Source organism: Opisthocomus hoazin, chromosome 16 (genome assembly GCF_030867145.1).
Source record: "Opisthocomus hoazin isolate bOpiHoa1 chromosome 16, bOpiHoa1.hap1, whole genome shotgun sequence".
NCBI classification, from domain to species: domain Eukaryota; kingdom Metazoa; phylum Chordata; class Aves; order Opisthocomiformes; family Opisthocomidae; genus Opisthocomus; species Opisthocomus hoazin.
Genome location: NC_134429.1, coordinates 17,853,394 through 18,323,895, shown reverse-complemented (window position 1 = coordinate 18,323,895; position 470,502 = coordinate 17,853,394). Strand labels below are relative to the sequence as shown.

At 53.3% G+C, this 470,502-nt stretch overlaps 6 protein-coding genes across 24 annotated transcripts; 3 read left to right on the top strand and 3 right to left on the bottom strand.

Moving 5' to 3' along the window:
* The first annotated feature begins 63,810 nt into the window (after positions 1–63,810).
* On the top strand, positions 63,811–65,489 carry HES4 (hes family bHLH transcription factor 4). Of its 2 annotated transcripts, none has more exons than XM_075437310.1 (4): positions 63,811–64,034; positions 64,116–64,211; positions 64,307–64,394; positions 64,486–65,489. In XM_075437310.1, exons 1-4 carry the CDS (start codon positions 63,864–63,866, stop codon positions 65,073–65,075), a joined length of 945 nt encoding a protein of 314 aa, XP_075293425.1. In that variant the 5' UTR covers positions 63,811–63,863; the 3' UTR covers positions 65,076–65,489. The 2 variants fall into 2 exon arrangements, with proteins under 2 accessions (XP_075293425.1, XP_075293426.1); XM_075437311.1 differs by having other exon boundaries at positions 63,812–63,974.
* Positions 65,490–151,907: 86,418 nt separating this feature from the next.
* On the top strand, positions 151,908–160,304 carry PERM1 (PPARGC1 and ESRR induced regulator, muscle 1). Its single transcript, XM_075437543.1, has 4 exons — positions 151,908–152,071; positions 152,674–154,647; positions 156,650–156,766; positions 158,596–160,304. The coding sequence occupies exons 1-4, from the start codon at positions 151,945–151,947 to the stop codon at positions 158,673–158,675; spliced, it is 2,298 nt and encodes a 765-aa protein (XP_075293658.1). The 5' UTR covers positions 151,908–151,944; the 3' UTR covers positions 158,676–160,304.
* A 6,013-nt stretch (positions 160,305–166,317) lies between these two features.
* On the bottom strand, positions 166,318–193,745 carry PLEKHN1 (pleckstrin homology domain containing N1). Of its 3 annotated transcripts, none has more exons than XM_075437555.1 (16): positions 193,584–193,745; positions 191,910–192,009; positions 186,243–186,389; positions 185,797–185,877; positions 184,232–184,319; positions 180,356–180,480; positions 179,465–179,614; positions 179,165–179,245; positions 174,202–174,271; positions 173,741–173,895; positions 172,744–172,938; positions 171,981–172,241; positions 171,292–171,444; positions 169,207–169,419; positions 168,914–168,962; positions 166,318–168,581 (listed from the first exon to the last, which is right to left on the bottom strand). In XM_075437555.1, exons 1-16 carry the CDS (start codon positions 193,661–193,663, stop codon positions 168,397–168,399), a joined length of 2,133 nt encoding a protein of 710 aa, XP_075293670.1. In that variant the 5' UTR covers positions 193,664–193,745; the 3' UTR covers positions 166,318–168,396. The 3 variants fall into 3 exon arrangements, with proteins under 3 accessions (XP_075293670.1, XP_075293672.1, XP_075293671.1); XM_075437557.1 differs by having other exon boundaries at positions 169,207–169,335; XM_075437556.1 differs by having other exon boundaries at positions 179,165–179,239.
* A 4,326-nt stretch (positions 193,746–198,071) lies between these two features.
* On the bottom strand, positions 198,072–221,816 carry KLHL17 (kelch like family member 17). 3 transcript variants are annotated; one of them, XM_075437369.1, is made up of 12 exons: positions 221,757–221,816; positions 210,388–210,641; positions 209,850–209,971; positions 209,158–209,379; positions 208,011–208,127; positions 206,343–206,556; positions 206,107–206,251; positions 205,014–205,181; positions 204,567–204,655; positions 203,400–203,473; positions 202,364–202,545; positions 198,072–201,750 (listed from the first exon to the last, which is right to left on the bottom strand). In XM_075437369.1, exons 2-12 carry the CDS (start codon positions 210,596–210,598, stop codon positions 201,522–201,524), a joined length of 1,773 nt encoding a protein of 590 aa, XP_075293484.1. In that variant the 5' UTR covers positions 210,599–210,641; positions 221,757–221,816; the 3' UTR covers positions 198,072–201,521. The 3 variants fall into 3 exon arrangements, with proteins under 3 accessions (XP_075293484.1, XP_075293485.1, XP_075293483.1); XM_075437370.1 differs by lacking the exon at positions 221,757–221,816 and adding an exon at positions 213,644–213,754; XM_075437368.1 differs by lacking the exon at positions 221,757–221,816 and having other exon boundaries at positions 210,388–211,838.
* A 110-nt stretch (positions 221,817–221,926) lies between these two features.
* On the top strand, positions 221,927–278,135 carry NOC2L (NOC2 like nucleolar associated transcriptional repressor). 6 transcript variants are annotated; one of them, XR_012765666.1, is made up of 20 exons: positions 221,927–221,994; positions 222,197–222,376; positions 223,160–223,331; positions 223,883–223,993; positions 224,642–224,762; positions 225,997–226,087; positions 227,595–227,673; positions 229,878–229,988; positions 231,793–231,906; positions 232,588–232,776; positions 235,085–235,224; positions 240,904–241,015; positions 247,984–248,097; positions 248,268–248,369; positions 253,175–253,318; positions 259,250–259,363; positions 264,354–264,489; positions 272,707–272,847; positions 275,772–277,943; positions 278,055–278,135. XR_012765666.1 is itself a non-coding variant. In XM_075437123.1 (19 exons), exons 1-19 carry the CDS (start codon positions 221,975–221,977, stop codon positions 275,915–275,917), a joined length of 2,334 nt encoding a protein of 777 aa, XP_075293238.1. In that variant the 5' UTR covers positions 221,927–221,974; the 3' UTR covers positions 275,918–277,992. The 6 variants fall into 6 exon arrangements, 2 of the variants coding, with proteins under 2 accessions (XP_075293238.1, XP_075293237.1); XR_012765665.1 differs by lacking the exon at positions 278,055–278,135 and having other exon boundaries at positions 275,772–276,450; positions 276,650–277,992; XR_012765667.1 differs by lacking the exon at positions 278,055–278,135 and having other exon boundaries at positions 275,772–277,475; positions 277,607–277,992.
* A 1,034-nt stretch (positions 278,136–279,169) lies between these two features.
* Positions 279,170–467,099, bottom strand: SAMD11 (sterile alpha motif domain containing 11). 9 transcript variants are annotated; one of them, XM_075437113.1, is made up of 22 exons: positions 467,031–467,099; positions 465,741–466,002; positions 462,371–462,456; positions 461,956–462,023; positions 456,900–457,005; positions 434,943–435,037; positions 414,947–415,037; positions 408,826–408,868; positions 406,962–407,761; positions 405,662–405,753; positions 369,686–369,864; positions 359,156–359,206; positions 337,566–337,690; positions 320,315–320,407; positions 313,605–313,769; positions 307,190–307,328; positions 297,512–297,627; positions 297,057–297,135; positions 296,090–296,793; positions 287,717–287,841; positions 283,114–283,224; positions 279,170–279,572 (listed from the first exon to the last, which is right to left on the bottom strand). In XM_075437113.1, exons 6-22 carry the CDS (start codon positions 435,018–435,020, stop codon positions 279,324–279,326), a joined length of 3,240 nt encoding a protein of 1,079 aa, XP_075293228.1. In that variant the 5' UTR covers positions 435,021–435,037; positions 456,900–457,005; positions 461,956–462,023; positions 462,371–462,456; positions 465,741–466,002; positions 467,031–467,099; the 3' UTR covers positions 279,170–279,323. The 9 variants fall into 9 exon arrangements, with proteins under 9 accessions (XP_075293228.1, XP_075293230.1, XP_075293231.1 ...); XM_075437115.1 differs by having other exon boundaries at positions 405,713–405,753; XM_075437116.1 differs by lacking the exon at positions 359,156–359,206.
* Positions 467,100–470,502: the final 3,403 nt, after the last annotated feature.

Genomic DNA, 470,502 nt, shown 5'->3' with positions numbered 1-470,502 from the left:
TAAAGGTGTAGGGACCGCTGCCCGGCCCCCCCCCCCACGGCCCCCTCCCCCCTGCGCGGCAGCTGGCGGCCTGCACCCCCCCCCGGGTCTGTACCGGGGTCCCCCCGCCCCGGAGCCCGCACTCGAGGGGATGCGCAGCGCTGCCGGGGTCCCCCCAGCCAAGGACCCCGCACTCGGGGGGATGCGCAGTTCTGCCGGGGTGTCCCCCATCCCGCACTCGGGGGGATGCGCAGCCCTGCCGGGGTCCCCCATCCCGCACCCGAGGGGATGCGCAGCGCTGCCGGGGTCCCCCAACCCTGGACCCCCCACTCGGGGGGATGCGCAGCGCTGCCGTGGTCCCCCCAACCCCAGACCCCGCACCCGGAGGGATGCGCAGCCCTGCCGGGGTGTCCCCCATCCCGCAGCCATGCGAGCACTGGGGGGGGCGGAGAGCCCCGGTGCGGGAGGGGGTCGGGTCTCGGGGCTTCCCCTCATCCCTCCCTGCTGCCCCCAGCCGGGGCTGCTACCTTTTTCCCAATGGGGAAACTGAGGCAGGGGCAGCCGGGCTTGTCCCTGCTCTGCAGAGCTCCCACGGGTGCTCCGTCACGAGAGAAACCGAGTCACCCGCGCCTGGCCCCTCACCGCCTGCTCGGTTACCGGGGGGGGGGGGGGATACACCGTGTGGGGGTCCCCACGCCCGGCCAAGCCACCCACCCGTGGCATGGCCTGTGCCTGCCCCGGAGCGCTGCGACCTCCTGCCCTGGCTGTCTCTGGGGGCTGGACGGCAGCTTTTCGAGACGTCGTGTGCAATTACTGCAAATATAAAATGAAAAGTTAAGCGGCACCAGGGGAGGGATATTATTTCTCCCCTCCATAAATCAGCCATCCCCCGGAGGCATTTTACAAAGCTGTTTTACTTGATGGCCCCAAACAAGCCATCTTTGCGACCCAGGGCCCAGCGCCTGCGTGACCGGTGAAGTTCAACCGCGCCAACGCCGCGATGCCCGGAGAGGCCGCGACGTGCCCGGTGCTGTTCACACCGTTTGCCCCAATCCTTTTTTTTTTTTTCTCTCCCCGGGAACATAAGCAGAAATTAACTACAAGATGGGAATAAATGAATCTTACTGAGTGTTCAAAATGCTGGCCAAGCCTACCTTCTACCCTGAAGAGGACAAAATAGCAGAGACCGCATAAATCTGTCTGGAGATATCACAACTGCTGTGGGTTTTTACAGGGAAGGCATAACTGTACATGTTCTGTCTTAAACTCTGCACTTGGCATTTCCACCGTGACTTTGGCCTCAACACTGAGGCTATTCTGGTAAACCCCGGACCCTCTCCCAGGTCCCCTTCTGCTCAAAGCTTCGATTTCTGGCCCGTAAAACTGAGTTCCCAGCTCCAGCAAGGCTGCCTATCCACAGAAATGCAGTATTTAATCACCTCAGGGAGGACTTCAGAGATGGGATTTTCAGCAGAAAGCGGCCCACAACATACTCAGGTCTACAAGAAACCTGGCTTCACCCAGCAGGGCTTCACTCTTCAAAACCTGCCAGTCTTCTGCAGCGCTCCTGGAGAAACCCCGGGGAGGAACGGGTACCCGCGCTCTCCCCGGCCGCGAAGAAGGTGCCGCGGGGCGAGGGGACCCAGAGCGGGATTCACGATGTCAGGTTTTCTGTTCTAACCGAAAAACTTCACCAAAACATGCGGTTTCTGGATGGGGGGGCAGGGGAGCAGCGTGCAGCTGGCAGTGGGAAGACTCCGTCGTAAGCCAAGAGCGACGTGGAGTCCAGGCTCCGCAGCCGTCACTGTTACGCAGCGGAGGTTTAGCACAAAGGACTCCATTATTACATTGCTGCTATTATAAACTCCAGCAATCAGCTAAAAATGTTTCAGTGCCTGGCAGATTACTTTTGCTATTTTAATTATTAATTTTTTATTGTATTCCTCGAGCGCTGCTCGGCTGCAAATCACGGCAACAACCTCAGCTCAAGGTGGAAGAAACCAGCTGCAACGTGCTGCTCCCGCGCTTGGCGAAGATGAGAGGGGAAGAATTATTTACGCCGTGTTTGTACTATTTTCTGTTTGTTAGTTCTCCCCTGCTAGCCCCACCCTGCCATCTGCTTGCAAAGCTGCGAAGAGAAAAATGGATTTCACAAGCTTTTCTGGTGTATTTACCCCTATACGGTCGGTCCTTGGAGTGGATTTACTCCGCCTTGTAGGCTTTCTAGAGGAGGTGCCACACAAGCCCGCGCAGGGTCTCGGCTCTGCTTCCCAGAGGAGCTTTAATGAAGTTCGTAAGGAGAAGGCAGTTGGATTTTTCAAAGGAGAGCACCAGGACGCGAGCGACGGAGCGCGGTCGCGCCGAGCACCCCGCTCAGGGCCGGCGTGCGCCGGGGAGCGGCACGGAGCCCGTTCCCCCCCAGCGTCCCCTCGCTCCGCTGTCGCCGTGCTGAAGCCTCACGCTGAGAAAGAGGAGAAAGCGGCCAAGAAACCGACGGTGCTGTGGGAAAACGGCAACGACACTGTTTGGCAAATCAGTGCACAAAATAAATAAACTGTGGAACTGACCAAAACGCATAAATCACTGGGGTTTTGTCCAGGCTCTGTACCACACAGCGACTGTAAACTTGGGGCTCGCAAAAAGCTTCCCTGGACGAAGCTTACCAGCCAAGGAGCTCAGTCAGCCCTGGAAAAAATCAAGGGGTCTTGGAAAACTGATGAGGACTTGCACAATGTTTGCTTGCTGACACCTCTGCGTGTGTTTTGATGGCATTGCCAAGATTTGCGTGTGAGACGGCCCTAAAATGTCAAGGGAGAGGAGAGGAGAGGAGAGGAGAGGAGAGGAGAGGAGAGGAGAGGAGAGGAGAGGAGAGGAGAGGAGAGGAGAGGAGAGGAGAGGAGAGGAGAGGAGAGGAGAGGAGAGGAGAGGGCTGTGATGCTTCCAACCAGGCGGTTGTGGCGGTTTCATAACATCTTAGGGCTACGAGGATGAGGAGGGGACTGGAGCATCTCTCCTACAAGGAGAGGCTGAGGGAGCTGGGCTTGTTCAGCCTGGAGAAGAGAAGGCTGTGAGGGACCTTAGAAATGCCTCTAAATATCTGCAGGGTGGGGGTCAGGAGGACAGGGCCAAGCTCTGTTCAGTGGTGCCCAGCGACAGGACAAGGGGCAACGGGCACAAACTGAAGCAGAGGAAGTTCCAGCTGAACATGAGGAAGAACTTCTTCCCTCTGAGGGTGACGGAGCCCTGGCCCAGGCTGCCCAGGGAGGCTGTGGAGTCTCCTTCTCTGGAGATATTGAAGACCCGCCTGGACAAGGTCCTCTACAGCCTGCTGTAGGTGACCCTGCTTGGGCAGGGGGTTGGGCTGGGTGGCCCACAGAGGTCCCTTCCAGCCCCCACCATTCTGTGATTCTGTGATCTTCTGGTGCTGCGAGCCCGTTGCTGGCACTGGGCAGCGCTGACCTTTAGCCAGCCGTTTAACCGCCAGCCCTCAGCAAGCTGCGGCGATGTCCGCGCCGTTTCTGACGTGTCTGAAGTTAACTGCCGGGGTAAGGATCTGCCTCATCAGGGCTTTTCCCTCCAGCAGTAGCAGCTGTCACATTTTCGACAGGACTGTAATTTTTCTCATGTCCTTTGAAGATTTTTCCAATTTTAACAGCTTATGGCACAGGCAAATGAGCTGCTTTTAGGCTGGGCTGAGTAACTCTGTAAAGGTCTCTCATTTATTGCGAGTTATTGCCTCCTCAGAATGACTGTACAGATGCTCCTGCTGCACTCAGCAGTTTCATTCCAGCATCTCTCTGCCGTTTGACCCCGGAGCGCTTCCGTTTCAAGGTATTCGTTATCGCAGCTCTCCGCCAAGGCTATCGCCAGCGTCGTACCTTCCTTCTGCAGCCGCTTCCCTTGGCGGGACCCTGGTGTCTGCGGGAGGGTGCTCGGCGCTTGCTGAGGGCACATCCTACCAGGTGCATCAGCTTTGGTTTCCGCAAGTCGCAGCAGCCACAGTATGAGTAACCACGGGGTAAATCCTTCCGCTTGCTCAGCTCCGCGTACGGCGAGGGGCAGGGAGCGGAGCTCTTCCTTCACACCGGTGTGGCACGCACGTCACAGCAGGAAACCCGCAAGATTTTATGCCAGGCCTTTAAAGCAAATAAAAGACCTGCGCGAATACCCCGGCGAAGCAAAACGGAGCCCCGACGTTAATCGGAAATCACAGAATCACACAGAATGTTCAGGGTTGGAAGGGACCTCTGTGGGTCACCCAGTCCAACCCCCTGCCGAAGCAGGGTCACCTACAGCAGGCTGGAGAGGACCTTGTCCAGGCGGGTCTTGAATATCTCCAGAGAAGGAGACTTCCCCAGGGGTGGGAAAATGTCCCCATTCCCGCTTGGGCTGGCCCCTGATTTGTTCACTGGTTCCCTCTTCGCCCCGCTGCCTGGTTTTCCTGCTCTGAGGCTCCCCATCTCTGATAAGCTCCAAGACATGTTTTAATGTGGGTTTTTTTCCCCCCTTTCTCTTTTAAGTTAATCACTCTCGGTGGTTTCTGACATTGTCAAATGGCTTCTGTGTACTGTCAGAAAATCTCTTGATGTAGCTACAGAGCAGCTGCTAACAAGTTGCCCCTGGGATCCCACATCTACGAGGCTGTCGGGCTATATAATGATTTTCAAATAAGTAAATCTATTAATGGGATCTCGGTGGGAGGGGGGCTGAGGGCCGGGGAGCAGCTCCCTGCCGGGGGACCCGCAGGAGAGGGGCTTCGTGCCGCAGCAGCCCCGGGCAGGCTCGCTTTGGCCACGGTGGGCACTGTGGCATCGCAAGGGCAGTGGCAGAGAGCTGCTGGCCCTGAGCAGTCCTGGGGTACGAGCCACTGGGACCAGTGTCCGGCACTGGCTGCAGCGTTAGAGCGTGGCAGCGACCTGCACGGCTCTTTCCCCTTGGTTACAGGGGGAAAGCGAGGACCGGACGGGGACCTGGGATGTGGTCTAGATAAGATTCATGAGATGAGTTCAAGAAGTCAACCTTTTCCTCCCCAAATCAGGATGACAGCCTTAGACTGAGTTAAAAATTCAGAGCTGGTCTTTGGAGTTTGTCATTTTTCCCCAAGATTTAGGAGCTACTGGGATCCAAGCTTTTCTCGACAGCATGGTGCTAAAAGGTCAACTTTAAAACATGAAAGTATGCTGAGATTTGCAGATATTCACACGACTCCAGGAGACAGAGAAGACAACCCCAAACCCACTGGGTCTCACGAGCACTGTGGTATAGTGGGAGGTTAGGAGGAGTTCAGCCTGGACACATCGAACGCCTGCACCCTTTTTTATGATGACAGCGAGATGATGAGCTGCAGTCGCGCCGGGATACAGTAGATGAGAGCAGCGGTCGGTCTCCAGGGCCCCCAGACCCGCGGGGCTCTGGTGAAGGCAGAGCTGAGGACCGGGACCCTCCGTGGGTCAGACCCCAGCACGGCTCGCAGCCCGGGGCTGTCACAGCTGGTCCCAGGAGGAGAAGTGCTGGCCGTGGCACGGCTGCGCTCTGCCCGGGTGCTGGAACCAGCCCCGGATCTCAAGCCCACGGGTGCTTTTCCCTCGGAGTCAGCAGGGAGGCTTCCAGCTCGCAAAGATGGGCTCGGTTTGGCATCGGGAGAGGGACAGGGTATCGGCACAGAGCACACACACAGGTGTCATCTTGCCGTGTTTGCAGTGGCCGTGAACCTCCGGCGTGGTTTCAGACTTAACCTAGCAACCTCTCGGCTCGGAGGCAAAAGCACCCAGTGAACCACAATGACTCTTTTAATTTAAAAAAAAAAAAAAAGATAAAAGAAAGAAGCAGAAGGAAAATTCAGTGTGAACTTCAGGGCAAATGATCCTCCATTATCAAACCCCATCTTAAAAAGTGCATGGGGCTAATTGAATTACTTTTACCGGATTTCTATGTAGCCATGAAGTCTTCTTAATGTGGATTGATAGCATCAATCTGTTCTCCATTGAGGAAAAAGTGAACGCTGGCCCCTGACGTCTATCTTTCTTTCCAGAAATCCCATCTAAGTGGACATCTCCCTAGGCCACTTCCAAGAGAAAGATGTCTCTATCCATTACCCCTGACACGCAGCAGCAAAAGGAAGTGAGGTCCGTTCGCGTCTAATTACTCCCACTCCTGGATTTACTACCATCACGCCAGGATTAATTGAGAAAGTAAAAATGCTTAGCTGGGCGATCAATCTCCTCTGAGTTACTTACCTTGTCACTCGCTAATAACTGTAAAATAAAAATGCCCCTCTTCGCTGGACCTCAGCAAATGGATTTCTATAACACATTGCTAGGAATCTTTAAAAGGCATTTGAAAGCGGTAAGGAGATAAATTGGATTAGCTGGGGAGAAAATGCAACCAAAGCATTTTTTTTCATGACCGTAAAGCAAAAATTTCAGCTCTCTGACGGTCAGGTGGCGAAGCAGAGACAGTGCCCGGCCCCGGGGTGGGCTCGTGGACGCTGGTGGTCGTGGCACCAGCCCCGTGCCTGGGGCAGCGCCGGCAGGAGCTGCGGGCCAGGCTTCGGTTCGGGGCTCATGGGTACAGCGATGGGAGGCTGAAGAACATTCCGAGTGAAACATAAGGAGCTTTCCCCAGTTTCTTCCCAAAGGTTCTTTCCCTGGTCATTTTTCACACCAGAGATGGGTTCTGACATCGGGGACACCGGGGGTTTTGCCCAGCTGGAACTGAACGTACCCAGTCTCTGCTCTCATCTTGCCGGCTCCTCACCCCGGGGCTCCTCGGTGTGTCCTCAGGAGCTGGGGCAGCTGGTTTGGGTTAAATCTCCCAGCTAGTAAGGCCTGGTTTCCCCCATACAGCCACCCTCTGTCAGGACAACTTGCAGGCTGTTAACATCTTTGGGATCAGAGCTCGCTCCCTGTCAAATTTGGCCCAACCTTTACTGCAAGAAACACGACGCACAACGCTAATAACCCGGCCCCGTTCTTTCACAAAGAGAAACATCCCACTTTCCTTCTGCGACGAACTCTTTAACGTCACGAGAATCCAGGAGCTCCCGCAGCCAGGGCAGTCCCAGTTCCTACCGGTCACATCGCACGGGGCCCAGCTGCAAAGCCGGGGTGCCGAGGGCTGCAGGAGAGCCGGGGTGACATGCAGCCATCCTGCGTGTGCCCTGCCACCGCATCGAGCCAGCGTCCCCGGACGGACAGAGCTGGCAGACGACACAAAGACCCCCAGCTTTCGGGAGCCCTCCTTTAACGGAAAGCATGGGGGGTGCTGGGAAGCAGGACTCGAGCTGAAAGAGAAGAGATTAAGATTCAGGGCATGCAGGGATCGAGTTTTTTTTTGCTTTTCCCCCCCTTTTTCGAGGATTGACGAGCCAAGGTTTTAGCACTCGGTTGGAGGGGCCTTGGCAACCCTTGCAAAGCTGCTGGCAGGGCTGGAGCTGCTGCCCGGCTCCTCTCCGCTGACAAAAGGTCTGCGTGGTGCCCGGCGAGGCTGCCGGGCTGGAACGCCCACGGGCTGGCAGGGAGGGACCAAGCCCTCCCAGCTTGTGGTTTCACACTCCCCTAAACCCATTGCATAGTTAAAGGCAGGATTTATTGGACCAGACTCTCAGGGAGATAGAGGCTTTTGTGTTGAATTTTATCCAAAATAGTTAATGCAGCTGCTGCTGTTGCCATCAGTGTGGGCAAAAAAAAGAAGGGGGGGTGGGAGGGAAGAGGAAAAAGAGACATTGAAATTATAAGCTCTTAAAAGATTTCTTCTTCTGTCTGGAAATCAATTTCTGAGTGCATACACATAGAATGACCAGGAAATATTTCATCCTCTCAGCGCCAGGCTGAGAGAAGCCAGCGCTGGGGCGATGCTGCCTTGCATTGAATCTCCCAAATGCTCTCCCCTGCATTCATTATTCTGCGCACACACACGCAGAGCAGGGACTCGGGCTGAGTTAACCTCTTGCTGCCTGCTCTTCCGCTGCAAAGTGGAGGGACGCTGCTGAGACAGGAGCAGGGCCACCCAGCCCTTGGGCAAGTCACTGCTCTGCTCTGCCTTACTTTTCCCGGGGTGTAAATTGGAGGTGACATCGAGAGCCATGTTCCAGCGAGGGTCAAGGGGAGGCTGAAGCTTTCTGTCAGTTTAGGTGGTCCATTGGGCTGGTGTGGTCACAGAATCACAGAATGGTCGGGGTTGGAAGGGACCTCTGTGGGTCATCTAGTCCAACCCCCTGCCGAAGCAGGGTCACCCAGAGCAGGCTGCACAGGACCTTGTCCAGGTGGGTCTTGAATATCTCCAGAGAAGGAGACTCCACAGCCTCCCTGGGCAGCCTGGGCCAGGGCTCCATCACCCTCAGAGGGAAGAAGTTCTTCCTCATGTTCAGCTGGAACTTCCTCTGCTTCAGTTTGTGCCCATTGCCCCTTGTCCTGTCGCTGGGCACCACTGGAAAGAGCTTGGCCCCATCCTCCTGACACCCACCCTGCAGATATTTGTAAGCATATATTAGGTCCCCTCGCAGCCTTCTGTTCTCCAGGCTGAACAAGCCCAGCTCCCTCAGCCTCTCCTCGTAGGAGAGATGCTCCAGTCCCCTCACCATCCTTGTCAGGACAGGGTGGGCAGGCGGGGCTGCTGCGCACCCCCTCGCATCGCTGCAGGCGATGGGCAGCAGGAGGGTCCTGCTCCAGTCCGTTGGAATCAAGCAAGATCCCGCATGCCACTTGACATCCTTCTCTATCAAACATTTACCTGTGTCTGCGGCTCACGGGCTGAGCGCGCCGGGGCAGGGCCTGTGCAGTGGGAATCCATGCCCACCTCCCGGCTCAGTTCAGGTCACGCATGGAGAGGGGCAGGAGCCCAGGGGCTGAGGCTGCCAGCTGCCTCCAGCCAGGGATGAGCGGGCTGTTGGTAGGAATCCCTCCCCAGTGATGTAGCAGCCCAGACTTTGAGTCCTCAGGCAAAGCCCAGCTGCTCCTGGAGTGCATTGCCAAGCAGTTGCCAGCCAAAGGTACTGCTACACCCAGCAACGGCGGTCAAAGGGGATGGAGGAAGGCAGCCTGCCCTCCCCGTGCCCCTGCCCAGCTGACACCGAACAGGCTCTCCAGAATTCTCCTTTCCCTGAATCTCGTTGCTGGATGCACTGCAAAGAGCTGGATCCAAACAAAAGGTCTGGTGTCACCGAAAGGCGACAAGAGAGGGAGAGCAAAACGAGCTGCGTACGCCCGAGCAAAGGGGGAAGGCAGCACCACGCGATGCGCCGGGTCGGAGCAGGAGTGCTGGATGGATACAGCCCTCCCAGCAGAGATCCTGCCTCTCCCCGGCCCCGCAGCCACCGGCCGCCCCACACACCGTGCTGGATGGGCTTTGGCAGACCCCTGGAATGGGTCTGGAATCATCTGGGATGCAGATTCCAGCCTGACCAAAGCAATTGCTGCTCCCACAATACCGCAGAGTCTGGGAGCTGAACCCCGTTTGACACCGTTCTCTTCACAACCGCTCTGTGAAGCAGCTTCTGCACAGTCGTACGTGCTCTGGTCGGTCCCGAAAGCACCGGCAACACTAAGCGACCGGCCCAAAGAGACAAAGCAAGCCTGAAGCACAGCATCCAGCAGCAAGGTGCCTTCCCCTCCAGCCTCCTGTGCTGGTCCGGGGCAAGGTGAGCACGGCCGGCGTCCCGGAGCACAGAATCACAGACTGGTGGGGGTTGGCAGGGACCTCTGTGGGTCACCCAGCCCAACCCCCTGCCCAAGCAGGGTCACCCAGAGCAGGCTGCACAGCACCGCATTGAGGTGGGTCTTGAATATCTCCAGAGAAGGAGACTCCACAGCCTCCCTGGGCAGCCTGGGCCAGGGCTCCGTCACCCTCAGAGGGAAGAAGTTCTTCCTCCTGTTCAGCTGGAGCTTCCTCTGCTTCAGTTTGTGCCCGTTGACCCTTGTCCTGTCGCTGGGCACCACTGAAAAGAGTCTGGCCCCATCCTCCTGACACCCACCCTGCAGATATTTGTAAGTATATATTAGGTCCCCTCGCAGCCTTCTCTTCTCCAGGCTGAACAAGTCCAGCTCCCTCAGCCTCTCCTCGTAGGAGAGATGCTCCAGTCCCCTCACCGTCCTCGTAGCCCTGCGCTGGACTCTCTCCAGTAGCTCCTCATCTTTCTTGAGCTGTGAACACACAGCTGGGAGCTTCACGCCGCGTCAGCTGCTGCACCCATGGCTGCCTGGTGGCTGCGTGGCCATGGGGCGGCTGCAGCAAGAGGCTCCGGGCAAGGCACTGCCTTCGTGCCAAGGCAGCTCAGCTTGCTGCAGGGAGCAGGAGGCGAGCCAAGGAACTGAAGGCAGCAGGGTTGGGGACTGAGCCTCCATATATTGTGTCATCTCCTTAGGGCCTGTCAGGGGAACCACATTCTGGCTCCCTTTGGCAGCAAGAGGCAGAGCCTTTCAATTAAACAAAGTGCTTCGGTGAATTGCCGCCTCATCCATTAAGCTCATCTGACTCAGGCTCCTGCAGACTGTCTGCTCCCTGCTGCACTTCATTTGGGAAATTGGTTGCTTTAAAAAAGCAGAAAGGAAGAGGAAAGGATGAAGGCCGTGCCAAAGGAAAGAAACAACCCCTCCGTGACAAACCGAACCTTGCAGCCCCAGGCAGGGTGGGCTTTCAGCTCTTCAACGGCAGAAGGGGCGCGTGGCGGACTGGTGCAGTGCTCAGGTCAGCGGGAAATACCTGGCAATGCTTTCAGTCGGGTAAGGCAGGCAGGGAGGCAGACGCACACGACGCCGGAGCGGAAGGCGCTGCGCGTTCGCACGCGGGGGTCCCCGCTCCGTGGTCCTGCGGTGCGGGGTGCTGCAGAGCTGGCGGGTCCCGGCCGATGCGTGGCCGCACACACGAGGAGCGACTCGGCCCCTTGGTCGTTCCTCAGCCACGCTGCTCTCAAATCAGAGGGCTGGTACAGAGAAACCGAGTCCTGTTCTTTTCCTGTAGCCATAAAAGTTTTCTTTGTTAGGCAATAGCTGGGAAACAGCTGCTCCCGAGCCGAGGGCTTGTTTAGACACATAATCCTCGCCGAGGAGCCAGGCCACTCACAAGGACGAACAGCTCTGGGCTAAGATCTTCAAACTGAGCAGCTCCTCATGTCCCCGCTGTATCAATGCGCCCACGCCATCGGCTGCCAAACTGGAAACCAGTGGGACAGTGAGGGCATTCACAGCCGGGGCGGCCGGGCAGCGGTCAGGTCCCAGGCAGGCAGCGGGTGCCGGGGACACCCCTGACCCGGCACTGGCACCGCGGGGAAGCCAGCAGCCCCTGCCCAGCTGGGAGATGGCAAGGGGGGGGATTTGGGCAGGGAGAAGGGCCTGGTAAACAGACCCAGGCTGGGGCTGGATGAGCTGACCACAGCCACTGGAGTTCTGCTCTCACTAAAAGGAGGGGTCCTGGCTCTTCTCACCCCCTTCCAGAGTTGTAAAGAGGATTAGGAATAAGCGGCTGTGTTGCAGAGGCTGACCCCATTTTATTTACCGAATGGTCAGTGAGGTAAAAGTAAAGTAAAAAAATGCCAAAACAGTGCAGAAATGGACCAGAGCCAGAAGTTTTAAGTCCAGAGGTTTGGGGTAGGTGGTAAGGGAAGATAATCAGTCTTGTTGCTCTTGGTTTAGTAGTTCAAACCAAAGCTCAGGCCTGGGACCAGATATTTGCCCAGGGCTTGCTTATAGCCTAGTCGAGCAGGGTTTGTCACGAGGAACTTACTCTGGCTTTACAGTTCAGTTGGTCAAACCCACTTTTGGAAACCATCAGTGCCCTGGCTCTCTCTACAGAAAGCAGGAGCCGTCTCCCTCATGGATGCTGACAGCTACGAGAGAAGCGAGAGCAGGGCTGTCCTCAGTCCGGGAAGGGCTGGTGTAACCCATCCACTTCTCCCTGGCACGGCACCCTTACTAATTGTACTTACACTGATTGTAGAGAGCCCGGCCAGATCAGGCTCGCTGGTGCTAGCCCCTGTGCAGAAACAGGCTCGTGAGTCTCAAGCCTTAGAAACCCTCTCCTGTCGCTCTGCTGTCACGAGACCTGCTTCACCTCAAGCCAGAGCACCACTCCGGGCAGAACCAGCTTGAAGCCAAGCCGGTCTTTCCTCCTGAGCTGCGTTTTTCTCCCAGCTTGGGTGGTCTGGGCGATGTCAGCCACTCCAGTCGCGCTGGTGGGAAAGAACAAGAAGGGCTGTGGGGTCTGGAAGAAACGTCCCTCTCCCCTCACCTTCCATCAGTATGGGGACAAACGCTGCCAAAGCCAAGGGAGATGCTTCGAAACGAAACCAATCCCAGTGCTGGTCCTGGATTTGGGATCAGGAGGAAAGAGTGTTGCTTGCCTGCTGTGGCCAGGCAGGACAGGTTGCTGTAACAAAAAGCAGACGTGACTCCGGCACCCTGGGGTCTGAGGGCAGAGTCCTGGACCCAAGCAGACAAAGCTCTCTCCAGGCAAAGTCCCCCACACTTCTCTCCCACTTGTTTTCATCAGGACCTACCACTTCGTTCCTCTCCTGGCCGGGGAGCTGGTGCCACCGAAGGTGGGTCCCTCTCACAAGAGCTGTCCCTGGGTCAGCCACTGCCGCATTCATTCTTCTCTTTCCTTGCCAAACTGGAAGAAATTAAAGGCTGAATTTGCACAAGTGAGACAGGGAAAGAATGTTCAATTAAAAACACAATGTAAGCAGGGCTGACCCCGGAGAGTTAATACAGCTAAAGTAAAAGGCTGGCTTGGGGCTTTGGCAGCAGAAAAGCTTCTCTGGAATGAAATGCCATAAACCTTTACCAAGTGGGGAACAGTAATCGCGCCAAGATGCAGTACTCGGGTATTACTCACGCTGATTGAGTTATGGATTGGCTATCGCAACGCAGCCTCAGTGGCAGAAGCAACAAGATCAGGTCCTGAGCGATTAACGTGCCAGCACAGGGGGAAACTCCGGAGAGGAGGAGGGAGGAGCCGGGAGGACAGGAGCTTTGCTCTCCACCATAGTGTGAGCACCAGCCCAAGCTCCTTTCACTCCTGAGCAGGACTTCCCACACAGACGACCCTCCACGGGTCACCGCAGAGCAGCATGCAATGGCAAAAGGCATTCGAGAGCGTCTCAGCCTGTTCCCTGAGAGCAGAGCCCACGGCAAGCGCGAGCGGCTCAGATCTTTCTCCAGCACTGTAGGCACGGGTTCCCGGGGACAGGAGAGACCGGGTGCAGCGAGGAGGCTCAGCGATTCTCGTCCCGGTCTTGCTTTGGGCTGACGAGACCCAGACATTAGAGGAACGCTGGGGTTGCAGTGCCTTGCTCCCCTGGCTCTGGCTGCCGGGAGAGAAGGGCACAGCCCCTCACGTAGCACCCAGTCCGGCTCCCTTCCCGCAGACAGGAGAGGTGGCTTTTCCAGCTCTGGTGCCCTGTGCTAGGGTGAGCCTTTCCGGGCTGCCATCCAGCTGCATGGCTGGAGGAGACAGCGCAGAGCATCCCTTTGTGAGCGAGCTGAAGCTCACGGGGCCCCGGGGCCGTTTGCCTTTCCAATTAACCACCCTGTCTCCTCGCCAAGAGCTGACCCTGCAGCCTCCCGGGCAGCCGACCGCCATGGGTGGCCCCGAGGCTTTGAAGTGTTCCCACTCGCTTCTGGGACTTTGCTGAAAGCCTTTCTTCACCCTTTAGCAGGCGTGGTGGTGTTTAGCAGGCATGGCGGTAGCGGTTATCAGGCATGGAGGTGGTGTTTAGCAGGCATGGTGCTGTTGGGTTGACGATCAGACTTGATCTTCGAGGTCTTTTCCAACCTTCATGATTCTATGATTCCCTCTGGCACCCCCAAAGCCGCATTTTTTATGGGCTTGAAGCGGTGAGATGGCCGAGTTGCCCTCCCGCGGGTTTATCCCTGCGGAGCACGGTGGGAAGCCTGACTCGGTGCTGCCCGGGCCGTACGGATACGAGCAGAGGCATCGCTGACTTTGGAGGTGGGATGCAACCCCGAGACCGGCCCGTGCTGCTGCTTCTCCAGCCCCACCAGTCTCTCTTGGGTGTCCACCAAGGCAGGCAGGGGGTCCAACAAAAACGCCAGCGCGGTTTCTTGCCAGTTGCTCTTTTCCTTGCATGGAGCAGTGGAGAAAAGCTGGGAAGGAGCTCGGCAGGGCAGCAAAGCAGCGCCAGCCGCGTACTGGAAGAGCCACCCGAGCCTGGGCCGGGCTGTCCCCTGCTCCTCGGCCCGAGTGGGAGCGTGTCCTCCGTCCCGGGGAAGGCTTTTTGCTGCGGTGGCAAAGGCTGGAGAGAAGTGTCCTCTCGTGGATGAACGCTGAGCTGCAGCGAGAGCAGCCCGGGGATGGGACAGACACCCGCAGCCCCGGGACAGACACCCGCAGCCCCGGGACAGACAGCCTCCCGGAGCCCCGACGGGGACTGACTCCGCAGCCCGGGGACGGGACAGCAGCCCTGCCGTCGGGGCCCGGGGTGGCTGCCCGGTAATGGGGAGGGGGGAGCAGCGGGGCAGCCCCCGTGAGCCGGCTCCGCTCCCCCGGCAGAGCCCCCCCCTCGCCTGTCCCTGTCCCCGTTACCGGAGCGCGGCCGGGGCTGCGCCGAGCGCGGGGTTTTAACGAAAGAATCAACGCGGGGACATCGCCCGGGGGTGAGTGGAAATGGGGGGGGTCCCGGTGCAGCCCCGGGAAGGGACCGGCAGAGGGCACGAGCGGCCCGCGGTGCCGGCGGAGGGGGCCGGGCCGGGGCGGGCAGCGGGGGGGGACACCGGGGAGGGCACCGGGGGGGGGCAGGTCGGATAGGACAGCGGGGGGGACCTGGGAGGGCAACGGGGGGGGAGTCCGCGGCCAGCATCGCCCACCCTCCCGCTGCCGCTCCCCCACCCCCCGCCTCCGCTGCCGCCCACCCCGTCGGGACCGAGCGGAACCGCAGGGGCTCGCCAGCCCCATCCTACTCTTTACTGTGGCCCCCCCGGAACGCCTCGGGGGTCGGCCCACCAGGCATGGCCGGGATTTATGCTTTTTGCCCCCCCTCAACCTGAGCGAAAGCAGCCCTACACCAAACTTTGTCACCTTTTGCCCAGGTGAAGCTCCAGCGTTCGCTCGTCCCTTGCGGCAGCGACCTTATTAAAACATCAGAAAGGACTGACCACCGGCAGCAGACAAACTGGTGGAGTCCATGAGCCATACTGGGCAGGACATGTTGGGGCAGCTCTGGCCGAGCATCCCCTCCCTCCGCTCCCCCAGACCTTCGCAGTGGGCAGGGGCTGGCTTGGTCCCCGTCGGAGCAGAAGGAGAACGTGGCTGAGCTCCGCACTCAGAAATCGTTTGGTCCCGACCTGCAGGACAGCGTCCTGGGGAGAAGGTTCCTGCTGGTGCGGTTACCGCTTGTCACAGGACGTCTTTGGCAAGGATGACCCAGGCTGCAGCAGCCATCGGTGGGGATCGGCCTTCTCCTGCCTCAAAAAGCACCCAGTACCTCCAAGCAGCCCAAGTGCTACCTAATAAATGCTTATAAATATCTGCAGGGTGGCTGTCAGGAGGACGGGGCCAGACTCTTTCCAGTGGTGCCCAGCGACAGGACAAGGGGCAACGGGCACAAACTGAAGCAGAGGAAGCTCCAGCTGAACCCGAGGAAGAACTTCTTCCCTCTGAGGGTGACGGAGCCCTGGCCCAGGCTGCCCAGGGAGGCTGTGGAGTCTCCTGCTCTGGAGATATTCCAGCCCCGCCTGGACGCGGTGCTGTGCAGCCTGCTCTGGGTGACCCTGCTTGGGCAGGGGGTTGGGCTGGGTGACCCACAGAGGTCCCTTCCAACCCCCACCATTCTGTGATTCTGTGAAGTGCTAGAGGGTGGCCAAGGCGGAGGGCGGGTACGTGGCTGTCCTGCACCCCCAGCGTGAGCCAAGGGCAGAGCTCGTTAAAGCACAGCTCACAGGACATCGTCATGGCATGCTCCTGCCCCTCGCCGGGGCGCACGGTGCCGAAAGAAAACCCGCCGGGTTGCCAAACACAAACGTTTGGCACAAAGAAGTGCTTTGCTGTGGGTTCCAGACCTTGGTGACATTCCAGCCTGAAAGCCCCTGTGTTCCTGTTTCTAAGAAAGCGCCGCAATTTCTCACCCTTCTCTCCTTGCCTGGCACAGCCAGCTGCCAACTGGGACGAGGGACCGTGATTCCGCAGAGGGGGGGTGATGCGACGGAAAGAGGCGGGCGCTGCCGAACTGCCATCCTGGGGGAAAAAAAAAAAAAATAAAAATAATCAGGCCTGGGTACCCAAGCCGGATCCCAGACCCCGCACAATGCAGGCCGGCCCCGCTATTGTCCGGGGCAGGCAGAAGGGGTTCGTCGCAAATATTCTTCTGGCTGAGATTCATCAAGTCGGTGGCTCGCTCACGGGCATAGAGTCATCAAAGCGCCCGTCGGCGCTAACCGGCGCTGACAGCCGCGCAGCGGGGAGCGAGGGGCCATAACACTTATTAATCATATCCCCCCCCATTGAACCCGGCCCATCCATCAGTCGCCTTGGCCTCGTACTTTTGAATTCCCCGAGCGGGCGAGCTGCCGATCCCATGGCTCTCCCAGCGGGGGACCCGGCGGAGGGACACGCTGTTGCTGGGGCAACCCTTGCCGCCGTTTCCTGTCTCCCCAGATGTCGCCCATGTGTTTCCATAAGAACCGGGATTGTCCCCAAACCAGACGGAGCCACGGGGCGCTGCCACGGGCGCTGCGGCCGCTGTGGCAGCCCCTCGCACACAGATGTTGCCGCGTGTTCTCTTCTCTCGGCTGTCCCTGCGTCCCCGTGGCCGTTCTCGCTGCCCTGTGCGGTAGCACCGGAGGAATGAGCCGGTGCTTCGAGGAGCACCCCAAAACGCGGTGACTTCTCGCAACAGCTCGTGGCTGCTCCCCGTCTCCCCTGCGGGTCTCCAGCTGAGGGTGTCGCGGAGCGCTGGGGTGGGGATACCGAAAGGTCTCCGGCATCCTTCACAACTCCCACCCGCAGCGGGAGCGTGGATACCCATTCCGTAAAGCCTCGGGCCTTCCTGAGAACCTGGAAGTCTGATCCCTCAAAGCTTCAGCCCATCTGCATCGAACAGCCCAAGGTTCGGCTGAGTAATGCATCAAAGTGGGGAAGCATGAGGTCCGATTCGAGATTTTTTCAACGCAGGCATTCATTTTCACCTTTTTTTTTTTTTTATTTTTTTATTTTTGGTCCCTTGGCTTTGGAACCATTCACTCCACGTGCTCGAGACATATGCAGAGCACATTGCACGGGAAATTGCACATGCTCCCCGCACGGATGGCTCCGGAGCTCCCCAGGGAGCGGAGGGCAGCCCAGGAGCAGTCGGAGAGCGCTGCCCGTGCTGCCGTTCCACTTACCGAGCAGGGCTGCGGCCGCTTGCTCTCCACACCTCCATGCTCAGGGTCAGCGGCTGCGGGGAATTCACGGCTCGTTTGAGCACACGAAGGAGCTGCCCGTTTGCCACTCGGCCATCAGCCTTCCCTTGCGCTTCGTCCTGCCAAGGCTCTGGTTCAGAAGGTGCTCAAAGCCTCCTTCGCTGTGGCCATGTGGGCAGGGCTGGCTGCCGAGACCTGCGGAGAAGGGAAACCCGCGCAGCAGGCTGAGGGCAGGCAGCTCAGATAAATAAAAGATGTCTGAAGCCAGAACCTGTATCCTGGTTGCAAACATTCCCTTTGATACAGACAGAGGATTTGGCCCCCCTGAATGGATCTCACCATCCACCTCCACTGAAACCCCCTAGGTAGAAATCCGTGAGTGATGTCTCTTCTTTCTGCCTAAAGCTAAACCAAAAGGCTGAGTCCAAAGCTCAGGACTCAGGGGACAGTCCTCCTGCACCCAGAAGTTGCACCTTGGCCATATCTCGTGTCTGGAGTGTCCCAGGAAAAGGGCCCCCAGAGTCCTGCTGAAGTTTTGAGGGCTCCTGAGAGCACCCAGCCCTCTGCTCGCTCCTTCGGGAAAGGCTGTCTCCCCACGTGCAGGGCTGGAAAGCTGGTGGTGGGCTTGCCATCAGGCTCCATCTCCAAGCTGCCATTCTGCTCTGGAAGGACAGGACCCCAGGACAGCTTCCCACTGCTGATGGAGCTGAGAAGTCTGGCCCTGCTCCTGTTACACAGACTGCAAACCGCACCTGCAGAAGGCTGGCGATGCTTGGTCTGTGGATGGGTACAAATCAGGCTCACCTGCAGCCCGCAGCGGTGTAAAAGGTGGGGGTAAAGCAAGCTGAGGAGCGGGCTGCAGCACCCAGCACGGCATCTGCCCGGCCACAGCACGGACGTGAGAGTCCTGGGTGGAAACAGAGCTGCTGAACTAGCCTGGCTCTCCTGCCCGGAGCCAACGCTCGCCTCTCCCCCTCTCCCATACCCTTCCCGCAGCCCTGATCCCCTCCCAAAGGGAACCCCCTTCCCCTCGATCTTCGAACAAGGTTGTTCCCAGGTTAACTGGCCTTTTTCTGCCCGCGGGGCGGCCGGCGAAGCGGAGCTGCCCTCGCCCCGTGTGCGGGATTAGGGCTGGGGAGCAGGTGGCTAAATCCAACCCCCCATTACAACGCAGCGTGGAGACCCAGGCAACGCTGCCGCTGACCCACGGGCCACAGGGACATGTTGACAATTTCCAGGTCAGCGGAGGGAAGGAATGGCAATTTTTTTCTGCTCCAGAGGATAACAGGATATGGTTTTCACAGCCCTCTCCCCAGCCCAGAAGGCAGATTTAAGGGACAGTAATGTTATCTTCACTGTCCTTCGCCCTCACCCCCGGGAGAGGGAGACCCCCCCACGTCCCCAAGCGTGAGCACAAGCCCTGCACGCGGGTCCCAGGGTGGGAAAGTCCCCACGCTGCCCACACACCAGCCACCCCTCCTGTCTAGAGCAGGGCAGATGAACGGCAGGGGCAGCGCAAAGAGATGCTCCCCAACACCCCGTCCACCCAGGATCCACCACCCCCCTCCTCCCGGGGCTGACACCTTGGTGGTACCCAGACACCGGCTGGTGCTGGCATCGTTCCCGTGGAGCCACCGGCTATGGCTGCAGCCACCCCTCGACACAGAATCACAGAATGGTCGGGGTTGGCAGGGACCTCTGTGGGTCACCCAGCCCAACCCCCTGCCCAAGCAGGGTCACCCAGAGCAGGCTGCACAGGACCTTGTCCAGGAGGGTCTTGAATATCTCCAGAGAAGGAGACTCCACAGCCTCCCTGGGCAGCCTGGGCCAGGGCTCCGCCACCCTCAGAGGGAAGAAGTTCTTCCTTGGGTTCAGCTGGAGCTTCCTCTGCTTCAGTTTGTGCCCATTGCCCCTTGTCCTGTCGCTGGGCACCACTGGAAAGAGTCTGGCCCCATCCTCCTGACACCCACCCTGCAGATATTTATAAGCATTTCTAAGGTCCCCTCTCAGCCTTCTCTTCTCCAGGCTGAACAAGCCCAGCTCCCTCAGCCTTTCCTCACAGGACAGATGCTCCAGTCCCCTCACCATCCTCATAGCCCTACATACCTGGCTGCTCTGTAGCTTGCCAGGATGCAGCCCGCATCCCCTGTCCCTCTGCTGACAGCGGTCACGGATTTCTCCAGGTCATGTCCCCATGGAGCCCTGACGAAAAGCTCTTTCATTTCCACAGGCTCTTCACGCTTGAGCCGGCGAGCAGCAGCCAGGCCAGTGCTGAGCCTGGTCGTTACGTCACCTTCCTTCTGGTTTCTTCTTTGGAAGGAACTCTCCAGGGCAGGCAGGGCTGAGGAGCAGAAGGAAGTTGCTTAGAGAAGGTGAAAAATGCAGACAAAAATGAACATTCCTCCATTTCCTCCTTTTTCTTTACTTTTACCCTGACTCATGCCAGAATGCCTGCACCTGCTGGGATTCCTGAGGGTCCTGCCCCTCTGGGCAGCCACACGTGAACGTCATCACCCCGTTGGCTGTGGAACAGCTTTGCAATGCTCCTCAGCAACAAAACGGGGGGGCTCAGAGGAGAGCTGGGCCGGTTTGAGGGTGCTGGCAGGTGACCCCAGGCACCACAAGCCCTTTCCCCAGGTTGGCTAAGGATAACACACGGCCCGCGTGCCTCACAGCCCTCGCTCAGTGGGGCAGGGGCTCTCTCTGCTGCAGTCACCCCGTGCTTAGCCCAGGGAGGGGGGGAGAAATCAAGGGGTTATTCCCATCTGTATCAGCCTGAGGCTGCGAGCCAGCAGGCCACGAAGGCAGGGCAAGGGCAGCCTTCCCCTGGCACCGGGACGAGCGCCCGGAGCATCTCTGCAGGGATGGCACAGGGGCAGGAACCCAGGGGGACCACAAAGACGGGCACTTCCCACCTCTGTCTCCTGTACCCTGCTGGTAACAGCGCAGCAAGGGTGTCCTCAAGCTCTTTTTGAAGAGACTGAGCTTAAAGCTGCTGCTGATGCAAGGTCACGGCCCGTCTCTGCCCTGCCTGATGCCTGGCTCGACGGGGCTGTGACACCTCTACGTCCCCAGCCCTCCGGCAGTCCCACTCTCTGGAGGAACGTGGGAAGAGCAAACGGCGGTGGGAAGAAGGCGTCAGGAGGTTGTGGGACACCCTGGGTCCAGCTCCCAGCTCTCGCTGACCTGCTGTGTGACCTCAGCTGCCCTCATCCGTGCCTCTTGTCCCCACCTGGGAAGCAGGGGTGACGGGACTCCGCTCCCCCAAGTCCTGTGGCAGGGAGAGGGGCTGGAGAAGGACGGAGTAGCAGTTCTTCTCCCACGCACCGCATTCCCACACTCCTTTCTCTCTCTCTCTCTTTTTCCACTTAACAAGATTAAGTGAGAATAAATTATGCAGAGCCCACCCCTCTCTCCTCACCCCCACCCCCAAGAGGCTGCCCTGCAGGGTTTCTAATTAGCATCATTAATAGGGGTGGGGGCAGCCCTGCTGCCACGGTGCTTTGACAATCGGAGCTGTCAGCGAGGCCCTCGCTGCTGTTAAAGTGTCCCGGAGCTTTTGTCCCCGGGCAGAAGGGACCCCCGGACTTCAGCCCGCTTTCCCTTTGTGCTGGGGAGGGGGAGCGGGAGGGGAGGCTCTGCCTTCCCTGCGTTGTCCCTGGGACCACCAGGAGAGAGCGATGGCCGGTGCCACCGGAGCCCCCTCTGCGGCCGGGTGACCCCCGGCTGGGGGGCTTTGCCAAGGGCTCCGGGCAGGCGCAGGAGCCCACTCCCATCTCTCTCCATCCCACATCTCTCCGTGGGATTTCAAGCTCTGCTTGGCCTCACTGGAGGATGAATACAAGCAGGTGGCCCTCCCGGGGGTGGCACGCAGCAGCGGCCGTCCCTGCCACGGCCCCTAATGAGCAGCAGAAGGGGGCACGTCGGGAGCGGATGTGTTAACCGTTTCTGGTTCAATGGAGGGAAAAATCCCCACAAAGGAAGGTGTGCAAATATTGTGGGAAATCTATTGGCCCCTTAATATTTGATGAAGGCCCGGGCCATTCAGCCGGGGTGAATTCCGCAGCAAGGTCTCATTCAGCCAGGATCAATGGGAAACTTTTAATTGAGAGGCACTTCATTCAGCGCCCGTGGGTCATTCAGCGCGAGGGGCTTTCAGGGAGAACAGAGGGCCGTGTCTTTCCAAGTTGCACCAGAAGAAAAGCCACTGTTTCCTGCGCTGGGAGCTTGAATGCTGAGGGCCCTAATCCCCCCAAAGGGAAAACTGATTCCATTTTTTAAAATTCATTTCTCAAATAACAAAAAGGGAAGCAGGACAAAAAGGGAGGTGGCAAGGGATGGGGCTGGGCGGGGGAGCAGCGCCCTGCAGGGGTGGCTCCATTGCCGGGAAAAAGGCTGAACACCCCCAGACCCCCTTCCCTGGGGAGCAACCCCTCTCCCCGCTCGCAGGGGCTGCCTGCTGGCTGCCGGTCCAGCGCCCGGGCACCTCCGAGGTCCGTCTGCCCAGGGCCGCAAAGGAGAGGAGCTCATCTCGGCTGAAGGTTCTCCAGCCTCGTCGGTCAGCTCTGACGTTTGTCCTGCACAGAGGGGCTACAGGCGCAGGGGAGGGAGAAAAGCTCCCAATCACTCCAGAACCCGATCACTCAGGAACCCAAGCCTCTGCTGAGCGTTTTATTTGGACCACAACAGCGGCAGCCCCGACCCGGCCGTCCCAGCAGCTCTCTCTCCTTTGAGCACCAGCACGCCTTGCTTCACTTCAGCCTTTTCTCTCCATTTTTGGGAGGTGGGAGATGCCTTGCAGGAGGCATGGGGTTATCGCTGCGAGAGGCAGCAGCCGGTTTTTCGCAGCGTGGCATCTGGGAGCATCCAAAGCGACAGGCAAAGGGCAGGACGGGCATCTCTCCTCCCGGCGACGCGACACGAGGGCACCGTCAGCCTGTCTGCACAGCCAGCCCACCCGTCTGCCCGGGCACGCCGCCTCCGCCAGGCAGCAGCTTCAAGCCTGGATGCACACGAGGAGGCCGCAGGAAACCTTTGCTTCAGCTTCTCAGAGCTTTGGAGCAGGATTTAAAAGGCGGCTTCCTCCGTTCCGCCCGCCGCAAGGACGCGCGGTGCGGAGCTGCGTGTCGGGGTGAGGAGGGAGTTTGGCTGCCCAGCCCTGGGGTCAGGAGGTCCATACCCCACCAGTGCTTTAATTCACAACCGCTGAGGTTCTGCTCTGGCCATGAGCACCAAGAACCTGGGCAAAATGCACCCAGTGATGCTCCTTTGCTTTCCTCAGCTGTCCTTGCACCGGGGCAGGCAACAGCAGCAGTGACGACACGGGGACCGTGACCCCACGGGGCTGCTACCCCGTCTCCCCATCAGTCGCCTGCATTTGAATCTGCCTCACACAGGCTTTCTGGCAGCATGAAGGGATGCGTCTGTCCCATCGCTCCGTCCCCAACACGCCTTCGGATGCCCCAGTCTTGAACGCGTCATCCAGACACGACGCTTGTGGGAAGAGCCAAACCAGGAGATGGGAGCCCGCATGTTTGTCCCCCCCCTCCGACTATTTTTGAGAGTCCCTTCTGGGACGCACAGCACCCTTTGCATGACCTCCCTTCTCATCCCTCCCCCTCCGCTCCCCAGCTATAACAAGGCATCGCAATAAGTTATAGCAGCAGCTGGGTTAAAAATGTGCTTTTCTAAGGCTTAGGTGTCATAAACTCACAATAGGCTGGGCTGAGGGGGGACACCCTGCCCCGCCGCCCCGCTCTTCACTCCCCCGGCCGCAAAGAAAGATGAAGCAGGAATTAAAGAGCGGTTGGAGGGGAGGGACGCTCCTCATTATGTCTCCTACGCTGCGGTTTCCAGGGAGACAGCTCCTGGCGCTGCATCCCTCTCCCATCCTGCTGCGGCCCTTTGCAAGTTACAGTAGCTGCGGCTGCTGTTTTCCCTCTGTTCCCAGCTGTCTGCCAGGCGCTCTCCCAGGGTCTCCGGCCCAAGGTGGGCTTGACACCGTATGGAAAAGAAAAGAGCCCCCCGGCACATATGACCTGCTTGGAAGGGGAAGGAAAGGGAGGTCGAATTCACGCCTGCAAGAAGCCGGGAGGGATCGACACGCGCCGACAGCGTTACGCACAGATAAACTAGGCTCTGCCTTGCTTCTGTAAGCGGTGCAGAGAAGTCCTGCAATATTTCCAGCGCTGGGCGATACGGCCGTGATGGGAAGTCATTAAAACACCCGTAGATTAGGTCATGCGCTGTCATCAGCGCTGCTTCTGGGAAGACTGGCCAGCGGGATGCACCCAGCCGCCGAGCCTGAGCTCCCCTGGCAAACGTGCCGCAGGCGGCAGCGGGAGCGAAGGATTCGGCACACGCCAGCTGCGAGAGCGGGCGTCGGGACTCCCGCAAGCTCTCTTACCTTTCGCAGCCTCTCTATGCCTAGGCAAAGGGAGTCCCTCCACGCCTCCGGATCCACAGGAAAAAAAGACAGGTCAGGCTTCCAGCAGCCCAAGGATCAGGAGCAGGTCAGTTCATACGTGAAATATTTAAAAGGCCGTCCCTCTGCTCTGGAAAAATATTGAAAGGTTCACAAACGGGCAGAGACTGTGGATCTCCCGAGTTCTGAATCAGCCGGCTCGATAACCGCAGCAGCAACCGAGCTGCGCCGCTTCCTTCTGTGCCCGGCGTGCAGGCAGACCCAGGGCCCCGCACGCAAACACAGAAAGCCAGGCAGCGCATTAATTATACATTAATTAAATGCAATTTGCTGGGTTTTATTCTCTGCGTGTCCCCCCCCCCCGAGTGCCAGCGTGCTGGTCTGAACTGCCGGTGCGGCGTGTCACCGTGCAGCAGCCCTCGCCCAGAGCTGGGCACAGCTTCGGCACAGACCGCGCTCGCAGAGCAGCGGGAGGACTCGGGGTGGCCGTGGCCATGCTGGTTTCCAATTTATTGGTATGTGCATGCACAGAAATAAGATTATATACGCTAGAAGAAAGCAGTAGAGCCATGCCTGACTTCTCCCTCATCCTTACTCGTGTGTTTCTGCAGAGAACATTTTTAATAAGAGCTGCCTGAATACAGCAAGCTCGTTAGCGGTTACTGAGGTACCTTGCACACACACGAGTTCACGTGTCTGTCAGCGAAGCAGCGATACCCAAACTTGCAGCTGAGATCCAGCTTCTCCATCACGTGCACAGGCTGCGGAGGAGTCCCGAGCACGGCCAAAGGCCCACCTGGGAACCGTTGCTTGAAGCTTCCCCAGCTGCTGCTTTGGGGGCTGAAATCTGCGTGCCACCCACCCTCCCCTGCCTTGCACCCACGGGGGGGAGCATCTGTAGGGGGATCCCAGGCAGCCCGCACCCTCTCCACCCACCCCGGGGCACCTCCGCTCCCGCTGCCACGGGGAAGAACCACAACTCCCAGCATCCCAACATGAGCACGCCCAGGTGCCCTCCCAGACCGACTCCTTCGCAGATGAGCACCCAACCCGCTCGTGCATGAGCACCCATCTTCTACACGCATGAGAGCCCGGCTTCTTCATGCATGACCGCCCAGCTAATTTATGCATGAGGGCCCAATTAGTACACACAGAGCACCCGATTAGTTTCATGCAAGAACGCCCAATTAATTTACGTTTGATTGCTCAATCACGTCACACGTGAGCACCCAGTAAGTTCACACACGAGCTGCCAGCTCACGCCCGAGCTTCCAGCCACAACACGTATGGGCGCACATCTGCATCACACCTCAGCACCTGATTAATTTATGCATGAGCGCCCGTAGCATCACGCCTGGGCACGTAATTACATCATGCTTGGGTGCCCAGTAGGTTCTTGCATGAGCGCCCGACTGCTGCCTGCTCACGCCGTTGCGTTGGACGTGCGGGGCGGGCGTCAGCTGCCGGGCGGTGACGTGAGGGAGGAAGGCACGAGCTGCACGCTGCCATCGCGGTGGCTTCCGGCTCCGAAAGCAGCGCGGTGCCCCATCGCGTGCAGAAACGTCACCCCGCGGAGCGCCGGCAGGTTGAGGAGCGTCAGCCACGGTGGGAGAGAACTCGGGAGGAGACCGGCGAGGAGGTGCAGGGAGATGCTGGAGGAGATGCACAGGGACAGAGGTGGTGGAGGAGACCTAGTCCTACTCGGGAGACAGAATCACAGAATGGTAGGGGTTGGAAGGGACCTCTGGGGGTCATCTAGTCCAACCCTCCTGCCGACTACAGTAGGCTGTAGAGGACCTTGCCCAGGCAGGTCTTCAATACCTCCAGAGAAGGAGACTCCACAGCCTCCCTGGGCAGCCTGGGCCAGGGCCCCGTCACCCTCAGAGGGAAGAAGTTCTTCCTCATGTTCAGCTGGAGCTTCTTCTGCTTCAGTTTGTGCCCATTGCCCCTTGTCCTGTCACTGGGCACCACTGAAAAGAGTCTGGCCCCATCCTCCTGAGCCCCACCCTGCAGATATTTATAAGCTTTTCTAAGGTCCTCTCTCTGCCTTCTCTTCTCCAGGCTGAACAAGCCCAGCTCCCTCAGCCTCTCCTCGTAGGAGAGATGCTCCAGTCCCCTCACCATCCTCGTAGCCCTGCGCTGGACTCTCTCCAGTAGCTCCTCATCTTTCTTGAACTGGGGAGCCCAGACCTACCACTACTCCGGGGAAAGCTTAATTAAGAAGGGCAGAGGTCTTCCCAAAACAAGCTAAGAACTAAGCCAGCTTTCTCCGTAGTTCACTTTTCTTCCTCCTTTGTGGGTGGGATGGCAGAAGCGTATTCTGGTGACCAAGCGAGGCAGGCAGAGCTCACACGCCGACCTCGAGATCTGCCTTGGCTTCCAGCTGTGACGCTGCAAGGATCCGTCATTGAGCAACCCGAGCATCCATTGAGCAGCTCCGTCCACATTCCGTATCGCTCTGCTTCCTCACATTGCCCTCAGAACATCTTCACCGCAGCTCCCAGGCGGACCTTAACTCCATTCTTTCTTTGGGGACGCTCCAGTGAGAAGGATTTCTCCCGTCCTCGCTGCCTCGGGAGCGTGACGAGCACGCAGCCACCCCACCTCCCCTCGCCAGGGCTCTCTGTGCGAAAGGGGACTGCAGCTTTAACGAAGTCAGGATTTATGCACGTTAACCTGGAGGTGACCTGTCTGCGTGAAGCGGGTCCGGTGCCTCCCACCAGCTTTGCCCAACAGCTCAGCACACATAACCCGAGGGGCACCCCAGCCTGGGGGTCAGCAGAGAGGAGCGAGAGCAGGAGCTGTCAGGCGGCCAAGCGCAGCCCAAAAACCCACGCAGAGTCCCCCCTGCCAGGCACCTCCCCGTGCAGGGAGCTTAAGAGGTTCTCCGGGATGTCCCCAGCACCAAGCCGGTCCTCCAGCCACGAGAGGGGTCTCTAAATGCCCCCTCCTTCCCCAGGCAGCTGCGTGCCAGGGGTCTCCGGGGTAAGAGCAGAGTCTCTCCGGTGGTTTTTACTTATCAACACATGGGATCAAAGCCCTTCGAGTCCCAGGGGGTCTTGGGCCATGTCCAGGGCCCTTAACCCACCTCCCCAGCAGTCACCAGTGGCAGAGACTGGTTAGGACACCCTCTAACTACTAACACTGATGGACAGAGTGCGTGACTCATCAAATCTCTTCCCCAAATTAAAGGGAGGTTCTCTTGAGGTTCTCTTCTGCTGCCAGCACAAGGGAGAGCCCCCCCAGTCGTCCCAGCTACTGGCAGTGAAGGGTTCCCCTCCCAGCAAGCCTTCGTGGAGATGATGCCCCAGCCGCAGGGAACCGGTGCCTGCCCGCATACCGGGCAGGTAGACCAACCTGCCCAGGCCTGAGCAGAGCTCCTGGATTTTAAACCGGGGGAAGCCCTGAGCCTGGGCTTGGCCAAGCCCATCAGACCTTGGTCGGGACCAGTTTGCCCAGTGAGAAATCAACTGTACGCACCGAGGCGCGCGCTTCCCCCGCCGTGGACGCTGGGGTGGAACAGCACGGGGAGCATCAGGGCAGGCAGATTTCAGGGCTGCTTGCCCAGCAGTTACCTCAGTTTCAGCTCCCTGGGAAGAAGGTCGGGTGTCCGGCGCCAGCTCCCGGTGACGCACGGGGGCCTGGGAGGAGAGGTCCGGGCGAGCCAAAAGCCGGATGAAGACGGTCACCAAAGGATTCACTGGAAGGAGAAGAGGGTGGAGGGAGACGATGGAAGGCAATGGGAGGAAAAAAGGTGCAGGGAAAATAGAGAGATGGGAAGAGCACAAGAGAGAAAACCAGGATGTATAAATACTAAAGAAAAGGAACGAGAGAGGGTGGAGGAGGGAAAGCAAGGCGAGCAGAGGAAAGGATAAAGAGCTGTGCCAAGCGTCCCCGTCTCGTCCTTTAAGCCCTAAGCTGATCCAGCGGAGGCAGGTATTTACAGGACGGGCTCAGCTTTCCCAGCTTGTTCCCAGTCTTGGCACAAAGGCCAAGAGCAGGCGAAGAAGGAGGACGGAGAATGGCAGCGGGGCCCATGAAAGCCCCCCGACAAACCCCATTGAGGTGGCCGTCCTGTTCCCATCTGTCAGCGGCCGCTCGGTGAAAGGGTGCGCAGCGGAGGGGGGCAGGCGGTGTGAATCAAGGGCTGACACAAAGAGGAAGAGACTGATTATGCCGTTATTTCTCCACTTTCAAACCCCATTAGGGGACATGGCCGGGCTTTTCTCAGGGTCTGTGGGATGCTTAAGCTGCCCATTTAGCCGCAGGAACGGTCCAATTAAAAGAAAGACAAAGGAGTAGCCCAGCCTGTCTTAATTGAAATGGGTTTCAGTCTAATGAGGATTAGGTTCAAGAACAGACCTAAGGGAGCAGTCCAACACCAGTTACCCTCCTGGACTGCACCAGTGCCATGCCACACCAGCCTCGTACCCAACACACGGCGACGCAGGCCCCGCGACGGGACGGGGAGCAGCCCCTTCCCCAGCCCCAGGGCCAGCAGCTCTCAGAGCTCGCCTGCACCCCGGTATTTGGAGGTGAGGGTCCTGAGTTTACCCGTCCCGGGGCTGGGCTGGCAGAGAGGAGGGCGGCGGGCTCGGACGAGGAGCATCACCCACCTCCCCTCGCGCCCTGCGGAAGGGGCACGCCGCCGAATTTCACTGGGAAGCGTTGGGAACAGGCTGAGGAAGGGTCAACTCCCCCCGCCCGAAGCTCAGCCAAGTCCACTTGATAAAAATATATATCTATTTAATATATATTATATATTTATATATTATATATTTATATATTATATCTTATATAGTTATACATTAGAGATTATTTTATTAGAGTATATAATTTATATATTATAGAATATATATTATATAATTTATATATTATGTTAATACCTTATCATAATATATGATAATATATATTTTATATTTAAATATATTATTAAATACTATCATAATATATTATTAAATATAAAAATAATTAAATATATTTATACAGTTACATATTTATATATTATACATATTATATATATTTATATAAAAATATATATATAAAGCTTTAGCTTTGTCCAGATTCTGTTGGATTTTCACAGGGGTGGCAGAAGCCCTCTCTCTGGTACAGGGTTCTTCCTCCTCCTCCTCCTCCTCCTCCCCCATCCCAGTGTAAAGCTGGAGAGCGCTGGAACAGGACAACAGGGAGAAGCCGGCAATCCTTTCTTTTTTCTTTTATCTTTTTTTTTTTTGTGTGTGTTTTTTAATTTGTGCAAAACCTGGCTCCCCTGCCTGCTGAGCGCCAGCTTCCTGCTTGCTGACAGCCGTTCTCCCAGCAGCCCCCCCACCCCACAACAAAGCAAAAAAAAAAAATCATCATCATCATCACCGCCCCGGCGTTAAAAACCCACGGGACGGCGGCAAGCGGGGCACGCAGCCCCCGCCCCGCTCCCCCCCCCTGCCCGGGAGATGCGGGGTCCGGCAGCGCGGGGTCCAGACCCGCCCCACCCGGGTGCCCCCCCCACGGCCGAGGGGGTCTCGCCCCGGAGGCTGCTTCCCCCCACCCCACCGCAACGCCCGGTCCCGGCCCCGCTGCCGCGCGGGGGCACTCGCAGCCCGGCCGCGCCGGCGGAGGGGACCGGGGGGGCTCGGGGGACCCGCAGGGGGGGCTCCGGGGACTCAGGGAGGGGGCTCGGGGGACCCACGGGGGCGGCGGGACCCTGGGGGGGGGCTCGGGGGACCCACGGGGGCGGCGGGACCCTCAGGGGGGGCTCCGGGAACTCATGGAGGGTGCTCGGGGGACCCTCGGGGGGGGCTCGGGGGACCCACGGGGGCGGCAGAACCCTCGAGCGGGGCTCCGGGGACTCAGGGAGGGGTCTTGGGAGACCCACGGGGGCGGCGAGACCCTCGGGGGGGGCTCCGGGGGCTCACGGGGGCAAGGGGGGGGGGGGCTCCGGGGACCCCGCAGAGCCCAGCCCGGCACACACGCCCCCCCAAACCCCTCCCGGGCCGGACCCCCCCGTGTTGCCGGGGACCCGGTACCGGTACCTCGTATTTCCAGCCCGTGGCCGCCCACCGCTGCCCATTGCCGGGGGCGAAAGAGAGGGGGGGTCGCTTCCCTGAGGTTTATTTCCTCTCCCCCCGCCCCCCTCCCCCCCCGTAAGAGCGGGGGAGGCAGCGCCTTCCCGTGGTCCCGCACCGAATCCCCCCCGCAAGCCGGGACCGTGCTGTACCGGACCCCCCCGGAGAGAGGTCCCGGTCGCTGGGGGGGTTCCCGGGGGTTTCCCAGAGGGGTTTCCCGGGGGGGGGTTCCACCAGGACAGGGACCGGGGGTGGGGGGCACACACACCCACCGCCCTGCCTTCGCCCCTGCCTGCAGAGGCAGCCCCCCGACACCGACCCCCGGCCTGAGCTGGTGCAGATGTTTCCCGGGTGGGATCCTCAGGAGCCGCTTGGATCCTCATTAAACTCCAGATGCCACCAGCAGCGGGCAGGGACTGAGCTGGGAGCCCAGCTGGGAGGGGGCTGCGCGCACGCCGCGCTGCTCCGCTGCCCACCAAGCACCCCAGGGAACCCCCTCTGCTCAGCCTCTGGTTGCGCTGGGACTCCCCGTTCGGGTCAGAAGCAGCTTCTGGCTGGCAGCAGCTGATGCTATCTGCTCATAAACACTAATAAGAAGGGCAGGAGCACTTAATTGCTAATAGGCCACTCCATTCTGCTGCCAGGTCCCATAAGGGTGGACCAGCACAGGTCCCAGCGCAGGCAGCAGGATCACAAACCCCCTCTGCCCATCCTCTGGTTGTGCTGGGACTCCCCGTTCGGGCCAGAAGCAGCTTCTGGCTGGCAGCAGCTGATGCTATCTGCTCATAAACACTAATAAGAAGGGCAGGAGCACTTAATTGCTAATAGGCCACTCCATTCTGCTGCCAGGTCCTGTAAGGGTGGACCAGCACAGGTCCCAGCGCGGGCAGTGGGATCACCAGTGCCGGTACCGAGCGCTGCGCGTCTCGGAGCTGCTCTCTCCGCGGCGGATCTGTTCCTCTCCTCACCCCGCAGCTCCCCTTCCCCACACCTCCGCCCTCAGCTGCGGAGTGAATTTGCAAGGACTCAGCTCTCCAGGGCCCCAGGAATCATCTGGATTCTCGCAGGCTTCAGCTCTGGGCTGCCAGGAGCTGGGAGGCAGGAAGGCAGCTGGGATGAGATTTTTCCATTTTCTCATCTGAATTACGAGCTCCAATAAATAACCCTGGAAATCTCACGTAGCGTGAGCAGCCCCGGCCTCCCAGGTATCCCACGGTTTGAAGCAGCAGAGGTGGAAGCAGGTGGCACGCACAATTTATGGTTTCCTTGGGGAGGGGGGGGTTTCTCCCGGTGACTGACAAGCGGGTCCTTGCTGTTATCGTCGTTCGTCTCTGTCAGCCCTCCCTTATCAGCACATCGCTCCGGCTCTCTCTGCCTCCCCCCCCAGCATTAATCACTCGAGTGATGCTGCCCACGCCTCTGCTGGAACCAGGTCGTGAAACTCTCATCCCACCCACTCACCACAACCCAAATCCAGTCACGTTTCAGCCTCCGGCAAAACCATGTGGGGCTCTGCCAGGCAGCGGGAACATCCCGGCTGCTCCTTAACCCGTGCCGTCCCGGGGGTCCCGCGGGTGGGAGACAGCCAACGCCGGGGTGGCGAGGAACGCCGTCCGCTGGCAACGCCGAGCCCGGACCACGAGCGATGATCGTCTCCGCGTGTGGCCGCAAAAATGGGTCTGAAGCTGCCGCTTGCTCAATAACTGCGAACCCGGAGCTGGGAGCGGGAGGGCAGGCTGCCCGGGACCCCCCGGGGATGGGAAGGGACGGAGATGCTCCGCGGCTGCCGGTGGTTATACGGGACAGGGAGCCGGAGCGCTGCCAGGAAGGGAGATGTGGGGCGAAGCTGGCAGCTGCCCAAGCCCCGTCCTTCTCTCTTCTCCCAGTCCTGGCAGGGGCTTGGGGTCCCTGCTCCGGTGGGCATTGGGGCCGAGGAGGGGTGCGGAAATGCAGGGAAGCCTGCGTCCGCGCGAAGGGTCTGGTTTAGCACCCAGAGGTCTACGTCCAGGGTGCGAGGGACGTGCTCGGAGGACCCCGGGCTGCTCTTCCCCCTGTTCTGGTGCTGCTCATCCCCCCACGCTCGCTGCTGCGCAGCCCCCTTGGCTTTCTAGAGGCCAGGAGCTCCCTGTGGCCCCAGCAGTCCTCACTGTCCCGTACGTGGGGGAAAATCCCCGCCATCAGGTCAGGGGACAAAACAAACCGAGCCGGGAGGCCGGGAGCATTCTCACCTGGGCTCCCCCCAGGAGCTGGAAAATGAGATTAAAAGCAGCGATTTGCTTTCCCATGCTGGGAGGGAAATAGGGAACAAGGGATTAGCCCCGGAGCGAACGTGTCGCACCGCACCCGCTGCCGCACGGCCAGCCCCGAGCGAGGGACGGGGACCGGGCTCAGCACCGGCCGCCCTGCCCAGCCGCCTTCCCCCAGTCCAACACCGGGTCCCAGCACGTCCGCACTGGGCAGTGGCAAAAGGGACTCTGGCTGTCACAGCCCTGGCACGCGCTGCATTCCCCCAGCTCGAGGTGAAGCCTGGAAGGACGGAAAGATCCTGGAAGCGGGAGGAAAACTCTGAATTTCAGACCACAACTCTAGATCTGCTCCGGGGCCGGATGGAACCGCAGACGCAAATGCGTGTTTCCAGAAAAGCCGTGTCCAGAGCACGACCTCGTGGCCCAGGCTCTGCTCGGGCCAGTCGGAGGGAGGCAAGGCTTCTGACGGCGAAAATACTTTCATCACGTCCCTGGTCCCAAATTCCTGTTTTACCTATTTATCCGGCCAGAACTCGGGGCCAGCAGCGTCCCCAAGCACATGGGTCGGCCTGGAGAATGTCTCTTTCCAAAGGGGCTCTCTGGCTTTGCATTAAAATACAGCAAGAAGCCGGGAAAGGGCAATAAAAGAAGATGAATGACGTGCAGGTGCTGGCTGGGATCCCCTGGAATGAGCCGTGCTAAGCCCCAGCTCCGCTCACCATCCTGCGTGCTTTTCCCACTGGCTTCTTCAGCAGGGACTTTTTTCTCTTTTTTTTTCTTTTTTTTTTCTTTTTTTTCCCCCTTTTTTTTCCGTTTTCTTTTTTCTTTCTTTTTCTTTTTTCTTTTTTCATTTTTTCTTTTTTCTTTTTTATTTTTTCTTTTTCCCTTTTTTCTTTCTTTTCTTTTTTCTTTTTTCTTTTTTTCTTTCTTTTTTCTTTCTTTTCTTTTTTCCTTTTTCTTTTTTCTTTTTTTCCTTTTTTCTTTCTTTTTCTTTTTTCTTTTTTCTTTTTTCTTTTTTCTTTTTTCTTTTTTTATTTTTTTTCTTTTTTTTCGTTTTTCCTTTTTTCCTTTTTTTCTTTTTTTTTTTTCTTTTTTTTTTCTCTTTTTGAAGCCTGTGGCTCATGTGCACTGAACGTGCTTGGAATTTCCACCCCCTGGTCCCAAGCTAACGAATCTAGCTGCAAAGATACTGAACGTTCTGGCACAGGGTTTGCTCGCACAGACCTGTCTCTTGTTTCATTGTTAAAGCAAGTGAGATGTGACAGATTTAAAAGCGAGACTCAAAGCAGAGCTTGGTGGGGAAGAATCTGTGGAGGTCTGATAACTGAGTAGGAAGTAAATGCAGCTGCAAAGCTAAGTTTGCTGCTCTACCAAAAATTCTGCCTTTTCCAACTCTGTTTTAGTTCCAAACCACTGTTGGTCACGATCCCTAAATTATAGTCAAACAGAAATTATGAAACTCTAGGAGATGGGAACACAGCAGCACACCACTGATAATGTGCTGCAATACACACAGCGCAGCAATGCTAGATGGAGACACCAAATATTGCAAAGAAATGAGACACTCTGCAGCTTTTCCAGAGCACTCCCAGCTGCAGTATCATCACGCCGAGCTCTCCCCAGCACCCCCATTTCCCTCTCCCAAGCACCCCCGTTTCCCTCTCCCCAGCCCCCCCATTTCCCTCTCCCTGACATTCCCTGCCTGATTCCTCCCAGTGGCAGAGCCTCCAGGATGGAGGGTCCCAGGAGATGACCTCTGTGGAGGATGGCTGTGGAGGATGACTGTCTCTCTGCTGCCGGGGCTGCGGGAGGAAGGCTCCAGCCGAAGCACTGGCCTCCCAGCGCAGATGTGCTCAGCCCAGTCGGCCGCAGGTCCGTTCACTGGCTTGGCTGGGACCGTACCCCCACGGAGCTGTGCACCCATGGCAGCGGGGGGTGACGAGACCGTTCCCCTGGCTTTTACCAGTGGAGGTTCGCTAGCCGAAGGGAGCTCGCTGCGGGGTGACTGGTCCCGGAGCCGGCCGAGGTGGGATTTTCCAGCATCACCAGCCAAAGCCATCCACGCCGGGAGCAGCCATGGGCAGGCTGCGGCTCCCCTCGCAGAGCTATCGGCTGTGACCATCAGCCAGTGCCTCTCCGCAGGGTGACGGTCACAGGGCTTGTCACCCCAGGGCCTCCCTCTCCTTCCTCCCAGCCCGCGCACGCTCGCAGCTCTGCCTGACCCAGCTCCGACGCAGAAGCCCGCAGGCAAGGGCGAGCCGTGGGAAAGCGGCGCCCGGGCTGCCTCGCCATGGCAGGGCATCCTGCCCAGCTCCCATCCGCGCTGCCATCCCGGCAGCCGGCGGGACGGAAGGGCCGGACGGGGATGATGGGCTGCCGAGGAAGCTGCACGCGGGGTGGGAAGCGGCCGTGATCCCTCATCCCTCTGGCAGCAGCCCCGTCACGGCTCGCCTGCCGGGCTGGGAGGGCGGGTGGAGCTGACTCAGCAGCTGGATGGAGCCTGATAACGCGGCGTTATCGGCGAGACCCGATTCGGTTGATTGTTGTCTTGGGTGCCTTCCAGATCTGGATGCTTCAGGGAGCTGCAGTGACTCACTGGGTGCGTCGGGAGGAGTTGCACGCTTCCCGCGGCGCGGTTCGGCGCCCGTTGCCCCCGTTTCGGTAAATGAGTAAATTTGATTTATCGCGACCGGGGTGCGCTGCCTGCCACCGCCACGCATCCGAGGGGAGCGTGCCTGCCCTGACGGGGACGTTTCGAAATCGATGCTGACACGAGCCCATATTTCACGCCGCAGCGCAGGCGCCAGGCGATCAAACAGCCACCTCCCTGTTCCCATCTGCGCAGCGGAGGCAGGGACGCGTGTCCCTGTGTGACATTTATCAACTGGCAGAGCAGCTCCGCGTCACGTTCTCAGCCCTCCGGAGCGTCTCCGAGGGTCTCGACTCTTCCCACACGTCCTCTCCAGACGCGGTGCTGCTCGCTGGTGAAAGGGCTGGGTGTTCGTCCTGCGGCTGGCTGCCCTTCGCCTGCCTCCAGGCAGGGTTTGCGTGTTCAGCAGAGAGAGATTCATGCAGAAATGCTTGATCCGATGAAAGCACAGACCCCTCCCCGGTGGGATTGCCCTCTCAGGTCCTCTCATGTGAAAATGGCACCGTTTCAGGAGAAGCCAAGTGGTTTGAAAGCACTCCAGTTTGGATGGCAGCTGGCTGACTCACAGTCAGGAGCAGGTTTGCTGGGAAATGGGTCCTTCTACACCTGCTTAGGGGGCAATGCCTCCCTCCGGACCGCGTCCTGCCACAGCCAGCCAGCCCCTGATGCCTTCCGCCGGGCTGCCTGCATGCTGGCCCCGTGGCTCCTGCGATGCAGCCGGCTAGAAAGCTTCCCCGGGATACCCTGGGCAGACATAAGCAAGAGAAGCCTTCCAGGAAGGGTGGTATTCACAGCCCCCGTCCCCCCTGCCCTTTTTCCCACAGGGCAAGATCTGAAGAAGGGTTTTCTCCAACGCGCCGAGCACATTCCTGCTGCTTCCTTATCAAATTTCGTCTCATCGATCGGAGAAATGACTGCTAGCCAAACCCCATTTCTCCTTCATGCATTTCTGGTGGGGAGAAGCTTCCTAGCAGCAGGCGCCCAGCCAGTGACTCTGCTCAGCCACGCAGCCTGTTTGCCCACGTACTCTCACACACTCCGCGCAGGGCGGCTGGCACGTCTCCATCGCCCTTGCCGCGTGTGGCCATACCACCTCGATGTGCCAGTCAGCAGGACGAGGGAGATTCTCCTTCCCCTCTACACTGCCCTGGTGAGGCCCCATCTGGAGTACTCTGTCCAGTTCTGGGCTCCCCAATTCAAGAAAGATGAGGAGCTACTGGAGAGAGTCCAGCGGAGGGCTACGAGGATGAGGAGGGGACTGGAGCATCTCTCCTACGAGGAGAGGCTGAGGGAGCTGGGCTTGTTCAGCCTGGAGAAGAGAAGGCTGTGAGGGGACCTTAGAAATGCGGATAAATATCTGCAGGGTGGGTGTCAGGAGGACGGGGCCAAGCTCTTTTCAGTGGCGCCCAGTGACAGGACAAGGGGCAACGGGCACAAACTGAAGCAGAGGAAGTTCCAGGTGAACATGAGGAAGAACTTCTTCCCTCTGAGGGTGACGGAGCCCTGGCCCAGGCTGCCCAGGGAGGCTGTGGAGTCTCCTTCTCTGGAGATATTCAAGACCCGCCTGGACAAGGTCCTGTGGAGCCTGCTCTGGGTGACCCTGCTTGGGCAGGAGGGTTGGACTGGATGACCCACAGAGGTCTCTTCCAACCCCTACTATTCTGTGATTCTGTGATTCTGTGAAGAGATCCCTTATCAGTACGCAGTTATGGTGCTCCTCCTCACCTTTTCTGCCCAGCCCCGTGCAGGATGCTGAGCTACGAGGAGCCATAACGAGATGGCTAAAGGGGGCTTGAGAAAGCATAGGCGGTCGGCAGCTCTCACTGCTCATTGAACCCTATCTGGGAAAATGGGTTCTGCCTCCCAAAGTGGCCTCTGAGCTGCTGCCGTGGAAGCCACGAGCCAAACCCCTTGGAGCTCCCCTGAGCTCAGCCAGGGGATCTGCTCGCTCTCCCCAGGGAGGACACAGCTCCTGAGAGAGCTCTCTGCAGAACCCGTTCCCTTCCCAGCTGGGTCAGCCAGGGTTTGCCGCTGCTAACCTGCACCTTGGCGAGCTCGGTGCTGGAAGCTCGCAGGCAGGAACACGTCCTCCTCTCCAACCAAACCTGTCAAGCCCCACGGGGCTGCCTTGCAGGTCAGCAGCTGAATCACTTCTTTCTAGTTTCACGCCTGCTGGAGCAAATCTACAGCATGAGGACAGAGCCAGCCCGGCTTGTCTCAGCATCCCGAGTTCATTGTCCTCTCAGAAAATGAACCTTTTTGCGGCTGCCACTCCCTTCCACCCCATCAGCCCAGCGCTGGCGACGGGCAGGGTGCGTTGACCGGGCGCGTGGTGTCCCTGGGCTGTGTCTGCAGCCTCGGAGACCGGGGCGTGGGGTGTTGCGAAGGCACGATTGCAGGGTTCAAACGCAGGCCTGGAGACCACAGAGCCTGAAGGACCAAGCTCATCTCCCACATTAGCTCACGCCCTGACGAGCGGGTCATTTACTCCGAGACACCTCGGAGGCCCCGTTGGGAACAGCCCTGGTCAGAGATGGGGTGCTGGGCTGGGGGTCATGGAGCGAGGCAGAAGCGATGGTGTTCCTCCTGGTACCACTGACCAGCACCTTGGATCAACACTCCCAAAGGCTGGGGAGGGCGAGCTCCTTGTTCCCGTGCCTGCGAGCCGGGAAAGGCACCGGAGCAGCAAACCGTGTAGATTGAATAGTAGGGACTGAGCATCATGGGGCCACCGGGCTCTGGTAAACGAATGTCGCAGCCCAAAAGCCACGGCTGCCATTAGGAGAGGAGTCTTTAAAAACCTCAAAGAATCGGCGCCTGATAAAATTTGGGATATGCAAACCAGATTTGAGGGGGAGGGGGTTTGCATCCGGCATCCCAGGGCAGATGTCGTTAGCACAGAGTGCAACGCAGATGTTCGTATAGCAGGGACAGCAGCTGGGGACTGTCTGTCTGCAGAGTGTTTGTCACGAACAGAAGGAAGGAAAAGGAAAAGGAGAAGGGGAAAAGGGAAAGGGAAAAGGAAAAGGAACTGCCACGGACTCAGTCTCAGTCAATCTGCTGCTGCTCCACTGCTGAAACACCTCTCGGGACCCCAGTCTCTGTGACTGGTCCTTGGGCTACTTTCCAGTGACTGCTGAGAGAGCAAAACAGGCTGCGGGTTGGATTTATTTGGCCTGAGCAGAGCAAGGTGAGGTCACTCAGTTTTGAGCACCCTTAAGACAGACATCAGAGGGTGACAGCATCCAGCATCTCGGGACCTTGGCTGATCCGGCTACGGCAGCATGGAAGGCTCCATGCTCTCACTGCCTGAGTCCTGCAGTTAGAGAGCAGAAAGGAGCTCTGTGCAAACTTCACATCCCTGTGAGAGGACAGCAGACTTGGTGGACGAGGTGGCTGCCACCAGGTCAGCAACCCCAGGAGCACAGAGCCAGCTGTGGCTCTGGGCACCAACCAAGGGCTGTCCCTGTGCTTCCGACAGCTCCAGCGTGGCTCAGCGCCTCAGGCATCTCTAAGTTCTCTGCCGTTTCCTTCCTAACGTGCCTTGCATGAAGTGTTTGCTTCAGGGGTTGAGGTCTGCTTCACCATTATGGAAGCTCCAAAGCACAGCAGCCAGACAGATAAGGACCACCGCACTCCGAATCTGTACTAAGCATCTCCAAAGAAGCCTTGAACCACCCCAAGGCAGAAGATATCATTAGTGGCGTGTTGCAGAGAACAGGGAAGTTAATCCGTTTAGTCCTTCATCTGGGAAATGGTTTGCAGCATGGAGCCGAAGGAAGGTAATGGCTCTAGATCACTGTATTTCATGGTGAGGAACGTGTGCTCAGGACGTTCACACCAGTGGCAGTTCTACTGGCGTGTCCTCTGGGATGAACCTCGGGTACCACTTTTTAATCTGCAGTTAGCATTCACTGCCCATTGAATCAAGACCCACCTGGACGCGGTGCTGTGCAGCCTGCTGTAGGTGACCCTGCTTCGGCAGGGGGTTGGACTAGGTGACCCACAGAGGTCCCTTCCAACCCCGACCATTCTGTGATTCTGTGATTCTGTGAAACCACGTTTAACCTCGGAGTCAGAGCATCCCTGAACTCCATCAGTCTCCACGTCTCCTCCCTCCACCCAGCCGCCTGCTCGACAGCTTCGTGCCGGGGCTGCGGGCACCCGAGCCCCGCTAACGGCAGCGGTTACAGCAAGGAGCGCGGCGGCGGCAGCAGCAATCAGCAGGTCGCTTTCGCTCGGCCCCGGAAGGTCTGGGTTTCCAGCAGAGTTTCCAGATGTTCGTGCCAGCAGAGTTTCCAGATGTTCGCTCGCGCACGCCCCGACCTGCTCCGAGGCGTGCTTCGCCAGCCGTTCCGCTGAAACAACGCCGTGGCAGGTAAGCAAGCGGACGTCAGGACCGGGGTTGGAGCCTGTCCACCTACCACTCCGCTGCCTGGACACGCAAACGAAAAGCGGTCAGGAAAAGGCGGTGGAGGCCATCCGAAATTAGGAGCAGGCGTGAATTTAAGTGCTTAGGTTGGTGGTTAGTTGCCACTTTGAGGTTTCTCCGGATAAGCTCCGGTATCCGAGAAGCCCTGGCCCTCCTGCTGTGTTCTCCAGGAAGGCAGGAACGCCGTCCAACAGCTGGGTCAGCCCCCCGTGCGCGGGGAAGGCACAGGCTCCCTCGCACCCCTCAGAGGTGACCGCAGCCCAAACCCCGCGTCCACAGAAAAAGGCCGGTTGCGACGCGTGAACTGCTAATTTGTTCTCAGTGGTGCAGCCGCGGAAGGAATTCCAGCTGAATAAAGTCCTTTCTGCCCTGATTAATTGTCCCCCCCTGGTTATGAACAATGCAGAACAAAATGGGGATAATATTCATGCTAGGGAAATGGGGAAGACAGTCACCCAAATGCAGCCATTAACGAGCCCAAATAGCCAAGGCCGATCCTGAATGCATGAAAGTCGTGGAGGAAGTCCTGGGAGGAAAGAATGTCCTCTATTAGCCAAGCTCCTAGTGTCTCGGGTATGACAATAGCGGAGCGATTCCTCGCTCCTCGCTGCCTGCTGCTGCCCTGGGTTCAGTTAAATGTCAGCTCAGCATCGACAAACTACAAATTACCAGAGGGCGTGTAGCTCTTTCAGTCCCGCTGAACCCTATCAACGGGGAAATAATAATGTGTCCCCCAGGCTGGCTGGGATGGAGGCACATCCCTGGTGGGATGGGACCAGGACCGCTGCCTGCTGCTCCTGGCGAGGGAGGAGGGAGCAGCCCCAGCCCCTCCAGATGTCGGGAGAGGAGGGAGCTTCCCCCTTCCCGGGAAACACGGGCACCGGGAGAGCCATCCCAGAGGAGTCCAGCCGAGCAGCAGCATCTCCTGCCCATCAAGAGGGAGCGATGCAATATGACTGCCCCAAAATGTGGAGGCAAAGGCAGAAAGCTCGGCGTGAACTTTGACCCCCCCCCAGCAGCACTGGAGCCGATACAAGGCTCAATCTCATGAGGAGGACAAAGGCTGTAGATGGAAAGCTTTTGGTTTTCCTCCATCCCGAGGTACCGCTTGGTTTACAGAATCACAGAATCACAGAATGGTAGGGGTTGGAAGGGACCTCTGTGGGTCACCCAGTCCAACCCTCCTGCCGAAGCAGGGTCACCTACAGCAGGCTGTAGAGGACCTTGTCCAGGCAGGTTTTGAATATCTCCAGAGAAGGAGACTCCACAGCCTCCCTGGGCAGCCTGGGCCAGGGCTCCGTCACCCTCAGAGGGAAGAAGTTCTTCCTCATGTTCAGCTGGAGCTTCCTCTGCTTCAGTTTGTGCCCGTTGCCCCTTGTCCTGTCGCTGGGCACCACTGAACAGAGTCTGGCCCCATCCTCCTGACACCCAGCCTGCAGACATTTGGAGGCATTTCTAAGGTCCCCTCTCAGCCTTCTCTTCTCCAGGCTGAACAAGCCCAGCTCCCTCAGCCTCCCCTCATAGGAGAGATGCTCCAGCCCAGTTTAGCTTCTCCAGAGAATTTGTTTCAGACACGGGCAAATATGGGTGGGCGGAAGCCAAAGGAAATAACAGCTGTTTGCTTTCCTGGTGGGGGTGCTGGGAGAACAAACCCGCTCCTGATATCCCCGCACGCAGGTCAAGCAGAAAGACGGCTGGAAAACTTGGCCAAAACTTCCGAGCCTTCCTGCGGACGTGGAGCCCCGGGGCCGGAGCCGGGATCCCCCGCAGTCGGTCCCCCACCGCGGGGCCGGTGCCCGTGGGCGGTTGCGTTCCGGGGAGCCGGAGCCGGGCGGCCTGCAGTGCCTCCGAGCCCCCACTTTTATTTTTGTAATAAAAATGCACAATGTAGAGCAGCCCGAGGTAGCTCTCTGGGGAAAAGAGAGGCTCCAGGCAATAGCTGGTCTCTGAGGAAAGAGAAATACGCTAGCCAGGGCGCTGATACGCTTCTTTTGCCACTGTCCTGGAAAAGGAGCCGCAGTTCTTCCCTGCTGCTGGTTTTAAACCCATTACATTCCCTTTAAAGCGGGAAAATAAAAGGCGCTTCGTTTACTGGGAAGCCTGGTAGCATTTCACAGTGAGCTTTTAACAACGAACCCCGGCTCACGCTGCCCCTACCTAAAACCACCTTCGGGCAGCGACCTCCGTGGCGGGGGAAATATTCCAAGCGGTTGAAAACCGGTGTAAAGATGCCTCTTGGTTTTAAAAAGCCATTTTTCAGGGCGTAACCTTTCATCCCGCGGGTCTGTCTGCTCGCCCCGAGCCAGCCCCAGTCCTTGCCCTCACCCATAGCTCTGAGCTGTTTATTTGTTTCCAACAGGCGCGTTTTTAACTGATTGCTGGTAGTTTTTTCCCCCTTTTTCCATAGAAGCACCCAAAAAGCGCTGAGCTATCTCTCCACTGCTCCGGAGCACGTCCCATCTGACGTGTCCACCTCCGCGTCCCGCGCGCTGGCTTGCGCCGGGGCGTGTGAAGGGTGGATGGCCACGGATTTGTGATGCTGTGGTGTCATCCGTAGGTGCAGGGCTGAGAAACACCATCCCCAAGCAAGCCAGCTGGCTGCTGGGAGGAGGACAGAGGACGGGGTCCCTGCGTCCCCCCGAGGCGTGTAGGGGAAGCGGAGTCTGAAGGCAGCAATGTCGGGAGCACGTCCCAGACTCGCCGCTGCGCCTGTGTGTGGTACCTGGCAGAGATGGGCTCAGGCTGGGTGGTACCCAGGTGCCCTTCCTACCCATTCCTGCTTCCCCAGTCGATATGGCAACGCGTCCCCGGCAGCACACCCTCGCTTGCGTTCATGCTCCCTACCCAGTTTGCTTCCAGTCCCAGCCCTGGCTGGACACGGGTACAAGTTACTGAGACCTCGGACAGGAAAGCAGTCACCTGCACGATGCTTGTGAGGAGGCAGGAGAGCTCTTCCCGTATTTGGAATCATTAAGGTTGGAAAAGACCTCTAAGATCATCAAGTCCAACCATCTACCCAACACCACCGTGCCTGCTAAACCATGTCCCAAAGCGCCACATCTACATGAATTTTGAACCCCTCCAGGGATGGGGACTCCACCACTGCCCTGGGCAGCCTGGTCCACTGCGTGACCACTCTTTCAGTAAAGAAATTTTTCCCACTCTTTCCTCTGCTCTGGCCCTTGGAGCCAGCTCAGCTGCTCTGAGTTCCCATCACTCCCGACGTTGTATTAACGCTCCTTCTGCAGATCGTTACGGCAAGTCTCTAGAGACCCGAACTTTGCTGCTCACCCAAGGAGGTGAAACCAGGTAAACAACAGCTTCTGAACGCTGCGGCGAGCGGGAAGGGGAACGGGGAGCTTTGCGGCGAAGCTGGGGACTCCGGTTGAGGGCATCTGTCCCGCAGAGGGGGCTTTGCGGTGGCATTCCCATGAGAACAAGGTTCTGCGCCGAAATGCCTCAACCTCCCCTCCCTGCCCCTCTCCCCCGCTTAATTGGTTTGCAAATGTTAAATGTTTTGGCTCCGTGTTCAAACCGCTGTCTGGCTCCTGTAGATACGGCCGAACCCTAGGAGTTCCCCCGGCGCTGCCGGCCCCTCCAGCCCCCCCTCTTTGCCATAGCAGCAAGCCCCCGCCGGGCCGGCCATTGTGTCCTCCTCCCCTAGCCCGAGCACCTGGAGACCTTCTTGTAAAAACTTCATTTGCTGGGGAAAGCTTTGATTAAAACAGCCTGGCAGGGGGCTGCCCCACTCCCGAGTCAATATTGGTTTTGGAGCAGATGGGGGTGACGACGGGATGGGGACGGGGAGGGGGGGAAGCGGAGCAGCCGGAGCTGCGGTGCCAGCGCCGGGACCGGGTTCTGCCGAGCGTGGATGGCTCCGTCCCCAGCGCCTGGGGAGTGGCAGGAGGCCCTCGGCAGCGCTGGCGAGATCAAAGCGGAGCGGCCACCGAGAGGTGGGGCAGCCCTGTGTGCTGGAAACCTCGGGGAACAAAAGCATCAAAGCAAATCAAATGAAACTAATTGAAGCGCTTGAACATTAAATAACGAGGGAGAGGCTTTCATGAAACGCCAGCTTCTTCCCGTCAAAATCGAGGGAGATGCTTCCAAGAAAACCAAAGCGACAGCCACCCCTACAACAACAAGAACACAACCCCGGACCCAAACATCTCGCACCAAAGGGCAGGATGATTCCGGCTGGGTGGCTGCCCCGGCCGTCCCGAAGCTCAGAGCCCTCGAGCCGCTCGCGGGTGGATGGTGGGCTGCAGGCAGCCCGGAGAACCACGCACACGGACCGTGTCCCCGCACTGCTTCAGCCCCTGGGATGGGGGGAAGCACCTTCTGCTCGCTCCGGGTGTTTCAGAGGCGGCAGAAGGACGCGTGCGGCTCAGGGTGGCCGGAGCTGCCGGCACGCTGCGAGACCATCAGCGAGGGCAGCTCCGTGGGGGTCCTGGGTGGAAGTGACGGCCGCAGCCGGCCCGGCACAGCGAAGAGGGAGATGCTCCGCGGTGCCACGGCTAAACCTCCGGTCTGCAGGGCACCTCGGCTTCTGGGGAACCCTGTCTTTGCAAAACAAACCTCTGGGAGGTCTGGTAATTGCTGGGACTTCAGGTTCAACCTGGTCTCCAGAGGTTCACACACAGAGAATCACACAGAATGGTCAGGGGTGAAAGGGACCTCTGTGGGTCACCCAGCCCAACCCCCTGCCCAAGCAGGGTCACCCACAGCAGGCTGTAGAGGACCTTGTCCAGGTGGGTCTTGAATATCTCCAGAGAAGGAGACTCCACAGCCTCCCTGGGCAGCCTGGGCCAGGGCTCCGTCACCCTCAGAGGGAAGAAGTTCTTCCTCATGTTTAGCTGGAACAACCCACAGCAGCAGCTGCCACAACCCACGTGCCACTGCCAGAGAGCGAAGGGAGGGCTTGGCACATCCACTCCATGCTGGCTGGGAGCAGAGGGCTCCAAGGAAGCACCTCTGATTGTGGCTCACCTATTTCTGCAGCTCCCTGTCTCCGGCAGCAGCAAGGAACGGCGCTGACAGCAGTTTCTCATCCTTCTGGCCAGGGCTGAGGATTTGCATGTTCGCAATTACTCCCAGCTGGGCAAAAGGTAGAGCTGGTTTTCCCTCCCTGCTCCCCGAGAGCAGAACCTGAGCAATGAAGCTCAGGATCAGTCGTGGGATCTATACCAGCTCCCACTGCAGGGACAAACATCGTCCCGCTCCCCTCCTCGATTTCTCCCAGCTCCTTGGAAAAATATCTCGGCTCCCCTCGCCTCTCTGCTGCCAGCCCTGCCCTGGGAAGTGGCAGAAGATGCGGCAGAGACGGACTGGACCGACACCCATTGAAATGTCCCCGTTCGCCGCTGGCGAAACCGGATTGTGGCCACGATGAAAGCAACCCACATGAAGACAATTAGACTAAATTATGTCCAGTCGCAGAAGACAAGCTCGCAGTGAAATGCGAGGCAGCCCGACTCCAGCCAGGCTCGGTGTCTGGCTTGCCCCATCGCTGCCACTCATACATCACCGATCAAGGGAAGCCCCTGCAGGTTGTTTTAAACCGGGGCCAGCGGGAGGTTGGGCTAATGAGTAAAATCTGAACATTCCTCAAATTTCCCATCCATCCCGAGTGAGAGGAGGGTGGAGGAGGGGGATGGGGACAAAGTGCCGCTCTCTGGGGAGAGGCTGATCCTAACGGAGGGAAAAAACGATTGTGCTGAGAATGGGGAGCTGCTAATCCCAGGCCTGACCCATGCCAAGCCAGCCTGGGTCTGCGCCGCGGGGAGGTGAAGACCTCCTCCAGATGGGGACCCAAACCCCATCAAGCCGAACCCCTTTCCCAAGATGGGGACCCAAACTCCCTTCCCCTTTCCCTCCCTCCCCGGATGGATTCCAGTCTTCCCTCAGCTCTGAAACCAAACTGGGAGGTGGCTGGGAGAGAGCCAGGTTGCTCCCGTGGTGGGACCAGGGTGCTCCGTGACAGCCACTTTACCCACCTCCTCCTCGGAGCATCACAGAATCACAGAATCACAGCATGGTGGGGGTTGGCAGGGCCCTCTGTGGGTCACCCAGCCCAGCCTCCTGCCCAAGCAGGGTCACCCAGAGCAGGCTGCACAGCACCGCGTCCAGGCGGGGCTGGAATATCTCCAGAGAAGGAGACTCCACAGCCTCCCTGGGCAGCCTGGGCCAGGGCTCCATCACCCTCACAGGGAAGAAGTTCTTCCTCATGTTCAGCTGGAACTTCCTCTGCTTCAGTTTGTGCCCATTGCCCCTTGTCCTGTCGCTGGGCACCACTGAACAGAGTCTGGCCCCGTCCTCCTGACACCCACCCTGCAGATATTTATAAGCTTTTCTAAGGTCCCCTCTCAGCCTTCTCTTCTCCAGGCTGAACAAGCCCAGCTCCCTCAGCCTCTCCTCGTAGGAGAGATGCTCCAGCCCCCTCCTCATCCTCGTAGCCCTGCGCCGGGCTCTTTCCAGTAGCTCCTCATCTTTCTTGAAAATCCCGGGGAACAACCCCAGCTCCAGGCCAGGGCTGCACGGAGCAGTAACGGGGCTGTTCAGCCTCTCCTAGGAAAGCAGCCCTGGCCCCTGTTATCGCGTTATTCCCTGGAAGATGACTTACTCAAGGAAAAGGCTGTTCAAATCCCAGCCTCATCCATAGCAAAGCCAATAAATAAACCTCGCCCACCTATTCAGAGTTCTCTAAAAGGGGGATGTGGAGGAGGGGAAAGGTAATTAAAAGACATCAAAGAGGTGGCAGGAAGAAAAAAGGCATTTTAAAGAGGAAAGAAGAGGGAAAACAACCATTCCCGATCGATACAATGACAGCACTGCAGAGAGCTGCCCTAAAGCCCGGCACCGAGCAGCTCAGCCGCGCGTCTCTGCTGAGGGCACACCAGGGGTTACGCAAGCACTCGGGGGCTGCGGGGTTTGTGTTCCAGCCCTGAGAGCTGCAGAAGGAGCCCAGTAAAAGAGCTCCCTGAGGTTTCTGTCTCCGGACGGTCACTGGCAAGCTGAGGCAGCTTTTTAAATATCACAGAATATCACAGAATATCACAGAATAGTAGGGGTTGGAAGGGACCTCTGTGGGTCACCCAGCCCAACCCCCTGCCCAAGCAGGGTCACCCACAGCAGGCTGCACAGCACCGCGTCCAGGCGGGTCTGGAATATCTCCAGAGAAGGAGACTCCACAGCCTCCCTGGGCAGCCTGGGCCAGGGCTCCGTCACCCTCAGAGGGAAGAAGTTCTTCCTCATGTTCAGACGGAACTTCCTGTGCCTCAGTTTGTGCCCGTTGCCCCTTGTCCTGTCACTGGGCACCACTGAAAAGAGCTTGGCCCCATCCTCCTGACACCCACCCTTCAGATATTTGTAGGCATTTATAAGGTCCCCTCGCAGCCTTCTCAGTCTCTCAGCCAAATCTCAGCTCGGCTTTCGCAGCCAGCAGCCAGCACCAGCTCCGTCCCTTTAGCATCCCTGCAAAGCGGCGGTGGGAAGGGCTGGAGCCAGCCTTCTGCAAGACAAGCAAAAGTGACTTTTGGCTTCCTAGGGGTGAGAGGATGGCTGGCTCCTGCTAGAAGAGAGCAGGATAGGGCCATGGGGTGCCAACTGCACCCAGAGCAAGGGGAAGAGCTGCAGAGAGCTGAGCTCGCTGCTCCCGTGGTTGTCAAAGGGACAGGAGAGACATGGGATGGTGTGAGAAGACAAGGTCTAAAGCTGTCGCTGCTGCCAGAGTCTTTCTGAAAGTGGCTGGGTTTCGGCTTCCTGCGGGGCCAATTCCAATAAAGCTGCTTTCTGCTGAAAAATTCCTGCCCTGGGCTCCCAAGCGCTTTGCTCTCACGCCTGTGAAGCGGTGTCTGACCCCAGCCTCTCCTCATAGATGTGCCACTGGAAGAATTTGGGAGGTGTCTCCTGCAGACTTCTTGCAGCTCATCGCCTGATACCGGCAGCCCCTTTAACCAGGGATGCTCCGAGAAGGCTGAGAGGGGACCTTAGAAATGCTTATAAATATCTGCAGGGTGGGGGTCAGGAGGACGGGGCCAGACTCTGTTCAGTGGTGCCCAGCAACAGGACAAGGGGCAATGGGCACAAACTGAAGCAGAGGAAGCTCCAGCTGAACACGAGGAAGAACTTCTTCCCTCTGAGGGTGACGGAGCCCTGGCCCAGGCTGCCCAGGGAGGCTGTGGAGTCTCCTTCTCTGGAGATATTCAAGCACCGCCGGGACGCGGTGCTGTGCAGCCTGCTCTGGGTGACCCTGCTTGGGCAGGGGGTTGGGCTGGGTGACCCACAGAGGTCCCTTCCAACCCCCACCATTCTGTGATTCTGTGACAAAAGTTTCTTTAATCCACAGGCAGTGTCGTGAAGCTTTGGAGGGCAAAGCCCCATATCTGCATGCAAAGCCTACTGTGGCTGGGTTTAGATATCAGGTCAGACCGGAGGGTTATGCTTGTCCTTCAGGCTTTAAATCCATGACATTTTTAGAAAAAAAGCAAGTAGAAAAGAGGAAAAGGCAAGAATTTATCAGCAATAAACTTGCACCCTTTTTCTTCATTAATAAAATCAGCATATTGTCCCTATCCCGGAGACGAGCTGCCTCCTGTTATTTGGTTCCTCGCCCTCCACCACTCTTTCTCCCTCCACTGCTCTTCTGTGTCTCTGTCTCCATCGCTCTCTCCCTGGGATTTTAATTACGTTCATCTATTTCCACTCACTAGGTCTGTCACTTTCCAGCAGGACTGCGGTAATTAGATTGTGGGAAGCACCGTTCGCTTTGCTGAAGCCTGAGCGGATTAAGGATCCTCCGCGCCTTTTCCCACCCCTCTCTGCCAGGTACCTGCACAAAGATGACAGATGGTCAGGGGCCATTTATTTCCCCTAATGAGCTGGTACAAAAGGAGATGGCTCCCAAAACACATGTATATTTTCAGCTAACGAAAAATCCCCCAGACTCCCAGGGCTTTGCCTGAACGGTGGGAAGGGTCTGAACCCGGGCGAGGAAACGCGCCAGCAGATGGGAACGGGGGTTTCAGGGGGTGCAGGAGGAGCCCAGCTCCGGGTTCAGAGGAGCCTGGGCTGCGGGAGCGTGTCCTGCCCTGTGGACTGCTCAGCCCCGGGGTTACTCGAGCTCGGTTTCTCTCCCACGTTTGCTCTCAGGGGCTAAGAAAAGCTGACCCGTGGGAGGGTGCGAAACAAAAGCTCTGAACCTTGCCAGCGTGATGGACACCTCTTGAAAGCAAAGTTGTGTTCCTCTTGCTCCTTCCCCACCTCTCAGGTGATGAGGACAGAGCTCTCCAGCCTGATCTCCATGCCCCTGTTCATGTGCGATGGGCTCCAGTGCAAGGAGCACGAGACACGGGGCATGGCCAACAGTGGTCCAGCAGAAGCTAACACAAACGTGAAGCTTCGGCCGGTGTGGATGAGAGAGGGCTGTTGGTGGGCACCGGAGGATGTCAGAGGATGAAGATAATTCCAAGCATAAGCGTGTGCGGAGATTACAGCCTGAAAAGAGAGCACGGCTGCCCGTAGCCTGAGCTGGTGTAAAGCACCAGAGCTTTGAAGGATCCGCGCAGATTTATGCCAGCTGAAAGCTTAGCCTCAAAAATGGATTCAGTTTAACCCTCCGCGAGCTCGCTGTGAGACCGTGAGGCACCGGAGATCAACCAGGCGCTGCACCCTGCCGGCTCGCTGTGGCTGGTAGCTCGAACTTCATCCAGCCAAGGCCTCAGAGTGATGTAAAACGCAGATATTGGCTGTCAGAGGCAAGCCCCGTCGGTGGCGGGGACGGAGGGGATCCAAAGCCCACACAGAATAGGAGCCCCAGCTCACCCCCGCCGCAGGCGTTGTGCCCCCCCCGGCACTGCCCAGCCGGCTGCCTTCTCCTCCAGCCTCTGGGCTGGCATCTGCGAGTCGTCCTTCTCTTTGCAGGAGCAAACAGAAGCTCGACTGTCCCCTTGCTTTGTCGTGGACACAGCAAGGAGGTGACCGGGATCTCCCCTTCCCGGGCTCCCTGCGGGAACGGGGGCAAAGCTTCCCCAGCTCCCTCCTACGTGGCCACCACTCAGCCCTGCGTTCCAGGCGCACGCCGGACAGACGTCGCTTCTGCTCGCTGCTTCCCAGGGGAGAGAAAAGAAACGAGCCCAGGGTTTAAATTAAATCCCATCAACAGAAAAGCACTCGCAGGGCTGAACGTGTCTCTCCCAAGTGCCTCCAAGTTCCCCGAACCCTCCTTCAGCCCACAAAGTACGCGTGAAGCCAAGACCTCAACTTGCCTCTTCAAGCCTTCCCATTTTCATCCGGGCATGGCTTAGATGGGAAACACAGGCTCCAGCTGCTCAGCATTTCCCAAGGTCCCACGGGTTCTGGAGAACAATCTCCACGTGCAACCCTTTCCTGGGATGAGATCTTTCCCTACGCCCGCAGCAGCACGGGCAGCGTGGCTGCCGCAGAGCCGGCCTCGGGACAGCCACCCCGCAGCCCATCTCCAGGGATCTGCAGAGCAGGAGCAGCGAGCCCGAGACCTCGTTGGCCGCTCCCGCGTATTTTCAAGAGATGGCACCCATAAAATAAGCATATTTTGGAGCTCGAAGCGAACGCCGTGGCTGCCGCGGCGGGGCCCGGGGCTGCCAGCAATGCTGCCTGAGAGATGAAACGCGCTGCTAAAACCAAGGGTCTTGACCTGCGGCGGTAATTAAAGATCCCACAGCAGTTTTTGCAAGAGTAAGGGAACCAGCCCCGCTGTCCTGGCCAAAGTCCAGCCTGGGTAATTATCTTCAGCCCCTCGACCCCAGCGGGCTGGGTCCCGGCAGCTGTGACATGGCACAGTGTGTGCTGGGGCTGCGGCGCCCAGCGGGAGCCCGGCTGGCCACAACTGGGGGGACCTGGGAGCAAGAGAAGAGGTGAGGTGAGGGCATTCAGCACACAACCCTGCTGCTAGCTCATTAAAAGACAACATTTGCAGGTCCCCTTTAAATTGTTTATCCATTATTGAAAATACCATATGTTACATGTCCGTGAAGATCAGCTTTCAGCCACAAGATAAGCTGCCTCCATTTATTGTTCTTCCCTCTCTCCCTCCTCCCTCCCTCCCTCTGGGCTTTTAATTACATCCATCACCTCCCACCCCTCCGGTGGAGCTGGCTTCGCTTCTCACCAGCCCAGCGAGGGAACAAGGCCCATTTTTTCTCTTGGAAGGGAGCAATTGTTTCGCTTCCCGCACACAAGTCCTAGAGCGAGAGACATTTAGCAGCCGCTGTGAAACTTCAGCCAGGATTGGAATTTATTTTAAGACGCCGGCCTTTAAATTTTTCATTAAACCTTTTCCCCCTGTGATGCAGCAGGCTTCTTGCCGGGGACCAGGGGAACGCCGTGTTTACATGCCTGGCACGTCGGGAGCGGACCGAGGATTTCACACCACCCTGGGCAAAGGCTTCCCAGCACGGCGCCCGCCTTCTAAGCAAGCCAAGAGCTCAGCGCTGCAGCCCCTGAGCTGCTTCACCGGCCGTTCCACACGCTTTCCTGGAGCAGGGCTACCTCGGACCTTCCAGGGGTCCCGGCCGCGGGGCCGGGTGTTTTTTCCCTACCTGGGTGCCGAGCCCGCGGTGCGGTGCCGTGAGCTGGCAGCCGGTGCCGGAGCGGTGGCTTGGAGAGCTGCCCGCTGCGGGGATTGCTGGAAGCTGCCTGCTCGAAGACCTCGGGGTTTGCTGCGTGTAGCTCTGCCAGATGCCTCAGCTGAAATTTTCCGGGCTCGGTGCCTGCTTTTGCAGGAAAGGAGATGCCCGCAGCAAACTCGGAGGGGATGAAACTCCCTGGAGGAGATCTTTCTTCTCCCCATGAGCCCCTGTTGCGTTTGCCAGGGCCTCGGCAAACACCAGCCAAGCCCACGCGCCAGGTGAGCTGGGGCTCCCATGGAGACGCGGCTCACAGAATCACAGACTGGTGGGGGTTGGCAGGGACCTCTGTGGGTCACCCAGCCCAACACCCTGCCCAAGCAGGGTCACCCAGAGCAGGCTGCACAGGACCTTGTCCAGGCGGGGCTGGAATATCTCCAGAGAAGGAGACTCCACAACCTCCCTGGGCAGCCTGGGCCAGGGCTCCGTCACCCTCAGAGGGAAGAAGTTCTTCCTCGGGTTCAGCTGGAGCTTCCTCTGCTTCAGTTTGTGCCCATTGCCCCTTGTCCTGTCGCTGGGCACCACTGGAAAGAGTCTGGCCCCATCCTCCTGACACCCACCCTGCAGATATTTAGAGGCATTTCTAAGGTCCCCTCTCAGCCTTCTCTTCTCCAGGCTGAACAAGCCCAGCTCCCTCAGCCTCTCCTCGTAGGAGAGATGCTCCAGTCCCCTCATCATCCTCGTAGCCCTCCTCTGGACTCCCTCCAGTAGCTCCTCATCTTTCTTGAACTGGGGCTCCCGAGCACGGTGCTGGAGGCACCGCCGTGCACAGAGGTGCCGTGACGGGGCTGCCTGCGCGAGCCGGAGACGCGTTTCGAAACCGTCGTGTGCCCGACTCTGCAGCTTTAACCAAGTTCGTTCTTTCTGGCACGCTATAATTTTGTAGCATCAGCTCTTTTAGATCGTTGGCTGGTCTTTATATTTTCCTGAATATGACCTGGAAAACCGCCGTGAGGGAGTGCAAGAACTCCTGACTGTGCAGTTTCAGCAACCCAAAAGGAAAATCCTGACCAACCCCCTCTTAGAAGGTCCGCCGGCCCCAGTTTGGTTGCTGTCAGACTGGTCATTTCCCTGCAGAGCAATGACAAACCCAGCCAAGCCCACCGCAGGGGACCACTCGACCGGCAGAACCAGACGTGGTTGGCACCGAACCCCACCTCCGCGCGACGCAGCCCAGCTTCCCGGCCCCGCGAACGTCTCCGCGGCCGAGCAGCGCGGTTTGAACACAGCCCGGTCCCATTAACAGGGCTTCACCTCCCTCGCAGACGAAGGGTGCTGCAAAGCTCGGCGGGGCTCCCGGTGCCCGTCCCCGTGAATCACCCCTGTCCAGAGAGTTTTATTCCCACACGGAATAAAACCGATCCGCCCGCACCCGAGCACGCCGCCAGGTTTTCGCGCGGCAGCGGGTGTCAGCTGCGAGCTGCCATCGCATTTAACGTATGGCGGCGAGGTGTATCATTAATTTATTAATTATTCATGGAGCGCCAGACGGGCACGTGGAAGATCAGACGGGAAGAGCTGGCTCCCAGCAAGCTCCCGGACGCTCCTTATGTCAAGACGTGCTCTTCAGTCGCAGGCACGTTGTCACCGGCCACCTGCACGTGACGGGACAATCTTTGTTCAAATCCTAATTAGCGCGTAACAAGGTAGGCACAAAACCTGACTCTGCCAAGCCAGGCAGGCCCCCAGTTCCCTTTCTTTCCCTTTTTTGAAACAAAAGCTTTCCTGTCGTTAAAACCTGGGGGTAAGAGCAAGGCTTCGGATGAGTGGTGGGGGACTTGGGCAGGGGCGAGACCCACTGCGTGCCCCGAGCCCGTGTCCACAGCCCACCCCGTGGGGAGCCCCGGGAGCCCCGGGCTGACCGGCCGGCCGTGCCGCGGCCGCCGGGACCCTTGGCAAGAGCCCGGCAAGTGGAGCTCCTCCAGCGTCCCTCTGAGCTGGCCAAATGGCCCTGGCATTCTCCAGAGGGGCTGGTTTTGGATCGAAGAGGGTCGTTCCAAGGCCCTCAGCAGTTTCCTTTTCATCTCCTGCTTCCACAAACCACGAACGTTGGGGGATAAAGGGCAGGTACTGCCAACAGACCAGACGGCAACCGCAGCCCTTCCACCCACGCGTAGCCTGGAGGGCACAGGGTCGGGAGCTGCTTCCCAGTGACGGGGGACAAGGCTGTTCGGCCAGGCACGTCGGCAGGGACATGGTGAGGGACGGGCAGAGAACCCTGCGCGGGCAGTGCTGGACGGACGGAGGGGACCGGCTGGGAAACGGGGGGTTGGTCTACAGGATGCTGCAGCAGGGATGGGGGCTGCGGGTTAGCGAGCACAGCCCCGCACCGCTCCGTCGGCAGTTTCTCGGCGTCTCATGGATTCACTTGTGCTAGGAGCTTGGCTCCTTGTCTCTGGATTTGCCCATTTGCCTTCCTCCCATGCCTCACACGCACACTGTTCCTTAGGTTAGGTTAAGCGTAGGCTTAAGAATGATTCATTCGAGTTCTGCTTCCTTCAAAATACAAATCCTAGACTCATTTTTCTCATCTTATTTTCAAACAAACAGGTTTTAATCCAGGCATAATGTCTTTAGTAAGAAGAATAGGCGGAAACTAGAACAAAAGTCCATGTTTTGCCTGTTCAGAAGAAGTTTGGAGTGTTCAGGTTCAAAGTACGGAGAGAAAAAGCTACGTGAGAAAGGTCTGGGGATGCAACATCATCTCTGCGATGCTTGGGGAGCAAGCGTGTCCTAAGACCATGAGTTAGAGAGGGACCATGGCTGTCACTCTTCTGCAGAGACTGGGAGGTGTGCCAGCTTGGGTGTCCTGCCTCTCCCGCCCCATTAAGACAAGTTTTTTACCATTCAGGGCAATTTTTAATTTAATAGCTGATACCATGAAGAATTACGGTCTTCCTCCTGGAAGACAATGGGGTATTTTTCAGGGAGCTGCTTTGCCCATTGTGTGCATTGTGGATTCTTCTTTGCTTATTTTTAACTGGGGCAAATTTCCTCAAAGACCTGAAGTGACTCGAAGTCACGGTGACAATGGCGGGGGATGAAGTCACAACGTTAATCTTCTCTGTGCAACTCTAAAGAAGTGGAAACTTCCACTGAATGCCATGAAATCCTCTCCACAATGAAGTTGTTCAGACATGCCAATCACAAGCTCGCAACAACTGCAGAAGGGAAAATCTTCTCGGAAGGAAAAGGTCTGGCGTGATGCTAAGAAGAGGATCTCTAGATGCTGAAACGTGTGCCTGCATGGGTTTTTTCACAAGCACAAGTGCCACCGCATACCTGTAGTGAAATGGGAGGCTGGGAGAACGAGGGTTTGGGCTCCTTCTTCCTCCCGGCTTTGCAGGACACCCCATTCCTGCATGCAGGTCTGCGGGAGAAGATGGGTCCCCGCACCCACCAGCCATGCCGGGCTCTGAGCAGCCCCCTTCCCCTTTTGCTTCCAGCTGCAATGGTTGCTGAAGCACCGAGCTCCGGGGCTCAACACACCCGCGACTCGGGCGGCACCGGGAGAGTTCGGCAGGACTGGGCTGGTGCTGCGGCCCCGGCCGGTGCTGCACTGGGGGCTGCACTGGGGCTGGGTGCAGGGCTGCGCTGGGGTTGCGCTGGGGCTGCACTGGGGCTGGCTGTGGGGCTGCACTGGGGCTGGCTGCGGGGCTGCACTGGAGGTGGCTGCGGGGCTGCACTGGAGGTGGCTGCGGGGCTGCACTGGAGGTGGCTGCAGGGCTGCACTGGGGCTGGCTGTGGGGCTGCACTGGGGCTGGCTCTGGCACTGCACTGGGGCTGACTGCGGGGCTGCACTGGGGGTGGCTGTGGGGCTGCACCGGGGCTGGCTCTGGCACTGCACTGGGGCTGGCTGTGGGGCTGCACTGGGGGTGGCTGTGGGGCTGCACTGGGGCTGGCTGCGGGGCTGCACTGGGGGTGGCTGTGGGGCTGCACTGAGGCTGGATGTGGGGCTGCACTGGAGCTGGCTGCGGGGCTGCACCGGGGCTGGCTGCGGGGCTGCACTGGGGCTGGCTGTGGGGCTGCACTGGGGGTGACTGCGGGGCTGCACTGGGGCTGGATGTGGGGCTGCACTGGGGCTGGCTGCAGGGCTGCACTGGGGCTGGCTCTGGCATTGCACTGGGGGTGGCTGCGGGGCTGCACTGGGGCTGGCTGTGGGGCTGCACTGGGGGTGACTGCGGGGCTGCACTGGGGCTGGATGTGGGGCTGCACTGGGGCTGGCTGCAGGGCTGCACTGGGGCTGGCTCTGGCATTGCACTGGGGGTGACTGCGGGGCTGCACTGGGGCTGGCTCTGGCATTGCACTGGGGGTGGCTGCGGGGCTGCACTGGGGCTGGCTGTGGGGCTGCACTGGGGCTGCACTGGGGCTGCACTGGGGCTGGCCGTGGGGCTGCACTGGGGCTGGCTGCGGCTGCCGGAGCCATGCGGCCGTAGGCAGCCCTGCTCCCGCAGCCGAGCTCCCCGAGGCCAAAGGCTGCTTTCTGCCGTGCGGGTGAGCCCCAGCCTTTGCAGCCTCTTTTATTCTCCAGCTAGAAAGTAAAGGAACAATCGCTGAAATTCTTTTTCCCAGCCGCGGCGCATCAGAAACCTTTAAATTATGCACGGCAGAGCATCTCGCCTGCCGAGCTCTGGAGCGGGAGCTTCCAGCCCACCCCATCCTCCCGCAGACAACGGAGGAACCTTCAGCTCCTGGTTTCAGCAGGACGGAACCAAAACCCCCAAGCGAAGGGAGAAGCCCTGGACGCGGCAGCACCACGAGAAGCCTCCCGAGGAGCGTCCCGTCGGATGAGGAACAGCACGGCGTTGGGGTCCTGAACAGGTCTTCTCCTGGCGCCCGCCGAAGGAAAACCGGCGTGAACAAACAAGAACTGTAAAAACCGGTCAAGAAGCTGTTGCCTTGATTTCTGTCTTCTGCTGAGCTCCTTGGGGGTCTGTCTGAGGGGAAGGGTGGGCTGGGTAAGGAACAGACCCCAACGCGTGTCCCAGCACCCAGAGGACTTCAGAGGCAAACGGCTCCTTTCAGCAGCCTTGTAAACAAGATTGACTTGCTCAAAATATTTATTTTAGGAATCGAATTAAACGTTCTGGCTATTCGAGAACCCCGTTCCCTCTTTCCGCGGGTGCTAGCCGGGGCTCCCGACGCATCAGCGCACGGCTTTAAAGGCGCTGCTCCGCTCTTCTGGATTAGTGACCCATTCTAACAGGTCGCCATTGACGGGGAGCGCGGGTCTCTCAAAGGCTCCTTTGGGTACAGCTTACAAAAGAGTTTAGCCGGAGATGAAGAGTTTACAAAAAAGTTTGTAGGAAACCGTGGAGTCCTTTTAAAAGAGAATAAACTGCCGCTGCTGTGTCTGGGTTGAGTTAATCTGATTAGGCCAAGCTCATCAACAGGCTCGCTGAAAAGAATGAGGCGGGGGGAACGCAAGCGGCGGACGGGGCCAAGAAAAAAAAACTCGGGACCTTTTTACTCCAGAAGTCAAACAAAAACTATTGTTGCAGAGCATGCTCGCCTACAGATGGCAAAATGACAAATCTTTTCAAAGGCAAAGCAAATAGAATTGATGGCTTTTTTTTTCCTTCTCTTCCCCCAGGTATGGGAACAGACACTTAATAAGATTAAGGGAAAGCGAAATGAAAGGGGGAGTGAAATCCCGCCGATACTTGTCCTGCTGTTTGGATGGCGTAGGCCGATGGAGTTTACCTGCTCTGCAGAAAACCTTGAGAACCACAGACCCCACCGCGTCATCATTCGTGCTGCCAGGTCCTTCGAAGCGTACGCGTGTCATTGCCCCAGCCCCAGCAAACGCTCGCGCCTTCCGAGGGCCAGGAGCCAGCACCCAGCCCGGGAGCGGAGAGGACCGACAGGTCAATGGGCTTGGCCGAGGAGAGCTGGAGCCCTGGGGATGCTGCTCCATCCCTCCAGCCCCGGCTCCTGCCCCGCGACCTCCCGCTCTGCCAGCCCGCGCTGGGCTGCAGCGAGCCTCCTCTTCCTCCCGCCGGCTGGTCTGGCCAGGCAGCCCTGGCCGGAGCAGAGCGAAGCAACGCAGACCCCGTCCCACCAGCATCCAGCCGCTCCTTTCTCCCCAGGGGAGCAGAGAACCGGCAGAAGGACGGGTTTTCAGGACTCCAAACCCAAGGCAGGTTCTGGTGGAGCTGCTCGGGATCACCCCACTTCTGCTCCCCACCGGGGAACCCTCCCGCCCAGGCGCTTCGCCCCTGCCCATGCTCGGCTTCGCTCGGCGCAGGGCTGGCGACCGCAGGGGCTGGGTGGGAGCAGGCACGCGTCTGCACGGCCCCACCGCCAGCAACGCGCTGAGCTGCTGCCCCGGGGATCGGGCAAGGGGCCAGGGGCTCGGGGCCGGCGCGGGCTTCATCCCCTCCCGGGAGCATCGGGCACAGAAATGGGGTGACGGCATCACCGCACCATCTCACTCTGAGATGTTTATTGCGGGCAAATTAAAAAGCCTAATTTAAAGTCCTGCCGGAACGTTACATCACCGCCATTCCCTTCTCGGGAGGTGTTTTAGGCTCTGTATTTACAGCAGCTCGCGTTGTGCTTGGATTTAACATAGGCGGCTCCTTAGCCAATATAATTAAGAACAGTATCAGCGGAAGGCATGTAAGGAGATTTTCTCCCCAAGGCCACCTAATACAGATGTAATTGACTCTATTTTCTGCTTTCTGCACACGGATTGCCGCAACTCAGCCCCTATTATCCGTCGACAAATGAACAGGATCCAGTGAAAGGGACCTCTTCAACCAGGACCGGTTTGAGAGAATGGAGCACTGGGCTGTGTTAAATCTGGACACAACGCGGCTTCGCTCCCTTCCTTTTCATCTCCGCCGCCTTTTCAAGATGTTTCCCAGCCAAGGGTAAGTCAGCAGATCTGCGCTGGGGCGAAGCGCCGGCGCTTGCTGAAGAAGGGAACATCTGTCTCAATCAGCTGGTCTATTCTCCCGCGGCCGCTCGGCGGAGGCTCTCGGCGCCGAAAGACAAACCCGGGGCGACGCCTGCGGAAAGGTTTTTTTCTGTACGCCGTTGCAATTTCCTTTCGCTAAAATTTCCAAGGGCGGGGAAGGAGGAAGGGAGGTGAGAAAAGAAATTAAACCCCATTCGCTTCGTCGCTAAAGAGCCCCGGAAAAATCTCCATTTCTGATGTCGCCGTCCCTGCATCCCCGCAGCCGGTTGCGCGGCCCCGGAAAGGATGCCCTTCCCAGCAGCAGGCACAATGAAGAATAGTTCGTTAGCGCAGACACTGATTTTCTTAGAAATATCTTTGTATTCAGCTGTGAGAGCCCCAACATTTCCTCGGAGTGGAAGATTGCCTTTGGTTTGCTCCTAATCGCGTTCCCGTGCCCAACGCGGTGCGGCCGGCACGCGTCGGATGCAAGGAACGTGCCCGGAAACCGGGAAGCCTGAAACCAACCATCACGGAAGAACGGAGGGAAACCTTCTGTGCCCCCCGAGACGGAGCCAACGGAAGAGCCTTTGCCTGGCGAGACCCGGCCTCAGCTCCCAAGCCCTCGCCGGGGCCCAGCCGGGCTCTGCGGGTCCGGCAGAGGCATCACTTCGGGTTTCCGAAGGGGCAACGGGCACAAACTGAAGCAGAGGAAGCTCCAGCTGAACACGAGGAAGAACTTCTTCCCTCTGAGGGTGACGGAGCCCTGGCCCAGGCTGCCCAGGGAGGCTGTGGAGTCTCCTTCTCTGGAGATATTCAAGACCCACCAGGGCAAGGTCCTCTACAGCCTGCTGTGGGTGACCCTGCTTGGGCAGGGGGTTGGGCTGGGTGACCCACAGAGGTCCCTGCCAACTCCCACCATTCTGTGATTCTGTGATTCCCCAAACCCCTTCCCCGCCCCGGGGCTTGTTTGTGGGATTTTGCGAGTCGTGCAGCCCTGGTAATTAATTTCAGCTGATTAGAGCGGTAATCTCCGGAGGGACAAAAGCGGCCGTGCTAGGTTTGAAAAGGATGCTCGGGGCAGAAGGCTGTACTGTGATTTGCTACACGTTACAGCCTGCTAAAGAACCTCCTCGCAACCTGCCAGGCCTTCACGTCTTAATTTCTCCTGCAGCATCCCCTCCAACACGCTACCCAAAGTGACGTGCGGCGGGGGGGTGACTGCGTGGGATCGAGCCCAGGGAAATCCCGGAGGGATTACAGCCCAATCCCTGGGCAAACAGGCGCTGGAGCGGCCGAAGGCAGCCGCAGGCGTCTGCCCGACAAAACCCGGAGCAAGCAGCGCCCGGGGAACAAGGCACGGCCAGCGGCGCGGGCGGGCAGGGCGCGGGACGGAGACAAAACCCACATTCAGCCCCCCTGCGACCCCCGGGCCCTTCATGAGCCTTTTTTTCACCCCAGCTGTAAGCTTTTGAGTCGTGCTTCGACATTTCCAGGAGCTCGGCTGTAATAAAATCGGGTTTAGGGATCAAAGGGAGCGGGAGATCCGGCGCGTATCCAGGCTGGGCAAGGACAAGTGGCGACAGCCACGAGCGGTTTGTCCTCTTCTGTTCTCTCTCTTCTATTCAAACACCAATATTAGGATTAACAACCTGTCTCGGGTTGCCAGTCTTCAGGTGGAAAGAGCCTTTAAACTGTTTTTTTTTTAAAAAAAAACACAACACGTACGAACACGATGGCTTTTTCAGGGATCAGGATTAAACGCGTGGGCCGCGCCCAGCGAGGCACCGCAGGGATAAGCCTCGGGAAGGAAAATCCCAGGTCTCCGTCCAGAGACAGCTTAAAGGCTTTCACTTTCCCAGAGCGTATTCAGGACAGGTTGCCGGTGACGCAGACAGCAAACCCCAAATTACACCCAGCCGGAGCAGCACTAACTGCCGGTGAATAACTGAATCACAGAGTGGTGGGGGTTGGCAGGGCCCTCTGTGGGTCACCCAGCCCAACCCCCTGCCCAAGCAGGGTCACCCAGAGCAGGCTGCACAGCACCACATCCAGGCGGGACATTGCAGGAAAGTCGCATTAAACCCAAGTTCCAGCCGCCCTGGAATTCGCCAGTCGTGCTTTTTGTTTCTTCGGCATCTCCTACGGCCCTTGCTAATCGACTGCACTGGCGATAAAACGGGGCATAAACAAGCTGCGCACGGAGAAAAGCCTCCTGGAAGGAGAAAAGCCTGTTTGAGGAAGAGAGTCTCTCCACCCTCTGCTCAGCACCAGCCTCCGCCCCGATGTCCCAACAGCCCCCCGTCTCTCCGACCCCGAGATCCGCAGGGATTCGGCACGCTCTGGGTCCTTGCACAACTCCTGAAAGCAAAGCCAGTTGCTCCTCCCGCCCCGGGCAGCTCCTGCGCTCCGTAGCCCATGGCTGGGGGTCAGGGGGGAGTTTTCCAGCCCCCGCGTGCTCCCCGCCAGCCCCGGAGCCTGTCCCAGGGGTACGGCCGGGGCCGACCCGCGCCGAGGGCGGCAGAGGGGAAGGCGGGTTGGCCATTCCTGTTCTGCTGCCATCACACAGGCTTAATTGCCACGAAAAGGATGCAAAATCCTGCAGAAGACAGCCTGCTGGCAAACACAGAATCATAGATTCACGGAATCACGAAGGCTGGAAAAGATCTCTAAGAACTTCAGGTCCAGCCATCACCCCATCCCCACCATGCCTGCTAAACCATGTCCCCAAGTGCCACGTCTACACGTTTTTTGGACACCCATATGCCTACCTCCTTCAACACCGCTGCCGAACCCCAAAGCAAAAGATGAGGCAGGAGGGGGGCTTACGGCTCCCCCACAGAACCCAGTTAACCAACCAACCCAGCCAGCACGCAGCCATCTTCCAGCGCGGGAGCTGCTGGGCCCATCGGCGCTGCCCGAGAGTCGATGCAAGGACGCGGTTCCAAACCACGCCGAGCTCTCCTCCTGGTTCTGGGGGGGGGTTTGCCATCACCCCCCGGCTCAACGTTATCAACATGGGGGTTTAGGTAGGAACAGGACTGGGTGCGAAGCACCACGGCATCTCCAAAATACCAGTCCCAGGGTAAGGTGGAATTCCGTCTCGATCTGAAGTTACTTAAGGAAACGAGAGCCTTTCCCCAGATTTCACCGAGCTTCGAAACCTGAAGGCATCTGAAATTCGAGGAGAAAGGTTCCGTGTTACGCCAGAACGACAAAAACGCTCCCAACTTGTCGCCCGGCGAGGAGCAGTCGGTAACCCCTGCGCCCAGCCTGGGAACCGCATCAGCCGACGCAGATTCTGTCGAAAAACTGGCTCGTTGAATGGGATTTTTTGCACTGGAATGACATTATTAACGCAGCCAGAGTGAACCGCCAAAGGAGAGACGCGATTTTTTGTTATTCCTGATTTCCTCACGGTATTTTTACGCGAGGGAGGGAGGTGGCACAAAGGGCTCTTGTTCCGCGTTTCGTTGGTCTCGGAAGGAAACGGCTCCCCGGACCTTCCCAAGCGGACTCACCAAGCAAACGCCGATTATCCTTCAAAAACAACGCCCCTCCCGCAACCCCCACAACCACGGTCCAGCCAAGGATTCCCATTCCCGCCAGCGCGACGGAGGAGAGGGACCCCGGAATAACCGGATCCCCCCCGGACCCCCCGATGTCTGCAGGGGAACGACGCTGTTTCGCACGCTGCGTCTTTATTTCGGTGCGTTCCGCAGCCTGGACGTGGCAAATCATAGAATTATAGAAAGTTTTGGGTCAGAAGGGACCCCTAGAGATCACCTAATCACCTGATATCACCTAAATAAATAAAAATCACCTAAAATCGCACCTGAAATGAAGGGCTTGGAGTCATTCCCAGAATGGAAATATTTCCCAGAGTTTTTATTTCTTATTTTTTTTTTTCCCCTTCCTTTCTCCCTGCTGTTTGGCTTTCCGGGTGCCCCCGGGGTCCAGGCGGGTGGCAGCAGGTGGGACGTGGCACCCCCCGGGGTCATCCCGGCTGCCATCGCCGAGCTCCGGGAGCGTCTCCGCGGCCCGACGTGGTGCCGGGAAACGCAGGGATGGCAGCCCCGGCGGGATGATTCACCGGAGCGAACGCGAAGCCAAGCACGAGACGGGCCAACAGGAGGGACGAAACGCAGCGCTGGCTACGTCCTCCTCCGGAAACGTTTCCCCAAAATAAACCGCGTCGCGCCTGGCGTTCAGAGGGAGAAGCACGCGCGCTTTCGTAGCAGAAGTTTTCGAAATTTTAGCAACTGACTCTTTCACCGTTGCTTCAGGATTGCTAAGAAAAGGGGAAAAAAACCCAGCAGCAAGGCGTTTCGAGATCACAGAATCACAGACTGGTGGGGGTTGGCAGGGACCTCTGGGGGTCACCCAGCCCAACCCCCTGCCCAAGCAGGGTCACCCAGAGCAGGCTGCACAGGACCTTGTCCAGGCAGGGCTGGAATATCTCCAGAGAAGGAGACTCCACAGCCTCCCTGGGCAGCCTGGGCCAGGGCTCCATCACCCTCAGAGGGAAGAAGTTCTTCCTCGGGTTCAGCTGGAGCTTCCTCTGCTTCAGTTTGTGCCCGTTGCCCCTTGTCCTGTCGCTGGGCACCACTGAACAGAGTCTGGCCCCGTCCTCCTGACCCCCACCCTGCAGATATTTAGAGGCATTTCTAAGGTCCCCTCTCAGCCTTCTCTTCTCCAGGCTGAACAAGCCCAGCTCCCTCAGCCTCTCCTCGTAGGAGAGACGCTCCAGTCCCCTCCTCATCCTCGCAGCCCTGCGCTGGGCTCTCCCGTAGCTCCTCAGACCGGACTCTGAACTCCAGACACTGGTTTGGGGGGGGCGAACACCCACTTTATGACCATCAAACGATTTCCGCGCACGCACAGAACGCATCGGGGCATTTTTCTCCTAGAAAGCGCTGAAACGGGCTCTGAGGCCGGCCCGGAGCTGGGGGGCTGCGGATCGTGGCGGGATCCGCACCCACGGCAGCGCTGGGGAGGGGGCAGCAGGGCCCGGGGGACCCCCCCGGCCCGGTCACCGCACCGGGACCCACGCAGCGCCCCGGGGAGGGGTTCCGACCCGCAGGGGGGGTTCAGCCCACGGAGAGGGGGTCGCGGATGAGGGGGGGAGCCGGTTAAACCGGGGGGACGGGTGGGGCAAAGCACCGGGGCTCCGCTTCCCCACCTCCACGCGTTGCTCCCCGCTTCCCACGCCGCGGGGGCCTCGCGCCGGCTGACCCCGCCCCCCCCCCCCGCCGCCGCCGCCGCGCGCCCGGCCCGGCGGCTCCCACGCGTGCCCGCGAGCGCCGCGCGCCGGCGCCCGCTCCCCGCCGCCGCTGCGCACGCTGCGGAGGGGGGGGGCGAGGGGGGGGGGGATGTTCCCGCGCGCCCGCCGGGGAGGACGCGCGGCGGCGCGGGGGGCGGGGTTTTCCCATGGCCGCCCCGAGCCGGGCGCGATCGGCGCCGGCAGCCGGCGGCGCCCTGGCACGTGCTCCCGCGCGGGGGGGGCGCGCGTCTCGGGGGCGGAGGCACGAGCGCCGCCGCCCGCCTGATTGACGGCGGGGGCGGCCGCCAGCCAATGGGCGGCTCCCACCCCCCCCCCCCCCAACACCCCTCCCCGCCCATTGGCCGGCCGCGGCCTCGCGTGCCGCGCCAGCCGCCGCCACCGCCTCCGCCCGCCCGCGGCACGGCCCCGGCGGGGCGGGTGTCACGGGCGGGGCCGCCGGGCCGCGCTCGCTCTGCCCGGTGGGAGCGGCGCTGGGCTTCCCCCCCCCAACCCCCGGGGCGGGGCGGGAGCGGCGGTGCGCGGGGCAGCCCCTCCCGCTCCGCCACCCCCCCTCCGCTTTTCACCCCACGTGGCCGCGCGCTGGGGGCGGCCCGCCGCGCCGTGACGGACAGCCGGCGAGACAACGACCAATAGGCGAGCGGGCTGCGAGGCGAGCGGGTCCGCGCCGCTCTCTGATTGGCTGCGGGGAGTGTGGGAACGGCCGCGGCGGCGGTTTCACACGAATGAGGAGCCGCCGCCGGGTATAAAGGGCCGGGGGGGTGCCGCGCGCCGGCACTGCCGGTCCCGCACGCGCCCCGCGCCCGCCGCCGCACGCGCTCCCCCTCACAGCTTCCCCCCCGCCTCTTCCCCCCCCCCCCTTCCCTTTCCCCGCACCATGCCCGCCGACACGGGCGCGGAGAAACCGACCGCCTCGCCCATCGCGGGGGCACCGGCCAGCGCCAGCCACACGCCGGACAAACCGCGGAGCGCCAGCGAGCACCGCAAGGTAAATGGCGGCTGCCGGTCGGGGCGCAGCGGCGGCGGCGCTGGATGGCGGCGAGCTGAGGTCGGTGTGCGGGGATGGGGATGGGGGGGGGGGGAACCGGGACGGGTTGCGGGGAGCTGACCGGCTCCGCTCTCCCCGCAGTCCTCCAAGCCCATCATGGAGAAGCGGCGCCGGGCGCGGATCAACGAGAGCCTGGGGCAGCTGAAGACCCTGATCCTGGACGCGCTGAAGAAGGACGTGAGTTGGGGGGGGGGGTTGCGGGGTGGGGGGGTTGCGGGAGGGTGAGGCGTTTGCGGGGCGCAGCCCCTAACGGCCCCGCTCTCCTCCCGCAGAGCTCCCGGCACTCCAAGCTGGAGAAGGCGGACATCCTGGAGATGACCGTCAAACACCTCCGAAACCTTCAGCGGGCGCAGATGACCGGTAAGCACGCCCTGTCCGGACTGGGGGGAACTGGGGGGACCGGGCTCCGGGCCTGACGCTCACCAACCGCCCCCCTTTTTGCCCCCCCAAGCCGCCCTCAGCGCCGACCCCACCGTCCTCGGCAAGTACCGGGCTGGATTCAACGAGTGCATGAACGAGGTGACGCGGTTCCTGTCCACCTGCGAAGGGGTCAACACCGACGTGAGGACCCGGCTCCTCAGTCACCTCTCGGCGTGCCTGGGACAGATCGTGGCCATGAACTACCCCCCGCCGCCTCCGCCGCCGCCCTCCGGGCAGCCCGCACATCTGGCGCAGCAACCTCTGCACGTCCAGCTGCCTCCCGCCGCAGCCGGCCCCGTGCCCTGCAAGCTGAACCCCGCCGAAGCTCTGTCCCCCAAGGTCTACGGGGGCTTCCAGCTCGTCCCCGCTACCGACGGCCAGTTCGCTTTTCTCATCCCAAATCCGGCTTTTCCTCCCAGTTCCGGACCAGTTATTCCCCTCTATGCCAACACCAACGCCAACGTCCCGGTGTCCGCCGGCAGCGGCTCGGGGAACGCGCCCGCCACCTCGTCAGCATCCCCGGTGCAGGGGTTGACATCGTTTGGGGGTGGCGTCGTTCCGGCGTCCCAGGCGGGAAGTCCCATCGGAGAGCGCAGTGAATCCGTGTGGAGGCCTTGGTGACTGCCCAAAATGATCCCCCCCCTCCTCCCCCTTCCAAAAAAAAAAACCAAACCCTCTTCTGTTGGCTCCGTTGTATGGAGCCCTGTTATGTTTGGGGCTTTTTAAGCAGATTTAAACAGGAAAAAAAGGACCTCACTATGAACCTGCTATTTATTATTTTCAGAGGCTGGGATCTTGACTTGTATTTTTACTTCTTTCAAATGCCTTTATTTGAGATACTTTTTTTTAAAAAAAAAAAAAAAAAAAACAAAAAATAAATGAGAAATAGTTTTGTAACAAATATTCAAAGTATAATGCCAAAGTTGTTTGTATCCTGTTTGTCTGTGCGTGTGTGCGTGCCTGTGTTGCAGACTTCCGAAAAAGAAAAAATAATTGCAGGTGTTTAAATAAATAAACTCTTTGAAATAGATTTAACCTTTTTTTTCCCCACCCCTTCCTTTCGTTTTGCTGGGTGAAAGTGGGCAGGGACAAGCGCATCCTGTGTGCAACCCCCTCAAAAAAGCAGGAGCAAACTTTATGGCCTTAAGCAAGGCTGTTGGAAGGGATTCGTGTGAAAAATAATTGGGGGGATGGGGTCGAGGGGGGGTCTGGCAGTGGCAAATGCCTCCCGAGAGCTTTGCTGGTGTCACATCTGCACGTGGAACAAACGGATTCCTAAAAATCTGCTCCTGGACCCTGAGGAAACGCTCGCTGCCTGCAATAATGCGGCTCTGAAGATTTTTGCTCCTTACCACCTCGCCAAAGGCATTGCGTGCGTGGGGGTGGCGTGCGCAAAAGTTACTATCTGGCCTACAAAAGAGGCAAGAGAGTCGGTCCCTATTGTCAGGAGGGTAATTAGAAGGTATAAAGGGTCTCATCGAGTATGCAGCGGGCTCTTTGGGAAGTTGGGAACCCTATTGAAACGCCTGGGAACTCGGAGCTGAGGGTTAATGTGTGTCTTTTTTTTTTCTCGCCACTCTCATTGACAGGGCCAGATAGACTCTGATACTCAATGCTGTTGTAAATTCAATTGCCTGGCCTCACAATGCCTACCTCATAAAAGAGAATAACTCGGGGTTGTGGCTTTTTTTCTCTTTTTTTTCCAGTAAGCAAGGGAACTGAGGAAAAGACAGTTTTGCCACCCATTCTGACTCACCCCCAGTACTTGAATCCTGGCCAAGTGGAAGCAATTGCAGCCTCGCACACAGAGAATTAACCACTTCCAATTGTCACCAATTAATAAGGCCGTGGTGTGGAGAAAGACCATTAAGAGCCAACGCACAGTATGGAAGGGAAAGCTTTGTGTGCGCTTTGCTCCAAATTTACGAGGTGGGGCTATCGCCCAGTCTCCGAGAGCAAAGCCAAGAGGTGACATGCGTGCACGCCAAAGCCCCGTCCGGAGGCATCACCCGTCCCGCCTGGGCTTCCCCCGTCCTCCAGTCCCATGAGATCCCCGCAGGCGAAGCTGGGCCTCCTGACCCCCCTTCCCCGAGGCCCTGGGTTTTTCCCGGCGGTTGGGCTGGGTCGTGGTGGGACCGGCAGCGTTTCACAATTCAGAGAATAACTTGATCTTTGCAGAACACCCCATGAATTCAACAGGCCTAGGGATTTTTTTAGAATGGAAACGCAATTTCATCTCTCGAGGTCTAGTTCTAGTAGCAATCGGGTTGCAGCTTCTGCCAGAACACGGCATTGTGCATGCAGCGGTTGGGGGGGCTCATAAAGCAGATTATCTGCTGCTGAAGGCTGTCTTGCACCCTCGTGAGCTTTCGGCCAAGGTTAGATACAGGAGCGCAGGCTGCTTGGAGCCTGGTACCGATCCAGCCCAGCAATTCCCCCGCACCGACGCGTGGGCAATCGATCAGCGCTGAAAGTCCTCCACCACACCACCAGCCCTAGGTATCCATTTGAATCAGGAGGTTCCCAGGAGGTTTTGTTATGCAATCACAGACAGAAAATCATGTTACAGCAATTCCCTTCCATCCCCCACAGCCGGTTACTACCCCTCCTCTTCTGTCTGAAGAAGGCTTGGGAGAGCGGATGAAAGCCTGCCTGTCGCCTGCGTGTAACCGTATACCTCCCCGGGGCAGCACCGCGTCTCTGGACTTGTCCCTCGCTGCCCGGTCCCCTCCGCATCGCCCCTAGATTCAGCAAATTTCTTTTATTGACAAGGTACCCGGGGCCAAAAGCGAGACTGCCAAGCGCTACGCTGCTGAGTTCGGGCGCAGGAAAAAAAAAACCCACCCTCTTTCCCGAGTGGGTTTTGAAGGATCGCAGCAGTGCAAACACGACGCGCGGCACGGCGTTCCTCTGGGACGCTCCTCTCCCGGCGCGAGAGACAGGCAGTCACCGCTCCGCCTCTGATGTCAGACACAGAATCAGAGACTGGTGGGGGTTGGCAGGGACCTCTGTGGGTCACCCAGCCCAACCCCCTGCCCAAGCAGGGTCACCCAGAGCAGGCTGCACAGCACCGCGTCCAGGCGGGGCTGGAATATCTCCAGAGAAGGAGACTCCACAGCCTCCCTGGGCAGCCTGGGCCAGGGCTCCGTCACCCTCAGAGGGAAGAAGTTCTTCCTCAGAGAGACCCTGAAATGCAAGCACGTGAGGGTACCACCGCCATCTCGGCCTCCCTGGAGCCACTGCAGACCCCCAGCCGTCAGCACCCTGCTTTTACATCCAGCCCTGCCGCCCGCTCTTTTTCTGGCCTCGAGCAAGACTGCTCTGTGCCTGGCTCCCGTGGTGCGGACGCTGGGCGGGAGGTGCACGGCACCAACCACCTTGCACGCCAGCAGCTCAGAATCCTTCCGCGGGACGTTGTTGCCCTCAACTCCAGACCGCTTCAGAAGATGTACGGCTCGAGTTCACATCTCTGTGTCTGCCCTACCCAGACCCCACGCTTCTGCAACCGCTCTTCTTGCTCAGCCAAGCTACTCCTCTACAGCTGGGGGGGGGTTGCTGCCATGCTCCTTCAAGGCTCTCTACACGGCTGCTTTCCCAGATTGCGCTAAATTTGGCCTTATCCCTTTAAAGGTGCAGTAAAAGAGCAAAGTATGCCGCTGCCGAGAGGTAAAAGTCCAAAGGGATGGACGCAGCGGCCAAGCGATAATGGTTAGGCTGGGTGCAGGCAGCCAGGAGCCCATGGGCGTACTGGGGTGATCTGGGTGTGGTGGGGCACGGCGAGGTGGGACGCAGGCAGCAGCGAAACCCGGCTGGCCCGCGATGCCTCCTGCGTCCGAGCTGAACTGCGACAGCTCGACCTTGTTCCAGGGGAGAAGGTACGGGGACAGCTGTTAACCAGCCACTTCCAGAGCTGGCGGAAGGTTAACCAGAGCTGGGAATTTAGTTCCAGCCGCAAATAAAATGCTTGGTGGTGGTTCAGCTATGTCTCCACAGCCCCGCAGCCCCAGCAGGCATCCCCTGAGAAGTACCGCTCGGTGCAAGGAAAGAGGGTCTGCCGCAAGGCCCCAGGCAAGAAGCAAAACCCCTCTCGGCTTCTGGGCTGGCCCAGCTCACCAGCCGGCAAAGAACTACCCTGGGAAGAGCACCCGAGGCCCCGACTGAAGTTGTTTTCCCTTCCCATCTCCTGGTGCCTTTGCATTCTCCTGCCTACGAGATTGCCAGAAAGGAAATTTTCCGGGCTTATCCTCCTGCCTGGGCTCCGCTCCCTGCAGGACAAGCCCAGGGGTACCAAAGCTGGTGGGGTGTGGAGGTGGGAGCTGCCCATCCCTCCCTTTCCTCATAGGGCATCACCCCCATCCCATCCCATCCCATCCCATCCCATCCCATCCCATCCCATCCCATCCCATCCCATCCCATCCCATCCCATCCCAGCAGCAGCCCTGCTGGAAGGCGGCTGGGGGGGGGCTGTGTGAGGGGCCTGGCGGTGTTACGGAGGAGCAGGGGGCTCCGGGGTCATCTCCCCATATTTCCGCCGGTCAGGGGGAGGGAGACGAGGGTGACCCCGACCCCGGCACACACCGCCTCGTCCTTCTGGGTCGTGCATCCCGGAGACCCTCCGAGGCGAGGCAGCGGTCCCTGTGGCTCAATGGATGCGGCCAGATTTACTCAGGCTGTTAAGTTGATTAATTGAAATGAAGTTCCTCCAGAGAATCGGCGTGTTCTTTGAGGTCAGGGTCACCACACTGAGACGCTTAATCAGATCTTTCCATTTAGCCCCTCTTAGGCAGGCTGGAATGCAGGCTCTTTCAAAGCAAGGCGGTTGGCGCCAAATTTCTGCGCTGCTATCTTGCCTCTTCCATTACGTTTAACCAGCACATCCATCATTATGAAATAAAACCCAACTCTACGAATCCAGCTCAGGTGATGTTTCCGCGACCAAAGCCAGTAGGAAAAAAAAAACCCAACATTAAAAAAACAGCTCCGCTCCAAGCGTGATCTTGCTGCCGTTTCAAAAAGCGACGCAGAATGGTGAGGAAAGGGTAACTGTCACTCTGAGCCGGTCCTTTCGGAGGCAGGGGGCAGATGTTTCTGTGCGGATAACAAATTCCTTTATCTGACTGAAGCGTTTCTCTGGGGAAGGTGGAGGAGGTTATTATAAGGTTACCCTGAACTATTGTTACAGAAAGGGGTTTTCATTGCAATTCAAGAGCCCATCATATTACCCAGAGATAAATCACCGCTCTATGGCTATGCAGCAGCTCTTACGCAAGAGACAAGCCGGATCCCACACGCATTAAGAGCCCTGGAAGCTCGTCCATTGTATAACGGATCGGCCAGAAGGGAGCATACCCAATTAGCACGTACGCTTCTGAGGGCCTCCTCCGTTCCTCCTTCGGTCCCTGTGAGCAGAAGGGCGTTTCTTACAACTGAGTGCACGGGCTGGAAACTATATAATTATTCCTGTTTCTTTATTCTATCAGACTATGCGGGGCCGGTATCTCCGTTTCGCCGTACAGCGAGATGTCGGTAATTTCAGCGGCAGGGTTACAAGCGCGATATCAACCTGCATCGCATCTTTCGGCGGAGCTGCACGAGCGGTGGGGGAACCCCCCTGGATCTTGGTAACGCTGGCTGGGGTGGGGGTGTTCCCCCCGAAACCAACCCTTCCCCGTTTGCTACTCCAAAGTTCAAGACCCCCAGCCACAAGCAAAGCGAAGCCAATATCGCGGACCCCTGTGAGACATGGATCTGTATCAGTCACAACCGGGCTCTGCAAGAGCTAGCAGGGCTTGATCGAAGTCTGATCCTCAAGACCTGCTGAGTTTTGCTCTTTAAAAATCACCCTCTTCAAGGCACCTTAAACTGAACAGCAACATAAAAACCGTTGGGCCTTGATAAGGTACCAGCCCTTAGTGTAAGTTTTTAAAGCCTTGATAGTCTGTTTTCAGCTCTAGCTTTTAGCAAGCCCAACCCCAGTGGGCTCCTCCGTCGGCTGGAGGAACCTCTTCGTGAGGGGGGACCACCCTACCGGGCTGGCCACGAACTGGGGGGGAAATGGCAAAACTCCTGGCTCCTCCGCAAGCGCTTTGGTTGGAGAATTTTACTTTTAAGTAACCTGTCTTGCTTCGGATATCACAGAATCACAGACTGGTAGGGGTGGCAGGGCCCTCTGTGGTCACCCAGCCCAACCCCCTGCCGAAGCAGGGTCACCCAGAGCAGGCTGCACAGCACCGTGTCCAGGCAGGGCTTGAATACCTCCAGAGAAGGAGACTCCACAGCCTCTCTGGGCAGCCTGGGCCAGGGCTCCGTCACCCTCAGAGGGAAGAAGTTCTTCCTCGTGTTCAGCTGGAGCTTCCTCTGCTTCAGTTTGTGCCCGTTGCCCCTTGTCCTGTCACTGGGCACCACTGAACAGAGTCTGGCCCCGTCCTCCTGACACCCACCCTGCAGATATTTATGGCACAGAAAAGTCTCTGGAGTGCGTAGGAATATATTCTACAGTCATTTTCTACCAATCGCTACCCCGTTGTTTGTACTTCTTGCATAGGAAAAACAATCAACCACGCATCCGGGGTTTATTCCTGCCTGCATCAGACAGCAAACAACTCTCCTCTGTCTTTGCACTCTTTCTTTTCTGCTTTGTTGGCGATAGCTCAGGGCTGAGCCACCCTTCCTGTCACAGACCGGGCCGTTCTGCCCGCGCGCAAGCTCACACGCATCCGGATGGAGATGCCGTCCACGCAGAGACGAGCGGTTTTTCCCTCTGCCCGTTCGAACAGCTAAACTTTTCCGAAGCAAATATTTGTAAACAGGGTTGTTTTCAGAGAAGAGAAAGATCCCAAGGCCGAAACATAAAAATAGACCGCAGCAGATGGAAAGCAGGCAGGAGAATCCATGCAGGTTTAACCAAAGCCGAAGTCAGGGTCTCCGAGCAGCCCCTGGTTTTTCGACAGCGTTCGGGTGCTAAAACAGCTGACAAATGCCGAGCGCAGAGGCTCTGCCACCGCTTCCCCATCCCTGATGGAGCGACAGGGCCAGGTGAGGGACCATGGGGCAGCGTGGGTGGGACGGCGCGAAGGCAAAAGCTTTCTCCAGACATCTCAAATCAATTAGCGGCATTTAGAAGCTGTATTTAGCTCTCTTGCTGAAAGCAGGCAGAACTGGGTTTATGGTTTTCTCTGTTTACGTGTCTAGAGATCTTGTTCTTCCCCCAGAGCTGGAGGACACAAAACAAGCACGCAGTGCCCTGCTCACACAGGGGCCGTTGCTAGAGCACAGATTTTCTCTGGGAAGTCAAAGAAGCGTCAGTTTGGAGAGAGCGGGTCAGATTCTGTGGTCGATACAACTGAGTTTAGAGCCTGTCCCCTTGGATAAGAGGACAAAAACGCTACTAAAGTGCCACCTTCTCCTAGTGAAGTTTGGAGAGAGCGGGTCAGATTCTGCGGTCGATATAACTGAGTTTAGAGCCTGTCCCCTTGTATAAGAGGACAAAAACGCTACCAAAGTGCCACCTTCTCCTTGTGAATCATAACATAAAGCCCTGTCCTGCTGAGACGTGCTGCACGTGTCGCTATTTTTCACAAGAGCAACGGCGTAAGCCGTAGTGACCCACCCAGATCTAGTCAGAAGATGGGTGCTTTGCATCCTTGCTATTCCCCTGCCGTCTCCCCTGTGACCTCCTTCCCTCCCGGCTCCTAGCAGGCCGCATGCTGTTACTTGGTACCACACTCGTGCCACATGAGACGTGAGGAAGACTGCTCTGAGGGCTCAGCTGCCTGCATTCTGTAGGGTCCCCGCTTGTTTCTCCCAGTCTCTCTGCACCCAAGTCCCGGGGCAAGAGATGAGGAACTGGGAAGGTGGGACAAATCCAAATGCCAACAGCAAAGGCAGTGACACGTGTTATGGTTGCTGTTACCCGCGCGTGGGGTGTCAGCATCAGCTTAAACCTCCAGTCAAGGAATGGGACCCTGCTCTGCGAGACACCGACACCCAGAGAAAATAGAGAGGACATGAAGAATCACCGTAGCCAGCAAGTAATTTTTTAGCATGCTACTGAAGGTTCAAATAGACGAAGACGCATCTATTGCCTCGTTATTTGGGGAGCAAAGTGCAGTGACCTGGCTGGGGGGAGGCGAAATGCAACTGCCTTGGAGCAACTCAACTCGATCGGAAAGAGCAAGCTGTTCGAAAGCTCGCCTCACCTCCCAGCGTGACCCGTGCTACAGACCTCGCTGTCGTTCCCCCTCCTGCCAAAGCAGACCCATCCTTCAGTACCAGCGCGTTTACCCGTCTTGAAGTGCCCTGGCCCCTGGCTAGAGGAGAACCGAAGCTGGCTGTGCCCCTCGCACACGCGATGCTGGAAGCACAAGGTCAGCCCGCTAACAAGAGACACAGCGACATCCCGGCGAAGCTTTTTTTTCTTTCCCTTTGCCATTCAGTTGCTGCTGTTAAAATAGCTGACAACATGCGTTAATGTAAGGCAAGGTAACGTAACTTTGCTGAAAATGGAGGTCTGCTCTCAGAGGAGCGTGGCTCAGTCCCATGGCTATGGATCTCGCTTGCGTCCTGCAAGCAAGGAGCGTGCTTAATTAAAAATCACAGAATCACAGAATGTCAGGGGTTGGCAGGGACCTCTGTGGGTCACCCAGCCCAACCCCCTGCCCAAGCAGGGTCACCCAGAGCAGGCTGCACAGCACCGCGTCCAGGCGGGTCTGGAATATCTCCAGAGAAGGAGACTCCACAGCCTCCCTGGGCAGCCTGGGCCAGGGCTCCGTCACCCTCAGAGGGAAGAAGTTCTTCCTCGTGTTCAGATGGAACTTCCTCTGCTTCAGTTTGTGCCCGTTGCCCCTTGAAGCTAGACGCATTCCTGCAGATTTGTTCCCCGAAAAACCAAGTGCTGTACACCGTTGACGTCCTGCTGGCTACTTCATGGAAAACATACTAAATGGGAGCTGGGTCACTCCAACAGCAGCGAGGGGATGAATCCAATTTTCTAGATGTGAATTGCAATTTGGAGTTTGCCTAAGGTCAGATACCAGCGACGTTAGTCCTATCCTAGGTGAGACGATACAGATTGGTGTCTGCCTTGGGATGGAGAACTGTGAAACTGGCAGCTCGCTTTTTTGTGTCCGATGGCTCGTGCGGAGGCTACGTGGCAGAAAGGATCCAGTCGTACTGAATTACAGATGGTGGCTTTGAAGGCAGATTCTGCTCAAGAGAAGCTGAGCTCTTGGTACCTTAATTTTTACGCTAAATGCTCTCAGGACTGTGGGATTCTTTCTGAGCTCTAAGGTTTCAGCAGCTTTCACTGCAAAATCTCCGAGGACCAGTTGGAGAGACGTCACGCCTTGCTGTTGGAGAATTGATTGCCCACATCATGGCTCATTTGCCATTAAGAGCAAAGCTCTAACGCACAGAGTCCTACTGCTCTGAAGCAGAGCAGGGCAAGAGTTCAGGCTGTTGGTTGGGCCAGGGTTTGAGGTACCTTTCCCAGCAGTGCAGATCTTCGCAGGAAAGGTATCCCTCGCTGTTAGGTTTCCACACAGTTTCCTCCTTGCAGAAGGCACAGGGGATCCAGCTGCCTGGTCTCTGTTTGCTCCCTGAACCCTTGGGCCATGACTTTGCCTCCTCAAAAGCAGAAGGCACCAGTGTCCACAGTATTCCTTCCATGGTGGGTAGCCAGCGGACAAGGTGCCGAGCCAAACGCACCCAGCCAGCCGGTGCATTGCAGACTGGCCCCTTGTTTTCAGTAGCGACTGAGTCCCGTCAGCATCAGGTCTCTGGTCCCTGGAGCCAGAAGGAGTCCAGCACGAAAGAAGAAGCTGCTGAAGAATGGGTGGATGCTTCACCTTCTGCAAAGGAAGGTTACTTATCCATTTTTGTGTCCCAGGGGAAGGTCTCTCTGCAACGCTATTTTAATTTGCAGAGAACGCGTAAGGTGGCTGAAATCAATACAGCAATCAAGTACCCCCCCCCAGCTCGGAGACTGGCCCCCAGAGGTGGCTGCTTTGCTCCGCGAGAAGACGCGAATGGCTTCTCCAGAAAGGTGACGAGGGATCTCTGCCAGGCTGAAATTCCTGCGGATCAGCGAGCGCCTGCCCTGTCGTGTTCCTGCCGCGCTGGCAGCAATTTCAAAGGCGCAGCTTCTCACAGGCGAAGCGAGCGCTTCTGCGGCGCTGGGCAGCGTAGACCGGGCTCTCTCCTCTACGTTGTCCTGCTGTGGGGGCTGAGAGCCTTCGAGAGCAAGAAAAGCTTATGGGCTGTGGTGGATTTCAGACTTTGGCCCATTTGCTCTTCTTCCCCAGCCCCTGCCTATCTCTTTATCTGTCTGTTCACCTCTTTACTGAGCTAGCTGCCCATCCATCTGTATTTATGTATCCAACAGATGCACCAAGGCACATGGGATTTTATAAAAACTCAGCCTTCTTCAGCGGTCAGTGGTGTTTGACTGAGTGTTTGGAAAAGCGTCAAGTCTCTTTTTCCTCCGCTCCACCTCACTGGAAAGCCACGTATCCAAATTTGGTAGCTTTCAAAACGTAGCAGATCAAAGTGTTTGCGAATGTTATTTTTAAGTGGAGCGTTATAAAGCTAGTTGTGGATTTAATTCTGCATTTGCTGGCTTTAGGCTTCTCCCGAGCCAAACGAAGTTGTTATGATTGAGTTGCAACCATAAACCTCACTAATTACAGTCCAAACAAACCTTTGGGTCTCTTCACCAGGAAATCAAAACATGAGGGTTGTGTGGGATGAAGGAAGCTGTTTTTACGATTTGCCTTTAATATCGCTTTGATACACAGTGTTACAAGCTGACCTCTATGTTCATAAACCGATGTGTGCTTGGCTTCCAAAGGTATCTACATGGACCGGTCCCATTCCTGGGGCTGCAGAAAAGTCCGGATATAGGTATTACTCCTCCGTAGTATCCAAGCAGGGATGCAGGTAGAGGTACGTCCCAGGTACCGTGCAAGAGGCTGACATGCATTAGTGCAAAAATTCCACTGGCTTCAGCAAGAATCAATCCCCAGCCCAGAGCTGCTAGTGCTGCCAAGTAGAAAAGTTTGCAGCGGACCCAAGATCAAACTCCTCCTGAGCCCAATTGACTCCAGGCCGTGAATTTTCTAGTGACCATGCTTCCTTGGAGGATGCAATCTCTACCCTAGAGGACACGTAGGTTTTTCTACCACGCTTTAAATGTAATTTCAATTCCAAATCTGAACAGAGAGATTTTCAAAGGTCCTTGGGAAGAAAAATATTGTGAAAAATATTGTTTTGGAAACAGTCTTTTTGTCTAAGATCTGTCATAATAATACATCTCTGCATTAAAGCATTCATACGAATAATATTTGTAGTCTAAAAAAGAAAAATAAGCCTAAAACAATTCATTTCACAAGTCACTATTTTCAAATCATGGAGCTCTACCTGTGGACACTGACTCGTGACTTTGTTCCCCAGCTCTCGCTCTCTTCTCCGCGGTGAACTGCCCTGCTATCGCCCCGGGTCCCGAAACACGCACCGCTTGGGGATCACGTTGCACGGAAGGCCTGGCTCAAACTTTATCAAGATTAACCGGAGCCTTTCCGTTCCGCTGGTCTCTACGGCCAGTGAAGCAGTGTATGAGATCAATTCAGCGGTAACACAAACTGTCATTCAGAACTCGCCCCAACTTTCTTTTGGCTGACGAGCGTGGGTCACTCTCTACTTATCGCTTCCTTTTTTCCACACAGCTCTTTGCAAAGGAGGATTTGGGCTGGTTCTTATGGAAAATAAGAAAGCGAGAAGACAAATGAGAGAGCTCTTTTCAAGCTCTCACTGTCTGTGTAAAAATTTGCTACGTCACCCTGTCTTGGGGCTTTCTAATGAAAGGCCTTCAGAGGTCAGCTCCTCTGCGGTGATTTTCTCCCCATACTCTGTTTCTTTGTGAACCTGCTGCCTCAAATTCCCTCAGAAGAGTTAGGACAGAGATGGATATAGCCTGTTTTTATTTGCTGACCCTCCTGGATTTATCTGACCAAGGTCCACCGGCCTCCGCCCCCTTCCACTGTCAAGTCCTATATCTCAGCTTAACAGGGATGCAGAAGAACGCGTGTGTCTGAGGCTAGCTGAAAAATGATTTGCTCGAACCATCTCATAATATATGGATGATGGAAGTCTCCCACTGATGACCTGTCAGGCAGCACTCCAGCACTGGGTGCTGGATGGGATGACACATTCACAGATAACAAACTTTGCTGTCAATCACTCGCGGTGTTAGACGTGGACTTGACGTGACAGCTATGGCTAACAACAGTTTTGATTGACGCGTATACGAATTGCAGAATATGGAATGTGAAGAGAAACAGGACTCATCTCCAACTGGACACAGCCCTGGTGCATTTTAAAACCCAGGGCAAAAAGCAAGCGAGTTCTCGGGTACCGTGGGCAGAGCACCTTGCCGTAATGCTATAACGGCGTTCACTTTGATTACCTGTTTTAAGCTCACTGCTTTCTGGTCGGGCTGTTTTGTCACGGTTGTTAATAGGATCCTGACGGAAAGCCCAAGCGCTGTAGGTGGTAGGGCAGAGCAGCACCAGCCCAGTGCCGTCGTGAGACAGTCCTGTGCTGACACTGCAGACTGCTGCAATCCGCAGCGCTCCTCCCGTCAGTCACCCGATAATGAGCTGTCTCCTAATCTCGTCGCTTAGCCTCCGGAGAGGCCGCTTCCTCGAAAACCGAAGCAGCCATCTCTCTCCACGGCCGAGGGCAGGGGACCCTTGGCGGCGTCTGCTGCCGCGCTCGCTTCTGCACGTGGCAGAGAGCTGCCCTCTCTGCACCTCCACCTCTGCCAGCAGCTCTGACTCCGCTGCCTGCGGCCAGCCGCTCAGCCAGGGCTTCCCAACGAGGAGAGCGCGTCATTCTGCAGAGCAATACCTGCCACTGCTTCTTCCTGGCACCCGAGCTGGTACCTGGGCAAAGGCAGCTCAGGAACTCCGTCCGAAGCTTTAGGTTAAAGCAAGGAGCATAAAAGCAGAAGGCCACACGGGCAGCCAGCTAAGCAGCTTCTGCAGTTTTGGCTGGCTCATCCCCGGCCGGCTGCCACTGCTAAAAGCCCCACTCGGAGAGCGCGTTTCTTCAAGCACGCGGGGCTGATGCTTTGCAGGGCTTGCTCTACGCTCTCCTGTCCTCTCTGCTGCCTTTCCTCTCCTCTCTGAACCCTCTCGGTTATTTTAGGCGAGTGACGGAATCCAGACAGGTCTGTCTCCCAGGAGGGGAGCAGCGGGCGGTGGAGCAAGGCGAAGGAGGGGAAGTCAGCTGGTGAATCAACGGCAGGCCGAGGCACGCTCAGGGACGTGGCTGCGGGGAAGTTATTCATCTTGTAATTCACCCTTGGGTTCTCTTGGCCTCATTTTCCCATCGCTAGGTCTATTATTTCAGTCATTGTGAAGGTATCCTGTCGGAGCTGTCAGGCTGGGAGTGGCCCACCTCCCCGCTGACGGAGGGCAGAAGGCATGGGAAAGTGTCAGCCTGCCAAGATTGCACGCTCGGAGCGGAGGCTGCTCGCCTCTGCGCTGGAAACTTGCCGGTGGCAGATTGTTAATGTCATTACAACACTTACACAGGAGCAGCAGGTTTCGCCTATCAACCTGCTGCGGGCAGATGAGCAGGAGAACGGGGAGGGGGACAGGGGGAAGGGGGAGGCAAGGCGGCAGAGCCGCTCGAGGGGCTGCAGACCTCCGGCTAGCAGCCACGTGCCCGTTCTGCCGGGTGGTTTAACAGCCCCCACCCGGACCTCACGCGGAGGCATCAGGGGCAGAAGAGCCTTAGAAAAGCAGCAGGTGCTGGGCGGAAGGAGCACGGGATGGGTTGTCCAGGCTGGCTTCCCCAGCACCCTGCGTCTCTGCGAGCGCTGAAATATAAACCTCAGATGGAAAAGAGAAAAAGGCACTGGGGCACATGGGATGGCTGGGCTCTCCCCAGCTCCTTCGGGACGGGTAAATCCATCCACATCCTGCCAGGGTCACGCTGCAGGGAAACCCGGGAGCGCTCTGCCCAAGGGATGAGCTGGATCCTGGCCGGGGCTGAGTCCCTGAGCCTCTCACTGTGGGAATTCAGGCTGCTACCACCAAAGGCCCGTCCTCTAAACCGACGCCGTACAGTCCCACTGTTGCAGTCTCATGAAATACTGTGTTTCAGGCAGGTCCAGGATTTAACTCGTCAAGAAGAGTTAGGACAGGAAAGAACACACCAAAATGGAGTTTCTTTTTTCTCCCCTAAGCCTGATCTTTGCATTCCACAGGACTCAGCGTGGGACAAATCCCAGCGCTGAGCATCCAAGTAGGGCTGGGTCCTGAGCTGTGGGGCTGAGACACCCACATCATCTGCCCCCAGCACCCTTTTCAACGACGCTCCAGACCAGTTGCCCAGTTTGGGACTGGAGCCAGCAAGCTAAAGAGTGCTCTAATCGAGCCACAGCAAGGAATCAGTCCCGAAACATTAAACTGGCTTTTATTCTTGGCTACCAGCATTTCTGCAGTGGGAGGAGGAGGAGGAGGAGGAGGGATGCAGCGCATCTCTCTGCCTGCAAGCATCGCTTCAGTGTTTGACTTGTTTTCACTGTTATATCCTAATGGCGCAGCCGAGATCGGAGCCTTCCCGTGTCGGACAGCGTGCGAACAGAGGAAGGGGACAGTCCCAGCCATCACAATAAGCAGAGACCGAGCAAGAGAGAAAGCAGAAATGACCGGGTGTCACCCACGAAGGTAATGGAAGAGGCTGGGAGAGAGTCCCAGTCTCCCAAATTCCCCCTCTGAGGCCACACTCCATATCTCCCGTGAAGGAAAAGGAGGACACGGAGCCTCTCGTGCTCCCTTTCCCGTGCCAGGACACAGGGGTGACGGCGGGGGCACTCGGGAGGCCAGGCTGGCAAGGTCCCCCTCCGCCAGAGAGACCGATCGGATGTTGAGGGCAGCCACAGCTCTCAAGCCAGCGCCCGCGGCCACGAGCCTGCAGGTCGTGCGTCGATGCCACGATAACCGGCGAGCAGGGATGGCGCGTGGGACCAGCGCCCGGCACGGGGAGCCCTGCCTCCCCCTCGCTCCCGAGCAGGTCTGGGTGCGATGTGCATTGCTCCAGGGGAGATACGTGCCTGCACCCTGCTCCAAAACCCGGGGAGCCTTCAGGGCAGCACTTTGAACGTTTAAGCAGGTACCTTTTCTTTTCCTTTGAATGCTCAGCCTCCTAAATCAAATGTAACTCGGGTTCAGTGCAAGCTGACGAGGGAAATCCGGAGCTGCTTGGGGCAAAAGCTAATGTGTTAAGCGCTGAGATATAGTCCAGATGTAGAACTCTCCAGGGCCACAACGGGTCTTTGAGCTGCTTGTTTGACACCTCTGGTTTCGACATTAAAAGTCCCACTGGGGAGGAAATCCTCATGGCCTGAGTTATGTGCTATTTACGGATGGGGCTCTGGGCAGCCCTTGAAAGAGCTTGTAATAAAACCTGGAATAATAGTAAATTATTAGCATAGACTAGGAAAGGGGCTTTATTTTTTAAGGCAGCTGGTTTTATGTATTTTTTTTTAATGCTGGATGAAGATAAAAATCCTTGTGCCTCTGAGGAATAAGAGAATGCAGAAGAGGGAGAGAAGTGTCTGAAAGCTCCAGGTCCCATTTAGAAAAGCACTCGGCAGGCAGTAAAGCCATGTTTCTCGAGCTAAATTGTTTGCATGTGATAGCAGAGGCTTTTACCCCCAAGTCAGATCTGGGGCTTACGCTGCGGTTACTGGCTGGATACTTCAGCTTCCCATTCAGAGCCCTGCAAATCTCTCCCTCTCTCCGCATCCTGGGTTTCCCCTTCCATTGCCCACCAACAAAGTGCCCTCCTCTGTGCTACTCTTCCCTGACTCCCCGCGTCTGCCCTTGCCAGGTGACCCCCAGCAGATCGCTTTTCCTTTTCTTTCAGAAGCCCTTCAGGGAAAGGGCTCCTCGTGCCGCTGCGTCTGCGCAGGACCCAGCGCTGCTGGCTACCCTGCGCCGTGTGGAAGGAGCAGCCGTGGTTGGAGCAACCAGGGAAAGAGAGCGCAGGCGTGGGATGCTGCCAGCCCCGCATCTCCTGCACCTTTCCCAGCTCGGGGGTCTCCGTCTCCTCCGACGTGCCTTGCACGTGTACCAGCCACTGCTGCCCGGCTGTGCAACAGAGCCCAGCATCTCTCCTCGCCATCCCAGCCTGCGGCTGGGTGTTAGCACTGGTATCTCACTGCCTGGCAGCTACGGGAAGGGGATTAAGCGGTTGCTCAAGTCTTTCCCAGCTCGCTTTCACCATCCCAGGGGTGAATCACAATGGATTTCATTCTTTTTGACTGTCCTAAAATTAGGAACCGACCCGTAATTTGCACAGAAAGGAGCGATTTTCTTAAGCACGCTGTTGCAATGACAGCGGTCTTCACCCTCCGGTGGGGATCTCACTTGGAGCAGAGGTGTTCCAGCACTTGACAGAGTACAGTGACACAGAAAGCTTTCGAACCACGCACCTGCCACGCTCCCAAAAACGGTGAGCAGAGCACTGTGGATCCGGGCAGTGGATTCCCACTTATCCTTCAGGCTGGTAACACAAACCCTCCCGCCCGGGGCTGCGTTGCTGCGGCACCGGGGTGGGCAAGGCGGTCGGTACGGCAGCCAGCCCTCCCTCCGCCTCGCCCACCGCCCAAGTCCCGCGCGCTACACGCGTGCCGGGAGAAGCCAGAGCCCTCATCAGCTCTTTGCCCACGTTCACATGCCTTATGAACACAGCTGTCATCATTCTCCCTAACCTGAGCGCTTTAAGGACGATAACACAGTGTCTGCACGGCTTTCCTCTCCCCTGATATGACTGGAAGTGGCAGGATTTCTCCTGCCCATCACTGGCTGCCCTTGAGTTGTCTTCTAGACATGTTGCTTTTTTTTTTTTCTTTCCAGGGCTGTATTTTTTTCTTGTCGCTCTGTTTGCTTGTTTATTTTTCTCCCTGCATGGTGTTACCCATTGAGACAGAACATCCAAAGCAGCTACAGGGCTCGTTGGAAGGGTGACAGAACTGAAAGGATGGGTTTTTTCTAACGATGAGAGATGCTGCTTTAGAGCAGCCATTCTCCTTACACCAAAGAGGACACGTCCAGTGAATGCTGTGGACTTCACTGGTGCAAAGACTTCACAGAATCACAAAATGTTCAGGGTTGGAAGGGACCTCTGTGGGTCACCCAGCCCAACCCCCTGCCCAAGCAGGGTCACCCACAGCAGGCTGCACAGCACCGCGTCCAGGCGGTGCTTGAATATCTCCAGAGAAGGAGACTCCACAGCCTCCCTGGGCAGCCTGGGCCAGGGCTCCGTCACCCGCAGAGGGAAGAAGTTCTTCCTCATCTTCAGCTGGAGCTTCCTCTGCTTCAGTTTGTGCCCATTGCCCCTTGTCCTGTCGCTGGGCACCACTGAACAGAGTCTGGCCCCATCCTCCTGACACCCACCCTGCAGATATTTATAAGCATTGCAAGGAGGTGCAGTGACAGCCACCCAGCCGAGCAGAGAGCGGAGCAAGATGCCGAACTGCTGTTCCTCAGCTGCCCCACTCTTTGTCCTGCTGTCACTGCCCAGCCTCATGAGCCTTCACAAGGCCAGACTGGACTGGACTTAATGACTAATGAGGAAAGCACAGGAGACCGAAACATATACGTGAGGCTAAATTTTCTGGTGAGCTCTGCTCACATGTAAGTACCAAAGGAAGCACCAGAAGAACACTACATCCCAAAGTTATGCCACAGCAGCATGGATGCACAGGCATCTCTTGGCTGTCTGGCCCACAGAGGTGAAAAGAGGGAATCTGATCTGCTGAGGGATTTGAATCCCAGGGAGAGAGGAACGATGTAGCTCTCTGCATGAAGGTCCCCTCAGTAGCATTGCAAAGGAACCATGGGGAAGAGCAGCAAGGATGAAGAGAGAAAGGGCTTTTCTGCTTATAAGCTGCACAAAACTGTCTCCAGCGCTCCTCAGCTGTCCCTAGAAAAAGCAACGTACCACGAGGGTCACAGACGTGGCTGGTAGCAACCCGCACAGCTCCACGGACCCACTGCAGATTTGCTGGTTTACAACAGTCAATGCCCATCCCCTTCACCCTGCACGTTACAGCGTCACGCTGAAGGTTGTAGAGGAACAACCCGGGGAGCTTTACAAAGAGGGACCACCAGTAAAACGCAGCCGCCGCTGATGCAGAGCGTGGCTGGTATCCCACAGACACTGTGGCATCATGCAGAAATGTGGGGGTGAGAGGGAGCTTGGAGGTGTCCCAGTGGGGTGCCCGGTCTGCCGTGCTTCTGAGTCACTCCAAACAGCCCCTGCCTGAGCAGCCGCCTTGAACGGATCGCGGAGGCGAGATGCCAGTGCCCAGGTGCTGATCGCTCTGACCTGCTGACTCATTCGTGCTAGCACTCCAGCAGAAGGGACCTGCTCGTCTGGCCCATCCAGTCCCTGCTCAGGCGTGGCTGCGTTATTTGCTCAGTGATTACCGAAATAAAACCATCCTTAAAAGCAACTCCTGCCACCTTGCCATATGTGTGACTCCCCTCTCCGCTCCTGGTTGGAGGTTCCCTGATGTTTGAGCGGGCTTCTCCACTTCCACACCGGTTCCTCCCAGCTCAGGGATGTCTCCAAGGAGCAGTTGTGTGGTGTCCAAGCAAGGAGCAGCCCCGGGGGCTGAGCCCCTGCTCAGGGTGCAGCTCTGCTGCCTGCACGCTCCAGGTTTGTACCCTGTGCTTCGACCCGAGTGGTGCGGCTGACGGGGTGTTGGGAAGGAGAAAACGGAGGAGGAAGGACAGGACTTGTAGAGTACCGCAGGCATTAACTCAAAACTGGCTCCATCTCCCCTGTTTTCTTAGAAACAGGGGCAGGAGACAGCGATGTGATAAGTTAAAGAAACGACATTTTTCTAACCTATATATTCCATATAAACAGAGGCTAAGCCTCAAAACAAAACAGAAAGCTGCTCGAGCACATCCGTGCTTTCCAGCTCAGAGCTCCTACTGCGTTTGTGCTTGGTGCTGCCCAAATGCAACATCCTGACCCAGCGAGCTTGGAGCTGAGCCCCAACTCTCCGAAGCCAGCAGCAGTGAGTTCAGCGGCACGCTTTGGCTTCGGTACGCTTATCTTACTCCTCAGACAGCAGGCTCTCGCAGGCTAAATGCACTCTACACCCTGGGAAAGAGCTGGGGAAGCAGCTTTAAGGGTGATAGAACTCCTAGCGCAGGAGCTGCGACAGCAGTCCTGAAACACACGTCCAGAAGACTGGCACCGGCTCGCATTTACCACCTCCAGCCCAGCCACCCCTGCTTCACGATGGCGGAGAAACCCCAAAGCAGAGAGCTGCCCCCCCAAAATCCCCACTGCTAAGGTCTCCCTGCACCTGGAGGGATGGATGAAGCGTGCTGGACTCGCTCAGCGCACACCCGGCCGGGCACGCGGTGGAGTGTGACGCACGCAGGGACCCGATGACAGAGGTTATGGCACCGTTCACGTGCTGCCAAGCACCCCGGCAGCAGCCAAACACGGACATTACACGGTAGGAGATGACACAGCCCTTCTCTGTGCCTTTGATGCAGTTATATTTCAGGCAGATACTGCCTTTTGCAAGTCAGAGAACTTGCAGGGATGAATTTGCAGGCATTCTGCTGGAAGATTTTCTTTTGAAAAGCAGAGATTTCACCCTTTCTAAGCAGCGATTCCTTCCCACTTTTCTTTCTGCCTGGTACTGTAACATCTTGTGACATTCTAGCGGCTGCACAGAAAGGCAGAGCTCTGCTGCCGACTCATCCTGATGTCAGATACGCAGAGCCCAAGAGATGCAGCTCAGGTGTAGAAAGGAGTTTGTTCTGCCTCCCCAAAACAATGGAAATTCAAAAGCAGGACAGCATGGGATCTTGCTGGGAAAGCCTCTTGGAACACTCAAGCCCCAGAGAAGCAAGCTGACATTTACGCTATGTTTAAAATATATCAAACCAACAAGGATTTTTCTAGGAATGAGGGTAAATGTGGGTCACAACTGCTGTTTGCTCAGAAGAGGGTAGGAAGTCTGTCTGTTTACCAGCACGGATTTGTTTTTTCCTGTAGCGTACACACACAGAGCGGTCTCACAGCCTAATCCTGAAAACAGTTTTATTAGAGAGCACTTGCTATGGGAATTGTCCTGCAGGACAAAAATATTTGGACTATAAAGCTTTTACACGGATACGGAGATAGCAATATGTGTCTGAGAAGGAAAGTGTGAGGAAGAATCATTTCAAGTGCGTGCAGTGCAGATATTCCTAAATTAAGCCAGCTCAGAGAGAGCGCCCAGATTCAGAGACAAACCCCGTTATTGTTAATAGCACGAGGAAAGAAATCATTTGTACTGCTCTTAGAACCAAAGACAAATATTAAAGTATTTTCCGCAGAATCAATAGGTATTTAATCCCTCACATCGGTGGTTCGGACAAAGGCTCCGGCAGCACGTCTGGCGGGCTCTGTGGAGGACTGCAAATGAATTTCACAGACAACAGTTTGCCTTGCTCCATCCACAATTTCCTGTGCCCACCTTGGAGACTAAATTAGACACACTTGAAGCCCTCTCTTTCAAGAGCAGGGATTCTGCTCTGAATGGGAGCAGCCATGCAGTGGGCAGCTGGGAAATGCCTGGGATTTCTGGCTTAGCTTTTGATTCCCAGGGCAGCTCAACTCTTCTGAACGGCAATATGTCAGCACATTGGGTGTGTGTCTTCCCCATTTTCCTGTCTCATCTCCCATCTCACGACAAACAGGAATAGCTGGGACCTCCACTATACACGATGCCAGCGCCTTTTCCTAGAAGAGGAAAAATAACCCTGCACTAGTCCATCCTCTGGGGAAACAAAAGAACCTTTGTGTCTAGCTGGCTGCTTTAAACTTCACACAAACTCACTGTGCAGGACTGTATTCGATTCCCCAAGGTCTGTTCACATCCATTCAAGCTAGAGGGGTGCGCTAGCGACAGGAGTTTGCCAAACGTTTGCTAAATATAACCGGTACTTCGTGCTGAGGCTTCGAGGAGGAGGATGCTCCTGTGGATAAAGCTCAGGACTTCGGCTCAGCAAAAGAGCATTTTTCTGCTACTCGTTGTTGGTGCAAGTGCCAGTTAGCTGCAGCTCTCCAAAGACATTTCAGCACAGCATCCCCTTTACGGGGTTACAGGAAGGAATGCCGTGACAGGACACAGCGGTGAAAATTAGCAGTACAGTGTAAATCAGGAGCAGGTTTGCTGAGGTCAGTGTAATTCCCCGAATGTGAAACTGGTAAGTGATGAGAACCACTTCGTCTGATGCCCAGGCTGCTGTGGATCCTGGCTAAGCTCCCTGGACACTTCTGTCTGGGGTACTCGTCGGTACCGGGACAGCAATGAGACAAAATCTGCTGACCGCCCATGAACCTGCCACGGGCTTCCCCACAGCGCTGCACGGGAACGGAGGGCTGGGTGCATCCCTTTTTCTTCCATCTCCGCTTTGTGATTTAGGCCCGGGACAAGCACAAGCCTTCGCCCCTCTCAGCTACCCATCCTGGGAGCAGCGCAATCGCAGCCGGTGAACTCAGCACCTTTGTGTCTCTGAAGCTCCCTGGCAGCTCTGCCCCCAACCTTCACCTGCAGAACCTCAACCACCACTTTCCTGCCTCCAGCCCAGATGTTTTCTCACTTGCACCACTTTCTACCAGAAGTACCAAGCTATAAAACAGGGCTGGAGAGGGAAGGGGCACTCTGTTTGCTTTAGAGGAATCCCGACGCGCTCTGAATAGCCCTTTCTTCCCTTCTGGTATGTCCATCCTTTGGGGCTGAGGCCGCTTCCTGGCTTGCATCTTAAGCTCTTTGCCAGCACAGTAACCATCACTGTTGGCTGTAAAAGTTTGAATCCAACTTTTATTAGCCCGCTCCTTCGCAATGAACCCAGTCACCCCGGCTGAGATCTGGAAACACTCTCCCGCCATCTGACAAGATGTTCTAGCGAGCAGGGGTCGGCAGATCCACCTCCGTCTCACGTATTTGCACGCGGCTTCTTGCCCAGAGCGGCATCCCAGGTATCACCCGCAGCAAGCTGGCCTGGTCTGTGCTCCACCAGGCTGCTGTGTGTGCTGCCTGAGGCTCCAGAAAGGGGAGAGAAGTCACAACCCTACGCTGCAGCTGGGACTGTGCTGCCAAGCTCATCCCTGCCTTGTCCAGAGAGCTGCCACAGATGCTGGCCAGCACGACGGGGTCAGGCTTACAGTGCGGGTGGGGTAGACCCAGCCTGCATTCCAGCCAGAGCCCCAAGTCCTGCTGGACTCCTCTTTGGAAGAGCCAGCAATGTAAAAGGCACCCTGGGAGGGGTACCCTGATCATCAGGGGAGAGTTGCTCGTCACGGCAGTGCAACAGGAGAGACAGAGTGCCACATCGCCTCTTTTCGTGGCCCTGCAAGACCTGCCTCCCTCAGCTCCACCAGAAGGAAACGCTCGGTAAGAGCACACGAAGGCTCACTGGAGAATCCCCAGCACCATCCCAGCCTCACAGCCCCCACAGAGCAGCACCAACAACAGACCCTCATCCCCCAGCAGGTAATTGGAGTCACTATTTGCCACAAGGAGCAATCCTGGAGCTATTAGGGTTGAACAGCTTGGCTAATTCACTTTTAACAAAGCTTTTGACCCAATGTGGCAGGAAGATTGGGGCTGGTCCGGCATTCTCAGGGCACTTCAGAAAGAAAGGAGCAATGAAACGCAGAGCTATGGTAGGAGATTGCAGCTATCTCAGCGCAGAGCTGCGTTAGGGCTGGACAGTGGCCGAGGAAACAGCCTTCCAGGTGCAGCAACACAGAGCATGAAGATGATTCCAGCCCCTGCACCGACTTCTTCAGTGCTCTGAGGTTATCCCCCGACCCCCAAATATCGCTGTATAGGTGTACATCCTAAGCAGTTTTCACAGCTTCTGTGGTGGTACCTGGGCCAAACCACTTTTGCTGAACATCGAGTGCGTCCCCAGAGCACCCACCAGCGTGTCACCCTGACTGCTGCGGGTACAGCATATCTCAGGGGCAACGGGCTCCACGTCCTAACCCAGAAGAAAGACAGCTCATCAGCAACTGACCACCACGAGTACGGAGCTGGACTTGGATTCGTTTCTGCTCTGCGTGAGGAATATCAGTGGCATAACTAAGAGCAAGTTGGCCAATATTGTCTTGGAGAGCTAGCACTCCTATGTGTGTTTTCAGTGTTAAACTGAGCCCAGCTGACGTGGACCTCACAGAGGGAACAAGCATCTGTGTGGCCGCATTGTCGTCTCTTTGCAGAGTGACTTTCTTCACTACAAGGGGAGATGTGTTCAGCAGCCTGGGGCCCACCAGGGCTATTGTGCTGCTCACAGACTTTAAAATAAATAAGTCTTGATCCCTCAGCTATAACCCTCAGCAGCATCAGTGTCAACCTCTGTCTGTCCAGGCCTGGGTGAACACATCCTCCAGTGCCGAGCTGTCCCAGGCCTGTTTGCAGCGTTTGAACTTTGCTGACATTGTCAAGACACAGCGTCCACAAGGCAGCAGCTTTGTTAAAGGACTTTCTGAAGGGACTGCGACCCAGTGTGGGAGGGCAAGGGCAGCCGTTTGGAGAGCAAACAAGAGCAGAAGAGAGAAAAATGCAGTTTACGACAGGCACAAATGTTAAAGCCTGCGAGAAACACAGAGAACATTAATCTGTTAAGGACCAAATGGATGCCATAAACCAGGAATATTTGTTTTATTCCTGTTGCTTTGATTATAACTCCATGTTACTGAGCATTTACCCAGCCTGCAAAGGACAAACTAAGTCTTAGCCTGCTGCACAGGCTTTGTAAATCAGATTTCGCTAAGAAAAAGGTTTCTTATGACAGTAATTTTCTCACTGTACAGATTTCCATCCCTTTTCCATCAGAAGATCTCCCTTCACCCATCCCTTAAGGAGTATGCCTAGCTGGGTGCAGTTGCATCTGCACTTTTGGGCGGTGATTCTGGAGACTAAAGAAAGACTAAACAAAGACTAAACCGTGCAATTCCCACGTTGCATGCAAGCAATTTCCTCCCTCTACATTTATAGCACACACTATTCTTGATTAGCAGAAGGGATGTTGGAAGTACCCTGGCTAATTAGCTAACAAGGGAGAAGGATTCATTCCTGAACTTTGAAGCGGCCGAGTGTGCTAAATGTCAGGACGTGATGTTGTATTGGCGTCACTTCCTCTCTTTCAGCCTCACCTCACCACCTTCCTTTTCTCTTTAGCCAACAATTAAATCATTCTGCAGGGGGCTGGTGACACGCTGTATTACCCAGATCCTGTTTAAGAATGAAACTTGCCGTGCTGATGGGCTACGATGTCAAAACCGACCCGTTATACTACAGTTTCATCTTGCAGGTGAACGCCTTCTGCAAGATTTTAACCTTCCCTTTTTCTTCTTGTTCTTCTCCTGCTCAGACGCCGCTAGCTAAATAAGAGCTATTTTCTTTCAAATGCAAGGGATGGCAATAAACTTGGCAGGAAAATCACTCCTAGGCAAATGGTAAGCCCGTTACATGCAAAAGAGGGTGCTTTGCTGTCGTGGGCAGAGGTGTTGCTGGTTGCCTGACCTCCATGGATCCAGGCTTCAGAACAGGATCAGACTCCTTTAAAAAGGGATTTAAAATAAAGTCAAGCCAAATCAAAAGGGGCTAATAGCTATCACGAGTACAGGCTTTTCAGTAAGGTCTTCCAAGGAAAATAACTAGTTTTCCTCAGGAGAAGATGGTAGCTTTCAAATTAAGGCATTAAATCTCAAGCTAAACTCAGATCTGGAATATATTAATGAAAAGTGAGACCAAACGAGCGCTTTTTTCTTTCCCCCTCCAAATGAAGGGGTCTGCACCAGTTTAATTTCAATTAGGTTTAAAACTACACGGCTACCCTGATGCAAAGCCATTTACCTGCCTCTTCGACATTCACAGACTCCTGCAAGGATCAGGGTAGAGCACTTTCCTGAGTGAACACGGATGAGCTAAGCTCTATTCCTGAGCTACATCCATTGCTCCAAGTTCTTAACGTGGCTCCGTTCAGCAGCCATTAGCCAGTTTGCTCTGTCTGCTCATACCCTCTGGTACAGAAAGCAAAAGAGTAGGAGAGAATAACACCAAGACCATGTAAAATAAACTAATTTACAAGTGCCTGAAACGTAGCAGGAAAGACCTGCTACAGGATCTAGAAGGCAGGAGGTCTCCTATAGCCCAGCTCCTGCTCCAGCAGGCACTGGAACAGGTCTCCTGGCCTCTGGTATAGAGATGTTGCCCTGCACTGCCAAAAGTTTCACCCCTGACTTTCAGGGATTCCCTCTCAGTTTATGCTCTGACTCTGATAACTTATCTAAGACAAGAGGAACAGGGGACACTAGATTTTTTTGCTTTGTCATATCTGATGGACTGGACACACACAGACTACCAAACTGCCGGGAAATCACTTCATCTCATCACGCAGCTGCAGACAAACTCACAGCCCCGAGATGAAAGGGGGAACAGTTCATCTCCAGCCCTCTTGAACACCAGTTTCATGTCCACAGCAGCATACAGGATGGTTTGGAAAGCAGAAGATGACTAGGGGTAGAAAGCAATGAAGAACTGACTGATCTTTTAATATCACACAGCATCCTGTCTCATGGTCACATCTGGAAAAAATTCTCAAGAAACAAGCAGTAAACGGGTTATATTGTGAGCATTATGGAGAGTCTGGCAAAAAGTTGCAGTTAATGTTCGAAGAGATTTTTCATTTTTTCCCAGATGGTGGAAGGTTTTTTCAGTAGATTCATTATTCTGGAAGAGGTATTGTTCTTCCCAAGTCTTGCCATCTCCCATTTGTTCTCAGTCCCATCTCCCCATGTGTTTTGGACAGCAAGCTGGTCGACTGGCCGCAGCTGGCATGGCTGTTCACCCGCGTCCCTTCCAGTTCTTTGACTAGTGCCTGCATGACTTTTGTGTGGCAGCCTATTTCCGATGACTTATGTGTCCAACTTTTAGATTCATTTACAAATGATTCGTCCCCATGGCTCTCTCTCGGACAAGTGTTCCTGGAAGAAGAACACAACAGGCGACTGGATTACGTGTCCACATGCAAATACCATTGGTTTGGGGATTCACTGCCGGCCGCAGCCAAAGGCTGAGCAGAGCTCACAGGTGGGGCGTTTACAAGAAAACAGGTTTCAGAGCTACACGGTTCAGGTTCTTGTCAGGGAGGTAAAACAACACAAAACGATCCGGTTTGGCACACAAGTCACCTGGAAGAATTCGAATTTGGGTGTGGGGGTGAATATCCCCTCAGGTTCCTCATCCTTGTCAGATGCATTTAATGCTGACTACTGTAACAGATATAATCCATGGCCAGGTGGACCCTCAGCTTGATCCAGCTTAACTGTTCAAATCCTGGAGAACATTCCTCCTGGTGTTCATGCTGCTCCAATGTTCTTCTTCATCCAGTTTCCAACCAAGTGGAAAGCAAACATCTCTGGGACATGGAAAGCCTTTCCTTTCTGCCTTGATTTCTTTTCTCTCTTCCATTCTCCCTTTTGCCAGACTCTAGTGACCAACAGCCAAGAGTTTTTAAGAGAAACCAAATCTCTCACGAGCTCGGCAGGTTGGCTCAGCCAAGGATGGATGGATGGATGGTGGTGGGACAGCGGAGCCGGGCAGCGTGGATGCCTGTTGCGGGGCGGCCCGGGGTCGGGCCTGACCATATGTCACCATTCCTGCACGCGGGGCGGCTGGGTCGCCATGGAGCCCCATCGGCCCTTTGTCCCCGTGTCCCCCCAGATATATTCATGGCCTCGCAATGCCATGCCCGGAGACAGAAACAAATTGATACATACAAGCGCCCACCCCGTCGGGCTCACATGACACATTTGAAGCAGACAATAAAAGGACATTTCAGACTGTTTAAAATCTTGAGAAAGGGCCGGTTTCCATGGCGATGGGATGGGAGGCCTGTTGCGGCCCATTAAACTCCAATCACATGTAAATTTTTCCCCAGGCCTTGCTCCGTATTCATCACCGGCCTCCGAGCAAGGGGGGACCGCCAGAGCTGCAGAATAGCCCCCTACAATAACCAGTTTGTTTATCAATTCAGGTGCCGTTTAATTGGCTCCATTCAGTCCCCTCTTTGTTTAAAGTAATAACCTTTACAAAGCCCCACTGATTTATAATTTCCAGCACTCTATTAGATAGGCTTCTTTAAATCCTTCGTGCCACCTCATCTCTGGGACGGAATAAATCAAGCCGAGATCCTTCGCGTTGGTACCCGCTCATGGAAAGGCCGGTAAAAATCCTGGACGAGGTTCCCGGCAGCCATCCCACAGCACGGCTCTGTGTTTGCAGAAGGTGGTGCGACGGCTCTGACCTCCTTTTAAACTTTTGCTCCTCCGCAGCGTGGAGGAGTTGCTGTGGGTTGTTCAAACACAGTTGCCCTGGGAGGTTTGCAAAGGGCTGAGAGTCAGAGAGAAAACATCTTGAGCCCAAGCTGATGGGAAGCGTGGAGAAAGCCTATCTGAGCAGTAGCGATCTCAGTGGAGGAGGAGGATTTGTTTCTTCAGATAGTTTTTAGGGGAAGCGAGCACCGAGGCGGGTGAATCAAGTGGTGTAGAGGCTCAGAGTCTGCTGGTGTGGCCGTGCACCGGTAGCAGCCGCAGACGAGGGAAACACTCAAGGCTGCCTCAATGGGCATCTTCATGATGGCCCAGGATAGCCAAGAGTTGCCAGATAGCATGGGGAAGCGCCAGACCCTTTATTCTACAAAGCATATCCCAAACCTCCTAAAACATCCTCCAAGAAACCTCCCAGGAGTACCACCCCAGACAAAGCTTCCAGTCAGAAGCAGCTCTGGGAAGAATAATTAATTAGACCCTTGAGACAGACAGTGGAAGATAAAGCTAAGTCCTGTGAGGGCATGGTGACTCAACTAATCGTTACAAGATCTACTCTATCATCCACTGCTAAGTAAAGGAATTCACATGGGCCATCCAGTCACGAAAGCAAGCCACAAATGCTGGCCAGAACTCTCTCCTCATGCAGTCTGCTGCACAGATGGACCAAGGCAGGAAAGGGACGTTATCTCAATACCAGCTACTGTCATCAAGTTTAAATTCCTGTTGGGGGGGACAGCTTGCATCCACCTGGTTTTTGATTCTCAACGGAAACAATTGCATATTAATAAGGCAAAAGATGAGCCCTTGGTGAAAGTCTGGTGCCTGCACACCCTGCACCTCCTGTTCAATAGATCCCCCTGGAACAGGTCTCAGAGCAGGGGCCGATGAGGCCTCCTGAAGGCAGCTTTAGCCAGCCAGTTGTTTGAAAAAGCAGCACAAAATGCACAGGATATGCACTTTTCAGGTCTTCTTCATGCTGGCTAGGGATGAAGGAAGCAGAGAGCCAGCCCTGCCAGGAGCAGGACCTGTTGCGGGAAGCCTGGTTGTGACCGCTGCCAAAACACACGGGAAGCTGAATAAAGGGTAAAATGAATGAAAACGCCACAGTGTTATTGGCAGAGGGTATGATTAGACTTATTTGTCACCTCCGTTGGCTCCTCCTTCCTCAGGGACTCATGCATCCTGCAAATGTTCTGCTTCCGAGCGCTGAACGCGAGGGAGGGAAACGCTAATGAAGTTGTCAAGCTAACATTACGCTCCCCCCGCCTTACAGCGCGAAGCTGCTTCAGTTCCTCGCGTGCAGAACAGGCTGCAGTTTGCAGCGGTACCATCTCACAGTACCGGGCACCCTTCTCACGTCCTGGTCTCTGAAGGCAAGCGATTGCACAAGGAGCTCAGCTTTCAACAAGTCAATTGCTAGCTGATCTGGCCACAGAAAAGCCAAAAACACAGTCTCTACAGGAATGAGGTAAACAAAGATACCATCATCTATGTCTATTTTTGGTAGTGGTTGAGTTTTGTTTGGTTCATTAACCCATCATCACTACTTGGACCTTGATTAAGGAGCTCAAACATCTGACTAATTAAAAAAGTTCCCAATTGCTTTTTGCTTACGTAGTGGATAGCAAGCAGAGCACGCTGCGGGCTTCCACCAGCGTGCTGGAGAGGAGCCTCGCATCCCACCCCGTGGCCCAGGGATCCACTTTGGTGGGGGAGAGGAGGGAAAAGGAAGCAGAAGAGAAGGTCAGGGGTTAAACGGCAGGATTGGAAAGGTTTTTGCAAGTGAAAAGTGGGTTTTGCAAACCTGAGAGCAATCCCAATGGTTTGCAAAGCCTTCAAACCTGCCCCCCAGCCCATGGAAAGCTGCCCCTCGCTGTTGTTTCGTTGCAGGGCGAGCAGGAGCAAATCCATGAATACATTATCATCTAGACAACGAGCTCACATCCCAATCTTTATTTTTCAAATGAGACTTAAAAAAAACCCCAACCTGACACAAACATGAAAGCCCCCTGATTTTTCTCCACTCTTTTCTACGCTCTGTCACGCAGAGAAGCAGCTCAGAATATCCCCGCTCCGCGCACACACACATGCATCTCCTTGCTGATAGCAAGACACGGTCTAATTATGAAGAAACCCTACACAAACCCCTTACAAAGTCTGAGTGGCAGGTTATTATTGTAGCAAAGTGCAACCTCTGCCATTTTGTCAAGAAAGCCCATCAAATTAGAGAGAAATAAGATGTCCATCTGTTTCATGAATGGCAGCTCTGAAAAAAAAAAAAATCAGATTCCCACAAGTTCCTTAAGTCCTAATTATTCCCAGATTATCTTTTGAGATCTGGAGATCTCAGTTGAATAAACCTGTGGCCTTGTTACTGACAGCCTGGTGCATCTCTAAGGAGGGCAGCGCGGAATCCAGGCCCCTGGGTTAAGGTGTCAATCCCTTGGGTGACCCCGGGGGCGAGGGATGCTGCGTTATAGACTGACAGCAGATAAACAGTCTCCGGGCACCCTCGCCTTTGGCAGGGCAGCCGGGTAAACAGAGAGGACAGTCGCCTTAGAAAGTTAAAGAATAACGAGGGAGGAGGAGGGGTGGGGAGAAACGTGGGGCTTCATCCTGGCTTTTGGGGACTTCCAACCAAGCACGAGGTAAATAATATCAGAAAGGAGAAAGGCAAAAGTCATCACGCTGGTTACAGAGGTGGCTTTTCAGCTGTGTCAGCAACCGGTGCTTCCTTTCACCCAAGGAGACAAACCTCATCAAGGCCTTTCATAGATGCCATGAGGGCTGTACGTTTTCAAGACAATCTGCAATCATTTTTGTGAATGCCCCAAGCTCTGTCTTCGTCCCCGTTCCAGCCAGCAAGCTGCGGGGGACAGATTGACCACAGCACTGCGGATCTCCGAGAACAAAACAAGATCAGTTTGCTCTTTTCACCAATCTCTAGATCGCTTTTCTTGCACTGCATCTTCTCTCTCCTTTCCCCAACAAGGTTATTGCCCCCCTTGCTTTTCGGATTTTTTGAAAATACAGTTGACTTTAGTTGCAGACTTTTGCTGTGGGGTGTTTTTTAGTTCTCAGCTCTTTCAAAGAGCTTTTAGGTTCAAAAGGAGGATGAGACTGGGCATACAGAGTAGGAGTTCCACATCTAACACGCAGCTTGTTCTCTTCCCTTCTTCCTCCACAGAGCTTGATCCTTAATCTGCTGGCACCAAAGTAGAGGGCACGTTCTCTTGAAAGTCAAGCAGGCCCAGCAGTACATATAAAGGCAAGCTTGTGTCCCACATGATTAAACTCTATCATCCTCTTCCCATCATGGGGCCACAAAAGGAGATAAGAGACTTCGGCAGCCAACACTCATGTGCCTTAAGCTGATCCATTGGCTGGGGGATCCAGGGTCATGGGAGACAACCATGCCCCCCCCATGGCTGTGTCCACATATCCTCACTGTAATGCGGCAAGAAGAATCCACAGTTCTCCCCCCTCCACTTCCTAGCTGCCCAGACAGCATGGATATACAGAAAAGCTTTCTGAAGCCTTTTTTCCTCCTTTTTCCTATTCCAAAGCTTTGTTTGCAAATCCTTTTGTCTTTCAGCTCCAGGGAACTCCACATCTTGAAGGTAGCACTTGGCAGATGAGGGGGAACTTCAGAGCAGAGATTTCAGGCTGAGCCCGGGAGAGAGGACAGGCGAGCAGGGGGTGGGGTGGGTGGGAGAAACTCAGAGCTTTATTAAATTGTTCTAACAATCAAGGCTTTCCAGAACATTGCTGGGAGCACACACGCTTCAAATCTGCATGCATTTCCACTTCAAACGCTACACAGAATCATCCTTGTTACTAAAACTGGTGTCCCAGCTCCCCAAAACGAAAGCTTCTCCAATCTCTCTCTCTCCAAAAGAAGTTAAAAAAAAAAAAAGGTAAAAAGGAAGACCCAAAGCTTAGTGTTCCCTGCCTGGAAATGTTCCACTCAAGAGAAAAGCACTGAAGCTCTCAAGGTGATGAAATGAGGAGCTTTGACCACAGCAGAGCCGAGTAATGCCCACATTTCAGTCCAGCTGGATCCCCAAAAGCCGATCCCAGCGCTCAGCCTGAAGCCTAGGCACACAGCAGCCAAGGACCCAGACCTTCCTCCTTTCACCAGTGTCCTGGACATTTTCCCAGCGATAGCACCATAGCTTTTTGCTAAAAAATAAGCAAATGAAAAGGCAGTCGGTGGCATTGTGATGAAAACCACACAGACTAGAACTTCTCCAGTGAGAAGCGAGCAAAGATTTTGGACACCACAAAACAGAAACACAGAAAGAGAAACACAAAGACAGCCTCACAGAAACGGGTGTTGATAACGACACCGATTCCTGACACAAAGAAGTTTGGAAGGAAACTTTTCAGCCGGACTGAGGCTTTGGAAGGAGTGCCATTTCACCCCTCTTCGGAAGCTGCCTCAGTGCTCTTCGCTGGCTGCTATGCACAAGGCTTCATGAGCACGTGTTGCGATCCAGAAGGAACGATGGGGTGCAGACCCCGTTGTTGGGCTGTGGGAGGCCTCCCGCTGATTTTGGTGACCAGGGCATCAGGTTTCCAGAGAGGACTGGAGCTCTGGCCACCAGAGCTGGCTGCTGGGGAAGGTGTCCAGCAGCCAAGAATGGAGGGGAAAACAGAGGGAAACAGGGAAAACCATGTTTGGTTTGTGAACTGCTCCGAGAAGCAAACCAGAATGCAACAAGTGCGAATACCTAGGGGAAAAGCAGCTAAAGAGAAGCATGGATTGGTATTCCAGGGAGAGGCTGTCCTCCATAACCACTGGCCTTCCCCAGAACTTCCTCCCCCTTGCTGCACCCCGCAGCAGAGCTGTGGGACTGTCCCAGTCAGGTCCCTTCCATGTGTCCCTGATGGGAAAGAGTCAGGGGGGCTCTGGTGCCAGCCACACCGCTCTTCTTCAAAGGCATTAAGAGCGCAAAGAGGAAAGAAAAGAGAAAACATCTTTTTATGGATGACCCAGATTGTTTTTTAATGTTCCTGGGGAGGGCAAAAATAAACAACAATCTACTATATTGAAGTCGGGACACCTACCAGGTCAAACTATGCCCGCATTAAATTGTGTGATGGGACAATTTCCATACAAATGCTGAAAAGAGGCAGTTGCAAAAGAGAAAAGCCAAAAAAAGGGAAGAAAAAAAGAAGCCCTCCACAAGCCACAGACACAAAACTGAAACTCTTGATTTCATTGTGCGCTTGTGACAAGAGCAAACCCAAAATCAAAGAGTTTCATGGTCATTTTTCTATCAGAAAGTGATGTCGAGTGAATAACTTATTTACATGCCAATGTGTAGCACTGAAATGGCCCAGGATGGGAAAAAAACAGGCCCTCTGTTATCAACAATGATAGCAGCGGATCCTGGGAGCCACCCCGGGAGGAGGACCTTAACGAGGCAAGGGCTGCAGCAGGAGAATGGCAATGAGTTTTTAATTGGTGACACATTATATTTATCAAACTGACAGCAGAGGGGGAGAGCAGCAGCCTCCTCGTTGTGTGTTTTCCTTACACGACTTCCTTTGAACCCATTCACGTGTGAAAAGAATTTAAAGGTTATGGGGGGGAAAGGAGGAGGGGGAAAGGAGGGAAGAAACCCTTGTAATAATCCAGCATCATCCTGAATGATAACACTGAATTATTCAGTAGGGTCCTTAAAAGGGTGGCTAAATCAAGGCTGAAACAAAGCCGGAGCGATGCCATTGTGCCGGCTCCTACCACTCAGGGCCTATTTAAAACCAGGCAAGAGAAGGGAAGCAGGGGAGGGGGAAAAAAGTCCTTTCAGAGTCATTTAGCAAACCAGAATGGACTCTGTTTCATGGCATGGCAGAGTTATTAAGAAGTGTTTAATATTTGTAACCAGATCCTTTTGTTATCCCAGGGATGCCTGGGAGAGCCTGCAGAGCAAACCAGAGCCTGCATAACCTAGGAAAAGGGTCACTTTACAGACTTGGTCAAGGTTAGGAGAGGCAGGGTTTCACTTCTTTCTTGACCTTCTCCACCTCCTCTTTCTGAAGGATCTATATATTCTTTGGCCACATCTGCCTCAGAAGGAATTAGGGCCCGTCATCCCCAGTGTTGGCACGCAGGATGGTGTTCAGATGCACAGCTTTCCCAGTTTTTCTCCAGCTGGTGTGAGGGAGCAAGCTGGTAATGTTGCAGAGGACGCACGATGATGACAGCCCAAATGCTGATTTCCCAAAGCTTTCTTCCCAAATGAGAGAACGCTTCAATTTTTTTCCTCTGACTCAACTGGGCTCAAGCTTATTTGGGTCGCAAAGAAGCAGCATGGTGCTTTCCTCGGAGCTGTTGCGTGGCAGAGGGAAAGCTTGGAGCCCAGCACTGCTCCGCTGATGTACAGCCATAGCTCCTCAGCACGTCCCAGGGTCTGGCAAAGACAGGCAGCGTTTGGAGTGCTCAGTTCAAAGACCCACACCAGAGATGGAGCCCCAGAATCGCTCCGGTACCGGGCGCGGGGCTACGGCTCGGCGGAGCTGTTCTCCACAGGGCACCAGGATGGGCGGTGGGCTGCCAAGCCCAGGGCTCCACTGTCCACCGGCCGCACAGCCTGCCCTTGCCCCAACACATCGCCAGCCCTCCCAGCCTCGCTGGCTGCTGTATTTCAGTCTGGGCCTCTCTAAGTAAACAGATTTTAAAAAATACTGTACCTGCCTCGAGTGCTAACTAACAAGCAGGAGAGTTTTTCTTTCTTTCGTGCCTTTGTAGTGTTCCACGCCAGACAGCAGCACGAGCAGCTTCCCAACTACTAAACCCATCCCTTCTCCTTTTAAGCCATTCCTTTAATCATTTGTTGACCCAGAGTTTTAGTGTCCACATTTGCTTTTTAAAGCCCAGATCAGGTAAAAGAGAAAGAAAAGGACAAGAGCAGCCTAATGACATATTTAAAATTTTCGAAGGGAAAGTGCTGACAAAGGTTTTGTTTGTTCCCGTCTTTTGTGAGAATTATTGGAGATGAGCCTGGAAGCAGGTTGCAAAAAGAGCCAGGGTCACTCCATATTGACGGGAACTGTGTTGGCATTGGTCACAGCTGTGCTGCCTTGACTCCCAGCTGAGCCACCAGCCCCCCAGCCTTTGTCCCGCATTGTGAGCGGGACACGGCGCCAATTTTATACAAAGTTGATTGCCCGGCCGCTTTGTTCCTCCCCCCACCTCACACACGTATACACGCACACATACTCGCACTCTTTTCTCGGATAAAAAAAAAAAAGAAGGGGAGTGACAATGTGATGAATTCCTTCACTGCTGGGCCACATAATAAACTGAAACACTGCTGCCCTAGCTTTAAGAAAAAAAAAATTGTGTCCCACTGCTTTCCTCCTTGGAACCTGATTTTTTCCCACTAACTGCTCCCTGATTTATGGAGCCTCTCTTGTGTAGAGCATATGTGGCTCCGGGCATTTGGCATTCGCTGACATTTCGCTTAAGCAACTGTGAAAGGGCAAATTTTCCTTGAAACCGAGCTGCAGGAGCAGCACATGCAGCTTTTCCCCTCCCTTCTCCCGCTGCATTCCCCTGGATGCAGCAGCGGCGCGGGCAGGGACCTTGAGCATCCTTAAGGTGAGCAGACAGGGAGAGGAGAGGGCCCTGCTCCCCGCGCGGCATCGGCACTACAGGTCCCGTCCCGCAGCAACGTGCAGTCCTGGGCTGCCCTTCCCATCAAGGATATCCCGGGGTTACAGTCCTTGCTGCAGCCCGTCGGCCCTCGGGGACACGTCTCCACACCAAGACCTGACCCTCCAGGAGAAGAGGCTCTTCGAGGCTGCGGGGACCAGCAGTGGTTGGGCAGAGCCAAGTTCTGGGTCTCCCCACTCCCTCCACAAGACCGTGGAGACCCGTTTCCCGGGAGCAGCTAGGGACAGGGCACTCACCAAAACCCAGGCTATTTTCTCTTTTTTCTCATAATATGTGGACAGCCATGGCTTCTGGCCTGTGTTTTCCCACCCTCCCCTCTCGCAGGGTCCCTGCTGCCTTGACCCCTTCAGACTGTGCCGCATTGCACCTTGGAAAAGGAACTAAACAAAAGTGTGATTGACCAAGCCAGTCCGACAGCGATAAACCTCCACGTGCGTGCTTTCAGAGCATCGCCGTAAATAAGCCAAGTGGCAGCTCCTGACCAAAGGCAACCGAGAGCCTACAACCAAAAACAGGGAATCCTGGCCTTTTACGTGCCCTGCATCTGGCTGTCCTCTGCAGCATCCTTTCTGCCTGGCACTTCTTGTGACAGCAGGTGACCGAGGATCATTGCCCAGACAGGGACACTGAGGCACGGAGACTCCTTTCACTGTATCATGCCAAAGCTCTCTGTTCAGAGTTCCCTTTGGGAGCAAGATGGGAATTCCCGAGTTTTTTTTTTTTTTTACATTTACTTGGTGGCCATACACCTAAGCAAAGCCTTCACCCAAACACAGCAAGATGCATCCCTCAGCTACAGCTCTGAACGTTCGAAAGCCGTGAAGGACAAGGACCAGGCAGTGCAAGCCTGCTCACCTCTATAGCTCAGCCACCTCCTCTCCTCCTTTTTGACAACCACACAGGCATCGGGTCTCCAACCCTACATGGAAAGACCACTCCGTGGCACCCAGCAGGTCCCGGCAAAGACTGTCTTGACTTTGCAGCACGTAGAGCTTCAAGCACACACTTGGTTTTTAAAAGAAATCGGTTTGGAATTTGCTATGACATATTCAGCCCGTTTGCTACTCTACCTCCAACACGTTTACATCAGTCATTACTGCTCATTCGTTGACAATCCTGAGCTCTCACAGTAGACAAGCTCACATTTGACTACAGTTCATGCTCTATTTTGTGTGAAGACAGTTTCTGCTGTCACACGACTGTGTGAGAATCTCAGTTTTCACTTTAAAAGCAATCAAAATAGGGCCCTTGTGGCTACAGAGGAAAGCTTGAAAATGTAATCTGAGGAAACACCAGAGGCTAAAAAAAACCTGCAAGGCCATTCGAACCCACGCTTCTTTTTTCTAAGTCTCACGACTTCAAATTTCATTTCCCCAGTCTTCGTGTACACATAGGGCTGACGCGTGATTTTCTGCATGTCTGGGGACACAAGTGTCATTCTTCAAGCGCCTCCAGGGCCAACACACAGAACAGTAGGAGAGCTCCTGTGAAATCACTGCAAAACGCAGGGCGCTCGCCTTTACCGAATTCGCTCCTGTGCTGTTTTCAGACACGTTTTAACTGAATCAAGCACGGGATTTCCCACAAGTGTGTTTGTGGCAGATGCTTTCCAACAAACAATATCCAAAGATATTTTCTGCCACTTTCTCCTCATCTTCTTTGAAGCACAGAATCCAACCACAAGTAGTAAAATGTAATGGTTAATGAAGACAAGAAGAAAAGTGCAAGGGCAGAAGAAAATCAAAAGAAACCTGTGGAAGGAACCCCCAAACCACTGCTAGCAAGAACAAAGCAGAGACACCCTAGAAACAAGTCATCATAAAACCGCTGCGGATCAGCCTATTGCACTTCTCTGCAACCTTCGTATACAGTGCCTCTCAGGTTCACAGAATCTTTTTCCTTCCCTGGGAGCTATTTGTAACTGGAAGATCTTAAAGTTCTTTCTAAATGTGGATATATCATAATTCATCCCCGTTTGGCAATGAGCTAAAATTGTGTCAGCTACAGCACGATTGCTGATATATTAGAAATTTGGAGAAACACTCCGAGCTGGGAACAGACAGGTCTGTGTCATATGCTGCCTCAAAAGTAGCAATATTCACCGCATGAAAAGGCTATTTTTAAAAAATGCCATCAGCCAGTGGTAAAAATCCCTGGGAAATACTTAGCAACCAGAAAGAGAGAGGAAGAAGTCTGAAGGAAGCTAAACACCGCTCACAAACACCAGTGCTCACCTGCCAACAGCCCTGGATCAGTCTGGAAAACGCAAGCGTGTCCCTGTGTGCCGTTGGAGCAGAAGGGACCCACCCTTGGCAAACCTCCAGCTAAGGACTGAGCGGGACACAGGGCATCTGGGCTGGTACTGCCCATCGTACCTGCTGCTTATGACAGGCTGTCCCAAGGACCCAGCTGCACTGCACAGAGAACATTAATGCACCCTGAGAATATTTTAAGATCTGGGCTCAGGAAAAGAAAAAAAGCCATGCTCTTTCTGGTCCTTGTTCTATAGTGACACTGCTCCTTGCTCATCACGCTATCCCCGAGGCTGGTCCAAGCATCCATCATTGATATTAATATATAAGCACGGCATGGCTCAAAATAGGAAACGGCACCCATGTTGGATGGGTTTGTTCCCAGGCTCTATTGACAGATTCATGAGCAAAGCACAGAAGTTTTTCAAGCTGTCTCAAGGAGCCCAAGAGGACCTGGGAAGGGACACCACCTCCTCTTCCTCCCAGCGCTGGAGTCCAGTGGCCCAGCACCATTCAAAGCAAACGCGCTGGAGGGGCTGGCAGTGAGGACGCTCTCTGGGATCCCAGTTCTTTAATAACATGGTTGCCCATAAACTTCACAGCCAGTTTGTACGGGAAGGATTCAGACCCTGCTCCGCGCTCTCCTCGCCCCTCCTGCAGCCCGTGCTGCTTGGATGCGGGAGAACCTTGGCTGTCTGCACCCCACGCCCCAAAAAGCTGCTCTCTGACCAGAAAAAGCAACAGAGAGGAAGGAATCTCATAGAAATGGCACCAGGTAAATATTCCTTTTGTAAGAGGACAACTCGCCACATCCCCTGGTGCTGGCAGCCTGTGCCCCCGGCTCAGCAATTTCCTTCGCCTCCGATGAGCTCTGAGCTCTGTCGCAGGGTCAGCGACTAACGGCAGGTCTGTGCCGAAGTGAAAAGGCCAAACGCAAGGACCAAGAGCGGCCTGGAGACCCGAACCCTCCGGGGACTTTATCTGGGAGACCTCGGAGGATTTTCTACACTTGTCTGATTCTAAATGCCTCCAAAAGCTTGCTCAGAGAGAGCTGACCCTTACAATGCACGTGGAGCCGGGAATGAAGGAGCCTTAGATCCTCCATAATAGGCAGGGTCAAAAGGCCTGTGCCAATTATACAGGCTTTCCCAAAATCTTCCCTTCATCGCCCATCCTCTCCCTCCGTAATTTATTTGGAGCTTAATTGTGTCGGGGCTGGGAGCCACCAGTTTTGAGCAGCGTATTTATTTTTAAACCCCAACAGACGCGAAGCTCTACAGACATTCACGAATCTGCACGGACCAACGCAAGCAGCGTCCCGCCGAGAAATCCTTGCCACAAAACGCGGACGGAGCCACAACACCCACCCTCGGCTGCCACCGCCTCCCCCCCGCCGCGTCAGGGGCTTGGAAACCGATCCCCCATGGCAGATATGAAGGTGGTGCATGTGGACCTTCCCCAACGGAGCCCTGCAGAAGCGATACCGAGATCTCACAAGAGATTTATGTGCACAAGCTGTGCCAAAACTGCCCGTCACTGAGCACCGTGGTCAAATCAAGCACGCCGCTGTTACCTTGGCACTGTCCCCACCCATCTCTTCCCCTCTCCGAGCAAGCTGCTTACTTCACCCCATCGTGGTATTTCGGTCTACGCAAGCGGTGTGGTTCTCAGGTGCTGTATTCTCACAGAAATGCCATAGGACAGAAAAGGAGCTGATGCACCCAGACATTGCACAACGGCCCAAAATCCAAGCAGCAGAGCATGGCGTGGCCATGGGGGGTCTGCACAGCAATAACCTGTCCCTGGGGCACCCAACTGTGACCCTGAGGGACAATGGTGTGGAAGAGAGAGCTCGTGTTGGAGGATGACACCAAAACACGTCCAGGAGCCACACTCCACAACACAAACAACAGCATTAGACTCCGGTCCATGTGAACAGACTAGGGGAAGGGCTGCAGGTCCACAGCTCTGCCTTACCCCAGGCAACCTCCTCACTCCGTGCCACTGTCTCAGCCTGCTCCAGGCTCAGCAGATGCCAGCACTGCTCTCTGCCTCACTTTCTCCACTCAGAATGGGAGAAGAACCATACTGACATGCACAGTGAACACACCAGTAGTGAACCTGTGTGGGGCCACAGCTGGATTAGCTGCTCATGGTCCTCAGCCACCGACCACACTGCAACAACTCCACCACAATCTACCCAAAACCACCTCAGGGTACATTGGAGGAACAACCGCACAGAGACCCACGACCGACATAATCAAACGTGTTTCAGCCCGAACAAAACCCTCAACCCCTCCCTCCCAAGCCCACGGGCTTAAGCTTACCTCTAGCACACCGGGGTGGACTTCTCCAGTCGGATGCCGAATGGATTTTGCAGTCGCTGGTGGTGCCAGCACAGTTTTCTGACCATGGTTCCCATGACTGGTTCCACCACCCAGGAACAGAGCAGAGGAAACAGCTCCAGCTGAAGCCGGTTGGCTTAAATAGTAAAGGCAGAGCCAGAGGGGCCAAATTAACTTCAGCTGTGAGTTCTGTGGGGCTGACTGACCAGCGATGGACCTGGCCTCAGCTGCTGGTATAATGTGAGAAGGAGGAGAATATGCAGTCGAGCAGTACACCAAAGCACGTGGAGATGCAGCTCTGCGGGTGAAATCCCTCATGCCAAAGGACAGCACCAGTTCTAGACACCAGCAACATCTCAAGCACAAATTTCACCCAGGGAGCAGATTATGTGGGCTCCTGACCAGAAACTGCTGGTTTGTTCTGCTCTGAATAAAGCCACCCCGTCACTTAAGAAAACCAAGGCCAGAAAAGCATCTCATTGCTTTGGTTCTGACCAAGCTGATTTGTGCATTGGTATGAAAGAGGGGGTTTAGATTTTTTTTTTTAAATCTAATTTCCTTCTAGATATATTTTACAGAATAGTTTTACAAGGAAGCTGGCATGCAAGACTGAGTGGTAGGAGTAAGCGAGAGCGCTTTAGTAAGCTCTTTCAAAGCTGCTGGCTTCTATCCTCGTCCTGATTATCGGAAGAGTTTTCAGGGAAAGCATGCTGCTGCTAAGTCTTGTTTCAGCAGAGCATTTTACAGCATGAAGTGGTTTTGCTCCAGGTTGCAGCTCCTGGAGTCAAGCGATCTCAGCAGAAAAATCAGCTTTCATTAGAAATAATAAAAAAAATGCATGTCTGGAGCCTTCATTGCTATAACAAAGAGCCTGGTGTCAAAAGAAGATCTGCTTTTTAAACGCCGTGCTTTTAAGATGTCTTTTTGGTGTGTTTCGCTGCTCAGTCTACCGTTCTGCAAGCGACACTCGAAGGAAAGTCCCATGTAAAATGAAAATCTGTATTTTCCTACATAATAGATGCTTAGATATAGCAGACAGGTCACCAGGAAAATTCTCAGGGATGAAAGCTCTGCTAGAGGAGGTGAAATCACACCGGTCCCCAAAGCCCATTCTGTGATCTGATGCTTTATTGCTGCCATCAGTGCTGGATGGTGTGATGGCAACCGTAAAACAAGTGACATGAAAAACTACCTGACAAGAACTGGGCTGAGAACCCGAGCTCCGCTCCGTGGAGTGCATCGACGAGCCATGCAAGAGGAGTGTATCCCTATTTCTTGAAAAGCACGGCCAGGGTCTCCGTTAGCTTAGCAGCATATGGTATTCCTACAAGGTAGACTTGCCATGTTGCTCTTATAATCCAGGGTTTTTTTGAAAGGAGAAAGCCCAGCAGCTCACCGAAGCACGGGCAGGCGGGCCGTCGTTGCAACGGCAATAATGGCAATAAAGCCATCCCTCCTCCAAATAATACACTATTAAATAAACAAAAGTAGAGGAGAAACTGAGGCCAGAAACAAATTTGCTTCCTGCGATCACTTGGTGGGTCAACATCTGAGTGCGGAGCCCAGGCTCTGGGGCTAAAGCACTTCTTAGGACAGAAAATGCGACCGGTGGGAGGCTTTGCTGCTCCAGATGCATCGCAGAGAATCACTGGGGTCTGCAGAGCAGGGTCAGGCTCCTACCAGATTTCACAGAATCACAGCATGTTCGGGATTGAAAGGGACCTCTGTGGGTCACCCAGCCCAACCCCCTGCCCAAGCAGGGTCACCCAGAGCAGGCTGCACAGCACCGCGTCCAGGCAGGGCTGGAATATCTCCAGAGAAGGAGACTCCACAGCCTCCCTGGGCAGCCTGGGCCAGGGCTCCGTCAGCTTCAGAGGGAAGAAGTTCTTCCTCATGTTCAGCTGGAGCTTCCTCTGCTCCAGTTTGTGCCCGTTGCCCCTTGTCCTGTCGATGGGCACCGCTGAACAGAGTCTGGCCCCATCCTCCTGACACTCACCCTGCAGATATTTGTAAGTATTTATTAGGTCCCCTCTCAGCCTTCTCTTCTCCAGGTTGAACAAGCCCAGCTCCCTCAGCCTCTCCTCGTAGGAGAGATGCTCCAGTCCCCTCCTCATCCTCGCAGCCCTCCGCTGGGCTCTCTTCAGTAGCTCCTCATCTTTCTTGAACTGGGGAGCCCAGCACTGGACGCGGCACTGCAGATGGGGTCTTTCATCTCTCCCTAAACCCGCACGCATTTAACGAGCGTGGGATCGCAGCGAAGGGATCCCAGTGAAGGGATCCCAGTGAAGGGATCCCCATCGTGCTCTCGGCTCTGGCAGGAGGAGCACGTCCGTGTCCCTGGACGGGAAGGGCTGGGGGGTCTGGGCGGTGGGTGTGACGCTGCTGCGGGGACACGCTTCTTGCCTCTTGTGTGGGAGCTGCTGTTTCAGGCCTGGGCTGGCACGCAAGGCAGCGTCGTTAGTTGTTACTAACGATCCTTCTGGCTCTCCCCGGTCCCTCAGAGACATTCCAGCTTTAATAAGCCACAGCTGGAGGGAGGTTTCCGGGCCGGCAGCCGAGGGGAGAGGGTGGACGGACGGACGGGCGGCGGGGAGGCTGCCGGTGTCCGGCTCACGCCTACCATTCCCCAGAGCCAGGGCTGCTGGAGAGGAAGGAGCCTCGCAGCCCCCCGAGAGCTGGAATTGCTCCAGACCCTCCCACCGCCTCCTCCTTCCCCATCCCCGGGGGGAGAGAAGCTTCCCCTGGCGCTCCGTGGGCTAGCGGGGAAGTCAGCGGAAGGGGAAGAGGAAACCTCTTCGTTGGTGGAAGGGAGAAATGGCAGCGTTCCCAGCGTCGGAGGAGGGGGTAAAGCCCCTGCCCCGCAGCCCCTTGAGCCCTCCATGCCGAGCGGCGCGGGCGAAGGCGTCGGGCGGTGACCTCGAGCGGGGCCGCCGGTTAGGGAAGCGGCGCGGCGGCAGCGCGTGCGGGCGGCGCGGGGGCTGCCAGCCCGGCCGACCTCGGCCCTTGGCCGCGTCCCAGCCGCTGCGAGCCTTGGCAGGGAGAGCGTGAGAAAGCGGGGGGCGACACCCGGGTGTCATCACAGCTGCGAAAACTGCTGAGCAGAAAAGCCTAATTACAAAAATATGCGCCCGGAGGCTTTTCCGTGATGAAAACAGAGCCGCGTTCTCCGCTCGCCTGCCAGAAGGGCAGCGCGAGTTGTTCTCTGCTGTGCGGTGTGGGATTTTTAACTAGGCTGGGGGGGGAGGCGAGGGGAGACCGAGGTCTCCATAAAGCAGGGTTGTCATCGCCGAGTGTGGCATATCTGGGAGATGAAGGAGGAACATAACACACCCTATTAAAATTAACAAAGCCCTTTTTCTTCCTGCTTTTATTTTGATCCCTTCTTCCCCCCCCCCCCTCCCCGGCCTCTTGGCTGCCGCTATTTACAAAGTGACTTCAGAAACTGATAAAGCGCTTTAACCGCAGCCAAACGCCGTCCTGGCCTCGCATGGCAACGCTCAGAGGAATGCACCACCACCACCGCACAGGCGCGGCATTAAAATGGAATCTGCTCGGTTGACGTGCGCATTAAAAAAAAAAGAAATAAAAGAGAGAGACATGTGCCACCGTGTCCCCAAGGCCTGCTTCTCTCTGCCCTTGACACGTGTCTGAGAGGCGGGCAGTGCCACCAAGTCCACGGAGCTGCACTAATTTAACCTCCGTGTCAACGGAGGACGGAGCCAAAAAATTGGGACTTCCGCGGCGCAAGCGGCGATCGCATCCCCTGTGAAAGCGGACGCGAGGGTCTATCCCCCTTCAACACCCGGTCCGGGCAGACAGGAGGGACACCAGACCTGTCACACCATGGGTCTGAGCTGGGCTTGGCTGGTTGTTCCGGCCGCTGTGGTGATGGCAGTGGTGAGGACACTGCTAATTGCACATCGGCGCACACAGGAGATTGCTGCGTGGGCGAGGAGCCCGATGCGACCTCAGCTTCACACCCAGCAGGCTCTGATGTGGGTCTTTGCACCCACCTTGCCATGGCTTCATGCCCGTGCTAACCCACACCTTCCCCTGGGCAGGTCCCTCGTGTCTCCTCGCCCTCCCGGGGCCGTGGGGAGCAGTGATGCCAGATCGCTGCCATCCCAGTGGCGAAGACCCAGCGTTGGAGACCCAGCAAGCGCAGCAACCCATGCTTTGCTTCTTCCTGAGTGGTTCTCAGCCAAAAGAGTCCACAAGCTTCATTAAGGACCCCATCGCTTCGCAGTAGACAGGCTGGCAGAGCTAGCTGCGCCTACTAAAGCTGTCCCCATCCCCAAGCTGGTCTCCACCGGAGGACACCATCCCCACAGCTTGGTTGAATTCATAGAATCATTAAGGTTGGGAAAGACCTCTAAGATCATCAAGTTCAACCGTCTGAAAGGAGCTCACTCTAACACCTCTGACTCTGTCCCAAAGAGAGCTCACGTTCTCCTTTCTGGCCGTTCTTCTGCAGGAGAGAACTCCCAAGCCCACAGGTTGTTCTCAGAGTGATTGTGCACCCACACCCCAAAAGCTCATTTACACCAGGAGGTGTTTGGGCCTCCAGGAAATCTCTGCTTGATACTTTTGCACTCGAGTAGCCTTAGCTTGAAGCAAACAAAGGTTATGGTCCAGGTGTCAATATAAAACACATATCTTTATTCTTTATCTAATCAAGCTTACATTTTTATCTTTACTGCCACTGGTGTTTAAATGTTTGTACTACTTTTTTAACTAGCTAATGTAAGACGGACCATAAACCTGAGACGGGCTTCCATTGCAGCGGTTTTTAGTTCTTTGTGTGTTCTTCCAGTTCATATCAAACTGATTTCTCGGAGTTAGTAAATGTGCCCCACGACAACCATGGCCATCACCAAGTTGTTGCTGAAGGTGAGATGCCTCAGAAATAGCTGTTTGCCCACCCCAGCCACATTTCACCCCTCTGTCTTCTAGTACTCCTCGGTTAAGTCACATTAAATACCGTGAAACAAGCCTGACAGCAGTGGCATTAGCAGAGCTTTCTGCAGGCCACCAACTGTTCACCAGACTGCAGGTCTAAAGCAGGAAGATGCATTTATTTCCAGAGGTACTGGCAAAACTATAAGAAAAAGAAAAAAGACCTGTATGAAGTGTGGTCCAAGGACTGGGGTGATGTGTTGGTGTCCCTTTGCATGCAGAAGAAGTAACAAAGGCAGAAGAGAAGCCTTTCCAGCCGCAGCCTGCAGTGGAAGAGGCCACCTCCAGGGATGAGAGTGGGGTCTCAGGCTCTCTGTCCCTCTCTGCCTGGGACTGTCCATCACGGAGCCCGTTAGCAGTCTCCAAAATCCCCCTTCTCCACCAGAAATATGCTTTTGCACTGGGAAGCAGACTGCAGCACATCTGCCCACATCCTACATGCAACCCAACAGGCATCAGCCAGCAAGAGCCTTTGGTCCAGGAGGGTGAGAGCAGGGTGAGCCGCTCCGTTGCATGACTGCTCCTCAGAGACAGCCAGTTTCTCCTCAGAATCATACGGGTGGACTTCCCCCACTGCTGTGCTTCTTATCCATGTAGCAAGCACGCAGAAACGAGTTGACCTCCCGTAAAATCACTGGCAAGACAGGGTTCTGGGGGTGGTGTTTGTCTGTGTCAGGGTCAAGGCAAAGGGGACAAATTCCAGCCATAAAAGAAAAAAAAAAAAAAAAAAAAGAGCATCAGCGTTGGCAGTGCAAAAAGAGAAGTCAAGGTACAGGACATGAGTCACCTGCTTGGAGCTTTCCATGGCTCAAACACCGTATTTCAGCGCAGAAAGCAACGCAGACGGGGTGGGGGTGCGGGGGAAGCCTGCGGAACGTCAGTCTGTTTAGCAATGGGCAGCCCTACCAGATCCCATTAAAGGGGAGGTTCTGACCATTGATTGCCACATCCCCATCGCCCTTATCAGTCTCCTGTGAGATACCATCTCTGCTTGCAGTCCAGGTAGCCTGCCAGACAGACAGGGAGGGGCAGAAAGGCAATGGGGATGATAAGCCCCATGCGAAGGAAACGTGCTGTCTCCCACCAGTTCTCTGCTGCGCGGGGGCTGCGTGGAAACAGGACCTTTCTCCTCAAGAAGCCTGGGAATTAAGCCAGTAATTTCAGTAATCTCAGCATCCAGAGCTGCACATCCTGGTCTATGTGCAGGAGCAGAGGGGTTTTTTTCTGCTTTTCAACTTTTTCTGCTTTTTCTCTAGCCTGGCAGAGCTGGAGCAGATTACAGAACAGCGTAAAGGGGACGTGGAAGGGGAATTCAGTTGCTCCTCATGCAATTTTAAGTTCTTGTTTGCTCCAGGAGCACTCAGGGCAGAGCGTGAGCTACACGAGAGCAGTACACGTCCCTCCGAGAGCACATCTGCGTGGTCTTTTCTTGGCTTTGTGCTGATTGAGGCCACAAAGCTTGCAGTTTGGAGCTCGCCTGTGTCTGCCTGGCTCGGAGCTCACTCACAGAGGCCCCACAGGCCATGTGCTGCTGGCTAGCGCAGCAGAGCAAGAGGGAACGACCCTACAGCACAAGCTGCTTCCAGCAACCACAGTTCGAAAAAAGTCCCTCCACGCCTGCCAAAGGAGGACGCGTGATGAGACACGTGGGTCTGGGACCCGAGACGCAGTTTTCACAGTGCTCTCCCCAAGCCCCAGTTTTACTCAGATCTGATCCTTCAGAGCACGAAGAGGTGGCATTCCCATCCTCAAGCAAAGAAGAGAATTTGAATAATCGATTTTAAGATTCGTCTCCTCGTGCAGTATCTGGGCTTTGTTTCAGAGGCTGTGGAGGAACCATTGGACCTTTCCTGCCCATCCAGTGCTACGGCATTAAGAAACCCAAAGCATTTTGCTGCTTCAGCTTATATCCCGTTTCACCAACCGACGGGAGCAGCGTTGGAGATAAAGGGAAAAAAATCTAGGGCAAAGCCACCCTCAAACTCCCCCTCACCTCCGATTTTGTCACGCTGATTAAAGTTGTGCTGAGCCCCGTTGGTGTGATTGATCCCTCTGCATAATGACTAAAGCTGACCTATATTATGGAATCGATACCTCGAACGGGCTCTCTCCCGAGGCTGGCAAAGGCAGCCCAAGCTTTCAGGGCCGCCGTGCTGCTGGTCGGACCATCCCGCACCCCACTTTCGATGAGGTGCATCTGGCAAGCAGGGGACTTCAGGACAAACATGAAAAACACGTTACCCAGAGTGAACCCACGCTTGGCAGTTACAGATAGGCTGCAATCCGGAGGGTGAAGTTTATTTAAAGCCCACACACTAAACTAACCGTAGAGGCTCTAACCTCACCCTGCCATCCAGAAAACATCTGTATTCAGTGTCCCAGAAGCCAGAGACACTGTTTACCCCTGGCTTGGACTTCTTGTCCTCACCTTAGTGCCAAGGTGGCAAGGTTATACTGGTTTGTACATTGACTGGGGAGAAGTAGCCCTCAGCGAAACTTTTTGCCTGAATCACTGATGCTCTGAGCAAAGCATGCTCTGCCCTGATACCTTTTCCTGAGCAGGCCTGGCTCCTGTCTGTGTGTTGGGAATTAATGATGTCATGTTCCTTGTCCTGCTGCCCAGCCACCACCCCAGCCCAGCCCGTCCCGTCCCGCTGCAAACGCAGCACTGAATCGGGTGGCTCGAGTGCTTTGAAAAGGCACTGAAAGAGGAACTGTGACTGCTCTGGCAGGGAGGGGAGCAGAGCGGGGAGAGCGAGGTGGGAGCACCCGTCGCATAATGACCACTTTCTTTGTGCAGAAGGCTGCCTGCTTCGTGCCTGGGAAAGGCAAGCCAGGCACGCAGCCCGCGCTGCCACCCACGCAGCCCGGGACCGGAGCTGCTGGCGTGTGTCAGAGGAGCTCCTCGCCAGCCTCCCCGCTCTCCTCCCTCGCAGCGCACGCCGGGGCTCGGTGTGCTCAGACCCGCCAAGGCCCGCAGAGCCGGGCGCATCCCCCTCCCCAAAATCATTTGTGCTGAAATTTCAGGGTGTCGGGGGGGGACTTCTCCCTTGTGCCCAGCTCATCCTGAAAGCGCGATGCATGTTTCTACGTTTGCAGATCTCCCCTCCCCTTCCTTCCTTCTCTCCCTTGCTATTTTTTCCCTTGCTCTGTATTTCTTTCTCTGTCAGCCTCCCCTCCTGCTTCGTGAGAACAAACATTGCACAGTCGCTAATTCCTATCTGCACGCCCTAGCCAAAACACAGGGAGCTGGTAGGCTGGATAAGACTAATGGTCTGCTCAGTGCCGTCTCCTGCCTCTGACAGTCGGCAGCACAAGGCGCTGCTGAGGATGGAGTGCCCCTAAAATACCCTTTCAGCACAGCAGCCTTCTCCTGGATAACCTACTGCCCTGGAGCAAAAAAAGTCTTCCCACACACAGAGAGCGCTGGATTAGTTCATGCCCCGAGCACGATGCTTCATCCTGCTTACTGTAACTGGATGTTTCCTTGTTATTCAAGCAAACGCCTAATCCTGGCAGTTGCATATGCGTACCTAATCCTTGCCCCATCTAATCACAGCTGCTCACTGCCTGCCTTGTGCTCAACAGTCCCACACGGAGCATCTTACGTGGAAATCAAAGCCAGAGAATCACCTAGGCGTAAGTGAAACGCGCCCGGCAAGGGCCCTGCTCCGCTGCTTCGGGGTTTTCCTAGATGTTGGCTGATGTGTTCCCAAGGCTCCTTCCAGTCTGGGCACCTGGCTGGAGGCACCATACAGACCTGTGCGACCGAGCCCCTGCAGTCTGACGGCTCATGGGGGCATCCAGGTACCTGTGGGATGCAGGATGAGGATGCTAACCATTCGGTCGGCTTTCCTGCAACGCTGGCAGCCACGGTGCTTCTCCAGCTCTGGGATTTTCAACACTTTGTGCAACCCAGGGCATGCTCGGCTGCATACGCTGCAGCCCGGAGAGCAAGAAACAGAGGCCAAATGCTCAAGTCTCACGCTGAGAACATGAGGTGTAATAGGTCTAGGCAGGGGATGCTAATTCTTAAAAGAGCCGGATGCAAATAGCAGTAGCTATCTTCAAAGAGAGTGGAGATTCAGATCTCTGTGTCCCTCAAGGTACTCAAAGAATGGGGAACCGAAACTCGTCAGCCCCGGCCTGACGCAGCAGAAAGATGAGCTCCCGCACGGCCAGCGATGGGCTTCGGCCCCGAGCCAGCGATCGATGGCGGCTGCGCTCCGCAGAGGTCGAAGCAGGAGTCCCCCTTTAATTGCTGCTTCATCTCCCCCTCCCAGCAGACAGGACACTGCCCAGCGCTCCGTTGCAGCAGGTGTGTTGGAATAAAGATGACAGCCAGTTAAACAAACGGCTTTTAGAAAGAAGCCAGCGAGCTGGCCTGCGCGCCAGGAGCGGCTCCGCGGCGATGCCTCTTGGCCCCCCGTTTGAAGCGCCTGCCCCCTGAAGAAGCTCAGCCCAAAGCGCACCGAGCCAGAGAGCCTCGGCAAGCAGAGCGCTTTATGCCTTGCTTCAATGCTGTCCCATGGGAAGAGGGAAGCCTCAGGGTTTGTATTTTTTCTTTTTCTAACCCTTCTTTTATTTGCTGAAGTTAAGCGGTTGGAGTGAATGCATCAGCCGGTATCCCAGAAAACCGACTCCTTTTCCAACGACATTTTGCTTTCTAAATACAGATACGGGAGGGATATTTTTTTTTTGCCCAAGGACAAGCAAAACATCCCTCTCTTCACTTCTATCTGTTGTTACTGCAGAACGTCAAAGCCTTCCACGCAAACGTCTCCGGTGGATTCCCCACTACGCTTCACGGGCCAGCGGTGCCCGGCTCCAGCAGCCCGCACCGCACAGAGCTCCCCGCAGGGCAGAGGAAGAGGCGGCCACAGCGTGCTGGAGATTTTATTGTCGCAAGCTGCTCCTGTCCTAGCCACATCCGAGCGTGAAAGCCAAATTTGTCATTCCTGATATAAACCTCGGTGCTAAAAATAAACAAGGTGGCTTAGAGGAATGAACTCGCACTGTGCCTACTGTGGAAGCCAAAATGCTCTCTTCAGGTGGCACCATCCCCTGTCTCACCAGTAAAACAAACTCCTAGGACTCAGGACTCCCAGGTTTATTTCCCACTCCACCTCTAACTCGCCATGTGGGCCCGGCGTAAATCACTTCTACCCTCTCTGTACGGCCACCTTGTAAGTGCGTACAACAACCTCTGCTTCCCTGGGGTGTTGTGAGGTTTAATTGCTTGCAGGCTGCTCCGAGATCCTCAAAGATTTGCAGAAGCGCAAAGTAATATTAATGCAGAAACTCCGAGCACACATTTCACATAGTTATCTGTCCTCCCTGGCTGGACCGGTTCCCAGCATTTTGCTCAGATGACTTTGCTTCATTTAATCCATTTTAATTACCTTTTGCTGATTGCTTTTGCCCTTTGTTTAAAACATTTGAAATTCCTAATTGCATCTCTGGGTTCTCCCATCAGTCGTGGTCGTGGCTGGGTCTTATCAGCGAGGCTGGGCTTTGTGGGTTTGTTTTCAGATGCTCTCGTGGACCGGTGAGCGGCAAGGCGGGCTGAAACCCAGCTCCGGGTCGTGTTTGTTTGTTTGCTTTACTAGCGCAGGAACTAAGCAGGTTTTCACAGTTTCTCCAGGAAAGGGGCCACCCATTTTGTGGTCTGCACTTCGCTAACAGACAATTTAAGGCTGGAAAGTAAACAGGCCATTTTGTCTGCCTCCTGTTGTAAATTAGTGGTTCCTGTGCTTTTTTTGGGGGCAGCCGCACCAGTTAACCAGACCGAGACCTTGTCTGAACCTTCCAAGTTTCAGCCCAGGGTGGTTTCTGGGATGCTCCAAACCCCGGCTCGGAAGGAAGCAGCCCAACCTCCACTCTGCATCATCACTCAAAAGCAACTTACAGGCTCCCTGTGCGGGTCCCTCCTCATGCCGGCAGAGGAAGGAAGTATTAACCCCCTCGTCCCCGCTAAGACATCTGCCTGGTTCTTTACAGAGGCTTCAAACATGAAACCAAACCTATGGCAGATTCTTAGCGCTTGCAAGTGAAGGCCAGTGTTCGCTAGACTTGAGGTGGAAAGTGAGGAGAGGGCAGCCCGTTCCTTGCTCTGCAAAAACCAGTCTGGGAGTCAGACCAGCGTGCAAGGTTTAAAACAGAGCAAAGCAGAACGCAGCCAGGTACGGGACTCACGAAGCGAGGGGCGAGAGAGAAGACCAACAGCTCTGGAAGCCCTGCAGCCAGCCCCTGCCTGGCAGCACATCACTCCTGGTCCTTGTCGGGGGGTGAGGGCATACCCGCTCCAGCATGGGCATCGCCAGCGGCACAAGCCTCCCTGGTGGGCATGGTCCTCGGGACCCCGGCTCTTGGCATCTGATTACTTCAGCCAAATCTCTTACAAGTGATCCTGGAGAAGACCTTGCAGCCCTCGGGCCCTGGCCATTCAGCCCATCTACCCCAGCACAGGCTCCGTCGCTCACGGGGCACAGGACCCGGGGCTTTCTCACATCACCGGTACCACCCAGGGTCCCTCCTGAGCGGGGCAGGAACCAAGGATGCAGTTCCTCAGGGATGCTGTGAACGCAGCCCGCACCAGGGCACACGCAGCTCATGCTGGGGCACATGGAGCTCATACTGGGGCACACGCAGCTCATACTGGGGCACACGCAGCTCATACTGGGGCACATGGAGCTCATACTGGGGCACACGCAGCTCATGCTGGGGCACAAGCAGCTCATACTGGGACACACACAGCTCATACTGGGGCACACACAGCTCATACTGGGACACACACAGCTCATACTGGGGCACACGCAGCCCATGCCAGCGCACACGCAGCCCACGCCGGGACAGAGCGTGGTGCGTGGCGTGGCCGGCGGCCCCGTGCCGGGCGTGTGCCTGCACGCTGCTGGCAGGGCGGGCCAGGGCGCCGAGCCCAAAGCCACGAGTCCCTCCGGCCGTGGCAGGGCTGGGATGCAGCCACGGCAAAGGCCTGGCCAGGCTCACCCTCTGTCCCCCTCGTCCCCCTCGTGCCGTGCCCCCAGCCCTGCCGTGGCCGGAGGGACGTGTGGCTTCCTCCGCTCGGCTGCGGGTTGTTTGGGTGGCAGCTCCTGCCCGATGGCGTTAGCACTTCTTGTTCAGCGCCGATAGCAGCCACACGCACGTGTTCCCATCGCCACGCGTCTCGGGTGTTCCTGGTGCAGTTCAGGAGTGTAAAGGCCAGTGAGGAAATTCACGGCATAGCAAGACAGTGAGGGTTTTATACCACCGGCCATGGCAGCACCCGACTGGGTTGTAACAGTACCCTGAAATGGTCAGGCTGTAAATCCACCGCGGACTAAAGGGGAGCTGGGAAAGACTGCACGAGCTGTTCCCCCCCCTTCCACAAGTCCCCAAACTGGGGACATTTCAGTGGAACCTAAATCCATCTCGCAGATTTTCTCCGCTTCCTTATCTGTGGTTTATGAGCGTGGCAGCAATGAACTTTGTACTGAGCTCCCCATCGCACCTCAACCTTCGTTCTGTCCCGCCAGTGCCCCGGCTCTACCGCTCCCGGCCAGCCCGGTGCTCCGGGTGCCTCTGCGGAGCAGACGCCCCGGCCCGTGCCTCCCGCATGACTCTCTGCTCATCTGCTTCACCCCTGCCATCTAGCCCCAGCTTTTCCATGCGTCAGCTAATGTACTTCTGCACTTTGGTGTTTATCCTGTTCCCTTTTTAGCTCCTTCACCAGCATGTCCAAGGTGGGGCTGTCAACTGGTACGTGCAACAGCTTGCTTTGTGCCACTGTGACTTGCAGCATCCTTGTTTCGCGTGTGGATGGATCCCGTGCCTTTATTTCCCCAAAGAGAGCTAAACCTTTATCTTTGCAGCTCCTGCTACGCTCTGCTCATCCTGTTCCCTTCAAAGCAGGCATGACCTTGATGCCTCGCTACCTTGTGTGTGCGACGACTTGGTTAAGCCAGACAACATAACCTAAGGAGCACGGAACCATCAAACTAATTGTCACTCGTTTCCTAAAGCAGGATTTTCACTTAGCTCTTTGGTGATGAGCGTATGGCAAATACAGCGTTTCTGCTTCTTATTTAATGATCCGTTGACAGGAAAGATCGAGTAGGCAGAAATCTAAATTCTGGATTCTCTCCAATTTTTTATCCACGGGAGCCCAAGCCTTTCAGCATTGGGAAACCAGCTACAGGAAACGAGTCGGGTGGAATTTTAGGAGCTGTTGAGATGGCTGCAGTGTTTTACATTCCCAGAACTCAGCAGGCAGGCAGCTGGCTGGTCTATTAAGCCTTTCCAAGTTTCTCTTTTGCCCCACGAATGCATTCCTGTTACGCCCATAGAACACGCAAGGCACGGTCCCATCCCGGCGTTATCCCCTTGCACACCGCGACGGGGAAACACCAGCAGCTGGGCTTCGTCTCGCTGAAAGGGAAAACAGGACCTGTGCTCCTGCTGGGCTTGCCTACCACAGGCTTGGATTAAGCCCGAGCGGTTTCAGGGTTCCCTGCTCCCAGCTGGAGCTCCCGCGGCAGCAGGCTGTGCCGAGCCGGAGGGAAAAGCTCGGAGAGAGATGCTATTTTTCCTCAGGAAGACAGAAGAAAGCCTCCCCGAGTCGGAGCGAGCCGCGCTGCGCTTTTCTCAGCTGGATGCTGCTGTTACATCCGTGTTTTCCTTCCTTCTTGGCCCAGCTGCTGAAGCTGCTTTCCAGACCCCCCCCAGCAAACTTGGCTGCTTCGCGGGATCGTCTCCGTGCCCCACGTGCAAGCTAGCTGCGCGCATCCCAGGGCTGTCTCCAGGGAAGCACGGAGCCCAGCACCCCTCCGGAGACCACTTGGGCAGACCAAGGAGCATCACCGCGTCGCAGAGAAACAGCAGGGAGCTGGGCTTTCTTAGCCTGAAGCAGGGAAGGCTGAGAGGGGACCTTCTAAATGCCTATAAATATCTGCAGGGTGGGTGTCAGGAGGATGGGGCCAGACTCTGTTCAGTGGTGCCCAGCAACAGGACAAGGGGCAACGGGCACAAACTGAAGCAGAGGAAGCTCCAGCTGAACCAGAGGAAGAACTTCTTCCCTCTGAGGGTGACGGAGCCCTGGCCCAGGCTGCCCAGGGAGGCTGTGGAGTCTCCTTCTCTGGAGATATTCCAGCCCCGCCTGGACGCGGTGCTGTGCAGCCTGCTCTGGGTGACCCTGCTTGGGCAGGGGGTTGGGCTGGGGGACCCACAGAGGTGCCTTCCACCACTCTGTGATTCTGTGATTCTGTAGCTTCCACCTCCGCACGTGGACCCTCGTGCCCCAGGGAAGTTCTTTTCGGGTCAGGGTCAGGACACATCAGCAGGGCTGTGTGAAGGAAGCCGCTGCGTTAATTAGAGGAGGTCTGCGGGTAAGCGGAGCGTGCCAGGCCCAGCAGACTGTCGCTGGAACCTTACACCAGCGCGCAAGGCAGACGGGGCTCGGCGGAAAAAAGTCTTGGCATCCAGAGGTTACCACCGCAGCCTGGCACGCCGTCAGCAGAAAATCCCTGCTGGCTGGTTCCTACCTGCTGAAGGAAATCTGGGCAGGAGAAAAGCCAAACCTCCTCCCTTTTCCACGCTCGGTCCCATCCCGTCCCCCGCCTCCCCCACCGCCCGGAGTCAAGCAACCCAGCCGAGGCCAGAATTCCTCCCACAAAATACGGCTGGAACGCAGCCACCGACCGCTCAACCTAAACACAAAAGGGGAAGACAAGCCTAAAATAAACACGCGCGCGCACAAGCGCACACCCGCACGCACACACACGGCGCTGCGGCGTTCGGGGTGGGGGGATGGGGGGGAAGCGGCGGTGGGAGGGCGGCTGGGCGGTGAGGAAAAATTTCATGCTGGCCTCTTTAAAGGTGTGTTATTTGTTCAAGGCTGTCCAAACATTTGCGGAGCGCTGGCAGGCCCGGAATGTGTGCGAGAGCTCCGGCAGCGTGTCTTAGGCGTGGGAAAGCTCTGCTCTCCTCAACCTTTACAGGCTTGTTCCCCCTCAGGCAGTGATTCAATAAAACCCGCGCCAGAGATTTATTGAGCTGATAATGACAGCTTCAGTCAGCAGGCAGACACCAGCGAAGCCGGGGGAGAGGGGGAGAGAGACTCCCAAGTCGCGGAGGAGGGAAGAGAGATCCCAGCGCCTTGGCCGGATGGGACTCTGGGTTTCTCGGGGGTGGGATGGGGTCTGCACGCCAGTTAACGAGGGCTAGAGCTGGGCTTTGGGGCTGGTTTGGCCGGGGCACACAGCCCTGCAGGGCTCCCGGTGCCGGGGGAGCGAAGCCGGTGTGCTTCCTCGAGGTTGGGGACGTGGCCGTGGGACGGACTGGGTTCTGCTCCCCACGGGGATGGTGTCCTGGGTGCAGCACCCAGCTGAGCCGGCCGCTGCCAAGGAGGTTGTGCCGCACCGGCTCCTGGCCCACGGGACAGGTTGCTTCACCCCCCTCCCCACCACCGCCATTTGACTCTTCAGCTCTGGATAATTCCCCATGCCAGCAAACGCTGAGCAGGGCAGCAAGAGGCTTGCTGCTTGAGCTGCTCTGGGGTGTTCCTAGCTGCGCCGGGGGCACTGGGAGAAGTTCTCTTCTTCGTGGAAAGGTGGGAGGAAGGTGATGGCCGTAAGGGGTTGCTTAAAGGCATCGCTGCTGGTCTAGGTGGTGCAGCCCAGCCTGTGGGATTAAGAAAAAACCCCATGAGAACTCTGTGCCACCACCAGTACGATTTCACTGGCCGTTCACTGGCCCACTCAGGCCAAGCGTTGGTTTCCCTTGCTGTTTTCTTCAACAAAACCCTGACAGATAAAAGCAAGGAAGAGCCCAGGGCTAAGCGCCCGTGAGAGCGGCCGGCAGTTCCAGCAAGGCGCTGGGCGCTTTCCTGCCGTCCTGCAGCACTTCGTGGTCACTCTGGAGTTAAACCCCATAAACACACCTGTGGTTATCAAGTCCGTTTTACCAGTGGGAAACGCACGAGATAGATAGAAGGGAAATGACTCACGCGGCGCGGCAGCAGCGCGGCCAGGAACCAACCTTTCTGACTCTTTGCCCGTGATAACCCACGGGCTTTGTGTGCCCGCGCGTGCGCTCGGCCCTGCCAGCAGCTACGCGGGACGTGCACGTCAGGAACACGGCGTCGGGAACTCCCCTTCCGCAAGCCCCGAGAGGCTCTGCTCCGGTTTTACCGGGGTGCAAAGCCATTTCATGGCGGACCCCAGGGCCTTTCGTGCAGGGCAGCAGGGCCGTTCTTGCTGCTTTAACTCAAAATGCTTCAAGGAAAATCCTTCCCAAGATAACCTTCAACGTTGCGCTCAGCAGCCAGGGAAGCACGTAGCTCGTAGCCTTGGCAGTCAGGTAGCTGAAGGCAGTAGAGGCATAGAAAAACGTGGCTAGCTAGCATTGCTGGGATAAAAGGGAACTTGCATCGCCTCTCTTCTTTAATTATTACCGTCTGTGTTCTTTCTGGCATTGGAAACGTTTGGGAACTTGGCGGCTTGCTGCCCGTATTAATACAAAGTGCTTTCTCTACAGTGAGAGTACTCGGCGGTGCTGGAGGGGGTGGTTTTAGCATCACGCCCGAAACAGCCAGACTTTCTCAAGCGTTAGGTTCAAATCCCAGCAGGACCTAATGAGAGCTTCGCGTTGCTAGACGCAGAAAGGGAGTTTTGCAAGTGTTTCAGCTGAGGCCGCGGCTCCGCACGGACCTTCCAGTTCCAGCAGCCCTTCGCAATTTGGCTGTCAACAAAGAGGGCAACTGGTTTCTATAATAAACACGCAGGGATAGATTTTCAAAGAGCAGAGGGTGGGTGTAATTTGTAACAGAGAGCAAATTCAAGTGTCTGGATTGCTGCTTCTTCCTGGCTTGCACTTGGCTCTCAAATTTGTGCTTGGGTTTGGTGGATATGGAGGAAGCCGTTCCTCTGACAAGATGAGCCCTGGTGCGGTAGCGCTTCCCCGGTCTTGCTGCTTGGTGTCTGCAGGATGGCAATTACAGGGGATCTCCCGGCTGGGGAAGGAAAGCTGGCTCTTTGCTGTTAGACAGGAACAGTCTCAGCTCTTAGCCTTAACCTGCCTCCTCTGACCCCTGGTATTGATCCTTTGCAGCACCTGTGGTTTCACCTGCAATTAAAGCAGCACATTTTGTCCTGACTTGATCCCGCTTGGCCCGTAAGGGCCCTCCGTTCCCGGTCTGCTCAGAGGGAGCAGCCTCCCCGTAAGCTCCAAGGCACTGCTGTCCTTGCGCTGCCTTGTTCTCTCTCCCTCTCTGGTGGAATGTCCTGTGTCAGCCTCAGCTCTTTGGCCCCATTGCAGTGAGGTGCCTCTAAGCTGGGCAGCACCTAAAGGAAAGGGCAACGGAGCCAGGATTCCAGTCTCCTTCTCTGGAGATATTCCAGCCCCGCCTGGACGCGGTGCTGTGCAGCCTGCTCTGGGTGACCCTGCTTGGGCAGGGGTTGGGCTGGGTGACCCACAGAGATCCCTTCCAACCCCAACCAGTCTGTGATTCTGTAAAGACACTGGGAAGATGCAGAGTTGCTATCTAGCATTATGCTGGATGCTTTCTAAACCCACACATCAGTTTGAGGGGAGGCATAAAGATTGCTTGGAGGAGGGAAACGTTCTGGTTAGAGTGAGCAATGCAGTCTCAGGTCTGCAGAGCAAGCACAGCTCAAGGAGTGACTAGCATAGACCCGGCCCCAGGAGCTGTGAAAGGAGCAGAGCAGTGGTAGCACTGAATTTGCAATCGCCCGCTGGGCAGGGGAGGCAGCAGGAGGTGCAGAGTCCTCTCCTTTGTCCCCGTCTCTTCCTCCCCAGAGCCCAAGCCAGACCTCGCCACGTTATGCAACCCTGTCTGGAGCCCTGCAAACAAACCGGCCGGTTGCTCTGGAACAGGCAGCTCTCCTGCTGACGCCAGCCCAGCCTAGTCATAGATCAGATGACTGCTGCCCAAGAGCGGGGCACCCCGTCCAGCTGCTAAGCGTGTCCTCAGACAGAGCGAACTGCAGCCACGATGGAGCTCTTCTCGTTTCGCAGGCGCGGTTTGACCGAGGAGAGCACCCAGCTGTCTTCCTGGAGCTTTCCAGGGGCCGGCTGAGCACCGCACGTGCAGCGTCTGCTCAGCCACAGAGCCGTCTTTCTTTCCCAGCAGCGGCACGAGTTGTTCTGAGAAACGTGAGCTCTTGGCAAAACAGCCCCAGCTCCCGAATCGCCGCCCGGCAGAGCCGTCTGCGGGACGACAACTTCTTCCCTGGGCAGCAGATAGCAAACAAACACGGTTCTCTCAGCGCTGCCCCGAGAATCATACAGAATCACAGGATGGTAGGGGTTGGAAGGGACCTCTGTGGGTCATCTAGTCCAACCCCCTGCCAAAGCAGGGTCAGAGAAGCCACAAAGATATTGCACACATGTGCACGCAGGCATACACCCCTCGCCTGACCCTTCCAAAGGCTCTGCTGCATCCCCAGCTTTTTCAGCAGCTGTTCCACATCACCTTCCTCATCTTCCAGGCTCTGTGGACTCACTCCCTCCTCTCCCAGATGTTTCCATCCTCCAGATCCCCTCATGGCATGAATAGTCTTAACAGCACTGAGGAGCGAGTGCAGATGTTTTGGTTCTGGAGCAAGCGCTGGTGCACGATGTGCGCAAAGCTGTGCGGCCGAACGCGCAGACCGCGTGCGGGGATTGAACCCGGGGGCTGCAGCTGTGGAAGGCATCAGCATCTCAAGGGAGCAGCCCTTCCGCACTGTGAGCCTGGCTCCCCACCCTGCCCAGCGCTGGGGGTAGGCACACCAGGCATTAGCGCCGGTCACCCCACTCTCCAGAGCCAATGCAGATGAGTGGCAGAGGCCCACTGTAATTCAGAGGACAAAATCAACCCCATGTCATGCACAGCTGACCACGACCCTCCATTCTTTCCTTGGAGGCACCCACCAGCATCTCTCTCCTTCCCGACCAGCTCCTTTCCTCCGTGGGGTGGGGACCCCTTTGCTGAGGGGTGCAGCGGGCTCCATGGGGCACCTCCGCCATGGCTAGTGAGGCCCCATGTGGAGTGCTGTGTCCAGTTCTGGGCTCCCCAGTTCAAGAAAGATGAGGAGCTACTGGAGAGAGTCTAGCACAGGGCTATGAGGATGATGAGGGGACTGGAGCATCTCTCCTACGAGGAGAGGCTGAGGGAGCTGGGCTTGTTCAGCCTGAAGAAGAGAAGCTGCGAGGGGACCTTATAAATGCTTACAAATATCTGCAGGGTGGGGGTCAGGAGGATGGGGCCTGACTCTTTCCAGTGGTGCCCAGCGACAGGACAAGGGGCAACGGGCACAAACTGAAGCAGAGGAAGCTCCAGCTGAAGATGAGGAAGAACTTCTTCCCTCTGAGGGTGACGGAGCCCTGGCCCAGGCTGCCCAGGGAGGCTGTGGAGTCTCCTTCTCTGGAGATATTCAAGCCCTGCCTGGACAAGGTCCTGTGCAGCCTGCTCTGGGTGACCCTGCTTGGGCAGGGGGTTGGGTGACCCACAGAGGTCCCTTCCAACCCCCACCAGTCTCTGATTCTGTGATTCTGACGGCAGGGAGGGGCACGGGGAGCACAGAGCTCGGGGATAAGGTTCATCCCGTTGAGAGACTTCATCTTTATTGGTACATTATCGAGCCTGTTGGCTTCTAACACACTCCCGGGATGAAAGCACAAGGGGACTGATTGTCCGAGTATTTACCAAAGTTTAGGTCCGATAAGCCCTGTTGATTTTACAAGTGCTCCTCGCGGCCCCGGGAATGACTTTATGGCTGGAGCTAGCAGGTGGAACGCTTTGCGCTGGAGAGGACGGAGGGCAGCCTCACCAACCAAGCCCACCGCTATCCACTTGTTTGCTGATTGCTTCTGTGCAATTCAACTCCTCGCCAAGCACCCCGGGCTCCCCCAGCGTGCTGTCTGCTTTCCATCCCCTCTCCGCAGGCTGCTCATGCTTTAACTTACATTTTTCCTGAGAGCTTCAAATTAAGAATGGAAATGTCTCTAGCATAGGGCCCAAGAACCTCTTGTCACTGAGATCTCCTTGTCTTTGTGGAACTTTCTTTAGGGGAAGTGGTAGAACATCTCTTGCTGAAGATTTTTAGAAGTGGACCAAAAACCAGCCAGCACCAGGGTCTCCTCTGGTGTAAACGGGCATCGATGCCTCCTAAGGATCTGAAAGCAGAAAAGCAGAACAGCCTTTTGCATCGGCCGACCGGGCGCTTCTCTGAGCTCTCATCCCCTTCCCTAGCTGCCTCCACACGCATCTCCAGGCAGCACTTCCACTGGTGTGATACCGGGGTGCTTCTGAGGGCTAAATGCTGTCGCTGGCAGGAACCGAGGCCGCAGCACTTGCGCGAGGTTTATATCCCTCGAGGAGCTGCCCGTTGTGTTTTAGAGCTCCCTCCCTGCCAAACAATCCTCGCCACAGAGCGTGCGGCAAAGGAAGACTGCGGCGCTGCTTCAGATTTTCACGTAATTGGGGTTTTACCTGTTGTCGCTTCTCGTGCCCTTTCTGACAATCTTAGTAATTACCTTCAGTCCCTCTCTGTCCCTCCTCACTGTAGCTCTTTGTACGTTGGCTTCATTTTACAGGTGGAAAATAATGAGCATTAGTTTGTTGAGGGCTGGACAAACCAAATCCAACCGAACCAACACGTCTCAAATTAGGGACAATATAAACCAGGGCAGCGAAACAACCGGGCGAACCTCTGCAGCACCTGGGAAACAACCAGCAGTGCAAGAACCCCCCCTTGCTGGAGCCCGGGACCCCCAGAGAGAGCCCTGAAATGCGCAGAGTCGGCCGAAGTCTTCGTTTCCCCCCATTACGCAGGTTCAGCGCTGAAACAAAGAATCTTGCTGTAAATGCTGTTTAGAGTGAGAGGCACCCTCACCGGGCCAGAACTTAGATTTTTCAAAGAGAAATAGGAAGGGGTTTGGCATCCTCAGCAGGTCGGAGTATCTTTGCTCGTAGTATCTCAGATGTTAGAGGGAAGCATTTGAAGTCAGACAAAATAAATAATTCAGTCTCTACATTAACACAGCAGTTTCCTCTCTGCTAGCTCTGCCACTTGGCTGCCGTTCTGGAAGGCAGCCTTCTTTAAGATGGCATTTAAGTATTTTCTGAAGTGCTGTTACATTCATCAGAGCACTTCAGACCACATTTTAAGTCCAGTGCCTGTTTAAGCGCTTTCTTGAACCAGGGCCTTCTTACTTTCCTGCCCCTTCGATCAGAATTTGCACGACGTACGTGTCTGCATGTGTGACCATCAACAGAGTGCGTCTCACCAAGGCAGCGTGTGGAACCTGTGCGTAGAGCGTGTGCGTGTCCATATACCTGCCCGCCTGTTTGCTGGGGTTTGTTTGGAGATGCACCAGTCCAGGCTTGGGGTGGACCTGCTGGAGAGCAGCTCTGTGGAGAGGGACCTGGGAGTGCTGGGGGACGACAGGTTGACCATGAGCCAGCAGCGTGCCCTGGCTGCCAAGAAGGCCAATGGGATCCTGGGGTGCATTAGGAGGAGTGTGGCCAGCAGGGCGAGGGAGGTTCTCCTTGCCCTCTGCCATGCCCTGGTGAGGCCCCGTCTGCAGTGCTGTGTCCAGTGCTGGGCTCCCCAGTTCAAGAAAGATGAGGAGCTACTGGAGAGAGTCCAGCGGAGGGCTGTGAGGATGGTGAGGGGACTGGAGCATCTCTCCTACGAGGAGAGGCTGAGGGAGCTGGGCTTGTTCAGCCTGGAGAAGAGAAGGCTGCAAGAGGACCTAATAAAAGCTTACAAATATCTGCAGGGTGGGGGTCAGGAGGACGGGGCCAGACTCTGTTCAGTGGTGCCCAGCGACAGGACAAGGGGCAAAAATGGCACAAACTGAAGCAGGGGAAGTTCCAGCTGAAGATGAGGAAGAACTTCTTCCCTCTGAGGGTGACGGAGCCCTGGCCCAGGCTGCCCAGGGAGGCTGTGGAGTCTCCTTCTCTGGAGATATTCCAGCCCCGCCTGGACGCGGTGCTGTGCAGCCTGCTCTGGGTGACCCTGCTTCGGCAGGGGGTTGGGCTGGGTGACCCACAGAGGGCCCTGCCAGCCCCGAACATTCTGTGATTCTGTGATTCTGTGATGTTTATCTGACTGTTACAACAAATAAAAGGCATCCAGGTGTAAGTGCCCTCTTTCCGAATAGAGCTGATAACTACAGTCAACACCCCAGGTGCTGGAAGGCCCTGCTTGTTTGATGTTGGGTGGCAGAGCCTGGTTGCCCACACACTGCTATCTCCTCAAAGCCTACCCCACTGCCAAAACCGCAAACGCTGCTGATACTCCAGGTATCGGCCGTCTGCAGCTCTCAGAAGCAGGTCACTGAGTAATTAGTGATATTACTAATGGGTGGGGAACCTGAAGCAGCCGGTGACGTCCAGTCCCTAGGCTAGGACCTGCCGCCATGGCCGCTCTGTCGGAACGGTGGTCTGGCACCACGGCTAATCCTCGTTAGCCGGCTCGTGGAGCACCCCGGCCGTGCTGCTGCTTCAGAGAGGAAACGCGGTGCTGGGCGCTCTCGTTTTTCGCTAGTGTCTGCCGAACAAAGCGCCTTTCTTCCCGGCAGAATGGCCGCCCTAACACAAGGGGAATTGTCCTCCTCGGCACAAAGGGCGCGGGCGGGCGACGCCGAGGGCGGAAACGGCCGGGTTCCTCGCCGGGCTGCACCTGTGTCCGTGCCCCCGGCCCCACCACGCCGGCACCCACCCCACGCTCACCGGCCGGGTGCCGTGGGGCCATGTGTGGGAGCTCCCCCCGCCTTGCCGGGTTGACGAACCGCACCGGCGGCGAGGGGAAGAAGGGGTCTGCTCCCTTAAACGCGTTTTATGCCCTGGCTCTTATCAGCAGCACAAGTTGCCCAACGCCATGGAAAGGGAGAGAAATCCGCTGGCTCAGCGGCCGGTCCGGAGCGGGGTGGGGGACAGTGGCAGCCATGGGTGGGAGAGGGAGGCTGTCACCGCTGATGAGCAGCGGGTGGGTGGGCGGTGGGGTGTTGTTCTCATGACAAAGATGCCCTTGTGCTGCCCAGGCCAGAGCAGAAGATGCTAACGGGAACTGTCCGTCCCACGCCATCAAAGAGCGGCAGAGAAATTGTAACCAGAGCTGTGAGTATCGATGGGAGAGTTCTGTTGTGACCACAGGGTTTTAAATCCTTCTGACCGCTACATAAATCCACTCCAAACAACCTCGGCTGAGACCTCTGATTTCTCCAGGGTTCAGCCTTCAAAGTGCTGCGGAAAACACACGGTTCTACCTGAAGCCATCAATGGCCCACAGAGAGCCAGGAGCATCCTGCAGCCATACCGGTCCCTTCATCTTCCTTTTCCCCCCCAGCTCCTCCTTGTATGTCCTTGCAGACCAAAACAAGGAGCCTTTAGCTGCAGAGGCACCCAAGCAGCCCGACAAGTGATTTTTCCTTGCACTTTGAGTCGCTCAGGTGCAGCTTTTCCATTCAGCCACGTTTATGGCCCCGATCCAAAGTCAGCCGTAAAAGGACAGGATCGCCCTGCCTGCAGACCCGCACCCTATTCCACGCTGCGAGCCAACAGCGATGGGCAGACAGCCTGACATTTCTGCCTTGTGCCCCATGGACCTGGCCCCCAGTTGGCTCCGGGTGAAGCTCAGGCCCTGGACATATCATAGAATCACAGAATCACAGACTGCTCGAGGTTGGAAGGGACCTCTGTGGGTCACCCAGCCCAACCCCCTGCCCAAGCAGAGTCACCCAGAGCAGGCTGTAGAGGACCTTGTCCAGGTGGGTCTTGAATACCTCCAGAGAAGGAGACTCCACAGCCTCCCTGGGCAGCCTGTTCCAGGGCTCCGTCACCCTCAGAGGGAAGAAGTTCTTCCTCACGTTCAGACAGAACTTCCTCTGCTTCAGTTTGTGCCCATTGCCCCTTGTCCTGTCGCTGGGCTCCACTGGAAAGAGTCTGGCCCCGTCCTCCTGACACCTACCCTGCAGATATTTATAAGCATTTATTAGGTCCCCTCTCAGCCTTCTCTTCTCCAGGCTGAAGAAGCCCAGCTCCCTCAGCCTCTCCTTGTAGGAGAGGTGCTCCAGTCCCCTCACCATCCCTGTAGCCCTCATCTCCAGCTGACTGAGGAGACTGCTTGAAAATGCGTGTGGCTCATCAGGGCCGGACCCTGAGTCCCCAGGCAAAAATAAGAGGATGGAGTAATAGGGTGAGCTTGTCTCCAAGACATCCACCCAAGGGCTGGGCGCTCCACCCAGAGCAGCGGGCGTTGCTAATTTATTGTAATCGGCGTGCCACGAGACAGGTCCTGGGAGGGTTCGCCGGGGGAAGGCGAGCAGAGCTGTGTCTGCAGCCGCGGGGCAGGCTGCCAGGCGCTGAGCCTGCCGCAGCTCCCCGGGCTGCCCCACGCTCCCCGCAGCTCCCCGGGCTGCCCCGTGCCCCCCAGGCTGCCCCCCGGTCCCCGCAGCCCCCAGGGCAGAGCCACTGTGAGAGCTCCTGCTATCGAGCGGGGAGGACTCAGCTAGGCCAGCGTATGAGAGGGAAGGCAAAGTATCGTGGCATTTTCTGCAGTTTTTTATAGGAGAAAACGTGAGCATGGAACAATTGTAGAGAGGTCAGGATGGAGCCAGGCCCTTGGACGGTTTCTTGCCAAAGCCCAGATTGCCGCTGTGACCACGCAGGTTGATGTCTCAGAAAAATATCCAGGAATGCAGCGATTAATCACGAGTGCCCTGCATTGTTCCTCATTACGCTTCAGAGTCAACAACCCCAGTGCACTCTGAGCTCCGACCAGATCCCCTCCTCACTCCCCTGCGGCGATCGGCAGGGGACGGGGAAGTGGCCAGAGGAAGACGCCAGACGCAGCAGACGGCCTCTGTGGCCGTGTCCTCGCGCAGCGGCGGCAGTTTCCGTGTCAGGGAGTTCACGTCCGGAGAAGGGGAAGCCAGGGTGCCTGCACATTCCAGCGTCTGGCTCACGCTGCCTGCCCTGCCGCACGCTGCCGCTGCCTTATTTCCTTCTGTGCGTGTGTGTGGCATTGCCTTTGGCACCCGGGACGATGTTTACACTTTGCATACAGAATAACACAACTTGATATGAATCTGGCTTAAAAAAAAAAAATAAAAAGGAATGAAAGACAGAAAGAGCAAACCCCAAATCCCAAACTCTGCAGCTGCAAAAATACCACAAGCTCCCACGGTGGCCAAGATCAACAGCAAGGACAGGCTACCACTCTCTAAGGGGGATACGGATGGGTTTTGCTAACCTACTTCTAATTTGTGATGAAAATAATCACAGAAGGACGGCGGATCGGTGCCTGCCCGTCAGGGCGGCTCGCTCTGGGGCCGGGAGGAGGGAGGGCATCGAGCAGCCGGACTGCTCGCAGTGAGCCGGGCTGCTTCGGAAACCTCGGCGGTGCTTCTGATGGGGTTAGCGGATCCCGGTCTCTGCTCCCCCGGTGTGAGCAGGTGAAAGCTTTGGAAGGCAGGAGCGTTCGGGGGGGAGCTGGTGGCTGTCCTCCAGCCCTGTCCCAGCCCCCCGGGCCCCAGCAGCAGTGACATGGGGAGCTCCCCACAGCCTGCATCGCTCCTGGGTCCAGGCCCTTGAGCCACCCGGCTTCGCATCGTGGTGCGGGGCAGCGAGGCAGAGCTCAGGGACGCTGCTCCCACCCCTTCTGACACAAAGGCCGGTCACAGCTCATTTGTGGTTCTGCTGAGGACTTCTCAGGGCACGGGTGCTGCAAGACAGGGAAGACTTTTTTTTTTTTGGCTGTTAGTTTTGCTTAAGTCCGAAAGCGGTGTCACCTGGATGGAGTGAGGGATCATCAGTACCTTCCCCCTTCCCTGTCTCTGTCAATTGTCTCCGCTCTCGCCCACCTTTCCAGTTCAGCTCTTTTTCAATCTCGATAGCCTTATTGGCATGACACGGTTTGCAAGTATTGCCAAAGTTAATACATCAAATGTCTGTCCCTGGGAGCAAGCATTTCTCAGCACAATTACTCCCCAAAGACTCATCGAATGCACAGGCCGCGGCTGAACACTACGGTTTAATGTCCTCATTAAATAACGATGAATAACCGCCCCACTCCCCATCAATGTCATTCTGGTTTCAGAGTACACAGCCTCTTGGGCTCGGGCTCTCGGGCCACACGGGCAGAGCGCTGGGAGTTTGTCCCAGCATTTATTTGGATTACAGGCGCCCGTCCAAAACCAGGCTCCCGCCGTGCCTGGCACAGCACACACAGAACAAGGCAAATCACAGAATCACATAATCACACAGAATCACAGAATGGTAGGGGTTGGAAGGGACCTCTGTGGATCATCTAGTCCAACCCCTGCTGAAGCAGGGTCACCTACAGTAGGCTGTAGAGGACCTTGTCCAGGCGGGTCTTGAATATCTCCAGAGAAGGAGAATCCACAGCCTCCCTGGGCAGCCTGGGCCAGGGCTCCGTCACCCTCAGAGGGAAGAAGTTCTTCCTCATCTTCAGCTGGAGCTTCCTCTGCTTCAGTTTGTGCCCATTGCCCCTATTCCTGTCGCTGGGCACCACTGAACAGAGTCTGGCCCCATCCTCCTGACACCCACCCTGCAGATATTTAGAGGCATTTCTAAGGTTCCCTCGCAGCCTTCTCTTCTCCAGGCTGAACAAGCCCAGCTCCCTCAGCCTCTCCTCGTAGGAGAGATGCTCCAGTCCCCTCCTCATCCTCGTAGCCCTCTGCTGGACTCTCTCCAGTAGCTCCTCATCTTTCTTGAACTGGGGAGCCCAGGACTGGACACAGTACTCCATATGAGGCGTCACCAGGGCAGTGCAGAGGGGAAGGAGAACCTCCCTCACCTGCTGGCCACACTCCTCCTAATGCACCCCCAGCTTGGACAATGCAGACACAGAAATGATTATTCTTCTCATTTCACTGACATGCGAGGTGCTTGGGGACTTGCCCAGGGGCATGCAGTGAGTCAGCATCAGAGCCGGAGATTAAACCCAGATCTCCAGGGGCCAAACTGCAAAACCAGTTCTCCCTCCGAGAGGTAAATCCCAGTTCTGCAGGCCTTCCCGTGGAATGTGCACCAGCGAGGCGACCGCGGGCACTCGCCAGGCTCCCGGCAGCTCTGGCCCTGGCTGGCACGGTTCCTCCTCCTCTTCCAGAGCGAAGGAACAGCCCCAGAGCCGCCCGCAGTTCTGCAGGGGCTGGCGCGGTGCCCACGTGCTGACCCCGCGCACGCAGCAATCCTCGGGGCAGTCTGGGCTGCTGGAAAAGAAAAGCCGCGCACATGCTGTCAGCATCTTAATTCTGCTTTTCTGCCGCTGAACGGCTCACGGACGGGAGGTGGCTTGGGTCCACACTCAAATTACCACCGCGAGATAAATCCCCTGCTCGGCTGAGCCGAGGTAACTGACATTTGCGTGCTCTTCTTCGGCGGCAAATGCAGGTTAATTCAGTTTGGCTTAGCTGGCAGCGCTAGCAACCTAAGCTGGGTTGTGTTACGCAGCGTTTGCCGCAGGGGCAGAGCTGATGGGCAGGCAGTTGCCAAGGCTCAGCTGGTGCATGGTAACACGGAAAGCTTCAGGACTTGCTCATGTCTTTCAGCCCTTTAGAGAGATTCCCTGCGTCTGGCCTTAACAGATGAATAGACAAGAGGTGACTCACAAGGCTCAGGAAGAAGCCTCTCCTCCCAGGTAACTGCTGGCAGCAGTTTCCGTGTGCCTTTTTTGCAGCCTGATCCTGCCCATTCGTGGTTACTGGGTCCTGCACCAGCTCAACCACGGGTCTGATCGACCTCGGAAAAACACAGCCACGCCAAAGCTGACGGGACAAAGTTTCGAACATGCCAGAATCACAGAATGGTCGGGGTTGGCAGGGGCCTCTGGGGGTCATCTAGTCCAACCCACTGCCCAAGCAGGGTCACCCACAGCAGGCTGCACAGGACCTTGTCCAGGCGGGTCTTGAATATCTCCAGAGAAGGAGACTCCACAGCCTCCCTGGGCAGCCTGGGCCAGGGCTCCGTCACCCTCAGAGGGAAGAAGTTCTTCCTCATCTTCAGCTGGAGCTTCCTCTGCTTCAGTTTGTGCCCATTGCCCCTTGTCCTGTCGCTGGGCACCACTGAACAGAGTCTGGCCCTATCCTCCTGACACCCACCCTGCAGATATTTATAAGCATTTATAAGGTCCCCTCTCAGCCTTCTCTTCTCCAGGCTGAACAAGCCCAGCTCCCTCAGCCTCTCCTCGTAGGAGAGATGCTCCAGTCCCCTCATCATCCTCGTAGCCCTGCGCTGGACTCTCTCCAGTAGCTCCTCATCTTTCCTGAACTGGGAAGCCCAGCGCTGGACACAGTACTCCAGATGGGGCCTCACTAGGGCAGTGTAGAGGGGAAGGAGAACCTCCCTCGCCCTGCTGCCCACACTCCTCCTAATGCACCTCAGAATGCCACGACAATTCCCTGGCCTCTCTTCTTCGCCCCCGGATGGGAGCAGTTGCTGGCTACTAGACATTTTCTCTGCTTATTTGGGAGTAGAAGAGATGGACACGCCAGGCTTGCCTACACACCGAGTTCTACACATGCACGCTGCATCCAGATCAACTTTCTGCTGCCAAGAAAGACAGCTGCGTCCCAGCCGGCATCAGCAACGCGGGGCCCACGGCCTGACATCCTCCCTGCTCTGGCTCTCACTCCCTCCCAGACTTGGGGATGCTCAGTGGGCTGGGAGATACTGCTGAAAAACAAAGCGGCAGCCTCATAAAGCAAAACCTCCTACAGAGGCATTTCGGTGAAGATTTCCCCATCCCTGGGCAGGGAGACAATGGTGGGAAGGAAGTCAGAGTCGTTACCGTCATTGTTTCAAGGTTTAATCAGGCACTTGGGGCTTAGCACCTCAGCACTGAGGGCACAGCTGGGTGGGACAGGGCTTGGCTTTGCCCCCCGCAGCGGAGAACGGCCGGTTTGCTCGCTGCCGAGCTGCTGTTTGGAGCGATTCGCGCTCTCCTGCGAGCAGGCTTGTCGGGTCCGGCGGCGGGAGGCATGCTGGCAGCTGCAGGCTCTGCGCAGCCAAGGAAGGCTCAGGCTTGCTGCGGGGGTAGCTGAAGGGGCAGGGAGCCCGTCAGCCAGGGCCCCTCCACCTCCTGCTCCTTCTGACGTGGGCAAGAGGGTGTATTTCCAGAGAACCTGTTTTCCAGATCCCCTGGCATCCTTCCACCGCTCTCGGTGCATGCGTCATCATTTTATGAGGCTGCATCGTTCCCCGGGAGCCCCCTTCCCCTCCCCTTTCTCTCTCGCACACAGAGATTTTATTTATTTGTTTATAACACTTCGCCTATCCCCAGGATGCCTTTCATCTGCCAGCGCTTAACCGTTTCGGTGACAGGAGGGAGGGCAGCAGCTCAGCGAGGCAGGGCAGAGCCGTCACCCCGCTGTTTCGGACAGGACGGGTGGCCATGCCACTGGTCCCCGAGGTCACCCCGCTTCCTGGCCCTGCTGCCCCTCTCCTCTCCGCCGCAGAAGCGGGCTCTTTGCCCTTGGCTGGACGGGAGGCAGCCGGCACGGCTTCAAGTGCATCTCTGGGGTCTGACAGGACTGCCAGCGGTGCAGAGTGAGAAACAGACCTTTCCCACTGAAACACGTCCCTTGGGGTCTGCTCTGGAGGCCTGATGTCCCCTCCCAGGCCTGGCCCCTCCGTTAGCGGGGGACAATGTCTTGGAAGGAAACAATGAGTCCAGCCCAAGCAGCAGCTTGGCCACCCTCATGCTGGGAGTGTTGCCACCAGACACCAACCACTGCCCTTGGCTCCTCTTTAAAGGGCTCTGAAAGACTTTTTCTTCATGGAATGGTGCAGAGCTGGGTAGCGATGGGGCTAGCTCCTTCCACACTTCGTGCTTGGAGAGGGGGCTTCACTCTCCTGCCCCTTTGCCCAGCCTGCGGGGCTCAGCTGTGCCCGTTTCCTTCCCCTGGCATCAGCCCCTTGCATCCCAGCCCTACTGCAGCGCTTTCCCATCTGCTCCGTCACCACCGTCCCTTCTGTCGCGACGTCTCACCCCCAGATGACATTTCTGGCAGTAGGAGAAACGCGCGGGCCCAGCCAGGGCTGAGCTGTGCAGGCAGACCCCAGACGCAGGGAGCCCTGGGGGAGCAGGCTGGATGGAGATGTTTGAACACGCTCTCCGATCCAAGCGGAACGTCGTGCCTGGGCATCCACAGGGCAGTGGAAAAGCTGTGTCTTGCCGTGTGCGACCTGAGGTGCAGTCAGTCTTGGGGAAGCATAAGCCGAGGTTCTGCCTGTGCTGCAGAGTTGTGATAGGCACTGAATAGGAGCCAAGGAGATGTGTGGGCACATCCCCAGGCCAAACACCCGGCTCTGGAAGGCCAAGGGACGTGCCAGCCTCCCATACCCCTCCAGATGCAGCAACCAGCCCTAGTGCTGCTGGGTATCTCTGCCCAAAGGACCTGGCAGGGAGCACCGTGCTGCTCTCCAAGGGAAGCTCAGCCCGGGGGATGCGGAAAAGCCCAGCTACCACTGCCACGTGCTTTGCAGAGGGGCAAAGGAGCCCAGGTCCAGCTCTTGCCCAAGGGGTGTGAGCGGGTGAGGGCAGGGTCAGACTTCACACTCGGTATTGCCGCTTCCAGGGGACTCCTCAGCACCCAGCGTGGTGGTGGGGGGCTAAATATCCCAGCCTGGCAAGTGTCAACAGCAATTAGCGTTTCACACTCGGCCTGAGCGAGGGATAAATATTCACAAGTAACCAAGCAGTGCTGGGCTGCCTGAGGAAGAGTGCCAGACAGGGAGGGGAGGAAGCAGAACAATACCTCCTAATGCCATTGCTTTGTCCAGGGAAGTTTGCAGCTTGGTGGGAACGATGCTCCGTCCCACACGTTTTCTCGTCTCCCCCTTGCTGCTTTGTGGTTGTTGATTGGGGAGGCCCCAGGCGTCAGCGCTCCCCTGCATGCAAAGCTGCATCGCTGGAGAGGGAAGCCCACGTAGCATGAGCTTAGCTAAACTGGTGCAAAAGGCACTGGGAGTGCTCTTACAGCCACGCTAACCGGGCTGCCGCGAGGCAGAACCGCGATGAGCCCATCTTCAATGGTGCCTTGCACCAGGTACAAGAAAGAGCTTCACTTTTGCATCCTGGGAGCGTGGAGCAGGTACAACCACACCAGCACAGGAGGAGGCATACGGGCAAGGGCAGACACCAGTAAGCCAATTTGCCATCCTCCTTTTGGCTGAACTGATGCAATTTTTGCTTTTAAAGTTCTCCTGGTGCTTCTGACAGTGTCCATGGACCATGGGTGACTTGCTCCCGCTTGGCACTTGACCACCAGTTCAAGAAAGATGAAGAGCTACTGGAGAGAGTCCAGCTGAGGGCTACAAGGATGGTGAGGTGACTGGAGCATCTCTCCTACGAGGAGAGGCTGAGGGAGCTGGGCTTGTTCAGCTTGGAGAAGAGAAGGCTGAGAGGGGACCTTAGAAATGCTTATAAATATCTGCAGGGTGGGTGTCAGGAGGATGGGGCCAGACTCTGTTCAGTGGTGCCCAGCGACAGGACAAGGGGCACAAACCGAAGCAGAGGAAGTTCCGTCTGAACATGAGGAAGAACTTCTTCCCTCTGAGGGTGACGGAGCCCTGGAACAGGCTGCCCAGGGAGGCTGTGGAGTCTCCTCCTGTGGAGATATTCCAGACGCGCCTGGACAAGGTCCTCTGCAACCTACTGTAGGTGACCCTGCTTCGGCAGGAGGGTTGGACTAGATGACCCACAGAGGTCCCTTCCAACCCCTACCATTCTGTGATTCTGTGATTCTGTGATGAAAAGAAGAGAGCCTTTTTATCAGGAACCGGCAGGACCGAGGTCCAGCTCCCAACCGCACCGGGCCGTCTCGCAGTCCTGCTGACCATGGCAGGACGCAAGCGTGGGGCCTGGGAATGCTCTCAAAAGCGTTTTGCAGGCTGTCTGGTGAAGCCCTACGGACCACGTGTGGAGCAATGCAGGCCTGGGCGGTGGGGTTAGCAGGCAGCTCCCCTGCACTAAGGGGCTGCCACCACACCAGGTCTGGAAACAAATATCTCTGCTTTCCAGCCTCCCCAGTGCCACTGCTGCTGGGGTACTGGTCACATTTCCTCCTGCCACTGGTGAGTAAAAGCCCTGCTGTGCCAGACGTTCTCCAAGCACCACCACAGGGGCAAACCCCTGCCATCCAGTCGGACAAACCGGGCAACAGAATGAATATTTATCCTTGTTTCAGCAGTGAGGAGCAGGGGCCCAGGGAAACTGAAGCTGGAATTGCGTCAGTGGCTCAGTGGCCAGACCTCACGGGAGAAGAGGGACTGACTGACTCCATCCCCTGGTCCAGCCTGGGAGTCACTGGGGGAGGCTGGGGAGGCTGTCGTCCTTCTCGGCGAGAGGCAGAGGCAGAGCGGCCCCATCTGCGAGAGCAGCTCATCTCCTGCTCCGGGACTCGGCTGTCTCCCTTGGGACAGCAAAGCATCTCGGCGCTGTCACGACAGAGGCCGTAGGCTTTGTGGCTGCTGGGACCGAGCTGCGCTGTGCCAACACCGGCTCAGGCAAACGCTTCTCCTGCAAACCACCCCTGCCGAAGCTCCTGGAGCCGGTGGCAGGACCGCTCCTCCTTCCCTCCAGCCTGGAGCTGCACGGGGCAGCGCCCGGCTCCACGCAGCATCGCACACAGGCGCTTGGTCGACGTGATTCAAAGGCAGACGCTCTCTTTCCGGAGCCTGGCAGCAGCACAAGCCCTGCCTGCCCTCCTCCCCTGGCTCCCCACCCGCGCCGCCAGCCTCCGTGACTCGGAGCGCTGCGATGCGTGCTCTCTCCTCCTCACGTGTGCTCACACGCGCGCTGCGAGGGGGGAGCTTCAAAAGCGGGACACGTTCCTGGCTCTGAACCGCAGCAGCTCCTCGGGGAGCCGCTAATCCCACCCAGGGCACGTAGCGAGCGTGGCAGCTCCCGGTGACGCGCCTTCTCCGGGGAAGGCGTGCGGAGGGATGGTGACGAGCTGCCTGTCTCCAGAGGCATCGCCGCCGCGGTCTCCGCGGGAGCTGCAGGCTGCACGCAGGCTCCCGGACGGCTGTGCTCCTATCGGCAAAGGAGCTCTTCCTCCGGAGGAATAGCGGAGCCACACGGACCCCATTAGCCCTTTGCTTAACATCCACCAGAAACAGCCACCAGTAACACCCCCAACCCCGGCTCTGTCAGGCCAAAGCCCTGCCGTGCCTGTCTCCAGAGCCCTGCGCGCAAGGAGGGTGTGCAGGGGCCACATAAAAAATGTTGTTTGGGCAGGGGGAATCCACCTGGGGCAACTCGCTGCCGTCAAGTGCTCGGTTTTTACTTTATGGATGTGCTCCATCCATCACGACGGCCAGCACCACGCTGGGTGCCCGGGTCCCCGGCAGGCAGCACTCTCTGATGGCTTTGCTAATATCCAAGGGAGTTGAAAGCAAGCCACCAAGCTTTTTTTCTCCCTGCCATACCCCCGTTCGTGCAAATCCACACGAGCACAAAACCCTCCAAGCTGCTGTGTCTGGGGCTGAGAGCTGCGATGGGTGGGATTGCGCAGCCCGGCTGGCCCGTGCCCCGGTGAGCAGAGCCAGGCACAGGCTGGCATCCTTCAGCGGCATCCCTTGGCAGCAGGCAGCACCGAGCCCTGGAGACGGTGCCGGTGGCGGGTCTGACCCAGGCCACCCCTCGGGCAGGGGCCCTGGTGCAGCTCGCAGGGGTGCTCTGTGCCACGCTGAGCCCTGCAAATGAGCCGAAGCGGTTTGCCGCTGTAGGCTCAGGGTGATTAAATGGAGTGTTAGGCAATTAACTTTTTCACACTTGCAGCCTCTAAACTCCCCCATAACTCAGAGGCGACAGACTCAGTGTTTATTTTCTGCTTAAAGAGGAGTCAGTTGCAGGTTCCAAAGAGAAACAACCGTTCCCCAGATTTATAGTCAGGCTTCAAGGCAGAGAGCAGGACAAAGGAGCCAGTCAGTTTTAAAAGCTGAAGGCCAAGTCCTTGTCTCCAGAAACTGGCATCAAGGAGGCAATTCTATCAGCACAGATTTGGTCCAGGCCTTGTACGAGCTGTTTTCTCCCAAGTCACCGTCTTTGCCCCTGCCTGGATGGAGCAGGAACTGAGCGTAAAGGGCAGTGGTGCCAATTACAACGTGGCAGGGAATGGTTAAAACCAGGCTGGGTCTTGCTGTGTCCTGGAGCCCCCTGAGCAAGGCACATCTGCTCATCTGTCGCACACTGTCTTCTTACATTTTTAAGTATTTGGGGGCAGGGACCACAACTTGCCATGTGTCCGGTGGGAATCCTGCATCCGCGCTCCCAGCTGGGAGAAGCCCTTTGATTTTATCATTAGGCAGCCCAGAGCTGGGAACTGCACGCGTCCCGCTGGAGCGAGCCCTAGGACACCGTCAGATCGCTCCATCTGCCTCCTGCTTACAATGTAAACGTCTCTGCACCCCTTCCCTGCCGCAAGAGAATGTGCCAGCGCAGACAGATCAACACGCATCTGGGCAGCAAGGCTCCCAGCGGAAAGCAGAAAGCTCTGCTTCTGCTCTGCCAAGGGCCGGTGGCTGCCCCGTGATGGCGACTGGGCAAGAAGGGAGGAGGGCTGAGGATGGATTTGCATGCAGGTGTTACTCATCTTTGCGGCTATCTATTTATTTTTGTTAGCTAGGAGATATTATGTATGCTGCAACAGGCATGTTTTTGCATAAAACTGGTGCTTGGTGACAGCCTCTATTTGCATTATGGCGGAGGAGGGCCACTGGGAACCAGAAAACTTGAACCAAAAACGTGGCTCTGGCTCACTAGTCAGGATCCTGACGCTAACAGATGATTGAAGGAATTTGCTTAGAACATCCGTATTTTGGTTGGAACGGAGAGCACCTTCCCAATCCGCCGTAACAGCTTCAGTTGCTACACAGTGGTTGTTTTTTATAGCAACATCTCCAAGGTCTCAGCCTCATTATCCCCATTTTAGAAATGAAGAAGTAAGCCAAGGGAGGTGCTGTGTTTTGAGTAAGGTCTCCTGAGAGGCCAGCAGCACATCGCCGCTTCCCTGAAGGTCCCAGCCCTGCGCCCTTCCCACCAGACGCTGCTGGAATCGTCCTGCGAGCAACCCATCGCTCACAGGGCAGCTGACAGCTTCCCAGCTCCGCAGCAACTCCCTGACCCACAGCTGCTGCCTACGAGTCGACAGGAAAGCCCGTCTTCTATTAAGGTTAAAAATGTTGCCCATAGGGAGAGCAAAGTCTGACATCGCCTGCAGCATACTTCTCGCCTGGAGTTATTGCCTGTGGATTAGCAAAGGTCAGGGTTTAGCGCTCCCAGCCCTTCCCAGTCTCTTCCTTTACTGCAGGTTAGGGCTACACATGAAGATTTTGTTGATTTAGCCTGATCTGTAAGCGCATGGAAAAATCCCACCCAGTCCGGGGGAGCCATGGGAGCAGAATTCCTAGAGCAGATGTAATCCTGCTGGCAAAAGGAAAATACCCCACCCCTTGGCCGCTGCAGCTTGTTAGGGGAATTAATGGGATCCCCACGGGCAAGCAAGCTCCTTATCAGCAAACGCTGTGTTCTCCTCGTCCTGGCACCCTCTCTCTAGCAAAGCTTGATCCCAGCTTACCCTCTGCTCCCCCTCTTGCTGCCTTTAGTCTTTTCATCTCCTTTCTCTCTCCCGCCCATTTTCATTTTGCCCTGACAACTTTTTTGCCTTGCAGAATGTGGGAGGGATGAAAGCTGCAGATAATTAATAACCCCAGCACTTCTCGGCTCTGTCTTCCTGGGAGAACTCCGAGATTCCTGCTCCCTCCACCTCTGCCTCCCCCTGCGAACGCGCTCTCGCTTCCAGCCACGGGCTGTCTGTTCCCACTGCCTGACAAACCGCAGCTGGCAGCTCTTGCTCCAAAAGACTTTGCTTATTTTATGTGTGGGCTCGTGGGTAAGGATTCGGTTTGAGCTGGGGACAGGGGATGCCTTAGCAGCTCTTCTGGAGACGGGTGTTGCTACAGCTGATCCGCAAGGAACCCCCATTTGCAGAAGCAGCTTCTTGATGTGGGTCTGGGAGGGCTTTGTCGGGATCTTGGGTAAAGCCAGGTTGAGGTAGCAGAGATTTCCCATCTCCCGAGCCCCACGGATAGCGGGAACCGCTTCTCCTGCCTCTCTCTCTCTCTCCTGTTCGGCCCCTTCCAGCTGGTTTCCAGGTCATTCAGGCTCAGGGCAAGGGCAACCGCTCTCCTTATTTGCCAGCTCCTGTTCTTTCTTTCGTGCTACCTCCTGTGCTTGCCTGCTGTTGAGTTGGTTGGAAATAAGTACTTTGCGTTGACAGAGAGATTATCTGGAAAGGCAAAAGGCAGGGCCGAAAGAAAGAGGAGGCTTGGGACGGTGCCTCACAGGGGGAATAAATCAGTGCTGCCGCAGCAACTACCTGAGCAAACAGCAGGAAGCAACAGGGAGAGGCCAAGGAGAAGCTCCTGATAACCTCTAATCACCTCCCAAGCGCTGCGTGGTGAATTCAGCGCTGGCTCCGTCCGCGTTCACCAGGGAGCAGCCGGGCGGGTGCTGAGTTGCTCTCTGTTCCTCTCTCTCTCCGAAGCGTGATTTCTCCTAAGCATCAGTTTTGCAGAAGCCTGGTCACCCGACACCAGAAACCTTGCCTGTTTTGCAGAACCCTGGGGAATGCGCTGGGGGCCGGGGTCAGTGCTCCTCCGCAGCGTGGGTACCACTGAGGCCATGGCTTCCCTGCAGCGGTGCAGCTTCTCCTCCGTCATTCCCTCCTGCGTAGCCAGCTCGGTTCGGCCGTAGCGCAGAGGTCTGATGTTCTTCAGGTGAACATCACACGGATAGAAAAGGAGTCTCTGGCGTTGCTGCGGGTAGGAGGATGCTGGGGAAAGTCCCCCCTTTGGTTTGGAAATGTCCTGGCTCGCAGCTGCAAGGAAAGCCGCCCTTCACCCCAGCACAGCCCCGCACCCCGCTCCGGGGTCTGGGGTCCAGCGTGTGTTTTTCACTCTGAGGGTGACAGAGCCCTGGCCCAGGCTGCCCAGGGAGGCTGTGGAGTCTCCTTCTCTGGAGATATTCCAGACCCGCCTGGACGTGGTCCTGTGCAGCCTGCTCTGGGTGACCCTGCTTGGGCAGGGGGTTGGGCTGGGTGACCCACAGAGGGCCCTGCCAACCCCTACCATTCTGTGATTCTGTGATTCCCTGGGGCCACGGTGGTGAGCAGGGCTGCGGAGGTGCAGTGAAGGGGGGGTCTGAGCCTTTGGGGCTGCCGGGCTGCTTCCTTTGCCACATCCCCCCTCTCTCGGAGAGAGCCTGCGACCGGCCGATTGCTCCCAGGCAGGGCACGGAGCCAGTTTGGAGCCACCTGCCCCACGGCCATGGGGGAACTGGGGCACGAACAGTATGGGTCTTGCAGGGAATTGGGGCAAGAACAGCGTGGGTCTTGCAGCCCCTTGTGAGCTGCCCCCTTCCCCATGGGTCTGGAAGCTCGGGTTGACAACTGTCCCAACTCCAGATGTACGCACTGTTTGTTTTGTTTCGGGCGCTTCTCTTGCTCTCTGTCCCCTTTCCTCTTCCCGTTCATAGAACGTGGGGCCCTGTGGCTTTTTTCCACTTGTGGGCTTACTTTAATCTCTGTTACAGCATCTTGTCTCCTTGCCTCCTGCCTGGTGCCTGAGCCGTAAGACAAAGCGGTGTTTACACTCCTGGGCTGCCCAGGCGTTGAGGCCGGAGACCAGCAGCACAGCGGAGGGTGGACAGAAGTGAACATTTCAACATTTTTTTCCATCTGTCCCCAAAACCAATATTGACCCAAGACCCCTGCGTGGTTGCTTTAGTCAAAGTTTTACCAGACAAAGCAGCTCTTGGGAGCGCAGCCCCCTTCCCCTCCCCGGAGCTCAGGTCTGCGGGGAGGGGAGGACAAGGAGGGGACTGTCCCATGGGGATGGCATGTCCCCAGCCCGGGCAGAGCCCACCGGCTGCTTTGACTCCCGGCACGAATGGCCACGCAAGAGCCCAATCCACCCTGCTTGCTGGAGATCCCCCTGCCCGGGGGGCTCGAGGAGTCGAGGGGCTGGAGCCCTCCGTAGCGGGAGGCAGATTTTCAGCTTCAAATTACGCTCAATTAAGGAGCGCTAATGGGGCTGGATTTGGCCCGAGCAATGAGGGAGCGGGGTCAGTGCCGAACAATATCCTGTTGACATCGCTTCTGAGGAGCAATTCACCGTGCAAGAGGAGAAGGGGCCTTGCTGGGACGCTGCTCAGCACAAAAACCTCAAAGAAGGCTCTGGCCTCTCCTCCTGCCTCCCCTGGCTCCATTATCCGGCGGCGGCGTTGAGGAAGAGGAGGAGGGGAGCGGGAGGGGGAAGGAGTGGCCATTTTCCCCCTGGCTCGTCTGCTGGTGACAGCACGTCCTCTCGGGGAGGGGGACCGCGGGGTTTGGATAACCTGCCTCATTAGTGGCTGTATGACATCATTATCTCACATTAGCGATACTCTTCCAGAGGTAATTGGGAAGCCTCTGGAATGGCCCCGTGACCTTTAATTAATGCAATGGGGCCTTTTCCTTCTGCGATTCCTCACTCTGCCTCAAGCAGCTGCTTCTTGTTAAGATGCCAGAACAGGGGAGCCCTGGTCCCATGCCGGGATTTTCTAAGCCTCTCTCCCCCAGGGGAGAAATAAAAAGGTGCTGGAACAGTCAGCTGCTGCCTGACTTGTTTCAGCCTCTGTTTTCACCAGCCCCTTGCCCGCCTCTGGCTCCCGGCCGCTGCCTGGGCAATTAGCCCCGGCTGCCCGGCGCAGAGCTGATTAGCTCGGCCAAGGCTCCCACGGAGGACCTTGCCCCACCAAAGGGTGGGGACGAGGGAGACGGGGCTGCGTGGCACCGACAGCAAAGCCCTGTCCTTGCGCTTGCGAAGGGAAGAGGGAGAGCAGCTCTTTGCCTGCCTCTGGGGAAAGGGCTTGGAGGAGGCTTCCAGACTTCCCAGGAGGGTGCGGCTGTGGACAGGACTTGCTTCAGGTGGGGTATGCAAGGTGGAAATGCCATATTTCTATGATCATCTTGGCTATCCGAGCAAAGGGGAGTCCTACGCACTGCTGCATGAGTGAAGGGATCGACCGCGCTCCTCCCGAGCCTTCCATCTCACTCCAGCCGTAATTCTGGTGCCTGCTCCTGTCTTTGCAGTTGTTATTGTCTCCTCCGCTCCGTCTCGGCTGCTGAATCGATGGCCAGAGATTAGTCACCGGCAGCCCCAGGTAGCACAGAGATTTCCATTAGCGCTGTGCATCTGGGCTGTCATTATTATTAGCGCTGCTATTACAGCGGCGTCTGAAGGCTCCGGTCCAGAGCGGCACTTTGCTGGGCTTGGCACCGTGCGGGAGGGGAAAGGGTGCCAGCGCTGATGTGCTGAACCGGCAGCGGAGCTCTTGCAGCCCTGTCCTACAGCCAGGCCACTGAAACACGAGGAGGCAGAGCGAGTCCCAAGCAAGGTCACGCAAAAAGGCTGGGGTGACCTAAAATACCCCAGACCTCCTCATCTGTTTGCCAGTGCGTGGGTCCTGGAACAGCCTTCTCCGTGCCCTTGCCAGTAAAAAGCCAGACTGGAGCTGAAAAACATAGTCTTCCTCATCACCCCAGGCCAGTATTTGCTACCTGAAGGTGTTTTCGAAGAAGAACAAGAATTTTTGCAGCATGCAAAGGAACTCAATAGCTCGGAAACACCCGGTCCCCAGCCAGAACCCAAGCAACTGGTATGCAAATACAAATGCAAGCTACATACCCACTCCACGCCCAAGGAATAGGGGCAAGAAATATCTTACTTTCAGTAAAAAGGGGAGGAAAGTAAAGCAAGATTCCCAGGAAGATGGGAAGAAATCACTGCTGTGGAATGGCTTTGCTGAATCCTGATTTCAAAGACTGGAACAACAACATTTCCTCACCAGACAACAGCCTGAGAGAGGGAGGTGGGCTGGTTTGGTTCTGCTGGGAGGCAGCCCGATCCGTGGCCAGCAAACGGTGTATGTTATGTGATCCATGCCCACAGCATCTGGGCGCTTTGAGGTGGTGGTCTTTGTGCCGGCAAACACGGAATCCTGGAGATGGGGAGGTGCACCAGGAGACGAGCGCAGGAGCACGGGCGGAGAAGCCCGGCGTAACGGAGCAGCTCTGCGTTCGCCAAGGCAGCGCGCTCCTCCAGCTCAGCCCGCACGCGTGTGGGGAAGCTCCCAGACCTGAGTAAGGGGAGTAAGGACATGTCACGGTGGCCAGCACTGACCTGACTTCGGTTTGAGCAGGCATAAGCAGGGAGCAAGTGAAGGGGAGAGCTGCGGGAAGACCTGTCCTCTCCGTAAGATGCGTTTGGGTACGCTCGCTTGCACGTGTGCAGCAGGGTTAAGTGGTCCCAAAAAGCTCTGTCCCTTATCACTATTCATGCTTTGCCGATCGGGCAGAGGAATCATGCCCAGATGCTTCCGTGCCCTGACCGCAGGACTGCAAAGGCATCCTACAGCGAAGAGCAGGACTTGTGAAGGCCAGTTGAGCCATCCCAGTCTAGTGGACAAGAGCAGCATATGGGCCCCTGGAGCCGGCCACGCTCTGATTTCTGATTTTGCCACCAAAACTGGGACACCAGCGGTCGCTGGAACGTTGCACCCCAGCCCTGTGCTTCTGCATCTCCTGTCACCTCCTGTTCTCTCCGTGTCCCGCAGAGCTTCTCTCCCCTGCGCTGGGCTCCAGACAGGCAGGAGCTCTGGGTGTTACTGGAATGGAAATAAAGCTCCTTCCTTTGTCCCGACTCCGGCTTTACACTTGCTGCTCTGCCCCGGGTGCTGGGAGGCCTCCCAGCATATGCACTGCCTCAGGCACTCGAATGGATAATCAAAAATTGTGGTGGTGGTATTGGCCCAGCTCTAATTCTAATTTCGTCTCAGCAACCTCTGTAATAATCTTCAGCCTGAGCAGATAAGGACCACTGGTTGTTATTCTCCTGGCCATGATTCTCTGCAGGGCTTTTGTATTCAAAATGCGGAAACAAATGAACTCCCTGGAAAGAGCTAACCAGAGGACTGGGGCTTTCAATTCACCGGTGACCCAAGGCAGCGTATTTCAAAAGCAGGTGAACGAAGCAGTCAGCTCCTCGGGAGCCTTCAACTCGCAGAGAGCCTTAGCTTTTCTGACAGTGGCTTTTGGGCTCCTCTGGCTTCGTGGACCAGCCTGCCCAGCGCGGTGCTGCTCGTCAGCACGGCACCAGCTCCGCCGTCCCTCACCACGTCAAGCAGCGCCGGCACATCTACGGGTGCTTTGAAACCACTTCCCCGCATCAGAGGGGAGCGCGGCTCTCCATAACAAACCAGAGCTTTGGGATCCCCATTCTACAGCCCCAGCCTTCAGGGGGTTAAGGTCATCTGCTCTCCGAGGCTGATTTAATTCAAACCAGACGCGGGTGCTGCGGAAGGCAGCCTCCCCGGAGCTGGAGCCTTCACCCCGGGACTCTCCCGCCTTCGGGAGCGAGGGTGAAGCGGAGCAGCCCTGAGCATGGAGCTACCGGTGTCTGCTGCGCTGCAACCTGACCTCTGCTTTGCTCTTTGAAGCTGCTGACAGTGGGTGGGCTGAGATCAGTGGAGCGGCCGATCTGCTGGGAGTTAGGATAACACAGCCGCAGTGCCCTGTTCAGCTGGGAATAGGATCTGTTTGCGAGGGGGTGGGCAGCACAGGGGTGAGGAACTCAGGACCTTGAGGGCTGACAGAGTCCTGCAGATGTGGAACAGCTTGCATTTGGGGCTGGGGTAGGAGTGGAGGCCCTTTCAACCCCAAACATAATTAATCAGCGACTTGGACAGCAAACGGAGCTGCGGCTGCAGGTCCAGCTACCGTTGCCCTTTCCAGGCCCACAGCCGGAATGGAGAGGGGAGAGCTTTGCCGAGTTGACACCGAGAGAAGGTCCCAGGTCCTCCTCTCTTTCTGCGTCTCATCCCAGAGCTCACTCTCGCTCCCAAGGGCCAGGGTCAGTGTGCTGGCCAGCAGTGCCTTCCCCTCCGCTGATCCAGCCCAAAGCAGGCTCTCTCCCTCGTGCCGTGATGTTGAGTGCAGGAGAAGAACGACACCAATGAGGTGGCCCAAGACACCGGCTCACGCTCCTGTGAGTTTTGCCTTATGCCTTTACCACATGGGTCTGAGGACCGCCTCATCCCCAGCTGGGCTTGCCCAAAATACCATTTTTTTGCAAAGCACAGATAGAACAGCTGATTAAACCTTTAGGGGCGAGCTGAAAGCAGCTGGTACAATGGCATCTTGCCTTGCAGAGAGCCTGATGCCAGAAGCGAGAGGTGCAATCTCAGGGGCTCCCATCCTGAGCTCGCGCAGCCCTCACTCCTTCCAGTGCTCGCTCCCCAGCGATGGAGGAAGCGGAGGGGACCCCCCCAGCACCCCCCTTGGAAGGCCAGGAGAGGAGCTGCCCCCCAGCTCAGCCCGCCCGTGGGACTGTGAAGGTGACAGTCCCCATGGGGAGGGGACAGGCAGGTCCTGCTGCGGGTGGCGTGGGTGTCGGGGGTGGCTCAGCAATGCCCCAGGCTGCCCGCACCCCTCTGTTCCCCATAGGAAAGGTCCAAGCCAGCACTGGGAGACAGCTGCCTTGGCACCAGGAGGGAGATGCCAGTGGTCTGGAGGGCTTGGAGTGGCCCTGGCCCTGGGCCATGCTGTGACCCCAAGGTTGGGAGGTGACTGGAATTGCCACCTCGCATTGCAGCAGCACCTCTGAGCCCCCGCTCCGGGCCGAGCACCTCTCGTGTGCAGCGACGTGCAAAGGCAGAACAAGCCTTACCCCAAAGCGCTTCGGATGGGGTGGTGACCGCCGAGAGAGAGCTGCCTGCTGGCGCGGAGAGCTGGACACCCACACGTGGCAGCTGGTGACCTCCCTGCATGGACCACTGAAGGTCTAATGCTGCGGCACAGAGCAGGACAGGCTGGCCGTAGGGACTTCCAACGTGCACAAGGCAGCATTAGCAAAGACCCTGCTCTTCCAGCCTTACGGAAGGCGGCTTCTTCCTCTCCCCCAGAGGCACCACACCAGCTGGATGGATGCTCAGGAGATGTCAGCTTCCCCTACAACCCTCCCTTGCAGCCTGCAATCCTGACTGCCCTAAGACCCTTGCAGTCCTAACGTCCTGGACATCTAAGACCCCTTTTTAGGATTAGCATAGACCTGTTCTTCGGGAGGAGGCTAAAAATCTGGAGAAACTGATAACTTTCTGGCTGTAAGTGACATCTAGTGGAAATGGCAGGAAAAATGAGTTCCACAGGTAAAATACTGATCCTGTTGGATTCAGTGGTGAAACTCTGATTCCTGTGAGCTGGAACTTCAGCCCAGCAGTGTCTTTTCAAGACTTGTAAAAAAAAAATAGAATAGCTCTGTCTGTCTGGGTATGAAGTGCAGAGAGCTTGGCGTGCTTGGTTTGCCTCGCATCTGTGAGCAACGTGAAAAGCGAGATGGCTGTGCCATGCCAGCGGTCGCCTGGCCTTACGGCCGCTGCTCCCGAGCTGGAAACACTACAGCCACATCAGAAGGTGCGCTGGTCTGGTGTTACCGTGCTAAAATGGCACAAACTGAAGCAGAGGAAGTTCCATCTGAACATGAGGAAGAACTTCTTCCCTCTGAGGGTGACGGAGCCCTGGCCCAGGCTGCCCAGAGACGCTGTGGAGTCTCCTTCTCTGGAGATATTCAAGACCCGCCTGGACAAGGTCCTCTACAGCCTGCTCTGGGTGACCCTGCTTGGGCAGGGGGTTGGACTGGGTGACCCACAGAGGTCCCTTCCACCCCCTACCATTCTGTGATTCTGTGATTCTGTGATTCTATACTTCAGATTAAAGCAATTCAGCAGGGTAACTTTGCACTGCTAAGCTTTAGGTCTTTAGGTCTTGCCTGTCATCTGACATGGTGGCTGCTACGGCTGTCGCTGGTCCTGCCGGGCTCTCCGGCTGGGCACAGCGCTGGGGCAGGGGATGCTGCCCGCAGCCCCTCGGCTCTTCTGGCTGCCATTGCCCGGAAAGGGACAAAGCTGGGGAGCTGCAGGACGTGTGCTTCAGGGACGGTGAGTCCCAGGTCATGGATATCTGGTCCATCTGTACCCTCTTTGCCCTGCCTCCTCTTCCTTGGCTTGGAGGGGGCTGCCCTGGCAGGAAGGGTCCAGCCAGCAGCGTAGATGTGGCCTGAAGCTATTCTCGCGCAGACCAAAGCCAAAGTTTGCACGGAAACCTGAAACCCAGCGAGACTTGGATTAGCAACCCGAAACTGGGGCCAGGATACAAGCCTTTTGGAAGAGCTTGGCAGAGTTTCAGGCAAGTGCGGGCTGAGTTTCAAGTCAGCGAAGGCTGACCTTTGAGTGAGCCCGCTGCTGGCTGCTCGGGAAGCATGGGTCTGAATTTTAAGAGAGCCTGGGGAGTGAGTTTCAGGCAAAAAAAATAAAAAACTCCAAACCAAAACAGTTAATGGGTTTAGGCAGAAACAATGCAGACCTCTTATGGTTTGGGGGTGATCATTCCTGGCCACTCACCTGCCCCCAAACCAGCAAAACCAGACTGGTGGTTACAGCTTGGTTGCACTCTGAGTTTCAATGCAGACTTAACCCCTTCTTCAGCGTGGAGTAACCGCTACTTCCAGGCTGCTCTGGGGTAGATCTGAATTCCCCGTTTGCTCTCTCCCTGTCGCAAGGGAGGTCTCGTGGCTGTTAGCGGCGCAAGGTCGAAGCTGTGCCCGAGCAGCTCAGCATTCCCTACTCCCAGACACGAAGGGCTGAGCTATCTCTGTGGCAGTTTGTACCTCGCAGGAATTTATGGAAGGACAGAAATGAATCAGATCGGGGGTGGGGGGGGGGGGAGATCACAAGATGGAAAGGCTGCTGCTGTGAGAGCATGAGAGCAGGAGACCAGAGTCCAGGGATCAGCCAGAGATGGGCAGGGAAGGCCATGCGATATCAGTGACCGAGGCTGAAGGATGATCAAGCTGAAGTGGAAGAAGGCAAGAGAAAATGGCCACAAATAGAGCAGTCTGTCCCAGGCAGTGGGAAGCAGCAAATCCCAATGAAGTCTTGCTGCTAAAGCTGGGGACATATTTCTCTTCCCATTTTGGTGTTTTTTTTTTTTTTCCTATTGCTTTTCCTGAAAACTCGTCACTCTCTTCCTCCCCTAACACACAGCATGTGATGGGTCTAGTTCAGGGCAGGATGCATTTGTAAGCAGACTCACATTTCTCGGCGTTGTCTGCATTGTCTGGGCAGTGAATTCAGCCAAAACCCCCATACTTGTGGGGGGTTTTAGTGCTGATTTTAAAAACTTCATTAAGGTAGACTTTTTCCAAATGGAGTCTCCTGGATAGGAAAATGCTTAGCTTAGAGTACTCTTCCGTATCACTCTGATAGCTCCTTTCCCCTCTGCCAGTCCGCTGCTGTCCCTTTACACCGGGAGTAACAAACGTGGAGCCTGAAGCCACAGGAGGGGTCTTTATGCCAAAGAAGGTGCCCCTCCATGGCACTCCCGATTTTCTCACCTAGCTCCCTTTTCCATGCCCTTCATTCTGGCTCTTTCTCCCATGCTGTGTTCTGTGCTGTTAGGCAGAGAGGGGCCTCATCCGCTGCTTTATTTCAGGCCCTTCTCTAATTACACGTTGACATTAGTTATTTATATAATGTCCTTAATAGCAAAGTGTCGATACTGGAGGTGCTGGGAGGCGTTGGGGCCTGTGCCCGCCCGCCCGCGGCTCGGCAGGTGGCATCCGCCGGTCGCGCTGGTCCGGAGCTGCTGGAGCAGCCCCGCAGCATCCCAGCACCTGGCATCAGCTCCTCCGGAGACGGCTCTGGAGAGCCGGACCCAGGTATCCCGGAGAGGCACGGAGTCACGCACCGCGTGCCAGCAGGCAATCGGAGACGGTCTGTCCGGGCTGCGACTGCTGGATGTCCTTCGCGGGCGGCATCGTGCCCCTTCTGCCGCCCGCGTGGCTCGAGGCAGCGTGCCTTGCCCTTGAAGACCACGCCGTGCTTTCACGGCCCCCCCAGAGGAAGGCAGGGAAGCGCTCAGCAGATGCGCCATTTCCCCAAGGACGGTGTGTGGGCTTTACCCCGGAGAGCTAAATAAATACTTGGGTGTCTCCCACGCCGAGACTTGTTTGTGTCTCCGAGGCCGGGGTGGAGCGTGCGCTGGGGTGTGTGCAGTTCCTGCTGGGTTCGGTGTGCGGCCGCTCCGGCGCTGGGTTTCAATGTGACGCCGATAACACGGGCCGCCAGCCCGCTGCTGGCTTCCAGTTCCGTCTCGCTGCCTCCGTCTCTTTTATCTTCTCTGCTGCGGTTTGCAAGGCAGAGTTTAAAGGTTTCTCTGACTAACCCTGGCTGCCGGACTCAAAGGGAAGGAAGTCGACTGCAGCCAAGAAAAGGAAGCCAGTTGGTTTCCCTTCTGCGTCCGCGAGCACGTGTGAGGGGGAGAGGGAGAAGGGTGTAGCCAGATCAGAAATGAGATAGGATGGGAAGACAGCAGACCTCTTTCCTTCCATATTTTCTCGGCTCGACGAGCTCTCTGCGTGCGTCAGCCCGGAGCACGGAGAAAGGAAGCGTGTCCTGGTCAATATTTACCCGGCGGTGCGGGGCAGCGTGCTTCGTCTCCGGCTGCCGGCGGGCTGCACGCTGCTGGCTCTCTCCCTGGCACTGAAGGCAGCCGTGACGGGGAGCTTCCCTCCCACAGGACAGCCCCATGGGGCAGGAACTGGGTGCTGGCCCCCGGCACCCCAGCCCCGTTGAGGACCCCCGAGGTAGATGCAGAGCACGTGGGTCCCTCTCGGCTCTCGCAGCACCTACGCGGGCGGCCGTCTCCAGCGAGGGGTCTGCAGCAGCCTGGTGACCCAAGGGGTGGCCGGGGCAGTGCTGGGGTAGCAGAGCCTGGAGCTGGGCTTGGGGTCACGCTCACGGGCACTGTGCTGCAGGCGGCTACTTCAGGGCAGCTATTTCTGGCCCCCCGGGACAGGGGAGGGCATGCCGTGGGAGGCAGGCTCCGGGACTCGCAGGAGCTGAGGGCTATTTCTGGCTCTGGTTGCTGACCCGCCAGGCCACCCTCGGCCGGTCGCTTCCCCTGTAACTCCCTCGTGCCGGGCTCACCCTGGCTCTCCGACCCAAGGCTCCCTCTGCCACCCGCACCAGATGCTCCTGGGTGGCATGGGACGGCTGCCACACACGATGCGAAGTTTGTCACAAGACCATAATGCTGGCTGCGAGCTTTCGATACGAATTTGCAGCAGGCAGGCAAGAAGTGCCCTGGGAGTGCCATCAGCAGGCGGACGATGCCCCTGAGGCACAGAATAATTAAGGCTGGAAAAGACCTCTAAGACCACCAAGTCCAACCGTCAACCCAACACCACCATGCCTGCTGCGGTATAAGCAAAGTACCATATCTACAACTTTTTTGAACACCTCCAGGGATGGTAACTCAACCACCGCCCATGTTTTAGTCCCCCTAGAAATGGGTAACCTACAGACTGAGGGAAAGAGGTGGGTGTGCTGAAAAAAGAGCAGTCCTTGCCATCCAGACATCACTCTCCGCCTTGCACTAAGGGCTGTGAGCTCTGTGGCCTGGGCCCCTTCCTTGCTGGCCATCACATGGAGCAAGCCCAGGTGGAGGGCAGAAGCCAGCAGCGGGCATCAGGAGTGGTCCCGGAGACCCCAGAGGCTGTGGGACAGAAAGGCATTGGCTGGCACCCTCGTGTCTTCCCCACCAGCTTCTATATATGGGCCTGCCCTCTCTGAACCCAGCACGCTCGGATCTCAAGTGACACAGCGGTGGGGGGGTGGGGATGGTCTATTTTTAATCCCATGAATGGCTCTGTGCTGGAGCTGAGCTCTCTGCCCCCCGTCAAGGGTACGGCATCATGTTGTGCCGGGAGGATTTTCCTGCGTGGCTCTCTGAATGGCTCCATCACCGGCTTAGACTGTGGTACAGGTAGGATGCAGCTTTGTGATCTCCCCGCTGCTTCTCCCACCGCTCCTTGCTGGGTCTGGGCTCTGTTGCGTCTCCCTCCCCGGAGCCACGGCTACGGAAGGGGCTGCCGCCGCTTGCTGCCCTGTCCTTGTTTGGATGGTGCTCCATGCTGCCTTCCCGCATGACGCCGTGGCAGCAGGAGTGCTCCAGAGCGTAAATCCCCCACTTTTTAAAACGAGTTGTAGGCAAAAGGAGTAAGAAAGGGGTACGTGGGGCGCGGTGCTGCTGTGGAGGGAATCCCAGACCCTCCATGCTGCTGTTCCTGGGGAGCAGAGGCAGAAGGGGCCTGAGGGGGGTCATAGGGGTCCCCCACCGCTGGCTGGGTTAGGGTCCAGCACAGCGATTCCTGCCCTGCCGAGTCTGCCAGGAGCTGCCCTTGCCTCTCACTGACTTCACCTGGAGACCAGTGAGGATGAGTGAATGGGGACGGCAGGGAAGCAGGGCAGGACCCTGGGGGGGGGGAAAGGGTTAGGGGCACACACCTCGGCTATGTCTGCTGACGCCGGTGCCCCCTCCTCATGCCCTGATCTCTCCGGCCCCCTCCCCTTGCTTTGCTGCTGCAGACATGGATAACTTCGAGTACAGCATCCAGCTGAACGACAGGGACTGGGCTGAGTTCTTCCTGGCGTCGGAGGAATGCGACCTAGCGCCCGCCGCGCTGGCCACGGCCGAGGAGCAGTGTCTCAGTGACATTGAACAAGGGGACGGCGTGCCGGGGAGGGACTGCCGCGCCGGCACAAGCGGGCAGACGGCGGCGAGGGTGGACGTGTCCCCGCGCTGGCCCACTGGTGGGCACCTTGTCCTGCCGGAACTTCTCTCGGGCAGCGAGGACGAAGCGGAGCTGGGCTCGGTCGGCAGGTTTCTGTGTGAGAGCGACAAGCCCGGCTGTCCTTCGTCCGCCCCGATGCCCAGCGCGCAGGGGACGCAGCCCCCCTGCCCCCCCGCAGCCGCCATCGCTGGTGGCATGGCCGGGAGCAGCCCGGGGCAGGACACGGCATGCGAAGCAGCACCGCAGCCGGCACCGGCATCGGAGAAAGGAGCGACCAGCGGCAGCCAGGCCATGGACCGTCCCAGCCACCCAGCTGGATCGACCACCCCTGAACAGGGAGGGGACGCAGGAGGGAAACAGCCCCATGGCAGCCCGGTGGGGGCACAGCCGGGGGCCGCGGCGCGGGGCAGTTCGCCGGCACTGCCTGCATCCCCGGGAAGTTCAGCAAGGAAAAACCCAAGCAGTGCTTCGCACTCGGAGCCCGGGCTACGGGGACCCCTGCGTGACCACCCCCCAAATCCAGCCCCGGAGACTGCGCCCAGCACGCCCGGCTGCCCGGCGCGGGACAAGGTGAGCGGGGAGAGAGCGGGCGCCGGGACGAGCTCCCCGGAGGTTGTGAGGCCGAAGGTGCCGGGACAGCTGAGGAAGAGCCGCAAGCAGCGTGGAGCCGGTGCCGTCGAGGCAGCCCAAGGGGACCGGGAGCCGGCGGGGGCTGCAGCACAGGGGACCGTGGTCCCCGTGAAGGCACCTTTGAGCTCGCCGCTGTCCTCACGGAAGAGCAAAGGGAAGGAGAAGGCAGCCAAGCCAGCTCCTGCGAAGCTGGGGAGCGAGGAGGGAGGGGAGAGCAAACGGCCGGTGCCCGGCCCTGGCACGGATGAGGGCGATCCAGCCGGGAGCACCGTCCCGAAGCAGAAGGTGAAGGAGCCGGCGGCACAGCCCATGGGAAAGGCGAAGGCCACCAAGCATTCAAAGCCAGGGCAGGCTGGTGGCTCGGGCGTACGTGACAACGTGCCTGTGATCCCTGCCATGGCTCCTTCAGCAGAGGCATGCCAGGAGATGCCGGGGAAGCCTCTCCATCCCAAGAGCGTGGCGGCTTTTGGAGGGGATGCTGCTGGGGGAGCTCACGGGGAGCCTGCAGCTGAGACCCCCGGGGAGCTGGGACCCCCTTGCTTTGCAGCTGGGGCCACCCTGCCTGCGAGGGCAGACACCCTGGACGTGACTTGGCCCGAGATGTACGACTATTTGTTCTGTGACTCCCAAGGGGAAGAAGAAGGGATGGGGAACTCGGTGGAGGGGGAGAAAACACCCTTGGAAAGGGAAATATCCTTGCCTGAACTGTACGAATATTTTTTCAATGAACCAGAAGGAAGCAGGAAAAAAGCCAAGGGTAAAGAGAGGAAGCGAAAGAAGTTCAGCAGCTTGGACCACGCTCAGCTGCAAAACAAGGATCCCGACTCGGCTCCAGCTGAACACTCCTTGCTTATCTCTGTCCCTGAGGTGTATGAACACTTCTTCCTGGACGGGTCTGGGAACAGGGCTGGCTGGAGAGGGATTTTCTCTCTGGCTCCAGCCTCCGAGGTGAAGAAAGCTGTGGGGGCTTTGAAGTCCCTTCTGCAACGGCCGATGCATCTCGTCAGAGGCCAAGCCCCGGCCCCGCAGGCTCTCGTGCGGAGAGGATCCGGAGAGAAGCTCCCCCTCGTCCCGCTGGCTCCTCTGGGAAGAGGCCAGAAGCATCCCGAAGGCTTGGACATGGCCCTGGCGCTGACAGGTAAAAGCACCGTCACCCCTGCCCGCTGCCCACAGCCCCAGCTCGCTGCTGTGCCTAGAGACGTGCTCTGCCTCGCGCCGTGTCCCCTGCTCCCACCGCCCCTTGGGAAGCCCAGCAGGCTCCGCCGGTCTGAAATCACACGCCTGGCGCGTCGCTTGGCCACAGGATCACAGAATCCCAGCATGGCGGGGGTTGGCAGGGCCCTCTGTGGGTCCCCCAGCCCAACCCCCTGCCCAAGCAGGGTCACCCAGAGCAGGCTGCACAGCACCGCGGCCAGGCGGGGCTTGAATATCTCCAGAGAAGGAGACTCCACAGCCTCCCTGGGCAGCCTGGGCCAGGGCTCCATCGTTAGCAGGGGAAGCGTGGCTAAAGCCACCGCCATGACACCCTGCATCACGCTGGTTCTGCCCCGTGATGCTCACGCTGTCCCTGTTCCAGGGGAGAGGGATGGACTAGATGACCCACAGAGGTGCCTTCCAACCCCTACCATTCTGTGATTCTGTGATTCTGAGAGCCCCTGCAGGTGGCACGGGCTGGGGTTCTGGGTATGTTCTCGGTGTATTCTGCGCATAACTCGCTCTGCTCCCCGCAAACGGCAGTCCCGCGGCAGAGGCGGTCGTGGCAGCGTGCGTGAAACACAGCCTGGCCCAAAGTCCCCGTCCCACCTGATTCAGTGTCCCCCTGGGTATAACTTAGTGTGGATCTGGTCCATTCTTTTGCACTCTGGCCAAGGAAAACTTACTGCAGCAGACAGCTGCATGAAGCACGGCTGGTGTTCTTGCAAAGCCTGGTAGAGATAGGCATTCCCCACCCCAGTGCCGTCCGATGGCCTGCAGAACCACGTAGCTGTATTTCTGATCAGGGAATGGGAGGTAAAGCAGCAAAATCTTTCTGTGCCGAAGAACTCATGCCTCTGAGATAAGGCAGTGGCTGCTGAGCTGCTGTCCTGTTAAGGCTGGGCTTCTAATCGACCCAATATTGGCGGGGGAAAGGGGTGCACAGAGCGGAACATGGCCAAGGCTTCCAACTGAGAGGTGAGGGGAACGTTAAAACACACACTAATTCGAAAAACACCCTTCAGAGACCCTAGACGTTACCTGAACATTGGCTGTGACTGAAGACAGGTAAAAGAAACAGGAATAAAGGGAGAGCAAGTCTGACCCACTAGGACAGCCTGCATATTTGTCTTAAAGCTTTTAGACGATGCTTACAGCCACAGTGCCTCATAGTTAATATTAAAACCAAACAATGAATGAGTCAGCCCAAAGGGTGCTTCAAAATAGAGCTTCCAGTCTGTTTGCACAGAGAAAAAGCCTTTTGCCGCGGTCGTAGCTAATTAATAAGACAGCTTTAATTAAAAGCCTGATCAAATAAACACAGGAGCGAAAATCATCTACTCTTGCAACGCGTCTTCAAGTTGTGCTAGGCTGGAACTCCAGCAGAGAAAGAAAAGCAGAGCAGCGAGGGCCGTCTCCCTCCCCGGACCTCGCCGGCGGCCGGAGCGAGGTGGGATCTGCCGAGAGATGCTGAGAGCTGGTGCTTCTCGGGGGGCTGCGTGCTGCCCTAGAGCTGCGTGCATCTCGGGGCTCTGTCCTGCAGGAAGGGGACCTTGCCCAGAGGGGACCTGCCCGCAGCCCCAGGGCATCGGCAGCCGCTCCAGGAACTGCTCTCTCCCAAATCGACCTGCTTGCCGCTGGGAAGGTGTGGGGCAGGCAGGGGTTCTGCAGGCGGCGTGCCCGCTGGCCCATGGCTAGCATTCACCAATATTTGCCTTGGGCTCTTCAAGTGTAAAACGGAGAGGGGTGAAAAATGTGCCCCTCTCCTTAGGAAACACACCCGAGTCCTAACTAGAGATGTTTGCCTTGACCAACGGTGACAAAAGGTCTTCTGGGAGGGAAAATGTGTGACCAAGCTGTATTTCTCCGGGAGGGCAAGAGTCTGGAGCCTGCTGTGGCAGAGACTGTGGCGTGAAACCCCAAGGCTCGTGCTCTTCTTCTCACAGGGAGGCCCGAGGCTCCGCTGGCGCTGACCCACAAAGACATGTGCCTCGTCTTCTGCGCCTTTGCGTCGTGGGCGGTGAAGACCTCCGACCTGCAGGCTCCGGATGCCTGGAAGACCAGTACGTAGGGTGCCCAGCCCGGCGGGAGAGGGGTGGGAAGGACCTGGTGGAAGACAGGGCGGGGATGCTAAGGATGCTAACACACCTAATGGTGCCTGGGGGAAAATGCAGTCATTCTCCTGCTTTTCCAAAGTGTCCTGCTACTTTCTAGTGCCTTCTTTCTCCTGGAGAAATGGCAGTCCCGATTCTTACTCACTTATGTTGTCCTTTCCCCACACAAAGTGCTTGCGGACTCGAACCGTAGGACAAGTCTGTACTCCTGGCTCTGCTCCCGCTCTATCCAGCCCCTGACAGGGACCAGTACCAGTGTGTCAGGGGAAGAGAGGCTTCGTTAGGATCCTCCCTGGCTAGAAGCTAATCAGGACCGCGAGTATGCAGGTTTATACTCCTTCATCTCAGCTGGAAAAACACGCACATATTTTTATAAAGTGCTGTAAAGGTATAATCTTTTCACTAAATACAGCTTAGCTGGGGTATTATCCCGATGTCCTGCAAGTAAACGGAGCTCTGTCAGGTCCTCTCCTCTCCAGCCACAGCATCCAAATGACTGGGGGGGGAGAGAGCAAGCCTGGGCAGCACAAATTAGCCAAGCTGCGACCCAAGGGTTGCGGGTCCCTGGACGAGCGCAGCGTGGGACACGGAGCACAGCAGCCCTGCCCCGGCCGCAGCAGCCGAGCGCAGGGTCCGGCCGGTGGGCACCGGCGAGCCCCCACCATGGGGTGAAACACCAGGGCCAGGGCTTCTCCAGGGGAGGAATGTTCCCCACTAAGGTCACGCAGGAAGCTGACACCGTGGGCTGAGAATAGCTCGTTAGCTAAAGTTGCTCAGTGCAATCATCACAAGGAGCTTTTGGCCGGCTCCTCCTTGCCTTCTTAGTATGAGGTGGCGGACGTGGCCTCAGAGAGGGTGCGAACAGCAGGATCCGGGCCTCGTGCCCTCGGGGTTGCACAACCCAGCGTGCAGTAAGCACCCCGGCGAGGAGGGCAGGAGAGGCACAGTCTGGCGTGCTGGACTAGCGATTCTCTTTCGGCATTTTAGGTTCCCACAAGTTGAATTTCCCTGTCTGTGCCCCAGGCTCTAACACAGAAATCCAAACCAAGTCTGAATTTAAACTGGGAAGTCCAAAGGCATGGCTTGGGTTCCCAGTTTTGCTTGGGGGTAGAGCTTTTATAAGCCAAGCTGAAAACTTTAGCTGAAAGTACAGAGAAGAGCTTGATTCTGCGCATAATCTCCATTAGCTGCTTTTTGTATCTCTGCATTTTCTGATTCTGGGTTTTGGGTATTTTCTGCTTTTGGCTGGGATCAGAGTACCCACAGATAAACCACAAAATGATATTTTTCTTGGCATCTTCCTGGTCCAAACAGAATTAGAAAACGCAGGGACGGTCCTGAAGCCCTGGCGAGGTTTTCTACTGTGGCCTTCTCACCCGATGTTAGACCCATCAGATCTTCACGTGAGCCTGTATATCTAACCGCCACCCATCTCCACCACACGCATGAAGTCTAGGTCGTGTTTCTCTCAAAACCAGCTGGTTCTTGTGAAATGGTGGCGTGATCTGTGTGCCCACGATGCAGGGGTAGATGTGGTTGGCCAGGCTGTGGGCAGCTCAGGGCCCAACACAATGGGAACAAGCACAGTGTGGTGGGGATGAAGAGCAAAGGCAGGAGGGGGCTGAGAAAGGGAGGGGAGCGACCCCCCTAGGTCCCATGGAGCAGCATGAGCTGAGTAGCTTGTGTTTGGAAAAGTTTGGAAAAAGTTTGGAAAAAGATCTTCGGGTTTGGAAGAAGCACCCGGACTCACTCTGGAAATGTGTTGGGCTCTCTTCCAGTGTTCCTGGCAAGTTTTGGCACACTCTCTGCCATCCGCTACTTCCGAAGGCAGGTCAGAGAAGGACAGCTCCGGACCTAGGCTCCGCGCACACCAGAGGTGCTTCCTGAGGACATCGCGGGTGGCAGAGGCAGAGGCCGGGGACTCTCTTCTTGGGCGGTGTGAGAAGCCTGGATCCCAGCACCAGGACTTCTCTGGACCCATCCCTGAAGGGGACAGGATGTCACAGGGAGCAGGATCCTTCCGGTGACAGACATTTACGATACGGTAGGCAGTTTGTACCCGTACTGGACAGAAGAGGAGCCCGGCGTGGGCTGGCTCTGTTCTTTCTTTGCACACTTCTTGCATACTTGTGCTGTCTCCTAGGAGTAGTCACAGTGTCTGTTCCAGGGCGCTGCTTGTCCGTCCTCCCTGCTGAAGCCACCTGGTGTCAGAGGAAGGTAGAGGGGGGAGGAGAGAGCAAAAGAAACCAGGAAAGTGCTTCATTCCTAGGAAATGGTTGGGGTATCTGTGAAGGAAGAGAGGAGAGAGCTTTGGGGAAGAGCTGTCTCTGTCCAAACATGGTGCTTTGCTAAGCACACGCACAGGCTAGCTGGGCAGCAGCTAACGGGGGACGCTTGGCAAGGCCCAGCTCTCCCACGACCAGTTTGGCTCCCTGCGGGAGGACTCATCCTCTTGGATTTCACTCCAAGAAGTCACAGCTTGGTCTAACGGTTCAGGATGCTGAGATAGGGTTTCTGCTGCAAGTAGCTGCCTCAGCCCTGCCGAGCCAGAGCTGCGGATGCGGTGTCTGTCCCTCGGGTGAGGAGCACCCACTGCAAGGACGCATCCCACTCCATAGGCAGAGGACGGGCGGGTGTCAGGCAGCCAGAGCCACGGAGGGACAGACGGGAAGGGCCATGCAGGAGGCTGCGCAGGATGGAAAGGGGCTGCTGGGGCAGCAGGGAAAGGGGCTGAGCTCAGGGGAGCCTCAAGAAGGAGCCCTGACAAAGACAGGAGCATGTTGGGGAGGAGGAGAAGGCACAGGTTTGGAGCTGACAATCACCAGAAGAGGGGTCTAGGTACATCACCCAGTCCCTCCGCTGCCTCCCATCCTGGAGCTGGCTGGGAGGAGATGTTGAGTGAGGAGGTGCTGTGGCTGGGTGTGTAACCTTGTGGGGCTGGAGAGGGCTGGAGGGGACCCAGAATGGAAGGTGGGGTGAAAAATGAAAACAGTTCAGGATCTTCCCTGTCTCTAGGGCCTTCCTGATCACTCAAGGGCATTATTCATGAGGGCTCTTCTTCACTCCCAGCTCTGGTAACAGCACGAATGTGAAATTTGTTAAGCACTTAGGCACCAGATCCGCAAAGGTACTGGGGGAAATCTGCCCAGAGCACCTTTGCAGATCTGCCCAGGAGCTTTATAGGAACAGTCTGTGTCAATGTTTGTCTTACGAAACGAGAGAGAAGAGGTTTAGCTCTTTCCTTGTAATGCAGAGTGCCATGCAATTTTAATGTGTGTGGGGTTTTACTTCAGACCATGTATTCTTGCTGATAAAAGAGCAGCTGTACAATTGTACGGTGAGATATGTAGCACTAAATAGCAAGAGAGAGAGATGTACAGGCTCTATATAGACTATAGTAGCTGTATATCCAGTAAAAGGAGTTTTGTGGAGGAGGATAACGGATAAAATATGCTGGAAGCTTCTAATAAAGATCTGTCTCCTTTAATACTTTTGTGTACGTTCCTGTGTCTACGTTGTTTGGGTGTGAAACTGTTGAATGAGTACTGAGTTTCAGAGAATGAGAAATCAATCCATGATATGTCTGTTGATACAAAAATGTAGGATTTGATGTGCTGGTTGAGGACAGCTTACGTAGGCAGATGGACTGCTTCTCCTCATCAGCTCGTTCGCCATGTCTACCCCTCTGAGACACATCGGGGCTGTCGCGTGTGGCTGACAGCCTGATCCAGAGAGCACTCAGGGCTCGAGCAGAGTCCTGCTCTTGCCAGCCCTCCAGCCAGCTGAACAGATCAGGGAGCACGGGTCAACGCACGGCGGCAGCTCCCAGGTTCGCTCCATCGATCCCCATCGTCTCTGCCCTCCCCAGTGGCCCTCGATGCAGCCAAGCTCTCCGCTCCGAGCCGCATCCAGGAGCGCCCGGCCCTGCAAGATCAGCCCAGCAGACCTCGCTCTCTGCACTGAGCAGGGGAGGCTGAAGTGCTCGCGTACGCTCGGTTTTGCTGTTTATCGAGCCAGAACCCATTAAGCGCTCCCCGCGTTCTCAGAGGCCGGTGGAAACGCAGCAGCCTTGGCGTGGCGGGTGGGAAATGGGGGAACAGCTGGAGGAATCGGGCGATTTCATATGCGGGGCTTTCCTGGGAGACCGTCAGGCTGAGCTGAGCGAAGCAGAAGGTCAGAGGAGGGCAGCAGACAGGTTTGCTGAAAGGAAGGGGGTCTCGGGGGGCTCTGGCTATTGCTGCCTTGTTCCTCATGCAGAGCGAAGTCCCCAGGGTAAGGGACACGGTGAAATCCTGAACCGTCGCTGCTGGCTTCTTCCTTGGTCTGAATTTTTTCCATTTTGTGTTTTCTAGCCTTGTCATGCAAATGTGAAGGAAATAATGTTTTCCCTTCGCTTTGCAGGTGCAGGAACAGTTCATTTCTCTCCCAGCCAGGTACGGTACTCCCAGGTGAAGCGCTGGCACCTAACAAACCATTGTGCTAAAAGTCACTGAATTTAATACTGGGCAAAATAGTTGGGAGAGCTGTTCTGGTTTGTCTCAATGTCTCAGGGATTGGCCTGAAGATCTCACTGGAACTGAGCAGGTTTCTGGCCAGAAGCCATAATGTTGAAGACACTTCTGATGACATCAGCCTCTCCAGGGAGGTTTGGACGGGGCAGGGCTCTGTGCTGGGATGTGGGGAGTCTGCGTGTACCCGTGTCAGCCGGAGGTTTTCCCCCCGTTTTGGGGACCTCACCTTCCCTGGGGAAGTGGTTTTGTTCTCAGCTGCTCCCCACAAACCAGAGCTGCAGATGCTTGCTGCAACGGGGGTGCTGCCAGTTCGGCGTGCTGCTTGGGTGCCTGGAGAAGAACGAGGGAGCTCGGTCGGTTTGGACTGGGCTGGAGAGCTTCACAGTGAACATACAGCTGCTGAATCGCTGCTGGAAGAAGACTTGGGTGTCCTCTCCTGCCATTGTTGCTCGAAAGCTCTGTGCATGGCTTTTGCGGGGAGCTGACTTGTTCTGCTCCTTGTTTGGCTCCAGTCGGAGACTACCATCAGCTTTCCTGAACCACACCAGGCAGGCATGGCACAGGCATGGCTGCAGGAAAGCTGCTGGGCAGACAACTAGTTTAGGAGTGGCTTGGGTGCAAGGAGTAATACCAGCTACCATCCAGAAAGGAATCCAGCCTAGCTGTGGCGAGAAGCGGGAATGGTAGGTGGTGCCCTGCAGTCCCGGTGCCTGGTCCACAGGCGAGCCACCCGGGCTGTCCCTGACCTGCTCAAGCTGGGAAAGGCACCAAGCCCCTGTTTTCCCACTCTGAGGGACATGGGGTATATCTCACTCTCAATGCCTCTATCCTGGCGTTCAATAACTCGTGCTAAGTGTCTTCCCAGGAGAGTTCAGTGCTCATGCTCTGCTGCAGGTAACAGGAGGTGCCTGTCACCCCTGCCAGCGAGTGCCCTTTGCCAGTCTGTGCTAACCGGTGTCTGATCCTTTAGCGCTTGGGCTTGGAGACATAGATGTGATTTGGCACCTCCCGCTGCTGATCCATCAGGTCAGAGGCGCGTTTCACACTCCTTTTGTTCCTGCTGGAAGGAGTGGATGAGATAAATATTTCAGAAGGTGGATGTTTTCACTCCACCGCAGAAGCGAAAGGAAATATTGAAAGGTCTTGGTGGTGTCAGGAGATCAGCTCTGGGAGTGTCTGCTCTGCTCAGCCGAGCAGCAGTGTCTCCAGCGTCCTTCAAGGAAACCAGCCTGGACTTGCCTGCAATTTTAATGCTTGGTTTATTCTCCGACCTTTTAAGCTCTCTCCTCTCCCTCGGTGGCCAGGTCGCCTGGCCTGTATCTCGCCTCAGAGAGAGAGGCCAGGACCTCACCATCTTTTGCAACAGCAGCAGCCACCACAATAGAAATGACCTTTCCGGTGCATCCTCGCTGCCGTGAGACTGTTTCCATCTCACCAAAGAGAGCGTCCGTGCTGGAGGTGGGAGCCGTGCCGTCCCGCCCCGCTCCCTCGCCTCGCACGTAGCTCCCACATCTGACACCTTGTCTTGCCAAGAGGATGAAAAAGTCAGGCAGGTGCTGCACCCTCAAGAGCTGCCTCCGTGTTTCACCCGGCCTCGATACGCCGTGTGCGTGTGAAGCGTCTGTCCCGCTCCCCCCTCTGCCGCAGCCACCGCTTCTGCCACAGCAGCTCCTTCGCTCTTCTTTTCGCTTCCCCTCTCTGGCAATAAATCCAGAGCAAAGCTTCCCAGGGACGTTTCTGCTAGGCCGTTTCTGAGCCATGACTGCCTTCTCCCCGCGCTCCAGAGAGATTCCCAAGGGCTGGCGGTGCCGTGCCGGTGCCGGGAGTGCCTGGACAGGGAGGCAGCGGGCAGAGCAGAGGGAGCTGTGTCCTCCCGCTCACCTGGCACCCACAGAAACACCGGTTGCTTCACAGAATCACAGAATGGTAGGGGGTGGCAGGGACCTCTGTGGTCACCCAGTCCAACCCCCTGCCGAAGCAGGGTCACCCAGAGCAGGCTGTAGAGGACCTTGTCCAGGCGGGTCTTGAATATCTCCAGAGAAGGAGACTCCACAGCCTCCCTGGGCAGCCTGGGCCAGGGCTCTATCACCCTCAGAGGGAAGAAGTTCTTCCTCATGTTCAGACGGAACTTCCTCTGCTTCAGTTTGTGCCCATTGCCCCTTGTCCTGTTGCTTCATTCACCCCTGAGATCATGACATCTTTGGGTGGATTCCCCCACCCACAGGGCAGCGAGGGAGTTGCTCGTCGCAGGCTGGACCGAATCCTGCACATCCGCAGCTCCGCGGGCGACCGCGGGCTCGGCAGGGGAGGTGCTGGGTTTTCTGGGCAGGAGCAGGTTGGCCCAGCAGGTCCTTCCCCGACCTCCGCCACGGTTTCGGGCAGCCGACAGGAAGAGACACGCTCATACAAAATGCTCCCCGAGGAGCTCCCAAACCTCAAGTGTCTTTGTAAATGCAATAAAAAGATCGGCGAGTCCACGTGCCTTCGGATACGGGGGCTTTTTCTCCAAACTCCTGAAGCCAAAGGAACAGGTCATGGGCTCCACTTTCTTTTTTAAAAACACCTCTCTCTGCAATTTATTTCCCGAGCAAAAGAAGTTTGAGATTGTGGCTTGGAAATCAGAAAGCAGAAAGAAACACAGCAGCCCACCGTGGTGCAATAACTGCTCTGCTTTTCCAGCCGTGGTGGCAGAAGGAGGGGACCTGATTCAGGACTTTTAGCACTTGGAGGGAGTGTGGGGGGGTGGAGAGATCATTTGTCAGAGAGTGAACTGTTGGCAGCTAGTGTCATCTCCTGCCTTTCATCTGCCTGGGTGAATAAAGAGGCAGCTATCCTGCGACCAAGCCGAGCAGCGGGATGTCCACGGGCTTGCTGGCAGCTCTGGAGCACTGGGCCTGCAGGCTGGGGGTGACCGGGCTGAGACCCGATCTCTGCTGCAGCCAGGCTGCGAAGAACGAATACATTTTTTCAGGAATAAGAGGTATTTTATGTGTTTGCAGGTACGACAGGTTCCATTTTCACGCAACCTATCTAGTGCCACTTTAATTAAATCCTCTGTTTTTAAATCCTGAATTTGCTGAGAAATGCGTTGGGAGGAAAAGCAAGAGAGTGGGGGTTTTCACGGTCACAAGGCGGGTGCCCACGAGCAGAGCTCACAAACGCAGCCCTGCTCCCACCCGCCACCGAGCCCCCGGGTCAGCATCGGGAGAGAAAACCATCAGGGCAAAACCAACGGCCAGCAAAACCAGTGACTCAACGAGAAACCAGCCTGTGCTGGGGAGCTTGGGTGTGGGTCTTCACAAATCTGATGCTTAGGGGGGCCAGTTTGGAAACAATTTAGGGCTTGTACACACACAGAAATTGCTCTGCATTAATGACGTTGGCTTAGCAAAGCTGTACAACCTTCTACAGTAGGGACAGATGGAGGGAGAGCAGGAAGAAGCGCTGCTTCTAGGGGAGCTAAACCCAGCTGGGAAAGGGTGTAAGTCAAGGGTGTAAGTAAAACTCCTCTAGCTGCTTGTACGGCAGGGGCTGTGTAACCATTCCAGCAGCCGTTTGTTATCACAATCCTTAATTCCTTCTTCCTAGCAGTGAAGAAGTGGCAAGGAGCAGGCTGCAGTGGTCAGCTGGGCAGCAGCATTCAGGGATGGGATACTCAGGTGCTGTGTACACCCACCACCCCGCTCCCTCTCGGTGCAAGCCCCTGACGGTGCCCGTTTGCTAAGGGCACGCTCGCATTTCATCCCGAAACGCTATGTGCTGTGCCGGGCAGCTGCTGGAAGCAGCCACACTCGGCCCCGGCAGTACTGCAGGAACAAGGCAATAACTCAGGCACCGACGCACGAACACAGAGATGGAGTTCAGGACCCGAAATAAGAGCCGAACAGACCAGGGCAGCTGTGCACAAAGGCGTGCTGGAAGCGTGAGAAATGAGCAGCCTGCGTGTTGAAAGGGCAGCACTTGAAAGAGTGACAAATTTAGCCCAGATGTAGCCGGGGAGGGAAGCTGTCACTCCGGGAGCAGGGCTAAAATTGCTTTAGAAGCGGTGTCACATCTCTACAGAGTTTTGAACCCAGGATCTCACACCTTGGTGGCCCTGTGCACGCGTGTGGCACTGTCACCGACCAGCGCGATCGCACATCGCAGCTTGGGAGAGCTGCTCACGGGGGGGGGGGGGACACGACACAGATACACTGGGCTGCTGCGGCCAACACGTCTACCTCTGTTCCTTGAGCTCCTCTGGCTGCGGCACGAACACCTGCCACCTTCCCCAATGTCAGCACCTTCCAGCAGCCGCTGCTGCGGGCTGCTTGTCCTGCACAGGGCAGTGTGCTTGGGAGGGCAAGCCCTCCGCCTGCCCTGCTGCTCCCAGCCCCGAGAGACCACCGACCTTTAAGCTGAGCGCCATATCCAGCTCCTCGCTGGTCTCCTCTGCAGAGTTCAGGACACCTGGTTGTCTGCCCAGAGCAGATGCAGGGACTGAAGTGGCCTGCGGGCATCTGGATGATGGTGTTTCCTTGCCAAGCAAACCCCCGCTGTGGCCAGCTCCCCTTCGCAACCGGCTCTGTTAGCAAGCGGCTGCCACGAAGTGAGGTCAGACTGACAAAACGGTGAAGGCAGAGCCAAACCCTAGATCACAGAATCACAGAATGGTCGGGGTTGGAAGGGACCTCTGTGGGTCCCCCAGCCCAACCCCCTGCCCAAGCAGGGTCACCCAGAGCAGGCTGCACAGCACCGCGTCCAGGCGGGTCTGGAATATCTCCAGAGAAGGAGACTCCACAGCCTCCCTGGGCAGCCTGGACCTGCCTGTGCAGGGCTCAGCTCCATGCCTGAGCCCAGCACCATGCCCAAGCTGGCGCGTCCCACTCAGTTCACCTGGGTTTCGCCCAGGCTAGCGAGCAGACAGCTCAGCCCACCCGGAGTCACGGCGTGGCACGGGCATTCCCAGCTGCACCAGTGCATGGAGCCACTCGGAGTCACTGCCTGACTTTCACCGAGCCCCTTTCCAAGACCCCCAGAACACAGGGCTGAAGCAAGGCCCGATTCGCTTTGGCATGAAACCTCTGGGCAGGTCTCGCTGCCTGACAAACGCAGGGGAGCCTTTGCTCTAGGATTAGGGGTTTACACGTGCCTGACCTGAACAAGAGGCAGCCACCGCTCGGGAAACCCTCCCGAACCCAGGGACCCTTTGGGGAGGAACAGCTTTGAGAAGGACAGCAGCCACGGATAAAAACTCACCTCCGTTAACCCAGATGATGGCAAAGGAAGAGAGAAGTATTCCAGAAGAATGTGTATTGCAATTGTCCGGTCTCACAGAAATGCACCAGGGAACTTTTACAGCAATAGGGAGGGGCTTTTCCCTCGTAATAAATTGCAGATACCGCTCTTCAAACCCAATTCAAAAGATCATGGTGACCATCTTCAAAGTCAGCGTGTTCACAGAAGCTCATGAGCATGGCTGCCTTCCAGCAGACAACGTCCTTCTGATGTTCCCTAATGCACTTTTGTTCGGAATAAATAGATCCTTTTGGAGTTAAATTACTAGACACAAATTTTCCCAAAATGAGAGTAAACCTGAAACAAAACACTAACAGCTAGCAGACCCAAAGCAACACACACGCGAATGTGCAGACAGATGCCCATCCTACAGTACTGAACACCATCCACAGCTAGAAAATTAAATAGATCTTCAACTCAGCCACATTTACACGTTAAATACATATAATCCACTCAAACCTTGCATGTAAACTTTGTTGGATACCTTTCAAGAAAAAAAAAAGTACAATGTAATGTGTAGATATTCAAGTACCAAGAGCTCCTGGATTGTTTTGTTTGCACCAGTGAAAGACAAAAATAGAGATTTTGTTAAGATGTTTGGTTTGCAGCCTCTTTAGGGAACAAAGGTTAAGAATTTAGAGCCTCAGGTAAAAATATTTGTATTTGCTGGTGACCTTCTATGTGCTAAAGGATCTGGCCTAAGAGGCTGGAAAATGATAGCATTGAGACTCCGTCCCCTGTTGTTTGCGTCCTGGTCTTGCTGCTGCTCTGGAGGGGGGAAGAGAGGTTGCAGCCCACACTGAGGTTGTTCTGATCCCCGGAGTGTTATGGCTGTACTGGAGTTTGGCTTGTGAATTCTCTTCCTTCCCTCCCTACCTAGATATTCACAGACAGCATTTAGTGTGGGTCCAGTAACGTGCGGAGGGATGGGAGGAAAGGATGCAGCCCCGTACGAGGAATCTGGAGCGTCCCTTCCCAGGAAGACCTCGGTGAACACGATGGCACATCTGCTGGAAGCACATTTCTTGATTCCACCTGCCAAGCTGTCAGGCTCACAATATTGCAGGTCTCCACCATGGTTTGGAGCCAGCACTGGCAGGGAAGAATTATTTGCATAAAGTGGAAAGAACATCCCATTCTGCCCAGATCTGGATTTTTTTTCTCCTTCTCTGTCAGATACCTCTGATTTCGCAGGAGGACAATCCTACGAGCACAGCTATCGCTACCAACCTTATACACCACGATGGGGCACATCTCCTACATCTTTGCAGACTTCAGAGCTCCATGGGAAAAGGTTTAGCTTAACAGCTATTCTCAGGGATCAGCAGATCCTCAGAGTGACCAGCCTGAGGACCCTGGCAAAAAGGAAAATGGTCAAACTAACCCAGCCAGCAAAGAGCCCTTTTCTTTGGCTTTGAGGGACTGCTCCATCGGAACACCCAGTCCCTCTTCTCTGAGGGAGCCTGACCAGCGTTTTGTTCTTCCTTTTATTTCCAGGGGGGCAATGCTGTTCCTTCGCCAGGGCTCCCCGAGCCGGCGCAGCCGCGCTCCTTGTCACGGTCACACGCTGCTCCTCTGGGTCCACAAAGGCGGTCGCTTTTGTGCTTTGCCCCCATCCTCAGATTTCGTGGAGAATTTTGTACTCTGGACCTGCCAGGACTTGGGAACCAGCCTGTCACAGAGCGGGGCCCTTCCCTTTGCTTTGTACGCCCCAGGCTCCTCATCCAGGAGGGAAGCCTGGTGAGAAAGGAGCCCAGGGGCTTCTCTGTGCCTGGCTGTGGAGGCTTTCCCTCAGGCCTGGTAAAACTGCTGGTTGGGTGCTGAGGAGGTGTGCGGGGTGCCCGGCTCCTTCGCCTCGGCTTCCCACAGGTTGTCATAGCTCTGGAAGCTCTGGAGCTCGGCGTAGTCATGGTAGGCTGCGGAGCTGCGGTGAGTGCAGCCGGCTTCTGGAAGGTCATAAATGTTGACATTCTCATCTGCAGAAAAACAGACCAAAGCGCTCAGAGAGCTCATGGGCAACCCAGGGGCTGCCTTTTCCTTTGCCAGCAGAGAGCACACATGAGGATCAGCAAAACCGCAGCCCAGATGCAACCAGGTCCGGGCAAAGCGGTGGAAGTATGCCACAGAAGAAACCACAAGCCCCCATGCGTGACGGGTGGCCAGAGCCCGTGGGCAGCGAGCAGAAGCCAAGACGAAGGAAGGGCACGCATGAGTCCCCGCGCTCCCTGCTTCGAACGATGCTTACGGAGACAGCCACCGGCGAGGCGGGGTGGGCTGCAGCACCCAAGCAGCCTCCCAAGAGTCTCACCTGGTGGCTGCAGTGATGGGCCCAGACGTTCCTCTCGCAGAGAAGGAATCTGACAAGAAAGAGATGCACCGATGAGGATGAGTACTGTAGTCCTGGGGTACTGCACACCAGGAATCAGCCCGCTGCTGGTTCCCCCATCCCCCCTCCCCAAGACGCATCCCGTCACAGAGCAAAGGGCTCGGAGCCCTGCAGTGACCGACCACTCTTCCAGCTTGGAGAAACCAAGCTGGGACCCCCGTATTCCCCTGCAGCCTGTACATTGCAGGGCATTAGGACTGCATTTACAAACTCACCTCTTCAAGATAAGAGGCGTTAGCTGGAGGCCGCAGCTGGAGATGGCATGAGGTGCTGGCGGTGCTGTAGCTCGGCACTGCAGACACCTCTCTGCAGTGACCGCTGGGCAGGGGCTGGCAGCTCCTCGTCTGCAGAGAGAGATGCTGGGGGACCGGGACGGCTGGGCACCCGCTCGCCTGCGCTGAACCCGTCTGCCCGTGACACTGCAGGAACTTAACGGAAACAAACTCCAGATTTGGTACCTGCTACGGAGAGTTGGGGAACACCCACCGGCTGCTCCCCACCTGTCAGCCAGCCCTGCTAGGAACAGACTTCGGCAAAACAAGGTTTTCTGCCTGCCTTGCAAATTCTACTACATTCCAACCCTGAAGGCCTTAGCTGGGAAAAGAAGAATGGCTGTGGGATCCTCGCAATGACCCACAGGTAGCGGAAGTTGGCCAGATGGGAAAGCGGTAGGATGAAACCTGCTGGCAGCTCCCAGGACAAGGAAGGACAGAGAGCAGTCAGGAAGAACCCTCGAGGGAAGGGAGGACTTCAGCAGTACGGGGGATGCCAGCCACAGACTCAGAAATCATTTTTTCCCAAAGAGATGCACACAGCTAGAAATGTGGCCTTTAATAGGCACTCAGTTATCACAGCTGGATTTTTTGGGGGTGGATGAAGAGGTCTCTGTGTCTGACTCATCTCTAGTTTCTGTAGACTGGATCACATCTCAGTCTCTTTGGTCGGTGAAGTGGATAGAGAACTGGCTGAATGGCAGAACTCAGAGGGTTGTCATCAGCGGCGCTGAGTCTAGTTGGAGGCTGGTGACAAGTGGTGTCCCTCAGGGGTCAGTACTGGCCCCAGTCTTGTTTAACTTCTTCATCAACGACCTGGATGAAGAGTTAGAATGTACCCTCAGCGAGTTTGCTGATGACACCAAACTGGGAGGTGTGGTAGATACACCAGAAGGCTGTGCTGCCATTCAGCATGACCTGGATAGGCTGGAGAGCTGGGCAGAGAGGAACCTGATGAGGTTCAACAAGAGCAAGTGCAGGGTCCTGCACCTGGGGAGGAACAACCTCATGCACCAGTACAGGCTTGGGGTGGACCTGCTGGAGAGCAGCTCTGCGGAGAGGGACCTGGGTGTCCTGGTGGACGACAGGTTAACCATGAGCCAGCAGTGTGCCCTGGCTGCCAAGAAAGCCAATGGGATCCTGGGGTGCATCAAGAAGAGTGTGGCCAGCAGGACGAGGGAGGTTCTCCTTCCCCTCTACACTGCCCTGGTGAGGCCTCATCTGGAGTACTGTGCCCAGTTCTGGGCTCCCCAGTTCAAGAAGGATGAAGAGCTACTGGAGAGAGTCCAGCGGAGGGCTACAAGGATGGTGAGGGGACTGGAGCATCTCCACTACGAGGAGAGGTTGAGGGAACTGGGCTTGTTCAGCCTGAAGAAGAGAAGGCTGAGAGGGGACCTTATAAATGCCTACAAATATCTGAAGGGTGGGTGTCAGGAGGATGGGGCCAAGCTCTTTTCAGTGGTGCCCAGCAACAGGACAAGGGGCAATGGGCACAAACTGAGGCACAGGAAGTTCCGTCTGAACATGAGGAGGAACTTCTTCCCTCTGAGGGTGATGGAGCACTGGAACAGGCTGCCCAGGGAGGTTGTGGAGTCTCCTTCTCTGGAGATATTCAAGACCCGCCTGGACAAGATCCTGTGCAGCCTACTGTAGGTGACCCTGCTTCGGCAGGGGGGTTGGACTAGATGACCCACAGAGGTCCCTTCCAACCCCTACTATTCTGTGATTCTGTGATTCTGTGATTCTCTGCCTTTGTCTTGCAGTTTCTGGCTCTTCCTTGGATTGTTGTGATGCCGGCATCCAGTGATAAGACAGGGGAAACCTGTTCCCCTCCGACTCTGCCCTGGCTTGAAAAAACAGAGAACTACGCTGTGTGCCCTGCCCTACCCCGAAACGCAGGCTTCGCGTTTCCACATCCCGCTCGCTTGGGCAGACAGCAGGAAAAGAAATGGCCCCAGGCACGATTTCTGGAGCCAAACGCCTGTGTGCTGAGTCAGAGCCGCAAGCAGCAGCAAACGCGCAGGGTACCTCGTCCCTGAAGCTGGAGCCTGCCGCGCTGCGAGCGCTGGGCGAGCCGGGCTTGCAGGGATCGGCGGACACGGGCGAGCGGGGCATGGCCGGCTTCTCCAGGGAGCTGGAAGCTGTCGAGGGCTGACTTCCCACCAAGGTCCATCTGTTCAGCTAAAAGGCAGAATTGAAACAGGAACGTGACATGCTGTTCCCAACTGGGAATTCATCCCCGGGAGGGATCGGAGTGGGGAATCTCCCCGCGATTCGAGTCCCAAACGCTGCTCAGCCCCGAGGGATGGCGGGGCTGGCTCCTGCCCGCGGCCGTCTGTGCTAACAGGGGGACTTCCCTGGGCGTAAGGCAGATGCACACTCATCGTGGGGAGGGAAACATGGCGTCACACACTACACCGGTGATGGGCACATGCTGGAAAACCCTCGGAAGATGAGGCTGTGTCCTGTGAAGCAGTAACACTCCCACTCGCAGAGCACTGGTGCTCGTGCTGCCTCAGGAATTAGCACCCGGCATCTCCGGGCTCCAAGAGACGTCGTTCCGTTTGCTGTGTTTAAACTCACCTCCCATGGGCCGTTTTCAAACAGAAATGGATTTCACGCCGGCTCTAGAGCCAGGGTGGCTATTCCTGCCAGCAGCACCGCAGGGAAAATGCGAACCCGTTCCTCTGCAGCCCCACCGCCCCCCGGCCCCTTACATCGCCCAGGTCCACGCGTGGCAGGGGAGCTGCCGGGTGATGCTGCGAGCCGTGTGCCGAGTAGGGCTCGTTGTACACCGAGGAGAGGAGCTCGCCGTTGGGGTTTTCATCGATGAGGCTGCAGATGGTCCTCTCCGTGTCCTGGCTGGGCAGCTGCTGGCCGCAGGGCCCGCATTTGCCTTTGGACTTCCTACCGCTGCCACCCCTCCGCGGGTCCTGCGCCGGCAGCCCCGTGCTCGGCCGGCTGGCGTGTGCCAAGCACTGAAAGGAGAAGACAGACCCCCGAGCTGGCTCTCCTCCGGCCGGCCCCGGGGCCGCAGACCCAGCCGCAGTGCTCGGGCTGCTGCGGCGGGCATCGCGCTGCGCGGGTGCGTCGGCACGGTCCTGCGGCCGGCCCCGCGCGCGGCTCCCCGTGCACGCAGACACCCCCGCACGTACAAGCGCTGCAGAAAGGCCTGCCTAACCCATCACCTCCACCCACCACGGGCTTTTACTTTGGGATTCCCTGACCTTTGAGCAGACCCGTTTGCCATTTTGCAATCTGTACCAACAATCCTCACGCAGAGGGGAGTTTTGGGACGGGACTCTTCCCTTATCAGCAATGACAAAGCTGAGCCAGGACAAATACAGGCTCCAGGCATGGACTCGCACAGCAAGCACCGACCACCCAAGCTCAGCCCACCCGGGCACCCGGATAGACCGCTCTGCTCACAGGCAGCATCTGTCCCCGCATGCACCCCAGGCTTTTGGGGGGTTCACTTACATGGAGAGGCTGGGAATAGCCAGGGGAGAGGGGGTCTTCGAGCACCCTGCTCTCAGGCATCAGCACGAAGGACTGTCCGTCGGGGAGAGAGCCGCTGTTCTGGGAGAGGTGCGTCAAGGTGGCCACTCTCCCTCCCGACGCCCAGGAGTTTGTACGGCCATCAGAAGTCAGCGACCCGCTCGCGCTGCTGGCAAACTAACGGGGGGAGAAGAACAGCGTGTAGGAACGGCCCTCTGAATCACAGAGTCACAGAATGGTGGGGGTTGGAAGGGACCTCTGTGGGTCACCCAGTCCAACCCCCTGCCGAAGCAGGGTCACCCAGAGCAGGCTGCACAGCACCACGTCCAGGCGAGTCTGGAATATCTCCAGAGAAGGAGACTCCACAGCCTCCCTGGGCAGCCTGGGCCAGGGCTCCGTCACCCTCAGAGTGAACTCTGCACAGCCCCAGCCCCATCTCCTGCCTGAGCATGGCCGGGCCAGCCCAGCCCTCCGTGCCCACATCCCAGGGCCAGATCTGGGTCCGGGCTGGCATGGCCAGCAGCTGCCCGGGGCAGCCATGCCCGGTTCGGCACAGTCTGCTGCCCTCGAGGGCTCAGAAGGCGGCTGAGTACGGCTTGCAGGGGTGACGGGGGCAAATGACGAAGGTCAGTGAGGAGATGGGTGCTCAGGCACCCTGACCCCATCCGGCTGCAGTGCTGGCAGGGTGGGTCTCTCCTTCCTTGCAAGACTCTGTTAACATCCTTGTGCCAATGCCTCACTGCACAGCACCGTCACAGTCTGTGGCCAGGGGTCTGCTTTCGAAGGAATTTAATATGACATATGCCCATAGGGCTTCAAAATAATTTGCGGGGATGAGCAGCTTCATGCCAGCCTCCGAACAGCGGCCTGATGCCAGCCTGCTGTGTCACAGGAGCACTCACGCACGGCCAGAGACAGGACGGACGGGAGTCCTGCGAAACGTCTATGGATTACCACGCAAACCCACGACTTCTGTTACCTGGCCGGGGTGTGGCAGCTTTGATCCCGAGAAACTCTCTGATCCGGAGAGGGAGGAGTCGGCGTTTCGAAACTGGGCTGTTTTGAGACAGTAGAGCCAGTCCCGGTAATCATCGTAGCTGCGGCAGATCACCCGGATCGAGTTGATCAGCCGGCCTGTAAAAACATCCCTCGCTGCTGTTGCTGGCTTTGACCTAGAGCCTGTGCTGCTTCCTTCAGAAACCCACGCGAATCCCCTTGCTCCATCCCTCCCCGCGTTCCCCTGGGGTCTGGAGACCCTGACACCGGCGCAGGGACGACGGCAACGCTCTGCTCTCGGTGCCGACCGTTGGCACCAGGCTGAACGCAGGACGGGGGCCATCACAGCCGGGAAGACGGCCACAGCAGCTTCACCAAACCAGCCTCACCCCAGAGACCTCTGGGGCTGCTGCCAGCCCACCCCTCGGCACGCCGGACACGCACCTTCTATTAAAAAGGAGGTTTTCTCGTTCTCTTCAAACAGCACTTGGATGGCGTTGAGTGGCAGCTCGCCCTGTGGGAGACAGAAGCAGGCTCAGGACCGCAGAGCCGAGCGCGGCTCGCAGTCCGTGCCGTGCCGCAGACGGACAGAGCAGGGAGGACAACGTGGCTGCCCCTGCCCGCTCGCGGGCTGGAGCCTCTGCAGGCTTCACCCGGCCGGTGAAGCTCCGCTTCTACAGGGGCTTTCCCGTCAGGGAAGCCAAGAGGCTTTAGGAGCCTACTGCGAAGCTTTGCCAGCTTAGCTCGGAGCATAAGGAGAGAAGTCCCCAGCGCAGGGCCGGCGGTGAGGACAAGGCAAGGCTGGCAGCAGCCTGGCTCTTACACTCATAGAATCATCAAATCATTAAGGTTGGAAAAGACCTCTAAGATCATCAAGTCCAATGGTCAACCCATCACCACCCTGCCTGCTAAACCATGTCCTAAAGTGCCACATTTACATGTTTCTTGAGCACCTCCAGGGATGGTGACTCCACCACCGCCCTGGGCAGCCTGTTCCAACGCCTGACCACTCTTTCAGTAAAGAAATTTTTCCTAATATCCAACCTGAACCTCCCCTGACGCAACCTGAGGCCATTAATGCAGCGTGGGGAGGAGGTGCAGTTCAGCCCCACTGGCAATCCCCTCAGGGTCCTCTGTGGGGAGGGGGGGGACGAAGGGGACGCTCAGTGCCTAAATCACCAAGGCCAGGTCCGCAGGAGAGAGGCACCCGAGCTGCTGCTGATCTGGGTGAGGACTCGGGTCCTCCATACCCTCACAGGTGTGGGGCACAGGCACGCTGGAGAACTCTGTCTCCAGCAGATTGACTCAGCCTTGTCCTGGTAAACTCACCCTCCCTGCTCACAGCTCTCCCCCTCAGCCTTCTTGCAGGAACGAAGCCTCCGAAGCCAGCGTGACTGCACGAGACATTTCTGTAAGCTTTGCTCTTACAAAGTCCCTCCTGAGATCCGAGCTTGGAAAAACACTTCTTCCCTTCTAGCTCTGCTTTCAACAGTTTCTCATAGTTTAACGGTTGACTTCTCCAGAAAATTTTCCATGACCAGACATGGTCCTGAATGAGGTTTTAGTTGCTGGATTGGGACTTCCAGTCTCGCACACAGGAATCCCCACAATCCATGCCCTGCGAAGCCTTACAAAGCCAGGGCTGAGCCCTGTAAATGCCAGCTGGTGAAAGGCGAGCCCTGGTGTCACACCGCACAGTTGCGAATGCCACTCCCGTGATGGCAGGCACTGCGCGGATGCTCCTCTGAGCAGGGAGCCGAGGCAGAGAAGCTACCGCAGCCTGTCCCCTGCCCCTGGAAACACTGGAGTTAGGACATCCCATGTGCTGTTGCCCCTAAGTGCAGTGGTACCTTCGCATGCACAACCACCACTGCCCTCCCTGCCATCAGCCGGTGTCCCTTGGCCATCCCTGCATCTCCCCGGGCGTTGGGCTGTGTCGGGCCCAGCGCTGCCGTGAGCTCTGGGGGGACGGGCAGGAACAGGCAGCACCCAGAGCTCATCTGTCCCTGCAGCTGCACCCCCTTCTCAGGCCCCTGCACCCCCTCCTGAGATCCCGCACCCCCTCCTCAGCCCCCCGCAGCCCCTTCTCAGCCCCGCGTCAGGGCCCCGCTCTGCTGCCACGCGTCCTTTGAGTGTCATCGCTGACACTTTGACTTCTCTGTGATGGGCAACCTGGCAGAAGGGCTGAGGGTTTGTCAACACCGAATTAGGATCTAGGTTTCCTCTTTCTCTGGGGCTCCCCAAGCTGAATTTTTCTTGCAGAAACGGAACAAGAACAGTCCTGGGAGAGCAGCTAAAGCAGGTTCTGTGCTGGAACAATCTCACAGATCAGCCCACTGCTTTACTTCTCATCTTTGTCTTTCTCTCAGCAGGGGAAAACCAAGTCACACGTGGTTTCTTCGTTCCTTAAACCCCCGTTCACCTCACCTGGGTGTCACCCTAAGCCTGCCTGGGGGCACGGAGCACTAGGCAGGGGCAGCTGGTGGCAATGGCCCTGGGAGCAGCTCCTGGCCAGGGTGGCAAACACAGGGTCCGGGGAGCACTCAGAAAATGAAGTTCCCACCTCACACTGCTCTCCCCTGTTCCCAGCAGCAGAAGAAGCACAGAAAGCAGGAGCGAAGCCCCGTCATTTAGCCAAAGGTCCCCTCAAAAGCTGCAGTCGGTCAGGATTCATTTGCCTAAGTTTACGGGCTGTGAAACAAGGCGTCAGCAGAAACTCCTCATCATCCCCTCACTGCACAGGCTCTGGGGAACGTGGCTGACGGGACGGCTTTGCCACGAGGCCAGCGTGGAGCTCAGCCGGGTGTCAGTGGTTTGTGCCAGCCAGCTGCCTCTCTGCAACAGCCTGTGGGCACGCTCGGGCTTTTCTCCTGCACGGAAAGGGCTTCACGGGCTGAGCAGCGCAGGAAGGCTGACGTTGGGAGGCAAAGCTCACGCCACGCTCCGTGACTCGTTTCGCCCTGCTGCTGTCAGAGATGGACTTTGACGCTTCAAGTGCTGCAAGGCTGCGTGTGGAGGGGCTGCTGCCGCCTGCTCCGTGATGGAGCCCTGGCCCAGGCTGCCCAGGGAGGCTGTGGAGTCTCCTTCTCTGGAGATATTCAAACCCCGCCTGGACGCGGTGCTGTGCAGCCTGCTCTGGGTGACCCTGCTTGGGCAGGGGGCTGGGCTGGGTGACCCACAGAGGGCCCTGCCAACCCCGACCAGTCTGTGATTCTGTGATTCCTGCCGCTCCTCAGCTCGCCGGCACACTCGAGCAAGCCCTCCTGCCACCGAAGACTGCGTGGGCTTCCCCTGAGGCGCCCGGTGCTCCGTCCACCCCAAGGTAACAGCCCCCGGTCCATGGCAAGGGGCTGGAACACCCTGGGGCGAGAGTCCCACCGCAGCAGCATCCCACAGACAACATGCACGCCGGCTGCAGAGACCCTCCAGCAGCTCTCCCCTCGCCGATTTACACCTCGCCCAGGGCCTTTTCCCACCAGCGGTGAGCCAGAGCCTGCTGCTTCGGGTGAGCCCCGTCCTGGCAGGCTCAGCCCCTGCCTTCCCCTCGCCTGTCCCACAAACTTGGCAGCGGCAGCTCCTGCGGTTTGTACGAAACCAAAGAACAAAAGGGCCGGGCTATTCCTTCACACACAAATTGTCAGGCTCAGCGTCTGCTCGCAGGGAAGGGAAGTTAATTTGCAGAAGCCCTGGGAGAAGGCTCCTGTGCCCTGACACGCCTGTGGAAAATCAGGTTCCCCGCTGCAGCGTCACAGGCTGGTGAATCACCTCCTGCGCAGAGCCTTGCCATTACCCGGCGAGGAAGATGCCCGGGACCAACGCTCAGGCACCGTGGGAAGGGAACGTTGCATGGACGAGGCAGATAAATCTGGTTTAAGGTTTCAAAAGAGATGAGTTCATCTGAGAGCCCAGCCCAAGGTCCCCTTGCATGGTGCCCCATTCCCAGAAGCTGCAAACAACACGTTCCCGAAACCAAGCTCTGCCTGAGGCGTGTCACACCAGCTGCTGGAAAACACCCTCCGCTGCCACACTGGGGACGGAGCAGAGCTCCGACTGGCATAGAATCACAGAATCAGAGAATGCTTTGGGTTGGAAGGGACCTTTAGAGGTCACCTAGCCCAACACCCCTGCAGCGAGCAGGGACATCTTCAACCAGACCAGGTTGCTCAGAGCCCCGTCCAACCTGACTTTGAATGCTTCCAGGGATGGGACCTCCACTGTTGCTCTGGGCAACATGTTCCAGTGTTTCAACACCCTTATGGTAAAAAATTTCTTCCTTCTATCTAGTCTAAGTCTACCCTTTCTTAGTTTAAAGCCACTACTCCTTGTCCTATCATAAGTTCCTCCTTCACAGCCCTTCCCATTGCAGGCACAGCCATCTCCTCTGGCCAGGGAGATGCTCTCTCTTCCCTGGAATTAAGAGCAGTCTGCATGGCTCGGGACCTGAGGCGGACATGGTGAAATCACGTGAAGGAGGACCCCAGCGACTTCGCACTGAATTTCACAAGCCCTCCATCTCTGCAGGGTTTCCTGGCTCCTCTCTCAGTGACTAAGAAGCAGCTCAGCTCCGCTCCACCATGTGCCGGTGCCGCTGCACCTGCGGGTTCAGAGACAGTTCAGCGCTCTTTTTTGGCACGTTTGTTCCAGCAGTGATGTCTAAGATGGATGCTGGCAATCAATTTTAAGGGCCATTCAGACCACAGGCAATGCGAACGCAGCTCCCAGCGCCCACAGTGCCACTGCCCATCTGCGCCGAGCCTCCTAGCCTTGCTCCGACAAGCAAAGACACACCGGTGGGCTAGAGGAGCTCATCTCGCATCCCATTCAGCCCTCCATGTCCTTGTTGGCCCTTCCCCTGGCATGCCCAGACGTTGCTCAGGGCCCTTGCTCCGCAAAGAGCAGCAAACGCAGCGCACCAGCAGCGGCCTCTCCCCTCTGCCCGCCAGCCAGCGAACTGCCTCTGCCCTTCCCCACAGGCACCAGACGTGCTGCCTGGATGCTACCTGCTTTCCCGTGGTCCCACAGAGCGGGGTCTGGGAAGCCAAGCCCCCATGGGAGCACTCCCCGGGGCTGTTCCAGCTCCTGTCTCTCCAGGCTCTCCGCCAGCGTAACCGCACAGAACCGTGGCAGCTTCCCTCCTCCCAGAGACTCAAGGTACCTTGGCAGCCAGCTCCTTTCCCTCCGGGCTTTTGTAGGAGGGCAAGGTGTTTCTCATGGGAAGATAGCTTGCAACATCCCTCTGCCTGCTCACCTGCCAGCTGGCAAGGGAGCAGCGTGGAGGGAAAGCCCTTGCCAACACGAGGAGCACAAGGGAACGCAGGTGGAGGGGAGCAAGAAGCCAAAGAAGTGCTGGAAAGAGCCGCTGCGGATGGGCGAGAGAGAGCAGGAAGGTGCTCCCAAATGAACTTACCTTAAAACAGAGGCCGCTGCGTTCTTCTGATACTATCACCAGCGTGGACGGGTAAAGCACCAGCAGCCGGTCATGCTGCTCCTTGGGAAGCAAAGAGGAAGAGGGTTCCCTGTGAGCAGCCAGACCGGGTTCAGATCCAGACAGCCCTTTACTTTGTATTTTTACTTTACTAGGAGGTGGGTAAAAGGACCCTCGGGGACCCGCTGCGTCAGTGGCAGCAGGAGGCTGTGCTAGTCACTGCATCCGCTGCCTCTTCCGAGCCACGCTGACAGGAGGTTGCTCCCCAGAGATGTGTCCTACCTGGAAAGGCAGATGCTGAAGCTTCACTTTGGAAACATAGAGGACATCGCCTAGGGATTCCCGCTGGGTCCCTCTCCACTCCTGGACAGGCATGTTCTGCACGGACCAGCGCAGCTCCTCCTTCCCCATGGAGCTCTGGTTCCAGTCGTTCTAGGGACAGGAGCAGAACTGAGAAGCAGGGTAAACGGGTCCTCCCCTAAGAGTTCAGCTAGCGCATGGCCCACCTCAGGACACCTTCCAAGCATGGCAGAAGCAGGGAAGAGTAAATCTATCTGTGCAGGAGCCAGTTTTCCATCTGGGACTGAATAATCGTACTTGGTGCCTAGCATCATCGGTATGTTGCCTTTCAAAGGGGAAAGCCTCTGTGTTACAAGTGGGGAGATGGAGACAGGGAGGCAAATAAAACACCCCACAGAGACTGGAAGAGAAGACAGGTGTCTTGAAGCTGGCCCTGTTTTCTAGGCCTCAGTCCCAGTCTCCTCCTTCAAATGTTTGGTAAATTCTGGATTATTGTACAAGCAGCCAACCACGTGAGAATTTCTCTGAAGCAGACCCACAGCTCTGACCCTTCAAAGGCCGCGGTGCTGGCACCTCTGGGTTGCCGGTCTCGCTTTCAGCACACATGCCCTGCCAGACCCTCCATTCTTTTTGCCTTCCCTGGCAGGAGGCTGCACAAAAGGCACGGGGCACTCGGGATTCTGGAAGAGGAAGGCGTTAGGTGAGTGCCTGGAAGCGCGGTGGAAACGGCTGAGAGAGGCTGGCAGCAGAGATCATCCCTCCCACCGACCGCAGCAGGAGCAGCGCAGCGTCCACCCGGCCGGTCCCGCTCATTCAGCTCCGAGCCCGCAGCGTGGGAAGCAGCTGCAGCCCTCCCCGTCCCAAGACACCAACCTGAGAGAGGAAGGGCAAGTCCAGGCTTCCTCCATTTAGCTGGATCTGTTTCTCCAGGTGATAAAGCCACTGCTTCAGCTCTGACTCAGTAGGGCAGAACACGATAAGGGGATTCAGCAGAGGACCTAGGTATGCGAGACACAAGATGGGCTGAGCAGATAAGGGCACCGACAGCAGCATCAACAAGTCACCAGCTGGCCAGAGCTGTTACGCTCGGCACAGCGCAGCGTGGGCCGCCTGCGAGTGCGTCGCTCTGCTGACACTGTGCTCCGGTCCCTCCTGCCACCACCTTCAGCACGTTGCTTCACGCCGGGCCAGGACTGCTCCAGCACCTTCCTACCGCCTGCTCATGCAGCCACATCTAGCTCTGACCCCTCCAGCCACTTTTCAGCCCCAAACCAGGCCAAGAACAAAAATCAAAGACAGTACAAAAGCCGAGCTTGAAATCAACAGACAGATTTCAGCTTTAAAAATCCCCAACAGTTCGTGAAAAGCATCTCTGTGGGCAGAGACCATCACAAGGTGCTGCTGCAGGCAGCCTAACCCAACGCAGAAGTTTCAGGCTCTTTCTTAGTTTCACTTTGGCACTCAACATGTAGAGCATCGGTAGCTTTCTGACACTGTTTATTTACTGCTTCACCAGATATAAGCCGTGCCAGACAAGCTGAAGCTGCTCTCAGACATACTCCTGAAGGGAGGAACAGCCCTGGATTTTGTTGATTTTAATGTTTCCAGCTCTCATTCGCTTAGCAGCGTGAGCAAAGAAGTCTCTCACACACCCTCTGCTACTCACTACAGACATAACCTAGTGACGTTAGCAATCATTTCTGGCAGGCTGCAGAATGTATGCCATGATTAATAATTCACCAGTGATCTCATATTAAACTATTCTTGGTGCGTGTTCAGTACGATGTGACTTTGCGGGGCTCAGAAGTATTCAGATAAGCGAGTGTACTGGATAAGCACGATACTTTGCCCTTCTGTGGAGTCTTTCATCCCATAATCCCTGCCTCATTCATGAACAACAGTCAATTAAGACTTTGACACAGCTCTGTCTGTCGGGAAATGCACTAACACAGAGCAGAGGAGGGGAAACAGAGGCAGAGACTCCCCGAGTGACTCTCCACAAGTCACTCCGTTCAGACCCATTACAGTCATCAGGCACCAAGCATTACCGGGCACCCAGGGGTCCACGTGCCCTGGGGGCTCTGGGGCCCCCGTCTCCTCTTCCCTTGGTTTCCCTGTCTTTGCAATGGAGACAGTGATTCCCTGCTTCATAGAGTTGCTAGGAGGATCACAGAATCACAGAATGGTAGGGGTTGGAAGGGACCTCTGTGGGTCATCTAGTCCAAACCCCTGCCCAAACAGGGTCACCCAGAGCAGGCTGCACAGCACCGCGTCCAGGCGGGGCTGGAATATCTCCAGAGAAGGAGACTCCACAGCCTCCCTGGGCAGCCTGGGCCAGGGCTCCGTCACCCGCAGAGGGAAGAAGCTCTTCCTCCTGTTCAGCTGGAGCTTCCTCTGCTTCAGTTTGTGCCCATTGCCCCTTGTCCTGTTGCTGGGCACCACTGAAAAGAGCTTGGCCCCGTCCTCCTGACACCCACCCTGCAGATATTTGTAAGTATATATTAGGTCCCCTCTCAGCCTTCTCTTCTCCAAGCTGAACAAGCCCAGCTCCCTCAGCCTCTCCTCGTAGGAGAGATGTTCCAGTCCCCTCTATATCAAGGTGCTAACATTATCCAGATATTCTGGCAGCTCTGAATACTTCTCTGGGCATCCAGGCCCTTATACAAACGTCGGGAATCCTTCTGGAAGGGCATGACCCATAACACGGCCCTGCTTGCTCTGCCACCTTCTCCAAGGCCAACCTTTCAGACATATCCCGAGGGCTGTTTGCGTTGCCACATCTAAACAGGGCCCCAAAGGAAGAGAAAAATGAGAAGAGAAACTCCTACCCCAGCCTGAAGCCTGAGATGTGCCTGCAGCTCGGGCAAGGAGCTGCCGGGGAGGCTGCGAAGCAGAGCCTGAAAGGCTGCTGCTAATTCAGTTGCCCCAAGGGCATGTTTGTGGCAGGGCCATGACACAGCCATGCTGAGCAACCTGTGCCGGCCCTCGTGCTCTTCCCTTCTGCCCCGTCCTTCCTCTTTCCTTGTGAATGCTCCAGAGGAACACAGGAAGCAAGAAAGCCCCTTCCCGCAGCAGCAGCAGCTTATTCCCACCCAAATCCCTCTGTCTGGAGACACTAAAAAGCTGCGACGTTTGCAGGTGAGGCAGAGGTAACTCGAGGTGCTCAACAACTTCATCGGCATCAGAGGCTGTGCAAGAGATGGGCCACAAAGCCAAGGCGATGGCCCTTCTCCGTGCCACCGCACCGAGGGACGGCTCCACACGCTGCCGGGCTTCGCTCTCACGCTCCACCTCCACACTTGCAGTGATCGTGCCGGCGTCTTCTGATGTGCTGAACTACCCTAGAAAGTGCAGTTCATGGGGAACTACCAACACCACGGGATTTCACAAGAGTATGGGTTTGTGTCTTCTGTGTCTCACAGTCATGAGACAAAAGGCTTCCACCCTGACTCTCCGTGTGGCCACGGACAAGGCTCTTACCCCCTCTGTGCCTTGATTTCTCCTCCTCTAGCAGAAAAATACAACTGCTCCACTGATCTCCCAGCAATCCTAAATATCGCTCCCTCCCTGGTTTCTTTGAGTCTTTGCTTCCTGACACACACAGCATATCCAGTCCCTAAGCAGGACACAAACCCCGCAAAGCTCGAGGCAATTTTCCACCCAGCCACACTCCTGCGTGTTTTCATACAAGCAGAACAAGTCCACCCACCCCAGCGCAGATGCCCCTGACAGGTTACGCCTGGGAGAAGTTTTCCTTCATCTTACAGACTCCCAGAGAGGGTTGGAGAGCCCTGCCTAGGACAGTGCAACAAGACCACAACTACCACAACTCAGCAGGCTTGACAAAAGCGATGGCTCGTTTGCACCAGCTCCTTTTTATAATTGATGTAATTGATTTGTTTGAGTGGCCGTTGTATAACCTTCTAGCAGAGCACACCAGAGCACACAGACAGTGGCCTCGGACACAAACGAGCTTTCCTGGCTCTGCATCATTACTGGGTTATTTACTTCTGTGCACTTCACACTTTAACTTCTACTCTTGGGGGCTGGAAACTTCTGTAATTCAGCAACAACTAAGCCCAGAGCAGCCTCCGGCCATGCTGCAGACAGGTCGTTATCCCAGAAAAATGCTTATAAAGCGAGCTCACTCGGAGAAAAGTCTAAAAAACTTGTGGAGGCAGGAGTGCTGGTGAGGGAGGAGCTGCTGAAGGGACACTGGGTGCTGCTGGCACCAGCCTGGCATTACTGGTAGAGGTGACTTGCGTCTCGGCACTGCTGCCCACCGCGTGTGCTGGAGCAGTGCCACGCGTCAGCACGCACCGTGCTGTGCACGCGCCCGCTCAGAGTCACTCCCCGGCCTCGGTGTTTATACAGTGGTGGCAGATGGGGTTTTATTCCAATCCTGCATTCAAATGTGGGGCACAAAGAGAAAACGACTGGGCAGCAGTGGAACTGTCACCACGTGTCCCGAGGAGTAACCAGCTGGAGCACGGGACCATCCCTCCTCTGCGCTCCCTACCCGGTGCCCTCCCTGCCTGCAGCCCTGGGCATCGCTGCCCGGGGGTTTAGGAGCAGGGAGCCCTTGGAGGGAAGGATGCAAATGCTGGAGGGAAGAGCTTCAGCTCTCTGCGACCTGCTTCCACAACGTGGTCCTTCTCTGGGACTAGGTCAGAGCAGGACAAAGAGCAGAGGCAGTCGTGATTCATACACCCGCTGTTCTCTCTTCAAAGCAAACAAAGAGGCACCAACCTGCGACGCGGAAAGCATGATCCTCCTGCCCCGAGCCCTTCCCGTTCTCCACTGCACACACGCTCAGCTCTTTCAAAGGCAGCAGCCCCTGCGTAAGAAGAACACAGCATTATTTTGGGGGGCAGCCCGCGGGCACGCTCTGCAATTAATGCCCCTGTGGCGTAGGAGACTGGAAGTCCGGACCTGGCCCCAGCAGGCTGCTGTGGCTCACAGCGTGACTGCAAACCGTTGCTCTGAGGAGGAACGTTTGGGACTTGGAGCCGGCGTGCTCCCCTGAGGAGGGAGGTCCAGCAGCTCCCTGGGCTCCACGGGGCCAGCGCGCTGCAGTGACCAGCTGCCATGCTGGCAAGCACACTTTCTTTACCATCCACGTCTTTCAGTTTTAAGAAAAACTTCAAAAGAACATTGCTGATTTAACACAAGAAAGCCAGAAGATGGAAATGACCCTAAAGCAAAACCAAGCTGTCCGGTTTCTACGCTCCGGTTCATCAGAGTCCGACGATAACGCAGCACGGGAACAGATGCCAAGCGTGCGCATCCTGTCTTGGGCTTTCTAAGCAAGGACTGTAAAAGTTGCTAATTGCTGTGATTTCTAAGGGTCAGTACTGGCACATGAATTCCTTTTCAATTCCTCCAGAATTAACAATCCAAGGAACTGTTTATAAAGTAGATGGGGGATTTTGTAATACTGTTTGTATTCTGACGTGTCTTTGCAGTCAAAGGCTGGCTTGCGGGATGATTCGAGATTATATTGGCATCCTGCATTAACCTCAAGTTACCTTTCTAAAAGGAATGAATTTTATGACCATCTACAGAACAGCCGTGCTCAGCTTTAGTTACGCACTGACGCAGAGGGAGAGCGCGTTCGGGGCTTCCTCTTTGCTCGGCTGTGATTTTCTGGCTGCATGTGCGAAACAGCCTGTTGTCTGCAATTCACCAGCACCATCAGGTTAAAAGGTTGACGAAGGGTTTGCCAGGATAGCTCCCCGAGGCTGCCCTCGGGTTTTTCTTCCCACCCTCTCCCACATGCCTCTCTCTCCGCCCTGCAGATGAAGAAGTCTCCCTTGGTTCAGAAGCCAGGGCCAAGCCCACCATTTGCACTGAGCCCAGTGGGATTTTGAGCAATAGGAGCTCTGACCCTTACCGGGGCGCAGCTCTCTGTGCTTGGTCCTCTACACAAAGTCCAGGTAGCCTAAACACCTCCCATCCCTGGTCCTGCCTGCCAGCCCTGCACAAGCCCCTACCCCACCTCTGTGGGGTCCTTTATCTCTCCCCACAGACAAGGTCAAGGACACAGCTGGCACTGAGGTTGTCCGGGTACAGTCCTGAGGAAGAAATGCCTACAGAATTTGGAAAATGGGAAAAAAATTGGAAAAATGTAAGAAATCCCCCAGGAGCTTGGCATCCATGGGAAGGAACTTGTTGGGATCACCTAGGGGAGGCCAGCGGCAGCCCCAGGAGCAGAGTCCTCTGCCCAGTCCCGTTCCATCCGCCCAGTTCTCCCAGCTTGGCCATACTGCCCGACTCTCCAGTGACTGCCCTGGCATGTCCAGGAGATGCCCTACCTGGTAGGTGAGTCCGTTGGAGCCCACAGACTGGAAGTACAGGTAAGACTGGAACAGCTCCAAGAAGCAGTCATTCACCTCCTGCAGAAAAGACACATTTTGGGGTTTATTTCCAGATCCCTTCCTCCTCCCAGCTCCCCGCTGCAGCTCAGACTGGTCTGTGCACAGAACAGCCAGCGGTCGCTTATCCAGGGGCCACCACTGCATTTCTGTCGGCAGATCGGCTGCCAGCCCCACAGCTGAGCCTGGAAGCACGGCCCAGGTCCCACCGGGATGGGAGCCGGTGGGTGCCAGCTGGTACCCATGCACCGTGTGGCAGCAGAAGTCCTTGGGCCCCGCATAGCCCGAGGAACTCTCCGTGAGTCACGTTTCCCAGAATTACACTTTACTTCCCAGTCCTCCGCATCTGGGAAGAGAAATGCACACAGACGGGTGCCGCAGCTTACCTGGCAGTGCTGAAACTTAAACTTGACCTTGGAGTAGTAGATCATTGACCCCAGGTTCCTGACAACCGTTTTCCTTCGACCCTTCTTGAACAGGCTGGGGAATCTCTGGTCCAAGTTTTCTTTCTGGTTTTCCTGGTTCTGAATATTCTGCACCAAGGATTCAGGAGAAACATATCAGAGCTGGTGGGAGGTGGGGACTTGATGTCTGGAAAACGTTCCCAGAACATCTTCTCAGGAGGGTTTCCTCGGAAAGCCGCCCTGGGCAGGCGCCTGGGCCGGGCTGTTTGTTGTTGAGTCTCCATGCCAGCGTGGAGCTGGGGTTCGGTTACTGCTCGGACGCTGTCCTCCCTGGGCAGGGGAGATACCGACCCAAAGCAAGGGTTTCTGGTTTGGGAAAGAGGGGGTGCAGAAATACATCCTACATTTATTAGGGTCTCCCAACACCACGGACGACCTCCTGCCATCCTAATCAAATTCACTGGAACAAGGACCGATGGAGGCTAAGCAAACACAGCTTTTCCTCTAGTTCCACCTGGATTCCTCGGCTCTCCCATCTGCTCAGACCCCTCGGTTGTTTCAGGTGCCCAGACACTTCTGGAGGCAGAGTCCCACAACCATAAAAGAAGTCGTGAAGCTGCTCACTGCCAGTGTAACAAGCTAAGGGAAGCCAGCGAGCACCGGAGGAGAGCATGGGCTGACTCGGGGCTGGGGGGTTCCCTTATGTCCCGCATTCTGGTTATTCGGAAATTCTGCCTTCTGTGCGACGGCACAAACCCACCCCTGCGGCACCCCACTGCTCACAGCCCGCGGCTGCTGTCGCTCTGTCTGGATACTCCATAAATCCCAGGGGTGAAAAGCTCTCCGTGCAGCTTCTCCGGGACAAACGATTTTACTTCTGGGCGTTGGCTGATTCCCTCGGGGTGAAGCGAAGGGCTGCGTCCCAGCGAGGCCACGGACACCCCTGATTCCCCCCAGATCTACACCCCACTTGCATACCTGAGTCTTTAATGTCAGCTTTGTTAGACATGTCACAGACTCTGGGCTATCCATTCCCAAGCAAAAGAGAAAGGTAGCTGGGAGACGCAAGCCTTGCCCGGCTCCCCAGGCTGAGGCCACCTTGGTGGGACCCCATGCCGAGCACCGGCGGGTGCCCTTCCTGGGGACCCTTGCAGTGCAGGCATGGCCGTGCTGGAGGCAGGGTGCAGTGGTGGCATGCAGCTCCCCGGGGCTCGCACGCTTCTGTCCAGGCATGAGCGGGGTGCCGGGGCTCGGCAGGGAGCCAGTGACAGCCCGACACCCCGCATGGCCGGGGCTCCCAGCAGCCAACCTGCCCGGCCCTCCCAGCGCGCCGTGCCAAGGGGACAGCTGCCGCAGCCCGTGACAAACCAAGAGCCCGCAGAGCGAACCAGATCCGTCTCGCTGGGGCCTCCGTGACTCACCCCCCCCCCCCCAGAACGACATTAACCCCTCTCCTGACCACCCCAGGGACATCGGCAGCGCTCGGGCCAACGGGAGGTGGTGAACTGGTGATGGAACCTAGCGCTGGCGGGACCCTTTCATCTGCAAAGCTTGGGGTTCCTTCCAGGGCCTCACGGAATTTAGGTAACTCTTTTTAGGACACAAGTTAACCCCTTCTCCACCCCAAGTCTCCCTCCAGCTTTTCCAGCTGGCTCCACGCAGAACCCATGAGCACATACGCAGATCCTCCCTTGGAGGAGGGAACCTGCTGGCTGCCAATTAATGGTCTCACTGAGAGGCAATTAAGCATAGGAAAAGATTACATTTGCTCTCCAAGCTGCTGTCTGAACAAAGAGCAACTGATCACCTGACAGCTGTGGCAGCAAAAAACCAAAACACCGCTTGGATAAGGGCAGCCACCAGCGCCAGGGAGGGGGGAGAGGATAAAGTAATGAAATTACAGCCACGGCGATCAGCAGCGACGCTGGCTACCAGCTGCCCGGGTGATGCCGCTGCCTGGAACGTGCCAGCCAGATTCCTCCGTAATAAGTAAGGCCCCAAGAAGTGAAAGCAGCCTGGGAGCTGGGAATCCAGCAGTAAGCTTTGGCGAAGAGCTCAGCCTGCCCACCAGCTTCCGCAGGGACCCTCCCGGGGTCAGGAGGGAAAGGGAGAACTTCCACTGCCACTCTTCCCGTGGCAAGAAACACATCAAACGGAACACCTCCCTCTCCCAAGCAAGGATCTACCAACCAGCGTTTGCAGCCAGACTGGGAGGACAGCCGGATTTAGCGGCTGAGCATGGGGGCATCTCCAAGGCCATGGACAACATGGGATGACACCACTGACACCTCCTGCCGCCCGTTCAGCTGCGGGCTCCCACACCAGTCTTTCAAGCCCCAGCAGCCTTATCACTCATGATCAGGCATCGTGGTTGCACAGGAAGAAGTGGGACTGTTCAGCTCTTTTATTTTTTAATTTTTTTTCACCAGGCAGGTCTCGCCTGGTTTTTTCCAGCAACCTTCGCTGGGGTGCCACTGTTAAACCCCAGATGCGTACAGCGTTCGCGTACGTGCAAGAACTGCCCTCACCGCTTTCCACAGGTCCCTGCCCACGTCTCAGGAGAGCAGCAGCAGGGAGCTGGACATCACTAAACCCAACAGCCAGCACCAGTCCCCAGTAAGAGCAAGCACAGCCTCTTTGCTCTGCACCAGGGGCCGCAGTGATGCCCACCTTCTGCTTTTCATGCTAACGCTGTCCAAGACAGTCACAACCACAGTCCCCGTTGTCCCTGGAGCAGAAGAGCTGTGACTTGGGCAGGGTCAGAGCCCGGTTCCCGGGCAGCGCGCAGGCAACGGCACGGCCAAGCAGCCTGGTGGGTGACACAGGTAGGCGAAGCAGCCACAGCTGCCACCTCCAGTTCTGTGGTTGTCTCGGCAAGGCCACTTAAGGCTGGGTGGCACGGAGGTGGCATCAGACACCTTCCTGCCCTGGCCACAGAGGGAGCCTGGGGGACTGGGCACAAGCTCATCTCTTCTGTCCACCTGCGATTTCTATCGCTTCTTTGTCCCCCACTTGGAGAAGGAGGTTGACTAGAGCTGGCTCAGGCTTTCTTACTCACAACAAAACCCCTTTGTAGGGTCAACAGTGCGTCCCGTAAACTTCCTGATCATCTGTCTAGGTACAACATCACGTTCCCAGGACGTGGAGGACTCGCCTAAACCCAAGCTCCGGACCAAATATCTCCTGCTGAATTTCAGATGTCTCTGGGCTCAGACCCACAAGTGCATCCTTCCCCTCTCTGAGAGGTTTACAACCACCAGCACGGCCTGCATCCGGCCATCCCCCAAAAAACGGCACTGGGAAGCCCGTGATGTCCTGTGTGGGTGGGAGACCAGAGCTGTCACAGCCTCCTCCACGAGCATCGCTTACCTCCCCGGCCCACGCTACCCCCGAAACCGTGGGGATGCCTCAGTGAGCAGCCAGAACGAGAGGGAACTGGCATTTATCATTCCTCTGAGATCCTCCCCAGCCAGATGTTTACTCCCCTGGCTGGGCTGTGCTGGTGGCAAGCGCTCTCCTCCCCCGGCCCCATCCCGGGTAGCACCGTTCCCGTTAGCTCAGCTATCCCGCTGGCTTTGAGGCGGTGCGGACCATTGGAAACCTGGTTTCTCTCAGGGTTTGGCGAGGCGGCGGGTCTCTGGCAGTGCAAGCGCCCTGACACGTTCTCTCGCTCTCTCCCTGTCTGGGATGCCTCATCCTACAGGTAGAGCAAGTTAATAATTAATCTGCCTCAGCCCCTGCAGACCCCAGTGACTCCCAGATGAATCACTAATGCCGGCAGAAGGAAGAGCTCAGCCTTGCAAGGCTGGTGCCCTGGGGCTCCGAAAGCTGCTGTTTAATGATAAAAGAAGCAAATGAGAAGCAGCGCTCTTCTGGCACATCCTCCTCCCCCACTTCTATTTAAGCTTCGCAGAAGCTGTGACTGGGAAGTGTGGCAGAAGTGGGAGCAAAAGGCGCTGGCTTTGTGTGCCAGCTGCCCGCGGCAGGGTCCAAAGGGGGCCTGGTTTTATGGGGTGTCACTTGCCCCCGTCCCAAACTGACTGCCGTGGCCAGAGGTTTGGCAACCCCGTCTCGTCTGAGACTGCATCGGAAGAGTCCTGCACTGACGGCTCGTCTCTAACCTGGCCCCGCAGCACTCGGTCACCTCCGCTCTCAGAGGTTGTTTCTCGGGGCAAGATGGGAGTGGGAAGGGACTAAGCCAAGGCTCTCTACAGGCCACACAAGAAGCTTGCAGCTGAGCAAGGAGTTTGAATCCCATCTGCCCCAGGCAAGGGTAACATCTAAACAACTGCTGCACCCTCCTTCCTTCCCTGAAGAGATCCCACGCTCTCGTGCTCCCAAATGAATAATCTCTCGCTGACCTCAGCTCTGTCAGCTTGCAGGATTCATTTTCCAGGATCCGCTAACATGACAGCTCTCCCTGCTTCCCCTGGGGAAGTATCCAGGATCCGTCCAGGACCTGGTCCCATCACTGTCCAACCCTGCTGGATGCCAGCTGAGTCTTGAGGGGAACCATGCCCATGCCACGTACCCATCACTCTCATTCACAAATAACGGGCAGGACTGCGAAACAGTCCCAGTTCCGCTGTGCTTCCCACCTTTACAGGTCAGGACACGTTCCCCAAGAGAGAGGACGGCACTCATCCGTGGCCACCTCACAAGCCAGGAGTAGGATCCCAGTCCTGCTCCTTTCTCAGGCCCACATGAGGAAAAGGAAAGGTTCTTTGGGCTGGAAAGCGCCAATCTGGGAGCAGCTGAAGGGAAGGGGACTGCAGGGTCCCTGCTTGTGAGGAGCAGATGTTTGAATCGCTGCAGGAACCCAAAGCAGATGCAGCACTGCTCAGAACTCGGTCCTGCAATACACCAAGCTCTGGACAAGCACCTCATCACCAGTGAAACACAATGAGGCAGCAGCTTGAAACCCAGGAGATAATGTCCTGCTGCCGACCTTCTCTGACGTTACCTCCGTCTAGCTGTGAGTCTCTGCCTCAGTTTCCCCTTCCCCCACACCCACATAGCCTATTTGTCACGCAGTGGGGGAGATGCACATGCAGCACAGCCCAACAGGCCCCGAAGCTCGGTCCACATCCCTGGCACACACAAAGGGACCAAGTAAACGTACCGGGGTTCATCGTTTCACCTCCGCTTTCACCGAGCAGTGCTGGGAAATGGGCCATATGGCCACAAGGCTGATACATGCCTGGGACAGACCTGCCCTTCCTGATTACCTTCCCGAGGCTCATTGCTAATACGCTGCCTGCTCCGTCTCATTCCAGCGTGGGAATGAATCATCCTACCTTTGAATGCTCGCTCGAATTTTCCCTTCCTTCACAGGCTACCCAGAAACAAAAGAACCAATAGCGAAGGGGTGTGCGAAATTCTCCCACCGCGTCACCTGCTTTGCTCGCAGCACGACCCCCCCACCCCACCTCTCGTTTTGGGTGATGGCAGGTCCCCCCAACGCCTGCATGGGGACCCCGGAGCAGCTAGCTCTGCCGCTGTGAAGGGCACGGGGCTCAGCCCTTCCCGGGCTGCAGATGTGACCTCCAGCTGCTGCTGCCCCTGGTCCGGACCCTGCGCTGGCCCTGGGGTGGGTGGGAATAATCTCTGGGAACAGCGGGGAGGGGAGCTGGATGAGTTTGTACTTGCCTTTCCTGGAATATATTGCAGGATTTTGTCTGTGGTCGTCTCTCTCTCCCGCCCTCCTTCCGTACCAAAAAAGCTGGGCAGTTTGCTCTTGCCATTTTGTCTATAGAGGGGAGAAAAAAACCAAAACCCACATGTAAACACAGATCTAGGTTGATGCATAGTGAATTCTGCCCAGAAATAAGGAAGCCAGAAAGCTCAGTAAGCAATTTGTCACAGGCTTTCTAATCGTCCCAGCCCAGCAAAGGGCTGACAAACAGCCGGGGAGAATCGTAGCGGGGTTCGTCCTGCACTTGTCGGTATTTCTTTGCTTTTTCACTTCTCTTTGCAGAACCAAACGATCAGCTGGGCTCATCTGTGTCTCCAAACCAGCGGAAGGACCAGATGTTCCATTGCAAAATACAAAGACCAAAGCCAGCCCTGCCCACTATTCCAAAGCCCCTGAAGTGGCAATGCATGTTACACACACCAACACATATTCACCAACAGGTTTGATTTCTGGCTCTGTGGTTTTCCTCTCTCCCTCCTTCCATTCCCAGCCAGGCCCCCAGCTTCTCCTTGCACGCACACCATTAACGAGCAGTTACCAACGGTGTTCAAGAAGCCCTGGGACTGCTTTGTAGGACTTCCCAGCACTCGCTCTCTCTTTGCAGCACTTAGTTCAGCAGAAACCGGGCTTATCTCCACGGAGAGCCACGAGCGTGGGAAGCCGTGAGTCAGTGGGGACGGGAGGTGCTCTGGGGCTTGGCTGCCCCACTGCAGGTACCTGACGTCAGCCCTCCAGGGTCCAAATTCCCCAGCTGATCCCCTCTCTTTTACCCCACAGTAGCCCCGCAGACTCCGACAGGTTTTGCTCCCAGTTTGTGGCAGAACGGGAGACCCAGGGAAGGGTTTCAGCACCTTCTCTTGATTAGAAGTCCCCCAGCCTAGCAGAGTTGATGGGGTTTGCCTCGAAGCCCAGGACATAGACGGGGCTGGCGGGTTCGTGAGGAATCACCCAGCGGAGCTCCTTTCCAGCCCGGAGCGCTCGGGATGGGGAGGGCTCTGCTCCGTCTGTGCTCCGGTACCGGCAGCAGCACCGGCACGGCGCCGGTGGGAGCACGGGCGGTGGGAGAGGCGGCGTGCAGGGAAGGCTCTATTTTGGGAGAGCCGTCCATCGCTGCGGTACCCAGCACCACGGAACCCAGCGGGTTTCACTGACGCTTTCCCCCTGCGCCTTCCTTCAGGGTTACAAACACGGCTCAGACCACAGGGGCAAAGCGCTGGGATTTGGGGCTTTCTCTCTAAAGTGAGAGGAGCGGGACCGTCGTTTTCTCGCAACTCTGGGCGTCGTGACTAAAAAAAGAAATCGCAAGCGAAAACAAGGAGCGCCAGGCATTCCGCACCTTGCCCTGCCTGTCCCACCGAAGGGAGCTGTAATTTCCAAATGAAATAATTCACGTTTCTCCCGGGGGCAGCGACGCGGGGACGCTCGCGGGATTCCTCCCCGGCCACTCGCGGCCGCCACAGCCCGGCACCCCGCAAAACCACGCGAAAGCCCGATTCCGCCGAGCGCGGAAATCACCGCCGGGTCTGCCGAGCGGGGCCCGGCGCCGTGCGGTGCCTCCCGCGGGGGGAAGAAGCGGGGGAGCCCGCACGGCCGCAGCAGCCGTCGAAGCGCAGGCGGGCGGTACTCACTCTTTCCTCAGCGAAGGCTTCCTGCGGAACGAGCCCCGCAGCCTCCCGGGCGCCTGGGGCACGCAGGCCATGTTCCCCATGCCGGCGGGGCTGGGCGCGGGTGCGGGGGTCCGTCCCGCCGGCGCTGCCCTCCCGCCCGCCGCGGCTCGCTTAGTGCGGGCTGTGCCAGGCTGCCGGGACGCGGCTCCCCCGCGCCGGCCCCGGCCCCGCTCCCCCGCCCCGCGCGGGGCTGGCAGCGGCGGCGCGGGGAGGGGCGGGGCGGGGGAGCGGGGCGCCGGGCAGCGCGGGGCGGGCAGCGCGGGTAGGCAGGGCAGGGCAGGCAGAGCAGAGCGGGCAGGGCAGGCAGGGAAGCACAGGCAGGGCAGGCAGCACAGGCAGCTCAGGCAGGGCAGGCAGGGAAGCACAGGCAGCTCAGGCAGGGCAGGCAGCTCAGGCAGGGCACCTCAGGCAGCACAGGCAGGGCAGCACAGGCAGCACAGGCAGGGCACCTCAGGCAGGGCAGCACAGGCAGGGCAGGCAGCTCAGGCAGGGCACCTCAGGCAGCACAGGCAGGGCAGCACAGGCAGGGCAGGCAGGGCAGGGCACCTCAGGCAGCACAGACAGCACAGGCAGGGCACCTCAGGCAGCACAGGCAGGGCACCTCAGGCAGCATGGGCACCTCAGGCAGGGCAGCACAGGCAGGGCAGGCAGCTCAGGCAGGGCACCTCAGGCAGCACAGGCAGGGCAGCACAGGCAGGGCAGGCAGCTCAGGCAGGGCACCTCAGGCAGCACAGGCAGGGCAGCTCAGGCAGGGCACCTCAGGCAGCACAGGCAGCACAGGCAGGGCAGGCAGGGCAGGGCACCTCAGGCAGCACAGGCAGGGCAGCTCCGCTGGCCGGGGCCCGCTGGCATCCCCCGCGGTGGGGGAGAGCCTGGCAGGAGGGGGGGGTCCCTGCCTCCTCCCCTGGACTTCACCCAGTCCCACCTCTTCTTAAAAGCGATTCCAGCTTGGGGGTTTCTCAGCTAACCAAACGGTGCCCTGAAGGTGGGCGAATCCCATCTTAAACCTCATTTATAGAGGAATTAACCCCAGAATTAAAAGCCCAGCGGTGCTTAGAGGCAGCGAGTGACCGCGGCACTGCGAACATTTCTTATCAGCGAACAGGACGAAGCTGGAGCCCCTAATAAATGCATCATCGGGAGCGTTGGTCCAAAAGGAAATCGATTACGGTTCAGCTCAGCCACAAGAAAAAAGGATGCAGAAAGATAATATCGGTGATTATTGTTTGATCATTCTCCAAGGTATTCAAAAGGCTGCACTGAGAACAGTTGTATTGGTTAAAAAGAACCAGCCAGGATAAGAGGTGAAGTGAAACAGATAGTATAAAAATATAACAAATAAACAGGAGAAAGCTGCTATATATTGAAATCCAAGAGTTATGGGAAATTGGTAAAGGAAGCAAAGCTCATAAGGAGATCTCTATGACAAGCAAAACTAAAGGGATATTTATAGAACAACACTTTAAAAGGAGGCAAACCAAAGATTCCTGACAATAGTACAAGTCCCTTAACTGCGTGGAAATAAAAATAATAATAGTGAGTAGTTAATGACAATACACAAGGTAGAGGCAGAATAAATTTCTCTGTCCTATGGATTGACAAAACCAGGCAGTACAGTCATAGGAAATGACAAACCCCTGCTCATTCCATGGTACTGTAGGTGGCTGCTAAAAAGCAAACACAAAACTGATGCTTGGGATCGGGAGGTCCAGAGAATTCCTACTCTAGAGTTTTACAAGACCTGAACAACAGAAGTCTTAGATCACTGCTGTTTATTTGCAGTAAGTCTTGCAGGACTACGGACTTTGCAAAGAAATTGCGCAGGTTAATGGGGATGCCAATATTTCAATGGGTAAAGAAGACCATCCCGGTAACGATGGGTGCGTCAGTTGACACCAGCTCCTAGGAAAATGATGTAACAGCTGTTAGGGAGTTTGACTAACCCTAAGAATTAAAGGAGGCGAATGTAATTAGTACAAATCAACTCAGGATTATAGAAGTTAGATCTTGTCAAACTAATATGTTATTACCTTTGAAAAAAAAATCAGATTTAGATAATATAAATAATAGCTCTGATCTAAGAAATTACTATAAAGCACATGATGAGGCACATCTACACAACTTTCTAGCAAGACTCTGAAACACGACAAAGACGGTAAGAGCCACAAATCCATTACAGGCCAGCCAGCCCAGGGAGAGCCCACAGCAGCTGTGAACAGGGACTGTCCTCTGGGAAGAGCGGGTCGCGTCTCCAGGCTGTTCCGAGGGACAGTCCAGCAGCTCCATCTTGCTACGGTAGCAGAGAGGCTACAGGGATGCAGCGAGGCTGGAAGCGCTTGCGTGGGGAACAGACCTGCAACACCCAGCTGGCATGGAGATAACAAGAAAAGATGCAGAGAAAGTGAGGCTGGATGAGTTGAACCTAGGAACAAGGCGTGCATTTTTAACAGGAAAGGTTATTTCTTACCGGAACAACGGCCAGAGGATCGTGATGGCTTCTTCAAGAGGGGATTTTGAAAACCAGGAGAGGATGTTTTCCTAGAAAATCTGTTTGAATCAAACTGGGATTTGCTATGTGAGGCCTTATGGACGTACTGGACTTGTTAGACTCTCTCTATTTGCATCTGCCTTGTCTTGGAGCTGAAGTCACCCTGCAGTAACAAAATCAACATAACCCCAAAGAGGTAATTGTACAGTCAGGCAACACTTGCCCAGAGATGGCTGCTGATAATGGACACGCCATAAAATTTCCAAAAGGCCTCCACATTTTTGACCTTTAACAACAGCCTCTTTATACCCCTGCCCTTTCTCTCTGGTATAATGCATTAGCCCTTCATGGCTGAGCAACGCAACAGGACACCTCTCCAGAGGGCTGCTATCAGAAACGCCACGATTTTGATGGCGGGGTGCTTCTGCGGGCTCTGTTCTCTCTGCACAGCTGTGGAACGACTTCCCAACAGCAAAGCCACGTCCCAGCACCTCCTGGCAGAGATCAAAAATTACAGCAAACAGCAACAACAGGGTTTTATTCAGGACAAGTATGGTTCCTGTTAAGATCCGTGGCTAACACGATCAGCACTGTGACCAGAAATGTGCTGTTCCTCCAACGCGCTTGTTCCAAATAGAACCTTACAGCTCAAAACAGTGATAGAACTGCCTCTCTCGGGCTGTTAGTGCAGGTCCTGCAAACACTCATCATCTCACCGGCTGGGACACGGGTGACACCAACACGGGTGGCAGGGCCGGGTGTGACCGGCGGCTGAGGACAGCTCTCGCTTCGCTGCTGGGCACAGGGGCTCGCAGGGCAAACTGGACCCCCGCTGCTCTGCTTCCAGGAGGGTCTGAGCTGAGGGGAAGTAGTTAGGCTTCAGACTTTACTTTTACAGCATGGTAGTTATTTATAGCAGCCCGAAACAGAAGCGAAAGCCTAGAGAGCAGCGAGAAAGAGGACACGGCCGGGCTACAGCCAAGTCTGGCATGCCTGCTGTACAGCGTTGCGGCTTAACCGCAGGGCTTGCAGTACACACGCATGGGAAAGTTCCCTTTCGGGCCCCTTGGGATGTTGCCCTGCAGCTTCTCATTGCTCTTTTCACCCCCACCACCGTGAAATGGGCTTAGAATTTCCCCCGCCGGCAGCAGTGACTGGCAGCAGCTAGCCAAGGTGGATCTGATCCGCTGCAGAGCCTGCCCGCTGCGGGACGGGGCCGACCAGCTACGCCTGTCCCTCGGCAAGATGCATGTGGCAGCTGGAGGTACAGGAGGATGTTTCTCATCTGGTTTTCATTTCCACTGCAGGGGCGAGCTGTCAACAGCATTAGAGACTGGGAGTCCTAGGGAGACTGAACTGGAATTTAATGGTGGGGAGAGGTGTAAATCACTCTGCCTCTAAAGCCCCTGTGCCTTGGGCTGGGCTTTTCCCAGCGGTCCCCAACACCGTCAGCACCTCGGCCCTGCTCTTTCTCTGCGGCAGGCGCACAGAGCGGGGACAGCCCCGGCACAGCACCCTCCGTGAATACAAAGCACCTTGTCCACAGGACAGCAACATCCCTGGCCGGGCAACCAGCGGGACCTGGGCTAAGAGCCGCTCCTTTTAGCTCACCTGCGGTGCAGCAGTTCCTCCAAAGCTGGCTTCGGCTCCTCTGCCAACGTCCGCAACGGCTGGGCCAGCCCAAAGCGGCCTCTGGATGGGTGCCTGTCCCTGCTCCGTGCAAACACCTTGAAGCCTGGAGTGGCTGCACCCAGGCAGATGAGGTCTCATGGGTGGCTGCCCAGGCAGAGGTGCACCGGAGCCCGCGCAGCAGCCTGCCACACACCCCCTCCGCCCGGGGCTCCTTCCCCACCTCTGCAGCTTCTCATTGCTCTTTCCACCCCCCTGCGATACGGAGAGCAGCTCCACGGGAGCGGGGCCAGAGAATGAACAGGAAGGATGCAAGAGGCAGGATCCGGTATTCAAGAAAACGTCTTTATTGTACATGTTGGCTTCTATTGCTTGTATCCCCTCCCCAATCCCACGTAGTGCAAAAAATTCAGAGAAACGGAGTTCCACATAAATAAGTCAGATAACTTACAGAGAAATCAAAGTGACAACGGTTTGACATGGAGTAGACCGGGTCTGCCTACCAGTAAGGCTAAGCGAACCGCTCCCCCCGCGACGGGGCAAGGGCTTCTGCCTAGCCTGGCTGTCTCGCTGCAGACTGACACCGGGGTCCCTGGGCGAAACACATCAACACACAGACAGCCCGGAGCCACCCGCGCAGGGACGCTCCTCCGCTGGGAAAAGCTCACGTGGGAAATCGCACAAACAACATTTTGGGTGAGACGCCACTAACTAAAACTGGCAGAGAAGCCACACAGAGTTGACAGCTCTCCTCCCCTCAGATAGGGTACTACGCACGGACAGACAGACACAGACGCGCATCCCCTCCGAGGCCTCCTGCTCGGCAAGGGATGCGCAGCACCAGAAGCAATTCCACCCCGGGATCTCCCAGGGCAGATGCTGACATCTCGTGTCCGCACAGTGTGGGTCGGGGTGCTCCGGACCCCCGCAAGATGCTGGGGAATTATTTTGCCCTTTCCTTCCTTCTTTCTCCTTTACAGGAGAGCAGTGAGCACCTGCATAGTTAGTACATCAGAGACACGAAAGGCTCCCTCCTCCCCAGGTTTCTGCAGAACAGGCTCGGTGGTGATATTGCTCAGGACCCAGCGGGCAGGTGACCTGTTTCCCTGGTCCCCAAGAGGCAGGACAGCATCGCACGCCATTTGTAGTGTGAATTGCTAAAGATCACAACTGGGGCCAAGGGCACACGGCACAAAAATTCTCCTCAGCCTGCTACAACTGCTCGCTTCCCCTCCGGTTTCGCCTACCTGCAGCAGCTCCCCTTCGCGCTACAGCAGCCCACTGGACCAGACGCTGAGCCACTGCTGCGACGACTCATTCCTTGTTTGAAATCAGCCCTGTTTCTCCCTCTCTGGCCCTGCACTGCCTTCTCCTCCTCGTACAGCACTGCCGTCCGCAGGCTGGCTGGCCTTTCGCCATTCCTCGCACAGCGACTTCGGCAGGACCTCGGCGTGTCAGGCCAAGGCTCAGCAGCAGCACCTTTCACATCTGACATGGCCGTGGGGCTTTTAGGCTGACCCCCCCTCAAAGGAGACCCTACAGCCAGCAGCACCTTGAACGCGCCAGTCGATTCGAGTCCAGCAGAAGACGAAAATCCTGATGTTGCTTGTAGGAATGAGAAGAAAAGGATGGAGACCTCGCTCACGTGTAGGCACACGCAGGCAACACAGCAGACTTCACTGATTCCATCATTACTTTGAGCAAAGCAGATTCCTGTGACCTAGCTAAGTCACAGCCCTACTGCCACGCTGTCCAAGAGGCACCCAGCATGAGCAGAGCCTGGACATTCGCAGGGTCCTCTGCAACACAGAGCAATGGGAGAGCTGCCGAGCTGTGGCAGAGGCTTGGCAAGTGAGAGGGGAATGAAAAGCAGATTTAGAGTCTGTTCTAAAAGCCAAAAAGGCCTCCTCAGCCTGGGAAGCCCACACTGTCCTTGGGGAGAGGCTGGGGGGAGAAGCAGCCCAGGTTTTCAGAAGCTGCTGGTAATTTCAGGTGTCCAAAGTCAGGCACTGTTTGTGGGCTTGCAAAGCACGCAGGCACCCGCCCAGGAGAAACCAGATCACCGTAAAAACTGTCTGAAGTTGGGGAGCCCTGTCTCGTCTCAAACTCTCCTTTCCCCCCAAAGAAAAGAGACAAGAAGAAATCCCTTCCCTAGCCACTCGAAAATTTAGGCCAACAAATACCACCACGAGTGAAACCTGAACTCTGTAAATGCGAAATGAAAAGGAGCAGGGGAAAAAGGATAAAGGAATGAGCTGAAACCAAACAGTTCGACCATATTCCAAGGCTACATCTGAACACTATTGAGGTACCAGAGGTTGAGTCGTTCCTCTGCGATGTGGAGAACACCTGATAACTCGTCTCAGCTCAAGGCTCACACACACACCCTACAGCACACGCGTTGAAAAAGCCACCCAAGAGGTTCCATGGCACAGGTGGGTCTAGGACAGGCCTGTGACTTACAGTAGTAATTATTCAACCTTTCGTTAATTAAATTGGTTGCTTAATTGCCACGGAGTCGCTAATTGCAAATGGTCCCTTCTATGCTGTTTTCACTGTACATACAGTATCTCACACACACACACACAACCCCCCCACATCTATAGAGAACGTCTTCCAGGACACAGTCATCATCTTGTCAACAAATGAGAAAAATAATTGCATCCCTTCTGCTGCCTTAAAAGCAGGTGGGATGGGGAATACCAGGATAGTGTAAAAAATAAAGGGATATGAAGTCATTAAAAATTAAAATATTAGCATTCAAATAAAAAAAGGCAAAAAAATTAACACCCAAAAAAGTAATACCGGGCAATCCTTCTCATTTAGAAGGCTGGACCGTTCTTGTTTAAGAACCGATACCTTTCCACAAACCCAGAATCTGCTTTGCAGAGAGGGGAACAGCGAACAGGCCGATCCGCTCCCAGTCAAACCGTGAACCAGGACCACGTGCAGAGAGCAGGCGGCCGCCCAGCCACTCGAACCTGGGACAGCAATGGTGGGGACGCAAACAAGGTCACTCGGCTCCCCTGCCTGGCTGGGGACTCCCCAGAGCAACGGTCAGCTGGGATCTCAGCGAGCGAGGTGGGACCAGCCGTGACTGGAAACACTGCGGGGGTTCAGGACGCTGCATCCAGTTTTGTCTCCAAAGCTCACCTCCTCCAGGCCCTGTCCTCAGCCGGGCTTCTTCTGTTTGTGTATTTTAAGGCATCGATTAGACACCATTGAGAACCATACAGCGGCCTCAGAGTCTTTAACAGTGCACAACAGGCTTGGTGAAGAGTTTGGCTACAGTGACATTCAGAGGAGCGGTTGCACATTCAGCCGTGCCCTCGGGAGGAGTGCTGCCCACCTCTGCCACCCCACAGGGCTCCTGGGAGCTCCGAGGCTGGCTGCGCTCGCACGTGTGGCACCGGCTGCATCACGTGAACCCAAGAAGCAGCGATGGTTTAAAGTTTCCCCTCCCGAAAGAAAATATACACCCTTTGGGTGAGCGGTGAGATGGGTCTGAACGGAGCAGAGAGCATCCCCTCTGCTCGCCCTCGGGAAGGAGGGTGCTCGTCCAGGAAGCACATTTCTAACTGCTGCGGTCGCGCTGATCCGATGTGTGCACCAAGAGTGGGGATGGCTCCGGGGCTTCACGGGAGTGCCGGGGCTGGAGGCAGCAGCCGGTACCTTCGCTCTCCTCCTACAGAGACCGGCTGCCCCGCGGGGCGGGCCACGCTGGCCTAGCCCTCTGCCAGGCACCCCTGTCCCCTTGAGGTAAGGTAGGTCTTGATTCTTTGTCAAAGGCTCGTCGAAGACACCGACAGGGTGGGCGAGGACGGGGGCGGGAAGTTGAGGAGTTCCAACACGGCCACCCCGACGCTGCTCCGGCGCGTGAACATGCACGAGGCTGCTACCCACTTGTTGGTACGGGGGTTGTACTTCTCGATGGAGTTCAGGCTGGAGCTCCCGTCGTTGCCACCCACTGCGTACAGCCACCCATCCATGGCCACCAGGTCGTGGGTGCTCCTGGAACGACCATGCAGAGACCACAGGGGTGTGAGGCTCGAACACAGCATACGTGGGGTGCAGGGGAGCTCAGCCCCTCAGATGGACTGGCCAGAGCTCTGCCACCCGCAAAAGGGAGTGCCCAGCCTCACACATGCCCAGTGAAAATGAACAACCGGGGCTCAAACAGTGGCAGAGCGCAGTACAGAGCCTCAGACCCTCCCCTTCGCTCCGATACCCTCCTCCCACCGGAGAAGTGCCACCCAGCAGCCTGAAATCCTTGCACTTCCAAGCCTTACATCCTCCCGCAGCCCAGCAACACCTCCTGCGCGGCCTCAGCCAGCTACACCCCACGGTTCTTTACGGCCACACCGACTGCTGAGAATAAATCCCTCTGCAGAAAGCGCCTGCTGCGGAACGTCCCGGCTCTGCCCTCCCGGCGCACACGCACCCACCCCTCGCCCGGCAGCAGTGCTGGCAGCACAGAGCCGGCCAGCCCCAGCGTTAGCCAGGCTCCAGGGCACAGGTTATATTTCACGGTTATATTTCACGGTTTGCAGTCGTCCCCGTTCCTGACCGCAGCAGCTGAGGCTCCCCGGCAGCTCGGGAGTGTGGCCGGGGCAGAGCTCCTTACCTACGGATGTTCATGGGCGCCACGCTCTCCCACGTGTTGGTTTTGGGGTTGTAGCGTTCGACGGAGTTAAGGCAGCTGGTCCCATCGTTGCCGCCAGCCACGTAGAGCATCCCCTCCAGCACAGCCACTCCTGCGCTGCTCCGGCGGCTCAGCATGTTGGCAATGGGCGTCCAGGTGTTGACCTGCGAGGAGGCAATGTCTGTTCGTGAGCCAGAGGTACAAGCCGTTTTCCACGTACCCCTGCCAAAGCAGTGCTCTGACATTCGTCCCGCTCCAACCACACAGATCCTGACATCACCAGTCACAGGGGTCGAGCTGTATCTATGCCAAATCTGTACAAGTCACGACCTTGGCTTTACAGCTCATGAAAAAAACCCCAGGACCTTCTCTTTGATCTTTTTGCGGTGATCCAGCCTGCTCTAACAGAGCTGTGAGACCCCAGGCCCAACACACGTCCCCAGCCTGCCACCATCCCTGCTAACCACTCTGGATGTGCACGCAGCAAGGACCTCGGCTGGAAGCTGGGAAACAGCTCAAGGCATGGACAAGAACTGCTCTTCCTAGAGAACTTGAACTGGCCTACAGGCAACGGGGACAGACAGTGTTCTGGTGGTTGAAAATCTCAAAGAGATTTCTCAGAGCCTGAATGGATGAGCTTTGGCTCATTTTGAGCCAAAAGACCCAAGATACTCTGCCCCTGCAGTAGAGCCGGAGCGGGGGCCGATACCCGCTCCATCTCATGGTCACGCGTGGTGGCTGGAGTCTCCAAGGAGGCAGGAGGCAGGCAGCTCTGTGCTGCCCAGGCGCGTGTGGGCACACCTTCTGCTCCACTGCCGCCGCAATACATTGCTGGGAAGCGGTCACATCCTAAGCTATGACAGTGGTTTGTTAAGAGACCACCTCTAGCTGATCTCTCCCTGTCTGCTAAGTTCTCCAGCAACCCATGTGGCCCTCAGCTTTCTGCAGGACCCTTGCTGGCACCCATCAGAAGGGGACAAGCAAAAGGGTTACCAGGGATGCTCTCTCTTACATTTACCTGGGGCTCATACTTTTCCACCGTGGCTAAGTGGGATGAGCTGTCATATCCCCCAACGGCATAGAGGTTGCCTTCTGCAAAGACAGTCACACACATGCACGAGTCAGCTGAAGAGCGTGGCCCCGCTCCCACCACAGCCTCCCACAGCTCTTGCACAGGGTGCCCACACCGGCACCAGCCGAGCCGCAGTGCCTCCCGCTCCCCAGGCAGCCGAGCTCCGCTCAGCAGCCCTCCCCCAGCCCCCCCCTCTTTCTGCAGCACGGAGCATCGTGAAATATTCATCAGGCAATTTCTCTGCCGCGCTGCAAGCTTCCCAAAGAGCTCGTTCGCCTGCCGCTTCTTGACCTCCTCGTTATGGGAGCTGCAAGTGCTCCCCGCCAGAGCACCGGGTTATTTTTAGCAGGGGAGGCTGGAGCAGGGGAACGCCAATAAAGGCTGTGGCAGGCAGAGACTGCGACCTGGTGATGGAGAGGAGGGAACCTCTGAGTCAGCACCGGAGCTGAAAGCAGAGAAGAAGGCAGGGGAGAGGCACCATGGGGACACCGCACAGCAGCTCTGGGGATGGTGAGGAGCAGCGTGCTACCCTGGCATCCCCAGCTAGGGTGGAGAGTGGTGCTGGCATTAACCCCATAGCTGCACTGCGTGATGAAGTGGCCAGTTCTCACGCTGCACCCTCCTTCAGGACAGAACTCATCCAATGGAGTCAGGAGACACCACAGCATTGCACCCAATGTTGTGACTCCCCTGGCTGAGACAGTTCTGGCCCTGCACTACTGCTTGGATCATCAGTAAAAGGACCATCCTGCTTTCATAATGCAGGAGTAATAAGGTTGTCTCCTCCTTTCTAGGCACAGGCGACCATCCACAGCCAGCCCACTTGCTCCAAAGTAGCAGGGGCACAAAGGAGTTGAGGAACGAGTTGTGGGTCCCCTCAGCAGTTGTCTCCAGAATGTGATGAAATCCAATTACTAGGGAGACTGAGGAGAAGGGCAGAGGCAGGGAGCATGCCAGGACACAGCAGAGGAATGGCTGGGCTACCCAGATTCACGGCTAGGGAATCCAGGAAGAAGGGGCAGGAACTAGAACAGAAGAACACCAAAAGGAACCACAAGAAATGCAAGAGACAGTCTACACAGAAATCAGTCGGGTCCTCGAGCCGTCACCCACCTAGCGTGGCCACCCGGACGTAGCGTCTCCTGGTGCTCATGGCAGCGATGGACGTCCAGGTGCCCGTCAGAGGGTCGTACCGCTCTGCGCTGCAGCAGGCAGGGACACAGGAACATAAGGTGTGACACTGGCAAAGCCCAGGCCAAAGCTCTTTGACACAGGCTCGCAGGGGCAGCTCCCGAGGAAGCTTGGGAATAGACAGGGAAAATGGAGGGAAGAACTGACAAATGCTGTGTTCTCTTGTGGCAGGGGGCTACAAAATGGGGTTTTCCCCTGAAGAAACTTTGCCTGGGCCAAAGACACTGGAAGACAGAGCTGGATTGCAAGACATCTACTCTGGGGCCAGCCCGTCTGCCGGGAGGTGGCCCTGTGGGCTCCCCAGCACCCAGCTCCAAGGACAGTGCATGCAAGAGCAGTGGAGGAGCCTGTAGCACGGCCATCCCCTACCTGTTCAGGCACGAGGCCCCATCATACCCCCCAGCAGCATAGAGAAGCCCGTGAAGCGCTGCTACACCCAGGCAGCTCCTCCTGGTGCCCATGGACACCTCAGGTTGCCAGGAATTGGTGACAGGATCATAGGACTCCACTGTGGCCAAATCAGAGGTCCCATCGTAGCTGTAGGGAGAAAAAGGGAGAACACGTAAGAGTTGGGAAGCCTGCAGAAGCTTGCAGCTGGGAAGAGTTGCAGGGGAGGCAGTGGGCTGGTCCTACAGCTCTGGAGCCGACCAAGAGCCTAGACGGCACAGCCTGCCTTGGGTCCCTGTCAGCGTCCCTCCTCTCTCCTCCCCGCCCAGCCTCCTCAAGCCAGAGCGCACTAAAGCCCCTCCTGAAAGCACGGAGCCCTGAGCTGAGCTCTTCTGGGAGGTGTGCGAGGAAGGCAGGTCTCGGGGGGCCCAGTACGCTGGGGCGGAGGTGGGCTGGGGAGTTAGCAGGCTTCGGCAGGAGGGTTGGACTAGATGACCCACAGAGGTCCCTTCCAACCCCTACCATTCTGTGATTCAACAGCCTGCAGCACAGGGAAACGGGAGGGAACAGAGCAAGCCCGGGACGTAGCCCCCACCAGCGAGCTAGCAAATTCACTGCTCGGAACTGCAAGGGCAGGGAAGTAGTTTCCAGCTGCTGCTCCTGCCATTAGTAGCCCACAGATACCGGGATGCTTCATCTGGGAGGCTCTGCTGGCCATACAATCATAGAACCATCAAGGCTGGAAAAGACCTCTAAGATCATCAAGTCCAGCCATCCACCCATCCCCACCATGCCTGCTAAACCATGTCCCCAAGTGCCACATCTACACGCTTTTTGAGCCCCTCCAGGGATGGGGACTCCACCACTGCCCCGGGCAGCCTGTCCCAACGCCTGACCACTCTTACAGTAAAGAAATTTTTCCTAATATCCAGCCTGAACCTCCCCTGACGCAACCTGCGGCCGTTTCCTCTCATCCTACCATCTGCCTCTCCCCCAGCAGCTCCGCGCCGCTCTCGCCGCCGGCTCTGCTCCGAGGCTGCCAGCTCCCCGCGCACGGCTCCCGCGCCCTCCTTACCCGCCCACAGCGTACAGCTTGTTCCCAATGGCAGCGACGCCCACTCTGGCCCTGCGCGTCGACATGGAGGCCACCATGTGCCACCGGTCCGTCCGCGTGTCATACGCCTCGCAGTCCCCGTGGATGGCGAACAGGCTCCCCCCACCTGCGCACGGGGACGGCAAAGAGGGCAAAGGGCAGTCCCGCGGCGCCGGGAAGGGGTCTGCGCGCACGTGCACGCGTGGCGGGGACCTTACCCACGGCGAAGAGCACGGTGCTGGCCCCCTCGCAGCGCCGCGGCCGCGTCCGGCTGTTGCTGAGGACCCCTCTCTGCTCCGGCATGAGGTGGTACTTGAGGGCTTCGATCAGCAGGTCCTTGCACTCGGAGTGATGCCGCACCAGCAGCTCCGTGTCCACGTTGCTCATCAGGAAGTCCCGGCTCAGCAGGGGCAGCCGCACGCACTTCATGAGCTGAGGGGAGAGGAGTCTGGTGGACGACAGGTTGACCATGAGCCAGCAGCGTGCCCTGGCTGCCAAGAAAGCTGATGGGATCCTGGGGTGCATGAGGAGGAGTGTGGCCAGCAGGTCAGGGAGGTTCTCCTTCCCCTCTACACTGCCCTAGTGAGGCCTCATCTGGAGTACTGTGTCCAGTTCTGGGCTCCCCACTTCAAGAAAGATGAGGAGCTACTGGAGAGAGTCCAGCGCAGGGCTACGAGGATGATGAGGGGACTGGAGCATCTCTCCTATGAGGAGAGGCTGAGGGAGCTGGGCTTGTTCAGCCTGAAGAAGAGAAGGCTGAGAGGGGACCTAATAAATGCTTACAAATATCTGCAGGGTGGGTGTCAGGAGGACGGGGCCAGACTCTTTCCAGTGGTGCCCAGTGACAAGACAAGGGGCAATGGGCACAAACTGAAGCAGAGGAAGTTCTGTCTGAACATGAGGAAGAACTTCTTCCCTCTGAGGGTGACGGAGCCCTGGCCCAGGCTGCCCAGGGAGGCTGTGGAGTCTCCTTCTCTGGAGATATTCCAGCCCCGCCTGGACGCGGTGCTGTGCAGCCTGCTCTGGGTGACCCTGCTTGGGCAGGGGGTTGGGCTGGGTGACCCACAGAGGTCCCTGCCAACCCCTACCAGTCTGTGATTCTGTGATTCTGAGTCACACCCCCATCAGCACGGCGGGACGGGTTCATCCCAGCGCTGTCCCCACATCTCCCCACAAGCCCCGGGGATTCTGGCAAGGCTGACTCCACCTGGAGATGCCACCCTGCTCGCTTGGCAGGACAGGACAGAGGGCACCGAAGCACGTGCAGCAATTCAGCCTCGACGTCTCTGCAGAGCCGGGAGCCCTCAGCCTGGCCCTGACAGCCAGCCCGGACCCCCACCCTGCCCTCTGCCAGTACCCACGTCCTCTTCCAGTGCTCCTGCCACAAGCAACGATCCCCTGCTGGGGCACGGGGCTGCAGAGCCCAGGCAGCACCACTCCCGCCCAGCACGCCCGCATTGCCCACGGAGCGATGTCTGAGCGCAAACAGCCAGCAAAGATGGAGACAGAACTTCTCTAGGGTCAACCCCCGGGGTAGGTGGAAATCCAGGGGAAACCCTCAGACAGAGTCTTCCTCATCCCAGTCCCAGCTTTTGGGAGGACACCTAGGGATGCTTCCTCCCACCGCTCCCACCCGCTGCCTGCCTGGAAGCCTAAAAGCGAGAAACGACAGGAGGCCGGAGCTGCTGGAGGCACCAACAGCCTCTAGAGCACTGCTGAACTCTCTCAGCAACACCCTCATCCATGCTTGGACTGGAAGTGGTGTGGCAGGGACCTGCTGTCCCTGCCCTGTGGGCACCCTGCAGCATCCTTCAGCCACGTGTCCACCCAGACCAGGCACTTGGAGATGGTGGGTAGAAGCAGGCCACCTTCCCCAGCAGACTCACCCTGGGGACATGCTGCCTTCTGCTGTCCACGTCATGTTTGACCCAGCTGAGCACAGCCCGGTACACCTCCTCCTCTGATGGCACATTCAGGCTGTCACTAGAAATGAGGTCCAGCACCTGCGGAGCGGGGTGGAAAGGGCAAGTGTCGGTTGGTATGGTCTGGGAGGAAAGGAGACATTGATGCACCCAGGTGGCTGGCCCAGCAGAAGAGCACTGCCAGAGGCAGAGCCCCTGCCTCCTGTAGATGCTGGAGGTGGAGGGACACACAGCTACTGTCTCTGGCTGGTGCAGAAGGATCCAAAGGGCAACCGGGTCCCTCAGACCAGGCGGGTACAGCTGTGCCTCTCCTCTCCTCGCAGCACTGGTGTGGAGACGGCTCTGCCCTGGATCATGCTCCTTGGCTCGTGTCCCCCCCATTCTGCGTCTGAAGCTGCTGCAATGCCGGACACTTCCAGTCAACATCAGTGAGACCAGGCAGACGACTCTGCTTTCGTGCACCCCTTCAGTATTTCTTGGGATAGAGCCAAGGGCCCTGGCTGTTCCCAGCACCCTCACTTCACCTGCCAAGGACTATGGAGCTGGAGCGGGTGGAGATACGGACCCTCCCCTCACTGCCACGCACCCCACCGCCCCGAGAACGGACGAAGCAAGGTGTCTGCATCCTGGTGAGGGACCACACAGGGCTGGGTGATGCAGAGCAAGGACTGGGCACGTCTGCTGGCCAGGGCACTGCACGGCAGCCTGCAGGCAGTGATGGGCCACGGGCCATACAGCATCACATGAAGAGCAGCAGGAAACATTAGCTGAGCTCTGAATTCAACAGCCAGGACTTATTCCTTGGCCTGTGCTCCCAGAAAGAGAGCGGTGTTTTCCACCACAAGCACCAGCGACAGCAATTATCCTCCGTGCTACCCTCCCATCCCTATTCCACAGGGGATTAAGCTCGCTCTCTGACAGCACTCTTCCATGTATTGTGTCTCCATGGAGCAGAGAGGACCAAAGCACAGAATCTGGGTACGTTCCCCTGCCAAACCCTGTCCCCTGAGTTCAGGTTCTTTGGGCTTTTGACACACAGACTGTGCCTGCCAGGACCCAGCACGAAAAGCCTTGGCACACGTGAACCTTCACACTCCCATCAGGGCCTCACCTGTTTAAGAGGCAGCAACATGAACTCCTCTGTCTTGGACACCTCCACGAAGTGTTGGAGGACATACTTGTGCGCAGACTTGAGGAGGTCGCTGCACGAGTGCGTGTCAGCAAAACCCCGGATCCCCAGGCAGTTGGACGGGTCGAGCTGGCTGAGTAGGAACTTGCAGCAAGCATCCCGCACACCATTGAGCTGAAGCAGGCTGGCAGCAGGAAGAAGTGTCTGGCAGTGGAAAAGAATGGGGGAAAAGAGAGTTTCCAGGGCAAGGAAACCATTTTCACCCCTGTCCCACTGCAAGTCAACAACAGAACGGGCTCACTGAGCACCTTCCAGCACACAAGCACATAGAAGACAAAGCATTCTTTGCTCCCAACAGGACTAAGCTAAAGCAGAGCTGAGAAGGACACCCGCAACTCCCCACAGGGCCAGGAAATGGCAGGAGACGGGCAGATGCTCAGGACTAGACCTGGCCATCGCACAGTGCTCCGAGGAGCCATTCCCGGCCACAGCAGTCGCAGGAGCCGCACCTCTGGGTGCAGGGGAGCAGACGAACTCCCTGACCGCTGCCAGATGCGGGTGCCACCACCGAACAACAGCTGGAAGCGCTGAGCAGAGGGAGAGAAGACCCCCAGGAGGTAAGCCTTGTATAGAAGGGTTCTGTGGGGAAGAGAGATTTGGGGGGAAGCTCCTACCTGCACATTCCCCTCGCCCACCACAATCTCCGCCGTGTAAGCGTACTGCACCAGCTGCTCCAGGGCCTGGGGGTCAATGTCGTGCAGCGTCACGTGGGTCTGGCGGCTCTCACTCATCTCATCTGGGGCAACACAGACACCAGACATGAACATAGACCCACAGCAGGAACGGTTCCCCGCAGGAAGACTTGACCATGTATGGAACAAGCCGCATCCATTGCCACAGCCCAGGAAAGTCTCTGGCCCACCTCTTAGAAAGGAGAAGCAGCAGTATAGTTTAAGGAATGGGGTCCATGCCTGCAGGATGGGCATTAAGATACCTGGGCAGGGCGTTAGGGGCACAAGGCTTCATGGAAGGGAGCCAAATGAGGAGGAATATTGCCCCACTTGCTCATAGATTTGATACACAGGCACCATATTTCCATAGGGGAGGGCAGTGAGAAGAGGGAGCAGGACAGTAAAGGAAGGGGCTTGCAGGGAGGAGAGGGTTCGAAGAGCGGGGAGACCCGGGCCGTGGGGATGAGAAGACGCTACTTGCTTGTGAACATGGCGTGGAAGTAGGGGCTGCAGGACGCCAGCACCACCTTGTGGGCCTTGATCTCCTTGGTGCCCACGTGGAGCACGATGTCGCAGAGCAGCCCGCGCTGCCGCATGCGGTTCATGCACACGAAGGCGTCGTGGTAGTGCCGCTTGGAGTTGTGCGAGATGCTGTGGCCGTCGCGGTTGAGGAGCTGCACGCCTCCTTCCATGGCTGCGGGGGGTAGATGGGCGAGCTCTCCTCGCTCAGCGGCGCTGACATGGGGGAAAACCAAAGCATTACCCGGACAGGAACAGTTCTAGCCCCAGACAATCCCCATGGTCCCCAAGTATACCTGCCACTGGTCAAAGACCCTGTGCAGGAACAGCTCTCGACTAACCAACCCCTGCCAGGGAAACATCACCCTGCTCATAAAGCAGCGATGAGGAGGAGACGGTCCCTGGAAGAACACAAGTAACGCGATGCTAAGACTCTGCTCTGCTCTGTGACGCTCCCTGCTTCCCAGCTGGGTTCATGCTTGTATTGATATCCCCCTAGCCTGCCTTCAGAAGGGTACTGCCCTACAATCCACGCACTCACACCGGCTTTCCTTGAAGTTGCACCACCTCCAAATCAGCCTAACAAGGTGCCTCTCCATGCAGTATCAGCAGAAGCGTTGATCTTGGAAGCCTCACCAGGGCATGCCAGTCCTGCCTTGATCAAACACAGCTTAAACAGACCACTAGAGACAGCGAACATGACAAGCCTGCTCAGCCTAAACAAAAAATAACCAGGGAATCCCACATCCTAAAAGGCACAGGTGATGTTAAGGACCAAAGCTCTTCAAGTGGTGGCTGTTCCCTTCCAGCTTCCAGCAGACGCTAGGAGCTGTGCAATGCATGCACCAGCCTTCAGAAGGTCAGCTCAGAGAGCTGCTGTGTCTGTCATGTCCACACGATTCAGGAGGATGAGGCAGAGGGCAAAGGCAACTGCAGCACAGAGCTCTGCAGTCCCAGTACAGAATCCTGCGCACGGGGGGTTCGACTCTTCCTGACATTTTATATTTCAGGCCTCTTTTCGGAGTGCGGTCGGGCATTCCCAGCTGGTCAGTTAGGGAACACGAAACACGCACTTTAACCTCCCGATTTCTGCTCCCCTCCAGTGTCCTCCACCCAGCCACATCCAGCCTCCCTGCAGCCTCAAGGCTGCACCAAACAGCCCTGCTCCAGCACCGCAGTCTCCCACCCTGCGCGAGCCCAGCAGGCAGCCCGGGCAAAGCAGAGCTCCTGGATCTCCCTGGAAGCAGCCCTGGATGCGCCCCTGGCTGTCCTGCAAGGGGTAACTTTGAACTTCAGGCAGTTTTGGTTTGATGAGGCTGGCGGGAGGGTCAGACAGCAAAGACCAGAGATGCTGACTGGGACCCGATGCAGAACTTGGTCTGAACATACACAGCAGGGAGCATGGCGTGGGACAGCCCTTCCACACAATCTGGGACAGCCCAGGCAGCGAGCAGGACTATAAACTCGACCCGCTCATAGAAAACAAAAAATTCCCCACTCAAGGAGTAAGGTCATTTATTTCTGCAAAGATGTTTTCTCTTTCCAGCCTGTCTGCACCTAGGCTGCTCACGGTGTTTCAAACAGCGTTTGACTGTCTCCCTGCCGGCAGCACCCGAAGGAAAGGTGGGGGGGTGAAGAGAGAATGACTGAGCAGCAGCAGGAAGAAGGGGGAGGGAGCAGGAGAAAAAGACAGCTTGGAGAAAGAAAACAGCCCGCGCGCTGCACTCGTGCGCCTGCCCCCGCATCCCTGCGGCGAGAGGATCCCCTCAGCCTCTGCGCTCCCCACGACACCCACACGTCGCCAGCCTAAAAATAGAAACCCACCACGCTGTGCCTGCTCAGCCACGAGCGCAGCCATCTATTCGCTTTTAAATAGCAATTGTATCGTGTACTAGAGTCTGAGGGAGGAAAAAGAGATGAATAAACATCTTCCCTAAGCAGGAGAGAAGCCTGCAGTGCCCTCTTCCATTTGCATCATCCCGCGTGATGCGAGATTCCTCATCTCGCTGTCAGCGGGGAAGACTCACGGCCACACAACAAAGGCAACGCCTGTTGATGCTTTCCAGTAACGAGAGTGGGATGCTGTTCTGCGTTTGATGAGGAAGAAGAGCCCACGAGTTAACTGGCCTTCGCCTCCCACACCCCTCGGCTGAGCTTTTCAGAAAGCTGCAATGTCCCCAGGACACCCTCAGCGTGTTCATCCACCCGCGGGCACGCCGCTGGATGAGAGATGTCCACACTATGGTGGTTTATAATTCTGAGCACCTCTACCCGGCCTCAAGAGCTCCTTTGCCGGACCTGGTTTAGCGGCAGAGAGCAGACAGTGCTGGCCTGCCTTCATCCCCCTCCCTAGCTGCAAGCCTGAGGTTTCTCCTGATCCGCTCGAGCTGGTTTATCTTTTTAACGCGCTGCTGAGCGTACTTCTCCCCATCAGTATTGAAGTCATGCCCCAGCCCTAATTGCAAGCACTCGCCTCTCCTGGGCGCTGGTAGCAAGGGACAGGAGCTCCCGGCTCCACAGCAGCGGGAGGACCCAGGGGGGACAAGAAGAGCAGCGGAATGATGGGACTGGTGCTCCTTGTGCTCTCGGAGACCGGTGAGGAAAGGCTTCCCACCCCGGCCAGGCGCGGGGTAGCACCGGGGGGGAGGCACAGAGGCACAACAGACTCCAGGCTGCTGTAGCCGACGCGTTGGCATCGCAGTAATCAAACGCATTTCCAAAGCGGGTCGGAAGCGCTGGGCGCTCTTCCCAGCCCTGCCACTGAGTCATTGCACACTCTGGGCAAGTACAAACGCAGAGAGTGACAAGGGTGACATTATCTTTCCTTGCAACGATTCCCTGGCCAAGAGGTAGAGACCAGCTACTGCACACTCCCCTCTCCACCCACACCACCCCGCTGTCACCGGCGAGGGCTGGCACGCTCCTCAGAGCTCGGAAGAGCTCGACCGAAACACCACCGGTACCCCCTCGCCCACGCCGCTGCGCAGCCCCCCGAGCTACACCACCCCGTGCCGCTCAGCCTCCGACACGACCGAGCAGGACCGGGGGGAGAGACCACCCCAGCCGAGAGCATCCCCGCACCAGGGGACAGCCCACAGCTGGCCTGACCCACGGGCAGCCCGGACCAGCTCTGCTCGGTGGTTTTTCGCTACAGCCTCAGCGATCCCTCCCCTGGAGAGCCGCTCACCCACCGACCACCCCGGGAAAAGGTCACCAACCTGAAGCGCAGGCAGCGCTGGTCTAAGGTCTGCGGCGGGCACAGCCCCTTCGGTCCCGCTTCCCCGTGTCCCCTCCGCTCCGCAATGACTTGTCCCCACCTTTTGCTTTAACGGGTCAGAATATGATCAGTAGGGAGAAAGGAAAAGGGCACTGCTGCCTGCGCCGCTCCCCGTGCCTGAACTCTCAGCCTCACTGGCAGCACTAAATATTCCTTATTTCCATCTAAAACTTCATTCCCAGGAAATCAACACCCACGGGCGCTGCTAAGACGTAATTAATAGGGAACAGTGCCTGGGCCACAAGAGACAGTAACGCCGTGTCCGGAGCTGCAGCGGGGGGAAGCGAACACAAGCCCACTTCTGTGGAGCGTGCAGCAGCACGAGCACACGTGCTACGCATCAGCTATAACGGATGCGGTGGCTGACTTGTAATAACTCTTAGGTTATGACAAAAAAAAAGAAGGCAGCGTTTGTTTGGCTCCTATGCGACAGAGCGTGGCCATGCATAACAGCTCTGTTAATTAATGCAAATGATCCCTGCCCAAAGGGAGGTCTGTTCTCTCCGCACAAAAAACCATATTTTGCCGAGAGTGAAAAGAAGCGTGCCGAGCAACGAACAGGGAACGGAGTATCCTCCAGGGAGAAGTCCGGAGCCTGCCCCTTCCCCAGGAAGGCCCTGGAGAATGGCTTTTTGTTGCCAGCCTGGATGGAGATTTTGTGTCTGCCAGGCTAGCCCGGAGACTGCAGAGACACATCCTGTGCAGCTGGTCAGACGCTGGGGACGAGCCTTGCTGTGGACAAGGTGACATCCCCTACCCTAAGGCCTGACGTGCCCTAAGGCCTGACATACAATCATGCTTGAATCCGCCACTTCCACGCGTGCCCCATCCCTGTGCTGATATCCCAGTACCGCTCTTCTGGTCGATCAGCTGCAAAGCCCTGGTCTGTGCGCAGCACTGCGTCTCCCATGGAAGTGCTGCCGTTGGACCTTCTGGATCAGACATGAAGTCCTCGCTGGCACTCACCGGGCAGAGGGCAGCTTGGTCAATGAGGTGGCACCATGTTGCCAGTTTCCCTTTCAGCGGAGTGGTTCCCCCCCTTCCTTGGTATCGGGGATCCACCTCCCAGGCAAGATGTCCTTTTTTTGCCTCTGTCCTCCTCCAGCTCTGTCCCCAGGCAGGACGGGGCTGCTGGCAGCGCTACTCTGTTGTGCCCAGCAGCTTCAGGTCTCCATTCCGAGCCGGGAAGCCAAAGCAGTGCCCTCCACAACAGCACAGCGAAACTCACCCCGGGGCAGAGCCACAGCACGGAGCCCTGGGGGAGAAGGAGCTTGACATTGGAGTCAGAGGGAGGAATCACTGCTTACGAGTGCAGCTCCACCTCCCCTACACCAGAAATCAGAATTCTTATTTTTAACCCCTCTCAGAGGAGTGACAGGCTATTTGCCAGTAAGCAGCCCCCTGCAATTCAGCGCTCCCCCAAAGGACTGAATCGCAAAATACACATTAAAGGTCAGGGCAGCCTAGGGGGGCACAAGCAAGCCCCTGCCCAGCTGCGTGGGTGTCCGCACAAGCACAAGCTGCTCCCGTCCTCCTGGGAGCAGGGCTGGGAGGAAGATGTGCTCCCGTGTTCTGTTCCTCCCCTTCCAGAGCCCAGGGACGCAGGCAGCTGAGCCGGCAGTAACAACAGCTGCCGTTGTGCTGTTGCAGAGTAAGGCCGCTCACACAGCTCACACCAGCAGCCGGAGATGCAGCTGAGCACGCTGCAGGCCTGCAAATTTTCCCCTTCCTTCTCGTTTTGTGGCAGCCTCGTTAATTTGGCTGAGCTATCCCTTTTAATGAACCCTGTCCACAGCTCTGAAGCCCGCGTCTAAAACCCAGCTTTCAACGACCAGACAACCAGCAGTGTTTTCACAGCAGTAATCCCCTTGCAGTAGGCATCTCCAAGACACCAGGGCTGTTTTCAGAAGCTGCAGCAGATATACGCTACCTGCCCTCACACCGCTAACTTGGATGGCCCAAATTCTTGCTTTGTTCAGGGGGCCCGGCACTGCCCACGACAAAATATATTGCATTCCTACCTTTCCTGCTCCCTTCCCACAAGAAATACAACCAAAGAGGGTTGGAAATCATCCAGTGGTGCATGCCCAGGACTCAGACGCAAAGGCACTAAATCCAGGCAGTTGTCCCCACCAGGACCTGTCCCACGAGCACCACCGATACAGACAGAAAACTCCGTTCTCTCAATACAGCGCTTTGGGGTTCGGTCCCTTCTCAGCCCCTGTAACACCTCCCCTGCATCCAGGGAATTCAAACAGGCACTGCCAGCGTGCAGCAGCTCACACAGTGTTTTTAATATAAGATTAACTGTGTGTTCAGCCTAGAAGAGCCAGGGACCGGGAGGAAGCAGAGGGACCGAGCAGTTCCGGAGCAGCGAGCGAACTGCAGGTCCAGGCATCGCTGCTGGGCTGGCGGATTTACAGCCGCACCCGTACGGAGGTCAGGACTGCAAACACCCATGGAAGCGTGACGTAACGCGGCAAGCGGAGCTGTCATTCCCGGCCCCAGCTCTGCCTTCAGAGGTGGCAGGAGGGACAGGAGAATTAGGAAGCTGGCAGTTTCAGACAGCCAGATCGAAGACTTGGACACCTCGCTCCCGACAGACACGGTGGAGGACATGAGCACGCCAGGAACGCACGACCGGGGTGAGCTGCCAGGAGAGGTTTGGAGCACGTACCTCAGCCCCAAACACTTCTCTCCACCTCCTCTCCTCTCTCTCCTGTTCCCGCTGCCAGCACGGCCCCTGACCACACGTCTGCCTTCTATTCCCCTGCTACGGACGGGAGAGCGAGGCGTGTGCCACCCCTGCGATCGGTGGAATCCATCTGCTCCGAGCTAGCACGGGGCACGGCAGACAGCGCTGAGTCTGCAGGACCGAGAATCCCCAGCTCTCCGTAGGGTTTGGGGTTGTTTTGGTTTTTTTTTTTAATGAATTAGGCACAACTGACACGCACCGAATCCTCCTGTCTAGACATCTGCAGAGAAGTGACAAGCTGCCAGCGAGGATGTGGAGCCTTTGCAAGGGGGTGGGGAGGACGGGGGATAACTGCACACGGTCGCCAGCTCTACAGCCCAGAGACGGTGCTGGCTGCGGGCGACGAAGGGCACGCAGCACATTGCCCTACTCAGCCTCTTCCAGCAACCCAGCGGGCTGCAATCAGTCGGCTCAGGTGCACGCAGAAGGCTGGAGGTCTTTTCTAACTAAATTTTCTCTCCCCATTGCTCCTGGGGAGTTTTCTTTGGAAACTCAGCTCAAAGTTGCTCTCAGCCACCCCAGCTCACGCTAAGGAGCGCTCGAGCTGAGGGAGGAGGGAGCGCAAGGCAGAGCCTCAGTGCCTGCACTGGGACATTCCCACACCTCAAAGAGATAAAGCGTGTCCAGCCCGCCCAGCGCCTGGGTACAAAGTCTTCTCCCTCTCTCAGGCACACTTTGCACAGGCTCTTCCCGCAGACATCTTCAAATTCAGCTTTTGCCTTCAGTGTTTTGCACGCAGGGGATCACAGCAGCTCCAAACGGGGCTCTGCGGCTGAGGGATTTAGAGCCATCTGTGCTAACATTTGGGTCACTTTAAGTAACTGGTTGTAAGAGTCAGGACCCACATAGGTTTGGGGCTGCCGAATTCCCAGGTTAAGGAGAAAAATACATGGAAACTAATTCATGCCTTGAGATGCTCAGCAAAATGTGCAGGTCTCCAGCTGCACTGGGATTAGACAGCAGTTCCTACAGCCCAGCACAAAGCACACCAAAATCTAAGCGAAAGGAGCCCTTCGCCTCTGCCAAGGACTGGAAATGTAGGTCATGTCCTAATTCCCCCTTCCCAGTGTCCCCCAGCAGACACAGGAGAGGAGCTACTGTCACATCCAGTGCTCTTTTATGGCACAAGCAGTGCTGAACCCCTACACATAGGCATCAAGCAAGTCTCCTCTGCAGGCAGCAGAGCGACAGTTAACAGCTTCAGCTGCACTATCCATCCCCGTGGGATTCCTGATCTCCCTGCAGCCTCCTCCGTGACAGACATCTCTGTCCCCAACTCATTTTTCAGACAGGTAAACAAGAAAGACGAGAGCGCTCGGGTCACTGGAGGCAGCCCGTGTCAGAGGGTCTCAAGATTCCCGGCTGCTGGGCTTGCCCAGGAGCTGCCTCCCTGCAGCATCCTCAGCCAGCAGCTACTGAACAAGGAATCGTGCCCAACACCTGCCCGCCGTGCAAGGTGATGGTGTCTCGAGTAGGTGGCAGTGGGCCAGTTCAGAATGGGCCGTTACCGCTCGGCAACAACTCCCTGACGTCAGACGAGAGCGATGAATCCGGTGAGACTCAGCACGAGCTACCGCTTGGCTTCTAAAGGGAAAGTTGACTCCGTGACACGAGGCAGCATGGCCCAGCAGCTCCAGCAGCAGACCAGGAAAGAAGCAAAAAGCATTTAGGGTTGGACTAGATGACCCACAGAGGTCCCTTCCAACCCCTACCATTCTGTGATTCTGTGATTTGGGTCTGCTGGCTGCAAACGGGCACGTGGATCTTCTACAGATGGATCAGCCCGGGAACGATGTCGCTGCCCGGTGAAGCACTGCCCACGAGCGGCTCTCCGAACCGCGAGGTCACCAGTGCGGGTCACCAGCTGCGCCCTGGCCTCGTCCCTCTCGCAGAGGCTGCTCGGCCCACGCCACGTCCGCGGGCAGCTTGCGAAGCCTCCTGCCAGCCTCCATCGCAGCGCGGGTCAGCAGATCTGCATTCCCCCTTCCGAACAAGCTCCGTGCTTCGCACTGTGGAGCAGCGGGAGCCTGTTTTCAAGCCAGAAAACAATCAAGAGAATTCCCTCACATCTTCTTGGAGGCACCATGTACATAAAAACTGAGCTATGAGGAGCATGTGACATAATGGCCTTGAGCTTGCTGGTACGCTGGGGGCCTGCCAAGGCCAGCGGGTCCCAGACCCTGGGAATTTCAGCTGAAGGAGCTCGAATTCCTGTCCTTGAGGAGTCACATCCCTTAGAGGAGGCGGCGTGGTTTGCAGCTGGTTCTAGCAGGCCAGGCAGAAAGGCTGAAGCCCCTCTTGCTACCAAGTCCAGCTTGCCTCAGGGTTTGGAGGCAAGGCTCCAGCACCCGAGAAAGTACAGAAGCCCGCACTGAGACTTCAGCGTGGCCGTTCCATTTTTGAGCTGCTGGGCCTGAAATGCAGCAAAGCAAGACCAGGACCCACAACTGTCTCCCCAGCAGATCTCCAGTCTTCAGAGCACGCCTGCCTCGATTTCCACACGCCACCCCACCTTCAGAGACCCAGACTGATGATGCTGATGACAGCAAGGGCGGATGGCCACCAGACGGGCTGGCAGAGCAAAGAGCTTCCATTGCCACCCTCACCAAGCTGACCTCAGCTGACAGAAGGCTCAAGGGACCTCTTGCCCTCAGCACAAGAAGGACATGGAACTGTTGGAGCGGGTCCAAAGGAGGGCTACAAAAATGATCCGAGGGCTGGAGCACCTCTCCTATGAGGACAGGCTGAGAGAGTTGGGCTTGTTCAGCCTGGAGAAGAGAAGGCTGCGGGGAGACCTGATTGCAGCCTTTCAGTACTTAAAGGGAGCCCATAGGAAAGATGGGGACAATCTGTTTAGTAGAGACAGCAGTGACAGGACGAGGGGTGATGGTTTTAAACTAAAACAGGGGAGGTTTAGGCTGGATATAAGGAAGAAATTCTTTACAATGAGGGTGGTGAAACACTGGAACGGGTTGCCCAGAGAGGTAGTGGAGGCCCCATCCCTGGAAACATTCAAGACCAGGTTGGACAGAGCTCTGAGCAACCTGATCTAGTTAGCGGTGTCCCTGCTCGCTGCGGGGGGGTTGGACTAGATGACCTCTAGGGGTTCCTTCCGACCCAAAACTTTCTATGATTCTATGATTCTATGACCATCCCAGCTATCCAAGATACGAAGGTGCGACTCCATTTGAATCCTAGGCTGTCAAGTCAAGAGAGCAGGTGACTACCATGGCTGCCAGCTCCCGGTCCGCTCTGAATTAGATGCTGTTTGCTGGGATTCATGAACCAGTCAGTCCTCAGGAAGGAAACATCTTTACACCCACAATCTTTACACCCAAGATCCCCGAGAGTCTTACTCACTGCTAGGCTGAATAAAGTATTTCCAGCAGATCTTCACGGGTCAGGAGAGAAAGATGAAGAGCTACTGGAGAGAGTCCAGCGGAGGGCTACAAGGATGGTGAGGGGACTGGAGCATCTCTCCTACGAGGAGAGGCCGAGGGAGCTGGGCTTGTTCAGCCTGGGGAAGAGAAAGCTGCGAGGGGACCTAATAAATGCTTATAAATATCTGAAGGGTGGGGGTCAGGAGGATGGGGCCAAGCTCTTTTCAGTGGTGCCCAGCGACAGGACAAGGGGCAACGGGCACAAACTGAGGCACAGGAAGTTCCGTCTGAACATGAGGAAGAACTTCTTCCCTCTGAGGGTGACGGAGCCCTAGAACAGGCTGCCCAGGGAGGCTGTGGAGTCTCCTTCTCTGGAGATATTCAAGACCCGCCTGGACAAGGTCCTGTGTAGCCTACTGTAGGTGACCCTGCTTCGGCAGGAGGGTTGGACTGGGTGACCCCCAGAGGTCCCTTCCAACCCTGAACATTCTGTGATTCTGTGAAACTTGGTGTGCAGAGGGAAGAGATCGCACAGAGATGATTGCTTGGCTGTAGCGATCATAACCAAAAGGCTATCGTACGTTGAAGCATTCGTGAGCCACACAGCAGTGAACTCGTAACAAACCAGCACCTCCTGGTGCAAAACACTAGCAGACAGACACCCCAAAATCTGTTGCGGAGGCCCCATCCCTCCTCCCACCCTCCAACGCAGCTCCTGCCTTCGGACCGCCCGTACCGAAACGGGGCGGCAGCTCTCTGAGGGTCGTTTCAGCTGTGCCCTGGCCTGGGGTCGAGAAGTTACCTGCACCAGCGTAGCGCACCCGGAGACTGCCAGCACCCAAAGCACCCCAACGTCCACGTGTTGCTGAATCACTCCAGAACCAACCTCCCTCCTTGAGGTCTCCAGCAACGGGGAGCGCCGCAGGGCAGTGCCCACCAGACAAAGTCGAAGGAGAGCAGGCTTCCTCTACAAAGAGACCCCACAAAAGCAAGGCCGCCGTTCCTGCAGGTTCCTAGCTTGGTGGAAAAGCCTGGTCCAGCGGTCGGTGGTCGCGTACTGATGCGCGGAGCGGGGCCAGCCCCCCGGCCGCTGCATCTCTCCCTTGCTGTAGAGCAGCTGAGGTCCCGGGGCTGGCACCTGCTCCGAGGTGTTTGCTCGGCCACCAGAACCAACCCAGCTCCTCACGACCACCTCCAAGGAGATGCTGGAGCTCCAGGAGAGCCCCCTGCCCCAACGCTCACCGCAGAGGCCCGATAAAAAGCTGCCTCCTGCTCCTTCCCACCCCCCCCCCAAGACCCCAGCAAACCCGAGGCAACGCTTCTCCCCGTGCCCTTCAGCTGCCCCCCGGCCCCCGAGCAGCCCCCCCCGCGCTCCCACCCAGGGCAAAGCCAAACCGCAACGGCAGACCCGCTCTGCGGGGCTCCCCGCGCCCCAGCACCCCGCAGAGGCTCCGGGGGCTGCGGGCTGCGCCTCGGCCGCGGGGAGGGAGAAACCACGGGAACGCTGCCGGCCGCACCGGGATGCCGAGGTCACCGGGGCGCCCGGTAACCCCCCCCCCGGCCGCCCCGGGCCCGGGGAGGGAGAGGGGGGGCGGCGGCAGGGCTGTGCCCCGGTGGTACTCACGGCTCCGGCGCGGCGACGGCCCCCGGCCCGCGGGATGCTGCGGGACGCCGCTACCTCCCGCACCGCGACCGGCGGCGGGGAGACGGGGCGGGCCGCGGGCGGGCCACGCACCGGGACGGGGCTCCCTCCCTTCCTCCCCCGGGATCCCCCCGCCGCGGGGACGGGGCTGCCCGGGGGGGGGGGGGGGGGGGGAGGGGGTCGCCGGTGCGCTTCCCCCCCCCTCTTCCCCGCCGTTAAATTCCGCCGCGCACGTGGGAAGGGGAGCTCGCCCCGCCCCGCCCCGCCGCGCGCTTACCGGGGCCCGGGGGCCCGTCCTGCGGGGGCCGCGGACGCGCGTGGCAGCCGCCCCGCCGAGGCAGCCCGCGGCCCGGCCGCCGGACCCGGGGGATGGGGGGGGGAGCGCCGGGAGGGGGCGGGGCCTGGGCTGGGCAGGGGCGGGGCCTCCCCGCCCCGCGGAGCCGCGCGGCACGCTGGGAGCGGAAGCGGTGGGCGCGTTGGAACGAGGCGGGCGGCATGGCGGCCGTCGGGAAGAGGTGAGCGGCGGCGGAGGGCGGGCAGGCGGGCCGGGGAGGCGGCGGGGACCGGCCCCAGGAGCGTCGGGGAGGACCGCGGGGCGCTGCCGGCCCCGCTGCGGCTCCTCAGCCCCGCGCCGCCGGCGCCAAGGCCTCGGTGAGCGGGGCAGGCCCGGCGCTGCCCGCTGAGCTTCCCCCTTCCCTCTCACCTCACCGCCCGCAGGAACCTGGCGGAGCTGAGCCTGGACCAGTTCCTCGCTGCCGGCTCCGAGTCGGAGCCTGACGACGGCCCGGAGGAGGAGGAGGAGGCCGCCAGGCCCGGCAAGGGGCCCGCGGCCCGGCGGCGGCAGAACGGGAAGGACGGGAGGCCGCGGCCGCCGCTCCAGGCCCCGTCGGCGGCCAGGTGAGGGCCCTGCTCGCTTCGGGCGCGTTCCCGGCTTGCTTGGGTTTATTTTCCCTTTTGCCTGTTTTTAGAAGTAACGGCGGGACTTGGTTCTCGTGTCTGTCGTGGAATGAGCCCGTTTTGGGACTGCGTTCAACACCGCGGAGGGGTCACAGGGTGCAGGGCAGTCGGGTTTGCCGTTGTACCTGTGTCGATTCAGTAACTGCAGCGCAAAAAAGCTCGTGTATGCTTTTAACCTTTTACAGGGTATATTGGAGTCAGAGAAAGCTCCCTTTTTTTTTCCTCAGTTTGTGTCTATTTGCTCTTGCTGAAAGACGTTGGAGTATCCGCAGATAGAAAATGGTGAAGTAGTTCTTAGGTGTGGTTAATCGTTATTACAAGCCAAAACAATCCCTTAGTACCAGACCAGATTTTGCTAAGCTTTCATTGTCAGATTTCTGTGGCAGTATGGCTTGCAGTATAACAACCTTGTGAGAGTAATTCTGAGAAATTGAGACACAGATTTTTTTGGTTTTGCAAGATATTTTTGTGGCATATGGTTGGTATCTCAATGCAACCTGATAGTTTGTTGTCAACGTTCCTTAGTGCTCAAGGAAAATAACCTTTTGCATGTCCTCTAGAGCAGGTGTTAAATGGGATACAGAACTGCGGCCACACCCCTGATAAATCCCTCACCAGTCAAATTAGCCCCAGGTGTGCTTTAGTGCCCAGAAGTTGCTTGCTTTTCTTACAGCATCAGCAGAAGTTTGAGCAATAAATAAATGCATGTTAATTCTTATCTAGCAGGAAGAAGGGAAAGGCATCTGAACATAAAGATCAGCTCTCCCGGCTGAAGGACAAAGATCCTGAGTTTTATAAGTTTTTGGAGGAAAACGATCGCACACTGCTGAATTTTGATGCTTCAGACACTTCTGATGAGGAGGAGGGGGTGCACATACCACCTGATACACTGGAGGTACTAGGCCCTATTCTGGTGTGCTGAAATCAATGATTTCAATTACTCACATGTCAAGTATTTGAGTTTCAGTGCAAGACCTAAGTATGTGTGGGCTTATGGGGGCACAGGTGGGTGGGGCGGAGCTTCTGCAGAGATCATCTGCAGGTGTAGGGGATTGTAATCCAGAAGTCAGCTGTGGGTTTTAACTGAGCATGAGGTGTTTAAGGCTGGTGAAAGCAGAGCCTTGGAGTGTGTTTTCTCTGTGGCTTTGGTTTGGTGTCTCCTTTCCCAGTAAGAGTTTGTTTTGCTTCTAGTGATATGCCCTCTCCTTGATGTTTTACATTATTGCACATTGTATTTATGTAGTAAAGCTGCAAGGCTTAAGTAGCTGTTCTGCAATTTGTAATATCTGTAATTTGGGTACTGCTTTACATAAGCTGCTGATAACAACGTTAATAAAATTCACTGCTGCTTGCCAGCCTTCCTTTTCAGTAGCTACTCAGCAAAAAAGGTCGGGCCAGAAAAGAGGTATGTAAGCTTTTTCTCGGTCTTGGTACTGACTTCTCTAGGAAGCAAGTGATGAAGATGATGATGAAGAACAGGAAACAGTCAAACGGAAAAGAGTTTCTTTCATCCATGTGAGCTTGAAGATGGTTGAAGAATGGAAAAAAGCTGCAGAGGTGAGCAGGGAGTTGGAACACAAGGCACCTGAGCATTTTCCTTTAAACATTCTTCCACATGTGTTGCTGCCTCTAAAAGAACAACTCTTAATTTGTTCACTTTTCACAAAAATCTACAGAGAAGATGTATGTCCTACATACAAGGTCGTACTCCTAGAGCTCTTGTTAATTCAGCATGACTTGGCTTTGCAATTTTTGCTGGGGCTGCAAGATAATAGATTGCTTGTGCTCCATCTGAGGGAGAAGCTAGAGAGACTTGTGTGGCTCAGAAGAGGTCAGAATGGTTAGCTTCTTTGCATTCTCTTGCTAAGCATTGTGCCTTTGCTGGCTCCAAGAACATTTTTAGTCACATTTTGAGTAGGCTTGCTGCTTCTGACTAAGAGGGGGAGGGAAAGGTCAAATTGCTTGCAGCTGATTCATTACTTCTCCACCCCCAACTAATTAAAAGCCCTAGAAGCCCATTTTAGAGCAAGTGAAGGCCACTAGCATTTGTTAACACTGATGTTTTTTCTTTGTGCTGTAGGATGGAGCTATTTTTGCAATCAAACTTATAATGAATTCGAATACTCCTGTCCTAGTAAAGTGCTTCAGAGTTTCAGAATATTGCTTGCTTTTTCCCCTCAGCAATCCTTTTTCTTCTTTCCCCAGGGAAGGCTAACGCCAAAACTTTTCCATGAAATCACTCAAGCCTTTAAAGCATGTGTGGCAACCACCAAAGGAGATAGTGGTGGGGCTGATCCCAGCAAGTTTCAAGTCACTGATGCAGCAGGTGAGTCGGTCATTGTACTACTTCTGTGAGAGAAGGGGAGTCGTGGTAGGGAAGGTTTAGCTGTTGGAAAGGAGCGGGGATAAGTACTGGCAGGACTTAACTTACCCTTTCATAGGCTTCATTTCACTTAAGTAGCTTAGCTTCTTCCTGGTGGAGAGTCTGTGCAGCAGTATCTCTTCCAGTGTCCCAGTGGGTGAGCATACCTTTTGGTGTGCGTGCCTGGAGCAGCTGGGCTTGCAGACTGCTGAGGAAAGTACCACTCTTCATTCACCAGACTTCTTAGAGTGAAGATGAAGTTAGGTGCTGTTTATGTGCTTGCAGTGCCTGTTTTTTTGGACAACTTTTGCTGCAGCTTCTTACTGTTCCCTATTAGGACTAATCGTACAAGACTATTTTAAGTCTTCATACTAAATAGTGTTCTGTAACCTCGCAACAGTTCCGAGTTCAGTTGCACTGTCAAGTTCATGTTCCCCTTGCCAGGACCTCTCAAAATACTGCATGTCTAGATCACGTTCTGTACAGGATTATCCTGCCTGTAGAACAAATCAGATGCGACCTCTCTCTCCAGTCTAGCCCCCTTTTGCTCCCGTTTTTGCAAACAATCCTGTTTTAGACTTGCAACAGCATGGCTGAGAGGGAAGCATCTTAGTGTCTCAGAGGATGTGACCTGCAGCCTGCCTACTCTTACCGCTAAATTAGCAGGTCCTTTCTCACTGTTTTATCAGCTTGTTACTGTGTGCCATCTGGAACTGGCACTGTGGGGTGGGACTGCTTAAACCCACATGTTCTCTTTAATCCTTTCTTGCCTGGCATAGGACTTTTTGCCTCTTTCATTGCTTTTGGTAAAATCTTGCTCCTTAATGCAAGACGTTATGTAGAATTCAGGTGTTGTCCATTTTGGGGACTTTTTTTTTTTTAAAAAGAGTGCCTTTAATTCTCATTATGTTTTGGGGGAGATTCATGGTGGTATAGACTCCCAGTCGAGGGTTAGACTGCTTTTGTGCTTGGTGCTATTTAGTGAGAGAGCAGAAAGCTGTCAGTGGTAATCTTGTTGTTTAGATAAAAAATTGTGGGGTAAGACAAACTGATGTTTTCCGGTAGCTTGTGGAAGTGAATAGTTCTGCTATGGGAATTACTGGCTTTGTTTCCTTGGGGAACTCTTTTCAGGTTAGCTGAGAAACCAGGAATATATGAAAAATCATTTACAAATGCTTTATTGACTTTTTTTAACTAGTGTTCAATGCCCTTGTGTCCTTCTGTGTCCGGGACCTCTTCTGCTGCCTGCAGAAGCTGCTTCTTCTGAAACCCCCAAAGAACAAACTAAAGTAAGTCCGAGGAGATTTGAGAACTGCAGGTGAGAGAAAGCTGGTTGGGGTTTTTCAGAACTGCAGGCTGCCTTGGAATCTGGAAGAAAATGGCAGCTCTTCCTAAACAGTAGCAAAGTTGTCTGATTATATTCCTAGTTGTCTTAGGTACTTCCTTTCTTCCCCAGAAGGGCGTCCTCTCTAATATTAGACATTTGCAATATCCAGCCATTTGCAGAGGACATGTGGCTTCAGTAGAAGGAGATCTGGAATCGCATGTGCTTGTGCTCCGGAGCACTGCTAAGGCGTTGAGAGTTGGCTTTCAGCAAAAGGGACCAAGCTTTCTCCCTCTGTGTAGGCAGAGGATCACAAGTAGGCGACTTCGGTTAATCCAAGCTTAGCAGCTGTATTACGCCCTAGAGTCAGGTGGTCTGAGGGCTGGATCTTCTGAGTTTGAGCAGCTCACTGTTAAAGCATAGATGGAATGAAAACAAGCATGCAAGTGGGCAAAGAATGGTACAATTCATTTTTTTCCAGAATGGCAGCATTGGTCCAGTACTTGTGTATCGCATTCGCTGATACGATTTGATTGGACTGCAGAGGAGGAATCTGAACTCTTGCTGGATGAAGCAGTACCACAGCTGGGGACTATAAGCCCAGTTTCATAAAACAAGCTGTGAAGTTCCCAGTATGTTTTGCAAGCTGGAGTAGCTTTATTTAACCTCTGTGTCTGTTTCCTACTAGACATTCACAGAAGCTTTTTACCTCAGCCCTCTCTGGTCTTGCAGCTGGATGCAGTTTTATTATGTGCTTCATAGTCTGAGCGCTTCTGTTTTTCCCATCGCTGGGTAGAGTGAGAATTGAATACCTTTCAGTTCCAGGTAGTTTATGTAGCAGTTATTTTAATTTCCATGTCACAGGTGAAGGGAAGGGTGAGCTAAACTCTACATTCGTTGTTGACAGTGGTGCCTGGTCTGAGAAGTACACTGCAGTTCTTTGTATGAATACCAGCCGCTTTCCTCCCATGCCCGACTTGTACAGAGCGTGTCTGAATTTTGGGGTGGCTTGGGGGCACCGCCTCATGAGTTCAGTGTCAAAAGCTGAGAAGAGACTGAGCAAATGTCTCACGACTAGTTTGAGCCCAAAAATAGACTTTCTTGCTATAAGCCAGCCTTCTCTGTTCTCGAGTGGTGGCTGCAGAATGCCTGACTAGAAGATAACATCAGTGATTTGGGTTTCCACCAGGCTTTCTGGCTGTTGCAGTTCCCTGTATCACACTCCCAGAGATCTGGGTACTCTGCTGGGAATCTCTTTGAATGGAATTTTCTAATGCTGTGCTTCAGGCAGTTTTTACAGAGTAAATTACTTCTTTTCACTTGTGACAGAATTGTTACTTCTCGCTTTGCAAGGAGTTGTTTTTACTCACTGGCCATATTGAGGAAGTGGACTCGCGTTCCTTCTGCTGCTGAAATCTAGTTTATTTGCTGGGGTTTTTTTAAAGCTAAACACAAGTCTTGCTCATTTCCAGAATGGTCCTTCCTTCTACCAGCCCACTTTGGAGCAAGCTGCGACTGGACGTAAAAGTGTACCTCAGCTGTACCATACAAGTAAGAAATTTCAGCGTGTTTGTGTTACTGGGGTCATGCTGTGCGTTGCTGGGCTTTTGTTCAGGGTATTTTGGAATGAGGCAGGTGGGCTTTTGCATCTGTAAGCACCACTGCTAAAAGGAGAGGAAAACAAGATGATAAAGCAAGTAACAATGTAGCCTCAGGTGCTTTTGCTCTTGAAAAGACAGTTACTCCAGTGTGAGGGTGACTACCTAGTCATCACGATACTGGGAACCTTGGGTATATTGGTATCTATATTGTTTCTGTGCTTTCTTGGTATGTTGGTTTCTATGCTTTCTTCTGCAGAGAAGAATAAATAAGACTTATTGGCTGAGATTATAGTGGGCAAAAGAAATCTCACTGAGTCTCGAAGCCTTGAGCATCTGAGTTTGTGTGTCCATCCAGTTCCCTGTCTTGTTTTGGAAGTATTTGGTCTAACTAGCCATTTGGAGGTCCATGGTATGGTTGGTCCTGTAAAGAAGGGCTGGGTTAACGTTCTGGCAGTTCTTTCTGTCTTAATTTGTCCGACAAATTAATATTTAGTGGGCTTTAAAGTAGTTTGCAGTGCTGTACTCCTGCATTCTGCATCTTTAATTCAAATTTTGGCGCTACAACCTTTCTACTTCTAGTAGTAAATTTTAAGATGATGATGGTAACCTCACATATGACATCTCCGAGTATGTTCCATCCCACTAGGATAACCCATCCATCCAAAGTTGCTGGTGTCTGGTGTTTCAGAGACAATTCATGGATTATTTCTGAAGTAAATTCCCACTCTCAATTAATTTTTCTTTTAGATTGCCTCATCATGCATCTCCAAATTTGGAATATTACAAAAAAAAAACCCCAACAACATTGAAATACTCTTCAGAAGCTGAAGGAAGGGGATATAAGGAAAGAAAGTGAGAGCGCTGATGTCTCTTAGCTGTAAGCTGGCAGAATGACTTAGCAGAAAGAGCACTTTGATCAGTAGAGCTGTTTTTTCCTCAAGTGGTGGTGCCTCTCGCCAGCAGCAGAAGATTGCAGTAGAAAAGGAAAGGCTGGCAATGCAGTGCCACTGAAGTAATCGCTGGTCCTGTGCTTACTTCTGAGTGCCCCCAGTCCCAGGCTTTACTACTGGTTTTCTGGTGTAGTAGTTTCTGAACAATATCTTCTCCTTTCCTTTTGGTGTGTGAGGGACTTCGTAAAGGAGACCCGCTCAGTCCAGAATCTTTGCAGTACGAGGAGAAGAATGAGGAGGAAAACTAAAAGTAGAAAAAATGCCTCTTCTTCGAGCAACTGAGATTGCAGGCAAGAGGGGCCTCTGCATCAGGCAGAACCTCTCTCAAAGTGACTTCGAGCTCACCATTGTCTTCAAATTAGAAACTGCAAATATCTCTGAGTTTGGCTCCATGTGAACTGAGCTGAACAATCTGGAAATGCCAAGATGTTGTTTCTTAAATAGTTTGTCTAACCTTCTCCTTGAGCTGGAGTTAACCTCTTGATACCCAACAGTATTTCATTTTAGATTAGCTGTAAGGAAGAAATTCTTCACTCTGAGGGTGGTGAGGCCCTGGCCCAGGCTGCCCAGAGAAGCTGTGGCTGCCCCCTCCCTGGCAGTGCTCAAGGTCAGGCTGGATGGGAGTTGGAGCAACCTGGGCTGGTGGAAGGTGTCCCTGCCCATGGCAGGGGGGCTGGAGCTAGATGATCTTTAAGGTCATTCTGTGAGGATTCTGTGATTCTATTCCAGTTTCCCATTAAAAAAATTTTAGTGAAATCCAGTAAGTCATCAGATAGCTGAGATGGTCCGTTTCCAAGCCTTGTGTAGACGGAGGGTGTCTTCACTGTGTATTGACCATTTGTAGTGAGGTGACAGAGGCATTGGTATCATGCCATCTGTAAGATGTCTCTAAACTGCATATAGACTTAGCTTTTGCAGCATACACAAATGAGGTTTCATGTGATGAGCTCAGGTGCCATTAGCCGTCCAAGTCCAGTAGCCTGAGCTCACATTTGCCTGGATGGTGTACTTTCAAGGGAGTTATTTAACCTGCCATGTGTCTGATAGAGCTTTTAGGGGTTTCTTTGATCTTACTGGGGAAGGCTGCTCTTCCAGTTCTTTGCTAACATAGAAATACTTGGAAAAGGCAAAATGCAGATGCTTAATGGTAGAGATGAGGAGGAGTACACACTAAATGGGATCGTATTTTGCTTTCCCTCCATAGCTCCTGTCTTGTTTAACAGAAGCCTCAGTCGGTGCAGCAGTCCTTCAGCACGTCGTTTCCACAGTGCCTTATTATTTGTCCTTTCCAAAGCAGTGCCGTGTACTCCTCAAGGTAAGGTAATGTGCTGTGATATCTCATTTGGATGTGAGGCACTTCCTTTACCCCTGCAGATGAGCCTCTTGTGGTATTTGGGCTGGATCCCATGGCAGTTCAATCCCTTGTACTCCTTTTCCCTTGCTTTTCTTTTGGTCCTGGAAAGGGCTCCTGCCTTTCCTACAGGACTTGTAGGTGCCATGAAGTGCTGTCACGCTGAGGTGGGTGGGCATGTGGCTCTGCGTGTAGCTGCTGCTAATCCCCATGCAGTGACACGCAGGTGTTCTGGGGAAGCTGTCTGCTTCCTGGTGGCAGATGGAGTAATTGCTGCCTGCGTGCTGAGACTGTGTGTCTGTCTGTGATAGTATTTCATTCGAGAGCTGGGGGTGGAATATTTTTGCAGAAACTTAGTCACAACTGCTGAGCACTTAAGAACAACAAAGGAGGTGTGGAAGAGAGGAAGAGGGCAGCAGGGTGACATTTAAATGAAAAGCTGCAACACAACATTTAAATGAGGCTGGGAACCCTTTGATGATAAAGATGACGGGTATACAGCGTTGGGAGGCTGGTACACGTCATCTGAAGGAGTAACAGTCTGCTCACTGCTACAGTAGGGATTTATGAGTAGGCTTTTTCAGCCCTGTGGCTGGAATCATTCCTGTAGAGTTCATCAGTGCAGATAAGGTAACTGGTTTTTGGAGACGTCAGCTATGATTGTGGTCCTGCTGTACCAGATGCTTCCTGTCAGGGCCAGCCATGTTCCAAGTGAATCCGTACTCTGAACAGGCAAATGCAGCCAGGCCTGCAAAGATCAAAATCTATCCGTTTGTTCCTCAAGAAGTTGAGGGAGGTGACCTAGACATGATTGCTTTATGCAATGCAGAGATGTGTAAAACTCGGATTAATGAGTTTACACGGCAATGGTGGGTGGTCTGTTAGCCCAGACCTCTACATAGATCAACCTACCCCTCTACAGCTGGTGTAGATATTTTTATGGTGCTCTGGGTGCTCGTCATCATGTCTGTACCAGAGTGAGCAAGGATATGTCTCAGCAGAAGTGCTGCCATACACAGGTCCTGTCTCTGGCTCCAAACCGTGCTGCTGCTCTGTCGTTTGCATTAACAGAGTGAATGTGCAGGGAACTGGAATGGAGTCAGAACTACCACCAGTAGATGCGTCTCAGGAATTGCAATCTATTTGCCCAGAGGGAAATAGCACTGATAAATTCAGAAATCAAACCCTGGTGTCCCCTCTCCAGAGACAAGTGCATCTTTAATAGCATTCTTTGCGAAACTAGAATTTTATGTTTGTGGTGAGAACTGGAGTGTAATTGCAGTGTTGTATTCTGCAGAGTTCAGTGTAAGACATAAAAATTACTTTTTCTGTTGGGCTGGAAGATGTATTGGCCAAACCTGTAATCTAGTGTGGTGTTGCTGTCTAGGGGATGGTGAGGAAGCTTTGCAAAGCCGAGGAGATTGAGTTGCATGCGCAGGCTGGTGGCTATGCTCAGAAACTCAAATGTATATTTAGGCACATGAATAAAAGTGTATGTATTTTTCAGAGATGCTAGTTTTGGACAGTTTCCTTTATTGATTGTGGAAACATCAACCTTGCCTTTTGTGGGGTCTCACAGCTAGAGTATGAGGGCAGAATGACTGCTGGTGGTGTTGTGACTGATTCTGTGACAATACAGCCTGCCATCTTTGTCATCTTCCTCCTTGCTTGCTTTTTTTGGTGTGCAAGAGGGAAGCTCAGGCCTGCCTAACCAGGAAGGAGCTCTTTGTCCCTTCACTTATCTGTGTCTTTTCATTTTCTGTTCCAGCAAGCAATTAATTTGTGGAGCACAGGTGAGGAAACAGTGAGAGTACTGGCCTTCCTGGTGCTGAATAAGATCTGCCGCCACAAGAAAGAAGTGTACCTAAGTCCCTTGCTCAAGGTAAGGCTGGTACTTGTACTCCACAGCTTTTCATTCTCATGTGATATATGAAGACCTTAGAGCATGAGCTGCAGCCTAGTAAGTAGGGTAGGTGCTGGAGGTGATGCTGGCTACATCCAGAAAATTAAACAAGGAAGGAATTCTGTTAGTTTAGAGTGATATCTTGCTTCCTTCCTGCTGGAGGGACACAGGGTCTTAGCAGGGAAGGCTTCTGTTACTCATCTGTATACTAGATGAAGGCTCATCTTCCAGATTCTTGAGGGCTGTGCTCAAGTGCTGACACAGTGCTCGGTGCTAGTGAGCTGCCCTGATCTTTCAGCTGACAGCTGAGGTTCCCAAGTGTAGTTTCCTTGGGTACCACTGTTACAGAAAGAGAACTGTGACCAACCATAAGCAGGTATGGCTCAAAGCCATCCTGCAGTTCCCCTCTTCTTGCAGAGAAGAAGCAATTGCAGGGGCATCTCCATGCTCTGAGCTAAACAATGTGTAAGTGCAAAAAGATTGTGAATCTTTCCCATCTCCCCTGAAGAAGGAGCAGGCTGGATTATTATTTTTGCATATTCCTTTGAATTGACCTATAAAAGGAACGCTTTACCCCTGGTTTGGACATACATGGGCAGAAAAGGTTAGTGAAATAATGTTTTTTATTTTTGATGTTGTTGTATCTTCTTTCCTGCGCAGCAAATGTACATTGCGTTTGTGAAGAATTCCAGATTCACCTCTCCCAATGTCCTGCCCATGATCAACTTCATGCAGCGCACACTGGCAGAGATGTATGCCGTGGACACACACATCTCTTACCAGCATGCCTTCATCTATATCCGTCAGCTTGCCATTCACTTGCGCAGTGCAATGACGATAAAGAAGAAGGTAGGTACCCGTCAGTGTGGAGGGAGTTTACCCTCCTGTGGGGAATGTGTGGAGAGGGGATAATTACGGCAGCCACTTGAGGCTTTTGGTGATGTCTCTAAAGTGTCAGTACTTGTCTGACCTGTTTCATAATGTGACAAGGAGTTTTTTGCCAGGGGCTGGGAGCTTCAGAGATCACCTTGTAGCTGCCTGTGTTTGGAATTTCAGCAAGGAAGGAGAGAAGAGACAGCTGCATAGCGGGAGTCATTTCTCTCTCCCTAGTTTACAAGAGTTTTTGATTCGTTTTCCATCTTCTGCCTTGGTCACTCTTTTTCCACTCTGAAGCTGCTGTTTGCAGCCTCTGTTGCAAAACCTCAAGGTAAAGCAGATTAGGAACCACCCTGATGTGTGCATGTTTCGAGTGGAGTCCATACTATTTAAAGGACTTAATTGAACAAAGCAGCTCAGACCTTGTGGGAGCAGCCCTGATTTCAGCCACCTCCAGTCTGACCTCAGAAATCTGAGTCAGATTGCTAATCCTGTCTTTATTCATGTTTAGCAAAACAGTCTCCTAGATTAATTGTTCAGCTGCTCGCAAACGTGGTAGGATTGGTGACCAGTTAAATCTCCTGGCTCTTCAGACATGGGAATAAATGAAGTCTGGGCTGCATATGCCCTAATTGGATTGCATTGGCTACTTACACCCTCAGTCCTGGCCCAGACAAGACCTCAATCCTCTTAATTTCACAGCTGGGGGAGGATTGTAGGAACTTTAAATGACAGCAGCACAACCAAAATATACAAATCCAAGTAATAAGCCAATAAAGTTAAATTGAGTAGTGGGTAGAAGTGGAAGGTGATTACAAGAGCAGATTGCTTATCTCTTCTGTGCAAGAGAAGCTGAGGACAGAGCTTCTTGGTACACCTCGGTGGCCTAGTGTGAGAGCTGGGAGAGCTCTACCGTGCCCAGCTGTGGCTTAAGTCCCTGCTAAAAGGTTTGGTCCAGTAGCTGCAATCGAGGACTTCTGTCCTTGTTTTGGGGCTTGCACATCTTGCTTCATCTGTGCAAAAGAGGAGGTGACCTGGGCCTTGCAAGTTTGTCTGAAACAAACGCAAATTGGAGCTGAGGCATCTTAAGTGTAATCTCAAATTCTTGATGCAATTCTGGGGAAGACATGGGCCTGCAAAATTGTTTGGAAAGGGTGTACTTAAGGGAGTCCTGCGCTCTCTTGGGCTTTTATTTAATCTGGCACTATGGGCTGATTAAGCACGTGGCAGGGAGAGAGTAGGGGCTTGCCTGCACATTGTTGAAAACTGTCCCTCTTGAATTGGTGCAAGACTTGACCCACACCTACCCATACTAGTGAGCCAGCCTGAAACGCTGGTTCGGTGTGTCGTTGCCTGTCAGGGACACTGCTGACCCGTGGCATTGTTTTTGCTGGTAGCCTTAAAGACTGGCTGAGAAAGAGCTGAAAGTTCGTTCTCAGCTCTGCTGCCTGTCGTTGTTACCCTGCAGTTGAAAAAAATGAAACTGTCCTGGGTAGCGTCTTTTCCAAAAGCAGGGAGGAGTGCTGGATTGACCATTTGGTCCTTGCTTGGACAGTGAACCTTTATAGGAACATCTTTAAGATGAGCACTGATACTACCTTTCAGAGTTAGTGGGGTGGTGGTTAGGGGATTTTTAATTAATACAGCTGAGGGGAGGGAAGCCTGAAGTGGGAAGGACAAGCTGCTATATAACAACCAAAGGAGTTAGAGTGCAGAGAGGTGAAATCAAGAAGAATTCAGATTAATTTCTTGCTAGCTTGAATCTGTAGTGTGGCTTTATACACTCTTTTCCCCCCTGCTCTCTGGTCTGCAGGGGCCAGAAGGCAATTCACAAGGGTATCAGAGAGGGGTACTACTTTCCAGCCTTCCTACCTGTGGGAGACTAGGGACTGTCCCAGGGACTGTGGGTGAAAGGACAGTTAAAGGTTTCCTGAGGCTTGGACACATCCCCCCAGCTGCTGTGAGCTGGGTCACTAAATCATCCTGCTCAAGTGAGCCATACTTGTGAAGAAAAGCAGCCTGTGTGTTGTTCATTCTTTCTTTCGAGGCACTAACTGGTACCGAATCGTAACGTTGCCAGCGCAGCATCGGAACTTGCTGGATGGTGGGTCAGGCACTAGCATCCAAGCGACAGCTAGAATGTTGGTTCATCCTCTCTGAACAGAACAGAATGTCCTCTTGGGGAATGCTGGGTAGAATGAGTCTTGTAGAGAAACCAGAGTGAACTCTGCTCAGATGCCACATTTTCAAGTTTGTGCCTGTGCTTTTCCCTTTTCTGCAGGAGAACTTCCAGTCAGTTTATAACTGGCAGTATATCCACTGCCTGTATTTCTGGTGTCGGGTTCTCAGCACAATCTATCCCAGTGAGGTCATGGAGCCGTTGATCTATCCTTTGACGCAGGTCATCATTGGCTGTATAAAGTAAGTCAGATTTTTTCTTCTCGTGGCTATACTACTTTCTCTTACTTGATGTGGCAGAGCAGTTACTAAGGGGCGTTCCTGGCACATGATTAGGATTTAACCTTGCATTGTAAGGAATTGTCTGAGAGCTGCTTTTGATTGAAGTATTCCAGCTGAAGATGTGTTGTGTGTACCTGTATGTTTAGGTGCTGAGAAAGCCTAGGAAAGAATAACCTACACCACAGGTAAATTCTCTGTATGAGGAATTTGACTTCTACTTGATTTGATGTCCAGTTCAAGTCCTTCCGTGAGCACCCTTATTGGTCTGTGACCCACTGTCAAACTGCAGCCACTTCTGGGCTAATCTGAAAAGTACCCAGGTGGTGCCCAGCAGCCAGAACAGAAAATATTGTGGAATTCCTCTTCCTTTATGCTCTAGAATATTTGCAGGGTTTGCGTGGTCTGGGCACGCTTCTGAACAACGCAAACACTTTCTGCTATCATCTAGTGGGGAGCTGGGGAGACCCAAAGCAATGCAGTTAACTTTGGTGCTAAAAAGCATGGTACCTCTGCTTCTGGAGAACTGTATCTCCAAGAAGACATTCTAAATAGCGTCCTCTTTTTCTGAAGGAAAGCTTAAATTAACTGAGTAATCCCCAAGCATTCCTACAAAGAACTAGTCCAAGTGCGGCAGCTTAACTTTTGAACATCCATCGGAATGCTTTGCCGTGTCTGGAGCAGTTGTAGCCCTAGGTAGTATTTGCATGCGTTCTTTCCAAGAGGTTATAGCTGTCTGGATATTTCCATGGAGAACTGTCCAAGTGCAAGCATGCCATGTGTAGCAGTTTCTGACTGTCTCAGAGCTGAGCTATTTGGAAAAAATGAGGGAGAAGGTGAGGACTTGGTTTTGGAATCTAAGTGTGTTTAGATTTTTTAAAAATTATTTTTCTTAAAATATGCACACCAGTAGGAAAGCCTGCTCAGGTATCTTTGGGAGTATGAAAGCTATTCTTATTTGTGGATTGTTTGGGGTTTTTTGGTTGTTTGGGGATTTTTTTCTCACTTCCAGAGTATTGGCCAGGTACACTGGTGTGCGTTTAAGCTTGCTGAACTCTGCTAGTTCCATTAATGGAGTTGAACCACAGTGGAATTTCTCCCTGTGGTTATCATGGAATCCCAGTGTTGTCAGCGTGCGTGCAATCGGAGAGCGAGGGGAGATGAACTCCTAATACCAGCCAGTAATTGTACGTTGTGCAGTAGTGCTGCAGCAGTAAGGCTCTGTTTTGAGGGAGTGTGCATGGTGGCTGATGGCTCTCTGCTCCGCAGAAGTTGCAGTCTGAATAGCCTGGACAGATTATCCTCCTGGTTGTATGAAGTGGTCAGGAAAAATGGAGTGACTTGCCTCAGGACCTAACAGTGCCGGCGTACAGAATCAAGTCCTCATCTCTAGCTCTGTAAATACAGAATCACACAGAATCACAGAATGGTAGGGACTGGAAGGGACCTCTGTGGGTCATCTAGTCCAACCCTCCTGCCGAAGCAGGGTCACCTACAGTAGGTTGTAGAGGACCTTGTCCAGGCGGGTCTTGAATATCTCCAGAGAAGGAGACTCCACAACCTCCCTGGGCAGCCTGGGCCAGGGCTCCGTCACCCTCAGAGGGAAGAAGTTCTTCCTCATGTTCAGCTGGAGCTTCCTCTGCTTCAGTTTGTGCCCGTTGCCCCTTGTCCTGTCGCTGGGCACCACTGAAAAGAGCTTGGCCCCATCCTCCTGACACCCACCCTGCAGGTATTTGTAAGCATTTCTAAGGTCCCCTCTCAGCCTTCTCTTCTCCAGGCTGAACAAGCCCAGCTCCCTCAGAAGATGCAATTTTTTATGCATATTTGTTAGGATTTGAAGAACTAGGACGCATTTGTTGTTTTTAGTGTGTCTCTGCTGAGAATTTCTTTCTCTTTTCCCGTCAGTTTATAAATGAAATTTTTGTACTTTGCAGTGACTGTTAATAATGAGCATTGAGGGAATTTCTGAATCTCTGGTGATCTCCGAAATCCTGTTAGCTCTGTTAACCAGATTCACAGCTTTAAAACACCACCCGCCTGGTCTCGAAAAACTCCCAAGTGGTGATGAAGATAAGCAGATTTAAACGATCGTTAGAGTATGCATACATCCCTCTTCCCATCCCCCATGCGCACAGGCTGCTTCCCACCGGTGTCGTAGAGCTTTGGTTGTCCTGCAGATGAATCTAGGCACTTTTCTACCTGTCTGGGCAGATAAATCGGCTACTTAGGGCCAAGGAAAGGTGAACTGGGTGAGTCTCAGCAAGAGCAGCAAATAGAATTTGTTAGCATCTGTGATGGACAGGGCTGCTTGGCATGAAGTACAGCTACTGCCTGCCAAGGCTTCGAAGGTTGGGAACCTGACAGATGGGTTCTAGGGTTGGGAAAATAGAAATAAATCCCACCCTGGCTGCCTTGCTGAGCCAAGCCAGTGCCCAGGATATGAAAAGGGGGTAGGTAGGTTAGCAGATGTGGGAATGACGTAGCTCCACAGGCTTTAGTCTATACCTGGGATCATAGTGGTTCTTTGCTGGGTGCAGGCAGCCTCTTCACAGTGCTGGTGGCTGTGCTGTCCAGGCTGGGACTGGCGAGAGTCAGTCTCTGTGCCACGTCCCCTCGTGTAGATACGTCTGTGGCAACTGAGTGTGATGGAAGAACTCGGGTTGATTCTATTTGAGATGAGAGGATAAAATAATCTAGCCTGCAGGTTGAGAGTTTTTTAGCTTCATCTACCACTTTGCATTTCTGGAAGGCCCATGCAGGCGTCTGCATCTGCTTGGGGGCTGCTCAGCATCCAACTGTACCAAGCAGACTTTCCTGTGGAGATGGCGTGAATGAGCCAGACCCCTCTCTTTGTTTCTCTGGGCTGCTCAGCTTTGAGAGGTGCGTGTATGTGAGCAGGTGGTGGGGAAGGGTGCTGTGTGACATCTGGGATACCTTCCTTCCTCTCAGCTCCTGGGTGGCAGTGCTGGGAGGACACTCCCCTTCCCCAGTGCCTTCGTACCGGGAGGTGGCGCCTGGCTCCAGCGAAAGGGCAGGGGACTGTCTGTCTGTCTGTCCATCCGTCAGTGGGACCTGATCGGCTCCTGTGTGAGGGCAATGAGGAGAAACCACCGTCCGTCACAGGCTTTTTGCTCTAGGCAGGGACCAGGGCAGAATATGAAAAGCAATTAAATAAAATAACTACTAGAAGAGGCTAGCCTGCTAAAATGAAAATAAGCTCCCTCATTTTCTTGCTCCCTCTTCTTGCTTTGCTATGTATAGAATGCATAGAAACTATTTTTTAATAATACACATTTCAGAAATGGACCTCGGTTGTGTCCGGAAGTTACCTATGCTCAAGTTGTGGTCCAGGGAAGCTGATTTACTGAATAGAGCAGTGCTGGAGCTGACAGGGTCTGACTTTTGTGATGCTGGGAAGAGCCTCATTGAGTTTGCTTGTGGAATTGCCATGTAGTAGTGACTGATACTGCTCTCACAAACAGCTGGAAGGTTGCAGTTGGTTTGGCCAGTGGGGCAGTGTTGTAGGTATTGTGGAGATAGCAGAATGCGGAGAAGATGATTTCCCCCTTCCTTTCTCTGGCCTGTGCATTTCTCTGCCTCCATGGTCTGTAAGTTCCTCCTTTTGATCTGTGTGCTTGCAGTTGTCCAAGTTCACGGTTGTTTTTTTGCAGCAGAGTTGTTGCAGAAGCTTCTGTGTTACCCCTTTTCCCCTCCTTCCACAAAGTGTTTATCTGAACAGGTCTGCTTGGATTTCTACCTTGCTCCCAGTCTAAACTATAAAAATGAAGTTTCTCCCTGGCTTATGGTTAAATGAGCAATTTTGTTGCCCATTAAGTTTTGGTTTCCAGCCTCTCAGCACGTATAGGGGAGGCAAGCAGGTACAGCCTCCTCCATGGAGAAGCAAGCACAGCCTTGGTGTCCCTGAGCAGCTTCTTTGTGACATGTCCTGGTGGAGTGGAGGCCGATATTGAAAGAAGTTTTCTCTGCCCTCTAGCCAGAGGAAGATAGTGGTCACCCAGGAGCACAGAAGGAGCTGTAGTGAGTAAAAATAAACATTGAGGAGCCTTTAGGTTGTTATCTACACCATAGCCCGTGCCCTGGCTGAACGGGAGAAGTACAGCAGGCGTTCCAAGAGATGGGGATGGGAAGGCATTAGAGAGCATTCTCAGCTGAGATGAAATGTGAGTCAGTTTGAACCCCCCAGCTGCGCCCTGGAGTGTCTATGCTGTTGGGCCTTCCTCAGCAGAGCTGGGACCCAGCTGTTTTGTATTCCCTGTGCATCCAGCCATCGGGGAGTTGAGCAGATTGTTGCATCGCTGCACACTCTGAAATTAATGGTCTTGGTTTACAGTAAATCTATACACTTAACAGGTTTATTCCTCGATCAATTAATTCCTGAGAATGGCTTTCGTCATCTCCAGTGGTGCCAGATCAGGGGTGCAAAGTAGATTTATTTCTGTAATGGATCCAATGATAATTATTTCACTATTTGGGGGGGGAGAGATGCGGGTTATTTATGGTGTGTGGTCAAGCATGTTTTTTTCTCTCCTGGATTGCTCAGCAAGCTCTTCGGGGAGGGGAGGGCTTCATTTATCAGACTTGAGCTTGTTGTCTGGGAGCTGTGTTTGTTTTTTTTTAAAAAAGGAAAGAAAGAAAAAAAATCTGTGTTAATGCTGGAGGCATCCATGTTTTCAGGTACAGGTCATTGAGTGTGAGAGGTTTCTAGAGTGGTACAGTGATGAGGTCTGTCGTATTTTAGGGATAGGTCTGCATTCTCCCCTCTGCTGCTGGGTTACACAGTGTTGGGAGAGCTGATCCTTCTCAGTCCCAGCCTTACAAAGGGAGTTGTCTGTGATTCTTGCTTAATAACTGAGTGTGCAATGGTTTGAAGTGTGGATCAAAGAAAGTCCAGCCTCTTCCCCTCCATGCTGGTTACTGGCTGTTCAAATGTACACGTTGCCTCTCTGAAGGAGATGGGAATAGCTCAGGTGCTCCTCTGGGGTGGAGAGGGCTGAACAGATTTGGCTGCAAGAGGTCACTCTCATTCCTGCTCTGTCCTGTCTGATATGCTGGTCACTGCTAGTCCAGCTCCTGCCTTGGCAATGTTCTCCGCTAAGACGGTCACTCTTCAGGAGACAGCACGAGCTCTGTGGGTACACAGAGGGTACGTAGCCTGAAATGGGAAACATCTTCCTCCTTGTAGTCCCTCTGGTATGCTGTGGGAGCCCTTTTCTTGGTCAAACTTGCTGCTTTAGATGGGCATTTTACTGTGGATTCCTGCCACTTTCTTGCATACCTACGTGTACTGGGAACATGAGAACCAAGAGTGTTGAGCATAACTCAAGAGCAACGGTGATAAACTTTGTCTGCAAAGCTCTGGTCTTGTAGCACTTTCTCCCAACAGAAGCTGGAAACCTAGTGCTTTGGTTGCAGGAATCTGTGGTGTTGGTGTTATGGCTTCAATGTGTCTGAATTTTATTTCCAACTGTGTGATAGCTTCAGCAGCTCAAACGGTTTGCTGTGCAATACTAAAGCTGTCTTTCTTCTGTAGAGTAGGAAAGGCTCACAAATGTTGCTGAAGGCTGTGGGTGCAGTTTGTGTATAAACTTTGCCTAATACCCTTTGTTCTTTTCTCCTCTCTAGGCTGGTACCAACGGCTCGTTTCTACCCTCTGCGCATGCACTGCATCCGTGCACTTACGCTGTTGTCTGAGAACACCAGGACCTTCATCCCAGTGTTGCCATTTATCCTGGAGGTTAGTTGGTTCCTGCTGACCTAGGAACAGCTGATGCCTACTACCTAATGAGCACACTCACTCACTATCCCACCAACAGCTCCCAAGATTGCCTGATTTGCCCACTCCCTAAAATCCCTGGCAAACAGCATCAGACAATATATTGTTTGGTTAGAAAATAGGATTAAACTTTTATTGGCCTGTGAGCAGAGAGTATCTGAGATCAGCTGGGTGCAAAAATACGTTCCTAGATGGTTTAGCTAATGCAGCTGGAGTAGGTAAAGAGTTTGCCAAAGAAGAGATTCAGAGGCTCAACTGGTTGCAGTAACTCCCCGAGCCGTTGTTACTTGATCCTGCTGATGTGTTCATATCTTTGCAAAAGGAGGACTTTCTCCTAATTGCAGACAAAGGGAAATGGAAGAAAAAAGCCCGTCAAGAATTAAGAATTTATTGAGGAAGAAGATTTCCGTGAACACAGCCTGGCCAAATGCAGTATGTTTGGTGAAATACTGGTGCTAGGAGACCATCCAGCTTTCCCACGTGTCGGACACCTGACATCTCTCCACATAGGTCTCTAGCCTTGCTGCTGTGAGAAGGTAGTACAGAAGTGGTACAGCCAGACTTCAGTGAAGAAGCGTGAGCGAGGCAGGGTGAGGAACGCAGAAGCCCCAGGAGGTCAGCGTGAGATTGGACACTGAAGGGGAGGAGGGAGGAAGAGAGACTTCTGTAATAAATGACCTGAGTCAGCCGGGCTCATTCTTAATCAAGTTCTGTTGAAGCCAAGACTCTTTTGGTTTCGTGTTGTTGTAAACGTCGTTTGCAAACCACATCCTCTGAGGCTGTGGAAGGCAGCGATGTTTATAAATCTCCTCCTGCTCTCCCGCTGCCTCCGCCGCACCCTGGCCTGTGTGGCTTTGCCATTTGCCTGCTTCCTTCCTCTTGTTCATGCATATTTGAATTTCTGCCAACCAGATCTAGTGATAGAGGCATCTCCACTCAGGGGTAGTGGAGCTCGGGGCGAGGATTGTTTCTCTTCTTTTTACTTTTTAGTGCTTTGAGAGATAAAGCCTTTTTCCCCTTGGGGCCTCCCCCCCCCCTTTGCATTCTGGCCCCAACACCTCGGCTGTAATCTGTGTGTCGGGCCCTAGCCAGATGTTCCCACGCTGCACGCTGCGCTTCCTCCCAGCTTCCGCACGCCCCTGACCACATCCGATCCTGCTGTGTTTGTTTGTGAGGGACTACTCAGCTTAGCTTGTCCAGGTGCTGGTGACAAGGCAGAGATGGGGGTAGGGTAAATGTGTGCATGTGTCTTGCTTGCATACCCTTTCACATTACTTTAACAATTATTTTGCTTTAACTTCTAAAACCCACGGTGACTGGCATGATGTTAAACTCCCAAATCTCCCTGCAGCTGTCAGCCTTTCCCATCTTCCTGCCTATCTCCTGCAAGGGATCCCTCAAATATTCTGTGGAGTTCCCAAGAGCATTCAGGGCACTTTGCACTTCCATCTCTTCCCAACCCCCTCTTCCTCTCTGTTGCAGAGGTATCTGAACATGCTTACAACCCTTAGTGTGTCTCCACAAGCTGTCTTCAGGCAGGAGATGTATTCTAGCTGTGTGGATGAGATGGTAGGAAGCTGTAGCACACAGAGGGGAAGCGACCAACCTGAAGTCCCGAGGTGGCTGTGGTGATGCTGGGAGGAGAATCTGCCTTCCAGTGCCCAGCCTAGTGCTTTAATTATGAGCCTGTTTCTGCCAGCTCACAAATTCAGCAGTGACTTAGACATTAGTCCCATGCCACCCCATGTCATGAAACAAAATCCATTTTAAGCCCATAATCCAAGCCATCATGAGATTGAGGGTTCTGCAGGAGTAGACTTGAGAGGTATGACTGGAGTTGGCAGAGCAGAATGAAGCCCTTCCAGCATCAAGTATGCTCGCTTTGGTAGGAAGAAGGAAAGGCTGCTCTGTCACTGTTGCAGTGGAATCCAAGTGCGGTAAAAGAATGGCCGTGGATTGTTTGACCCTATGTTTTGTGCACGTTTTGGAGAGGGCCTTGCGTGGTCTTAGTGTAGATTCCATGAAGCTTCTTGTGTAAGAAGTGACTGTGTAACTCGTGTTTCTCTTCCCTCCTCTCTATCAAGGAAACCCAGCCCTTGCTACCTCTTGTATCAGCCCTGTTGCTGCCGTGCTTTCAAGAGACGGCAGATTGAAGGGCTGTGCAACTCCCGTAGGCGCAGGAATTCCACAAGCCCCTGCCAGTAGAAATGAGAGCTGGCTGCTTGATGCAGCTTGACAAGGGCTCATGCTCCCCAGCATGGCCATCCAGCACTGTGTCCTCTCTGATTGTGCTTTCCAGGATGGAGCAAAAGAAGCAGCTTGCTAAAATTACATCTTACATAGGAGGAGGTGGCTGGGGAAAGAGTGTAAAGCAGGCAGGCTTTTGTTTTTGTGTTGTTACTCCCCTTGAAGGGCCTGTGAGATCCCAGGCTTTTTTATTTTTCTTATCACTTCAATTATTGTGTGACAGGCACTAGTTTCTGCAGCAGGAAAATTGGTGGCTCATCTGCTGGAAGGCAGGTATAGATAAACAAGGTGGAAATCTCCCCACAGGCAGACTTCGCATGCCAATTTAAAATTTGCTTCCCCTGTGGAGGGATTGGAGGGATGGGAGAGGAGGTTAGCACTGATATCCTTAGGAAGCTGTGAGTTTTTCACTTTGACACTTAAATGGCTTGAGTCTTGTTTTGGACATGCAGCTTTGGAGAAAGTTGCCCGGAGGCTTGGAGTACAACATATATGGGGGTGGGCAGTGGATTGTGTCGGGGAAAATCGGTGGTTGCAAGATTGTAGTTGGAGAATTTTTAATGCTGGACACTATCGTATATTTAAGCACAGATCTGAAATTAGCTTTCTACAAGACATGAGCTCTTTGCCTCCATTATGCAGAGAGGAAAATCTGGAACTTTAGGCAGACTAAGCTGAACCACTGTGCCAACTGAAGATATGTCTTTCCTTGTCCTCGTTCTCCTTCCTCCACCGTTGTATTGAAGCTCTTGAATTCTGCATCACAGCCCTGCAGGTATCAGGGGTTGTTTGAGTGAAATCATGCCTGACCAATCTAATCGACTTCTACAATGAGGTGATCAGCTGGGTGGATGAGGGGAGAGCAGTGGATGTTGTTTATATTCTCTTAGTCAAGGTTTTGGATGCCATCTCCCATAATTCCTCACAGACAAGCTGGGGAATTGCAGACTGTGAGGTGGACTGACAGCTGGCTGAACTTCCAGGCTCATGCTGTGATCAGTGGCATGAAATCTAACTGGAGGCTAGCCACTAGTGATGTACACCAGGGGTTGATACTGGGGCTGATGCTGGTTATCATATTCAGTAGTGGTTTGAATGATGGGGCGGAGTGGGCACCACCATCAGGAAGCTTGCAGATGATATGAAGCTGGGCTGAGCTGATACACCAGAGAAGTGTCCTGCAATTCAGAGGGGCCTCGGCAGAATGGAGAAATGGGCAGGCAGAAAGCTCATGTAGCTCAACAGAGAAATACAACATCCTGCACCTTGGGAAGAGTAACCCCATAATAACATCCTGGGGGCGGGCTGACTGGAAAACAGATTGCAGAAAAGGTCATAGACAGCAGGCTGACCAAAGCCGGTGATGTGCCCTTGCAGTGAAGAAGGCTAACGGCATGCTGGGCTGCGTTAGAACTCTGCCAGCAGTTGGACTGTGGCCGTTCCCCTGTGCTGAGCACTAGTGAGACCACAGCTGGAGTGATGTGTCTAGTTCAAACTGAAACACGGGGGCTCTGTCTGAACATCAGGAAACACTTTTTACTGGGAGGATCACTGGGCACTGGCACAAGTTGCCCGGGAAGGTTGTGGAGTCTCCATCCCTGGAGATACTCAGAAGTAATCTGGACGTGGTCCTGGGCCGCAGGCTGTAGGTGGCCCTGCTTGAGTAGGGCAGACTGGGCAAGGTGACCTCCAGAGCTCTCTTCCAACCTCAGCCATTCTATGAATAAAGAGATTGAAGCCAGACTTTTCTGAATGGCACTTAGTGACGAGAGGTGATATGCAGCAAATGAAATGCAGGAGGTCCCACTTAAGCATTGGGAGAAAAAAAACAAACCCCAACAATTTTATATGGTGAGGCTAGGACAGGTTGCCTAGATAAATAGTGGAGTGTCTGTCCTTGGAGATACTCAAGAATCTGGCTAGACGTGGCCCTGAGCAACCTATTCCAGCTGACCCTGCTGGATGACTTCCAGAGGTCCCTTCCAACCTTGACTGTTTAGTGACAGAGTGCTTCAAGCCAGCTTCTGCAGAACTTGGGAGCTTGTCTGAACTTTACAATAATCAGACTCTGCTGGAGCAGCTTTACTAGGCTTTCTCAGCCCTTCCCTCTGTGAAGCAGGAGGGTGACTGGCAGATGTGGGGGAAAGCTGCAGGCAGGCCCAGCAAAGCACGGTATGCTTGCTGTGAGCTGGCCTTGGGCAGCCAGCTTTGGGGTGATCAAAGCAGATGCCAGAAGGCTTTTGCTAGAGCCTGAGAGAAAGAAGTGGAGGGCAGATGGGGCCATACACTGGGACTGCTGTGGGTGCAGAGGTGGTTTTTCTGGTTTGCACTCCAGCAGTGCAGACTGTATATCTGAGAACCCTTCCGACTAGCCACGCGGAAATCGTCTGTGAGCTTGAGATTGCCAAAAATCCTTCTCCTTCCTGCCTGTGTTGCCTTGTCCTTCCCTCTGTCTGCTAGTGGTTATCACTTAAGCCAGATTGTTGGCTTTTGACATTTTCTGGCCCTCTAGTCCCTCATTAGCGCCTTTCCACTCTGCCACAGGATTCCTAGACATCAGTCATCCCCTCCTTCAGTCTGGCAGTTAGCTGATCCATTCTGCACAGTCTGGAGACGGGAACCACATTTTCCCCGCTTCCCACATGTCCTGACCCGCTCCCTAGCACCTCCTGGGAGAGTTTCAGAACCTCTGGTTGCATTTCCCTGCTTGCCTAGTGGCATGTTAGGATCCCACAGAGCCTGACGCCTTTCGCTTTAATGCGTCTGACCTCAGGGATCAATACTGCTGTTTTGGCCAAAGAAATAACTGTGCATAACGAGGTTTATAGCATCGATTCCCTAGGCTAGGGCTCTTTGTTTTCACAAGCCACCAAGCTTGTCCCTCCCTCCCAAATAACCTGGATTGACAAATAAAATGTAAAAAATCGATAGTCGTCTCCGTGCTTTTCTGGCCTGGGGGCATCCGTGTGACCTGAACACCCTCCCTTTCCTCCTCACCTCACCCTCTAGCAATCAGTGTGCTGCATCCCCAGGTTGCTGGGCTGGTTGGGGTCTGATGATGAATGTGTTGCTGCTGCATAGAGGGAATAGAAATAATTTCCTGCTCAGGAGCATGATTTAAAAGCGGTGGGGATGGGCAGAGGGACTGTAGGTTGCTTTCGAGGTGCTGAAAAGTATGGGTGGGCAGAAAATGCTCCTCGTCAGCCCCCATCAATGGTTGTTGTTGGATATGCAAATGATTACCAATTGCTGGTTGATTTTTTTTTTTAATGAGATCCCATTGCTAGTGAACACCTCCCTTGATTGCTGCTTGTTATCCCCTGATGAGGATCTCTGGGAATCTGCCCTGGACCAAGTGGTTTTTGCAGTTCTTACCATCTTTCTCCTGAGGTTGCCCCTGCCAGGCTGGGAAAGGGCACACTTGTGTTGCTGCTCATTTTAGAAACCTTCTGCTCCTTCCTGCATCACAGCTTCAGAGGAAGAGCAGCACAGCATACAGGCTCATTGGGGTAGGGTACCTGTCCAGGGCAGCAGGGACCAAGGCAGATTGTGACTCTAGCCATTTCAGCTGAAAATAGCTTTCCTCTGTGCCAAATGTAGCCTTGCGGGGAAGTGAAGAATGGAAATTCTCGTTGATTCATGTTACACTTCCCCCAGTGAAGCTGGGAAACTCCTTCCAAAAAGGAGGGAGTGGGGAAAAGGCTTTCATAGTTCTTGGTCTTGATTACAGTTTGTTAAGTTTTAAGGCAATAATGGCTCTTCTTAATTAAAACCAAACTTGAGATGCCACCCTGGAGAGCCAGTCACACACACGTAAACTTCCCCTCTGTTTTCTTCTTTATGCTATGTAAGCTGCATATCTTCTGTTTCAGAAACACTCCCCAACCATTATCTTTAAACAAACTCTGGAAAAACACAAAAGCAAAGGTGCAGATATACCTTTCGACATTATGTGCCAGTCTACTGGGCATCCAGCTGTACCCTAGAGCTTGTGTGTGCGCATCATCTTGATGAGCAGGGTGCATGGTCTCCTCTCAAAGTATGGGAAGGGGCCAGTTTTTCTCCGTGTCCCTTGCTAGAAAAGGAAGTGTGCCCACGGAGAATAATATGCGCTTATTGAAAGGCTGTTCAGTTTTAATTGGTACAAAGGATGCCAATGGGAAATGTGTTAGAATAGAAACCTTGCCTGGCAAGGAGGTTTTGTGAAAAGGACTTACTGGTCTCTCTGCTTCCTGGGACAATTATTTCACTGACAATAAAAGGGTAATGGACTTGGCGTAAGCAACACTTAGTCTTGCTGTTGAAGAGCTGCTCACCTTAAGGGACAGCTCCAAAATACGCTCAACTTTATAGGGTGATCTTTCTGACCTCTAGAAGCATGTGTCTGAGGAACAAACCTCTAGTTTCTTGTGCTGTTGTTTGTGTTGGTTTCCTTTTACCTCACGCTTCAGTGGCATCTTTGACACTCGGTCTCTGAAGTTTCAAATGTGGTTGGTATTTGCTCCCTTGCTAGGGTATTCAAGAAAGCTGTGGTACAGTGATCAGAACAGGTAAGCGAGGATGAGGATGTCTGGATCATCTTCTCAGCTCTGCCACCAGCTGCAGGGTCTTAGTTGAGTCATTTGGTATCTGTTTTGTTCTGCAGCGTGATCATCTTTATGCTCTTTTTTTTTCTGTTGTAGGTTTTCCAGCAAGTGGATTTCAACAAGAAGCCAGGACGTATGAGTGCTAAGCCTATAAACTTCGCAGTCATCTTGAAGCTTTCCAGTGCCAACCTGCAGGAGAAGGCCTTCCGAGTAAGTGGAACTCAGCGGCCAAGCGTGCGCAGCTTCTCTGTAGACAACAGAGTTGCCCTAGCAGTATGGTTTGTGTTCCTGTCCCGTAAGGCTGGAGACTCGTTTCCCAATCTGGGCGCTGTAGGGTTTAGTTCCTACCTGATATCTCGATTTCCGCTTCCCCTACCCAGGATGGACTCATTGAGCAGCTCTATGACCTGATGCTGGAGTATCTCCATTGCCAAGCCTGCAGCATTGGATTCCCAGAGTTGGTTCTCCCCACTGTCATTCAGGTAAGGTGTAAAACACTTCTCAGTCACGCCATGAATGTGCATAGAGTGGGATAAAGTTGTTTAAGCTAATAGGGAACTCAAGATGGTCCTCACAGTGTGAGGGGAGAGCCATTTATCTTTTCTTAATATAGTTTTTCTTTGCATTTTGGGGAATTCTTGGGGAGGAACAAGGGCATTATGTCTAAGTAGGAGGCTGAAGGTAGGTGAAAGCATCTGTGGAGGTAGCCACTGTTTCGGGAGCCAAAGTGGAACAGAGGGCTGCATAACTGCGGTGGAGATGCGGTTTTGACTAGCGAATGCGCATGAGTTCTTGGCAATTCAGAGCTGTCCGAATTGCTGGGCTGTCTCAGAGCAGTACCTTGTGCTCTGTGAGCCCATACTTTTCCTTGCCTCGCGGCCTCCCTCGCGTCCTCTCCACGAGATGGCAATCTTCCCTCCTTTCAGTATCTCTGTCAGCTGGGGCACTTTCTCCCCAAATCCCTCTGTACAAAACAGTACGATGCCTGCCTCCATCCCTCCTGCTTGCTGCACCCAACAGCGGTGCTGCTCCTTTGCCTCTCCCCTGGCATTCTGTGGTGCAGCGTGTTCTTCGTAGCCCCCCTTCAAGTTTACTTAAAACTGCCCAATAATGACATGTGTGCATCGGGGTGTGTTGGGCATAATCCTTCGCTAGTACCTTGCTAGCTGGGTGGCTTCAGTGTTGAATGAGCAGTGGCCTCTCTGCTTTGAGCAGTAAGATTGCTCAGTGCAAATGTGTTGGAACTTGTTCCCTCCCTTCTACCCAGTCCTCTCTATTTTTAACTCATGAGTGGCAGGTGTCACACAAGTTTGGCAGAGGGCTGCTGACGTATCCTCCATGGGGACATAAACCTCTGCTTTGCATTGGTGTCTGCCGCGAGACCCTCTGTCTGCGTACCTTGTTGCTACGATGCCTCTGGCTGACGTGGGAGCAATGTCTCGGTTGGGACCCACCGGCTGCTTGGGTGGCAAATCTCCTTGTTTCTGCTGTGTGTAGTAGGCTGGCATCTGTCAGGCGCGCGGCTCTTGGCTGGGTCCCTGCAGCCTGGCACAGGCCGCTGCCTGGCTGGCAGTAGGCTGCTTTGGCTAATGTGAGCTGACAGGCACTCTCTGTGCTAGGAGAGCAGCTCCTGTGCTTGCTCTCGCTTTGCGTGCTTCTCGCTTATCGGCGGCGAACAAAGCCCTTCCCTCTCAGCCAGCAGCTGTTGAGAGCATCGAAGCTGTCGGAGCCGATGTTCTAGCTGGAATGAAAAACGGCTGACGGCCCTCTGGCACCAAGCGCCCTGTGGCTTCCAAACACACCCCGGGACCAGCCTGTATTTCTGCAGAGAATTAACGCGATCGGATTCCTGTTTGGCTGCCACTCACCACAGCCTCGTGGCGTCTGCTGGGCTGGGGTGCTGAGGTTAGCTTCCCAAAATCTCAGAGTCTTCGGGAAAGTGTGTGGGGTGAGGCTTTTCTCCTGGAACGGTTCCAGTTAACTGTAAAAATCCATCTGTCCTGATTCTTCCTCCCCGATGAGCTCACGCTTCTCTCAGTGCCGTGTCGTAGGGGCTGTGTTCCAGCTGGCGAGGGTTGCGTTCCTCGTCTTCTGGTCAGCGGCTTTGGGAGAAGCTGGGCTGAACTGCCTTCAAACTGAACTTTTAAAACCTCCCTGCCTGGAAGGCAGGAAGCACCCGGGCAGATCAAAGGCAAGGAGAGCCAGCAGAGGCGGGCGACAGTTCAAAGGCCTCTGTTCTGCCCAGCTGCTGGGATGACCCCGAGGTGGTCACTGCCTCTGCAAGCTGATGAGGAGCTCCGAGTGCAGAGCCTGTGGGTCTGGGTGGTTGGAAGAGACTGCCTCTTCCCTCCTCTAGAGCCCTGACGAGCATCACGGAGCAGAGGTGGGAGATTAAACGGAAAAACTGGGCAGGTGTCGATAAGGGGTAGGTACTGCTGGGTGGAGGCAGGAGATGGCGTGTTCTAGGTGTGACTTGCGGCTAGACAGAAGGGCAGGAGGTGCCGGGTTGCCTTGCCAGCAGCCGCCCCTGCTGCTGCTTGCTCTCTGTCCCGAGTTGAATACTCCCTCCGCTTTTTGGGATTGTGCTTGTTTTGGGTTCCCTGGAACACACACACTCAGCTGCTTCAGATCATTTGTAGTTCCCTGCGTCGTTTACGGGAAGAGGAGCTGGGTTTGTGCTGTGGTCTCTGCTGGTATAAACCATTGGTGTTTAAGGCTGGCAGTTCGACAGAATCAATCCCACTAATCACAGAGCTGCTTAGCTAGGAACCAACGCGAGATGTTAGTAACACATACACACACATACACGCGCATGTATGTTCTGATTGCTTTTATTCTGGAAAGATATGGTGATTGTATGTAGTAGAGTGGAAAAAGCCATACATGGAGTCCCCTTCTCTCTCTGTCCTTTATCTTCTTTTACCTTCTTGGTTCCCTGCCTCTTAACACAGGACTGAGATCTCATTACGTTTCGTTAATATCTGTGGCAGATAGTAGTGGGACTGTGAGGGATTGCAGGGGTAGGAGAGAGGAGGGGGAAAGAAGAAATGAAGCATACGGCTGTGAGAACGAGCACACAACACCAAACTGCACAGATAGAGCCTGAGATTTTGCAGGATTTCTGGTGACACTTCTGCAGCGAAAGAAAAATGATAATGTATGTGCTAGCGGATGAAATGGATCTGGGGCTGCAGCTGTGGGATCAAGTGAGATAAATCGAATGACAAATGCATCTCTCAGTGGAGATAAATATGCAGCACCTATAAAAAAAAAAACAATTTTAGAAAAAGAGGGTGAGGGTAGAACAGGCTTCACCAGAAGAAGAATAGTTTGGTTGGTGGTTCCTTTGTACTTGTTTAATGGGCTGTTTGCTTTGTGGAAAGGGGGAAAGGGTCGTTTTAACTCTCATTTTTCCGAGTTGGATGTTACGCTAGGGGTAAAGGGACAAGAGAAGCCCTAGCTGCTAGGTAATGGGGGACATTGTCCATGTGTGTAGCAGACAGCAGAGCCTGCAGCAATATACCCATCAGGAGAGCAGTGTCCTGACAGAGAGGGGCTAGGTGTGACTGTCTCCTCTTGATTTACATTTGATACCTACCCACTTGGCATGCAAGATCAAGCTAACATGTAGGCTTGACGGGGGGAGACATCTTCCTCCTTCCCCCAGCTCTTTTGAGGCAGAATGTTTGAAGCCATAAGTAGAGAACTGACTAGAAACCTGTTATCTCTATCACGATAGCATCTGCAGGTCCCAGCTGAGATGAAGGTTCCATTGTGGTTAACCGTTTTCTTTTGCCTTGTTGGATCTCTTTCTCTAAATCAAGTGTCTGTGTAGTGTGTGCGTATATATATATGGCCCTAGCAAAGAGCTTGGCCTGCAGAATTTGGACAGCACTCCAGAGGCTTGTCTTGGGGTTGGTGAAAACCATTAGCAGGCAGCGTAGTAAAGTGGAATTCAAGCCTTGAGTCCATCTGGATACCCCCATCTCCCTCTCTCGCTCGCTCGCTCTCTCTCTGTCATCAAGAGCATCCACTGCTGCCTTCTATTTTAGTTTGGAGATGTCAGAACAGTGCAGTGGTGTTGGAGGGTGGTTTGTATTGGGAGGGGAAGTCTGCTTTGGTGGGGAGAAAAGAGGTTTGCTTGAAGACAAGGCTACTGAGATAAAACAAGAAAACAACACCAAAATGTGCTCTGTTTGCAATGAATTCTCATTGTCTGAGAGTGATGAAGTGTGTTTTGGGTGCAGAGAGAGGGCAGGAGCAGATTCTCTGTGAGTAGGATGATCCTTGCCCTTTCAGGCAGCAGTAGGGTTTGTGGTTTCCTGGCAGACTGGCTCTTGTCCCGAGAGTTACACATAAGGCCTGGAGTCTAAAAGAAAGAATTATCAAGGCACATGCTGCACAAGTTGTCCACAGAGAGGGTTATTTTGCTGTGTGGTGGGTGTGTGGGTTTGCGCCCTTGAAAACTCACTGGTGCCAGCTGGAGTTGGGTTGGTACAGTGAGACATGAAGCAAACTTCACCCTGTGTGACTCTGCAGATGGCCGTCTGTCCTGACCCACAGCTCTGCTGCTTCACAGCACCGAGTTTGCCCACCGAGCTATGCCAGAGACCCTTAGTCCCAGTCCACAGATGCTTCCACCCCAGTTTTAAGACTCTTCTCAAACTCTACCTTCACTCCCAGCCATCAGTCTCATCCGCACCCTCTTGTATTTGGTTTTCCCATTCCGATATCTGCTGGTGTTCTGCAGTCTTAACCCACAGACACCTTTCCCCATTCTGATCCTGGCTTCCCTGTGCTTTTGGCCATCTAGCATCCACAGGTATCCACCGTTACTCCTGGTCTCTGTGCCTCTGGTCCACAGTCCCTCTTACTATTTGGCTGAGCAGGAGACACTGATACTGTACCTACAGTGGCAGCTAGCAGCTGAGGCCCTAGAGAGCATAGATTTTTCTTTCTGCTGGCTGCTTGAACTCCGCTGATACATTTTTTTCAGAAAGAAGTAGTGTTAAAGGGTGCAAAGAGCTGTTTTTGAGCAAGGCCCCTGTGCTGGGTTGCATACAAATGTCTGGCCTGTCACTGCAATGCTTTGCATCCTCCCAGCGCAGGGTGGTGGGACCCCCCGGGGCTGCATGTGGGTGATACACTGGAGTGTGGTGTGAACTGAAGGGAAAAGGCGCCCCGTGCTGTCTGTCACTGGGGCTGGGAAATGGCTTTTTGCTGGTGGGATCCGTTTATGGAAACGATTACATTGCTTTCATTCTTCCTCTCCTTTTCCCCCTCCCAGCTAAAATCTTTCCTGAAGGAATGCAAGATTGCCAACTACTGCAAGCCTATCCAGCAGCTCCTGGAGAAACTGCAGGAAAATTCTGCCTACGTCGCCAGCAGGCGTCAGAAAGCCACCTTCGGCGTGGCCAACAGGGAGTCTGTGGTGAGTCTGCTACTTCGATTTGGGCTTCCTGGAAAGACAGTCAGACTCCGGCTGCTGGGTTGAGCGGAGGCAGGAGGGACGACGAGATCATGGAAACGGGAGCGCGTGGGGTGGGGCAGATGTTCACAAACAACTGAACTCGGCAGGGCTCTGATGCTATAGCTGGCAAGGCTCTGCAGCCAAGAGCCTCATGGAAAACACAGTCCGTAAAGTATACCCTGCTATTATTTATAACACACATAATGCATGGAAGCGTCTTGCTTTGCTGGGGCATCTCCGTTGCTGAGAAGTTTCTTGGTTTTCTTCCTCATCCCTTTCCTGATATGTAGGTGCCAGTTTGTGCCGAAAGTGATAGGGAGGATTCTGCCACGTCTGTAAGCGTGTTGCTTCCTCCTGGTCTGTAGAGACCTGTCTCCAGCAGTGTAGGACCAAGCCATCACTGGCAGTTCGGGATCCTGAGGCAAACCTTTCCCCATTTTCCTGGGCCCTTGTGGAGGCAAAGCTACAGAATCAGGAAAGTTAAGAGCCTTAAGAACAGTGATCGGGCATTTCGGGCACTGCAGCTGCTGCTCAGGAGAGATGCTGGTATATTCTTCTGTCTGCAGCCTAAGCGTCCAGCCTGCTGAGAAATCCTGGGCACGTCCAACACCTCAAAAAGTTGCAGGGGCTGTGGGTGGCTCACAGGGCCTGTGGGGCAGTGGAGTTAAACCTCAGGATTCTGCCTTAGAGATGAGATGAAGTAGTGACTAAGGTGATGATGGAGAACCCCCTCTTATCTTAGGAAATGAACTGTAGTGCAGCTCGAAAATAATATATTAGAACATCTGGTTAACAGGCTGAGAGATGCTGCCTTTCTCCTTGTTTCCTCTGCTCCTGGAGTCTGCCTGCTCTGAGCCAGGTCCTCCTAGGGATGGTGTAGCATATTGTCAGGACGTTCCTGTCAGTGTCCTTGCTTGAAGGCTTTTCTTCTTTTGCTTTGCTCCATCCTTCTTTGGGGACTGGTTGACCTGACCTAAACTCTGAGGTATTTGAAATCCAGGCCCTATGTAAATGAAGCCAAAGGGAAGGAAGCCTTGTTAATGAAGCTTTGTTTGCCTGTTGTTTGGATTGGATGTTTTATTTTTGCTTTTTATCCAGCGCAGCAGCCTTTGCAAGCCTGATAGGTGAGCGGGGTGTGTGTGTGCCTCTCTGTGTGAGAGGAAGTAACAGGTCTGACTCTTGCTTGCCTGGGAGGAGAGAGGTGAAAATATCTCTGTTTGCGAGGTAACTGGTGGGTCAGAGAGGTCTCTCTGTGGCCACCTGGTAACATTGGGAGGTCTGGAGTTCTGCGTCGTCGAAACCTCCACCTGTTGGCGTGGAGCTGGGCATGGAGCAGAAGTTGCAGTGCAGACCAGTTTGTCTGCAGACACTCGGGGCGAGAGGACTGCAGGAAAATTATCGTTTGGAATCCTGGCATATCACACGGCAGCGCTATTCTGGGATTAAGGGGTTGATGGAACTGGGTTTGAAGTGGCTGAGTAGTGTTTGGTTCTGTAAATGCCGTTCTGGGTTGGACTGCTTTGCGAAGGGAATGATGCTTCCCGTCTGGAGCGGTTAGGGTTTTGTTGGTCTGTATTTTTTGCGGGCAGTGCTGTGACCACCCACCCACTCTGCAGAGATAGAGATTGGAGCCTCTGGGGCTCTCCGTGAAACAGATGGGCTGGGGAAGGTCGTTGGCTAAATAAAGCAGGGTTTCCAACAACTCTGCCACTGTCTGCTTTTCCCAGCAGCTCTGGCTGCAGTCCCTTCTGTAAGAGCTAAACGATTATTTTACCATCTTTGCTGCCTGTATGTCTCCTCGCTGACACGGGTGCACCCGCTTTGCCAGGGACATCTGGGTGGCTGAGCAGCGTGAATCAGGCAGGGTTGGCTCTGGAGGGGCAGCAGCAGGCAGCGGGCCTTGACTAAGGGGGGGTGGTTAGGGGAAGGAGCCCCCACTTTGCCAAACCTTTTTGGAGACGACTGTTCTGCCGTTTCAGGGGACAGAGCAGCAGCGTGACGTGCTGCGCAGGGAAGGTGTCTGGATTGCCCGTGCAAGCTGTGGTCTTGCACTGTGGTGGTGGTGTCCTATGGGAGAAGGTAGCCTTTCTTGTCCTTTGGATGACTGGGACACCAGCGCTCCTGGGAGCAGACAGCCCGCTCGGTACTTCTGTGGGGTGCAAGAGCCCTAGTGGCTTATCTTTTGTACCCGGAGGGCAGGTTTTGTGCCCAGGTGGCCCTGTGTTTTCCCCCTACTCCTTCGCAAGCAGATGTGTAGATCCCAAGAAGGGCCAAAGCTCCCACAGAAACTGGGCTTCCCAGAACAATTTGGTGTCACTCAGAGTCTGGGTGGAGTTTGCCAGGCTGTCTCCAGGATATGTGGGGCGTTAACACTTCTCATGAGCAAATGCTTCCAGAAAAGGGAAGGGAAAGAGAGAGGCGAGGGGAGGATTCATGTCCCCCTTGCCAGCAAGAGCAACTGAAAGCGAGTGCTCTCTGGTATTCGCACCCATGCATTTGTAGCTGCTCCACTGTAGGGAGCAGAGCCCAAATTGTGAGCTAATTCTTCCATGCAGCACGCTGAAATGCGGCTTTCATGGGGGGAATTACAGAGAAATAGGATTAAATGAGGGGAATAAAGGTTGTGAATGTGATTGGATCTGCACCTCTGAGTAGTGGGTGTGCTTTAGAGAGCTGGATTTTACCTAAGCATCTATATCATAGAATTTTAAAGAAGAAACAGCCTGGGGATTGAACTTCGTGCTGCAAGGGGGAGCATGGTGGTGCAACATTTAACTTAATGTGGCGGGATCTCTCCTTGCATCCCAGGAACTGTGGTGTGGAGGGATAGGCACACCAGTTGTGTTCAGCTTGACTTCTTCCACATGATTTTAAGATTGAGAACTTTACTCTTTTTATAAGCAGCAGGTTGATATTTGAGAGTCGGTGCTTTTTAGAGAGTGCTAATAGGTTACTATGCTATGGTTACTATACTAATGCTGGTCTTTGTGAGGGGAGCCAAAAAAAGTGGAGCCTGCAACTGAAGTTGAATCCAGATGCATAATGTGCAGCTCTGATTTTAGGTTCGTCTGCACTAACGTGGGCTCTGGACTGGCAGGGGAGAATGCAGGGAAGGCAGAGAGCGCGCCAGGACCCGCAGCGTGTGCCGGGCTGCGTTACAGCTCTGTGGCTCCCGGGCAGGGCCTTGCACGGAGCTGGGGAACCTTCGTTTGAGAACGGTGCAGCCCAGCAGGCTGTTACGCTTCATGGAATGTGAAGTAAAGGAATGAGCTGATGGAAAGCATTGCCTCATTTCCATGGGATTTCCAGATCTGCTGCGTTCATCCCCATCTCGCATTTCAGATGGGAGTTTTTTCTGGAGGGTGGGTGATGATCTTGGTTACATTTGTGCAGATGTTAGCCCTGTGGGCTTGATCCATGCTGGGTGTTGCCCCACAGCACAGTGATGCAAAAGCAGCAGTAGAAGGAGAATTGCAAATGGTTAAAGTGGGTGTGATGGCATCCACTCTTAAAATTCCTGTTGAGGTGTTCTGACTAGAAAGGTGGGAGTGTTTTAGTGGTCTTTTTTTATCTCTGGATTCCAACACACTTTAAAACCAAAAAAGCTGTATCAGAACAAATAGGCTTTTGCCCTCTCTAAGAAAAGTCTTACTCAAGCTGTCTGTACCAAGCAGCATCAACAAATTGCCTGATTACATCCAGCAGCCTGATATGAGCCTGTTCTGTAAGTGGGGTGACTTTGTACTCCTCAGGAATTACTCCTCTTGCCACGGTGGTGGGTCGGATCGACAGTGAAGTTGTGCTGTCTGCGGGCTGGCGTCTCGGCTAGCGAGTGCTGCTGGAGTCGGCGGTGCGTCAGCCGTGCTTGCAGTCAGCCTGCCGGCGAGGAGAGCGGGGAGCAGACGCAGGCTCCGGCCGTGCAGACCCGGAGCCGTGTTACAACAGTCCCAGGGGGTGGTGAGTCTGGGACCCATGATTACCAGAAAGGGCCTGTCTGGCTTGATGCAGTATTGATAGCGCCTGTTGCAGGATACATAAATAGATTCTGCGCCATTAGAGTGCAGGTGACACAAGCTGGTCGCCATTTAATTGCCAAAGTTCAGCTCCTGGTGCCAGCTGCAGGGACCACAGATCATCTCCGCTTCCCTCCCAGCCGTGGGCAAAATCAAGAGCTGGCACAGACTGATGTATTTCACTTCACAGTATACACCGAGTACTTGCTTATTTGTGTAAGCTGGGAGCTCTGCGCTGCTGTCCCTTGTGGAGACCTGCTCGTTCCCTCTTCTCGTTCATACACTGCTCGTTAAACAAACTGCTTCCCGCACCTTGGCTCGCAGGCTGCAGCCAACACATCATAGCTCCCTAGTTTTGGGGCTCGGCTCCCCAGAAGCAGTTGATTTGGGATCTGGTGAAGAATATTTGAGCTGCTGCTGCGTTTTCTGCTCGGAAGATGGTCTGGCCTTTTGTTCCCATCCTCAGTCAGGAGCATTGTGTACACACAGCTGCCCATACAGAGCTCTGGATTTGTTCTCAGCCCGGGATCCAGGATACTCCTTTGGATCTCTGTTGACCTTTGACTGTATCCATGCTAACCTTTGCTCCTGTTGCTCATTCCCTTCCTCTTCAATTCCTGCTTGTGTGTCATGTCTTTCTGCTTACACTGGATTGACTTTTTACTGGGCGGTAATGCAAAGCCTCTGGGCACTTGGTAATCCAGTTAACAGGTACAGTTCTGTGTGGGTTTTAAGTTAAAGAGATGTTGGCAGGTTAGGAAGAATGTATTTTAATGACATACCACCACCCCACTTTCAGCACTAACATGCCAAATGATTCAAGCGTAAAAGAATTTTTAACTATTTAATTTGCTTTCCACCATTTACGGTGTTTGCACATCCTTATTCTCCCCGCTTGAACGTAGGAAGCAGGCTCAGCACTTCTTCGTGCTCTGCTCTCTCAAGGTTGGGAAGAGTCCAAGACCCTGCAGGGGAACGTTTGTTTCAAAAATAAACACTTGGCTGTAGAACAGGGGAAGAAGGCAATCGGACATCTTTGGTACTTAGGTCTTGTAGATGCTTGCGTGAGGTTTTTCTGAATTAAAAAGCAAGAACTGAGCAGGTGATCAGATGCCTCCGTGGAAGGAGCAGGGAACAGATTTTGTCCTGATAGATCCTCTGATCTGTCCCTCTGATTCCTACCTTCAGGTTTCAGTTGAAGTAATTTCTTTTTCATTACAGTAGGCTGCATCGTCTGACTTGTGTCAGTGTCTTCTCACTAGAGCTAGAGTAGAAGTGAGTGTTCAAGGCCAAGATAATAATAGTGGATCCCAGCAGGCATTGCACTGATTTTAGGAGAGCCTACTGTGAGTTCTTAGCAAGTCTGAGAATCAAGCCTCTTCTAGAAGGGAGAAATAGGAATCTGGGAACCTACGTTTCAGGACACCATGCTGAGAAAATGTGGTGATCTTCCGTAACCTAAAGCATCTTACGCACCACCATATAGATGCTCCTTTATGAGGATCTTCTGCTGTCCTTCAGTGCCATTGGTATCCTGTGCTTTGGTATTGCCTAGGTAAGCTGTTGTATTGGCCAGTGTGTCTATCTCATCTTTTGACTTATTTTGATCTCCTTGCAGTGCCCAGGCATTTATTTACCTAAGGAGAGCTGTCAGTCACACCATTCCTGACTCAGTAGCTGCTTAAACGATTGTGCCTAAATCGATGCTTAGTCCTGCTTGCATTCTCAGTCATGGTTGCCAATTTCCTACCCAGAAGCTGGGAAAAGGTGGTTTGGGAAAGGGTCTTAACCTCTGCTCTTAACTCCCGGTGTTTGACAAAATTGTACTGGAACACTGCTTTGAAAACGTTTCTTAAATGTGCACGCCCTCTCTCCACAGGAGCAATGGGAGAAGCAGATCAAAGAGGAGGGGACACCTCTGACCAAGTATTATGCTCAGTGGAAGAAGCTAAGAGAGAAGGAGATACAACTGGAAATCAGCGGCAAAGAAAGAGTAAGAACGAAATGCCTAACTTACTGGACATGATGTGTGCCACGGGGAGACGAGAGCACCGTGTCCTGGCAGCAGGACAGTGCCTGGTCAAAACCAGCTCCACTGGTGTGAGCTGGAATTGGCTTGAGCTGTGTGAGTGCATAGGCTGGGCATCCTTGGAAAGAGCGAGAGTGTGGCCGGACTTTGGCCTCCCCGGTGTCTTCAGCTCCCTGTGGATTTGTCTTACTGGGATCTCTAGGAGCAACATCTGTGTCCTCTGCCTGTAGCCTGTTCATTTGCCCAAGTTAATAGAGGGTGGGTGAGACAGGGTGAAGTAGCGCTAGGGTAAATTTCCCTCTGCCACTGTTCAGGCTCAATGCTGTTCGAGACCCAGTGGTACAGCAGCCTTTGTAATTCAAGGCTAGGAAGCTGAAGACAGTAGTGATGGAGGAATTGCGTGTACTGGCAGGGGTAGGTTGGGTAACAGATTTGATCCTGTCTGAGCAACTGGTTTAGTAGCCTTACTGTGGATGTTACTTTTGGAACAAGCACGTGATGTAGTTTTGAAGTTTCGACTGTACACACAGTTCCTGTTCTGTGTGTTCATCCCCACATTCGTGGGCCTTCTCACATTGCTTCAGGCAGTTTGCATCATTTCTTGCAAATTGCATTGCTTTCTTGGTAGTGAAACGGAATGTGTTGAGCTTGTGTAGGCCTTTAGCTCTTTTTCAGGCCTTAAGCTCTTTTTCATGCTCTGCAGGAAATGACTGGATTGCCATCCTAAAATCGAAGTTTGCAAGAAAGTAGGGAGGGGAGGATGCCTCTACTCTTAGCAAAGGAAATATCAGAGATGAGTTCTGGTTTTCATTTTCTTGTTTCACCCGTGCAGGGGTGGCTGGTTGTGAGGTGGGGCTTGCTGTCTGGACAGAAGTGCTCAGACCGCTGTTTCCCACATCTCCTGCCCGAGGAAAGGCTCCTTGGCTGCTCCTCATGGCCCTGCTCTCCAGGATGCAGAAGGTGGGGGTGGGAGGTTGCTTACATGAGGAGTCTAAAGGAAGGCTGTCTCGATGCTAATGCAATGAAAGTGGCTGAGCTAGGCTCTGGGCCAGGCAGCAGGAAATAGATATAATTGGTGTCTCCAGCGTATGGTGGGGAACAATTAAAATAATCGATGGGACATGAGGATGACTGGCTCTGAGCCAAGTCCCGGAGCGTGGTAGAAGACCTGGGAGATCCTGGAAATGCTCAGTGTCGTATACCAGCCTGAGATAAGGACAGGAGGCTGAAATTCCCTGGGGCAGCCATGCAGAGGGAACAAAAAGCACGCTTATTTTCTGTGCAAACCCAGCGGGAGAATGTGGCCTTTGCAGAAAGGAAATTAGGAGGGGAAACTAAGAAACAGCAAGAAGTGACGGCTACGAGTGGGACTCATCTCTTGCCCAAAACTGGCCCCGCTGGTGTGAGCTGCCACTTCCCTGGTGCTGAAGCAGCTATGACAAGGGGAGAGGAGATCAGCCCTTGGTGTAGGTAAGGCCCCGTCTCGTGTTAAAGAGAAGAGGGGAGCTGAAACTCCTTGAGGTGGCCAGGGCCAGCTGAGGTGGAGAGCTCCCCTTGAGAAGGGATTGCTTTCCTGTAGCAAGGCTCAAGGGGAGGTTGACTTCTGAGACCGGGGGAAGTCTGAAGGGCAGTGGCAGGGACTTGTTTTCTCTTGGAGAAAGTGGGCTGAACAGATAAACTGGAGAGGGAGACAGACTTTGGAGTTAGCTTTCCGAAAGGTCTGTGCTGCCTGACGTCTTAGCTTGGTGAATGGGGCTGTTGTCTCTCTCGGTGGGGACCGCTGGCTTAATGATGCGGCATTGTGAGCCCCAGCAGGAGAGTGAACGCCATGAGGCCCATTAGGGCTGGGAAAATATATGTCCCATTAGCAGCCATTGGGGGGAAAAAATAATACCAGAAAAAATCAGCCTGGCTCTCAGCTCCTATGAGCTGCAGCTTGGCTTGTATAACAACGCTGACCCCGTCTGCCCATTCTGTTTGCCTTTCCCAATGGTTTTTAATGGGATGTAGACTAATCGGCTTCGTGAGACTCAGTAGAGAGTAACCCTCTAGTTGGGGATTAAAAGACTGGCCCCCCAAATTACTTAATTACTGCTGCTTTTTGATGAACGGAGGCTGTACCTGTGAGCTGTGGCTCAGCAGAAGTCCCATTCCTTTGCTTTGTGGTCACTCCACAGCTAGTAGAGTTTTCTGGTGCCTTTATTTTGAGGTGCCCATCTTGAAGGATTCTTGTGGAGTCTCAGAAAGTTGGAGATAGCACAACTCAGCATGATTCAACACCCCAGGTCCTTTTTAATTGCTCAGGTTGAGTTCAACCGGTACTGATGTCACCCATAACTGTAGGCTCCCTTTGGAAACGGGTACTTTTCCTAGGCAATATGAAAATACAGAGAAGTCCCAACTAAGAGCCTCTGCTCCCTGCTGTATGTGCCCTGCACAAGATACTGGAGAAATTTCTCACAATGTTGAGATAAGTCTGTTTTGCTCCCTTGAACTGGAGAAGTTTGGAGAATTGGAGAAGACTGTTCCACATCATGCACGTGAGACATTTTACTCATCCACAGCTCCATGGCTACTTCAGACCTACTAAGTGGTGTGGTCCATGGAAGCACCCCATGCTTAGGATGTGTGAGGTGGGAGAATAAGACCTGGGATGATTTTTGCTTTTTGCTTACTGCTGCTGAGGAGTACCAGTGACTGGGGTCGTGGAGAACAGGACTAGCCAACAGTGGATAGTGGATGCAGCAGTTGTTCGTTGTCATAGCTGGCTCTCTACTTCTGTTTGTGACACTTCCAACTATTTCCTGGTTAGGCAGTGCTGGATGCCTGTTTAGCTGTTGCTGAAGAGCGATAGCTGCGAATGCTGCCAGACAGGGACTCTGCAGGTGACACTGCTCTTGGCACAGAAGAGGGCCCAAGGGTGACAGGGAGACTGCCAGAGTCGGCTCAGCCGTACTGAGGACATGCCACGGGGTGCAGTGCCCAGTACCTGTTGGCATGACCACCTCTGGGGCGTGAGAGGCCTGGACCCAAGTGGAGCTACTGAGGGAGGACACGGTGGTCCAGGTCTTGGGCTGCGGGAAGCGCCGGTGCTTCTCCCTGAGGCTGCGATGATGGCAGCATGACCTGGCTGAGGCACTTGCAGGGGCAGGGAATGCTTTAACTGAAAGGCGTCAGATACGGGGGGACTGTCTGTGACCACAGCCTAATGCTGGGTTAGAAGCATAGCTGCTGATACATTTTAGCTTCTGAGATCTTTGTGGTTTATTTCTGGAGCCTCTCACTGAATGGGTATTTCTGGAGCATCTCCCGCTGCCCTACCACCCTCCATAAAGTTACGTGCCAGGACAGATGAGCAGAGTGAAGCATAAGCCTGTCTTGTCTGCCAGAACTGGTAGGGGCTAAGGAAAATGTTTTCACCGTAGCAGCTCCCCTGCCCCGCGATGGAGCTTGCTGGAGCGTAAAAGAGGAAAGAGGACGGTTACGGTATGTCGTTAGGGCAGCTGAGGGCAGCTGTTTGGCAGTGACTCTGGATTGCTGCTCTTGCTGCGTTTTGTTCCTCAAGTCCGTTCTCTGGCATGCAACGACTGCTGTTTGGAAAGCCAGTCATGTGCCGTGTTCTTCATGTGTCTTCCCAGCACAGAGACAGCCCAGCAGGTCTTTGCAGGGCTGGTGGAAGGAGAGGCATCTCCTAGTGGATAAGAGCAGGTGGGAAGACAATTTAAAATTAGGGCCCTGCAAATGGTGGTTGGTGATTTGCTCCCATCTCTCCTTCTCTGGCCAGCTTCTGACTTTCCATCCTAGTGCAGCAGGTTATTGCTTGTAAATGCTCAGCTCCCAGAATCAATATTGCCCAGCTGGGGACCATAACCATGAAACAGGCTGGGAGAAATTGCTGGAATTGGCTGGAGTAAATGCACGTCTCCGTGTCTCTCATCGCCTCTTCCCCCCCCATCCCCGTACTCTCACTCTTTTTCTCTCACTGCTGAGAGCTGCCTTTTTATATGGACTGTGCTTTGCTGCTGTTCCCGCTGGGGGAAGCTCACGGGAGGGTTGAAGTGGATGTGGTCAGAGAGGAGTGTCTTGAGGGGTGGTCTGACGGGTGGGAGAGAGCAAATGAGTTATTACTCGCAGGGCGAATGTTGCCAAGCAAGCTAATGTGTGCTAATGCAGAGTGCTTCCCAGGAGGTGTGCAGCCGGGCGGGCAGCGGGCAGCTGATGTTCAGAGAGCACTTGGGATTTCATTTGCATTCTGATTATCTTTGCCCTGCTGGCCTGAGCCCTTGCAAGTAAATCCTCCCCCTAATCCCCCTCCGGAGAGGTGTAAAGAGCAGTGAGGTGGTGTCAATTGCAAGTACTTAATGGCATTGATATTGGCTGTCTGCAGCAGCAAGGCTCTTGGCCCATTGATCTCCGTGAGGGCTAGCAACCAGGCAAGCCATGGTGTAGACAGACCTTAAGCATCTTTAGCTCCTTGCTGTTTAACTCTGCTGAAATCTGCAGCCAAACAGACGGCTCCTGCGCTATCGCTGTCACAGCTTTTGGCGTTGGTGGAAAACTGCTGCTTCGGAGGTGACCAGCACAGTCCGGCTTGATTCTGCAGGCCACGAGCCTGCATGGCTTTCAGTCCAGAGATCTAGGACAGCCGGCTTGTCGTGGATGTCTTGCATTTTTATCTGTGCTAAGGTACCAGCAGCAGACGGCCCATTAGCCAAAGTAGTTTATTAGGTAACGATCAATAGAGCAGTGGTGCTTTGCGTGTATCATTCACCTTTGTAATGACTCACAAATCTAGCTGCTGCTCCCCTGGTTGGCAGCAGGCAGACCCAACTGTTCCTGGCAGTGTGGCTTGCACATACTGGGCAAAGCCAAGTTCCTGTGTTTAAGCTCAGCATTTTATGTTTAAAAGTACAAATTAAGGTTGTTCTTACTGTTGATTTTGTTTGTTTTCCAGCTTGAAGACTTGAACTTCCCAGAAATTAAGCGTAAGAAGCAAGATCAAAGCAAGGAGGAAGATAAGAAGGAATTCAAGGACCTCTTCGAGCTGGACTCTGACTCTGATGAGGAGAATGTTGGGTTCCCTATAAAAGGTATGGGGCTGGGTACACCTTCTGTATGATGTGGGTCAGTACGGCCCTGCTCTAAGGGGGTGCGTGCTGGCCGTGTTCGGTTCAAGAGATGCTCTGTTAGGGAGAGAGAGAGCGCACAGGATGATGGTGCTTTTTGGAGGCTTTTTAGTGACAGGCAGAAGGTAGTTAGGAGGCTTTCATCTTTCTCTCCCTCTCCTACTTTGTCGCTCCAGCTCATTTTAAAGCCTTAGTCCTGCATTAGTGTTTTTCTGCGCGTGACCCATACTCTCTCCTCCCCTTAGCACCTTTCTTTTGCCACAGACACTGACGTCAAGATGATAGCCCGAGAACCAGGAGATGTGTGGCTGAACACAGACCCTGCTTTCAAAGGCTGAAAAGTAGCAGGCGTGGTTTGTATTGTAATTCCCAAAGAGTGAGGAGTTCTGCTTGTAACCTGTGCAGGTGTTGGGCTGAAGTCACATCTTGGAGAACATGAAAGTGTTTGCTGTCTTTTTGCACTGTGAGTGGAGGTGCAGAAATCCATGTTTTGCTTCCGCACCTATAAAAGAGGAATAAGAATGTGGTTGTGCCTGACAGCATGCTGGGTCTTTGCTGTGTACCTCATTGCAAATAGTGGCTATCGTAGGGGCTGGCTGCCAGAAGAAGGATCTTTGATGGAAGAATGGTTGTCCTCTCTTTGCACGCACTTCTGATTTATTTATTTTCTAGTGACTGATGTTGCAAGTATCCTTGACAAGCCAAGAAAGTCCAGAGAAAATGGAGTGATGTCACTCTGTGGCTGTGACCACGAGGGGGCCACAGTAAATTGTGGAACCTGCCTGAGAAGTTCACCACATCTTTTGAGGAAAAACTTAGATGTTCTTTTTGTAATTTGGAATGTTTGGGCTATCACAGGTTTTCTAAATGCATTGTCATTTGTGTAGTAGGGCGACTTGCAGCAATATGGAGTTTTTTTATTTGGAGATTTAATCCATGGATAAAGTCCTGGTCTGTTGTGCACATTGTAAGACGTGAGGATAAATCCTGAGACGTGCTACGGAACTGGTGAGCATTGTCTCCCTCACAGGCATCTGTGACACGGGAGGAAGAAAAGGCTGGAAAACTCTTGTTTGATAGCTTGAGGTTGAAGTCGGTGGTGATGTAGCAAAGCGCGGGAGGAGAGCAGAAATGAGCACGTGACACGCCAAGGTACTGAGAGATCAGTGTGACAGCAAAGTGAGTTGCTGAGATACATCCTTGAGATCTGGGGTTGTCCTGCCTGCCGTATGAGTCAATGCCTTGGAAGAATCCCAGTGGCTTCGAAAAAGGCAGTGGTAACTGCAGTTCAGAAGGCAGGTTGCTGGGAGCCAGGGAAACCTGGGGTCTGTTCCTGTGCCTCCCAGGAGCTGCCTTCACGTACGCTTGGGAGCTTTCTTGGGCTGGTGGGCTTCTGGATGTACATTGGGATCCTAACGAGGCACACTGGTAATGAACGCTACCGATGATCCAACACAAGGTCTCTGGCAGCTGCCTGGCACCTACTCTACACAGCTCCTACCTTGTTTCTGGTACTTGCCTGCTCCCAGCAGAAATCTGCTGAATATAAAGGTTTGCAACCTATTTGTTAGGCATGGCTTTTACCCCCCTGCCTGTGCATGTGCTTCTGACATCTATCGGTGAGGTTCTCTGGCAGCTTAAGGGGCTGACATTTATTGTGAAGAGAGTGCAAACGAGTACTGAGGTCCACGTGATACCAAAGGGCTCTCCTTGCTCTGTGTGAGTCCCGCAGCTGCCCTATCTGGTCTGCGGTATCTTGTGGCTGAGCGTGCGTCAGCGATGCGGTGTCAGCAGTGGGTCTCGCCTTCCGACACTGCTGGGTCAGCTGCCTCTCCGCAGCCTTTGTTCTTTGCAGGGTGTTTTCTGGAGGGAGGGAACGGGCCCTGAAGGCAGCTTCCATCTCAAGGAGCGACTGTGCCCGGCCCCACCACGGGTCCTGCGGCGCTGGGTGGAGGCAGCGGAGCACTGGGTCTGCGCTGGAGCACAGGGTGAATCCCCCCCGGCAATGGTGTGACTCTGCGGTGGGAAAGGGACCGCGAGCAGCGAGGCTGGGAAAAGCGCCTGCATCCCGGGAGATGCATACAATGAGCTCTTGTTCTTACTCTGTGTGGGGTGTGAGATGTTCCCAGCCGTGCTCTGCATTCAGTAACTGTCAGGGCTGGCTGCAGATGGAAGTCAGAGAAGCCAGGGCTTCAGTTCGCTGCGGTTCCTTGTCTTTGTGGCCATTGTCCTGCTGGGTGGCCAGACGCAAGGGGATTTGGGCGGCCCTGCAGCTGCTGTGGCCTGCGTGTTCGCTTCTTTACCTGTGAGGTTTGAAGGCATAAGGATCTCCTCAAATAAGGCAAAGCAACAGTCTGGGACAATGGAAGGACTTTGGTTCGTCTTGAATCAGCCACAAGCTACGTCCAAGAGAGACATGTTGAGCAGCTGATGGCAGAAATCTAGGCAGGGAGATAAGACTGCCCTGGATGGGCCTTCTGGGAGAGGAAAACAAGAAATGCAGCTGGAAAACAAGAAATACAGCTGAGAATATCCAGTGATGCTGACCTCCTTGAAAAGTGACAGGGAGAGCCCTGATCTAAGGTTGGTGAACTGAAAGTAACTGTGACACTGATGAGTTGTGGGGATCGGGGAAGCTCATCAGAGCAGATCAGCCCTTCCGACACAGCACTGCTTGCAGACGTGGGCAGGCAGAGATGTGGCTGGTGCTCCGGGAATGGAAGGAGGGGCATGGTTTGGGAATGCCAAGGCTGATGTGGGAAAAGAACAGGAGGCTCGCTGGAAGGGTCAGCCATACCCAGAGATGTCCGTGCTCTCCTCATTAGCAAGGCTTGGTAGCGGCACCCAAAACTCTGTGCAGAGTTCTTGCTGAGAAGAGCCAGTTTCTGGGGATATGTAGGTCTCTGCAAAGAAGGGAAAGGGAGAGAGGGACTCCTGGAAAGGAAGTTCTCTGCCAGAAAAGTCTTAGCTAGATAGTTGCAGTGGTCTGTTGCTGTAACTCATCCTCTTAGGCAACCCCAATGGGTTAAATCTGTGAGGATGGTTTCCCTGGTCTGGAAAACTCTTCTCCCTGATGATTACTACATGAAAGTCGGGGTTTCAGAACCTGCTGCTGGCACAGCATCGTTGTGGCTTTCTGGTGGGATGTCGGGTATGGAGGCATAGTGAAAATGGCTCCCGTCTCTCACCAGCCACAGCATTCGGCTTGGCAGAATCTTTCCTGTGTTGACAGGACATTCTTCTTCCAATTAGTAGTTGTTTTGGCCTGTCAGGTCCCAGACCAAATTCAGAAGAGTGGAAAATTGCCTGCTAAAAGCCAGGAAATCATCAGTTTTCTGTTTATTTAGCTACTGTTCAAAGCCCCACTCACCTTTGCTTTTTATTTAAATTAAGTATTATATCAGTGAGGTGCTGATTTCAGTTTACACTGTCCCTAATCTCTCTGGAAGAGGGTAGGCCTGGAGAGCGACTGGATTTCTTGGGTTAACCATAGCTAGCCAAAACAACTTGCTCATTAACCAACTTCTGCTTTAGACCTTTGTATTTCTCAGAGCAGAGCAGGCTTCTGAAGAGGTCTTTCCCATCACAAGCACGTTTTTCCCATCCGGAGGGGGCTGGGGTCCTCCCTGCTCACAGTTTGCCGTTCTGGGGGGGGCTGGGTGCCAAGGGTAGACAGTGAGAACTTGTCTCCGCACGTGTTGAGGGGGTTAAGGTGCGGATCCCGTTGTCCTCCAGCAGCCCTGCTGCAGCTGTGCGTTACCTTCCCTTCTGTTCCGAGCGTGCCCCTCTCGCCTCCGCCGTTGCCGTGCCGTAGCAGAGGGAGGTTTGCCTGCGCTGCTCCCAGATGGGGACCACCCGGCCCTGCTCTCCTCCCACCGGCACAGCATCTGGCAGAGGCACCTCCTCCAGAATCCTCCTGGAACAGCACCCAGCATCCCTCCAGCAGGCAAGGAGGGGCGGCTGGGGACTGCCCTGGAGCTGCGTCGGAAGCATCCTGGATTTCCCAGAAAGCAGGAGAAGCTGCGACGTGGGCTGGGAAGCAGGTTCAGATGGGGTGGGTTGCTATGGGGAGAACCAGTGTGGGTGTAATGCTGTGGCAGTGAATTCTCACTCCAGGTGCTCCTGGAGGTATCCTTGGAGTGACTGAGAGGCAAAAGTGAGCTCCAGCCAGGTGTTATGGCCCTGAATCTTTCCACCCCTCAGCTCCAGGGCTGTAGCTGTGTGTGTGGAGGAGAGGGTAACAGGCAGGTGTGTAAAGATGCAGGTGCAACCTCAGCACCTCCAGATCCCTTGCACTATATGGAGATACCAGGGAAGACAAAAAATCACATTCAGGGCAGGGGAGGTTACGGGGCGATCAGCAGCTTAGAGATGTTCCAAGCTGAGGACTGAAAAGAGACCGTGTAATATGCACTGATGAATTTGTTGATTCTGGTTGTGCCTGATCCTCGTCGTTAATGTGGCTTCCACAGCATCCTCTGGTAACGTGGTAAGACATGCCACAACTTTAACTTAGGCATTATTTGAAAAAAATAATGATTTTCTTAAGCCTACTGCCCACTGAACTGGCTGATCAGCCTCTTGCGCTAGCTGGAGCCATCAGCCTGCGTTGATGGACCGTGTAGGATCCAGACACAAACCTATCTCGTAGACCCGTCTGCTGAATCCTAACCCCAGTGTTGCATTAGGCCAGAGATGAAAGACTGATAGCAGGCCACCCGCTCCCCGTGGCCCAGGCCTTCTCCCTAAGCCTTCAGGTCCTGCAGGACCCAGCAGTAGCTAAGCTCGCTGATCCTTCCTTACCTTAACCTTAGCCTAAGCAGCCTCACAGCACCCAAAACCGTGATAAGCCATTTATCTTGGACAGCAGCGGCCTTTTCCCTAGCTCCGTAAGCTTCCAGGTCTTCAGTCTCTTCTTTCCTGAGTCCCAACCCTGACTTCAGCCTTTGCTGTAGGCCACAGGTCCCTGGTAGAAGAAACCTCCCACCCATCTCAATCCTCATTCTCCCTTCTTGGGTGTTGCCGAATCCAGCAATGACTGAAGGGTTGGATCTCTTCCGAATCGCAGTGAGACTAGCAGTAACAAACGTTTCTGTGTCTGGTGTCACGTTTGTGGAGGTCTCATTGGGTTTCTTGGTGGTTTGAGCCCCCTGCCCTGTGAGTACTGGCACTTCTGATTATTTAGGAGGTTTCTGAAAGAACAGAGAGGGTGGTGGACAGTTCTTCAGACTCTGGTCAGTAAGTTCATCAGCACAAGCCTGTGTCGGCTCCTGTCGGCAGCGCTGGTTAGCTCCTGGTCCGTGCCTCGTGTGTCGTGCTGCGAGACCTCAGCCCAGATGGGGTTTGGTGGGAGTGCTGCTGCCTAGCCCACCGCGGAGGAGAAGCCCCTGCTCTGGGAGTCGGGACGGAAAATTCAGGTGTAGTAACTGAGGCAGGAGCGGGAGGGCTGTCTCGACGCAGCTGGAGTGGGGTTTGAGACAGGGCTTTGAGCTCACGTGCCCAGCGTCCCAGCGCGGTGGTCCGGGGGGGCTGCCCGCTGGCTCCCTGCTGCCGGTGGCTTTGTTCTGGTCTGCGCCCGGCTGTGGTGCAGCCACACCAGGGAGTAAATTGCGAGCTGATGTGTGCAGCAGATACGGCTGCACAGGAGAAGGAAGGAGAGTGATGAATTTGCAACTGTTTTTTCACCTTGTGAGTCTGAGGGGAGATTCCCCCTACTCTTGCCGTGTGCAGGTGCAGCTGAAAGCTGCCCGCTCGTTGCAGCAGGGCCGCGCAGCCCCGGCATCCTCCCCAAGGAAGGGCGGTGAACGCAGACTGCTGCATCGCGTCGGGACGAGCTGCCCTCTGGAATGGAGACAGCATGTGGCAGGCAGGAGAGACTCCCCTGCTTGGGTCTCTGCGAGGTCTCAAGAGGGGAGGGAAACAAGTTTGCGCGTTTGAGGAACCCCCGGAGCAGGCACAGGCAGAAAGAGCCGGGAGATGGGGAGGAAAGCGTGGATTTGATCAATCTGTGTGTCGCTGGTGGGGGTGGGGAAGTTCCTGCGTTCCTCTCATTTACCAGCTGACAGATCTCTGGGAGGAAAGGCGGCTGCTCCTGGAAATTATTAATGGCTTAGAAAGAGGTGCTGGGCTGCCTCGTCATGAGGCAATTAAAGGCGAGAAGGGAGCGTGGCTGCGGCGTCTCTGCGGGCCTGGCTGTAATGAGTGATCTGTCCGCATTAGGTGTTGGTCTGCCTCTAATGAACCTGAACAGGTTTCTTCATTTATCCCTCACGTAATCATATTACATCAATTTAATGCCAGGCTGGTGGGGGCCAGGGGTGTGGAAGGGGAGGTCAGGCATTTTCGTTTCCTAGCAGAATAATCCTGGGCCTTCTCAGTGGCAGCGTTCCTGCTGTGGGCTGTTGGCTTGAGGATCTTGAGGCAGAGTGAGGAGGAAGAGGGGAAGCACCCTGACCATCGTCTTCCGGAGTCTTGCGGATACCCGTCTGCCTCGGGAGATGGAAGCGTGCGTTCTGCGTGAAGGCTGGACTGGGGCCTCTGTGTGGGCACGTCTGTGGAAGGGCAGGCAGGGGCTGAGCTGCGGGGAGAGGAGCAGCAGGCTGGAGAAACTCAGTGAATTCCTCTTGGTGGCCTGCTGCCCGTGTCCTAGCACGTAGGAGTGACCCAGGGGCCCGATACTCAATCTCTGCGTACTCTCAGGTGAGCTGCTAGCTGGATCCATCGGTGCTTCTGCTACTGCTGTGTGATGGATGAGAGCGTGCCCCTCTCGGAGGCTGCCTGAGCCGCTCGGGTGCCCGTCAGCGTGATGTGGTGTGGGGAAGAGCATCACAATCCATCTCCTGGGGAGCAGGTGCTCTCCGCACGGCTGCAGGCGCCCGAGATCGCTCCAGCCAGGAGATGTGGCTTCCGCTCCCTGGGGGGAGTTGCAGAGGGGCTGCGTGCTGGCAGCGCTGACAGATGGGTGACAGCAGAGCGAGCCGGGCGGTGACGGGGAGCTGGAGATGTTAGTGGCCAGCTTATTAATGGCTCTGTCTCCAGTTCAGTGAGTAGCGTAGGTCAGCTGCGGAGCAGGGAGGATGGGACAAAAAACAGATGCCACAGTGGGGCCCGGGAATCACGACGTGAGAAGGATGTACAGCCAGCTTCCAAGCAGAGAGTCTGAAGTGTGAATAAATACCTGCTTCAGCAGTTCTGTGAGCGAGGGCAGGCAGCCTGCAGCACGGAGCTGGGCTTAGCTCAGGGTGCTGGCTGGAGGAGGCGAGAAGCAGCTGGTGGTTCTGCTCCCTCTGTGCAGTTTGTACTCTGCCATTTAAACGCCTGGAGACTCACGCCGTGCAGAGGAGGGACAGAGGGGAGAAGCGCTGCCTCCACCGACGGGAGCTCACCCTGAGTAGAAGAGGTCTGGTCCTAGGGGCTCAGGACCAGGTGATTCTCCCACAGACCAAGCACCCAGAGGCTCTTCACGCTTCCTCCCAGGCTCCCTGGGACCTGGCTAGCCATCTGCAGGGGTAGTTTGCAGCAGAGTCTGTTCCCAGGCCTTTTTGTTGTGCCTAACAGAGGGAATAAAGCTAAGAGAGGTTTACAAGGCTGCCCTGAGCCAGAGAGTCTGCCCCTGTTTTCAGTTACATGTAACTGTGGAGGGCTGGAGGTGGGTACGCGCAGACGCTATTGCGCAGTGGAACCAGCCCTTCCCTGGTCTCGGCTTCATGACTTAGTCCTCCTCCTTTCTTCTGTCTGTTCAGCAGGCCCATTGCTTCTCATGCTGGCCTTCTGTCCATCTTCCTCTCCTAGCTCTCATGTCTCCCTGAGCCGGGCAGGCAGCTAGGTATCTTCGTGCCGGGCGCTTGGGTGCTGCGCCAGTGGTGCTCTAGAAATACCAGCTGGCAGCAAATCCTGGGCTTGAGCAGTAAAACCCTGCTATGGGCTTCTGAGGTGTTTTCTCTCCATCTCGTGACCTTCCTGGCCTCTAGCAGGTGCCTCTGAAATAAACTGCGTCCTCCTCTGGGCCTCTAGTGCAAGGGGATGTGGCTTTTGGAGACATACAGCCAAATTCCCCTGTAGTGCGTGTACGACTGCTCCGGTGGATGAACACGGGGGTGGCGACACTTTGCATCTCCTGCCCACGGGGATGCCTGTGTGCTGCTCTTTCTGTTTGCATTTACACGGTGTCAATACTTGCAGGTAAAGCCAAAGCCAAGCAAGCGTCAGACGACAGTTCGGAAGCAAGCAGCGAGGACTACGGCGAGGACGATGATGAAGAAGAAGGAAAGTATGAAATCGAGGAGGACGAGGAAGAATTGGAAGACGACAGTGACTCAGACAGTAAGTAGGGCGGTCGGGCAGAATTACGGACAGCACTGGTACCTGAAGGCTCCTTCGCGTTCTGGGAGCTCCCCTGCGAAGGAGCCGTCTCCTCTCCTCTCGCTGTGCTGCAGTTCTGAGCTGCGGGGCGTCAGGAGGGGCTGCTACACGGAGACGCGCGCACGCCCCGCACAGGGAGACCTGGCAGCTCTGAGTTCATACTGAGCAGAGAGCGAAAGGGTTAAGGACTTCGCAGGCCTGGCTCTAACAAGCCACCGGTCCTTTCATCTCTTTTCAGGGGCCTCCTGCAGAGAGGCTCAAAGGAGCTCTTGAAGTACAACCCACCCCGACAGCAGCCTTGCTTCGGGGCTCTCCGCGGGTTCCACGCGCGCGGGGTGCGGAGGGTGCGCCTCGCTTTTCATCTGCGCAGTGCCTGGGCTGCGGGGTGCTGCGAGGGGTGACCCGTCAGCTCTCCCTCCCTTGACAGGGCTGCTGGGAGACCTTGCCCACGTCCCGCGTTCCACTGGGGTTCCTGCGCCAAAGCAGTGGTGTTCGCCAGCCTGTGTGCTGGCTTCACCCCACGCTCAGCGCCGATCGCTGCTGCCCAGAGACAGGATGGGTGAGCGGTGGGTGTCTGGGATGCATTAGGAGGAGTGTGGCCAGCAGGTCGAGGGAGGTTCTCCTTCCCCTCTACACTGCCCTGGTGAGACCTCATCTGCAGTGCTGTGTCCAGTGCTGGGCTCCCCAGTTCAAGAAAGATGAGGAGCTACTGGAGAGAGCCCAGCGGAGGGCTACGAGGATGAGGAGGGGACTGGAGCACCTATCCTGTGAGGAGAGGCTGAGGGAGCTGGGCTTGTTCAGCCTGGAGGAGAGAAGGCTGAGAGGGGACCTTAGAAATGCTTATAAATATCTGCAGGGTGGGGGTCAGGAGGATGGGGCCAAGCTCTTTCCAGTGGTGCCCAGCGACAGGACAAGGGGCAACGGGCACAAACTGAAGCAGAGGAAGCTCCAGCTGAACATGAGGAAGAACTTCTTCCCTCTGAGGGTGACAGAGCCCTGGCCCAGGCTGCCCAGGGAGGCTGTGGAGTCTCCTTCTCTGGAGATATTCCAGCCCCGCCTGGACGCGGTGCTGTGCAGCCTGCTCTGGGTGACCCTGCTTGGGCAGGGGGTTGGGCTGGGTGACCCACAGAGGTCCCTTCCAACCCCCACCAGTCTGTGATTCTGTCAGCGCGAGACGCTGCCGGCCCAGCCTGCTCCCAGCAGGCCAGAAGAGCTGTCACAGTGCTACGGAGAAAGCTGCCGGCTGTGTCACCAGGGCTGTGCTCGACAGCAAGCCGGGCTTTGTCGCAGCTGAGGAGAGAGATTCTCCCCGCCCGTCCCTTGCACAGAGGCACAGCGGGCTGGAGGCCCCTGCTCAGCACCCCGACGGCGCAGCTGCCCGCGCTCGCCGCGGCCTCGCCTGCGCCTGCCAAGCCGCTCGGTTGCCGCCGCAGGAAGCCAGGCCTGCCAGGGGCTGTGGCGTTGCTGCTCAGGGCTTTGTATTAGCGGGCCCAGGCTCCGCTCCTCAGCGTGCCACGGGGCCTGATGTGTGGTGGTGCGGAACGGCCGCAAACGCTCCTGTGTGCAGGCTTTGTGTGCTGGTTTGGGGAGCAGGAAGGGGGAAAGAGTCCAAGTGAGAGCAAAACCCGACGGCTGTAGCGTGGCAGATGGCTGTGGCTTGGCACGCACGCCCGAACCCCGGCGCCGAGAATAGACGGGCGTTGGATGCGCGCTCTGACAACGCTGTCAAGGAGGCGGATGGAGCGTTTTCCCTCTCTGCCTACTGGAGTGCTCGGACAAGCTGAAGGCAAAGCACCCTTCCTGGGTGTCCGGGGCAGCAGGAGCGCTGGCCCTCTGCTCCTCCACCCCGAACGGCAGCTTCCCTCACGGGGGGCTGGAGGAGCAAGGGTGACGTTGAGGCCTGGGCACTCCTGGCCTGTGGCACGTTCTCAGACACCAGACGGGCAGATCTGCCCCTCCCAAGGCTTAAGCTCAGCGTGCTGGGCGTTCCCCTTGTGCTTTTTACCAAAACACGCGTGCGTTGCGGCCTGCTCGGGCGATGGAACAGCGAGGAACTTGTGTCCCTGGCAGCTTCCCACCCTCCAGCAGGCCAGAGCCTCAGGGGAGAACTCTGGACGTGCTCCCCATCCCCTGGCGAGGCCCTGCTGGGGTCCTGGCCTGCGCCAGTGTCACCAGGGTGGCTGTGAAGACGCGAGCAGCCAGCGAGTAGCTTTTTGTCCTTTTTGGTGAGCGGGCTGAGCTGGCAGAGCCTGGAGCTGCTCCGGGGAGTGCTGAGGAGCGGGAGGCAGCCCTGTCCCGCTGGTGTGCGACCGGCGGCAGGGATGGGTGCTGAGCGGATGCTTGGCTGGTGGAGCCTACGATGGTCTGCAGGGGTGGAAGTGTGGTGGAGGAAGCTCAGGCCACGCTTGGGGAGTGAGGGGGAAGGGCGCTGGGAATGGGGACGTGGACAGCCCTGCGCAGCCCCTACAAACCCGTTCTGCATCGTGCTCCCCGCTATTAAAATACTGTTTCAAAAAGGAGGGAGCTTGGGGCTGCGTTTTGCGGTTACCTGGGTCAGCTCTTCATGCCCAGCCTGACGTGTCGGGTGAGGAAGACTGACCAGAGCGGGGAGGGCTGAAGGCTTGGAGGCACGTCGTGCCCCCCCAGTTCCTATTTTGCGTTTCTGCCTCGGGCACAGCAGTTCCTTCAGGCTGCTCGCCATCGCCTCGGGTACCCCGGAGCCAGCGCCGTACCGAGCACCCTGCAGCGCTCTCCTGACGCTATCTGGGAGCTGCAGTGGCGCCAATAAATTAATGAGTGTCTGGGATTAATTAGCAGTGAATTGCCTTGACTCGCCTCACTCCCAGTAAAGCAGGATTTACACCTCTCTCTCTTTCCACCCGCAGAGGAGGGCGAGGAAGCCGCTCAGGCTCCCCGGGGCTCGCAGACGCAGAGGAGCAGCACTCGTGGGATGTCACGCTCTGACCTCGAGCAGCTGGCCCAAGGAGAAGAGGATGTCGTGGAGGACTTAACCTTCTCCGATGACGACTGAGCGCCCTCGCAGCCACCCCTCCAAGCTCATCCCTTACAGCACTGCTGGTCCGGGCTCACCTGGCCTTCACCAGCTGGGTCTCAGAGGGGCGAGAGCTGGGGAATGTGCCACCAAGGACTTGCTCAGTGACACGGCAGAGACGCTACTTGGACTTGCAGGTTTTTTTTTTCTACCAGTTTTGGTTTTGGTAAAATTTTGGTCATGTCGAAGCCAGTAAAACTGCTCAGCACAGGTAATAAAAAGCCCTCATTAAAATCTGCTGCTTTAAATAGCACAGGGTTTGGTTTCAGCCCCTGCTGCAGCGTGAGTGAGCTGACCAAGGGGCAGGACAAGTTCTTCTGTCCAAGGGTCCTCCTCTCCGCTCAGCCAGCCCCCCGTGTGACCCCGTGTTTTGCCCTGGGGTCCTCACCACACCCTCCCTTCTCCCAGGGAGTTCTTAAGGATTGCGTAGTGTGTCCCAGAGCTTGGTGTTGTCACTGGCACCATCGGCAGCGGCTCAGTCACCTGGATCAAGCTGGAGACGGTAACGCTGAGTAAGTGCCTTAGGATACTGGGGGGGCGAGGGGAGGGTGTGCTGAGTAAGGAGCAAAACAATGTAGGAAACAGCCGTTCATTTTTGTGATGGCTGTTGGATTTGTGCACGATACATTTGCTGAGCAAGAACAAGTCCGAGCCCGTGCTTCGTAACAGAGCTGTTGTTGCCTGTGGTGACATAAAATCGCCTCTTTCCAGGGCCGGTCGCCGCTCGGCAGCGATGCGTGCCGGCTGTCCTGGCACGCAGCCTTTCCCTTACCTGTCTGCCTGGAGGAGCGGTGCTTGCGGGAGGACATCGTGCCGCTCGGGGTGGGCAAGGGCAATTTGTGATCTGCTGGGAAAGCAGAACCAGCTTCTCTCTTGAGTCTCAGTGTGCGGGACTGGCAGCTAGGAAACGTATTTCTTTGGAAAATCAACTGGAAAGAGATGGCATCAGCGGAGAGAGAGGTAGGAGAAGTATTCTTAGGGTGTATCTGACAGAATCGCTCCTGAAAATGAACTGTGCCTGTCAGGAGCGTTGTTCTTTGTTAGCGCCTATGTTTGGAAAAGAAGGTAGAGGGCCAGGACTACACGGGACCTTTCTTGGCCCAAGGCACCTGCGCAGACACTGTCACCTCTGCCTTCTGCACTGCCCGCACACTCCTCTCCAGGCACCCTCCCAGGAGGACAAGATGAGATGCTGCTTTTAAGAACGTTTTAAAAGAACAACCTTTTCCTTTTAAAAGTTCTATTTTCATGGTGTCAGAAGAACCACAGCTGAGAAACGCTGCCTTGCTGTAGGTAAGCGCCGTGGCCTGGCCAGCGGCCTCCCGCTCGCCCACACGTGAGGGCTGACAACTCGGTGTACGTAAAGAGGTCATTACGCTCGCCCTGTGCTACACCGAGACGTCGTTACCGCCCAGGTAATTGCTGCTGTAATACCACGGTGTGGGGTGTTGGCTTCGCACGGAGTTTGTTACGGCTTTTTGGAGCTCAGCGGCAGGAATGCGGCAGGGAGGGTTTCTTTTTCCCGAAGGCGGTTACGGTAATGATGAGACCTGCCCTTCCTCGGCATGCCCCCGGATACCCTTCGGGGTAGGAAGTCACCTCAGAAATTAATAATTTGGGTTTTATTACTAACATCATTATTACTGTCACTGTTGTTATCATTTGTAGCCCACTCTGAGGGGTTCGCTGAGCTCGCGAGCGAGGTTCCCTGCAGCTCTGTCCTCGGGCCGTTACACGGGGAGCCGGGGGTACGTCTGCCGAGCTGCCAAGGGTAGGGCCCGCACTAGAAGAATCTGGTTTTAACTCACCTTTTCTTCCGAAAGAGAACGGAGCTGCCTTTTCTCCCGTCTCCAGCTCAGCTGGGCAGGGTGCTGTCTGCCTTCTGGCAGCGGTGAGCCGACCCCCGCTGGCTTTTAGGCCAGAAACGCAGCGGCTCCAACGCACCGAGGGAAGAGAGGAGACTTCTTGGGCGAAGCGACCACGTGCAAGGAGCTCAAGAAGCGAGGTACCATGTGTAAATTAAATGTTTTTCTTTTTTATTTAAATTGATTGCTGGAAAGCATTTTTATCGTGATGTGATGGATAATGACTTTTTTTTTTTTTTTACAATATAAAGAAGCTAATGTACCACCAAGCTATTTTGTAAGAAAAACGGTAGCACGTGCAACGTTTCAACAAAAAAAAAAAAAAGAGGGGAGGGGGAGAGAGAGAGAGAAAAGTACCACGTGATTGTTGTTCACAACTGTACAAGTCACAGGAGGTCACCCCCGGAGTTACCGTCTCATTCACAGTAGTAAAAAACTCTACCCCTTGTTTTTCGCCGGAACCACCCCCCCGGCATCCCTCCCCCTCCTCGGGAACGCACAGGTACCTGTCTCGTGGTCCACAGCAGGCCAGAATGTGCAACTACAACCACCTCTGGAACAAGGCTTTAAAAAACAAAACCAACCCTACCAACAAAAAAAAAAACCCCACCCCAAATGTATGAAGGAGTCTGTCGTACCCGCGGAGGAGAGAGGGGCCGCAGCGCCGCCCGCCCTCTGCCCCTTCGTCCCACCGCCGCACACGCCGTGCTGCTGCTTCTCTTCAAAACAAAACGTCGAGTGAAAAAACCCAAAGCTCTGCGGGGCCGGAGCGCGGGCAGAGTCCGTTCTCGGCGTGTGCCGGGAGGGCGATGGTGCCAGGGAGGAGGGCAGCCCCGCGCCGCCTCTGCCGTACCATCCACACGGAGTAAACATGGACCGGAACTTGCCTTTGTTTCTTTATTATTATTATTTTTTCTTTCTTTCGTCTGTCTTTGGTATTGTTTTAAAAGTTGCTAGAGATGCATAGACACCTGAATGAGGAACTGAGGACAGTTTCCAGGGAGGAGGAGATATGGGGGAAGGTGGTGGGTTTCACTGTTGATGGGTTTTTTTGCTCGGGGGTGCTGAGTACCATTGGGAGGAGCAGTGCCCGGTCCCCTTCCCTGCGAGCAGTCACACCCCGGAGTCCCTGCAAGCCACATTTCTTCGAAGGCAGAGAAAAGCGTTGGTTCCCCGTCCAGGGGCTCTCCATCTCGGGCTGATGAGCGAGAAGGGGGGCGAAAGGGAATGGGAACGCGGCCGCCAGCCTCTGGAACTGCTTGCTTGTCCCTTGCGTTGTCGCAGTACATCTTTGGATAGTTTTCTTTCCTTCCCTTTTTTACAGTTTTTAAAACTTCTGTGTGGTTTGTTTTCTTTTTAAACAAAAAGCAAATGCATCCAAAAAAATTAAAAACCTCCCTTCCTCACTCCTGTGTCTCTCTCACCCGGCCGAGGGAGGCTCTCCTGGTCTCTCAGGCGCGTTCCCCGCGGTTGCTTCCGCTGCGGCCCGCTCCCAGCAGCAGTCGAGCGCTGCCCCGCGGTTAGGACGGCGGCTTCGTGGGGTCGTTGAGCCCGGCCATGATGGCGGGGTTCCCGTTCTCCTGCTTCGGCGAGACGCGGCTGGCGGAGGGCAGGCCGCTGCTGAACGGGGAGGCCACGCTGCCCGTGGAGGCCGGCCGGAGGTCAGCGGGGGGCAGGTCCCGCTCGGGGGGCCGCAGACCGGGAGGCTGCAGGGGGAAGGCCATGGGGAAGCCTGCCATGTACAGAACTCTGCCCACTCTCTTGGCCACCTAGTAAAAAAAGGAAAAAAAAACACATTTAAAAAAGGGGAAATAAATGTAGGGGGCAAAAAAGTGATGAGAATGTGCACCAACGGCCTTCAGGAAGACACAGAAGGGGCACGCGCAGACAGCGAGGGCACTTTCTGTGCTCCAAAGCAAGGACTTGCAAAGGGCAAGGACAAGGTCCTGCACCTGGGCAGGAACAACCCCAGGCACCAGTCCAGGCTTGGGGCTGACCTGCTGGAGAGCAGCTCTGTGGAGAGGGACCTGGGTGTCCTGGGGGACGGCAAGGTGACCATGAGCCAGCAGCGTGCCCTGGCTGCCAAGAAAGCCAATGGGATCCTGGGGTGCATTAGGAGGAGTGTGGCCAGCAGGGAGAGGGAGGTTCTCCTCCCCCTCTACACTGCCCTAGTGAGGCCCCATCTGCAGTGCTGTGTCCAGTGCTGGGCTCCCCAGTTCAAGAAAGATGAGGAGCTACTGGAGAGAGTCCAGCGGAGGACGACGAGGATGGTGAGGGGACTGGAACATCTCTCCTAGGAGGAGAGGCTGAGGGAGCTGGGCTTGTTCAGCCTGGAGAAGAGAAGGCTGCGAGGGGACCTTGTAAATGCTTACAAATATCTGCAGGGTGGGTGTCAGGAGGACGGGGCCAGACTCTTTCTAGTGGTGCCCAGTGACAGGACAAGGGGCAATGGGCACAAACTGAAGCAGAGGAAGCTCCAGCTGAACCCGAGGAAGAACTTCTTCCCTCTGAGGGTGACGGAGCCCTGGAACAGGCTGCCCAGGGAGGCTGTGGAGTCTCCTTCTCTGGAGATATTCCAGCCCCGCCTGGACGCGGTGCTGTGCAGCCTGCTCTGGGTGACCCTGCTTGGGCAGGGGGTTGGGCTGGGGGACCCACAGAGGTCCCTGCCAACCCCCACCAGTCTGATTCTGTGAAAGCCAACTGCAGCAGGAAGAGCTGGGTTACATCATTTGAATGAAGAGCCACCATTCCCAACCCACCAACCCCACCCCCTTGGTGCCTTCCCCGAGAAGAGCAGGGAAGGTTTCCTCCTCTCCTCTCCGCAGGGCTCTGTCCTGCAGTAGTGTCCCTTGCGCTGGTACACTGGGCACTTTGGTGCCTGGCACCCAGCTACAGCTGGAGCTGCAAGGGCCACCCTAGATCGCGTCGCAGCACTAAAGATGTGCTGGGATGTGGTGTGCACCCTCTGCCTGGGGTTTGCTGCGCGTCCATCTCGTCTTTGGCCAGAACCAGCCCAAGGCCTTGCTAGGTGTGGGCTGAAAAGCAGCGTAAAACCCAAAGCTGACCCAAGTCCGGCCTCAGAGCTGGAATAATCGTGTCTCACCGTCTCGTGGGGGACTATGGACCCTGCAGCCTGTTGACCTGGCTGGGTAAGGCTGCGTGGACAGCCATGCGAGTGCTCAGCTTCTTTCACAGACCACCCCCCCGCCCCCCCCCCCCCCCCCCCCCCCCCCCCCCCCGCACATCCCCACCAGGAGCAAAACCCAGTGGGGGTGAGCAGCAGGTCCTGAGTTGTCTCTGCTGCAGGCGGCCTTGGGACCACGGGCTGACCGACTCCTGGTGCGTCATTAACAGGCACCACTGGATGGACACTGTGCTAGATCTCTGCTGCAGCCCGGGGTGCCGTACATGGACGGGGCATGAGCCCACCTCTGACGAGCAGAAAGTCTCTTGGTGGGGGGGGCAAGGGAGGGTGGGATGAAAGGGTGAGGGAGAAAAAAAAAACAAAAAAAACGTGGCTATGGGGTGGCTGCTGTTTAACTGCGCAGGAAACTGTAAGCCTGCAGCCTCTCCCTTCTGTGCAGGCCCGAGGAAAACGCTCAGGTTCTCCCCTCCCAGCCAGGGCCAAAGGCCCCACGACTTCCCAGCACCTACACAGCTGTTTCGCATTTCAGCTTAAACAAAAACACAGGCCTGAGCTCAAACCAGACAACTGCGGCATTATGCAGTTAGCAGCATCGGGGACTTTGCTCCCCACTTACTTCCCCCCCCCCCCATGCCTTATTATAGCCCTTTAAACACTATTGATTAAATCGAAGCAGGGTTTTTCTGCTTTCAGCCCATATCTCGTACCCCCCTCCCAAATCCGGGCTAAGAATGTCTGCGCGCTGTTTGGCGTTCTCTGTTTCTTGAGAAACATTAGAGTTTTATTTCCTACTGAATTGACCCACGGGGACCAATTGCCCACAGACCCTTTTTATTAGACCCCTCATAAACAGGGAGGGCTGTAGGGAAAGTAGTAAAGTTTCTCTTATTGTTTTAACATAATGTCACAAATGTATAGCTGGGGGTTAGGGACCCTGTGCCAGCCCCGTGCCTGTCCGTGCAACCCCTGTGTGCACGCACATCCCTGTCACCACTGCTCCAGGACCTGATCCCTGAGGGAAGCCACCAGCACAGCCTGTTCTTAACACGTCAGAAGCCGTTTTCTGATCATTAAATGGAAAAAAAAGAAGAAAAAAGCTAGCAGAGATGGTCTAGATTTGAGTCCAGCCAAGGGGACATGGAGACAACTGACCTGGAAGTCACCAAGGCCAGACGACTTCTGGCTGGAGAAGGCAGGAGAACAGCAAAGCAGTGTTAGGAAAGCAGAGACCTGGATGCCAAGTCATGGAGGGTGGGGGGAAGGAGGTCTTTTGAGAAGGAGAGACAGCGCTAGAAGGGCACAACAGCAACCCAGGCTGTTGAGGAGGACAGGCAGTCCCCTAAAAGAGAGAACTTGAGGCAAATATGATTTCTGCTTCCAGTGTATCAAAACACAAATGAACAGCACAAATGGGGGGGTGAGGGGGGGGCACAGCCCATCAGCAAGACCAGGAAGCTATGACTAGCAAGAGAGAAAAACGTTACAGAAGTCTATTACCAGCGCAGCAGAGAAGGGGAAGAGCTGCTCCACGACTCGCTGGGGAGGGAAAGTAATCAACAGACGACGCTGCGACGCGTTACCGCGCCTGTGCTTCAAGCCTCGCTAAAGAGAACTGCGCCAGCTCGTTGGGAGGAAAATGAGCAGCAAAAGGACTTGCAGCCAGTCTCGAAAACTAAAGGCACAACTGGTTCCTGAGCTGGCTTTACCCTGTTCTTTAGATACTTCGGGATGATTATTTTCAGGTTCAACTGATTTGAAACCATCCCCCTTGCCTCGCCTGTTTACAGCTTTTCTTTTCCTGGCCGGTGTTTGTGGGCCCAGCCAAATGGGTCTTTTCTAGCAGAAGCCCGTCCAACTCCGGCGTTTCCCGCTGCGTCCCCACTCTTCCCTCCCATCCCCTGTCCTGAACTCTTTGCTTCTGCCCTGGGACACTGAATACTGTCCCTATTTTTTTCCCAAAAGAGTTATGTGACTGGCTCCAGATGAGGATATGGAACACCGTGGAGGACAAATGAAGCTTCCTTGAAACCAGAATTACAAATAAATAAATTAACAGTTATTGCTTGACAACTTACACTCACTCAGCCAGGTCTCTTGACAGCCCTGTTCCAGCTAGGGACAGCTTTAAAGTGTGCCACTCGCTACTACGCAGGAGCTTCTCCTACCTGTGACCTTATCTTCAGCGCAGGTCCGAGTTTCAGCCCCATATTGTTCAGTAAGTGCTCTTCTGTCAGCAGGGGCAGGGTCTCGCCATCAATGGCCTGCTCTCGGAATACCTGCAAGAGACCAGACCACAGGTCCAGGCTTAGAAATGCCCGGGATGTACCTGCCCTGCTCGTCTTGCCGTCGCGAGCCTCAGCGACGAAGCAGGCCCATGGTACTGCACGAGAGGTGGCTACAATCCTGAGCCCGCGGCTAGGAGCCAGCAAGGGGACACGTGGGAATGCCAGTTCGGGCTGGCTGGGCCAGTTTAGAGAAAGAGATACATGGTTTTTCTTCTTTTTTTCTTTTTTTAATGTTGGGATGGGGCGTGAAATTTTTTCTCTGGGGCATTTCCCCAGGATTAGCAACCCAACAGCCTGACCTAAGTGCGACGTTATGAGTAAGCCCAGCTGACAGCGGGTGACAGCAGATCTGAGAAAGAAGAGTGACATGCCCGGGGGCCCTATCCCAACTCCGAACAGGGCAGAAGACACAGGAGAAAAGAGAGGAATCTAAATTTTGGCAAATCCTAGGTCACTCACACTTGTGTGGGTATTTTGAAAAGGTTGACCCAGTAGACTTCAAAAGTGTTTGCAGTCTTCAGTGAGGCGTGTGGCAAGTGAAACGGAGGAACTGGCTGGTTCATGCATTTCCTTCTCAAAGCTGCTCATTTCCCAAACAGTCTCCAGGCAAAATACATGAACAGATCTGTGGAGCGCATTCTGCAGGTCAGACCGAGCCACCTGCACCACTCCGTTTGGCACTTTTTTTCTCTTTATTTTCTTCCTTGCCTCCTCCTCTGCCTGTCATACACCACAACCATTCCTAGACCACGCGAGCGGCCTGGAGAACGCAGTCCGCCGTGCTGGCTGGCCGTGCCTCCGCCACCCAGGGCACCGGGTGGGCTCGGGGAGGACGAGCCCTCTGCGTCGGTCTGTGTCAGCACTAGGCCCTTTCTTTTCCCCCCCCACCAGGACTTCTAGCAACATGGACTGGTAAAGTCAGAATCACAGACTGGTGGGGGTTGGCAGGGACCTCTGGGGGTCACCCAGTCCAACCCCCTGCCCAAGCAGGGTCACCCAGAGCAGACTGCACAGGACCTTGTCCAGGCGGGGCTGGAATATCTCCAGAGAGAGGAGACTCTACAGCCTCCCTGGGCAGCCTGTAAAAAGGCTCCTAGAAAAAAAAGGCTCCTGCTCCTGCAAAAAGCCTGCTCCTGCAGGCTTACAAAATGGCAGTTTCCCATCAACACATTTTAATACACCCAGCCATGCAAAACTACAGCATCTTCAGGACAGGAAAAAATACTTTGTTTTGCCGCTATCTATTTCAAATGACCGGGTCACGCCAGAGTTTTCCACCTAATATGCACGGTGGTATAAAGGTACAGGTCTGGACACACGGTCTTATTGCTCCATCCCTCACTCACCGAGCAGGGCGATGCTCACCCCGCCTCCCCGGGTGTCTACTGGGGCCACGCAGGCTCGATACTTCACGAGACAACGGCCATCACTGGCGACGCAGCCAGCAGGTTCCCCTCGGTTCTGCGAGGCGTCAGGGTTGTTTTACGAAACCACACCTCCACTCCGCAGCGTTTCTGTCGCGCCCCAGCCCGCGCTGGATGCTCGCCCAGATGAGCTGCCCGGGGGGCCTGATCCTGCCGCCTCGCCATGCTTCTGCACAGCATTACGATTCCTGAACGCTACGGCGAGGAAGGGGGTTTCCATTTCCTCTAACGGCTTCTTTCTCAGCAGCGGGCCGCAGCCCAGAGCCATCCCTTTGGAGAGTGGCAGCGGCTGCTGGAGCCAAGGCAGCTGAGCTGCCACGAGTGGTTTTTATTGCCGGGCTCCACCAGCAAAGCCGCCCGTGACTGCAGCATGTGTTTCTGCTCTTTGACCTAGCTAAACTTACTACACCAATTTCTTTTCCTTCCTCTGAAGCCAGTGTGGCTGGGAGCCAAAAGCCTCCCCTCGCTCGGCACTGAAACCCTCCACAAAAAGCCTTCGCTTGAGTGAAGCAGCCCCTCGGGTGTCCCACAGGTCTGGATCTACCGCAGGGACAAAGCCGAGTGCTGTCGAGGGCTGAAATCGGGCACGGCGACTCTTGGTGTTGCTGAAGTTTTGTTGTTTGTCTGAAACACGTTTCTGAAGGCGCAGCACACCACCAGACTCCCGCTGGGTTTTCCTGGCAGGAGCAGCCTGCAGCCCCGTGCCAGACCTCCCCGGCAGCTGTGGTTTTGGAGCGGAGAACACAGGCAGCTCTGCAGCTCAGAGCCACAGAGCTGGGTCACCCTTGAACACTGGCATTTTCACATAGTAAAAAACCTGTTAAGCGTATAACCGTAGCGCATAAAAACGCATCATCCCTTAAGCCACGCAGCCCAGCAAGGCTGGGCCAGGAGGCTGTTCAGAGCAGCTCCCGTTATCGTAAAACATTTTGTTTGCAATGCACCGAGAAGATTGCTGAGCCTTTTGTCTCAGCAAGCTATTGATTTCTTCCCCACTGGTGTAACCAGGAGCTGGCACGGGAGGTGTGAATGGATGACCCTTTGGCGAGGCGGCTGCGTTAAAGATTTCTGCACCTTTCCTAATTCAGAAGCTTCCAGACAACGCTGATCCTCGTTCCCCAACGCAGGAACGCAGGCACACTGCAACCCCAGCAGCGCGAGAGCGGCGGGGGGTAATGGAGAACGCGAGTAGCTGCGTCTTGTGGGTTTAGAGCCTTTCGCTTGAGCTCTCAACACCTGCAGCCCACACGTGCTCTCCTGAACCCACCACCCACTCCTTTACCATCCCCACCAAACCAGCTCCTGCGCTCCTCTCTGCACGCGCAGACCTGCTGCTCCTCGCTCCCGTGAACACCCATCCATCCACCAGCTTTTTTTAACCAGTGTCCTTTCCCTCGCTCTCCCCATCACCAGAAACCGGCCCTTCTCTCTCCCACACACCCCCAAACCGGCCCCTTCCCTCTTCCCCACCCACCCGGTCACCCTGACCTGCTCCCAAGCACAACCCAAGTCTCTGTCTCTCCTCCTGGGGAACGCTGCGGGTCCCCCACCGCCGCAACGAGCGTTCCCTTCCCTACACGCTGCCTCTCGCACGCACGCACGGCCGCCTGCTCCAAAGCAGCACTGGTTTCACAGCTGGTTTGAAGCAAGCACGTTGTGATGGGGTGAACTTCGCGGTCTGGGAGCAAGGCAGAACGGACGTTGGACTGAAAGCACATCATCCTGCCACCCGAGCAAGAAGCGGGAGGTGCGGGGCCATTCCAGGTCTCCCCTTCCCCATGGCTCCGGAGGGATGCAGAAGCACGCGCCTTTCCCCACGGCACACGACCCGATCACCCCCGGGCAATCGCCTCCCCAGAGCCCGACAGGCGCTGCGCTCCCCGAACCAGCAGAGGGGTGCTCGGAACGGGGGGGGCACAGGGTCTGCGGGAGGACGCCTGCCTGACGCCGCTAACGGAGCGCGAGACAGCAAAGGGGGGGGGCAGGTTTTTAGAAACGAGATTTCAGCCAGCCTGGACGTCAGCGCACGGCTCTGCCCTCCTCAGCGGTCAGTCAGGGAAGCTCCTCGCTGGAAGCGGCGCGTCCGGAAAGCTCCGGCTCCTTCCTCCCTTTCACGATCTGCTCCCAGCCTAGGACGCGTCTCTGCTGAAAGGCTGGCTTGTCCCGAGCTCTGGCCCTTTGCCTCTCTCTCTCGGCTACGTTCGGTCCCTCCCTGTAAGCACGCTGCACCCTCTTCACGAGGCTGCCCCAGGCAGCGGAGGAATCCGTGCCTTCGCAGTTGGTGCCTTCTCTCAATGGGGCATTGATAACGGGCTCGAGCAGAGGCCGGGAGCCAAAAACACAGGGCTGGTTTTTGTACCGCACCTCACGACCTCACACCGAGTGGGCTTCACAAAGCCCCCAGTGCTGATGGACGTTTCAGCTCTGCTATAAAGAGCTTAAAAACCGCAGTCGCCGTCACTCTGCGGTGCGAACGCGGGGGTTACTTCGACGCGCGCGCAGGCAGGGTCCCTCGCAGCCCCGCTCCGTCCCGACAACGCTCTGGGTGCGGCCAGAGAAGGCAGCACCCTCTGCCAGGCTGGCGGGTGCCGCCAGCTGCCTGCCCCGACGCAGGGGTACCCGGCCGCCCACCCCTCGGCACAGCTGCTCCTCACAAAGCCACCGCTGCGTTCAGCTCCGCGGCGGAGCGTGGGGCAGCTTCTAAAAGCACCAGCTGGACAGTGAGAGAGAAGTGATGCTCAGCCAATAACCACAACCAACCCTGCAACTCCAACGCTCGCTCCCTATGCCCATCCCGTCCTGCTGTCCTCTCTCCTTCCTGCTATCCACCTGCAAGGCCCACCGCACACCTTCTCGGGGTCTTCACGGGCAGCAAGTAGCTATTTAGCAATCCACCAGGAAAAAAAACAAACCGAAAAGCTTCAGGCCCTGCAGGGCTCCGAGATACCTTCTCCTAGGAGGGAGAGTGCAGATAAAATAGGCACAGACAGGAGGGAGAACGGGGGCTGGTGGGGAGGACGCTCCTCCCGCCGTGTTCTGGAGGTTGCTCAGAGCTTTACCTGAGTGTACTCGGTGCAGCCAGACAAGTTGGACACAAAGCTGCACACATCCTCCACCGTCCATTTGCTGATGTCTTCCAGCGCGGGGCTTTCCTCACCATCCAGAAACAGACCTCCCATGGTGCCTGGATTGTTTGGAGTTGGGGGGGGTAGGAAGGAGGGGAGGAGAAAGAAACATAAATCATTAAAATCCCACACGGACAACAACTAGCCTGCAATCTGAATATTTTTCTCTAGCCACACATTCATCTTTAATGACCTGTCAATTAAAGCACTGGGCAGGGTCAATTCATAGGCCTCTTCCTCCTGGAGGTCCCCAGCTTAGCAAGGGGGGCAGGGGAAAGGAAAAATCCCAGCTAATGCATTTCATGTGTTTAATGTTCTTCAGCTGCGGGGAAGCAACGGGGGGAGGGGAGAGAAAAGAAGAAAAAAAAAAAACCAACCCTGAAGGAGTGCTTCTCCACACGCACCGCAAAGCGGAAAACTCTGCCTGCCCTGGGGGTTCCTTTCCCCCAACGCTTCTCCTGGCGACGTGCTCCGAATGACAACAGGCCCCGGCCCCCCTCCCTGGTGGCCCACCGCCTCGCCGGAGCGGGAACCACTGGAGAAGGTCTTGCTCTTGCCAAGTGTTTGTTTTCAATCCACCCCAGCCCGAAATACCCAGCGGATCGGTCCGGCCCGAGGCAGCCGCTCCCCCCCGCCGCGGGAGCCGGGCATCGCTCCTGGCCACGCGTCTGACGGGTGACGGGACGGCCCCCGCGCCGCTCGGAACCGATACGTCAGTTCTCCGAAACGCAAGAGCGGTTCAGGTCCCAGCCCTGTCAGCAGAGCCGAGGTGATGGGTTCCAACGGGGCGGGCGAGCCCCCCCGCGTCGCCGGTGCCTGACAGCACGGGACCCGCGCGGGCTGCGGCCGAGAGGAGCCTGAGCAGAGCCACCGAGAGCGAGCAATGGCGAGAGAAGCGCCAGCCAGGTGACGCGATCTGCTGCCGCGTGCGGAAGGAAAACCAGAGAAACGAGTAACGAGGAGCCCGGTTCCAGAGACCACCACGCCGGGGGGGGGAAGGCACTGTCAGCCTGGGGGGGACTCCCTGCCGCGTGGGATCATCCAGACCAAGAGATCCAGAGGACGTTTACAGGGATGCGAACATCCGCGATTACAGCGGGCAGGGAAATAGTTTACGAGGGGCGTAAACTGCTCTGCTCCGGGGCACAAAGCAAGAAATTACCAGGAAAAAAATATTTCTCCCAGAGGTCTATCATGACAAAATTATCTGTCCTGCAGGTTCAAGGTTCTTCCCCAAGGCACCCGGCGAGCACCACGGGCGTAACCCCTGGCCGCGACTCCTTCGCTCCTGCCCGCAGCAGGTCGGGCAGCGCTTCTGCAAGTCCCGACGGGATAAAGTGGGATGCGGTGGGGAGCCTGCACCCCGAAAGCCAGGAGCGGCCGGTTCCCCGGGGGAACACAGCAGGTCAGAGGCGCAGGGAGAGCGAGCAAAGCCACACGCTGAGCTGCTGCCGGCTGCTTGGGAAAGCCACCAGCCCAGCCCAAGGTACCAGGAGAAGGACAGGACCTACAGAGGAAGCTACCACGGTGTAAGATGCTCTTCAGACAACAGCAGTCGGCACAAGCAGCGGTCAGACGCTACGGAACCACTTCCACTCCGTTTCCGCTCCCGGCTTCCCGCGTCCCTTCCCAGCCTCGCCCTCCGCACCGCTCCGTAGCTGCACCACCACCTCCCCTCCCGGCCCCAGCAATGTCCGCTTCGGCCAGAACCGAGCCTGCACCCCCAGGCAGTCGCTGCGCATCCCCCAGTGCAGCCACAGCACGGGGACCACTGGCCTGCCGCGGAGACGGGGCCAGCACTGCTCCCAACGCCCCAGCACTCGGGGACGAGCCCACGTCTCCCCACGGGCCAGCGCAAACGTCGTGGCCGGAGCCGCAGGGCGAGACAGGAGCCCTCCCAAGCCCGCTGCCTGCGCCCAGCTCTCCGGAGCAGGGACAGGGCTGTCCCTCGCTGTCTCCCCGTGCCTTGGCCACGTCTCCGCAGGCCACCTTGCCGGTGCTTCTCACCAGCGCAGGACCCTCTGGGCGCTGTGGGCAACAGCCAGGCCTTCTGCAGCCCCTTCATGCCCTCAGGTTCTTCTCGCAGGCTCGGAGCCCTCTCTCCCTCCCCTCACCCAAGCACCAGGCTTGCAAGGTGCTCTGCTCACTGCCCCTCGCCTCGCCGGAGGCCCGGCAGCTCCTCGCTCCCCTCACAGCCCTTCTCCTTCCAGCTAGAAAGAGCTGCAAACACTCCGGTGGGTCTGCTGACAGCCGCAGAGAAAAGGACCGGCTCTCCTGCGAGCTAGGAGCGCGTCGGCGTGGGACGGGGCGGCAGCGGCCGTGGCCACCCCAGGCAGACAGACGGATGGACGCAAGCCCTCCTTCGCATTCCTCTTGCACGCCATTTTCCAGGAGACAAACTCCCAGCTGCTTATGTTCAAATTCACAAAACGCTCCAGCGGCTGAGGGCTTTCTTCCCTTTTTTGCTGTTTCGAGGGAGGGTTTTTCTTTCTCGGGGTGGGGGGTAATTCTCTTTCTCCTGTTTGGAAGAGCGGCTGCAGCTCGGTAAATAGAGGCAGGGAAACTGAACTCAGTTATTCCAGGCACAGTCACCGCTCGGGCGAGACACCTCCGTCCGCAGCCAGAGCGAGCGTCTCCGAGGGGATCTGACCGTAACAGCCAACTGCTTTAAAATTAGGTACTTCCTTATTGCAGAAGCAAGCCCAGGACTGAACTGCAGCAACGCAGTGCTCGGGAATGAATTCTCCGGTCGCCAGCCAGCCCCAGCCTCCGGCTTCCCCTCCGCCTGCACGCAGCGAGGCCGGGCAGAGCCCCTCCAGCGCGGGCAGAGCTTGAGCCCTGACGCTGCGCTCGCCGCTGGCAGGGACGAGGGGAGAGGTGTGTGGCTTCCCTACGGTCCCGCACCCGCAATCCGGGAAGCGCGCCGGGCGCGGGGTCATTCGCAGCGTTACCGACGCCGCCGGCGGAGCTGCGCCAGCGACCGCCTCTCCCACGGAAGCCGTTCTCCTCCATGGTCGTCTTCCCTTCGTCTCTTGGTGCGCCCAGAAGAGAGGAAGGGAGAGCTCGGGCTGCACGCAGACGCTCACACAGTGAGCCCGCTGTGTCCAAGAGGGAGGGCAAGACAGGCCCGCTGGATGGGAACAAGAAATATTTTCCACGTACCCACACACACAGAAATATAATACGGCCAAAATATTTATCTCAGAGAGTTTGTTTTCCCTTCCCATTTATACCAGAGCAACAGGGACTGACTGGTGGAAATATTCTTGGGAGGGGGAAAGGTAAATACCAATGCTTTGGGTTCTGGCCTTCTAGCAGTTTGTGCCACAGAACTTACAAGCCAGAGGGTGGAAACCTATTTCCACGGAGGGTGGTGGCAAAACACCCCAGCTCCCTGCAGAAAAGCCCCAAATCCCACGGAGGCTGCAGCAGGGCTCAGCCCCAGCAGCTCCAAAGCCTCCGTCACCATTCTCTGTCCTCGGCACCCCCGAAGTCAGGGTTGTCAGCCTGGTGTTCAGGCGTCCCCCCCGTCCTTTGGCTCCCACCTCGGCTCTGTCACCGGTCTGCAGTCACCAGAGGCAGGAATAACCCCAGGAAGGGTTGCCGTAGGAGGACGCAGCAGCTGATTACAGTGGTCTCTCTGGCCCCACTGCATATCTAATCTGCAGCTAGTGCAGGACCAGCCCTCAGCACCCTGCATCCAGTCACCGGCCCGTTCTAATCCTGAAGTCCCCGGAGCAGAAGGGCTCCCGTCCTTCCTCCCATCCCTCCTCAGGACGATACTGCGCTGTCTGCTCCATCTCCGCGCACGGCTGCACCCACTCCCCACCGCCCTGGCAGCCTGGAGAATGATAACAAATCGGTGCCAAGCGGCTAGAAGGGACGCACTTTCTATTATAATAATGACATGTCACTGGATGCTGCTGGACTGCGAGGAGGCATAAAGGGCAGCGTCTATTCCCTGCCAGGCCTCCTCTGTCTTGCTCCATGATAAATGACGGTCCGAGAGACTGGTAATGGATTACGGAGCGTTTCACCAGATGGGGCCCGGCGGGTAGAGACTGAAAAGAATCCATCGTCCCAGGCCAGTGTCTTGTAGACAGGTGTCCACGTACAAGCCCTCATCACCCGCGCCGCAGCCCATTTGTAACGTCCCTCCCTCCTCCTGATACCCAGCCGCTTCAGAAGAGAAGCCAAGGGCTGCACAGGGCAGGGAGAGGAACCCTTCTGGCCGTCCCAGTAAGGCAAAGCTCTGCTGCAAACCCAGCAGCCAGGCTGCCACGGGGCCGTCTGCTGCGCACAGACATGCGAGCTTTGCTCCTGGCATCACAGGAGACAGTTCAGGTGCCAAGTGAAGTGGGTGTCAAGAGGATGGGGTCAGACTCTTCTCAGTGGTGCCCAGTGACAGGACAAGGGGCAACGGGCACAAACTGAAGCAGAGGAAGCTCCAGCTGAACATGAGGAAGAACTTCTTCCCTCTGAGGGTGACGGAGCCCTGGCCCAGGCTGCCCAGGGAGGCTGTGGAGTCTCCTTCTCTGGAGATATTCCAGCCCCGCCTGGCCGCGGTGCTGTGCAGCCTGCTCTGGGTGACCCTGCTTGGGCAGGGGGTTGGGCTGGGTGACCCACAGAGGTCCCTTCCAACCCCGACCATTCTGTGATTCTGTGAACTGGGAGACCAGTGCACAAAGCAAACCCACTTGGAAGTCAGCCCACCTATGGGTTTAATCAGTTTTGCTACCACCCTGTAACCCCTCTGCCCCCCCTCCCTGGGCACGCACCCCACACCCCCCCACCCCACTCCCCCCCACCGGAGAGGGCTCGGGTCACGGAGCGGCACTGGAAGGCTTGCGTTAATTGCTCTCCAGACTACAGATCGATAGAAGGATTTTAGCCTCCTGCACACTCCATCCTTCACCTTTTCCAAAGGACGGGGCTGGAGGAGGGCGGCGGGAGGAGGAGGGGAGCAAGGCTGCTGAAACCTTGACGAGATGAGGTCATCGAGCAGCTGCCACATCCCCAGAAGGCAGCTCGGGGAATCGACCCAGCTCTGGCTGCCTCATCGATATTCTTTCCAGTAGGGACAAAAACCAGCTCTTTGCCTCCAAAGGAGGAGCCTCCCCTTGCTGGAAGACCAGAGGAGCTGCCTGAACCTCAGTGGTCATTTTCAGCCAGCCACGTCTCTCCTCTCCTCTCCTCCCTCTGGCTCTTCCTTTCGGCCTCCCACGGTACCTGCCGTGTTTAGGTGGTTATTTTCTAATACCAGCCTCCGGTGTACAGCACAACGTCGCGACCGTCCTGGCCAGAAGAGCAGCCCTTGTGCAAAACAGGATTATGGAAATGATCTGGCACCGGGGAAGGGCTGGGTGCAGTCCTGTCTGTCTGTCTCCAGGCGGTCTGTGTTCCCCAAGGGCCAAAGGAACACATTTTTCACTGACGCACGGTACCCCAGCACAGCCCACGATCCCCGCAGCCTGTGGATCAATACAGCCCTCAATATTTCAGCTGCTGAACTCCCAGCTCCCCGATCGACCCGCTGTGCTGCACCAAACAAGATGCCCTCTCTTCCCAAGGCTGCTTCAGCTGAGAGCTTTCGCCACGGAGCTGTACAGTGCCTAAATTCAGCGCTGCCTAAACAAAAGGGCCTAAACTCAGCGCTGCTACCCAGCAAACCAGCAATATTCACAGCCACGACACCGTGTGAAGCTAGCCAAAAGGGTAAGAGCCCTCAGGAAAAGACCTACAGCTCTGGAACAGGCTCCACAAATCAGAAGCGCCTGGAAACCGGGCAGTGAAACACGGCCCTGATCTTTGCCGAGGCCTCAAGACATGATCGTGATATAAATTCGAAGTGATAATAATAAATGGGCTATTACAGGAACTCGCGCGTTGCTGGGGGAGGGACGAAACCCATCTACAATCCAGGCTTCCCCGCAGAGCCTCACACAAGCGATGAGCACCACGGAGCCGCGCGTTTCCCTTTTTAATGGCCGGGAGAAAAAGGCTCCTGCGAGGAAGCCTCCGCAGCCCAAGGCAGCAGGAATATATTTATCATGCTGGCCACCTGCCTGTCATAGAAAAATCGCTTCCTCCGTCCTGGCTGGAAGGCAGCTCTAATGAGCGATGGGCAGCCGCGTTCACAACCGCCGCAGCTCTTTGCATAGAAAACAGGCAGCCTCAGCAACCCGCACGCTGTGCCCCCCCCTTTCTCCCTCCTCCACGTGGCAGGAGGTCCTGCCTCCTGCTAATTGCTCAGCCAAGTAATTAGCTGCGGCACATTTTGGCTCTCGGCTAGGCTAGCGGGGCTGCCGCCCTGCTCTGCGCGCAGGAGACCCTTGGGCAGAGCAGCTCCCAGGGTCTGAACCCCCCCTTTGCACCACCCGGGCTCACCGTTCCCTTCTGCCTCCAGCTGTGCCATCTCCACAGCCCAAGGGACCGCGCTGCTGGGGACCAGGGAGCTGGCAGCGGCTTCTGCGCCTGCCTGGCCCATCCAGCAGTGCCCGTGAGGCTGAGACGCACACCGCAGGCAGGGGGAAAGAGCCCATCTGCCTCTGCCCTGGAAAAGGGGCACGGCGGGGGCAACTCCGACGCCTCCAAGGGCACGGGGCAGCCAGGATGTCTAAGTCACTGCTGGGGAACTCTCTGACATCCCATCCCAAAGGTGCTGTCCCACGCTTCACCCTGAACATATTCCAGATACGACACTCGGCAGGGAGGAAAACGCTGCAGCCTTCATCCTTTGACCATGAGCCAGCAGTGTGCCCTGGCTGCCAAGAAAGCTGATGGGATCCTGGGGTGCATGAGGAGGAGTGTGGCCAGCAGGTCAGGGAGGTTCTCCTTCCCCTCTACACTGCCCTGGTGAGGCCCCATCTGGAGTTCTGTGTCCAGTGCTGGGCTCCCCAGTTCAAGAAAGATGAGGAGCTACTGAAGAGAGCCCAGCACAGGGCTACGAAGACGGTGAGAGGACTGGAGCATCTCTCCTACGAGGAGAGGCTGAGGGAGCTGGGCTTGTTCAGCCTGGAGAAGAGAAGGCTGCGAGGGGACCTTAGAAAAGCTTATAAATATCGGCAGGGTGGGGGTCAGGAGGATGGGGCCAGACTCTTTTTAGTGGTGCCCAGCGACAGGACAAGGGGCAATGGGCACAAACTGAAGCAGAGGAAGCTCCAACTGAACATGAGGAAGAACTTCTTCCCTCTGAGGGTGACGGAGCCCTGGCCCAGGCTGCCCAGGCAGGCTGTGGAGTCTCCTTCTCTGGAGATATTCCAGACCCGCCTGGATGCGGTGCTGTGCAGCCTGCTCTGGGTGACCCTGCTTGGGCAGGGGGTTGGGCTGGGTGACCCCCAGAGGTCCCTGCCAACCCCCACCATGCTGTGATTCTGTGATCTTTCATATCCCTCTCCCTTAACCGTGGCCATGTGCAGAGGGAGAACAGAGCGCGTGGGAACCAGCCAGCCGCCCTCCAGCCCTGCACGTCGCCCGTGCCACCCGCACCTCTCCCCGCAGAACAGCCCCTGCCCACGCAGGGCAGATCCAAGCCACCCTGGGGAGTTCTCCTTCCGCTCCTCTGTCCTGCTGGAATCTGGGTGTTTCTCTCCAACCTGGCCCCTCCAGTTCCCACCACCTGAAAATCACATCAGCACATCCCAGCAACCTTCACGGTCTTTCAGGCCACCCGTCCCGACACAACACTTCTGGTCCTTTGCTTTGTAGGGCAGCACCTCGCAGCCATTAATTTTTGTTGCCTCTCCCTGAAGCCCTCTACAGCTTACTGACGTCTGTCCGGAAACACGGCTTCCCAAGAAGGCCCAAGCAATTGCAAGATCCCTTAGCTAGTCCATCATCTGGGGATCTCCCTTCTCATGTGCTTGGGACTTGCTTTGTCCCTGCTGTCCCTCTTTATGACCCTTGATTTGCTTCACAGAATCACTAAAGTTGGAAAAGACCTCTAAGATCATCAAGTCCAACTGTCCACCCATCCCCACCATGCCTGCTAAATCATGTCTTGAAGTGCCATATCCACACGTTATTTGACCCCCTCCAGGGATGGGGACTCCACCACTGCCCTGGGCAGCCTGGCCCAACGCCTGACCACTCTTACAGTAAAGACATTTTTCCTAATGTCCAATCTAACACTTCATTGCAAATGGAGTCCTTTATACTAATTAAAAGAAGGTGCTCGGCTCCCCGCAGAGAAAAAAAGAACTACCACCCCACCGCAGAACAGGGAGGGGGAACAGTCCCCCTTCTCGCACACCGCACAACGTGTCGCTGCTCCGGGCAGTAACTCGGCGACAGGCCCCACGCACTCACCTGCGTGGAAGTACGGGCTCATGGTGTAGGGGAATCCGAAGGGCAGCGGCTGAGGCGGTGGGATGGAGGCTGGCGGGAGATATTTCACCTCGTTTTTGTTGATACCTGGGCCAAGCAAATGGCTGGGGGACTCGGCGCTGGAGGAGCTGCAGGGGGCATTTTGGCCCGCGGCCGCTTCACCCAGCTCCTTGGCCCCTTCGCAGACCTTGCCCGTCTCTTTGCACTCCTTCAGCTCAGCGGCCGAGCTGCTGCTCTCCGCCTTCAGGCTCTCCGGCTTCTCGTCGCTCACGTCGGCGTCGCTCTCAGAGTCCTTCATCTCCTCGTCGTTACAGTCCGGCGCCCCATCGCGCGCCCGGGGCTCCGCCAGCTCCTTGGCCTCACTCGGCCCCGGCGGCTCGGCGCGGTGGTGGGCCGATTTGCGGCTGCCGCGCCGGGGCTGCTCCTTGGGCGGTGTGGCACTGCTGGGGACGCTGGGGTTGAGGGACAGCAGGGGAGTGTTGTTGTGCCGCAGCACCAGCATGGCGTTCCGCCGGGAGAGCTCCTCCCGCAGCGGGTGGCCCTCGGGGATGTCGTGCACGTTGCGCAGGGCCGGGTGGTCCGGGGGCAAGCCGGGATGCAGGCTCAGCGGGTCGCCAGCCAGTAGCCTTTGCCTGTGGAGATTCTCCAGCTCCTTCTGGCGAATAATCTCGGCCGACATCTCCAACCTACATCGGGAGAGGCAGAGAGGGAACGTCGCCGGGGGGTCTCTGCGAGTAACTCGCTAACCCCCAGCACGCTGAACCAGAGCTCGCAGACCAAGGTGTCACCTCCACACCCGCACGCTGTTTCCGTTGGTCTCACCCGGACACAGCTCTGTCGCCTGTGCACAGCTCGCCCAACACGGCACCCACACCACCCTGCCCGCTGCTGGGAAAGGGAAGGAAAAGCCCGACCCACGCCAGGCGGGCTCGCCCTCCCCACTCGTTACCTTGCCAGGTTTTGCTTTCGTAGCATCTCTTGCTGCCGCGCAAAAATCTCTGCTTGTGCCGGCTGTAGGAACCCGTACCCTGGGGACAGGGAGAACAATAATCTGGGGTTATTAATCTCAGCATTGACTCTTTGCTCACGCAGGGCCAGCTCTCCAGAGGGCTCACGGAGCAGGAAAGGGCAGCGGAGAGCTGCCGTTCTGTTGTGGAGCCCATCTATTCCCTCCCTCCCAAGGCAGTGCAGCCTGCCGCCAAAACACGGGACCGGGGAGGCTGGCGGGGATCAAAGGAGCGAGCAGCCAAGGCAACCTGCTCCTACCACTGCAGAACAAGGCTGAAGTCAGCACAACAGGAACGGGGAAACCCAGAGAATGTGTCTGGGCTGTTTGGCTAAAGGACAGTTTGTCACAGCCTGCACCTCGGCTCTGCCCTTGTTCTCTGTTTCTTACGCACTCACCTGGTGTCTGGCACAGAGCCGAAGGCACCCCAAGGAAAGGAGGTCTCAAGTGGGGACCCAGGGCAATATGGGGCGCGTTCTGGGGCGAAAGCAGAGGCGGTGGGTGCGATATCTCCCTGCAGAAATCAGAAAATAAACTTGTATTGAAAACCTTGAGGCTCCATCCAGTGCCCAGAGGAAGAGCACCCTTTCTGCAGACGACCTGCACTCTGTACCAGAGGCTCTTCGGAGATAAACAGCTCCACCCACACGCAAAACTCCAACGGAGAGAAAGAAGAGCAGCAGAACCAGAAGGGGAAGAGAGCAGCCAGGACTCCACTGGTCCCACATACTTTCCATTTCCGTATGTTTGCTCTGTGGGCTTTCAGTTGGGCTGTCCAAAGGTTTTTTGCTGCCCAGAGCTAGCAAAGGCATGGCTGAAGATGCTGCATCTGCCTGTCCCTACAGCTATGTTACAACTGAAAAGGCATTCTCGATTTTGGGAGCTGGAGACTGGGTCTGGGAAGATTTGAAGGCATCACTGGCATGCCTTGCAAAAAATTCACTGTTCTAGCTGCGACGAGGGGTCATCTTTAATCCTGGAGAGAAAAGCTGTAAGCGAGGCAGAGGTAGACACAAACAGGAGAGACGGGGAGAGGAAGGTGAGCAGGAAGCGTCACGGGGTCACTGCAAAGGAGTTTGACTGGAGAACGGATGGGTGCCGCTGGCCAGGACCGGTGGAGCAGATGTAAGGTGGTAAATAAGCGGGAAGAGGCAGGTTTGAGGGGTGGGGAAGAGGACAGGGCCTGGGAGCAAGGCAGGAAGCGGTGGCTGCTTGTGGGGCTGGGGGGAGGAAGCAAAAAAAATTCTCAAAAAAATAAAAGCAGGAAGGGTGTAAGAGCCAAGGTCTCTTCCATTAGTCAAATCTGCCCTGGGAGCCTGCAAGCAAATCTCTGCTTTCCGGCTGCACGTCTCCTAATTCCTTTTGATGGCCACTTACAACATTATTACCTTCACCAGGGCATCCAGAGGCAAAGCCGCCAAGTGCTGTGCCGTTTATTTTCATTTTACAGTATCTCCCTATAAAATCTGCTTCAGGAGAGGCTGGAGGGCAAGAGAAAGGGAGCAAGAAGGCACGCGTGACTTCGCAACCAACAGACCATACGCCCAACCGTGCCCCACCGATGTGCCAGTGTGGGAGAACGGGAGAGGCCCAGCTACCCCTGCCCCCAGCCCACACTGGGGATGGATTCCCACCACGGCTCATGAAAAGCCAGACAGGGGCTCTTTGGGGACGAGGTGAGCAAAGGAAGGATTCCTGTCCTTCCCAGCGTAGTTTTATCCTTGTTCTGTGCAACAGCCACCACAAATCACAGAATCACAGAATGGTAGGGGTTGGAAGGGACCTCTGTGGGCCATCTAGCCCAACCCCCTGCCGAAGCTGCCCCACGCTGATCGGAACGAGCTGAGATTCCCCGCCGAAATTCCTCCTTCTCCCTGCCCCTTGCCCATCCGCCTGGCTCTGCCTCCCCCCTTCCCGTCTGTCTCTGCTCCCCTTCCCCTGGCCGTCTCCGTCTCTCCTTCCCTCCTCCTTCCTCCCCTAGCTCTCCTCTAAACTAATTGCACAGCTCGCCGTGTCTGGAGGAGAGCCACAGATCGATCCGTCGCTGTTGAAATGTTAATGCTAATCGTATAACCGCTCCGCCAGCGCCTCGCACTTCGGTGGCAGCTCCAATTAATCTCAGGTAACGCAGCGCGTGACCTTCGGCTCGGAGCCGGGGCAGCAGCCAAGCGATGCTTATGTAATTACACCATGAAGTGTGTAATCACCTGCCCTAATCCCCGAGGCCTCACAATTAGCCGGGGCCTCGGTCGCTGGGCTGCCAAGTGCTTTGCCACCCCGGACAGCCTGCAGATGAATAACGGACAATTAAAGCGGCATGACGGGGGCTAGGAGGTGTCCGTTCGATCGTAATTAGCTGTAATCATGGGGAGACGAGCCTGGCAGACGTGCTGTTCGTTTTATAAGAAGCAATTTAGGAAATCAAGTCGCTTTTAACTATTCCGTGGCCAGGCAAGCGGTGGCCCCGCCTGTTCTAAAGGCAGAAAAGGGGATCCGGTAGGAGAGAGAAGCACGCACAGAAGCCCCAGGCGCAGGCTGCACACGCAGAGCTCGGAAGGAAATGCTAAAAACAAAGAGAACTTCTCGATTTTGGCCCAGAAGAGCCAGTCTGTGCCCAGGATGCCTCCTGTTTGATGGGGAGCAGGACTGGGCGCTGGAAAATAAAAGGCCCTCCCTTTGCTGACAGCCTAATGTTAATCAGAGGCTATTTTTATGCTTTAATGTTCCTCTACGGAGCCTAACTTTGATCCCTAAGGAATTCACATCTGCTTGAGCCCCTGCAGCTCATTCCCTCTGTGCTCTCACCAGAGCTTTGTGGCTTCCCCGCCTTGCGGGGCCAGGGATCGACTCACCCCCCGGACTGCCCGGGGAGCAGTGCCCGGCTGGGAAGGGGGGATGCCAGGACTTGGCAGCAGCTTGGGCCCTGATCCTGCTGCCGCGCACGCAGCTGAGCACCGCAGCCCGCTGCGGCTCGCAAGGGGCTGGAGGCAGTCGTAAGAGGGCTGCAAGAAACGGATCAGCAGCAGCTTCCGACGTGAGAGGTCAGCTGCTGCTTATGTTACGCACGCAGCACACGCTGGGGATGAGTCCAAAGGTTTAGAAAACTCCGGGAGACACATCCACACACGCTGTCATCATGCCTGCCTGGCACAGCAGACCACACGGAAACCCCAGAGTTGTTTTCTCAGCAACAGTGGAGCTCTGCACCAAGCACGCGTGCAGGGCAGAGCTGCTGGGTGAGGCCGGAGCAACAGGACCGGGCAAAGGTCCGGCGACCGGCACCGCTACACCCGTGGAGCCTGTGGTCTGAAGGCAGAGAAGGGAGGCTGCATATGGCCGGGCAAGCAGCAGTCATCGCACCTCTCCTGCCATGCCCCTACCGCTCAGCGTCAGTGCCCAGCAGCAGAAAACTTAGCAAGGAAGCGGGCGTGCTCATAAATACCGGGGGATGAGGGACCCTTCTGCCTGCAGGCAGACCCACACTCCGTAGCTCACGCTGCCGAGCCCCCGGGGAGCAGCGATCCACGCCGCCCGCGTTACCACGAAGGACAGACCTCTCTGCCGTCCCACGCACCCAGCCGCCCCGGCAGGGACCCTGCGGGGGCCTGCCACTGCCCCTGCCAGCCCACCTGCCCGATCCAGTTGAGGAGCTACTGGAGAGAGAGTCCAGCGGAGGGCTACGAGGATGGTGAGGGGACTGGGGCATCTCTCCTACGAGGAGAGGTTGAGGGAGCTGGGCTTGTTCAGCCTGAAGAAGAGAAGGCTGAGAGGGGACCTTAGAAATGCTTACAAATATCTTAAAGATGGCTGTCAGGAGGACGGGGCCAGACTCTGTTCAGCGGTGCCCAGCGACAGGACAAGGGGCAACGGGCACAAACTGAAGCCGAGGAAGCTCCAGCTGAACCCGAGGAAGAACTTCTTCCCTCTGAGGGTGACGGAGCCCTGGCCCAGGCTGCCCAGGGAGGCTGTGGAGTCTCCTTCTCTGGAGATATTCCAGCCCCGCCTGGACGCGGTGCTGTGCAGCCTGCTCTGGGTGACCCTGCTTGGGCAGGGGGTTGGGCTGGGTGACCCACAGAGGTCCCTGCCAACCCCCACCATTCTGTGATTCTGTGATCCTCGGTGTGGAAACCTGGCACAGGAGGGAGGGAGCACAACCAGGCCACGTCCTGGCACAGAGCTGGAAAGCCCTCCCAGGCTGCTGGGTACAGACAGAGACAATTTCTCCCAGGCAAGCCTGGAAATGAACTGGCAACCCCAGAGTAAAAAGCCCCAGAGACCTTAACAAAGGCTACCGTGCTTTTACACAGATGTGCACCAAAACACAAATCCTTGCATCCTTTCTCAGGTACACATCAGCCTTCAACCCTCCATTAATTTCCTTCCTCCTCCTCTTCCACCTCTCAGAGGAAGGGCTGAATTACAGCCCCATGCTCTGAGAACGTGAATTTAGCCCTTGGCAATTTCATCTGATAAGCCTTGTCCTTACCTTGCAGAGCGCAATTCTGCGTTACTGCACATTCCTCCCCCACCCCCTTCCCCCCCCCACCCCCCCCCATGCCAGCTGGAGGTTTCGAGCAGGGTATTAGGGGATTTGCACTGCATGCTGCTAAATTTGATATGTCCTTTAACAGGAGACAAATGGTTCACAAGGCTTAAAAAGTATCGACTTTTCTTTAACAATAAGCACTAATGGCCTTCAAATAATCAATATTTAAAGTCATTATGGGGTTACACATTATACTGTTAAAACCAAGCCTTTCACTTTAACCCCATCCTACCCTCCCAAGCGCAGAGCAGTGCTCCCCCCTGACTCGCTCCCAGCTCAAAAGGAAAGCTGGGAGCACAGGCTGTGACTGGAGATGTGAGAAGAGGGTCAGGAAATGCAGATTGAAACCGGCAAGGCATGGAAATAAATTTAGAACGGATGGAAGAGTGAAAAAAAAAAAGAATGCATGAAAGCTCCGCTTTCTTCTGCTTTGCATTTGATAGGAAGCGACACTTTAAACCTGAGGTAATAGGCAAGGAGCACACAGCTCCTTGCTTCTTCGCCATCCGCAGACACTGACTGTGCCAGGAAGGGAAAATAAATAAAATGAAAGGGCTTTCTAAAAATGGTGTTTGGGATTTCCAGGGAGAAAGACACACGTACTTGTGCTGCCCTTCTAGGGCAGCAACTAGGCTTGGACACAGAGAGGGTCTGGTTTGTGCTGCCAGGGGAAATCGCTCCCTCAGAATCCAAACTGGTGCTAAAACCAAATTAGTTAAATCAGGTCAAGGTCTTTGGTCTTTGCTCTGCGTAACGTTCAGCCAGCTGGGATCTGGCGAGGAATCCTCCAGCGCAAAAGCCAGAGAAAGAGGGATACAGCATTCAGAGCATGGAGGGGGATGGGAAGCTGGGGTAGGTAAGGGCAGGAGAGAGAATGTGTCCAGAGGACAGCAGAATGCGCCCAAGCAGCCAGGGGTGCCCGAAGAAAGCCTCCATGATGCAGGGAAGAGGAATTGAGTGGTGAAAGAAAAGACAGTGGCGACAGTGGAAGGAAAGAACCCAATCCAAAAATCTCTGCTGGGTATTTCAGGCCCATCTTTGCCCAGAGAAAGGCCTCTGGCTGACGCACAATGTTTGTCAGCTTTCGGCAACGGAAGGGCAACGAGTGCACCTTTGGGACCCTGCAGCTCCCACTCCCAGCACGCTCCAGCCAAAGGGCTCGGCTCCCCAGGACCCCAGCAGATCAGGGTGCTGATGGCATCCCGTTCGCGGGTGGTATTTCTTGCTCCTCGGCATTCCTCCTGCCTTCACCCCATAACTGTCTGTGGTCCGGGAAGATGAACTGTGTCCTTAACGCTTCCTATACAAACCTCAGAGACAGCCGAACCATAGAAAGTTTTGGGTCAGAAGGAACCCCTTGAGGTCATCTAGTCCAACCCCCCCACAGCGAGCAGGGACACCACTAACTAGATCAGGTTGCTCAGAGCCCTGTCCAACCTGGTCTTGAATGTTTCCAGGGATGGGGCCTCCACTACCTCTCTGGGCAACCCGTTCCAGTGTTTCACCACCCTCATTGTAAAGAATTTCTTCCTTATATCCAGCCTAAACCTACCCTGTTTTAGTTTAAAACCATTACCCTATCGCCAAAGTATCAGCCTCAACACCTGCCCTTCTTCTGACCACAACCTGCCTTCTCCCCCTCCCGTGAGAGCGGCTCTCCCCCACGGACCCCATGCCTTACACCGTGAACAAGCTCCTACCAACTCTTTCCACAGAACTGATGCCTCACGTTCAGCCAACAAGCTTCGCCGCGCTGATCACACTGTTAAGCAGCGCGTCCAGCCTAGTTTGAGCACTTCTGCAATGCCTTCCATTTGCAGGGTATAAAAGTTTTTCCTTACAGGGGGGTGAAAGCAAGCGTTCCCTGGGCTTCTCAGGCACTAGCCTGCTCTGTGAGACACAGACTGCTCAGCTCGAGTACCATCAGCAGTTCTGCAGCACGTACCAGGAGATGAGCACCCTGGGTAAGAACATGCCAGGCTAAACGACCCCAGCAAAACCAAGTACATTGCCAACACATTTTGGAGACAGGATCCAAGGAACTGGATCCAAGCAACTCGGCAGGGCACAGCCACCTGCCATTTTCGCAGGAGACGGAGCAGTCTGGGGATGGGAAGTCCTCCAGGCTGGAGTAGTTACAGTGACACCTTTTAGTTGTACCCTTTCCTCTTCCAAGTCTTTTTATAACACTGAACTCAACAATCTTTTCAAACAAACCACCAGGTCCTGGCACTCTGTCATCCAAGTTTGAATCAATCCAGAGAAGGATCTAGGAAACCAAAACCATGGAACCAAATGGATTCTCAAGCCTACAGCTTGAGTCTACGTTTGGCAAGACGTACCAGTTTTACTAACTCTTTTTGACAGGTGAGGAAGCTTGGAGCAAGGAGGTGAAGGGACCATTAGTCCGCTGAAAGGACCTTGGAACCTGGTCCAAGAAAACCCATATTCAGTGTGTCTGTATGCACGCATGTGTGTACCATCACCTTCAAAGCCAGCACCCACCTGCCTGCCTTGAGCTTAGCATCCTTAAAGCTGTTTCTGACCAGCAAAGGTGGATGCTAACCAGCTGACAGATGTCCGAACACACCTTTCTTCCCAACTGTTCCCCAGTCCAGACTCCTCACCCACCTCTTCACACCTGGAAAGCTGTATATAGAGTTCCCACTAGCAGCCAAAGGCCTCTGCACTCCTGTCTTTGCAGAAACAGCAGCCCTGCCCTGATAAATAAACCTGGGTCACCCCCACGGGGTTGTCCCCCTTTGCTTTGCCACACGTAACGGCTGGAGTCTGGAGTGGCTCATTATTCTCGCCCACAAAGCTGCTGCACCGGAGAGCTGACCTGATCCCCAGGGATCTCCCGATAGGAAGCTGAAATGGAGTTTTAACACCACGCCAAACAGTTCACGTTCCCCTGCATCATGCGTTATTACTTCTGCTCCTGGGAAGGGAGATGCCGTAAATCTACCTACAGTTTGCCTACGTATGTGAACCAGCTTCCTCCATTGCCTTCTCCTCTGTCCGTGCCCACCTGAACCTTGTAAAATTTCTATACCTTCATAATAAAGGTGCACAGAGGCTGCTTTGATCTACCCTGTTGATGAAGACCATGGCAGCCAAGTACAAAACCCCAGGCTAACAGCAACAGGGAGAATGGCAGGGAGAAGTTAACCCGTACCGTGCTTTACTGCTCTACAAAACGCGGCCACTGCTTCTCCTGGCGTACCTAAACGCGCCCGTGGTGCTTTGGCAAAACAGCCAGGAACAGTTTGCGCGTGACAGCTCCGACCAGGCCGTTTCTGAGTGGGAGCAGAGCGATACGCGCTGACCCTCAGTGACACTCAGGTGGCTGCGGACCTCTGGGGAAAAATAATGATTACGTGAACTAACGTCAAGCAGCCTTACCAAGTCACGACTACGAGGCAGAGCCATAGCTTCCCGTTTCCCAGCAGGGCTGCCCAGCTCTGCCAGCCCACGATTATCACACCTGAGAGCCTGGCCAAGGAGGCAGGCCACACAGGGCCTTCTCACACCCTCCCTGCGGGAGCAGACGGCTGCAGAAAAAACAGGCAGTCTGGCCTGCCGTGCCTTGGCACGACAGTAGAAGGAAGCATGGGACGTGCCCAGCCAGGCCCACCATGGTGATGTTTCACATGGTTTGTCCCAAAGCTCCCTGGAGAACTGCTCTGCCCAGGCATTCAGAGCAGGTCCAAGGCAGGAGCAGCGTGGGAAAACAAAACCAGGGCTGACAGCATGCTACCAGCCTTGTTTTAGTCTGCAAACTCTTGGACGGAAACAAGAGGACAGAGTATGTATCACAGCGAAAAGACAGCTGCTTTGTTTCCTTCCCACCAACACAGCCACGGGCTGGTCTCGCTTACAGGCAAACAACTAGACCTTTGCAAGAGGGTGCAAACATCCTTGCTCCACACAACACGCGATGTTACTACTGCTCTTTGAAGGGAGGTGCTCAAAGGCCTTCCCAAACGTTAAGTACAACCCGTTTTCAGAATGAGCACCACTGTCACCATGCAGCAAGGGAAGCTGAGGCAGGCCGACTCCTGCAAACTCAACCCAAGGTCCCACAGATCCTGCTCTCAACATCACAGGCAGGCTGTGCCCCCACGTGTTCCCTGCCCCCCCTCACCAGGATTCCCTCTCACTTATGCCAAGGCAACTATTTGTAGGGCTGCCTGGAGAACTGAATGAGAAGTAGTGGCCTTTTCCAACCATAACTCCTGGCCTTCAGCCTCTGTCCCCTGAGCTAGTAACTTCTCTCTCCCTCCCATAACCGGGGAGGAACGCTGGCCCTAACTCCAACCCTCTGCTTAAACTGCTAGGTAACACCCTCTTCCCAAACAATTTAACGCTTCCTGGCCTAGCCCAGCTCCACCAGCTACAACACCTGTCTGGCAGTGGCAAGTACCTCTGGATTTGACACCTACCCAATTCATTTTCGGTTTGCCCCTCCTACGTGCAGCACCTCCCCATAAGCATCCTCCACCCTTCCGTACGTGCCTTTGCAGCCCGGCCTCCGGCTGGCCTGGCACTCCTCCAGGCCACACATCGCTGGAGGAATTTTCCTGGTGACTGGCTGCACTGGAACTCGTCTCTCTCCGCATTCCTCACAGGTCTGCCTACAATCCACACGGACCGGGCTGGATTTTATTAGGCGGGTTAGCCAAAGTACACCCTGTAGGAGAAAGGTTTACCAGCTCTGCCGAGCCCCTACACGCTGCAAACCCGTTGGGTCAAAAAGAAGGAAAAACAGGATCTCCCAGGCTATAAATGGGGGGGAACAACTCTGAACCCAACACATACGTACACGTGCTACAGAACTCACGCTGCAGCCTGCTGCCTGCCCCCACCCCAAGACGAAAGTCCAGATACTAGAGGCTTTCACAGCTTGTCCGGTGATGCCCAAAGTCTGTGTCCCCGTGGCTGCCAGGCCCTCTCCCACCTCGGCTATCCCTGTCAGAAACACAGGCAGCTTTTAATTTAATTTCCTTCTGAAGTTCTTGATTGCAGAGGGAATAGCTTATGGCATGCAGCAAGATAAATGAGCTAGAATTTCCCAGGCGGGTGGGGGGGAATCAGCTTTCCAGCACTCCTAGCAGTGGTAAAGGGAAGCCATGCCTCCTTTTTCCTCAAAAAAAGAAAATTTCCTCTCTTTCTACTTCATCCTAGAACATTTGTCCCCTCTCACTCTCTGGGGGTGCTACAAAACACCAACTTCAACACCCTGACTTGCCCCGCGCCGCAGAAGAGGCGAGAGGCTCCAGGCCAGGATCGGGACCCTTCCCACCGGCCGGCCTGGATGCCAACGCCGCGTGCACGGGCGCAACCCCCCCTTTGCCCCAGACACCCCGGCACGCGGCAGCCACCAACCCAAACCCCACCTTCGCACCTGCCCGACGCCCGAGGGACACCTTCACGCCTCACCGGCGCAAACCAAAGCTTCCCACCCCCGCGGGCACCGCTGCCCCCCCCCGCCAGGGGCCCCAGATCCCTCCCCCCTGACCCCCGGTACCTCTCGGGGAAGTGGGTGTCCCGGTGCTGGGGGAGGCCCTGCTTCCTCCGCTGGCTCGAGGAGCTGCTGGCCGAGGGGATGTGCGCTTCCATCGCGCCGGGGTTGCGCGCCGCCGCCTCTTGCCGCGCCCGCAGCAGATCTGGGGAGAGGGAAGGGGTGAGCGCGGGCCCCGACACCCCCCGCCCGGCCCCCCCCGCAGCCCCCCGGGCGGCAGCGCTGGCTCCGGGGCTGCTCCCGGCTCCCCGCGGGCGACAGCCCCGCTCCCGCCCGCTCCTTTCCCGCAGCCCCGGGGCGACAGCCCCGCTCCCGGCCCCGCTCCCGGCCCCGCGGCGGGGGGGGGGGAGCGGCCGGCCCCGCTCTGCCCCGGGCGCTCACCCGGCGGAGCGGGCTCCGGGCGGGATCCGCCTCCGCCGCGCCGAGGGGGTTCGGCAGGGGAGGAAATTGTGCAACGGCGGGAGGGGGTGGATTGCTGCTTAATTGCCTTCCCGGCGGAGGGAGGGAACGAGGGAGGGAGGGAAGGAGACAAAAAGGAGCGGGAGGCTTTCCCGAGCCCCCCTCCCCCCCCGCCCGGCTCCGCACAGAGCCGCGCCGGCACCTGCCCCGGGACCCCCGCGGGGCAACGTCCTCCCCGCCTCACCCCCAAAAGGAGGGACCCCCGACGAGGTTCCATCCCGCCCCCCCAAAACTCCATCCCAGCGATGGGGGGACCGGCGACAAGGTCCCATCCTGCCCCCCCCCCCCCCCCCCCGGTCCAGTGAATGGGGAACCCCCGACGAGGTCCCATCCCGCCCCCCCCCACCCCGGCCCAGCGATGGGGGGACGCTGCAGCCCCTCGCCGGGGCAGGGGGTGAGAGCTGGCCCCAGCAGAGCTCTGCTGCAGGGAAGGGCTGGGCCACGGAGCGGATGAGGAGGGGGTGCAGCAAGGGGCCCCCCCTTCCAGCCGCAGGCCCACCACCTCCATCAGCGCAGCGGCTGCAGGGCAGGAGGAAACGCAGCCCCGGTCACCCCGGCACTGCGGCGTTACCCCTGCAGGACCCCCCACCTGCTACACGGGTGGACTGGGCAATGAGAAGTTACAGGGGTGCAGAGTCCTCCCGGGATGGACATCGCAGGCATGGCCTGGTACACCAGAAGCAGACGTTACTGGGCATCACCCTGCGCTCCGAGGAAGAGCGAGGAAGAGCAGGCGATGCCAGCACAGCTGCCATGCTACCGCACTTGGCTTCTCCGGGAAGAACGCCGCTGGACAGACCTACAAGAAGGTCTAGTGACACCGACACCCATACCAGCTGCACTGATAGAGGCTTCTTCCAGCCTTAACTCTCAGTTAAGCACCAGGAGACCCTTAGTTCCTACACTTTTTTGAAAACCCCCTGCACACAACTTGCTTACAAGGCAGAACAAACCCTCTGCCGCCGTTCACACGAGATCCAGCAACGGCACAGGCACAGACGCGCGCTCAGAGGCACCCTCCCTCACATGGGGAAGGAAACCAAAGCACAGCTGGGGACAGGAGGAGAGGAAGACTTCTCTTAATGAACCCTGGTCAGGATGAACTCATATACTGAGATTTCAAAGCACTCCACACCCAGCAGCGTATCAGCCCTCTCCTCACAACCGGTTCATAAAGCTGGGTTAATGCAGGAGCGCTGCACGACCCTGGTAACGACACGCGTTCCGTCTCCTTGCCTGCCTTCATACCACCACGCCGTTTTCCTGTGGTTTTGGAAATCCCAGCCATCCATATTCCTCAGGCCCAGCCCAAGCTTCACCGATCACCAAGTATTTTGGTGATGGTCAGGGCTGAAGCCCCACGGAGCGATGCAAGCTGTGGTGGAAATGCTTACACAGCTTTTTCTGCTGGCAGTAGGAGGGACACTGGTACCTGAGTGTTTCCAGCCACGTTCACCCACGCTCAGTCCCCGTCCCCACATGCCCAACTGAGGGGACAAACATTAAAACGACGTGCAGCTTCAAACTGCAAAAGTCTGTAAGAAATAGTGAAACGACACACCCCAGCAGCTCGCACAAAAAAGCCTAGAGAATTCTCCGAGCCAGGGACCGTGCACCTTCGATGTTTATAAATTAATTATCTGAAAAACCCAGGTCACTCCTGATTGCCACAGCGCCTGTAATTTAGCAGTCTGGCACGCAGCCAGTCCCAGAAGCCGCATTGATCCTGAATGACCGCAACAATCCCCCGCACGCACCCCCTCTCCTCTCCCCTCCTTCCCTCCCCTGCGCCCCTACCCCCTCGCACAGCCCACCCCCCTCCCCACCCCCCCGAGGATCTGTTATTTACAATCCTGCACTCTGACAGTTGGGAAATCAGATTGATTGACAGGGGGACGCTGGCGGATGGAGGTTCCAGGCACGGAGACAGACTGAATTCAGAATGTGGTATGAATGCCACTGGGAGAACGGGGGTGGAGGAGGGGGGCTGAAAAGCAATTAAAAAAAAAAGATTTCTAAATTATTAACATTTTTTTTAAATTATTAATGTTATTGGTGCCTCCATGCGAGCCCGCAGATAAACTGCGCTTTGTACTGGCACTAATAATTTATAGCCCAACCAGAGCGCTGTGGTGTGGAGACAACCCAAAATACAAGAAGTTTTGTCTTGTCAGTGTTACACCAGAGCGTCTGTCTGTGCGGACTCCTTTCCTCCCCCCTGCCCACCCCAAAACCTCCATGTGACCCCCTCCCCGAACAAATGCTGACGAGACAATTTAATCATAATCATAACGTCAGGCTTCTAACGCAATGAGCTACTTCACTCCTTCACGGGGGGAGCAGGGAGTGATGGCAGCTGCTCTCTGCCTGGCTGCACGCGTTCCGCACATCCAGCAGCCAGCCGGTGCCCGGGTTCAGCGCTGTCACGACTGTCTGTCGCAATACCGGCACACGGAACACGTTTTGTGCTGGGCATGCGCTCTGTTGTGTTCAAGAGTCTCCTTCTCTGGAGATATTCCAGCCCCGCCTGGACGCGGTGCTGTGCAGCCTGCTCTGGGTGACCCTGCTTGGGCAGGGGGTTGGGCTGGGTGACCCACAGAGGGCCCTGCCAACCCCGAACATTCTGGGATTCTGTGGTCTACACAGACCTGCATGTCATGGCTGAATATTCAGCCTCTGCATGTCTGCACGTGTTCTCCTTTCACACGTGATGCGTGTTCTACACTGTCCTCTCGCACACTGTGCTTGTGGTCACCGTGTACGCACGTGTGGGAACTCCAGCCCCGCGGCGCGTGGCTTTGCCCCGTACCTACGTCTCACGCCTGCAGGAGCTTCGCATCTCTGTGGGTATCTGGGACAGCTGAACGTGCCACAGAAGCACGTGCCATGCCCACTACGGTGTACCTCCGCACAGGTTCATGCTACGCCTTTGCTGGTGAGCAAATCCTTACTCCACAGCGCAAGGAATCGCCTTCTTGCCCCCAGAGAAGCCAATCAAATCAAACAGAGTGGAAAAGCAGACAGCCTCTTCATTAACCTAACAAGCAGCCCTGGGGATTGACGCTCCAGACGGGATGCTGGAGGCTTCGCCGACGCTGCTTGCGCTCCTTCCCTGGATCACCCAGGCGGGGACGTGTCTGCCCTCCACGCCTGGGGTGGGATATCCGTGTCCAGCGCTGCAATACAGAATACCTGCTTAGCAGTCTTCCCACTACCGAGTCTCCACCTCCGGCTTTTCACGGCAGCACAGGGGTACAGATTCTTGCACAGCACCGCTTTTCAGCGAGGCTTCAACCCTCTGCTCCCAAGACTGGAACAGCATCACCTCTTCTATCTCCCCAGCTCTGCCGGATCCAGACAGCCGAGTCGCTTCCCTCGCCCCTCACTCCCGCATCAGAGGACACGGGCACAGCGCTCGGCTTTACTCCGGCCCAAGCCGAGCCAGCGCCGGCAGGCTTCGCTCGCCCGAGGGAGGGTGCAGCGTCCCGGTGGGCCGAGGAGCCTTGAGCCCGGGGGATGGATGGGTGCTCACGGCTCCTGCGCTCTGCTGAGCGGCTCCAGGGCAGAACCGGCAACTGCCGAGTGCCCCCTCCAGGCACAGCCCGGGATGCTGCAGCCGAGCCGGGTTCAGCCAAGCTTCTCCCACCGCCCAGGCAGACCCTCCCGGCAACCCCCCAGTTCACGCGGGACCCATCAGAGCCCGGTACCGCAGGACCCTCAGCCCCTCAGGACATCACTCCAGCCCCAGGACACGGCAGCAGCAGCGGATAATGCCATCTGTCTATGAGGAAGCTGCTTCAGGACCAGGGTTTGGATTTTCCCCTCCTTGACAAGTGGTAACAAGTGGTGTCCCCCAGGGGTCAGTACTGGGCCCAGTCTTGTTTAACTTCTTCATCAACGACCTGGATGAAGAGTTAGAATGTACCCTCAGCGAGTTTGCTGACGACACCAAACTGGGAGGTGTGGTAGATACACCAGAAGGCTGTGCTGCCATTCAGCGTGACCTGGATAGGCTGGAAAGCTGGGCAGAGAGGAACCTGATGAGGTTCAACAAAGGCAAATGCAGGGTCCTGCACCTGGGGAGGAACAACCTCATGCACCAGTACAGGCTTGGGGTGGACCTGCTGGAGAGCAGCTCTGTGGAGAGGGACCTGGGTGTCCTGGTGGATGACAGGTTAACCACGAGCCAGCAGTGTGCCCTGGCTGCCAAGAAGGCCAATGGGATCCTGGGGTGCATCAAGAAGAGCGTGGCCAGCAGGACGAGGGAGGTTCTCCTTCCCCTCTACACTGTCCTGGTGAGGCCTCATCTGGAGTACTGTGTCCAGTGCTGGGCTCCCCAGTTCAAGAAAGATGAAGAGCTACTGGAGAGAGTCCAGCGGAGGGCTACGAGGATGGTGAGGGGACTGGAACATCTCCCCTACGAGGAGAGGTTGAGGGAACTGGGCTTGTTCAGCCTGAAGAAGAGAAGGCTGCGAGGGGACCTTATAAATGCCTACAAATATCTGAAGGGTGGGTGTCAGGAGGATGGGGCCAAGCTCTTTTCAGTGGTGCCCAGTGACAGGACAAGGGGCAATGGGCACAAACTGAGGCACAGGAAGTTCCGTCTGAACACGAGGAAGAACTTCTTCCCTCTGAGGGTGACGGAGCCCTGGCCCAGGCTGCCCAGGGAGGCTGTGGAGTCTCCTTCTCTGGAGATATTCCAGCCCCGCCTGGACAAGGTCCTGTGCAGCCTGCTGTAGGTGACCCTGCTTGGGCAGGGGGGTTGGACTAGATGACCCACAGAGGTCCCTTCCAACCCCTACTATTCTGTGATTCTGTGACAAGCACCAGCCTCCTCTTAAGAGCAGAATGGCAGCATCTTCCCTCGAACGCAGGCATCGGTGCAGGAATACTCCTGCGCTGCGAACGCCTACAAGCAGCAGACAGGCAGGCACACAACACACCCTACACAAAGCAGGGCCAGAGGGTGCCTCAGCTATGCCTGGTGCCCAGCTCAGCCTCCGAGGACCACGCCATCCCGGCAAGGTCTGGGGACAGTTTCTTAGTGCTGGAAGCTGCAACCTGCTGGGTCCTTCCAGCAGTGCTCCAAGGAAGCCCTCACCAAGTGAGCAGACACCGGGTATGGAGAAAGTTCTCTCCCTTTCAGCAACCCTTCACTTTTCCGCAGCAGATCTGGTTTCAGCTAGTGAAGGACCAGATCGATCCTTGGCAACATAAACATAACTGCTTTCAGTAGATGATACCATGGATGAACCCGTCCCACAGGACGCAGCGTTTGGCTGCTGAGCTGTCTTCACCTGCATATTTTAATTGTCCATAAAATCACAGAGTCATCTAATTCTCATTAAGGTGAAAGATCTTTAACACCAATTTATGTTACTTCTGTGTGTAGCAACTACTGCACAAACTTTCTAAACCTAACGCTATCAATGCTTAACTAAATCCTGCAACATCATCTTGCTGCTTCGGATCCCACGGCTAAATGGCAGGAGTACCTGGCACTGCCCGCATCTCACACCCACCCTGCATCACGCCAACACTCCTTCCCCCTGCTCCACACTACGACCCAAAGAAGACTTACACCACAGATTCTGAACACCCAGATTGACAGGAACTCTTGAAACAAAGGAAGAAAAGGACCCCCCTCACCGCCATTGCAAAACACACGGTGGTGATGCTGCAGCTAATCTAGTAATCCAGTAAAAAAATGCATAACCCCCCCCAGATAGCTACAGAAGGTGTCAGCATTTATAGATGGCTGAGGGTAGATGCCCCCACAGAGCTGGTGGGAGAAGCAGTCTGTAGGATACTCTTTAGCCCCACCTGCATTCATTGCATGATAAAACATGCAGCACCGCAGCCCCCAAATCCTCCTCGCCTGCACGCAGGGGTTAGGGACATCTTACAAGACTTGTGCCAAGTGGCAAAGCGAGCCCCTTCTCCCATCTGTAGGAGCCTGTACCTCCGTGGCTGGGCACTGCCATGCTGTTGGCCAGCTGGTAGAGACGCTGCTGCTGCTGCTCTTCAAACGTGCCGTGCTCATTGAGTGCTGACATCATGCGTCTATAGTGCTCCTCCGGGGTCATCTGCGTCACCGAGTCCTCAAGCAGGGGCGTGTGCGAGTTTTCTGAAGAGCAGAAAGATTTGGTCTTTTTTTTCCAGAGAGAAATACAGTGGAAAAACCACATAAGTATAGGGGAAGTGCAAGAAAAAGAAAGGGGGGGGGGGGTAGAGGGATATTAGCACAATTTTGCACAACTCTGTAGCGTGCCTGCTGAACTTGAAGTACCAAGCTGCCAAACGCAGCTGTCCTCGTGCTCCGAGATGGACCACTGTACGCGGCCAAGACACACCTACCACCCGCTAAACCTCCAAACACAGGCACGCTAGGTACAGAACAGTCTACAGCTTCAATCGCCACGGCACCCAAAAAACTCATTAACAACTTCCCCCCTCCGCCCAGCATTATAACAACACCAGATAACCACCAAAGCTCTCTACCCCCGAGGTGGCAAAGAGGACAGGCGGGATGAAAACGCTCCCTGAGTTCTCACCCTTTCATCTCAGGGGACGCGGGTTCGTTTTTTCACCTGATACCTGCTCAGACACGCACCTCTCTCCCCCACCTTTCGGAACACCCGCAAGGACACAACCACCCCAGAGATGTCCAAGCGCCCAGCATGGGTGACGCCGACAACCGCGCAGCAGCCAGTGATGGCAGTCCTCCTGCCCAGCTCTTGGAGGGAAGTCACAAAGCGGGTTGTTTCCAATCTGTACAAGCACCCTGAGGCCATTCCAATCCCACCCAACACGCCTACCTCTCCATCTTCCCGGAACGACTGCACAGCCCAGGAGGGAGGTGCTCTGGAGAAGGCGCTGCCTGCTCCCTGGGCAGCAGGGACCCGGGTCTGACTATCAGGTAGATAAAACCACAGAGGCTTTGTGTTTACTGTAAGCAGAACTCCAGAGTAATTACCGTTCTCTGCCTTGGCGGTGGCTGCTCTAACACTGTTTTATCTTGGATCTTTCCCACAGGCAAAACCTTTTCATTACTCAGAGAGGAACTCCCCGTACAACCTCACCAGGCAGAGGGGAAGGGAGGAAGGGGGCAGGCCTCCCCCCACGCCGCAGTCACAGACCACCGCCGCGTTCAGGGAATGACAAGACCACCCTACCGTGTGGTCCAGAGTCGTGCTCCTCCATCCACCTCGTTTTGCAGACCGAGTCCCTCAGGGCTCACGGCGTACGACTCGGCTGCCAGGCTGGCTCCAAAGTCAAGGTGGTGGCTTTGAGCACAGGCCATTTTACACCAGTGTCAGCACTGGGACAAATATGCAGGCACTGGACACCTTGCTGGGAAACGGGCTGTGGATCTCTCTCAGGCGAGAGCAATGACCCTCAGCTTAGCTATCAGCAAAGACAGCCTGTGGCCAACAAACGCAGTCCAAGAGACAGAGCACCTGTCCAACGTGGCCCTGCCACAGCAGCTTAGGGACTGGTCCACTTCTGCCTTGGCCAGAATGAGGGGCCGTTAGCGGCAAGTGCTGCCACCAAGCTCATCACGCAACCAAGCACACAGGGGCTCAGATTTTAGGGACGCAACCTTCAAGTGTCATACTGAAACCACCTCCTCTCCACAACATAGCAGGGGCTACTAATAAAAATAATAAAAGATCTGAGCTGCACACAGTTTCAATAAAAAAATGACTCTTTCTCTGCAAAAGGGGAATGACTTCAGCCTCCTCCAACTCAGGTCAGCCGTCCAGCTCAGCAAGGATTCTCCATGAGCACAGCAATTTGTGGCCGTATGTGCAACCACGGGTCTCTACCCCAGCGACAAGTCTCCGCGCCTCGGGGACCACAGGCTTCCTGTGGAAATCACAGGTTCAGGGCCCGCTTCGAGCCAGCCAGTACCAGGAGCTGGGTCCCCACCCTGCCCTGCGGGCATCACGCTTCGAAACCAGACCCGAAAGGAGGAGGCTGCACAAGACGACAGCCACGCCGCGCCTGCTCCCTCCCACTCCCCGCCTCTGGTACCCCAGCCTGCAAGGCACCAGGGGCAGGAGCAGGGCAGTGGGGGGCAGAAACCCCTCCCATGTCCCCGTCCCACCAGGTCACTCTGCGGGCCAGGTTCCCACATCCCCCTCCGCTGTCTTGCTGCTCCTGCCACCTCCCCCGAACGCAGAAGTGCATCAAACTGTTTCAGTTCCCTTCTGATGCTCTTAACCAAAGGTCTAAGGAGCAAAGCCGCATGCCACAGACCCGATTTAGAAAAAAACCTATTTTTTTTTTTTCCCCACAGCTGTGTCATTAGGGAAAAAAAGGAGGGGGGAGGGGATTTAATAACACTTAATTACCATAAACTCTATCCGATCAGCCGCAGAGCAGATTTCAGGTGCAAGGAGGGGGGGAGCATGGGGGTGGCGAGGGGAGGCTAAGAGGAAGGAGAAGTCCAGGGAAAGGCTGGATTTCCACACTTAAAACTTGGAAGATTTCACATGACTCAGCCAGTGATAATTCCAGCTCTGCTGCAGCTTTGCTGTCTGCTTTTGTCATTACCGGGGGTAATGCGGGAGACTGATCCCGCCAAATCTCCTCCAGCTGCCAGGTGTGAAATGGACTCTGGTGCGGTCACCAGGAAGGCACAGTGAGGCAGGCATCTTCTGGCCCTCCATGCTCTCCAGCACAGCTCCCTGCCCGCCCACCCCTCCCATCCTCACCGCAGGGTCCCGACGGCAGCACCCACAGTGAATTCACGCTCTCGGAGGACGCAGGGTTCCTGCTCAGCCTGGAGGACTTGTCGCCGCTGCACAACCTTTTCACCAGGGTTTCATAAAGCTTTCACAAAGCTCATCCTCCCCAAGCGATCCCACAGAAGAGAGAAGCACCCAGCCTGTCCGTCTCCTCTCCTTCGCTACAACAAGCCCACAACACGCCGGGCTCCCCTTACCCAAGCACAGCAGAAGCTCGAGGAGCCTGCTGCAAAAGCACCTCGCTCGAAGTTCAAAGCCAGGTATTGGCCAGCAGCTTTAGGGTCTTTGCTGCAGGGGCAGAGAGGGCCCGTGCCCACTCCCTCCGTATTCAGCAGTGCAGGTTTGGGGGGCAGTGAAGTTGTTAGCAAGAATGGGGCCAAGCACCGTTTTCTTTGTTTGGCCTAAGCGGACAGCTGCCAAAGCAGCCAGCGTAAGGCTCTCCCCCCCTCCAAGCAGAGGAACAAACTGACAGAGGCTGGATCTGAATTGCTCAGCTGTAGTCCAGCTCTGGTTCTGGTCTACTTCATTAACCGAAGATGCAATAAGATTTTGTTTTGTTTTAAACGATCCACAACAGCAGAGAAAAGAGAATGGCAGAAGGAGCAGCATATGAGCTCATCAGCCCACCCCAGGGGGCAAGCACAACACTGTTCCCCGCCTGCGCCTTCCAGCACTTGGGCCAGCCTGGTTTCAAATCTGCCCAGCTGATGAGCCTTCCACCAGATTTATTTTTCAGCAGTTCTAATAGGAACCAAAATACTCTTACTGATTTTCTCTTCTTGCAATCGTTGGGTTTTCTTTTGCATCTCAAGGTGTCGGAGAAGCAGATCTCCAGACACGTTGCTGCCGCAAGAGTGAGGGTTTTACTTGGGGATCTGTCTCCCGGGGAGAAAGCTTCCTCCGTGACCTGCCAGCACAGCCCTCGCTCGGAGCCTCTGATATGCTCGCATTTCCATATTAGACGCGAGAACGTTCTGCTCTGTTTGACAGCAGTGCTGGCGCGGCCCTGTTTCCAGCGAGATAGGGCTCTCTTTTGATCTCTGGTGCGCACACTGCGAGCACTGGGAGGGGGAAGGGAAGGCTACCGCTTCCCTGCTGGAAGGGTTTCCAGCCCTACAGGTGTTTTTTCACTCAGTCAGAGAGGAGAAGTGATTTACTTGGCTGCCTCTGTTCTCCTCGCCTTGTCAGGCGCAGCCACAGCAGCACGAGATGTGCTGCGGGCACGGGGTCACTTCTCCTCTTCAAAAGGTTCTTTCGGAGACAACGCAGCTGCGCCCGGAGCAAGAGCTGCGGCCAGGGCCAGCGCGCGACGGCGAGCGGGAGCGTCCCCACCTCGGGCTGCACTCCACCACGGGAGAGGGAGGACCGGCACCCACGCAGGGCACACCACCGGGACGGAGCAAAAGGAAGACGCTGCAGACCTGGCTCCTACCGGAGGGCTGCACGGGCTGCAGAGCTCCAGTGGGTCCTTGCTTCCCACTCCTAAATCACAAACCGCACTCGCAGCGCCCGGGTCCCAGCCCAGCCCGGGGCTCCAGCACCGTCTCCACAGCACAACTCCGCAGCGGGAGTTCCCAAATCCCAGGTATCTAGCCACGAGGGTCCATCCGGTTCGAAAACGGCTTCTCACATAACATAGATCCTTCTGTATCCAACCAGCTCCCCAGTACAGAGCTGGGAACACAGGGATCGCTTCCCTCCCGGCCCTCCACGGCATCCCTGCCACTGGAACGCTGCCTGACTGCCAGCAGCCTCCTGGGAGTTCTCAGCTGCAAGGTGCTCTCGCTGTCTGGGGCTTCAGGCACCAAAACACTGGCTACAGCCCCTCCTTTGCCCCCTGTTCACAGCAGGGGGGGGCAGATAAGTGCCCCACACGCACAGAGGCCTCTGCCCCTTTCAGCCCCTCGCTGTTCCGACGCTACTCTAGCATCAGCACAGCCTAGGCTTAGAATGCCTGCCACGCTGCTGGAGGGAACAGGGGTTCCCCAGAGATCAAATACCATCACAAACAGGTAACAGGGGAGATTAGTAGCAGGCCCAGCTCAGAATTTCCACTCTGTCTTGCACTCTTTTAAAGGGCAGGGAAGGCTTTCTGAGAAAAAAGTGGGAGTAGAAAACGAAAGTTTGCTCTTATTCAGAGCTTCCTAGGAAGCCCCCGCTTAATGAGCTGGGGGAATCCCCAAGTCATTCCCAGTTAAGGAGCAGGATTTAGATCCTGAGCACATACTGCAAAGCCAAGGGCTGCTTATCTGCCTCATGCTACGCTCAGCCCACTCCAGCAAACAAAAATGGTGGGAAGGCCAGCGGAAAGCAACGGAATGGGATCAGTTGACCCTGCTGATCCCGTGGCAAAACCATCAATCTCTGCCGTTATTAGGGTGAATCCAAAAGCAATAGTTTGGTTTCAGGTGGCTTGATTAAAGTTTAGCCCGTTCTCAGCCAGGCCACCTAGGCTGCTGTTGCCTGGATTCAATTCCTAAGCTTGGACTGTGGTGGGATTACACAGGATACGGACTCAGCGGAAGCAGCCAAGGTGACAGCAGCTGTACCAAGTGTGCTACAGGAGTCTCACACCCCTGTATAACAACGGTGTTTCGGAATCTGTAGCAGCATCCTGCTGGAACTTACCTGCACGTCTACTAGAAACATTTCAAGGATAACAGGAATAGGGCAGACGAAAAAAATCAAGGAAAACAGGTAAGGAGTAGCAGTATAGAGGGCTCCACACCTTTCAGAAAAGCCCACTAAATAGCTAAGGAAGGCGCTTTTACTTGTATTGAAGAGTTAACAGGCAGGAGAGGGTTATGTGAAAGGAAAGATTTAGTACGTTCTTAGGTAGCGTTAGCAATATTATATTAAGTGACACTAGCATTCAACATCCTCTCAGAGTATGCTGCCTTTCAGACCATAATTTGGGGACAAGGAGCCAAGAAGAGACAATATACAGGAACATTCTGTGAAATCAAGATGCAGTACAGGTCTCCACAATACATCTTTACATAGCATAATTTAAGGTATGTAGTTCAAGAAGGCTTCAGGACAAACCACTGCAAACGGTGCCCTTTGAGATTCCCTGGACTGGTTATTGAGAAGATACACCTTGAAGAGACTCAGCTGCTGGACTCCACAGCCAAGAAACAGCTTCAGACAGCTGGTCTGCTTTTATTTCTCTACATTTTTTAGCGGCCAAAGAGTGTAGGTTAAGCACAGTGATCAAGATGGGTATTAGTGACAGCTAATTTGTTTGAACTTAACAACAAAGCCTTTAAGTGAACGGCCTGCAAAACCTCATTTATGCAACCTCGAAACAAACTCATTAACTGCAGGCTCCATTACCCACTCCACTTTGCCAGTCGTAAAAAAAGTTTAAAAATCATGTTTATAGGAAAGAACCGTAAGACAAATCAGGAGATTAAAAAAAAAAAAAATTCCCTAAAAAGAGAAGCCTTCTGCAGATTCCATCTCTATAGGAACAGTGCCATAAATGCATAAGAAAGAACTAGGCAGCCCTATTCTCCCTGCTAGGCTTCTTTTTTTCCCTTTAAAGGAACAGATGCCAGCATGATAAGCCTGTGTGTATCTTTTATATTAAATACGTAACCAAGACATTCTGCCTGAAAAGTAGAAACACCCTTAAGATTCACCTCAAAAGCTGCAGCTTGCTTTTTTAATCATAAAACAATTATTCTAATTAAGCAGCAATCTCTTTCTCGCACTGCAAGCTTCCCTCCGATTAGATAAAGAAAGCACAGCGCTCTGGTAGCCTCCTTCATGCCCCCTCAGTGCCGGATACTTTCAGCTCCCACACCACAGCCTCTCGCAGCCCTCCCTTCCCTCCCTCCTTAATTTCAATTAAGTTCCACTCGTAAGAAAGGAGAAGAAAGGGGAAGGGGATGGGGGAGGGAGAAGCAGCACTTACCCTTTGGGGACTCACTTCTGGCTTTCTTGCTTTCTAAAGGACACTCACTGCTGCTGTTGGGAGAACATACTCTTCTCTTGCCTAAAATTTCATCTAGAAGAGAGATGAGAAACCTGAGTATCAGATAAGGTTGTACTTTCCTCTTTGCAGAAGCAACCAGAGACTTTGGTATTTTGCTTCTCTCTCTCTCTCTCTCTCTCTCACACACACACAGAGACACACACACATATATTACAAGCAAAGGAAAAAAAATGAAAGTAAGAAACATCATCATCTTGAGAGCCTTGATCTGCTTTCCTAATCACACAGTCCAAAAGCACGTAATGACTATTCACACACTGATCAATGCAACGTTTCAAAGCTATAAATTCTGAATCCAGTTGATTTCCTTACTGAGTTTCATCATTTGTTCTGTTGCCTTTTGTCCCCCTGGTGTTTCCACTCCTTTCATGCCCTGATGCAAAGCAACTGGGGGAGAGAAAGGGGAGGAAAAAAACAACACAAAAAAAAAAAAGCACAACTGATCTCTGAATCTTCCTACCACAGTATCTCTCTCTCTCTCTCTCTCTCTCAATCTCTCCCCCCCCCCTTCCCCCCCCTCCTCCTTCAAAACCTCAAGGTCCTTAGCAATCTTCCCCCTCTAGATCGTACGGAAACACTCAAGCTTTTTGCATTACTGCAGCCCTACCAACCAACAGAAAATATCTAATATACAATTACAGCGTCCCCGAACAGATTTAAAATCAATATCCTCCCATAATAATGCTGGGGAAACTGAAAGCATGATGTTGCATATGGGCAGGAAGGAAGAGACTGTTTGTCACTGCAAGCATCAAATTCTCATCTATCAAGAGCTTGTTAAAGATGCAGCATCTTAAAATAAAAAAAAAAAATATGTATCTCTCAAACAAGCACCATATTTGAGCAAGTATACGCTGCATCTGCCTGTGAGTCAACACGCACGCAAAGCTGCTGCAATTTGCCCAAAGTGTGTTCGTTAGGAAAGGTGACAAATCCCCTTGGTGCTATTTATAAAAACAACAGAATTATTTACGTTCCAGGGGACATCTTCAGCCAAGCAACTGTCCCTCATACTCCGACTCACTCCACACCACTCTGAATTCAGCTAAGCACGCCCAGGTTCTGCCTTGGCGTTGTATTCAGCAAGCGCTCCAGAGCGCAGATCGGCGGCTGCCACGGGCTGAGCAGCGCCGCGAGCAGCCAGCCAGCGGCCGAGGGCAGAGCCTGCCAGGCAGCGCCTTTCTCCAGAGCAATCTGGGAACTCCGCAAAGTTAGGAGCGGCGTTTCAAGGTTTTCAAGGGCACAAGCTGCCTCCGATCTCATCTCGCCATGACCCTGCCACCCAGCCTGTTAGCAAAACTGGCACTCGGAGACAAGGGCAGAGGCTTGCAACCACCCATAACCAAAAGCAAAGTAAATACAACAAAACAGCGGCCGCTGGAAAGCAGACGGGGAAGGACAGAGTCCGCCGTGACACCACTTCAGTTCTCTCAGCACTTCACATCCCAGGTGCTGAGTCAGCCTTTCAACACAATTTGAATTTCATCAATCCTCCTGCCTCAGTTTACCCTTTCAATAACTTCTCCAAAGCCACAGACAAGCTCTTGCCAAGCCAGCATCGAAGCTAGGAAGTACCTGGCCACACAGCACAGAGAGAGTCACAAGCTCCCTCCCCACGGAACGCTTCATTCTTCATGCTGATTTTCCTGGAAATGTTAAGTCTGATGCTGCAAACCCTCAGCGCTAGAGGCCAAGATCATATATCCTCCTCAGAAGTGTGCTCATCCGGGATTTGTGGCTTTGGAACAACAGAAGTCCCGTTGCTCTGCTCGCCCCTCCCAGCCCGGGCAGCAGGCAGCGAAACCCAACACGGCTCGTTCTTCTGTACTTCAGGCAGAAAGGACTCCATGGAAGCACGGGTGACAGAAGCACCAGTTACATGTGACAGCACTTAGAATATGAGCAGTGAAGATTCCTTCATTTCACAGCTCTGCCAAGGCACCTCATTACCCTCCTATCACTCCTTCTCTCGCGCGATGCCTCTCCCACCCCCGTGCGCCCATCTGCCAGCAGACACTCGCTCCGACTAGCACCGTGCCCTGCTATTCCCAGACGCATCAGCAGCACAGGCTGCAGTCCCATCTCGCTCCCAACCGGCTGCACTTGCGCAGGGGAAGACCAAGATCACGCAGGAACTCCGAAGCGGCACCAACTCCATCCGAGCCAGGCACCAGCGGTCCCCAGAGCACCCGCTGCTCGGCGGGCGGGCGAGCGGGCTGGCAGCCGCGCGGTGTGACAGCCTGGCAGCGGCAGCATGCCGCGGGGAAAGGTCCCAGATGTCTCGCAGTCGAGATCTGAACTCGGCCCTCCAGAGAGATCCCACATTTGTGTATTGAACTCTAGGACGATCTGCAGTGTTCTCCTTCCAGCAGCTCAGGTTCAGATTGTACCAAAGCACCAGTAGTTTTTATGGCAGTCGGATCACAGAATGAAGATTTTCCTCTCTCCGCCCCCCCTTCGTCTAAGGCAAAGTCCTGGGATGTGTCAGAGACTGCCTCTGCCCCCAGACGTGGGGGGACTAAATCGACGAGATACACAGTAAGCAAGCCAAAGGGAGTAATTGTCAGCAGCAGCAGCCAGTGCTGAGGCACAACGATCTCACAATCTGCCCCAAATTTGCCCAGTCAGTAGGAGAGCACAGGACCGAATACGAATCTTTCGAATTCCAGCCCGGTGTTACAAGAAGTCGCACCCCTCTCTTCGCTGTCCTAGCTGCAAAGCAGGGAAGAGGCAGGTCACGTTTTCCTTAGTCACTTAGTAAACTCTCAGATTCCGGGCTACAACCTGAAGGGCAATGTATTTGTGCTACAGCACAAATCCGTTCCTCTCTACAACTTCAACCACACGCACAGCTTCGGCTTACCACTCACCCTGCCAACACGTGCCCTCTTACAGGACCCCATACTCCAAATTCTTCCCTTTACACCCCCATGCCATTCCTCCACCCGTTCTCCGCACTCACACACAAAGAGCCAGGGCTGTGGTTGGAGGCACCAGGATGGGAGCATCCACGGTCCATCTCCCCCAACTCTGCAGCAGCAAAACCACGCATGTTTTGCAAAGGAGTTGGCAGCGTAGCTCCTGGATGTCTCGCCACCCTCAGAGACAGGCTGTGCGTTCAGAGTGCATCGCTGCTCACTGACCAGAAAGCCAAAAGACAGCTGTTTGCCCAGCCCACGCACCCGCCAAAGGCAACACTCCCCGCCTTAGACAGAGGATAGGGAGGGATGCTTGTGGGGGGCTTTTTGGTTTTGGCTACCCCCCCGCCACAATCCGTGCTCTTCCTTCCTCTCTCCTGCCATCTACAAAGCATTTCAGTTCAAAGGAAACCAAATCAGGGCAGTTTTTTAATATTAAAGCTGAAAATGAAAGACATTATCAGTAGAACTGTGATGTTACGAAGCCAGGCCAGGCAATCGTACGCGTCAGGCGTGCCAGTGGAAGCCCCAAGCGCACCGATCACTCACTGCCACCAGCGCGACGCAGCCCTGACCAGACAACCCCCCCAGGGCTCCCATGAAGGTCCCCAGATCCTGCCTTACATTCCAGGCTCCGGCCAGCCTGACAAGGCAGCACAGAAAGGGATCCCAGAGAGGTTTCTGGAAACAAAGACAAGTATTTTTCCCCAAAGATCTAGAAATCAAAGTGGGTTTCCCCTCCCCCTTTCATGTGAAGAAAAAGTCCAGCACTCACCTGCTGCAATTCTACAGTGAAACCTGACTAGAGACGGTCCAGGAAAGTAGGTCAGCTGGAGGAGGACAGCACTTCTGCCTCCATGCAGAAGCATCACTCAACAGCTTTGCAACCATAAAGCGGAAGGATGGGGATACGGCACCATAAAACAGGCTTGGGCACAAGCCAGGGCAACGCGGGGTTTATCTAATGACAGCCCTCTTTGGACCTGAGACACGCGGATCAGAGGCCAGGGGTGGAAATGTCACCTGGAAGTAACAGCGCTTTGTACTCCAGCGCTGCCTCTAATCCTCAGGCTCCCAGCACCCAGCCGAGCTGCGCGACCCAACAGTCATGTCCAGCAACACAGCTAAGAATCCCAAGCCTCAGTATCAGCTTTGAAGAGAGGACTTGGGAGCCTGCATCAGTTGGGAAGGTTGGAAAATCTTTCTCTATGGTTCCCCAAAGATGGAGGGACTTTATCTCCACTCTTCACAAGCGAATCTGCAGCAGAGAAGATGGGGACAATCTTTTTAGTAGAGACAGCAGTGACAGGACGAGGGGTGATGGTTTTAAACTAAAACAGGGTAGGTTTAGGCTAGATATAAGGAAGAAATTCTTTACAATGAGGGTGGTGAAACACTGGAATGGGTTGCCCAGAGAGGTAGTGGAGGCCCCATCCCTGGAAACATTCAAGACCAGATTGGACAGGGCTCTGAGCAACCTGATCGAGTTAGTGGTGTCCCCACTCGCTGCAGGGCGGTTGGACTAGATGACCTCTAGGGGTCCCTTCCGACCCAAACTTTCTATGATTCTACGATTCTAAGATGCACCAAGGACACACGCTGCACCAATGGCAGGGTGAGAACTGAGCCCACATCCCAGCGCCCGAGCACGGGGTTTCACGGGGAGAAGGGAAACGAACAGCTCTGAGGTCGTCACAAATTTTTGCCCTCCCAGTGTTGCTAAATGGGTGGACTACAGAAAGAGCTCCAACTACGGCCGAGGACTGCACCAGGTTTTTCCGCACAGTGTTATGCTATAGCACAACGGGGAGGGACCAAGACCTATCTCACGCTCCCGATCATCGGTTTTGCTCTGAAAGCTTCTTGGACCCAGAAGTCCTGAGTAAACAGAGAACTGCGCCAGTTTACATGGGAAATCACCCAGGCTCAGATAGCCAAGATCTAACGAGAAGAGAGTCTGTTTTTCACCTCCTTTCACATTATTTTACGAGGAGGAAATCATCCTCCCTTGCTCTTAACTCCCCCATCAAACTTCGACCCTGGAGATGACAATTCTCACTGACCAGTCTGCAACGTCTTGGCAGCATCCCCGTTTACTCAGCCCTCCCCTTCCCTTCGGCACCAACCGGCTGCCACCACCCCGGAGCTCCAGCCCCGCCGCTCAGCCTGTTCCTGGGCCTGCAGGGACCCTGGAGACGGACTTCCCCAGCCATCGGCTTCTGCCTTTGTAAAGCAGCGGCACCAGCTTGCCGGGTCCCAGCAGGCCCGGAGCTGCTCTCAACAAAGGCTGGCGTACGAGGGGCCACGCGGTCGGCTGCGCGCAGCAGCGTGGGATCCGGCTGCGCATCGGCCCCAGCCCTTGCCAGCAGGAATCAATGGAACAAAGGGAGAGCGAAGCGCAAGGTCATGGGAATAACGGGCCATAATTTAACGGAGGGCAACGAGAACGGAAAAAAAATTATTGGGGAAGCTGGGGGAAGGGAAGCAGGGGGCTTCTGGGACTTGGGATTCTACAACAATACAAGTGCATGCCAGCTCACGGGGCAGGGTTAGTTCTAGCAAGGAAGGGGGAAACACTGCTGGATCTCTGCAAAGGGGACGTTGAACCAGCTGCCAAATAAAGGTGGCATCCTCCTGCCAGCAGGTCAGCTTCGTAGCTTTAGGGACACGGCAGGCAGACGGCTTCAAACCTTAGCTACTGCACTGGGTTATCTCGTTGTGCCTTTATGTCTCCACATCTACATCTATTTGTTGGTTGTCATTTAGGTTCAGATTGCACGCTCTCCAGGGCAGGACGCATCCTTTCGCTAGCTGCTGTACCAGTCATATTAGCACGAACAGTACGAACAGCAGAGCAAGCTGGGCACTCCTGGCTCAGGACTGTCCCTGGTCTAGGCCAAGGTATCTGCAAACATTCCCCAAGCATCATGCTTCCAGTTCCCTGTGACAAGAGGCTCTTGGAAACACGAAGAAAAGCAGGAAATGAAGGGGAGGAAGGAATGGGACACACTAGTGGTCTCTTACTACAAAGCAAGGTGGACGCAATATCGAGTAATCAAAGGTTTTTCTCTTTCCTGCTCAGTTTAAGGGAACTTAACTTCGGCAGACTGGCTGTGCAGTCACTCCTCTCAACAGCTGAGCAGGAATTCCAACAGGCAAGAGTCAGTGACCACCACCCACTGATCTGAAAGCATGATGTAGTAAGAAGCACCCCAAAGGCAGGCCTAGTATCACTACAACCTTCCTAAACGTCAGTTAACTGCGGCGTACAGGAAAGCTGCGGGAGCACGCAACAAGACAGTAGTTGAGTAGATGGATTCCCAAAGCATAACATGCCAACCACCCTTCCCCAGGCTCGAGAAGGAGCCTGCATCTCCTTTCTCAGCTCCAACCACTTGGCCACCTGCCCTTCCTCCTACCACGCAAACAGTCTCCTGCTGCTTCCCACCTTCTTGTGCTGGCTCCATTTGCCTGGCTGGAGCTCAGCTCCTGAAAGGACTGCCCAATATTTCAGTTCCCAAGGAGTGAAACAGAGGGAGGTGCAGGTCACGCTGGAGCCATCCTCCTGTCTGTCTGTAACGAGGCTGTTTATTAGGGAAGGTGCACCAACATCCCCTTGTCTCCCAGACTCGTACAAAATTCATTTTTACAGCATGTACCAAGCCACAGAAAGATGGTAAATATTCATAGTATGAAAAACACTCATGGAAAGGATACACTGCACTTAAGAGAGAGATCTGAATTAATTTTATGTGCTGCAGAGAGGCTTTTTAGCAACTGCAAACTTGTGAATCCCCACTCTCTTCCAGAAAAGATTTAAAGAAGGAGGCTGGGAGGGTAGGCTGGAAGTCCAGGCCTTCTGGAGACTCACCTTCCAGCTCTGGAAAGGAGCACGTTCCAGTGGGTAAGATAGGAGAAGGGGGAAGCTGGTTAAATCAGAAGACTTAAGTACGGTTCCAATAAGGATCAGCTTTTGCTTGAAGGGACCGCAAACCTCTCGGGCAAAGGTCGTGGCCTCAATTTATATATCTGCAATAAAAAACCCTACGAAAACTGGCACCATTCCTCTGACACAGATACCTCTCTCAGCACTGGGGAATGCCACACGACACCCAAGCGTGCCAAAAGGTGGGGCAGGCAGCGGGGCAGGGACAGCACTCGCATCTCCCTGTGGGCTCCTAGGGCTGAATCCACGGGTGGTCTGTGCCAGCAGCCTGGAATTCCCTCCAACGCTCAGGACAGCTACTCCACCTCCTCCGGCTGCTCCTGCTGCAAGCCTCCCAGCATTTCTTTAGAAAAGCGAACGCTGAAGACAGTGATTTCCAGCAGAGCTGCTGGTGGTGCTGTACCCTTAGCACCATTTAAATGTCCGATTGCACTCATTCAGCCCCTGAAAAAAACAGCGCTCCTCCAGCCCGTGACAGCTTTGACAGCCAGACTCCTTAATTCCTTTTTCTTATTCCCTTAATCTGTCATCTTTATCAGGCTGGGGAAGTGCCAGGCAGCATGCAGGAGCCCCGGCCCCGATCAATCTCCACATTACAGCTGACAGAATGGTGCTAATAACTTATTGATCTAATGTTTGCCAAGCCCCACTGGGGCTGAAAGGCTGCCATTGATTGGCTTGAGGGAAGGAGCCTCTCAGCTGAGAGCAGAGCGGAAAGCCTTCAAATTGTCTTCTTCCCGAGGAGCCTGGAGATGGAGGGAGGGTGGGGAAGTGAGAACAGGGAGGAGGACAAGGGAACTAAAGAAAGGAAGAGAAATGGAAAGGGAGAAGGGTGAGTATGTGAGATGGGGATTAAGAATGGAAAAGGAAGGGGTAAAAAAGGGTTTGAGAACCAAAGAACTGCAAGGAGGAAGGAAAACAGCAGGAAAGGGGAGAAGAGCAAAGAGAAGAAAAGGAATCGAGAACAGACAGACCACGCAGAGATGAAAAATTAATGGAACAGGCAGTTGACCCTCTTCTTGCTCACAGTAAATCATTAATAAAATCTTTCCAACTCCCAGCCCTCCATCCTAGGACAGCTCCTCCCAGGCCTGTTCCTGTCTGACATAAAGCACGGGGCACTGCTGACTCCCCTGACCACGTCTGAAACCACAAGCTTGCATCTGGGGAGAGGGCGTCGTTAGGACAGTTCCAGTTGAATCTCCCCCACAGCAACACACACGCAGCTCAGCCCTTGAGAATCCCCACCCATCTCCTTGATTTGCACTGAAGAGGCTAAGAACTGTAGAAAGTCACCAGACACGCTTAGCAGAGGGTAAGGAGGTGAGGGTCTTCACCGTGGCCCTGTGGGGAATCCTGGGCTTACCTGTACACGCAGAGACCACAGGAGGGGAAAAAAACCCCAAGCACACGACCTCTCACAAATTACAGTAATGGTTATTGTCTTCTTCCCCATTTACCCTAGATCAGCCCTGGGCAGGCCAGTTTTGCCAAAGGATCCACGTGTTGGAGCAGTGCCGTGAGGCAGGGACCGAGCTGGCAGAGCTTTGAGAACAGGCAGTCATGGTCCCACGCTACCCTGGCAGGTTTGCCTGCCCCGGGCTCTAAAGGCACACGGCTCATCGCGGTCAGGCCTGTTTTCCTGGTGGACTTCTCTCAAGTCTGTCAGTCCAAAAGGCTGAGTCAACGTTTTCATGTGCCTCCTCCAACACATCTCTCCCACACCCCTTTCTCTTCAGCAGGACTTCTCCTTCACTTCCATCAGAGACCTCATGAAGCTGTGAGCCACAGAGCACCCTGCTGATCTCTTGAAAGAAAGGAGGAGCGAGCAGCAGCTCAATGCCTGCTACCCGGGCATCTAATCCCACCACCAGCTTTCCAGAAATCCAGCTGCAAGGAGCTTGGGGCAGGGGGGGGAAGCACAACGGGACACAGCGTCACCCCTGCAGCACAGCAAGAGCAGAAGGCTGGGCTCTGCAGGACTAAATCCACAGCATCCAAACCTGACGACACAGACACACACGCAGGCACTGGAGGAGGAACAGTGTCAAAACCCTGGCTCTGAAGAATCGGCTTGACTTGTGGCAGGGTCAGGAGCAGAGACTCGCTGCCTCCACTCCTCGTGCTTCCACCCAAGAGTGGACAAGTCAGGTGCCACATTACAATCTGTGCTGGATTTCTATGTATAACATCAGCGAGATGTCACCGCACCAGTGATTTGTTTTCAGCTCTTTACTAGCTGCCTGCAAGGCACCTGGGAAAGGAGGTGGAAGCAGGGAGTGGGGAAAAGGATATTTTTGGAAGCAGGATAATCTTGCTCTTCCTAGAGCTGCAAGGAAAGGAAGAAAGAGTTGGTGTCCATTTCAGTTTTGAGGCTGCAACATGCAGTGGCCGTGAGTTTGGTGGCTGCTCCAACTGCCAGAGTGACAGACAGACAGACATTGTCCTGACTATGGCCAGTCTGCCCTGTTCCTGGAGGAGGCCAAGCAGCTTCGGCTGCCATGGCCAGCCCTGTCCAGCTGTGACACTCCTGTCCTACATATGAGGGAGATACACCTTGAAACACCTTCCCAAAGGCATTTGCAGAGCCATCCTACAAGCATCCTGCTGCCAGGAACAGGTGTCCAACCCCTGCCAAGAGCAAGGTTTACTGAACTCCAAGAACAGGGCACTAAACCGCCTCGGCTCTTTCTCCTCGCCAAGAATAAACCCTTACCACTCACACCAGCAAAATCCCACGCGCTAACCTACGCTGCAAGCGCAGCTGCAGGGCACGGCAAAAGGGAAGGGCTTCCATGTTGGGCTTTCCCATGTTTCCTTCACCTCCCAAGACCTCCGTTTGCATCACAAAAGGATGCTGGTTACCTCCCGCTCCCACAAGGCTTCAGATGAAAGAAAAACTAACTTAAATAGAGCACAAAGAAATGACAGTCCTCCAGATCCAAGCCCAGAGGATGAATGGCACTGACAGAGCCTAGAGCCTCACGCTGCCGAGGTAAACTACTGCCCTTCATGGTAAAACACGTAAACAAATGTGGCTGGGCTTACAACTCCTAGATGCCCATTTGGTGCTGATTTTCTGCTCAATTTCAGGCAGCAGTTCAAGAAAGGCTTCTGCTTTTTGTTGTTGTTGTTTGGCTTTGTTAAATGAAAACATGTCTGCATCCTAGCTCATTATCACACGCTCAGGAAACAGCCGTGCACTGTGATTCTGTCTCTAAGCATTAGCTGTAACATCCCTGATCCCAATTCTTTTTCACCCCCAATATTAACTCCTCTTTAGCAGAGGAAAGCTCTAGGTCTCAGCGCAAAGCCAAATGAAGTCACTGTGAAGCCCTCCACGGCGGGCTCACAGAGTTCAGGGATAGGCAGTGAGATAACTAGTGTGATCAGCTACAGATCCAGGTGCGGGAGCTACAAGCACTGCCTTGTCAATAAAAATTCCAGGACCAATTTTTACATGTGAATCTGTTTAGAGTTCACTCCTGCAATTTCTGCTTCTCCCTTGCTTAGTCAACAGAGCACTGAGCGGAAAGAGGAGACAGGAGCGTTGATACAGAAGAACAAATAACCTCGCAGAGAGGAGAGAGAGATCTCTCTTTCAGGATGTTTTTGAGACATGTAGAAGAACGATGCTCTTCCACGACTGCAAAAGCATCAAGCATACATGGCCTCCAGTGGAGCAGGACTTCTAAAGCCGGGCTCCTCAAGGGACACAGATGCCACATTCTCCCTATCTCGGGGCTCCTCAAGGGACACAGATGCCACGTTCTCCCTATCTCGGGGCTCCTCAAGGGACACAGACGCCACGTTCTCCCTATCTTGGGGCTCCTCAAGGGACACAGATGCCACGTTCTCCCTATCTCGGGGCTCCTCAAGGGACACAGACGCCATGTTCTCCCTATCTTGGGGCTCCTCAAGGGACACAGATGCCATGTTCTCCCTGTCTCGTGGGATTTCCACAGGAATCACTGTAGGTTAACACGCAGCTACATTGGTCACTGAGGACACCACTGCTCCGAGGCGAAGGCTCTCAGGGTTTGTCATCTCCCCCACATTGACCAACAACCCCTAGAAAAAGCCCAGGCTCTCTGGGAGCCCCGCAACATTGGAAAGCTGGCCTTCTGCTGCTTCCCACACCATGGCCAAAGCAGCTTCTAGTCACCGGGGAAGGGGTCTTTAACCCAGGCACAGTTCCAAATGTTATATGCAGAGCCCTAACAAATGGCTTGCTGTTTGGAGGGAGACCTGGTATTCTGCCATGCCTCCACTGAGTGCCCTCCCTCAGACAGTATTCAGACATCAGGCCAACTCCCTCTAACCACGAGGGGCAGAAGCAAGAGAGGGACGATCTACCCACCTTCCTCTAGCATCAGTCAGCCTGATCCCTCCACTTCTATCCACGCAAAGAAGTCCTACTGCAACTGGAAAGTCATGATCTGTGGTGCTGCAGAACAGAGGGTATTTGAGGAGACAAAGAGGAGAAATTCACAGGATTTTTGCAGGAGAGAAATTACTTAGGGCCTTGGGACCAGGACTCTAGCGCAACATGCTTGTTCAAATGCTAAAGCAGCGTGCAAAGCACACACACACACACACACACAAGGGAGAAGGCACCCACACCTTCTCCACGAGCCATGGAGCCCCGCAAGGCCTCCTCTATCCTCCCCCACCCCACGCACGCCCTGGCAGACTGCATTAGCCAAACTGGATAGAGGGGATTGGACTTGTTTACAGACACACCGCTGCCTGCTTAAAGGGCCTCTAAATCCGTGTTTGATGTGCAAACCGTCAGCTTTGCTTCTGGGCCTTTGTCAGGCAGCACTGGCTCTGCTCATCCTCGTGTGCGTCTCTCCCTCCCAATTAAGACTAAAAGCGCCTTGTGCCATCATCCGCTCTCAAGGTAAGCCCCTCCGCAGTGCCAGCAGGTACCCTGCCTCGCCTTTATCCGATCCATTTGGAAACGACTTTTGTATTCTCCTTAGGCTCCTCGCCTGCCCTCCCCTCCCACAGGCGCGCTCCCCCTGAGGCATTTGGGCATCCTTGCTCTACCTTCGCAGGTGCTGTTAAGCCTCTTGCTGCATCTCACCAAGGCAGGCTGCCTCTCTATATTCCTAATGAAGTACAGACCCCATTATACGTACTTTTCCTTTCCTCCTCCATTTGCCATATTATATCCCCATCGTGACCGCAATTCAATTAGCACCAAGGAAAGTGTTCTCCAGCATTTTCCGCTGCAGAACACCACCAGAAGGGAAGGACGCAGCAGAAAATCAAGTCCAAAGGGTCAAGAGAGGAGAGACCATTCACCTTTCCTAGGTGAAGTGGCCTGGGAGCTCTGGGCATCACCAAAGCTTATTTTTCCAGGTAGCAGTCCTGCAGACTGTCAGCACTTGGGTGAAGTGGCTTACCTCTCTTCTCTGCAAAGCGTTTATCTCTCTGGACAAAAGCCAACCTTACCTCTCAGCAGCTGGATTAGCTAGCTCCAGGTTTAAAAAAATATACAAAAAAAAAAAAAAAAGGTCCAACACTGGCCAGAAAAGTAGGAGGAGATTACACCCAGCAGCTGGATATAAACCCAGTGTAGAGAGAACTCAGATTTCAAAACAGGAGCTCGATATCATTCTAATCAATAAACAGAGCTGGCAGAGAGGCGAGCACCCTTCCTTCACTCTACATCCTCTGCTCCTCCACAAGAATCTACTGCTCTTTCAATCTGTGTTGGAAACAGCGCACATCTGCACACTCAAAATTTGCACAACCATTTGGTGAATGGACATTTATCCGGGGACCACAGAAAACAGTGCTCTCTGTTTCGCAAGCACAAGCATCTCCACAACCAGTTGCAGAGACAGACAGTGAAAGCAGGGGTGGCAGAAGCTTCCTATTCTTGAAAGTCTGAGGACATGATCCTGTCAACCTGGATGAGAAGGAAGAAAGAACAGTGCGAAAGGGCGCGGGTGCGTAAAATCCTAACCCAGTGAGCTGGATTTCCTCAGCCAGTTCAGAATTCAGAGTTACAAACCAGGCAGCTCTTCCCGAAACCCAGCACCCCCTGGGACCTGAGGAAATCCAAGTGCATCAGTGGTCATTGTCATAAATCTGCAGTGCTGCAGGAGCCAGCCCAACGCACGCAAGCTTCCTCCGTGATTAAGCGATCGCTGTAATACCTTAAGGTCCCCAGTGGGCCCCGAGCGGCGAGACGCAGCGAACGTGCACCACACACATAGGAATATCTCAATCATTGCCACAGCTGACGGTGGCTCCGAAGCCAATCGATAGGGCAATTAGATTTTATCAGCACACGTCTCTCGGCCCCTCACTTCTGCTGTCGTTGCAAAAGCCTCAGTTACCCCCGCCAGCTCCGGGTCTCCAGGTGCCTTACTGAGAAGCACTGGCTGGAGCAGGTTTTCACTTTTTTGGGTAGATTTTTGCTGTTGGTATGTGTTATTTCCTTTAAAGGCCCGGTATCAGGGGACAGTTCAAACGTGAGTTAAGCTGTCGGCTATTCTTATCCAGACATCTCGCTTCAGTACACACACTAGCAGGGGGAACACCACCCCCAAATCTCTCCTGTGCTGAACCTCTAGAAGTAGGCTATAATCCACGTCTATGCCATACTGTCACAGCGCAACACCACCACAGAGGTCCAGCAGAGAAGTGAGGGGGGACAAGACAAGACGCTGAGCTCTGCTGCTCAGGCATCATTTGATCATCTTGGGAAAATTTGCCTTTCTGTGCCCTCGTTGACTCCCGCACCTCTGCAACGTACTCGAAAACCGGTGCGAGGCATTATGCATCTCGTCCAGCATTGCTGATGAAACTTTACTTGCTGGACACATAACCACCACCCTTTGCCCTTTATCACTGTAGCCTAGCAGTAACAGTCTTTCATTTTTTTATGACAAGTGTATTTCCAAAGCACTGTAGCTCTCAGATTTCCTAGCCCAGATTTCTGTAGACATGAAACTTCCCAACACGTCACGATCACTACCCCAGTCTTAATCACACCGAAGTGACGCAACGGATAGCACAGCCATTTCTTTTTGATGAATCCAGACTCGTCATAGCTCTTTGGGTCTCACAAGATCCAAAATAGATTGAATTCTTGTGTGCCAGCTATCCCAAGCCCTAAGACTGCACCTCCTTCTAGGCTTATTGTTCCAAACAGCCAGTGCCCACCACTGTGGGTTATTACACCCACTGAGATGGGTTATTAAATCCTTTTCTAGTCAGGGCCAAATCCTGTCCGAGTCTTTGCAGACCCAGCTATTTTCTACGTCTTCCAGCTTCCACTGTCCCAAACTAAGCTCTTCAGTTTCTCTGTTCCCAAACATAACCATCACCATTGACATAAAGTGACCTGTTTTCACTTCAAAATTATCCATAAGCCTTCCAAGGTTATTAATATCAGTGCTGCTCTTCCAACCAAAGGTTTTATGTGTTCCAGCAATACCTTAGTCTCTTCAGCCCCTTTTGACTGAAAATCTAGCTTGAGCCCTGACCCTAGTCTCACCCATCTCCCAGAACTCACAAAAGCCCCAGAACTAACCATAAGCCATTAGTTTCCATTAGTTTCAGCCCCTTTCTGCATTTCAAAGACCGTTAAAGATCTAGTAATACTTCTGATTTTCCAGTCCATGCTGTTCAAAAACTATAGTACCGCCTCTAATCCTGGTTTAACTACAAATCAAGTAATTCCCTCACAGAATTCACCATAAACCAACCAACCCTGCCAACTTCAACCCTCTTCTTAACCCCACGGGCCCCGCAATAATCAAATCTCTTCCATTCGTGTTATCTTTCTTCTCAATCCTCTACTTAGCCTCAGCCATAGCCAAGAAACCACACACGCTTCTGAACCCTGTTTTAGCAGTGTGCCCTCACCCCTCCTCCTGCCCGCGCTGAATTTGCAGCTGTAGCTGCAGAGCAGCCTCCGGAGGGCTCAGCCTCTGCCGTCGGCGACTGCATGCCTCGCTGCAAACCACACACGCTACACCAGCAACAGCAAACATTTCAGCAGCAGACTCCAGCTTACCCTGAGAGCACCGCAGCTTTACAGTCCTGAGTGACACGGGAGTTTTTGAACATGTTGGCATGAACATCTCTTACTCAGCACTGTCCACCTCCACACGCCTTTTTGCGGGCGAGATTCTCGTAACCCAAGCACACAGTACTGTTCTCAAAGGCAGACAGTGCAAACAGCAGACAGCTGGGGGCACATTGCTTTTTCCCTTCTTGCTGTAACTAAGTGGTTTAAACAACAGCCAGTCTTTTAGGCTAACCCAACACTAACTCTCTTAAAATTCTACGTGTAGGAATCAGCTATACCATTCTCCCCCTCCACCCCTACCAGTAAAAACAAACAGAACCAAGACATAAAGCCCATAATCGGCATCAGCTACAAATCCCAGCACATTTTCCTTCTGTTCCCTTGACTTCCATGTCCGGGAGGTGGTGACATAGGTACCAGCCCAACACATGCTTTAAAGTCAGAGCTGGCAGGTTCTGCGTAGACTTTGGCAAATGAGTCTTCCCTTAATCAAACAAGCACGTAGAGTGAGCTGGCTTTGGACAGCGGGGAAAAACCAGAGTTAAACCATCCCTGGGGAGTTGTGACAACGACCTTTCTCCCTTTAGATACCTAATCTCCCATCATCCCCCCCCACCTATTCTTTTGCTGGTCAACTCTCGTTAGACACACCAAATCTATTATGTCCTCAACAGCTCTGCCACTTGCTTGGTGGCCTCTCGTGTGAATGAGCCCTCTTCTCTTTCATTGCTCAGACTTTCATCGAGGTCAAGCACTGCTACATGTGTGCGGTGCCTATGTTTTATATTTCTTACTGTTTCTTATGGTTAAGCCAACCAGAGAAGCTCAAACAGAAATTCTAACAAATAAGAATTAGGACTTCTACACCTAATCTTTTCTCCTGCTTAACACCGATGGAAATCAGAAGTACCCTTTGCACCTCTGGAATGCTATGGTTCTCAAAGAATTTCAGCAACGCTGATCAAGCCCAGCAGTTTCTCTGTAAAGCAAACAATATTAAAAACCATTTTAACATACGGAGTCAGCTGAGACATATAGACTCCAGCAAGCTCATACAGAAAACTGTATCCACCTCTCTGTCCAGTTTGGCTCTTAGAGCTGTGTAGGACAAGCGGCTGTGGAGACTGGTTAATGAAGAAAATACGGAGATTCAGCTGTGAAAGCACAGACTGGGAGCTGCCCATGGCTGCTTTACAGACACAGCACAAATCCCCCAGTTCAGCACAACACATACACAGGATGGAACACTTCACTGCAAAAGCAGTACACCGGTACAAATTTCACTGCAGGCAGGAGGAACCTTTCTGGAAAGGGGTCAAGCCTCACGCAAAAGGCAAACCAGGCACTCGCCATGTTACTGAACATCCTCCAAAGACATTCCCAGAGCGTACTGGATGTGGTGTTTCCTTCAGATCCAGGGTTCAGTTACACAGTCAATAGAAAGACTTACAAGAAAATATGAACAAAACCACCAACCTACAGATTTGCAGGAAAGGCCTGCATTAACATACTCTGAGAGATCCAATTCTGATTTGGAAGGACAGGGATCGCTCAGTATACAAACTAGCATAACTCCCAGTTTTTGCTCAACTTTTCTTTATAATCAAAGGCCAATCATAGATTCCACAAACAACAAGCAGATCTCTAATCTATTACCAGTGCCTCGCCTGCTGACTGATGCGCATCTACCACCAAAGCACCCTTGCCCATAGCTCCCTTACTGACAGCCAGAGACGCACGGAGCAGGATCCAAGAGGAGCATTTCTGCTTTCACCATGTTCAGCTGAAACCAGGTGAACTCCCCAAAAAAGCCAGGTAGCACTACAAACCCAAACAATCACGCTCACAAAGGAGTTGGCAGGCGCAGAGGCAGCACGGGGAACCTCTGATTAATGAAATTACAAATCAAACCAAGCTCTCTGCAAGGCCTTTCTGCTTCACTTGACGCTAACCCTGGGGACATTTCACTTCTTTGCTGGCGCAAGCTCCTTTGCCAGTAGTTTAACACAGACCACTAGATTCGAGAATAACACAGGGCTGAGATCTCAAAAGGACTTTAACATCACCACGAAATCCTTTCCATGTTCATCTTTAGCCAGGATATTAAAAGCTTTCATATAACTCATTCCAAAGTGTAACGCAAACAGCCACAGAAAATACAGCTGCTGAAAAAAATGAACAAATGAGGGAGTTGAGAGAGAGAGGAGGCAAGTCAACGAACCCAGAGCCCCAGGACCCGCTCCGGCTGCTTACCTGCTGCTCCTAAGCCGACGTCGATGCTGTTTCTCTTGAATTCACAGCGGCTCTGGGTCTCTGGCATAACGAGTTGACGGCTCTGATGCAGGTTGGAGATGATAGTGGAAAGGTCGTTATCACGGCTGCAACAGAGCAGAAAAGCACCAAGTTAAGGAAATCCTATTTGCCACCACGTAATTGATTTTTGTGCGTATGAGCGTACGTGTGTGCGCACGCAAGATTCTGTTGTTTGCCCCCGACAGAGCTGTATTTCAAGCAAGGTTCTGCCCTCCTACCCACCAGGTTCCTAGGTAACCTCCTCTCGTTTTGGGGAGCGGAGACCGAGTGCAAAGCACTTCCCCAACAGAACTCTCATTTCCCATAAAGGACTCCGCAGCTGCCAGAGCTCCTGATTTCAGCTTTGCCAGATATAACTTGCGTGGGCCAGAACCTACATCTCAGATGGAAAAACTGAAAGTGTAGGAATTGGCAGATCTATTCCAGAATTAATAGGAAACTTGAACTGAAATAACTGATAGTTTTGTATCAGTTGCCACCCTTCTATTCTTAAAAAAAGTAAGTTTTTCCATTCCATCACCATTGGAACACAAGACTACTTTATTTACTTGAACAACAGTTTTTCCCAGAGAAGCCCACCACGAACCCGGACATCAGCATTTCTCAGAGCTGAGGATACAGATTTATTTACAAAACTCATTTTCAGTTCTTCACTCTAACAGATCCTGAAACAACGCGCTCTTCCTTCTGGGACAAGAGAAGGCATTAGAGCAGTTCAGCATTATTTTGCCTGTTATCCTTGCATCAGATTGCTGCTAAGTAGGTTAGTTTAGCCTTTTTTCTTTTTTTTTTTTCCTTCTGTGGAGAGGGAGAACATGAACACGAAAAGACATTCGCCGCAGCAGATACTGCAGTTCAGCTGGCAAATGCTTTCGCTTGCAAACCGCTATCCACTTGCAAAATATTTCTGAATAAATGATACACAAACACTGAAGAGGAAGAACAAGCTCGAACGTATACACGATACCAAATGGAAATTCTGGAATGTCTCCCTTTTGTTTGTTTGCAATATATGTTAAATCACCCACCCTTCTAGAACAAAGTGGTTGTCCCAAGCTAAATGTGGCTATTTTTCTTCCCCCCCCCCACCCCTTCTAAATGGAAGATGACAGCCAGAAGAACCAGAGACACTTGCAAAAAATTAGACATCTCAGAAATATTGCCCTCCCTCCCACATCCACAGCTCCCTCCCAGCCTCTACTCACATGACAAGTGCACCCAGTCTGTGCTGCTGGGACGCGCAGCACATGACCACCAACTCGCTGGTGCAAAGGAGGGTGTCCTCACCTGGGACCGGCAGGACAACGCGGAGGGCGCATTATCTGCAGAATTACCTAGCAATGATCTTCCTTTAAATATCCCCCTCTCCTCCCCCCTCACCTCCCCCCCACCTGCTGCACCCCCACCTCCAGGCTCTCAGCACCAGCACCAGGAGCGGATCTGCTCAACCGCTCCAGAGCGCCCAGCCCTAGCGCAGAAGCAGGGGCTAATCTGTCGTCTAGCTCTCCGCTAATCAGATAAGTTTATGACAGAAAGTCTTTAGACAGAGGTACTTTCAGCGGGCGTCTGGCTCCAGATTTTCGCAAGACGCAGCAGACAAGCACAGCCTCTCGTCTCGGCAGCCGCTGCCATGTTCCCTGCTGCTCCCCCCACCCCCAAACGCAGCAGTGAGATAGGATGCTCGGATCTCCAAGCCTTTGAGCACCCAGTGCATCTTCCTCCGCTAAACCAGTTCAGATTCCTCCTTATGCAAGCAGAAGGCTAATTACTTAAGCAAGCCCACAGGTGAGTGGGAAGCCCATTTCTCCTGTGCCAAGCAGTTTTGGGTCTTATCCTCTTTTAGCTGCCACCTTTAAGATGCATTATGCAAATATTTTGGTGTCTTAAGTCATTTATGGGATTAATGTGAAGTGATTATCAGTTCTTTTTAATCATGCCAATCAATAACTGGATGTCAGGGACAGAGGACAAATGCAGATAAACGCTGCCATCAGCACAATGCGCAGGAAAGGGCGGAGGAGATGAGCCAGAAGCACAGAGGGAGAAAGGCAGGGAGTAGGAAGAGAAAAATGGGATAATTACATCTTTGCGCCTGCAGAGTGTCTTGCATCCCAAAGCACCTCTGATATGTAAACATGCTAACGGAGCTACAAGAAGGAATTGGTTTATCCGCCACTAAAATGCAACTACATCTCTTTCTGGAAAAGAGCACAGCAACTCCATAACAGGACTTGATTCTCCGAAACGCAGAACACTGCAAGATACCCATTGTAAACTACAACCAGGAGATCTACATGTAAGGAAACACTGCCACACCAGAAGAGATAATTCTCTTCCCCAACAATCTCGTGTTTTAAGGGGATCTTCCATGGCCCTAAAATTAAAATCATCGTGGTATGCAAAGGTGTGTTAGCCAGTCGTAACGCCCCACACGAGCAGAGACCACAACAGATCCACTCCACAGGCTTTGAATTCAACTCCGTCCACCCACGCAGTTAGGCAGGATCGCAGGAAAACCTGACTTTGCTGGCATACCCCTGCACAAGGCACACGAACACCAAGGTGACATTGAGAGGAAAGGGAAGAAAGACTAAAGATACGGCAAACAGCCTGAGACAGCTTTTAATACATCAAACTGTTCCCAGGAGTTGTTGCTTTTGCCTTAGTGCACGGGAGGTTTGGAGCAGAGACTGCCCATTTGTTCTGGCTTGTTCTACACCTGGCAGAACAGGGGGTAGCTCATAGCTGGGGCTCAGGCTTTGTATGAGAAAAGAGAGGGAACAGTAACCAGAGCTTCTCATGAAAAGTTGAGATCCCTTTCTGCACAGGTAGAACAAAAAAACACCGCAGGCCAAGATGGCCCCAGCAAACTCAGCTGCACCCAGCTGCAGCCAGACTCCCGTGATTGCCTGGGCTCTCTACCAAGGGACACGCTGCAGAAAGCTCTGCTTACCCCACAGAGGACTTTCTGCCACCATGTTGGATCAACAGAATGAAACACCAGCTCTGGTTCTGCAGCTGACAACTCTGCCACCTCCACCTTAGCCGTGACTGCATCTGACAGTAAACAAACACCATTTTTACATGAGATCCTCCTGAACCTCCACAGAGCGAAGTCCAGCTAACTGCTTTCATCCCAACGCCATTTAATGAACCTAGTGAAAGTTTAACTTTTAATCGACTCTCAGTTCTTCAGATACTCCACCAGGTACTCAGTGTCTTAGCCAGGAAGAAGGGCTCTGCCCAACTACCAGCCATTTTTAGAAATTACCCTGCTTTCGCACGCTCGCTGCCTCAGGCTGCAGCACTGCAACCTGGCTCCCGACCCTGAAACCCCACTGCCCGCTGCTGGCTGGTCCCGCAGGGGGAGAAAAGACACAGCACTGCCACAGGCTTCGGCAGATCTGCCTGGTCCACTCACCAAAAGGTGCAAAACATGAGCTGTAACTCCAGCCTGGCCAAACTCCTCCACAACTCGGTCCTGCCCAGCCCCGAGGGGAACACCTCGGCCAAATCACACGGGCTGACACCAGCCCTACAACACAAGACAGACAAACATCTACCTCAGCTCTGCCACGTCCATTTGCCATAAAATTCAAGAAATAACCATCTGAAAAACTCAGCAAGCCACTCACCTCCTTCCGCAGCACCCCTCGCAGCACTCTGCCCTGGGCAGAGCAGCCGGTGGCCCAGGCACGCCCCAGCTCTGCGGGATGGGGAGCACCTGTGCTCCATCAGCACCCACACCTGTGCAGGGCCGGCCCTCCGCCCCCGCTGCCGGCTCCCTGCTCCCCCGTTCCTCATCCCCCACTCCTAACTGCTGGCTCCGGACTTTGGTGCCTTCATCCTGGAGAAGACGAAGCAGCAGCAACCAAAGCCCCTCTGGCTCTCGACGCACAGAGCCGTGCAAAGCGCGACCCGAGCAAGCAGCACAGCACAGGAACGAGACCCCCTCCCTCGGGCCAGGTCACAGGGCGTTCTCTGTGCGTTCAGCTCGCTCACAACACACGACAGTGTTCTCAGAAGACAGCAAGTCTCTTGGGAAGAGGCGTATTTGTTCCTCCGGGTTTACACACCACCTATCTTGCTCACAGGAATCCTGTCATATACGGAACAGGCAACAAATTCGTGGGGTCCAGTAGGCAGAGCCAATGCAGGACTGAAGATCCTTCCCTTGGAGGGAATACTGACGCCGTGAAAAGCCGGAATTGAAGACTCCGTAGTCGGCAGACTATGAAGCAGGGATTCTTTATTACGGCGCCGGGCACTCGGGGGATCCCTCCTCCAAACATTTGCACCGAAAGAACACACTTATAGGTATTTACGCTATGTTAACGTACACATTCATTACATTTGCAAGAAATGCTTATCATAGTTTTACTGAGAACTCATTAGCATATGGTAATGTCGGTCACGCATGTTTGTTTGGCGTCTCTCAGTGATCGGCGGGGTCTTCAGATTATCCTGCAGCCTCCTCATCTCTGCAGTTTGCATACCTGTTCTCCCAAGGCCCAGCCACTTAAAGGGATCATTCAGGAGTCCCTTACCTTGCAACCATCCCGTCCCAATTATTCACAAAGAACCAAGATTGTTTTGGTTGTGCAATGATTCTGACCACCTGAAGTGGTAACATCCCCTACATGATATATTTGTTACATTTACAGTTATCAGTACAACAAGGCAAAAGAATATCCAGCTTGCAGGACCTCAGGGCAAGATCCAGACCACGCACTTTGCGTACCAACCTACATGCAGCAATGCCCGAAACTCGGCTGCCTGGTCCGGCCCAGCGGCGAACGCAGCGGCAGGCAGGGACCTGTGCTCGCAGGGGGGGACACTGCAGCGGGTGCGACAGCGTCCCCTCCGCAGTCCTCAGCAGCAAAAGCACAATTCTTGCCCAACCTCAGCGGGAAGGAGCCCGCGCTCAGGGGACTGGGGAGGGCTGCTCCTTCCACGCCGAGGATTCCCCCTCGTGGGTGCCGACCCAGCCGTTCCACCCAGGTGCTCCCCGCAGCCCCAGCCGGGCAGCCACACGCCGCTGTTCCTTTGTCTGGCCTCCGCGCCGCTGCTGGGTGCCCGTTCACGCAGGCACTCCCCCATACACGCGCTGACACATGCACACACAATCAGATTAAAGGTCTGATCCCTTCCAGTAGCATAATATTATATTTTAAAAACCGGATTAGAGAAGGGGGCTTGAGCAAGATACAGATCTCCTGAAAGGTCAAGGAGGAGACAAACAGCCTTCTGTGGGGCTGCAGGTTGCCATGGCAACATTCAGTTTGCATGGGTTTTAGTAATTAATGGTTTGGGGACCCACAGTAACACAGGTATGCTTCCAGGCAGCAGGGCAACATGTTCTGGGGCATGACTGTCTGGGCACTTCCACCTCACAGCAGCAAGTTTGGCTCTGGCAGTAAAACGAGTACTGACTGTCAGGGATTCCAGGGGACATGTGGCTGGTTGGCCACATCCGGACTGGCTTTCAAACTGGGACATGGCTCAGTGTTACCGACAGTCTCATAAGACCTTTTTTCTGATACCTGGCTCAGGATGATCGAAGCTCTGATCACTGTACATCTTTTTCAGGTATTTCTGCTATTTAGGTGGGCAAAGTTGTAAAAAAAAGAACTTGCAGCACTACAAGATTTTTGAGTCTGAACTTCAAATCCAAGACACATTCAACCTCGATCCAGAACACTAAAATTCACCCTGTCCTATATCTGCACAGTAAATTTAAACATGCCTAGCAAAGACAAACTCCTGTTTTGCTCTCAATTACAGCTGACGTGCTGTTGCTCGTTCCTTACTTGAATCCATCATCCTGTTTTTGCGACATCGTACTTAGTAGCTGTGCAGAGGAGTAAAATGTTAAAAAAAGATGAGGATGTCGTGTGACAAAGAAGTGTGTGATGACAGCTGATAGAGGAGTGAGATCCCATCTTCACAAAGATGTCCCTCCTACGAGGAAAGAAGGGAAAGGAGCAGCTACCTAACAGCACTGCAGACCCCCCTCAAGGCCAACTCTGTAGCTCGAGAACAGAGGCAAGCAGCACGGCCCTCATCATGAGCATGGCTTCATAAGGAAGACACTTCCACAAGGAGTAAAGCTGGCAGCGGTGATGTGTAAGTGCTTGTTTATTATCGTGCTTCACGTAGCATCGAAGAAGTAACCATCCCACCAAACGTGCCATATATCTATCCTGCCTCTTCCTCGCCCGTTTATCCACTGAAACGAATACCCTAGGCTTCTGCAAGCTGCTTTCCATCCAAGAGGATTCCAATTCTGCCACTAGACTCTGTCTTGCTGCCAAAAGCAACAGTCGGAGAAGTGGCTGGATATTATTATGGCTTGGGCAGTTTTCAAATCCTAATGAAGAGAGGGCACAGGAGCAACAGCTCCATTTACCAGGAATGTAGGAAAGCTGTGATAAGGGTTTTGCCTAAGCCACAGGCAGCTGAGCAGCTCACTAGTGCACCACGACTCAGGCCACGCGTGCTGCAAGCAGCGGCCACACAGCTTTACAGGCCAAGTCCAAACGGCTCCTTTACCTGAATGCAGGATGAAATGAAAGCTGCTCTCTAGCAACATGGTGTCCTGACCTTGCAGGGTATTTCTACAAACACCGTACACTTGCCCTGCTACACTGACAACAAAAGAAAACTGCAGGGGAGCACAGCATAGGAGGCACGTGCTGCAGGTTCCAGGCCAGGTCTGGGAAACAACAAAAAAAGTCTTTTTCATCCTAAAATGTCACACCCAAACTCGGCGAATATTGGTGCAGGACTCTGGCAGTATAGTCAGGACAACATGAGTAACTGTGCAGCCCAGATACAGACCAGAGCTGACAGTCTGAAACTCCCTGTCCCATCTCGATGCTCTGATACAAGGAGCCCACTCTGCAAAGCAGCAACGAGACATCCTAGTAACTAACGGCTTCAAAAATTACCACTGGAGGATAAAAACCCATTGCTAACGTTCTCTACGAATGCTTTGATTGCTGCACTGTCTATGTTTAATGGGACTGGCTGGTCCTCTGTCTCCCCCGAAGCTGGTTGCTCTGATGAGACCTTCTGTAATGGCAGTATAATGGTCCACCAGCGGTCATTCGATAGCTGCACTGCTTACAGGAAAACGCACTCCAGGGGAGAGACAGCCACATCAGCTGGTGGAAACGTCACCCAGACAGAAGGTGTCTGCTCGGGACAAGGTGCCACAGCAATCCACTGACTCATCTGTGGGGTCCGCACCTGCAGGACAACAGCTAACCCAGCAGTGCCGTCACTGCTGGCACACACTGCACGAGCAGCGTCATCTAGTCCAGCTAACGAGCCACAACCCGTGCTCAAGGAAGGAGAAGTCTATCATAGGGACTGCCACTGACCTGTCAGATTTGCTAGCAGCGGCCGTCCCTTGGGATGTATAAATGAATTAGGGAGGCTGGGGTAACCAGACACGCAGCAATCCTGTGTTACTGACTTCTGGGAACAATCATCTTTTTTTGAGCAACATCTGTACCGTAAGTCTCCGACTGGCAGTGTTCAAAGCCCGCAGCTATCGTTCCAAGACCCCTTCTGTGGCTGTCTTGTCCCCTGGTCCTCCTGCTGACCAGCATGCAGACCCTCACTCCAGTCACCTCTCCTCGGCCTCGAATGGCCCCGGCAAACGAGTCCCTTCCCTCTGCTGAACACCATCTTCCCAGCCTGGCTCTGGAGCCAGCCCCGCCAGCACGTTCAGCGTGCAGGGACGAGACAAACGGGGCAGACGCCTCAGCCTCTCGGCCCCTTTGGCTCGTGGCCCCGTGAGAGAGGGCCAGCAGAGGTGGTGACAAGCCCCTGGGCTGCCGGGGCCTGCAGGACACCTGAGCGGAGACGTACCACCCTGCAGACCCTCCGCAGGCGGCAGCTTCCCGGGATTGTTAACCCAAGCCGGATCCAGACTGGGAGCAATGCCTTTTAAATGTGTTTCATTTACAGACGTTAGCAGCAACTGCATCTTTAACAAGGAGAAGGATGGGGAGACTAATGGATGGAGACAATTAACCAAAATATAAATCAGCGTCAGAGCCTCCGCATCTAGCAGAGGCAGCCAGGCGCCCGCAGGCTCTGATGATTCTCCCAACACGCTGCTCAAAGTGACTGCAAAGAGTGATTGCAAAGAGGGGGAGGGAAAGGAGAAAATTCGGTCAAAATTCAAATAATTTCCAATAATGGCTGCCTCCCTATTTGCTGTAGCCCTCTCAAAATAACGAGGGAACAGTAACAGAAACCTCACTACAAATCCCATGCCCTGTCCTCCTCACAGGGCGAGCCAGAACGAGCCCCGTGTGCCTCTTAGAGCTCGTCTATCCTGCCGGCAGACAGGGCTTGCTCTGCCCATGCTCTGAGCGGCAAATTCACATCGAGTAACCTTCCAGCGCTTGGTATCGGACAGTGCGGGTCACTGCAGAGGGGGTATTTCACCCGCCGTGCAGCACCACGCCGCAGCACCCAAAAAAGGCTGCTCCGGGGGTTAGGATATTCGGCACGAGTTCGGAACTCCAGCTGTCATTTCCCTGCTCCGGCTTCCTGCCCAGACTTTGCCGGCGTGTCAGTTAACCGCTTCGTGCTGCTGCTCCCCACAGACACGGCGACGCGCAGGGGCTCTCCGTGGGTGGGAGGCGTTAGACGCCAAGAGCCAACCTGGTACTTCAGCAACAGGAGTTCCAGATATAGCAGAGATAAAAAAAGAGGGAGTCATATTCTCAGCAGACAGAAAATTACATAGATCCAGAAACTGCACGACAGTTAGCTGAGAAAATGGTGAATGAATCTAGCACCAGACCAGACTGGGTAAGTCTCTCCCTAATACTTATTCAAATCAAAGGCAAACTGTGAAAACCCAGTCAAAAATGTATGACTGTCTTTGAAGGGCTGCAAAGTAGGAGATTGATGCCAGGTTTGGAAGAGAAGAGAGACTCAGAAAAGTAGCATGGGAGGAAATAAAACTGAAAAATATTTCTTTTTAAATATGTTTCACCGGCTCTCCATCCCCTTAACGATCACACAGTAAGTGCAGGGATTATATTAAATTTTACTGATCAATACAGTTGCCATAAAACTGTCCCGACCCTCTGCCCCTCCCTATAATAAAGAAAAAAAAATCCAATATGCAAAAGGAGGAATGTCAGGGCTTGCAGAGGAAGAGATGCAAGGACATTGATCGAGCCAGGGAACGTGGAGATGAGCGCAGGTGTGTGCCCGCGCATCCCCCACACAACCCTCCCGTGTCGCTCCCAGGAACGCGCACGGCGTTTCTTTTCCTTCCTCGTTCTCAGCCTGACTCGACGCAAGTCTGGTTCAGGAGCAGATTCCAGCGGCACCCCTGGCTCAGGTAACGGATTCTCAGACTCTGTTTGCTCTGCAGCCACCTCCCCCTACGCACCGCACGCACCCATTCCAGCCGGGCCAAGTCCCCCGCCTGGCCAGGTCACACGCCAGGAACGACAGACAGTTTGCAGCTCCAAGGAGATGACAACAGCGCCAGAACCTGCAGAAACACCAGCGATTTTCTCTTCTCTGCTGAACTCCTCTCCCCTCTCCCCCCCGTCTCCCCAAAAGCCAAGTTTCTGGTGCGAGGATCAGAGCGGTGTCGCAGCCGGGCTGTTGTCAGAGCCATTTAGCACGGGGCAGACAGCGTGAGTGTGTTGCTCAGGGCTACCCAAACTGGAGCGTATGCCCAGGGACAGGACAAGCATGTAAATCAGCCAGTGACTGTGTGAAGGGAATAATGAGCTTTTTATGGAAGCCATTAAAAGGAAAACCCAGATTGGTCTATAAATACTGTTGCATCATTATAGCTCTGAGAAACAACCTTATGTAACAGCACGACTACGTAATGTCAGGACTGGTGTAAAACAACCACTCAAAGGCTCTCCTATTCTTTAGACAGCATTTTTTTAAACCCAAAACAAAACCAATAACCAATTTCCAAAGAAACACATGCACTCCAGTCCAGGCCTTGAAAAAAATCCCCCTTCTGTCTCCCCACAACCCGCAGGTAAATCTGGGGCTCACTAGAAGGACCGAGAAAGACAGACATGACCTGGGGACTGCTGGCCAAGACAAATACCTGACCGTAGCTCCCACATAAAATGCCAGCAATATTACTCCTTTTCCCTTAACCTGCAATGTCCAGCCTCTGTGGGCCATTTAATCATGGATTCATTGATTTTCAGCCCCAGAAGGGACTGTTCTATCTACCTCGTCTGACCTCCTGCACGGAACCTGTCAGAAAATCACCCTATCGTACTTCCAGTTAATAGTGGCAGCTCAGAGTGAAGAAAATGTGTGCCCTGTGTCTCTGCCCACCAGGAAGCAACCAGAGCCCCTCCATCTCAGAACCCCGGCCACGCTGAATCCAGCGCTCCGGGAGTAAAACAATCTGTTTATTCCCAAGAGCTGATGAATCCTTTCAGCTCCTTCCTTCCTAGTGTGGAAACCTTCCTACCCAGGTGAAAAAAGGCACATTTCACAAGATGACAGCTCTGACTCCCTGCCACATGCGCAGCACCATCAGTGCAGGATTAACCACCTTCCAGTCCGGCAGAGCGGAGAGTCATCTTGGGATAAGAAATTCTGCAAAACAACTTTCTCCTCAGCATGTCTTGGTTTGCCCTGGCACGGCCTTTGAGTGCCAGAGGTCCTTGAGCAGACAGGCAAGGTCGCTGTCTCTGGCACTCCCAGGCAGTAAAACCAGGGTCACTGAGTCAGCAGAAACAGAGCAGGGATGTGGATCAGGGAAAGCTCACAGCTCAGACCGATCTAGGGCTCTTCCCCTCCTCCCTCACTCCCGCTTATCACCTTGCACACAGCTCAAAACATCCAGCAACATCTCCCTAATCGCACAGCGCTCAGCCAGTACCTCTCCTCTCAGGTCGACGGTGGACGGAGCAGCCAGAGCAGGGGATAAGACCTAAAGCTGGGCACAGGAGGATTTGGGTCAAGGATTTGAAGGCTCTGATCAGGTGACTAATGAAGAAGTGGATGGGGCCGGTGCGTGCACGGGGGAGCAGCAGAGTTTGTTCCACTGTTAAACAATAGGCAGCATGACCCGCTGACAGGCTGTGTCACTTCTCCATCAGAGATAGGAGAAGTGACAAGTGATAAGCCCCAGGCAAAGAAGCTGGATGCAAGTGAGCAGGTGGATGTGCAGCTCTGAGGAGCAGAGGAGCTGCCTCCCTCCTCCCGACCTCTCTGTGCCTTTCTGCCTCTCCCCATCCCGCTTCTCACACTCTCAGACCTCTCCGGCATAAGCTGGGCAGCCTGCACTCCTCTGACCTGCCACTCCATGAACTGCAACGTGGCAGACTGCTGGCAGGCAAGCTACCTTGGGATGCACTTTCTGATTCCCTCTCCTTACTTGCAGAGTTCCTCTCTAACTTCTCTATTTGTTGCAAAAACCTAGACCCTGCACCTACCTGGCAACTGACACGTGGAGCCAGCAAAGTGTTCAACAGCGCTTTCACTTGCTGGACCAACTGCAAGCCAGCCCTGTTATTCAGGGATCCAGCTTGGGGCCTGCTGAAGCTCATGGAAAGGCTCCCACCTACCTCCACTGCCACAGGACTAAGCCGCACCCCAGGAGAATTCTGCACTCTAGACAGAGGACAGCAGCATGATTTCCAGCAGGCCAAGTTCAGGGCACAGCTGCCTCTCATTCCCTGGCCTCCCTGGTTGTATTTTCATTGCTCAGTCTTTCGTTTGCCTTTTAAAACCTCCTTATTGACAAAGAAAATGTCTCTGTCACTCTCTGTCCTTCTTAGACATCAGTCTTGATAGACCTTGACAGACAACAATTTACCAGCACCCCACTTCTGCCTCTCGGTATCTCCACGTTCTGATGAGACGTCACCCATCAGACACAGGCAAAAAGGCAAGGAAAGGGGAAAGGCGAGGGAAGGGAAAAGAGGAAAGAGGGGATGGTAAACAAGTTTTACTAACTGCAGGGAACTGAGAGGCCTGAAACTCCCAGCCCCAACCACGGGCAATCCAGCCCTAATTCTCTCCGCAGACTTATCTTGGAAAAAAAATCATCCTGCGATGTCCCAAGCAAAATGCTCATAAAATTTCATTAATGCTTATGACAGTCCATAAAAATGATCAGTAGAGCTGTGAATTCCAAAATTAGGTGGAAATAAGTATAAAGATGTTCTTATCCTAATTCTGCTTTGTCATTCAGCTCTCTGCAAGCCCACAAATAAGATGGAACTACACCACACTGCTGCTGGACTAGAGGTGAAGAAGACAGAAAGCACTGAGATGAAGCACAAACCCAGTCTATCGTTACTGGCACCTTATTCTGATAGTTTTGACTTCTGTCCATCCGTTACGGTGCCACAAAAGCATTCGGCAAGGGCGATGCCTGTGCTAGACATTTTAGCCTCAGATTTTTTCCCCTCCTGTCTGCAGTAAGGCAGACAGGGCTTCTGAGTTTGAAAATCTATCAGACAGGCCTATTGCATCATGAATCCTGCAATTTCACCACAGCTGTCATCTTGGAGCCAAAAAGCTTATTGTGCAGTGGGACAGCCAGATGAAGGAGCCCTTCTGAGAAAAGGAGAAGGGCACAAAGCATTAGAAATAATGAGAGCCTGAATCCAAACAAGGTAGGGAAAACCTTCGCCACAGTGAGCCATGTCGCCATTCCTCCATCACGAGCAGGATACGTCCGCCCTCCAGATGGGACAACTCACCCAGACCTGTAAAAAGCACAGGGACTACAAAGGCATGGGGTAAGCACCGTGCGAGACTGTCATCGGCACGGTGCAGCTCCTGGGCAGCACCAGCCCCCTGCGGTGCCGATCACAGCCGTCTCCTGCTCTTTCTGCCAGCCTCACTGCCCCCAGCTCGCTCCTGAGGCCAGAAACCTGAAGGTCTTGTGCTGTTCTCCTCTCACAAAGACACAGAACCCAGTACCCCAAGCTGGCAAGAAGCCTGAGGGTTACTTACAGACTCTGCTCCCGTCCGCCATTTTTTCTTAGTGCAGATGTGCATCCAAAGACACACATGACTAGTCCCTTGAAAACATCTTTGACTTCTACCTTCTACGCACACACTTGTTGGGCAGCAACCCAACACAAATCCACCAGAGTTCAGCAGGATTTTCTGTAACGGTCCATCTGCATCGGCTCAGCTGCCGCAAGCACTAGGAGTCTCTGTACATTTTTCCTCTGAACATCCATCAAGCCCACGCTATTCATCACACCCACCCTCCCCAAGCACAGACTACAGCTCACCTCGGTCACGAATAAAATAAGTTGCACCAAGAGGATAATGAAGGCAACCACGGCAAGCCGAAATGCAGCTGGAGGGTGTCACATACTTGTCACACCCTTATAGTGAGCCAAGCACATGTCAGCAATTTCTAAAACTGTCTCCATCCTGCTCTTCCCCTACCTCCTCACTCTACAAGACCTTGTGAGTCAACCTCCAATCCTCCCTGCGCCTCATGGACTCACGCTGGATCCCTCTCTCATCCCAGAGCTTCCATGACTGTTTTCCTTCCTATCATTTCCCATGAGCTTAGTGTGTTCCCATACGAATTTACAAACCCTTCTTTGAGTTCCCCAGTTTGCCATTAACACCAACCTAATCATCCCCGCTTACCCCAAACTTCCCCAAGTTCCGAGGTGTCCCATGCTGGATCTCCAAGCCCATCCTGTAAAAAATACTTCCGAAAACTCTGTAACTGGTCAGAACCCCAGTCCCACCCCGCCTCACCCTCCGAGTGCAGGGAAGGGCCCAACGACTCCTTTGCCTGCAGCCCCAGGCAGCCTGGAGGTCCTGACATTTCCCCTGACAGGTTTTTTGGCACGTCTGATTTGCACCAAAATCAATGGGCTTCTCCTGCTGACATGTAGAGCGTTCCCTGAAGTTTTGGACTTGTCTAGATGCTGGGTTCCAAGGTTCCTCAGTAACAGACAAATAGAAATGTTTTGCTCAGCCAGTAAAAAGATTGTGTCGCTGATATGCAGCTGGTGTGCCTCATGGATATAAGGGCTCTTTATCCCAAATTCTCCTCATTTTCTTGATTCATGAAGCTGCCTGCTTTGAACTGTTAAAATATTAAAATACTCAGATGAGTGATTCTAAATGGATGACAGGGTATGAGTTTAGACAACGAACAGTGAGGTTCTACAGGAATCACCCACTTATCCAATGTATTAAGGACAAGACAGACTTCGATCTGGATCCTTTCAGTTTCCCCATAGGGTATGAAGATGGAGGTCAGAAAACCTCCTATTCCAGAAACATGCCCTGGAAGTTTTGACTGAACATGCAATCTAAAAGCAGAAGGGAATGATCCTCATGGCGACCGCTGCATGCAGCTGAAATACATCAAGAATGCTCCCCAAAAGCTGCAACCAAGCTTATGTGTATCTCAACTATACACCAAGGTCTTAGGATGCCTTCACATGCTCAGTTTATCCAGAATCCTTTCAGCTGCCCTACAAAAGGTCCATTATACCCCACCCCCCCCATGACAGATACACAGAATCACAGAATCACAGAATGGTCGAGGTTGGAAGGGACCTCTGTGGGCCATCTAGTCCAACCCCCTGCCGAAACAGGGTCGAAGAGATGAAAACGTAGTGGGGATAAATATGAAGAGTGTTACTCTTGATTAAACATTCCCTCTTGCCTTGTAGGGATCTAACAGCTTTTCTCACCTATCTTATTTGAAATATAATTGTATTCTTACAGCTTTGAAATGAAAGTTAAAACTAGTTTGTCAGCTACCTATTCACCTTTACCGTTTCTCTCAATCTCTGCTAGTATATAGACGGCTTCCTTTCCCTAACCCATCCCTCTAGCCAAATGAAGCTTCCTGGAAATGAACACAAGAGAAAAAAGTACTGCTAATGAAATAATCATGAAATAATTATTTCAGATGAAATTATACTGTTCAGCAAACCAAAAGGCACTGATTTTCTTCTCCCTGTTCATCTGCTCTTCTCTAAAAGTATGTTCGTTCCAGAACCTGCACGAACAAGGCCTTGTTTGGCCTTGCCCCTACAGGAAAGGGAGAAGCCAAAGCTGCTCGGGTAACTCTGCTCTACCTGACACCTTGAGAATCCCAGGCCTGATTCACCCACTCGCACGGGCCTTGGGGAGCCTCCTGCCAGCAGCCTCTGTGGAGTCCAGGAATACAAGGAACATCTAGAACTGAATTTCATCAGTGCCCTCCAGCAAGACTGTGTCAAGAACAGCTCTCCTTGCTTCCTGCCAATACCAGTCTTTTGGGAGGGTTTAGATCCACAAGTAAAAGCAAACCATATACTCCATAGTGTAGACCCAGAAGTCTGTCCTGTTGCCATATGAAGTCCCCAAAAAGCAGCTGATGGACCACCAGGCCCATATGTAGCAGCTCCTCCCATTTTATCTCAACACCTACACTTTCAAATTCATATGGATGCTCTGTGGGTGGTCAAACACACACAAAGCAAAGGTTGCTCTTTTTTTGTTTCCTAAAGAACTGGAGGCTTAGCTCCTTGGCTGAACCTTCACAAACATTCTTCATTCCGACACAGAACGTTCTTGTTTATGTCTATCAACTACATGGATTTGGTGTGGATTTACTTTACTTCTCTTCTTCCAGTTAAACAAAAGAACACATCCATTTACTTGCTGGGCAACTATTGTCTAAAATCAAACAGGTATGTCACTGTTTGATGAACAAACTAAGCTCACCCATCTGGAAAGTCTTTTCCTTCCAACATATTGTCTCCACATAGCCATGCCTCGACTGCCAACAACAGCGGCATTAGCCAAGAGTTTCCTTGTATTTATTGGCTTTGCCTTCAGGAACCACGTCCTGGTTCACAGCTTTCACAGATACAAAGGTGAGAGCTCTTTGTATGTTCCGCCAAGAAGAGGATTAAAACATTTCCTTAAGCCATCTACATCCCAAAGCCACCGCAGAAATAACCTGGAAGGGCCAAATTCAGTCTCACGTTACGTAAGTGTCCTCCCCCTAGCAATCCGTAAGTCATGGTTAACACATTCTGTGGTCTTTCACTGGGATCTTTTCAAGCTTTCTGTAGCATACAGCCAAGACTCTGCTTCACACTTGTCCTCCAAAGCCATCGAGAGTTATGGAAACAGCTCTGCAGGTCTAGACACAGTTGGTATCTCACCAGTCCTCTCTGCCCTGACCTCAATCAGATGGGCAAAATCTGACTCATTCTGTTCCGTTCAGCTCACTATCAGCTTTTCCAACCGGGGCTACTGCTTCAGCCTTGCTGCCCGCTGGTGCCCAGGCAGAAATCAGTGACTGACATAGCAGGGTGAAGGCAGGTCCCCATATGAAGGCACTCTTGTCCCTCTGCCACTGTCTGATTTTTCTGCTGTGACTCAAAGGTGCTTATCTGACAAATACCAGCTCTTTTAGCAGCAGATGCTAAAGACTGCAGGGCGTAAAGAGGTCACATCTAGCTTCCAGGTGCTAAAAACTTCTCGTGACCTTTTAGTACCTACTTCGTAGTCTCCTAGATTAAAAGGAAAAAGCTTACTAGGAAAAATAAATAAATAAATAAATAAAATAAGCAGACAGCCCAGAAGCCATCCTGTATCAATCCTTAAAGGGCAGAGCAGCAAGATGCTCTGGCACTTGATAGCGTTACCTGCATCCCACAGCAATACTTTCTGCTGAGTCAGGATCAGCCTTGACATGCTCAGAACCACCTACTTTTCAATTCTCCTCTCCTGCTTTCTTTTTCTCTCCCTAAGTATCTTCTGAAGGAATGAGCTAAATCAGTTCATCTCCCTTTAGTTTCCTTCTGTCCCCTCTCCCATGTATTTTTCATCTGCTTCTTCCACTTGGCCTGATTTCTTTAATGTCCTCTTCCTTCTTTACTAACCTGCTTCATTCCTCCTTACACACAATTTTCTAAAAAGCGTGCAGCTGTACCACATAGACCAAACACGTACATGTAACAATCCAGCGTCAGCACTGCTGTTTAAACTCAGTTCTGGCTGAGTAAGGGTTTCTGCTAGGGTTGAATCAATGTGGAAAGGCCCACCAAGGATGTTCTAGTCAGATTTAAACACACACATGCACAGGGACACACAGGCTCTTGGCCAAATGGCTGTCTGTCTAAAATACATTCTAATATGGCTTATGCCCATCCAGAAAGGCTGGGTACACACCACTGTAGTATTTGTTTAAACTGTGGTTGTTAAATGCATTTTATTTGCTCTGGGCAAATGATGCCTTTGTTTTCTCCTCACGCAGCCTTCGTGTGGCATATACCTGGATAAACTTACCCCCGGCAAGCCCAGCCACCTTGGAGTGTCCCCTCAAGTGGCTCTCTGTTCATACGGCCGTGAAGAGACTCTCTTGCATGCTCCTGCCTCTTTCCTTTGTCCTTGTTTTATAACTGCACCAGTGCAGGACTTCGAAGACACAAATGCTGCCTCAGATCTTCTTTCAGCTTTGCTTACCATGCAGCCAGAAGCTAAAGGACGTGGCTGATCTCAAGACGCCCAGCTCAATTCTCTGCTATGCCCCTTGTCTTTGTATGTGGCTTTAACCACATTACACAGCATCTTCTTTCCTACCAATCAAGCCATCTTTACCAAGGGCAAAACTACACAACTCTTGATTTCCTTGGAAACAGGGATGGCTTAATTGCACTGACAGTGTCTTGAAATCCTCAGGTGGGTAAAATGTTTATTCCACCCCGAGCTGCATCGCTGCATGGTATTAACATGCACGGCCTCTTACCTGCTTCTCACTCACCTCCCTGCAGTTCCCTCAAGACATCAAGTGGCAAAAAATAGAAGGAAAATCCTTTTCCTCCCTGGAACTCCTTTTTATTCCACAATTTATTTTCATGAGATGCCTCAACCTCGGAAAGGTAATCCTGCCTGCGGTGCTGAGCAACTGTGACTCACACTGAAATTAATGGAGGTGGAGAGCAGGCATCTTGTGGCAGAGACCAGGCTTTAACCTTGTATTTACAATTTCAACATTTGACAGGCTTGTCTTGAAATGGAAGAAGTGCATCATTTACTGAACAACTTCAACACATTTCATCAAATTACTCCAAGAACAGTATGTCCATACAAGGGAATTCTACCTTTAAAAGGCTATTTTAAAGGAAGTCTAGTTGTAAACAAAAACTTAAATCTGTATTAACTTCAAAGCTTAAAAGGGAAGGCAGCAAAGCACCTGTCAAGACAGGGAGATCCTAATCTCCCCTCCCAGGACAATTCCCCTACCTCCAGCTTTTGGTTCCCTGCACACAGAATGATTGTGCCCAACTAAACGTCCTTCCATCCAGGGCAACCCAGACAGCAATTCTAAGGAGGCTGAAGCCAATGAATCCAGGTACCCTCTGACAACTCAGAAAGGAAGATCAAAGGCAAACTTACAACAAAGCAGCAGGTAAATTCAGGTGGCAGTTCTCAGACCTGCTCGATTCAGAATAGCATGGCGACTGTGTGCATTCATGCAGCTGTGGCGCATCGTAACGACTTCCCGGCCCGGGTTTGGGACGACCTGCGTAACTCCCATGTGCTGAATTCTGCAGGTCACTGAGAACAAAGGTCAGCCAAACCTTTTTGCCACCCCGTGATGTATTTTAGATATGCCAGATGTTTTACAGAACTGTGTGGCAATTTAGGTCACTTAAATACATGCAACCTTTTTCTGTGCCGACACACAAACACACAAATTACTTCTCTGCCACACAGCGTAACGCATGTTGTTTTCTTCTGAACTAGCTGGATGAGCACAATGTCTGGCACTTGGACTAACCATTTAATCTGCAAAAGCAAAACTTCTGTCCCCAGGAGGAACTACTGCTGTTTCTGCCAGGAGAGAGCTAAACTGAAGGGAAAAAACAGTTAAGCTGAGGAAGCCCAAAAAAAGCGTACTTGTTGACATAAAAATAGGACCGCTATTTTATTCTATGCATTGAAAGTTCCAATTCTTTTTTTAAGATAGGGATTCTAACTTCGAAAGGTGTTTGCACCCTTAGCTGCGGCTGTGCAGAGGCGTTGTTCACATGGCTCTTAATTAAGGCTTGTGTCAGCACTTCCATTACAAACCTCTGCCTTTTAGGAGCTTATAACTCAGCCATAAAACTTTGCTCTAGGCTGAAATTTATCATGAAAGGGTCTGCCTGGAAGGAATCCATTTCTTTCGTATTTGAAAGTCCCAAAAGCTTATAGCAACAAACCAGGGATTTTACTCGAAAGGCTGCCACACAAAAAACTTCAGCTGTTTTTACAGGAGTGCCGGGTGAGCTGTGCCTTCTAGATGCTTACTGATCAGGGCGGGGTTCTGTATTCTTAGCACTGTAAATTTTAGGAATTACAGGGTTTTATGCTTCAGGGACAACGTCTGTGCTTACTTAAACACCAGTGAATCCCTCTGCCCTCACTCGTTCCCCGCTGGAGCATGACCCAGTACAGATTTCCCACCCTTCGCTCCCCAGTGCCTCCACTGAGCCCCGTGAGGATGCCAAGGCTTCATTCATACTCCAGTACTCCGTCAAACAGAGATGGACTTGTCTCTCCAGGTGCACGGTTTAGGCTGTGACCTTCACACACCAATGCTGCCAACAGACCAGTCCAAACTGACCTCAGGTTAGGGTAGCGAGGGAGTGGGTGTGTGGGAAGGGGTTAAAATAACAGAGACAATTTGTCCTTCACTTCTCTGCTGCCCTCTTCCACTCTGGTGCCACAGTTTTTCTGGGGAACACACAGAACAGGGACAGAACTTGTCAACACTGCATTTGAAGGGCATGCGATGGAGATGGAAGTAACTTCTAATACCCTTGCTCCTGTCACTGATGCTTACATTTCCAAAACATTCCGAAGCTTGCAGACACAAGAGAGAAATGCCCACGTCAGCCCCAACACTGAGAGGTATCTGTCTCTCCAAAGCTCTTACACAACGTTCTCTTCAGTAAACACTACATTTGCTGCACTAATTCTTATACACATTAAGTCATGTCACAAAAGTCATCAGATTAAATTATTTGCACTCCCTTGTCCAGACAATCCCATTGCTACAGAGTATGAATTGTTTCTTAAATGTTTGTGAAGTGTCTAGCACACAGTGGGCACTTCCACAAGTAGCAGCAGTAGCAGTAGTCGTATTTTCCTACTGTTTTTAAATCTCTAACTGAACAGGAAGTTTACACAAAGCATCAGAAACTACTTTTAGCAAAACAAAAAAGTTGGACTATTGGTATTTGCAAGCAGATCCAATGGGCCAGATCCCAATTCCTACAGTATCCACATATGTATGGAGCACATACGGAACCAGATTCTGGACTGCTCTGCACCCAGTCTACCTCCCCCTGTTCTATGGTCCCCAAGAAGTTTCACAGCTGCACGGGTTAATCTTCCTTCTTTTAGAAAACAAGGAGCACCGGCCAGGCTCAACTATTTCACTCAGATGCAGCAACTGAGCATAAAACAGCAAATTCCAAAATTCCAGTGTACTTTTTCTAGTGCAGAGGCAAATTTCTGCAGCTATATTTTTAAATGGTTAGAAAAGTTTACGTCTACTAGCAACACATAAAGAAAATGCACTATGCTCAGGGTATCAACTGATGCAGAGGTCACAAAGGAATATTCATGTTTGTAACCGGTTATCTTCCATTTACGAATTTCCACCCTCTTAAGGTACGTGTTATTGCAGGGAAGGAGACTTTAAAACCAGTATACCAGACTGGTTTGGCAATCCTTCTCTTCTCACAATTCAGACTTCTATGTCATTTCTTTTATTTATGCTTTGTAAAAAACTTGTCATTTTGTGAATGTCAGCTTCTCCTGCGGTGAATACTCTTCTGCTGCGCTTCCACAGCTGCAGCTCCAGCCATTCACACTGCACACGGCAAAACTGGCTGCAATGCTTCACACCTCAGCACTGCCACTGGACCCCTCCATGCATAAGCTTTTGCGGGGTGTCTCTGTGGTGTCCTATGATCTAAAGCATCTGTCACCCGGTGATTCCTGCCATTCGCAGTCACAGGCTTACCTCTGAAGGCAGCATTGCTTTAAGTTTGCTAAGCACAACGCTGCAACTCCTGAGCGATTCAGGAGCATCAGTCGGTTTGGCCTTCAATGAGCCTTGTGTTCAAAGCATCACTTTTGCAAATGCGATGCAGAATCCCGTGTCTCTCATGTCAGGGAATAGACCTGGGCCACCCCAACCTTGCATTCTCCCAAAAAGGGACCAGAGTAAACATATCAAAACTGATAATGGGCTTTCTTTACAAGTCCAATCAGTTCTCTCTTCCAATGTAAAAGGAAATTCTCTGTTCCAACGCTCCGCCCATAGACAACTTTCCCCAAAATAAAAACAAAAAAAAGCATATGCAGTAACAGGAGAAAGAGGAACAAAGGAGGAAGAAAAACACCCACAGCACTGACAGTCAGAAATGTTCATTTACATCTAACAGCATCCACACGCCAGTAACGTATCATAAACTCTTAGCCTACCATACAAAGAGGGTGCCCCAAAATGGTACCTGCAAGAGGTCTCTCGGAAGGAGATGTTTAAATCCCAGTGGGTGTGTATCCTGTCAACAAACAAACAGAGAGGTCAATGGCACACGCTGAACACTGCATCTCTTGGCACTTAACAGCTCTACTCCATCCTCACAACCCACCCATGGTCCTCAGATTCCCTCTCCCTAGCTCTCAACCACAACCACTCCCTTCTCCGGGCCATGGGGAGCTGCGCTGGGCCACGCTGCGCACACGTGGCGGTCCTGAGGGGCCACAGCAGGACTCACAGTGCTGGCAATGCGACCTGCAGGTGAGCTGCACAGCACTGGGAGCGCTTCTCCCTGCTACATGCAGTCTCCCTGATGGGCGTAGGGACTGCAGGAAGATGTCTCAACTAACAGGACATGCTCAGGGGAAGCAGAAAGAGCTAAGCACTGACATATTCTGAAGAAAACCCAAGTACGTCTGTACCGTACTCCCTCCTCCACACCCGCCCCAGCTGTAAATAAATTATTAGCAATTTCCCGCTTCGGAAATTAATTTCACATATTCTGTCACTCTGCCTGCTGACAAGCAGGAATAGCAGATTCTAAATGAACAATATCTTAAATTAAGACAGAGCAGCCAAGGGGGTTGTTCTTTTGATGGTTCCCCCCCCTCCCCCTCGCTACCACACAGCATCTACACCAGCCCAGAGGGCAAAGGCAGATGCTTGACCTTCTGCGGGCTGGTGTCTCCACTCGACACCAGGGAGCACTGATCTCTCCCACCACCCAGAGGTCTGTGACCACCACTGTTACTTCGTGTCATCGTGATTGATGAGAACCCCAGCCACCTGAGACCAAACTGGCAGGCAAGCCCGTATGCTCGCACAAACCCCACTCCCACATCTCCCAGCGTCTGCCAGTGAACATGCTGGTTCCTAGCTGTGCGTATAAATCAGCTCCTGCAGACACAGGTTCCCAAAAGCATTACACAGACGTGGCTGCAAATACCACAAGAGGCCAAATGCACTTCTGCGTACTTTGTGTATCCCTATAGCACTCCTGCCTCTGTCCCCAACCAGAAAAAGCAACACTATGTAGCTGAAGACCACCTGACTGCAGAAAAAGCCTAATCTAAAACCCGCTGAAGTAAAAGAGAGCTTTTCTTCCGATCTGAAGGTGCTTTGAATTGGGCCAGAAAACACTTCAGCATGACCAGTGAAGTCAATGGGACTTAACTCAGGTTTGAGTGTCTGTTTAAGTGCTTTCCTGAATGGGTGCCCCTGCTTCAGCCTAGTTCAGAAATCAACTGAAAACAAGTCCTAGCACGGAAATAATTTCACCTCCAAGACATCATGCTGCTGCAAGTTTTACTAATGTGACAGCAAACCTTTTGTGCTCTTCCTGCAAGGCTGGCTCAGAAAGGGAGCCCGGTTGCTCTCCGAGTAGTTCTCTTAGGGGCAAGTAGTTCTTTTAGGGGATTGTTAGATTTTAGTAGATACTAACTTACACCAATAAAGCTGTACTCAGAACTGTATTTAGTAGTTCCACATGTACCTAGTTTTTCCTATTTCTATTCCACATGTACCTAATTTTTCCTATTCTTCTTCTTCCTCATATGTAGCAGTTTAGAAAACCTATCCCAGCCTTCCATCTTCCCAACATTTTCTTTCCAAATAGAAATGGAACAGGTACTTCCCAGTTGTTCTGCAAAGTTAAAATTCAGACAGCATTTGAAAACTTTCTGGAAAGGACAGGACAAACTGGGGCATTGAGTAAAATTTCCATGAACTGAGGTTTGGTCAAACTCTGGGACACATTTGGACCTTCCAGGTAAGCTGATCTGAATCCAAAGTTCAAAGCAAATTCAAGCCAGCCAAAGCCTTTATGGCCTTAACTGACCTGGAAGGGTCTGGCCCTAAAATACAAGATTTCCCACATACACAAAACCTCCATAAAACCCCTTTAATTCCAGCTCAGCACCTTACACTGTGCAACTCAGATCCCGGCAACTGCACAGTGCAAGTGGGAAGAGCACCAAATACTGCACAGCAAGGAACTCTGCGGGACCAGCTGGAAACCAAACTGCAAGTCTGCAGAGGAACCCTGTGCTTCTCCTGTTTCTCTGTCGATAACACACTCTTCAGCGCCTGCAAAAAACCTGAAAGGGCTTGGCCCTCAGCTATATGTAGATTAAATGCCATGTTTATCTCATTAAAACTCCATGGGCCCTTTCCTGATGAAAAAATTACAATTCAGAAAGCCTGTGGTTACGGTAACCTGCGCTATGGGCCTCTCTCTGAAGGCAACAGGCATTTCCTCCAAGCAGTGTCCAGTGGGCCATAGTCCACTGGGGACCACGTACGTGCTCCCACGACCCCCCTGCGTGTGCTCCACAGGGCCGTCGCGGAGCCCGTGCAGCTGGCACACAGAGACGCGCAGCAGCAGAGCAGCCCCTTCTGCTGCCACCCTGAACTCCGCCGACTACGTGGCCTCTCCCTTCCACAGCTGCTCAGCTCTGGAGCCCACAAAACCTGGCAGACATCGATCTAGTGTAACACTACCTGGCAGGTAAAAAGCGTTCTTCAGGCTGGACTCTCCAAGCAGGGCTGCAATCCTCCTTTTACCCATGCAGCTAAAATACCTCCTTCAACAGCTCCCACCCTCACTGGGAACTGCCATCACTCCCAGCTCCCTGGCTCAGGTCCCGGGACTGCACAGCTTGCACCTTAACAGCAGGGTCCACGGCCCGACCCAACGCCGAGGTCACAGGCAGGCAGGTACCTCCCGGCCATGGCAAGGCTGGAGGGTGAAACGATCCCTCAGGCAGCAAAGGGAGCTCAAGGCTGAGCAGAGCTTGCCTGGGCTCCCGGCTCTCCGCTTGGGGTTCGGTCCCTAAGCTCAACTCTCAGCCTCCCGTAAAACGTAACCTCTCATGGTCTGCTGCAGCTGCTGGCACGGGCAGACTGCAGGCAGCGATGCTGAGCGTCGGGCGAAGGCACGGCTCGCAGTGAGACCTGGCCCAGCTAAGCTTCAGGGTGTAAGAACAGCGCACCAGGGAGTTATAAGCAGGGGGGAGGGAAAACCTCATACCAAAGGAATAGCTCGGATCCACACAGAGGCAGAAATATCTATCTGCCGAGATGGATAATTAAACACCCATATTTAGACAAATGAATAGGTGAGAATGAAATTAAATCCTAATTATCTTTTTGGGAGAGGGAGGGGAAAGGGATAGGGAGCAGAACCAAGCACTCATTCCCCATCCCTATGCCGTTATCACCAATTAGATTTCTGAGGCTAATGTACGTCTTGCTTTAACGGGTCATTCATCCAATTGAAATCAAATTACTAATAATTTGCAAACTATCAGCTACACAAGCCTGTCCTTGGGTTGTATAAAGAGTCGTGAGCAGGAGCCAGTCCCTTACAAATTAATAACAGAAAAGGAGGGGGGAAAATAACCACCACAGCCAGGCACGCAAAGGTGCTACAGCTGCTACTGTGCCTCCCACCTCCTCGGGCACCCGAGGTCTCCAACACGGGGTGATCAGCTGGGACATGTTCAATGCAAATGAGCAGATGGGCCCCACAGCAGCGGGAAGGGACAGGCTCCCCGCGCAGCTCTGCGAGCGCGGAGGGCAGTCCGAGGGGTGCGCAGGCTGGGGGAATTCAGCTGCTGCATCGGGCACTCCGGCAAGGCGGGACTGGAATGTCAGGGGTTGGGTTGTGCAAAGAATGAAACTTCTGATGTATGTATGTGAACCGAGAAACAGAAAAAGAACAGGAAGGACTGGGGGTATTCAAGGGATCTCTGGAGCCTGTCCTGGAATGAGAATCCAGCCCAGAAAAGAAAGTGACAGAGCTGGCAAAATAATGGAGAGCAGCTGGGATAGTTTTTAATTTTTAAGTTGTTTCGTTCCTTCCCTGTCATCTCTTTTTTACGCTAGTGGTCCCCGCAAGCTTTCAACACCAGTGGCAACCACGGCAGAGGCCAACCGAGCGAGTCAGGCATCCCCCGAGCTCCGGGGGCAGCAACGACCTCGCTCCGCAGCTGAGCTTCTGCACCGCGGCCAACTCGCTTTCTGCCGCTCCCTTTGGCTCGCTCCACCGTCCCAGGTGCACGCTGCAGCAACGCGCGTGCCATGTCAACGTGGAGAATGCAGGGCAGCGTCCAGCTACAGGAACAGGTCATTACTGCCAGAAGGAGAACCCATCACAGCCCCATCTCTTACCCACAACTGTCCCTTTCAACCCCCACTTAGTTATAAGAGCAGCACTTCCTCTGGATGGAGTCTGTCTGTACCTTTCAGTTTTCTAGCACAGGCAAGGCCACAGAGCAGAGAAAAATATTGACAAAGTTTCCGCACACCCTCTGATTTAGAAGACTGCACTGAGGGGACAGTGACGGCGACAGGGTGAATTCAGCACTTCTGTTCCGCTGGCACAGCCCACCACCACCACGGTCGCCGGGAATACTGTGCCCCGGCCAGGCCCTAGGTACCAGCACCTTGCACGGAAACACAGAGCACTCAGGCACACAGTGAGACCTGCGCAATGGAAATCAGCTGCTGCAGGCGAGCAGCTGGGGAAGATCTATTTGCAGGTGCCATTATGCAGGCCTGGATGGTCAGAGCTAGCTCCTCTCTCCTCCCTGCTCTTGGATCTATCACCGTCTCAGCCTCCACAGTCTCCCCAGATCCATGTCACGCCATTTTCAGGCAGCCAACGTTAAGAAGCTTGTGCAGGCAACGAACAGGGGTAGGCTCCTCCAGGAAACCTCATGCATGATGGCTGGAAGAACGGCCTTGAGATGGCAGCAAGACTGAGGCTTGGACTTGGGGCCTCTGGGTTATTCTCCACCACAGAACTGATGCTGCAAGGGTCAGATACAAGGAGCTACAGAGAGCAGCCAAGAGCACTTGTGGGTCAAGGTTTCATTTGCTTTCATTCTCACACTTCACCTTTCTTTCTGGTCTTGTACCTCCTTCCTGGGCAAGAAGAGATTTCTTGCTGTTTATTATATTTTCTCCTGTAGCATCCCTGAGATGTAAGTAGCCATTTTCTCTCTCTCTCCCCCCTCAAATGTATGTCCTCATTAGGCCAATGACATGCTTCCTGGCGCTCTGGACCACTTCCAGCCTTTGCTTCCCAGAGGGATCTTTAATATATTTATTGAACATGGCGACTATTATGAAGTGGTGCATGGTTCAGAGAAAAAGGAGGAAGGAGGGAGGAAAGAGAAAGGAGAAGAGAACATAAAGGGTTGCAGAGGAAGGAAAAAGGGACTGGCAGAAAATAACCAGTGGAAGCTGTGAAAGAAAAGTGTCATAAAGCAGCAAAATATGTCTCCAGCCACAAGAGGGGCCCTGCCTCCCTCCCTCTCTTGAGCCATGGCAATTAGAAGAAGGGCTGTCGAATCTAATCTACGAGCCTGATTGCGCGGCTGGAGCCCAGAGCCCTGCTCTGTCATGTGTCGAGTCTCTCTGCAGTCGTACGCTGCCTGGAAGAGCCTTGTCAGCTTAGCCCAGACCCCAGACACGCTCTGGGTTTGGCAGCAGGCAAAAAGCGGTGTTGTGTGGCATATCCTGCCACGAAACCGAGCTCCGCAGGGAGCAGGGATGTCACACAGCCCTCATCCCGGGGCAGCACCGGGGCGGACGGTTCGGGAGCATTTCAGGCAGAGGCCAAGCAAAAGAAGGAAGGCAAAGGCAGCGCTGTGTACACCACAGACCAGCTGAGAAGGCACTGGGACCTCACAGCTCTGAATTACAAGCAGGTGCATGTGACAAATATAATGGGGGGATGCTTGGGTTTGATCTTCAATCAATTAGGGAGTCAAAGAGCAGCGGCCTTATGGGATGTAAGAAATAGCTTTCCACTTAGAAAGGCAGGCAGTGGCAAGGCTGACAGCCGCTAGCCATTAAGGCTTAGTGGAGGTCAGTAATTTCGCTATTAGAAAATGGACGCTGAGCGAGGAGAACGCTGTAAAGCTGGTCTGCGAGGTGATGGATGCCGGGGGACAGGGGAGAGCAACTTGCCCCTGTCTGGACCCCATCCATGTTCACAAGTGAATAGGGGCAAGGAGACACTGCTCCACAATTCCTTGAGAGCACCTTCACTTCAAACGTTCTCCTCTAGTTTGAAATAACGCTAATCCCGTGCCAGGTACTAAACACTGGGGTCACACCGCTGACACAGCCAGAGAAGATTTGGGGCTGTGGGGGGGAGTGACATTAAAAATGGAGGAAGGACTTCAGGGCAGTATGAGGTTCTCCAGAAATCCGCTACTCAGCGCACAGACACCTTGTTATAGGACAACTTTTGTTATTTCTCCTCAAAATGGCTTTGATTTCAGACCAATATTTGGCAAGGAACCCAGCCTGTTTTGTGCTCTCATTGTACAATCTGCTCCTACTTTTGCTCCCAATCCTCTTTTTTTAGTAAAAGAATTTCAAAGGCATATTTGCCGCACATGTCCCTTTGCACCTATCCTGCCCATTACTCTGTCCAGTGTACGTGTTTACTGATATCCCACCATAAAGGCTCTTCCAGAGACAGGTCAGGTCCAAAACTTCCATCATTTTAACCAGGTGCTTAAGTATGACTGCCTCTTCTTGTTAGCCATCTCGTTTTGCTGGGGACTCGGACAAAGCTATGCATGAGCAGTTCCGAGCCCACCCTGTTAAATCTCCGATGCTAACATTACATTTCTCCTCTTCTCTTTCCCTCCCCTCCCATACTAATGAAAAAGGCCACCCTTTAAAATAAAAATTGAATTCATGCACCCACAAGACAATGCTGGGCTTAAATCCAACAGCATGCTAGGATCTTACTGTTCAAGCTGCACCTCACTCTCTGGCTATACTGGCTCTCCTCTGTTTGGAGATTCTTGGGAGAACATAATGGAGATCCCCAAACGCAGCTGGAACCTCCCTGTGAAAAAGCTCACAGGCTGTCCCTGAGGTAACGCATTTATCAGTGTCGCTTGGAACCTCCCAGTGAGCGCAAGGAAGTTACTGCTCCCCAAACTATTGCACAGCAACGGAATTTGTGGTCTCAGACTTCCCCTGCATTGCTCATTTTGTGTCTAGGATAAACCAGAAAGAAGTAACAAAAAAGCAGACTGGCATAACTTTTAGTTCAGCTTCCTTTGGAGAGGCAGCTTAGTTAACGATCTGCAAGAAAGGAAAAAGGCTTCATGAAGCCAAAGTTTCTAACTGAAGTCTGCTCTGCACAGTACCTGTACCAGTTCAGCTATGCCAGTATTATTACGACTAAAATAACCATACAGGTGACACAGGTACAGCGGGACAGAAATGCCCTATACTGATATTATTCTTTTCCCCAAACAGTAAAAACTGTTTTCATAGCCAGACAAACATTCTCACCAGGAGTCAGTGCAGCTCAACCAACCCACAGTAATTAATGCAACAGAACTGTTCCATGTAGGTAATGTTGTAAAAGAGCTGGATTTTCAGGCACCCAGAATCTGACCAGAAGAAAAAGGATTTTCCTCTGCAGCTCTGTCCCAATAATCTTTAGAGCTGAGCGCTTACAGTCTGGGTATCAAGCTACGGTATCAAGCTCAGCAGATGTCTCTGGTTATGTGAGACAAGATTTTAAGCCCTCCGTCTTCCAGACAGAAGGCACTACACAAAGGCTACTTAGCACACCCTGCAAAGCATGCTAAAGAGGACTCAAGGAGTCTCACTACGAGATGAGAACATTCACCTTTAAGCTTGGGTCACCTGGATTTCAGAGCAGATGAGCCAAGCTCAATGGTTTCCTTAATTACGTATGTGCAAGGCAGCAAAGCGACACAGTTTTGCAAGGACTTGGTTGTGAAGCAAGTTGGCTTGCCCTGAAACGCACTAGCTTCACTGGTGGTTACGGGTCTCTGCTACTTTCCAGGACCGCAAGAACACACTAAGGCAGGTTTTCTCTACCTCAGACCTCCTCTGAAGGCCGTCACCATGGGCAATCGCCTAAAATTACAGAGGAGATCACTGTCAAAGGCTAGGGTGAGGGACTAGCCAAGAAACTAAGCTTTCGACTCCCATTCTAATCCCTGGGCTTTTCTTCACCAATGCTCGGACCTCAGAGTAGCAGTAAGCATTCTCTTGTGCCAAACAATGGAAGGAAACAGTCCTTTATACAGAAAATTGGGAATAGGAGAAAAAAGAAAAGGCAGCAGTGTTGAAAGCCATAATGCAAGTGTTCATACTAGTGAGCACACGCAGGTGTGCACGAGGGCCATCCAGGGGCACAAGAGGAAAACACAGGTTTGCTCAGGCCCTGACCTTGTTTTCCTGCTATCACAGTTTAACCTATTTCTTCCTCTCAGTGGGAGACAATAAAACCTCAGCCCAATCCATCACCAACCGGGGAGGACACAACAGGTGAATTAAACCCAGAAAGCAGATGGGGCACTGTCTCTGCCGGCCCCAGCTGTCACGTCTGCGAGCTGTCTAGCCTTTGGGATGCTGCTGCTGCTGTCTCTGGAGCCAGCCCCATCGCACCTTCCAGCCCAGGCCCTGGGCGCTGCTGACACCGGGAACAGAGCCGGAGCCTGTTCCTTCCAACCGGGCCATGCACGAGTGGCGTCCGGTCGCCTTCTGCTCCTTGCTCTGGAGCAGGTGGAAACGGCCAGTCCTCCTTCTCTTTGGGACAGCAAGGCTGGGGGACCCATTTGCAAGGGACAAAACATCTAGAAATGCTGAGGGATTGGAGCAGTAGATGCTCCCTGCCTGAATTACGTGCTCTTTTTTCAGTCCCTGCTGCACTCAGAGTGCTGCCTGCCCCGTTTGCCCCAGCTATGCCAGCTTTTCCCCATATGCTGTATCAGAGCTCCCAGGAAAACGGAATGGAGAACCACTGTACAACAGCAGTGAGAGTCTAGCCTACCGGGCAAGAATCACACACTCCTCTAAGGCATCAAGACAAAGCTTAAACAAGAGACCTTCAGACAAACTGACTGAAAAGTACCGAGGAGCACAGAAATGGTATGCTGGGGGACCGCTGGCTAATAACTATTAAGTACTTTTTCTTCATTTCCTAATAAACAAGGCAAAGCAATTACAGTAATTAAAGATTTAAGATAAGAGCACTTTATATTTGGGGGGCCCAGCATATCAATTATATAGTTATCATGTTGTTCTCCCTCCTAATGAGACAATCTAGCACTGTAATTTTGCAGAATTAAAAGCATAATTAAAGGGGGCAGGAGAAGAAGGGCAGTTTACCAAACCCGATTAGGAGGGTTCCCTCTCCTCTGCGGCTCCTGCGCGCATGCACAGTGCAGACGCATTCCCCAAACACCTTTTCATTTCCAAGCGATAACCCTTGAACGTGGCTGTTGGACAGCTGCAATGATAAACCCAGACTTTAATTACAGGCAGGTTTTATGAGGAGAGCTGGTTACTGTTTTGTCTCCCTCCTTTCTAGCTCCCAGTTGCTGAATGTACCATCATCTGCTGGAAGGCAAGGGGGGAAATAGCTTATCTGCTCAGGAGTAAGAAACACATAAAGCATAAGAAAAGCAATTACATGCCTTCGGTTTCCACTCCTCTGTTTTTATAGGGCTTGTCTTGGAATCTGAGTGATTTTATGCATCACCGGAAGATGACGATCACGATGAGCTGCAATGATATGCATGGGAAGCCAAGACGCAGTGCCTTTAGGTATTTATTTTCCTGTAGTTACAGGTCTTCTAAACATAGTATTTTTTCAGAGAGATGAGAGAACCCGAAATTTTGCAGCTGAATATTACGGGCACTGAGACCATACATAAGGGCCCAAGCGAGAGTTACCAGAATGTAACTACAGACAATCCCTTCTCCTCTCCCTCCTACCCTGCATGACTCCAGGGTGAATGTATACAGTACTGAGAAAGACACGCTCACAATCTGTAAGTGCCGAGATAAGCCCCGGGATCTGAGTGAATCTTTGCCTACTGCAACACCACGGCTTCTACCTTCAGACCAGAGAGGCACTCAGGATCAGTGAGACACAGCTATGCTCTTTGACACTTCTGATCAAGAACATGTAACAACCACCACTGCTGCTACCTCCTTCCCAAGCTTTGTTCCCCAATATTAAATTATCCAGCTTACACTACATCAGAATTTGGGGTCAACTGAAAGCAAAAGGCAGGACTTTGGACCCATGCACCCGTGTGTATTTTCAGACAGCTACGTAAGAGGCCCACAGATGACTTCTTGGTCATGCAATGCGTTGGCCTCACCAGCCACAAAGACGCAGAATGCTGGACAGAGGCTGAAATGCAATTTACGGCCTGCAAATACAGATGCCTTCAGTGCAAACACAAGGCCAACAGTGCAATGCCCCACAGGGCCCTACAAACCCCAAACAGGAGCGAGTAAGTAGAAAAGAGGACCCAGTGACTCTCTCTGAGCTATAATGTGATGTGCGCTTTCACTTCAGGCCCTGGAGGTGACTCCACTGCGCAGCCTGGGCAGTGCTGGCCCACAAAGCCTGGTCACCCACTGCCCAGTTTTCTCCCTCTTTGCTCTTGCAGTGCAGCACTCCCTAGCAGGAAAGTACCTTCTTTTCATGATACTGATGTGGAGATCCTCCTCCTGCTTTACTTCAGGGTGTTGACCATTGCTCTTATCACTCTCTTCGCTGTCATCACTATGCGAGAAAATTGAGGTCAGCTCTTTCTTCGGGATCCTGGTTGGAGGTAAGGGGATCGTCCTCTTCTCTGCCAGGCGACCCCGGTTCTGGCACAGGATGGAATTAGTTGGAATGGGAAAGGGTAGGAGGAAAAGAGAAGAAAACAAGAATTTGGTTAGGCAACCCAGAACCAAGCAGCTCCTCTCCAACGGCTGCCCTGTGAAGGCAATGCTGTTAGTCATTGCAGGTTTCAGGCCGGTATGCTGGGTGGGCAAAGGCTACGTTTGCTTTGCAAAAGACTTTTCAGCAAAGGCATATCTATATCGACTTCTTCCAGTTCTAATATTCCAGTCATGCACTTCTATCCTCTCCCCACCTCCTCATACCTACTTTGTGTCTCATCCACACCAACAGGAAAGGAAGATGGCAGCAGAAGGACGGAAGGGACCTTTAAAGGCCATCTAGTCCAACCTCCCTGCAGTGAGCAGGGCATCTTCAACCAGATCAGGTTGCTCAGAGCCCCGTCCAGCCTGACCTTGAATGTTTCCAGTGACGGGGCATCGACCACCTCTCTGGGCAACCTGTGCCAAGGCTTGACCACCCTCATCACAAAAAATTTCCTCCTTGTATCTGGTCTGAATCTACCTTCTTTTAGTTTAAAACCATTACCCCTTGCCCTATCACAGAAGGCCCTGCTCAGAAGTCTGTCCCCATCTTTCTTACAAGCCCCTTTTAAGTATTGAAAAGCCGCAATAAGGTCTCTCCAGAGCCTTCTCTTCTCCAGGATAAACAACCCCAACTCTCTCAGCCTTTTCTTTTTAGACACCATTCTCTATCTTCAGAATATTTCCTACCAAATGCTGCATACTAACATAGCAGAATAGGTTAAATTAAACCTTTGCCAGTAGCCCAGGGAAGATGTGATCCAGATAATCTAGAACACTTTTGACTGCAAAGGGAACACTGCCTGTGCCAGCCAGCAGCAGGTTTGACTCTCACACCAGTGAAGAGTCCACACCAAGCTCAGCTTGAATTACTGAGGCTGCTTTTCACTGCTCATTTGCATGTTCAGACGAATCTAGCAGATCCTGCCTTGTGCAGACTTTCCCTAGGTGGTCCTGGCAGTGGACTTCCCTCAACAATTCACTTCTGACAAGACACAAATAAACAGGAGGAAAATTCCCAGGAGGCAAAAGCTGCTTTTTCACTGCATGTGTATTTGTGTACAGAACCTAGCACAACATGACCCTGGTCCCAACCTCCCATCTTCTGCAAGTAGTGAGAACGTATTATAGATTACTCTGTCCCTGCACCCTTTGTGCCTGATCCACAAGAAGATATGAGCCTGGTGCAGCCTAGGCTAGAGTGTGACGGGTTTTTAGCTCTCACTGTGACAGATCATGTTTCTAGCACTTGGCATGTTCAGCTCGATCTGTGATTGACCAAGACACAGCCACAACACAAGCACTTACAGTGGGAGATGTACAGTAGGAACCCGAGGAGACTGCAACGTCATTGCCCCACAAAAATTAAAATTTTAGCAAACAGAATCACAAAATGGGGAAGGGAATCACAGCACGGGGAAGTGAAGCGCACAGTTTCATCTACATTGTTTGTACAGGTATGTAGGCATACGTCCTTCAATAGGACAAGTCATAGAAAAGAAACATTTTTAGCAAGGACTGGAACACAAGGAAGAAAGGTGTGTGAAACAGGTCGAGTAAGCGCAGAATAACATTCATCTGAGAACCGCTTCTCTGAAACGCTGACTCCAACCTTCCAAATAAACCTGGCAACACGAAAACGTCCTGGGAGAGCCAGTCAGGCTCTGTGCAGGGGAGAACGGCACAAGACGAAGTGATAGAAGAGACCAGGATTTTTTAAACAAATTAAGAACTTTCCACAAGTACAAAACAAAAACTTGTTTACCTCTGTCAACAAATTCCAGTTGTGGTCATTAAGGGGAGCCCTAACTGTTGTGCTAATTAGCTAAATCCATCTGGAAGGCATCGCCCCAAAGAGGCACACTGGCTTTCCCATTCTGATGCACTTCCAAGCCAAGAACACTGCTGGCTGTGAACAGCAGACACTCAAGGGAGAGGATAGCAGTGGGCCAAACCAGCTTCAAAACAGGAAAACGCGTGTATAGAAGGAAAAAGACACACACTTTCTTCCCGAGAGAGATGAGAAGAAGCAAAACGCACCCTTGGACAGCAACAAGGTGAATGCTCCTACACCTCTGAGTATCCCAAGTACAGAACTCAGCTCAAGCTGCAACAGGCTTTGTGGGGGTGTCCAAGCGTCCAGACTCAGACACAGGAGAGTATCTTCACTGTGAGTATCGCTGGGGACGCTGAGACCCACCTGCACAAGGCGAATTGGCAGGGTGTGAGGGGCCAACCGCATCCATGCGACCACCAGCAAACGCTTTCCCTCAGCCCTGTGGACTCCCTTACACAGCAGTAAAGATCCACTCACACGGCCCTTTGCAAAGAGGTTTCTCACTGCCTGCTCCCTGGAGGAACATGTGATATAAATTGCACTTTTCACAACCCTAAATACTTGTCATGCACCAGGTACACTTCTGCCCCTGCCCCTGTGCACCCCGGGAAGGTGCGCAGAGCTTACCCTCTGTCTAAAGCCGTCTCAGTAACCCCAGCAGCACAGCGTCCAAAGGACAGCAGGGAGAAGAAGATGAGAGAAAGGGAGAAGTGAGGGGAAGGAAGGGAAAAGCAAGGAGGGCAGTATTTCCACCAGATTTCTGTCATGCTGAAAAGCTAGGACTTGGTATCAGCATGAGCTTTATCACGCTAAAGCTTTATATATTTTTCTGAAGTTGCAATTTATCATAACAATTAAAGAGGGAAGGAGGGTGTGCAAATTTCCGCTTCAAAATAATTGCAATTCACTCTCTGCTGTGACTTCACAGGCTAAAGAGAACGGCACTGATCAGATACTAACAATGATTTTATGGCCATTATGATACCTTTGAGCAGTTACCAGGTCTCAGTGACTGCCCAGGGACTCATCAGCCCTAACAAGAGTGAGAGTGCAGCAAGCAGGGAGGCACTAAGCCTAGCGAAACAGCCCACCAGACCAGGCACACAGGTCCCCTTCCCCCTGCTCCTCAGAAGGTCTATTCTTTGCCTTTCTGGAAATTGTACCCTTACACCTAAAGCTGCTGCATCGATATACACCTATACATAGACACATATATATGCCTATATACTTAATATACAAGTATGTATAGACATACCTATACTATGGACATCGCCTAACACACAGAGAGCTTCTCCCCTTAGAAGACAAATGACTGAACATGAACAGAAGAGAATCTGCACCTGCAGTGATCTCTGCTCACAGACGACCTGCACCACTTTTGCTCTGACAACATCAGAACCAGAGCCACGGTGGTTCCAGCGCCCTGGTGAACGCCTGCGTTCCGGCACTACCAATGCATTTCTGAAAGGTGTGTTTACTTTGTACTTCGTATTTTTGCCATTAGGTTTGGGGCATTTGATTTATTTATTTATTACATTTCTCCATTCCCAGAAAATTAAAATAGACTGAGCCAATCAATTCTGCCTTTTATGTTCACCTATAGTCAGCTTTGAATCAATTGCACCTTCTTAATCTGTTTAGAGGCATTCACCAGTAGATACACATTACTTATAAATTAAGCACAAAGGTAGCCAGGAGCCTGGTCCAGAACCTGCTACCATCAATTGTTTTTGCATCGACTTCAAAGCGCACTGGTCCAAGCTGCAAACAAAAAACACTCTATTGTGAGAAGCACTTCACCCAAGGAATCATTCCTCTGACTCTGGCTTTTGCTGAAGTCCTTTGCCAGTTGTGGAGACAGCTTACAGGACAGGAAGGCACCTACAGAGCTGAGCAGTATATGGAGATACCTACAGTTACCCAGGTTCAGGGTTATCAACTATCACTCGGAACACAGTGGCAGGCAGTAAAGTACACACTTAGCAGAGCAGTGTTTTGTGCCAATACAGACCCAGAGATTGCAGTGGCATCGCTATACATGGGGACGTACATGAGGACTGACAGATATTTGATTTAAGCCTCACATCTGCCATTAAAAAAGCCTGTATTTGTGTGACAGCCTCATTGCAGAGCGCTCTCACACATTAATGGGATGCTGATGTTGAACAATGAACCCTGTAAGCAGGGTTGAATATTTCAAAAAGCAAACTGCCTCCCAGTTTGTTGATATTCACTGGGATGTCTGATGCTTGGGAAAACAACCTGATCACTACCCACCTACTGCCAGAGCGCCAGGCACCTCGGGACTCTGGCTCCCCTCTTAAATAACTCCGTTTTCACACACACGAAGAAAAGGGGGAAGGTACGCTTTGCCAGCTGGCTTGCTTAAACTACTCGGACTGTTCTGGCCAGTGGGTCAGAGGGAGCATTTTCCACAGCTGCAGAGCCAACAGCTGTCCGTACAGGCGCAGTACCCCCAGCAAAACAACACGCAGCGGTAAATACGTCTTACAGCTCAGCCCAGCACAGCCAGGCTGCCTGCCTGCCAGCTCCCTGCCCCGGGGAGGACAGACAGAAGGCGGTAAAAGGAACAGATTATACCCCTGAAAGCAGGGGGAACAGGGGATCCCCACCGAGGACCCCCTCAATACACACATCTGTGGGTGAAACAGAGCCAGCAAGCCCGAACGCTGCGGCAGAGTTCCTGCACAGATGCTCTCCTCTACCCTGCAAGGAACCCTCCAACCCCTGCGGAGCCTGCGAGGAGTCAAAGAGGTTTGCTTTCAGGACAAACACTGACTCAGCTCAGAGGAAACCTCCCCAGAGCTCGCACCTTCCTTTCCTAACACAAGGATTTCCTCCACCTCTTGGACAGAGGGCGGCAGGTTGGAGAACAGAGTAGCTCTTCTCCTCTCCTTCATCAGTGTAACTAGAAAGTACAACATTTCTGCAACTCACCCAAGCTTTCACAAGGGTGAGTGGTGAGGGCACGGCAGAACTGCCTCATGTATTAGGGCTCCGTTCCCTTTATACATTGTCAAACATTAATTTTGTGGGTTATGATCCCAGCTAACGAAACACAGCTGGGGTTGGAGTCAATAACCCTCTGTTCCCCAGACACATGGAGCTACCCACCCAGCCGTTCCTGCGTCAGTCCAGCCCTCAGTCACTCACCACTTCACCCTCCTAGGGTCTTTTGACACCATTAATTGCTTTCATTGCCTCTCAAAGTATTGTCTGGGTGGGGGGTTGCTTTGTTTTTAAAAATCACAGACAGGCATATTTCCTTTCCCCAGGAAAAATCAGATGTGTACCCACAGACAATTTAAAGTTACCAATTACCCAAGTCTAGAGATACAACTACAAGTCAAACAGCCCCACAACTTGGTAACGGTGGTAGGTTACCTGAGCGGAGAAGCCTGGAAGCCCGATTTTCTGTCATGCAAGCAAGGGACCATCAGAAAGATGGAAAACAGCGGTGATATTTCTTCCCTTCCAGAGAGCAGGGAAAAATTCCACTCTGTGTGGCTAAGCAAGGTCAGTGGAGTTACAAATAAAATCTTTCTCCCCCCACCCATCCAACCCCCTCACAGCTCTGCCCTGGAGCCGTGTTCTCCCAGCCAAGAACACCACAAACAGAGCTGTTGCATAAGAGCCCTGGGAGAGCTTGCAGATGGAAGGACGGGCAGAGAGCATGGGACTGGGGGAAGAGACAGGAAGGGAGGGTTAGGAAAGGTTTCCAGCCCTGGGAGCTACTGCAACAAGGTCAAAACAGCTGAACGCCCTGGTGTGACATTCAAAGTCAGCCAGAAAAGGAAAGATTCCTCGCAGAGAGACTCCCTGGTGAGCATTTAATTGATCCCAGCAATGGAAAGGCCTCTGCTATGAGAGCTGCAAGGCAAAACGCTCCACGGGAAAAAGAAAAAGCACATGAAAGCCAAGATTTTCCAGTCCACATTAACTGCCAGCCAAACTCCGGCCATCTGATCCCATTGGGAATTGACCCAAGAAGACGAGCAGGTGCGGTCCCTGCGGACACCGCTTCTTCAACATCCAAATCAGCACCAGGAAAAAAGCACAGAAATGCAGACACACACAGAGTTTGCACACTGATAAAAATATCAAAGCTGTTTGCAAGATGATTCACGTGCCTGTGATTCAACTCTCAAAAATCATTTCTATCAGATAAAAAGAAAAACCCAGCAGAAACAACAGCATATGCATTCTTTCTGTATATGCAGATCTGGGAAATACAGGGAGCAGACAAGGAATGCTGGAGGGAGGTAGCGGGAGGTGTGTGCACTGCCAATGCTGGGAGCTGAAGAATGCTAAATCTTTTCCATATGTGAAGGAAATCCTCAAGTCCAGACAGCATTTTCTCTCTCTTTTTATTGATAATAAAGATAGGGAAAAGATAGGGGGAGGTTCTGAGACCCTGGAATATTTTTCTTTTGCTTTTTCAAATACCAAACCTAGTCAAATGGCTTTAATTAGGGAAATCCCACAGCAATGGAGCCCACGCAACCCCCTGTCGGATAACTGACAGAGGCTGCGCTTACCTTCAGCTGTGATTAGTGTAAACACCTAAGAAAGGGTCAGTTGCCTTCCAAGATAATCCTCCGCGCTCCCCTGGGCCTTCATTAGGCGTCTAGGCCAGCGTGCTACCAGGCCGGCTGTTTCGGTAGCAAATCCAGTACGGGCGCAGTCCTGCCACCCCGCGCTTACCAGAACGGAGGTCACGGGCAGGAGCAGCCGCCCAGCCTCTCTTCTCACCCCTCGCTTCAGTCCTCAGTAATGAAGAAATGAATAAACCAACAGTCGGCAGGCAGACTTTCACTGCATCTATTTTTTTGCCTCCCTGTCAGCTGCAGTCCAGCCCTTTAACCTGACCACTAACAGCTTTATTATTTATCATCTCTTTCCAGTGTTACACTGGACGTTGTTCCAGCGCAGGAGGGATGGCCCAAAAGGAGCAGAAGGGAACAGACAGCAACGGTCAGGCAAAAAGTTAAGGCAGTACAGATCACAAAGACTCTTGCAGGTTTGGGGGGCTTGTCGCACTCTTCATCAGTCTTAGGAAGTGGCTTACGAGGTCAGGCAATGACTAGAGGCAAGCTGAGGAGGCAACTCGGCACAGCCAGACAGGCCTCAGAGCTGTAGCCAGGGGAACAACAGATCTGGGGAATAACTGGACAGCAGCAGGTTCTCCAGGTCTGCATTTGACAATTCCTCATTAACAGTTCTGAGTTGTTATCAACTGGTTTATACAGAAGCTATCAGTTCCAGTTCAGACAGTCCAGGCCCATTTTAGAGTATTTTATCTTTTAAGAAAGAGGGAAAGTATATCAAAGAAGAGAATTACTCTTCGCCACAATCTCCCTGTGTGATCCTAGGCCATTCACTCGACCCCATCGTGTTCAGTCTCCCTGCTATAAGCAGGCATTAGTAATACTTTCTCTCCTCTGTACTTGTTTTTCTACACTGTTCATATTGTAAGCTCTTTGGAGCAGAGAATAACGTGTTGAGTCTGAGGCTGTGCATAGAAAGAGGGCTGCAGGTACTACTATAATTGGAGAAAATATATTCTGCTTTAAACCAAAAGAAAGTTACACAGAAAGGAAGCTGCAGCTCTTCCCATCAGTATTGACGACATTATTTTCTGAAGCCCTAAAGAAACAGATGAACAAGATCTGTGAACAGAAGGGAACATACCCCACTTATTATCTCCGAGTGAGTTATAAAGCCTAAAGGATAATTTGTTAATAGAACGAGAGCTGTTTTTCTGGAAAATCCAACTGGAATTTCCAGTCTTTGAAGTGGGGTAACTCTAAGACAAAAAAATCTGTCAGTCCTTTGGAGCTACCTGTTTTCAAAAACTCTTTGGAAGAAGGCTGAAAAGTGGCCTGGTCTTTGTTTTCTGTGTCTCTTCCACATCAAATAACTTTGTCCATTTCAGTCTGAGGTTGCGAAGAAGGAAGCAGAGATGTGAAGCCAGGTCCTCAGGCAATGTAAGTCAGTATTAATGGAGTAAAAGTCAACTTACACCAGCTGAGAATGTGGTAGACTGATGCTGTCTCCTAAATAAAAGCAAAACTTACTTATTTTTCTCTTTTTTCTTTCCTTTTCTGCTCCTCCTCTCTGGTGAAGAGACGAGGAGCAAAAGGGCACGGATGCTTTCAGACATTTTCCCTTCTTTTCACGCACCTCACTGCTGTACCTTTTGAGTAACAGAAAGACAAGAGAACAACATAACTGTCCGTCATCCCCCCAGGTATTAATGTTTCACTCCAAAGTTTCATTACATCAGGTCCAAGAGAACTCAGCCTTTCCCAGCGAGTCTGAAATATTTCATCACGAGGAGTTTGACTGGGGCTTATACTTTTATTCTGCTCTGGAAACACATGCTTAAAGCATTTCTTTGAGATCCTTGGGATTTCCAAGTGTGGCTTACAGCCCGCTCAGCCAAGAGGAGATAGACCCTGGCTTTGTTCAAGCCCAGCAAGAGTGAGGACCGGCCACTGTAGCTTTTCATTGGGTAGAGTGCAATTTCTGTCTTAAGTTCTGTTTTGAGGTTTTTTTTTTTCTTTTTTGGTTAAGTTTTCACTGTCATAAAGAGTCACTTTCACAGAGATCAAACAGAAAGGTTAAACAGTTCCTCCCAAAATGCATGTTGTTGCTGTAACAGACACCAAAACAGGCTTTATCTAAACAGTTCACTGTGTTTTACGAAGTTCAATAATTATTATCTTCACTTAATGGGATAGACAGGCCTGGCTTTGTTGAGTCAGTTCCCCCTTTTCATTAGTTGTCTGTACGGAAGGTTTGCTGCTGCTATAGTTATGGAGAGCTAAAGCTCCTTCCTTTGGAAAAATCAGGTCCAACACCATCCTAAAAGCTGGGCTTCCAAAATATTGGAGTGCCCCATGATCACTGATGGCTTTGAAAACGTAGCTCCTGGGGCACTGGTGGAACTCGCAGACTGTCAGTGCCTAACCCCAGCCACACTCACCTCAAGCACCCTGGTGTTAGACAGACCCAAGAAACACCTCCTGTCCGCCCCCACAGCTGCACCGCTCTGCTCATGGGCGGAACGAGATGGAAACTAGCCAGAGGGTGACTTTTCACAGCTATAAAAAAATCGATTTCCCAGCAGTTTCCCTCAAAACTGAAGCAACCACAATGACGAGAGTAGAGAAACAGCAGGTGCCCGACAGAGAGAGACGGAGTAACCAGAGCTTTGCTTTACATCCTAGTGTTCTCCAGGGAGGCTGGTGCCAGAAATCGGCCATATGTGCCTCGGTGACAGGACCACCCAGAAGAGCAGCACCGTCATCCCGGGACGGTAGACAGGCCTCTTCAAGAACCTTGAGCTCAAGCCTTAAGTTAACACCTGCACAGAGATCATTCAGGCTGGGAAAGCTACAAAAAGATCCACACGCTGCAGTGTTCCGAGTCTGGTCCCAGCACCGAAGAACAGATCAGAAAAATCTGAGGAGAGAGCTGCCGCTCACTGAGACAGCAACCGCCAGGTCTGCCCACGAAGCTTCCTCAGAATGACTCAACCCTTCTGACAGCCAAGCAAACTTTGAAAATCCAGAGCAAACAAGAGAACTACAAATATTCATTAAGGCGTTGCTTCCACTTCTGCAAAAAAAAATGCCTGGTGTTGAAGTCGACATCACACTGCGAAACTATCAATACCAAAACAAAACAGAAAGGTGCAGTTCATTCACGGCTGCGGCATGACTGGCAGAGTTTGTCTACACAGAAAGTATTCTGCAGTGCCACCAAGGCTTCGAAAGGACCCCTTTTGTACAGACCAAAAGCTCTGACACCTGCTGCACACACACGAGTGAAGCCACAGCCTCTCCGGAGCCCCATCCCTACCACAGAGAGCCAACAAGGTCCTCTACAGCCTGCTGTAGGTGACCCTGCTTCGGCAGGAGGGTTGGACTAGATGACCCACAGAGGTCCCTTCCAACCCCTACCATTCTGTGATTCTGTGAACAGCAAGTGAAATCTGAGCCAACAAGCCTGCTGTCTGCCACACCGATGCTGCCACTACACAGCCACTTTTCGTTCGGAAAGCAGAACCTGTTTTATAAGTTTTTGTTACTTAAGGGCTTTTGACACATCTGGGAGGCCGTCGAGGAGCAAGCAGGTCCGTTTCAGAGGTCCAAGGTGTGATGAAGATATGTAAGGCGATGAACCAAGTCATAGAGAGGCCGTTGCAGAGCCAGGAGCAGCCTGTTGCACTTCCAAAACCAAAGGGACAAAATACTAGCACGCAGCGTGGAAAAGGAGCTCTGTGGAACCTTTTCAACTGTCGCAGGAACTGGACTTCAATACCTTAGCAATGCCTTCTAGAGCTATGGTCATAAATGCATCCTTTCAAGTGAAAAACACCTAAAGATGTGCCTCTCTCTCCCTCCCAATCTCCTTGCCTTCGTATGTGCACAGCACACAGCCGCCACTTACGGAAGCACAAAGGATCTGGTGCAGATAATTGGAAGAGACTGACAAATTGATCCTTAGCTTTTTGAACTTGACCGGTGCTAACACGTACCTGTGACAGAGAGCTGAGGCTCAGAGCAGCCATCCCTAGGCTTGGGTGCCACTGTTCAAAAACCATCAGTTCTGCACTAAGGCTGCAAACGGCATTTACCACTGACACGAGACTCACACAACCACCTTCAAGTCATTTTGGGGTGATTATCTGATTTTACTCCGCACGCACAGCCTGCACAACAGAAACGACTTTCCCAGGACGTGCTGGGTAGATGACAAAACGGGAGAGAACGGAGCAGGGCTGCGTGTCTGCCACTCCTCTGCTCCTACGGCTAGGTCACGCGTGCTTCAGCCATACCACAGGGCTCCGCTTCCCAGTTTCTCAGCCCCTTCCTGCGAGCATGACACGCTGTACTGTGGCACCGCTACCTCTTCCCACCACCCTCTGCAATATAAAAGCAAGAAAAAGACCATTTGCCCTTCTCCCCTTTTCACTAGTCCCTCTCCATCAACTGGCTCCACAGCTAAAGGCACCCTTTTCTGTAGCTCTGTTCATTTTCTGAAGCTTTGTCTCCCTGCGCCACATCCCTCCCACCCCCAAACACCACAGACTACCTACGAAAACCGCTGCTTCCATTTCCGCTCCATGATTTGCCTGCCACACCTGGGGGATTTCCCAGCAAATTGTATTACTTTATTTGGTCAATTGGCCTACAAATTGATTTTCCTGTACAAATAATGAACATTTATGGTTATTTTCCCTGTAGACTGCCTTATTTTCCACATAACAAAGACTGATTTCCTGCAGTTTTTGAGACCCGAGCGTATGATCTGCGGTGACTGTGACCCCTGGCTGATGGATGGCAAGGACGTGATGCACCACAGCAGGGTCTGGGGTTTTTTCCCCCGTTACTCTCTAACAGGACTACAGACAGGGACGACAGCTGGAAGTAAACACTGGGACCTGACCAAGCAATTCTACAACATGTTTACTAGAGGAATAAATTGTATTGTTCTAAAAGGGATTCTGTCCGGGGGCCAGCCAACCACCAGGCCAAGGGATGAAGTAACCAGGGGGACAGGGAGCAGAGCAGACGACTGGATGATGGGATGGCAGAAGGCTGTGAGCCACCGCGCACACCCAGGTGCCCAAAGCATTTGAAATGGCCACCTCTGCTCATTGCAACCTTTGGAGACACGCTGCAAGGACTTTCTTTAATCTTAATTACATTATTGGGGAGAGAAGGGGAGGAGGAGTCCAGGAAAAGGGTTTCCAGAAACCCAACGGGGAGCGAGGCAGCCTGGCGTGATTTGTGGGCAGGGACTGGAAGTGTTGCTCTGCACTCGTCTCCCCAGAGACGCAGAGACGGAGCAACAGCTCCACAACACATTTCATTGCCACTAATGAGAAAACGACTTTTGAGACTGAGCCTCGAGCAAGTTTTGAAGGTCACTCCCGCAGGTGTGGAAATGAATTGGGACTGGATCAGGGTCCAAACATAAGTTATTCTACTTAGACCACTAACGGATTATTTGTGTGCACAGGGGGTTAATAGCCTCAGGGCTGTGATGTGTATGTATGTTTAATTTAATACATCTTGACGGCTGAGGCTGCTAGGGACAAAGGCCTCTCAGCCTTAGCACTGCGGAGAAGCGAAGACAAGGGAGGGTTTCTTAGGTGAATCTGAGAGCAAGGGTGGACACAGAAGAGAAAGTCAATTATCCGGAGTAAGTCCTGACTGCCTGCAATTCCCCATCCCCAGTCCTCTAGGGGCGGGTTTGGCCCATGAAGTCTGACTTCAAATCCAATAAAAAATTAACTGATTTTGAACAACTACTGGACATGCCTCCTTAGAGTTTTAATACGTGCTCTTCAGCTGCAGCACGGAGTGGAATTAATGAGAGGAAAGAGAGCCCGAGAGTATCAGGCATGAGGCTAAAAGCATGCCAAATTCCTGCTTAGCTTCTCTGACTCAGGGGAATCCCTCCCTTCTTCTTGGCACTGCTAAGGACTGACATGTCCTCAGTCCATCAAAACGCTGCATGGCTGAGAGCACCAGAAAGAGGCATGTCGTGACTGAGGATGACACTTGTCCTTAAGATAAGCTAGTCAGGGCAAAGATGCATCTCCCACAACCTGCTGGTACAGTGTGCAGATGTTTCACTCCGTGGTGCACTCTTACGCGCTTCACAGTAACTGCTGCACGGCAGGCGCCAGAACACACCTGAAAGTCCACCTCAACGGGGCAGTCAGTGCTACAAGATCAAGTCGCTGTCATACCCCACTCCTACACAGAAACCACATTGCATGTGCTGATTAACTGTGCCAGGAGAGCAGGAACATAATCCAGAGACAGCACAGTGAACTTCTGAGCTCCGGTGCTTTGTATAAAAAAATGGGGTGTCAGACAGGTAACTTGCTGTGGGCATCTGACAAGGACAACAAAAAGAAACCAATTAGCAGCTTCACAAGGTGCAGTCCCTGGAATCACAATGTGAAACCCATTCTTCTCACTCAACAGGCACGATGTGCCAACATTAAAGTCCAACTCTAGCGTATCGGTAACAGCACTTTGCAACTGTCCACAGCCCTTCCCTTCAAGGCCTGCAGCTTTTGCAAAAAAAGGCATGCAGTGCTTGCTAGGAAGTACTTTTATATCATCTTCTAGGCAAGTGAGACCAAGGGAAAGCAAGCATGGTGGCACAATTTGCTCATCTTCACACAGTAAAATGGTAGAGGATCCAAGACTGGAACAGAACGGTCCTGTTTCCAAATCTGGTGCTCCCACCACTCAGTAACCAGTCCACCCGTGAAAAAGAAACCTACCTGAGATCTGCTTGCAAGTAACTAAAAAAAGATCGGATACTGCTGCTTGCAGTCTGTAAAGAACTGTGTGTAACACGTTATGCCTGGATCTTTACCCTGACCTCCAGCAGTCTACCCGATTGCCTCCTGTACGTGCTCTGCAAGCACTGGGGGTAGCGCTCACCACCCACCGTGACTGTGCAGCACCTAGAACCACGGGTTCCTCTTAGACTGTGTGTACTAACAAAACCAAAGGATAAACCAAAACTACTCCCAGCAATAGGCAACTAGGTGGCTCAGCACATTAGGAGCGACACAAGAAGATTTTGCATGATTTACAATACATCTGTATATATAAATAAAAAGCTAGGAAATAAAAGACCAACAAATACAGTGGCTTTCCGACGAGTACTGAATAGAAGCAGGGAGTGTTTGGAGGTTGTATGTTATTAGGGAGTGTTGGGAGTTGTATGTTTTGAAGATAAACACAAAGAGAATATAAAAAAACCAAAACCCAAGAGAGGTAAATAATTCATCAAAAGAATAAAAACAAGAAGCTAGAAGGGAAAAAAAGAAATACCAAAGGGAAGAGTTTTCTGAGCAGGTGAAAAAAACTTCATTTCTCATGGGAGTGAAAACCAGAACCAAAATTAATTGGAACAAAAGGCGGGAGGGGGCATGTTTTCAAAGGTGAAACATTTTGTCTGGAAACTGGTATCTCCCATCCTAGGCATTTAAGCATTTCCCTGAGGTGGGAAACAAAGTCTGCCGCTAAGCTGCTGACAGAGACAGCGTGGTCTGACGTGGCTTCCAGCAACACTCGAACCATGGGCAGAGACTTCAACACAGTCGCCTGAAGAAACGAACCTGCTCACACAGCCAACACTTGCTCTGCAGCACGACCAGTAGTTTCTTTCACCCAAAGCCACCAAACCATCAAACAGTCTAACGTACATAAAACCGTGTTAACGTAACTTGCCCATAACTATTTGCAAGTCTTCTAGGATTTCTTCAGATTTTTAAACAAATAACTTGCTCTAGAATGGCAACTTTCACAACTGACATTCACTGCTTTAAAACACAGCGCATCTGTAATCATCTAAAATAAAAACCACAGAGTTTTTAGCGACTTTTTTTTTTTTCTTTCTCTCGCCTGACTGTATACAACCCCGGGCTGTGGCTCCTTCCCCTCAGGTGAGGGACGCTGCGCTGTGCCTGGAAAGTACCTGGACGGGCTCCTCCTGCACCTACGCTCAGCCTTCGGAAGGAGGGGAGATGTGCGACTCAATAGGTGGCACTCTTCCTTCTTGAATAAACCTACTTGGGTCTACTTTGCCGTCAGAGGTGCTGAAGAGCAAATTTAAGGTCCTGACTTCTTATTTACTTGGCGATTTTCCGGGCCTGTTAAAATAAAAACCCCAGCCAAATGCAAGCGTTACCAATTACACTCTGCCAATCCTAATTCCCCCCCTGCAGCTCCAAGGAGACACAGCCTTCTCTGCGGCCGCATGATCCTCTTGTGCGCTGTTAAGCAGCTCTGTTTAACCGGCAAGCATCTGCATTGGAGAAGTCCGTGAAAGTGAAAGTGAAATCCCAGCCTGGGCACGTTTCCATCACATCTTCCTCCTGCAGAAATCACCAGTTCCAATTAACAGCTTTGGTCTTTCCTGCAGACACCCAGAGATACGGTTTCAAAGCGTTGCAAGAAACGATGCATACGCCTCCTCCTAAGGGCTCGAGGCTGCTATGGAGAAAATCTGCTCGAGGACTGCCCGTCTGCAGGTCAAGGGTAAGTCCATCTGCGGCAGTTTCTCCTCTCATTAGCCAAATTCAGAAAAAAGACATGATGTTTTGTGCCACGGAGTGACAGAGGACTTGTTTTCTAAACCTCTTTAGGGGCCCTCCACAGGGAGTTAGTCATGGAGGTAATAACTACAATTTGACCAAGCCTAGGAGAGTGAGTAGTCATCTGACAGATGAACAGGAGCATGGAGCAGCCACTAGATTTAGGTGCCATTAGCACGCACATGTCTTCACACATTTCTACAGGCACACCTGTGTTCCCGTATGTCCAGAAGGCATGGGAAGGGGAGCAGTTAGAAGCCAGTACCTTCCCCACACCTCCCAGGGAGGGGGTAAGAAATGAGGGGATTCTCTTCTCCCTTTCTTATCCCCACCCAAGTTGAGAGCCATTTAAAAATGGCTGAAAGCGGACCTGACTGTTGCTCTCCGTGATCACCACCTCCAGAGGCAGACAGGGCCAACTGCACTCTAGACTGAAGAACAAGACAAAGACACAGACCGTATCTTGCTCCGGGTCTTCTGCCTGTGCGGACCCTGCCCCAGAGAGTAGCTTAGGTAATACCGAAAAAATGGTTAAGCTTAGTCACTGGTTTTCAATTGCTTCCCCTGATTATTTCCCAGAGACTCTCGGAGTCCGTGCAGCAGCTAGGACCAACAGACCAAAGGATGAAAGACAGTGGTCCAGGCTGTGAGTGACTCCTCGAAGCTGAGCTCAGAGCAATGCCAAGCAACAGCCGGGGCAGTGGGTAACCTCCAGACCTGAAACGTATCTACCTCTGCTGTTACTGCTCCTGTGTTCTCACCACCGTAACAGATCAGGAAGGACACAGCGAGGTCAGGGACCTTGGATGCCATCACATGCTAGCTCCATATGATACCTGCAGTGGTACTGATGATGTCCCGCAGTGGCATGACACAGTGCACGACGACATTAGCTGGCCCTGCTGCACCTGCTACAGAAGGCAGAGGTGCGTCAAGCATTAATTCACGCTCCTCTCCTCTTTCCCCTCAGTGCCCCTCTCCCACCAATTCCTAGAGCCACCTGAAAGCCACCTCCCCTGCACCCTCCAAGGTCCCTGTGCTTTCAGCTGTGTAACAAGAGCAGCAAACCAAGCGGCAGCCGCTGCCTGGCTGCCTTGCCTGGGGCCTTTCAGTTCCCCCGCAAGCAGCCCCGGGGTTCAGCCAGCCCCAGCTGAGTCACCTCGCCCGCCTGGGTCTCTCCCAGGGCAGCGTGTGGGGGCGGAAGGGTTGGGGCTCATTGCAGGAATTTCCACACAACCCTTTCCTAACCGCACCCCGCCACAAGCAGACAGTGAAGACGACAGCAAACGGCAACACTCTCGAAGAAAAGGGAGAGAAACAAGGGGGACAGAGATGACGGGAAGAGAAAACGAGCAGCGATACAAGGCCCAGTTGCAGCCTATCTACTGTGCTGGGATGGTACTGGTACGGGGATCCCTAAAGCAAACAGCTCAACAGCGGTCTTGCCAGGGAAAGCCCCTACGTAAGGAAGAGAATGCAGTCTCCTTCAGATGGATTTGAACTGTATCTCTACACTTCCCTCCCTGCAGCTCAAAAGAAAAGCAGGACACGACTACCAAAGTACAGCACAGCACCACTCGAACTCCACAATGTACTCTCTGCACGGCAAAACCAAACCAAACCCCAGCACAAACACAAATTCCGATGGATACACGATGGATGGAGAAACAGCCAAAGTCAGAGTTAATCAACTCGGGGCCAAAATCTTACACCCACTGGTTCTGGAAACACAAGATCAGGTGTGAGAGACAGCTCTCCAGAACTAAGTGCCCTATGAAAGTAAAGAGGGACCGGGTGGACAAATCCCTCCAGACATTTCAAAAGGCCCAGCTGAATCTGCCTCTGCACTGTATGCAGGCAGGTGAGCCATTCCCAAACTGAAAAGGGTAAAGCAATACCAGGCACTCCAACAAGCAGAGGTCAGGGTTGTGTAGACACTGGATACCAGCTGGAATTCTAGAAAAATCCCTCTGAAATCACACTTAAAGTTGAAAGGGTAAAAGAAAGGCAATGAATAGTATTTAAAAATACAAGTTAAATGAGTAATAACTGTGCACTCTTTAGCAAAGACCACAAAGGCAGAATTTAGGTGGAAAGAAATTCTGACCCCTTGGGAGGCCACTCCTTGCTCACTGATTCCTGCAGCCTCCCGAGACGCTATTTACCAAGCCCAGGAGGTCAGCTGGAAAAGGGATGAGGGGAAGCAGATTAGAAGAGCTCCACCTCCCCTGGAGGAGAGATACCAGCCCAGAGCCCCTTATTTTCAGGCAGATCTGTCGTGCTGGCACCACTGCTGCTGCCTTTCTGACCTTGGAACAACCACGCAAGCAGCGCATACACTTTTTAAATCAGGAACATGCAGCATGAGCTCCTGAGCTGTGGCCTCTCACCTGTTATCTCCTCCTCAGTCGCTGTCTAGTTTTTACCCCTATCTTCCCTCACCTGCCAATCTGCAGTTGGAGCACAGCTTGCTTTTTCTTGAAAATAAAGTTATGTGCTGTCTTTTCCGCACGGAAGCAAAGCGCAGCAAGACCGAAAAGTTTGCAAACTGCTCTGTCCTATGGGCTGCCGTCCTTTCACCGGGAGGGAGAACAGTGTGCAGGCGGCAGGGACACAGGACAAGGAGGCAGAAGGTAGCTCTCCTGTTTGTCCTGCGTCCTCGGGCTCTCCAGGACCTGCACTGAACTCTGTGTCTGCTGGCTCATCTCCAGCTGATCTTGTCCAGTCAAACACAGAATGCTCTCTAATTCTGGCTGAAACTCAAATGCCTCATTAGCTTTCAGAAGACGTCTCCCAGTCTTCTATAGACTGTGTCCCACCTCTCTTGCCCATTAGCCCATCTACTGATATCTTTCTCCAGTGTTGCCAAACACTGGTTTTTCTCAGTCCCCTTTTAGACAGGTACACATCGTCCTTACCACTGTAGTTACCAAAATACAGAGCGCGAGCAAGCGAGCGAGCGCACCACGGTATCTTTATTGCCGCAGCATACACTCCTATCTAGATTATGATTATGTATTCTTTGGCTGCAACAACAGCGAGGAGTCCCCAAACATAGCTCCATGGCGCGAGGTGCTGTATAAACAGAACAAAGGAACGAGCCCGAGCCCAAGATCTCTGCTGTTTAAATAAAGACAACACTTGTGAAAATATCTGACAGCTTCTTAATCTTGTATTTCCCTGGCATTTTCCCTTCTTGCAAATTTTATTACAAATGCAACAGTGGATATTTAATACAGTGACACAATTTCTTCTGAAGCACGTTTGCAACTGCTTTGTTATTTCCTTCTGGATTTTAGTCAGCATTTCTGGTACCACAAAGAGATACATATGTATTTTTTAAACTGATTACTCAGAACAGCCATGACGCTTCCCGCAACAGAAAGGGGCTACACTTGACCTTTAGTCAACACCGCACTCTGCGGCAGAGCTCTCCGCAGCCTATTACGAGGCAATTCAGCAGGAACAAGCGAAAGGGAATTATCTCAAATACATTTCAGGCGACTTTGGTCAAGAGTGCTTCACCCAAGTTGGGTAAATGGTCTCACTATGCCTTTGGCTTCTACCTGGAAGAACTCGACTTTTTGCATAGGCAAGACTTTGAAAAGGGCTGCAAATTCCAATGGGCTACGTGGGCCAGATGTGCCCAAAAATAATCACCACTCTACCGCTGCTTCTGCAATTCTACTGCTAACCACGGTCTGGGGGGCACGGGGGATGGGCTGGGCAGAGCAGGCAGGAGACACCAGGAGCCAGCACTTGCTCTGCACCCAGCTATCCCCGCCCCGACAGTCCCCAGCAGCCCCTCAGACTGTTTCTTCACAGTTCTTTGCTGATGGTAAGGCGGAAATTGGGGAACGCTGGGACATGCTAACGCCCATTCCCTTCCCAACCTTGTTGGTATCCCAGCGGGAGTTAACGCAGCATTAACCCCCACCCCTTTCTGGTTTTTACTACACAGCAAGAAGGAAAGGTCTCTAGGACTCCCTGGAAGAAGTGCCACTACAGCAGCTTACAAAGAGGGGGAACTCTCTACGCAAAGGCTCTACCACTTGAGTTGCTGAACCCGCACCCCGTTTCCTCCAGGTCTAGATGTTCTGCCTAGGTGGCCCAACCCCTCACATTTTGCCCTCCCTCTTCTTCCCAAACTTTGATACAATTGTCTGCACTCTGTTAACCCAGCAAGGCTTCACTTAGAGGCATCACACGGTTTTATCTAAGGTTCTTGAGGTTTTCACCCAATTTTCCATCTGGAATGATCAGCGTACAGGGTGGATAAGCCATTTGTTTGCCCAAGGTCCCAAAGCCAGTTAGGACGGGGTCCCCTCCGCTGTGCAACTGAGGTCCTTCACTCCTGCTGCCAGGTCAGAGCTTCACCAGCCACAGCTCTTTTCCCAACCCACCAGTGACTTTTTCAGTGGCAACTTGTGACACTCACAAATCACCACCCCGCAAAGCATCTAATCCCACGGCCCTGGCAGGCACATCAGCAGGCAAAGCCAAATCCTACTAAAATCTCTAGAATCAGTGCAAAAAAATGGCTGGGAGTGAGAAAAAGCTGCCCAGCGTACATCACCCCTCAGATGGTCGGTCTGCAGTGCGCTCTCTTTTGCGTCCAGGCAAAAAGCTGGTCTGCAAAATCTCCAGGATCAGGGCTCCGTAATTCAGTGATGCTGTTTGTACAGCACCTATGACAGCAAGACTGCGATCCGCACTACGGATTCTCACAGCTCTCCTCCTACAGCGTGAACTTGCAGCTCATGTACCTGCAAGCACCTTATCGTAAGGCTCATCTCCCTGTGCTCCCCACATTTTATCCTGGAATTAGATTGAACAGGTTTATGGTGCTGGAAAAGACCTGGTTAGCAAAAGGAGGGAGTGATGAGAGAGGGATAATCTAGATGGGCCAGAAAGGCAGTTATGAATTTCTGACTGTATTTTTAATTAATTGCATGGCACTTATGAGCCGACGACAGGTGTTCTATAAATCTAAAATAATTAAATAAAATAAGCATAAGCTAAATAACAGTTTTGTATGTGCCATGCATATTTAAGTATTCAAATCATGAGTGTGATATTAACAAAATATATCAAAGTTCACACTGACATAAACCAGATTTATTGTGCTATACATAGTATAGCTGGGCCTTATAGCATCACGGAGGTGGCAAAAGCAATAAAAAACTAATCTGTTTGTAGGCAAGCAGCCATTTTCATGTTTGATGGGTTCACATAGACAGCCACAAAAAACTGAAAAGCTAGCTTTATTTCCTCATTTTCAAAGATCTGTAATGAGCAACTAGTGCTGCCTTTCTGCGTACGACATCTACAGACCCTTCCCTCCACACCTGGCACGGCTGGTATGCAACCACGGCACGCGTGTGCTTTGCATTTCGACGGCTAACTCTTCCCGGGCAGCCTTCACCTGGCGCAGCACGCTCCAGCCCACTCCCCACACACGCACTTGATAAACCATTCAAGCCTCCAGCCAGCCCTAAGATGCTCTCAGTTATGCCACAAAACAAAAATGCTCTCAACTACCATGAAAGGGCTGTATAAAAGAATCTCCCTTCGCCACCTTCTCCTTCCCACCGAGCTCTGAACCGAGTGCCGCTCCGCTATACCCCATGGACGCGATTTCATTCCAAGTAACCAAGTTGTTCCAATCACGCAAATTCCAAACTCCATGAGAAATGAGGGCATCAGTGAAAGAAGAGAAGGGGAAGCCGCTTACATCTGCCCTAGTATCTACAGCCAACCCCAGTCTGGCAACGCCGTCGGGGTGACTGCCATGTGGGTGTCTAGTAGCCTGTATGTTACGGTGGGCTGATCTCGGTTCCGGTCCTTCCGACCCCCCTGTCAAATCACACCAAAGTGCCACCACAGCAGGGCCTCTCTTTCTGGTCAATCTGAGCTGACAGGTAAAGACTGAGGGAGCTGTGGAGCATCTCATTCTGCTCTCCAGGAATAATGCCTTCTGCTCAGGGAAGCACAGGAGGGAATTTTGGGGCAGACACAAGAGAGGTCTGAGGATACAAACAGGGTGTCCACTAAAAGGGAACGGAGCCTCAGGGACTACGATACAGGCACTGAACGCCATTTCCAGCTCCCTTCCTTGACGATTACAAGGGGTCATTTCCTCTCCTCATGCCCCACTTCTCCCTCACCTCTTCCATTTTTAAAACAGAGGTTTTAATATTGAGGGAAAATAATGCAGCACCTAATGTTGGTCCCTTTCTGTCAATAACAACACAGCCCTCCTTCAGAAGCGCAGCCTAGCCAACGTAGTATTCCAAGAGTAGCCACACAAGCCCCAAGAAGCACGCACGTAAATCCCAGCGTATTTCAGGGTACTCTGTGGAGCAGACTGAGTGATGCCACACATCTTTTTCAGCTCTAATTACTAGCATTCTCTGATCAAGGTAGAATTATTTGCTGATCAAGGATATTATTGATTCTAACTCGCTGGCCTACTGGGATCACTCTGAGTGACACCGCAGACCCCGACAGATTAAACACTGTCAGAACATTCCAGGGAAGCTTTGAGGAAAGATTCTCTTCCTGTTACTGCCTGAGCATATGTCAAGTTTCACAGCTCGCAGGATATCAAGATGTTTCACGCCAGCCAAGGCTAACAGCACAGCATCTTTGTGCAAGCCAATGCCGGGGATGTTTCTCTGTACAGACGAACACGAGTCTTGTGAAGAGAGAGGGGGATGACAGGGTATTTCCTAATGGTTAGTCCAGGAAGCAGTGAAGTTGAGAAATCCAGATGTATCAGTCACATCTCCACCTCTTCTCTTGCACGTGTAACCCTGCACTGACAGCTTTCCAAGATCATTCAGAGCAAACATCGAAGGAAGGTAAATCTGATTGCTTAAGGAGTTGCAAGCGTTCACAGAACACACCGGGATCACTTCTTTAGATATTTCAATACCACCTTGCTTCATCATCTGGTGGCCAGACAGAAGACTACTGAAAGACCAGGAGAAAACAAAAGCAGCCAGAGAAGGAGTGGAAGCTAGAATAGCATCTAGGTGGGCGGAAAAAGGCTTGGCTTTCATGAGGAAGCCACAGAGGTCGGTTTTTTGCAGCCCATCACATCTATTCATTACTCGAACCCACAAGCTGTAAACACTCAGCCTGGCAAGCAGCGGTTACCACACTGAGGAGATGAAGAGACAGCATCCTTCTCTTCGCAGAGGCCGAATGCTCCACCAGCTGATCCCCACGCCAGGTCTCCGATCCAACCGACACTGAACAACAGGGGGTAAAAAGGCAGAAATCCCACTGGAGACATAAAGCAAATACTAAGGAGTAACAGACTTTAAGACAGTTGGACATTTCATCAGCGTAACATGCGGTAAAGGGCCTCTGTAGTGGTAAAGACCTCTGCTTCCCCACCCATTATAAAGATCTTAATCTTAAATAATTGCACATGTAATTTTAATAATTTCTTCATTCACTGGAGAACTCCAAACTGGTTTGTAAATACTGGCTTATTAAGGACAGGACATAATAATGGTTCCAGTCCATTATTACATGAGAATGGTAGAACTGTCAGAAATGCTGAAAAAAATAAGAATGGTCAATAAATATTTCGTTTCCGCACTGCGAGAAAAAGCCAGCCCTAACATGGTATGAAAATGAAATACTTTTATTTCCAGCAGTGAATTAGGAGGTTTCCAAACAGAAACTTCTAGAGTTATACTGTTTTATATCAGCAGACTTTGATAACTTGCTCTCACTTTCAGAACAGTTCGCCAGAGAAGTTCTTTAGACACTTTGCTCGAATTTTTAATGAGCCTCAGAACAATGAGGAAACACAAGGTAAATGGCAAAACACAGCATTGTGCCTGTATTTGCAAAAGCATAAGCAGGATAATCCAAGTAATTTTATAACCCCAGGAGAAATAATGAAATAGAGGAAACCGGACAAGTATTAATAGATTAAAGGAGGGTGATACAATTTATGCAAATTAAAACTTGCTAATGGAAAAGAGTTAAACTAATATATCTTTTTTGCTGAGACAATAGTGGCAGTGTTAACGCGCTTAGATTTCTGCAAGTTATTTGATCTTAAACCACACAACTTTTTGAATGAGAAATTAGAGCATTACAACTCAACATGGCACAAACTAAATTGATTAAAAGGTGATTAAAAGACCTCAGAATTCTCCCTAATATTTTTATCAATGAACTAGAAGAAAACAAAGAATCATCGCTGATGGTTAACACAGAGAATGTGCGAGTTAATGGCAAGCAACAAAATCCCAGGGTCACAGACACAAAATAGTGCGGGCTAGTGGGTAAAGTCAGCATTTTAAAAGCAGGGAATATTATCCCAGGAAAAAAGAGACTCTGAAAAGGGTGCAAGGATCAGGGTGGGAATCAGGTGAAGAGGTTTATCATGGGCAAAGCCCTGTGCATATCAATAATGTGGACACAAATGCCAGAGCAGTCATCAGAGCAGGAAGATCGCTCTGCGTGTGCATGTATACGCTTGACATCACTTGAACGCAGTGCCAACAGTTCAAGATGGATGCTGATAAATAGTGTTGGGGCTTTGCAGAAGAGGCATGCAGGTGATTAAAGATTTGCGATTGCCTCATTATGTGGAGAGACTGAAGGAGCTCACTCTATTTAACTCACCAAGGAGAAGGCTAAAAGGCTTCTTGGTGATGGTCTATAGCTACTACGTAGGAGTTCCAAAGAGTGACATACAAAGCTGTAAGGGGACCGCGTGGCAAGAATGTGACACTCAACAAATTCAAATGAGCAATATCAGCATTGTTCCTGAAAAGTGAGAGTAGTTACCCACTGAAACAATTTACTAGGATCAATGCAGGACAGGACCAGGACATTTCATCTAGATTGGATGCTTTCCTTAAAAGGAAAAGCACAAAGACAAGCCACCATAAACAGGAACTAGTTTGGGGAAGTCCTACTGCTTACTATAGTGCAAGAACTCAGTCTTGATGGTAACAGTGGTCTCTTGCCCTTTTAACCCATAAATCTAAATATTTCAGTTTCCATACGCAATACTAGAGGTGCTCTCCCCAGGCTGTATACGGGGAAGCTGAACCACGGAAAGGTCAGTGCCTGTGCTTCCAAAGGCCACACACGGGTACCAAACGCCACACAGACCCCCGACGTGCAAGGGGATAAAAGGCACGAGGGCCCTGAGAAAGTTCTGTTTCTGGGTGAGCCAAGTTAAACATCCCAAATATACAGCTGCATTTGAAAACAAAAGTTGGACAAACTAGTCTATGATTCGATGAGAAAGCAACATGGGTTATCCTCCACAGGGAAAAGGGCAGAGGCCCAGACACCTGCGTGCCAGCCCACAGCATTTGCTACTCGGCTGCACAAGCGAAGAGCCAGTATATGGAGGGCAACTATGCTGAAGTGCAAGCTATGGGCTTGACCCTGAAGTTACAAATCAGGTTTTCTTAACAAAACAGAGTTTGCACAGTTATGCTTTGGCTTTAGACGCCTGTCTGTCCATAGGAACATGCAGCAGAACTGCTGCCAACTGACATCTCAAAATCTGGTGTCTCTTATACTGGGTGGTATATTCAGTGGTAATAAACAGCAATCAGCCAAAGCAAAATCTTTCTCTCCAAACACCCAGTGCTTTGCCACCAAAGTGCATGGTTAGCAGCCATCCATGATCCCCAGTGCCAACTCACAGAAGAACCCCAAGGACCCAAGTTCATTCTGCTCTTCAGTGTCAGCCAGCTCCATCCACACAGAGAGCCAGCCTTCAGAAAAACAGTCATGCACCGAGATGACATTTAAGAGTTCCAACAAATTACGAGCAATTTATCTGGAGTACAGTTTAAAACATTCAAGAAACTTAAAGCTGGAGTGCAATTCTCACCACAAAGCATTCTGCACTGGGTACGTTTCCAGCTGATTTTCCTTGTCAGCGCCGAGACCTCCCCAGGTGGAGGCTGGACTCCAAACATGGGAAATCACCGAAGCAGCTGACACCCAGACTTTATTACGTACTGAACTGACGCGTGGTCTTCACTATACAGCTACTAAAGCCACGAAGCCAGATTCTTCCCTGGCTTACATCTCGGATCCCCCCCAAAGCTAGACAGGGTTCATGAGGGGCAGATCTCCAGGCAACAGAGCATGACTGTCCCAGTTGAAGCTGCCACCTGCAACACACATGAACACCTGGGTCACCTCCTTTCACACACTGTTTCCTACTCTCCCAGTAGCTACACCGGATGTGATACAGCAACAGCTCCTCTGCTTTACCCACTGTAGGTACACTTGGGACCTTGTTTCCCAAAGAACCCACAGCCAGTGCACAGCAGGACAGGCGAGAAACTTGATCACAAGCTGGAATGGTCTTGCTTCTGTTGTGGAGTAAAGATCCGATTCCCAGCTTTTTCTGTATTTTGGAGTAGTCCTGGCTTCCCTTTGTGGTGGTATTTGACACTTTATCACTCAACTCCTCTTTTCAGTGCACTTGAATTCAGACTGCCCCTATCCTCATGTACCAAGCAAAAAAATTCTACCATCAATGTGGCCCGTCACCCTGTTAGTGAGGGTGGAATTATACACGGTACAGATAAAGTTTAGTCTTAAGATACAGTACTCACACACAAACATTTTTCAGACTCCTCTGTCCTTCCCTCTCTGTTACTTTGCTACGTGTATTTCCCTGTGATAAGGAGGCAAAAAAGAGTTTTCGCTCTTGTTTCCAGAGCTTCGTGTGATAAGTAGTCCAGAGCATTACGAGTCCCACCACACAACAAAATTACTCTCAAGATGTAAGTTTTCCAGCATCACACTGCTAAAGGAAAAGCACAGTAACTTGTAGAGCACATAATTTCAAATATCCTTTAACTGTACCTTTTTTCCAGATTCTATAGTGATTTAAAGACACTACCAGACACATCAGCGGACAAAATGAATCCTCCCAAAGCAAGGATGATTTTTGCCCTCTGCACACACCAGGGGAGAGAAACGCTTACCAGCCTCGTAGAATTACTTTCACTGAACTTATTTATAAGAAATCCATCTCAGCAAGGTGAGACTTCAAAAAAAACAGATCCACATTGCTGATGCAAACAAGTGCAGGTCCACAGACTTCCAGCCCTGAATTACTAGCTCACGAAATTTCAAGCCAAAAATGTTTTAAGGAATCACATTGTTAATTTGGAGATTAAAAAAACCCAGACCAAATGTGTCATCTTTTTATTCAGAATTAAAAGCATCCATATAAGCAGTGTGCAGACGGCCCTTCTCATTCGGGATGGGCTGCTTCTTGACTACTTTGAGACCACGCACTGTGCACTGTGCCTGCAGAAACCTCAGCAGTGGTGTTTGGAGCTGCACCTGAAGGACACGCCACCACCAAAAAAATAAACAAAGCAGCCCTCTGCTCTGAAAGAGCCAATTTAGCTCGGTAAGAAACCAAACTGCTTGAGGGCCAGAACACACCGCATTCTCCAGGCTCTGCTAGGTGTCCTCTGACGCACACTAAATTTTGATGCAAGCCATGCCAGCCCGAAGATAAAAAAGAAGTCACCAGAGTTACACTGATGTAAATCTGGGCTGACTGCGATCCAAGTCCAACGCTGCACTCACACTGCCATGCTTATTTTAACCCACATTTACTTTAGATCAGAATACGACGTTATCAATTCTACTGCAGCTAAGCAGGACCACGCCAGGCATGGATGAGTTCCTAACAGTTTTAGGCACTGAACACACAAAAAACTACTACTACAGCCACTCACAATATGCAACTTCTTTTTTTTTCTTTTTTTAACTGAACCTAAACCACTATAATACTTCAGACTAATGGTGTACATTTTTTAAGTAACACTACTATTGTAAATTCTAGTTCACTGAACCATCACTGAAGAATCTTGTAGCGCCTTCCTTTGTAAGCGTACTTTACAGTTAAGTGGGTGAATCACAAGGGGGAAATAAAAGAGGAATTGATATCATAGTCCCCTTGGGGGGGGAAGGGGGGGAAGTAATAAAAGATATGTTTGTGTGGTTCACCCCATGTCACAGAAAGAGATCTCAAGAATCACAGCTGCGATGAATGGTAGGAAAAGTTATTGATCTAAAAGAATTCATTTTTACTGTAAGGGCTGGTACTTTTACTTATTTAATAAAGGTCTGGCGTCAAATCACTGTGAATTTCAGGATTATCTAATTCCATCTAATCTCATTCAATCACTGATGCTCCAGACGGTGGCAGAAAGGAATGCTTGCCCTTTCCTGTCTTCAGGGGCTATCTCCGGTTACCCTAGCAACACAGCAAAAGCAGCTTCAACAGAGCTGAGTACCACCTATCACATCCATCTCCACATAAAAAGAAAGCATGGAGTTACAAGGGAGTTTTTGCAATTTGATGGGTAGAGATAGGCAGAACAGCAGCTACCATTCGAGTGCAATCTACTCATAACTCTGAATTAGCAAGGCCCCAGAGACTGGGTGATAAATACGAGCTCCGAGGGGTAAGACACTCACAGACAGCGAGCTAGTCTGGCAAAGTGGTCTGCTTGCTTTCAAAAGAAAGAGAAAAGTTTTATACTAAGAAGCTGTGGTGATTAAGAGGCCCAAGTTAACCGAAGCTGTTTAAAATCCCAGCACTGCTCTTTAAATTATCTGAAACAATCACACCTCCCAGCACTGAACTAGGAATCAACTACAAGCAAACACACAACTTCGTTCCAGTGGCATCATTAGAAATGTTTTAGATTATCGATTTTCTAAACCAAAAGGCTGTCGAGCGTCTCTTCTATCACCAAGACCTAATTAAACCTTACTACAAAGTCTTTTTTTTCCCCCACTTTACAATGTGATAAATAAAAGGCCACATCAAGGCTTGGGGTTTTTCTGTAAGAGTGGGCATCAGTGCAGAACTCGCTCACCGACAACTGCCTTCAACTGGCACCGAGGCGCAACAAGGCCTCTCGCTCTGCGGCACTGCCGCTCCATCACTTTCGAAGAGCTGAGCTCTGGATGCGTGCTGGTGAACACAGCAACTTTAGCCAAGCACCCAGGACATCTCCGCAGCAGCACACCTGCAGACAAACACCACCTCTTTCCGGCGTGCCCTCCACCCCAAAAAGCAAGGCGGTTTCGTTTGTACCAGCCTGCAGGCTCACGTCACAGCACAGCAGCCACGGGGACAACAGCCCTCCCCGCTGCCTGCACGCGTTACACCACGGTGAGACTGCCTCCAATGACCCGGCTTGTTGGCAAAGGCTGGCGCAAGTTTCCTTCTAGCTGCAGATGTAAAAGATTAAAAAAGCCTGCTCTGCATACCGACTGAAGCTCTCTTGGCATCTCAAAATGAGGGATTTGATGCGCAGCAACGTTTTCGTAGAGGTAATCAAAGAACAGGGCAAATTCGGGCTCGATGGCATTCCCAGATTCTGTGGCTTTGTGTGCATGTGCAAAATAAACTGAAATCAGTAAAAGCTAAAAGTTCCACAAAATAAATGAGCAAGAACCTTTCTTTCCAAGCTTGGGAATTCCCTCTATCCATCCCTCCTCATCCCCAGACACGTTACAAGAAAACCCCGTATCAGATTATACTTATGACCCAGGGGAATGTGTAATTTCCCCTCTGTTCTCATTGATTTTATTAAAAAAACCGAACCAAAAAGAAAAGAAAGGAAATGCACTGCTCCAAGAGTGGAGGTTGTATGTACAGAAGATTCACCTTCACACAAGAGCAGTATACAAGTAAAGCAGAGGTGCTAAAGGTGTTCACAGTTTCATTTGCGAAACTGCGCATGATTCCTGCAGTAACAAGTAACTCTTCAGGAGAGGTCTTCCGTTGCCCTCAACTGGAAAACACAACTCTAGGACACAGAACCCTATAACGAGTTTTTCACTGACATCTACCAGCACTGAGGAAGGCGAGCATCTCCTAACAGCAGCAAGCCCTGAAATGGTGAGAATGGTGATTCTTCAGCTGCTGCATAAGTGAAAATGATGCATTTCAGTATCAAGAAGGAAGAAGGGAGAGATGTGGGTATAGATGCCAAAGAATCTGCTGTGTAGCAAGACATTTTCCAGGTAAAAGGAATAGACTGTGTATAAGACAAACAGAGTAAGACAATTCAGAAGAAAAAAAACCACAACAAAACCAACCAAACTAACAAACATAGAAAAAGGAAAAAAAACATAGCCAAAACAAAGTGATTTTGGAAGCATTAATATTCCAGCCAAGCATAACTTTGTCAAAAACAGAGTGGATCTCTTTTCCAACGTCTAGAACCAACAGGAAAACGCTTCTCTGTTCCCCCTGTCTCATAACTGAACCAGAACAAGCAATCTGAAAAGTTCATCATCTCTGCAAACTTCAACTAGTTGATAGTTTTAAACCTCAGGAAAAGAAAAAGCAACAAAGTTTATGAGGGAGCTCATTCTGATCCTTTAGTCACCTCTGCCATCTAGATCCCACGTTCACTAAAGGCGTTTGCCACCAGGCTCCAAATTAGCACCGATCCCTTTGAATAAGGCCAGCAAGTCTGGACGTAGACCACTGCAAATTAAAACCAGGTGTCTGTGCCCTGAAGCAGTAGAGACAGCCCTAAGCAGTTTAATGACATCTCTAAATAATTTTGACAGCAAAATTACTTATCCTATGTCACCTTTACACTGCCCTTGACACACTGCTAACAAGATGATGCTGCTTTCCTTGCTTTTATATATTTATTTATCTTTCTTCCCATACTTCACTTTCTTTTCCTCAGACCGGTAGATTCTCCAGACCTGATGGAGTACAGTCCAATACACCAGGCAAGCAGTGCTGCTGCAAAGCCCATCCTGCGTCTGCTTGACTTTGTGTGTAAAACCTGCTCCCAAAACAGCTGAGGGCTCAGAACTGCCTCTTCCTAGAGCGGAGCCCACCAGAGACCGCAACGCTGCAGTGCCAGAAACGCCACTCTGTCTAGGACAAGGAAACCCCCTCTGCAGTCTTTATGGAATCCCAGCAGGAGGAAATCTGCTCACTCCAAGCACAATCCCTCATGCATGCCAACCTCAGCATAAATATTCCTTTGCCCTCTTTCAGGAAGGGTTAGCTTGGCCCGTTACTCACAAACACCTCACAAGCACTAACCTGAACTCACAGATGGATCTTCTGCTGTCCTTCCATCCTGCAAGACCTTTTGCATTCAGTTTCTCATCACTGCTTGCTGGAACAGCAGAAATCTTCACTACAGCTCTTGCACTACAGCAAACCTCCTCCACTTGGAACTCCTCAAAACCCACTGTAAGACAGAATTCTTTTCCTAAGCCACAGCTGCTTATACATCTCTGCTGTTCACTCACAAGACTGCAATCCAATTAATATTTTCCCTTCCAGAGGGTATTTAATAATCCACAAAATTAAATCCTTCAGTATTGTGCTGGCACTCTTAGAGCCATTGATCTGGGTTTGTTCTGCCGCTGCGTAAAATAACAACTAGTCATATTATTGGTGCAACACCCATCTTCCAAATGCCTACAGTGGACAGTATCCAGCAATCGCAGCGTGCCCTGTTCATGAGCCAAGTTTGAGGACCACCAGGAATAACTTCCAATGCAGAACACAGTCAGGAGCACCTCTCATATCCACACTGACTCCCATTTCAAGCTGAGGTTCCCCTGCGAAGTGCCGTATGACCCAAGAGCAGCCGATTTTAGGGACCCTTCTGTGAGAGAAGCAGACACGTCTGATCCCACTGCCCTCGGATTAGAAAGCCTTGCAAGCTGAGGCTGGGGACTCCAGCTCGGCACCTCTCCCCAGTACCGGATGGGATGCGCGAGTCTCTCGCCCCGTTTCCGAGCACAACGTGTCTTATCTCTAGTTTTTCTATGAAGGTGATGTCTGGCAGATTTTGAATAAACTTTTGTTAAGCATTCCCATTTAACTTACACATTTGCAGTGCAACGCACACACTCTAAAACTCACATGAGTGAAGTCCATTAAAAGAAAACAGAACAAAAAACCCCACAAACAAACACAAAAAACCAGCCAACTCAAAAAAAACTTCAACAAACGCTAACCTAAACTAAAATGCACTGGATTAAAAGCAACAATCCAAATCAGCATGAAACCACAAATAAAAATCAACAGACTGTGCCAAAGACCTCAGGGGGATAAAAAGGTTTACAAGTCTGCTTTACAGAGGGGCTTTTTCCACATTCATAAGGCAGCCCCCAGAGACACGAAGGCAAACTTATGAAAACAGCCCCCTTCACGTAAACCCCAAGATTCTCCAGCTCCAATCCTTAAGTCCACAGCAGCTCAGAAAGGAACCTAAATCTAATCTATTCAGTTAAAAGTAAAATTTCAGACTTAATCCTGCCTCTACAGGCAGCCAACTAAATTTTCCAGCAGGTCAAGTCCTCTTCTCAGAGGAAAGTTGTCTCGAAAGACTCATGTGTGAGACTCCCCTTTCTGGGCCAGCCTCCGAGTCTGGATCCCCCAACGCTGGCATCCACTCAGCAGCCCCGGGTCTCCCTCCCCTCCCCCCGTGCAGCTCTGCTCCCGGCTTTCCAGGCAAACTGCGGAGCAGCCGGGTGGCCAGGAGCGCATCCCTGGGGACGGGCAGCGAAGGCGGCTGCAGGCAGAACCCAGCAGCGCAAGGCACACAAAGCCACGCGCCGGGGGAGACGCAGAGCTGCCTTCCACCCCTGCACCTCGGAAACAGGGAGACACGAGAGTGCTCAGGAATCTTTGGGCTAAATAACAGGGATTTTGACAATCACTGGCATTCGGTTTTTTAAGTAAGCAGATAGTTAGTTTTTCCATCCCTGATGAAGTCTTGGACTAATGCCTTAACCTCAGGGGCATCAAAAGAAAACAACGATGATGATGACGAGAAAGAAGCAAATGAAAAGAATCACACATAAATCAAAACAAGAGCAAAACACAGCCTCAGTCAGCACGTGAATTCCCATTGTCATTGACCAAGTTACGCACAATTACCACGCACCTTGACACGCCACGAAGGAGATGGGGTCCAAAAAAAAAAAAAAAAAAAAAAAAAAAAAATCATTCTGCCATGCTTTTTGTTTGAATACGACCATCTCACGATAGCTTTTTGAAAGCTCGCCTTTCCTTCTCTACCTGTGACCTGAACTTCAAACTCCAGCACGGGCTACCTGTCAGGCAGACACCCTGTCCAAGAAAAGATGGGAAAAAGAGGATGAGGAGCAGCCAATGTCCAGTCCTAACACACTTCCAGAGGCAGCACGGCTAGTACGAAAAACACAGTGAGGGTCACACTCTGTCTGATAAGGGAAACAATCAAAGTACGTCTATCATAAGTATCCTCTCTTATACTGGATATATGATGCTGCACTCTGCAAATCTAAAAATATTTTGGCTTAGCAATAAAGATTTTAGTGCTGTTCTCAAGACCATTAGGTTTCCCCCTCCCGCTGGCCACTGCCCGTGAGCGCACTTTCCAGACCAGCCCCGGCTGTAGGTTTGAAAATAGAGATGGAGAGAATGCGTGAGTGGTATTTGGAGCAGAGAGGGAAGTGCAGCGGGGACAGAGGGAACCCTGTAGGGAATGGGTTTCACCGGAATAGACTGGAATCCATCCAGGGCTCCACAGATGAACCGTGCCTGCTCAGAATTGACAAGTACAAATATGGGGAAAGACCCCTGTTTACGTCTGTCAGCCTGCTTGACGAATGCTGGGCATCCTGTCCCCCAGAGGAACTGAAGGGACGGAGACCTCCGCCATTCCAGAACCGGGCGCAAAGGCTGGGGCCCAAGGAGCAGGGGACAGGCAGGGGACAGGCAGACCGCAGGCAGAGCCGCTCTCAGGGAGCGGAGCCGTGCGGGCAGCGCTTCCCGGGCCGGGCCTTCGCTGTGCCCGGGGGGATGCCCTCCCCGGCCCCGGGGGGAGCCCCCAGCACCCCCCCGCCGCTGACTGCCGGCTGCCGGCGCGGGGGCGGCCGCAGCCCTGGGGGGGGGGGGGGGGGGGGGGGGGGGCAGGCGCCAGCGCGGCCGGCGCGCCGCGGCTTCTCCCCCCCCCCCCCGCCTCGCAGGAAACCGGCGGTCGGTGGCGGAGCCGGGCCCGGCGCCGGCCGCTGTCTGCAGCTGCGGCAAACGAGCTGCGACGGGGCGGCGGGGGGCGGCGGGGCCGGGCTCGGCGGGGTGCGGGCGGGGGCGGCCGGCGCCAGCCCCGGCGGGCAGAGGCGGGGGGGGGGGGGGGGGGGGCCGGCTGGGTCGGTGCTCGCCGAGGCGGGACGGCGGCTGCGAGCTGAGGGGGGCCTCCCCCGCCGGGCTCGGTGTTACCGCGGGGAGCCGGAGCAGCTGGCAGCGAGCGAGGCGCGGGGGGGCCCCGCAAGGCTCGGCTTCCTCGGCCGGGTTCTCCATCCCGGCTCCGCGGCGCGACGCCATCCCCTCCCCAGCCCCAGAACAGAGCCAGCCCGGGCCTGGGCACAGCCGCGGCTGCTGGCAGAGCCCCCGGCATCGCCAGTCCGAGGGGAGGAGGCGGCGGGGCTGGGCACGCTGCCTGTCCCCCTCCCCGCAGGAAGCGCGGGGCCGGCGGCAGCGGAGCGGGAAGGTGGAGATGCCCACCCTGCCCCGTTACACAGCCAATGCTCCAGTTCTGGCCCCTTCCCGCTGCCCAAGGCCGGATTTCGGCTCAGCAGAACCGCTGCTGGCAGACCAACTCCCCATCTCCGTGCCCCCCATGCGATACCGCAGGGACCCAGGCACCGCAACTCTCCACTTACCCACGCTGTAAAATATGAAGCGTTTCTAATTCGAGGAGTAACAGCCCCTCTGATCTCAGTGGTGCTCAAAGCAGTGATCGCTAAGCGGCGAAAGATAAACTGTGCCCGATTTTTAATCCTCCTCCTTGTGTAACTGTTTTGAATGTGTCGTGCAGGCAGCTATGAGAAGGCACTACCCAAGAGATTAAAAACGTGAAATCGTCGTTTGGTCAGGCACATGGTCTAATTACAGCACAGAAGGTGCAGTGAGCACTGAGAAAGAGAGTTCTGATGAAAGCTCTCACTGGGGCTTGGCCTTGCTGGGTAAATTCTGACATTAAAACCCGCTCTAACAAATTCACACAGCTGGGGAAGCGGTAGGGCGCACGCAAGTCCAGAAGGATTTATTTCTCCTTTCCCCAAACTATACCAACCCTCTTTTCCTCTATCTGAGCTTCTCAAATTCATCCTATTTTAAAAGACACTGGTTTCACGCAGAGCTGCCTTCTCATCGGTAAATGCGTAGTATCCCTGTGCAACTAGGAAAAACCTTGACGTGCCATTTTGGCTACCACCTAACGCAACTTGGTACCCAGCATGTGACCAGCAGACAGTGCCAGCTGGCCAGACGCTCCTCAGCACCACCAGCAACCGCGGCCTATCACTTCGGCCTGCAGATCGCTGCTTGTTGGCCTCGGATCCACACAACTGGTAACTAAACCCTACGCAAAACTCAGAACTGGGGAAAGCTTATTACACCGCATCGCACTTTGCCCCGTGAACTCAGGCGTCAGAAAAGCCAGGTTTCAGTCTGTCTGGTTTGCTGGGTGCAGAACACCACAGCAGTGCTGCCATACAACCAGGACGCGTGAGCTCGGTGGGCAGTTACTGCCTCGGTACAGGCAGCTGCTACCCACAGCAGACGCGAGAGACTCGCATCACGGAGACGCTATCTTCCCGTTAATTGATGTAACTCTGGATTAGTGCTCTAAGCCCCTTCCCGTGTGAATGTGTGTATCTGTAGACATAAGCCCACATACACACTATGCAGAAATTAAATTCCCAATTCCATCTCTTGTGCAGAATCATAAAGCTACTGCATGTGAAGAGATTGTCCATTTGAGCTCAAAGAAACAATAAAAGAAAAAACGGTTGATTTCAGTGGATAAAAGTACATACATTTCCAGCTGCGTCTGTTTCTGCAGCACAACTGACAATGTTTTAAGTCATGGTGTTTTTTTCAGACCAAGACCTGCCTTAATTCTACAAACAAACAGCTTTGCCCTCCTGTTCAGATGTTATTGTATTTTACAGTTGTTTTTACACATGATGAACTGTTTTTAATGCCTTAGTTTACTATTCATTAGCTTTTTATTTATAGCATCAACACCTTTTTCATGAAAACGTTGATGTTGTAGAGATTCTGAAAGCCTCAGGATAATGGCAGACAGCAGAAAACACAAGTTGGGAAGAAAAGAACTACAAAAGCAGTAACTGTGATCTATGACACAAATGCTGTAAAACTTCAAGTGTTTAAGATGAGCTTGTTCCTCCTTAAGTTTATCTAACAAAATTCACTAATGGTTTGTAAACTGGGGCTGTTCTGACACGTGGGTACAAATTATAATTCCCTTTTGCTTTACTTAGCCGTTTTACATCTCTGCAAAATGCACAAAAATGAAGGGGTGAGAACAGGGAAAAGGCTGCTGAATGATTTGCCGTTTGCACAGAGACAGCTCCCCCTGAACACCACACAAGCACACCGTGTGCTGCATCCTTTAGGTCAAACACTGCTCTTCCCATCCGCTCTGTCTGCAACCTCCTCTTGCGCTAGCCTTTAACCAGACCGCGGGTACCCTGGCATGGCACGCAGCGCTCCGGCACAGACTCCATGACGGACAGTTCCTAGCCCTCCGAGATCACGGTTTCATGATCACAGCAGCAATGGGATTTTTTTTTTTTTTAAGGGAAAGAGGCGGAGGAGAGGGGAGATGTCTTAACCAAAGCACATAGTTTAACGATAATCTTACCACTGGAGACGAAATTCGACACCCAGGGCAATCACAGATTGGAGGATGTACCTGTAAGATTCCTTTGGACATAAGAGTCTTCAAACTTTTCCCTGGATGCAGAGAAGAAGGAGGAGAAGAAGAAGAAAAAGGATCAGCACCTTTATAAAAGGAAAGTATTTGGGGAAGGGGGCAGGGGGGGAAGCCCGCGTCTCCTTCCAGACGAACACCCCTCCCCTTGCCTGCCAGCCTACCGGCACCCCCCCTCCCGCCCCTCCGCCGAGCCGGCTCCCCGCAGCAGCCGCGGGAGGAACACCGGCGCGGCCCCGCAGCGAGCCCCGCGCCGGGGGACGGCGGGGCGAGCGGGGCAGCCGGCTCTGCGCCTCCCCCCTGCTCCTCCGTCCGTCGCACCTCGGCGCTCCTGACTCACCCCGGAGGAACCGAGATTTCCCGAAGGCAGCCAGGAGCCCAGTAATAAAAGAAACAGGAGAGATGAGTGGAGTAATGACAATTAGCGCGGCCCCCGGAGTTATTCCCCTTTTTCTCTGGCGATCAATGAACCAGGCGAGGTGTCAGTCACCTCCTAATAGCTCCTCAGCCCCCCGGGCTGACACCTCCAGCTCTGCGCTAATTACGCCTCACATCGGCTCGCCCCCCCCCCCCCCCCCCCCCCCGGCGGCTCCCCGCTCTCCACCTGCCGCCGGCACCAGCAGCTCCGCCGCGCCAGCCCCGCCGCCGGGACTGCGGTGCTGGCCGGGGCGGGGAGGGGAAGGGAGGGGAGGGAGGGAGGGAAGGAGGGAGGGAGGGCAGGCTCCCGTCAGCAGCCGCCGGCGCCGCGGAGGTCCCGCACCACCCAGCTGCGAGGGGAACCCCACCCCGCGCCGCCCCGCCCCGCCCGCCGCCCCGCAGGGGCCCGGCCGCAGCCGGCGCGACGGGGCTGCCGCTGCCCCCCCCCCCCTCCCCGCACACACACACGGAGGGGAGCCGGCCCCCCACGCGCACCCCGCACCCCGTTCAAACCTCGGCCCGCGCCAAATGAAACTTCTCTCCAGAAGCGAGGAGCCCCCCGATGTGTCCCGTTTCCCCCCCCCCCCCCCCCAAAGCAACTGTTCCCAAATCGCGCGGAAAACTTCTCCGCAGAGCCCGGTGCCGGGCGAGCGGATGCGGTGGAGAGGGACCGGGGGTGCGTGGCCGCGGGAGATGGGATCCCGAGCTCCCCCCCGCCCCCGCTCGGCTCCCAGAGCCCCGGGGAGAGCGGGGGGGGGGGGGGGGGGGGGGGATGCCGAGGAAGAGGAGCAGCGCGGCGCAGGGACCCCTTTACCTTTGTGCCTGATGCTGCGCTTCCAGTCCTTGGCCGTCTCCCTGCCGCTGACGAACTGGAACTCGTTGGGGGTGAGCCACTCTCCCCGGTACCGGATAGAGGGTCCCTTGCTCCCCTGGCACAACTTATTGATGTAGAGCAGCGCCTTGTTCTCCCCGCACTCCACCTCGATGCAAGGCTCTCCGTTGTCAAAGAAAGGCTGGAAATCCGGGATGGAGGAAAACCTCTCCAGCATCAGGTCCTCGGGGAGGTGGTGGGGGTGGTGGGGGTGGGCGTGGGGGGTCTCGTGGAAGCCCAGGTACGCGCGGTGGGCGAAGATGTGGTCGTACGCCGGCGGGTGCGGGGTTACCACCGGGATGGCAGCGGCGGCCAGAGGGGCGAGATAGTCAGGTAAGGTTTCCATGGGCTGGTTAAAAGCTGCCAGGGCCATCTCTTCCCTGTCCAGTCGCTCCTTCTTGATGGCAGGCATGGTGCTGCTGCGCTCCCCGTGCGCCCTCGTCTCTCCAAAGCACAGTGGCTCTAATGTCTCCGGCTGAACTTGCCCCCGCTCTGGCTGGAGTTTGGATGAAATGCGCCAGCAGCAGCAGCAGCAGCAGCACAAGCACCTTTGGCGCTCGGGTGCCGGAGGTGGCTGGTATCCCCCGGAGCAGCCCGCTAACAAATCTCCTGGGCTGGCTCCCCAGCAGAGCTGCCTGGGATCCCTCTCCCACGGAGAGGCTAACGTACCGTAGACCCGGGAGCTGCCGTGTGGCTCGCAGATCTGCCCCTCCGGACTAATACCTGACATCTCGGAGAGGTCTCTGCTGCCGTAGACATTATTTTGGTTTAAAAAAAAAAAAAAAAAAAAAAAAGCTTATTGATTCCCCTAGATCGACCCACCTTCTCACCAGGCTGGAGGGTTCCCCGCCGCCCACCCAGCCCCCTTTCAGCCTCCCGCCCCCCCTTCCTTCCTTCCTTTAAACTGACACCTGGTTTATTTATTTATATGCAGTAATTAAAATTAAACGCTGCGCCCCCGCCGCCGCCCCGCCGTCCCCTCCCCTCGGCCGCCGGCGCCCGCCGGGCGCGGGGAGGACGGAGCCCAGGGGAGGGGGGGGTCGGGGGAGGGGGGGGGGGGGTTGGCTCCCCCTGCTCTGCCCGCGGGGCTCCGGCGAAGTTTCCCGGGGGCCGCCCACCTTCACCTGCCCAGCGCGGACTCGCCCCGCTCCCACCGCAGGCTTTACGAGTTGGTATTTAATTTCCACTCCCGCACGCAACGTTAAAGAGCTCGGTACCACACGCCGTGCGGCTATGTGTGTATATATATATATATATATATATATGTGTATCTCCAGCCACGCACCCGGCGACACACCGACACCGCCGTCCCCGCCAGCCCGCGCCCCGCGCCGCCCCAGCCCCCGCTCCCGCCGCGCTCCCCTCCGCGCCGGGACGCGCCCCGCAGCCGCCGGGCACTCCCGAGGCTCGCACCGAACCCCCGCCCCCGCCGCCGCCGTTTCTCTAACTTGGCCCATTTAAACGGCTGAGGCGCTCGCGGGCGGCGGCGGGGCGAGGGGGTGAGCGACGGACGGCGGGGCCAGCGCCGCAGCCGCCAGCGCGGCGGGGCGGCCCGGGAGGGGGGGGCCGCTGCCGTGCGGGGCCGCTCGCCCCCCCGCAGCCTCCTGTGTGAGCGGCTGGGGAAGGCAGGCGGGAGCCTTCCCGCTGCCAGGCTCGGGAGGCACGGCATGAGTTTGTTTGCCGTTAGGAGCTGCGGCGGGCATGGCGCAAGGTCCAGGTGAAACTGCCCCGGGAGGGCAACGCGGCCCAAAATTTCAGTTGCGTGGTGGTTCGAGATTTGTCACATCACCAAGATGGAGTTCCCTACCTTTGGATGCTAAGCAGGATCGACTGTGGAGGAAGACTCCTACCTAGAAGGGAAATAAAAATAAATGATCCCCCTAAACACAGTACCAGAAAGATGCCCCACAAGTCTTGCAAGGTGGCAGAACAGTGAGTTCTGTATGAGTCCTGTCAGAGTTCCCACAACAAAAAGTTCTTAGCTTTGTCCCAAGGTGGGCTGCTCAGTACTTGCTTTCTTACAGGGGGAGGTGGTGGCAAGCTGAACCTGCCTTCCAGACAGTGAGAAACCGATTTGCTGCTGTGACACTCGGCCATCGACAGAGTTAGCAGAGCAGCTTCTGAGCAGTAATAGCCCCCGCCACTTCAGCACCATCGCTCAGACCATCTCACGAACAGGGAGAGAGCACACCACCGCCCAGCACCCTTCTGAGGAAGCTGCTTTTAGCTTCACTTCGCTGGTGGAGAAACTGAAGCGTAAAGAGGCTAACGTCCAGAACGTCAGCGCTGTACTCACGCTGGGGTTATGCAGCTACTCAGTCCCACCGTGAGTAAATACAGGCTAATAAAGGGGACGAGTTCACATTTGGCACCAAGTGATTTGCCTGAGATCTTACAGGTGTCATTTTCTGCCCCCCTCAGCTCTCAGCTGACAGGTACCCATCTCTACAAAAAGTCCACTAATGGACTGCTTCATACCGGTAAAGGCGGAGGAAACTGCCTCTCTGGGCTTCAGCAGCTCTGGGAATGGAATCTAACCCCCAAACCTCAGTTTTCTCTTGACACTACCTGACCATGGTCCTTGCTTCTCGCCTATTTAGTCTCAAGAAATGCAAGCTCTGGGAGCCGTCCTTGCTTCTTGCTCTAATGAAGGAGGCAGATACACATACCCATCAAACCCTCTCATTTAGGCTTTCAGGCTTCGGCTCTTATTCTTAATGCTTCTGATTGCTCAAGATGACAGGGGAAAAATCACTTTCTATTATCACCTAATGAACCAAGGAAAATGCTTGGAAAAGACTCTGGGAGACACAGGCTTTCTCTGTGCAAGTGTGTAAGAGGATTCTGGGTGGAGGTCAGGTGAGAAGGCCGTACAGTGAGAAGAACCGTTTGCTCTCACACACTCGGAACACCTCCATGCCTGGCGTACCCAGAACTGCACTGAGATCTCTGCAAAGGCTTGAGAACTACTGCATACTTACTTTGACTCCGTCTTCTTTGTAACCTGGCTTCATGGGACTGATTTCTTTTCCCTTTTTGCAGGAGAGTGGGTATTTTTTCTCAAAGTTGTCTTTCTTTTTTACAGCCATAAGGGTTACTATTCGTCTTCCATCTCTGCTCCTAATGACAGCTTCACCTCCAAGTGTAGAGAGCACTTGACCACAGCCTTCTCCAAAGTCAAGTCTCCACACTTCCTCCAGGAGGGGTCACAGGAGAGCAGAACAAGGATGGCCTTCATGGTCCAGGAACAAATCCTTCTGTGGCACTTCTAGACCTCTCAGATCTCTGTGGTTTGGATGCACGCTCTCACATCTCCTAACAGCACCTTGCCTTACCACCAGTCTGCCCCTATCAAACAGCTGTAACGAGACCTTTCCTAACCCAGAGAACTTTACTTTTTATTTTAAAGCAAAAGGTGACTTGCCATGGGGTTTTCCTACTGCACGTCAGCTCAGTTGCTTTTTACCTCTAAAGAAACTGGGGTCTAATCTGGACCTAGTCATAAATTAAGTGAAAATGCTGAGTCTTCATTCTAGAAGAGCAGCATCTACTTAGCTGTTTCATTCCTGGAAAAAACAGGCACCTGATGCCAGTTATGATATAGGCACACTGGCCAAGCTGTGCCATGGTCCAGCACTGGAATCGTAAGGCCTCATGACGGTGGCTCAACATGAGGGGCATGGCTTGGACCAGGCAGGGTTTCCCGCACATACATGAGGTGTTCTGGCACAGCTCAGTGAAGTTTGAGGGGGTTCAAGAGGCACAGGTTCGAGCTGATCCTATCAGTCTCTTACAAGCACTAAAAGTCACTAACAAGTCCTCCCTACCGCTCCCCACTGTAATAAAGAACAAGAGCTCTGTCTGGATGTCTGAGCTGGACAGCAGGAGTCTGAAGTTGTTCAGCTCCAGTCTCTTAACATTAGTGCTTTCAGGATTAGTGTAAACAGATTCACCACTGGAGAGCAGATCAGAGAGATCTCAGGAAATCCACGCACACGTGGTTAGAGAGAACCAGGTACGCTTCGCAAATTCCACACCAAGGAACTGGACCACGTTTTCAAGTCTGGGGGCATGAATCACCCTGTCTTTTTGTTGTGCGTTTCCACGGCACCTAGCAAAGTGAAAGCATGATTCTTTATTTGCTCACAGAGGCACTACCACAGTAAACATAGTAAATAGCAATCATTTTCCAACATTTACTTCTCCACCTCTGGAATACATCATGTTGGATTGAAACAAAACCTGGATCTTTTATTTCTCTCAGGTCAAATGTGTCAACAACTGCAAAGAGCTAGCTGTGCTGCAAAGCATTTTACAAGAAGAGATGGTGCTTTAAGCAAAGGTCTGAAACTTAAGAGAGAATGATTTTTCTCCTTATTCTATCACTAGTTTCATGGACAAATTACTTCTTCTGGATACGGCTCTATTATTCTACCCATAAAAGGAGGGGAAACTTCCTAAATGTAATTTGTTATTTACATGTGTGACAGTAAACCTCAGAGTTTCTAACTGAGATCAAAGGTCCTTCGTGCTAAGTGTTTTAAAAACTCCTTGCAGACGCAGGCCCTGCCCCTTTACAGGAAAGACAGGTTGAGGCTGGGAGGAGAGAGACCTGTACCTGTAAAATGACCAGCCTGAGTTCACCAACTAAGCCAGAGCTTCTGTCTTTGCAGAATTCCAGCACAGATGCCATATATGCCATCTCTGGCACCATTATGCCTCTGCCTAAGCTAAGCTAAACGAACAGATACAACGTTCTGTCAGCACAGCTGCATCTATAGCACTGGTCTTGCCAGCCTTGTCGTTGCAGGTCTGTAGCATGAGTTTCTCACAGTTCAAAACTAACTATGCCAGCAAAGATCTGTCCTGTACACCAGAAGAGCTTAGATAGTAAAACAGGTCTTTCAACAATTGGTGTAGTATCCACTGAATCATGTTGTTTCCCCCAAAGAACGTGGGGTCCTTAGCCTTAACAGCTCCTTTCCCCACTTCCATGTCTTTCCACAGAATTAGCCTGACACTATCACAGCGGTGATGGAAAGCAACAACTCTGTCCCTACCACATCCCTGAGCCTACCAAAAGAGAGGGAAGGAGACCAAACAGCCACACCACCACCTCCTGAGCCAGCCATACTCATGCTTTCCCTAGCCTCTTCCACAGTCTCAGAGGACATCAAGGCTGTCTAACAGCCAGGATTCACTGCTTTTCGTCTTTTATTCCTTGCCAGGTGTAGCCCAGCTACACTGCCTGTGAACAGCCAGCCATGCTGCCAGAGTCATGCTCAGCGGGATCAGTATTGGAGGTAATAGTAGCCTCAGGCCAGACTGCTTCATTATGAGAGATATTTTGACAGCCCAGCAGCAAGAGCAACAGCAAGGAGGGCCCAGGTGGGTATTCAGGGGAGGAGGGTTGGGAAGGAGGACACTGGAAAGGGCTTTGCCTCTCAGAAAATGCTTTCCCAGGAACTGTTGGGCTGTACCATTTTTAATCCCACTGATACAGAATACTGCCAATTTATTGGAGTGAAAAAGGAGCACCATGGAACTCAGAGGTTTTTCTGTCTTTCCTGGAAGTGGGGTCATGATAACATGAGCTTACACAACAAACCGGAGCTGTAAATTGCACGCATCCCTATCTAATGCAGGCATTTGGCGTGCTTGCGAGAGTTTGGTGGTTTAAGGAACTCTCTTATCACCAAACTATTTTCACAAAATGCCTCTTCCAAATCAGCTTCCCAACAAGTGCCCTGTATAGCTATACGACCAGTCTAAGTAGATCACTACTCAAATAAATGGAGGAATTAAATGTCTGTTGGGGAGAAGTTTCATCTGGGAGGCAAGGACTCAAATTCTAAACTAGCTGCTCCCTTCTAAATAATAACTTCCCATGCAGGGAACACATTTTCTGTTCTCTCTCTGACGTGGTATAGTGGGTTATGCTGTGCTGTGAATGGTCACCTGGCCTGAAAGTCGGAGACCTTTGTATGCTGCCACACGTACTGTACAGCAAGAACCACCCTGCAGCTGCCCTGGGAGGCTGGCTGCGCACCGAGTGACCGTGCTCCTTTGTGACCTGCTGTCAGAGGATACAGCACTGGAAAATACTGGAAAAATAGAAAAACTGATTCATCTCTCTTCCTTACTGGTTGAAGTTCGGGTATGTTGTGGTAACTTAGACCAGAATCAGCCTTGAGATCTCTACAAGAAGTTTAAATTAAAAGGGCACAATCCTATTTCCGTTAAAACCAACGGCAAATTTTTACTGACTTCACACTTTGGTGTTCTGGTCCCCCATACCATAGCAAAAGATTGCCCTTCTCTGCAAAGCTTCTGGAAAACAACAAGTTAGCTACACCCAGGTGATGCCTCCATCATGTAAAAAAAGCACTTATGGAAATCACCAATAGAATAAGAGCTTAAGTATCAAAGCTGCTGTTACAGTAACCATTCTCTCTGACCCTTTACTTTTAAGGCAAGAGCTGCCGCCTTTGCAGTTCCAGCCGTTGGACAGCTTCCCTGTGCTTCCCTCTGCATTAACTATTACAATTTGCACGTATTACAATTAGAAATGCATCTTTCTCCCTTGTCTATTCCTCCCTCCTCAGAGGTTATTTATTGCTAATTCATAACTGTTGTGAAAGACTTGAGATAGCCGAGTTGTAATGCAGAAGAAAGCCTCCACCAGACTTTTTTCCTGAAGCCTTTGTTTGTGCTACTCTGCTCTCCTCCACTGCTAAGAAAAACTGACTGTATCAAAAGATGGTGAAATGATGGTCACATTGTATTAATCTAAAGCTTGGCTGTGTCCCAACACTTGTAGATCACTCTTTGCTACTCCAATTCCCTAACTTCCTGCCTGCCTTCCCTCCTACAATCATCCTAACAAAAAGAGACACTGAAAAACTGACTATCCAAGAATCTGGGTATGGCTGGAATCTATTACTGGGTTAAAACAGTAAAAAATTAGTGACCACTGAAAAGAAGATAACATTAGGTGTGCTATCACAACATCAAACAGTGCCATAAAAGAATAAGCCGTGGGTCTCTCCCTTAATTCACAAGTGCACGCGCACACGTGTGCACAAACCGAGCACTTTTTTGAGGTTCGGCAGACGAACTTTGCTAGCTAATCCTACGGCAGTAATGTGTCAGAAGAGCCTAGTGTAATCAAAGGTGTGACTGTTTTTAATACATGCTAGAAAGATCAAATTAAAGACTAGGTAGAACCTGCCTTGACCAATTTAGGAGGTGCTAAAGTACATACTACCTGAGCTGGCTTACAGCTTGCAAACACATTAATTAGAGCTAACGTGTTCTAAAGTCCTTAAATCATTGGGCATCTCTGCAGACCTGTTTTGTACTGTTCTAATTCTCCTCCTTTCTCGAAATGGATGTAGGGTAGTCAGGGGGGATGGGATTAGCACACACCACCTCTCCACTAGTACAACTGCACCCCCCTAGAGAGCTGTACAAGTTCCACGAGGAATGTTTCTGAACAATTATTGTTAGAGCAGTGTGAAACTTTATGTACAGACAGGCCCTAGTCAGGGCTACGCCTGTACTGCAGTTACAGGTACGACTGCAGCAAGCGTCTTTCTGCCATAGCTAAATGTTATTACATTAAGACTGGTACTCTGAAAAGACATCACACAGGAGCTCCACCAGCACGGACCTATGTTTCTGTAGGGATTCTCACTGAAGTTTGTGCTGCCGTGCTTTCTCTGCAGTTGTTTCATGGACTGTCTAGGTCAATGCCACACAGGAAGGCAGTCATAACTTCAGTGTCACTGTGACCACAACTCTGACATGGTCTTTTCTACATGTGCACTGTATTTGAACAAAACATACCCAAAGACATACCTACAGGCACAGGCATAAGCAGAGTCTCCAGTGAACTCACAAACACACATGAACAACTTTGTACTCACTTCTCACTTGCGCCTCCATCCTTATGAACAAGTGCTGGGTCAGGACCACGTGAAGGCTTGTCTTGTTTGGGCTTCTTTTTCTTTTACATTCCTAGAACAAGAGACTCATTCAAGTAAACTTGTTGCCATGACTACACTGCAACAGAGTGCTTTCATCAAACAAAAACTTAGATATCTAAGATATAAGAAAATAAAAACAAAACAAAGGGAATTTCAAAAAAATGTGTAAACAAGCATTTGCACATTTGAATCTTCTCATGGTGGTTTGAGTTCCTTGGAAGAAAAGCAACTTTTCTGCTCCTTCCCTTGTGTTGCTTCATAGCAAATGCGGCATGCTTGTGGCCAAGAGAAGCTGCCTGCTGCAACTAGTTAGCACCGAGTTTTATTTGTTTGTCAGACTTTCAAACTTGAACTTCTCTACATGTGGAGTCAGGCATTCCAACTTCTATTTCTGCCTATTTTGCTTCACTCTGCGACCGCAGCATTTCACCTAGAGACTCCAGACTCAGGTCCTTCACTCGTGACACAGAGAGAGCACACCTCCGTAGAGCCGAGTTGGGAAGCACAACTCCTCAGGTGCTCCTACTCCTCAGTCATTTCTGTCTCACACTATATATTTCTAGATCTCTGTGTTTCTCAAGTTCATTAACTCATTCGCAAAACCAAGTAATTGTGAGCCATAAGACACCACAAGTGGCAAATGCAGAAATGTCAGAGCAAGCAGTTGACCAGTAATTTTGATACCTGATGCCTAAAATTGTTCATCTAAACTCCTTGGCAAATACTTACAAATCACTATTTTGTTCACAGCAGGAGAAAAGGACTTTGTTTGTCACACGTCTTCCTTGCCTTAGCCAAAACTAATCTGCACCCAGACATGGCACAAACTGTTTTCCCTCACTCTCCACACTCAAAAGGTACCCATGCAAACAGACACGTGGTCAGCACACACTTGAAAAAACTACTACTACTCACAAAATTTCAAGTTTTGCTCCAGCAGCAAAGGATAACAAGGCATTCTGAACATTGTACTGTTCGTGAAAGCTACTCCTTTCATCTGTTGTCTGTAGCACAGAGTTCGCAATAGCCGCAGGTAAAATGATGGGAACAACTACCGTCCTGTAGCAAGTGCCACACACAGCAGGGGGGACAGCCTGGCACCAAGGGTCATCCATCGTTAGACACAGACTCACAAAGATGCCCAGGCATATGCACTCATAAAATAGATTCTGGGTAAACAAGAGAGCTAATTTTTCTTTGGCTTGTGCCCTGAGAAAAGCAAGAAGAGCTAAAATACCAAACCTGAGGTTCTGTGCATATCAATCGCTAAGAGACAGCCTGCTGAAATATTAGTTTGGCTTCATGGGAGCAGTCATCAGAATTTCAGTCGCTAACATTTCAGCCATATGGTATCTTGTATCTCATCCTCAGCAGACTAACAGATGTGCCAACAGCTGAAGGGGCAAAAAGCTGGGTTCCAACACACATTTCATTTTTCACTACCCAGGAAAGACTTAGGAGGAAGTTGGGGCCAATTACTGAGGATGAGTAGTGGAGGAAAGAGATCTTTTAAGTTCCTGTCTTGCCTTTTCAGTACATGAAGCAGACAGACATTTCCCACACGTGCTTTGCACCCAGAAGCAATGTTGGCATTAGCCATAAACCACTGCATATAGGTTAAAGCTGCACTGACCCTGAAATAAAAAAGCCTAATCCATTCTAAATATCCAGAAGACATTCAAGTCTATCACCACCCAACTGCTTGTTACTTTTCCTTCAGTTGTTGAGGAGTCTGTCTCTGTGGTACGGTCTCTAATCACAATTACAGCAAAACACTGATTAGGATGCACATGGGAACATCATAGGAAACAAATATAAAATTGTCTTGACAAAGTAACTGAATGCATTTATAGCGAAGGTATTGCTTTTAATTAGCCTTAATTTCCAAAGAATTATTACTTGCTCAAAAAAAAAATCTTTATGGATCCATAAATTATTGAGTGCAAGATTCTCCCTCTCTCTCCTACTAATACCCGAGAGAGTAGACCTAGCATAACTCACCAGGGAATCTGCTGTATTGGGCTGTAAGAATGCTCATGGTTCCAATATATTTGGTATTTTTGTTGTAACTACAAAGACTGTATCAGTTCTTACTGAGCGAATATGGAAATAAAGTCCCAATCTGGATTAGCCTTCAGACTACCACAAACACCCTGTGCTTCTTAGACGTAATCTGTGTGTTTATACACATGTGCACATAAACACACACACAGAGGCCAAATACACCTACGCAATTTTGTACCTCATTCTAATCAGATTTGTAGTTTGTCTCTTCAAATACAGTAATGCAAACTAAGCCATTCATTTCTCTCTTTATAAAATGAATATGACTCTATTAGTGCCAACCTTGAGAAGTCCAGGACATGGTGCAAACCCAGGTAAAGGGATTTGCTGAGGGATGTTACATCCACATCACTCTGGGCTGAGCCTCCCATTCTTTCTTCCTTCCTCCCCTAGTTTTCTGCTCCCCATGGCTACTAATTATAGTTTGCATATGTCCCTACCATTTGAAAACAAGAGGTTCCTAAAAAACCTATAAAACCAGCCCCAAATCTCAGCTCCAAAAGCAACAGACAACTTGCCCTTGACTATGGAGATTAGCACAGTAATGTATCTGCTTAACTTTCAGCCATCCATATTTGAAGTTTCTCAATATTCGCTGTCATATTCTTTGTGGAGCAGAGCTCATATCCAAGCAGACAAGCAGAGTGGTACCCACGGTGCATTCGCAGACTCTGCAGTGTGAACCAGTTTTAGACTCCACCAGTTGCCTCCTGAAGCGTAACTCAAGAGCGGGTCAGGGTTGAGGGTTGTCCTGGAGATATCAGCACTACCAGAGATGCCAGCTTTGGTAGCCCTTGCTGAGGAGGCTCCTGTGCATTTTAACCTTTATCTCAGGAGGCAAACACAACATTTTACAGAGGACAAAGACACACTCTGTCCTCTTGTTCTGCCTCATGAGTATGGAGGTATGATGGGTCGCAGTCTCCTCTCTATCAGCAGTCCTGGAAGGGGACACAGCTCCATGCAGTGCTCATGATTGACAGCCAAGTAAGATCGACAAGAGCGTGAACGCAGCGTTTTCTTCCATCTGGAGCTCTAAGCCTTCACGATAAGCGTGTGACTAGGTGTTTTAATTCATAAAGAGATCCTCAAGAGGCTGTTACAGGGAGTAGCTGGCACATCCCATCTATCCATGTCACCACGCCATCGAGGCACTGTTACCTCATTTCCGATTACAGCTGATTATGGAAAACATTTCCTTAGAAAACTGCTGCCCCTTTAGTAATGCTAATGCCCTCTTTTGTGACATTCCCCAGGACTGTTACAAGGGTTTGTCTGCACTAAGAAATTTACCACTAAAATTATAGAGCCATTTCATACTGCCTAACTCCCACTTGGGAAGCTTTTCTGAGAGAGTTGCTTTCCTGGTATCATTCGTATTATTCAGCGGGGGAAAGGGATTATTATTTGGAATAATAATAGAGATCATCTTGTTATACCTACAGTACTTTAACTACATGGATACTTCTGTAACCTTTTTCCAAGCAAACAGACCTTCTTTCTCAGTCTCTATCATTCTCCATTCTGCCAGTACTGTGCCACAGGAGAAATTCTTCTGGAAATACTAAAGAAACCAGCAGTGCAGTGAGAGTCTGTAATCAGAGCTGCTGTGAGACCAGGTGTTTTGGGAGTGGAGGTGTCTCCTCATGGAACGGACAGGAAGTGTGACTCTTCCTTCTCAGCTGATTTCTGCTAATACCTTGATCTGTAGCCCATTAATGAGCAACTTCTTGCAAAAATTATGTCGTTACATTCAAGTTGTTTTGCTTAGGTTGGCTGTACTGTTCATGAAAAGATCTAGCTCCCAGAATCAGGCTTTCAACATGCATATTTGCAATAACAAATTAAAAATTCCCTTTCCATTGGTGTTCTTGGAGCTGTCTTCAGACTTGCTGCTGCAGTAGCTACCACTAAACGCCACTAAATCAGTAAATCCATTTATTGGAATAGTTATATAGGACCGCAGCAATGAGACACAAACTTCATCCAATTCAAAGCTCTCCTAAGCAGGAAGAAATAAACATTCAGCTCTGTTCTCCATGAAACTTCAGTATAACAGGGTGGAACCTTAAGGATGTGTATGGTAAAGAAAAGGGCATTCAAAAGACAACACAAACCCTAGCACTAACTCAACAGGGACAAGAAGGTGAGTGATGTCCCAAACACTCCTTTAGCAACTGCAAATACCTCTGGGACTGTTGAAAGCCCTTGACTCGAGATATGTCTTTCCATCAGCTCCCTAAACCACTCGGCTGTAACATCTGGAACCCCTATCCAATTATAAGATGAAATGCAGGAGGATCAAAGAGAGAGTTTCCCAGCTCTCATGAGAACAAGCTGGAGCGTGGGATAATTAGCAGCTTCTGACTGCTGCTAACCACCTCTCACTCGTTAGCATTTTTCTCTGGCCTTCCCACCTGCATGTGCAGCCCCCTTTGCCGCCAGAGTACCAGGTTCCCCTCCACCTGTATCTCTCTTAACCTGCTTAACAACAGTAGTCCTGACACCTCCTAGAAGTTCACAGCAGTCTCTTTTCTCCTCTCCCCATTACCCAGAGACAAAGCCATTTGGGACCTATTTTCACTGCCTGGGAGTAGGGGCGAGGGCAACGGATTGGGGGGAGGAGGGCAGAAAAACAGGGTTCAGGGGATCCTGGTGCATCTGCAGACAGGCAGGTGACAGCAGGAGAGAAATACAGCTAAACAAAAACAAAATAGTATTTACTTTGCTTCTTGTATTCCCCCATGTCCAAGGAGTTCTGGTCAGGATGAGAGAGGTGTAATTCACTGGGAAAGCAACATTTGCTCACTAGTTGCACTTTTTGTTGAACCGGCTAACACACTGCAAGCAGCACACAAGTTTCAGGTCTGAAAGGCACCTTCACAATAGCGAGGAGTCAAGCTGTCAGGAGCAAGATTGAATTGTGAGTTGCTTGCCCTTGTGAAAGAAATGTGGGTTGCGTGTTTGTCACGTGTGGGGACCTAGAGCTGCACCGCTGGATTGGCTTTAAGTGCCTGCTCCTTTCCGAAGAACAGCAGTCAGCAAGTCTCCTCTATCCAAGGGACAGACTGGTACAGAAGGTAAGGCTCAGACTGGAATCCCCACCACAGGCAGAAGCAAGACCATTTTCCCCCTATGCCGTGGCAATTCTCCCCAAGACAGGGGCATTTCCTTCTGACAAATCAACCAACAAATCAGGCCTTTCCCCGACGCTGTGGTGTTCCTGTCCCGTCACTTAGAGCAGGCTCAGTCACGATCCCAGAGACAAAATCCATGGAGGGACCCCAGTCACACTGTCTACTGCCAAGGGAAACAAACTGGCTGGGCACACAACACATCTGCATGCAAAGAAACAAACAAGCTGAATACGGGGGAAATGTTAATGAAGACCTGGAAAGCACCAGGAGGTCCTTAGATTAAAGGTATCCTAGGAACAAAACCCAACCAGTAACAACAGATAACATCAGCCTAGGGATTGCATTCAATTTTATCTTAAAAATCCAACTTGACATACAGTGACTTAACAAAAACATAATAAATGTAAATCATGTCATAGTGCTGTCGTGTGGATTTTGAGTAATTCTGCATCAGAAACAGTACAGAGTGTGGTTGCCAGCACGACGCAGCTCTGACCCCACTCTCCCGTCCCGGCTGTCCACTACTCGAGCTTACACAGCCAAGCACACACCCCAGAGCTCCTCAAAGACCATCCCAGGCAAACCTACAGTCTCACTCCTTTCGGTTCACCTGCAGGTGTGACAGTGCTGAGGTGAGCCACAGCTCCATCCTTTCACAATCCGCCTTCCCCAGCAGCTCCACCTGGCTACAGAGCCCAAGAGGTCACAGAACTCATTGAGCACAAGCTCTCTCTGGCCGCCATGTGAAGGCACAGCCTGGAGTCACCCAGCAGTCTGCAAAACTGAGTTTTCCCCCTTGCTTGACAGAGACTTTCGAGCTCATGAGTGAGGAGGCGACGAGCTTGGTACCAGGAGTTCCAGCCAACTGATCGACAAGCGGAGGCTGGGATGCTCGGCTGCAGCCGTGTCTGTAGCTCCACCAAATCAAATCACGATTAGAAACACATTAGATTCCTTTAACTCAGCTTTTGACCCACCAGCTTTCATCCAGCCCTCGCGAAAGCCTTTTCCCTGCTGCCAAGTGGCAAACGCTCCCGGAGACGCCAGGCCCGGCTGCACCGGAGGAGCGAGCGCCGAGGGAGGAGGGCAGAGCCGGCCGCGGGCTGCGGCCAGGCGAGCGGAGCCGAGGAGCGGTCCCGGCCGGCCGGCCCGTCGCTGCTCGGGAACCCCCCGGCGGGGTCCCCCCCGCCGCCGCCGCCGCCGCCGCCGCGGGTTGCTGGCAGCAGCCCCGGAGCCGCAGCGCTGCCGCCGGGGAGAGAGGTAATAAATAACCCGGGGAGCGAGGCGCGGAGCCCGGCGGGCGGCGCAGACTCTGACCTGACAAATACCCACTGGAAAATCATCACCTCCCGCCCCCGGGAGCCCGGAGCCAGCGCCGAGCCGGCCCCAGGCGGGGGGTGGCTGCGCAAACACTGGGGCGCGGAGGAGCCGGCCCCGCCGAGCCGAGCCGAGCCGCCGGGGGTGGCGGCAGCGGGGGCGGGCGGCGGGAGCCGGGCGGCCCCTGCCCCGCACAGACGGAGCGGCTCCGGCTGGCTGCCCCCCGGGCCGGGCCGGGCCGGGCGGCAGGGAGCGGTGCCCGGCGGGAGGCGGCCCGCACGGCGGGGGGCTGCCCAGGCTGCGGGGGGGGCCCGCGGCCAGCCCTGGGGCCGCCTCTCGCCGGCTGCCCGAGAAGGCAGCGCCCACCGTCCCAGGGGCGGCGAGGGGGAGAAGGGGGGGGGGGGGGGGGTGGATAGACAGATGCTTTATTTTCTGCTCTATGCAATAAAGTGTGATTATAAAGAACATAACAGGGAGCACAGCTTGAATTCCAGTTGGTGGAGAGAGCCTGTTGTTAACCATCGGGGAACTATTTATTCTCCGGCCTTACTGATGCTCCTTGGTCAATAATGATAAGGGGGGGGAAGAAGTTGAAGCCATTATAAAGAAGCAATCACATTACAGGGAAGCAGCAGCAACAGCCCCCTCCGAATCCATGATTCCCTTAGGTCATGTCTGGTGTGCTCAGACCACTGGCCACTGTCAGTATTTACCCTGCATCATTAACCCACGAAACAGTTTTTTCTTGCCAGAAATGACCGATTTCTCAACCCTGATGGCAATCATCATTCGGGAGACAGAGCAGTGGTCCCCTGCTGCTGAACCATCTCCCGTGATATTTAATAAATAAATAAAATAGCTGTATGGTTGACCAGCTCCTCAGGCAAAGGGAAGAAAGTGCGTCTATTCACTGTGATTAAACATTCGCTACTCTCTCCTGCTGATAGTTACACATACAGACATGTGGCATACATGTATGCTTGCTCTCAGCCCTGATCAACTTACAAAACATCCTTATTTATTGTTTGCATTGCTGTTACATCTCAGACCCAGGACCATATTGTATGAGGTGCTGTACAAAGGACAGCAGACGGTCCCTGTCCCAAACAGCCAGCTGATGCACTCCAAGACTGCTTTTTTTTGCATTACTGAATTCCACATGAGTTTTACCAGTTTTTCAAATAGGATCAGAGTGTCACCAGGCCAGCTTTAGCAACTTCTGGCATTCAAACTGGACGCCCGATCAAAAAACCCAAACACAGTGCAGAAACCTAAGCTCAGCGTTTGTTTCCTTTGCTTTGCCACTGGGGAGTTGGTTGTAGTTGAAGGTTTTGGTTAACTCCTCCTTTACTCGTCACTGGCATTGTTCCGTCACAAGAGTTCCACAAACCACACAGGGCTGCCCACAGATGTGAATACCCAGCAAAGATTATTTATGCCATGTTACAATGCACAACCCACGCCAAAAAGCGAGCTTCCATGTCGTGAACAGCACCTCACACCTCTCACCGCTGTATTCCCAGCCCCAAAATGGTTCTCAGAAGTTTTTTCCTGACTCTGCCTTAGACCCATTTCCCCAGCTGAGATTATCCCTCGCTGTCTGCATCACAATCATCTAAATTATGGGCAGTAAAGCAGTGGGAAGGTGGGGCATTGTTATTTTTGTCATTGTCATGGGTTTCCCGTAACACAAAAAACCTGACCCTCCTTGCCATGAACAACATCAGCCCCAGGAAGTCCAGGTTTTCTGACAGCTTTGCCACTTCCCGCATGCATTCAGGTAAGAGTCCTAGCAGCACAGTAATGAGTGAGGGGCAAGAGAGCAGGAGGCCACGGGGCATGCAGCTGTGGGTGAGGATGGGCTTTTTGGGGGGCAGAGCCTGCACGCTAGAACACAGAGTGGACACAGTACAACAGAGAAAGCAACCATAGGGCGTACAATCACAGTCACCTCAAAGGAAACAGCAACAGTTTCTTGAGGAAAGGCCATGGGTTCCTTATTCCTACCGTCTTGCATCTCCCCTTTTCTCTGTTACCTGCTGTGGCCTTGATTGGCGTTTCCAAAGGAGCTCAAGGACTGGCCCAGCTTTAAATTTTAATGTGGATGAAACAGTAAGGCCTTGGCCATAAAAAATTGAAGTTTATACATTTCAAAAATACACATATTTTTCTCAGTGAAGACAAAAGGTCTGAGGGAGTGGAAAACGCATGTCCTTGGGCTCCCCAGATACTTAGTTCTGAAGTCTCATTCTGAGACCGCTCCAGTCTCCTTTACATTTCTTTGAAGATTCTGCCTTCAGCCTGCAGAGCAGGTTCCTTCTTTCAGTTTTCTGGTTTGGGCAGCTGAGTTATTCTGTTACCAAAGAGAGGAGAAAATTTCCAGGGTTCTGGAACCATGGCACTTCACTTCTCTAGGTCTTTCAACAAAGCAACACAACTGACAAAACAGGGCATCTTTTTGCTCAAAACCAAGTGACAGGCTAAGGTTCCTTCAGGTGAACACTGAAACACTATTGGCATTATCCACTTGCTGATTGTTATTTACACATAGGTACCCAAATGTAATGCTGCCTCCTATGATGTTCTGAGCTGTGGAAATGTCCTTAAATTGTGACTAATTTTAAGAGTAGCACTGAGTGAAGCTGTTGTTGTAAAGCAGTCCAGCAAAGTTCCTCCCCAACCAGCCTGCTGTAAGGGCAATCATTAAATGAATCTCTTTTAACAGGCAACATGAAAATCAAGATCTAGAAGAATAAGCAGGAGAAGGGAGGGACATAGTTCCTCGCTGCCAGCAACAAGCGACTCCTATTGACACTGTTGGCAGTTATTCACACTCAGCAGCACAGGAATTGGGGACCGTAACCTTGGATAAAAGCTTGGCTTGTGGACTTGGTACAACTAAAACCAAATCCTTTTGCGGAAGCCAAGAAATGAGGTTCATTACAGCTTAGAAGAGACATTAGAGTCTCTCCTGAGGGAGAAAGCCGTGTTTCTTCCCCTGTACAGGGATGCCTGTCTTTTTGCTATGTGATGCCTTTTGTAAGCTCTTTTGGGGACAGGGTATAAATCATAATAAAGCCATGGCATGGCATATAAATCATAATAAAGAATAATGATACGTAATAAGGATGAATAATATTAAGACGAGAACTGAGAGAGAGAGTCTGCACACATACATACGCACAACTGTACAAACAAATACAGACAGAAAAGGTGGTTGTTACTGTTTTTCAAAGTAAACATTTTTTTCTCCATGGATATTCTGCTGTCAACACATTGACCCTAGCCTCCTTTCACCACCTTCTTTTCCTGCTTTCCCTGCCCTGCTGCACATGGAAGGCCAGGGAATAAACATGTGCAGGTATTACACTGCCCAGAGGGTCATGAACTGACATTACAGTGGGAGCTTAAAAACACCCAGCTCCCACAGGTCCTGCGTCTGTATACAAAGCTTTCCCTCTGGTTTGGCTTGCCTTGTGTCACCCGGACAAACGCTACCCACAACACACAACTGTCCCTTTCCACCGATGCTTCCAAACAACAAGAGACACTCTGTCTACACTCCACTCTACTACTGCAGAGAGCACGCCTTGCAGAGCGACAGAGATCCTAACCTGCTGGAGGGCTGCTTGGCTGTTCAGGGAGGATATGGTTCCCTGAAGGATAGAAGAAACTGCAGAAGATTTGCTGTGACTTCACCCTTTCTGAGCAGTTGTAATAAAGGGAACTCAAAAAGCTGCCACCTGGATAGCTCTAAACAGCCAACCTCATGCTGCTGAGGAAAGAGAACTGGAGAAGCACAAAGGGCGAGAGAAAAGAGCTCGAAGGACATGTAGCAGTTGTAGCAAGACAACAGAAAGGGAAGAGTCCTCAATGGCCAGCAGGACACCCCATTCTTCATGTAAAACCAATGCATTTATACAGAAAAGAGAAAGAAAGACAGGCCCATGGCTGGCTAGGGTAGAAGCAAGGAAGGAAGGATGAATGGGTAAAGACACAAAGAGAGGTACTGGGAGGTGACAGACTTCAGACGTAGGTAAGGGTCTCCTTTTCTGACTTGTCTGAAGCACCTGGCAGACTGGTTGGAGCTATTCAGAAAGGCACGAGAACAACAGATAGTAGCACCAGGCATTTTAACTAGTTTTAATACCATGCAGAGTTTGATATACTCCCCAAATCCCAGGATTTATTAAGCATGGCTCTGCTGCTTCCACTTCTAAAGCAATAAAGCTGAAAGTGTCAAAGAATGAGGTCCCTGTTTTTATCTCCTTTTATTCTGTGGGACCTTTTTAATCTGAAGCTGAATTTAGGAGAGGCTATGCTGATGGTTCTACCACCTTAGGCATTTGGGAGGGTTTTTTTCTCACTATTTTTTCATGCTGGCTGCACAAAAGTAACAAAGCAAGCTGTCCGCTCAGACAAGGGGAATCCTTTGCCCCCACACCCTGCCCAGCCTCTGGCACTCCCAGGAACCACTGGTAACCTCTGTGCATTGCTGTGTCATTTTTTAACTGCGTTTAAAACCAAAGGTGGGTAGAACTGGTTTGGTGAAAGTCTGTTAAAGTCTGTAATTGCAACAGTATGAATGAGCCTTGTAAAAAGTGGGAGAAATCTGACACAAAGGAGAAGCTGGGAAGCCAGGCCCCCCACCACAGGAAATCCAAACACAATGCTAGAACCCATAGGATTCTGCTAACACGCCCTGAGAAGCTGATAAAACCAGCACCATGAGAGGTTCTCCACCTGAAAAATATCCCTGCCTCCTTATCTGCAACTGCAAATTCAGGCTTAGGAGCCGGGCGAGAGTAATCATAATTTTAATATGAATTTAGCGTAGGTGAGGAAGACTAGACTGGTCAGGCTACAGAACCTTGGGCCTCTTCTGAATTCTCAAAGTTTGGGGAGCAAAATGGCAAACTGACCCTGGCCGCTGTCCTGCCTTCAGGGCGTCACCGCTCAGTGTACAGCTCAGCTGTGTGGGAGCAGGGAAGCTTCCTACCGTCGCGCAAGTCTGCGCCTCCTAATGAGGCAGATGACAGAAGTGGAAATTCTAATTTCAAATTCTGCTCGTTGCAGAACTGGATTAGTGATCCAGTTTTACTCTATACAGATATCTTTGTCAATTTGCAGAGAAGGAGGGAAATAAATAAGTGTTTGAGATTTTCAGGGCTAGATGCTAAGATCAGACTAAGAAGTAAATTTGCTAGTGCTTAAACAGCACAGCAATCTAACGTCCTTTCCATGTCTTCTCCTTTTCGGGTAGATTTGGACTCCTCAACTCCTCGCAAAAACTGATTAATCTAATCTATTACCTATAGATTAGCCTAAAGGGTTTTTTTGTGTTTGGGTCAGCTGATTCTCCCCAAGAGCTTGACTGGAAAAACTCAAGGATAACTAGATTGCTAGCATATCTGATTAGCCAAAGAAAACAGGGTGGATGGGTTGGTATAACTTGACAGAGCTGACTAAATTGGGGCTACTGGTCAAGATACATCCAAAATTCTTTGCTGGCCGAGTTAGCCAGTTCCATTTCAGACATGATGAAACAGACTTCCCAGTCACTGAATATTAGGAACAGAAACAGTACAAGGGAAAGATTGTTTAGCCGGTCAAATATGTATTTAAAATGTTGATAGCCTGCACTGAGACCCAAGGAAAAAAAAAGTATTTATCATTGTTATTAACAATAATAGAAATAAAACCAGTTTTAATAGCATGCAGGGTTTGATGCATTTCCCCAATACAAAGATTTATTAGTTTAAAGCCTGTGTGTTTATTTGTTTCTCTCTCTCTGGTCCTGCCCCCCCCCCCCTTGAATTTTTAATGCACACTGTTTCTAATGTCAGCCGTTTTTCTTGTAAAGGTTTTTTGACATAACTTTATATTGCTGCTTCCTTTTGTTGTTGCCATTCCCCATCCTTGTTAGAGATTTCACTCCCCTAATGAAGCTCGTCTTCTGCCAGGATAATAAAAGAAAATAGATACAGAGCTGAAGTGAGCCAGTGCGAGGTGTGTGCATATGTGTGTGTCTGATTAGCAATAAGGGTGACACAAAATAAGTGCAATAACAGCCTGTTCTCCAGGGACTCCCAAGGCTGTCCCCAAGATCTGCGGTTTCTCTATATGGCTCTGCGTGTGTGTGCACACAGGGATGTATACACACAGTTTGTATGGATCTATATGCACACATAGTTTGTACGGATCCAATTTTATATCCACACACTGACAATGTGGAAGGACATGTTCAGAGGATGTGCACCGCAGCTGCCAGAACTAGGGGATATTCTGCCAAATGAAAAAAATAGGACTCAAAGTAGTTCAGCGACTTCCTAGTCCCTAAGTTTTGTGGGTAATCCTTTCACTGTTTCACAGTGACAAATCACTGATTAAGCCTGTTTGGTAGCTTTCTAGTCGTTGTCTTTCTTTTCTGTTTTCCCCCCATCCATCTTCATGAGTGTCTTATAAATAAGGTGGTACCCTACTCCTGTTGCCATTAAAAAAAACAAAAACCACAAACAGAATTTCTTTCACAGCCCAGGAAATGACAAAGATCTGTGCTATCCTGTGTGTAACACCCCCTTCTCCTTCCCAGCACTGAACTCCCAAAAGCACAGACCTGTTAGTGCCACGTACACATTGGCACCTTTTGAGCAGTAACAGCCACTGCAAAAAACAAACCGCAGCCTGGAGAAGAGCCCCATCAACTCTTCAACGCCTTCCAGCCTCAGGAACCGCCTCTTGTGCTCTTTCAGGGCAACTCATGGTCTCACTATAAGCTGTGAGAAAAAATCCCAAGCTCTACAACTCTCCTTTCTCTTCTGTCCACTGAGAATAAGACACAAAGTTTCTGTAGCTTTCCTCAGGCTTCTAACTACTCCAGTTTCAACGGGATGGAGGCTGTCAGTGATTACACTTGCATTACAGTCTGATAAAGAAGCAAGAACTTAAACAAAGCTCCTGGGGACACAGAACACAGAAGTGGCACTCAGGGAACGAGGTGGTGTGACACCCAGGTCCTCCTCTTTCTGATATACAACATCATCTGCTCAATGCTAATGCATGCTAAAGGCTCTGCAAGACCTCTGTGGCTAATGTCACTTATCAGAAGAAACCAAACTACTCGGAGAAGCTCAGTCACTATGGGTCAGTGTTAGTTAGCCCAGACCTATAAAATTTCTAAAAAAAATGAAATTTTAGGAAGGCAATAAAACCCAAAGCCCTTAAAAAAAGATCAACTGCCATTTCAATTTACCCTGCATTCTATATTCCTGCCTGGTACAGAATGCCAGCAATATTACTCTTCTGTTTCCACAGCGGTGCTTCAAACAGATGCTTTTCAGTGATGAAGGCGCGGAATGTGTATACTCTGCCTGCTGCCACTTCAGCTGAAAACTCTGGTTTTCCAGCCCAGCCATTGCTGGGAAACAACTACGTCTGGTACTTCAGAAATAACAGAACTAACAGAAAAGCAGTTTCAGCACACAGGATCCTGCCTCTCCTTCCAGAAACGGTTCAGACACTTTGCAGCACGAGTCGTATTTAGACTGCCTATACCAACAGTGAGGATAGGGGCTGGCTATCGGTCCCTCTCCTTCCCAGAAAAGAGAGCACGTAATGAAAAGCAGTAATTGGTGAAGTATAGTTCCTCTATAGGAAATGCCTCTTCTGAAGTTGTTTGCTATGAGTCAGAGATTTTGAAAGGGGTCCAGCAATGCACACATACATACCCCGAGCCCAAGCACACTCGTACAGATTACTAGTCCTCTTGGATGCTTCAGAAAACCAGATACCTATTAGGCACATGTGCAGCAATAGTATCTTGGGGACTAGGTTATTGCATACTCCAACAGACACAAAGAGGACTGGGTCTCTGGTTGAAATGAGTAGAAGAATCTCTTTTGACTTGTTTCCGGTGGGATATCCAGCTTTTAAGCACATCAGACACATTAACATGAGAACCTCTGCATATTTGTGGCTTTCAACATCTGAAATATTTACAGCTATCTACAGCTCTGCTCCGTTGTCTGTAGCAGTGCCACATACTTTCAAACTCAAGAAAGCTCCGTCTATTTCTTCCTATCCGACCAATTCTAAAATTCAAAACCCAAGGTCATTATGTCTATCTAGGCTTGGTTTACACACTAACTCTACACTGAAACGCTTAATTGAAATTTTAGGTGGAAATTAATCTAAGCACCTCTTGTTTCCTAATGGATTTTGATCTACTTCTCCACACGGTGACAGTTTCTGGCATGGTAAGTGATGTCTGTTTTAAAGAAGGCCGTAATTATGAAGTCTACAGGGAACTGTAGGTCAAGACAGAGACACAGTGACATAGCTCTTACTAGACCAGAAAAACAGGAATGACTAGGACTACTGACACGCTGCAGGAACAATGACAGATAAGTAAGGAAAACACTTGCAGCATGCAAGATCGAGCTCTATTTTGTCCTTTTCAAGCTGCACTTTCACAGCTATGGAAAACATTCGACTGATTTTTGTAACTAGAACACTATCCACTGTCCTGCTTCCAAAATTCTAGCTGGAAATCCCAGCAGCAGTCTCAAAACAGGAACGCAATTCCTGAAAACTGATGGGGGTAATCTAACTAGCAAGTTTTTATCATCAGAATCCAGGAAAGTAGACTGGAGTAGAGCAAAGGGCAGCTGATTTAGGCATGCTTTTAAGGAAAAGTAAACATCTTTGCATGTCTTTGCATATGTGTGAGCAAGTATTACAACCAAACTGGTCACAATGCTCAAGATCCAATACCGACACACAGCCTAGGGATAACCAAGCACTGGGAATGATGAAGTGCTGTTATTTCTGTAAAAGGACAGGTCACAGTTCTATGAGGTGCAACCAGTTTTGACAGAGCAGGGTAATCAGCAAGATCAATAGACTGCTTCATGAAATGGCGAATCCAGGCTCCAGGGTGGATGTGGCTCCTGGAGTAGAAGCATCCCAAAGAGGTAAGCTCTTGTCTGATTTTCTCCTTAATTTCCTAATGCCAGACAGGCAACACAAGTTGTCTCTCACATACAGTGTGACACTACAACTCAAAACATCTCTTTTCAGTCCCAGATCCCGTACCGGCCCCTCATTCCTGCTCTGTAGCATCTAGAGTGCTATTTTGAATCTCAGCCCTCCCTCATGCAACCCAGAAGCTATGCCAGACCATGGTGGGATGTAGGAAGGGTGGTCTATGGCACCCACAAATGAGACCAAGAGCATGAGACCAGCACATTCTTTTTCTCTCACCACCTAAGGTAGCAACGCAAGCCCTCTACCCTTTCTCCGTGAATCGCAGCTCCCCAAGGCACTTTCCTGGTACTTTCAAACATTTGAGACAGACAGAAAGTCCTCTACTTTAAAAAACTGAGCTCCGTGAGTGATGAAAAAAAGCTGCTGTCTGACCAGATTATGCCTCTCTCCAGGCTATGCCGTCTCCTCACAGGCACACACAGCACGCACTGATGCAGAATTGTGCCAAAGTAAACAGGAGCAGTCACAAGGGGACAGCAGGGGTGTTCCTGGTGCTGTGGGGTAGTAATGAGGAGCTCAGACAAGAGGGCATTGACATGATGGATGTAGACCTGAAAGAACATGTGCACATGGGAGATTGAGGGCTCTTTTGTCCACAGAAGAATGGTGGAGATATCAGGAGAGCCAGAGAGAGGTTTGGTATGGAGGTGGCTCATTTTGGACCATCGAAATCCCCTCCACTACCATGTCACCAGCTTCCAAACAGCTATGATTTCTTCTGTAGCATATCTATCCTTCCCCTATAATTAAACCGTGTGCCTCTGCTGGACCCTGACATGTCCCCCTCTAGTTGAATTACTGGTACACATTGCAGCCCAGGAGTCACAATTCCCAGATTATACCAGCTCACAAGGGACCATCATCCAGAAGGTCCCAGGTACAGCCATGCTTACAAGCTCCCTGAGGGAGCTGTCACACTGAAGAATGGCAGAAGCACAAATAGCAGAAGTAAGCATTTGTGCTTGCTGATAATCTTTCAAACAAGACAAAGTTCACCATGCTGCTGAACCTATTGATAACCAGGACAAAAACTGCTCGGATGCTGTGATATTCCTGAAAACTAAAACGTTACATCGCCTTGGCAGTGGTTACAATCTATAATCCAAGCCTATCTAACTATCTACTTTGCTTCTGGCAGCCTCTGCACTACCCTGTCAGGCTTGGAAGCTAAATACATAAGCAGGACTCTGTGCCCACCCAAGGAGTTTGCGTGTGGCCTCCAGAACAGGTGAGGCTGTGCAGCATCATTGGTTTGCCCCTTGCTTTCTCACAGTCGCAGCCCCGAACTCAAGCTAAGAGGTAAAGCCACAGACAGTGCCCTCTGGATACTGCGCGTCTCACTCTGGGATCACAATGACCAACGCAGAACAAGTGTTTTATTGTACCCTACAGTTCCCAGTTAAGGGCACCGTTCCACAGGGGTCATTACTAAGTGCTTTTGTGAAGCTATGAGCCAAAGCATGGGAGTCTAACAAGCCTTACAGCAGTGCCCGAACACTCCAGATTTCTTCCTGGAGCAGTGGAAGCCACTTTGGTGCTGAACAATCCAGGTGCTTCCTGACTGCTTCAACAGGTGTAACAGAGAAGCAGGAATGGGAGGCTTATCTGACTGACACTAATTACACAGATCCAGCACTCTGGCCAGTGTGCCTCAACCAGAAAGGAAGATAAAATCCCTGCCATAGATAGCCTACAAACTAATGTCTGATGCATACTCCTTTTTTTGCACTATACCATCCAAAACTAGAGGCGACTGTTCTCAAAGATGGCAGGACTCTAGATCTGCATTCTTCTGAATAATGGAAATATTCAAACGTCACAACAGACTCAGCTCATCGATTTTTCTTCCTCTACTGACTTTCAACAGGAACCTTAAAGACATACACCATAAACTGTTGAGAATGAGAGACCTCAAGAAGATACAAAAACTGTAAGCGGGACCCACCTTGTGTCTAAAGCATACACCTCCTCTTTGTAACAGAACCACACATTTGCTGTCTTTCTGGACAGCATCTAACACACAACCAACTAATGGCGACAGTAAATCACAGCCACAACTGCCCATTGTGTCTTACGCGTAGCAAGGTGCATATGTGAGTGTGCTCTTGAAAAGCGTTTTTGACATAAAAGCGAAAGACCTACTGAAATCTCCTCCAAATCAAAACCAGTGTGTCTGTCCCAAGGCAAGTTTTGGCCAAGGAGAAGAGAGTCATGAAAACCACAATGACATTCAGACAAAACTACTGGTTTCACACAAACACACTCCCGGGTGGCAGTACGAAGCCAAGGAAAGAAAGAATGGGTCTTTCATGGGTAGATGGATCACAGAAGGGGAATATGCTACACAACCAGCAGTTCTGGAGGGAGGATGATATTTTCCCCTTCGGCTGTCCTGAATAGACAATGGGACCAGCAGTGCTATGATCTGAGACAGACAATGGACACAGCAGACAGAGGCAGGGCAGCACTGTCTGCAGAGCAATTATTTAAACGGAGAGAATCCATACAAGTATTTTTTTTTTTTTTGAGAGGGGAATTTTTTGTTGTTGTTTATTTTAATTGAATTCCATCAGGAGGGCAAAAAACAGCTTTGCTGAAAATACCCCATTCACAGAGATGCTAAAGGACACCCAGCAGGTTCACAGCCGCTGCATAACACATCCCAGCCATCTACGATTTTAATGCTTAGGAGGTGCAGGCTGTGCTGTATTAATATGCAAAGTGTGCCTGCCTTCCCAATTAAATGGAAAATGCTATGATTAAAGGCAGTCAGAAGATATTAGATGGATAGTGCTGAACTATGGGCTTTATTTCCTACACATAGAAGCCCCACAGGAGCGCTGATGGAGTGCACGCCGGGGAGATTACCAAAGGCGAAACAACGCTGGGAAAGGAAAAATGCTTGAATACGTAGAAGGGAGAGAAAATGACGAAGCTGTTTACAGGAGGATTGAATTAACACAGTACCTCATCCTGGTCTCCCAGACACGGGCCCTCTGGGCCACACATATCTGGAGGGAAACCAAGCACCACTGCTCATAGAAGCCAAATTCTGGCACATCATTTTGAGGGAAGAAGGCCTCAGAAGCTGAGTGAATCACAGCATAAGGCCCAGAGAGCTTCACAATTCAGGGCTGCACAACCCTGAGGCAAAGCTCAGAGGAGACAAGGCCTTTCCTACGGCCCCTCTTTCCTTGTTAGCATCAGCATGTTCTCGTCTACCACCTATCTGCGATGGGAGAAGAAAACACAGCGGAGAAGCACAGCATGCTGGATAATTTACAATTAAACCCATGAAGATGAGACGATAAAACAGGAAACATTAATAACTGATTGGAGAGTTCCCTTTGCCTTGCTGTGAAGGGCTCGCTCTAAATCACCCACGTAGCTTTAACCCTCCTGGCTCTGTGCTACACTGCAGCCCCAGGCCATGGAGCCAGTTCCCCCCACTTACTCTTCCTTCCTGCCTCTGAACATTGCTGCACCCTGTCACCGACGCACTCCGTGCCCGTGTTTCATGACTTGCATTTAATTAAAAGAGATGGCAAAGTCAGGTATATTTATGGGGACTTCTAATCCTCACACTTATATTTTCAGTTGCTATGGGTTTCCTTCCAGAGTTCACTCTTTCTCCCCCACCCCCACTGTGTAACGTGCACCAGAATAAAGTCTAATAAATTCTGCTACGTAATTGGCTGTATATTTTAGGGGTCCATCTATCCCAGTGCTGTGAAAACACAGGCCTTCAAAAAATTACTGTAAGGACAGAAAACCCTGGGGGAGGGAGTCCGCAGTGCTTTATTTCCTCAAATGACTGCTGCTAAATTGTTACAGGTATGAGGCTGGAGTACCGAGTGGAACAAAGCCAGAGCCAGTGGCAGCTGCGATGTCACAGGGCAGCGCTCGAAGGAAAGCAGTTGCCAGAAGTTGCACCTTTGTCCAAAAACAGTTTGCTGTCCTGCCTTGCCTGTCTGAGAGCAAGAGGACCACCACAGGGGCCAACCAGAGGGCACTGCATGCCTGCCCAGGGTGAGGTACAGATGCCTGATGTATATTAATACAGTAACTCTTCACATTCTAGTGCTGCTCTCACCAGCTAACACTCCACAGACACTGAAAAGCCCATGATACTCTTTAAATGAGCCACTTCCACCACTGATTCTCCTAGCAAGGTCGGAAAAAGGTCTCCACATTTTGAGGAATACAGAACTTTAGCTGCCCTCTGTCTTTAGGGAGGGATTCCTTTTCGAAGCAACATGCCCCCAGGTGAAGCCACACAGAGGAAAAGATGCACATAACCTCTAGACTGCCAGCTTAGCTCCAACATGGGTTGGCAGAGCCATGTGTAATGATGGTGGGTGTTACTGACTTACCCTCTCAGCCGCAGAGCAGGTCATAACAGATAGGATGCAAAGTATGTTGGAGTTGACTGTGTTTGAGGAAGCCTGCATTTCTGTCTGTTAGAACCCTGTTGGAGATGAAGAGAAAATACCAGTTCAGCACACTGCAAGAGTATGAAATACTTTTCTTTTTTTTTTCACGTGCATTATCTAATGGACTAGCACATACAACTGAGGAGTCTTTAGAAGATGACATTTCTGTAAACAAAAGCACTAATGACACATGAACATTGTGTGCTGTATTTGAGGAGGCAGCTCCACTCAAAGTATTAGAAATACTGCTAGCAGCTCCAGATCGTCCCAGGACTCTCTTCTACAATGACCCGTAAAGAGCAAATGTGCATATGCAAAAAATGATCTGACCTGTTCTACCAGCATTTAGGATGACACATCTCTACTGACAAGAGGAATTGTCCATATGCAATGACAGCACTCATAAATGGGCCTGCTGCACTGCTCTTAATACGTTCAGCACCTAGCAGGATTTACTGGTTGCAATCTTTTTTCACACAAGGAAACCCTTTTGCATGAGTACCTGCATCCGATACCAGCATAGCAAAGTCTCCCCTTATACCCAAATTCCCACTGACCCATAGAAATTTCAAATCCCCCATCCACTGCTGAATCCAAATAAAACACTGCAAAACAAGAGGAAGGGAGAAATTAGATTTCCTCTGGGTTGCTCATTTAAGTAAAAGAAGAAAAAGACATAAGAAAAGAGGAAGGAATTCTATGAAGTTGGCACATATGTGCCCCCCAAAACCACACAGAGTTATGGCCAAACCTGTATGCCACCACACAACTCTTATATTTTTCTGTCATTTCTCCATTATATTAGCAGAAGCTAACACCCCTTAATTCACAGTTTCCCACATTCTAAGTTTATGTCCAATGTTAATGTTATTTAAACGTCACCTTATTTTTTTTCTTCTCTCTCCTGTGAATTTCATGCTAGGTTTCTTATTTCCCTCCATTTTGTAAAGTATAGTTTATTAAGAAAAGCTGACTGTACCTCCACTCCGTCTGCTGGAACAGCACTGACGAATAAAAAACCCACCTCACAGGAGACAGTTTTATTCTGTTGATCGGAAGTCTGCCAGCCCAATTTATGATTGGACATAAGATCTCCAAATCTGAATTTATGTGTTGTAGGATAACGACAGGTCAATGAGATTAAAAGTATGTTCATGAGAGAGCTGTAAGGCAATTTGAGTTTCATGGTTCTGTGGTGATTGGGCATTCAGTCTAAGAAAACCTGCGTTAATAAAACACTTGCAGTCCCCGGGAACAATCTGCACATTATTCATTATTGCAGCCCAACTATGGTCGCCTTCACCAACACCCCCTCACTATAAAAAAAAGAGAGAGAGAGAGAGAGAGGGAGAAAGCAGTTCTCCCCCTCCTCCCTATTCAGATGAAGCCATCGGGGAGATGGTGCCATTGATAATGAATGAGCTGAATTAACAATAGAAACACTTTTCTTCCTTATCATATGGTTTGACATAATCAAAACAGGGAGGGGGAATGGGAAGAGAGAAGAAAAGTCTGAGCCTCACATGTGGGTCTCCCCCACCAGCTGAAAAACACAGACCAGCAGCGTCTAGCCGCTTACAGAGCGTCCCTTGCGTTCAAGGAACCCTGTTTATTGCAGAAACACCACCCTACAGACCTTACGCACAGGGCTTAAATGAGTCTTAGCCAGGTCACACGGGCTTGCATAGGTCATCTGAATCAGAGCAAACCTGTGTACACTGTAGACATGGGCCTTGCAGCTGCACTGGGATCTAGGGCCCAAAAAGCCTTGCTGGTCAGGATACAGGCTTGGGCTTCAAAACAGCGCTGGTTTGGCCCACAGGTTGGATGCAGCAAGTCCTGAAAACTTTAGGCTCAAATTCAAATATCTGCCAGGGTTGGAACACAAACCATGATTTAGGTTCAGTATGTTGTTATGGTAACTTCCAAGCGAAGATCAGGTCTTGATCCAAAGTCACCTGTGGGCTCAAAGTTGTTTGCTTCTACCATTCTAGTTCATCCTGTGTCTCCCTGCAAGTAACTACCAGCTCAAGCCCAAATCAAATTCCTCATCTTGCTTTTGCATCACACAATTCCTAACTACTCCTACCTAATACAGGAACACTGCTACCCTTCAGACTATACAAAGCACCATGTAAACAGAAGGGAACCTGCAGCAAATCCAAAAATCACCATCTTTCCTCTTTAAGCTGTTTCATTTGTCATCAATGCTTCTTTTCTTCATCATGATAATAAAGATATTAATTCAAGAAAGATCGCAGGATGTAATCATTTGGTGGTAGGGAAAACGTTCCGTGGCTTGTTTCTATATGGACTCTGCCTAAATAAACCAAAACTCCTCATGCTCCTTTTTCCATGCAAGTACAAGGCTCACATTAACCTTGGTCTGATTTAAGAAGGGCCGAGAATCCACAATTCTAGTATACTTCAGCAATGGCTGTAGGTGCCCAGCACTTATGAATATTAAGCACAAATGCTGAAAAACTAGGGCAGAAGCATATGGAATGTAACACAGCAACCCTGAGGACACAGGAAGGACGTGAAGAAAGGAGCCTGAAAAGGGACAGGGCCAAGAGGAGACGAGGGGGAGGAGCTGTTGTTTTTCTGTACATTTTCATAAAGCAAGGTTCACTATGCTGCCATCTGACTATTCCAATCACCATGGAATGGAGTCCCGAATCAGAGGTCCCTGTGTACCTACAGAGCTGCTACTGCTGAAGGGGCCAGAAAATGTTTGTTGAGTAAACCCATCTCTGATAGGCAACGAGATACCAGGACGGTCCTGTTTCATCATTGTTTAATCTGTTTTGTTGTCAGGCAGGGCGCTGGGCCAGTAAAAGTTCCCATTGCCTCAGCTTCAGGGGTGGACTGGCTTCAGAATTTATACAAATAAAAGAAGAAACGAAAAGCGCCGGCAGCACCAATCTGATTACAGAGTCATTTATTTTCTGGTCGTTAATAATTTGTGCAATAAAAGATTGCGTGCCTTTCTGAGTTAGTAGGAGTTATTGGCACAAATTTCCCTCCACACTGGTGTGAGTCTGTGCTTGGAACATAAATTATTAGTTTCTTATCGCACTCCTCCTCATTTTTCATGCTGCCACAGCTAGATCGCCAGAAGCCAACCCCTCAGTCTCGGTCTTATTTTATGCCGCATGAGAAAGGCAGCAAAGATGGCTATTCCATCTTTAATTACACCAGCTCACTTTTGCACTGCCTCCCCCCAGCCCTCCTCCCCACCCGAATCCTGGCAGATGTGTGCACTCTGCTGTCTCTGTGTGTACACCACTGTCTGCGGAGACAGGCAGGTACTCAGCCGTTTGCCAGCTACATCTCTAACGAAAGCCCTGTTCTTTGACAACACTCAGAAAATGACAGGCTTCCACCATCCTGCCAGCTTCTATCAGATATCTGTTTGGAATACTAGCAAGAAAGTTGCATGTGTGCATCTCAGTGTGAGGATAAAAAGAGACTGGGATTCATACCATCCTTGCAAGAGCAGGCGGAAAGTACTGGCACAGAATGGGTCGTACACAAGATGGCTGGATCTCCAGTTGCAGGTTAAGAACTTTGAGTCTTGGATATAGCCGAGGAAATGCTATATTCAGGTGAATGATAAGAACACCTCAGTGCTCCTCTGTAAAATGGATGCTTTACTCACATTTCCAAAGTGTTTGAAGTTCAGTGGGAGAAATACACTAAGGATTAAAACTCATTTAAAAGCTATCAAAATATCCTTCTTGTTTCTCTGACACACAGTGCTGAAATGCTCTTTAGTGATGCTAATTGTTTTGTTGAATATAGCAGTTCACATATAAACCACACCAAAATTCTTGGACCTTTCCATATGTCAGCCTCATGGTCCTCTCCATTCAACAAGTCTCTTTCAGTTGTGTCCCAGGAACATTTGCACCAACATCTGCTTAACTTCAAAAGAAGCACTGACAGATGCCGACGACGGAACATGTCTGGCGTCTGCAAACATACTTGCAAGGGCTGTGCAAACCGTAAGCTTCTACAGGTAAGTGAAGTCAGGAGGTGCAGGACTAGCTTTGCCTTCTCTTCATGGAAGGACAACCACCCACCAACTCAGAGCGCTTTTTTGTGCAGCACCCACTCATAGCAGTCTTTGGAGCCATGTTCCCTTACTCTCTCCTTACAAACTCGACTGGCAACTCGTCACTCCTCTGGTCACAGCCAAAGCTCGCTACAATACTTCCAGATTCTTGGAACGCTGAATACCTGCTGCATAAACCAGGCTGCGGGAGGCCATGGATGGCTGTGTGTACTGGAGGTGTCTATTGCAATGGCACACGAGCAACAAGCTCCAGTGGAACCACAGGCTGGAGATCACGGGGTGTTTTATTCAGCTTTCTCCCACCAACGGGGCTAAGCACAAGCAGCCCTACTGAGGGCCAATGTTGTCTATCAATAACAGAATGTGACATGCACAGGGCACCCCTGTGTACGTATGTGTGTTACAAGGAACACACGTCCCTCCATGCCAAGAGGATTTATAACGGGGGTCGTGGGCAGGCACAGCACGCACATAAGGGTGTATTGTCAGCTCAAGAGTGATTGATGGCTTGGTGCTGGGCATGTCTCTGGTGATTATACTGAACTGGTGAGTCACTGATCATTTCAAAACGATGCTTATGTCTACAGGGTAACATCCAAACACATCCACAGTTCACGCTATGTTCCAAATGTCGACCCTGAATTCTTACGATCCGCTGAAGGAGTGAGCATCACTAGGGCTATGTTTCACTGGGTTAATTTCTGTCACAGAGAGCTGCCTTTCCCCCCACAGCACAGCTAAATTCTCGCTAGCCACCAGCATGCAACCAAGCTGCAGAGAAGCACACCATCCTCATCAGGTGCAGCAGGGTGCCCACCCCATAGTAGTTTAGGAAGCCCAAGTGCTGCAGAACATCCCCCAGACCGCTATCAAACTGAAGTATTGCTCACACACAAAACCCCAGCCCACCTACCGCTATCTCACCAAGGACCTATGTTAGAAAACTCCCTCTCAGCCCCACCCAGGAAAAGAGTGAGTCTACGCTGAAAATGTTAACACAGGAGGGGCCATAGCTGCAGCCACGTTACAGCTGGAACAAGCTTATTTAAAACATAAAAAGGAATGGAAACAAAATAGTTGCGTGCTTTATCACTTATCAGATCTGTTATTGAAAACAACTCAAAGACAGGAATACCAGCATCACAGAACTCCTTCATAACAAAGATTTATAGATCACAGTAGCAACCTCTCAGGTCTATCACAAAATTGCACTAACGGACAGAGAAGAGAATCTTTACATTAGCAAAAGCAATCATTCTGCACTGTGTACCTGCCCCTGGTTACTGGACACAAATCCTGGGCTTTTCCCTGATTCACTACCAGATTCACAGATCCCATGCTGTTTGCCATCGCTACTCTGATTTTTTTCTAGTTCGCTCCCAGTTCGGACTCTCCAGTTTAAAGCTGCAGACTAGGCTAGAAAAAAACATCTATTTCCTTTTGGGATCAAGGATCGAGATCATGACTGGAAGCAGATACTGGAAAAAAAATGAGTGAACAGAAGGTTACTTGGCTGCAGAAAGACCCAGAAATAAGGATGAAACAGAGCCGCCAGGTTCAAAACCTGATCAACTGAGAAGGTACCTGAAATCAGGGCTTCCGATTCTTTGCATTGAGAAGAAAGGCTGGCTGTCCTTTCAGGACCCAGGAACCAAAAATCCTGGGAAATCTACTTTAAGTACTCGGGACAGGCAAATGTCTATCCTTGGAGAGAAAATACTGGAAAACACACATAACAGAAACCTTCTTAGCCTTTCACCGGCCCCCTAGATTCTCTTGTGACATTTGGCGCATTAGAGGACAGTTCCTGAGCGCTCCAACAAGCACATCTTCACTCCTCCTGTGACCAAACAGTTTTAAGATATTTACCACTCCTGTTTCCACTTCCCAAGAGAACTCCCTTTATCACAACCTCTTCCAAATCTGTTTTGCTGCCATCAACACCTGCGAAGGCCACGCTTTCTGTAAAATAAGTTGGCAGCACACCACAGGCAGGACTTGTCAAAATCCTGTCTCCATGCTGCCTTTGAAGGACCCACACTTGGTGACATCTCTACACCCTCCCCAACTCCTTGGTCACATCCCTCGCGGAGAGTGCTGGCCAAATACCAGCTCTCACGCAAAAGGTGAAACCAAACTGCCGAAGCGTTTAACATTTCTGGTGAGGCCATGACAAGGCGGTGAGGGGAGGTCACAGTGGAACTTGTCCAGCAAAGGTTTTGTGAGTTTAAAAGCAGTAGACAAATGCCTCAAGAAATTACTTGACAGCCAACATGGAACTGAACTTCAACATCCAGTTAAAGCTTCAAAGAAGGGTAACAACTCTTCAGCTGAGTAGTCCAGTTGCAAACCATTCTCAAACAAGTCCCTGGAAATCCGGTCTGCAGCATTTTTTCAAACCTCGCCAGCTTCATCTGAACAATAACAAAGCAACAGCCCCTACAAGGCTAAATGCTATCAGCGTAGGACCAGCCAGGAAGATAAATTAAGCAGCAAGCGTGGCTGAGACCCTTTAAAAGAAACAGTGCACTTCCTATTTTCACACCTTGAAATCTCAACACCATAGCAGCAACACTGGCAGGAGTCTCTCAGTCACTCTCTTCCTAAGAAGTCAGCACTTCAAGCAGATGTCGTTTCCCAGATCTCTTTCTCTTCTTTTCTTTCCTATAGCCAGCACGTCATTGATTTAATTCATGATGCTTCTTTGCACAGCAATTGCAACCACCATCTGAAGTTCATGAAACACTTGGCAAACAGTCCTTTCTCAGCTTGCCGGTTGTACTGTGGGGAGCCAGGGAAGTACCAAACATGGGCAAATATTAGTATGATTTCTGGTGTGCATAGCAGCAATGTAAAAAAACCCACCACGCTTTAGGAGCAGTGCCCCAAAGTACTAAGAACCTCACAAAACCATTTTGCTACTCAATATTCTTGAATATTTCAATACATAGTTGAACTTCCAAATCAATTTCTTATCTCTGTTCTGCTTCTGTTTTTACTTCACAGTGTTCAACCCAACAGCTATTTGCTGCCTCACAATTCTATGCACAAAGATTCAGAGAAATCAGCTTATTACGCTCAACTCGTCTGCGGAAAAACAAAGGCACAGAACAAGCATTTGGCATTTCAGAATCGAGAGGCAGGAACGGCAGACAACTCTGTTTCCTTACACACAGGCAGCTCCACATGACCAGACTGTTGTAAAATGGACTGTGCATGTTACTTACTACCTACTCAGCATAAAATAATTCAATTCTCTTTCTTGCATATACTGATACTTGACTTTAGTACCTCTAGAAGCAGAACTGTTTTCCCCCATTTCGCCCACCCTTCCCAGTCTGAGCTTTGCACATATCTCCTGAAAAATCTGCCACTGTGCACGCACAAGCTGCATTGCACTTAATGAGGCACTCCAGGTTCAGTGAGGTCCTTCATCTTTTCAGTTCTAGCTCTGTGCTTCTCCTTTCCAGGCATCTAAGTTGGCTTCTGCACAATCTTCATTATGGTACTTCTTTTTCCTTATGTTATAGCTCCATGGTTCCTTTCCCTCTTGCCTGAGGCAGGAGGCTAAGGGGTTAGAACTCCCAGGTTCTGTTTCCAGGTCTGTCACTGAGCTCTTGTGACCCTGACAAGCCAGGAAGGTGGCATTTTTCAAACTTGGGTGCCTAAATTTAGGCACCCGATACACTTATTTACTGAGATAATAAGCATCCATCACTCTTCTTAAAAAAGTGCAATAATTATGGCAGTATCTAGAAGCTCATACTTCTGTCTCCCCTCCTGCTTTCACGCTGCATTAATCCCAAATCCGCATCTCCCCCTTAACAGCCAAAATGCAAGCTTGATCTTCAGACCCAGTATAACCTATATTCCCAGTTCCTCCAGAAGCTACACTCCACTGCCAACAAAACTTTCACAAGTATGGCTAAAAAGGTTAAATGAGAACCGTAGATATGAAATGCTGATATCAAGCAATGCATTAACCCACCTTCCCTAATCCCCTCACCACACAACATCACAGTAGGAAAAAGAAGCCTCTCCAGTTCTCTTCCGTGGGATGCACAGTGCTTTTATCATTCTCCGCACTCCGACCAGAAAGAGCAACATACATGCGGGGTGTGTGGACTATGGCGTGTATAGATAAACACATACACAGCTCAGTTTTTAACTGATCTCACAATGGACCCATAAAGCACGAGAACCGAACTTTCCAACCAAATATTTTAGATGCACGTCCCCCCTACAGACCTGTAAAGCCCTCATAAAACGCTCTCTTTTAACCTGGTGACCACACACTCATTTAAGAAAAAAGTACTATATATGTGCTATAGATGCATAACATTTCAAGGTGTCTGTCTGGTACTGTGTGTGAATCCACAGGGAGACAAAACACCACTTATTATAGTGTAGATGTAGGGCTCTGCATCAGACAGACTTTGTGAGTAATCCGGTTATCTCCTCCACGGCACCAAAGCAGCTCGGGAGCGAGTTTTTCCCCTGACCCTAGCGCCATCTCCGGGAAGGGTTTATGGCGCAGAACTCCTTAACGACGGGAACGGCAGCGAGGGGAGGGCATCGCTGTTTTCCGCTGGTATCTCCTCCGCTAGCAGAAGCCGGGGTTCCCAGCGAGCCAGCCTGGCCCGATCCAGCGGAATGGGGGACGGGCGGTAAGACAGAGCGGAGCGGGCCGCCACGGGGGGCTCGGCTGGGGCGCCGCCCGCTGCCCCCCGCCCCAGCCCGCAGCGCTGGCGGGGGGAGCCGCGCCGGGAGCGGAGCCGAGCCGCCGCAGAGCCGCCGCCACGTTCCAATTAGCGCGGCGGGCCCGGCCGCCGCCTCCCCCGGGGCACGGCCCGCCTGCCGCCGCCTACGCGCTCCCCGGGCGGCCAGGGCCGGGCAGGCGGCGGCGCGGCCGGCGCTCGGCGGGGAGGGAGCCTTAAAGGGGCCGCAGCGCGGAAAGGCAGCCGGCACCGAGCGCGGCCGCGCCCCGCGGGACCCCCGGGGTGGGGGAAGGGACGCAAGCACGGGCGGCAGCGGCGCACCGAGCGCCTGCACAGAGCGCGGCACCGGCCTTGCTGCCCTGCCCCGCGCACACAGCCGCCAGGCACCGACAGGAACCCTCTGGGCAGTACCCACAGAGAAGTGTCGCACATGGCGGCCTCGCCGCCCTCAGCCATCGAGACGCGTGGCTGGCACCCAGGGCAGGGTACGCAGGATCACCAGCCTCGCTAGCAATCACCATTACTAGCGCCCTGCACATGGATATTGGTGCTTTTCTGAGTATTTTAGCCATGAACAGCTTCCATCCTGAGATTTTCATATTTCTGGTTTGATCCTCGGACACACGTGCAAGTGTTAATCGGGAAAGTCTTCTAAATTATCAAGTGTCACACTCCAGCCGAGTAGCAAAGTGTCTCCAGGCACTGGTGGTGTGGCGAAAGGATGAAGTCACCATCCGAGCCCCATCCCGTCAAGCCACATCTGCCAGAAGAGTCTCCACACCTAGGAAGACCTCAGCATGATGGACCACACCGAAGAGGATGGGTCTCCATTCTACAAGAGATGAAGCTGGGGCAAGCATCTTACTCTCTTGTTCCCTCACAGAGATGCATTTGTTTCCTGGGAAAGCAAGGAAGATGATGGAAGTCATTTCCCCTGTGCAGGTTTCCCTCTGTCAGCGTTTCCCTTAACCAGAAGATCTGATGCAATCCCACAAAAGCCAGCTAGTTTAGAAACTACATTAGAACTAGGAGTGTGTTTTAATCACCACCTTGTCTGACCTGACAGGCTTCAAAGATGTCCTCCTCCTGGCTTCATTTTCAAACAGTTAAAAAATGTCTCCTATGTAAGAAGGGCTTTTTGTATTTCAGCAAGACAGTTAAAAATCTCACTCATTTATCATCATGGTCCCACTTTCAATTTTGCCTTCCTGGAAATCATTCTGGGCTGGGAAAGACAGATTGTATCTCCAGCCATGACATTTCAGTAAAAAGCCATCACTTCTCATCACAAAATGATGGTGTTTTGCCCCATATCATCAAGTCATATATTGAGGAGATTTTGTTTTTCCTCTCTTGAGTTTGCATGGCAGAAAAAAAATTAGCACAGCAATCATCTGACTAGACTGAGCCTAACGCTGATGCACAAACGGGACAAAACTTACCCTGGTTACCAAAGTCCCCCTCTACTTGATATGACACAGATTGGGGAAAGAAGTGGCACGTCACAAGCAACACTCAGCTCTCGTGTCAGGGACACGACACCCGTTAAAGTGGAGTTGTGTCCGCGTGGCGGCAGGACGGGATCTGATCGCACTGCTGCGCCGTACGTAGGAGCCAGATGGCGTGGAAGGAGCCGTTACGCCTGAAATATTTAACCTCAACTGTGAACAGACATCCTGACTTTGAACTGTTCCAAGGCACTACTTCAAGAAAGACTTTTTTCAGAATGAAGGTAATTTTCAAAATCAGATACTTTTTGAGGATAAAAGTGAGGTATTTGACATCTGATTTTCAGAGCGGCAGAGCCTTTCCGCAGGTTCCCATTGACTCCTACTGGAGTTACAAAGGTGTCTGGGAAGGACTTGAAGGCTGCACTTGTTTCCATGCCAACAACCACAAAAAAGGGTTATTTCAGATACAGAGTAGCTAATTTTCAAATGACAAAACTATCTGCCATTTAAATTATGTCTGCTTCTCCTAAACTGCTAAGGGGGGAGGGGTAATCCATATTGTGCAGTAAATACCTGCAATATTTTATTATTAAAATTTAAGCTGTTTTGGAATTATGGAAACATGAGAAAGGGGCTTTGTGCCTATGCCTGTAGACCTGAGGCGGGCAAACTTTCCAGCAGAATCTGAGGTAATTTTACCTGAGCGCATCCCAGTGTAAGAACCTGTTGGCCAGGGACATGACGCTAGTCCTGCCAAAACAAGTGAATAAAAAATGGCAATGAGATAAGTGCGGAGAATTTTAGTCATACTGCTGTGGAAGCAGAAGCCAGGAGGGAGCACGAGCCCTGACAACGCAGGTCTCGTTCTGGCAAAACTCTCACTGACATCAGTGAAAACTTTGCCTAAGGAGGGGCGGCAAATTTCACACCTCATACTGCAACTCACCTGCGCTGTACAAAGGGCCACAGTCATCACATCCCAGCAGAGATTCCCGATAGCACGCTGTTAGCACGTTCCTGGGGCAAGGAGCTGAGGAGGACTGGAAAACAGCACCCCACCAGATGGGCAGGATTCTGCTCCTCAGTCCGTCCCACAGCTTACCCGGAGATGGCCCTAACACAGCAGCAAAATATTCCTCAAAATTCAGGTCCCTGCTATGCACCAAGCACATTCGCTGCACATCAGCCCCGGGAACCCAACGCTCTTCCTTGCCAGCACCTGCTGCGCTAGCTCAAACACTGCAAAACAGAAGGTGGCAACTAAGTTAATGTCTTAATTCAGGTACAGCCTTCAAAAGTTGGGTTTTTTTAGCATACCAATATGGTATCTGGGAGAGAGAGGAGAGAAGAATTTGATTTTATCAGAAAAGTTCTATCAGTACAACCCTTAAAAGGATGCAGCTATACCATCATGATATGTGCTCTACCTTAGCATAGCTTAGGGAAGTTCTATGGCTTCAATTACATTGGTACAGTCAGTGAAGTAAAACCCTAAAGTAAACGGGGTTCGTTTCTGATCTAAAATAGAAAGAAATTGTCTAAAAGGCATTTTTGTGGCCCTTTGGCAGACACGATTTTAACCAACATGTAGGTCATAGGTACAAAGCACTGCAGAAATATCTGTTCAAGCCTCTGCACCATTTGTTCTTTGTGTCAGGCAAGAAAATCCTGAGGAATTAATTTTTTTTAATTCCAGAAAAATGCTGGGGTGCAGCTCCCACTGGGAGAAAAAACAGCAGAGCTCAGAGCCCTCACGAGCAGTTGCTCACTGAGAAACTCTGCCAGGAATTCTAACTTCGGGGTGGAGGGGAGAGTGCAGAGCAGAAGAGGTCCAAGATAAGGTGAGAAAATCATCTCTCTTTTAAAAAGGGAGATGGGAAGAAAAGAGTTGCTTCCTAGATGAGTTTTGAATGCCCAGCTTCAGCAATTTTCAGTGCCACGTTATAAACCCTTGAAAAATGAGATTTAAGGCTTCTTATCTATTAGATGGGCTATGCTTTGTGCTCATAATTTTTACAGAATTGCAAATGCTTCTCACTCTCCTCTTCTCCTAGAGTCAGGGGGGAAAAAACCCTGAGGAAAAATCTAAGTTCCTTTCAGGGACGACCTGTTCATTCTTGAGGCAGAAAGCCCGGAGGGCTCTGTGCAGACCCTAAATAAAATGACAGTGGTGGCCCCACAAATTTGTTCCTAGGGTTAGCGCTCTAACTGACCCTTCCCCATTCATCATACCAATTCAGTCAGTCATCATGAATGACAGACACAGCACGACACCACATGAATTATCTCTGACCTTCAGGAGGAGTGGCTCCTCCGGATCAGGCTGGGGTCATGAGGAGGGCAGGAGGGAGAAGTTGGTCAATTAGACCTGGGGATTAGCAGAATGCTTCAGCCTCCAGAGCAATAAGGTGACACGTTCACAGCATGAACCTGCCCTCATGGCCCAAGTTACAGTCCTATCATCTCAGCCATCAAGCCTGGGGGTGCTGTGTGAGGTAATGGTGTCTCCAGGATAGTGAGAAGTCCATGTGAATGGCTTTGGGCGAGTCAACCACGGACACAGCAAAAATGCTTCTGCCCTGATCCAGGTTGATTGCACCACAGAAGCCACAACCAGGACGGGAGCCTGGGAATGGGGCAATCCTGGTGTCTGCTGCAGACTGGGTTGCTGGTGTCTATTGCAGACTGGGTTGCCACAGTGCCAAGGAGCTAGCCGAGTGTTGGCACATCTGTCAGAAGCACAAATTATTGGGTGTTTGTCACTTGTCTGAAAGGTGTGCTTTGCTTCTTGCAGAAGGATGGAAGATTTGCGCCTAGATCACATCACCGCTCCAAGGAGTTCCGCATTCATCCTGCCTCCCGCAGCAGACAGTGCTTGGTACTCCAACGGAAGGTAACGTCTTCGGACTCACCCAGCTTTGGGCCCCGCCCTGACATTCATACATTCAAAATTTAGATGCTTTTTCAATGTGTTGAATAATGAGATCTTGCCTATACAATACAATCTAAATACCCTTAGATGCTTTTAGCCACAGAGTGTGACTTAACACAGGTTAGTTTAAGGCATCTTTCACATACAAAAACTGTATTATGAAGTACGCACAAATCAATCTATTCCTTTCAGATGCTCCTTATCGCATTCAATGCCCAAAATTTTCAGCATTATAGAAATGTTTACTATTAAGTAAATGAACCACACCACTGACTTCATTATTACTTCAAGTCTAGCAAACACTTGTTGTTTACAAACAACTCTACCCAGATGAGTCTACAAATCTCAGTTCAGCTAATCCCTGAGTAAAGCTATCCACAACGCAATACTGTTAGCAGGACCAGGGCCTCATGATTTAATACAGCTAAGAATCACTCAGTACTGATGCTAGGGAATTCAGCAGGGCCATTCACGTACAGATGTGTTAGGTGGATTGACATTTAGAAATAAAATTGGGAAGAGTGATTTCTCTGTAACACCAATTAAAATTAAATGATGAATCCAATACGTTCTTGATGCAGACAAGCAACAAACGAAAAGGGTTGCAGTCCTTTAACACAGCAAACTAATCGCATATTTCATCTGCTCAACATTCATTGTTGGAAAATACAAACTTAAAAGTTAATGCTGCCGGTTTTCTTTCTTTTTAGTGTGGGGGGTTTCTACTGTCCACCAAACCACCACCTCTTGCCAAGTTATTCTTTCATATTTGTCCAACACCATGGCATCAGTAAGAACTGAAACGACACTGCTCTTATGCCATTATCTGTAGGGAGCTTCCCTTGTCACCAAGATCAGTTACAAATCCCAGAAAATTCCCTCCAGGAAAATCTAATGTGGCAGTTTTTACCCAGTATTTACCCAGAATATTTACTAAAGCAGCGTTTAAGGAAAGGCATGTTATTCTGCATGAGGCACTACAGAGGCCTGTATCTCCTGCTTCCCCCAAATCAAACAAACCACAGAGTTAGCAGTGAAGTTTCAAATATACCCACCATTCAGCTGCAGTCTGAGAGCGTGTGAGTGCTCCGCAGGATTTTAATTCCTACTCTACCTTCGTGCAGGCAGAAAATGGAAATAAAGGAGCTGCTCTATCGTTTTGGCAGGCGGTTCAGCTTTCTTTGCTGCACCCTGGCAATTAGTATGCATTATTACAGCTGTAGGAAAAGCTACAGTTGCAAATCTCTGCTCATGTGGGGTGGGTAGGGAAGCTAAAGAAGGACTCACCACTGGCAGCTGCTCCCCAGGGCACTGTGCCTGGGGCTAGACTCCATTCTAGTCTGGACTAGATTCCCACAGCACCATACAGTGCGTAAAAGGAGTTTCAGACACGGTGCCTCCTCCCTGCTCCCTGCACAGAGGCAGCAGAAAAACGTTCCTTGCATCCATCTTCTTCCCTCTGCACCTGTACAGGGTTAAGCATATTCTAACCCACTGTCTCATAATGTATTATGCTAGGGCATGACCTTACAGCTAGGGTACCATCATGCAGCTGCTGTCCTAGGAGAATGTCTACATGCTGATAATCCTGCAGAAGATGGCAGGCTGGGGGGGGGGCGGACGACGGGGACACCAACAAACGAAAAACCTTTACAGGAAAGAGAGGAGCATGTAGATTCTTCACCAGTAATTCCATTCAAGATTATTAAATCTACTACCCCCAAATAAGGTCATTGGCTTTTTTTTCCCTCCCCCAGTCTGTCCCTCCTTTGCCTGTTTCCTCTAGGCAGGCACCAGCACCAAAGTTCTTTATACATTATCTGAATCTATTTTCTTTTCAGCAAAGCAGATTCCCAAAAGCAAATTCCCAACTTTCTGTTCTGTTGGCTGTAAGCATCAGAGCATGAACTGATCATACAAGAATCAGGAAGAAACTTTGTATTTCTTGTATATAGTAACAAACATTCAACTAGGTGCACAATAGGACACGGGAAATTGTGAACTGGAGTTACTACTGCAAACAGGAGACAGGTTTTGTTAGATTAAATCTGTAATCTTTTAGCATAGGAGTCTCTGTCCTTTTCCTGATAGTGACATCGCCCATCACCTGGCACCTGTGTGCCAAATGAAGTAACAGACAATGACTGACGCATTCCCAAAATAATTTGGTCTCCCACTCTCCATCACTATCTCTTGAGTTTACCCCTGTTAGTTTTGTGTTTTCGGCACCCTTATATGCAATAGCGGTGCTTACAAAGAAAGAAATCCCCTCTCAATTAAATGGGGTTTTGTGTGCGAGTCCTTGCTCACAGTATACTGCTGTTATCACCTTCTTCCTCTGGTTCTGTTGTAGGAGAACAACTTTGGGTGCATGAACGTGGACACCATGCTCTGAAAATAAACCAGTCGGTATGAGCTCTATTCTCCTTCTTCACACTCATGCCACAGCAAAGAGCTATCCACTGCAACATCACAAACAGGTAATTCGGAGAACTGTTAGTTTCAGTTTTACCATCTGCCCCTCTCTGACAGCCAAACTTCAATGCATGAGGAGATTAAGAGTTATCCCATATGTTGAGGGATATCAGATCAATCTAGTGTGTGATTTTAAGCAACTAAAAAAGGTTTCCCATTTTGAACCAGACTTTTTTCTCCGTTTAACTTATATCAGAGTTTCAAATGAAACTGAAAAAGGAAGTTGGCACACATTCATTTTCCAAATGGACTTTGTCTAATTCGTTTAATCACCGACCCAGTCACAAAGCCAGAACAGTAGAACATGTGCACAACTCGGCTGTTTCAGTGTAAAATTCAGTGGTTTAGAATGAACTACCAGTGAAAACCACCTCTCTACTGATTGACATGACAGCTTATCAGCTTCCCAAATCAAGATTACTTCTCCTTCCATAATTATTCTTGTTAGTGGTTACAGACACCCTTTCTCCTACAAAGTCACATAGTGGGAATTAATATAAAAAAATCAAAAGTCACATCAGCTAAAAATCCTGCTGTAAAATCTCAGCCTACAGCAAGAACAGCTAACCACTCACAGACCCGTGTCTTCCAGGAATGCACAGCTCAACCCTTCATACTCTCTGCGACTTCGGGCTAGCAAGAACTTGAACCAGTAATCCAGACAGACATTGTTTCTCTTTTCCCTTGTTGCTGTCCTACCCTCCTTTATACCAAGGATAAAGTGTACCCAAAAAGCTCACCCGGTAGTCTGTAAGATAGGAAAAAATCCCCCACTATCCTGGGCATGCTTTTTGCTCCTTTTAATTATATGTATTCAAAGGTATTTATAAAAAAAATAGGCAGTGTGCTATAAGGAACATTATCTCTTCTGCATGGCTCCTTCCTAGTTACCTGGCTGTGGATATTCAACCTATGAATCCTTTAGACCTCAGCACACAATGCAGGACAAAAGAGACCGGTAAAGTATATGGCATCTATCTTTATATAAACACTTCATCCACTTTCTGCTACACCAAGCTGATCGCTCTTTCCAACATTAGAGAGACAAAGAGAGAGTACAAAGCACAGAGAGAAAACAAAGACAGACGACTGCCACATCTCCAACTTTACTCCAGAAAGGAGCTGAGCAAAAGTCCTCCTCCAAGGAAACGTGGTAACTGAATTGATCTTCTTCCCCTCCTCAAGATGGATGGTCTTCATTGTTCATGCCAGAAGAGTGGTAAGAAAATCTTTAAATCTTTTTAAGTTACGATGAGAAAGAGGATGGTGAACGACAGCAGGCTGGGCACGTTACCTGTCTCTAGCCTTGGAGAACTCTGTTGTAGCTGGGATCTATTCATTTGTCTGGGACAGACTGTTCTTAAGGCCCACAATCAAGCTCTCCAGTTTGTCTGCTGTTTAGATTATGGAGTTTTTGCAAAAGGCTTGGGAAGTAAAGTTTACAGTTCAAGCCTGATCTTTTATTTGGGATACGCTTGATTTTGTTGTCTACTAATGCTTCTCCCACACTTCCTTCCTCAATGCTGTGTTTTCTGCAGGATGAAAAGTCCAACACAGATTTACGGGGGTGGGGGGAGGGGGAAATCAAATGTGTTCTATCTCTCCAGCTATGCTCTTTTTGGACAGCAGAAAGATATATCTTGTAGTTAGCTAAGATAATACGGTCAGTGTTATCATGTGGGTTTTTTTTTTTCCTCAGCTGCTCTATTATGCTCAAAGAAAAACAATAGACACTTAACAGGTATATCAAAAGGATGCCCCGGGAAGGTAGGTGACCTGCAGAATGATTGCTCTATTTGAATTTAGTCCACGCAGTGAAAAGATTGAGTAGTGCTGTCCTATGGATACATCAAAAATAGCAGACCCCCTTCCAGGCACTGCTGAGGTTGCCATGATGCAACCTGCTTCTTCCACACTTGAAGGCAGTTTTGAAGACACCTTGTGATGCCACAGCAGCACTTTTGTGGGACTTCACAATATGAGGTGGCTTACTAAGTTTGGAGAGAAAGCAAGTATAAAAATTATGACCTTTAAACACACACCACATCATGTCAGGAAGAAGCCAACATGTCTACTGGCTAGACATGAGGAACACAAAGTATCGTGCAAATAACAACTGCATGATGATAAAAGAATCACTTGCTAACAGGTCTATCAAGAGCAATGCCAGCCTTGCCCTCTTTTGTACACACCATCCTCCTCACAAGAAAGAATACAAGTTGAACATTCCTACACCTGGCACATAAGAAAGGAGAGTGGAGCTGGAGATCCATAACTGGGATTAAATGTCAAACTCATCAAGGACGTAGCAAGGATACACCGTCCCCATCATGCTTATAAAGAAGGAGAGAGGCAACGCAGGAAGAGAGGAAGGGCACAGGGAAGCAAATAAATAAGGACAATGCACAATTTATGAAGACAAGAAGGTAGTAAGTGCTGCTCACCCAGAGTGTAAATTGGTATTGATGTCACAACACAGCCCAGCCAAAAAATAATGATGATGATAATTTAGGGCTTGCACTATATCTCACTCAAGCCACAGTCCTATCCAACAGCAACTCTCATTCTGCCACTTTCTTCCCCTTCTCTGTTCATTGGTGTCCTCCTAAATCAAATACACTCAATGTTGATTAGATTATATTTCCTTATTTTATTTATCGTCCATCGCTCACTCTTCTACTCTCCTCACAAGTTCTCAGTGGGCATCTCGGTCATTTTCTGGTACCTGGCAATACTCAGAGGAACACGCCTGTCTTTAGGCCACAGGAATCAGAATCCTTGTGCTGGTAAGGATTCATGCATCCTTCCCGGCCCTCATCTGTCATCCTTTAATCTCGCCTGTTTTATGCTCCAGATCCTGGCTACCCAGTCCTGACTTTCCAGGTTTATAGCCCTGACTTACTTCCCTCCTGTAACATTTTACTGCTTGGTTATCGGCCCTTAGGGGCCTCATTTACACAAGCGCTGTTTTCACTATAGTTAAGACTAATTCACTTGGTTACAGTTTGCTCTTACATCCTACATTCTGTTCAGCTCCCAGTCTCCTCTCTCCTGCAGGGAGGCAAAGGATTTTCTAATGGACAGCAGATTTTTTTTTTTTTTTTTAATTATGGATATTAATCCCTTTTTGAGTGTTTCAAAACCTGCATTAAATTCTCCCCCTCTGTATAGCATGATTCCACCTGTTTCTCTTTGATGCACATGTGCCCTCGCCCTCTGGGTCCTTCTGTGGGACCTTGAGAAGGAGACTTCATCTGGGATCTGCTCTCCTCATCCAGTTAGATGTTCTAGGGATGGCAGACCATAGTCCTGAGAAAGCCTTGGGAGCCAGATATGTCCCCTATTTGCGCCTCAAGTCCAGCTGACAGTGTTCTGTTCCTAGAATGTATGTTTGTGTGTTTTCTTTTTTTTTTCCTTTTTTTTTAAATTTATTTTCATTTCCTCATTAGGGAAGGAAATACTTTCCTTGTCATTTATGTTCATTTATTCCCTAAAGCTTTATATGGTTACTCAATGATCATTAGATTTGTACCTTTCTAATATACACACATGTACAGATACAGGTAAGCATACACACACAGAGATAATATACACTGGTGTGAGTATACGGCTCATTTCAATAAATCTCCCTAAATAAGGCTCATTTTCCAGTGCTGCTTGCTTTCACAGCTCCAGCTCCAGCTGGGTCTGCGATTTATTTTGTTTATGGACCGGTTTTCATATAAAAGCACAGCACAATCAATGCCCTTCTCTACTCTGACCAAGCCAAAACCACAGAATCACCTACAGAAAGACAGAGGACACAGTCAAAGGCCACCTGGTCAACCTCTGTGTGGCCCCCAGGGCTGTATCTAACATGCCTAACGCAGAGAAGACGGGCGGTACAACAGAGAACAGGTCAGTGTGATCTATGGAAGCCACACAATGTGACCCGTCTGGGGCTGCATGTCTAACAAGGCTTAATTCAACCACCTAAGCAAATGAAAGAGAAACTCTGCATTTGACTCACATTAGAACCTTCCACACGGCAGGATCAAGAGTCTGTTGAATCCTGTTTCAGTGAACTATTTAGCATCAGCTTAATTCCAAATAGCACCATAACAATGTCAATTATATGAAAAATGAAACATGAATTTGTAAATAATACTGTCTTTTACTGTTCCCTGTTGCTTTTACAGGACCAAAAGCTCACTGCCAACATTTATTAGATTTCCCAATCTATTGCAAGAGGTAAATAGATATTACCCCTATTTTTTTGATACATAAATTGTGGCACAAAGGAATGAAATGAGCTGCCTAAGGTCATACAATGACCAGTTTAGGAACGGGATCGCTGGACCCATTCTTTTCTTCTAATTCCTGTGTTTCTAAACGGCAAACCCTCCAGCGGTTTGGCACACACTTGCAAATGATTGTCCAAAACTACCAATACTGGCACAACTCCATCCATACTGAAGCTAGTATGCTGTGAACAGAATTAGGCCAGCTTATTATCTTCAATGGAAACAAAGCTAAAGCAGCACCAACTGCAGTTCAAAATCTCACCCAAATGCAGAATCAATAAATCCCCAGAGGAAGTGACAATGGTAAAAAACAAACCACTACCAACAAAAAAAGCAAAACAAAAACCAGAAATGAAAACACAATCACAAGAACTTAAGGGTCACAGAGGAGCAAGAGTTCAGTGTCCTACGGCACAGTTCTAATCTGTGATACGGGCTTTTGGCTCAAGCAGTATGTGATTATGTTCAGTTTTTGTTCTTCACGCTCCTTCCTCTTTTGCCAAGCGCCCAGTCGCCCCTTTTCCACCCTCAGAGATGTGCTGTGTGCTGCAATGTTTTCACTTGATGGCTGATAGAGTTCCCCACATAGAGGTGGGAGGAAGGAAAGTAATTACAGCTCTGCTGCTGCACATGTCTGCTTTCTGGCCTGGCATCACAGCCCCAGCACCACTGCCAGGAATGCTCTTGGAGAGATAAGGATGCGGGTGCTGCAGGGTCCCCCTCAGACCCAGCTGCCAGCTGGTACAGGCAGTAAAGAATCAACGCATTATAAATTCCTGCAAACCTCACTTGTTTCAAGCCACAGAAATCACATCTAATTATTTAACAGTTAAAAATGAATGAATCTGAAGCTCGACACATGTTTCTATTCAGTGGGCAAAACTACAGCTCCAGACTCCTTCATCAAAACCCTGTCGGGTGGTCTAGCGGCAACTACCTGTGGGGTTTGGAGACTGAGATCCCAGCTCCAAAGTAGGCTCACCCTGCATAATACCGGTTTCATGAAGAACCACATCCTGCCATCCAATCCATCACTGGCAAGGGGCTGATGCAGACATATATCTCACATGTAGACAAAACCGCGGAAGGGCTACGTCCTGAGTATTTCCACAGACTACCACTGAAAACATGTAATACACCCCACCATTGCTACATGTACTAAATACTACATCGTTCACTGGACAACCCTGTAGAGACTCGGATTGGTAAAGCTGACTGTCCCTCCCCACAGCGAGATCAGCTCACTGACTCCAACAGACCTATTTATATGAACAATAATTACTTCTCTGAACAAGGGATTAAATTGCCAGCTATTAGACTCTCAAGTAAAAGCCGAAGTGACAGACACTAATCTCTTCAGGGTATAAAAGCAGTTTTTAAATGGTACTTTAACTGGCTGTGTAGTTTTATCCAGAGTTCCCGTTCCATAATCAGAATGCTTATGTCCTGCATACTGCCAGATCCCAAACCGACATCTGTCGTGCATGCATTTGCAGCAGTTTACCACTGTGTTTCTCCGTGCAAATTCTGTCATTGGCAGCATTCCCTAACTCCTTCCAATTCATGTGGAGCAGAAGGGGGGAGCGCAGTAGATTCCTGAATGTGCATGCACTGCTTGCTCTGTAGCAGACATGTGATACACTTAATTTTCTAAAATGCATATTCAGACATAAGGGACAGTTGGTCAAGGTTTAAGGTGTCTAGTGACTGTCTCCAGCATGAAAACTCTAAGAAGGTCTGGAGACAAGTGTTGTAAGGACAGCATATACATCGGAGATGACATCCTAGGTGGTTTTCAGGGTTACAGATGTGTGGACTTAGAGGTGGTGAAAAAGCACTTTGTGCAAGCTTACTAATCGTTTATGTCACCTTACTTACTTGGAGGGAAAAGGACGCAACGTTCCAGCATTCCCACTCCCAAAGAGAGTCTGAATCCAAATGAGAAAGAAGTGTTGCATACCTCACTCCTGTTGACGATCCCATCGAGCATCAGCAATGCAGAGGAGCTTTGCTTTCCAAGTTTCTTCTGCTCAGGCAGGAGTTGTCACTCACTGTGTTTGGTGAACCTAGAATAATAAAGGGAAAACTTCAATAAAAAGTTCCACCTCAGAGGCAGGTGCTGAAAAACAGTTACTAAACGGGAATATGGGCAATGGTCCTCCCACATTTCTAATATAATCCCACTTCCAACTAAGGCAACAAGGCCTCAACTGGAACGTCAGGCAAAACGAATGCTAAGGCACTCCTGCCTCTGCAGTATGTTAGAGGAGAGAATGGTTGGTCTGAAAGTGCAAAGGGATGCAAAACAGAGACCTTGGATGGTAAACTGAAAGCAGCAATTGAAAATGGAAACTGAGGGCGAACTGAACTCTGGCTCAGCATTGCTGGAGTAATTCTTCTAGCCACCACTACAGGACCTCCCTAACAAACCACTTGAATAACAGGATGGGGACGAGGAAGAAGGTAAAACACATTCAATGTTTGTGTATAATCTTGATTTTGCATGTGCATGAAGGCTTGAGTCCCAGCCAGTGCCCCTGCTTCCCCTCTCCTCACCAAACTTGGTTAAAAAAAAAAATTAGCTAAACAGCAGAGTCTCCCTGGTTTCCTTGGGTTCCCTTGACTTCCGTTCCCTCATGCTGTAAGAGGAATTGTGTTGAGCAGGCTTCACTGGATCTCAGAAGCTTAGCTATCTCCAGAGCAAGTCCTTGGGACAGAAGAGTCTGAACTTCCCACGCCACACACCACTGGCTGCTTGGAGTCGCAGGGCTTACAGTTTTGGTGGTAATATTCAAGGTCTGTTTTGCAAACTGCTAAGTGGTCACAATCTCATGGACTTCCAGCAGTTGTTGCTGTTCCTCCAGTTTCTAAGTAGATGAAGATCGGGGGAATGAAAGTAGCAGGAGCCCCACACAGGAGGGGGTGAAGGGAAGGAAAGGAGAATCAAGAGACAGGAAGGACCCATTCCTTCTCAGACACTCTTCTTGCACCCTTTCCTTCTCAGCAGAACTCCCTCACCTCTCTACCAACATACCACAACCTGTCAGCAGGCTGAAACAAAAGCCACGAAACACAGACCCAGGGCTGGAGACTGCATGGAACAGAGTTTAGGGCAGATCTACTCCAAGACTCATCTGTCCTAGCACCTTATGTTCCCCCAGCACTGTTATAATCAGAAAACAGGTCTTCCTTCCTTGTAGGCCGATAAATTCTCACCCAAAGGTCCATGAAGTTGGTATAAAGACTCCTACTGACCACAGTAAGATGCAGGCCACTCCAGCCTTTCTTCCAGAGGATCTAAAAACTAGCAGCCATGCCCTAATCTGAAATGTTCTCTGATCACTGCATTCTCTACTAACAACTCTGACACCAAAATTTTGCCCTTTATCCCCAACAAACCCAAGTAGGATTTATTCACATTGCACATACTCCAAGGGGTTAAAACCCATTTTGTTCTGGATACATTCTGTGTAACTCAATTTCTAAAGCACTAAATTGTAAGCCATAAACCCGTGTCATTATTTACTTTCTTGAAGATAACACGGAGCCAGCTTCTCCCTGCGTGTCTCTCTGTTTTGCTGCCTTTTGGAGGCATTCTTTGCAACTGCTGCATGGCTCAGTAATTCCCAAGCCAGTGCATATATGGAAAATCCCTGTCAAACAATAGCCCAGGAGAGGGAAGGAGGAAAGCTCCATTCACCACCAGACTTGGTTCTCTCGTGGCTCCCCCTTCCCCACACCCAGACACCGCTGTGGCCATCTCCCTGCCTCCTGTTTTGTGTACAGAAGGGCAGAAGTGGTCGCGCTTTGCACCGATTTGGGGGCAATGGCGAGCGGCGTGTGGCAGAGGGAGTGGGAAGGGGGTCACAGGGGAACAGAATGAACTTGTTCTCAAGGAAGCATGGCGTCCAGACTGGCGGGTTTCTTTTATCCTGTTTCACTTCAGTAAAAGCCTCAATTAACTCCACATTAATTATTAAATCAGAACAATGCGTCTTTGGGTTCCAACAGCTAAATTCTGTTACTGCTGTTTCTTTGGGGAGCTTAGCTAGTTTTACAACTTAGGACATAAATATCTTTCTTCAAGGAGTTCCTGGGCCGTTGGTTTTATTTTCCTCTCTGTGGGAGCATTTTTAATCACAATATCTCACGCGTGCAAGGAGGAAAGCATTTCTGGGCCTGTTGTACCTTGAAACCTTTCTACATCTAACACATAGAGCTTCTCCACACTCCAGGAGCAGGTGCTAGTAACACAGCCAGGAGATTTCACCCCCCAAGAAAGCTCTCAAATTTAGGCTCTCCAGTAAGTTGGAAACATTTGCGTAGCCCCTCTAAAAGGGGCTGCTTCCTTGTGAAATGGAGTGCTGGGTTTCCAGGTATGCATTATTCTTTAATTCTACAGCTGCTTCCCACTCTTCTCCTCCGTGGACGATCCTAGGAATTCCACCAAATAAGGCCAGTCTAGAAATACTTGCCTTTTTCTTACCCCACTGTTGCCAGACACACACACTTCTGGAAAGTTCTTCTGTTCTTAGCTGTTCACTGATCTATCTGTCTCACTGAGCAGAGCCAACCATCCCCATACATACCCTGCTCATGCCATCATTATCCCTTTTCTTGGCACACGGTAGCAGGACCGAAGACAGTTGCCCTCCATGCATTTGAGCGGTATGCCACAGACCCCTCAGGGAGAGAAGAACAGGAGATACTAATTCCAAACGGGAGCATTCAGAGCTCCTTTCCCGCCCTTCAACTTTGCACCACACCATGAAGTACTAACTCAGCACAACGCTAGAAACCTCTGGGCACCTATCTAGTCAGGCCTGTTAAAAATATTTTGGCCTCTCAGCCCTAACCTCTCCTACTCTCCCAGTATATTTTCAAACTCTTGCTCTTTTATATAAGTCTGATCATACTTTCCACTTTCTTGTCTCAGATTATTTTGGAGACAAATGGCTTTCCTAAAGTCTCCTGGAGTCACTGCCTTCCACCCATGAAGTTCTAGGACTTCCGAGGAACAAACAGCTCTAGCACTGTAAAACGCTTTTATTCCTTATGTGAATTTAATATCTTTGGGAAAGAGCCAGTCTGATAGAATTGAATGCAAAGGCTTTATAGCTACAAAACGGGTGCAGCAAGGCCTGGCAGAACCACATTGTCTGAACTGGAGGGAACTGACTCCATGGGTCAGAGGGCCTTCATTTCATAAACAGGGAAGTCTCCAGCTTCATGGATAAAGACAGAAATCCATCCCTCTCCTCCCATCCTTTTCTTCCTCAGCCAATTCTCTCCCTCTCTTTCCCGTGTTGTGAGTTTCTGCTGCTCTACTCTCCGTGTGCAGAATGAACGAAAGTGATTAAAGCCCCTTGGGCCATAATCGCTGCTGGAAAGAGGAGGGACAACTCCACAGGCTTCTCAGTCAGTTGTATGGGGCCCCTGGTCTCTGAAGCGCCTTGTCGCAGACAGAGAGGAGTGGCAGGGAGAAGAGAGTGAGGTCACCAGAGACACACTACAACACAGGTCAGAGAGCAGGAAATACAGCAAAAGGAAATAGAAAGGACAGCAGATATGAGAAGGGAGAGAAATGAAGCAGGGAAAAGAGGGTCTCAGCTAAGACCAACTTTCTCATTTACGCTGCCCCTCCTCTTTGACCAAAAGGAAGAGGGATTAAGGGGGTTCTCTACTCTTGCTCCTCCCAGACAGCACGAAATCACTGAGCAGAAGGTAATGGTTTCAAATCTGCATTGAGCCGAGCTGGAATACTACATGCAATAGATTGGTAAGAAGGGAAGGGAAAAAGTGGTGGCCATTATTATGTACCACCATAGGGAGAGCTTTGGTGCTGGGCACAGAATGAAGCTCCTCACTATAACAACAGAAAACTGGGAGACTGTGTGCATTTAAAAAAAAAAAAACAAGAAAAAAATGAAACAAGTATAGAAAAATAGACATAAGTAGGTAACTAAATTAAATAGGCAGCTCTAAGCAGGCAGCTAGTCTCAACCACCTTTTCTGTCTCCCTTCACTGCTTGGATTTCTGTTTCTGCTTAGACTAGGGAAGCTGGCAAAAATTCATGCTTGACCTGCAGTACCACTGACAACGTGTGATTTGCTTTGCCTCTGTTGGAAAAGACTGCAATATTTGCTGTAGCAAACTTACTGTCAGCCCACGTGTCCTTCAGTGATGCCATTGACCACAGCTCTCCAGTTTTCTTGGCAGAAATGACAAGGGGGAGGGAAAACCCACAATAAATACATTTGTATTAGAGAAGCTGCTTCCACATCTCTTTTGGAATAAAAACCAGAATGGTCTAGAAGGGGACCAGCAGTAAATGTTTTCTTCTAATCTTGAAAATGTTTCAAGATACTCCACACATTGTTGCCTGCGAGCATGACTGTGTGTGAGCTGCATTTGCCATCAGTGCACACTGTGCTCAGAATCTTTCTGATCTTGCAAATTTCAGGTGTAAGGTTATCCTGCAAGGCTGCTCCCTGGGTGCTGACAACACAACCCTTGCTCATAAGAAAAAAGTCTCTACAGCCAGATCTAAGTTTCTAGGAGTACCTGTCTCAGAGAAATGCCTGAAAGACACTACCCAGGGCTCTAGGTCACACAAACAAAAAAGGCAGGCAGACAAGAAGGCACACTGTGGGCAGGATGTCTGGCGACTGTGTGAACTGTGTGGCACAACCACCCACAAAAATGAGGCACTGGACAGTGCTGCACGCAGCAGGAATTCAATCCCTTTTTGCTACGCACTCCCCTGTGTACGCCTTTGGCAAGTTCCACATTGTCTGATAGAAACCAAGCTGCAGTTCTACATTTGCAAAATCCACTTTTCAAAGAGTTTTTAAGATCTTTGATGAAAGCTGCTATTATGCCTTACAGTTAATTAGGTAATCGTTATTATTTACTATTGTGGGAGCTTCTGGAAAAGTTGTATGAAAGCAGAATAGCAAGCTTGACCTTATGCACTCACATCTCAGTCTAATTCAATATTCTTTATCAGATGTACCTTTGCTGCAACGTTCCTCAGGGTAGGGGATCATTTGTTCTGCAGGAAGTTTGCAACACTTCAAAATGCTGTGAAAAATTTAATAAAATTATCATTGTCAATTATGATAAAGCTGCCTGCCTATGGATAGCAAAATCTATATATTATTGCCAATTTGGAAGGGATGATCAGTGGCAAGCGGAAAAGTCTCTCTAAAATGTTTTATCAAGGCTTATTTTAACGCCCACCTCCATTTGCATTTATGGAACAGAAATCTGAAATTTACAGAGTTAAATAATACAGGCAAATAGAAGAAAAATCAAGGGCAAGGACAAAGCAGCAGCCTGTTCAGGCCTGTCTGCTTGAGAGAAGTCCACATATTCACGCTGGAAAGCGGACAATGTCCAGTATAAAGCCCCATGATACTCCTACTTACGCTAGATTTATGTCAATGGAAATCCCCTGACACCAGCTGAACTGTTCTTCCACACCAGCACGACAGTAGAGTCGGGGCCAGTTTCTCTGCAGGTGAAGAGAAAAAAGAAATAATTCTAAGCAGTTTTTATTTGTAGCTGTGCCTTGTACTCTGCCCCATTTAAAGCAAGGCAGCATAGAACTATTTCTCCCTTCTGCTAGCCGGGTCTAATAGGAGCAGTAAGAACTGTTCACAGCTACATCCTTCATCTGAGCACCTCACAGCACAAACATTTCTCAATCAAACATCACTTTCTTCATTCCTGCAAGGCATATCTGGATGTCTGCCCCCACTCTATAGGTGCACAGGCTCACGGGGAGTTGGTAGAAAGGCTGGGAATACAGTCAAGAAACCCTAATTTCATAGGCCCTTGGTAGAACTTGCAGATGACACTTGTTTTTACACCAGATAACCCACTGTTTGCTAAGCAAAGAAGAGAGATATTTTGCTGCCAAGTGTGAAAATCAGTCATAAAACCACTGTCCCTAAGTCCAGTCAGGTTGGTCATTTTGATTCACAAATTTACAGAGAGACTCCCACAATCTTATTTTAGCAGCACCCAAGCACAAAAGGCAGCGACCTCCCACAGACTGGACACAATAGGGAAACACACAGTGAGCCTGATCACAAAGGAACCATTTCACTAATCCCTGGACATTTCTACAGGCTTCACCCCCCAGAGGATGCCAGCAAGATGCTAGTGGAACCCACCAGAAATGGACCTGTGGGAGCAAGTAAAAGGTCCTGCCATCTTGTCCTGGTCCAGGAATCCACTTTCACATGATTAATTATTTGTGCTGTTAAGCAAACATGAATGCTTTTAGTGCAGACTGAAGCAGGGCTGCTCCTAATCAAAAGCAGTCAGCTTTTTTATTTCTATTTCTTTCCCCATTATCTATTTTGGTGTTTATAAAAACCAAAGTTGGGAGCTGCGTGGCTGTGGCCTCCTCGCAGCAGTCAGCTTGCTTGTAAAGCCTCCACATCATCCAGAAAGACATACCAGATATATGGTTCACAGAGCATTCCCAGTGGGAGAAAATACCCTGTGGCGGAAAGGTCAGGCCAACGTCTTTGTGCCTGTGGGGCACAGAGGTGGTTCCCTGAGCTGGCTCCAAACAGGCCAGCAGAACGGGGATGGTTGGGATGGAAGAGCCCACAGATACTCAAGCAGGCAGACCCCATTCTCTAGAAACACGCAGTGTGAGGCACTGACCACCACTCCAGCCCAGAGCTGGGAACGGTGGCTGCACTTCGCCTTGCATTCTGTCTGTACCCTCCTTGACAGCTCCTATTCAAAATCCTACAGGTCCTTTTCTTTGGATGCTCCCACCCTCTAGTAAAGGGATGGTAAGCCAAAGTCTGCCCATGAGTCTCCTGTCCCATGTCGACGTGTCCAGGGGACAGCAGGAATATCTACGCAGTGTTCCTAACTTGGTATGAGAACTGCAGTCACTGGGCTTTTTCTGAGTGTGCAGCAGTCACACGTACACTGTCGATACCCCGCACTGGCTTCCAATTTCCAGGTCCCTGCTACCTGAGAAAAGCCAAATGCCTTGAAAATAACCACCAGTTTGTTACACCAATAGCTAACCGTATTTCCACGGTTCACTTCGATAATTCGCAGCCTGTTGTTACACGGAGTGGCCATTTAGCAACTCTAAGCACCAAGTTCACTGTGTTGGAGAAGTTTCATAGGCTGAGGTGGTTTCCTTTCGTTGCCTTTTCTTCAACAATAAAAAAATTACACCCCCCCACAAATCCATTTCAAGGCACAGCAAGAATAACAGACTCCCCCAGCAAAACACTGGCCAAGAAGCGCAGCACCTCATAACGTGTACATACATCAAAGTGATAAATCCTGAAGAAATAAATATAACCTAGAAGAGGAAAATGAACTCACTTCTTCAAACCTATCAGTAATACAAGCCACGGGCTAAGCAGGAGGGGAACGAACAAACTCAACACAAGCTAGGAAGCAGGAGGCAGAAATGCTCCTTTTGCAAAGGATCACATGACACCAATTACTGATAAGGCATCAAGAAAGGAGTGTAACAGCCGTGGAGCAGACCATAGCAAAATACCACCGTGCAGGCTGACAGGAATGCATTTTCCACTCGCTGTTAGCAGCAGGGACATCCACCCCCTATAGATTTTCCCTCCCCAAAGCAGCGTTAGTTCTTCCTTTATTTTGGAGAAGCTGCTCTGAGCTCTGCTTCCTTCTGCCCACTCCCCCGCTCTGTGCCCTGTCCTCCCTACCGATTTCCATGTCCTGCGGAGCAGTTCCCGTCCCTGCGGCAGCTCTGGCTGGAGGACTGCAGAGCAGACTCCCCCACCTCAGCTCCGCAGGGAAGAAGGGATAACACACACCTTTACAAGCAGCAGCCCGTCTTAAAACTGGGCTCCTGCTTGTGGGGCAGCAGTTCTCAAGAGGTCCCTTCTCATTCATAACCACTCTTTTCTGTTTAGATCCCGAGGGGATACACTGAGTAACTCCAACTGCCACAGCTGGCTCCCTTGTCTCACTAGCCCCATACATTAGCTGGGGGTAGTTGTCCAGTTCTACCGAACTTACAGACAGCGGAGATAAAAACCTTTCACAGACGCTACAATAAGAGGGGGCAAAGCACCACTATACCGCTATATTAAGAGCACTGAGCTACGCGAACAGCCCCAAGAGACATCTGTGTATGCTCCCAGATAGAAATCTTCCTGTGCTAAGGGACCGCAGAGCCAGACAGGTTGGAGGGGAGAGGTATTAAAACCATCTGAATTTGAGCAATGCTGGGCAGCTTCTACTTTTTTTCATTTTTTATAGCTACTTACAGTCCCAACTTTTTCTTTAATATTCTTTTTTTGGCACAGGACTGATTACATGTCTAATGCCTGAAGAAAAGTGGGAATACTGGAGGATTAGGAATACCTAAATTTATGGCAGGATTAGCTGGAGTTTTATCCTGCTTGACACAGAGAACTACCAGGACCAATCAAGAAGGACATTCCAGCCCTATTATCTCCTACTCCTGCTCTAAAGAACACAGAAATGAGGGATTGCACAAAAAAAAAAGTTTGACATTCATTTGAGATATTCCAGTCTGTTACAAGAAATCAGCATTTTTGTTGAATAATTCCACAACAATTTGAAAAATATTTTATAGAAGAATTAAATAAATAAAAAGTCTAATTTTTCTCTCGCTTAAATCAGTTTTACATAAAACAACATTAGGGAAATGAGAACGAAACCCAAAGAAAATATTTGGTTAGATCTCATTCCACTGCCAATGAAATTTACCACTGAGCTTAATGGAGTAGGACCAACACCAGAAATACCTACATCTTCCATACAGCCATATCGTTCGAGGCTCTGCTCAGATGCTGGTTGATGAAATTAGCATTTCTGTGACCAGAAAGAATGATTCGGGTGCTAATCTAGTGCAGGTTTCCTTGGCTGACCTTGGGCACGTTTCAACTCCCTTTCTCTGAAGCAGGAGCAGCAGCCCCAACACCCTGGATGGCTCCTGGGGAGACACTCTCACAAGGCTGCGTGGACTCAGCTTGAGTTAGTGACGGACGGCGACAAGAACAACGGACAGATCCTGCGGCAGGGAAAAATAAAACATGGAAGCATTGTGAGCTGATTTTCATATGGGAGCTGTAGGTTCTCAGCACTGCAGATCGCCAGCCACACACACACTCTGTCTCTAAAAGGATTTTCTTTTAGACTGAGAATTAGATCTTTTGAGTCTTTGCTCCTACACTGGGCTTGGCATTTTGAACATACAGATCAGGAGGTCGCGTAGTGGAGCTCGGGGTAACGACAGCGATTACTTCTCAGTCGGAAACGCTCGCTCAACCTTGTGTAATTACACTACAGAAATGCCGCAGAACAAGCCCGTGCCTGCCGCTCCCCACTCCCTCTTTCCCCCGTGGGCCCGCACCCCCGCCTTTAAGCCGGGGCGGGGTTACTCGTCCCAGGGCACTCTCCGCGCCCCGGTGCTGCTGCCCTCGGGCGGGCCGGGGACGCGGCGGCGAGCCCGCCCAGGCGGGGCGAGCCGCAGGGCCGCCCCCCCCCCCCCCCGCCGCTCCCCCGGCCCCGCGCCGGCAGCCCGCGGGGCGGCGGCGGCCCCAGACGGCGCGGCGCGGCCGGGGCGGGGGCCGGGCGGCTTCCTGGAAGCGGCGGGTGGGCGCCGAGCGCCGGGGGGGGGGAGCGGAGGCTGCGCGGCCCCGCCGGCGGGGAGCGGCCCCGCGGGGGCGGGGGGGCCGGAAGGCGCCGCGCTGCCCGGGGCAGCCCCGGCCCGCGGGGTGGGCAGGCAGCCCGGCGCCCTGCCGGCCCCGCGACGGCGGAGCCGAACGCGGCTCGGGTCGAAGGCGGGGCACGCCGAGGAGGGGGCCGTGCTCCGGCACCTCTGCGGCGGGGGGAACCCGGCTCCTTCCCCGCCAAGGCTCCCGTGGGGCCACGGCACCGTGCTGCAGCGGGACGCTGCCCTGTCCTCCGGCGCTGCTTCGGCAGGCCCTCGCCCCCGAGTCGGGGGGCCAGGCCCCCCCTGAGCACAGACCCCCTTGCTGCTCGGGTGCGCCCCGAGCAGCCAGGAGCAAGGCCCTGCGCCAGGCGCCGCAGCCGTACCCGTCGCGTCGCCGCGGTGAATGTGCGGAGCCGCTTGTGGTTCCTCTGCCGCTGCGCAGAAGGGCTTTTTTGCCGAGTCCGTCCCAGGTTTGGTTTCGCAGTGCTGCAAGCAGCACGCAGTTCGAGTCACTGGAGTAAGAAAGAAATACCCGAGTCATTCATTTGGCTCCCGGAATGCATTTTGGGTTCCCTGTGGCGTACGGAAAAGACGAGAGCGTTTTGGTACAGCTTAGTAACAGCAGCAGAAACTGATGTACCTGGAGCAAAACTTCTCCAGAGGGTACCTAGCCTGATCCAGGCACTGACTGCAAAGAACTTCAGATGGAAATAGGTTTAGGCCGCTGGAGCTTCCCCAGGGGCTGCCCTCTGCTCCCTCCCTTTTTTCTTTTGAGCAAGCTGGGGTAGAGTCCCTCCTTCGTGATAACAGACTATTGTGGAAGGCACTAAGGGGAATGCATTCTTCCCTGATATTTAAGGGGATAAGGTTGATTTGCTGGTATCTTTTTGTTTTTCTTATTCCTCCAAAACTGTGCAAGATGTTCTAGCTTTGCAACAATGAGGAAGAGGACAGTTTTTGCACTGAGCGTTGATAATGGTTGAAGAATTCTAAGTGTCTCAATGGAATGGTGTCTGCTCCAACAGGTTAAATTTACAGTGATGATTACTCCATATTTTCAATACTGAAAATTGAGCTGGTAATTTCAGTGGTTTATGAAAATGGTACATACAAAGAGAATCAGTGCTACTGCATGCACATCAGACTCTTGCATATTTGAATCCTGTACCAAAAGGTTTACTATGAGAGGTCAAGAATATTCTGCACTGTGAAAACATTTATGTTCGTCTTGCGCTACCTTTTCAGCTCTGCAGGCCCTTTGATAGAGGCTGTTTTCACCAAATTCATTCCCAGACATAAACAACCTAATTTGTCCTCAGTCAAACACTCGTGAAGAGAATTGAGTTATGTTGGAGGCATATTTATCATATGAAATCTCTTGCTGCCAGCACCTGAGCTAAGCAATTAGATTGTTAATAATAACTTATACATAATAGCTCAATATGCAAAATTGAGCATTGAAGTTTTTTCATCCCAACCTGCAAATTACTGTATTATGCCTCTTGCATGGTGTCTCTAATTTTTTATGATCAGACTTTTTCCCTTCTTTGCTACACGTTTGCTCCGATACAGACAGGGATTCACGAGGTACGACTCTGATGCTTCAGCTTTTAAACATGCCATTGATCAAAAATATTTTTGACTGCATATTAATAGAAACTCTGCTGCCTCCTTTTCAAATGCTGGCTACTGCTGGTAATAACATGACAACACTCAAAACTCAGTGATTACTTGAAAATTACAGGTTTGGATGATAACTGTTTCACTCAAGGATGTTACGTACTGTCAAGAGATGGCTTTTGTGAGTGGATCAGCGCTCTTAATTTTCCTACTTACTTTGCATCTGCCTTTTTAAAAAATTGGGGCTTGCAGGGTAAATGACACGCACATATGTGACAGCATCCTCTGGCCAACACCAAGGATTCAGCTGTGGGAAACCACCAGTGTTAAAATCATGAGCTTCCGTAGCTCTAATGAAAAAGGATTTACTGAGACTAAGAAACATTGAGCGGTACCTGATGGGATAGACAGGACACTGGAGAGTAGATGGCTCGTGTCACGGTTGGGTGAAGCCTGTTGGTGACAGGACAACTTTCCCTCATCACTGTGACACAGGGTGTGAAAGAAATTAAGGGGTCACAGTCCCTGTTGCCTCCCTACTAAATCTGCCCTTAAATGCATATAGGCATATGGAGCTTATTCCTCTACCTTTATATCACACAGCATCTTTTTTGTGTTTTATGTCACCTTTGTCCGGTAGATTTTAGTGTTTTTTTTTTAAAATATGTTTTGGTTGGTTTTTTTTAATATGTAAGCCCTGATGGAATTGAAAATAACATCATTTTCCAAGACATAATTTAGCCAGTAATAAAGATGGGCAACCCATGCCTTAAAGAGCACACGCTTAGACCCCAGTGACTTCAGTGGCGACCATTTACCTGTGTTTGGAGGGCAGGTTTCTTCTCTCTGTTGTTAGCCGAAACTGAAACAAAGATAAAAGGCATTGGGTTATTGCATATTTTCATAGCTGCAGTGGTGCAAGCTATGGAATTTAGTCATTTATTAGATGCATATTAAATATGCATGACAGTAAAAAGAAACATTGAACATGAATATAAATCTCTCTCATATACTAGATAGTCTTGTAGCTAAAGAACAAGTACAGACATCAGTGTCCACAGGCTCGATCACTGACTCTATCCCTGTCTTGCTGAGTCACACTAATACTTCTGCATCTCATTTTCTCCCACTGTGGGAATAGCAGTGAAGATTTACTGGAAGAGTTGAAGTCCATCCTCCAACCTGCACTTCCACTGCCTTCCCACCGCACTGGCTACCTGCACGTCCTCAGCGCAGGCTCTGTCCTGTGGCAGGCTCTGGCAACGGCCCTTGGGTGCTGCCTCTTGCCTGGGGGCTCCTGGAGCAGGATGGCTGGGCGCTTGCAGGACCACGCACATCCCCCTGGCTGCAGCTCTATGCTCACCATCCCACCCCCTGAGTCACTCTGGAGGGTAAATGTGCCCCACTGCATGGCCCCTGCGTTCCCTGATGTGGTCACAGCTGTGCTTGCATTCACATCAGGGCTGCCTCTGTCCCCGTAACGCCCTGATTCAGTATGGCACATCCTGGCCAAAGGAGAAACCTCAAATGGAGAAGTCTAAGGCTATTTCTTTCAGTGCATCTCCCCTGAAAATTTTGTCGAAAATCAACAAGTTTCTGTGAACTCTTTCAATTTTTCACAAACTCGCACTTTCAGTTGATCACTTCACAATCAACGTTACTCAGAGCCTCCAGGAAGCAAGCCCAGCTTTGTATCACCAACACACTAAGTCATTATTTTTGCATTTTAACTGACCACAGGAATAGTCCCTTTCACTGTTATAATTTACATAGGCAGACGATGCAGAAGAGTTAATGAATACACAGGATTGCCACTACATCACGTGGAATTTCTTACCTTTATGCTTTCCTTTGTATTTTAGCACTTTTGGATCCATCACCTCTGGTCATTCCTGGTATGTTGTAAAGGACAGCTGATGACTTCCCATGGTCGCTGGCTGGTACTTTGAAGATTTACAGCTGTGATGGAGAGCAATCTTGAATTGAAACAGACCAAAGGGAAGGGCATAGGAGGTCTGATTGGAAAAACATACACATATATTTAGATCAGACAAGGAGGGGATAAACCTCACCCATCTGTAGTACGTGACAACTAAATTAAACAGAAAGAGAGCATGGGGGAGAGGGAGAAAGGAATAAAGGAAAGGAAAGGAAAAAACCCCAGACATTAGCTTTGGTCCCCATCAAGCCAGCAGCTTTAGGAACACTTCCATCTGTGCCAGAAATGTGCTGCAC

What these genes read in the sequence shown, in the direction of transcription:
- HES4 (XM_075437310.1), top strand. Translation starts at nt 63,864, where the DNA reads ATGCCCGCCGACACGGGCGCGGAGAAACCGACCGCCTCGCCCATCGCG. An exon ending in CTGGATGGCGGCGAGCTGAG is followed by an intron (nt 64,035 to 64,115) that starts GTCGGTGTGCGG and finishes CTCTCCCCGCAG; the next exon opens with TCCTCCAAGCCCATCATGGA. An exon ending in TCAGCGGGCGCAGATGACCG is followed by an intron (nt 64,395 to 64,485) that starts GTAAGCACGCCC and finishes TGCCCCCCCAAG; the next exon opens with CCGCCCTCAGCGCCGACCCC.
- PERM1 (XM_075437543.1), top strand. Translation starts at nt 151,945, where the DNA reads ATGAATGGCTCTGTGCTGGAGCTGAGCTCTCTGCCCCCCGTCAAGGGT. An exon ending in CGGCTTAGACTGTGGTACAG is followed by an intron (nt 152,072 to 152,673) that starts GTAGGATGCAGC and finishes TTGCTGCTGCAG; the next exon opens with ACATGGATAACTTCGAGTAC. An exon ending in TCCGGATGCCTGGAAGACCA is followed by an intron (nt 156,767 to 158,595) that starts GTACGTAGGGTG and finishes GCTCTCTTCCAG; the next exon opens with TGTTCCTGGCAAGTTTTGGC.
- PLEKHN1 (XM_075437555.1), bottom strand. Translation starts at nt 193,663, where the DNA reads ATGGGGAACATGGCCTGCGTGCCCCAGGCGCCCGGGAGGCTGCGGGGC. An exon ending in AAGCCTTCGCTGAGGAAAGA is followed by an intron (nt 192,010 to 193,583) that starts GTGAGTACCGCC and finishes TCCCCTCTATAG; the next exon opens with ACAAAATGGCAAGAGCAAAC. An exon ending in TGCAATATATTCCAGGAAAG is followed by an intron (nt 186,390 to 191,909) that starts GCAAGTACAAAC and finishes TCCTTGGTGCAG; the next exon opens with AATATTCAGAACCAGGAAAA.
- KLHL17 (XM_075437369.1), bottom strand. Translation starts at nt 210,598, where the DNA reads ATGGAAGGAGGCGTGCAGCTCCTCAACCGCGACGGCCACAGCATCTCG. An exon ending in CACCGTGCTCTTCGCCGTGG is followed by an intron (nt 206,252 to 206,342) that starts GTAAGGTCCCCG and finishes CCCCGTGCGCAG; the next exon opens with GTGGGGGGAGCCTGTTCGCC. An exon ending in AAGCTGTACGCTGTGGGCGG is followed by an intron (nt 205,182 to 206,106) that starts GTAAGGAGGGCG and finishes TTCTCCCTACAG; the next exon opens with CTACGATGGGACCTCTGATT.
- NOC2L (XM_075437122.1), top strand. Translation starts at nt 221,975, where the DNA reads ATGGCGGCCGTCGGGAAGAG. An exon ending in ACCTCAGCTGTACCATACAA is followed by an intron (nt 227,674 to 229,877) that starts GTAAGAAATTTC and finishes TTCCCTCCATAG; the next exon opens with CTCCTGTCTTGTTTAACAGA. An exon ending in AGTGCCGTGTACTCCTCAAG is followed by an intron (nt 229,989 to 231,792) that starts GTAAGGTAATGT and finishes TTTCTGTTCCAG; the next exon opens with CAAGCAATTAATTTGTGGAG.
- SAMD11 (XM_075437113.1), bottom strand. Translation starts at nt 435,020, where the DNA reads ATGCAGGCTTCCTCAAACACAGTCAACTCCAACATACTTTGCATCCTA. An exon ending in GTCGAATTTCGTCTCCAGTG is followed by an intron (nt 369,865 to 405,661) that starts GTAAGATTATCG and finishes ATCCTGTGCCAG; the next exon opens with AACCGGGGTCGCCTGGCAGA. An exon ending in GCTGCACCGAGTACACTCAG is followed by an intron (nt 283,225 to 287,716) that starts GTAAAGCTCTGA and finishes GGTCTCTTGCAG; the next exon opens with GTATTCCGAGAGCAGGCCAT.